We start from the raw sequence: 576,716 nt of genomic DNA, 5'->3' as shown, positions 1-576,716 counted from the left end.
TAGCAGTATGGAAACTTTTAATTGCAACCTGCATGCTTTACCATTTGGCAGTAGACTGCAGATATGCTGAGTTGCTGTGAAAAGTGCTAGACACTCACGCCAGGCTGTGTGCCTTCATTTGTCACTGTAAGTTTGTGAATGACAAGTTGTATACGCTTAGTTAATGGTAGCAGCTGAGGACCGAAATTTCTACTAAGTAAAAAACCAGTGTTAATATTCAGAGAACAAGTAACTCCAGGTTCCTGTCAACTTTTGGAACTATCAAATGCAATCCAGAGTTACTCTTCTCATTTCTGTCTTTCACTATCCATGCATTAGGTAAATATTTCTTTCAAAGGCATGCAAAAATTATCCCAGAGCCAAAAATTCAGAGCATGGACACTAATTTCCAGCCTAATGAAATTGTGAAAGGTGGAAAATTGTGCTACTTTTTGGAAGTAACCCCTGATGTCAGACTTCTGACATCCAAGATGGCAGAAATCTCACCAAAGAGTTAATGCCATTTTTAGATTACATGTATTTAGAGTATGTATCATGTGAATAGTCTAAAAATATGGGGTTTGCTCTAGCTTTGCTTTACTGCATTAGCAAAGCAAAACTCAAGACATCTGCTCATGTTATCACCTAAAAATTTGTTATAAACACTTATTATTCAGTTGCATACAATGATCTTGCATACAATGTAACGTAGAAACACGGCAAAAGATAGGCATCTTGCTTTCTCCTCTACATCACAGCTCAGAATTCAAATATACTTCCCAAAGGTGGCATGTAATTATCCCCCAGTGCCAAAACCCGTGTTCTTTCTGATCAAATGTAAGGAGAAGAGATGTCAGTTACAACACTGAATGACACTATCACTTGAAAACCATCTGAACAGCTCTTCTGGTGATGTTCATGTCTGCCCCTGCTGCCTGTGCTAGGATTAATGCAGCCTCTGGTGAACTGGTAAGGGGAGGATAAAACACTTGGAGGGTAGTGATACAGTAAGTGAAGCCACAGGGAATTAAATTATATTGACATACAGACTTCTATGACTAGAATAGGAAATCGGTTCACTCAGTTTATGATTTCTGTATGAAATACTCAATTCCCTATCTGTATCCTTAAAACCCCCCAGACTCCATTTTGTATATCAGTGCTATCTTCAATCTCACTGCTTCTCTCTGAAACACACAGTTCTAAAGCTTAACAAGACTGTCAGTAATTTATGCCACTCTATGCATGTAACTTTACACACACCCCCAAAAAATAATTTGTCAGGGCAAGGTCATTCTTGATTGCAAAATCATCCACCAAAGTCTGTGACTGTATGAGACAACTGATCCTGGAGCCATTGCCTGGAGGACAGGAACCAAACTGTTACAAGGAGTTGTCTTTATAAGGTAGGTGAACTGTGGCTGTTCATGGCAAGAGAATTAGCTTGATAGAGCAGGGATAATCCTGCTGTCCTGGAGTCAGACTGCACTCAGAGCTCAAGAAGCCTTGCAGTTACTTCATTGTTTGGTAAACAATTTTCCTTCTGTTTCGTTTGGTAGGTAAAACACTGGTACTTTCTAGACTTCGCTTTCAGCTGATGTCTCTGTCTGTATGCAGCTGTTGCATATGTCTGACTTGTGAAGCTGTTAATCTACAGGTTGTGCTTTGGGAGCAGATGTTTTTAGTGAAAAAACAGTGGAGTTTTTTCCCACTGCTTCTGGGAAAAAAGGCGCTCTGAGCCCCAGCACAGTCACCCTCAAGCAGGATTAGGCCCTGAAGCTGTCTGAACCCAGTCCTGGGGGATATCATTCACTCAGCCACTTCAGTGTCTGAATCCCTTGCCATTGTGGTCACTCAGGAGGGAATTCTGACCATACTTCCAAAGCTAGTATTAGCTTGCAAGAGTACAAAAAAAGGCCATCTTTTTGTCCTATAGGATGCTACTTCATAATATAAGTGAAGAAAATTTCTTTTCCCCTTCATTATAAGCCATGGTTACTGAGCTACGGGAATTAAAACTAATGAGAGTGTTCAAATGAAAAAAAAAGAAGTTCCTCCAGCTTTTTCTGCTCTAATAGAGAATTGCAGTTTCAGAGGCACAAAGAACTAAGTAAGTCCGATCCTTTTCTATTTTGCAGAGAAATAATCTGAGCCTCTCAAATTCTCTTCTTGATTCTGTTTTGAAGGGTATGTAGCCAAGACTTCTATTGATCATTCAAGTGTAAAAACGTAAAAACAAATAAAATTAAAATCCCTTCTGGATAATTGTTATAGAACATGCAGGCAATTTGTGGGGGATATAGAGATGTACTATGGGAAAAAAATTCTATTTAAAATACAGCCTCCTCTGAGCCCCTCTGCTTCCGATCACTTAATCTGTGACTTGCGGTTCCCACCATGGACTGCTACTGCCATCTACTGCCACCTGCACTGCCAGGAGCTGAGCTCCTCTCCTGGATCCTGGCAATGGGAGTGGGAGTCAGAAGGAGCATCAGGACATTAAATACTTTTGAATAATAAAGAAAAAACTGTTTCCAAGGAGACAAGGGGATAGGAGAAAGTCTCACCACCAAAATTAAACAGTCAAGTAGGACTTTGTCCATTAAATATACAATGCAAAAAATGTCCATGCCCTGAGGAGGGAGGACTAAATAGAAATTACCTTTGCTTTCAATGGGGAAGTGAAACTCCTGTCTGGATCCACCTTTCTGTCATGCCATGACCAAAACCTACTCCCAAGGCCTTAAAGGTAATTAGTCTAAGTGACATTGCTAACAGCCTATGTTAAGCTCCCACTAGATGATTAAATAACCTGCACAGCAGGAAAGCCGAGGAATGAAAAAAATCCCGGGGGTAAGTCCAGGTTTCCTTATTCATTCACCTGTGTTTCACCTGTTCTAGGAACAGAGGGCTTCAGACTCTGGTGATGTAAATCCTGCACATGTGTCCACCCTTACATTCCCATCAGCAAAGACTGAGAACAGATGAGTCTTCCATTATTGTAGGCACTTCTAAATGAAATCTAGAAGAAAAAAATACTTTTATATGAATTGAAAAAACAGGCTTTGGAAACAATGGGGAAAAAATGTTGGCAGTGGAGCCATATCATGTCTGTTACAACCCAGCAGGAAATATGGTGGATTTCATAATCTCTGAATTTCACACTACTGCTAATTTCATAGCAGGTGGCAGCAATGCTCAGACCCCGACCTTCCTGATCTCAAGACATATTTCTTCTCTGTTAATGTTATATAGCAGTCTTCATCAGCAATACCAACCTACACAACAGTCACACAGGGCTGAGAAGCCAAACATTTCCCTTTCTCTGTGCAGCTCTTAGAATGTTCTCAGTGTCCAAGTCAGACCAGTTAAGTAGTCTCTAAATGATTGTATTACATGTCATGCAATGCACAGTTTCATAACTTCAAGCTAATTTAGCTAAGCACAGTAATAAAGTCAGGGGTTTGCCCCTTATACCATTTTTTTTGATAGCTACACTATACCATAGTGGCATTTTCTACATGGATTAACACACAATCCAATCTGTATGGCTAACATGAATTTCTGGTACTATGACTCCATAAGAACACGATATATAAGTATGTCATCATCTTCATTCTATTCAAAATTCAATGATATAAAGAAGTACTAAGAGATCATTTATAATAGTGCTGATGGTGTGCCCCAACTGTGTGACTGAAGCCAAAAAGCTGTCCACATTGGCACAGCACTGAAGCATTCCGAGGATGTTGCTCTCTCTCCCCTTTTTTTCTCCAGAAGCTGAGCTACCAAAACATGCCTGAGAAAAAAGCCTTTGTAGCCCTGCTTTGTTCTTCACTTCAACAGCCAAATTCCCCAAAGAACCCATTCTGTAATGAAATAGAAACCACGGTTTTACAGAAACTTGCTGGGCAAGAAAGAAGACAAAAAGCCTGCTGAAAATCCCTGGGGTTTTTGGTGGCATTTTGCTTTCAGGTTGCCTGAATATTTCCCTCTTGCTATGGAAGCTGACCTGAGTAGGCGGCCTTCCTTAAGACGTTGTCAAAGGCCGTTCAAATAGTAACAATTTATTTGACAGGTTATCTGATGTCCACAGTCATTTTTTTACAATGTTTTTTTCTTTTTTTCTTGTCTTTGTCTCTTGCTTATGATTTGTTTTTCATTACATTCCTGATTCAGTGTGCTACTCCCTCATTTCACAGTGGGCCAGACAGTCCCCTCCATCTGAAGCTTCTGCAGGACTGTAGGTCATTAAATCTCTTTTGCTCACAGTGTTTTACAGTGCTTCAGGGAGATGCTCATGAAAACTTTGTTTTCCACCAGCTCATATGAGCTACCATAGAACCATAGAATGATCTGGGTTGGAAGTGACCTTAGAGATTATCTAGTTCCAACCCCCCTGCCATGGGCTGGGACACCTCCCACTGTAGCAGATTGCTTAAAGCCCCATACAACTTCACCATCCACAACTTCCCCAGGCAACCTCTTTCATTGTCTCACCACCCTCATAGTAAAGAATTTCCTCCTAATATCTAATCTAAATATCCCTTCTTCAAGTTTTAAGCCATTGCACCTTGTCCTCTACACCAGAGTTCTGCAGCCTGGCTGTGTCCTTCCTTCAAAACTGCCACTTAGAGTAAGACCTCAGGAACAGCCAGGTGGGGTGTGTCTCTTTCACACAGTGAAGTCTATCTTCTTTTAGTTTAAAACCATTACCCCTTGTCCTGTGACTACATACCTTTATAAAAAACCCTCTCCAGTTTTCTTGTAGGCCACCTTCAGTACAGAAGTACTGTGACTTTTGGCCTTTGCCTAGAATAAAGCATAATTCAGAAAAGAAGAGTTCCTAACCCATTGGCTGCACCAAAGCCCACAAAAGTGGAGGATGGGGGGATAGCCACACTAATTAATCATGCAGACTCTGAAGCCAGAGCCAATGATTCCTTGCAGAGGGTAGCGCAAAACCAACAGATAAAACCTGTTTGAGACTGTCTCAAAAGCTGTGAAATTTAAATTGTTAAGATGGGGAAAGTATTAATATCCCATTTACAGGTAATGAAGGAACACAACTTGGTACTCTGCCTTTCCTTAGCAATATCTTGTCTGTATGACAGAAACCACACACATGTCATCCCAAAGGACTAATGCAGATGCTTAATAATGGACAAAAATTTTATGTAGCAATAGCTATCAAAGATGAATCTTCTACCCAATTAAAATTGCCAATAGATTTAGGCATCTACTATAAAATACCCCCGATCTTACTGGTGTGTATTCACAGTGTATATCTGTACAGTGTGTGTCTTTAGACATTTCTCTAGATGTTCTCCATCACCGTGGAAGTATCTATGTAGACTTCATTTTCTGCAATTTGTCTTTGTCTTTGCTCACATCTGAGGTATGAAATAAGAGCTCATCACTTCACAGAAGAAATGAAAAAAAACCCCAAAAAAACCACACCCCAAACCAAACCCTCAACCTTTTTTCTTCCTTTTAAAATCTGATAGGAAAAAAATGTCATCTGTGCTTACATGCTGTGCACTGTTACTCCATGTACAATCACTGGATCAGCACATCTGTCATGAGAATTGAAACAAATCAAGGGCCATTAAACACTGAAAACTGCAAGAGCAAATCAGAAGAAAGCAATACTCACAGGTATTTCTGTAACCATGACACATAGGACAGGTCTCAGGCTGATCAAAAATCCTTGGCTTTCCACTTCAAGCAATGGTGAAAAAGAAGGTTGCTATGCTGGACTATAATCAAAATATTCAGGGCATCAACAGAACCAGAATTTTCAAACAGGATTTTTTTGCTCTGCATCTGCTGGTTTATTTATCAGCTTTCTTTGCCACTGCATTTACATAAAACTGGATGTGCTTGTGAAAGAATATGGGGAAAAGAGGAAGACTAATGTGGTATAGCACAGATTTACTTCTGCTTCTCCCCTGGTATTCAGCTTTGACTTTTTCAGAGACATCTGTAATATGAATTGGTTTCAGAATTACTGAATTTATGAATTTATAAATTTAATAAAGGTCACACTCTTCAAAGTTACTAGCAGTTTGATTATAGGGTGCACTCTACTGCTACATCCTGACCACTTACAATGTATTCACAATGATGTTTTTTTAAAAATAAAGGGCTATCCCAAATATATTAATTCTTACTACCATTCTTCCCTTGCTCTTCAACTATATGACAGGCTCTTCATCTTGTCTCATGCTATTGCTTAGAATTACTGTGTTCAGTGAAGCACCTGCTGCGTTTTGCTCCAGAAATAGATGCAATTCATTGATGACTACAATGATCCTTTTACACATACTATAAATCAACGTTGTTGCCTTTCAGACAGTCAATAAAGACTGCCAAAACTTTGAATGCTTTCAATGAAAGGTGCATGGTATTTTCAAACAAATGTCAAAAACAGACACAAAAAATTCTGTGGCTTCTTCAAAGCTGAAAAGGGCTTTTAGCCCAGCGTGAGTACTTTGCTTTGCTGCAGAAGTGAGGAGGCCATAACCTGTTTACCTCTCAGCACCTATCTGAACTTTACTTTTTCCAAATACCATTCTAGAGTTCTCCAATTTTCAGAGGTATTGGCCTTGCTCCTAAATTTTCCTATTTATAAAAAAAATCTTACATTTTGTCAGTCAAAGGTTTCCTTTAATCTGCACAAGAAAGTGAGAAGAGGGAGTGAAAAAAAAAAAAAAAAAGGAAGCTAAGTGCATTGAAGAGGCCATCCAACAAGACTGCATCCTAGAGAAGAACAAGTCTACATATTTTAAAGATTCAACTTCTCACCTTGCTCTACAGGATGCCCAGCAAGTGTGATGCACTCTAGGTACAACAACTGTCTCCTTAGCATGAGACTCACAAAAGCCAAAATCATTAAAACTTATTCCCTAGTTTTAGCCTGATTAGGGATTCAGAGGAAAAGGTACCTGCTGCTTCAATTATGAGAAAGATTTCATGAAGTATTATCAGATTTCTTTAGAGACTTGCAGTTCTACTACTGACCTGTTCATCCTGGGAGTTAGATCTGTGTACAAATACTTGTACTGTAATAAACAGTCCACTATTCCATAGCCTGAAAGAAAAATCTCATCGGTTCTCAAGCCAAGAGCTGTTCAGGTTTACAGCTGCTTCTGGGTTATTGATTTTTAACCAGGCTCTCTCACTGGTGGAGATAAATACGTACTGGGAGTTTGCAGGTTCAGATCCTTATTGATCATCTTCCTTTTCTGTTGCCAGTTAACATCAGTGAGATCTCCTGTCACATTTTGTTAAAAGCAGATCACTGCTCTAAAGTTAAAAATACAAACCAGCCAAAATCTGAAACCCAGCCATTAAGAAAATGACCTCTTTTTTTGCAGAGCTTTCTCTCATCTTCACATCCCTTCAAAGGGTTGGATGCAACTGAGCAAATACTTTCTACAAGTCACATTTGTAATGGTATTTTGTTTGTTGGTCCCTACTATTTTGTTATGACCCTGTGCAGCACACATTGTGAGGTTGTCTTATTTGATCAATACTGTAAACAATAAAATTTCTGATGACACTGCATTAGTTTAACAGAATTATCCATTTTAATTTGTATTTGATCCAATCATTCTCAAATGCATTGCTTTATTTGCATGGTGCTGGGCTTTAAGGAAGGTTCTGAATGCTGAGAAAATTCCATTCTATCATCCTATGTAAAGTAGTTAAGCCATCTTACTCTGCCATCATCTCAAGAAGCCTTGAAGGAGCATTAGTTTTAGTCCAAAATTTCTAGAGTGATACAGAGTAGAATGCATCACCCTTCTATAAAGACTGTAAATCCAACTTTTTCTGCTCGTAAATTATGCTGGATGTTGCATCTTGTTTTCCAATGTATTATCACTCACGAAAGCAGCCAAGCAAATGAAAATGTGATAAGATACATAATGTTCTATCTCCTTTTATCAACTTTCTCCTGCTGTCAAATCAATAAAAATATTTAAGCTATTTTTAAAACAGTGGCATTGTCATGTTGACACCATAGATGTAGAAGTCTGCTGTGTATATCAAGCCATATGCTTATTTTAGGGGAGATAGGGAAGTTCTCTTAAGGTTAATACAGGGAAGAAGAAAGGGTACACAGTGTGCCTTACTGTGCATTGAACCCTGAAGTTTCTCTTCCAGTAAGGCCAATACAGGCTTCAGTTCTGACTGCTGGTATATCTACTATCAAATTTAGTAGCTGAAATAGCAGTATTACAATAAAACCTACCTGAGCAACAGGTAGAGAAGCAGGAGGGGACAGCTTCTGCCAATACAGGATCAAATCCAGACATCCTTCTGATGAACAAATTATCCACTACAGTCAAAGTAATATCTGAGTAAACCACAGAACCTTCTTTGTGCAGCCATCTCTTTGAAAATTCTCAAAAAGTCCATCAGAAGCCTTACAGTTTAGCTTGAGATCATCCATTCTTTAAATGAAGTGTTTGATTGGCTATGTTACACTAAATACATACTGACAGGGGAAAGTAATTTGCATTTAAGTGTTGTGTTACAGCCTATGTATTTGTCTGTGGTATTCATGAAATTTGAAAAACATTAAAACTGGTTTTATCACAAAACTTTTCAAGAGATTTTCCCATTCTCTGAAGCATGTCAGTGGTCTCCCCCAGATCTTTCTGATGGCAATGGGAAAACAGCCACATCACACAGGAAGTTAAGTTACTTAAAGCCCAGTAGCTTCCAGCACAGAAAATGATAATTGAATATACTACTTACAATCAGTAATCATACACTGAATCTATGCATTGAGAACTGGGAAGGAAGACAGAAGATAGTCTGTTAGCACCAAATCTCTAATCTTTCCTAATGTTCATAAAGGAAAAGTGGTCCAAGTGGCAAAGACCAATTTAACCTTCTTGGCTTCATCACTCCTTGGATAGTGGGAATGAACCTGATGATCTGAAAAATATGCCACCCTTTTGCAGTACATCTGACACCTGTTTTTTTTAGGTTGGCATCATACAGAGTAAATTCAAGCATTTTTATTTCATTTTAAATTCAGCACTTTTCCTTCCATGTTACAGTATGTAAAATAGAGCTGATATTTTTAATACTCCTCCTTCATAACACAGCTTCTTATTAGACAGCTGCAATTATATGTAGGTGTAAAAAGCAGACTACACATTATAAAACATCAGTATTTATCACAGTGAAGTATATAGCTTTAGAGCAAGATCTTCTCTACCGTGCACAGAGAGGTAAAGGAAGAGAAAATTCACATGAAGACCTTATGTATAAACTGTAAATATGATGGGGTTTTAAGCTGCCTGGCAGAGAAACATACAAAATTGTCAAAACCATATCTAGCTACTTGAAAGTCCTTTGTCTGCCACTGACCAGCACCAGATGCTCTAAATAAAGGTTTCATACATGAGATGTTCACCTCAGACCTAAACATTCTGGTGAAAAGCTGCAATCTAAAATTATCCCATGCTCTGAGAAGGCTTGCAGAGCATGTCACAGAAATAGGACATCCAGTAATCTGCTTCTTTACTCATCCCCCTTCATCTTAATTTCCATTTCAAACTTTGGGATTTTGGTCTGTAAGGACCAAAAGGCCCCAAGGATTATGTTTCAAGAACCTTTCCCAAAACATCCAGGGAAACTGGCTACACTTACTAAAACCTCTTGTCATTTTCCTTAGATGAATATTCTTTTCTCATCTATTGAAAAGCTATTGCCTTCACTGATGACCTGCCACAGTAATTTCATGTGGTGCAATCACATGCGTGAAAAGCAATTATCTCTACTTTGAATTTCCCAGAGAGATTGTTCAACAACCTTGTATTCTACACAAGAGATAACTGGATCCCTACATCACCTCATGTAGGGTTATATCCCACTTCTTCTAGTTTGCACTCTTTCCATTGGTGAAAAGAGTAAGATGACCTTTATTTCTTAAATATATATTTAGCTGGGTCTCATCCTGATTCTTTCTAGTGAAAAGGAAAGCAATTCAAATTGTGCTGGAGACACAGAATTGTGCTCTCCCACTGCTGAGTTAAAAACTCAGAAAAGCAACGTATTTTTGTGTAGGATTTTTTAAGCAGCCAACAGTTTATTCTGATTTCAGGTCAAATATATTATTTCCTTTTTTACTAGTATTTCATACTGAACAGCAGCACTTGGCAATCTAGCTGGTATTTGCTGTTTCTCACCTCATCTCCACAATTAACATTTTGTAAAAGAGCTTGATCTTCAAACTCTACTCTGTGGGGTACAGCTCTTTCTGCTGTAGCTGTGTTTAGGCAATGAGGAAAAAAAAGATTAAAACTTTGTTTTAATCAGTTGCTACGACTTGAAGAAACTAAAAAAGTAGGTAAATGATAGAGGCAGTTTTTGCTTTATAGTTGCTTTTATGATTATTATGGTACTTAAACTCCATCCATAGTGTTCTGTTCTTTAATGCTAAAAAATTACCATGAAAATCCTGTTTCACTGCAAATTAAGGGACAGTAGGGTTTACATCAAAAGTGAATAGGCAATTTGTAGCAAGTGGAATGGGTCTGGCACATGATCAGAATGCATTTAAAGTGATAAATTAGAGCATTAAAATTTGTAACACAGCTGAAATTTAGTTTCTTAATGCATACATACACGTGCGTGTACACATGCACAGGTATATATATTATGTGTTCAGACAGACACAAACTCAAGGTTGCAACTAATCTTCCAAGCTGTGAGACAAATGCAGAGGCAGAATCGGCTCTGTCTCTACACCAAAGGGCCACCTCTCATGTAAATTCACTGAAGACAAGGGAATTACATCAAGGAAAGGTTTGACCCAGAATGTCAACAGAGAAAGAAGAGCTTTCATTTGTTATGCAATTATTCACACAGAGGTACTTGCCTTCTCTTTTAAGAGGATGTGTCATGCAGCTTGACATCAGCTGCTTCTTTTGCAGAAGCTGCTTTCCCAGTTCAGGAGATGGCAGAACAGTGTCAGGGACATACATATTTGATTTGCCAGTTATTGCAGTAAGAAAATAAAGTTTGCAAGCCGGCCCTACCGAGATAAGGACAATGGAGAAGATGGGATTCCTTCTTCTGGGTGAAGAAAGACTGAGATGAATTTTGGAAACTATGTCAGCTTGGAGTTTAGTCAGTATCTTAGAAACTGCATGCAAAGTGCCTGGCTGCTGAATTCATAGTTGGTGTAAGTGTTATGAAACTCTGTCTTCACCATGTAAGCTATGAAACAATAAACAGATTATTTACAAACCGGACACTCAGTATTCAGAATATACAAATAGAAGAGATCTTTGGGTTTGTGTATATGTGAACTTCGTTCCACAAGGTGGGATACTAATGGTGGTGTCTGCTTATGTGTCAAAAAAGGGCTTTTATCTCTCTGTGATAAGAACTCTCTCTGAGGGACAGCATGGTTCCAATCCCCAAATGAGATTAGGAATAAAGTGTTGTGACAAACAGATTTATTCTCCTGTAGTGTCTATGGAATATATAACACATATTGATCTACACTGTCAGTTCCAAACTTCCAACACAGTACCTCATATAGTTCTTTAACTGACATGACAATGGCAATCTGTCAACAGACATGACATATGGCAATCACTGTGGTCCCCATAAAGGAAAGACAATGCAAACCACTGAAACAAAAATTAAGTTATCTTTGTGTAGTGACTGGATCCATATGATGGCAACACCTTAAATAAGCCATCCATATGGAGGATTTCATATCTGATTTCAGAGCACTTCTGTGTGCCAATCTTTTAAAAGGAGATGCACAAAAAAGTCTGGAACACCATTATCAAACTCATTTAAAATGCATCCTACAATTAAAGATTTTAAAAGAAAAAGAGATAGATTTTGTCCAATGCATTATTAAAGCATAATGGGGTCCCCTAGGTCCCAATTAAGAAACTGATTTTAAAAATGCTTGTTTAAAAAGTTGCAGGTAGGGAGTTCTGCTCTCAGCTGCCTTGAATTAGCATCCTGATGGCACCACAGCTCTAGCTGGTAAGAAAGACAGAAACCCAGCACACATTTTGCCAGAGCATCACTGATTTTTGAGTACTCCTGCCTCAATCCAAGGAAAGGATTACTTACACAGACATACCTGACCAGTAACAACAAAAAGAAGTTGCAGTACAGAAATGTACTGGGCAATGTACCTGCTGTAGTAGTAGAAGGGTAAAAGTTATTCTGATTGGAAAAACATGAGAAAGAACAAATGCTAAAAAAAAATAAAACCCATGAGATTCCTGGTTTGGATGTGGGAGAACTTTCACATGTGGCCTTGATCCATAACAGAGCTATGGCCTCATTTTCAGCACATGTTGTGGTTCTGGCACAAACCCAGAAAGTTGTATTAGAGTGGCCCTACAGTTAATTTCTATACTCTTGAAAAAATTTAAGACTACTGGTCACAGCTGATTTCAAACTGGAGGCCAAAAAGAGGTGGTTTTGGTTGCATATTAATTTAATTTTCTGCTCAGAGCTGTTAAATATTAAGCTGATGCTGGTATAATGCCTAACCCCACTTTCATTCTGGAAGGATGTTAGCAGACCACTCAGACATTTACTGCACCCTTCAAGTTTTTGTCAGCCCTGTGGACCCTGTCCGTGAGTGCAGTGGGAATTTCCCACCACACCTGCCCAGCCTCGTGTTCTGCCTGACCCTTCCTGATCCAACACAGTGTCCTTCAGCCAGAAGCAAAAGGGAAATTTGTAAGGCACCTTTGTATCAGCTATTAAGGATATTGCTGAAAGAAAATCCTGAGGAGATGCTGAGCGAAGTCCAGTCTTGGTGAGCTAAGGGACCGCACCAGGAAGGATGGTTCTGACAGGCTGTGAGAAGAGCACAGAATTGATAAAGTGGTGAAATTTATGGAAACTTGCATGCTGATGACTATTACATCAGAAGAGGATGAAAATTACTCATGTCTTGATGGAAGTTAGGCATTTTTGTGTAAAGAGTATAACTTTTGCTTTAGGCAGATCATTTGGCAGAACACATTTGAGGCTTTGCACATCATCAAGGATTACCCTGGTGGATAAGGTTTAAGCAATTACACATCTGCGCCAAGGTCTCTGGTGATGGAGGTGAGAGGAAAACAATTGAGCTTTATGGCTTTTTTAGTATCTTGCTCCAGTGTTAATAAAAACAATAGCACTGAGTTATCACTTTGGCATTTTCTTTATCTTGGATAACTATGCCATTGTTAGGCTCATGATGGCACCCCACTGCAGAAACAGGTACACAAAAGCAGAGGGAATCTCCCTTGCTTTACAGTTCAAAGATTCCCTGTTTTCTGTAGCTTCTCAGGTTCCAACAACTCACTCTCACCTCTATGGTTTTTTTGCAAAAATATTTTTTTCACGTTTGGAAGTGCTTCTTTTCCCAAAAACAGTGAATGAAGAAAAGGGAATGAAAATCCAAAAAACAAAGCCAAGAAAGTCATGGTTCTAGTTCCCACAGCACCCGTAGCCCAGCTCTCCCCAGTATACACACTGCACTGTGGTACTGAATTTACTGCTAACTGGTGCCTTGAACCCACTGTATATGCAGCACATTGTGGTGGTTTTGAGCAGTCATCTTGCTGAAGTCTGTTAAACACCAGAGGACAGTTCTACGTCTGCTGCTTATCAAACTCTCAGCCTCCTAGCTCCATTCTGGTCTCCATCATGACCTCTGTCACAGGACTTGAACTGGACTATTATGGAAAAGGGGATTTTGGTGGTATAAGAATGGAAGACTGGCCTAATGCTCTCCACCTGCACAGCCCTGTATGGAACTGCCAGGGAATGGCTGTGGGAGAGAGGATGGATGCCCAGGAAAAAACGATGTAATAAGTCACTCAGTTCTGAATACACTGACTTCACACTGTGCAGCAGATACTGCTGTTTGGCATAGTATGGTCACCGCAACAGCAGTCCCTGATATTTCTCAGCCTCATTAATCCAAATTCTCCGTGAAGATCTTAGTTCTGAGGAGGAAGAACCAACCAACAACCACAGCTGTCAGTAGTTCTCACCTGCAGCTTCTTTTTAGAAATTATCTTCCCATCTCCTGTGTATAATACGCCTAGAAATATGGTATAGCTCTGGTATAGAAATCTGATATATTTTCATACTTAGAAATAGGGTATGGTTCTGCCAAGAAATAATATTGTGTCTCTGTGAAACACTTTGCTAAGCTTATACAACTACCAAATACCACACGGCATGTGGGCTGAAACAAAGCTGTTTTCTGGAGAACAAAGATTATGAATTCCCAGGTTTGCACACACACGCCTAACAGTATTCAGAGGCTACCTGAAGCTGGCACACATTAACACTTTGTTTGGAAGTGCCACCTAAAAATGTCAAGTGATGCCAAGAACTCAAATCCAGACTCTGAAAGACTGTATTTGAGCTGCTCTTAGTGCACATAAAAGAAGTGAATGGATGAGTTGTTTTTTCACATCCCGGCCTCCAAGGGCACCCAAAGACCTCATGCCTTGTATCTTTGAGTGTAAAAAAAAAAACAAACAAAAAGCTTAGTGTTAGCTGCTATGCTGCAAACAGTGAAAGTAAGACAAAAGACCCTTCCCACAGTGTGGATGTTCAGGAAGAACCCCTGTGAAGAAAAACAGCTCTATGTAGAAATCTCCAGAGTTTTGCTAACTTCTAAAATTAGATATGCATTCTGATGTAGAAAGACACAAACAAAACAGTCATAGTGGTAAGACAAAATGTTAGTCTAACTCAATATTATGTCTCCGGAGATAGTGTAAATGAACAGGAAAAATATAAAACTAGGGCAAGCATAGAAATACTTTCCTAAATACTCTCTCGTGCTCCAAATATCTGTAGTTTTAAAATTGTAGCTTAAAAATATGCTATCTTTCCCTCAAGAGGAACTCAGGTCATGAAAGGAGAATGAAAAAAAAGCAGTTGCTAAGAGTGGATGCACATATTGCCACAGCAACAACAGTTGAGTTCTTGAATCTGTGCACAGATGACTCGTGGAAAATGACTTTACAACTTGGAAAGTTCTAGAGAGGGGAATGGTTATTCAGCACTGGGAACATGAGGGGATAATTCCTCTGAAATCCATGCATACTAATCTTGCAATCAGGCTTTTGTTATCTACACTGAAGTTTTACATATTCATTAGATTTCACAATACACCTATACATATGCATCACCTGCTCCCCCTTTGTATTCAAATCAGTCCCAAGAGGTCATTTTCATAATCTCCTCCCTCCTGCACTTGCGTTGTGTCTCCTGGTGGGGGTCATGAGGGTCGTGGGGATGAAGTAAAGATGAAATAAAGGTCTTTCTCTATGTAAACTTTTCATCTCTTCTTCTCCAGGCATGCCCATTTCTTCAGCCTTGAGCCAAGCTGACAACACAATGTTCTGTTTCTTATCTCCAGGTTGCTATAGTTATCAGTTTAACACACATATATATTTCCCTTATAAGGTGATGACTACCTGTGGGAAAACAGTCTGCGGAGGCTTAAGGATTCCATGTGCACAGCAATATGATTGTATGAAATCGTTTATTAGCAACTTGCACTCACTTTATATAGAGAAGCCTTGTTTACACCATCTTATCATGCAGGTGGCCTTGTACTCCAGCCACACATACCATTCTCACGGAACTATCTTCTCACATAATTATTTTCCTCTTCTGTTGCCAATTAAGTTATCTCTTTCCCAGTAGCTCATTCTCAGAAAGCCTCTAACTAGGCCTCAATAACCATTAACCCAATGTGGCCTAAATTGAAGTAAGTCAGGATTGCTCACAACCTGTATATTTCTGAACTGTTTCCCCAACAACTACCTAAACAATTTCTTAGCTTCTCTTGAACAAGCATTCTGTGTGAGCTTCTATCTGGTCAATGTGACCCCTAGACAACTAATAGCAGGGATTTTATATTAACCCTTACATCACAGAGGAGTTGCTGTTTTGAGGCAGAAGGAGAGGATGTGCTCCCATGCTAATCTTGTAGAGACCCTCATGTTTACAGAGGCCAAGAGCAGCTCTTGCCTACTTCTTTTAGACCTATGGATTCACCTAACTTTCTAAACTTTTTCTTTTAATAGATCATAGAATCATAGAATTATAGAATGCTAGGGGCTGGAGAGGATGTCTAGTGATCATCCAGTCCAACCTCCCTGACAAAGCAGGATAACCTAGAGCAGGAAACCACAAAGAATAATTGTCTTCTGAAATGCCCTATATTCACCTATAGCTTTCTATTTTGAAGAAAATGCATTCATGTCTTAGGTGTATTTATCTTTGTTTCATTGAAATTTACGATTCTGCTGATTTCTTAAAACTCCTAATGTCACCAAAGTTGGATAAAAAGAAGAAATTATCTTAGAAACTGTGCTCTTAAAATAACATGTTAATTTAAAATTTCTGCAGCTTTATTTTTCCACAGTTTGAATTTCTTTCTATTTTGTATTACATCTTTTTTTCCTGTCAGTTTTGTGATCAAACTTTTAACACTAACTCAAAGAAAAAACTGTATTATAATAGTTTTGTATTTATGATGCAAATCAGGTAACCATCTTCCCGAAAATTTTAATAAAACATAAACATATGTGGTAAATGAGAAAACAAAATGATGATTTTATCTTCATTGCTATTAGCTCTTTTGGTTTTCATAAATTGTAAGAATTCAGTTACAGTAACTGGCTTTCCATGAAGCTTATTTTAAGGAAAGCAAAGGAATACACACAGTTATGTAATTTAATAAACACATAAATCAATGCCCATTTGTTTTAGCAATTTTGTGTAACATCCAAAAGAGTAAATAAATACAGGTCAATGGGGAAGCAAAAGAAATCAGAGTATATTCAATCATCTCTTTAGCGCTGCTTAAAAACAATTCTTAAAAAACATTCTGGGGTTGAAAAGCTGACATTCTTTACATCACATAAATTCATATTTCATTTATCCTAAATGGACTAGAATATCAAGAGTATAAAATGGCAAATCTAGTAGCAGCTGGATTATCAAAAAATCAGGAATCCAGTAAGTAATGTTTCTAGAAGTTGGAACAAGTGGTTGGCACAAATATTACATACTTTGACTCTGCTTTTCTAGCAGTAAACAGAGTAAATACTGCTGTTATTACTAACCTATCATTCTAATGCTGCTAGTGCTTCTAAAATCATCTGAGAAGGGATACAGAAATCCACAGCTCCTGTAACATTGTGCTGAAGCATTGCTGTGATGCTGACTCAAAGGAAGAACAACTCACATCCTGCTAGCCTCCTGCTACCTACCTGGGACTCCATGGCATGCCTGCAGACCTAACAGAAAGAGAACTTATTGTATGTGTTCCCCTGTTGCTCTATTCAAGATAAAATGTTGGAGATTTTTTGAAACTGAAGAACTACATGAAAAGACAGAACTTTCTTGGGCTGACTTCTAAACAGCCTTACAGTGAGCCCAGTGGGGGCCTATGAAATGCACTGAGGAAAGTTCCAGAAAAGACAACCCCTTTCTGAAAGAGGACACAGAGGAATAACGGGCAAAAATTTTGGGGTACCTACCCAGTGCAAGGTAGAGTGAAGCCACTAAGGCCCTGTATCAATTTACTATTGCAGTTTATTTCCTTTCCATAAGCAGTGTTCATCTTGCAAGAGTACACAGGGGAGCAGCAAGCAGTCTCTGTCCACAGACCTGTAATTTAAGTGGGTTTCTTAAGACTATGTCCAGAGAAGCAGATTCAGGCAATTTACTGGATTCAGCTGGACAGCCCTAGTCTCCTTTTCTCAGTGAAGCCATGTCCTCAGTACATGGAAACACATAAAGAGAAGCCAGAGAATCAACATCTCCCTGTTCTGAAGTTTTGCCCTCAGAGCCCATCTTTTACCAAACCAATGGTACACCAGGTCATATCTTATGATCTAGGAAACTACATCCTCTCAACCCTGGGGAGTAGGAACTACATTTTGGTTCTCTGTTTCCATCTAATACAATGGAGTCATTGGTGTTCTACAACAGTCTCTTCATTTCCCAGGCTGCTTCAAGTAGCTCTAACTTTATTTTGCCAGCAAGTTCTGCTGTCCTCTGTAGCCTGTTTAAGATGCATGTTTACTGTGTGCCAAATCACCTGATGTGGGAAGAATCTGGTCCCTGCCCAGATGCAATGAATTGGCTACCATTGAGTTATTCAAAATTTTGCAATGGCAGCACTGCACCTAGCAGCCTGTTTTATTAGTTACCGATTTATATTAATTCTATATGCTGTAGTGTATTAATAGCTCTCTTGCCTTCAGAAATTAAAAAATGTGATTTATCAGCAGCCTCTTTATATTTGCAGCATATAATTGCCCCTGGGTTAATTGTTAAAGTTCTGAGGGAGCTATGCTAAGGGATAAGTCCTTTTATTGCTGTAGTTATGAGCTTCTGATGGTTGGCTGGCTACACTCCCTGGGCTGCCTAGGGAGGCAAGCTTTAGCCATCCCCTTTCTATCTGCCCATTAATCATCAGTCTCCCATAACAGTATATCAAGGGCAACTGAACTGAAGCACTCAAAATAGGGAGCAAAAAATAGACTCTTTGCACCTCATTATTTCCACTAATATGTAAATATTATAACAGTGCAGATAATTTCCCTACATAGTTTGAAAAGAAGCCCTGGATGGCTCATGACCATGGTAGACACATCAAGCTTGTCTTCTCTAGGTCACTGACTCACATCCTGGTCAGAATAACAGTGACCTGTAGTCATTACCAGCTGTCAGTGTGTTTAAAACCTCACACTCCAGGGAAGCAGCCTGGCATCAGTGACAGTTGTAAATCTTGTAGTTGGACACCAGAGAGCAATAGAAAGTTCTGTCTGCAGGCCAGAGAGCAAACCTGCAGATTTAACTGCACTCCCAAGCCTGGAACAAAAATGAACAAAATTTGGTGCTGAAAGGAATCCTTCTTTGTATGTAGAAAAATGGCAAGAAAAGATGAGAAGAGCTGGTTTGTTTAAGTAATGGAGCTTGAAGTCCGTTACATGTGTTACTTGGGATAGAACAGGGATGGGCTTGTTGTCCCACATGGTCTGTCCAGTCCTACGTTACCAAACTGGTGAACTGAGAGATCAGTTGCAGATACCTCTTTAGGACTTCATTTAGGAGTAGTTCTGTACTAATAAGACTTAGAGTTGTTCTACCACATCTGTTCCACCTTCTGCTGAAGGGGTACACAGACATGACTACTTATTTAAACAGGCATAAGTTGCTAAAATATGGTTCCTCATCAGAATAAAGCCCCTTATATTTGCCACTGTGAAAGGCAACTATCCAGGCTGATCCCCTGTCCTAAGGCAGCTGAGGAGCCATATTCTCATCCTGCTATAAGCCATCCCCTTTCTATCTGCCCATTAACCATCAGTCTCCCATAACAGTATATCAAGGGCATCAGAACTGAAGTATTGAAAATACTTCAAGACTCATGGAGAAAACAGACTCCAGCCTGAGGTATATGACTCAAACATCCTGCCACATTCAGCGAAAACATCATCTTTTACAAGATCAGTAGTATTTTTTCCTGGAGATTTCAGACCTCATTTTCATGACAGCACCTTTTCTCGGTCCCTGCCAGCAGGACTATAGGGGGCTTCACATACGACAAAACCATGGATCTGTGGAGTCAATAAAACAGAGAGTGACCTAGTGAGCTACTTTACTCAAGCCTCTGGGTAGGGCAGGAAAAGAAGCAGATGAAAGGACACTCCTGACAAACCAACAACCATGCTGCACAGTTACATGCTATGTCCCAAGGACAGTGCACCATACACTCCAGCCAGTATGTTACCTAGCAATTAAAGGAGCCTACTTCCTCACTGAGCCATTGAGTATGAGCTGGGAATTCTGGAATTCAGCTCCTTTTCAGGCAATATATTTATTTTCCATTTGACGGAACCTCTACACATCTAGCAGTCAAGAGCAGCACTGGAAAAGTAGGAGGTTAAACACGAGTCCTTTATGTTGTCATAAAAGCACAAGCCAGGCTAAATAACAGTAGGCTTACTGCACATAAAGTAAATGATATCATCACATCTTGTGTCACATGTTATTTCTACCAAAGTGAAAAGATTCCAAAAATAACAACTGATGAGTACAGTCACTTGAGGACCTGGTCATGAGGGAAGGAAGCAGGAATCTGGCAGTTCAATAGGCAGAGGCAATGTCTCAATTTGTGGCCATTGCCTTGTGATCTAACATGCAATCCACGTAGGTGTCCTTCAAAGAGGAGGACCCAAAAAAGATTTTTACACCTTACTTTTTCAAAATGAAATCTCATCACCAAAAGCAGTGTTCTAAATACTGCTGAATAAGAAAGAATATGAAAAAACCCATAGTGATTACAAAAATCAAATGTTTCCTTACTAAAAGAGATACATTTAAAGAAACTAAAAATGCAGTTAAATTTCTGGTCTTATGTGTTCAAATTGACTTCTTGGTACCAACTCCACACATTTGCCCTTGCACTTGACATGCTCTCCCCACCCTCCTCCCTGACCCTGAAATTCTAAACATTTACAAACTGCCAAATAACACAGGTGAGGGCAGATCACAAAGTGACAAATTTTTTGAACATTGCATCCTGTACATCCCTTACCACCCATGGAATCTTAGACAGCTATTATCATCCCAGTGCCTGGGAATTTTCCTCAGACAGGGAGGGACAAAAAGAGTCCCTCCACCTGGAGCTACAGAGAAAAGTGAAGACACAGTGTCACCAGGACGGTGATGGCATTGCAGTCCAGTCTGATGGCTTCAGTGGATCCACTTTGGATGCAAAAGTACAGAAGCAACTGTTATCACCCTAAGAAGATACTGGAACGTTGTGATCTGTCTCCATGAAACAAAGCAAGCAGAGGACAGTTCTGAAATTATACATTTATTTCTAGTTTCTGCATCCAGAGTTTAAATTTCTTTGGTAATGTACAAAACATCTCCCTTTAATTTTACCGTGTAGAGAAAGTAAATGATACATAAAAGAAAACAGAAGATGTAGTATTTAATTTTGTTTTTAATCACTTACCTGGAAGCAGCAGTAGGCAAACACTTTTGCCAGTGTTAATGCTTTGAACACTAGACTACTGCTTTTAGTGGTAATATGCTGTTTACCTATTGCAGTAATCTTCTGGCTTTCCTGGCAAATGCCCATGATGCCTACACTAAACTCTGGATTTATTGTTCTTGTAATGAAGTGGCATTCTACCCATGGAACATGTGGCCTGTCTGACAGTGCATGGTTAATACAGGATGTCTGGAACATGTGAGACTGAGCACACAGATGAGAGCTTCTGCACAAACACATCTTTCCCCAGTGGAAATGAGGACAGTTCTGAGAACATAGATACTAAAGAATGTATCTTGGACTTTTCCATACCTTATGGGTTGGGGATCTTATGCTTTCCCTCACACTTCTGGAAGAAGCCACTCTCATTATCACCTCAGCACTGAATCAACTTTACCCTGGGGTTTTCAAAGGGACAGGCACAGATATTCAGTGGGGCATAGCGTTGACTTCTCAGCAAATTTGCTTTTTAACCAGTCAAAAACATAAAAATAAGAATATTTGTTTAAACAGAAATGTAAGACTTTGTAACTGTGATAGACAGGATTAATAATTCATATTTTGTTTTAATCTTTCTATACTCTTTATCATTCAAATTAGAAGGACAACTGGTAAAATGCAAAAATTTTCTTTTTATACTTTGATCAGTAATGGAAAAAATCTTTCTGCAAGGCTAAATAAGTTTAATATTTTAAGATACAGACAGAAACATGTGAAAGCTTACTTCATAAAAAAATATAAATTATTCTGTTGTTATTTATATACTTTCTTAATCTGCACAGAGTGGAGCTCTTGGGTTCCCGTCTTCCATGGCAGGAGAGGCACAGAATCCTCCACCACTCTCCATTACCCTCAGTAATGGGATGCACACTGCTAATGAACCACTCTGCTGATGAACCATATTTTGAAAATGGACACGATGTTAAGCTATTCAGAATTATCCATGACCTGATTCTTTAACTTATTCTACCCTTGTCCTTTGCTCCAATGCAAAATGCAAACAGAATGAAAACTATTCCAGATGGGAACTAATGTACAACATTTTCCATTATTATTGCTGGCAGTGGTATAACAGATAATTGCACTCTAATTTTCCAATTTGGTGGCACTTTATGGCCAGTTTGCCCAAATTCAAGCAACTATGGGAAAGGCAGTAAACAATCAAAACCCTGTCATCTAGAGGGCAACCTGCCTTTGGCTGTCAGCCAGAACATCTCTTAAGGAGCCTGAGCAATATCTCATTAAGAAACCCAGGCACTACACCTGAAATGGCAATAAGAGAGACATAAGCCCCTGCCAGCCCTGAGCTATGGAAAGCAGAGCCAGTCTGAGGGCAATGAAGTGCACTGCAAGTGGAAGCTGAAAGTTGAACAACCAAGTCCTTTTCCATCAGACTTTGCTTCTAAAGCCTGTTACTTATTGTCTAGTAAATTGGAAGTTATCAGGATTAACAATCTGAGTCAGGTCATTGAAACAGCTGGACACCAAGTGTAAAAAGCTGCAGTTTGTAAAGTAATATCTAAGCTCTTATTGAACACAGTAAATTAAAGACTTACACTCACTATCACAGCACATAATACTCATCACTTTAGGATAACTATTTCCCTCACCCCACGTTCAAATAGGTAGAGGCATATCTTAAAACAGTTAGCAATTAATACAGTTGGCATGCAGTGGAAGCACCAGAGAAATTATGGCTATCAATCATCTTCCAATATGCACTGCAATATTCATATTATGATGCAGCACAGAAACTGAAATAGTATTGCTATTAACTGAGCTAAAACACAGCCTACAGGACTTCAACTTTATTTCAAATTCAGTTTATTAAACACATCTCCCATTAAGACAGTTTCATTATTTAAACAACATCACACAATAAAACCACCTCAATATTAAACTTACCATTTAAGTGATTTAGATGTAAGTCACAGACAAAATGGTTTCACATACCTCTTCCAAGCACAGATTAAAATACTATTGGCATGATTTGCACTGTCTGCTTGAGAGGAGTCTGGTTCTTATATATTAGAGATACCTTTAAAACTAGGACAGGGCATCCTTACAAGAAAGATGTTAGCATTGACTCTTCGTTCACATAGAGACAGAGCTCTATTGAAGCTGCACCCTCTGAAGAGGAGAACCTGGCTTAGGTAGTACAGACCTGTCATCACCTACATCTCACATAACAGAGGAGTTACAGGTCAGAAAGAAGGTGTACCTACTATATGAAGCTAATGGGTCTGGGGATGAGACACATGGGAGCATAATTCACAAGAACAGGGAGAAATCAAAGGAAAACAGGGCTGCAGGTACAAAAGAAACCATAGGAGATTTCTCCTCACATAGTTAAGCTGTTGAACTCATTGGCACAGGGGATGGCAGCTGTTACCTGCTTACAAGGACTCAGAAGGCAATTGGAATAAATCCCAGAATAAAAATCCATCTCAATATACTAAGCACAAAGATACTACCTCCAGCTGATGAAGTCCTTGAGCCACATATAATTGGATGCTGGAATAGTGCACCAGGGACTTACTACAGGCTTACCCCTGTTCTTACAGTCATCCCTGGGCACCCACAGTTGCCTGTACAGGCATTTTATATTCTTATCCAAATATCAAAAGCATATACACCCTATAAAACTTGGGTAAATAGGATTTTAAAAACATAAACACAAAAATTACTCAATTTTTAGGAGCATTGAATTAATTCATTTATCCTACAATTTAATTTTAAATCACCACCAGAGTACATAGTAACTATTTCACTGTTTTACAGAGGAGGAGCTGAAATATTGTTACTGGCAATAGAAGAAAGAATTGTCCAAGTACAATATTTCTTTGTCCAGGAAAAGGATGAACAGACCTGTGGTTTCTTGCTCTCAGAATCACTCATCTTTCATCTGTGCAGTCCAGTGCCAAGATCATGTTATTACTGAGAACAACAGTAATCAAGTTGCTTAAAGGACTTACACCCTTTTGAGACTTTTTACTGTTTCCATTGTTCAAGGTGTAGAAAAAATTCCATCCAAATTAAAAGGACAGGCACAGAGTCAGTTCAATAGGCAAATGACTTTTCATAAACAATTAATTGTTATGCCAAAGTTTCCAGAACATTTTACAGAATGTTTTAAAACAGTGTGTTGCATTTGTGTATGTTTTTCAGGCATTATTTAATCCTCGGTGAAAAATATTCTGGCTGGATAATCTACCAAAATATGGATATAAGCAGTTACAGAGGAAAAAAAAACAACCAACCAACCACTATACAAGAGGTGATATTACCATTCAATAAATTCAAATAACAAAGGGTACTACTCCATATGAGGCTCTGTTGTTCACCACACATTTTGATTTAACATCCACATTCCCAATCCAGCCTCCAGGACCTCTCTAGAGCATCGTCCTGAATGCTTTCTCAGGGGTCATTAAGCTTTGTATCAGAAGCACAAATCTAGGTCAGTAACACCTGCACTGTGAGCCTGCATCCCCTCTCAGGAATCACACTCAATACCTTAAGCAGTGCCCTGAGCTGTGACATTTTACCCAAAATCTGTAACCACGTGCCTGAGACTCAGTTCCCAGCAGTTCCCAGGCAGGGCTGGCCAGCCAGACATTGTCAGTGGGTTCCCAGAGAGTGTGGGGAAACCCATGGTCCTCTGATGCAGATGCTGAAAACACAGGCAGAATGTCTAGAGAGCATGAGTGGGAAGCATAAAGGGTTAGCCTGAAGGGTCTCACACCAAATCATGAGATCTAATAAATCTGTGTACTAATCCCACAGGATGGTATCTCTCCCGGCAATGATACTCACACAATGCTAACCACAGAGTCACTCTATCAACCTTTTACCTCACAGGAAGCATGTGGATTTAGGGAAAGGAAGAAATCAGATGTATGTATCTTGCTAGAACAAGATGATAATAAAGAGGTTGATATAACAGAAAGACATATACAGGGAAATGGAATTTTAATACCCGTCTCTCTGTTTCACTTGAGAGAATAAAATATTCAAATGAACAACATGACTTTAAGACATCACAAATGTCCATCCTGTGAGCAGAGCATTTAATTGCATGCATGTTCCTCTGCCCATTTGCTCCTTCCAAGGGGGAGCTGCAAGCCATTTTGGAGTGAGGAGGTTGGGACTAAGATTTCAATTTTAATCTGAAATGTCTGCAGCCAGTCTCTAGACTTGAATGAGTGGTCTGTATTTCCTTCAGTGCTCTTTTGATTAGGAAGGAACAACATGCATGCACATGCACAAAGAAAGATAACTGTAAAGGGGAGGACCATTTGCAAAACCAGAGTGGTTCACTGGAAACAGAAGGAACAACCCTGTGCTGCTTCTAAAGAAGGGGCCAGGGTTAACATAGCAAGAGGCTGCTGAACCACTTATGCAAATATTTTGGTTTAATTCTCCCCCAGAAATTACTGAAAGAAAAGAAAATGTTAATAAACCTGGGTAAATCTGCTAGAATAACACAATACTTAGTGAGCCCAGAGGCAGGAGAGAGGAACCAGCAGTACCTGATTTGCATTTTACATTTTTTTTTTAATATAAAAGAGAAAAGTACCCATAAATATAATTTGCTAACCCAGTACCAAGGGCTTTGTGTCTTTTTGCTGACATCAGATATGACACTTCAGACTATCACTGGATGACAGTCCTAGCCCCAGCTGGAGCATTTTCACTCACTGACACAATGGGAGACAAAACTGTATTTGCTGCAACCTTTAAATTCCATTGCCATATTAATTTTTACTATGTCTCAGCCACATCCCCATCTTGTCTAGCAATGACATCCACTGTAAAAGATGAACATATTTATCAGTATATATATTGTCAGTGCTTATATTCAGCATTGAGTCCAGGAATTGGGGCGTTATTCCACCACTGATCACCAACAGAACTTCTGGTTCTCTCCTACTCTTGGGCTTTGCACATATTTCTGCCCCCCCTCTCAGCAGACTATAGGCTCATGCAGCACTGGACTGCACTCAGCTTCTCTGGAAAAAGCATCAGGCCACAGTTCAGCCACAGGAAGGGCACTGATGGAAATTAAAGCAATGGATGCCAGAGGCAGAAAATTGTAAAGTACACTGCAAAAGCACTGAGCTCTGAAACATCTTGACAAAATGCCATATTGTGGTGGCAAAGCAATTACAGAGTTCACAGTCTTTCCTACCTAGAGAAATGGGTGAGTTTTCATTTCTCCAAACTACTGTTTCAGGCTTTCTGTGGAATCAAAGAGTATTAAATTGATTTTCTCTTTTGTCACTTGCAGATATACACTTAATCTGCAACAACTTATTAAGTAATGCAGTAATAACTGCATTAAGAAAATCTAATACTAAGAAGTAAGAATTTGTGACAAAAAGTAAGTTCTGTGACTGGTGAACACAAGGCCATTATGATAAATTACTTTATCCTTTAAGCAACCCTGTGACAGGTCCTGCTTTTTGAGATAGGAAACTGGATCAGAGTGCTTAAAGAACAAAGTTCCATCTTTTTCTCTATGAAGCTTTCACTTTTCTGTTTAAAACTTTTAGTCCTGCTTTGCCCTCTCTAACAGAAGAGCCCATGCAGTAACCCTTCAGGGCAGTACATGCCAGGTTCAGGTCTGCTTCCAGTCATGGACTACTTTAAAGATAAGTGGATAGAGCTTAGCAGGTCAGCAGAGTAGGATGATTAGGAGTAGAAGGCACTGTTATCCACGTCAAAGAGCAACTTAAAACCATTCTTCGCTTAGTCTAGCAGAACTCGTCCATGTTGGTGAAAAGTGTGCAGGACAGGGACTGGCTGTGCCACCGTGAGGCTTGGCCCTGCATTTGTTCATTACTAAGGCACAGAGTCAAACACAGCAGGACTAGAATTGCATATGCAGCTTGTCTTGCTTTCATCACAAATACTGAATTTATGATAAAAATATAGGGAGAAGACAGAGATACATAATATCTGTGCACAGTATCAAGGGAGTCTCCACAGGAAATACAAACTCTGCCTGAATCTTTTTGAACATGACACATATTTTCCTTTTACTCTTCATTCTGCAGAAAGAAATCCCAGTCATTTAGTTGAACTGCTGGACTTTATATCTAGGCTCGAGAAAAGCTGCTTAGCAAGGAAAGTCAATAATCTGTTTTAAAACAATATTAACAATTAGCTCTTAATGAGTGTTTTTCATTAAAAAAAATAGACAGAAGTAATCTGATTTAAACTACAGTGATTTCTTTACCTACACCAGAACAAGGCCCCTGTGCAACATCAGCAACACATGTTAAGTGCTTGAGAAACTGTTTGCTTGCTCAGAGACACAGATAAATAGCAGATTTCAGAGTTCAGCTAGAGGTGGCATCACCTCCTGTCCTTGCTTTGCCACTGCACTTCATCAAAGGCTTATGGTGAAGAAGTACCCTCTTCTAACCTAGAAAGAGAACCACCATTTTTCATCCAGAGGTCTAACGGCACTCGACAAACCTGAAGGGTTTGCCCACTGCAGTATGCTGGCAGTGCACTGACTGAGAAGGGTTTCAGGAGCAAAGTGAGATTACAGCTGGCAGACCTCCTGTTGGGATGCCAAATGTGATTATACCCTGGGATAATTCTGGTAGAGAATCCACACCTATGTTATGTGTGGATCTTCTCACACTGGCTGCAAAGACAGACAAATGGACAGACAAGTGTTTGACCTCAGTGCATGTGTAGATAAATTGAGAAAGGAATCTGAGCCACTCAGTTAGGCTAAATTGAAGCCAGGACCTAGGAATTTTAATTATTATTATTATTCCATGCACATTTGCTTTCACACCTCCATGAACACACCCCCAAGTCCAAAGCTCATGGCTGGATCCAAGCATTTTAGTGCTTCTTCAACACATGTAATTAGCACAGGGCAGCCTGTTACCACAGTGCTGCTTGATAATGAACTACTTAATGGTTCGATTAACAACTTTCAACACTTTCTCTTCTAATTTCCAATTTTCACTGCTGTTTATTTATTTATTTTATTGTACTCCTCCTTCCTCATGTTGTCAGGCAAATATAACTAGGAGAGATATAATTAGCTGAGGATATTGCTTTGTAAAAACTTTGCGAATGGATTACTCTTATAAACCCTGGGGTGTCGGCTTCTCATGTCTCAACAACTTCCTGTGAAGCCTCATCATTTTGTATATGAACTTTGATCCATTAGAAAATTAATTACTAACTCATCTAGCTCAGTATATCCAAAGAAGGCAATTCAGAACTAGCTGAAGAGATCTGATAATTTATGGATCTGATTATGTATTTGTCAAGAATATGCCATGGAACTCTACTACAAGAAAAAATTTCCAATAAATTTTCTGACTTTTCTGAGGCCTAGTTCAGTTACTCTTAGCCTAGGCTGCTCTTAACTCTCTTAGTTTTAGGACAGATTTTTTTCAAAACCTTGAATACGACCAGCAAATACTCTCAGCTATGCCACATAAAGGTATGACTGAAGCTGACAATGTGGCTTATGTGCCACTGGGCACTCCCACCTAGGAAATGGACTCTTCTCTTGGGTACTTGTCCTGCAGTCCCTAACACAGTTCTGAAATGCTGCTTTGTCTTCACATCTTCTTCTGCTGGATGCAGAGTGATAATGCTTCTCTGAGTACTGCTAGTGACACATGAGTTTACATATCATGGGGAGAATACAGTTCTGCCTTTACCCTGACAGTGTCAATAACTGCCCCATGGTCAAATGAGTTGCTTTATTCCCATGCACCAAACCACTTTATTCCAATGACTAGACCTGTTCCCAAGCACTTGCCTGAACCTCCCAGTGGTTTAACACCTCATTTGAGGTCCACATAGCCCCAGAAGAGGAATCCCACCTAAACAATCTCCAACAGCAGAGCTTCAGATGCCCTTGCTATTTTTTTGTAAGGCTAAACTTTGGTAGTCAAGGAAATGTGAAAAAAAACACTCTGCTAACTCCTCTGTCATATGCATCATCAGCATGTTACCATGGATCACAGGACTTGACCTGGCTTGAATTAAGTCCTTCAGTTGCATTTATCTCACCCTCCACTCCTCATTCATGACTTAACTCACAACTCCTAAGAGGTATTTTGCTGTAATTGTCTTAAATGGTACTATTATAATTTTGCTGTTCATCAAAGCAAGACAAGGTTTTGCCAACAGGGAGAGGGTGCATTTCTGGGCAACGGCTTTGCACAGGAAAGCTTCTCCAAAGTCATATGAAGAAGAATCAGCCAAAATTATCGAAGACACTAAAATACTGAAAAACATTCTAGTCCTCAGAAATAAATAACATATACTGTACAGAATAACTATAGATTATACAGCATTCACACTCAGCGTGGTCTGTTTAGTAGAGGAGGTGAGACTGACCAAGTATTTACAACCACAGAAAGCTGCCAAAACACAGACAAAAATAATCACATGAAACAAGAGCCAAATCAGAACCAAGTTTTTTGCATTTTCAGACAGGTCGTTGTTTCACCTTGTGTCAAGGCCAGAAGAGGGATTATTATCCTGAGTGTAAAGCACCAGAAAACCATAAGGAAAGCTGTTGCTGTGGAAAGATCTGGCAGAAGTTTTCATAAGCTTTCAGTAATATAGTACATGAAGTATCATTGGTTCCAGACCCTACATATGATTTCTCCTCCAATAATATTTGAAACCTAGGTCAAAATCAAACCAAACAATAGTTCTCAGCTTATCTCTGAGTAAAGGATGGCAAGTAGGAAACCTGGCTTGATGCTCTCTTTTCAGCATATCTTTTTTTCCCTGGTGTAGCAGTAATTTTTGCACCTCTCACTCTATAACATATTCTACACCCCCACCCCAGTAACCACATAAAACAGGAGATTCTAAAACTACTTTTCCTTTTTTCAGAGGGGCTGCCCCCTCAGCAATAACCAGTATAAAGTAATTGTTTCCATGACAAAGACTACAGGCACAAAATCTGAAATGCAAATCTTATGAGCATTTATGATTTTATAAACCCTATTGAATACAGCAGAGAAAGAAAAAGGAAAAGGTGCACTCTAACCTTAAAAAAATGTTTGCCACATTTTCATTATGTCAGACAGTGACTGAAAGTCATCTGGGCTTTAGAGAAAGCACAAATGGGAACTCTTAAAGATATAGCATTCACTACTGGCATTTGAAAATACAAACACAAGTACAGAGCAAAGGGAGTTAATTTAATAAAAGAAGGGCTTGGCATCTAGTATTTATTTGTCTTGGAGGACTTGATTTTATTTTTTTTTTTAAGAGTACCATTCACATTGCTCATTTTCAGGCTTGGTTACATCCCTGGTGGGTAATTTCCCTGTTAGTACCCTTATTAAAAAATAGTAGACTGTTTCACTACAGTTGTCCCAAACACTGTAGCTATGCAGTGCTGTTTATTATGCTATTCATCTTTAAAATGTTCTATAAATATTAAAGACTAGACCATAACACTACAATCTATCTTGAATAAAGGTAGCCTGTGGCTATTCCAGCCTAAGAACTCCATTCTCTGTACTCATGCCCTGCAGTTTCCTGCTTGCATCCTTCTTGCTCTGAGGGATTAAACGTAAGAAGTGTAGTTCTACCTGGTTTTATTCTTTGTCATCTAAATGAGAGCTGAAGTCCCTTTAAAAAATCTATGCATGAGAGTGAATGCATGAAAACTGTTTTTTATCAGGTGATCTCAATGCTCTGTGAAAGACTAAGCAGCCAAAGTAGACTCTCTACTAAAAGCCCATATACTGAAATGGTTTTCCTGAATTTAAATAGCAGTGCATTAGTCTACACTAAAAGTTTCAGAAGCAGTACTATGCAAAAACCTTGTCAACACACAGCCCTTAAAAAGCTTTTTCAAATCATTCCCTATGCTGCTAGGTCCACTTACTAGCTTTAGAGGAAACTGAAAAGGAATGACAGAGAAAGAATAAGAAACTGAGACATTTTGAAGGTTATTTCTAACACTACTCTTTCATTCCAACGGTGTTATTAAGAGGTTACTTCTCATGAAGACCACTTCCTATAATCCTCCAGGGGATCAGGCCAGCCAGTATGGGTGGTGGAGTCACCATGCCTGGAGGTGTTAAAAAAGCATGTGGATGTAGCACTTGAGGACATGGTTTAGTTTACATGATGGTGTTGGGTTGACTTTTCCAGCCTTAATGATTTTATGATTCAATACACTTCAGCTTGGTTATCAGCAGCTGCTTATCCAAGATCCTAGTGGGGGGCAGTTAGCATGCACTGTCTGTCCACACTGAGATGTGAGCACCATGATTTCCAGATGGGGAGAGAAATTCTGATGTTGCTGTAAGATTACATTGAGTTTACATAAGTGTATTCTGTACCAAAGATGAATATGATATGTTGGTAAATCATCTATCATCAGAATAGAGGTATAATTTTATATTATTTAGATCTCTATTGTATCTTTCAAGAAAAAAGGATAAAAGAAAGCTAAAGCTTCAGTAACATATTATCTTAACACAGAAGCATCAAAAGTTATATAAATGTTAAGTAACCAAAGCTGGTTAAACTCTGTTAAGTTTAATTGCAGTTGAATGTAATTTAAAGGTTCACTTGAAGTTAAATACATGTTCTTTTTAATAATCAACATTTTCATATTGCATAATACAGCTGATAGGAAAATTCTTTTATGACTACTAGGTCCTGGCTGAGGTCTAAGAGATACAAGGAAGTTTTGTCCATGAAATGCATGCAACTGTTTTCCTTGTCAGCTTCAGACACTGGAATAGTGCCTTATAATCACAAAATGTTGAGCAACTTTTTTCTGGAATTCAAATCACCTTCAGTACCTCAAACTTGTACCTCAAAATTTGAGTAACATCCAAAATCAGTCCAGAAAAATCTTACCTGCAGGAGGCTTGTTTCACAGTGGGCTGACAATTGCTTCTATCCTGGTTATTTCAGTTCATCAAGCATCCAATCAATCCTGTAAGTTTTAAAAGGGGTTACTTAAGTGGTGGGAGAGTGAATCCTCTAGACTTACAGATGACACATTTTCAGTAAGAGCAGTAGTTCACTCAAGATTTGTGTACTGATACTGAAACATTCAGAGCCTTTCAGTGCAGAGTACAATTTCAGAATTTATCTCAGCCCAAATCATTTCCAATAACACCTGGACTTCCAAAGTTCTATGGCATTGTGGTCTCAATACAAGAGCAGGCACAAAAATCCAAAACTATCATTATTTCATGTTTTTCCACTATATTGCTCTACAGAAGCAGCTTCCATTACCTGCTCTGGTTTCTAGCAGAGATTAAAAACTTCCATTTGAAGTTTTAGAGGTGATATTTTGAAGAGTTCAAGTATTACTTGTAAAGTACCTGAAGCTACAGTTCTAAAAGCACTGAACAATGACCAAGTGATATATATATGTATGTAAGTTAGATCGTTCATCTACATTTTTTTTACTCAGGGCTCTAAAACCATAATTGTGATAGGCATCTATAAGCACTAAGAAAAAGAATTGATTAGAAAGCATAGCTTCTATGGGAAGCCAGACCCTCATCTCCCAGTAATCTAGAAAACATTGTGTAAGTAACCAGAAAAAAAAAAACTCTAAGAAAGAGAGAAGAAAAAGAATGCTGACAGCCACATGTGTGAATTACAGGCTGGGAGTTCTAAAAGAACCAAAAGTGGGAGTGGAAAGCTGTCACGGTTTAACACTGGCCTGGCAATTAAACCGAATAACAGATGCTCTCTACTACCTTCATCCTGGCCCAAGCCAGGGCAAAAGCCCTTCTCAGTTCTACAAGCTATAAAAAACTACCTGAGATATCAACAGATTTTTCACTGTCTTGATGAGGGATCACATTGGGTCTACAGAAGGCTGTTTCCAATGGACTGGAGAGGAAGCACAACACTGGCATTAGTTTTCTAATATCCTAGTCCTAAATCTCAGACATTAAACCTGGTTTATACCTCTCTTAATGCCATAAATATTGAAAATGTTTTTTCTGCATTTCTTTAACCATGAACCATGAAGTTGTATCATCTTAACATTATATGGATTTTAAATTTTCTTCATGAAAGAATAGGGCTAGCTTGCAAGAAATGTTATCATGGACTTTTAAAAAATCTATACAAAATATAGACTTATTTTGGACATAGTCCCATCCTTTTCCTAATACAGGAATGAATAAAAACACTTGGCCCACAAAAACACCAGTTTTTCAATGATTTTTCAATCTACTGTCTCCCTTCAGTAAGCCATAAGCCTCTAATATGAAATACAGAGCTGCACTGATATAAGACTTTGGTGGCTGATGCTATAACTCTTACATTTCAGGCTGTCTCCCATGTCAAATTTGGGCAAGCGATTCTCTCTTCAGTACTTTTGGAAGAAACTGCCAAATGAACAAAGTTAGTGCACATGGTGTTCAGACAATTTATTCTGGCTTCAATAACTACATGAAAGTTCTGTCAATACCAGCCACTTGGTTCTTTCTTCAGACTGTTGTCCTGACAGTTCATGCAGCTATCTTATATTTCTTTACTTTCTGTACACACTATATCTTTCAATTTATCATCCTTCACTGTGTCACTGGGGAGAGATATACTCAAATACTGCATCCCTTTTATATTCAGTGAATTTCAAGGGCAAAGGATAATGTTATGTTACCATGATAAATCAATTTTTCACTAAATGTGTTATCATCTTTCTTCCAGTGTGAAACAGTTCAGGTCTGAGACACTCTGGCCATCTCAAGACTGAAATGGTCACAAGGAACAATTTTTAGTTGTTCCACAACACTTTGGAAGGTTTTCTTTAAGTTCAAACTGTTTTTCTGTTAAACTTAAAGTTCTCTCAACAAGTAGCACTAGCATTGTGTCTTCATAGCATTGTTTTACTTCATGAGCTACTCCAAGATCAAGGTTTGCTATCTTCTACTCCTCTTGAGTCTTGTGTCACATTAAGCAATACAGGTGATGAACATGCAGACACAAAACCGGGAGAAATATTCTCTAGAATTTCCCAGTAAATCCATGCTTGCAATAGCTACTGCCAAATATAAAGAATAAAAAGACTCAGCTACCTGCCACCTGTAACTTTCAAAGAACTATTTTTGTGAGAGTTCGCAAGAGCTTTGTATTGTTGACTTGGCAGAGACAAATATTTATTTGTGTCAAGAAAAACAACTTGTAACACTGTCTCATCTACTACAGCATATCATCAACATGAACTCTCAGAAAAAAAGTTAGGCAGACAGCTATAATTACTTCCCTTTATTGTGGAAAGTGCATGTACGCCTTATGGAATAATATTTTATTCTCAAATTTGTTTCCATCTCACCTGTCAGATTCACTTGTATTCAGAATTTTTTATTCCACCTCTCCTCCCCCCATTCCCTCACTCTGGTGTACTGGGTAGCTTCTATTGTCAACACTTCTGAGCATTCATTTGCTAGATGTCCATCTTATTTAACAGTTTTAGTTTAGCTGAGTCATAAAAGCAAGAACTCTTTCTTAAACAGATTTGAAAATCTAAGCCCTTAGCTGAGACTCCTAAGTCATTCAGCCTTGGCAAATAAGGCTTTCACTTTGGCTGTTCTAGAAAAGGCAGAATCAGAGAATTGTACTTACAGGAGCTGTGGTAAAAATCACTGACAACAGTAAGCAGTGCTCTGGCTTTTTGCTGTTTGAGCTATGCAGCTTAGAAAACCCTAAGACTGACGGAACATGTTTAAAGTATGGGAACTATGGAACAGCAGAGAGTAAGTCTCAGTGCTTGGAATCAGGTTGCAGCCACCAGGTTAGGATACAGGTTGGTATCAGCACTGTGTGAAAGGGAAGTCAGGAATAGAGAAGCTGGATACAGAGTTTAAAGGCAATATAACAACATTGTCAAAATTGCAGGAAGTGCAGGGTCACTAGTGGGTCAGGGGTCTGGCTCCAAAAGAGAAGGAATAAAGCAAGAGCAGAGAATACAAAATCAAAATGTCTGCTCAAAGGAGCATCAGAACCACAAATCAGAGATGACTGCCCAGCTCACATACACAAACAATGAGCAGCCCAAAGCAACTGATGGGTTAAATCTTACACCTGTTTGGATGCAGTAGATCACCCAGTAGATCACCACAATACTCAGTGGTTGGGCTTGTCAGGCTTTTTGGTGTCAAAGCAGCCCAGAGGGTGACAGAAGAGTTTGGTTGTCCAGCTGGCATCTAACAGAATAATAACAACCCTTAAATAAATTAAATGACTTTCAGAACTGCTCAGCAAACACTGGTTCTTGTGACTTCATTATTACTCAAGCATACACAGAAAACTTCCTTCATCTTCTAATGGTGATTTTACAGAGTTAATATACAGACCAAATCACTGAAAGTTGAAAAATGAGTTACTGTGGGATATAAAATCCAGTTAAGTCTAACCAGTGTTTGGTAGTCCTCTGTAAATAACATGTAAGTTGCTCCAACAAAATGCAATGGACAATCTATCAAAAATAAAATATAGTTTTTAAATCCCCGTGTATTACATTTGTGGACTTAGTAATTGTGGGAGAAAAAAAGTCCAATTAAAAATGCCATAAAAGAAATTGTCTGGCTTTGATTAGAGTGGGCAAAAACAGATTTTAGGATGCTGTAACTGCCCTAGGTGTTTTACACAGAGTGTGGAGTTCTGGAAGAACAGTGTCTGACAGGGTGGGAGGAGATGCAGTATCTCAGCTAACTGCTTGTTCTGCCAAGAAACCTCTGAGAGGTAATAGTGTCACAGCTCAAAATGCTGCCCGCCCTCTGTGGTCTGACTCTTTGTAGAAGCATAAACATTCTATCAAGACTGTTATCACGACTTCCTCAACTGAATTATTCCACTTAGAGTCTCTTGGCCTCCGAGAAACAAATGCAGAAGCATGAACTGCACCCAAGTGTGGTTACACAAATGCAGGTACTAATCCTAGATTGAATTACCTAGATGAAGCATCTGAAGTCAGGACCTATAAACACAGGCACTTAATGCACAGATAGGTAACTGGTAGAGTAATTGCGTGCTGGTAATCTCTGTTAATTTGATATAATAATATAATGCTTTATTTTAGGCTCAAACCACAAGTACAGGATATCCTCAAACTTCTTTAACCAACTTTTAGTTGAAAGCACATAAAAGGCAGGAATTCATAATCTGGCTGCTAGTTCATGACTTCAGCACAGGGGACAGAAAGCTATCTGCATCACAGGCTGACAAAGGATAACTTTGAGATGGAGCAGGGAGATGGCAACACCCTCCAAAGACACACTTGGGTTTGAGTAAAATAATTCTTTTCAGTTGTGTTTTAATACTGCATCCCCAGCTTCAATCGAGTGCATCTTGATGTAACAGGACTACAGTTCAGAGGAACTCAAGCGACAAAGTGCTAAAGAATGTTTTACATAAGAGAGTCACAGCATGAGGAGACTTGCTAAGAACTCTGCTGGCAGGACTCAAGAAAGAGCTGAGCAACTTTAATAAGAAGATCAGGGTAAATGAAAGCACAGTTAAAAAAAAAAAAAAAAAAAAAAAAAGGCAGAAGAAAAAGAGGCCAGTGTAATAGAAATCTTGTCTGACTACAAAGTCTGAAGAGATGAAAGGCAAGAGGAACTTATGTGTTTTCTACCTTCTTGTTTTTGGTCTCACATGCACTGGCACATCTCTGCAAATGTCAGCAAGTCAGAAAGCAAATGAAAAGAAATGTCTCTGATCTAGGGAGTGTGCATTTGAAAAGGAATACATCTACCAAGGGTGTAATGTGGCACATCAGGCCACCTGGATAATGAGGGGCCACAGATGAGAAGGAGGATGAACTATGTCAGCTTCTAAATGAGAAGGTTAATGGCAGAGATGGGTCCATTTTTCTGGAGATTTCATTAGGAATCATTTATGTAGCAGCACCTCAGGACTCAGCTTTGGCACGCTCATTGCTGTGTATGCTGTTGGGCATGAGACTTCAAGAAACTAATCTCTGGCTTGGAGCCAAAGATACAGGCTCTCTTCTCAAAGCATTTCCATAAAGCTTGCAAAACACTGAGCTAAAGTCCATTTTTGCTTAAATTTTCCCAGAACTTTAGAAAATATTGTGACATGAAAAGAATTGCCTAACTGTTGTGACTTGTCGATTGAATCTAAAAATGATGATTTACCTTTTGTTAGGTGGTTCAACAATTTCTTCTCATATCCAAAAATTTTTGTCTTAAAATTGTAGCAAGTAAGGAAATTATGTCATAAATAAAATGCAATGAGAAATGTAAATTTTCTGATGAGGTTAAAAAGAAAAAGGGAAAATTATTATGTAAATTGACAGAAGTTTAACTAAGCTTTTGAGATTTTATACAAAATTTTTAGAAAGCAAATTTCCAATGGAAGTTCAGGAGAAATATGGATAAGTGTAATTATTCTGATGAATAAATGAGGGGCTTAAGAGAGTAAGTATTAAATGGAATAGCCATGGTCTCTTCCATTTATGTTTTAGCACCACATCCATTTGGAGTCCTTACCTTTACTGTGAAATAGAAATAGCATAGAGGTATAAGCAAGAACAACTTCTTAACTTGTGAAAAATGTAGAATTAATCCTGTAATGTTATTGCTGTTGCTTTTTCTCACTGAGTTTTGTGGTTTACTTCCACAAATACTCGCATAACTACATTCAGTTTGCAAAGTGAATTTCATCACTTAATGTAATTCAGATATACAGAGTTTTCAGAAATGGAGTTTTACATTTAGTCATGTGAACATTCAGGCTGTTCAAAGTGCTGAAAGAATTGAAGAACATCGTCTGACTTCATTTACAGCTAATCAATCACATGAAAATATCTAAATATGAAAATATGAACAATATTAAATCTTTTTGCTCACCAATACATTTGGTGTACTAATTTAGAAAGTGGACATTACTACATTTGTCATTAAAACAAGTTCTCTTCTGTCTAATCCTTGTTTACAAACACCATAATAGGACAAGAAAGAGGAGAGGTTGAGTAAGGTAATGATTAAGCACCAGCAGAACATTTTTACCAGTGCGTGGACTAACTCTAATGTTTGTCTCCAGTAAAATAGGTTCTTTTCTCACGGAATTTCTTATTATTCTACTACCCAGTTTCACTCGGAACTACAAATGGGAATATTAGGGGGAAAAAAACATACTTGAAACCAAAGCCATGAATGAAACTATTTCTGTTCTGTTTCAAAGCCAGTGAGGGATGACAAAAAAACTCAAAGGAAAGTCTGTTCTAATGAGATCTCTCCTCCAAAGACTTTTGGATGCACTTGAGTACATAGTTGAATCCCTCAGGATTTATTTGATCAGAAATGAATTGCTGGGCAATCCCCATATGCTCATCAGTCCCAGTCATGACCTGGAGTGTATTGTGAAGAAGTAAAGTGAATCAGGAGAAATTCAGGATAATTAACAGGAGCACAGTAACTTTTTCAGGGTGCCTGATATCATATTTCAAATGCTATTTCAATCCATTTGCACAAAAGCAATATAAATATATATTTCACATGTAATAAATGATGGTACAATCTCTTTTTATCTGGACACATCCACACCAATGCTGACTTTCATTTGAGGATGCAAAATTGAGATGGCAAAAGAATGACAGAGTGATATTCATTTGACTGCTCTGGGGCAGAGTAAACTGATGGAAACACACAGTTTTGCAGAAAGCAAAGAGGATTTGCTGGCTGACAGCTTTTAAGCACAGCTGCTTTCTGGGCACTAGGGAATTGTACACTTTGTTGTTGTTTCAGTGTGTTGCCACTTTGGTAATTTAAATCTCTGTCCAAGACTGTAAACATAGTGATATAAATAGCCTAGGAATATAGTGCCTGAAACACATTTTTTTTCCTCTCAGAAGTGAAATAACCTACAGAATGATTGCAACCTGTTACTCAGGTCCCTGTAATATCATAGAGTCATAAGACTTAAATACAGCTCAAAAGTCTGCCCTCATTCTGACCCAAAAATTCTAGCTAAAAAGAACCATGGGAAATTCAGATGGTCATGGATGGTGAATTGAGGGACTAATGCAGGTTGAGATAACAAGAAAGTTTGAAGGGAATGGGATACGCAACTTTGGTTTTACAGGGTTATCTGTACGCAAGCGCAAGTTTGTCCAGTGAATACAGATTGCTAAGAGTGAGGAACATTTCTCCACAACCTTGTGTCCTTTCTGTTCTGCAGAACAGAATAACACATAGCTGCAGAGAAACACACAGCAGCATCCCTAGACCATGGGGCCAATCTGCAGTTCCTGTGGAGACAAGGGCATGGTTACTTAGCCATTGAGAAGGAAAGGTCTCTCCTCTGTCACATTTTGTTTACAGCTCTAGTCAATACATTGTGCTGTCAGCCTTCTTAATTTTTAAGTAGGTAACACCATTCATATAATTGCAGTTCTGGTCCTTACAATTCCAGATCTCAAATTAAAAACCAATGGTGCCAAGAACTGGGGAAACAGCCACTTCATCTTTCATCCTATTGAAATAGGTGGTGTAAGAGCAGATTCAGGCATAGGCAGAAAACTAAACTGTTCACACAAGGTGCAGCAGCTCTGTCCTGCCTGATGCCTGGCTGCACTTTAGGTCAAGTGGTTTCAAGATTTTATTCCAACACTGCTCTCTCAGTGAAATAAATTGAGAGAAACAGGGTAAGAATTTGCTTCATTGCTTGCAAAGCCCAAGGGCTTTCTGTAAAGAAATGCAGTGTTATGCCAAGCATTAAAAAAAAATGCATGACTTGGTACTGTTCATCTCTTCTACATACTTGAAACATTCTCGCTATACACATGTATTCCCCTTGCTCTACCCCAAAATCTTTTCCATGATTATCAACTTTACCTTGATGAGCAGCAGTCTGTTTTCTAAATAAAAGACTGTGTGTTTTGTCAGCAGTCCTGCATTTATGGAGTAAATAGGATTTGCAGTATTTGAGTAGATTGCCACAAGTTATTTTAAAGATAGCTGTTTCCCTTTTTTTATCCTATAAAAAGTATTTTAAGGTCTAGAGCATAACTCAAGAGCAGATTTGAGTTGGTTTTCAACATTGATCTTTTGTCTTCATTAATTAGAAGTAGGGGAAAAAAGTCCAGACATACTGTTTGAATTTTTATACAGGTTCCTTTCCTCTGTGTCTATCATTTGAAAATAATGCCATGCATAAGTTTCCTGTCAGATGTGGTAATGAAAAAAGCTATTTCTAATCAACAGGGTGAACTGTTTCAAAGTAAAATTATAACTTACCATCACTAGTATTTGCACTGGAATGGCTACCAATAAAAGGGATAAAAACACAATGTCACCTGCATCTCAGATGAACTGGCTGGGCTTCTGAACACAACATGTATGAACCAAGTGACTGAAGCTTCAGAACAAGAATTACTCACAGAAGCAACCCACGAAGGAATCAGAAAAACCATTCTACTTCAGAAACTTTTAAACATAAAGCCTGAGAGAGTCTCTGAATACTTTATTCATTTTAACTGACCATGCAGAGAAGAAAGGCTTTGCAGAGGAGCAGTTGAGGGTCTAGGCCCTTAATTAGCTGAAGGGATTTTTGCACAGATGAGCAAGGGGCAAAACTATGCCAGATGGGCAGAGTAGCCAGGCAGGCGTTACAATCAATGTATGACAACAAAACCCACAAAGAGCTGCTCTATCTATTGTAAAGAACAAAGAGAACAACTGGAAGGAAGAACTGCAAGTCCTGGTGTAGGGCATGAAATTGGATGATTGTAAATATTAAGGAAAACTTAAAAGCACAGTAAGCATGACTGGATGTTGCACTGAAGGGATTGGCCATTCAGAAAAGATGGAGATGGCACTAAAGCAGCAGAAAGTAAAAAAATACACTCAGGTCATATCAAATCAAATGAAAAACCATGCAAGTCAGGAATCAAAATACTGGCAACTATAAGGCCTGATTGCAATCAGGAAAAATATTAAGGAATGGGTACCAGTAAACATAAATCTGTGTGAAGGATAATGTCGTCCTATTAATAGGACAACTGATTTTCTAGATAAATTAGGAAAGAGCTAATCCATAAGATATAAGGAAAACATTCAATATGGTCTCAGATGAGAAATTACTGTTTAGCATGAAGAAGATATGGTGTACTTCTGAACTAACTAGCATGAGGACACAATTGCTGGTGATTACAATTCTACAGGAGCCTCCTGTAATGTTCTAAGTAATTACCAGGAGACAAGAAAGAGGTGCCAGTTGTATTTCATAATGACAAAAAGTGAAGAAGCACTGTCAATACAAATGAAAGTTTTGGTTGTTTTTGTGTTTTTTTAATATATATAGGAAGATGTTCCTCTTAAGTTCCAAAGACATTGAAAGCACAGGGTTTCCTAGCACAGGCTGTGCTTTTAGGATCTCTACCAGGGCTAGAATCCTGCTATTAAATGGAGAATCATCACTTAGAAACACACACACACACACACAAAAATACTTTCAGCATTACATTCAGTTCCAGGATATATACAAGGCAAAGTATTTCCAGTGAAATGGAATAGTGTTTGGAATTGCAATGGAATTGCATTGGGCAAGGCAATAGAAGAATAATGTAATTGTACTCATCTTCTTTCAAGAAAAATCATTTACACTGGAACAAAGACTGTTCCTTAAGGGAAAGGAGCAATTAATTTGACAAATGGCAACTGTTTGTCCGAGGAAAGTACAAGCTGATGCTCTCTGTAAATATAAAGAGAAGGAAAATTAATTATTTATGGTTAAAGAACACAAAAAAAACAACAAAAAATGTGCAAAACAGCGACGAATAGAGGCATTAGAAGCTTTAAGTCAGAGGGGTTCTGGAATGATAAGAAATCAGTTGAAGAACTAGAAAAATAACATTTTGTAATAGTGCAGGTGATCACTCCAAGTCCCTCCTGCTACAATAAGGCTGAATACTATGCATCAAGTAAAGTAAGACAGTAAAAGACAGTAAAATTGAGACTGATGGTCATCTGCTAACTCCAGTGATTGGATGACAGCACACTTGAAATCTTTATTATCTGTTTTCTGGCACAGTAACTGGACTGACATACATCCTAACCAGCATAAGAGCCAGAGAAGTCCCTGATGACTACTATAAACATTTGCACTGAATTCTTGCTCATTATTTCTTGTGAAAGGAAAACCTCCAGATTGCTGGATTGCTACAGATCTATTAAAATTGCTCTGCATGAGTCATTGTGTGTGACAAGGGAAATACTGTAGCTTTTCAAGCAGCTCTATAAAAAAATCTTTGAAATAAGGCTCCTTAGCACTGAGGGAATGTGACATACAGAGCTCTGTCCCATACCTCCTTTGAGCCAAGTGGTCATGGGTTATGTAGCCTCAGACAGCAGTGTAGGAGCTCCTTCTCTCTTTAGTGATATTAAGCATATCCACCTTTGCAGTGAGGTCTATAGGAAGCCAGTGTGTTCAGGAAATTATGTAATCTGCATGGAAGAAATGGAGATTGGAAATCTCAAGAGAAAAAGAAATTTATTAAATGCAGAAAACATAAAAACCCAGACAGTATCTCAAGTGACTGCATAAGTTTCCTTAGTCAGGATTAGTTTCTCTTAGTAGCTGCCATCTGTAGATCTAATATAACACTGACGTGTGTATGGAACTTTTCCTCTAGCTTCTGTAGTGACCCAGAGAGCTGTAATGATGCCAAAGTAATTTTTCTAGAAGCTGCGCCCTAGTCTTTGATCCTTGATGCCCTCAATGGATAAATTGAGAGCTTCACCTCTTCATTTCCTCCCCATCAAGTGTGCTGATCTTGTTTACAAAAGCAGACCAAATTTAGAGGACACGTGCATTAAGTTATACCGAGACTCATTCATAAGTGATCAAAAAGCATTATGTGTCAAGACTCTCTGATAAGGATGTGACATTGGAAAGGATTCTTCACTCTGCTTCAGAGTAAAAAATTCCACAAGATAGAAAAATGGGGTTTTTTTATAAATACTAATATAAATATATACGTCAGCTTCACAATTGTGCCAGAGAGCCTCGGAAAGGAAGAATTACCCACCAAAGAATCAAAATATGTTTAAAATTATCTGTATTCTGATAAGAGAGGCTGGTAATGCAGTTAGAAGTTTTCTGTACCTTGCTCATTTACCATCTTATTACTGTATGATGCATCAACTGATATTTGACACTCTTCTTAAAGATTCAGTGTCTAGAGGCCTCAAATCCCTAGGGCTTTCTAGACAACGAAAACAATTAAGTGCATTTTTTTAATGTGATGGGTGTCCATGATACTTAGTATTTTCATATGCTGTGGCAAATCAAGATTCACATTTTGAGGCTGCCACAGCAGCCCAAAATTTCAGAATCTAGCTCCCTCTTTCCTTATCTTTTCCTATGGGTGTATCTCCTTTTGCCCACTGACATAATGCTGTTTTCCCATTTCCTCCATCCCATCACAGTCAAGCTGATGCACAGAAAGGCTGTGAGATACCTCTAGACTGTCCCATGATGCTGTTAAAAAGGGTAATCACCCTCTGCCTATTGTCATCTTTCAGAGAATACTTCTACAACATAAATCAGCCTTGTCTCTTATATGAGGATGAATATAACATAGAGGGAGAAAAACAGGGATGAATAAACATAGAGAAATGCAGAAATTATTTGGAAGGACCATATTCACAGAGTCCCTACGACTTAGAGCTCAACAGCTCAACAGCTATTTAAAGGAGATGATTTCTCATCCCATTTGGGAATAATCCAATACAGAGCTATCTAATTAATTAAAGTGTAAATCATATCTCTGTTGGGTCATCTCTGAACTCTTTTCAAGATGGCATCTGTGCTGATGCACAAAACCACTATCACAGCTGATAGTTTTAACAGATTCTATGTATTAGAATTGGATGCAAATGCAACAGCTGTACTATTCAAATTATATGCAGAATAACGAAGGAGATGCCCAGGGCCTCCTAAAGAAATCTTATCGGAGAAGAGGAAGCAAGACAGGAGAACTCTTCATTGACACAAAGAATATGGCTGGATAATTAGTTCAAGGGCATTCAGCTTAACAAAAAGACCATAGGCCATAAGCAGCTACAACAGCTACATTATGAAATTCCTTCTGACAAAATATCACACACAACTTCATTTTACTGAGAGTGCTTAGAACTGTGTGTAGTTGGTAGAATATTCCAGGTCCAGAAATGTGCAAAATCAAAGTCTTGAAGTCCCTGAAAATTCTTTCAAAAGTTAAATTGTTTTCCACTGCTATCTCACCTGCTGCACAATTTCATCCAGCATCAGTTGCAACTGTGACTTAAGACTTGAAAGAGTGCCCATGTTCTATCATATTCCACACTTACTACATAAAGGCAAAACACAGCTTAATAATATCATTAACCTCTGTAAAATTCTGTACCTAGATGAACAATCAATTTAATTACATTGAAAGCTAATACAAATATGCTTTACTGGGAAATAATCTGTGCTGAGCTATTTGGTGGTTCCTGATTCCATGATTCCCATCACACACCAATTTTTCCTGATCAAGATCCTTTCCAACATAATTGGAGAATGAAGAAATATGTGAAAATTATATTAATTGAAAGGCATTTTCAAAGGCAGTTGCTGTTAATGAGTCCAACCAGAAAAAGTATAGCCAGCTATAAAAGTAAAATAGCATGACACTTAACTCTTTGCTAAGGATAGCAATTACCAAGAAAGTCAGGCTTAGTATTAATGAGGTAGACTTTTTATTTAATTGAGATGAAGTTTAACAAGGAAAGTAGTCAAGGCTAGGATGGAACAGTTGCTAAGCATCTTCCAGAGCAACATGAAGAGGCAGATATGAAATACATCACTAATGAAATATTAATGAAAAAAACCTGTGGAAACACATGGCATGAGGGTATCTCTGAGGTTTTTAAATGCATATGAATGATTAAGGAGGCCAAATCCTTTATGGCTAGGGCTAGGATTAGTGCTTAGGGTTAGAGTTAGGGTCAGGGTTAGGATTTAGGTTAGGGTTGGGGTTAAGGTCTGTGTTAGGTTTAGGATTAGGGTTTAAGGTTTGGGTTAATGTTAGAGTTTAGTGTTAGTGTTTAGAGTTAGTCAGGTTTAGGGTTAATTTTAGGATTTAGTATTTGGGTGAATTGTTAAGTTTTGGGTTAGGGTTAATCATGGTTAAGTTTAGGCTTCTGATGAGGTTTTAGAGTTGGAACTATTTTTAGGTTTAGGTTTATACTTCTCTCTTGCTTATAGGTGCATGCAGTGCAGCATATGTGCATTATGAGGCTCTTCCCAAGTATGCAAATGCATAGCATTGGAAGTCTGCATTGGGTATGGTTTTGGGGTAGCATTTCTTCTTGCCATACCTTAGCCCCTTCACTATACAGAGGAGTTTTGAAATTCTCTTTGCTTGTTCTCTTTGTTGTCTTAGCTCTGAAGCACACACCAGGCTCATCCTCATAGACACTGTCCTTTTTATCCAATTCAAAATTAATGGAGCAGTTACCAAGGAAGAAGTAGAAAATGTCTTTTCCTTATACCAACCAACAATAGTTTCTGGGATACTGGGTGGTATTTGGCCAAGTGGTTTTTTGTTTCATCTTTTTAGTACCTTGATTTTCTTCAGTGAGCCCAGAACCTTGGCAGTTGTTTAGGAATCCTAAGTTATTTTCAAATACCAAATAATATAAAGTATCAAGTACAATGTAAAACATAGCCTTCTGCTCTCTAAATCCCTTCTAGTGTAAGATCATGGGCCTGCTGCAAGCACTGCCAGACTTTCAGGTCTCTGAAAATCCCCCTTTTTAATACAGGAAATTGCACATCATCATATAAAGTGATTACTAGAATCTATAAAGCTTGAGAGTTGCTTATCTCCAGAAGACAAAGACAAAACTCTCTATTAGTGCAGGTTTACTGTGATAATAAACCACTTGGTAAGAGCAGAAATTGACCAATTGTGAGAAAACATGGTGTATTTAAAGCATAATATCACAGAGTGCACAGAAACCTTTTGGCATTGCTATTCATATTTTTGCTGTCTCTGGAACTGATTTATGGCTAAATGGTTGCTTCTAATGGCAAATTTCTGTCAGAGCCCATTACCCCATGCAACAACAGAACTGGACCCTGTAAAAAGCAGAATAAAAGCAGGACTAGAAAGTAAATGAAGAAGTTCTCTCTGCAACAACCTGTTGCTCCCCAGAGGCTAAAATTTCATTTATAACCTCCCCTTTCTGAGAAATTCAAGTAGTTTAACAGAAGTAGCTTCTCCTAGCAGAACAGCAATTCCTATCCATTAAGCACAAACAGATACGGTGTGTCTAGGGCTCTGTCTTCTCTCTTGTTGAGTTTCTGAAAATGCTGAAACATAATATGGAGTCCCAAATTATTAAGGAAGGGGAAAGAGAAAAGTGTTCATATTAGAAATTCCCCAATCATTCTCATATCCTCAAACAAAATTTCCTGCCCAACTTGCCTCTAAAGACTAACAAAAAGGGCTTCAACAGAATTTTGTTATTTTTATCCTTCCCACATTTTTCTTGCATTCTTATTTGCAATTGAGTGCAAGAGATTAAATAGCATTCAGACTTTTGCTGCTTTTTTATCACTTTTCTATGCACTTTTTTGACAACTTTTCTGAAGTTGAAGTCTTGAAATGCCACTGGAAAAAGAAAAACAAAACAAAACAAAAAAACAATAAACAAAAAGGAAATGATTCAGCTGTTTGCTTCTACAAGCAAAAAGGAAGAAGATGGAACAAGAGGGAGGAAGATAGAAGGATTGTGTGGCACTAATTTAACTTCTCTAGATTTAAAAACTGAAAGGATGTATGAGGTAAGGAAGGTAAGCATTTGAGAAAAGTTTTCCAAATATACTTTAAAGACTCATGTCAGCTTCTGATATGATAAAGCCAGTATTGTCTCTGGACACAGTCAAAAATAAGATAGGGCTGCAAAAACCTGTAACCAAGTAGCACTCACACAGTAACAAATATAGCTAAGGACCCTCATCTTTAAAGTTTTACTATATTGCATAAGAATCAATTCATCCTTCCAGATATTCCCAACAGAAGAAGTTTGCTGCAACTCCTATTGTTACTTCAGGAATTAGTACCTCTGTGGCACAGAATGAATTACCAGCATTCAATATGTTTATTGAAATCTGATTACAAAAAATCAATTTGAGCTCCCATTTCCCTTCTTGTTTGCAAGCATTCTGGAAACATAATTAATCTTTCACAGGCATTCTTTGGCTCCCAGGCAAGAATACAGGATGTTTTTTAGAGTATGCTTATCAATAAATGTGCAATGGTGTATAATGGGAATATGGCTCTGATTTAAATTCAGTTTAAAAAACCTATTCAACATAATTTCACCCTGGAAACAAACAAACCAAAGTTTCCCAGCTTAATTCTGAAAAGTTCCAGTTTTAAACTAATCAATATTGGAGACATTGTTAACAAATTTTAATATTTCCCCAAGGAATAATGAATAGTTTGTAATTTATTTTTTATTAAGTTACCAAGTCCTGTGCTAATTAAATCTAGGCATTAATAGAAATTTCGCCAAAGCAAGATGTGAAAATGTAAATAATTTATTAAAATAAGTAAATACCATTTTGTTACCTTGAAAAAAGATGAGCCAAGAGCACAGAGAACTAAGGAATTTAGAACGAAAGAGAAATTCTATATGCCTGCCTCTTTCATGTAGATTTGTTCAATATTTTATAATGTCTCCTGAATTTTGCATGTATCTCACATCGACAGATCTCCCCATCATGTAAGTGTTAGGGGTTGGCAGCTCAGGTGCTTTCTGTGAGCAGAGGGCTTGTGAAGGAACATATCCCCTGGGGCTGAGATGAAATAAGAGATGAGGGATGAGAGAGGATCACTGGGCAGAAAAGCTGCTCCCAAGGGCTTAAGGGAATATTCTCTCATAGAAGAGAGGCTTTGGTGCCACAGGTTCCTCTCAGGTATCAAGTATCACTGTTTCCTTTTTCTTTGAAGCAGAACAATGTTGAAAGTCTGTGAATGAGTTGGCAGACATAGAAAAGTTTTCCATTCATTTATGTAACGAGAACCAGGCTCTCCTCAGCTGCCCAAGCTTCTCTGAACAGGGATGGCACACAGTCTTCTTAATGCATTGCTTTGTAGTCATTGCTAACCTCATCCCAAACACAAATAATGCTGAAGAATAATTTTTTTCTGAACCTTTTCTAATCAACAACAAAACATATCCAGTCAGCCTTCAGATCACTCTGAATTCTCTCTCTGCCTTATTTCTCCTGGAGAGAACTCATGCCACTCTATGTCCTTCAAGTGTATTTCCCATGACAACATAGCAACAGCACGGAGGTAAGAGACAATCAACAACACTGCTAAGGATCAGCTCTGTTTCAGAATGTGAAGAGCACATCCTTAGTGAGACCCAGTGAAATATAACTGATGTAAGGGTTAATATAAAATCCCTGCTAGTAGTTGTCTAGAGGTCACACTGACCTGATAGAAGCTCACACAGGATTCTTGTTCAAGAGAAGCTAAGAAATTGTTTAGGTAGCCATCACCTTATAAGGGAAATATATATATGTGTTAAATTCATAACTATAGCAACCTGGAGATAAGAAACAGAACACTGTGTTGTCAGCTTGGCTGAAGACTGAAGAAATGGGCATGCCTGGAGAAGAAGAGGTGAAAAGTTTACATAGAGAAAGAATTTTGTTTCATCTTTACTTCATCCCCACAACCCTCACGACCCCCACCAGGAGACACAACGCAAGTGCAGGAGGGAGGAGATTATGAAAATGACCTCTTGGGACTGATTTGAATACAAAGGGGGAGAAGGTGATGCATATGTATAGGTGTATTGTGAAATCTAATGAATATGCAAAACTTCAGTGTAGATAACAAAAGCCTGATTGCAAGATTGGCACACATGGATTTCAGAGGAATTATCCCCTCATATTCCCAGTGCTGAATAACCATTCCCCTCTCTAGAACTTTCCAAGTTGTAGAGTCATTTTCTGCAAGTCACAACACAGAGAACTGGCCAAGATAAGAGATTTTATTTACATGTTTAGAAGTGTCTCCAAATAACAAATCACATAAGAGCAATGATATCTTTGAATACTCCACTGATACAGTTTTTAAGAGGCACAGATAAGGCTGGCACATTATGGCCAGCATTTACCTACAGGCTGCAGCAACCCATTAATGCCTGTGATCTGGACATCACAGATGAGAACAAGGATAAGGACACCCCAAGCCTTGATTCCAGTCTCTGAAAGAGTAGGATGCATTGTCCCTGCTCTGTGTTTGTGGCTAGCGAGTTCCCAAAGGGGAGTCAGCAGATGATCCTGGAGACCAAACAGCCTAGTCCTGCACTATCTCATTACTAATTCTATCTCATGCATTTCATGCATGACTTTGGCTTTAAGTTCTTCTCATGTTGCTGCTCATCTTAAAAATGTTGATGCTACTCAGCTCTCTTCTGATTGGTCAGTGAAAGTGCAAAGGCCTCCATATTATGGAATACAGTACCAATCATTCTTGGATGTGATGATCTTAGAAGTTTTTTTCAACCATGAAAATTCTGGGATTTTGTGATAAAAAGCCAAAAATAAGGGTGACAGTGCATGAGCACATAAAAAGGAAAGCTAAATGCAAGAAGGGGAAGAGGAGTCTCTGCTCACTATTCAAGGTGTCACTTGTCTGTCCATTATAAGAAAATACAGATTTTCAAATAAACACACTTTTTATGTTAGCATAGCAGTGGAGTGAACTTTATCAGAAACATCTAGAAACATCTAGTGGTTTTAGCCACTTTAGTGCTTTTTACTTTTTAGCTATATATTTTCTTGGCTTTATATTTTTGAAGTAGATTCCAAGAGCTTCAGCAATCTTCTGTTTGTACTGTATTTTGCTTTGTTCTGAGTGCCAGTGTATTTCTAGGCATTAACCCTGCATCTTTATGGTTTTTTCATTCAGATGTTTTGGTATGTAACAAGGTTGTTGGCAGCTGAGGCTTTTTTATTTAGCATCATTAAGTTTTATGATTTCAACAAGTTTTATGTAACAAAACATTCCATCAGATATTAAAATGCACAGAATAATGTTAATGAATATTAGTATTCTGGATCCAGAAGTTACCATGCAGACCCCAGGAAACAGGTCTAATGCAGGAAATTTATTTTTCCAGTGCTGACCTCTCTTTTCATATTTTGTCTTTTAAAAGAAGATAAATATTTGAGGCCCTTTCCAATGCCAAGTCCTCTGGTATGGTATACAATGAATACATGAAGGCAACCACATTCACCCAGACTTACAAGCTCACTGAAAAGTCGGCCTAAAAAAAATAAAATCACCTTTATGTCCAAACACCAGGTACTTGCTCTAGAAATAAGAATAAATCCAAGATGACAATTACAGCACAAGAACAATTATTAGAGTAACAACTGTCCTATGACATAGCTTTCCACTTTGCATGCTGGCATGTGTCCAGAGAAGGGCAATGAAGCTGGTGAAGGGTTTAGAGCACAAGTCTTACAAGGAGTGGCTGAGAGCACTGGGTTTGTTTAGCTTGAAGAAAAGGAGGCGGAGGGAAGATTTTTATCACTCTCTGCAAGTACCTGAAAGGAGGTTTTAGTGAGGTGGGAGTCAGTCTTTTTTCCCAATTAACAAGTAATAGGACAAGAGGAAATAGCCTCAAATTGTGCCAGGGGAGGTTTAGATTGGATAGTATGAAAAATTTATACACTGAAAGGGGTGTTGTGCACTGGAACAGGCTGCCCTGAGAAATGGTTGAGTCAATATCCCTGGAGGTATTTATAATATGTGTAGATGTGGTTGTTTAGGGACATGGTGTAGTGGTGGACTTGGCAGTGCTAGCTTCATGGTTGACTTTATGATCTTAAAAATCTTTCCCAACCAAAACAATACTATGATTACAACATCAGAAAGAGTCATTTGAGTCCAGTCTCCTATACACTAAGCATTTTTTGCAGGGACAACTGTGCTTAAAATAAAAGTTTCTATCACTGTCAGTTGTGCAATATTTTATTCTCAACACTTCTAATGTGTGCAGCTGTTTCAAAAAAAGATGCATTTCCATGGAGGGCCCATGTGTCAGATTATGCTACTTGCTTCTCTTCACTAATTCTTGCTGTCATTATCCTTTGAGATGGCACTTTGAAAACTACCTAAGTCCGAAGTCCCTGAAAGCCTTCTCCTAAACTGCAAGAGGAAACCATGGCTAGAAACATATTCCAGGTCTCCACTGGGGCAAGCACTGGGACTTCCCTGACCTGTATTTCTTCCCAGGTCTGCTCTGAGCCTGTCTGTCCAGGGCCGCTCACAACCCCTGCCCACAGGACACAGCCATGCAACTGTGTGCCACATGCTGACCTCAGCAGCTGGTTGGTGGTTTTCTGCTTTTTCTTTAAAAAGAAAATATTAAAAATTTACATTCCAAACAGACTTATTTTAGGTATAACACAGTAATGCAGACAACTGTAGTCTTAAGTCACTGACATGACTACCCCATTCAATCCAGTACACTCTTCATAATTTCCTTGCTAAAAAACCACATGAGTTCTACTAATAACCTACATTTAACCTTCACGTACTATTTCCAAGAGCCAAGCTTATACCATGATGCCAGCTTCCTAAGTACAGAGCAATTTCATAGCTGGAGAAACTAAAGCACTGAAATGCAATGCAACCCATCACATAGCAGGATCCTGCTGGAAAGACTGCAGTTTTCCTTGCTTTTTCTCTCCAACCTCCTGTGCTTCTCTGTGTAACACAAGAAAAAAAGAAATAAACAAAAGCAAACAAACAAAAGTCTCAAGAACATGGGAAACAGGAAAGCCATATATTACGCCGGGTGGAAACTTACATCTGACAAAATTAATTTCAAGTATCAAAAATCAAAATGCTCTCATACATTCAATTCTTCTATTCAAACTCAATGATTTATTGTTATAAAGCTACATACAATTAATTCACCTTCTAGTTGGGCTGCCAACAACAGAAGGTCTAAACCAGGATTCAGAACTGGAAGAAAATGAAGTTTTTTCAGTTATACTTCTCTGCCTGTCGTGGGTTTTGTGTGCCTCCTACTCTCCACCACTCTTGAGATATTCACAGGCTCATGCATTTTTCCATTCATGTACAATGAAGGATAAAGAAAGAAGATAATGTGATCACCTCCTTATACAAAGGATAGGTAATAAAATTTTTGAGCTCATTGTCTTACATTAAGATCAGAGGGTCTCTTTTCCTTTGAAAAACTGGTAAGTAGTCCTGCTACTAAAGTTGCACCTCTACCCTCCTGCTTACAAAATTTAAAATCTACATGAATACCACTAAGCTAAAAGTATTTTCTTTATTACTGGTTAAATATTCATACTTCATGTGATTTTAGTATTTATTATTTCATTTATGTGCTTTATAATTTAAAGACTGTGAAGTCTGCCTTATCAAGTGACACTGTCCATGGAACTGTAAGAAGAACTGACAGCCAGGATGGGCACTAACAGTGACAAAAACCTGCCAGCTGTAACCATGTGAATGTGTCAGCTCTCCACAGGGGCAGGGGGACTGACCACATGTCATCTGGAGCTTTCTTCCACCTCTGCTGTGCTATGACTTCTGTGATGGACCAAAATTCTAGTTTTAAACCAGGGTGATGAAACGCAGCCCACCACACCCAGTGGTGAGAGGCTGAGCAAATTCTCTGTGTTCACATAAATCTTGCAGGTCTCACGATGCAGCCTTTTGCTCTGGTGTGGAGTGTGCTGTAAAAGCCCAAACAAGGCACAAATTGATGGATGGTCCCCTATTGCTAGGGTAATATTCATTTATCCAGTCTTTACAGACTTTACACCTTAAACATCTATATCCAAGCTAATTGTTTCAACTCTTTCTACAGTGAGTGGAAATAACTTTCTCTGTAATTCACTCAGTGTATTTTAGGTGTCTTTTGACAACACAATCCTGCTGAAAGCCTTTGGGTGTTCTAATGCATGGAGCTAGAGGGGGAAACTGAATTAGACTGGGGTATCCACAAATGTATTGGATAAGGAGAGAGAGCACAGTAAACCTCTCCTTCATTGCATGGTACAACTGTATGTATCCAAACCTCTCACCCAGTCAAATTAGAGCCATATATACCCCACAGGGTGATCGCATAAATTATCAAGGGGACTCTGGACAGCATTACAGTCCATAAAGTGGATAACTTAGTGCAGACTACTATTTTTAACAGGCAACATTACCACCACCATAACATTCTCCCTAAAGACAGAAAAGAGATTGCTTTTTTGAAACTAACAGAATGGAGCTGAAATTGCCAAGCCACACACTAGATTCTTAGTGGTAAGAACAGATTTTTAGACATGACATATGAAAGAGGCATTTATGATCTCTCATTAAAGAAAAAACGTAGCACCCCAGGAATACATGTGAATATATTCTCCAGCTCACCCACAGCCAACAGTTCCCATTCTGTTAAAGAATAAAGTCTTTCTAAGACCGTTAGTAAACAACTAACTTCTTTGATCTGTTATTTTGATTCTGGAACAAAGAGTTTCTGAGCAGCATAACAAATTAGTTCACCCATATTACAGTATGTCAGACATACTGTTGTCTTGAATATTTTTCATCTCCCAGCTCCAGTTAAGATACACAGTACCATCTACATATTTTCTGAGCAATTGCATATAGGCTCTGGCCTCTCTACACAGTCCAGAATAGTGAGAAACTACAAGCTCCAGTGAATCAATGCTACAAGCCTCACATTGCCCATTTCTATTGTTTTTACTTAGCTAATTCCACTGTATTTCTTTACATGCAGACAAATGTTTTTCATTTAGTTTTAATGTTTTTTTAACGCCATTCAGACTTCTTATTTCTTCTCCAACTGGTCGTGTATTAATAGGTATGAGGCTTCCATCCATATAGAAACCAAGAGGTAATAATATTCTGTCATGGCTTGAGGCTGGCAAATGACAAAAGACCATGTGGCAGCTCACTCCTCTCCCCCATTTCGGGATAGTGAGGAGGAAATCCACCTAACTCTTCATGGGTCAAGAAAAGGACTATGAGGTTTTCACTCACCAATAACAATCATGGGCAAAATGGACTCAACTTGGAGGGAAATCAATTTAATTTATCATTAATCAAATCAAAACAGGGCAAAGACAAAACAGAAAAACAGAGCTTAAATACTTCAGCCCACCCTTCCCTTCTTCCCTGGCACAAATTACTTTGTTCCCAATATCTCTACCTCCCCCTCCTCAGTGGCACAGGGCAACAGGCTGTGGGGTTTATGGTTCATTTGTCACAGGTTGTTTTCTGTCACTCCTTCTTCCTCAGGAAGAAAGATTCCTCACAGTCTTGCTCTCTGACCCACCCTCTCCTCTGCCCTGAGGTCTTAAAACTGGTTGTTTCCCCTTCTTGAATGTGTTAATTGCAGAGGTACATCCACTGTCAGATGGCTTCAACATTAGCCAGAGGCAGGAAGGACATTTTGGAGCAGTGGGAGCTTTCAGCATCTTCTCACAGGAGCCACCCCTGGGGCTTCTCCCCCACTACTAAAACCAGTGCCACATATACCCAGAAGGTGCTCTAAGTACTCAGCCCATAATGCACAGAGCTCCAGAGTGCTGACATTAAATAGTGGCAGAGACTGCAGGAACCATGAGTGCCTGGGTTCCAGTGGTAATAATTTCTAACAGCAGAAAACTTCTCAGCATTGTAGCTCATTATTTCAATATTTTCCCTGGAGAATTAAATCCATTATAGTTAGAGGATGACATCCTTCATTAGCAGCCTCAAGACAAAAGGCCCTTAATTCCCACTACTCTGAATATGTTGAGTTGTATCCCATCACTAAAGAGCCACTTACAGAGCATTCAGCACCTTTTAGTTTTCTCTTAGACACGCACACGGAATTTTTCTTCACTTCTGCTTACAGCTATGATGAAACATTAGACATTTTCACCATTATAAACTGTCATGGCAGAATCAGAGAATCACAGAAAATTAGGGGTTGGAAGGGACCTTGAGAGCTCATTAAGACCAAGCCCCTGCCAGAGCAGGGTCACCTACAGGAGGTCACACAGGAATGTGTCCAGGTGGGTTTTGAATGTCTCCAGAGAAGGAGACTCCACAACCTGCCTGGGCAGCTCTGTCACCCTCACAGTGGAAATTTTTCCTCATGTTTACATGGAACCTCCTATGTATGAGTTTATATCCATTGCCTCTTGTCCTATCATTGAGCATAACTGAGAAGAGCCTGGCACCATCCTCCTGGCTCTCTCCTTTTATGTATTTATAAACATTAATATTTATAAACTTTTTCTCCTCTTTTCCAAGATGAAGAGATCCAGACCCTTCAGTCTTTCCTCATAAGGGAGAAGTTCTACTCCCATAATCATCTTGGAGGCTCTTCACTGGACTCTTTCAAGCAGTTCCCTGTCCTTCATGAATTGAGGGGCCCAGAACTGGACATTTTCTGTATTCCTGATGCGGCCTCACCAGGGCAGCATGGAGGGGGAGGAGAACCTCTCTCAACCTACTACCCACCCGTACGATGCCATTGGCCTTCTTAGCCACAAGGGCACATGGCTGGCTCATGGTCATCCTTCCATCCACCAGCACCCCCAGGTCCCTTTCCTGATCACTGCTCTCCAAGAACTCAGTCCCCAACCCATACTGGTTCTTGGGATTGTTCCTACCCAGATGTAAGATTCTACACTGGCAGACTACAGTCTGCAATTTACTGAGGAAGAAGAATATTTTGTCTTCTCTCCTCCTTTCTACCAATTCATCACATTAGAATCATAGAATCATTAAGGCTGGAAAAGACCCCTGAGAACATGAAGTACCACTATCAGCCCAACACCACCATATCAACTAAACCATGTCCCAAAGTGTTACATCCAAACAATATTTGAACACCTCCAAAGAGTTTTCCTAATATTCAATCTGACCCTCCCCTGACACAACTTCAGTCCATTTTCTCTTGTCCTATCACTGGTTACGTGGGACATCCCTATCTCTCTACAACTTCCCATCACATCATTGTAGAAAGCAATAAGGGCTCCCTCAGCCTCCTTTTTTCTAGATTAAACAATTCAAATTCCCTCAGCTGCTCTTGGTAAGACTTGTTCTCCAGATCTTTCACCAGCATCATTGCTCTTCTTTGGACATGCTCCAGCAACTCAGTGTCCTCCTTGTAGTGAGGATCCCAATACTGAACTTAGTATTGAAGGTGCAGCCTCAGCAGGGCTGAGTACAGAGGCACAATCACCTCCCTAGTCCTGCTGGCCACACTATATCTAATGCAAGCCAGGATGCTGTTTGCCACCCTGGCCACCTTTCTTGCTCCTCAAGAAAACTCTGTAAAGTCTTCATCTGAAAGCTCTTTTTTTTTTGAAGAAAAGATGCTATTTTATTCCAAATAGCAAAAACTTCAAGAAAAGATACTAGTACTTCTTAAAGAAATGAAATTTGTTGTTCTTCCTGTATGTCAGGCTACATTCAAAAACAGATTATCCAACACAAATTTGTGTTTCCATATGCCACCAGATTGCTATATTAACACTGGGTACAGTTTAAAAAAGGTAAGCACTGCAACAATAACTTAATACAAAGATTGAACTAACTTGGACTTTAATGCATTTTACTGTGCTTACTGAGAACAAGAAAGAATTGGCAGATAAGTAGCATGAAAATTCCTTTAACCACCCTACAGTACATTATGCTTTAAAATGCATGTTCACCAGTTGTCTCATTTTCTAATCTTGTTCTAACTCTATTTTCTGTCAATGTCCTGAAGAACTGATTCCTGTACCTTCTGCTTGCATACTGAAGCATTTTACTTTGTGATTACTTCCAATCAAAGTCAGAGATTCTATTTGCAAAGTGATTGCTAGCTTGAGTATGGGTGACAAAACCCAGTCTGTATCTTGCCAAAATCACTAGGGAGGAAAAAAAAATTAAAAAGTGAAAAAGTGATTTGGGCAAATCTGTCTTCTTTTTCTTTTTCTTTTTCTTTTTTTTTTTTTTTTAACCTCTGAGAAGCACAGAATCAAAAATGAATACAAATCTTAAATATCAAATCTTCAAGTGCAAGGTAGACCTAGAGAGATGACAGACCAACATCCTGACTGCAGCTGTCCTCAGGCACAGTTGCTAACCCAGAAGTTCCAAAGAGCATCTCTTCCCCTTTCCCACTTTACTACATGGCTATTGGCTGGGTAAAATGTCTGGATCACCCCTCTCCTGCACAGGCACACACACAGACTTACTGGAGCTGTTCTGACTGTAATCTCTCAGCATCAATACAATACAGCCCCTCTTTTTCCTAACTTTGTCTCCCTTGAACAAAATGCTCCCCCCTCTACCCTTATATCACTGTCCATACTACCTTAACAGCTGTGACGCCCTGTGCAGGCTATTTCCACATTGTATGCAACATTTATTCACATTGCATAAAAAAACTTCAATAAAAGAGAAAAATAAATTTAAAGTCCTAATAAAAGTTTATTTCATTAGCAGTAGAAATAACTACTGTATTTTCAGCTGCACAGTAAGTTATAGATTTTCTTAATTCATTAACTCACAAGATAGACCAACTCCTTTGAGTTCAGGCACAATAAATAATACACTATTGAGCCTCTCATCACTGCCATGCTATGTAACTTGAATTCTGTTCTCTTTAGTCAAAGCAGCTTCCTCATTATCTGCTTCAAATTTTTTTTGCCTCAGTTCTTATCTGCTTTGTTCCTTTCCCATCAATCCTAGTCATTATTCCTTTTCCTAAACAACTTCCTACCATTCTAGACACTATACCCAGTGTGCAGGTATACTCTGATAACAGGGGCTGAAAACATGATGTGTACTGGGATCATAAAAAATGCTTTGTATCTGTTGAAGCCCTTTTCTACGTAAGCATGACCCAGAACAGGAAATATGGGCTTCTAATATTTCAGTCCCCCCTGATACATATAAAAATCTTGAAGAACTGTGAAGAAGTGGATAGGAGAAGGAAAAAGAGGAGCATTGACTTAGTGTTTAGGGGAGAGCAATTCAAGTCCCTGCTGGATGGACTGTTTTCCCAGACACTGCATTAATGACTGAAAAATGGAAGGAATACGACAACACAGGTAAAAAACAGCAGACCTTGAATAGTTGAGAAAGGAAATTTTCCTTATTATGAGACCAATTTACATTCTTGTATAAACATTAAAGAAAAGGGAGGTAGTAAGAAGGCAGGGGAAAAATAACTTGTTCCCCTCACTAGCACGTTGAAGGGACATGAAAGCTCCCAATCTATTTACTCCATTGTTATCCATCTACTTTTATGAGCCTGCCAAAGTCAAAGGAACATTCCAATTTTTAAAAATTACAGCTATTGATTTCTCTCTTTTTCCTGTCCTTGTAGGAGAAATATATCTTAAGAAGTTGGTTGATTTGGTCTTTGTTATTTCTGAAAGAAGACTTCTTATTCTTCCCTCCCATTTCCTCTCTGTATCCCAGAGGGACCAACACTGAAACCAAGAAAGAAGAGACACTGACATCCCTGGTCTTTCTAAGGTCAGCCACCACAGTAAAAAACCACCCTCTGTGGTTTCCTTACTCTGCCAGAAAAAGAGCATGCACAAAGCTCACACACTCTTTGCAGAGACAGTGCACACAACTGAATCTCCACAGCCACACCAGATAAAATCTCTTTGGATAGCAGGAATCACATTATCAGCCTAAAGAAATAAGGATTGTTTGAAAATGAAAAAAAACATCAACCAAACTTCTGTATCATAACAAATGAGATCACCCTGTACTACCAGCTTAACCACCTAAATACAGCACCTACATACTCTCTAGTTATTGATGAAAACTCCTGGTCCCATGGGAGAAGCTGTTTAGCCTTCTCGGGGCTCATCTAAGGGACACAGCATTTACAAGCATTGATTCACTTTCTGTGCTTAGTGCAAATGTTCACAGAGAAAGGAAAACTGGCTGCTGTGCATAATCAGACTTCATTTTGGTAGGATTTCTTTTTTCCACTTTCCCACTTCAATTAATATATCTTGATTTCAAACTATTTTTAACAAGTCACTTTTCGTCAATCAAAGCACAAATGCTTTTTCAAGACTGTCACTCATCTAAATTATCCACCATTTTATAGTTCCCTGACAAGCCACAACAGACTGTATGACAGAAATAAAATCTAAAGCTGAATTAATTTATGCCTGTCTTATCAGGCCCTCCTTACAACAGCAGTGCTCTGAGTCTTGAAGACCAGAGAACACTGTCATCCTCAGCACTGGCTTTAGTTTTTGAAAGAACTGGGAATAGCACACAAGGATCCTGGGATCAGGACTTAACTTTTGTTGAATCTTCATAAAGCTTGAAGGACTTTAATACCATTACTGAAATTACTTTGCATTTGCAATGGTACAATTGAAATTAAAAGTTAGCAAATGTAAGAAAATTCTTTATTTTTTAATTAAAGAAATGGGAGAATCTGAGAACACCTAGACAGCCACGATTTGTATTTCATGTTTTTGTTTAATTGTTCTAAACATTAAATAGTAAAAAAGTCTAATTTCTCAAGCTCAGGCTCTCCTGTCAGTGTAAAACCACCACCAGCAGCCCAGATTTCTTTCTTGCCTAGCTGATGATTACTGATCTTGACACATGCTGGTTCTCTGTGTTGTGAATAATTCAAGTATGCTGAGTTGTTCAGTAACAAACTCTGGAGGGTAAAATGAGATTTGACATAGCAGCCTACCTGTTTGTTCTTCAAAGTAGAATTAATAAGCAAGATCTCTCTGTTAAGCCTCAGGATTACTGAGAAGGGGTCTGAATCAAAATGCCCTCGCAAACTCTCTAAAATGTTTGCCCCACTCCAGCTGAAAGGAACACAGCAAAGAGGGTCTTTGCCCAGCATTGCTTAGGAACAAAATGTTGTTACCTGACTGCTGTAAACTAAGCATTTGACTGAAGGTCAGAACAATGCTGTTTGCTCCCAAGCTACACAATTAGAAAGAAAATAAATTCCTTCTCTGGAAAAGAAGGAACTGAAGGTCACAGCCACTTTCTACTAGATCTAGCTATGCCACTGCAGAAGAAAAGGGTTCCCACGTCCTGCTGGATGAAAGGAAGGAAGGAATTAATTTAAGCTCCAAAAATGAACCATTTCTCCTTAGTCCTAGAGCTTCTGGAGAGGAGAAATCTAAAGTTCCACCTAATACGGCTGTGGGAAATCAGCTGTGTACCAATGCTGCATCCTGTCCCTATCCTACATTAGGCTCTTTTTCCACTAATGTTAAGAAAACCTTAGTGTGTTCTCTTTTCAGTGTTACTTGACCTTAGAAATATCAGCAGAAACAGGAGGAAGAGTGGAGCAGTGCCAAGGATCATAACTTCCACAGACATGGCTGGATCCATAAAATTACATCTATCAAAGACCTGGAGCTCCACATCAAGAGCTTTTAACCCAAGCTGAGAGAATGCTGTCCTGCTTTTTATGGACAAAGCTACAAGTCTCAGTATTTTTAAAACATGAAGGTCCATTGCAAATAAAAGATTGACATGAACTGAATCATAGTCAAATAAAGTCTGTTCAGCTACTTACACTGATCATCTGAGCAGAGAGTCTGGCCATCTCAGCCTCCGGGATTAAAGGGTTGTCCTTACCTCAGTAATATTTATGCTTACTTCACCTTTTTAAGAAGGATTTGGGGACTGGAGTCATTAAAACACACCTGAATGAAAAACTGCAAATCCCTGCAGTGCCCTGGGTTTTGGCAACACAAAACAATTGTTTTCCCCATTATTTGCATAACAAAGACACTGAGCCTCTCTTTTGTCTCAGCCCTTGGGGAAGGTTTCCAATACACTTAAGGCACAGCAGACTCATCCAGCACTACTGAGAGGCAAAGGAAAGAAGACATTTAAACTCCTAAGCCCTCAATAGCTCAAGAGAGGGTAGGCACTGTAGTAAGTGCTTAGTTTCTTTGGTCAAATTTAAAAAAAGATGCTAGTGAAAAGCATAAGCTTTACCAAATCAAAATTATGTTCTGTTAAACCATAAAGTGCACCTGTGATTAAGCAAGCACAAGTAATATCTCACGATTAAAGACCTTTAAAATTTACCCTGAAGAGTACCAGTTTATCTGCATTAAAACATTTCTCCTCTGCATTGGAAACCGAATATCATGTACAAGACTGAGAACTCTTAAGCAATTCAGGTACTGTCCATTAAGCTGACAGTTCTTATTTCATTGCCTCAGAGGCAAAAAGTCACACAAAAACTTAGCATCAGTAGTGAAAAATAGATTACATGTATAACCTATGGCTATAAGTTGCAGCATATCATATCTGGAAACATGTTGTGTTTCCAAAACATGGTGGACCTCATGAGCTTCATAGATACTGGACTAATTTTGTCACTTCATTTGGAAGACATTTTGATTAGGATAAAGTGCTGGAAAAAAAAATAAAATTGTCCTTATAGTAATTTTTCACCCTAGCTTTATATTCCTTTATTTGATTATTTTTGATACCTGAAATGGAGGCTCTGTTATATTTAGTTCTATTAACACGTGCACTGTTAGTAAGGATGCTGCTGATCCCTGGCTGATTCCTGATCCCTGAGAAGCCTGGCTTTGTACTGTGTAGTTATCCCAATGTACTGAATGCCATATACTGTCTTGTTTTAACATCTAGTTACTCAGCTGCACAGAAAATAACCTATTCCTGTAGAAGCACTTCTGAGGGAAAGATGACATGCTATTTCCTCATTCCACCTTTTTTATGAACCCTGGGTTGAAGAAAGATGGGGGGGTTTTGCTGCTAAATGGTCTTGGGCAGGCTGAACTGGTTTATGTAGTCCATTAAACTTTCTGAGTTAGCTGAATTACTGTAGAGAGAGGGTGGAGAAGTTTTGGAAACTTTTGGCAAAAAGCAAGCACAACTGTATACTATTTTTTTTCCTCACACGTAGACACATGGTCCCCATTTATTTATTATCATCTATCCCAAAGCTGCAAAAACTCCAGGAAACACCCTGTATTGTCATGCAGCCACATAAGGCTGAAAGGTTGAAGGAAATCATTAGGCTGAGCAAATCTCAGGGGTGTTCTGTCCAAGGATCAGCACTGCTAAGATGGGCAATAGGGCTGATGTTCTGCAGGCCTGCTTGTGCCTCCTGAGGGCTCCCATTCTTTGCTCCCATATGCAAGGAATAATATGTAAGTTTTTCCTTGCATATTTCAAATAGACAATGGGAAAAAAAAAAAAAAAAAGAAAAAAAAAAAAAAAAAAGAAGAAAAAAAGAAGAAAAGAAAAAAAAAGAAAAAAAAAAAAAAGCAGTGATGGGTATTAGCTGAAAAATGAAAAATTACTAAATTGTCCAATCTCCTTCTGAACTCTCGAGGTGATATGGTGTTAATTTTCCCTGCCCACCAGGGAGCTAGCACACTCCATCACAAAGATGGAACCATTTTTGAGGCTGAAAAAAATCTGATCAGTAAATATTTTATTACAAACAACACTCACAGACAAGCCCCAGACCACAGACTCAGCCAAGAAGTTTTTAAATTTTTCATGTTAAAATTGAGAACAATGTTTTCTGTTCTATTTTTGGTTCTGACACAGTAAAACTGGTGACCTGAAAGTCAACTCAGTTGTTTTTTTCTCACTTCAGTTCTGACCTGTTCTATGCTCCTGATAAAACCATTAATGGTTCTGGGATCAAAGGCTTACAAAAAGTGAGGACATCAAGGAGGAGGGATCAAGTGCCATTCATTTAGTTGCAGAAATACTGAGTTGACTAAAGTCACTTTCAAGACCTTTCTTGACCCAGATTCATCCCCTGCTCTATCAGTTTCTGACAGCCTAGATTTGGATTTCTCACATCAGAAACAAGCCAATGTTATGTAGATGCAGAGGTAGGCAGAAGTTGCAGCACGTCCTTTTGCAGAAGCATCAAGCCTGTACACCACTATACAAGTCCACCCTTTGCAAGCTCCATTAAAGCTTATCTGACAGAGGGATTTGTACTTATTTAGCATGTAATAAATTGCCTAAAGGCCCTTTACTCTTCATGGGACTGTATGTGAAATACACAGATGTAGCAAATATTTAGCAACCATGTGCAGTCTTAATTGCTTGTCTCCAATTGTTTCAAAACCACAGAATTTCAGCCTGGAGGTAAGCTTGCATGTACAGGTAGATTTCTTAGTACATGTCATGCTAACATTCCACAGTGAAGTTGTTCAGTCAGGATAATGGCCAGATTAATATTGTAAATGAAAGAATCTTTTTCTGCATTCAACAGTAAATTCAGTGGCAACTGAACTTGCATCTCTTTCTCCGCTTCATTTGCTTTTGCCTTCTAAATTAACCCAAAGGCATCCTGAGAAGTGACATGGTTTCTTGAAATGTATCTGAACAGTTCTCACTTTTGACTCTCAGAAATAACATCAGCACATGTTCTCTTCATAGATTCACAGATTATGGTAATACAAAAAATAAAATCATAGGAGCATATGAGAGATCCTGAAAAAGTGAAGCAAGAGCAGAAATACCCATTGGTAGAAAATAAATAATGAAGAAAAAAGCACAAATTTGTAAAAGCCACTGCCTACATACTTCTGATATGCCACCTGCTCCAACAATAATTTGTAGATGTCTCCATCTTCTGTAGGGTCTTACTCTCCAACCTAAATTCTTCTTCTCTTTGTCTGAAGTATAGACTCCCTGAGACACCAAATACTCTTTTGTAAAAACCTGCATGCATACTAATGTAACATCAAATGGTGTCTACACAGAGAGCAAGACAATCCTCAGAGGCAAGACAACCCTTAACCAACCTTATTTTAAATTAAGACAAACTACACAAAAGAATGAAGAATGAGCAAATCTCATACTGAGATTTCTGAGTTTTTTCTATTGTGTTGCAGCATCATGTTTTTCATCATGAGAGCATTTTTTTTCTTGGTAACATACTATCTATATCCCACCTCATAGACTTCAACTGAAATTGCAAGAAAATAAATCTCTCATAATGTAAAGACTTCTCAGCAAGCATAGTTGAACCAGAAAAAGCAAATAACTTGGACTCTGGATATTTATCCTGATATGAACTTGCCTAAAACTTTTTGGTGCTTTCTGCTTCAAGGCACTAACTTAGAATAAGATTTTCTGATAATCTCAGTTTGCCTTCTGTTCCAGAGAACAGCAGGCATCATTTTCTTCTACGTGCTCTTTAATACATGGCTTTGGTATTGAATATATGAAAAATGTTTGTGAATCTCAAGTGCTCTTACAAATTCCTACTGCAAAGATTCATAGCAAGGAACTAAAGGAAGGCTGAAACCCCTGTGTTCAGTAATCCCAGTATCCCCTATTAAACTGAAGAAGATGCTTCTCAGGTCGCTATTCTTGCACTAACTTAGCTGTATCATTAAGTACAGTATGAAACTCCAGTTCGTTGAGGTTGCCCAACCACACACAAGATGGTTATGCATTAATGCCCTCTGAGAAGCTCATCATGCATGACTACATTAGCAGAATGATGACAGACTTAGATTCTGTCAAAATGCAGCTGGATCCAATCCTAGTACCAGACTTGGTGAACAATTTATGTCTAAAGGATTATATATATCACAACAAATTCTTTATATCACTCAGCTCAGATTTTCAATGTTTTGCATGCTATTAATCACTTACCAAAAGACAGCTGCAACAAGAAATCTCAGCTTCAAGGAGAAAACTTGAGAGGTGTCCCTGCTCCAGAGGAGATCTTGGCATGCAGCCTGCTGCCATGCAGGAGAGCTCAAAAGGCTCTTGGGCAACTCATTATTTATAAGGGTAAGATGATTGACTCATAGCCATATATGCATACTGACCACAGATTCTAGTCCCTTCCAAACCTGGCTTGAATCAGATATTGACCAGTACTGTGGCTAAGTGGTCACATTTCTCACTTTAGCCCTTGGTTATTGTGTTGTTATTGTATTATTTGTCTCTTCCAAAACCACTTTGAGCAAAATGCAGCCAGCACTAGACACATCCATTATAATAACTACTGGTGGTTATTTCTTGAGCAGTGTTACAGGAGGTAACAGGCAAGTTGTGGGGGGGGGAGAGTCTTCATTGCTCATGGCTGTACAGTTGATGCCATACCCAACATAGGCAAAACAGATAATCAGCCATGCTAAATAGATTCTTGTCTTCTGGTCAGCACCTAGTTCGCCTAGTGTCTTTAACTGGCTTCAGAAAGAGTCTGATGTTCCAAGAACACCTTGACATGGAGTACATCCAGTTTCTGAGAAGGTCTGATACTTAGCTGTACTGTATATGCAGCCTGAAACTGATGTCAGCCTAGCAGGTAGATGATCTTTCTACTGATAATTGTCAGCAAATAAAATTAAAACCTCAGCCACCTATAAATTGGCTTAAATTTTTAAAAGTCACTTTCATGTTTGGTTGACACTTCTTACTGGGAACTAAACACTTCCATCCACTGGCTAAATACAGACAATTACAATATTGTCTCACCGGTGAAATGGGACCAACTGGTTCTGTGTCTCCAGTGAGATGGGACCAACTCTGTAGATAACAGAGAAGTTCATACCCTTTGGTTTATTCTGTCTAGCCTCCTAGGAGACAGTGTCAGCAAGGGGACCAGCAGCTATATCCTCTCTTACCTTCTAGTAGCTTAAAAAGAACTATGTGCACTAGTGACCTGGACTGCATTTGAACTAGATTCGTGTGTTGTATATAGTCTTAATAGCAGCAAGCAGTTCCTTGCCCTACTTACAGCTAAAAAACAATATTTCCTATACACAAACTTGAAAGTTTAACCAAGTTGTACATTGTCCTGATTTGTTCCTCACATGCCCACTACAAGAACAAATTAATGGAAACTTTAATAGATAAAGAAACAAAGGTTCAAACCACACCATATGTGTGGAAGTACAGAATTATCACATTTGCAACCTATTGTCTCCTCTCACTTAAAAATACTTGGTCTCTTGTAAAAAAACAAAAATAAACACATGCATATTACAGACTGATTTAATCACCTAGATTCCTCTTGTCTTGCTTTACATGAAGAATTGCTTTGGTATCCCACCTGCATTCAAACCAGATGTGTGAGGGCATTTCTATTCAGAAAGGTGGTGACCAGTCTCACTGTCCCTATAAGAAGTTTTACCCTTTCTTCATTCACCATCCTACAATTCACAAGAAGTGATTGAAAATAAAATGACAGAGAAACTCAAAGGGAGAACTGAGGAATAGCTCTGATTTTGAAAGCTGCTCCAAGGTCAGAACAGGTATAACCTAAGAGATTATCCAGAAAACACAGCTTTTCAGCACTTTTCACACACTTGTGCAGTTTTATTTTGTGGTAGCTTGGGATGCTGCTGAAACAAGAGAGAAAATTTAATGAAATATGTTCTCTTGTGGACAATTTGTTCTGGGCCTGGCTAAATAATTGGTGTGTTTTTTCGAACAGTCACAATAATGTCTCCTCAATAGCATCATTTTGTTGCTTTTAAAACTTTTGAATGAGGGATTACTGGTGTGATCTCCACTGCAGAGAGAATTCATTAATCCACTTGCTGTGCTGCAAAATCCCTCGTTGTTCCAGGCAGCACCATGTTGCTGAACATACCATACCCCAGGCATCAGCTGAGACAGCACACACTGTGCTGCCAGGCATCCTAGGTGCTCAAGGTACTCCAGAACAACAACCTATGTAGCAACAGCTGGATTCAGTGCCAACAGGATTTCTTTATTATGACTCACGTGTGTTGAAACAGCACCCATAACATATTTTACACTCAGAAGCAACAATTTGCTGAAAAATCAACTTAAAAAAAAAAAAAAAAAGGCACACACTGGTAGATTCCCCTGGCACAATTCAGAGCTACTCTCTTAACATTAAAGAGCAGCCGCAGATAAGGATCTGCCCCATCTAATTTTAATTCTTTAATATACGCACTCTTTAAAAATAAATACTTGAAGTATCAGCTCCATACGATTCCTGTCAGCATCACAAAAATAGTTAGATGTAGCATTTTGAGTAAGGAGAGAACTCACTGGGGAAAAGGGAGAGTCTTATATGTAAAAGAGAGAGCATAGGAGACAGCATCGAGATGATCTTAGAAGAAGCAGATCAAATGCCAGGAAATGTTTACTATACCTGAGGCAATCAGGATTGGAAGGTGTTAAGAGTGTAGGAAGCTATTTAAGTAGCTTAAGTTAAAGGGACATTATGTACTAAGGGAAGATGATTTTCATGTCCCCTGTGTCCTCTGAGTATAAAAAATGCCCCTAACAAACCAATTCTCAACAGTGAAAGAAGACTACACTAATGCATACCCTCCAACCCAGTATAATCACATCTAGAGACCTTCACTGTGCCACTAGCAGACGAAAGTCTCACAGGCAGTATTTTTTATTGAGAACAGCACTGAAAACTACCCACTTGGCAACTAATGAATAGGCTCTTATTTTCCTGCCTTTCTTTTGCTACAGGCTGTGAGACTGACTGATCATCTGAATTTCAGAGCAGCTTCTTCGTGAGGAATGTCATGAAAACAGCCTAAAGCCGTAACACCTGCCTGCCAGTACCTAGTAGTGGCAGTAATCCCTTATAGTCTCCCCACCCTGCTGAGAGGGAGGCCAGTGTTGGCCTCCTCTTTTCAGAGATGTACAACAGCACCAGAGTCAGCTAGAGGTGTCAGAGTGAGAGGATGTCACAGTTCAGTGCTCAGCTCCTGCTGAACCCCAGCATGACCTTTGCTACTGCTGTGTGTTTAGAGGATGCCTGAGGAGCGACAGAACAGGGGAATGACAAACACTCACTCTAACCAACTTTTTTTTCTCCTCTGCTTTCAAGCAGAAGGGAGTTAAGCTCAGTCCTTTTTTTCCATATAGGCAGCAGATTAATTTACTTTTAGTAATGAAAGAATAGTTTTTAAACTATGATGCAGTCCTTATATCCACATCAGTATTGTACAGTGAATTGTAATCATTTCTGGCATCATGCAGCATTGCAGAGCCTTTGCCTTGTACCCAACACTAGGGCATTAAATTCTGTATATAACGGAAGAATAACTGAAGTCCTTCAAACTACCATTCAGCTGCAAATTTGCAGATCTTTTTTGGATATCTGCAAAGTTTACGTATAAATGCAAATCAAACTGTCATAAGGATAGATGTGAAAATATACAGTGGAAATACAATTGATCAGAAAACTGTAGTAAATCTTTGTTTCTTTCATCATTAAGTGCTGACTACAACACCAGCTATTAAATATTAACCATCACTGTATCAAGCCCCAGTTCAATAATAGCACTTCTCTGCATGCTGAGAGTTTAAAAAAAAAGGAGCACTTATACAATTGTTTCTGATTATGAGGCTAATATAATTGACTCCCTGACCAATTCCTCTAGTGGGAATTTTCTTGGTCCAGAGAATTCAGTGACTCAAAGCCATGCTGTGGCAGAACCACAATACAGATGTTTCACCTAAAAGTCTCCAGTCCGGCCAGCTTGAGAAGTCCCAGCTGAAATCCAAATACATCCAATTTATAACAACTGCTTCAGTACCACATGAGAACAAACACTTATTTCATGTTGTTATTGCACAATGTTATAATGTGTAGCTTGTTTCTATCTACTTTGGCAAGATGTCTTGGGTCAGTGTAGTGCTGTTTTGGAAGCAGAGGGGCCAAAGGAGTAATTCCTGTGAGAAGCTGCTGCCCCGCTTCCAATCCTGGCCCTGCCTATGCCCAAGGCCGAACAGATACAGTAAGCTGGATGCACCTCTGTATGTTATATATTCTAGAAAGGGGAAATGAAACTGCAAAAATATAAAAAAGAGACCTGCAGAGCAGAGAAGAGGAGGAGGTGAGCAATCAATGCCAGAGGAAAGACATCGAGGTCAGTGAAGGAGGGAAAGCTGCAAAGCAGAGATTCCCCCAAAGCCCGTGGTGAGATGGCAGCTGTCCCCCTGCAGCCATGGAGGAGCACAGGGGAGTATTCCCTGAAGAAGCATGGTAGAGCCATCCTTGAAGGACCATGGTGGGGTGACTGTGGATTTGTGGCCCCTGTGGTCTGTCTGCCACAGGTGGGCAGATGTGAAGCAGCAGCCTGTGCGGAATCATAGAGAGGGTCAGATGTGGATCTGCAGCGGTGGAGGGCCCTGTGGCAGAGGAGGTGACTGCTCCCACAGCAGCCGTGACTCTGTGTGCACTGGGATGGAGCAGTTCCTGAGGGACTGCACCTGTGGGAGGGACTCATGCTGGGAGGCGTTCCTGAAGGACTCTCTCCCATGAGGGGGACCCCGCATTGGAGTGGGAGAAGCATGTGAGGAGTCTTCCCCCTAAGGAAGAATGACACAAACACCGTGGGAGGAACTGACCCCAACCCCCCCTGCCCGTCCCCTGTGCCCTAAGGGCGAGACAGCAGCAAAGGGAACTGGGCCCAGGGAAGAAGGGAGGGGTGAGGGTGGGGAAGGTATTGAGATCTGGTCATGTTTTCTCTTTCTTTCTCTTTGTAGATTAAATTAAGTTATTTCTTCCCAAGTTGAGTTTCTCTGTTTTTCTCCCTGGTACCCTACCAGGAATGCAAACCTCCCTGTCCTTGTCTCGATTAATAAGCCTTAGGGTTTATTTTCTCCTCCATGTCCTACAATGGGTGTAGAGGGCAAGCAAGCAGAGGCCTGGCTGGGCCTAAACTGTGATACAAGAGCCAAATTGCAATAAGTACCATATTACTAGGGTGAATAAAACCATGTGTCTTTTAAGGCTGGGTATCTGAAATTGCTGACTGTAAATCAAGAGTCTAATACTTACTGACATTCTGTTCTTCTCAAATTGCCAGCAGATACCTGCATAGGCAAGGACCTCTAAGGTGTTTTGTGGTGCAACAGATGCCAAAAGATGGGCAGCAGTCCTCTTCAGCACAGCTTCATGAAGAGTGTTTTTGGGGAACATCCATTCTAACAGTCAAGAAAGAAACTGATAGAAGGTGATGGAACATATCAAGCTTAAAACATTGTACTTAACATATAAGCACTTTCACTGTAGTATTTTGGACCTTTTTTATCCCCCACTTTAGCTGCCCATTTAAATTACAGTTTCAGTTTTCGGCAGAGCTGTGTGAAGAAACAATTGTGTGGTTCATATGGTCCCTCCTCTTATTCCACAAATTATCATTTCCCCATAATAACACAAGGAACTAGTTTTCTCTTAATTGCTCAGTAAAAGAGAGTGCCTCAGGGCTTTATTAAGAAAGATTTCTGAGAGATTGAACCATGTGTGACCTAAATTGGCTTCATAAGTTGTTTCTGGAGGGCACAGAGCAGTATTCACAAGCATAATCGCCTTTCACCTTGACATTAATTATATACTTCACCACTCAAAATAAGTCAGGGCCAGAAGCTGAAGCATTTGTAAAGTAAACATGTCAGGAAAGCAAGATACTGTAAAATGAATGAAAACAGAAAATTCAGCACTATTAAAAATTCCTTTTCTTTTACCCTCGGTCTCTAGTGTGGCCTGAGCAGAAGAAAATGAGGGGTCTTAGAAGGAAGGCAGCACATTTTCACCTCTCTAGGTTGATTTTCTTGAAAACAAAAATATAATGCACAGCTCTTGTCCTCCAAATATGAAAATAAAAAGGCCTTGCTGGTTAATAACAATTGGAAGAGCTACAAGTGCCTCAATGTCCCATAAAATATATTTCCCTTATTAAAAAAGAAAAAAAAAAAAAAGTTTTCTATAATGTATCAATTCTGCATTTCACTTTCTTTTTATTCTTCCCTTTCTAAATAAAGGATATTTATAAAAAAATAGGGTCTTTATTTCTGGAATGTATTCTACTCCACCGAGTCAAAATGCTTCATTATTGACAGTGGCTTTTCTGTTGGGGTTTGTTATAAATTGTATAAGTGGGAAAAATAAGAGCTCAACAAAAATCACCATGATCCAGATAGCAAAGTTTCTGACCCAGAGAGATTTACTGATCCAAGGTTTACTGTTTGCCAACAACAAATAATTATGAGCTTGGAAAGGAAAGTTCCAGAAGTGGCCAAATATGAAGCACTGGCTCAGCTGAGACAAAACTACTAGATTGTACAAGCACATTTTTTGGGGCATTTAAGAAAGATCATAAAGAAGGTTCATATTCAAAAGAAAAACGTGTGTGTGAGGGTCTTTTAAATTGTCATGTGCCAGTCTGTTTCCAGTCCTTTGAAGATGTAGTACATAAAGTCAGTTCCATTTTTTTCCTATCATTTCAAGCTTTGAAACCACCCTGCTCACTTCCTTCTGGGTTTCCTCAGCCCCTCAGCAGCTCCACTGGGGCACTGCCTCTGTAGACTGACTGTGTTCTCTTCTCCTAAGTCACCTCCTACCTCAGACTGCAAAATTCAGTGTGAACAATCCCCCCTTTCTCATTTGATCAAAATCTCCATTTCACCCTCTTTTCTATCCACCATTTTGTTTATTTGATACCTAGAAGCTAAACAAGTGCCAAATCCTCCTCTGTAAGCCCGCAAAAAAACCCAGACTAAAATACAAAACTAAATATATGCAGATTTAGAAAAGCAAATTCATGATAGATTTATGGAAGACAAATCCACTGAAAGGTTCAGCACCTGGGAGAGTATTTTGGGGAAGCTTATTTAGTCTCTATGCTTTTTTTCAAAGCAGCCACTGTATCCTTTTAAAACAGATTTTTGAGCTATGTAATCCTTTGATCTGAGGCAGTAGGGTTGTTTTGTCAATACATCCAGTCTCTCTCTCAGTTCTTTTATGTTTCCTTACAGAAGTAAAGACTAAGCTTCTTGAACACCAATTTTGTTGATACCTGACATACCCTATAAGCTAATTAATATTTCATAAGCCTCCAAAATCACTCCGTAGGGTCATACTGGATATTAATTACAAGTATAATAGATTACATTAATACTAGAAACAGTATTTTAAAGCATTTTAAGATTACAGTAATAACATTTAGATAGACGATTTCTCACCTTTATCCTTCAGGATATTAACTGCAGACTGAAAAGAATAATAATGGCATTGACTAAGCACTCACTAGAATAAAAACTATAAAAAAATTATTAAGACTCTTTGAAATAATTACTTTCATAGATAAAGTCTAATGTTTCCTTTATAGGCTACGGTTTAAGTCTTCAGTCAGACCTCTAGGAAGGCATTGCCAGTTTTCTGTCCAAACTAGTCCTCATCTAAAATCATCTGTGAGATTTCTTCACTGGAATTTCAGTGCATTTCTTATCTTCTTTGTAGCACTTCAACATATGCTGCTTGAAAACATACCTAGTACTAAGATCTATTAAAGCTGATAGTGATCATAGGTATTTCTGGGTGTTTTGAAGGAAGATTCAAGATTCCCCATTACAGATTATTAGCAAAAAATGTTGTATTCCTTTCTTATTTCCTTTCACTTGCACTGATTTCTATTTCCTTTCTTAGCAAAAAAGACTGAACAACAATACCTAGATGATCACTTCTGTGGTACTTTGCATAACTTATTCTTTACCACTAATATTGTTTCTGAAATGTATCTTTTTGCCAGTATCACTAAACATCTTTGGTTGGAAGAGACCTTCAACATCATTCAGTCCAACCTTTGACCAACACTGTAAGCTCACCAGTAAACCACATCCCTAAGGACCAGGTCCACATGCTATTTGAATACCTGCAGGGATGGTGACTCCGCCACTGCCCTGGGCAGACCATTCCAATGTTTGACAACCCTTTCAGTGAAAAAATGTTTCCTAGTATCCAGCCTAAACCTCCCTTTATGTAGCTGGCATCTATTTCCTCTGGTCCTGTCACACACCGCCAAGGAGAAGAGGCTGTCTCACTCCTGGCTCCAACCTCCTTTGAGGTAGCTGAACAGAGTAATAAGGTCTCCTCACAGCCTCTCTCCTCTTCTCCAGACTAAACAATCCCAGTTCCCTCAGCTGCTCATTAGGACTTGTGCTCCAGGCCCTTAAGGATCCGTGTTGCCCTTTCTTGCACACACTTCAGTGCTTCTGTGTCCTTATTATAGTGAGGTGCCCAGAACTGAACACAATATTCAAGGTGCAGCCTCACCAGTGCTGAGTGCTGTTTTCCTCTCTATTTTCAAAATGCTAAATAACAGCTGAGAAGTCATATATGCAGCTGTTGATCCAGATTTATTATTATGCTCAGGTGGCACTATTGTAACTTAAGGTAACACTGTGATTGTTCTGGCAGTTAACCTTTTTCAGGTCTTGCCATAAAAAGCAGTAAACATTTTAGAGATGACTAAGCCACTCTCAGAATGTAATGTTTCAAGTATATAAATCAACAGCCACCACCAATAATAAAGATTCAAGGTATCAGGTTTCTACAATAGTGATGCAATTTAATAAATTGCACTGTAACTTGCAAAATAAGCAACATTGAGTTGAGACAAATAAGCTTTAAAATTTCATAATGAGAAGCAGTAGCCAAAAGGGATAATCTGCTTGTAGTAATGAACTGAGACAAAATGATCAAACAGAATTAATAAGTCACAGGGCGACAGACCTTAACTTCATTGTTGAGTTGTTCTGTTATTAATTACTGGTGACACATCCTTAAGGTATCCTAAGAGATGCTTTACCTTACATTGAAATGTTTTTTAAGTAATCTACCTTAGGAAAGAATTTTTCAGAAAAAAAAACACGTGTATGTAAGCAAGCATTAGTGCAAAAAATACCTACTTGCTGACCTGTACCTGGAAAAGAGGGAAGAATGTAATAAATTTCTTGGAAAATGCTTAAGTATCTACATGAGAGAGATCTGATGCAGGTAAGAATGTATGTGGGAAAGTCACAAAGAACAGCTGCAGCTGCCTAGGCCCCACAGTGAGAAAGAATTTTTATGCATCCGAAGATGTGATATTAGTGATTCCTCAGTATTTATTTCTATTAGCTGTAGTAAATTATTTAACACTTTTCCACTTAGCTACAGCATACTCATTACATACACAAGTTATGGCTGCAGTGAATTGTTTCAATAGTCATTCTTAAGAGTTACTTTACTCCAAAGAATAAGAAATCATAAATAAATCAATATTTTCACCACGGTTGGCTGAAGTACAGATAAAAACCTTATAATTACATCCACTAGCTTATCCAGCCATTGAATAACATCTAGATTAATAAGAGTACTATGAAAATTATGACATGGGATGGAACAATAGAAACCAAACTGGAACTAGTACAAGAAGACTCTTAATTTCTTTCCTTTGTTCTCTTCAAGCTTGAGGCTCCAAAAAGATTGTGCAGGTCACAGCATTAATGAAATATCCCAGCAACACTCATTATTAATCATAAAGAAGTGTTTCGTACTCTTCATAAATTATTATATGTCCTTTTCCGTTTTCATCCCAATAACTGACTGGATGCCTTTCTACAGACTGCCTGAGGCCAGAGTGAGACTCACAGACTCTCCAATAAAGGAACTCAAGTAAAAGCAGTACAAATAATTAAAAGGTTTATGCGGCAAATATATGAAATATATAAAAAGCTAAATGAGCTAACATTAGATGTGGGAATATTTCAGTTTGCCAAGTTTGGCAAAATGAGAGCTATCTCCAAGGATGAGGACATAGAATTCTTTCTGTTCTTCTTCCCAGTTGAAAGAAAATTGAGCTCTGTGGGAAAAGAATGGCCATTCAGTCCCTGCTCCCCTGCTAAGAACGTTAGATGGTTTGCAAATTAGAATGACATTTGCTACTCCAGAGGTGCACTTCCCACTAAGACTGCATCGACACTACATCTACTGTCACTTTGGGGCAATTATCAAAGGCTACTGGAACAATGACATCCTGGCATGGCTTTTTCTTGTTCATCAAGCCAAGGCCTTTTTGTATCACTGAGTATTCTGGAGCTTTCAATCTTAGTGAAACATTAAAGGCAAACCTTACTGTCATTTACAGTACTGCAGGTAGTATTTCTAATGTAACAAAATATTGTAAAATGTTTGAATCTGATGATTCCTATCACATAAACCATTAAAATTTCATTGAATGGTTTCACTTGCAGCTGTTACCTTACTGATTGGCATTTAGACCAATAGGCGGGTATTATGCCATCTCCAACCACTGATTAAGAAATGCTTTCATAACTTCTGATGAGCATCATTGTTCTTGCAAGAAAAAAAATCTATATACATCCATTGATAATATCATAGCTCCATCTTTATGAAAGCAAATTGAAAGAAAACTCAGGAAGCATTCCAGGAATTAGCTGGTTGTGAAAAGAACTCACTCCATCTTCCTTTTGATTATTCCAGCCCCATAAAATTTTAATTATGTGTTCAGTTTCATACACCAGAAAGAGAATTGTATTCCTTTTTAGTTATTTACCAAGAGGTCAAATTAAGCAAAAATTTAAAGAGCCTCTGCTCTGATGAAAACTTTATGTCCTACTTAAAACTTCAGTTCAATCATAGCTGAAGCTGTCCACCAAGACAATTACCAAGAAATGGTAATTTAACAGTACAAGATCATAAATATCAATAAGCACTAATTTACAGTACCTTCTTTAAGTCAGTCACTGTTTGCAGGTGAGTTTACAAACTAAAATAAAACATATTTATATAAAAAATATGTAAATTAAAAAATAATTACACAGGAAGTTAGAGGAAGACCACTGGATGCTAAAGGTTGGTCAGCTCTAGAACTGAGGCCTCAGTTGAGAACAACACTGGGGAAGGCCCTGGACTTACATCAACTTTTTTTACTTTACTCACTTCACACTTGTCGTCTCCTGGATAAGGAAACATGGTAACACCAACAGGATGAAAAGTAGGACTCATTCACTCCTCAGAGGTCTTTTCTTCAGGCACACATACCAAATCTCCTGAACAATGTTTTCAGAAGAAGCTTTGAGGTCTTCCACAGTTTTTTTAATTCTGTCAGCAGAGCCATATACTTGAGCAGTAGTTTGTGCCAGCACTTATCTTTGTGTCAAGCAGCTGGTTATAAGCCATCATGGTATGAAGTCTAAAGCATACTAGGTTATTTCAGTTTAATGGAGTACTTTCCACTAGCAAACATTACCAGTGAAGAGTTTTTAATTATTTATTGAGCATATTTAAGGGTCTTTTAAGGTCTTTTAAGGTTCTGCTACAACCACAGCTTCTTCTCTGAATTACAGAATCATAAAGGTTGGAAAAGACCTCTAGGATTACCAGGTCCAACTGCCAGACCAGCAAAAAACCACCATGGCCACTAAAGCATTTCCTCAAGTGCCCCATGTATACATTTTTTAATACTTTCAGGGATGGTGACTCCACCACCTCCGTGGGCAGCATGTTCCAGTGCCTGACTACTCCTTCAGTAAATACATTCTTCCTAATATCTAGTCTAAACCTCTCCTGGCACAACTTCAGGCCAGGAGTTTCCTCTTACCCTATCATTATTTACTTGGAAGAAGACGCAAACACCCACCTCATTACAACCTCCTTTCAGGTAGTTGTAGAATAATATGATCCACAAGAAAAAGGTATGGCACACTGCAAAAAAGTCTAGACTTGTGTTTTCATATCAGACTGCAATTTTAAGTAGAGTTGGTAAGCACCTACAGCAGTGAAGTTGTCTAATCATTTCTATAAAACTGTTCCAAAGAAAATTTTCCATAACAAGTGGCTGTCTCAAGCTGACTCTCTATAGCTTAATCTATAATAATTTAGCTATTTCTAAAAATGAGATTAAGAGAAAAACACCTGGGCCATCGTGTCCCTGATGGTCAGCGCCAGAACCATGCAGTCATTCTTGATATTCTCCAGGTATTCTCTGGCAGTATCACTGATACCCACGTAGAAGAGCAGCAGGGGCTTAGGTCAAGGGCTAGACAAGCCAGCAATCTCTTTACAGATCATAAGGTGGTTTTAAGCAAGAGATTAATTACTAATCCTAATATTCATATGTTCATCCCTGAACACTTTCAGAACTCTTGGCTGACTACCACCCAGGCCTGAAGCATAAGTAATTTCCCCTTAAATCCACTCAGATGTCACTCCAGCAGTGGAACTCATCTTTATTGTATTTTACCAATGCAACTCATGCCATAGGTGCTGCAGCCAATAAAAGTTTGTCTAGATTAAAAAATCAATAAGGCAGATTAACTGAATAAAATTCTGTTAAAATGCTATTAAATATAAATACTTCCCCTTTGGCCCAGGAATACTTGCAAGTATGCTCTAGAAAAGTATTAGTATGGGTTTTGCCTCTCCCACAGTGCTTTGGCATTCACCATGGCCCACCACTGGCCATTCTGTTGTAATAACATAATAGTATGAGAAGAAAAAAGCCAGGTCAAAGAGAAAGGAAGTCCCATCTTTTGTCTGATAAAATGTCAAACACTCAGAAATAACCATAACTGAGAGCCAAATCCCAGTGTATAAAAGAAACATTTCTTTCTTCATTTCCTTTGTGCAGCAAAGAAATATCTACATTATATCAGCTTTAATCTGACACACACGGCAGCAGACATAAAGTTACTGTGATGCTGATGGACAAGTATCCTCTGTGTAAAAGCAATGGTTTTAGTCTGAAGTTTGGTGAGCTTAAAAGACTCTCTAATGAATCAATGAAGTGCAGAGACTGAACTTGCTATTCAGTCTTCTGGGGACCCTGAAAATGTGATGTAAATTGCACTGCTGTAGGCTGCGTTGCATTGCTGCATAAATGGAAGCAAGGCTGTCAGGCTGAAAACATTCGCCAGCACAAAGTACCCTCGCAGACTCAATAGGGGAGAGAAAAATATGAAGGATGGGAGGAGGGAACAATCCAACACTGAAGATAATTGCTAGGGATAAAGAATAGAGCTGTTTAGCATTTCAAAAGGGGCCTTTCTTCTTATATATGTTCATGGTGTCCCAAATCCATCAACAAACCCAGAAATCCTCAAGCTAGAGTAGCAACTGGTCTGTTCCAAAGGAGAACATCCTGATGGATGGTAATATATAGAGCTGGTATGTCAGTGTGGGCTAATCTGAAGCTACAGCGACAATCTGTCATTTCTAACAAAGATAAATGCAGTTTCTGCTGCACAGAGTTTTGTAATGCCAGGCACTGGCCATTGGTTTCCCAAGAATGATGGATTTTATGGTCAGGTGTGGTGACATTTCATGACCTAAATATCTTTCAGAGAATGGATGGTCTGTTTTGAATGATGATGGATTACAGTCCAGAACTTCCCGTGAAAAATAATGTCTCAGCCTTGCTAGTATTGCATAGATATGGATAAGCCCCAGCCAGCTCTTGGACTTACACTTCGTAAGCCTCCTCCTGGTTTTATTGCAAGGATCTGTCTACGTTTTCCACACCTTGTAACTCCCTCCCTTGCTTCTCAGTCATCTCACATATACAGATAATCACATCCTCCTCCTTACATCCTTGCAGGGTTATATATGGAAATATAAGGAAGACACTGAAGTCAGAAATGTTGCTAAATGAAGGTACTAAGTAACATCTGATTTCAGCTAGTGATCATGAATTTTAGCCACCATGGCAATGTTGACAAAGATAGTAACAGTTAGCAATCTGCTCTAATATGGGTTGATCTAATCCAGACTTTAATGAGGCACTAGCTATCCTCTCAGCAGACAGTACCTAGCTGGATAAATAGATTAATTGGAAAAAACAGCTCTAGAGGTAGCTCCTTAACCCAAATTGAATTACTTGATAGAAAAACTCTAACAACTTAATTTTAAAATTATGCTTTGTATTGGTCAAAAATACTCAGTTCTAGTGTTCTGTAACATTTCACTACATTAGAATTTCTGTAAAATTTTATAGTATTAAAATCATCTTTAGAAATGTAAAGGTACAGAATGAAGAAAATAATAAAATCCATCACCTGTGACTGGAAACCCAGCCCTTCCTTTCTTGTAGAAAGCCACTGTGAAGCTACACTAGTGACATCTCTCTGTGTCCTAGATGTGCAAACAGAAGCGCCAGGCAGAAAGAGCACAAGGCAGGAAGCTCTGAAGGTGATGAAGCCACCTCTGCACAGAACCAGACCAAACCCAGCAGATTCCTCTGGTTAAATTGCCTGTGTGCTTTACCACTTGTCAACTAAACTAATAAAAAAAATTTACTACCACAGTGTATTCATACTGCATCACAGAAGAGGGCCATGTCTGAATTACCTGAAACAAAAATCCTTAAGGTACACAGAATCTTAGAATGGTAGGGGTTGGAAGGGACCTCTGGAGATCATCAAGTCCAACCTCCCTGCCAAAGCAGGATCAACTAGGGCAGGTCACATGTCTAAATAAATTTAAGTCCTGGACTTTAATAAAGAGTAGTGATCTCAATCTTTCTTGTAGTATAGGCCAATGCACACCAATAATTCCTGTTTTGACTAGGCAGCGCTGTTGTTTCCCTTCCTTTCCGGTATTTTCAACCCTTTTCTTCTCCAAGGATTTAAGTGTTGTACCTCTCTCTGTGTTAGGAGTGAGCATTTTCAATTGAAGGTTTATCTCTCTCTGAATTCTGTGTGTCATTTTTAAAATATCAGGCAGCATGAAAAGACATGCAGACAGCTGTCTTCTCTGACAGCAGAAGAGAGCATGGAATCAGTCACCAGCACTGTCTAATAGAGTAGATAAACACCACCAATCACAGGAAAACAAACAGAATTCCAGAATATTCCTTCCATCTGTTTGCTATACTGTTGCAAAGTCCCTTTTTGATGTAATAACCAAAGGGAGTTTAAACATGCTTCAGTACAAAAGGAATGTGTCTCCACTAAAGTTACTGCACCACAAGCAATGACCTCTTGCAGCTCTTCAGCAAGCGACTGCCTGTGGGCACAAGAATAATCCAAGCTTTTCACGCACTGATTTTTGGAGTGCCCTGCCTCTGACCTGCAGCACTCAGGCTGCTCCAGTTCTTCCTCAGCCCTTCCCATTACACACACATCTACATCCAGACCCTGTTCTAGCACTGAGTGTCTATTCAGTGCAGTCCAGCTCCTCTCTCTTCTCCGTTAACACATGTACACACCCAAACTGGTTTCTGCAAAGATTCTTGCTAGCAGAGTGTCCTGGTTTGGGCCAGGATAAAGGTGGTTTTCTGTTTCTGTACTTTTGCTTTTAGCTAAGTCCCTTGTAAGTAGTTGCATTTGCTGAAATTAACAGCAAGTTTCTCAGACAGTGTATGTGCTTCTAGGACTGATAACACTTGATGTTTGTAATTACTGCTAGAGACTGGTATGCAGGGCCAAGGACACTGCTTTCCTCAGCTCTGAGGAAAATATTTTACCGTCCAGGAGGACACAGAGGCCCCACCTGAGCCCTCCTTTGGGGAGGAACAGACAAGATAGATGCCAGAATTGACCAAACAGAGTATTCCATCCCATATACGTCACACTCAGTATAAATCTGAGGCATCACGGGGACCGAGCCAGATCTTTTCCGGATCTTTTCCTGATCTTTTCCTGCTTCCCTTCCTTCACCCGGCATCCTGGAAGGATCCTGTCTGTTCGTGTGCCTGTGGTCCTGATCCGTGCCAGCCCATATCTGTGTGTTCCTGCCTCCAGTTCCCGACTGCTGCCGACTCCAGGAGTCCAGCCTGGACTTTCCCAGGGCTGCCCTACAGCCTCGGTGGTGACGTGAGAGTTATTGGGGGAAAGGAGGGAGGAATGTGGTTTCCATTTTCCTGTATATTTGTATATATTTAGTAATTTTACCTATTTATCACTACTGTTTCATTAAAGTTGTGTAGTTTAGTTTCCAACCCATAAGTCTCTCTTCCTTATTCTCTCTCCTTTCTCTATCAAGGAGAGACAGATTAATAGAGAGCGTCTGTTATTCGGTTTAATTGCCGGGCCAGTGTTAAACCGTGACACAGAGCCATCTCAAGACCCCTAATAAACTATCTTGAAACAGAGCTGGAACCAAATCCTACCATTCTCACATAGGCAAAACTGCCACAGAAGTTTCTGATAACATTCCGTAAGCAATTCATTGAATGATTAGATATTGTGACTCCTAGATTCAACTATTCTGTTTTTTAGGAGTGTGAGTGTTTTACTGGACTGGGAGTAAAGGCACAAGAAGCGATGCTGCTTTCTGTTGGATAAGTAACCTTGCAGGCTGGAATCTTATTACTTGAATTAGGAAAAAGATAGGGAATGCTGGAAGTCAGCATGTACCGACCTTCCCCTCTTCCCAGTAATCACATATACAGTTCATGCTGGTAATATCCAGCCCTGGTAGTACTTTGGGTTAATCAGCTGTTCTCCAATCAAGCAGGCAATTCTGCTGCAATGTAGAAAGTATCAGATCCACCAACAGCAGAAGCATTTAACACGTCACAGAGACAAAATAAGCACTAGCCCAAATTGTCTCCTAAGCAGCAGCTCCTGTAAGACAGCTCCCATTAGTAATTTACATATATTGCAATATCAAACAGGCCCATTTCATCTTCATTGGTTTAAACAAATGCAGTGCAACCTACAAGCAAATGGTATCACTGAGACATGAAGGTTATGATCACTTGTTCTCTTCTCACCTTAACAACCAAAGCCTTCCTTGAATGCCCGCTCCCGTTGTACACATCAAAACTGTGCTTAAAGGACTCCCAAACTGGGCCATGGGAGCATATAAATGTCGAGGGAATTTCTGATAGAAAAAAATTCAGTAAATCAAGCCAGTAAATTTATACCAAAGAGCTAAAGATAAGTGGTTTGTTTATGTTTCTTTCGGAACTTGACATTTTAAAACAGTTTCAAAAACTCTTCAGGATTTGTTTCTTTATGGGATGGAGAATATTTTGTAGCCAAATTTCTCTTTAGTAGCTCACAAAAACTGCAAGGAAAAAACCACAAAGACAGTCATTTACTATTCTTTGTTACAGGCAGAACTCTCACTGCAGGATGTTTAATATATATTGAAATCTTGATATATCCTCTTTTGTGCATGAAGAATAAGGGCAATTTTAGAAGGAGTTTCCTCTGACTTAAATAAAAAGAAAGGGATAAAGGAATAAAAAAGTGAGAAAGCACAAGTTCTTTGCTTATCTTTCTCCGATACTTAGGGAAAAAAAAGCAAAGGCAGAGTTTTCCAATTGTCAATATGCAGGATACTGTAGATATCCCAATGTACCTGATAATGAAAGGGGCAGAAGTCAAATCTTTCAAAATGCAAGGGTTACCAACCTGAGCCTAAGAGACATTTCCTCAAGCTATTAGCACTGCAATATCTGTAAGATTCAGTAAGCTGTTCTTATTTTATTGATAGTGTTTGTCCTTGTCCAGAACTTAAGTGTAGAGCTTTATTAATCTGAAATATCCAGCAAGTGGTTGTCATGCTCTACAGTTTCCTGAAACAGGCTGATATCACCAGAACTTTCTAACGTTGTCTGTTTGTTAATAGCATGACAATGTCTGTCACTTCAGCAGGATATTTCTCTTGTGCTTTTTAAACTCCACCGTGTTAAAAAAAGAAGCAGGCAGAAAGCTTGTAAGTGTATTTGGGGAGATTTTTAGTTCACTGCAGCTCAAATTCCCCAAATGAAATACTCATTTTGATTTCTTGACCACAGGCAGGAACATAGAAAAATAGATGATGAGCTGAAAAAAGAAAAAAACTGGCTTCAGAACTGCAAGTAGATGTCTAATGGGAAATACATTTTTCTTAAGAGGCAGTGGAAGGAACATGGAAGTTAAAAGCAAATTTACTCAAAGATCCACCTCAGGATTCAGTTTGTTTAGTATCATTAGTAATTCAAGCCTAATAAGGAGGAAGAAGTACCTGCCTCTCAACATAACTATTAGTTACTGATGTGAGACATGAACACTAAAGACCCAAACATAATTCTTGGAGGTTTCAGGTAAATAGTGACAACAAACAGGTAAGTACAAACGTTACCATGATCTGCAGTGTGATGCAGTTTCTGTGCAGGCACCCTGCTATTCCCACCTCAAAGAATGATTTCACAAAGGTAATGGTTCAGGGAAGGGTGATAAAAATGGTCAAAAGCTTTGAAAAGATCACACAGACAGACACTGAAATGGCTTCAACAGTTTGCCATAGGAAGTGGTTACAAAGGACGGGACATGATAGAAGTACATCAAATAAGGAACCACACTAGTAAAGGGAGATGGGAAGTTTCTGTTTGCTGTTGCATAACACCATAACAGGGAGATGTGCAATGAAACTATGAAAGGTGGAAACTGAACACTAACAACAGGAAATCATTTTTCATACAATATGTAGACTGATGGCAGAATTTAATTCTACTGGAGGCCAAAGAGTGCAAGAACTTAACAGAACTTTGGAAGGGTTTTTACAGGGCATAAGCCTCTATTCTGAAAACCCAGAAATACATGCGCTCATCTGAAGACATTACTTCCTCACTAAGGTTCATGTTATTAAGCATAAGCCCATAACATCACCTTACCCTTCTCTGTTACTTTGTATTCGAGAGCTTGACACTGCAAGCGCAAGCTCCTACCTCAATGTATGTAACCACAATAACCAGAAGATAGCCCGATAAGGCTGAGAGATTTCCTTTGGAAAGATCTTGTTTTTATTGAAATTACTGACAACGACAGCACTATTAACAACTGACAGTAAATCATCACTTTCTGTAAGGTAAATGTGTGCTTCTAAGTCTGACCAAGGGTTGTGCAAACCCAAGGATGAAGTTTTTTCACACATTACAGCACACACTCTGACCCTTCACTTTGATATTTAGATGGGTCTTATGAAGTATTGCTAACACAAAACAGACTCCTTTGCCATTTTGGGAACAACAGCAGTGTTTCTGAGGATATGCTTGCTGAAGAGCTGTATTATTAAATCCTAAATTCACTGTGGCAGAAAAATGAAGGTAGATATGAATGAACAACTGGGAGGTTGAACTGGGCTTCACCTGTGAGAGCTGCTGCTGAACACTGACACACCTTTTGGTCAAAGCATAAAGCATCCAAATGTATTTTCATTTCAGTGTTAAACTGAGAAAAGAGGGATTTAAAAAAATGAAGGAAGCACTAACCAGTGATATTCTGTTCACTCAGAGTGGGAAGTGTGGCCTTGGAAGAGGACACTCGACATGGTCCATGGAGAGGAAAACGTGGAGACCCAGAGTGCCCCAACTTTGGTAACTGTCCACCCCAGATCTGTTTCCCTAGGCTAAACATGCTCACATGGAAAGGATTCCTGGTGTCCATACTTCACCTTGCAGCCTCTCCACCACCCAGACAGTAGCACTAGAACATGACTGAAGATACCACAATTAAAGAGTAAAAGTAATCTCTGACCTGATAAATTTTCCTTCTCACTCAGAGAAGCATTTTCTGCTTTCCTACATAAAAAAACAATACAAGCAAGATATCTTCCTCAAGGGTGGATACTTAACTGATAGGGCAGATATTTATCTGCCATACCTATGAGGAAAGGAGGGACCCTGACCTAAAATCTGCTGGCATTTTTCTTTGCTGGTATTTCCTTACCTCCTAATACACATTAAATTAATTTTGTTTGTGAATTCCATTCACAAACCATGTCCCTCTATCTCTCTCCCTCCCTCCCCTCCACTGCCTTTCAAACCTGATAAACACAAGCATCTTGGGCAAAAAAATATTTCAGCAGAGAGCATGACTCCATCAAAGCTTAATAACTTTACTCCCAGCAAGAATAATGGGAGGGGAGCTTCTTGGGCTGTATCCATCAATTTTTATTAAACATTTCCTTCAAAGCTGCCAGGCCACCCGTTCCCACTATTGAAAGAAAAGCTCTGATGTGGGGCAGTGCTGAAAGGCTCTAGGGGAAGAAGATGAGAGCCAACAACGTGACTACAATCACCAAAATTTCAATCTCACCCAGGCTATTAGTGCACATACCGATGGTTGCTATGAGTCAAACAGAAAGATAACCACTCTGGAGACATCAATATACCTTGGGAGAATTAAGATTTTTCTGAGCTGTGGATTGCATGGGGTTTTTTTCTCCTTTCTTTTTATTTTTTTTCCTTCCCAGTTTACTCCATACTTCCCTCAATCAATTTTGAGTCCTGTGTGGGGAGGCAGGAAACACTGTGCTAAACATATAACAGTCTTGACACTCAAAGGACTTTGGTACCATTTCAACAGGGTTCTGGTGTACACCACAGGAACAGTTTCAGTATTTGATGAGGATGACTGCAAAGCTAACAGCTTGAGATCAAAGTCAGTCAGTGAGTGAAGTAGAGAAATAAGAAGAATAGATTAGCTCATGTGTGTTTGCCACAGGGTACAGTAATGCCCCCTGAGCCACCTGGGGACTTCAAGGTAGAAGAGAGGATGAAACGGACCTAGGTCTTGATCTGATCTGTAGCTCCCTTGCTCTCAGGAGAATCCAATAGGAAAAACAAGTAAAACGACGTTTTCTGAGTCAAAGAACATCTGCCACAGTCTTGCCTTTCAGGGTTTGGTGATCAGGTAGTGAGGTGGATCAGGAACTGGTTGAAAGGAAGGAGTCAGAGAGTTGTAGTTAATGGGGCAGAATCTGGTTGGAGGTGTGTGACTAGTGGAGTCCCTCAGGGGTCGGTACTGGGGCCGGTGTTGTTCAATATCTTCATCAACGACTTGGATGAGGGTATAGAATGTACCCTCAGCAAGTTTGCTGATGACACTAAGCTGGGAGGAGTGGCTGACACACCAGAAGGCTGTGCTGCCATTCAGAGACACTTAGACAGGCTGGAGAGTTGGGCAGGGAGAAACATGATGAAATTCAACAAGGGGAAGTGTAGAGTTTTGCATTTGGGGAAGAACAATACGATGTCCCAGTATAGGTTGGGGGCTGACCTGCTGGAGAGCAGTGTAGGTGAAAGAGACCTGGGGGTCCTGGTTGACAAGAAGATGACCATGAGCCAGCAATGTGCCCTTGTGGCTAAGAAGGCCAATGGCATCCTGGGGTGCATTAGAAAGGGTGTGGTTAGTAGGTCAAGAGAGGTTCTCCTCCCCCTCTATTCTGCATTGGTGAGGCCGCACCTGGAGTATTGTGTCCAGTTCTGGGCCCCTCAGTTCAAGAAGGACAGGGAAGTGCTTGAAAGAGTCCAGCGCAGAGCTACTAAGATGATTAAGGGAGTGGAACATCTCCCTTATGAGGAAAGGCTGAGAGAACTGGGTCTCTTTAGTTTGGAGAAAAGGAGACTGAGGGGTGACCTCATCAATGTTTTCAAATATGTAAGGGGTGAGTGTCAAGGAGATGGAGTTAGGCTCTTCTCAGTGGTGACCAGTGATAGGACAAGGGGTAATGGGTGTAAATTGGAGCATAGGAGGTTCAAGTTGAATATCCAGAAAAATTTTTTTACTGTAAGGGTGACAGAGCCCTGGAACAGGCTGCCCGAGGGGTCGTGGAGTCTCCTTCACTGGAGACATTCAAAACCTGCCTGGACACGTTCCTATGCGAGGTTCTCTAGGTGGCCCTGCTCTGGCAGGGGGGGTTGGACTAGATGATCTTTCGAGGTCCCTTCCAACCCCTAGGATTCTATGATTCTATGATTTCAGGAATGCAGAGCACTCACCAGAACAGACCTCGGCTGAGCAGTTCTGAATGTCCTTGTGGCAATGGTGACAGACTCTAAAAGCCTTTAACTGCCCTCTGGTAGGTGGCTATGCCTTACGGTTAAAGAAACTACACTAGAAGCTAGAGCAGGGCTTTCCACCTCACCTACTAAGTGACAGTCTTCTTAATCTAATCTATTCTTTGTGTAGATTATCCATGCTACCAACTGTCAATGTCATACAGGCAGAGACAGTTCAGGTCCAGCTGGATAATAAATTAAGGCACAGCAACACAAAGGTGTCCAGACTGTTTTTAGTACCATCTTGGTTCCAATAATGGCACAGCCACTGAGGCACCTGCTAGGCACCATGCTAGCTCAAGAATTCACAATACACAGATATCCCAGTGCTTTCCAATGTAGTCACCCAAAGGCCTGCTGGACCCATTTGCTTTAACTTGACCTGAATCCACACACTTCACCCACTCTACACTCCCCATTTCCAGAAACTGTGTACTAAAGCCTGAGCTGTCATGTACCTGTATCGCTCTGTGTTGTTCTAGAAAACAGTACTGGGGAACAAAATGAAGAGACCCCCTCTAACTCTGGATCCAGCAAACCTGGGCATAATCAGCAGCAGTGAGTCCCAAACTCTATTTATCATGAGAAGCACCAAATTCCACAATATATACTATTAGACATATGCCATTTAGTTTTCTGTTTCCTTGGATAGCCCAACTATGAAAAGCTTTAAAATTATGTAAAAGTACAACAGAGGTGACATCATATCTGCAGCTTCCAAGATCTTCTCTGCTAAATGCAAATCATTATTGTTCATCTCAAAACCTCCTGCTATAGCAGCAGTTGACTAATGGGCTAAATTCATTAATGGTTTTAACTCTCACTGACTTACAGTAGAGTCAAAGTATGTCCCATTTCAATTATCATCAAATCCTTGATAAAAGTCACTTAATTTCATATTTTTATGTATAGATCCTGTTTAGAAAGTCGAAGCTTTTAATAGAGAAATTTATAATTTTTGTACTGAAATGACAGATTTATTTACCTGCAGGAATCTAGATAAGACTTTCCCCAATAACATCAGAAACCTGGAAGATACTTAATAACTGACAGGAGCTGCACCCTCCTTTCCTCTCCAAATCCTCTCCTATATTGCAAATTACATCTGGGAAGGAATCAATATATCTGTGCAGCAATGCTTCAAAGAGAGTACTCAATTACAAGATGAAATTCTGGCTCCACTACCAGTCAAGACAGAACGTCTGACAAGATCAGGATGGGATGTGACAGGCTTAACAGATGTTTTGAAAACACATCCTGTCTGGTAAGACTGTCAGACCGGGACTCATATTCAAACTCAAACTTTTACTCAAAGTAAATCATGTTTGATTCAGAAATGTGTTTCTGCCCACTAGTATACATAATTCAGAAAGCAATAAGCAGAAGTGTTTGTGCAGGAAGGAACTCTACTCCAAGCTCTACCATGAAATGAGTGTGTGCATGCATTGCCAGTTACTGCTTCTTTGATACCTCAGTTTGTTCCCCTATAAAATAGGCCAATATTTTCCTAAACTGTACATTGTAGTATTATGTCAGAAAACACCAAATTTCCAGATGACACAAAGCAAAATTATCTTTCAGTTGTTATTACTCAACTAAAATTGTGAATATTCCATAACCCAAGAAGGTTCAATCCCTTGCAATTGCAATGAATCAGATTGCAATGAAACATCTGGTAAATTTAAGTCACCCACTAGAACAAGAGGTAATGATTGTGAAACTTCTGCCAGCTGCTCTTTGAATGCTTTGCCTGCCTCTTCATCCTGGTTGGGTGGTCTATGATGGACTCCCAACAGGACCTCCATCTTTTTGGACTTTACCTCCATCCTCACCCATAAGCACCCAACCTTATCATGACAGTCACTGAGCTCTTTACAATCGAAACACTCCCAACATGCAAAGCCACCCCACTGCCCCTCTTTTCTTACCTGTCCCTCCTGAAGAGGTTATAGCCATCCATTGCAGCACTCCAGTTATAAGTCACCCCACCATGTTTCTCTGATGGCGACTAAGTCATAGCTATCCTGCCACAGGAAGGCTTCCAGCTCCTCTTGTATGTTGTCCATGGTGTGTGCGTTTGTGTACATGCACTTGAGCTGGGCTATTGATTTCATCTCCAACTTTGACATGCCACCCCTAGGTCCATCTCTAGCAGCCTGGCTTCATCTCCTTCCCCCTTCAAACATAGTGTAAAGTTCTCTCGATGAGCTCTGCCAAACCACGAGCAAGAATCTGTTTCCGTCTTTGAGACAGCTGAACTCCATCTCTTGCCATCTGTCCTGGTGCCACACAAACCTCCCCACGATCATAAAACCCCAAATTCTGCTGATGGCTCTGGCCTCTACACCATGCATTACCAATAGCAGGAAAAATCAGAGGGCCGAACCAGACCAGGGAGTTTCCTGGTTACGTCTCTAACCTGGGCCCCAGGGAGGCAGGAGAATTCGCTATTGGGAAGGGTCAAAATTGGCATATTGAGTCCTCTGTTCCCCTCAGAAAGCAGGTGCCCACAACAATTACCCTCCTTTTTTTCTTAACAGAGGCAGTCATAATGCATGGGCAACATCCTGGATAGTGCTTCTCCTACATACTCATCTGCCTGGCCCTCAGCTTCCAGAGCCCTTGTGTAAGGACAGCTGGGGAGGTGGGGAGGCTGGAAGGGGATTTGGCTGCTGCCCTGACCTGGGACCTGTTTCCATTCCCCCAGTCTCTTAGGTCCCATCTTTGTGCTGAGTAGCAAGAGAGTGGGAGATCCTCTCCTTCTTGTAGAGCTTCCATTTGCTGCCTTTGCCTCAGGGATGGCAATTTATCACTCTTACAGGCTCCCTGATACTTCTGAACTTTCCAGCTCCCTCTTTCTGCCTCAGTTCTGTCACCGTGCTCAGTGGATCCTGCACTGCTCACACCAGACAGGCACCGCCCTCTGGTATCACTGCCAGGCCCAGGCCCAGGCCCTCCCTGCAGTCTGACACCTGCGCAGCTGCGTTTTGATCAGCATCTCCATCTGGGTCACCACAGTCCTTCTGGCGGTAGCTTTCAGATGAGTGGAACCATAGCTAGGTCCTCCTCTGGCAGACAATGACCACCAGTTGAGTTCTTCTCTTGAGCCAGAGAGGAGGACAGTGAGCTGGCTGTGGGGGGGTTGGCCACCATCACTCTTGTCCCCGCCTGCACTGGGTCAGAGCCACCGCTCCTCAGGAGGTCAACTCACTCTTCCTGCTGGTTGGGGTGGCTGGAGCTGCCCTCTCTTTCCTTGAGAATTTGCCACGGTTTTGACACATTAGGAAATGTTCCCCGGTGCAATCCTCTTCTCCGGAGCACTCCATGAAATAAAAGGCGATGGATACTTTGATAGTGCCCTCCCTAGAGAGCTTGTATCCATCCCCATGCTACTTGCATTTCCATAGAGGCATAAAGATATACTATGCTCTTTCAGCCGCTCAGGCCTTCAGAATTCAAAGTTAGTCACCCTGAACTCCAAAAGCAAAAGTGTGAAATTCAACCTAGTGGGTCACAAACACCAGAAACCAGGAAATATTTCAGGTTTCAACTGGACAAAAACATGGATCTTAAGTGCTTCAGTACCTCCTTTTCTGAGAATCCTTAGGACAGGTTTCAACATTTTTCATTAGTTGTCCAATTTCCTGATTGTATTTGTCTCCTCTAACCTTCCTCCAACATCTCTCTGGCATAAAGTAAGCCATCTTTGTGCAGCTGAGATACCTACCTTCTCATTCCCTTCTCATTCCCTCACCTCCATGATACCAGTTGCAGACTAACATGTACTCCACGCAGAATGAATGTGGAAGCACCTGCATGTGTCTGAACAGAAAATGCTCCCCACCTGCTTAATAAACACATTTCAGATTTGCTGTCACCAAGTGCTGTGGTTTTGTTCTTGTGATTATTTCACCCTACATTCCACCATGAAAACCACAGCAGAATTTTTTTTCTCTATAGCCATCTTATGACTACTAATTTGGCCACAGTGCCATGGGGCTGAGCTATGCCTGGAATCTGGCCTGTGACCCACCCGCTCACAAAGCCCAGGGTCAACCAATTACCGTTTCACAGCCTCAGCAAATTTATCCCCTTCTAGCTGTATGTTAGTTAAGTCTCAGTGTTCCCACAAGGATTTGAGTAAGAATGAATGGCTCTGTGTCCAGCATTCCTTGCCTGAGGGAAGATACATTTTAGTCAATGTTATTAGTTCCAAGATCTTGCAGATGAAGGAAGCTTTAATGAAAATACACTGACTGCATCTTAGGCTCCCAGCTGTTTTGGGATGTGGGTGATGAAAAAGGCTTTCTAAAAATATCTCATTAGAAATACGATCAAACCAAATATAGCTCTAGTTCCTTTATGTGACTTTAGGAAAGTGTAGATGGAGATGAGATGTCTTGGCATGCAAGCTCAAAGGCTGTGCTGTGATTTTCTTTCTTTTAATGAAGCCTTCTTGCAGCCATGTGCTAAGTAGAATAGCACTGAAAACAACCCCAAGAAATACATTTGTCACCACAGACCTAATGGGCTGAAGTGGTTATACTTGTGGTAAACATCAGGGTTCTATTAGATTTTTTCTGGTATGTTTTAATAAGTCTTAGCATTTCCTCCACTGATTAACAGGGTGCAACCCCTTCTTAAAAAAACACGTTAAGCAGCATACAACAACAGCACATTGCTGGTCAAAGCAGGAAGTGAAGAAGACTGCCAGATCTTTTGAGCAAAACGTAGCATTTTAAATTTGGGAGACAGAAGACACAAGTTAGAAAACTCCATGTACCAGCTTTAAACACTTAAAGAGTTTGAAATAGGGAATCCTCTACTCTTGTAAGGATTCCAGTAACTTTTTGTCTCTGCAGTTCTGTGTTCTCCTTCCTACATGCCACGTTACTGAGGCCACTGAAGTGGACAGTAAGAACCTTTCAGGTGTTTTGGTTGTGTTCCAATTCTGTCTAAAAACTGAGACAGAATACAGGATTACTAAGAGTTACTTATGTCTCATTTTTTAACGGGGCTCTCTTATTCTTCAAGGAAATGTGCTGGATAGGATAATGTCATCTATATTTTGCTTCAAGGTCTCATCTCTATTCAAATGCAACAACTCAATGTATTCTATATGCACAGCAATAAGGATGCTATGCGGCACAATCACTGCTTCTCTCCCAAAGACAAATGTCAAGTTCCCCACCCCTAGCAGGATGCCATCTGCTTCTGCCCCCATTGTGTTTCTGCTAACCCTCAAAACATCTGCTTTGTAACAAAGAAAATGCAAAGCTGCCAAGCCAGAAGTAGTAGTCAGAGAAACCCTTCAGACCCTCCCTTCTCACCCCATCACCATTCATCCTGCAGGTCCCAGTATTTGCATCGTGTCCCTTCCCAGTAGTGACAGGGTCAGTTACTTGACCAAACCAAGATGCGGGCAGCCTAGCTGTTGTCATTTATTTCAGAGACTAAGCAGTATATACTTACTCTTGTTGCTTCAGATTACTTACAGAGGACAGTGCCTCTTGCTGCTGTTACCATCCCTGAGTCAATGAAGACCACTCCCAGATGTGGCCAACTCTAGGAGAGTGAGTTTTCTTGCTTGCTTACCACCACGCTTTTACCACCACTATCACTGTTACCTCTTCCTTAACTATAAATGTGGCTGCTGTCTCTCCATCCATTCACTCCAAGTCAAGGAAGCAAGAGCCAGACATTATGATGTGTGTCCTTTTGCTTGATCTCTGTTGTATGTTTCTTTTTTTTTTTTTTTTTCTGAATATTGTTGGAAGCATAAGGATATGTAGTCATAAATACAACCAGAGTGGGTAACATGCCTCCAAACTGCAATAAAGCAGCCAAGGCAGTATCTTTTATATACAGACCCCATCATACTCCTGATGTGGCAGCTTGAGCACAGAAAGTTGAGACAGAAACAATTATGTCTGACAGTTAATCAGAACTATCTTCTTTGTTTCCATTTGCTTTAATCCTTCCTTATACCTTTATAAGGGCAGAAGTAAAACCAGAAATGCCTCAATAAAAAGTGGGAAAGAAACAAAGCAGGAGAGCACCTCTTTCTTCCAACCGGCAGACACATGTATTACCTCATCTCATCTCACCTCTAGGGAAGGGCCACAAGTCAAATCCTTAAAGGCAACATCAGAAGATCTAGTTGTGCCCCTGACAAGTGAGAAACACCAGACTAAGGATAAAAGATAGGTTGATGATCTCCACAGAACATCAATACTGACAATGAAGAAAATATAATCCCAGCAACCATTCATTTTACTTTGCCCTTTCAATTTGTAGTGACAGGTAGAGACAGAGAGAATAACATGATGACAACACACAAAGGAAATTATTAGAGGAAAAACCTGCTGTATGTAGTCTGTATCATAAGAAAGCCCACACATTTACCAGTAATTATTTAACTCTCCTAGTAAAGCTAGCATGGATCCTTATGTCTTCTTTTATGATAAATGGCTGTGAATTGTAACCAGAATTATCTGTAGTCCTTGTAGACTAAAAAATGGGGGAGGTAAAGGGGCTCCAGCACTTTCTAGGTGTATTTTGCTTCTTCAGTAGTCACATTGTTCAAGACAAGCCAGCTCTACTTGTTAGGCATAGGATGGCTTTGCCTCCAGGTTATAAGGTTTTCAAAAATGTAGTATTGAAGCTGACAACATCTAGAGAAGGACATCTCTGGTAGCAGAAAAGCATTGTGAAATCCAGACAAGGAGACTAAGTATTTAATGCATTCACTTCTTAGAAATGGTTGATTTAGACTGTGATTAAAAGAGAAAAACATTTCTATTCCAAAAAGTATGTCCATTTCTTTAAAGGAGTAGATATTAGTCTAAAGGTTAACATTTTCTCCACTTGCTTTTGTAAAGCTCTAAATACTTATCATAAGGGTTAAAAAAAAAGCACCTTCTACTACTAGAATACATATTTTTTCATTCTGTAGATATTTAGCAATATAAAAAGGTTAGCATTCACCTCTCCTTATTACTTTCACAAGCACTAAAACAAGCTTCTTGTCCTAATATTAGGACAATATTACAAGCCACAGGAAGATATTTATTTAATGCAGGGGTCTAGGAAAACATACCTCTCCCATCTTCCCACCAGCACCTTCAGCCCACCCACTTCTATCCTCTGATCTGCAGGTGAGGCTTCTCCAGCACCCTCACCTGGCCCTTCCCTGCCACCTCATGCAAAAAAAATGTATTTTCATGACTGAGTTGCTTTTATCTTGTGATTTTCCTACCCAAGGATTTTTTGAGTTGTCTTTGTCTCCTCATGAATTTTTGGGATCCCAAGTGACTGATTTGCCTTTATCTCATTGTGAGATCTCTGAATACAATTATAGAGCAAGGTGGACATCTCTGACAGCTGAGCACCTTGAAGCTACACAGTCAGCTAGGATGACATTGTTACAAATGCTGTGACTCGTATGTTTGAACTACCACAGACATACAGTTTCCTTGCAAAAATCATACTGCTCTGCTGCTACTTGTCAGATGGCTGTGACAAATCAAAGACAGAGAAGGGAAAAGTTTGCTTGTGGTAGATACCTTTGTGTAGTTGATTGTCCTGGTTTGGGCCAGGATAAAGGTGATTTTCTGTCTTGCAGAATGTGATAAATCTGTTCCATTCTGGCATTGTAAAGACAGTTGATGGTGCAAGGCCAAAATTCACACCAGAATGTCCAAATTGACCTCAGCCATCCATGCTGTAATTCCAAGAACTGAAGCTTTATCGAAAGTAACCCAGGAAATCAATTGCATAGAGCATTTCCCAACCAAGTGAGACTGGGTTACCTTGTATTACCATAGGAATAAGACCTATTCACCAAGACCAGGCATGCAGGAATCATTCTTGCTTGGTGATACTGAAGAGTGACCTGGAAGGATCCCTTTACTCAGCAGAACAACTTGGCTGCAAATTCTGCAAACATCGAACACCTGGTATGTGGATGGCACCTTCACAGTAGCCAACACTTTCCACAGGTCTGTGTGATCCTGGCAGAGAAGTGCAGGGGCATGTATCCAGTGCTGTACCCCCTCTGCCAGACAATCAGCATGCTGTTTATGAAGGATTGTTTGATTTCAGTGTAACACTGGTGCCTAGCAAACAGCTGCAGTCCATTCACTGTGACCAGGAAATGGCTTCTTTAAGTGCAATACAGGAATGATTCCATCACCAAGTTTTCTGATGATACAAAATTGGGAGGGGTGTTTAACACACCAGAAGGCTGTGCTGCTATCCAGTGAGATCTAGAAGAATAAGCATGAATCTCTAAACCCAAAGTAATCCTTCAGGACTAAGAGGGCATTACTGTGTAAGAAGCTCAGACAGTCTGCGTAGAGAGAAGACAAGTTTATTCCTACTCAGATTTCAGAAGGAACTCTGGAATTGCTGTTGTGAGACAATTTATAAATTGTATATTCCAACCATCTACCTTTCTTGTGACAAAATTTGGTTCCCTTAGCCCTACTGCCTTTTTTTATTCAGTAAGTGTAGTACTCCTTGTACCCTATACACATACCCACAGATTAAAATGCACCAGTTTCAAATTACATTCCTTCCCCACTGCAGAGAAGATTAACTCATTCATGTGAGCAGAATAGGAGTCAGGCTAGATGGAAAGAAGTGCTCATCAAAATTCCTGCTGCAATGCAAAGAAATCTAGGCTGGCAACACAGCTCTGACAGCAAGAGAAGCCGCATCACCCTGCACTGGTGCAAAGTGTTGCTGGCAGCAGGGACAGCAGCTCTGGCAGTGCTCCTGCACCTGGGATGCCTGCAGGTACCTGGTGTATCCCTGGTGCCTGATCAGGTGCTCATTTGAATCCAGGCAGCCAGTCCTTGAAATTAAATGCAAAGTCAAGAGAATAACTTCTAAGTGCTTTGCTGCATAATGAGGATATGATTGGACTTGTTTATTGCTCTAGCAGTTAAGAAATACCTCTGGTAATACCCATTTCCCAGAATTCCCAATCTCCTCCTCAGCCAAAAAACTTTTATGGCACTAATGCAAGCTTAGAGCTTATGGAGAGTGTTCTCCTCTTCCTTAAATTTCATCCTCTTTTTCCTGTCCACCCTCAAATCTCAGTAGCTTTCACAAAAACTGGCTGTGATACCACTTCTCTTCCTGATACACAATGAACTCTTCATCTCATTTTTCTGCAGCAGCACATTTGCTAATTCCTCCTTGGCACTGCTTATACCCAGATGTTAACAGATACTGGGAGAACCCAACAGCCAATGATTTAAAGCAGACACAAAGGAAGGACACAGGAAAGGTGACTTTTACAGTGGTTTGCCAGCTACCAATTTTGACTCTGTATCATTTTATTTTCTCCTCTCCTCCCACTTGTGCCTGGAGCAAAGACCAAGCTGCTGCTTTACAGGCAATTTTCTGCTTAGATAGCTTTGGGTGGGGAAAAATATAGCAAAAGCATCACCAGTAGATGCCAGTATTAGTTATGGAAATGTTCCCAGACTGGAACTTTAGAACACACTACACACAACCCCTCCCCTTTTCCCTCTATGGTAACAATAATAGACCATCTTTAATCTATTCAGGAAATGGATACTCCGTGAAGCCTCCCTTCACTCTTCCCCACTCAAGTCCCTGCTGCCAGTACTTAGAATAAAATCTAGACCAGCACTCAATCTGGCCCCTTTCAGTAAAGAAACAGTCAAGATATTTTGGGGCTTCTAAATACTCTACAACCAATTCAAAATATCTTGATAGTATAAGTCACACAACTTTTGCTGTCTCAGCTCTGACAATTGAAGCTGCTGGTATAATCTTTTCCCACTAGTAATAAAGGCTTTTTCATCAAAATGGTAATCTAAGTTCAGCTTTTTGTCTATACAGCATAAAAACATCTCTCTCACTGTTCTGTGGCTCTATTAGGTCTACAAGACTAACAGGAGAATCACTGAACTAATAATAAAAACCCCTGTTTTATTACAAGAAAGAGATGATATCCTAATATTTTGGGGAGCTGCTGTTGAGATCTAACTCTACTTATGTCAAGTTTTAAACTATCAAAAATTAGCACCAAAAGCTACTGAAAGTATGAGCAAATCATTCTGTTCAGATGATGCACCACCATGATTTTCAACATCTGTGATGGTTCAAAACTGAACACAAGGGTACAATTAAGCCCTCCGTTGAACAAAAATATACAATATTTATGATGCCTTTTCAAGAGTAGCTGCCCTTCAAGATGGGAAGTTAACTGTTACAGCTTTGGTATCTGGAAACAGATATTTGACATGCTGCATGTTTCCATGCAGGATATTTTTATGTGGTTATTATCTAATATCGATGATCAATTGCTCACAAATATGATAGAACAATTGCTTGACATTGTATCAGCAACTAACTGCAGGTTTGCATATATTTAAATGTTTTAGGAAAGTGAGAATGAAAGAAGTGTAGCCTTTTCCTCATGGCTTTCAAGAATACAGAAGGTTGTTTCTGTTTTGGCAGATACTGTTCACTTGCAACTGTAAAGAGTTCTGTGAACAGTGTCTCCTTAAAATTATTCAGCAGTACACCTATTTGTTGATCACCTTGTTAAGAAATGAGAACTCTAAAATTACTGGAGAAGGTTTAAACTCCTGCCAATCTGGGACTGTAGAAGCACCTGTTAAACAGCACAGCAAGAATGTTTGCCAGCTTTTCCCCAAGAGAAAATTCCCTTTTTATTCCCTCCATTTTCACCACTTTGGAAAATGAAGCTCTGAGGTGAAACGTGGAATGCAAACTAAGAAATTAGAGGTTGCTTTTTTAAAGGGTACTCTGCTCACTCCATCATACAAGGTATTCCATGGAGAGGAAAGGAAGAGATCCCTTTTATGAAGGAGCAAGCCTCTAGAGGCAGATAGATCACAGCAGTCAGGGAGGGATTTCTGTACTGTTCTCCGGCCCTTGGACCACAATTTACAGGTGGCAAAAAAATCAGTTGAAAGTAAGAGGCAGAAAGAGAGAATTCAAAGCTAAAGTTAAATTGCCAGTGAAAATGCACCACCCAGGTGCATCAAGATGGACTGGATGACTTCAGACCCTGAACAAGGGAGGACGTGCTGCAGCAGGTATCAGTACAATCCACAAACCACAGATTGGCCCTTGTACCCCTCAGCATGTAGCTCACATAAGACTGCAGCACACATCCAGTGCTGTAGTTGTGTGTAAATTACATGCTATTTATTTCACCTCTCAATTTGGCTCACGCTGCTTTTTCCCTTTAACACAAATTGGCTTCTACATATGGCAATTAAAACTAACCTGGCAAGTGGGAAAACACCTGTATAAACCTCTCATTATCCTGGCATCCCACACTTCTCACACTACATTTTAAGAATTCAGTATTGCCTTAAGTGAACAATTTTTGTGATGCTCTACAGCCAACGAACTTCCACCAGATGAGCTGCTGCTTTCCTTAATCCCCAAGTTTTAACATTACCAAATCTTGATTAGGTTTCTGAATCAACCAATAGCTTGTTCCTCGCCCAACAGCCAAGAGGTATTTTACCTTAAGCTCTATTCACAGTTAACTGGGAAATACCTGTTATAATTTATATTCACTGGCAGATCTGCTTCAGATAGCTCCTTAGAAGTAACTATCTGTTGTACTTTGTGGATGTCATATGTAACATATTCCAAAAACCCTGAATTGAATAGAATTTACTGATTTTGTAAGCTTTTTTATTCCAATTCTAGACTTTGATCTCATTCACCGAGAGGATCACAGGCCTGGAACCATTTTCCAATGAGCTGCAACTCTTTTATGATGCAAAGGTAGTGCCTTCATTCTGCTTTGCTGAGAGAATAAAACAATTTGGATTTGCAACATGCTATTCTTTGGCAATTGAGACTGTATAACCCTGAAACTAACAAAATTCACATGAAACAGATACTTGCCTGAGATTTGAAGGGAATCTAAACTTCACAAATCCTACTACCAGGACAAATTCCTTTTGATGAAAGAGAATATGTTCTATATACAGGATGAAGTTATAGGTACTGAGAAATACAGTGTTCTTATACAGCCCCTACTCTGTTCTGCTCTAGGGGTCAATAATATTTTGAGCAGGCAAGAGACTGCATACATACATAAAAGAACAGAGATATTATTTGGGTTAAACCTAAGACTGAAGCCACAAGAACTGAGGTTTTTTCTCAGGTCTGCCAATAAATTCACCAGTGACCTTAAAAAATACTTCCATACACTTCAAAATAGAACAAATAAAACATCTTGTCATTAACAGTTACTAATTAAAATTAGTAAAATGCTTTGGGGTTCAGTAATTTTAAAGCTTGCTTGCAACATTAACCTTAACAGTGGTAGTAAAATTAAGTCTGTTTAATCCAGAAACCCACTCCTTAATAGTGATAGAGATAGCCACAGCTGAATTAATATAAGACTTATTAGTGGAATAATACTGATTTTTTAAAAAGATATTGCCCTAGATAAAGAAAGAAAAAATAAAGAGATGGGGAAAAGATTTAAAGAGGAGAACAAGACACCACAATAGGGCATTAATGTTTCAAACTCTTCAGGTTTGCAAAAAGCCTCTTGAGGAAAGCTGAAGAATATCTCCAGAGTTCAGGTTAGGCTTTTTTGTTTGACTATTTGTCTATAAATCAGTAGTTATTTCCATAATTATCCCTACTTGTATTACTATATGCCAAAGCTTCATGTGCTTGCTCTTTTGAGCCTTGAGAACACCTTCTGACCTTCGAAGGCAAGCAGTGCTCTCCATATGGGGACTAAGAAAGAAAGCAAGTAATTTTGTGAGATAATAAGTAGGGAAAGAGCTCTAGCCTCATTAGTTCTTGAAACAATTCCCATAACCAGGTCCACTGTGGCTTGTTGTTTACTCTGTCTAACTTGTGACACCTTTTAAGAGATTCACACAAATTTCAGACACCTATCTATCTCCCGTGTGATCCTCAGATACTTGGCTCTTCAAGGACTGAAGGCATTCAAAACAGTCCTTGTTAGAGAACAAAGGTAAGGGTGGGGGGATGGAAAATTGTAGTGCATGATGTTTCATTTTTAGCAGCCAAAATGATGCATGAGCCACAAGCGTGTTATTAATATCACAGTGAGAAGAAAAATAATTATAAAGAACAAATTCATTCATTATTTGTGGTTTGACAATTTCTTCATTCTACAGGGATGAAACACCACTTGAAAGTAGTAACAGTGGAAATTCAGACACTGGTGTACATACTTTGGGTGAAAGTCAGTGCAGCAGAAGCCAGCAAAGATTCCCCATGAGCAATCTCCTGGTGCCTATGCCTCTCATAACCTTGAGATATTCAAACACACAGATGGACAAAGGTCAGCTACTCCAGTGTCTATAGGCTTAAGAAAAGCCTAATGTTTTCACACACCAACCTTTGTCCTTTTGCTTTGCCATTTTAGCTGCTTTCCTTTATTAAATTCCTTTTTTTTTTTTTTTTTTTTGTAATAAAACCCTGCAAATTATGGGGTCCTGGGGAAAGATGGGCATTTCAAATGGCATATTTCTAAAGATGGGTTTCTTGCCCCAGGAGCAAAGGAGAAGACGTCGGCGAGGTTACATTAGATGCTTGGAAAGAAGAAAACAAATAAAACCCTCAGATCTTTTTAAAATATTTTGATCTTGGCATCCATTCCATTTAAGAGGATCTGATCTGCATCTTCATTTTAAATTCCTGAAGCTGGTTTCAGTTTGACTTGGTCCAAAATGTAAAGCAAATTCCATCAAGTTTTACATAACAGAAACAACAAAAAACTTCAGTAACCTACTCTAATTTCACTTGCATTTTTTAATCCATATTCAGTTCTGAGAATTGATAATGGTATCAGCTATAAAGTTTGGGTTTGGATCCTGTTTTTCCTCTAATGCTCATACCCAGGTTCCCAGTGCAGCCCTCTACAGAAATAAAAGATGTCCACAAACCAGCTCTACATCCTGATCTTTCTTTTAACCAGATGCTTATCAAAACTTACCTGCTTAGGAATACACACGTCCTACTTATGAATCCTCTAGAGACATTAATGAGTGTCATCACACCTTCTCCCTTCAAACAGCTGAATATCCACCTTAATACCATCCTGTCCATAAGGAAGATTTTTTAAAATTCTGTTTCTATTTACAACTTCAGCTTCATCTGATCCTGTTTTGAAGACAGGCCTCTGAGAGTGCAGGATAGTGGGCCTCCTCACATGTATCACTTGCTTCTGAATTCCAGAACCATAAATGCTCTTCCTTCCTCCTCTATTCCCTGAGCTTTTATTGCTGAGCACAATGTCACATAGTATGGAATATCACTTTGGTAAATCTGGATCCCTGTCTCAGCTGCATCCCCTCCCAAGCCTTCACCCACCCTCAGCCTGCTCACAGGAGGAAGCTTTGACACTGTTCAGGCAATGCTCAGCAGCAGCTGAAACACCACTGTTACCAACACTGTTGTAGCCAAAAACAAAGCATAGAATCAGATGCACTGCTATAAAAAAAAGTTACCTGCATAACTTCAGTCAAACTGTACAAATATATATATGATGAAAGAGTTTAAACTAGTGTATTTCACCCTAGAAATAGTTATTTTCCTTCACTTTCAGGATTACATGTCATGCACTTAACTCTACCCTTCCATTGTTGGAGGACATCTAAGAAAAAATGCAGAATGACAGAAATTTATTCTCAAACACTTATCAAAACACACACATACAAAAAACCCCTTTTGATTCTTGCAGATTATTCTTAGATTTGAATACTTCCATTTCTTGTGAATCCTCTCTCTAATGTCCCTTCTCACCCAATCTACCTCCTTGCAATCACAAGAGCACAACCAAGTTAAGGTTGCTACTCCCATGTTCTGGACCACTTTTTTCCTTTAGCTTTCAGCCTCAGCTGGACATGCTCTCCATCAGTCTGCTGCCAGTCCTACACCTGATTGCTTTAATTAAAAGGCCAGAAGGGATGATTTAAAAGCCTCATCATCAGGCTCAACATAATTTAGATTCCTGGACTCAATGTCAAATGCTCACAGGGTTGCCTCAACCTTTCATCCTTCTAAGGCAGCTGTAGGCAATACTATACAACATGCTTTGCAGCAAGAACCCATTTCTGGAAAAAAAGCTTTAGAAAAAAAGGTTTAGTCTTCTTAAGACATAAAAGATCCCTCTGGCACTATTTCATAGAGTCCAGATTTGTGTTTATAGCCTCAGCCAAAGCAGCCAGGAGTAGCTTTATTTTAATAATGCCAAATGTATGAAGTTGAAAATTGCCTACTAATCCTCTCAAACAGAACACAGTATGTAAATAGCTTCACTATTTATATCCTGTATAGGAGCAGTTCTAAACTAAAATGAGAAAATTAAAGGGTAAAAAGAGGTCACTGCACTCTCAGATATTTTCCAAGGCTTGTCAGCATCAATTAAGCGCAAAAGAGTAAACCATATGAAGAAACAGAACAAGAGTTTTCAAGGTGTCTCAGATCCCACTACACTGAGTTGACAAATGGGGATGCACCACAAGGTTTGCTAAAGAGAGCCAGAAGGGATCTACTGAGGTCACTGATATGGTCCTAGTTTCCTCATTACTACATTTTCCCCGACTTTGATCTTGGAGATTAGGTTCTAGCTTTTTCTGAAATTTAAGTGCTGTTCTATATGCACTGCTTTCACAAATTAAAGGACACAGGGACATCATTTTAATTGTAAAAGATTCTTGCCTATTGTATAAATGTAGTATTACTAAAGACACAGAGAAGCATCTAAAATGTTAGTTTCTGGAAGGCTAAGATAAATAGGAGAGACACTTTACCAAAATCTCACAGCTGGGTTTCTGTAGGAAGAATCCACATAGATGTAGGCACCTTAAACAAGACAGATAGTAGGGGAAGTAAGGAGTTACCAGAGAGGATGTATTTTCACTGCAGCCGAGGTGCAAAGCTTTTTTTTTTTTTTTTTTTCTGCACTCCCTTTTTCCTTAAGCGCTGCTATACTGCCATCAAGTGGGGAACATGTAAAGGAAGAAGGATAAAGATATGAAAATGAATGAACAGAGGGACTACAATAAGTAAGAGTAATGGAACTCTGAACTCCCAGTTCCAGAAGTCACATTTGAGGAGCCAGTTCCAAAGTAATTATCAGATACCTGGGTTAATGCCTATCACTTCCACACAACAAAGAAACAAGACCAGGAGACTGGGACTGAGTTTCAGTGAGAAGTGTGCCAGAGGCACCAAAGGCTGTGACCAGACCACATGTTTAATTAAGCCATGTTCATAGATTATCTGAAGTCCCATGTGGACAGAAACATTTCTCAGGGGAAACAGGAGCTTAAGTTCAGCAACTAACTCACAATTGCTCAGAAGTGCACGGTGCTCAAAAAGGACGTGTATCTTTATGGATGTGCCCCTCCTTCTCTTTAGGCTGGTCTAGTTTTACAGTCAAATGCACTTAAACTGAAGGGCAAGGCTCTGGCCAGTTCTAGTGAACTACAGTTACTGTCTCACCTTGTCCCCACTGGCTTTAACTTGGAAATACAGTGCCCAGTCCAACCTACAACTTGTTTTATTTTTTATTTGGGTTTTATTTCACCCAACTTAGAACCTGTTAAAGGGTTTTAATTTATCCCTTTGAGAAGCCCCAGACCAGTAGGGTCCAGATGAGAACATCTGTCCCTCTTAAAGGGGGAGAGATGCCACAAGTAAAAGGACTGTTGGTTTCTTTTCATTGTGATATCCTGTACCAAGACAGCCCAGGCAAACAGTTGTGTGTGCCTGGCTCTGAAAAGTCAACAGAAGGGATACTCCTGGATAGACAAAAAGGTCCTCTCTCTTTAGTGGGAGCCAGCTTGCAAAGACAACATGAAAGTTTTCTGAGGTTCTGAGGTTTTTTTAGCATAAACGTATTCCCTTGGTTGCCTTTAGCCAATGAATTTCAGGCAGGAACTTTAGACAGAAAGCATGGAAATATGACTGATCTATCCATTAAAAAAGAATGTCACCACCAAATGGCATTATCTATGTTTTATGAGTCTAAATGTGCTTTGTATGTTGCTGAGTATGCTTCCATTAACTCAAAGGCACAGAGGGACATGGGCACATTTGGCAGCAGGTTGTAGGCAGTATGTGAAACCAAAAACTGGGAGAAATGCAGGTGAGGGTTGCCAGTCTCAGCAACAGGCACCAACCTGCAGTATGGCAAAGCTCTACCTCTTACAGTCTGTGCTGAAGACCAAGGTTCCCCTTTGCTGATACATCCTAGGAAGGCACAGTAGAGGTTTCCTCTCTGGGCCATGATAAAGTTCAGATCCCAGTATCTCTGGATCTACCTGCATAGTAATAACCACACATATGGTTCTCTGAGTAGGCTATAGGCAGTGCTTTACCACAGCCTTTGAAGGGGAAAGGAACTGACTCACTCTCCATGACCCTGTTTAGAATACAAGAACACAGTGAGTTACTATAAGGTCTCCTGGACCATTTTTCTAAGGTTCTAGGTAACTAACAAGTGACAAGACTTGTCCTTATCATTATTTATCCCATAAATTATATCCATTTATAATCCAGTTGTAAGGGGCTTGGGGGAATTTTTTGTGGGGTTTTTGTTTTGCTTTTTGTTTTTTAAAGATGCTATTCTGCATAAGATGAAATCCAAAGACTGTCCCAGAACAGTATCTTTTAATTTAACAGATGAATTGGCTTCACTAAAATTTCACACTAGTAGGTGAGGGAAATGTAGAATTTTCAGCAAATTGCCATTACCTTATCAAGAACATCATCCATATTTTCTTGGTGATGTTATTTTCTCCTAATGGCTTGTTTTAAAAAGTCCCAAAGACCATGGACATAAGGGGAGGCAGATGGAAGAAGGGATAACTTTACCCTGCAGTTCCACTGTGCAGGGTGTGATGGATGCTTAAAGGTTTGCAGTCACACTGCCAGAAAAAAAGTGAGGAGGAGTCTTTCCTCTCAACTGCAAATGCACAGAAAATCTGGAAAGTGAGGATGCTATTATTTAATGGGAATGAAAGAGTGACAGCATAACAAATCTTGCCTACACATTCAACCCTCTAAAAACAGTCCATTGTTTGGGACCTTCACAGCCTGGGAAACAGAAACTGTCTTGAGAAAATATGCCAGGTGTGAACCAAGGTTGAAACCTTGTATTACACTCCAGACTTGTACAAAAGCAGCCTCTTTCTGAATTTTTCAGGAAGCTTCTCTACTTAACACCTTAAATCCAAGTAACCTTAAACCTTTGTTTAAGGTCTCTGGAGAAGACAATCCAAAATCCAGATCAAGATCTAAAGCATGGACAAATACTCCAGGAAATATCACCTGTTCTTCCAACAATTTCTAAGTGCCTAGAATGCATATATTTACCAATTAATGCCTCAGTGAAAGCTGCTTCTGTCCCTGCAACACCATGAAACAACAAATGGATGGATTAGCCCTCAGGTTCTCTGGTTTTAAGTGTCCCCCACCCCTATGCTATTTGTAGTCTCTGATGTCTGTGACTCTATGAGCAGGGCATCCCATCATAGTCTTTTGGACAGATTTTGTAGTCTGAAATCCTTCAGCCAGGGACCAAGGGTAAAAGTAAGAAAAAGATCTCTTTTAACACAAGAATGTATGATAGTGATAAAAAGCACTGACAAACCATCCATAATTCCACTGTGAAATTAACTGTGCACTTACAACCAAGCTGAAATGATTTCCAGCTATTTTATGCTACTAATTTAACTTCAAATATTTTAGCCTTAAGGTTTGCTATAAAGTACTACAGGAAGAGAACCACAAAGAAAAGAAAAGTTTCTTCCAGTTCTCCACCCACCAGATGGTTATTATTCTTAATAATGTATACACAGGTAGAAAGCACTTTTCTTCCCACTATTTGATGCAGCACGCAACCTTTTGGACTTTCCATTATAACCAGCCCCCTGTCATGAATCTGTCGTGCTTCTGTATATAAAGTTCCTCCTTCTCCCACCTGGGCATTGGCAGTGCTTTTAAAATGGAATCAAATTAATTTCCAAGGAGCTTGCTATAGCTAGATTTTATTCTTGTGTTGTCTCACAAAGCCAGAGCTATTTTAGGAGTCTATTAGCTGTTTCTCTACAGAAATTAAGGAAAGAACGAATTAGAGAAATGAAAGAAAGATATAAATAACAAGTACTGCATTTCATTCTTGTTCCTTGTTACACAGACTTCACTTGGGATCGTGGCCTTGTGATGCAAGGCACACAACACAACAGCTTCAGCAATAGGGTGGAACTTTATAAGCAAGCTCCACAATACAAAAAGCCTCATGAGCTGGTGTCAACTTCCTTGTTAGTGGCCAATGGCTGCAGAGCTCTGTTTTTCTATTATGAGACTTGTGAAAGAGCGTCTGATACTGAGGTTGTATCATGTCACTACAAGATCCTGCCTGACAATTGTGCCAGGTGACCACAGCTGACATTCTCACACAACACTCATTTCACAGGGATGCTCCTGAACCATCATTGCTGGATAACATTTCTCTCATAACAGCATATTGAAACAGCAGGCCTGCAGCACATGGGATCATTAACATCCAAGATGTATTCAGATGCTTCAAGGCATGGTGAGAGATGACAAAAGCAAGCAGGTTTCACATCATCTAATTTTAGATGCCTAAATTAGAAGGTTAATCACCTCATAGCAATACAAGATTCATACAGCAATTTATAGCTATAGCTTAAATGACATATTGCTCTTAGCTGCCTCCTGAAAGAATCCATTTCTAGCACTAGGGAATCTGGGGAAACTAGTCTAAGATAAATGTCTGCATTTAGATTTCCAGTGTTTGACATAGACTGTAATAATTGAAATAAATATTTTCAAGGCTAGAATGCATAGCACATAGGAGGACACACCAAACTGAAAAAAAGAGAAGTAGCAAGCAAATCCTTGGTGGAGATAAGTGAACATAAATCCACTTAAATCAGTGGAGCTTTGCTAGTTTGAACATGCCAAAGAACCACAGCAAAACTACTTTTGCTGCCTCACTCACCTCCTATTACAAAGAGGCTGCAAGTCTCCCAGTAAGAGTGTATTCAAACATAATTAAAAACTCTAAGATATAAATGAAAAAAAAAAAATTGGTGCTACAGCTTTTGGCATAACGCTTCCTTCATTTTTACAGCATCCCTTCACAAGGCAAATGCTAACAAAGTGAAGGAATTTCTTATAAATTCATTTGTAATGGTGTAGACTTGCACCTCACTGACTTCATTGAATACCTGACTACCCTATCATCTTTGTAGCCCCCCTGCTAAAAGGAACTGCATCATGTTTACACATCTAAAAAAGCATATCCAACCAAAGTTTTAAACCAAATGGAGTATTTTTTTCAGTGTTCTTGAAATACACCATGATCCTCATTCCTTCAAGCTGCAACTGAGAATTATCAAGATCTCCCATAAGGCTCCATAAAAAGATGAACAGCAAGCAAGCCAAGCCAAGTGCTTTCCCAGCTCTGCCAAAAATTAAACAGAGCTTCATCAGCAGGAGGGCTCACTTTAGTAACAAAATCTGTCTCAGCCTGTACCTAAAAGGTTTTTTAAGGCTGTAGATTAAAGTTTAAAGGCCACTATAAAAGCCTCAAGACATGGAGAGGTCCTACAGGAAATATGCTATCTAGAATTCCCAGGAAGAAAAAGGTAATTATTACTTTTAGTAATAGCAGGAATAGTTCCCATTTTTAATGATTTTCTTTCCCTAGAGATCTCAGCATGTTTTATAAGTTATATAAGCACTGCTGTACAGTTCACTTAATATTGAAATTCAGTCATCTCTGAGTACGACTGCAAAAGACAGCATTAGATTACATCTTAGCATGACAAAGAATGTTTTATTAATCTAAAATCACATGGGAAGTTTCACAACACAGTTGGAGAAAACACCTGGGCTACAAAACACTCATTTCCTGGAAATGTGCCATGGAATATTTAACAACCTAAATGGTCAAGATTTCTTGCACGTCAAATGGAAAAAGAAGGAAGCACTTCATCCATCCCCTTCCCCCTGCCAGCACTGCTCTGAAACAAACTGGGACAGCAGCTCATCAGTGACTGAAAGGGAAAAGCCTGAGCACTTTATTGGAATTGCAGCTGTTCAAAAAGTGTGCAGAATTCATGGGCACTACTGGAATGCACTGGAAATGGATTTATCAGGAGGAGGATGCTGCAGACCATTAGTTCTGTTCTGCATCACAGGAATGCAAGCATGGGCTGACACATACTCACAGTTGATACATCTGACAGATTAATGTAACACTAGCCTGATTTCTCTTAACACAGTATTAAAATTAATTCAAAGGTGAGGTATGATGAACAAAACCATAGCAACACAACAGAATTCTGAAGAAAAGGAGTCTGATTTGACAAAGATGTGCAACCCAAACATAAAACTCAGTTTACATCTGAGCAACTCTGCTTATTATTTAGTGAGAGTAAAGGAGACTGAGCATTTCACATTTTTCCCTTTTCTTTAATAAACACAACTAGCCAAGGCTTCCACTGTACAAGGCACTGTACTGCAATGTTACCCCCACCCAACACATGGACCTCCCGTGCTGTGTCACATCCAAACACTCCTGTTCAGCTTCTTCACCACCCATCATTCACTCTTGTTGCTGAACTCCACAAAGCAGGTGGTGTTTCTTAAATGGAGACTGAGCACTTATGCTCAGGAAGTATCAAACAATAAATAAAAATTGGAGCAATAAAAAAATTAAATTTAAAATACATTTTAAAACAAAATAAATTATTAATTAAAATATTTTTAAAAGCCTATGTTTCTTTTAGATTCAGTCTTATATTGTCTGCAAAACAGAAACACGAGTTGAGCATCTAGGCCTGGAAATAGTTTGTAAGCTATCTCTTTGCAACTGCTGTGATCTTGGATGTAATTAGATTTTAGGGCTAAACACCCCCTCATCCCCCACCAAGAAAAAAAAAAATCAGGAAAAGCATATCAGAAACATACTTGAACTCATTTTATAATGCTGTTAGAACAAAGGGCATCGGTCTCAGGACTGATAATCTAGTATCACCTCACCATGATGAAAACATGCTTCATTTACTTTAATATGAAATAGCTAAAGCAAGCAAGACAGAATTGTCTTTTCCTTTTAACCTACTTTGATGGCTCAACTTGCATCTGATTACATGAGGCTTACAAGTCATCTCAACAAATTAGTATGCAACTGTTTAATAACACTACAGTGATTAAGTGTCTGAAGTCATCTGAACCAGTTCAGTGGATGTCTAATGCTAAGTGAGCTAAATTAACAGTGGAGGTACAATGGCTCTGATTATGGCAAAATTATTACAGCTACTTCTCTTAATAGTAATCTCCTGTCAGGTTGATGCCCATGTGTATTATAGAACTGCTTAACACTGAAAATAGGCAGCATTGTTGTCATTCCCATATTTGCCAGCGAAGGAAACAGACTACAGAGACTTAAACTGTCCATTGATGCTCATAAATCATAGAATGGTTCAGGTTGGAAGGGACCTTAAAGATCATCTAGTTACACCCCCCTTCATGTCCCAGACCAGGTTGCTCAAAGCCCCATCTTATCTGGCCTTTAACACTTCCAGGAAGGGGGCATCCATAAGTTTCCTGGACAACCTATTCCAGTGTCTCACCACCCTCAAAATAAAGAATTTCTTTCTCATGTCTAATCTAAATCTCTCCTCTTCCAGTTTGAAGCTATTATCCCTTGTCCTTGCTACATGCTCTTCTAAAAATCATCTGAGAAAGCAAATCCCTGTTAGTGCACTGGAAGGAAAATTTTGTTCCCCTGCTGCAGAAAAGACAGCAAGTAGCACACTTTATTAAGTCCAGAAACTTAGCAAGGAAAACAAGGTACAACTTTTAGTAGGTTGGGAAGTTGATAATGAATACAATAAAATGCTGCTTCACCAGGGCATAGCAGAGCATTAGAACAGATCATCCAGAAAGATGGTGGAACCTCCAAGCTACATCTAGACAAAGCCACAGCTGACCTGGTCTATTGGAAGCAACAGTCCCATTCCCAATGGGACACTGGGTAATATTAGGCTCAGAGACCTCTTCCAACCAACTTTTCAAAGATACTGAGATCTGTGCAGACACAAATCAAGACAAAAACTTATTACAATGAGAAACAGTTGCAATGGGTCCTAATATGTCAAAAAGACCAAATGCCTGAACAACACTTTGATTCCCTCCAGAACAGCTGGCATCAGTATGTAGATGGTTACAAATGCAGAGAATCTTAGCAGACAAGAGGAGTTCAGTAGAAGAAAAAAGTGCTTTCTTCTTTCTGAATTACAGTCTTCCTGGCTTAATGTTGAAAAAAAACTCTGCTTCAAAAGCTTTTCATGCATATGAATGTGATTTTTAGCTTGTCTTTCAACTTCACTATTACAAAGACTTGTTAGAAAAAAAAGTGGAAGGAATAGCTACTCAAGAGAAACATAAAAACTGACAAACCTTATTCCAGGAGCGCATGGTTGAACTCTTCTCCCTGAATGATGCAGAACATCTTCTTTTACATCTTTCAAAAGCTGTGTGTGCACAAACATAGGTGTGCATATGTCAGTAAACAGAATTCTATTTCAAGCTTGTTGTGGTCACTGCTGAGATTTGCTCTGCTGGCTAAGCATAGTTTTAATTAGGTGGTGAAGTTCCCAAGACATGAATAATTTTACCTTTTTTTGGTTGTGGCCACAAGAGCTTACAGAGGATCTTAATAATAAATAAATAAATAAATAAATATTTTTTTAAAAAACACCAACTCTTGCAAGGCATGAAGGAGGCTTGCCCCGGACTGCAAAACTTCTGCTCAGTCTTTTACATCTTGCATCCTTCTCATTTCTGTAAAAAACAAGGAACTAAGGAGACATACAGAAAGCTGTCACTGTGACTATAGTTGAATATGTTTACATCAATCCAGCTCTCAGATACAGCATCCAACTCTAAAGATAGTGTTCAGAAATTCATAAATCTCCAGAAGATGTACTCTGTAGTCCAGGAATGAAGTTACAAGAGTGCCCCCTGAATTCTCATGATCTCCTGGAAAGAACAATCTCCTTTGGCCCAAATTCGCCCAATTAAGAGATCAGTTTTTTCAAAGACCAGTGGATCATATGTGGCAATCAAAGTGCAGTCTTGATCCCACATGAAGAGTTTTATTCTTCTCCATAATGAAAAGTGCTGGGTGTAAATAGAAAATAAGATTAAACTAACAACCACGAAACATATACATGCTAAGACTGGACCCTGAACCTAATCAAAACAGCACACTTTCCCAGTTCTTCCCAGGTTTTTAACACCTGCAGGTTCATTTGGCATTATTTCTTTCTATTTTAATACAGATTTCTGGGAATTATATACAAGGATGCTCTTTAGCAAGATAATGCTAAAATGTTAAAACTTCTGATACGAGGACAGAATCAACTATATTCTCTAGTGAATTGTCTGAAAGTATCTTCACTTAAATATTGCATCATTTTCAGAGTAAACTTAGTAAAAAAAAATAGAAATTAGTGAAATCAGTAAACTTAGAAAATTAGTGTTGAGATAGATATTCATTTTAATAACTCCTGCTATAAATTATTCCTTTTCAGTTGTTTCTCTACTGAGAAACTGTATTTCTCTGTATAAAATGTTCATCTGTGATGATTTAGTTAATTTAGATTACTCTAATAATTCAATGGTACTGTCCTCTTCAGTATTAAATATACTACTAATCACCATATCATTTGGGAATAAATAATTTCAATAACATTACAGAACACTGTTAAAGTGCTGAATAAAATAAAAGCTAGGATTCCTAGGAGACCTTGTCAGAAACAGACTCCCTGCTCTCTTCTCAAGAGCAACTTCCTTATATCTGCCAAGAAGCCAGATTTTAATCCATCTAATGTATAACCTCTTAGAGCCAAGTTTCAGAGGTTTCCCCTGAATCAAGATGTTAGAGTGATAAGACAAATGTGTCTGAGAAATTCAAGTACACTATATTCATTCTGCTCTCTTTATCAGCCAGATCTGTGATCTTGTCAAGTGGTGACAGTTTTGTTTGACAGGACACATTTCCATAAAACCATCCTGACAGACGATAATCTGCTCTTTGTCTCTAACCTTTTGTTGAAGGCATCCAAACTGTTCCACTCTGTTGCCAAGACTGGGGTGAAAATAGCTATTCTCTTGGGTCTTGGACAGTCCCTTACAATAGTTATAAATAGTGGTACTATGGTGACACTCCTGCACTGTTAGAGAGCTTCTCTATTTTCCAACAGTCTTTAATATTGAATTAACGGCTCAGAGAATTTAAATGCTGTATTTATTTATTTATTAGTATTCCACAACTGCTGGTCACAAAATACTTCTAGCTGGTCCTCCCCTCATTCCACTTCATCTGTAATGAATAAATACATCCTATGCATACTATCATTCAAGGTTTAAAAAAGAAAGAGGTGCTGAATATTTCTATTTGTTCTGCATCACTATTTATACTTTCATGTTCAGTTTAGCAATAGATAAGTCAATTGATCCAATTTACATCAGTCAGCTGGAGGTTGATTATATACCTTAAAAATGCCAACTTACTGTTTTAATGGCTTTTGTCATTCATATTTCCCCCCCATGCCTTGCACTAAGACGGGAACAAAGTATAAATTCAGACAAAAAAATGTACTCATGTCAGCTTTTCTGTGAAAGCACAGGGGAAAAAACATACAATAAGATTGTCTAAGCAGCAATGTGCTTGGAAGAATCACACTTCATCGAAAAAAATCAAATTAAACTGGGAGCAAAATATAGAGAACTGCTACTTCAATGTTTTGCACTTGACTCACACTTTGAATGCTGGGAATTATTTTTTATTATTTTTAGAATTTATAGGCAAATACACAAATCTAGGAGTCACTCAATTGTTTTTCAATGTAAAAATAGAACTGTTGCCTGTGAGAAACAGCCAAGAGAAATCATTTTTAAGACAATCATAAAACACTTCATCTTCGATACCAACTTCCCGGATACACACTCTCCATTTCCTAGTTTAGAAGTAGCATACAGAGTTTAAGGGACAAGAAAACATAACTCAGCAACCCTCTCCAACACACACAGAAACCCAAGGTAGATTCTGAACTGTAGTTCATTAAAACAGACATCAGAGACTGGCAGAGCTGGACAGGCACAGGACAGGCTGGAGAGACCCTCTCTCTTGATTATATTTTTGCCTAAGGGTTGGTGAGTTTCAACTACAGCTTCTTATGCTGCAAAAGTTTGTTCCACTCTTGTTTCTCTGAAGAGTGGGTGGAGGTGGAGAAGAGGCATCCATACCTCTCCCAATATGTTCGGAGCTGTTGTGCTTATTGTGCATATGCCAGGGACATGGAGCATATGGCCCGGGGGCTGGCAGTGTCCCGCTTAGCAGATGTCTTCAATACATTCTGCCATAAAGAGCCCTTTTGGGGGCTGGTTATCTGCTTTTCATCAGGCAAAGCTTTGTCCGTGGTTGATATTAGCTGAAATCCCACTAAGCACCTTTATAGTAATTTTGCATTTTTCACATCCAGAATTTAAAAAAAACAGACTTTCACTACACTCTCAAATTAAGTCTGCACCCAGCAGATAGATTGAGTGCAGACTGAGTACCAGGTGGCACAAGAAGTACTAAACCTTCCTACAGGAGTTATACTGCTTTGGGGTTTTTGGACCAAGGACTTGGAGACAGGAAATACAGTTAATTTTCAAAGGCAAGCATTCTTCCCTATGTGGCATTACTCCAAGCAGCCAGAGTGAATACAGCAGGTACTATAACTGTGCAGGCCTGCCATGTCAAGAGGTAAAGAGGGTCAGAGCTGCTAACAGAAAAACAAGAGAGCAAATAAAGTACTAATAGTAGGTAATAATCTTGTGAGCTATCTGGAAATCCATTAATCTTGGATCTTGGCATTGTAAGATCTCATCAAGTTATTTGAATGATGAACAGTATTTAATTCTGTAGAGTGTTTACAAATTCCTTTACCTGAATTGTTTTCTGGCCAGCTGATTCCCACTTTGTATTCGTGCATTTCCCACAGGGCTACCACTGTTTGCACACTTCCATCAGGATAAAGGACAAAATAATCTTGCTAGAAATTATTTCTTTTTGCCTTTGTAGAGGACAGATCAGACAGTGGATTAGTGGCTGGATGGGATAAGAAAACACTGCTACACAATACCAATGCTCTATACCTAACCACATGACAAAAACTGGAAAGTCAAAGCACCTAAAGTGAAAGACTCCAGTCAAAAAATACTCAATCTCTATTTTTAGTTTAATTCTTGTTACAAAGCCTGGAGATTTTCACCAAGCATTTTCTTTCCTCCAACCAGCAGCAGTGCATTCCCATTCCATAGCTATCAATATGAACATATTTGGCTTCTCCCAGGTAGTGTTTCTGATAATCATGCAAACTCCTCACACAAAAGATCTCATTTATTGATTACCTGTTCTATGTGGTCAAACACCCTAAAAAGGAAATTAGATAATCTCAACACAGCCCGGTTTTCAGTGAGCAGGTTTGCTCCCCCTCCCTGAAAAGAAACACAAGAAGGCTTTTTTAATTATCCCAACAAAATAAACAGCCTCTTTTCTAATTAAAGGAAATCTGGATTATTTCTCCCTACCCCCTTCTGTGAATCCCTTGTGCCAGGTTCAACATTACTTCCTTGTGTCTGAATTACAGAATAATCCATGCTTTAAGAATGATTAGAAGCTTATTATGTTCTCCAGGACTTTCACTGTGTAGCTGTAAATACCCCCAGTAGACACAGCTTCTCTCTTCTTTGGGAGGCTATTCCCTAGTCTAATATATTTCACCATTCATTTAGGATTCAGCACTCCACAGATCATAAATTCTGAACAGATCAAGGGAAAAGGGTATAATTCTCCAGACAGTAACTTTAATGAATTTTCCTGTATTCTCCTCTGAGAAGTTAGCCACTTAATTTCTCAGACTTTTACTACTGTGGTACCGTTAAGATACAACACAAAATATAAATGTATAGTAAGCTCATACCAAAGGATTCAGATTAACAGAACTATTTTTATTGTCTTGCTTGATCCTTGGAAATATTTTCCATTGGCCCTGATTCAGCAAAGCACTTACAAGCACATTCATCCCCAACAATATGCCAAAATCCTACTGAAATAAATCATGCTCTATGTTTTCCATTCAAGTTAATAGCACAGACAAGATGATTACACATTATGGACACACTGACCTATTTCAACCTAGCATTAGCCCTATTTGCACAAACCACTCAGACATCTGCTATCAGCTAGTTTGAAAAGATTCCCTGAATAACTGATGCAGTTTTTACATATTTGTAATCACCTGTTCAAATTCAGGAGCATAAGTATTTATCTAGTAATTGCTATATATACAAATCATTACTCCCCACCCATGAGCACAATAGGTTTATGATCACAAGCTTTGAGCAGCCCTTGTCTTCTGACTGTTTAACTTTTGCACATCTATGACAATTCCATGGTTTGACAATAGTAGCATAGAGTGATTGCTTCAGCAGACCTCAGCAATGAGACATTAATATTTTCAGAAATTAGGAGCTACTTTAAAAATTCTTACCCACAGTCTCATTATTTTCTTATGAAATTTCCTTATCAGACAAAAAAAAAAAAAAAAAAAAGAACAAAATAAACTCCTGTCACAGATGAAGAAATAATAAAATAAAAAAGCAGGATAGAAAAAGTAATTTTCTTGATGCAACTCTTCAAAGAAAGGCTGCAGCTGACATTTTGCAATGATACTTAAAAAGCTGTATGATCACTGTGGTGTGTGGGTAGCTTGACTCAAAGCTTCTAAGAAAAGGAAAGGGAAAGAGAAAGAATGTCAAGGACTGCCCATCCACATATTTTCCAAGGAAAGAAAGATGCATGCTGGTGATTAACTTAATAGCATGTGAATGGAAGTGAGGCAGTGGCACAATGCCAGACTGTTTAGTTTGATTTGAGAAAGTACTGAACACTGACATACAAGATGACTTAGTAGAGGAGTTGGGAGAGCAATTCACAATAAACAATTTAGTCTCCAAATGTAGCTATTTCGCTATTTAAGCTGTCCACAAAGACCATGCCATTTTTATAGATGCTTGCTATTTGTAATTATCCAGACAAGAATTTTCCTCTGGTCCACATCGGTTCAAGTACTGGCTTAAATCTTTAGAGTTCACAGCAATAGCATTATAGCTGCTCAGGCACATCAGCTGGTTGGGTTTCTACTGCTTCTGCTCAGCTGCACACTCTAAACTCCTTTGTGCAGAACTATGAACTTCTGAATATTCTGACTTGGCATTTGCAGGTCTGGGGCTAATTTGGTTAATTCTCCCCAAAACTTAGCATAAAGCCCCTGCTTTTTCTGTACACTTCACAAAAAATATGAAGAATGTATCACCACAGCATTTTATTGTGAGGTTAGTCAACAATTTTTCACTCCTTTCTCCAGCTTTCCATTAAAACACACACACACACAAAAAGGAACTGCAGTCTGAAAGGCAAGACAGGTAGAATAAGACTTTTTTGTCATATCTCCTTTGTGCATTTTCTCTCTAGCCTTTGAGATTCCATTTGTTGTTTTCTGAGACAGCAGCTCCTAAAAGCTTAACCAGAATACACATGTTTCTTCTCTAGATCTGAGATTTCAATTTTCAGAAGGCAGGTATAAGCACAAGGGAATCATATAGCTTCTCTTCTAAATTCCCTTTGATTTAAGACCTCATACATGTCTCAGATTACGGCATGGTGACATCATATATGAGGGAAGTATTTTGATGTGTGTTCACTGTGGTTCACATGCATACTCTTTTTTCTTATTCAACTGCAAATGTTGGAGTACTTATGTTTCTAAAAATAAAACCAGAGTGTTATGCCCTGTGATTGTAGGAAACTGATAGAAAAGAACTGGAGAAACATGCTTTTTCCAGTCACGTGAGGTCAAGTTCACCAATTCTTAATGAAGCCAATGGGTCATGAAAGAGCTTGGCATTTTTTTCTGCATCCTCAAAGACTCACATTGAATCAACATAATTGCCTTTACAGAATAAGGCTGCTAAATCTCTGGTAGTACATTTACAATGTAGATTTCTTTGTTTCCCAAAGGCACACTTGCTTAAGTATGAAGCGAAGAACCATGTGAAATGACAGAAAACTGAGATAAACTGAAACTAAATTTGCCAAGGATGTAGTTCCAAGCCTGAAGATCAGCCAGAACCTAGCATTTTTTACTATAGTGGTTACTGAAGAGAGTAGGCAGTAATGCATTTTCAAAGCATTGAACAAGATAATTCATGGTGGCTTTAGCAATGATATTTGAGGTAAACTACCAGATGCCTGGAGCTTAGCAAAGGCTGCTTCTGTCAGGAAATAGCAGAAACTTCCCCACAGTAAGCTCCCTGCTGATGCCCTGGAATAAGCAAGGTGCCAGAGCTAGCTGGTCTGGTAGCTCTGCACTAGACAGGATATGTACCTTGGCCTTCAGGACTTTAAGGTACCTTTCTGTCAGATTGTGAACTAAAAGGAGAAGCAATGCATAGCTGATACAAAGAGATCTGAACATTCTTTTTAATAAGATGAATGTTGCAATTCAGCAGAATATTGAAAAAACTACAGATTCTTGAAAACTGCTCCATATGACATTTTTGTGCTTGTAGTTTTCCCATCTGACAACTGAAAAAAAAAAATGTATCATTTTCTGCATCCTATTCTGTGGAAAAATGAGGATGATTACTTATTTTGGCAGGGAGGGAGGCATCAGCATCTTCTGCTGTAGATGCAGGAAAAAATGCAGGAAAGGAGAGGAAATCTGTTTGCACAATTACATTTTGTGCCAAAATGCTGACAGTTAATGTGTCCTCCCCAACTTTTAGTTCATGTTAAAAGAATCTGTTATGTACTACTACATTTTATATTACAAAATGTAATGTATCTATCATATGATATGATGGAAAAACTGCTAATAGAGAGTGACTCAAATAACAACACAAAGCTGAGCTGAACAAAATAATGGAAATTTCCTAAAGGTTCTCATATGGACTGGAACAGTCACACAAAAACCAGATTCCATTTAGCCCTATTTCTAGATCAGAGCCAACTGAACCCAAAAGTCAAGTAACACTAAGTCATGATTCCAGTAAGCATCCTTAAATTCTGATCCAGTACAGGGCACTGCACATAGATAAGACACTAGAGTGCTAGATATATATAGATTCAAAACTAGTAACGTTCAAGCCACATTTCTGACCTGATTCAAAATACCATGCAAATCACTGCATTAGAATTTTGCTTCTTGTCTTTTTTCCTTAAAATGCATCCCAATGGACTTTCCCATCAAGACTGTGATTCTCTGGGATCCAGTAAATATCAGGGTTAGAAACAATGCTCCTTATTACAACTGGGTATTTGGTGCAAATCAGACTGCTTCCTAATGCCATACTTCTCTGCTTTCTGTAGAACAAACAGAACTAAAGGTAAAAAGTAGAAAACAAGGTCTAAACATTATTCAAACACCAGATACTGAAAAGAAGGGTTTGCTGTAACTCGGCATTGGAAAACAGACAGGATACAAGGTTTGTCAAGTAATAAAGTATTGAAAGAAGGCATTGGGAGGAGTTCAAGAACAACTGCACAATCTCAGAACTGGAAGATCATCAGTCCTCAGACACCATGGATTCCCTGAACAGGAGAATCAAAAAAAAAAGTGCAGTTTACTCAATGCCTGTTTCTGATTCGCCACACTTTGTTTCTACATACAAGTGATGCCATCATTTCCAGACTATTTACATGACATGAGTTGAAAGAGTTGAAAGTTTTCTTCAAAAGATAAAATTAATTAATTATTTGAGGATGAAACCCCTTGCATTAATGATACCAGCTCTCTGAATGGGAAGGCTATCAATTTACATTAAATGTTCAGTAACTCTCCCCTGCTACCAGATACAAAGATGGTTTTCATGTTAATATTTTATTGTCTGTTACTTTTTCTTGTCTGTTTAGAGATGTTAAAAAAAAATATTGTTGGCACTATATACACAGTTAAGGAAAACAAAACTGTGATTGTAGATAATTAAAAATACAGTTGCACTGACCTAACATTCATTTCACATAGGCCTCGGAACCAAATGATACCAAATGACTCAATTATCCTGAGCTGGATTCAAACCAGTGGCCTCTAATTAAAAGGTACTATATCCCATTACTAAACCTCCAAGGCACATGCTTTCATTGGCACAATCCTAATTGTTACAGTGCCTTCTAATTTCATGTTTTCTGCCATGGGAAAAAAAAATTGCCTCACTAATACCACCTCAGACTAAAATTTTAGCAGCCCTAACAGAAATGAGCAGTCTGTTACTTCTAACTCACACAAACTATATTCTATTTTACAAGTCAGATGTCTGTTATTTCTTTTTTTCTTAGCCAGAAGTAGATTTAAAAGTTGTTTGACAGCAACACCTACTTTTCTAAAGCTATAAAGTGATTTTTAATGCATGAGAGGTTTTATAATAATTATATTTCCATGAGATCACTCAAGGATCACAAATCTCTTTAAAATGCATTAATCGTAACCTAATTAACAGTTCTATTTTACAGATGGGGAGATTGACATAAGTGACATTTTCAAATTAGGTGTCCTACAGTCAGATGACTAAATTCACATTGAGAACTGAAGGTAGTGAGGACCTTTGAATGTCAGGACAGTTTTAGGAACTTATCCATTGGCTAAGTTAAGAATTATAGGAGTCCACTTTAGGAAACCGTGGTCTATATGTTTAGTCCACAGATATCACAGGAACCTGTGTGACCAAATAACTTATTCTAACTACTATGGTTACTAATCTTGGACTGAATAACTGGTTTATATCCAGTGTGTACATCCAAAAAAGAAGTCTGGAATAAGTAATTTTGCAATTTCCTATTAATTATATAAACTAGGTTTGTGACACCCTAATTGTGTACAATTTAACACTGCTATGCAGTCAGCTCTGCCCTTGCTTTAAGCTATTTATAAGTAGTAATGGCAGTCTACTCATCAGATAGACTTCAGGATAAAATAGCTATCTGTTCAGTAGCTTGATGAGGATCTAATTAGGAAGCTAAGAGCATCTTGGTCTGCAAGTCACATTTAAAGTAAGGATAGAGGCTTCTCATCTAATAAGGTTACCCATCAGCTTATACTGGGCCTCAGAATGCACCTGTTAGGCATCCAGGTTGGCTCATCAGACCATAGAAACCACACCACTCACAGTTCAAGCAAGAAGGAAAGGTTCAGCTCATTAACTACACACTAACTAAAAAACAAATACTGGAGCTGAGTTATGTCTCCACAAACTTTGGGAAAATTTGAGTTTAAAGCATGGAATCAGCAGACTACATTTTTTTCCAGGCACAAATTCACAGCATGGTATCGAAAATAACCTCAAGCAACATTGGTTCATTAGCTACTGAGTAGCACAGAACACTTTTATAATGCAACAGTTGCAGCCATTTAATTATACTGCTCCAAACATTCTTTCCAATCCCATTTCTCTTTTTCTAATACGTTATAGTAATACCTATGCCCAAAGACACTCACATCTTTGACCTGCTCCTCCACGAGACATTTAATATAAAGAGAATATGGCAATCAGTATCTCTACCTTATTGTTCCACAGAACAAAATTCTAGAAAATACGTGTGTTGAGATTAGAATTTATTCCTCTATCAAATCCCATCCACTTTTGCTAGCTCTCTTTACCTTTAGAGAATTTAAAAAAATAACCTAGTACATACATATGTGCAACTGTCCATAGGTATCTATCTGCATGATGTACATTATTAAGTGTCCATATAACTAATCTTTTGCCATCTTATTCTTTCATTCTGTTCATCCAATTGATAGCCTGATATTTTTGCAACCTGAAATAGTAAAGAATTACACTGTAACCCTACTGACAACCAATTGTATGTTTCATTGTTCATTCAGCCACTACCTGGTGCAAGAAACCCCAAAGGAATCCTTCCCCATGAAAGGGTAAACTGACAATGTCAGTGTCACAGGGCTTTCTTCTTTTCCTCAGCAATCCAGAATTCCACTCCAAATATGACATACAAGCTGAAATCAGACACTTAAATGCAGAATCAGTTCTCCACAGCAGCTGAACTGGACACATACTAGAGCTCTACAGAAAAAAAATAACCAACAAGTGTTCATGTAGTTTACTTTACTTGAAACTCCATATTATGTTTTCCAAGTGCAAAAGAGCAGCACACACAGGCCTTTCAGGATAGACAACTTCTTTAAAAGAAAAACTGGCAAATTTTCTTCAGCAGGTACAGTATTGGTTGAATGCTGATTCATTTCCACTGTCACAATTGCCGGTTCACTTCAGCAGTCAATAAACAAATAGGGACAAAGAGATAAAACCTGAGATAAAACTGAACACTAATCATTACAAAACTTGTGACATCAAGCTTCAGCTACATCTCCAGAAGATCTGTAAGAAGTTTTGAATTAGACAGCAAGCCTTAGCAACAGTTAGTCTGGAATGTGTTATATAAAAATTACTGATTCATCTGTTTTGCAGTCCCAAGTCAGAAAAGCACACTTTTCCAAAAGAAAATTCTTTTGAGACATAAGTTGCTCAGAATTCAAAAGTGAAAACAATGTTGCCAAAGGAAGTCTGTTCCATCTAGATTAAAAAAACAGTTAAAGAAAAAGTGCAGAATCTCAAAAGCATAAACTGATTCCCATATCTTTGATACAAATACTTTCCAGTCCCAGAAGTGACATAAAAACACTTTAAATATGTTTATTGAAATGTCTAACTCTCTGATCCACTGTGAAGAAAACAGCTATTATTCTGCAGCTTGGTGAGGTAGATTATGCATAATGATACTATCTATGCATTATCTAATGTACTGAAGTTAATTTCACCCTGCGTTTTCTTTGTGGTGTTTACCTAGAGATTTAAATAGCCTTATCATTAAAATATCTGAATATCACTCCACAAGCAACTTTTATTTTTCTTTGGCTTTTTTCAGTAAAGAAGGGATGCATTACTAATGCCGTTTCACAGCTGAGCAATGGAAGTCTTGTGAGACTTTCCAAAAATTGGCCTCGGAAGCAGAAAAACTTTTCCCGTTATATTCTGGGACACTAAGTAGCAGCACTGCTGCTGAAGCTGACACAACTCCACCACAGCACAACTCCACTTTAACAGCAGTATGTTGAAGACACTCCAAAGGAGAAGCAGTTGATGCGCACACCCCGCAATGGAAACCCCCCAAAAGCCTTTAAAGGTTTCCAAGGTTTTCGGCAGGTTCGGGGCAGCTCCCGCGGGCGCTCCGGAGCCCGCGCCCAGCGCCGGGGCAACAGCGCCACCTGGCGGCCGCGCAGCGCCATGGCTGCTCCGAGCGGGCCGGGGCCTTCACCTCCCGGGCGGGGTGACGGGATGGGGGGTGAGAAGGGGGGGAATGGGAGGAATGGGGGGATCTACACCGCAGATATCGATAAGAGCCGTCGCCTTCTAATTATATTTGCGGCGGCGTCAAATTTTCACAGATTTCATAAGCTTTGAGGTATCTGGAATGGGGTATTTCAGGTTAGTAGCTAACAGGAAACTCAGGTGAGAAACACAGTAAAGAGGCCCTCCCGTACAGTTCAGGACAAATCCTATCTACACCCCAATGGATTTTCTTCAAATTACGATTTTACTTCGATGTTCAGAACAGGCAATGCTGAGGAATGACGCCCAATTTTGAAGTGACGTGTATGGGGCAGCAAAGACAGCTTTCTGCTGAAGTGAAAACTGCTCTTAAAACTAAACTGCTCTTAAACCTAACCTCCTGCTCCACAAATGGATGGTTGGATTTCCCATCCAGTCTGTTTAGAGCTGAGTGCACTGAAGTTTGTAATACAAACACTGAGCTCCATCAACCCCCCATGTGCTCTGGGTTACAGGGAAGCTCAGCAGAAAGAAAACGAGGCCATGACAGAAGCTGACCAGCAACACAACTGCACCAAGGGACCACTACCAAACATTTAAAAAACACAGTCATACCAGAGAAAAAAGATCTCAAATGCAGTGTTTAGTCCTTCCCACTGTGAGAATCATCTGTCCACCCATGGTGTGAACTGATGGATGTTGCCCTGCTGAATCTGTAGGCAAGTTCAGGCTCCTGTAGCAAGAGATGAATAACCCATCTTAAGCCACTTCTGATGGGCAACACCTTAACACGAGCACCTGTGACACTTCTATCTCTTCTAACAAGGCCCAAAATTTTATCAAATGGCATGCATCAAGAAGGAAAATTAATTCAAATTTTTTTCCTGAATGTCTTTTATGGACATAACACCTGGTTTTGAAAAACAGAAATATGAGCCACTTAGAAGCCAAAAGCTGTGTTTCAGAATGACCTCAGTAAAGGTCATATTTCTGAAGCTGAACACAGTGTTACAGTAGTACAGTGTGTCTTCCAGATATTACTTGGAGACATGGTTAGAACAATCTGAGACTGATTCACTGGTGCAACTCTGTCTCTCAAAAATAACATGATTGCTACAAAGATTACTGCCTGTTAAAATGGACGAGTAACATGTCCACATTAATGGAGATACAGTTGTGATTCCCCAGTATTCAAAAGCATCTGTGTATTATTTACCTTACTCATACACCAATGGTAGTACATTAAATGAAAACAAAATGAACATTTCCTTACTTCATCCAGAGATACTGCATTTCTTCACTGAGTCAAGATTTTGTAAATTTGCTGGATTGTGCAGGGTGGCAGACAGGGCACTCAGAATTAATGAGCTAACACATACCTTAGAATTATCTGCTCTTCTGCTCTGTGTCTAATTTTTTGTTTGGTTGGTTTTTGTTTTTTTGCTTTTTTTTAATAAGAAAATGCTCAGGAAATCCTTCTAAACTTAATCAGGAAACTGGCAGTGGCAAGAACTGTTACTTAGAGGAATATTAATTCCACTTCCTCCAGTTAAATAGGCTTTGCCAGTTAAGGTCATATACATCTATAAAAATATGCAGGACATCATTATTCCCCAGTATTAGTAATCTGGCAACCTTGCCTTCACTAACAAAAAATTACAAATATTATGAAAAACATGAATTTTGCTCAAACTTTCCCTTTTTCACAGTAAGTTCAGATTCATGATTCTTCCTCATTGCTAAACATCAGAATCTGACAGCATCAACTGCGTATCACAAATCTCCAGCTGCTGGAAGCCTTTGGCATTAGCCTCCTAAATTTAATTTAGGTTTCTAAACAGCAGCTGTCAAGCAAAGCTTGAAAAAATTATGAATCATTCCACAGAACCAAAAAGCAAGTAGAGATGATACCACACTTGTGTTTTTAAAGTATCATTAATTTTAAGCCACGGTCATGCATTTTTGCAGCTTGTTTCACAAAAGCCAGCTTGAACATTCCACACCAGATCTGAACAGACCTTCAGAAATACCCAGATCATGTGTTTGTGCTTCAACAAATGCAGAATCAAAAGGATACATACCCAGCTTTGGTTACGCTTGGGATCCATGTTATAAACATATGATTTACTGGAATAATCTGAAATAGCAGCTCTGCCCCCGTAGCATGCCCCATGGCATGGCTTAGCACCCACTACTGTATTCCCCTGCTAAGATTCTCTTTCTGATCTTATTGTTCAGAAGCTAGTTATAATGCTTCTCCCAGCTATCATTTGCAGAAGTTCTTCATAGGCACACTGATACCAGCCTCAAGAAATCTGCCTATTCAAAGTCATTAAGACCAATATTTACTGAGAAACACAGTCATTACAGCACTATCCGACTACAAAGAAATAGAGATTACTGAAGGTCTTCATCATCCCCAGGTTTACAAAATATAAATTCTCTTTCAGACAGTTTAGACCCTACCTGTGACTACTTTCACCCACCCCATCCCCCAAACTCAACCGGTGTTTCACTAAGATATTTAGTGAGTTTATCTCTCATTTTTAAGGAAAGCATAGAAATAGTGGTGTGCAAAAATGCCCCAAAAATAATGATGCATTTTAGTGAGGAAATCATTCCTATAACCAATGACAAACTTGATTTTTACTTAAATCATACTTACAGTATCCAAGGAAACTGTATGATGAGAACAAATACAAAGAATAGTTATAAGAGCCCAAATTTCTTTCATTTAATGTGCCTATTTCTCTGCTTCCACTGGTATGATTAACTTCCATATCATCCTAAAGGTTTGTAAATTAGAACTTGGAGAAGTTCTAATCAGCTACAGAAAATTCACTTGGTAACGAGCTGAAATTAGGGCATCCCTCTTTTCCCTGATCTTTTTCTAACAAACTTATAAAAAGGCTGCATCTTTGCTGCGTGCTCTCAGTTGAACTAGCTAACCTGTTTTCAGCCTTTGATTTACTGCCACCTCTTGGATCCCATGAAAAAATTAATGACAATTAAAAAGGATAATGGCTTAAAATTGGAATAGGGTAGATTTAGATGACATGCTAGACATGAGGAAGAAATTCTTCATGGAAGAAGTGTGTAAGCCCCCCCACGCCCTCTCAGAAGTCTTCAATGCCAGGTTAAATGGGGCTTGGAGCAACCTGGTCTAGTAGGAGGTGCCCATTTCCATGGCAGGGGGGTTGGAACTGGATGATCTTTGAGGTCCCTTCCAAACCAAACCATTCTATGATTCCATGATTCTAAGTCACATACCCCTGTGCTACAGTATATGAATTTGTGAATGTCACATTCAGTATAAATTTAAGTACAGTTCACTCACACAGTGCATGCAAGACCCTCTCACTTTGCAGCTTGCATTTGTAACTACACTTAAACCATAAATAGGAGCAGCTATACCATTTCATAAAAGTCTTTTCACCAAAGCAAATGTATTTAAAATTAAATAGGTATTATATTCTCCCATTAATCTGTTGCTAGACATCTGATCACTAAACCCTTTCTCCCCCCTCTTCCCCCCATGAGGGTCAAAACAAAGTTAAAAAAAAGGACAACATTCTGCCTGATTTTACTCCCCTGCTCCTTATCACATGTTTTTAATTGATAGGGTATCAGGGCCTCATATGATAAAGACAATGAAACTGATGACACAAGAAACTTTGTGTGAATCAATGAAAATATTACTTGGCGGCAAGATAAGAATGATTCAGGCTTTGTTGCTGTGAGATACAGTTGTACATCGAGCCAGAAACCAATGATGTCCATCTTGCATTTTTTAAGTCCAGTGGCCCATTCTGCCCCACTGGCACACACCTGGTCACACTGCCTCACTTGTGACTCCAAAAGAATCAAGGGATGACAGCAGCCAAGCCCTGCAGTGGGAAAGTCCTCCTTAAATTCTTCCAAATAACTCTTGGCAAAACTTCTGCTGCTCTCCCATTGCAAAGGAGCAGATACCAACCCATACACTTCAGTCTCAACCTCCTATTAGACCTGTTTTTTACACCTCAAATTTGTTCTCTGATGATGGGCTTCAAACAGCCTTGGCTGGGCTGGCATCTATCTTGAATATTGACCTCTTACCCTACTATGTCTTAGGTTCTTTTACATATGGGTTATTTCCCCATACACGTTTCTAAATATATACAGCTGATCAGTTTTTACCATTTCCTGTTATGGAATATGCTAAAAAACAAACAAACGAAAACCTAACACCCCCCAGCATGTTCATAATTTGCAAGTGTTTGTTGGATCACTTTTTTCTGCATAAATTACATCCTGCCTGAGTGCTAAGATTGTCTATTTATGACTAATAGTTTAAACCTTGTGATTGGTTCCTGTTTCCAGTGGAATTCCTCAGATTTTCCAAGCAAAACACTAAGCAACCGTACTTAGGACCCAACTCTGAAACAAAGCCACAGAAACAACAGTGTTGCCACAAAATAATCAAGAATTAGATATACAAGATCTCACTGAAGCCTAGGGGATGCTCAATACATCAAAACACAACATTCTCAGTGATACATTCCTCTTTGCTTCATGTTTCCCCCAGAATTAGAGCTCTGGGGATATTTCCCATAACGAGTATCCTGCATGCATCTCTGCCTGCTCACCTGATCACTGACCAGAGCTCTTGCTTTGGTCCTGGGCCTCCAATCTAGCACAGAAAGTTTGAAGAACAAAACTATCAAACTGGAAAGGAAAACATCACACTCAGGTACCACTTAGCCCTGAAACCATCTACATGCTGTACTACTTATCTTGTCCTATTTTACCTGAAGACTTTCAGTCACTTTGAGTTTTCTAACTTCCAAGTAATTTAGGTTACTCTAGAATTTGCCATTAATATAACTGACACCACTACATCCATAAGTGCAAGTGCCACTTATATAAAATTTTCAGGTTGCAGATAGCATTAGTTTTAATTTCCTTCTGCATATGCACCAAAACTCATGAGGCACCTTTCAGGGAACAATGTCAGAAACATCCTAATATACCTATATTCACATTATGTGCAGCAGCACAGAAAGAGAACAGACTGTCTCTTGTGATTTCCAATTATAGACCCTTAACTGCTAGACTATATTTATTGTAAATAGAACTATTTTCCTCATTTTGTCTGGTTTCTGAAACTTAGGGATAGAATTTTACTGATTTTACACAATTACTTCAATACTTAAAATTTTCAAAATTACCAATACTATGTTTCCACCACACTTGTAAACTGCTGTCACACTTCAGATTAGGCTGGTGTTTGTTACACTGTAACACACTGCAAACTCAGCTTGATGCACACAACTTGAGCTTGAGCGCACAATTAACTGGATAACCTTATTTTTAGTGCAAGCACACCAACTGTCCTTCCCGGAAGGTTTCCACTCTAGGAAAAGAGCTGAAGCTCTTAACACAATTCAGAGATGTTGGAAATCTATACCAACAAGTAACAAAGGCCACTGGGACTGTAACATTACAACTCTGGTAAGCATGCCATACTAAGGTTTCATTAAATCCTACAGGAAATTTCACTGGAGACACCGGAACTCTTCCCTTGAGAAAATGAGCAGAAAAAAAGCAAGTCATAGCAGTAACTCAATAGCAGAGATAAAACTAGAAACACTACAAAAAAAGCAGCATGATTCCAAGACCATAAACATGAGCATTTTTCAGTATACCACTGTACAAATCCATAGAATGTAAAAGCATCGGTTCATTAAGCTTTATGGCTAAGAACTGCTCAGTGTAACTGAAATTAACAAGCAACAAGGAAAGTTAAAAGGGAATAAAGCAAACTGGCAAAACAAACCAAACAAACATACAAACATTATTGAACAGGTAATTAGGCAGAAAAAGACGAACTCTTCAGTCACTGACTGATGAGCTGTTAAAAGGAATTAGGCATAGTCTGAGGTGGGGAGGTGGCAGGGAAGTAATAAGGGAGAACTTAAGATTTTAGTACGATGGGATATTTGAGACAGTTCATGCAAGTTTAGAAAAAATACAGAATAATACAAGGAACTTGTGGCATTATGTAAAAAGTATGGGATATTTAAGGGAAGTGACAAAGGGATAAAGATGGACAGCAGAGGAACAAACATGGGTCACTTGTCTGAGCCCTACCCCTGTTAAACGACATATTCTGTCTTCTTATGAATTCCTGTTATTGACTTTGCCTTTGCTACCTCACTCTATCCTGTGTGAGTGCCACAAGGCCCAATTGCAAGCAGCTAGAGAACAGACCATGGGTCACCAGACCTGCAGATCCATGTGGCACAAGGCAAAGACCAGTATACCACTGGGTATACTGGGTGCCAGCAACTGGGGAAGGATCATGCACAATTGGGAGTGGGATGTGTGCTGCTGAGGCCTAAGCACCAGCAATTGGAGGGGGCCACAGATCTAGGGACCAGGAGCTGCAGAGCTCAGGCTGATTACATTTCCCTAGGCAACTAAATTGTGTGCACATGTGTATGCATGCAGGTGTACACACACTTGGCTAACAAAACTTCAGCTGCACTAGCCAGGAAGTAGAAGATGTCTATCTGCAAAGGCTCCAGGTGTGAGTCAGTAACCAGGTAAGGAACACAGGGTCCATTTGCAGCTATTCCATCACCTGGTGATCCAATATTTGAGGGATGAATACAAAAACAGTGTGTGCCTATGTGTTGCTACTGCACACCCAGCCAGAGTACCTGGAGAGTAGGAAAGGCACTGGGTAGGGGCAGGGGCTCCTAGCACAGATATGAGGCAGGGCCCAGAGCGGATTCAGAGGGATGTGGGAATGCAGATGTACTTGGAAAGCTCAAAAGCAAGGGCTCATGTTTTCATTACTGAACTTCAACACTTCAATACAATTCAGCACTTTCAGTACTGAACTACTTTCATTACTTTCCCTTCCCAGCAGGAAAGAATAAACAGGACTGTGCTATCTGCATTTTGGTTTATATGAATGCCAGCAGCTCACAGTGTTGACTAATCATCCTCTACAGTTTGTTACTGTCTGGACTGGCTGATAGATGTAGCTCTAAAAACTTTCTTCTTCCTCTCAACTGGAGTTCTCACAAAAGCCATGCCAACACTCATTTTCTACCATCAAACAGAAGAATGTTCCCTCCTTTCTTCCTCCCCGTAACCCCCTGTGACTGGGCACTTGATTATCACAGACTAAGTAATATTAAGGCTGGCAATTTTCACCTTTGCTCCCTCAGGTTGCTTAATTAACATTTGTATTGTCTCCCTCACTTTACATAGGGGCCTTGCTAGAATCATAACCCATGTACAACCATGAAAACTGGAGATTTAGGAAAATTATTCTCCAAATTTTAAAAAAGCAATTAAGTAGCCTTTGAAAAACCAAGCCTCAAGGAACCTAAAACACAAAGAATGAATTTTGTGCCCTTATTATTAGTACAGTCACTTGGAGCAGTACTATAACCCACTTCCTAGTCTAAACCAAGAGATTCTTCCAAGGTACATAAAAGATCACATTTTGGCACAGAATACAGAGGAGGGACACAGCAAAAATAACTGAGCTTCCATTCAAACCTTCAAAGAAGAAAATGCAAAACTGATTAAGTAATGGGAATTTTATGGGTAGTGCACACATAAATGGAAAGGCAGCAATAAATTTACCACACTCTCAGAGTACAGCATATATTAAATTAATTGGATCTAACCCAGCCAGCAGTGGTATCTCAGGGTTTTATTTATTTGGAAAGTGATTAATGAGTTCAGGAAAAAAAAAATTTCCTTTCCCCATTTTATTTTTCCTCTGGTTCCTTCATTTCACTTAACCCTGCATACACAGCTCTAGACATAAAAAGAATTTGGTTAGAAGTGGTCAGAGGTCATCTAGTCCAGCCTCTGCCTGCAAGAGGACCAATTAATTAGATCAGGCTGAGGTTTTATTCACTCAAGTGTTGAACACTTCCAGAGCTGGAAATAACACAGGGGCTGTGGACAGCCCACCCCAGCACCTGGGGCATCCCTCAGCCAGAGAAACACGTGCCCTGCAGCAGACCCCACAGCCAGACCCCACAGCCAGCCCCAGCACCTCCACCCAGCACCATCACACCTGTACTGCCACACCACACACCTGCCCCAGTGCCCCAGGCCTTGACAGGCCACACCACTGGAGTCCTACATGGGGGAGAAACCTTCACGTTGCCTCACCACAACCACGCACAAGGATCACTGATCCCACAACACTCACAACCAGTCAGGCTTTAGTGCCACTCCCCTCAGCACAACAGGGTAAACATGGGCCTGATCCAAGTGCTGGGAAGCATTCTGGTGAAACCCCTCCAGCCTGCACTGCAACAACAGTGCTCCCTCCTACAGCATGGGGCAATTCAGTTCTGCCTCAGCTGACAGACACCCTCAGAACTGTACCCTAGTTAGAAAATATTAAAGTATTATCCTAATGAGAATCAGAACTACTTACTAGATCTCCCCAAGGCACAAGGATTTTACTCAGAAGCCTCCTAGCTGCAGCAGCACAGGCATTCATTTCCCTGCCTGGATAGCCAGGCCCAGCAGGCAGAAAACTGAGCCTCAGTCAGCCCCAGGTGTGACTGATTCCCCTGATTCTGCTGTTCGTCCTCATGGGGGAAAAAAGCATGGCCACTGGTGGCTACTTTTGCCCTGCCAAAGCCACAGCTGCAGAACTGCAAGGATGAGATGGCTTAAGACTATTTAAGCAATGTGTGAATATTCATTTCATAACACAGCATGGTCCTGTGACACAGTAACATTTATTATCCAGTTGTCTTTCAGTCTGTTACAGGCTGGGATGCTGGCTTCTCTTCCTTGCTTTTTGTTGCTTTTTAGGATACCTACAGAAAGATGTGATTCTAACAAGAGACCTCGAGTTATGTCCCACTCAGCCCCTTCCCAGAGCTGACACTCCTCTGAAGAGAAAGTTCTACTTTCACATCATTTGTGATTCCCACATGCTTCAGCTGTGCTGGCTTAGACAGATACTTAACTTACTGCTGCTTCCCACACACATAATTCCATAAAGTGCATTCAGCTGCATGAATTCTTGTCTGAATTAGGGGCCCCTGTTGCTTTTAGCAGCAAATTAAAGCCATAAACCAGTTTTCCATTAGGGGAAAAAAAAACCCCAAAAACAAACAAACAAACAAAAAGTTTGATATAAACATTTACTGGCAGATTAAAATGCCCCCAAAAAAAAACCAACCAACCAAACAACAACAAAAAAAACCTTAGTATTAATGTAAACCTTTAGCTTCCCTCTCCGGGTGCCCCAAAAGAGAAGGCTGGAGCTACGGCACGGACTTTCGCTCAGCTCCGAGTCACGATACCGGCTGCCAGCCTCGAGGGCCGGCAGAAGCGCACACAATCCCCCTCCGCACGAGAAAGGGGACCTGCCCGCGGGCAGCCCCTGCTTTCCCTTTCCCTCCTCTCTGCTGCCCCCGGTCCCTCACTCTCCTGTTGCGCACTAAAGCCGCACTTCGGAGCGGACGCTACGCGGCCCTCACGTCCCACGGAGGCTGCCACCAGCCCCCTCTCCTCCCCACTACTACCCCCGCCTTTCCGACCACTACGGAAGGACACTCTGAGGCCCGCAGGCCGGGCCCCGCGGCACGGAACAGCGGACCCGCTCCCCAGCCAGCCTCTTCGACTCTAAACGCGAAGGCGGCGCTACGGCCAGGCCCCGGGGCTCAGGACCGAGCACGGAGCTGGGGTCAGCTGCTCACGGCGCCTCGCCCCAAAGCCGGGCGAGCTGCGCAATGAGCCGCCCCAACCTGCGCAGTTGTGCGCTGGGTCCCGTCCCGCCCCGCCCCGCCCCGCCCCGCCCCCCCGCGGGGCCGCCGCAGAGCACTGTGGGACTTGTAGGAAGGGGACCGCGAGCCAATCGGCGCCGCTGTTTCGGATGGGCGCGCCGCGTGGCCGGCGCTCTCTGAGCCACGCGCTTTCCATTTGTGATGCCATTGGCCAGGAGGAGGGCGTGACCCGCGGCCCGTCCCTGCCGCAGCCAATGGGAGCGGGCCATGTAGAGCAAGCCGTGCCCGGGGGTTGCGTGTGCGGCGGGCGGCAGTCGGGAGTTGCCCGTCAGGGCGGGCGGCGGATTGGTGCCGGCGGGGCCGGGGGCGGGGCCAGAGCCAGGGCCAGGCAGCCGGACTCGGGGCCCCTCAGCGGCGGCCGCACAGGAGCCCGGCGGGATGGGACGGCGGGAGCTCCTCGGGCTGCTGCTGCTCTGCCTGGCGGTGCTCTGGACCGGAGGACTGGCGGCGGCCGGTGAGTACCGGGGCTTCGCCTTTCCGCGCCCCTCTGGGCCTGAGCTCTTGTGGCGGCCTCGCCCCCCATGGCCTGCTGCGGGGGAGTGAGGGGGGACAGCCGCGGTGTCGGTGGAGATCCTGCTGCCCGCTCCGTGGCGCGGGGGAGGCGGCGACGGTGGAGGGTACCCTGTGTTCTTGCAGGGGCTTTGGGGTGTGGGGGCAGCTCCGTCCTCGCTGGGGCGCTGGGGAGGCAGAGGGGAGGGAAGGGAGCTGGACTCCTGTCAGCTGCGGTGCTCCGAGTGCTGGGGGGTGGTGGCCCCGGTCTTGGCGAGGGTCAGCGGGCCCGTTGCTCGCCCTGTGCCTCTGGGTTTGCCTCCCCGAGGGTGGCTCGGCAGGCCCGTGAGGATCAGCACATTGTTTATCCTGCTTCTTGCCTTGTAACAGATCGTTAGGAGCCTGCTTTGTAATGCCTGCGCTGTTCAAAACCAAGATGAGACAGATTTTTCCTCCCTAGTCTTCATTTTCTTGTGAGGAGCTGGTAACGCTGATGTTGGCATTATCAGAGCAATTTTCTCTCACAGATAGATAGAGGGGCTTGCATTATGTCACTATAATACTATTTTTTCTAGTTCCTTTGTTATTATGCAGCTGGTGTGCTTCTCGGATGTTGTCATCTGCTTCCTTTCCTGGGCTTTCTACATCCCACACCCTCTTTCCACTATGGGTGGGGGTGTGTGAGAACCTGCAGTGCATTTATTTCTATAGTTTCTAACGCCAGAAAGCAGTCCTTTGGTAAACAGCCTTACCCAGTGCTCCTGGGGATGTGCTTTTAGGCTGTCAGTGATATTTGCAGGAGGAAACAATGTTTTTCTCTCTAAGTGGGATTTTGGCACTTCTTAAGGTGTAATAAAAGTACATACAAGCTCTGTAAAGCCGTAGAGATGTACTCAGACTTTGATGTGTTATCACTAATAGTGTATATAAAGAAAAAAGGCAAGGTGAGATGAGACTGTTCAGGTCAGATGAACCTGGTGTGTACATGGAAGTTAAATGAAAAAAATTATGTGCTGTTCAAGTGTGCATCTGTGGCTGCTCTAGCATGCAACTCTGCTGTCTTGACTGCTTTACTACTCTCACAATTTCGTGTTTCTGAATATGAAACCCTGTATTTAGAGTCAGTTGAATTAATACAGTCAGTAGGCCCAAGAAAGCACATGGTACAGTGCATGAAGGATTATTAAGAGCTGTTTTCAATCACTACTGTGCGATAAAAATGTTCATTAATGTTCAGAAGTAATAAGGATTGGGTGTTGGGAGTCCAGCTTTTGACAGCAGACAGTAAGTGTCCTTTAGCTATAGCTTTAAGCCCTAACTCTTCATAAACTTTGCTGAAATCAGCTTTTGGAAACTTGAGGTGAATGGTGAACTTGAAGAAATGGGTAGTATTTTTTAAAAACGTATACAGATAGCAAAGAAGTTGAACATTGGGAACATTGGGGAGAGAGAGAGTTAAGGAATCCAGGGAGAACTGGCAAAAAGCAGCTAAAAAATGATGTACCAGCTGAAGCTGGCTGTCTTCTGTTTATCACAGCAGCAATGGCCCTCTGCTTCTGTTGATTGTTCTTCAAAAATATTGGAAAAAAAATTTTCTTTTTTTTCCTGGTTGGCACTATTAGTTGATTTTTGGTTAGTTGTTTGTTGTTGTTTGGGTTTTTTCCCCTTGTTTACAAACTAAGAGGTAAACATTCATTCTGCCTAAAGAGAAGCAGTTCTTCCTCTGACTGTCCTGCACCTTTCATGGCTAATTTCAGTGACAGGCAGGGGTTTTCATACTCTCATTAATGAGTAGAACAAATGAGCACAGTCATGTACTTGTTGGATGTTTCTGCATCATCTCAAAAACATCAGAGCTCAATAGCTTTCCCTGACTCTTCTGATTTTACTTGCCTAACAGAAGAACATTCCCTGAAGTTCCTACCTTGTTGCCTCATTGGGAATCTCAGTTTCAACAAAGAAAGTTTTATAAGTAGTTGGCAATTGCAAGGAGACTGGGAAAAGATCTGTGTTCAGGGTGAGGATTGACCTGTGTTCTGATCTTGTAGTTGCACTAAAATGAATACACTGCTCAGATTGCAACTGGGAACAATTTTATTGCTTCCAAGGATACTTTGAAATTAGTGTTGCTGAATAGATGCCACTTAAGGATTTTGCATATCTTAATGCATGTTTTAAGTTCATGTAGCACAAATAGCATCTGTGCTAAGGGGTCTATTTTTGTGCTGAAGTCAACAGTTGAATGGGATGAACAGGGCTTGCATTCTATTTTAAAGTCAGTTGCATGAAAAGAACATTGAAAAAAATAACTAAAAAATACCACAGAAACTCTGAAATGGATGCTCCAGAGCCATTTTGGCTAAACCCTTTTTGTTCACGTATCCCTTCCAGTAAAAAAAATTTCAAGCTTGCATTCTTAATGTTTAACTTAGAAACATACATGTATGTACTAACATTATGTACATCATAAAACATGAACAAAAATAGAAAATATAAAAGAAAGAGGTAAAGGTGAAATAAACATGGTATTAAGAAAATCTTTATTAACAGTACAAAAGGTTTTCTTCCTGCACCCCCAGTGGGTTGGCTAGCACAGGCTCTGGGGTATGCAAACCCCATTTTAGGGAACATTGCTCTAGAGCATGCAAACTCTCACTACTTGTATTGTGTTAATGTTGAAGCTTGAAGAGCTTGTTAAAAACTGGAAGAAAGCTGACTACAGTCATCAGTTAGGGCATTCGTCAGAGCTTTGGGAGATAGCCAAATATTCAGTAAGTGCAAGCAGTTGGTGATTTCCTGAAGATGAGTGACCAGTCTAAAACTGAAACACTATTTCTTCTCAGATATTAGCAGTCCTTCAGCTTTATAGGCTGTCAGTTTGTTCTTATAATATGGCAAAACTTTGGAACTGTTTAGCCCCCTCAAGCTAATGACCTTCTTTTTGCTGAATCACACTGCATAGCTCCTCTTGTTTCTGCCCCTCTCTCTGTAGTACTGTCTTGAAAATGGTAATTCTCACAAAATGGTAAGATCTTTATCTAACATATGGTAAGATCTTTTTAACTAGCATAGGCTGCTGAGTGCTTTTGCTGTATTTAAATAGCCTAATTGATCACTGGTCTTTCCAATTGAGGGAAAATGAATAATTTTTAAAGGTGATTTTAATTATATATGAAGTATTGGATGGTTGGAACAAGTGTTTAGCTCTGTGGAGTTCTCTAGAGCCCTGGCGTGGTGTGAGAGTGCACAGCAGTATCTGCAGCGCTGCACTGTTTGTAAGGGGAACATTCTGTACAATGTTGTCAGCTGTTTCAGCTACAAGAATTTTTGCCTACTTTTTCCTTTCTCTGTATCATCGGATCTCTCTAATTTGTTTAACAAATGGTAAAATTAATTTCCAATTGGCCTTTTCAGAGGGGGTTTATAGAATTGGGCAATTGTGGTAACAGACCTAATTTTTTTTTTAAAGTTAACTGTGGAAAAACAAACTGACTTATCAGCTTTAATCTCTGAAGCAGGTGTACAAGCATAACATCTGTGAATTTGTTCAGTAGCTGAGCCTTGACTAATAAGCTGTTCTTAGGTCAAACTGTGACCTTCCATAGATCTTTCAACACTTGCAGAATAGTTTTAACTGTTTCTTGGAAGCAGACACACTTTTGTGAGTAGTGAGTGCATATTAACCAGCAGTTCTGTGAAATAATGAGGCTGTCAGTGATCCTTTCTCTAGTCATGCTTTTGGTCATCACTGCAACCTCATCTCCCTAACCTAGAAGGAAGTCCCAGAGCTGAAATATTTAAACTAACGTTTTGTTGTTTCTGTTGTGCTGTTTTGGAATTACTGTTTTGAAAACAATTATTCAAGTACCACTTCTTAATAACAAAGCTGGTTCCTTCAGAGAGAATTTAAATGATGCAATAGAAATGAAAGAGGTTTATTTACTTTGAAGGAAGAAGAGCAAACATTTAATGAGCTCTATCTTATGTTGCTCAGGTCTCTCTTGCTTTTCAATTTAGTAAACCTTTTACTTTGTGTATGGAGTTACAATACAGTTGTTCTTTGATACATGTGCAAATGTAGTATATCTGACTGGTATATGACCCTGTGTGGTCCTTTTCTGTAATGTCAGCCTTACACAAATTGAAATCAGTGAGTAAAGCCTTTACTAAAAATCTAGAATGGCCTGCTGCTGTCTAAAATGGTCTAGAATGGTCATATTAACTGATTTTGAGCAGAGAAAACCAAGTGCCTGACCTGGTATAGCTGTTAAAAAAGTCGCATGATGTTTGTTTACTGCAGTAACAGGTATGGTGTAAGTGCTTTGTATATATTAATAGCAGCATACAAGCTGCTGGGTAGGTTAACTCTTCATGTTCCAGAAGTATGTGTGAATCTCTTGACAAACTTGGAAGTTTGAAGTTGTAGGAGTGGCATTTGGGTTTAGATCAAAATTATTTAAGATATAGAATGTAATTAGTGGGAAACATTGCAACTTCAAATTTGTCTCATGGTTTCAAAATAGAAAGAACCAGCACATACCCTAAATGCACACTTACTTCTGCTGTATTTGTAAAACAACTACTGTATAGTGAGCTGATGTGCTGAAGTTCAGTGGCAGACCTTCTTGTGACTAACTGCAATGAGCCTTATCTGTCAGATTCCTTAAGCTGATAAGCACTGTGATCTGCCAAAAATGCAGCCAGCCTTGTTTTTTGTTTTTTTTCTTATGCCTCTTTTGGTATTTTTTTTTCCCAAATTGGTGTTTGTTCTTATGCTGTAGCTTGAATTATTTGTTTCATCTGGAGTTCTCTTTGCTGTCACCACAAGTTTTTCTGAAGAGCTCTACACACTTTCAGTTTTGAATCTGTAGCAGGCAGCTGCTCACCCATGCCAACTTCGTAACATGCCTTTTTTAACCCTGTCTGTTGACAGTCACACTTTCTGAGTTTGATCCTACTGTTGAAATATGCACTTCAGTAAGCACAATATATCTGTCCCAGTTGCACTGTCAAACTTCTTGTCACCTTAGATTTGCAGCTTCTCTTGGTTTTTATTATGCTGTTACAGCTGGAAGTTGATCCTCATCTTTTTACTTGTTCTAATCAAAAGTTATAATTCACATAACAACATGGAAATTGCCCTCTGGAATCTGGCTTCCTAAATTAGCCCTTGCAAATACCTGCAGTTGATCTGTTAAAAGTCTTTAAAACATGAGCTACTGAAGTGTCATGTTTGTAGAGATGACTCTGGTAAGACACTTACTTTAGGATGAAAAGTACACAAGTTTTGTTTGCTGCCAAATGCTTACAAAACTCAGAAGAGGGCTATACATTCTTGAGAGTTTTGTTGTCTCTCAGTATTTATGCTGGTAGTCTTCCAGCCAACCACACCATACTAAACGGTGTATCTTATGTGTAGAGCACCAACTTCTGTCAGATTAGGTACCTTCTCTAGCCCTAGTGCAGGTTTCTCGCATGCCAACGCAGAGCATTACACATCCTGGAGTCTCCAAAGGGGAGGATTTCTAAATGTAGTAGGAGTTAGTGGCAGCTTTGCTTAGTCATCTGTTTATCTTTTGAGCTTTTGTTGCAGTTTAGGTGAGTTTTGTACTGGAGAGAGGGAGGCCTGTACCACCTTCTTTCAAATGTGGGGGATTTTTGTTTACGTAAGTGAGGTGGTATCAGGTGCTGATGACTGGGAACAGTCATATTTTGGCTGTGATAATTTTAGAGGTTTTCAGCTGAGATGATAGTGCAAACAAAGTTGCTTGCAGCACAGGGAATAGCCTGCTTAGTTACAGAAACAGAGAAAATAGAGACCCAGTTCTGCAGAACAATAGTAAAATTTTCATTAATAAGTTTTTCTGATTAGTTTGTCTTTCATTTTCACCTATATTCCTGTAGGTCTCTGACTAATAGCCTTTCTTAATTTTTTTCTTTGAAGGTTTTTCTAATCAAATATATTTTAGCCTATCCAGATAAGAAAGATGAAAATTAAAGAAAACTTGCAGCTCTTGAACAGTATCTTAAAGACAAACTCATTTCTCACAGTTCTGTAGAGAGACTCTATGTAAAGGTTTGAGTATGCTGATCAGGCAAAATTAATTAGCATTCTATGAACAGCAATATTTAATTATAAATGGGCTGTTATTAATGTAACTTCCTGGTCTCTACTGAAGCTCTTTATATACTAAAGCTGACTTACTGACTAAAAACCTTGGGTTTCAAAGATCCTTTTCATTTTAGTAACTTTTATTCAAGAGTTACTTAAGTAAAAGTTACTTGGGTAACTTTTAAACAATTCAGACTATAGTAATCTAGAGGATTGATTGCTGTTTAGGTTTTATTATTTGGTTTTTTTTATTTTATTTTTATTTTATTTGGTTTTTTTTATTATTATTTTTTTAATTTCACACTTTTTTCCATGACTGAACACACAGTTGTGTTGTCATAATTTAAGGAAGATCAAAATCATCTGTGAAACACTAACAAGGTCTTTCTGAAGTGTGTAAGTCAACTTAGTACAGAAAATGTTTCAGAATCATGGTACAGTATTATAGCTAAACTTATTTTTGAGAAAATTACTTGCGGAAAAGTTTTGCTGATTTATAACATCTCTTCCAGATGAAGAGGGAAATCAAGAAGAATCACTGGAATCAAAGGTGAGGAAATAAGTTGCTAGTCATTCTGTTTTTCTTGTGGCGTGAGAATAAAGGTCTGATATTCAGAACTATAATTCCTGTTTTAAATTATTTTGTAGCTCTTGCTGCCTCATTAATTTCTTCTGTTCATCAGAAGAATTAACATTTTGTTAAATCTTTGAAAAGAATATATTTTTCAAATAACTGGAAAGGATAGAGTCAGTGAGAGCTGATAGAGAAAGCTCAGTTTACCAGTTATCTTACTATTGAAAATTTGTGTGCTGATTAATCATATCTTTAAAAAGTAACATTTTGGGATTTTGCCAGCTGCTGTTGTTCTGTTTCTGATCTTCTGAATTATGTGGTTGCTTTCAGACTTTATCTGCAGAGGACCAGGTAAAGGACCATTCCACAGGAACTCGAGTGGTAGCAGGTCAGATCTTCCTTGAATCAGGGAAATCAGATTCTCAGCTGGAGGATGAAGAGAACTTTCACAGTCAAGAGGAGGAAAAAGAGAATTCACTGGAAGAGTTGAACTCTCTAGAAATGTCCAATCTATTAAATAAGGAATTAGATGAAGCAGAGTTACAGAATCCAGGTAAGTGCTCATTGACTTTTGAACAAGTGGCAGTAAAGATGCATCTGAGTAATTTTGGCATGTGGTTGAACACAAAGAGTAATAATCTTTCTGGAACGGAATGGTAATTGTCATTTCCATTTAGAAGTAACATCAAAAAGTTTTCAAATATATTGTGATTGAAATCCAGGTGGTTAAAATAAAATTCTTTGAGTTCCCACAATTTTTTCAGGATACTGAAGGTAGTAAGGAGGTCTTGTATGAAATAAAATGGTATTTTTTTAGTTATTTATCTTTAACATTTTATATTTTTGTAACAGGACAAGTTCCATACTAAAAAACTTAAAAAGCTAAAAACTAAATAATACTAAAAGCTTAAAACTGTCCACCAGCTTATATGTTGAGCTGGTTATATGTTATATATGTGTTATATATATTGTTGCTGGCAATTCCTGTTCCATTTATTTTCCTCTTCCGAGGAATCTTGCTAATGTAGCCAAAACTTACAAGTATTTGTTTCCTGCTACATGAAGTATGAGATGAGATAAAAGTAAATAAGGAAAAAATACAAAGATAAAATACTATATACTTTATTCAGACATAGTAAAAGAGTTAAGCTGCTACTTGCATATTCAATTTGACAAAAAAATAATTCATCCTCTGAGTAAATTACTTCCCTCAATTCCTATTTATTATTCCTTAAGTACATGATAAAATAACTGAGGTGAGCATTTCATGCTGTGATTGCACTGGTCATTGCTTTAGGAGCTAGTATTTGTTACTCTCTAGGCAGGGATAACAGCATTATGGTTGAATTTAGAACAAAGAGCCAAGGGGAGAGACTGGGGCAGAGTAATTTCATAACTTTATTGTACAGTGAACTTCTATCAGAAGCTAACTTCACAGAGCACTATGTAAATGGTTTGTGTCCAGTTACTTTTAGTACAGGAGACAATGTCCTAAGACAATAAAACTAAAACTTGAAGTTCTCAGGTAGTGTTGATATCCTGGACCTGGAGTTTTTTCAAATGACAGTGATAAAGAGATCTCATCACTTGCAGTTATATGCACCCTTACCATGAGTTTGTGTATTGCTCTGTGATTAACAGATACGTAAAATGATTCCAAGCTAAATGCATCTGAACACATTTTTTAATGAAATTTCTGAAAATTACCTTTCTCCTTGTATGTTATGGAATAATTGACTTGGTGTGGTGGAACATCTGCCAGGGAATGGAATTATGAACAGCAATTTGAACAGGCTAACCAGTCCTAGAGACTGCCTTATGCTTCAAAAAATCATTGTGAATTTTTTTAATTAGTTTGGTCTCTAAGACTTAAAATTGTAGGTGCTAGGAGAAAGAACTAGCTTTGTCTGTAACCATAAAACTTACAAACTTAACTTGAAAAAACACCTTATAATTGACATTCTCACTTGCATGACTTTGCAAATGTCTTCAAATGAAGCTCAACCCACCTGCTAGATCTGGCTAAATGAAAGAGAAAAACCTTTATAAAAGTCTAATTGAAAAAATCAATTTTAAAGAAGATAATTCTCAGCCTTTATTGAAGACTGATTTTATTTAAATATATTGCAGTATTAGAATCAACAATCTTTGAAGTTGTAGTGCATGAGAAGAGATAAATTGCACTATTCAAAGTAATTTTGAATGCAACTTAAATATATCGGTGAAGTGAAATGAAGTTTTCAGTACTAGTATATATAACAATAGAAAATGTCTGGACTCATAGTGGTTTCATAAAAGTGTTATCTTAAAGTTTTATATTCTAAGTGTAATCCCTGCTGATGTTCAGGTACTTTCAGTATCACGTGTGGCAGTGTGAGTGGTTCTGTCATGGTTATGTCTAAGCCTGAGGCTAAAATCAATATATGCACTGGAATGCACTTGAAAGGTTAGTCTCTTGCATAAGGAAGGGAGTGCAGAGGTAAGACAGTGAAAGGAAGGCCTGTTCATATTGGTGGGCAATAAACATGTAACTCAGATTTGCCTTCTCCAATCTAAACAAAAATATTTTCTTAGAACTAAGGAATATGAGAAAGCACATGCCTTTTTTTGAGGTAATTAATTAAGAATAAGAATAATGTTTCTTCAAGTGCTATTTAGAAGAATGATTGCTTTTTCTGGCTTTTGTAATTTAGACATTTTACTAAAACCTTGATCAAATGCAATTCATAGAAATCAAAGCCAGCAAAGGAGTTACATGTAGTAGATTTCTTTAATCTGTGGAGTGTAAAGGAAAGTAGTTTAATTCCTGGGTATGTATTTTCAGTTTTGACAGCTATTGGAGGCACTGCAGATGGTGAACCTTGCCACTTCCCTTTTTTTGTTTATGGAGAAGGAGTATGCCAGAGTGCACTGCAGATGGGAGGGAAGATGGCAGGCTTTGGTGTGCAACAACCTATGATTACAAGAAAGATCAAAAGTGGGGCTTCTGTGAAAGTAAGTATCCTGATGTCTTGTTCTTGTCCGAAAAATGCTTCCACAAGCCAGTGTTTTCAGTCCTATTAGTGCCTTTTATTTCAGGGTCTGCAAGTTCCTGTCATAAATTAATGGTCACTTGTACTGTCATATACAAGTAATTTATAAAGGCAAGGTTCTCATGATGGAAAAGATTATAATGCAAATGCCTCTTCCTAAAGCTATTTGAGAAATCCTGCAGCGGAGGCATCTATAAAACTCCAAGTGTTTGAGGCTGTAGGAGTATAAGGTTTAACAGTATTTCCCATTATACTTGCTGATTTGTTGCACAAAGGCAGCCCTTCTCCAGGAACCTTTCTTCCTTGCACAGCTTGCTGTGGAGCAATGAAAATAATATTTTGAAGCAAGTTCTCACATGACAGACATCACATGAGAAGAAACTGTCTAACAAAATTATCCAACATGACCTTTAGACAGCTTTCTGTAATCAGTTTGGTTGTTTATTGGTTTCAGAAATACATTTCTTGGCTGTATTTTCCCCTTTAGAATAAATAAGAATGTTGAGACCATAGTCTTGAACTGTGTAAGTTGAGCTCTTAATAATACTATTTTCTTTTTTAGCTGAAGAGCAGTCTAATAAGAGAAGGCAGATGCAAGAAGCTGAGGATGTTTATCAGACTGGAATGAAAATCCTTAATGAAAGCAGTAAAAAGGCTCAGAAGAAAGAGTAAGTTTACTTCTTCCACCCCCACAAGAAAAGGATGATATGGCTGGTCACTTTGGTTTAACTGAAAAATTACTTGAACTAATTGCCCTTGGACTTAGGACTTTATTGAACTTAGCATCAAACTATGTGGTGATAGTACTGGAAATAAATAATAATGTCAGGATATTTAGAAAAAGAAATCTGTCTGCTTTCCTCTGAATCCACTAAAATTATTTAAGATTAATTTCTGAAGACATGATGTTGTCAAAACATTGATGTAATGCAAGATGATACTGCAATTCTCTAGCTACAGTTTATATGTGGCAACTGCCCAGAAAAAAACTGAGAACATGATGCAATATAATTGTCTGTTTTCAGATGTTTTTTACATTCTGTTCATTTTGTTTCAAAGTGGGAAAATTCAGCATTTCTTGTCCTGCTCTGTTTCTGTTCTTGCTTTTAAGTGGTGACTTCAAGCTGCTGCTTATTACACGAGTGCTATTACCACATAAACTTGTTTGTGGAGATAGAGGAGTGTACTTTTGCTTTATGTAGCAGGGAAAATGAAGTACAGCTAGAGACTCTCCATTAAACCTTGGCAAAGAAAAAGGTAGACTAACTAGTATTATTTTGGATAAAGTAGTGTAGAATTAAAATAATATTAATTCTTAGTTCTCTTGAGTACCTTGTGCTTTCTTAGAAGGTGAAGTTATGTGTGGAACAGCTCTATTAGTTCTGAGGCTAAATAGAAAGGGGTGTTTTTGGAGACCTTTCTTATTGTGAGCATTACTGTTTTAAAAAGTGACTTCATAGTTTTGTTCAGACTTCTTTTTTTATCATGACCTGTCAAGCTGTGCAAGTAGCAATTCTACTAGGTACCTGGTACAGCTCTTAAACTGTTGATTCTAGAAGACGATCATTTGACCTTAAGCTTTTTGATATGTCTTATAGGGAAGGAAATGCATGTTTCTTTTGCATGCCATTTGAGTGAATCTTAAAATCCTTTTTTTCTGTTGGCTAAAATCATTTGTGTTGTTGCATAGATTGAGATTCAGAGATGGAAAGAATGACCATAGGTAGATGCATTTGTAGAAAATAAATGCTAGAACAGAGGAAACAGGGCACCTCCCCAGAATCTTTCAGGTTTATGAATGGAAATCTGCTTCTTTGGCCTCAAGGTGGTAAAGAAATTGTTTTCTTTTAAGAGCATATCAATATCTTCTGAAAGCTGCTGACATGAATCATACCAAGGCAATGGAGAAAGTGTCTTATGGCTTTGCTGTTTGGGGATTACCTGAAGCAGAACATCCAGTCATCAAAAGAACTACTTTGAAAAACTAACAGAAGAAGGTTCTCCTAAAGGACAAATGGTGTGTATGTCCTTAGATTTTACAGAAGTTTTTGTAGGTTTATAAATCATTTTATAGGCTTGTACTTGTTCTAAGGTGGTTTTTATAGATTGTTCTTGCATCCAGAATAGAATGAGAACAGTAAGTAGCTGTTTGGTTAAAAAAGACAGCAGTGCTGCATTTCTAAATTATTTGAAGACTTCAAGTAAAAATGCTGGTTTCAGGCTCTTCATCCAGGAAATATATTGATTAATGCTTTGGTTCAAAGATTATCCCCCAAATGCTTTTGCTTCTGCATGCTGCTGGTGTTACTGAGGATACACAAACAAAAGGCACCTGCACCCTCAGGGTAAACACCTGGAAACAGGTCTTCTCTTTCAATTTAGAAGAACAGCATTCAACTACCATTAATGTAGTATAGTGGTGGTCTTTTTATTTGTAGGACAGACTAGATAGGATATATGCATCAAAAATCTGATAGATACAGGTCACTGCACCAACAAATCTTCTCTGAAACTTTTTTCTTGCACTTTGAGTGGGATGTTGTGGCTTTTAACCTGCAGTTTTATCTTTGAGGTAGGTAGATATACACACACAAAAATTTAGAATGTAGGAATTGATAAACTAGAAATCTTGAAAGCTGTTTAGTGAATGGGGAGTCACTTTGTCTGTGTGCCTTTGAACATTACAAAATTGTTCCTATGTAATTTTTTACATGTTATGTAATAAAATGTGGGAATTTTCAACCTCAGTTTCTCAATATCTTCTTGTGCTTACTGTTTAGTTATCTCTTTTGCTTTGGCACTGTCATCTTTAGGAATTACCCAGTTTTGTTTAGCTTTTTAGTTACCAAGTCTCCTGCTGTTCCCTGTGTAAAGTTGGATTGCTGACGTACCATAGAAAGCAGGAAGGTGTTTTCTGTAGGGACTTCATGTCTGAATGAAGATCTTGACCTTTATTGGTCCAGAATTTAGTATTGTCTGCAGGAGGTCATTTTTAGTATTTTTTTCCCTGCACTTTCAGAATTGCCTAGAATACTCTTCAAACATGTAAGTATAGACACCTTTGTAGTACTGCCATCTTCTGTGCTACTAGTTTCTTCTTGGAGTCAGGTGTTAGAGCAGTGATTAGGTAAATTTTAAGAATAAAAATAACTTTTATAAAAGCCTCTGCCAAACAGGTTTGTGCATTCTAGCTGTTTATATTTATAGTCATGCATGCAACTTACCGATGGCAGAACAGATCCAAAATAGTAGGTTTGTAGGACCTGTTAGTAAATCAAACAGGTAAGACTCTTCTAGGGAAGGTCATAGTTCTTGTATGCTTATACTGTTTTTTTGAGAGAAATAGGATGCATGAATAACCTGGCTGATATTGCTCATCTTCACTTGCAGGTCTTTAAACTCAGACACCTTTTATATTCAGAACTTTTGGGTCTAGATTTGGTATTCAGAGAAGTAGTAGTGACTTGCTTGTGTTTGATTCACTAGACTGAGTTCTGATATGTTAGTGTCCTAGGCAGATAAATGATATAGAAACTTCATCCTTTAAAAGGGGCAGAGAAAGACCTAGTTATAGGAGGTACCAAAGTGAAGGCAGAACTTGGCATTTTCTTTGTAGCTCCGAGTTGTTGTTTCACTTCTTTATACTTACTTATTCCAGGAAAACCCATCCCAGATTTTTCAAGGGATGTGCTGACAAAGTTTATTTTATTTCTAGGCTCTCGGATTTCTGTATGCATCTGGTCTAGGAGTCAATTCTAGTCAAGCTAAGGTAACTTAAAAATCTTCAGTGTGTTCTTGTGTATTTTATCTTGGAGGCAGATGTTAAATAACCAGTGATTCTTTTTTAAGGCCCTGGTGTATTACACTTTTGGAGCTTTAGGAGGAAACCTGATCGCCCATATGATTTTGGTAAGTAAGATAGTTAAAAACTTCACATTTTTAAGAACTTTTTGTACTCTTAAATTTTTAATATGAGGTCTGCACTCATGTGAATACACTGTCCAAATAGCAGCTCATCATGCATGCATTAGACAGGCAATGGTGTCTTCCGTGTCATTCTTTGTGAAATCAAAGAAAAGTCTGGTAATTTTAAGCTGTGAATTTAGATCAAACATGCTTACATCTCTTGACTTAAAGCAGAAGTGTCAGACTTTCTATTTTTATGGATTAATGAGAAGTGTGAAATCTTTGCAGAAGATGCTGGTTTAATCAGTAGTTTGAGTTGTAAGATAAATAAAGTGCAACGTATGTAAGTAAAAGGCTTTAGGTTCTCACCCCTAAGTATCATTCTGCTTATTTACTTTTTCCTGAGTCATAGTTGAAGAAAATTTGCTATACATAACCTTTAATGCTACCAGTCAGTTGCTTTTAATGCAGACAAAGTACACATGTAGCCTTTGTTTTACCTATTGTCTCATCAAATTTTGCTTAACTAGTGTGAAAACAGATTGGAACCTGTGAAGCAATATGTTGTCAAATAACCATCAGGCCCATATTTTTATATTTTCCTTTCTAGGGTTACCGGTACTGGGCTGGAATAGGAGTTCTTCAGAGTTGTGAATCTGCTCTCACTCACTACAGACTTGTAGCTAATCATGGTAAAAACTTTCTACTAGACTAATGTTCTTGACTTTTTATGTGTTTCTGAATCATTCAGCTAGAAAATACTAGAACTATACTATCAATACAAATAGTTAATAACAAGCTATCTGTCTGGCTCTGAATAACTATATGCTATTTTTATTTCTTCTATTGAAGTATCTTTAATTCTTAAGAAAGTGTCAAAGTATTTCATTCTATCTGAGTAACAGTTTGAAGCTCCATAGAGATCTGTTTTTCTAAGTGTAATATTTCAACTGGACACAACTGTCTGAAAATTTATCTTATGTGTTTTGCAGTTGCTAGTGACATTTCTCTGACTGGTGGCACCGTGGTGCAGCGAATTCGCTTAGCAGATGAATTCGCTTCCAGTGCAGGAGCCTTACAATTACATGTGTGAAAGGTCGGATCCCTGGTGCACCGTGGTGCAGCGAATTCGCTTAGCAGATGAAGTGGAAAATCCAGGAATGGCAAGTGGAATGCTAGAAGAAGACTTGATTCAGTATTACCAATTTTTAGCAGAGAAAGGAGATGTACAAGCACAGGTAAAATGATGTTCTGGTGGCATGCAGACGTTTTCAAGAATTTCAGGAACAGCTTTATGGAAATAGAAATATGCTGGAGCTTTAGTTTTCTATTTCTACTTAATCAAACTTGTTACTATTCCCTGATAAGTTTTTATCAGGAAAAAAGATCTTGGTTTTCAGTAGAAACCAGTCAGACTAGTTTAAGGATAGCTTTAGATGTCGTGGAGAAGGCCTTTATCAAAGGAATTAGCTCTAAAAGTATACCTCCATTTCTTGCTGTTTCTGGTTTTCTGTGAGTTCTCTATGCTGCAGGGTTAGGGTTAGACCTCTCCTACACACAGTGCAGGAGAGAAATATACTAATATAGGTAGATTGTCACAATTCAACTTGCTCATATATGACGTAAGAATTAGGTAGGCAGAATTCAGTTACTATTTTGTATCTAGGACAGTCATGTCACTTATCTAGGATAAATTTCCACTTAGGCTGATGTGAAAAAGTAGGACTGTAGTTTATGAAGCAAATACGTGCCTTCAGACTTTGTGGCATATTTAGCTCTGACATGTTTCTGTCTTTGTGCATGTAATTAGCTCACTGGTATCTGTATTACTAGAAAAAAGAAGGCCCTAGGGAAAAGTGACTTGGTTGCAATGTAAAATTTATTTTTAGGTTGGCCTTGGACAGTTGCATTTGCATGGAGGAAGAGGAGTAGAGCAAAATCATCAGGTAACCTTTCTGTATATCTCTGATGTGTATTGCACTTGACTGAGAAAGTATAGCTGTTAGAACACAGTGAGTAAAAATTATTTAAGTACCACCTTAAAGTATTTACTGAACCAGACTATTGAAATCATTAAAACTTAATTCATTCAATAAAACTTAACCTTACATGCGTAGTACACGGGGCTGATTTTCTTACACAGTTAGTTTAAGACTAATCATCTTAGAAATGAGGAAGTCAAAGACAAAGACCAGCTTTTCATGAAGTAATACTTGAAACTGGCTAAGCTTTTGTATATGTAGTAGAATCTAAAGGTTGCACAGTGCAACTTTCATTACTAAATATATTAAGTGTGTGTAGAAAATAGAACTTCTGCTGATGTAAGCCAAACTAGCTACTGGTTATAGAAGTTAAAAAAACTAACCTCTCCTTAAACTATGTATTAAAAAAATAGAGAGCTGAGGATTATTTCAGACTCAGCTACCACCCAGAAATTATTTAACAGTCATCACATCTAACATACCTTAAGTTTACTCTCTTTAATCATCCAGACATGTATTGAATGGTCAGAATGAGTATAATCAAGTTAAACTGGAATGGGAACTGATAGATGTCTTTTAAATAGGATTTGGAGGTACAATAAGGAAATAAGATTTTCCTGTGTAGGTTGTGCCAGGTAGCAGTTGTAGTTGTTTGGGTTTTTTTCCCTTTGCTTTGTGGAATACACTGAGGGATTGCTGCTCAATACTCAGATTGTAAAGGGGAAACCCTGTTACAAATGCTAATTTAGGTGGGACTGATCACTCTTACCCCTCATAGAACCTGGTAGCTTGGCAAACAACCTATTTGCCACTGCTCTCCGTTTGCAAGAAAAGGTACTCAAATCATCATTATCAGTGGCTAAAATACTTGTTTTCTTCCCTATAGCGAGCATTTGAGTACTTCAATCAAGCAGCTAATGCTGGAAATTCACATGCCATGGCCTTTCTAGGAAAGGTAAGGTGAACACTCTCAAAAGTAATTAAATTGACTGCCTTTCATTGAATAATAACAATTATTTCCTACTTTTTTATATGAGGCAGTCTAAAACATGAATGCTGGAATCCAGTTACTTCTGTTTAGTTACTGTTTGAGTGGTCCTGCAGTATTTGAGTGTTGTAGTATGTTATGCCTAGTCTAAATTTTCTACTTACTCTTTCATTCTTGGAACTTCTAGGGTTTTTTCTAAATAGTGCTTGAGCTAGATTTTTTTTTTAGTAGTTAAATTCTGAAATGCCCTTTTTCTGTGGTGGAGTTTGAAACTCTGATTAGGTCACTATGTTCTTAAATACAGCACATGAGGAACAGCTGGGCTTCTCAGAATTTTGTCTAAATACTATGTTCAGGAAGGAAAGGGGAAAAGACATCTGTATTCTTATTCTGTGTAGAGAACTGAGGCACCTGAGTCAGAGTTGCCAATAGGTCTGCATCTACTCTGAACCAAACCTGGAGTCTGTCTGCAAGGTGGGCCATTGTATCAGTTTTCTCAGATTTAAGTCAGTTTTTAAATCTAAAACATGATTGACAAGCTGCTTTTGGTGATGTTAATGTCATTTTGCTTAGAAAGGTATTTAGGTCATTTGCCTGAGATCTGGATTGCAGACTGCCTTCACCCTGTGAGGAGCTAAATCCTTATTTCTCCATTTGAGTACCCTCTAAGGTTAGGCAGCATCTAGCTTATCTCTTTCAGGCTGTCACTGCCATAGAGGATGCAAAATTGATTCCTTAGAGGATGAAAGAAAAGAGCATAATGTAGTGGTCCAGGGACCTGACAGGAGATACTGCAGTCTCAAGCTTTCTGTACTTGCTTGACTGTTTTGTATCTAATAAATGCTGAAATTAACATGAGATCATATGAACAGGATTTAGTAACCAGATTTTTGCTGTTTTCAACAAATATTTTAACTGCCAGTATATTTTGACTTCCATTGGTCTTGCAAGATTTTTGCCTGATTACTTACTCTTCACTGCACAATGGTAGAACTTGAAAATTAAGGGTATTTTAATGAAAACTTTTATTTTTATGGGCAGTTCACTATACATGAGAAAGTTATCCCTCTGAATCTGTATTTTACAGCATAAAGACATATTTTCTGCTTCTGGACAAGTTCTTTAATGATTATTTAGTAATGCAATAGTCAGAATAGTCTGATAGTACAATAGACTCCCTCTCATATGCAAAGTGAAGATGCTTCATAAACTCCAACCTGACTTCTGCAGCTGTTTCTCAATAATGCCTTTCTCTTTCAGATGTACTCAGAAGGAAGTGATGTTGTACCTCAGAGCAATGAAACAGCTCTTCAGTATTTCAAGAAAGCTGCTGACATGGTATGATTATCTGTAAGCTAGAAATACATCATATGCTTTAAAAAATTTATTCACTTGGAAATGCTGCAAATACTTCTTTTTTGTGCACTCCATGTGTATACACCTACTCCCAATTTCTGTCATCTAAGATGTCAGAAATTTCCTCTCATTCTGTTTGTGGTGCTGGCATCAGTATGAAATACTGCCCACCTAAATAGCCTGCAATTTTATTAAGTGTAAATTTTTATCAATCTGAAGCTGTCTTGACATGGAAATTTACAGTGTACTGATGCTATTTTATTTTAGTTCTGGTTTGTGGTCAATGAATAGATCATGGCTTTGGATTTATACCTCTCACCTCATTGGGATGTTTGGTTCTTGGCTGTCAGTCCCATGACTGATCCCTTGACAGCAGCATTTGTGGAGTCCTCCAGGGAAGTTATTTAGTATGTGAAACACAGTAGATGAAGTTCTGAAGGGACTGTGCTAAGAGAACTGTCATCATGGTCAGTAATGCAACCCATGAGACAGCTACCAATCTGCCCTTAAATTAAGACATTCTCAGAGTTCCTGCAGTTGTTTTGGAAGCTTCTGTGGTATCCAGAATATTTCAAACTTGGAAAAACTAAAGATGAATAAGCTCTTAATGACACCTTTCTGTATGTGTGGGTTCTATATCTCGTACATATGACATTTTGAAAGTGCACAGTAGACTTTCCTAACTATTGTTGAAAGCTTTTAATTTTTCTGTTAATCACTGGTGTAGTTACTGATTAAAAGTTACTAAAGAGGGTGTTTTTCTCCCCAAATTACTATAAATTACTAGGAGCAAACTTACAATGTAAATCTATCTTAAGCAGTTTTTGGTTTATGGATGTTAAAGAAACGCCAGATTTGAAAGATGTAGTGGTAGGTTTTTCCTTCCTTTGCAGAATTGTTTTCTTGTGTTTCTAGGGCAATCCAGTTGGACAGAGTGGACTAGGAATGGCTTACCTCTATGGAAGAGGTGTTCCAGTGGTAAGCTTTTGACAGTCATCTTTCTAATCATAGGGTGTTATAATATAACTTCTTGAAAATGTTGCTGAAGCTATTAGAAATACTTAGCAGTGTGTGTTCTTAGTAGAAATTCTGAACCTTGCTCTAATTTTCTTGTGAAATAAAACAAATTGAACTGTCCCCATTTTGTGTAATTTGTGTGAGTGGAGGAACACTCTGAAACTTGCAATTAGTTAATTTGACTTGTTGCTTTTCCCACAAGGTTTTTTGATAGATATATTTAGCTATGCTAGCAGATATTCAGAAGTTGAATTAGCCTAAAGTTAAGGAAATAAATAATTTTTCTAGAAACTGAACAGGGCATCCATTCTGTTTAAGCATAACTATTCATAGCAGTGCTATACATGGATGCTGGCTTTGAGATAGTTGTATACTTAAAACATACTAATTTCATTGTAAGCTATTTCATTTTTTGTTTCCAAATGTTGATCGGGGGAATATTTTTGCACTAGAACATCTTGCTGTAATGTTTCTGTAGTCTAGATCTGTCCATGCACTTAGACCTGTGCACACACAAAGAATCATAGAATCTGCCGAGTTGGAAGGGACCCAGGATCATCAAGTCCAACTCACACTTTATTGAAACTGTGGTGTATTGCAATGCTCTGATTACTGAACCAAATCTTTCTGCAGAACCATGAGCTAGCACTGAAGTATTTCCAGAAGGCTGCAGAACAGGGATGGGTTGATGGACAACTTCAGCTAGGCTCCATGTATTACAGTAAGTGGCATCAAAACGATGCTTTGCCTGGTCTAAGCATCTGCGCTTTCAGTGACTGTTCACTAGGTGGCACTAGAAATGTAGATAGCCTGCCTGTAGAGTGGTCTTGCAGCACTGAAATTATGATTCTTTTTCTTTTCCCTAACACTTCCATAACGTTTTTCTTTAATAATTTTAAAGAGTAAGTACATATTATATTTCATACAACTCTGATTTTCAAGAGGAATTAATAGAAATAACTTTTTAATTTTTGTTTTTAGATGGCATTGGAGTCAAGAGAGACTATAAACAAGCTTTGAAATATTTTAACTTGGCCTCCCAGGGTGGCCACATTCTGGCTTTTTATAATCCATGGCTCAATGCATGCTACTGGCACTGGAGTGATGCGATCCTGTCATACTGCTGTTGAGGTAAGGTCAGCCCTTTTTAAAGATAAAATAATTCTGATTTGTAAAAGGTTGGCTATCACCACATCAGCTTACACAGAAAATTTGTCTTAGATAAATCCACTGGTAACTGGAGAGTCAATGCTATTAAGTGAGTTGTATTACCAATTCCTTTGTATCCCATGAGAAAAATCTTTATTTTTATGTTGATACAAGTTTTGTATTTGCTTCAGTTAACTTTGAGGAAAATCAGACAGAGCGTAATACAAAACAAACACTGGATAATTTATCATTACTGAATTATTCATTCAGACATGGGTTTAAGTGTAACAAAAAAGCTGGTATTAAGAATAGCTTTGACAAAGCATCTAAGTCTTGGCATGTATTTGCTTAGTAAGCCTGTCTTAAGCAGTGAGTTTATCTGTCAAGTTTTTCCTGTGAAATGTAAGTATTTTGAACAGGCATTTGAATATTAAAGGTCTTTGTAAAACCTAAATTCCTTGAAGTTCCTGACAGTCACTATTCTCCCCTTTTTTTTTCCTCTTCAGTTGTTTAAGAATGTATGTGAGCGGGGTCGTTGGTCTGAGAGACTGATGACTGCCTACAACAGCTATAAAGATGGGGATCAAATTCTGCTGTGGTTCAATATCTTCTTCTGGCAGAACAAGGCTACGAAGTTGCACAAAGCAATGCTGCTTTCATACTTGATCAGAGTAAGGACCTGAAAGTTTTGGGTATTGGAGTTGCCTGCACTAACACATTTAGCAGAATGCTGGGGTGTCTGCAGATATAATTGTATAGCTCTTGTTCAGTTAGAATTTCAGTGAGACTTTTGTCCTCTTTTCTGCTTTTCAGACCTGGAAGCAGTTTTTAATTTTCATCTCTAAGGATAGCTTTCTGGCCTGTAAGTTAGAATACACTTAGTTCTGAGGTAGGAGATTTAAAAAAATACAGGGATTGGCAGAGAGGACTTTACAGACTTTCCCCGGTGCTAATTTTTTTTTTCCCCTGGACTTCCTAAAGAAACCAACAAAACCACATTTTATTTTAAATCTATAAAGTAAGAAATTACTAGTTTTACTTTTGCCTTTACTTTGCATAAAAGCATCAGTTTTAATTTATTCATTAATCTCATGAGAGATAAGATTCTTTTCTCAGGACTCTTTTTTTTTTTTTTTTCCCCTCCAGATGTTGTGTAACTTTATTTATACTGCTCTTGAAGGCAGGGATGAAGAGTGGCCAGTTGGTTCTGTTAGATTTGAAAATCTTATCCCAGGTCTCTACTGCAACTACATGGCTAAGAACCTGGAATTTTCAGAGTTTATTGTCATAGGGAGAACAGTGGAAGTTGCAGTGACAAATCTTCCCAGAAACTATAAACCACAGTAATTTAATCTTTCTGGATCTCAAATCCAGAAATCTACGGTATCTCATTACCAGCTTTAGGGCTTTTTAGGGCTTTGTATCTTAATGTAAAAATCAGCTTTTCATGGCTGATGCGTTAAGATAATATCATAATTTCCAGTTAGCAATTTTCAAAGGTGCCCTTAGTAATACATCTTTAGGTAAGCTACAGAAATTACAGTCTTGCTGGGAGTGCATTGTTGCAAAGAAATATTGTCTTCACCGAGTTAAAATTGTGGTTGTTGTTACTTCAGATATAACTGCATCTTCACTGGAGATGAATTTAAATTTTTTAATACACTTTTACCAGAAAATCTCTGTCAACTGTAAGGTAATATGGCTGAAACATATTAACAACTGCAAGTGAAAAATATAAATTCTTGAACTGTAGAAGTCTGATAGCTCAGCCACCCTCAATTTGTGACATGGGCAAGTAAATTAACTTCTGCTGGAAGCAGCTGTATTACTGCTGTGTGAGATATGCGGTCTCTGGCTGGTTAGGGAGTTAAAGCCTTGGTTTTACTTGACTAGTCTTGGGTTTATGTGGTCAGACTAAAATAGCTTAGCCTTGTATTTGAGTGCACCTTAGACAGAGCCAGAATTATGTGCTCTCAAGACTTGCATTTTCTGGCTTCTTCAAGTATGCTTCAGAATTTCCTAGAGCAGGAATGAGAGAGGCTTAGTAAGCAATATTTTGGGGTGAAATGATACAGTTTGTTACTGTTTCTTACCTGAGCAGATACACAGCAAGACCATATAAATAAAAGGGTGATTTGCAAATTTCAGGTGGGTTAATTTTTGTTTGTACTATAGCACAGATTACTTCAAGTCTTTAATTCATTTCAGCAGACTTTATAAAAGCATAGGAGGTTTTTTGCAGTCTTGTATGCATATATCATGCTCCTATTTAAGTGAATTACTTTCTTCTCTAGAAGAAGCTAGCATAGTAGGGAGACAAATGAAACCTATCCTCGGGCTTTGCTTCACTGGAATAGAGCAGCTTCACAAGGTATGTCCATACCTCAAAATTCCAATTAGTTTATTTTTAATAGTGCCTTTAATGTTTGATTTCATGTTTTTGTGAAACAGGGAAGGAAGAAAAGCTTACTTCCTTCTGTTGAATGTTAATAATTTCACATAGGATAGTTGCTGTTCTTTGTTAGTTAAAAGAACTACAGCACAAGTGTACATTTTGCCATTCAATGTGGAAATTACACAGCAGTGTTAAATAGTGTTAGGGAATGTTTACACTGACGTTAGACACCAAGAACCTGTAGGATTTTAGTAGATTGTAATTTCCTATTCAAAGCAAGCAAAACTCAGTGATGGAGAATGCGTCTTAGTTATCCAGCCAATCCCAGTTTAAACTCTGGTGCTTGTTATACAACCCTAAAATAGACAAAACTAACATAATCATTAAATATGTCATTCTAGGTCTCAAATTTTCATACAAGTATGTCTGCTAGTTTTTTGCTGAAGAGCAAGTCTGTGTTGCAAGTGGAGCCTAAGAGTTTTGTCTGAAAATCTCCAGCCCTACTTGGCTTTTGACAGAAAGTCAGAAACTGATAATGGAATAGTCAAGTATGCAGTTGTCAAATAATGATGAGAGTCTTTGAAGCTGTCAGTGGCTCTGTTCTAAACACAAAGCTGAAGGCCTTAATGATCATCTAAGAAATGAAAACTTTTTCTGTAATAAGTGACTTTGAACAACATGATACAGCTTTTCAACTGATGCCACTAAATAGTTGGTACTGGGAAAAGGACTTTATTGGAAGTAGAAATTGGTTGCATTTTGCTTAGCTAAACCCAATTTAAAAAGAAACAAACAAAACCAAATAAACACCCAACTAAAAAAAAAAAATCAGTTGAACAAAAAACTGTGAGAGACAGGAAAGGAAAGGAAATCAGTTTTGCAAACTGTGGAAAGAAATACTAAAGCTCTTACTGCATCTTCATATGAAACTAAAAGGCTTTATTCTCCTAGTTATTTTCTTTTTTTGTTGTTGTTTCTTGGCTTGTAGGATATACTGTTGCAAGAATTAAACTTGGAGATTACCATTTTTATGGGTTTGGTACTGATGTTGATTATGAAACTGCATTTATTCACTATCGACTGGCATCAGAGCAACAGCAACAGTGCTCAAGCAATGTTCAATTGGGCTACATGCATGAGAAGGGATTGGGCATCAAGCAGGTGAGTAGACTGTAGGCTGATAGCCTGCCTCATTACAATGCATTTACTAATATTACATAAATCCATAACCACCAGTGGGCTTTGGCAACCATATTACCACTTGGTAGGAATTAGCATTGTTTCCCAGTACACTGATAGCAAATAGATGTATATCCACTTAACACGTATGTAAAGAAGTGAGGCCAGACAGAGCAAAACTATTTCAAGAATTATTAAGATTGGCAAGAGTGCTATATGCTAGAAATAATGTTTTTCAAGACATGCAAAGTGTAATGAAATGGATGCAAAGCAAATCTATGGTTCTGAGTATTTTGGCACAAGATCCATCAAGAACCATCAGGCATACTGTAGTGTAACTGGGAGAACTTGGTTCTGTGTACTACTCTGGTGTTTTATTTTTATGCTTAGTGTGATGTTGGAGACATTAGAGAGTACTAGAGTTACTTGAGTATGTACCTTATTTACAGCACATGGGTTTGAAGTTCTTCAAAACTGAGCTTTGTATTTTATAAACTTTAGGATATCCATCTTGCAAAAAAGATTCTATGACATGGCAGCTGAAGCAAGCCCCAGATGCTCAGGTTCCAGTCTCCTAGCACTTTGCAAGCTTGGAGTGATTTATTCCCTGCAGTATTTACGAGAAATCAATGTAAGTAACTAACAGGAAAAGCAACAAATGTGTTTTTCATGTTTAAAAGAAGCTTGAGTTGTAATCTTACTTAAGTAAAAGTCTTAATTGAGCCTTCTGAAAACCTTCTGTATTTTGTGTTGTTGCATATTAAGAAAGCTACTGAAGCTGTGGTTCCCATTTCTTACTTCTGTAATTGTGTGAAACTGAAATGTACACAGCCAGTTTCTTTTATGCTGGTCTTCTCTTGAAGAGAATTTTCCTAACCCATTTGACTGTTCTCTTCATGACCATGGTGCTGTGAAAGTTAAGCAAGATGATTGCAATGATATAATCGCTGTTCAGGAAAAAAAGAAAGTTTTCTGTAGCCCTGAGTCTAATGCTTATATTCAGCTATAACAATCCCACTTAAATTGTATTAGATTTCTATGGGAAAAAATTATTTGTGTTAGATTAGCTATTAGGCAGAGCTTCTGCTAAGTGGTGGCACTGAAAAAAAATACATGCCTGGAGTTTAAATGAATTATTTCCATACAGTGTCTGAGATATTTCTCCATATTCTGACATTTTACTGCCTTTTCAACTACTTCCATACCATTTGAATGTATTATTACTTCCTAGAGCAAATGCAAGTTTAGGCAACTCAGCTAGGTTTAACAAAGTTTAATAGTTTTGAGACTGAGGACTTTGAAGAGTAGGTATTCAAAATTCTATGTATCAATTGAGCAACTACCCGTGTAGCACTCTCAGAGGCTGGTATGCAGAAGACAAATATTCCAAGTTTTAAGTCTGATGATGCAGACTTAAATTGACAATAACTCTGTAATACCATCAGATATAGTAGTGAAGCATAAAGTTTTCACTGGCTGATGTGTATGCAAATGGCAGTCTGATAAAGTGGCAGATCAATCAAAATCACTTGATGATCACTTTAACTTCTTTGTACCTTATTCCCAAAAACCTCAGCATTGCACCTCGACAAGTGTCCTGGGACTTACTGTTTTGTTATTCTTGGTGGTTTGCTGATGTCTTCTGAATTGGCTGGACTGATCAGTTCACTGCCTCTGTGTCTGTGATACTTCTTTTTCTTTAAGGCAATTAATATGGTTACATGCCTCATTTTTATTTAATTTGTGTACATTAATGCTCTGTATATCAGAGCCACAAAATGACATATCAAGAACCTTCACCTCTAGAACAGAGAATAGAACAGCTCATCCTATGTAGCATAGCTCTTACTCCGAGTGGCATTTATTTGGGGAATTAAGGATGTAATAATACTGTTTTTTCTGGGAGGAAAATGGCTACTGAAGTTTTCAAAATTGTACTTTAAAATGAAAAACGTTGCAAGTCAAATTTCAAATCAAAGTAACTTCCCTTTCTTTCTTATTGACATGATGATGTCAACTTCTTGTTTCTTAGATAAGGGAGATATTTTCACATATTGATATGGACCAGCTCTTGGGGCCTGAGTGGGACCTTTACCTTATGACCATCATCGCCTTGCTTCTGGGAACGATTATAGCTTACAGACAAAGGCAACATCAGGCACTTCCCAGACCAGCAGGACTACGGCCAGCTGTGCCTCAACAAGAACCACCACCAGAGCATCAACCACCACAATAGCAACAAGAGCCTCAGTGAAAGAACTGGATTTTTCCAAAAGGAACAATTTTCATTGTGATTTAGAACTTTGGATCAATGATCCCTCCCCCAAAAGAGGCACAAAAAAATTTAAAAAAAAAAAAAAAAAAAAAGTCTGAAAGCTGCTTAGAATGATGCCTTTTCAGGGATAAGAAAATTCTTTGAAACTGATTTGAATGTTATTTCAGTGCCAATGGAATAACACTATGGCTTTTTTCATGGAAACACAAGAGTGCTACTACAAAAATGTTGCCTGCTGTATCTAGTTCCTCTTTATTCAGAGTCCTTTTCATTTTCTAGAGAGAGCAGAAGGCTATCATTGGAAGGTTTTTGCCTACTTTATAGCAGTTGCCCTATATAAAATTAATCACAATAAAAATTTTCTGGCAAACTTTAGTCCAAGAAGATGAACTATATTCAAACCTCTAAAAAGATAAGCTGTATCAACTTCTCTTCTTATCTGCATCCCAAATATTTCTAGAATCCTTATGTCATAATTTCTTAATATTTCTTGCTCTTAGGTCTTCTATGCAGTTTTGAATGATTTAACATAGATTATTTACAAAAGCTGTAAAATTAAGCCATCAAACATACCATTCTCCACTTTGGGTATTTTTCTGTTTGTTTGTTTTGAGTATTTTCCTCTATTCCCCTTAGACTAGACAGTTCTCAGCAGACAGTGTGTAGCCCAGGATGTGGATTGAGACAGACTGGGTCTGTAAAGCTCAACAGCTGAAAACTACCCACACAGTGCCCAGGTCTTGCAGTGTTCTGAAACTTTTGTAGTCTGTGTAACTTTCACATAAAACCAAATTGGTAGTTTAAATTCTTTAAACTTTCTCTTACAAAGATGGTGAATCTAGATTGCAGAAAGCACCAGTATTATTATGGACACTGAAGAAAGGACAGAGCCTGAAATCTCAGTGAGTTAACTTTTTTGTTGTTGTTGTTGCTGTGTTTAGAGCTGGAAGTTCTCCATTTAATTTTTAACAAACTTATAAGTGATTTGCACTGCAAGAAGGAAATGTATGTGGTATCTCCTTTGTGCATCTTTTTAATGCATCTACAGAAAGGCCCCCAGACATGCATACTCTCTACAAAAAGGCATGGGCTTATGTCAGTGATGCTACTGTGAAGTTTGGCTGACTGATAAAAATGGTGTGTTAGATTACAGCAGTGCTCTGGCTGTCATCAACCACTCTTGTACCTGGCATACATGAAAAGTTAAAATAACATCTCTGGCTGTGCCATCTGGAGGAACCCTTGTAATAAGAAAATCCAAAGGGAAAGAAGGCTAAAGGTTGATGGCTTCTTGATACCAACAGGTCAGTGCAAAGGCCTTTTAATGAGTTTAAAGAGTTTGACCTGTGGACTGATGTTTTTAGACTGCAAGAGGAATCTCCACTTCGTAACTATTTTTATTGGACTATGATTTCAGGGTTGGGGGTGGGAAGCTGTGGGAGAACAGCTTAGGGGCAAGAAATGCTGAAATTTCTGTTCTTATTTACCAGTGGAAGTTTAAATATTTGTTTCTATACTAGCTTTAAACACTCTGAATATACTGTCTTGAAGCTGAATGAAATACAAATGAGGCTTTAGCTGCTTTCTGACAAAATGTTTTGTTTAAAGGGTTAAGGGTTTCCTTTCATACAAATATTTTTCTGGTGGATTGGCAGAAACATATCAATACATTTTCTTTAGAATTGAGTTTGGTATGGTTTCATACTTAGTACATTTGTAAGGAGATTGTTGCACGATCTGTAGTTTGGCAAGAAGATAAGCAATACACTCGTCTGCAAATTGAAATGTCATGGGTGACTAGTATTAAAATGTAGGTAGAACTTCTCAGTACTTCAAAATGCTTATGCTGGTTTTGTGAAGACAAATCTTTGATCTTAGTTTGGAGGGTTGCAGCATGTGATAGAGGAATGTCTTGTTAAGTCTTAATCATCATTAGCAGATGGTACAGTATTGAATTTAAATGTAGTTTCTAAAATGTACAGCACTCCCCAGCTGCATTTCTAAGATATCTGTGACTTCTGAACACTCCCTCTGAAGTATTTTTGCCTCTGTCACTTAATTGCTCTTTTTAGCTTGGCATGAATAAATTAAAGACTTTATGGAAAATGTTTTTCAGTTAAATACCATTGGTTCACTGGTATTGGTCTCTTAGGATGTTTAACAGTTTTGTTACTGCATTATTCAAATGTTTTGCTTGTTTGAGCTACTAAAACTAAATTCTAAAAGCTCTATCCTGTTTGCATGAGAATCTCTCATCATTGCTGCTATGTGACAGTTGACTGTCAGCAAACCTGTTGCATTTTTACGTCCAAAACATCAGCAGAAGAAAATGACTGAAGATCAGCAAGTTATTTCACTTTAAAGAACTGCTTTTTGAAGAAGCAATAAGGAAGTCTTCTCCTGCTTTTTTCCCTTCCACCAAATTACTACCACTAACTTTTTCAGATGACATTCATTTGAATGAAGTGGTAGTAATAAAAATATACTTTCCATAAGTAATGGCAAGTTAACTCAGGGATTAAAGGAATGAATGAATTTTCTAAATCACATGGCTTAAGTTTTTGTGACAATCCCTTGCTTCTCTGTTCTGGAACTCGCATTTTGAGGGAAGTGTATTTAACTCTTACTAGCAATATGTTTCTTCTTGTGCACTCATTTTATCAAGCAGCTTTTTTCCCAAAGGAGCTGGGTTGCTCAGTTTACAAGGAAGTACTGTGCCCTTTTGGTAGCACACAGGTTGTCTTACAGCTTATATACAGGAGTATTTTAGAAGGGAAACTTCATGTAAGAGAAACCTTTCTGGGTATGTTCAGGATGCTTTGAAAGGAAAAAAAAATTATTCTTTGTAGGCCAGAGTCTGCCTATCTGACCTTCCCAGAGAGATGCTCTTCTCTCCCTGCACAGAGAATGGAACTACTGAGCAGTAACTGTTGCTGATGGGTGTTTCATAAGTAGAAAAACTGTGGAAAGGTGTGGAGGAAAACATTGTTCTGCATCTCAAGTTCTCAGTCAAACACACGAGGTGTTCTTGCTGGTTGGAAGAAATGCTGGTCTGTTGAGAAAATGGGATTCTAGGTCATCACTCTGAAACTTGTCCCAGAGCTGTCTGTTGAAACAATATTCCTTGCTTTATATTGCCCATCATAGGACAATACAATAGAAGATAAGGCCTTTGATAAAGATGTCCCAGTGGGACTCTTACGAGAAAGTTTTACTCACTTTTTGTCATCTACCATAAGTCAGCTGCTCTTATTAAACACACACACGAAAAAAAAAACAAAACAAAAAACAAATGTTATTATTTTAGGAGAACTTTAAACCATGAATTGTGAAAGGACTTTTTAAGACTATGCATTATCTAGTTTCCACCTATTATATGCTAGTTTTGGCCTATAAAAGGGGGTGACACTCATCTTTGCAAGTTGCTTCCTTTTTAAAAAGGCAACAATTAACTGAAAATCTATTTTTGTTTCAGAGAATATTAAACTAAAAAGATTAAGTTTGATTTGAACTACTGCAAATGCATAAGGCAAATAGGGACTATTGGGGGGAGCCCTTTGTTTTTATCAGCTGCAGTTCTTTAAAGGGTCTTGTAGGAGTTTTGTAAATTTATTTTGTATTTAAAATCAGTATAAAGGCTGGTCAAATGTAATATAATTGTGTAAACAAATTCTGTTAATAGAAAGATGTACAGATTCATTTTGTACTGTATCTTTAATCTTGTGAAATAAAGACACCACCTGTGTGGTTACCCTCAGTGTTCAGTGGTTATGATAACCAAGGATATCCTTGTTAGTTGTGTGCACTTGTGTATGCTGCTGCTAAATGCATCCCTTCCTGTAAGGATGCTCACGCTTCTTCCACTTCCATTCCTCTTTAAAATCTGTTAATTTAGGAGGCACAAAGAGAATAGAAAATGACACATTGTATCTTCAGCTGTGCTAGAAACCTGTTGTCTCTGTGTGTGTGTGTGTGTGTGTGACCCTTTTTTCAGTGAATGCAATGTCTGTACTGTGTGTGGCAGACACAGAACTGTGTTCTTCATTCTGTGTGAACTGAGAATAGTGACCAGGAACTTGAGGAGTACTCTTGTGTTTTCGACACTAATACAGAGTTAATACAGTTACTAGAACAATACTGGGGAGTTGACAAGATACTTGCTTTTTAGGCCTGTCAACCCACTCATCCCTTCAAGTTCCACCAGCTGAGGCTTGTGGAACCCTTGGAAATGTATTGTCCTCCCTTGGAAATCTATTGTGCTGGTTTGCTTTCCAAAATGCTTATTAATTTGGAAGAAAAGAAGAAGGAAAGTAAGGGAGAGCGTGAGAGAGCAACGATAATTGCTATGGAAGTCATCACTAGGTGGACTGTCTGAGGCATCAGCACAAGTCACACAGTTCTCTGAAGTATATGGAAGCTTCCCATGTTTTCCACTGCCAACAGCACATCCTGCAGGTGGGAAACAGTGGCTGATACTAAAGTGAGGTTGAGTCTGACTGATGTCACTGAAGCTTAGTGAGGTCATCCCTCATCTTTCAAAGGACCTCATGACCTCCTGATATTGCTGATCTGCTCAAATGTGAGGAGGGGTCAGAAGTGTAGTTACCTTATTTTACTTGTAGCCTGTAGTCAAAGGGAGTTGGATTCTGTGGTGGGAATAGAGCACCAGGTATAGAAATGACTGGGAGATGGGGGGGACCTTGGTTGGATTTTTGGGTTGGTTTTGGGGTTTTCTGTGGTCTACTAAAGCAAGAGACACAGAATTATGTTAATCAAAACCTATTATATTTCTATGGATTTTCTGGCTTGTTTGGTTTTGTTTGTTCTTTACTTTGTTCTCCTCAGTTTAAGACTAAAACACTTAATTTAAAATTAAAATAGTAATAGAAATTATGGTTTTTAAACCTGCAACACCTGTTTCATACAATGTTTTATTTGGTATAATGCCAGGATATTCCTCCTCATATCTTAAGTGATCATAAATATAATGGTATTTCTGAATTCTAATTTTCATTCCTATTTTTATGAAGAATTAATTGAGAAAAAAAGTCATTCTAGTCTACTTCTTGAAAAAAAAAAAATCAGAAGACTGCAAATTACTTCCTCCAAAGCTAAATTGAGGGGGAGCTCTGCACCATCTGTCCAGGTAATGAATACTTAAACAACTAATCTTAATTTTCAGAAAGTAAAATAAGTGGAGATGGAACACCATTGCAGTGGCATTTTGGGTAGCAAGTGGTAAATGTGATTTGATTTCCACAGTGCAGTACCTGAATTCTGTAGTGAGTCTCAGGCAGAATGTTCTTACCCCAAAACGTATCAGTTGGTTACCTCAAAACTTATCAGTGCCACTTATCCCAAGAAGCTTTCCTGAGTGCTGCAGCATTTCAGACAGACCTTGAAGGGAGGAATTTTTATTTCTTTGCTACCCTATTTTTTGTGCTTTCCATATAACAAGGGTTGGAATTCCATTTTTTTAAATAAATTGGAAGAATACTATTGTTTTGTATTGCAAAACATTTAAATTATATCTCTCCAATTCTACCATCAGGCATTTTCCATATTTTTTCCTTAGTTTATTTCTATGCTTATTTTTCTTCATAGTCATCCTTCCTCCTAAATAAACTGTACTGTAAAGTTAGATGTTCCAGTTCCCATCTGTTATTTATGAATGCAACTCTTGGGTTTTTTTTCTCTTTTTATTGCTTCTAATTAATTGGTTTTGCTGCAAGAAAAATTATACCTGGGGGGTGTGTTTGCAGCTATAAGGGAGCACTAGCTATTAAATGATGACTGAAGACTTGTTAAAAAATATTTTGGGCTTCAAAGATAAGGAACAAAGTAACTTCCACACTTTTGGTCACTAACATGGTGGGAGGAGGTGTGTGTATGTCTACACCTCTGTGTGTGTGTGTGTGTGTCCATAGATAGACACATGCACATATACTGAGAACAGTGTTTGGTTGCAGGAGATTCAGAAACCAGCTTACCAAAAGGAAAGGAAAATTTTTGACTTTCACTCTACAAATATGAGAAAAACAAACACTGTGGCTTCTGGAAAGACCTGCTAAAAAATTGCCTGCCCTGGACTGTTGAACTTTTTTGATAGGTACATCCATCAGCCTGCTGCACTAGTCTGCCTTGCAACATCTTTTGGAATACTATGTACAGCAAGTGATAATGGTTTGCAACAAGTGATGAGGATTTCTCCTACCATCACTTTTTCACCAAGAGCATCCGGTGGAATATTTGGATTATTTTAGTAATTTGAAATCTGTATGTTACAGTATTCTACAGTATTTGCCTCTGTTTTCCTTTCAAGTTTGGTGGGCTCTGGACTGTGCTACATACTGAAATTCCTTAATTAATGGCATTGTAGATGCTTGTAAGAAAGTTTTTATTTTTTTAAGGTTTTCCCAGGTCTCTTTAGCAACAATTTTAAAGGAAAAGCTTGCTCGAATTATTAGTATTTAAAAATTGATATGTGGCTGGAAAAAAAATACTTCATTGACTTTTAAGTCATTATTACAGCTGATGCTTAATCTACCCAAGAAGTATGTGGCACATTGCAGTTTAAGGCTTATAATTTTAGATTATAAAAAGAATACCTGGAGATTTAGCCAACTTTGAATTCCAAGGCTAAAGGTGTGGAAAACTGTGTTTGAAGTTTCTAGTAGCTGATTACCTGCATTATTGATGCTGTGAGATGAAGAGGACTTGATTCTAGAGCTTTTCAGGTTGTATTTATGTTCAACTCTGTTTCTCATCACATCGATTATTGGCTTCAACAATCAGTTAGGAAGAATAGCCACACCAAAATATGTATTAATTTTATTGTGGAATCCAGAGTGTAATGTTAAATGTTCATCTGTAATTCAATAACTAAAGGATTGCATATCTTTTGCAAATAATTTTGACTCTTACTTGATTGTTGAAATCTGGGAAACACTGCACACAAGGGAGGTGGCCATGGAAGAGAATTCAGACCCAGTGAGATAAATGTGGTGATCTCACTGCACACAGCTGTGTTGGCTTTTTCTGCCCCTTTGCTAAACAAACACCCTCGCTGAGCTTCCTGCTAGGAAGCAAAGGGTGTGAGTAGGTAGGACATTCTCACAACCTCAAGAGAGAAGCATTTCTTTATTAATTCACTGTCTCTCAACTAACATTTTAGCTAATGCTCTGTATTACTGTTTTGCCTGCTCTGCTATCTTGCACATGCAGTGAAAAGCTTCACAAAGATGAAAGAATATTCAAACTTTTTTGCACATGTATAATTTCTTTCTGTTACTGTTTTGCTTTGGGGCCTAATTGTTACATTTGAGTTTACAAGTCCCCAAATGTTTGTTCTTCACTGTATTTCTCATTCTTCATTTTCAAAAGATAGATTGATAGGAAATACTTTTAAATGTTTCTGGTGCTACTAGGTCAGCATCATAAAACAAAGCTCTCATATTTAGGGTAAAAGGTTTGCAAATAATTCTCTGCCTGCAAACAGAAAATCTCTATGGTGAATATTGAACATTAAACAGAAAGTAAACTAAAAATAAACTTCCTTTTTTAACATTTCAAATTTAGTGTCTCAGTCTTACCTTTGATACTGTGAAAGGTTCTAAAACAAAAGATAGGCTGTGTGAATTTAAAATACTATTCCTTACCTAAAAGCAACATAAAATACTCATTTCTACTGTCTCCTCAAGATTTTTAGATGCTAAATCGTAGAGTTCCTTGCAGCAACAGAAAAGGAAGTTTTCATATTACATAAGTGAACATTTTTATAAGTCTTTACCTCTTCCTATGCTTCTGACATTAGGCATTTGATGCTTTGAAATTTTTCCACCAGCTGTAACACTCCTAGTGCTGCTACTCTACAAATTCTTCACTGCCTCAAATTGCAGGCAGAACACACCCTTAAGCTCCCTATTACTTTGATTTGCTATTATATGGTAAAACAGAGGTGCCTGGACACCTGAGCAATTTCTTTCTTTGGGTAACGTGCCCGTTCTGTGTATGGGAAATAAAAGGATGACCTAACATGCTGGAAACAGAGCCTTTGTCCCAGACCTACTGGTTTTAAACTAATTTTGCTATAACTAAGACATGAGAGTTACACAAATCTCCCCTAAGTATGGTCTCTCAGGCTTGCCTTTGTCGGCTGAGGCAAGAACTGTTCACATGCGTCCACATGTGTACAAGGTAAGGAAGCTAAGAGAACAACTCTTTGGCATAATACATTCATTTTTTCTTACTGTTCTTTGTGTCCATGTCTTACTATCTTGTGTTCTGCTGGCTGAACGAACACTCCTGTGAAGCTGTTCTTTGTGGTATCATATAAAGAAGTATGTGAAGTAAAGACCTGCTAATTGTGGAAGCAGGTCCAGGTGGGTAAAAAATTCTGGAAGTGTTTAAGTACATTTCTGAATTGGGCCTCTGCTAGGACACCACTAAGGGTTAAATTACACTTCTTCACTTCTTTTAATAGAATGAAATATATTCAATTCTGTGTAATGATTTAATCAGTTAAATCTGCAGTAAAGCTTGCATGAGAATCATTGTTTGCTACTGGAATAAAATAACAATTGAGTTTTTCCCAAGATGCAGTGAATTATTAATGTCATCTCTGTAATGAAACATTAAAAACATTATCTGTCAAGTTAAAAGAAGAGAAAAGTGATACTTATATTAAAAATAAATCAGAATAAGAATTGTTCTAGTCCTCAGTTATTCAGTACATATATTTATAGTTATGATAGCACATGATTCAACCGTGTGGTGTCATCATAAATACAATTTCAACATGTCACCATACCAGCAACAGAATGCTGTATTTTTATGGTTAATATGCAGCATGTCATGTCCTAGAGAACTGAAGGACATAACTTTTGTTCTTTAAACCCAAACTATCTGAAATAGGCAAACCAGACTCTCCAGTGTCTGTTCAATATTTTTGTTTGGTTGGCTTTTTCCTTTCTTACTTTGGGGGAGAAAAAATTCAAGTATGTTCTAGCTTCTCCTATTGTATGAATAGTAGTTTTCAACCAGATATTTAATGTATAATTACATAAACTGAGTTATGTCATTTCTGATTCTCTGATATAAGTAAGTGTTCCAATGAAAAGGAGTAACCAAGTACCATGTAGTCCAACAGCCTGACCACTTCCTGGCTGACTTAAGTGTTCTATTTGTCTTTAATTCTGGGAAACATAAGAACCTGTAACAGGTATGTTATAGAGTCATAGAATGATTTGGGTTGGAAGGGACCTCTAGAGATCACCTTGTTCCAACCCCCCTGCCATGGGTAGGGACACCTCTCACCAGACCAGGTTGCTCAAGGCCCCATCCAGCCTGGCCTTGAACACTTCCAGGGAGGGGGCAGCCACAAGTTCCTTGGGCAGCCTGTTTCAGTGTCTCACCCACCTCAAGTTAAAGAATTTCTTCCTAATGTTTGATCTAAATTTGTCCTCTTCAAGTTTGAAACTATTTCCTCTTGTCCTCTTACTACACAGCCATGTAAAAATCCCTACCCCAGCTTTCTTGTAGGCCCCCTTCAGATACTGGAAGGTTGCTCTAAAACCACCTTCCAACTTCTACCTTCATGTTGTTACCTGATAGTCCTTCCATTCTAGGTCTTACTAGTAAAAGTATTTTGGAAACAAAAACGTAAAAATTTCCTACCAATCCAAATCAAATAACAGCATTATGCAGAGCTCTCTGATGCAGTGGTAATGGTTTAATAACTTCGATGGAATAAGTAGCTTGAAAGAGTCTAATGTCCTAAATCATCTTTCACCTATCCCCTCCTTTCTATTTTAAAAGGATGTTGTATACAGGAACTTCAATTTACTTAGTATCAGAAGAAGTAATTGATGGTAGAGCCATCTTAGACCTGTGAATCAATCTACATAAAAAAGGGAAAAGTGCTATAAAACAACATGAAATACAAATGCAAGTCATCTTTTACCTTTAATGATAATTTTTTAAATTAAGAAATAACTCTTTCCTCAACTTTGAAACCATTTAGAGGCTATTGGTAAACACACTCAGGGATGCAAAAGCAGCAAAGATGGAAAACATAACTTATATTTCTGGTGCTGAGTTTTAATTACAACCTGATGGATGAAATTACATGCTGTGTGCTTTAGCAATGTAAGATGCAGCAACCACTGCCGCTGTTGGACTGTTTGTGACAGCATTTGCAGCTGCCTTTGTGACTACAGGCTCATAGTACTGTTGTGAAAAGCTACTCTGTAATGGCTGATCCTCATTCTGTTTTTCAGAAAAGAAATGAGGGGGAAAAAGAAGAAAATGGGATTCAAAACTTGACCAAACCCAGGAAAGGATTGATAGCTTTGGAGTCTTTTCTAGTCAGGATCTCTCCCAGGCTAGTACATCAGAGGTCACTGTTATTCTAGATCTTGGGTTTATTAAAGATGCAGAAGATAGAGGGAAATAATTGGAAAACTAATCTGTAGGTCATCTGGCATATAAAATAATTATGAGAAGAGACAAAAACACCAGTTGTACCTGAGCAGAACAATCCTGTGCCCTGTTGTAGTTAACCTTCGCATATGCAAATGAGCATTGCTGCCAGCCTAAATCCGCCTTGGCTAATGGGCAGAATATGCAGCTAAACATGTTTTTTGTGAGTAGTTTTATTTAGGAAATCACCATTTTGTACTGCTAGATAAGACTATACATGATCTGCAAATACCGCTTGGCAATGTGTGAGTTATTTTCCCTCAACCGCCTCTAGCTGGCACTCGTGTCGACGTTGTGTGCCAGAGGACATTCCCCTCAGTGATATCTCAGGGGCTTTAGGTTTTTGTTGGACGGGGAGTGTATTCCCTAATGGAGGTCCCCAGGTTACTATATACCAATAGGAAACATTCAAACATCTTTGAAAACTCCGTCAAGACAAAATCAGGACAACCAGATACACAAAATTGCCAAGCATAACATCAGTTATCATAACTGAGGTTATCTTGCACTTGTCATGTGAAATTTCCCCAGTGTTTTTCAAGAGCGCTTTAAAAAAAATGTTAATTCACCTGCAGAAGAGTTAAACTGGTTTAATGATTTGTTGTTGTCTGGGTTTTTTTACAGTCAATCCCCACTACTAATTAAGGCTGTTATGGTAATGTTTAATGCAAATGTTAACTTTTCTCACCTTGCAAGGTTCAGTTTTCTAGGAAGGTCTTTGGTGATTTGAAAGTTCCCCAGCTCTGTGGGGCTGTGTTCTGGCTCTGCTGATGGGGGTGTGTGTTCACATCTGTGTTAACCTCTGTAGGGGTGGTGCACATGCCCATTTTCCACAACTTTTGCCTTTCATCAGAAGCCTTGACACTGCAGTAAGGTTAGAAATTAAAGACCATAAAGACATGCATATGCAAATGCAATCTGAAATCTTTAAAGGCAGAAATAAAAATACTTTAGATTTATTTTATTAGATCTGCTAATGCTCCTACAGCTTAAGAGCTTAAAAACAATTTGCTGCATAGATGTTCTAGTCAATTTCATGAAGCCTGACTAATAAATAATATGGGGTATTTGCTGATCTGTGAAAGTCATCGAGATCTCACAAAGGGATGGAGGCATCCATCCATTTGTATGAGAATTGGGTGTACAAATTTAAGACTGCAGAATGATTTTTGTGTGCAACCTATCTATATATTTATATTTATACTTCTTTTTGTGTTTCTGCGAGGAAGCTACTCCTCACACAAGGAAATACCTTGACTTTGAACCGTATTTTAAAAGAAGCCGTGAAAATATGTAAATGGATTAATTCCGGGAATGAGGAAACAGAACGCCTGTCGCAGCCCTTCGACCCCAACCTTCCTGCAGGACAAGAGGGCATGGCCTGACGCTGCGCCAGAGGAGGTTTGGGTTGGGTAGCAGGAAGCATTTCCTTACGGAGAGGAAGGCATTGGAATGGACTGCCCAGGGAAGTGGTGGAGTGCCCATCCCTTGGAGGTGTTTAAGGGAAGGCTGGATGTGGCCGGTGTGGTTGTGTCAGCTCATAGGCTGGACTTGACCTCAGAGGTCTTTTCCAGCCTCGATAATTCTATGATTCTGAAGCTGCACCGCCGGCTTCCCACCACCGCCCGTGTCCTGCCCGCAGCCCCGGGGCTGCCGCCGCTCTCACGGGGACCTGTCCGGCCTCGCTGATCCGGGCTGGGCGGAGCAGCCCCGGCCAAGGCGGCGCCTCTGCCCCCCGCGCCGCCGGCCAGGGCCCAATGGCGGCGGCCCCCGCGCTGCCGCTGCCGGAGGGAGAGGGAGGGACGGGGCGGGACGGGGGCTGCACCGCCACCTCCCTCAGCGCGCTGTACGCTCGCGGCGGCGACAGCGTTATCCCGCGGAGGTCCCCGGCCCCCGCCTGCAGGTAGGTCCGCGGGGGCTCGGGGGAGCGGCTGCGGAGCCGGGGTTAGGTGCGGGGCCGGGGCCACCCGGCAGCCCACCGTGGGGTGCGCGAACCCCCGCTCCGCCCTCCCTGCCAGCCGAGGAAAGGGGGTACGCGGATGGGGGCTTGCGGGGAGCGCTGGTGCTGTGGCAGGTGGAGGACACCAAGAAACTGGAGCAGCGGAAACCTAACCCGAAGGCAGGTGGCACTGCTGGCGGGGCTGGGGCTGCCGCCTTCCCCGCGGCGCATCCGCCGCCTCTCTGCCCTCTCTGCGACTCCGAGGTGGGGACGTCCTCAGCCACTCGCCCTGGGGGAGCCGGAGTTTCCATCCCCTCTCCATGAACGGGGCTCACGGCACCGCTCCCAGCCGCGACCATCTGGACATCGTTTCAACCCCTTGGTCCTTGCACCCTTCTCCGGGGCTGTTTACGATGGAAACTTTTTATGTCAGGCAGCCTAGCAACCCCCCCAGCCATCTTGCCCCAAATGAGTGCTCTCCTCTCCTGTTTGTAATAATGCACGCTGTGTTTCTCTGGAAGCGCTGGCAGATTGTTACTCTGCATCTGCAGAAGGGTTAATGAGTCATTAACAGCAGCATGTGGAAGCTGCTCGTATCCACCTACCGCTCAGCTGCTCTGTCCAATTACTCATGTTTTGGATTTTTTCCTCTCTTGAGTCTAGTGAATTGTGCTGCTTTTGAAAATGTTTTTCTGTGGTGAAGCTATTGCAAGGCAAAGTAAAAACACAACTCGTCTTTCTGTCCTCTCGCTTGAATACATAATTTAAATGATAGGTTAAAAAAGCTCAGTTTACATATTTCTATGGAAGGGGATTTTTATGTTGATACAGGGCCACAGGGTCCCTTCCCTGCACGTTTTCCTCATTCATGTGCTGTCATTTCTTTTTTCACCTTTTTTTTTCCTGTATATTTTTGTGAATTGTTTTGTGTGACTTATTGGCTGTAATCAGAGGCAGCTTTCCTGATTTTTTTCCCCCGTGGTTCAATTCTTTCTTAGAATTTAGTTTTTCAGATAGAAACAAGTTTTTAAAAAATTGACTAGATAAGGTAATAGTCTCATATCTTCCCATACTTAGTTGTGCTTTGTGCTAGAAATTGTCCTGAGAGTAACTTCATGGCATTGCTCTGAGGGCATTCTTAGTATTGTCAGGTCAAACACTGAGCAAACATTGGTGTTCTTTACTCATGACCAGCTAGGGATCATTCTTGTCTTCTTTGAAATATGAATTTTGTAAACTTACTAGTTTGAGAAAGTGAATTTCAAGCTACAGGTCGATTGCAAAATGCTTGTGTTTACTAATTGTGGCACGTGATTCCGATGTCTTTTTTTTTTTTTTTTCCCCCTAGGATAACTGCAGCATAGGTTGTGTTAAGCAGGCAAGTGACTCTGGACTTTCCCTTAATATTCTCCACATAAACAAGTTTGTGTCAGTAAATGAAGTTGATGTTATAAAGAAACTTGAGGAGCTTGTTTCCCCCCACTCCAGTGAGATGAGTTACATGGGATTAAGATGCATATGACTTTCCTGAATACTTAGTTTCTAAATGGCTAGGTTCACTCTTCTCCAAGATTTTTTAGATCTGATTGATTGTACCTTAAAGTGATCTTTGCTATGAGTTATGTTTAATCTGTTCTATGATGCTTTTTTTCAGTTAAATCTTTAACTTTTTTTTTCTATAGCATTAAAGGTTTTTCTTGATATCCCTGTGTACTAAGCAAGTACCAACATCTCTCAAGCAAATCTGGCAGTTTTCCTTAGATACAGGAATACAGCTGGCAACTTTAGTAACTGCTTTTTTGTAGTTTTAGCTTTTAAGTTATTTTTAAAATATGAAGGCCATCAAGAGCATGGCCATTAAACTTCCCAATAAGATAAAAGTTCAGATTTTTTTCCTCTCACATGTTGCACTGTATCTCAGTTCTGAGTAGCTGTACTTTCTCACAACTTCTGTTCTTAATTGTCATTAGGGTCTTGACAGCATAGCTTGGTCTTTAACTGCAGATTTCTCCTTTATGAGTTCCTCGGATCCCTCATTGAATCAGTGGCATAATTATTACTCTGCTGTGTGATTGATTTAGATAAAGGTCCAAGGGACACAAAATAAAATTAAAAAAAAAAAACCAAAACCAGCTATATCTCAGTTGTAGCCAGATCCCCACCTCATGTCCTTGGTTGTGCTACCTTGCCAGTTTATCTTGTTAAGAGCTGTGCAACTCCCTGGCTGAGAAACCCAGACTGTGGGGTGGGTTAAGCCATATTGTGAGTGGGCTAAATACATCGTGTTTACAGAATGCTTAGTTTTCAGCTATCTCAAGTCTGGCATCAGCAAATGAAGATGAGAAATTGTATCTCTGTATGTTACAAATCTCTCAAGATGTTCTGCTCTGCAAGCTTCTGTTGCCCCTCTTGTAGAAGTGGCGACTTTTCCAGTCAGTGAAGCAGTTGTCTGTACTGAAATGAGGCAACCAGGTGCCACTAATTACCAGGTAGTGGCATGAGCTCCTTTTATTGGCCCCCCCAGTCCTGCTCATGCACAGTTGGGGCCCACCCTAATCAGGCACAGGTGGGCTTAACACAAGCTCGTGCCCACTACCTGGTAATTAGTGGCACCTGGTTGCCTCATTTCACTGCAGTTGCCAAAGTGGTATCAGTTAAAAGATCATGGCTTGAGGATTCTCCTGCTCTCATGCTTTGCTCATGGTAGTATCCTTTCTTCATGCAGCTTTTTACCCAACTGTTCCACTGAGGCTTTGTGCAGAGCACCTTTCATGATCTTTGCCAATAAACTATCAGAATGATTGCATTTTAAATTGATAAAAAGTCTTAGTCTTAAAGGCAGGCTGAAAGTAAAGGTTTTAGCCTCAGAAGCTTTACAACTCAGTAAGCTTTATCTTTGAAAGTTAGAAAGCTAAAAAAAAAATTAAATCAGAAAATCAGCTATAGAACTGGAAGGATTCCCATAGTGGTGGCAATCTTGTAACATTATCTTGGCCATCTAGAAATTGATTGTATCAAAGCTAATCACTGAAGCTCACTCTGCAGTCAGGTAGGAAAGGAAACCCTTCAGAAGAGAATTCTTGAGCTCAGTGGCAAACCCAGATGGTTTTGTCCTTTGATTTATTAATAAATTTTCTTTGGAGCCTAACCCTGCGGGGTGGTTTCCTAAAGGATTGCAAATTCTGCTAATGGATGTAATAACTTAACAAGTGGTTAACCTCAAGGAAAGAATGTCTGTCTTTGTATGCATTGGGTATGAGCATGAGTTTTCTTCAGGATTGTGGGTGTAATTGTGAGCAGATCAATTTGTGTCCTAGGAAACACAACTAGGAGCCTTACAGGTGAGCTCATATGTCTGAAAACATTGCAGGTTAAATCTTTGCTCCCGGAAAGATTTGCCAGGACCATAAACCTCCTTCATCTGGAGGTGTCTATAAGGATAAGATTGCTTCCCAGGTAGGGATTATCAAAACCCTTCTGGATGCATTCCTGTGTGATCTACTTTAGGTGATCTACTTTTGTTAGAGGGGTTGGACTAGATGATCTCTCAAGGTCCCTTCAAACCCCTAACATTCTGTTGTTCTGTGATCAGATTCTGTCATCAGAATTTTCACTGTCTTTTAAATGTATGGATAAGGTGAATGGTGTGGAAGGTCCTGTTTCTGTCAGAAGTTAACAGTGTAAAATTTCAGAGATTGAGATGGAAAAAACAGAGAAAATGCAGTTTTGTGGAGATACAAAGGGACAAGCATCAGTGTTTGAGGATTCCCCTTCTGTTCTGAAAAACTATGGATGCAAATACCTGAGTGCATTTGTGAGAGCAGGAGTCTGCTTTGGAAATTAATCTGCTGGTCATCTACACTTACTGCACTTCAGTTTGCATTTTAGAGCACATGATGTGGGTTTTTTTGGCATAAAACTGAGTAAGGAGAACTCCAGGAGCTATTTTACTGTCCCCCAATTGCTAATGTAAATTGAGTGAACAGAATCAGATTGGAAATAATTGGAAGTAAAAGCTGCAAGAGAGTAGCGTGAAGCCTATGTCCTTCATGACCAGTATTTCACCTACAGCTCTGCTCCTATTGGTATGGTTTTACACTGCTTGCTTGTGTAAGCTTGGGATATAGCATCTTGACTAACTTGTTACCAGTTTTTTAAATGTAACTTAATCCTCAGTGTATGTTTACAAAAAAATACAAGGGAAAATATAAACATCATAGCATAAGGTGATAAAGGGTAAGAGATCAATTAATGTGTCCCTTAGCTAACTATAAACAAATAGTGCTTTTTTTAATAGAAAATACTCTTAAAGGCCGTAGGCAACTGAAATGTATACCTTTCTTAAACATCAATTCTATAGAGATACAGTTGGTGAAAGAGAGCTGTAAAATTAAAGAGCTTTTGCCTTCACCCATCCAGGAAAGTCCTTCAATAGGCACTTTTCTTACAGTAAATATTTCCTAGAACATTAAAAATATTTTCCCAGCAGTGCTATATTAAAGGTTATCAGTCCACTGCAGTGGGATATCTAGAAATCTGTGTAAAACTGACTTAAAGTTTACATTTTTTACTTATTAGAAGAGGTCGTGTTATAAGAACATCTTGATTAGTTGAAGTTGTGCCATTACTTCAAATGAACACTCATCCTGTATCACTCAGGGGCATCCATATGAAATGGGAAATAAGTCTCTGAGTAAGAAACCACTGCTGAAGTCCGTTGTTCATTCCTTGCATAGTAAGGCAGTTGTTCCATTTTTGGGGATGGTGGGATAGACAGATTTTTATCATAACAGTGGGTTTAATTATATAAAATCATCTATCTTCAACATTAAGTGTGGTTTTAAGCTTTGTTGCAGAGATTTCTTTCTGGGAAGAGAGAACAAAGTGAAATTCCTAGGAAAGAGCCCTGAAAGAAGCAAAAGGGGCCTTAACAATAATGAAGGAAGGAGCCATAAAGCATCATGGGAAAATTACCTGACAATGTCTGTGTAGATTATTTATTATTAATGATAAGTTACCTGCATAGAAGCCCTGTGTGATCAGGAGTGTGTGCTGTAGAATCTGGGGAACTTGGTAGACTCCCTGGAAGTGTGGAAGATCTGCATGAACACAGCATACCAGTGAAAGTATTGCTATAATGTTATTTTTGGTTGCTATTCAGTTGTATGAAGAAGACATGCAAGCTTAACTTAGACTTCCTGGGGAGGGATTCACCCTGTTCAAAAATAGATCAGAGGAAAGATCCTCTGGAGGTGCTGTGTTCCTTCTATTGACTATAAACAGGGCATCAGGTGACAGTCTCAGAAGTCCAAACGGGTGTCCAGAGTTAAATGAGATGTGATTCATCTTGCTTTATTAAGGCTACTGAACTAAATGTGTCAGCACAGTTCCCTCGACTCGAAACAGGGCAGAAGTGAAGGGTAAGTCTTCATCTATGGAAGTACTCTGGTTGTACAGAACTATCATGAGAGTCAAGGTGCAGTCATTGTGCTTCAGAGCTGAGATTGAAAGTGGAGCTCCTGGTCCAATGGCAGCAGACCTGCCTAGTAAACTTGGGAGAAAGGATGTCTTTTTGCTGAGCTGTTTTCTTTCATTGTGCTATTTTAGGCCAAGTTTTAGTTGGCGTTTATAGACATGAGTATTTATGGAAACTAATTCTCTCTGTGGGCTCTTGGGTTTGCCAGCTGTGAAATGAAATGAAAGCATTATCTTTAATTTACTTTTGAAAGTGGGGGTGGGTTATACCATATAATAATTTTGTTCTCTTGCTGTCAGAACCAGGGGCCTCTTGTGAACAGAAGGTACCATTTTGCAGAACTGCATGGTGGTTTTGTGGTTCTGTGGGTGATGCAAATGCATGGAAAAAGCACTACTAAGCATTTTTTAAGAGAAAAAATAATATTAGCTGCATAGCTAAAACCCAAAGTCTTCAAGCTTCACAGCACAAGGTCAGTTAATTTTCTAATAAAATGATTTCAGTGGAACATCTGTAGGGAAGAATTTAGCCTATGGAGTTTAATGATTAGTTGCTGTTTAATTGCTAACTGCTCCTGAGGACAGAAACTTGCCACCTGAAATTCTCCTTTCTCTCTAATCCTTGCACTGTTGTTTCCAGTCCACCAGGGTTCAGGTGTAAAAATTATTACAGGTAAAAATTTTTACACAGGTAATTTTTACCTGTGTAAAAATTATATCCCGCTTATATAGGTATAGCAGGTGCATGTTCCTAAATATCATTTCCAGTTATAAGGTATGTGAGTTTAGCATGAGGAATAAGATCTCAGCTAATAAGTGCATGGATTGTTTGGGGGTATTCACTGCCAGAATTTCAAATGTGACTGAAGGGGATAAAACTGAGATAGAATAGGTTGGGCAGATCTGGGCTTTCCCCTCCTGTATAACATCTCTGACCTCTGCATTTAGTTGTCCAAGTCTCTCTGAATGGAGGCAGCTGTATTAGTTTACCACGCTGCATGTCTGCTCAAGTGTTTGGCACCAGTATTCACTCTTTTTTTCAGAAAAGACTGCAAATTCTCCCTGTATTCAATCCAGACTATTGATATGAATATCCTTGGAGCTAAGACTGATGGAAGGTGGCCACAGACCTTTGGGAGCTGCAACTCCAAGCAGCTGCATTGAGCACTTCAGTGACTGAAACAGGCAATAACTTTCAAGTGATAATCCCTTCTTTTCAGGAAGTTTGTCCTGAAAAAAAAAATGGAAATTCTTCTAATTATGCTAGTTCTTAGTATTCTGTAGCATGCTTTTGTTTGTGTCAGTTACGCTGGTGTCAACTTACTCTGCCAGAGTGAGTCACTGCCAGTCTTAGTAATAGAACATAGTCCCAGTCCCTTAGTGGGTCTTTGCTTTTACTGAAAAGGAGAGGTAAATAAATCTTTTAAATTCTCTTTGTCAACTTGCCTATCACAAAACTTTTCCACTGGGTAAGGCAGTTTTTCCCAAAGGTCAGCTGGTCTTTCCTCAAAGGTCTTTCCTCAGAGGTGACAAGAGAGCTGTAATGCTGCATTAACATTGCTGTGAACTGGTATTGCCACACATCCCAGTGCTGTGCAACAGAGATGTCTGGTGGGCTGGGGAGCAGGGTAACTGTGGTTGCTTATGGCTGTGTGAGGTTGGGTGGGAAGGTGGGGTGACCTGATTGCATTAATTCCATTTTTAAGGCAGGCTCAGTCAGCAGCTCCGCTGTTAAAACACAGAGCACTGCTGGGAGTGTTACCTGAGAGGGATTGCAGAGAGGATGTTCAGATTCCAAAGCCTTTCAGGGGTTACGTGCATGTCTGAAGTACTTTATGTTGATTTTTCAATTAAGTGGGTGAAATCTTCATAGAATTATTTCTGCTTTGCTTTCTTAAACTTTTGCAGGCTTAGGTGGGAAGGGCCTATTGGGGTTGGGGATTTTTAGTGGGGTTTAGTTTTGTGATTTGTTTTTTTTTCACACCATTGCTCTGCTAAATCACATGGATGGCACGAAACAGATCATGCATAAACTATACCTTACAGACATTGTGTTACACAATGTCTGACAGCAGCAAGAAATGTAACATGAATGAAACTTGTCTAAAAATTTGGGGGACAAGATATTGCATTTCCCAAGACCAGTTGAGTGCTGAGTATGTTCATAACTTCACTTGGCTTACCATGAGACTTTTATCTTTTAGTTTCTGCATGCATCATTTAAAAGTGGAGGGAAGCAGAGCATACTTCTAGATATATGGAATGGCTGGTCACCTGGTGCAGTTAAGCTTTATATGATTTGATGATATAACAAATGTCTGCTGCTTGAAACTGAAGAGTTAGTTGTCTGACAAGAAAAGAATAGTGACATATCTCACTGTACATTTTTCTGATTTTTTTCTTTAGAATATTGATTTTGTGTAGCCAGCCCAATTACCTATATACTGAAAACATATAGTTTTGAAAGATCAAGTCATGTTCCTATTTCTATGTAAAAAATTAAGATTTTTTTCTTTTTCATGCACCTATAGATAGCAGTTTTCTTAGTTTTAGATTCTGTGTACCACGTACAAATACATATACCTACAGGACCTGTGCAACACTGTCTCAAGCCAGGCATACAAGGAGCTGCTATCCCAGAAGTTTCCCCACAAAACAGGTCTAGGGCAAAACATTCTTCCCAGGGTGTCTGTACAGCTCTGTCAGTGTACCTGATGTGCAGTGCTCCCTGCTATTCCAGTTTTGTCTGTTCATTTTAACAATAATGCCCCAACCATTGAGTGATTTAGCCATTGTCTGTCTTTATTCTTAATCATTCTCTTTTATGCTCTGCTTGTTGATAGCCTCACTCATGCATTGGTGCAATGACTGTGCACCATCATTCCAAGCACAGTGAAAGCAGGGACCATGCCACACTCTCTGGGAGGTGATTCGTATGACTTTCAATGTATAATTCTGCATAGTTGTCAACACTGTGAATGCTTTGTAACTGGGCATTTGTGTCAGATTAAAAGATGAGCATCTCATGGAAGCCATACAGTAATGTTGGTACTAATATTATTTGATGCTACTGAGCATGATGTGCAACTGCTTCTTCCTCCTGCTGTTGATACTTAGACTTTCAATGCCTCCTCTTGTAACTTCTTCAGCAAAATACTGAGTGTAATGAAATATGAATGATTTGCTGCTTCCCCATGCTGCAGGGGTCCACCTATCCCCATGTACCCCTGCAGCACTTACATGATCCCATGTAGCTAGATGGCCATGTAGCTTGGATTCCTCCTCTGGAATGAGAAGGTTACCTGCTTTTTCAGAGGCACATCTGGTTGTCAAAGGGATAGCACCATGAAGATGAGCATCTGCAGCTTGTCAGACCAAATGATGCCAAATTGTTGATAGTTAGAAAGCAAAGTATTCTGAACAGCATTTTTAGCAAAGTCCTCTACTGCTGTGCACCAGTGAAAAGCTACCTCTTGTGTTCTGTTCCCTGGGAACTTCCAGAGGTGGGTAAGTTACACTCAGGAATCAATATTACCTCTACTATCATCTTACTAACCCTACTGTCTAGGTATGGACCTGGTGACAGAGATACTACAGAACAGGTTTCTTTTTTTCTCCCCTGAAATGGGGAGAAACACTGCTTGTTAGTGTGTTTTAGCATAAACAAACCAAACAACAAAAATTTCAGGATTTTCTTATACCCTCTTTCCTACATCACTGTAGTATACCGAGCATTCTTATTTTGTGTTCTGATAATTAGACAAATACAATTACAAACATATTAGACAGTAGTGTTGCAGATGTACTATTTCATACTGTATGTGGATTTTACTTGTCAAGATATTTGTTTCTACTTCATGTATAGGGCTTGGGGTTTTTTTGTTGTTGTTGCTGTTGTAGTATATAAAATATGGGGTGCTTTTAAATTTGATTTTTTTTTCAAATATGTTTTTTATCTAGAGTTGCTTTTCATTCTTCTGTCACAGGAGTAGTCATGCTAAATGAATAACATCAAGTCCAATAGGCCTATATTTAGAATGTCTAAAATAGAGAGTGACAACAAACATGATATTTGTGGGTTGCCCTGAAGGGCTGCAGTGTCCTGGCATCACAGTAAGTTGCATAATGACAGACACTGGAGATGAGGAAAGACCAGTTGGATCATCCAAGAAATTTTCTGCCAGAGCAGGCTTGCTACCTGAGGTACCTCTTCCAGAGTATTGTTTTTCTGTCTGGTGTTAAATAGTCAAGCAGGATTTCCTTAAACTGAGAGACAGACCCACATTTTAAGGTTGCCTTTATATATAACCATCAAACAGGTTCTTCCTTACAATTCAAATCCCTTTTTAAACTCTCCTCCTTGGAAGCATGCTGCTGATACAGCTTAAACATTATAAAAGATGTTGGGTAGAAGTACCTTTGCATAGAAGTTATTGATACATCTGTAGTTGTTATATGGAAATACAGAGAAGGCATGACCAGAAGATGACTCTCAGTCAGTGTTCCTAACCTCCCTTTCCAGGCAACATTTGCCACAAAAAAAACTTCCTTGCTTTCTTTCAGGGCTGCATCTATTCCTCAGTGATCCTTGTCTTCCTGATGCTTTTATAGTTGGTTGCTCTGTGCTTCCCTCACCCTGAATCTGTTCTTCCCTTCTGTGCATACTCGCAGCTCAAGGAGATGAATGTCCATCCTCTCTGTAGGCACACAGCTTCCAGTGAAGCATCTTTTTGACAGAATGCAGCGTCTCCCGTGTCTTGAATGTAGCTAGTGTTTGAGAGTTTGGCTTCTTTTTTGTTTTGTTTTGTTTTTACTTCCCCCAGCTTTCTTAGTCCCATGTGAGTTTAACTGAGACTGACTGATGGCAACTAGTTATATCCACCATTTTCAGTGAAGGTTTTTCATTGAACTTTAGCATGAACTTAGTTTTAATTTACAAGATAAAGCCCTGATTTCATTTGTGCAACTGAAACCAGTCCTGAGGCAGAAGAAGAATTATGCTGGCTCTCTTACTCTTGGACACAGGACCAGTTTTAGAGTTGCATAGGGAATACTGGTAAAGCAGTAATTTGTTGCAAGGCATGTGGGCAATGCTGGAATGTTAGTAGCTGACAGAACAGAATTGCATTTCATATAAGCCAGAATGTGTGTTTAGTAGAAGGGTGCTTATCATCCAGCACAATATTCCAGTAAACTTATGATTGCTTACTCACTTCCCTTTTTGTCATTAGTCTCAGTTTAGATGGATACATACACAGGACTTTGTCACCTATGTTCCTTTCTTGATGGCTGTCTTCAGTGATATTAGGCTGCAGTGACATAATTGGACCAAGAGTGATTGATTGTAGAATTTTTTGCTTTCTACACCAGTGAGATAACTTAAAAACCACATCTTGATAATCATCACAACAGTGAGTAAAGTACAGTAGCTTTTGGATGGTTAGTAAATGGAATACAACTGGCTATCTTGCCTGTGCACAGTTTAGACAAGAATCCATGAGAGCATCAATATCAGATGTGCAAACTAGGTTGCTTAGTGGGAGCTTCTGAAAAACATCTCCCTGGTATGATTTACTTTTTCAGGTCTGAAAGAACAAATCAGTTAATTCCAGTTCCTTCCCTGTGTGGATTGGGATGTGACTTATTGTAGTATTACATTGTATAAAAGTTGTGACTCTTGGAAGTTAAACATTTTTGCTTCAGATTTTAGTTTGCATTGGAAGACTTGCAGTTTGGGAAATTATCCTTCAGTTTGGGACATCCTTCAATATCCCAATTTTCCTGCAGTTTAGGATACAATTATCCTTCATGTATCCTTCAATGCAGTTACATGACTGGAGGTCTCAATTACACTTTGACAAAGGACCAACCACAAGTTGTATTTACAGTCCTGAAATGTAGAGCTTCTAGCTTTTACCTTCCAAATGTGACTGGGAATATGAACTATCACAGCCAAACATTTTGTCTGACATACTCTCTTGGTTTCTACCTGAAAGTTAATTCTAATTTAAAAAAAAAATTAGAAATAAAATAAGCTAGATTCCATGTAGTGTAACAAGGCAACCAGGTGCCTCTAATTGCCAGGGAGTGGGCATGAGCTTGTGTTAAGCCCACCTGTGTCTAATTAGGGCGGGCCCCCACTGCGCATGAGCAGGACCAGGAGGCCAATAAAAGCCCTGCTCCTGCGCAGTGGGGGCCCACCCTAATCAGGCACAGGTGGGCTTAACACAAGCTCATGCCCACTCCCTGGCAATTAGGGGCACCTGGTTGCCTTGTTACACTACAATTCCCATTTTTTTCTGTATTGCTGCTGTTCTATAGTGCCTTTCTACTGCTTTGAAGTTCTTGGGAGTCCAAAGAGTAGAGGAAGAGGTTGTATAATTTTTCTCCAGTATCAGGTTTTGAGTCCCTCCCCTCAGAGTATCTTGTCTGAGTGGCTCTCATTATGAGGCATCCCAAACCCATGAAGCATTTCTAAGGCATGGCTTTGGCAGAAGGAGAGAGACCATTGCCTTCTGCACTGCCTAAATATCTTGGTATTGCCAGCAGGAGAGCTGCTTATGTGTTGTCTCTGTCTGTCTCTCTTAAAACAGAGGAGCTTCTGTGGAAAATAAATTGTGGTGCAGAAACCCAGAAGCTGTTGACCTTTCACATTTTAGCCTTGACACAAATATTTCTGAGTGGAGATGCTTATGATTTTCTTACCATCTCATCCCCAACAGGCTCTCTCTTCTTCCTGTAGGGAAATGTGAGCTTACAGCAAAGCTGAGATGTATATTTGTGGGAAATGGTTTTGTGTGTGATGTTGGGTTCCTGTGGCCTAGGGAAAATGAGGACATTTCAGGTCATCTCAGCTTTAACCCTGTTTCTGCCCCTTACTGGCAGTGTGGATTTAGACAGATGACTTGGCATCCACAGGAATAATTGAGTATGGCCATAAACCAGTGTGGCCTGTGGTCCTGTGCTCAGGGACCCACCCCCAACTTTTCTGCCTTCCAACAGGCCACATGGCTCTGGTCATCTTCAGTACCACACTCTGCCTCACTCCATCTCTGTCTAAAATTGCCAGAGGACAATAGGAATGACCTAATGGCACAAAGTGGATCAGACCAGGCTCTGAGGACAGAACACTCTCACAACTCATGTTCACTTAGGTGTAATCTGTAATAGGCAAAGCCATTGCTGCTTCCAGAGATCCACAGAAATTTGATAAGGGACATGTTCTGAGCTCTCTTTGTGCCCTAATTCTTCCTTACAATATTGAGGCTTTTCATATAAGTGGATGTTAAATGCACCAGGTAGTGACTGAGCCTCTTAAGCTATAGCTTATCTGAAGTCATGAAACTCGTGTGATTGGACATATTAATCATAATAAGTAGAACTACTGTAAGTTCTAAAACCTGGTGTTACCAGAGATTTTCTTGGGGCAGTTTATAAACTGGGGGAGGTGTATACATGGAGAAAATAGGATTGTCAATATTAAGAATTCAATAATTGAAAAACAAAATATTACTTAATTCCTCTCATCATCAAGATTATTCATAAGGTACTCTCACCTGAGGCAATTAGGCAAAGGATGGTGCAATGATTTTTTTTCAGTAATAATATTGAAATCCAAATCCAATCCTTTATTTTTTTTGATTTCTCAACTTTTGTGGTGTTGTTTTTTTTCCCTGTCATTTATCACTGGGTTTTGTTTTTGCTGTGGCACCCTGAAGTACTTGGAACTTTATTTAGATGCTTGAGAACAGATTTCCAGTTTGGAGTTTGTTTATTATTCAGGTCATGATGTGCTGATGGTCAGTAGTTTTTACAGGCCAAGTTGAGAGGAAGGCCCATGATCTCTCTCTCACTTGGAAATTTGCCCAAGGCAGCAATCATTCCCCAGTTCATGCTACTAGACTTGTTTGGGCTGTACAGATTTGCCAAACACGTGGTCAAGATAAAATTACATATTTTTCCTTGAGACTTCCCTGGTATTAGTAACACTTGATTGTTACAACAAAAGCCATGGTCAGTCTTTCCTTTCCACCCCTTTGGCTTAGTCTCTTTTTCTGCTCCATGGAACTTAAAATGTCTTGTCTACTTGTTTTCCCTTCTATGACCTACAATAACCAAATACAAAGTACAGTAAGCAATTAATGCTTAGGTCCCTGGGATTGTAAAGGTTTGTATAAGCAAGAAAAGCACTATCCCTGCACGTGGTATGAGATATTTTCACTGGTGCTGCCACGTAAGGGAATATATTGTCTATAAATTTATATTATATATAAGCCTGTAAATTTAGCACAAACTTGCTATTGTAACTACACTTCCAAAACAAAACCTGAATTTAATCTCCTTACTTTTTTTTCTCATTTTTTCCTCCCTCAGTATTACTCTTAATTTAGTAACTCCAGGTTGCAGTGATGAAGCCTACTGTAGCACTACATCTGTGTTTGTCACTGGAATCAGCTGGAGACATAACCCTGGTGCTTAAAATGATTAATTGTGCTAAGCTCTTGCTTTTGAGCAGAGTTGAAATGTTCAAGTTTGCTGTCCAAACAGGAGTAATTAAGTGCTTTGAATGGTATGTTTACAAAAATACCACTGCATTACAAATACTTCTAAAATGTCTCAGTAGTGCTAAGAACCATTGCTACTGTTCGTGTTTGTACTCACCTAGTCTATAGAAGTCCCACCTAAAGTGAGGGCTCATTGTACAGGGTGCTGGATGTGAGACTTCTGGCACAAGATAATTATGTCACTTGCTCAAATGCATGTTTTTGGCCTAGTAAAATAAACAGAAAAAGATATTTCATCTGTTGCTAGAGTGTAGTTGTACAAAAAGGCAGATAGGTAAGCAGTCACCCAGAACAAATGGCAATAAACCATACATTCACATAGATCTGAAATGAGAGAAGGTTTTGCATCATTAAAGCAGGGCAATCATTTTAAAAATGAATTTTCATCCATTTTAAAGAGGGATATATGATCAGTTAGGAGGACTTAAACAGGCAATGATGTTTATTTCAGTTCTGTGATCTCTGCCCTTTGGAGAACTGGAAATAATTGTTGCCTATGTGTCACGCAGATTCAGGTGTCCCGCTGTGAAACTGTAATGTGAAAAAGACACACCTGACACAGAAATTTCAGCTTCTCAGAGTTCTGTTTCCTCGTGGTCAAATCACTGCTCTGGAAGTGGTGGCAAGGTTCATCAAGGTCCACATGTATAGCATCTGGTATAGCAGATAATCCATCTGTTCTGGGAATTAAGTTGTACCTTCTCCACATGGTTTGCTCAGGAGTTAGCTGTACAGGATTCATAATTCTGTACAGACATTTAGGTCAAAACTGAAAGAACACAAAACTCTGTCTTTTAAGTAATTTTCTTCATCCTAACATATGCATTTTTAGAGTGCCAGTATTCTGAGAGTTTTTGACATCATGATCCACTCAGGCTATTTTCTCTGTCTTTCAGACTGCTTGTCCATAAGTTGTGATCATTCTGATAAGTCAACACAGTCTCATTTGTTTACCAAACTGGGAAGGCTGTGCTAAGTTGTATAGCTGGAGTATACATTTTGTGCTGCAATGTGTGGTACTCTGATGCTTTTCTGAACTCAGTGCTCACTATGCATTTTAAAGTGTTTCAAGTTTTGCTGTCTGGTACTGAGTGGATTTAGAAAAGTATGCTTGTCATTGGGCAATAGGGTAAAAGAGCAAATCTGTCCTAAAATAATGAAATAATTCTCCTACTTATCTGCAAAGCTGAAACAGTCCTTTTTCTTGCCTTCTTTTGTGGCTTTTTTTCCTTTCACGTTTCAAACAAATAAAAACAAAAATAAGAAGAGCTCTTTTGAGTCTCTGTGCATTAAGGGAAAGATAAACTGTTTTATTTTTTCATTTCCTGCCATTTCATGCTTCTGTCAGGACTTGTCCAGGAAAAACGGGAGGTCAGCATTCAGTTGTTTGGAAAAATAAGACTTGGTTACAGATATTTAAACAAGCCCAAAACAAACAACTTCATTGGTCACACAAGGAAAGCAAGATACCAAGGTCATCATCTTCTTCCCTCCTATGGTATCCAAGTGACCCTAAATATCTGATTATTCTTTTTCTCTTAGCTTTCCTCTGTTTAGACTTGTAGCTTCTATTCATAGCACCCAAAATAGATGCTGTGTGACTTAGGCAAAGGTATCTGCCCACACCAGGTGAAGGCAGATATCCTACTATGGAAGTGGAGGAAAAGGTGTTGGGGCTCAAGCACAGCTGTTCCTCCAGCGTTAGGGAATTGGTTGTGTAACAAGAGAAAGATACACAGGGTGGTGACTGGCTGAGAGGTGGCCACAGGCTCTGGAAAGTCTGTGGGGGAGTCATCAATCTTCTGACAAATCACATTAAGCCATCTGAATTGTCTCCAGGAATCCTTTTTTTGTGTTTGCAGGAAACTGAACATTTTGTGTACAATTCTGCTTGAAAAGGTTCATCTTCATCCAGCAAGCATGGACCCATGAGTTCTTTCTGGATGTTGGGCTGGTTTGTGACTTCCAAAGTTTTGAGATTTTCAGTTTTTTCACTCGGGTCTTTCATGCAGCTCTTACTTGCTGACCGGCCTTCAACAGAGTAACATCTGCAGCTCTGAAGAGAATAATCATACTGGAAGCCATTTAATGACCTGCTTCCTGCAGAAAATGCTTTAAGAATGAATGTGTTCACGTATCAGCCTGCTCTTCAGACCTAAATGTTGTTATTGTCAGGAAAAGAGAAGTCTCAGTGAAGTATCTGGTCTTGTACACCAAACTGAAGTTTCACCCCCAAATCCACTTCATTTAGGTGAGAGAGAGAAGGCCAAGAAATGTGGCTTACAGCGTTTTAAAATGGCCAAGTCTGAGTACTGAGTACTTTCAATTACATGAGTGCTATGGCAGCAAGAGCTTCAGTGCTTAAAGTTATCTGGGACAGACTTCACTTGCTTCCCTAGGAGGAAGCAAGAGTCCTCCAAGAGTTTTGAAGTGGTCTGCAGATCTGAGGTGGTCAAGGGTGTTTGTCGGAGAGAATTTTTCTCCTCAGGTCTGACCTTCCTGGTTACTAGGCAACAACCAGAACACCTTGAAGTGCCCCATTTTCTCTAGCTGATTCCCAGACCTGTGTGGGGCACATCCTATTGGAGTGCAGCCTAATTAGAATTGCTGCTTCTGTGAAAATATTTGCTGGGCTGCAGAAAAATCTTGCTTAACTCCAGACAAATCTAAGACGTTTGGTTTTATAATTAAAATGTGACGTTCCAATTAAGCAGCATAGCTGGAAGTGCAGCTAGCTGAGAGGATATCTCTTCAGATTTGGACCCTGATGGCAATCATGGGCAACCTGTCCTCGTCCTAGAACCAATTACATAACTGCTATTGATAGTGAGATGTGCAGTTTATTGCTTTATTGAGAGGAAGAAGTTATTGTAAGAAGCAAGATGAGCAAGGATATGCTGAAATTGTGGAATTGGGATTAAGTTGCATCAAAATTTAATAAACCTGGGAGATTGTCCTCACTGGTTTTACTGGGGCTGTGAGAGAGATGGCTCCCTGTGTAAGGAATAAAACATTATATTTGGTAATTGACTGTTTTAACATGAGGACGTTTGAAAATCCTCGAGGAGTTGCTCAAGTGTAGACCTTGTCTAGACACAGGTGACATTACTATCTTGAAGTGGCAGTATTTTGGCAGTACTGTGCTTGCAGTACAAAAATTGGTTTAATATTTTGTATTATTAAAATGGTATACCTCATTTTAATTTTCTAAAAGAAATAATTTTCTCCTTTCTTATCTTAACAGCACTTGAAAAGAAAACACAAAGATGGTGTTTCCCTCTGTTGGCTCATCTTCGCCGTGCCTCTCCTAGTCTGTTTCCTCCATGTAGTCCCCAAGTGAAGATGAGCAGCCTGCTGTGAATATGACGTCTCTGACAAGTGTCATAGCCTCCCGTCAGTCTGAGTGGGTGTCCTTCTCTGATGAGGTGCTCCTCCCTGCTAAATCACGAGGTAAACTGTCTCTCATTTTCTTTGAACTTGAGAGATTTCTCTGTTTTAAATAGACCAACTACTATCATATATCTGGTATCACAGAGCTTGCCTTCTGAGTGGAAGCAATATGTGCAGAGGTTGAATTATTTCCTGCTGCTCCTATTTAATAAGAGAATTTTGGCCAAAAATGTGAAATGCTCTCTTAATAAAAGATTTCCTTAGCATAAGTATTCCAGGGTTTGGATCTGTCCTTTGAGGTTCATTACAGTATCCAACTGACATGGAAGAAGTCTAGCCTATTATAATCAAGTACAAAGCTATGCCCTATACCAGTCTAAAAATGACATTATGTGAAGGAAAAATTTCTACCTACATTTAATGGCAAATATTAGATATTTTAATTAAAAAGAATGAATTAATGGTGAGCCCTACTAATATTTATGTTTTGTCTCCATTTTAGGTAGCACTGAGGAGCCTCTGAAGAAATGTTTTAGTTCCTCAGACACATCCTCAGAAGAGAACCACAATGCAGGTGGAGAATTTCAAGGCCTTTCCCATGCAGACCTGGATGATGCAGCTGACAAACCCAATGTGGATTCTGCTGTGCTTGCAAACCATGTGTGTCCCACTGCTGATTTGTCATCATCCATCAGTGCTTGGGTGCAGTTTGAAGATGCACCATGGACTAGTACTCCATCCACCCACCCACAAGCAGGTGAGGCAAATGCATGAAAAGGTCCATTCCAATAACATAACAGAACACAGTGAGAGCTGACAGGATTTTTTCCTTGCTCTTTGGTTTGTCAGAGGTTGAACTTTGACTAGTTTTTGCTGTATTTTAGAACTATTAATGTTACCAGAGTTTCAAAAAAGGCCTCATAATTTCTTTCCAGGTTGAACTAGCAGTATAAACCAAACACATTCTCTTTTTGTAATGAAAACAAAAGGCTTATGTGTTTTTGGAACATGTTGGCCCTGGAGACTGCTAAACACAGGAACCAATGTAGTGATGCTTTCAGTAGTGACATTTCTTATTTACAGGTATAAATATCTTAAGAAGTCTGAGCCATATTTGCCTCTGTGGTCTGGAAGTGAAAGAATGGTGATTTCTCTCCTCTGTGGCCATTGCCTTTATTTGTGCACAGTCACCATTTGGTTCTTGCCAGAAGCTTACTGAGACTAACAGCCAGGGTGCCAGTGCCCATCAGTACTGTCTGCTGGTTTTTGATGCTATGGTTTAGCAGGTGGAGAATTACAAAGACAGACAAAGGTGACCCTAATTCCAGGACCATGTGCACTTCAAGTATGGAAATTCTTTCTTACATGCTTCAAACATGAATGAAAAGTCTCTGGCATGCCTCCTCAGTTTATGCTAATATGACTGTATGAGTTTCTACCTTTTCTCCTTTTCTGTATGAACAAATGACTGTCCCTCCTTGCAGGGGGGTTGTGGAGTAATTGCCTAAGAAAACTTTAGTTTACTTTTTCATGTTCAAATTGAGATTCTCTCTAAATAATTCCATTTTAATAGTTCTAGTTATGAAAGCAGTTTAACAAGTTGCAGCTTTACTCTGCTCACTGGGTCCATCAAATGCACCCAGTAGCATGAAAAAATACTTCTGTTAGGAAACTTGCATTTGCAACTATGGGTTGAGTTTTAGGTAAAACACAAGTTTTCTGTCTGCTCTTTTTATGGTGCTACAGACAAGTCCATTTGAGACAGAAGCTGCATCTTTGTGCAGTAGAAGTGAGCAAATCTTCAGGCAAAAAAATAACTCTTAAGCTGTGCTTAACACCTTCTTAATTTATATTTAGCTGTTTGTTATTCTTCTTAGTTGTAAATACTTACTGATCCTGGTGATAAGGAGAGAAGGAAAAGCACTCATAATCATAAATCTGTAAAACTGAAGTGCTCTACATCTTATTTAACTTTGTGGTTAGGTGATACTTAGTCATACAGGTTCATACAGCCACATACTTTTCCAAACAGAGCTCTTGGTTGCTGTGACACTGTATTTCCTTCCTAGTGTTGTGATGTCCTTGTTGACTGGAAAACTCTTAAGTGCACCTTCTTATTTAAAAAAAAAAAAATTCTTTGCTCAGCCTATATAAAGCTAGCCATAACAAAGAGACTTCCATAAAACTAGTTTCATTGTTTATTATGGGATTTCCCATCCCTAAAGGGATGTGGCCCAGTCTTAAGGTGCCTGCTGAGCAAAAGCGCTGTGGCTGGATTTGTGTTTTCAGTCACAGGGAACACTCAGTTGTAGGCAAATGTGTAGGATACCCAGAAGAGATGATCAGAGAAGTCTTCCCAAAAGCATTGTGGTTTTGCAGAAGGCTCCCATTTGGGCCCCTGTAAAGGTTTGTCCTAAGTGATCCATGCCACTGAGGAGGTATTTACACACTAATTCCTAGCATGTGACTGAGGTTCATGGAGGAGGATGGTTCCCCTTGCAGTCAGATCAGGATGTACTTCATAAAATCTTTTGTGGGAGGCTGTTTTCAACAACACAGGACCCGTAAGGAGGTGATGTGGGTATTTTAAACTCCTTATTCATGAGCTAGTCCCACTCCTGTTCCAGACGCTGTATTATAAATGGCCAGACCAATGCAGCTGGCAGACTCTGAAGGGAAGGTCATGGGGCAGAAAAGATGGCAATTCTTTGTCTCTAGCCCTCTGCTCTGAGGGGCGTTTGACAGCAAGAGGTAGGATAAACTTCAGCCTTGTTGTTCTCAATTAATCTGCAGGTCACGTCTTTTTTCTATGGGCGGCAGCAAAGCTGGAGACTTTGTGTTACAACCTCAATACACTGACATGCTCAGTGGAAAGCCCACAGTGACAGCAGTTATTCATTTCCAGTAGCAAACACCCCCCATAAGAACAATAGGAAATAGCCACGGGGGGGGGGGGAGAGTGTAAAGGCCAAGTGTGGACAGACGGATCGGTGTGAGAAGGATGGAGATGTTTGAAATCTGTTTCCTGTGCAGGCAGCTGTGAAGAGCAGTGTCCTGAATGCTCAGCACCCTCAGCCACATTCCTGTCGGGGCTCCAGCACTCATAGAAAATTGTCTGTGTTGTCTGCCCATGCTGAAGCAGCTGCACAGCTGACTGGATAATTACCCAGGCTGATGGCCAGGGTGCCTGGAAACACATTTTAAAAAGGGCTCGCAAAGTGGCATTTCCAGAGTGCTGTGAGAACAGAGAAAATGGGCCCCAAGGGAGAGAGATGCTGTCTTACTCTGATCTGAGAGCTACAGTATTTTTCCACAGGTTTTCCCAAAAGCAAATCTTTTCCCTAAAGTGCTCACAGTCTAGAAATATAGTAATTTAAAGACACCTGGTATGTAGTGCTTATCCTATAGGAAATACATTGGAAGAAAACTTAGATTAATACAGGACTCTTGTCCTGGAAAAAAATAAGACATTATTGATAGATCAGAAATTAGGGGGACTTACAGCAAGAAACAGGGCTGAAAACACAGGCAAAGAATTTGGAAGGTGAGAAGAAAGGTCAATACCTAAGGTATAGAAATGAAAAGCATCCACTCTGAGCCTCAGAGTAACAATTATCTTTTATTTAGGACATTCCTGTAAACCCTTCATTCCACCAGGTTCAGGCAGAGTAAACACTAGACAAAATCTTTCTTTCAAAATACTTATGCTTTTCAGGTTATGCATAGATAACTGACAGCTGCCAACTCATGTGGCTTTCTCCTTGTGAAGCAGTAACTCTCAAGTGAGGCCACAGAAATATTTAGTCACAGAAATGATGTATTGTGGTGACCTCTTCCTCCTTTTCCTTTTGCTGGGAAAAGAAGCTTTCTTTTGCTCATAGTTAACTATCAGGCTAGTCAAGCCTGTTGAGCAGATAATGAAAAAGTGAAAAATGAGATTTTTTTGGCTCACCTAAATGTTCCTATCATAAACATTACATAAGCAAATGGTCACAGCCAGATGGTGACATAACATTCCCATTTGTTACACACTGGGCCTGCAGCTCACAGTCTTATGTTCTTTCAGTGTTAGCTTCACTCTTGAATTCAATGAGGTATTCAGCAAAGCACCAAAATTAGAGCAAGGCAAGATCTTTCACATCATCTGCTCCACACACACACCCCTGCCCAGCCCCCCCTTCTTCCTGGTTTTAAATGGCTCAAGTAACTTGGACTCCTACCATGTCCCTTGAGAGGCTGTCCCACAGGAAGGCAAATAGCAATTTAACCATTTTGTGCTGTTCTGTCTCAAAATAGGAAGTACGTGCAAAATGAGATCAGCAGCTGAAAACGAGACCAACTGTGTTGCTGTCCTAAAATCAGAAAAATCAGAGGCCTTATGTGATAAGGAAGGAAATGTTGCTAACAAGGTTGATGGTAATGCAGTGTAGGGATCAAGGAATGGGTCCTCAAAACGTGATAGAGAAACGAATGCTTAAAGGTAAATCTGCATATTAAAAGCCAATATATTGTGTTAGGAACAAAGACATTAAGGAAAGTAAAATGAATGTTGAAGGAAGCATTCTTCAGTTTGGGAAACAATGAGCTGATTTTCAGTATCCTACGCATGTTACAGGATTTGCATGTTAGGGACAGTTCTGGCTCTTGTCTTTCAATGTAAACAGATTTCTGAGAAATTCCTGCAGCTGAAAGGCCATGACTCTGCATCTATTGACATTAGAGACCAAATTCTAAATTTCTAGGAAAAAAAGCCCTATCTCATTTTGGAATTTGGTTTCAGCACTTCCAGGAATCTGGAGAGCAGCAGAAGTGTCTGAAGAAGTATCTTGGTATGTGTGGATGCTTACTTTTGCCAGTCTTGCTTTTTGAGATTGGTAGGGTTTTGGCTCAGCACAGAGGAAAAGACACTTTTTCTAGTTCAAAGGGTTAGTGTTGGGGAACCTAGAACCTAGGGGGAAATTCATTGTACTAAGATTTTGAAGAACATATGTTGTAGAAGAAGCTCTCTGTAGTTACAATTTTCCAAAGTAAAAGTCTCTTTCTTTAGAAAACAAAACAACTCTGTTTTTTCAAAATGGCATAACTTGTCTGGAATAAAATTAATTCACCCATATATAAAAGTATTCTGCAACACTATTCCAGTAAGTCTGCCTCTTAGACCAAAAAAAAATTCGTTGACAGGAAATGAGTTATTAAATCTTATGTTTCTAAATTAGCTTATATTCTTCATATTGTTTTGATTGATTTTAAACAAAACAAAACAAACAAAAAAGAAACACTGAAGATCTAAGATCTCTCTTATAAAATTATTTCACAATTTCTAGAATTCCAGATATAAAACACACTTTAAAAAAAAACTTGACTCTTGCTCCTGGTTCACATGTGGAGCTTAACTTTTCAGCTTGTCCTCTGTGTCCTGATGAAGCACTCTGCCTGTAAAGCAATTTCAGATGAAGTTTTAAGGGTGGCTTTTCAGATTCCTCATGCCAAAAGGACTGAGAGAGACACTGTCAGATGATAATCATACATTTGTCATCCTTTCTGTACAGGCACTGAGCACAGCACAGCGCAGAATTACTGGAGAAAGAAGTTGGGGATTTGGTCACAACACTCGAACACAAGAACTGTCAATGTGTGCAATAAGAAGTCAGATCTCCTGACTTTCAGCTCTTTATTCTTAGTGATGATGCTGCTTAGAAGCAGCAGTACCTGAACTCAGAGCTGTACAAATATAAATATACCAGTTCCTGTTCACCTGAGGCTAACAGTGCAGCTCTATGAAATAAAATGGCACTTCTCAACTGGCAGGGCAGGGAGAAAGATTTGGATACTCCCTGTATGCAAACAGCAAGGATTCCATAATGAAGTGGTGTCCCATCGCACCACTTTGATGGAGTAGGGAGACATAAATTCTATTTAACATTAATACAAATTAAAGAGTATCTCTCTTCCTAGTAAGATGTCTGTCCAAAATTATCTGCCAAACTAATAAGGGTAGTTTATGTATTACATGCTGAGAAGAGAACTTGTGTGTCAGTAGTTGTTCTGCAACTGCAAGATTTGGAGTGCACTGAGTTCTTTGTTGATTTAAAAGATAAACATAGAAGTACTAACTTAGAACAGTTATTATGCTGGCACTAAATTCTCATTAGTCTCTACCAATACGCTTTTCCCTAGTTCATGAAGATTTTATTTACAGTTTTTTAGATCTCCCTAGAGTCACCTCACCCATTGTTCCGAAGTCTGAGTGATATTTTGGGCAAAGAGTATGCAGTACAAATTCATAGCAGTGGATGTATGGGACTGTGTTCTGAACTCTGGATGATAGTTAGGCAGGACTTAACTGTTTGATGGGCAAGCCTGGCAGGTCAGTAGAGCAGGATTTTTGGCCTACACTGACCAAAAATGTTCCGCAGTTTATTCAGATTGAGACACTCCACCCTGCGTGTTCAGAAACAAAAGCCATATCCAGTGCACATCAGTAGATCAATTTCAGTTTATTTTTATACTCCTCCCATGTGGAGCATTCCTGAGATGACGACTATATTTGAGTGGGTGTCAGAGATGGAGAATGCTTAATTAAATCTAATTTTAAAACTTTATAAAATGTTATGATATTGTAAAAACTGCACTGTGTTACACAATGCAGATATTCGCCTCTTGTCAGTAGCGACAGAAACATGAAATCTTCCTGTTCTGAAGAGTCACAGCTTCTGCAATACTTGAACTGGAAAATATACAGCTACTGTAGCCTGGGATGGAAAGCAGAGAGCTGAGGAGTGCTGGAGGGTAACCCTGTCGGGCACTGGTTCAGCAGTTGTGTATTTGTTACAAAATAACTGTGTTGCTCTGGATGTTGGTATTTAGTTTTACAGAGTTGCACTGCTCTGATACACTGTGTCTTTGGAATATTTGTGATCTTCTGGAAAATTACCCTGTAAATCTCTAACCCATACCTGTTCCTTTTCTGCATCCAGTGTCTCCACCCAAAGCCCCCAGCTGGACTTCCCCCTCCTCCAACTCCTCCGGGAGACAAGCCCGGGCCTCGGAGAGCAGCTGGACAACCAACTCAGAGGACACCAGCAGCCCAAGCATTGCTCCCTCCTACACAGATCTCCAGTCAATTAATACTGAGGACTTGACCAGTGGTGGAACATCTGCAGCAGAGTCAGCTGGTAAGAGGGAAGCCTTTGAGCTTCCATTTCAGTCTTTTTGATGCCACTCAGATTCCCTGCTCAGTAGTGAGCTACAGTAAGAGATCCAAAGCAGAAAGAACTCGGGGATTAAGCAGACTAACACTTTCTTCTAGTACACTTCCTGAAAAATCACAGCTGGATTTGACACACCCCTGGTATGTGCAAAGTAAGAGCCAAATGCAACTGTGTAGCTGTTGGACTTATCTGAGTGAACTACTGGAGCCTTTCTGGTTTTCACATACCACATGAGCTTAGTCTGATCTAGGATCAGTATATTCTCAGTATATGGTGGGAGAAGCTGGATGCCCTTCCTGAACTTCAATGCAGAAATTTTCTTAACTTGACAGTGTATTCAGCTGAGGCAGGTCCAGGTCTGTGTGCCTCTGTTTCACTGAGTGCCAAGATGCAGATCCAGGCTGCTGGACACATTCTTTCCACTGTGCTTTGCACTGTTACTGCAAAGTAATGCAGAGAGAGTGTAGGAGATGATAAGGGTAGCTCAGTAACAGATTTAGGTCATTTAAGGTCCTTCATCTGACCTCAGAGGGACCTATTCAGATAGCATCCTGACTGTGGCAAAATGTGCTGCCTGGCATTGTAGCTCATTGCTTAGTTGTACTCCAGGTGGTGTTTGAAGCAGAAGAAATAGAGCAGAGTGGTGCCTCCCATGCCATGCAGAGTTGGGATAAAAACTCCTAAATGGCAAAGCAGACTTTCACAGAGCATAAAGGAACAGGCATGTCAGGACACAAAAAGAAAAAAAAATGCACAGCTCCAGGAGCAAGCATATGAAGTATGCTGAAAGCTCTTCAACCCAAGCTGCGGAAGGTCAGTTGGTGCCCAGTTTGGTGATGAAAATTCATTTGTTGGTGTCATGAAATCTCAGATACATAAGGCATTTAATGTTTTCTCTCAGATGGTGAATGTAACAATACGAGTGAACTAAGATATGTTTTGAGAGAGTGGGCTTCCTAAGTCCCACTGATGTCATAAGTCCCTTCCATAAGAAACATACCCATACATCCCTGAAAAGAGTATTACTTGATGGTTCAGTGAAACTGGGTTGTTCATCAAGGCAAGTTCATAAATAGCAGTATGGTAGGTCCTGATTGGCTGCTTAAGACAAAGGTTTTGTGGAGAAGTATTTTGTTTGTGTAAGTAGAGACCTTTCTTCCTTCAAATAATAGTTACAGGTTGTTTTTATTTTAGAATACTCAGCTTGTTTGTACCTCTGTGTTTGGAAACCAGTGATGGAAAGATAGAACAGGCAAGCTGGCATTGTGTGACAGCTGTTTGGATGCCAACATGGGCATCAGTTCTGTCTGATGAGCTCATGTCTACCAGAGTGACATGTAAGAGTTTTCATTTGAAGTATGTGCTAGATATTGCTGTTTTGTTGATCTGGTGTTGCCACAGGGTGGCTGTTGTCTCTGACACTGCCTCCACATAAGCAGAGGAAATGAGGGATGCCCAGTTCATTTATAACTTTGCATTATATAGAGAATCTAAAGGCTGGCATACATTTGGAATTATGTGGCCAAAAGAGAAACTGATAATTCAGGAAGAACTTTTTATGCAGCCTTCTTACTCTTCTTTCTTTCCACATCAGTCACAAACTAACATATTTCTTAGCAAAACAGGTACCAAAAAAACCCAAAACATTCTTATCACCTATAAATTTTTAAAAGTAAGAAAGTAGATGACATGGGTCATTAGCTAAAAAGATACCAGTACCTTGGTGGTACTGGAACTTGAGGTAAGAAATATACTCTATGTATTGAGTTGCAGAAGGACAGCATGAAGAAAGCTCACCTGTTTGTTTCATGGGATGGCTCACAGCCCACCCACAAGCTGCCTGCTGGCATCAGGCAAGGCTTGTGGAGGTGAGTGATCTGAGAACCTGGTGGCCATAGAACTGTTGCCTTTTTTGTTGTTCACTCAGCCTTCATCCCACCCTCACAGTGCAGAAATGGCCAGAAATGCATAATCATTTTCTTCTGTCCTTCCCTTCTGCTCCTCTCCAGAAATTCAGTCATTCAAACCTGACTTGATTCAAGCACTTGATTTGCACTTCTCTTCCTTAAGGACTGGTGCCTCGGTCAGCAGTGGAGTTTGAAGGCTCCATCAATGCAATGAAATAACAATTATTTTTTCCATGAAAGAAAAGAGTGGAATCTCCATGCTCTGTATAACAGTGAAGCCACACTGTCAGCCAGTATGTTGACTCCAAGGTCAAGCTTGATGAAGAGAAAAAAAAATCAGATTAATTTCACTGCTAAAAAAACCCAACAAAAATAAATCAATTCTTCATACACAGTGATGGTAAAAGGTTGGGTCTGTAAGAGTAGCTTGGATTTAGTATTGTTTCAAGCAAGTTTATTGGTGATAAAAGTGTGAAAAATTCTACTCAGTGATTAGACTGAGCAAAATAACTATTTTAGCCATCATGATTTTTTATTACCTGGACAGTGCATAAGACAATCCAAAATACTCTGTTCCGTAACTTCATCACTTGTCTTGAATTTTTTCTGCATGCAAAATGCTTAAGAATCACATGCCTGCAAAGTTTGGGGTACAGGTTTTATGTGACATAGATGAAAGTCTAAGGTAGGTCTGACTGCAAGCACACACAGAGCCAAGTCCCAGTGTGCATCATGCTGCCCAGGGCTGGTAGTCTCCAAGCAGTTAAAAGTGGCCAGGAATGAACTTTCTCACAGCTGACACAAGATCTGAGCATAAAACTATTCCATGTGCTTGAGCTTTATCTAGCATATGTGTTTATGTAAGATAGGACCTAAGACAGCTGAGAGAGATGGTGGAGACCTGAACAATCACAACCTGAGAGTTTGCCCTCACTATGGGGGGACTGCAGAAGGCTCCTGACTGATGGAGTTGGGATAAACTTACTTACATCCTGGAAAAGGAGCAGAGTTCACAGCAGTGGAGGTAAATACTGCATGAGGAGAGCTGAAAACAAATGGCTTTTCAAAGTGCAGCTAGAAAATGCTTCACTTCATTGCCTGTGCTACACTGAACTCTGGCACCAAGAAGCCTTTTATATTATCTTCATCTTTGCCAGCATGGGAGGCTTTTTCAGCCCGCAAAAGCTACCCAATAAATTTGGATCAAGTGATAGCAGACTTCCCATTTACCATGGGCATGTTTATATGGTTATAACAAATACTTTACAACAGCTGGGGCTTCACAGCATGTGTGAAGCTGGATTTGGTTCTGGTGAAGTGGCTTGTTGCCTCAGTGGCCCATGAATCACTGTGCCACTCAGCTTGGATCAATGAGCATGGAAAGAAGCAGGAACTTTTGGCATTTGTGCTGTGGTTTGCAAGATGAGTAACACAGGACATCTCTGTTACTGATACAATACAAGTATTTATTCATTCTGAAGCAGATGCCTGTCTCAGCTTTCAAAGAAAGGCCAAATATCTACATGTCAGAGGAGCAAGGGAGAGGAGCTTCTTATAGCTATGATTATAGGTCTGGAAACACTGGGATCTGTTCTGAGGTTGTGCACAAATGCCTCACAACTTGGTTTAGATTTTTGCATTTCACCACTCATCTATAAAATAATTTTTATTTATGTGAATGAAAATTAAATCTTCTATACAAAATTAAAAGTTATATATGATCAATACATATAAAAATTGTTTCCATAGATCATAAACTATATATTTTACTATAAATTTAATAGACTATAACAAAATCTATATTATATAATAATGTTCCATGTGTGTGCATATATAAAGCAGCTCAGCTTTCTAGATATAATTTCCCTGATAGCTATTTTAGATGAGTAATTGCTAGTTCTGTTGTTTCTGTTTTGATTTGTATCTTAGGAGAGCTGCAGCTACACAGTGTTTGATTCTGATGGTTCAGTTTGCTGACCAGTTGTTCTGTTTGGCATTCTTCTGAAGCTCTGGGACTATTGGGATACTGAGGAAATGACTATGTTATTATTTTCTGAGAACATCTGCATCTTTGGAAATAGAAGGTTGCATGTGTGGCTCCTAACTGGTCAAAATCCAGAAAATTAATAAATAGCACAAGGAATTAATTCGGAGAATGTTGTTTTCAAAGTAAATTGCATGGTTTAAGGGGGTTCTGCTACTTCTATTTTATAACTTGGAGATGACAGTTCTGGCAGGCTCAGCTTCAGCTATTTCTTGAAGGTGATGGAGGACAAGTACTAACTTTTCAAACTGTTTTTCTGCAGCAGTTCTCTCACAAATTTTTTTTCTGTAACTGTAGCCTGCTAGATGCTGAGTCCTGATATGATGATTGTGAGAATGGTATTCTGTAGGTTTCAGATGAGTAACTTTGAACAGCTTTTCCTGAAGAGGGTCTACAAGAAAGCTGAGGAGGGACTTGACACAAGAGAATGTGGTGATGGAATAAGGGGTAATAGCTTTAAACTATAAAAGGGTAGATTTAAGTTAGACATGAGGAAGACATTCTTCACTCTGAGGGTGAAGAGATACTGGAAGAGATTGTCCAGGGAAGTTGTGGCTGTCCTTTCACTGGAAGTGTTCAAGGCCAAGCTGGATGGGGCCTTGACCAAACTGGTCTAGTGGGAGTTGTCCCTGCTGATGGCAGAGGGTGATGAACTTCAAGGTCCCTTCCAAACGAAACTATTCTATAATTATACAGCTGAGCAATACAACTGAATGACAGAAACAGGCTGCAAGCTCTGAAAACATTCCTTGTGAATAACCAGAGCGAGGGTAGAACAGCAAATGCTGATTGTTACTAGCTTCCACCCAAAACAGCTCTTCAGTTATGCTGTGTAACTATTAACCAACTTGTTCTGATGTCCCAGTCTCAGACACATGAAAAAAAATTGCATGTGAGAGCTTGCAAAAGCCATCTGGAGAGACTGCACAGAGGAACATCAACCCTACCTTCAAGGGTGGGGATGACTCGAGAATACCAAGAGCAAATAGCTCTTCAAATGTGTTCTTGCACAACCCATAAGGGTTTAATTCATTACCAGATGCATGGGGTTTTTTCTTCCTCATATCCAATCCTAGCCACCAGCCAGCAAGTCCGAAGTTTCTAGTTTCTGCCTCAAATTTTTCTCAAGTAATTTTTAACTTCTTTAAGAGTAACGCATTGGTAGGGAAGAACTGGGAAGCTAGGTCTGGGTAATAAGTAAAAGTAGAAGATTTTTGATCCCAAATTGGATCCAGGTACTGGAAATCATCTCCTCTTCAGCACCTCATGTCCACTTAGTGGAATCCACAGTATCCCAGTGCCCTCTGCAGCAGTGTTGAATCCTCATCCCTGTTTCACAGTGAAGGAGCCTGCAGCTCAGTTGTGCAGGATGGACCTGGATGAAGTAGATGTGGGATTTGTGGTACAGTCTGACAGTCCTGCTCTCTGAAGCGGCTGAAGATTGCAGGTGTAAGCAGTGAACCACAGCAATTTTCTCAGTCCCTCCTTATGACAGGAATGAAAGGCACAGGAAATCTGTCAGGAGGAAGGGAGAAATGCTAGAATGAGGAAAAAAATGGTACAACAATGAGCAAAAGTTTATTTCTATTTATTCAGGAGAGAATTACAAAATAAGATTGGTCCACAGTCATCTGATTCATAGACTTTAAGGACAGAAGGGATATGATCATCTAATCTGGTCTCCTGCATGTTTCAAGCCAAAGAACCTCACCCAGTCATTTCTGCACCAAACCCATAATTTCAATTTCAGATATAGCATATCCAGAGTAAATATCTCCATAGTATTTTTCTGATTTAATATCAGCTGAAGCAAAGTATGCTCTTGTTCAGTCATCTCCAAACCCTTCAAAACTTCAGTTTTAAAAAGGACTGTCCTAGTGATAACACTTAAAGCAGAACTGAGATGTTGCTGAGCTCAGCTCTGCCAAATCTAGGGCTAAATGTAGTCTCCTAACCCAAAAGATTCCACATCTGCCTTATCTGTGTTCCAGAAAATAACACTGATTACTGATAGCTCTATTACCCTGCCTCCCAAAGAAGGCTGGCTGGAGGTGGTACAGAATCTTGGTATCAGATTCTTGCTTTTTCTTCAGGAACAATGAGAAATTTCAGGGTGCAGGAGGAGGAGATATAAAATTGATCTCACAGCAAGAAAGGAGTTAAAACAAAGCTCAAATGGGTCTGCTTCTACTAATTCCTACTAGACTGAGTCTTATTCTGCTTGCTTCTGTGAATTAATCAGGCCTCCCTTGCTCCTCCACATCCTGAGAACATCAGGTCTAAGACAAGGAAGAGACTAAGTGTGAAAGGAAAAAATGGTAACATGGAAGAACTAAGGCTGAATTTTTTTAAATGTTTTAATGAAAGCATTTAAAAAAAAAAAAATTAAGAATACAGTAATTTTGCTGTTTAATGGACTGTTTTCTTGGCTGCCTGCCAGCACAGAATCAGTTCTGATTTCATACATGTCATTGGCCCAGTGCTGTAAACAGCTGAAGGAGCACGTCTTAGTTCAGGTGCTGGTTTTTCTCTTCATGCCTGTCCTGAAGTACAGGCTACAGTAACTGTGGATTTGTAGCAGGGCTGTATTTTGCTATAAAAGAACTAAGCGCTGAGCTTACAGGGTGTTATTGATGAATTTTACTCTTTCCATAGCAATTCACTCATGATTTTACATAGTCAAATCAGCTGAAAGTGGACAGAATTCCAGCCCCAGTCATGGGACTGAGGTGCTGATCTCCCTTTATGTAGGCAATATCCCAAGAGAATAGATGTGGGTAGATGCTTTGTAGTTTATCTCATGCCAGTGAGGCAGACTATGGGCTATGAAGGCCTCTATTTATGTTTGTAAGGCTGTGATTCCTCAGCCATGGTGTTTACATTGGCTCCACTTGCTCTCTAATGCAGTGCAGAAAGCCACATGCTTAAGTGATAAGCCAGAGGAGTTCAGGAGGAGATTTTGCAGCTGGGCAGGACATTTCAGTTTGAAGCTTAATTGGAGCTGGAATGTTTAAGTGCAGCGGCTATCTGCAAGTGCTGTGTTGAAAGGGGAAAGAATACAGGATGCTAAATAGCTTCTGAACTTAAAGCCTCTTGGAAGAAAAAGCATCAAGGCATCTCCCCACATCCAGCTCTTTGGAACTGGAAAACATCAGGGGCAATCTTCAGCAGTGTTATCTCACCTTTTGTGCTCAGTTCCTGGCAGCACGCTGCTGTACCCCTGACAGGAGGCAAAAATGGCCCCGCAGTGCCATGGCAGGGGTGCAGCACTGTCCCAGCTCCATGCTGCACAGTGACATTGCTGGACACCCCCCCAGGAGCTGACTGCCCCCCAGGAAACCCAATTCCACAGCTCTCGGGCAGCAGGGGTGTTCACAGCATGGAGAGATTGCCCCTCTGAGAACTCGGGTGTTTCACCATTAATTCTACGTGGCAGAGAATTAAGCAAGGTTTCAGCAGTAGTACTAATTTACAGGAGCTGTAAATCATTTCATGTGCCCTTAAATTAGAGATCCCAGCACTGTGTGGAATTTCCTGTCTGAATATGAAGCAGCTGAATGAAAGTGGCAGTGTAAAGCAGGAGGTGAAAAGCTTGGCAGGAGTGGACAGCAAGTAAGAATGAGAAAATTCCTGATGCCCAAACACATGGATTTGCTGGTTTCCCCCTTATTGTGTTGTCATCTGAAACCTAGGAAAGGCTCAGGAGATCACTGGACTACACAGCACAGGAACTGAAACAGTGCTGATGAATGCCTTTTGGGGAATTGGCTATAGAGCTACCTTCTTAAAGAACAATGTGTGATAAAATGGGAAGGGAGGTTTTTTTAGAAACAAGAATAATCTAGGAATTACTTAAGCAAAACCTCAAAAACTTGTAGCTTCCATGGTGGCAATCACTTTGGCAATGCTTGTTACATGAGATGAAAAGATGACTTCCTGCTAGTTTCTTTCTTCATTCAGATCCTGGTTACCAAGAGTGATCCTGGGTTTTGTGTTATGGGTGCAAGTGCAATTTTACTTGTTGTAAACTCCCTAGTGATATTGCATGAAATAGCATGGAAACTATTTTACAAGAAAAACTATTTCAAGTGCTATTGTGAAGGAGTTCAGATCTGGGTTTGGTACCTAACGCTGCTTCCAAAATAATCAGATCCCAGTTATTCCTGTTACGGCGCAGCAGAATTGTCAAATAGCTGCAGCTCTTGTACTCTTTTCCAAACCAAACCATTTCAGTTCAGTGCCAAGAAGGAGAGTAGAGATCCTTTCAGCAGATGTCCTTTAGCTCTGTGGCCTCATGCACATTATAGGCTTTGTAGAAATTATGCCAATTAAGTGCAGTCGTAAGTCACTGACTTATTGAAGCTGGTGTAATTTCACATGTAGATATTTCAGAGAGCTTTAAATATGATTCACTTAAGGTCACAGGAATAGAAACTATTTCCCAGGACACCGGTGTAAATGATCATTTCCTATCCACATGTTTCTGTGCCAACATTGTCTTTCAAATATCTTTTTGCCCTCTCTAGTTCAAGCCTTTTAATATATTTATGCAGTGTAATTATATCCCTCTCTGTTTTCATTTGCTAAAGCGATTGAGATAAGGTCTTTAATATTCTGGTTCTTCATTCTCCTCATCCTAGCAAGCCATTCTCAGCTTGTGTTCCTGTTTGAATTAATCTTTCTTGGATGGTGTGACCAAAACTGTGCACAAACTGAAATCTCACCATAGCGTGAGACCAAGATATTACTGTTTCTCCATACTCTGAAATTCTCTCCTTGACATATCGCAGGATCTTCTTTCCTTTTGTACAATTGCACCAGGCTAGGATACTTTCAGATTGATTGTCCATATCCTGGATTGCTTTCTCTCATACATAATTGATGAGCTTGTTCATTATAACAAATGTATGTCCTTAATTGCCTGAACTTTACATTTAATCTTATTTCAGTTACCTCAGTGTTCTAGATGAACCACTCCTTTCAGTATGATGTTCAGAGCTTGCTTTATATACCCAGTTCTTCCTCATTGTGTGCATTCAGCAGATACCATTAGAATGTTCATTTGTGTCCTCTGATCATTATTTTAAGATATGGATAAACACAGTCTTAGTCATGTAGACTTAATCAAGAAGTTCTACTTGTAGCTTCACTAGCTTAATATTTCTCTTAAAACTCAGTGGCTGTCTTCCTTTTCGTTTGGTATTTATTTGTGTTAATACTGGTATCAGTCTCTGGTTTAACTCCTTCCCAGATGGCACCACATTAAATGATTTTTCTAATACAGATAGTTTTGGTTTTTTCATTAGAAAATAATTTGTCAAGGAAATCTGTTAGATTTGGCGGGAACAAAGTTCCTGATTTAAAGCTGGCTTCCACCCCCTTTTTTTTATCTTGTACTTTTCCCTTTTTCCTTTCCAAGTCTGGCATGCTGTTGCAGTCAGACGTTCAACTTGTCTTTTCTGAAGTAATTTTTACCCCCCATAGATGTAGTTACTCCACTTCTATGTTACCATCCCCATCTGAGCAGATTTTTTAAAAATCCTTGCATTGAAAGCTGTATATACATATGTCAGTTCTTTCAGAGTGATCAGACCTCCTAATCTGAGCACAGTAACCTCTCCAAAATATTTTTTTGCCTCTTTAATGTTAATTTCCATTTCTGCTCTCTCCTTTTGGTTCTCTAGCCTGCCTCCTCTGCTTTTATCATGAAGTTCTGCATCATTGTTCTTATTAAAGAGCAGTGCCAAAGTATTCATTAGCTTTGGCACAACGTCTGGATGCATTAATGTTTAATTATCACCACACCCCCACTTCCTTGCTCTTTATGTATGTTTATGTGTGGTTTGCTTTAGCTCCAGTATGTAAAATTACCACTAAAGATTATTCTGAGAAAGGTAGGGCCCATTGGAACCCATCTTTCCAGGTCAGATGGCCTTGTGTTGGCTTTATTGAGCTATTATCTTCAGTAAGAGTTACAGTTGTAAGAGACAATTAAACAGTGGGACTGACAAAATAAGTCATCTGAAACAAAAATATCTCTCATTTTGCTGGCTTAAACATTAGACCAGCAATTAAGCTAAAGCTGCTTTGAAAAGCAAAATATTAGGTCAAGATCTCTATCTGTAAGGCTTATGTACTGATTAGTGCATGCATAATTGAACTGACATTTGGGAGTGAAGGAAAGAAACACCTTCAGCACCTGTCTCAGTGCAGTGCACAGCTGTATTCCCACTGTGCTGTGCTCTCTGCTCTGCTGAGGAGCTGGAGGGGAGCAGTGGTGCCAATGGTGGGGAGAGGGGCTGCACACAGATGGGAGGCTTCATGTGCCAGGGGGCTATTGATGAGGTCAGGAGACCCTCTTCACTCTTCTTCTGCTTTTCTTCCCCTTCTTAGTGCCTTCTGCTTTGCCATGCTTGGCAAAGGACCTGTCTCCCCAGCATACCATGCTTGTCCCCTCACAGTGGAGGCTGGGAGCATGGGAGAAGCTGAGGTCAGGGTCTGTTTCCTTTGCAGAAAGGGGAGAACCAAGGCCGAGAAAGATGAGATGAGTAGGAGCCAGAGGCTCTCTGATCTACATCCTGCTTAGTGTGCAGGAACTGCTGCTTGACAGGAGAACCTCCCACAGCCCTGGCAGGACTGGGGCAAGTAAGTAGGGCTTACAGCAGCCTACAGCAGTAGGGCTGCAGCAGGTAGGAATCAGCTGCTGGAGGCAGAGCAGACCATCCCCATCTCTGGTGAAGGGGAGCCAGCAATCTTCTGTGCCTGGTGGTTCATTTGCCTTTTGCTTTTAACTGGCTGGTAAACCAAATGCCAGCATGTGCACTGGCACTTGGAAAGAGGTATAAGCTCCCTGAGCTGAGACTGAGAGTGTGACCTCTGTGGGTGCAGCTGTCTGCAGGAATGTCTTCACTGGCTGGAATCAGTGTGGGAAGGTATAGCTCCAGCCCTAGGGTTTGTTGATCATTTTCACGAACACAGTAATTACAAAGTGCACTGCAAGGTGGATTTTGGAGCCGCAGAATAATTTAAAGTATGAGCAGCATGAATTAACACCTGGGTGTCTTCAATGGTCCATATCAAAAGCGAGAAGTGTAGGACAAGAGGAGATCAGTGGTTACTAACAAAGGGTAACTCATAATCTAAACCAGACACGTTGAAGTACATGTTTCAGCAAGTAGCTATTTTATTATCTGAAATGTTGATAATATATAAGCTTAGACTTGCCACTTTCCCAGGTTTCAGGTTATATTAAAATGGACCTTTGAGAGTACTGTTTTTCTGGTTACATGAAGAGGATGGCTCTCCAAAGCAACACAGGGTAGCTCTGAGTCTGGGTTCAGAGTGACCTGGTAGACCTGTGAGTCTTTGACAAAGAGTATTTGCCAAACTGTCATTAACTGCAGATGCCTCATAGTAGTTAAAATAACCTGTACAAATGTACACAAAGAACAAGTACCTATCACAGTCAGATACCAAGCTTAGGCCATATTCCGTGTGCTTTTTTAAGTATAACCCCAATTTGGAATTGATACTCTTTTTAAAAAAATGTTTTGCAGTTGCACAATGGTGAATGTGGTGCTGAGATATACATGTGCTTACACGAAATTGTCAGGTTTTGAATGAAATGAAATCAATTAATATTCTTGCATAAAGACCAAGAATATTCTTGATTCTGGTCATCAAAACATACAGCCACCAGTCTCTTTCTGAGACACCCAATGGAAATGTTGGTATGATGCAAAAAGCAGTATTTCTGCATGACTGTGCCTTTTATGTTTTGCCTCCACCCGGTCGTGCATTTCTGTGCTGTGTGGTAGGTTTGAGTGTTCAGGACGGATGGGGATGGAAAGGGAGGGAGCACGTGCCGGCACCCAGGGTGCAGAGGCACACGGCCCATCGGGCAGAGCAGACAGCCGGAGGATGTCCATATACCTTACACACCAGCCAGTGTGACAGCCTTATGGCTTGGCTGCACTCCAGGCCAGCAAAACTCTGTCCCCAGCACAGCCAGCTGGCTCTGGAACTGGGACACGAGGTTGGCTCGGAGTCCTTCACTGCACCTCCTGTGTGGCAGTCCCTTCAGCAGCCAGAGCTGGGAGCTGGGTGGGAAGCTTACACAAAAGAAGTGAGGAGGCCTTACTGGAGGCTTTGCTTTCATGAACCCATCACTCCTCCTCCCCTGGACTGATTTGTGTGTTCAGGCTTGGTTGCCTCCAGCAACACATTATTAGCAGGAACTATGGTGTATCCTGGGAGATCCTCAGGATTCCTGCAAACCTTTTGAGTTCTTCGACTCCCAGGAGGGAGAGATACAGAGGCATTTCACTCTTTCACTCAGTTGCATGTATATTGTTCCCCTTTCAGTGCTGGTGTTTCTCTTAAGCAAATGCTGTCACTGGATTCCACAGTCAGTAGAATATCCTTGTCTTGGTACAGCCACCAAGCTGCACTGCTTTAAAGGCTGTATTTGAAGCTGAACAGTCTACTGTGCTTAGATGAGAAGGTTTCAGCAGAACTGTGCACTTGTTCTCTCTGACACACAGGTCAGTCCTTACTGATTCTAGACTTCAGGCTTTTTGGGTCTATCTAGCCTTCAGGTAAATACACATCGTCATTCTTGAACACCTTTCTGCTTTATTTAGCATGGCTAAAGAAATCAGTGAAGACCCAGTGGCACAGAGTAACAGCATGCGTATGTGCTTTGGACTCCGCTAATATTGTCTGCTAAAACTTGTGTCACTGCAGATTCTTTAGCTACAAACAAGGATTACAAGAGCTTCCCCATGATGTGGCCAAACCCTGTAGGTACACTTTCCATCTTTGCTCAGTTTGAAATGACAAGACTCAATTTTCCTCAGAAAATCTGCTTCAGCTCCCTTGGCTGGTTTGTCTCTCAGACTTGCAGAGACCAGCCTGGTTGTTACAACATAGTCAAAACATCTTGAAAAGCGCTCAGTTTCCTGATTAGTGATGTATGTATCCAGAGATGGCCATCACTGGATGAACTGATCTCTCATAAAGGCCAAGGCAGGTTAGCTGAGAGGTCAGTTCACCAGCAGCTGAGGCATCAACACCAGATGGCATCTTAATAACAGAGCAGAGTCAGAGGCAAGGCATGAGAGGGTTTCCCTTGGGGTGATGCTGGTAGTATTTGGGGGTGACTGGGAGGGCAAGGGGCTTAAGGAAATACAGAGAAGGTGTCTTGAGTTTGTTCTCTTTTCACCAGACGCTTCAGTTGGCAACACTTTGATGCAGAAGAGCCCTGCAGTTTCTTCAGTGTGCTGGCATTAAGGCTGATGTGCAATTGCAGGAGTTTCACAGGGAAGGACACCCTGAGTAGCTGGTTTCTAGAGGCTGTAATGCAGAGCTGTGGGCATGCTCTCAGCCCTGCAAGGCTGCCTGGTACCTGTGTGGGCCTGGCTGCTGCCTGGAGCTGAGGCTCCAGCTCTGCCTTCCATCCTCTGGCCAGCTGCCCTGGGCCTGGCAGGGCTGGGGTGCTGGTGGGGTGGAAGGGTTATCTGTGCTCTGCTGAGATTGACAGTCCAGCTGCATCCCCAGAACAAAACCGGTTTGTTTTGCAAGTCTGAATGACCCAAAAGCTGAACAAATGGAGCAAACAGGTGTGAAGGGAGAGATGGGAAGGGCAGAGAGGTTCTGTTTAAGCCAGTAGCTCTTTGTCTGCTGGATAAAAGGAAAAGCAGGTCAGAAGGAATCAACACATCCCTCATCAGACTTCGGAGAGAGAAGCTCCTATCCAGCATGCAGAGGCACTTGAAATTAACCTGTTGCTTCCCGGGACTTGCTTCCAAGGAGAACTCAAGTCAAACAGCATGGAACCAGGTTCCAGAAGACTTCTCTTCCTAGACCTGGAAACCCACCTCAGGTGCCTCTTGATTTCTTTTTTCAGGAAAAAAAGCGAGGAGAAAAGAAATACAAAGATAGATGGCTAGGCTATACTTTTGCTGTGGTTTGAGTTTTTTCTGACTTTGTTAAGCTTCAATCCACATGCTGCAGCTCATCCCCTGCTTTATGGAAAAGTTTCAAAGTGGCTCTTGAGCCTCTCACCTGCCAGTTCTTTCTGAAGTGCAAAGAGAGCCAGCAAAGGCTTCCTGGTGAAAGGCAGCTCTGTTTCAGGTACAATAATTATAAATGATACTACCTCCTTATGTGTTCTTGCAGTTTTAAGGAGAAAAAACTATTTTTCACTTGCTGATCTTTGTATGCTGCTAAAAAGACTTTGTATTCTTTCTCAGAAGTGATCACTATTTCATGATAAAGTTTATACTTCATTAGAGAAGTATGAAGTGCTCTGCGATCATTTGGGTTGGAAATGTCATACTGTGTGTAGATAAGATCATAAGTGAGGTTATTCTTTTCTCCAAAGTTGCCAGCCTTATGCTTTTTCTGTATTTTAATAGAGCACACTTTTTTTTTCCTGAAGAGCCCAACAGCCTGTCTGTTGTGCAAACTGAACTGAAACACCATCTTAACAAAGCTGGGTAACACTTTCATCTCTTTGGACTTCATCCAAATTCCTAATATTTTCCAAGATTTCTTTTGCTATGTTAGGTGACTTCTATACACCTGTGATGCAGAGAGATTCTTGGCAGAGATAAAACTTTGCATTCAGTTACTGAAATCTCTAAAATCCATGACCTAGCTCTGTGAAATGCTCTTTTACTCACAAGTGTCCTTTTTGCTTTCTCTACCTTCAGATTTTCTCTCTTGCTTGTTTTTCCTTTTCTGGGTGCTGCATTATTTCTATTGATTTCCAATTTAAAATAACTTAAGTGCTTAACAGGTGTTATGCAGGCAATTTCAACTGTTCCTAATGGGTGAACCTGCTGCCTTGTGCCTACTGACAGTGCAGGTAAAAAGGGACTGTCAAAGGAACTTAAATTTCTGTTTTTCGAATGGGTAATTACAATAGCACTATGGCAAAGTAATGAAGTAGTGGTACTCTTTGAGAAAATGCATACCAATCCTAGCAGTAGCTAATGCTATACTGAAGTGCCCTACAGTGTCATTTAAAATTCATCAGTGATGTTAATTTTTGTACAATACAGGAATCTGAAACTGCAGTGTTTCTCTAGCCATTTCTCTTTCTGTATGATGCTCTAGAACTTTTATTCTTGTATCTGGATTTCAACTGTTACATAAGAAAAGTGTGTTATCTTTAAAATTCAATGTTAGGGATATTTGAATTTTTCAGAATTCATTATATCATTCCCCTATTGCCCTCAGAAAATCTTTATTTTCCATACTCTAGCACCATGGCTCTAGTCCCACTTAAATTAGCATAAATTGAGAAAGTGCCACTCAAGACATTAAACAAGTTTTGGAAGCAAATCATTATGATGATTTACAGTGTAACCACCTACAGTGCCCCATGCAACATGCCAGGTAATACAGGCAAATTCACTAGAGTCACACCAAACCTCTCTTATAGTCAAAATGAAAGTAAATATAAGTAAATTTTAATATAATTAGAGGGTAAATATTCCTCACTATTTTTCCTCAAAAATTGAAGAGCCTAACTCTCCCTTTATATTCCTTTTTTTTTCTCTTTTTTTTCTTTTTTTTTTCTTTTTTTCCTTTTTTTTCCTTTTTTTTTTTTTTTTTTTTTTCTTTTTTTTTTTTTTTTTTCCACTTTAAAAGCTTTCAACTCAGAAGCTTTTCAGCTCTCTGTTTGGAAAATGCCATATAATTTCCCATAAATGGAGTTGGCTTTCTGATGTGTTTGACAGAGTCAGTTTCCATATTGACTATGTGCAACCAAAGGGCAAGATACTTAAAAAGAGGAAAACATGATGGTGAATAAGCAGAAATGTTTAAGGTCTCCAAGCTTTATGCTGAACCTGATAGTATAGCTTATATTAAAATAAATTCCAAGTTAAGACCTGTACAAAATCGTGAACAAATGGTGAAAATATCAAGTCTGTTGAAAAATAACTGCTAGAATTACTAAGGCAATGAACTATGGCCATTGCATGTTTCTTGTTTTCTCACTGTCCTCTTTGATGAATGGCAGCACTGTTGAAAATTCTCTTTATTACTAACACTGTAAGGATAAAGTAATTTTTAAGTCCTGCTATGAGGTAAGATGGTGGGAACAGTGAAGATCCTTCAAAATAATTTTCTACTGTGCGATTTCTCCCACAGAAATTTGAATACAAAGGCTGCTTTTATCAACTGCCTCGTTATTTTCCTCAGCTTCTCATACATGATAATTTGGCTATGAATTTTAAAGAGCATCAAATGGGGCAGAGATTAGAAATTAGCATCCTTTGTGTACTACTGAAAGCAGAGCAGCCCCTCCTCCTAAGGCCCTACAGAGCTCTTTGCTAATAAGGCTGACTGAACAAGTCTTCATTAAACTCATGTTGCTGGACTGGAGAATTTGTTTGGCCCCATCATTTGTTCAGCCCGTGACCTGAGCAAATCAACCGTGATGTTTAAGTTGTGAAAAGCCTTTGTTTGGCTTCTGATGTTCTGAACACAATTAGTAGCTCTGCAGCTTGTCTCCTTGGGCAAGGTAGGGTCAGGCAATCCCTTGGTGTAACCACTGCTCTCAAGGTAAGTCATGTGGAACATCCCTGAGGTGATTCAGTAGCCTGTGAGTTTAGCCATGTAATTCCCAGTCCCATGGAAGTGAGTGGCAGGCAAGGATAAAGCTGGTTACACCCAGTTGTCATAGCCAGTGTCTGTGCTGACAGCCTGCTGGGGTATGTAATAGCCCCAAATTTCCTCTAGCCTGATGTAGAGAAGTTCCACTACGCAATATGTCTGTATGCTCACCACCTCTTTTTTCAACCAGGAGTAAGTAAGCTAGAACAGGGATGACCACTGTGTATCATGGCAGACGACACACAAATCTAATTAAAAATCATCTTCCTCTTGAAGATAAAGGTATTGCAGACAGCTTTTTGTAAGAGTCATTAAAGCCTTAGGAGTTATTTCATAAATGTGTAATTCCTTGAGCATGTCAGAATTTGCTTTGCTCTAGAAGAATGAAAGGCCAGAGTTTTAAGTTGTATTTCTTCATCATAAATCCTGAGGATGATGTATTTACTTTGGCACTGGTTTTGCTGTTTCTTCAGATTAGGTTGCTGCTCCCTTTGGTGTTACTGAACTGGAGGGAGTGGTGTGATTTCTATTCATTACAGTTAGGAGTTAAGATTTCAGATTTCTTCCCCCAGGCACTGATTGAAACCTTTCCCTTTTCTATGCCTTAAAGTCACAAGGCAGCTGAAGTATGCAGCAGGTGAGCCAGCATGCTCCCTCTTTCTCTCTTTATTAATATAATTGTATATATTTCTAGATAAATGCTCATGTCTACATGCTCTTATTTGTAGAGTCTTGCAGGACATCAAACAGAAATCAAACCCATGAGATTTGTTGCAAAAGATAGGCGAGCACCAGACAAATCCAACTGGGTGGCTGTTGAATCAAATAGGTTTTACAGTGCAACAAATAATATCCCTATCCATCCCACCTCTGGCTTTCTGCCCCACCTCCATCCCCACCCATCATCCCCACCCCCCTCTTTTGGCCTATTTCATTTCCTAGCAGGTTACCAGCACAGATCCAGGGCTCCTCAGCCCACGTTTCACAGCTCAAGGAGAACCATTTTCTGCCTGGTGGCAGTCCAAAGGGAAAATAACATTTTCAGGCTCTTCCAAACCATCCTCACTGTTCTGAGGGACAGAGATCCTGCCAGCAACTCCGAGTCAGGAGAAGGCTTGGTTACATTTGGTGGGAGATGTATCCATTTCTAACCAAGGTTGCATGGATATGAATGGCAGACATGGGTAGGACTCTCTTGAGGGTGAAGGAGACATCTCTGAGAGTTCCCAGCATGAGAACTGGACCAACTGGGCAATGATCTGTGGCCTGTGAACTTCTCCATACACTTTTCTCACCGACCTTAAAAGCTGACTGCCTAAAACACTGTTTCAACCATTGGGAACATGCAACAAGCAGTAACTCATCTGAGAGATGTCTCATACAGCTCCCAGATATTATGGGTTTGTTTTTTCCTGTTTTCAGTCATGAGAAGCTGTATTTAGCTCTGACTAGCACCTGGTTTGAACCATGTGCTATATAGGTGAGGATTATCTGCCTTTCGGTTAATCTTTTTTCCCACTGTATACTGATGCCTTTCATTGCTTATGTGTTTTAGATCATTATTTTTTTTAATGTATTCTGGCCTAAACCATCTTGTGCTGCCAGGTTGGTACTCCAGAAACTCATGCTGGGCCACTGAGCTTTGATCTTTCTATCTTTTCCTCACAAGAGAAGGATCCAGGGATGGGTGACTCCTGTTTAGAGGTCAGTGGTTGCAAGATAAACCAAACACGGCTGACAGGGGATTGTGTTCAACTAAATTGTACAAGCTAAGCTTGATTCCTTCTCTCTCTCTTTCACAACTGCTGCAGGATGAACACAGGCCAGCAGGGACAAGACACTGCTTAAGAGCAAGTCCTTATCTGTTATCTATGCTTTAAATGCCTCAGGAAACAGGGTTGAAACAGACTTTCATCCATGTTTCATATTTTGTAAGGATGAATATGAATAAAGCCAGATGAGTTGAGATGAAAAATAGACCTTATCATTGGTAGCTGGGTAAGATTAGAGACTTCAGCAATTTGTGCTGCAGTGAGCTCCATTGGGCTGTCAAATGGGCACCAGCACTAAAGAGTAAAAGCTCCATTGGTTAGCTAGCTACAACAGCATCTACCAGAGAAGTGTCAAACATCAAAAGGACAATCTTGGAAGGGGTGAACTAGACACTCAATATTCAGCAGCTGGTTCTAGATTTTCTGCAGGGGGTTGTTGGAAAAGTTTTGTGGCCATACTGGTTTTCAGAACTTTCACCAAGGTGCAAGGTGGGATTTTGACAGACAGTTGCCCAATCTAGCAATTCTAGGGTAGGGTCCTTCTCTAGGATGAATAAAAAGGAGCTCAAGTTTAGCTCTTGCATAAACAAGAAGAGAGTTGAGTGTAGATTTCCCACAGCCAAGCAGAAAGCCTGAGTCACCAGCCTAACAGGCATTTTGGAGTGAGTTGATCCTTCTAATTTTTCACAAAGGCTGTTGAGAGTGTTCGAGGTGTTCAGCTTAGAGTTAATAACAGCACTTTAGTGCTTGTAATTTTTGGAAATCAAATTTTTTTTTTCCCACACATCTGATTCTACTCCTAATTTGAGTTAGTTGCAGTGCACATTTAAAAATTTTTTTAATCAAAGGGTCAAGGGACTAAATACCACATGAGGAAAAAATCTGTTTCCTAAGAAACAAGTTTGCTTTGGTATGTTCACAGCATCTCAGCACCCCATGCAATGCTCTGTCATGGTGGCCAGATTCATTATGGACTTTAATTAGGAACAAGAAACAAAAGAAGGAGTTTAGGGGAAGATTACTTCATCTCCCTGCTCATCTTACATCGCTGTTCATTCACACAAAAAGATTGAGACAACAGACAGAGCAGCAGACAAAATTATCTACATAAAGGTTTCTCTTGGCTGAGGAGAGGAGTGATAAAATGAGAAAAGGATCATTGTTCATCTAGCAAGTCACAAGAGCAGGTCTGAGTTTTCATCTTTTCCAGCCAGCATTTTTCTTTAAGCCCTGCACCTTTAGAAGTTTTTGTTTGAGCAGTTTGTCCTTGGGCTAATTTCTCTATCTCATTCTGCCTTAGCCTGAACTTGCTACAAGCCTGGGAATTTTTAGTCTCTGTGAAACAAAAAATGCTTTCTCTTACACTGATTCAAAACCCTTATCTGCTATATAGAGTTGTTACAACAAGGTACAGAAGGAAAATGAGCAGTGAAAGCATTGCATAAGGGTTGGCTTCACAGTTGGCAGGCCCAGGAGTATTAGAAAACAAATGTTGCAGCTCTGCCATTAATTATCTAATTTTAGATGAGTAGTATAGGCTCACATTTTCAAAGTCTAGATGGAGAGACTGGCACAAGGAGAGACAGTCTGCAACCACTCTTAATTTGTTGGGATTTTTCCTTAGGAGAGGCATCTAACCACTGATTCTGCCCCCAGAGCTGCTGGCACAAATGTACCCTGTTAATAAAGCAGTTGTCTCTTCAGCAGGCTGGCAGGAACCAGTTTTGCTGTATGATGTTCTGCACCTTTCCCACCTGACCAACTCCTATACAAGACACTTGTCCCTACAGTACCTGATCATGTAGTCATTCAATCCATCATCTAGTACTCCCTTCATCTTTATTTTACACTCACCATTAGACCAAAACACAAAAGTTGTAACTTTTTTTTTTCCTGTTGATTATGCATGCTGTCATGCTCCACTATTCAAACCATAAAGCCTTCTGCAGTTAATTCAGGGTATTTAAAGTTATTTCTAAGCAATTTATTTAACTGGCTAAATATAAGATCAGTAATTTATTTGTTAGGCAGATACTTTCTGGCACGATTTCCAAATCATTTCTGTTTTCCTTCGTGTGTCAAAATCCCAAATACATTTTTTTTCTTTATAGTAGCCACTAAGGGGAAATGAGAAAAACCTGAATAACCCTAGAACTGTCACAGTGGAGTGGAAGGATGCTGCCTGTTCCTCAGGGACACTGCCAGATTGTCCCTGTGTTTTTTTTTTTTAAGTCTTACGTATGAACTGCTTGGGGCAGGGGTGAGGACAAAGACAGAAACAATGTTGGCTAAAATGGGAGATTTCAGAAGACCTAGAGGTGTGTTTGGCAGGTAAAGCACTGTTGGTGGACCTGGCTGTTGGGTATGTATAGGGTAGGTTTCGTTCTTTCATTTGGCTTCTATGGGAAGAACTGGCAAGAACTTCCTGGATCATTAAATCTAATCCCCTGTTATCACAAATGGACATATCCTGTTATCTGTGTTCTAAATTTGTCTTGTTTGATCTTTAAAAATAGGAGTTTCATGCCCTTCATTTTCGTTCTGCAAGACTGCACAAGAATCTCATATAGTGATCAGAAGAAGCTGCTGTCTCATTTTTGTCCTCTAGTTTGAAAGAGACATAGGAAAATATTTTCAAAGAGGTGCAAAAGTAGAAGTTAAAAATTACTGGGTTCTTTAAAATCAAGTTTTAAAAGTTATCTCCATATTTACCCAATCTAGAGTAAATCCAAAACAGTTCATCTGGGAGCACAAAAGAAAATCCCAGACTTAAAACCAGCTGGTGTCTGAAGAGTTAACTGGAAACGGTGATTCAGCTGCTGACACAGGGAGCAGCCTGCTGCATTGCTTGCAAGGTGATCAGTTTAAATACTTTTCGGCTTGCTTTGCTTAGTCTTGCCCTTAAAAAAAAGGTAGCTTTTCTACGAAAGAAGAAAAAAGAAAACAGGTTATTTTGTTTGGCAGCGTTTAACACGAAGTTTCACACTCGTTCAGCCTGCCGCTCCCAGCTTTTCTGTCCGACTCCCACCTCCTGCTTTTCTGGGTGTGCCAGAGCCCAGCGTAACCTGCACATTTTTTCATCTCTCGGCCCTGCCCACCCGCCGCCGAGGGACCGATTGGCAGGCGGGGAGCCAGGGCTCCTGCTCCGGCAGGCAGGGTGCACACACACACACAGGGTGCACACACACACGCACACACACTGTACACACACACACACACACACACCCCTCTCCCTGGCTCCCGGGTCAGGCAGCCATGGGCAAACACAGGCAGCGGCAGGACGGCCCCAGACGCCAGTGGCCGGCACCGGGCAACTGAAGGTATCTGAGCCCTGGGTAAGTGCAGCGAGGAGAGAATCCGTTCTTCTGAGCCGTCTGGCTTCAGGTTTTTGTACCGGTGGGAGGAGGAGCGTATAAAGTTTGTTTAGAAGAAAGGTACTACTGCAGCAGCAGGGGTCGGTAAGTGCCTGGATAGGCTGAAGGATGGCTGATGGATGAGCTAGAGAGAAGACTTGGAAGAAACCTCTCAGCTCATGAAGAGAACCTCTAACACGATAGTAACTGACTTGGGAAAGTTTTATTTGCAGGAAGAGTTCGATGCTGTGAACCCTGGTAGGGTGAGGCAAAGGCTTGACTTTTGGTCCTCCAGGAGCAAATGATTAAATAGGGGATTATAAATTTTTTATACACAACCAAATCAGCATTTAATATCCTCTTGTGCCTCATGCACAGTGCCTCCTGCACTGGTACAAATGCACCGTGTTTTAAAGCCGGGGAGGATGTGGGGGAGGAGGGCAGTTTGGTTCATGAACTTTTGTGGGAGGTTATTTCTTTTCTGATCAGACGGAGGAAAAGTGGGCTGTTTCCTTGTTGATAAAACCTTGTCTGTGGTATCAGAAGATAAACTGAAACATACAGAAAGAGCTATATTAATTTTCTCCAAATATTGCCAAAAGGATAATGGAAATCTGCGTCTGTGTCTGCTGAGGTGTTTGAGAAAGGGAAGGTTTGGAAGCAGGTTTTGCTGTGAGATTAACAGCTCTGAGCTCCTCTGTATAGAATTTCAGTGGGTGAGTGCACAATTCAGATTCCTCAAGTGCTGCATTGTTAGGGGACTTTGTGGTTTCAGTATTTGTTGAAAACACAAGACACACATTGCCCTCATGCACATAGGACTAAGCAGCTGGATTTACACATAAGCAGACATTTGGAACTGAGTTCTGAAGTGCAAAAAGTAAATTTCAGCTCTGTTGTGATCCATTAAAAAAATGATAATTTTATTCAACTCCATTCTTTCTTCCTCTGTTATTTTTAAGCAGCAATGTGTAGTGCAGTATCAGTATGTATGAGTACTTTGAGATCAGATTGTGTGAGGACACCCTCGTGGAGATAGTATTTGGCTCCCTGAATCCTGGGCTGGCTTTCTTTGTAACTTTTACGTTCCATTCCTTACAGCCAGTTCCAAAATCCTTAATTTGACATCAGCTCTCAATACGTAATCTTGTTACATTAATGTTTTTCTCTGAGGGAACAGCACCAAAATTCATTCAGCTGTTTCTAAATTCATCACGCAACAGGGGAGTGAGATGGAGGTACCTAAATAAACTTTGCTATATTTTCTCCCATGCAGATTAAAAGGTCAAAAAGCTTTAGAGATCATGTAGCTGGAGCTTTGGCATGTCACAAACCATACACATACACTTCCCTGACTTAGTTCCTGTGAGGACTAGAGTAATGTTACCTGCCTGAAGCACATGGGACTTCACTGTGCAGAGTTGGTAGATCAGTTCAAAACAGCTCTTGCTATGAAAACTCTGCATGATTTCTAATCTTAAGTCTCCATGCTGCCTTCCAACTATAACATATCAGTTATTAGATCACAACAAGTTCTTTTGTATAATTTTCTCTGTGTAGGTGCTTAGAGACTTATTGTTCCTGCATCTCCTGCAGACCAGATAAAATAGGATGATCTTTTGTCTTTTGCTGTATGGTAGGGTTTTTATGCCTTCGTAGTTGTGGCTCTTTTCTGAACCCTCAGTTATTCTACATCCCTGAAAGATCAGGTCTTAGTGGTCCACCAAGAACCAGGCCATGCTACAAATGCAAGTGAAATGCTTTTCCTTCTGCTTCATGTTTCTCTCTTCCCAAATCCTAGTATTACACTAGGGTTTTTTGGCTCAGGATTGCATCAGAGCTAATATCCAAATCTGTTCCAGAACCACTGCTTCTAAAGGTGCCCTCTAACCTCCATGTGCCCTCTAACCTCCATCCCATAGCAATGTTTCCCTGCTTCCCTCTAATCCTCCTTACCTGAGTTAAATCAATGCCTGGTAGCCCTAAGTACATACTGCTGATAACACTATTCAAAGTGAAACTTTTACAGCTGACAGTAAATGAGATGTACAGAATTACTTCCATCTAAAAGTGTCTCCTGCTGGCCCAGTGTAGCAAGCGAGTCTCCTTAGCTAAATTGCTGCTCCCAGAGTTGCAGTTCTGCTCTGTTATCTTCTGCATCGTGCAGAATGCAGGCAGCCAAACCGGCCCAGGAGCGTCTTCACTGAGAAGTGAAATCTGCTTGGCATCTGGCCATCCAAGGACCATTCCCCTTCCAGGTGGTCCCGTGTTAGGAGGTGAATGAAGTAATGTAGATGAAAAGTATCAATCTGAACTTTTTCCTTCCCAGATTTGAGCCAAACTCCAGAGTTTTCCCAAGTCTGTAAGCTGTTCTGTTGAGCTTAGCTTATTGTCTGTTTTGCAGCTGCCTCAGCACGTACAGGTTCCAGCGGGGACCAACAGAGAGAATCATTGAAATGTTGTCAGGAATGCTGATCCAGGAGACTTTCTGTCCTGACCTGAAGTTCAGATACACTAATTGAGAGCTCCTGCTCTCAAGAGATTTTCAGTCTGCTTACAAACTGCTACTGCAGGCCAAGATCCTTGTTCTTTGAACCAAATCAAAAGTAAGGCTGCTCTCTAGCTGAAAAGGGAATTGGTTTATGTGCTGGACGTTGTTACCTCTGCTTCTATACCTGGGCATTAATGATTTAGAAGGGAAATAGGATAATTCATCTTTTTTCTTTTTTCCATAAAAAATAATAAATAAAATGTTTTGCCTATCACAAAGGCAAGAAGTTTACAGTTTGGACAGCAAGACTTAGGTGTGAACTACATAAATTTTTGTACTCTAGAGCTGCATGCCCATACAGATATGTGATACTGAGAGCCAAATATTAGTTAAAACATACAGAATTCCAGTAACTGCCCTTCTATTAAACACTACCTCGAATTTACAAAGATTGCCAATGCTATCTATATTTATTCTTTGTGCTCAGGAAGTGTTTGCCACTTCCATTAAATGACTTGCTAATGGTTGACACTGTAGCATGTTGAGCTGGAGAAAGAAATAAAATATGCAGGATTAGTTCTTGCTGTTTGTTAACACTGGAAAACCACCACTCAGCATCCCTGATCATCCAGAGCTTCCTGGAAAGCGACTGTAACCAAGGACATCCCGTGTTTTCTCCACTCTTTCTGGTGGACCCAGTATTCCAGTTTCAGGCATGCTATGTTTTAAATCTGTTTGGTACTTGTTATTTTAATGTATTTCAAATTCTGTAGTCAGCGCCCAGGCTTGTCTGTACAAGCAAATACTCCAGAAGAATGAAAGCCTTCTCTGAAAGCCAACCTGCAGCCCACCTCGCATCTGTTACCTCCCCTGCCTTCCTTTTTCCCCCAGCACAGCTGGGGCACAGGAGCACAGCTCCTTTCCTCGCTGCCAGAGGGCAAGCAGGGGTTAACTTTCTTCCCATTCATTCCTGGCTCTGGATAGCCCGTGGCCAGGCCGTGGCGGGGCAGTCCTGTTGCGGGGGGGGCAGCCCCGATGGGGGGTGAGGGGCAGCGGGCGGTCCTGCCCGTTCACCCCGCTGCTATAGCAACAGATCGGGAATGACTGTCTCGACCATCCCTCCCTCCATTCAGAAATGTCTGGTGTGCAGACAGCTTTATCGTCTGCCGGACAGTTGTCTTGCCATCAGCTTGCAGCGAAGCAGCTTCTTCCCCGAAGACAAAAGGCATAAAGAGGAGACTGAAAAGGACTAAAAGTTAAAAGGGGGGGAGAGAGGGGAAATTCCCTTAATTAATGTTTTAGTTGTAGCAGAGAGAGGAAAAAAATTGAGGCTTCTTCTAAATGATAGTTCGTGAAGGAGGAAAGGGGGCATAATTAGGTTTTGCTGGGATCCAGTAATCGCTTCCTGATGCCTCATGAAACTATTTACCCCACGGGATTCTGTGGCACAGTTTTCACCCCAGCATAGTCAGGCTGCTGCCATCGGACAGCTGTGCTGATCCTATAATAAAAGAGTTGGGTTTCAATTTGCTTTATGGGCAAACCAACTTTCATATACAAAATCATCAGCAGACTTGACCCCAAGGAACAGTTTTTTTCCGATCCAGCTCAGAGAGCTACAGTACAGATTTTGCCACGTGTCAAGTAGATATCTCGTTTTTGAGGGTTCCCCCCTTCTGCTGTGGTGCACAGATGATGAGGAAACTCAAGAGGGAGGATACTGCTGAGCTAGTAAAACAGGATTTAATCTTCCAAGCTGTCAGTATTCTAGAACATTTAAGTTCTGGTTCAAATAAACACTCTCCCTTCCAGTACAATCTCTTTCCTTCTCCCAAGCAGAAACATGCTTTCATTAAGCCAGAGAAAGGGCAGAATTTTCCTTCATGACTTCAAGTGCTCACATGCATGTTCCTCAGTAAATCCTACAAGAAATGCCATTTCACACAAGATGTTAAATTCAAAGTTTTCTGCAAGGTGCATATCCTTCTCTGCATGACTGACCTCGTTGTTTCCACCATTATGACCTTGACATGAACTAGGTGAGTGTTACAAACCTGAGAACTGAGGATATGCAGTACAAAAAGTCAAATTCCATTATGTTCCTAAGCCCCTTTATATATTTCTTCTACACTTGTTAACTGAGTAGAAGCTTGTTGGTAGCACAATTTCATCTGACATCTCTTTCTGACACATAATTTAGGTACTTTATCCAGTGTACCCAAGTAAGTCAGTGGGGAAAAAATTCCCCTACCCTCCATTTCTATAATATACTGAAACAATTCTGCAACATGGAAGTGACCAGCTTATTTCTTGAAACATTAAAATATAATGCTAGTGAACCAAGACATTCTTGTCCACAGCAGTGTTGTTCTTAGGCAATTCCTGTCAACTTCCCTTCACCAGCCAGTGTTACTATATAATATGGTACTGCTTTAGGGTACTTCAGTTCCCCATTCATTTATTGAATGTCAATTTGATCTCTTCATAGGAAAACATCAGTTATTTTTTTTGTTTTACAGTCTGAGTACCTTTCTGTTCAAGCTCAGTATCCTCATATTATCTTATTATCCTATGATCTGCATTTCTCTAATCCCTGTTGCTTCCTTTGGGCAGACCTTGGTTCTTTCAGGGTTCTTCTGCAAAATCTCACATGGCCCTTCAGAAAGCTGTGCTTTGTTTACAGGGCACAGCAGCTGTGAGGCCCCTGTTGTTTTCCTTCACATCAGTCACATTCTGTGCTCAGCTCTTTTCTCTCAGCTGCCACCAAAGCTGCTACACAGTTTGGTGAAACAGGCAGAAAGATTTCCTATCTCATTGTCTATATTTTTTTCCATAATATTGTCCTGTATTGTGGAGACTTGCTAGGTCTTATCCAAGAGTGAAGAAGAATGCAGAAGTTAAAGAATGCAGAAGTTTATTATAACAGTTTCCTGTGATGTATTTCATTACAGGATTGCCCTGAGACTGTCAGAGCCCTATTCATCCAGCCCTTGTACTCTGCCTAAGTCCTAGTGACTGCTCCCCCAGGACAGAAATTTTCAGGATTCCTTGTTCATTACCTTTAGAGCTGACAACTTACTCTCTTTTATGTATATATATGTGTGTGTGTGTGTGTGTGTGTGTGTGTGTGTGTTTGTGTGTGTATAACCATGTATGGCATAGGGGTCACTAACTGAGATGGCTGACATTTGGGGTCTCTTGTCCACAGGACTTTTTTAATGTTACCCACTCTTTCTGTCTATCTTACAAATCAAAACAGATGTTAGGCAAAACTGAATTCCTTCTCCTCTGAAATCCCATCAAAAGAACAAGGGCTGTCATTTGAGGAAGAAAGAGGACACACAGCTAAGACTAGGTGGTGATGGGGTGAGCTAAAAGTTAACAGTAAGAAAGGAAATCAGTGTGGTTGTCATGCATGACTAGCATAAAGGAATGTGGGCCCTGTATGCTATGTGTTCTGCTACCAGGCAAAATCATAACTTAGAGGGAAGATGCCTGCTAGAGGTGGGAAGATAGAACATTACAGTTTGTGCAGAGAGGAGGGAAGCATGGCTTTCCTCTTTGCTTCTCACCACAGAGTGCTGTGATAACTTCAGGAGTTCCTTCTTTCCGTTCTGGGTCTCTTATGGTCCAACTCTCACATTTAAGAATGTGTCCCGTGCCTTTCTGTTCACTGTAACCACATCAGCATGGCCTGAGGGAAAGAGGAAGAAATGGTTTGTTGGATCATTTCTGTTTGGCTGCTGCTGTGGAGTGACCCAGAGTAATCCTGTGTACTGTGGTGGCTCCACATACACAGAAAGGAAAAACAAAACTCTAAATGACATGAGATAGATCATGTATTTGGTTCTGTTGATTTCCTGCAATTGTGAACAGTTGCACAACAGCTGGGATTTTATGGTGGGAGCCTGGGCTGAAGGAAGGGCTGCACTTAGACAGTCCAAGACCTGAAATAAATGAGTGTGGAAAAGGAGGGAATGGACTCATCAATCAGAGCAATATGTCGTAAAACAAGTCATTGCCTCATAACAACCTCTCTGGCTGGTCAGGAGCTGCCTGGAGGTTGGAAATGAGGCACTGATAGCACTTTTTAGCATTGCTAGAAAGACTCAGACTGGATCAGAGGGCCATGTAGCAGAAGCAGTTAAGTAAAATGTATGTGGATTAACATGCTGGTAACTTTTCTGTCTTCTGCAATCCTTGGGAATAAGTTGATATGAAGGGTGAGCTTGGTCAGCTCAGTTAGTTTCCAAGGTCTGCTGGAGTTGTTGATAGTATGACAGTGTGAGTCAGGCTGGAAGGGCAGGCACAAACTCTGCCAGTACAGCCTTTGTAACATCACTTTAGTTTTCTTGGATGGGCAAAAACTGAGAAGAGTGTAATCATAAAGGAGGCTGACGTCAGGTTACTACCAGTGGGAATATTTCTTACTGTGTCCTGTCTCACTAAACACAGCTTTAAATGCCTCCAGAGGTGCAAACCAGCAATGCAGCACCCTGACTCCACCCCAAAACCACAGCAACAGCATAATATGTATTTTGAAGGCAAAATGTGTTTCCAAAGTGTTCCAAAGTGAACAGCATAATATGTATTTTGAAGACAAAATGTGTTTCCAAAGTGAAGTGAATATCTGACTGTACTGAGCATGTTTCAGTACCTAGTGCAGAAAGAGTTGGCTTTCCAAGGTCTTGGTAACTGTGGAAACTAGAGGGTTTCTCCCAGTATTTTCACTGAAAGCAAAGCTTTTCTTGTTCAGGCTCTCAGCAACCTACTTTTGTCTTCTCAATTCCTAGTTAAGAAAGGATTTCAGTCTTTCTGGTACACAGTTTAGAAGAGCAGGTATGGTATTCATGCCTTTACAATCCCAAGATGAGGAACAAGCCCATGCTCGGCTTATACTCCCAGAAAAACTCCCAAATGTCTTTCCATTTTATAAATGTTGTCCAGATCACCTTACCACTCAATCTCTGTGTCTCAGGCCTTTCTTTGTCCCAGACTTTGCCACTTATTTGAAGAAAAATCAGGCATGATTTTTCATGCCTTGGGTTTTCCAACAAAATAATAGGGGTATTTTTGTGTGTGTGTGTGTTTAGTTTTGTTTGGTTTTTTGATTAGAAAGTGTCTCACAGATCATAATTTTTAGTGTTCCAGCATTGTGCAAGGCAGGTGCATATAAAAATAACTATATTTTAAATAATTAATTCATATAATAGTCTCCATTGTTAGCTGGAGTGATTTATTCTATCTATCATCAGATTTGCCCTCAGTTAATATCAGCTCAGTCTTGGCAGAAACCATGCCATTCACTCTCTTTCTGTAGAAAAAACATTGTGTGTCATATGCAGATCTTAGGCAGCAGTATTTCTGGCTGATACTAGAAGCCTTTCTGTCTCACCTCCAGTATTTTTGGTGGAACTCTCTCTTGTGAACAGTGCTCTTGTTTCTCACCCTGTGGGAGGAACAAACAGCAGGAAGCATATGCCCAGCATTTCTGCTTGCAGTATTATTACAGCCAGTCCTGTACTTGAGTATCCAGTTGTAGCTATTCACTGCAGCTTCTCCACCTTTCTGTCTCCTCACCCAGACCTGTATTTGCAGGTAGCCAGTACGCAAGGAAATTCCTTGTCACACATGAGTTAAGTTTTCCTTACCCAAGGGCCACAGCTTCTAGTAGCACCTATTATTTTATTCCCTATAGGAGCTCCCTTGCTTATACCATTTTACCTGTGCTGTCCCTAGGAATGCCACAAGCTTTCACATGACTGACAATTGCCTGTTCATCAAGAAGCCTGCACCTGACAACAGCCATTAACACCTTCCACTACATCCCTATTCTTGCTTTGCTACAGAGAGAAAACTTTGGGGAGCAGAGGGCATAAATTGCTAACTCAAGGTCACTTAGACAATCACATAGTTCAAATTACCACCTGAGCCTTTTGCACCCCTTTCAGTCTTATGCTTTGCATGCTGTTTCTCAAGAACTGGTAATCATTATTTCTTGGGGGTGAGGCTGATGCCAGGTGCATCCTCATTGGTAACTACATGGGTCAGGCTTATACCTAGATCAGGCTGTCCTTTCAGTTCTCTCACACTATTTCTAGCTGGTCTCCTTCAGTCTTTTGTGTCAGAAAATCCCTCCAGGAATTTAAAAAAAAAGCAAAACATACCCTGAAATTCACCAACAGATGCCTTCATTATAGCTCTGCTCACCTTTCCATTGAGCACTTCACCTGTTAATTCCTGAAACTTCACTGTAGCCTGGAGCTCCCATATGCTCTGAGTCAAGGACTGGCCAGACTGGCTACTCTTATGTAGTTATGTGGTCTTCTCTGCAGTGTAAGAAAAATCTTTCATACAAAGCTTCACAGGGGAAAATATAGAATAAGCTTCAAGGAAATGTGGAGCACTGTTAACTTCCATAATTTGTAAGTATGTATCGGCTCTGTTGTCTGTGGAACAAATCTGGTTATACAGTTCACCAGGTAACTAAATTATTAAAATATGTAGCTGAAGTTTCCATAGAGTCTTACACTAGAAATTGGGAAGTGGGTTTTTGTGTTTTTTAAAATGTCAGCAGTGGCAAAACTTGTAAATCATATTGATATTGCTCAGGGTAAAGGTAAAGTGTAAGTATGAGATTACCTCTTGACTGGATAATCTGAGATATGCAGACAAATTTGGCAGACAGGATGTGAGATGATGACTTGATATAAAACTTGATCCTGGGAAATGCCTTGGGTGCAGGAATGAGGAAGTTAATATGACTATTTTTAAGTGTTGTGGGGTATTGCAAATGTTCACCATAGTGCATTTTGAAGATGAAAAGTAACAAATGTATGTTTTTTCTCCTCCTTCCCCCATCACTTTTTTCTCTACAACAAAGAGATTTAAATCTTTGTCAATATGAATTTTAATTTTGTATCTTTTCATGTCAGCCATCAAGCAAAACTCATTCCTTCTTTTCCTGGTGTACCTTGTCCTGCTTATTTCTAAATGATGTGCAGACTTGGACATCAGGTTTATTTTTGCAAGCAGTGAATTGAGCACATCCCTGTGTATTGACTTGTCTTTTTCAGCTAGAGAATCAGCACAAGGCTGAGCAGATAGTTGGGGTGATTCGGGCTTCAGTCATGCAGGAACAGCCCCCTAGGAATTAGAGATCAGGCAGTTATTTTACACTGTCAACCAAGTTGTCATCTGCTGGTGTTACAATTTGTGGTCACTACCAGTACAGTTTCTGAAGTGCTACTTTGCATTAACAAACCCAGAATGTTTCAGACGTATAAAGCACATGATGGTCTCCTGCCTTCAATTTTCCTATGGCTATTGGAACATTTGTCACATTTATTCAATAGAGCCAGACCCTCAAGCTTATGCAGTGCTGCAGCTGCCTTTTGGATCCATAACTGGATGCATGTGGCCATAGTGTGTTGCTTTGCAGTCAAAGGTCATGCTGCTTAATGGGACCCCAAGTTCTGAGAAGATCTGGTAGCGGCCACATTTCCACCTGCAGTATGGCACTGCAAATGTCAGGCTTATGTTGCATGATACTATCTCAAACACTGAAGAAAAAATGTAAGAGGTCTGCAGGCAACTGTTTTGCTACCAGTCCCCTATGTATTGCTTGTAAAATTATGACATAAGAAACTAATATGTTGTCTGTGTATGACAGCTTTATGTTCCTGCACTTCACAAAAGAGCTCGTTCAATGCATGCTAATAGCAGCTCCTCCAAGATGTAGTGGAATTGCCTTTGCATTTGTAGGACTGGCTACTGACTTATTCTGCTAGCCAAATATCAAGAATTTCTTGAAACATCCTGGGCTAGGAAGAGTGTTCCTCTTTCCTTATTTGCCCTCTGATTGTTTCTTCATGAGCTCCATGTTCTCATCTCAGTGATAGTTCCGCTTCTGAAGAATAAATACACTCTGGGTATTGCTGATTAAAATAGAAGGGGAAACCAGACCTCTGTGGATAGAAGCAAAGTCCAAAGTACTTTTCAGAGGCAAACTGACTTTGTTTGTCTTGTCCAATGTATTTTGAAAGGAATTAGTTTTGAAAAATATGTATGTGTCTTCTGTTGTTCTTGTTTGCTCCCTGTTCTCCTTCTGGAGACAGAGATGAAGTTGAGGAATTTACTCTTTAGTGAACCTGTCATTCTCTTATCCATCCCTCTGTTGGATCAGGGGGATCAGCTTCATGTTTTCCAGCTCCACTCTGTCCCCTCACACACAGGCTTTGTGTAGCCTGGCCAAACTGGGAGTGTAAGTACTCCACTGGTAGTAATGAAGACTAAAGCTGAGATGTAGTCAATAGTCTTGGTAACCTCTGGACTGAGCACGCCTTGCTGAAAACAAAATTAGATGACAGAGTATTAAAAGTATGTCAGTCATAGGTGAAGACACCCCTATGCCTTCAGGGCTGGAAATGAAGTTGTTCTGCAATGAATCATATATGTATGCTTGGTTGCTAAGACGTTTCCTTCATGAGTATAATATGTTTGTTGAATAGAATTAAGTTCAAAGGAAAAACAAGCAGGTTTTAATGTCTTCTCCACCAGTTACATGTGATCTGTTCACAACTTGTCTCAAATTATTCCTAATTATAAAATAATAGTATTATGACACAAGCATACAGTGAATTCTTTGAACAGGCATAGTCTTGTCTAAATCCTGTAAAAATCTTGGAGTCTTCTTCTTGTTGTAACAGTCTTAATGTACCACCTTCTGGCCAGCTAATGGAATCACATGAACTGATCTTCAGGAAAAGTATGTGCAGACCTATGAATCTCAAATGGGTTTAAATCAAAAAGTCTTTTCTGTAAGAGTTTTGAAATGCTTTCACTGCCATTGTTTTAATAGATAAGAGAAAACCTCCGTGTTTTTTCAAATATGTTACCAGAACAAAATGGATTTATTTCGCTTTCTTTTTAAAGTAGCTTTCTATAGTGAAAAAACCCAAGAAAGATGGATTTAAATTATAAATAATACTTTTTAAAATTACCTAGCATCTTCTAGCCATAGCTAGGAGAATTTTATTTCCCTTTAAGGTTCCTTATTGCCTCTAACTCACTGCCACATAATTCCTACCTGACATGAAATTCTAACAGTCTCTTCAAGAGAATAACAACCTTGTCCATGACTTATATGAACTGTGTCTAATTTGGAATCTGTTGTTCAAATGATAAATTGGTACTAACTGGGTACCCAGGCATACAGGCACTTATATTTCAAAGTTAAATACCTATCTCTGCTGCAGTGTATTGCTAATTTTTGGATAAATTGTGCGTCTGTCCTTGAATTTAGTTCTAAGAGTATCAGTACACTAAATTCTAAGAGTTTTAAAACCTGAGCAGTGTATTTGAAAAACACATTTTCTCACCATCTGCTTAGGAATCGAATTTTCCATTTTTGTGCTCTTGGTGTGTTACAAGTGCTTGGTTTTGTTTTAAGACTAGAGCCAAGTCCATTCTGATTACCCTACTGATCAGTACAGACTGCAGCATCTGTAAGAAACTTTTATAAAATTATAGTTATGGCATAGAGCAGAGCTCAGATCTGCACAAGTAAAAGGGGAGTTAACTGTACATAGACTATGACTTGGTGAAATGTATCAGTTATTTGATATCACAACTGAAATGGCTCTTTTTTCATGAGCTGGAGTTTTAAGTACTCAATAAACTTCACAGAATAAAAATATTGAGTCTTTTAAAAGTAAATTATGCAGGAAAGTTCTAAGTTTCAAAGTAATTTTATCTTGAACATTTTCTTTACTCAAGGAATAATAACAAGGCTTTGATTACATTTCAGGCTTCATTTAAGTAGTTTCTGCAGTTGAATAAACAGAGGAAAGGAAAACAGATGAAACAAAAAAAGGCACTCAAATAGCATCATACATAGCTGGTTGCAACGAGAATTCCAGCTGCAACTACCATTGTTGTTATGTGTAGTCTGATAGTTTCTTAATGGTTAGGTCAGGCTCGGTTATTAGGAAGATGTTCTTTTCCCTCTTCAAGCAGCAAGATGCAGAGTGAGTGAAGAGAAGGCAAATCATTCCAGGTAATGGTAAGCACAAAATGCCTGAAATCTACTAGTCCTGCCTTCTTATACATACATACATTTGTGTAGATACTGAATGAGAATAAAATGTCAAAGCATCAGTGGACAAAGTCCACAAAAGCTTTTAGGGTTCTTTAAGATAGTACATGGAGGTCAGGCCTTTTCAACAGGTATCTTGCAGTACAAGGGCTGCTGCAATCTAGTTGTAAGAGGCTGTAATTTGCTTATATTTCATCTTCACTTAAGTATCTGCATCATGGCTTACATTTGAAATGAAATGTAGCAGTTCTTACAAAGATTAGAGGGTCATGGGGATAAATTAGTTGAACATAGAAGACATTCATTGTGTTTTAAAAAGAGATGGAAGCTCTGTGACATAACTTCTTTATAACTTCAGATGATTTAACTTCTTTTGACAGGTAAAATTCTTTTGGGAGCTGTGAATTTGCAATAGTTAACCAATAGGCATCCTATTTAAGCAGTCAACAACCCACTGCTGGGGACAGACTATGTAGTACTGTGGAACTGGGATGAAACCACAGTAAGTTTAATCAGGCCACTGGTTTACATGGCCTAGACACCAAAGTTCAAAGAGATGTAGGGATAAAATATGACAGAGCATGATCAACTGAAAAGTTATCAAAAGATTAATCCATACAACCTGATCTGAGAAGCCTGCCAAGTGGGAGGAGAAGAAATAAGAAAGGGGACTACAGAGGCCAGGTCTGTGACTTCAGTCTTTCATATTCTGCTATTCCAGGTCAGTGGCAGGTCAGTGGCAAGGCTGGAAATAGGAGTCCAGCTGTATCAGTTCCAAGTGATAGCCCAATCACTTTAAGTACCTTTTTAATTATGATGTCTGTCTTGGGAGAATCAAAACCATCACAGACCACCCTAAAACAAGTGTATAGACAAAGTTGTTGTGACCTGGATATGAAAAGGAAATGCAAGGAGATGACCAGTTATGGATGTGCCAGAAAATATTTTAAAGCATTAACCTGTGTCATGGAAAGATAACAGCATGAGAGCATATGCCATGATTTCTCCCAGATTCTGTCTATCTGTGCTTTCTGCTTTTCTATCATTGCTTATACAGAGACACCACAGGTTTTGTAGCTGGCATCCTTTTGACCTGGCTGATCTTCAAAATGCCAAGTCTGAAGCACTATCCATCTGTAAATCAGTGTCTGGTGGACTTAATGTAGATTATTTTCCCAGCAAGATAGCACCAACAGAAACCAGCAATGCTTACTTTGTCTGAGGGATTGGTGTTGGTGGCATCAAGGAAGCAAGTACCTGGTTGGAAGGCGTGACCATGTTAAGGGTAGGCCTGTACTGCAGACTGAAGTCTAAAGTAGAACTATCCAAATTAAACGCAAATTAATAAATTCAAGTAACAGGAACCATCGCACCGTCACACTCTGAGCTAATTTGTGTTGAGAGACAAATTAGACAGCTACTGAGAAATTTGAAAATCCAGGCTTTTACTCAGGTCTGTTTCTTAAAGTCCCTGTCTGCCTTTCTTTCTGAAAGGTGTGTAACACTCTCAGATCTTCCTACAAGTTTTGGTCATGAATAGTTTGCAATATCAGTGTCCTTTCACAGCTGGATGACTGCCTTTCCCCCAGGCATAAGTAACATGATACTACCTAGTAGGTTTGGCCACAGTAGTTCAAATGAAAAGATGATATCATAAAGAGAAACAAAAGTCTTCTTCACTTGTAGTGAGTCACAAGAGGCTGATCACAGTGTGATCTTTTACACCCATTATAACAGTGTTGTTTTCCAGTTTAACATACTGAACACTTACAAAGCCAACAAAACATTAAGGGGCCTGTGGCCAAAAAAAAAAAAAAAAAGTTTACAATGCAGGTGTTTTATTGTTCTCAAGAGACTTAAGTTTCCAAATTATTTAATGACTTGGTAATGATACTCAGGCAGGTATGTAATAAGGTAGAGGCAGTGCTGGTTGCAGGTACCTCTTATGTGGGGAATGAATGCAGAGATGCATAGTTGTGTGGGCAGCCTGAGGTTGCTCATTCCAGAGCTCACATGGTGCTGGTGTCACTGGGAAGGGACGCAGAGCTACTGTCCCCTTCACCTGTTTTGGCTGGCTGGAGCAACATGCCGGGTTGTAATCTGGCAAGGTGAGACAATTAAAAGCTATTTTAATTTTACAAAGTAAACACCTATCAGAGTTATTTGCTTAGGAAAGCAAAGTCAGTCAAAAAGGAATAAAGAGTTGTCAGTCTGCGTTGAAGACTGCTTGCACTCCATCAGCAAGCTATTGTCTTGATTTATTTTGTAGGAAAGAATTTTGAAAATAATAATGAAAGCAAGGAGGAAAATAATTAACTTAACCTTCATCTAGATAATTGCTTTCCTCAGTGTCCTGTCCTAGACATACTTGGGTGCTGCCAGATTGAAGAACGTGGCCATTTTAAACATTATCACCATTCTCAGGAATTCCTCAAAAGTCAATAAGGAAAAAATCTTCTATTCTCTATCAATGTCAAGAATTTTCACCATGCTGCATTTGCCTTTGCTGCAGAAGTGCTAATATTTTTCTTGGGATATATACACTACTTCATCTAGTTCTCAGGAATTCAATTTGGATGCTTAGCTGCAACACCAAATTGTTATTTCTATCCCCTCTGCTATTAGTCATTCTTTTACAAACAAAGTTAAAAACTGTCTTTTCTAGAACCATCTCTGTATTCAAATATTTGTAAACCTAGCTGTATAGTTCTGTGGAAGGAAAAGAATGTATTTTTCAGCTTAGGAAAGAAATGTCATTTCACTTCCTAGATTTGACACATTCACATATCAAATCAAATAACATTTTACTGATTTTTCTAGAAGACAAAGTTACACAAATGCTTACATTTATAAAGCCATCATCTCTTCATGTGACTGCTGTATTTTTTGGCATATAAATCAAATAAGCAATTTATTTTATAAAACTTGTTCTGTTTAGAAAGAAATTTTGTAAAGTGATTCCTGTGTGGTTTTTGTATGGACTCTCAAGGAGGTCATCTTATCTGCCCCTCTCAAGCTTACTAGAAGTGTTTATTTTTAGAATTGTATTTGGTTTCTAATTCAAAAGCTAACATACAGGAGAAAGGACAATTACAACTGCAGATGGAGAAGAGGTGGTCTGCTCTTAAGAAATCTTGATCTTACCAACACAAGAATTTTAGAAGTATTTAAAGAAATGAGGAAAATTTTGCCATAAATACCATAAAAACAGAGTCTTACAACAACTTTCATTTGCCTTTGCTTTGCTTCAGAGAATTACATCCTTGCTAGCCAAAGTACTGGAAAGCCATGAGACAACATAGAAAGTATTGATGCAGACCTAAGAATCAGACTGCCAGATTATTCTTGGTGGGTTTTTTATTACTTTCTCACTTAGAGATATGTTTGTGTATGGTAATCAGTTGACTTACTGGATTTTTTCTTCCACAAATCTATTTATAGTCTTGTAGCAAGACTGTAACAGATTGAGAACCTCTCACTGCACCCAGTGGTACAATCAGTAGCAGGGACTACAGAGAGGCAGTGTGCAGTGCTGGGAGTGAAATGGCAGGGTAGAGAAGAAAATATGGGAAATTGAGATGGTGCCACTTCTTTTCAAATACACTTTGAAGTGCATGTTTAGTCTAAAAGCTATCTGTTCTTGTTATTATTTTGTTATTATTGTGGCTTGAAAAACAAATTGGAATCATTCTGCTTCCTCTATAATTTTCAGTTATAATAATCCTTAGAAGTTGCATGATGTGTTTTGTCCTTAGATCAAAAGTTTGAGTGAATTTCCACACAGCTCGGTTGAGAGGCCCAGAACATCAAGTTACCCAAGACATAATGAGCTAATGGCAGGTCCGTGACTAACACGAAAACTCCCAATTTCATATTCTAGATGGTAACTGGAATAAAAATTCAAATTGTCTGTTATGGTTGAGGCAAAATGGAAATCAGGTTCCTCTGTTTTGGGAACTGCTGGCAGTTTAAATGATTACTTAAATAGTTTGTCATGCTTTTCAATATTGTAAAAAATTGTAAAATATGCTCCATTCTCCCGAGTACAGCCATACCAAAGTGCTACCTTTTACTCTGACTTTACTGGCTGTACTGAAGTAGGGTGATTTCTGTAAAGCATGAGATCTATGTATCTATTAGAAGCAAAAGGCACAAATGTTAGCACTGCTGAATCATATGTTGAGCAAACCCGTGGTGCAGCCACAGAGTATAATTTCATGCTGGCTGCTCATTTTGAGGAGCACTCTGAATCATGAGCCCAGTGGGAAGAAAATTGGAAGAAAACCCTTAAATGTCTGAACTCTGAAAATTAATGCTCATTTGGGAAAAGAGCTTATTATCACTGTGACTATCTCCTCCATAAAGAGCTGGGATTGAAATAGCACATTACGATGCAGGCTCCTGGAAAGTGTCATGGCAAAACCTAAGACTAGGAAAGTAGTGCTCAAAGGTGCTATATCCTAACAGAGGATGAGGACAGCTTCCACAATACAAGTTTTTCCTTATCCTAATGTGCATCCGTAAATCACAGCTTCTCCGAGAGATTTTTCAGAGTCGTGCAAGGACTGGCAGACTCCTTGCCACTGGGAAAGCCAAAAGGTCTCTTTGCTGAAGATATCCTAGGCACAAATGCTACGTAGGCGCTTTTTATGATGCCTTCCCCATATTCCCGTGTGTTTTTGTTATAACAGCAAATACAAGTATGTGGGGACAGAGTGGAAAAGTGCTTTTCCTCAATGTTCATTCCCCCTCTCTGCTGGATGCTTCTCTAGAGCAAAGGGTATGGGGACAGAAAGGGCAAAAATGAGAACAAAAATGAGACGGAACAAAACACGCAAAGGACAGAAAATGAGTGGAGAGAAGAAATGCAGCCTGAAAGCTTAGAGAACAAAGTTTTAAAAAGTCACTGCAATATGTGGGCTAAGTTTCTTTTTTAGGCCTTTATGTTGGAATGAGACCAATGCAACCATTGATACAATTCCTTCTGTATTTCTTCCTGCATTCCATTTCTGTGTTCAGTTCTCTATGTATTCATTAATTATTGCCAAATTCTACAGCATTTTAGCCAAGCCTTTTAATTATCTTTCTTGCCCAGCATATGAACAGCTCTTTCTTGAGCATATGAACTGTTGTGCATGTTTTCTTTTTGTGGAGAGAACTAGGTAACTTCCAAATAATTAGCTGAAATTATACTCCCCTCCCCTCTTTGTTTTTTTAAAGACAATTCCTCATCTCTCCAAGAAGATGAAGAGATAGATATGGAGGCTGTCAACTGGCAGCTGAACAACACCTCCATGAATGGGCATTCATCAACCCCCACCACAGTTCGCTTTCCCAGCTGGGTGACTTTTGATGACAATGAAGTCAGTTTTCCATCACAGAACCTTTCTCCCTTGAAAACAGACACCCCACCTGCAGAAACACAGACTCCAGATGTTAACTTTAACCTCACTACATCCTTTAAGAAGAGAGAACGGCCTAAAAGCACATTGGGGGACCTCTCCAAAATTCAAAAGCTAGATCTCTCCTCCTTAACCAAGTTGCCTTCTGTTGAAACACCACCATGGAGTGCTACTAATCCTTTCCTGGATGAATCTCTGCGAGATGTCCAACCCTCACCCATCAATCCGTTCAGCTCATTCTTTGAGGAGCGAGACAGGCGTTCCAAAAGCTCTTCTGTCTCCAGTGCTCCAGGCAAAAGCCAAAGAGACTCTCTCATTGTTCTTCATCAAGAGCCCGACACCATCAGTTTCCATGAGGCAAACAAAAGTGTAACCCACACAGATGCTGTTGAGCAACTCAAGCAACTCCAGATTGGAGACCCAGATCCTGTGAGCAGCCTTACCTTGCCTGATGATGACCCCATGATGCCATGTGATCTGGATGCAGCCTTATTTAACCTGGCACCAGCTCAGCCAAAGGACGGATGGCCAATGATGCTCAGGATCCCAGAAAAGAAGAATATTATGTCATCCAGGCACTGGGGACCAATACACGTCAAGCTGACTGACAGTGGATGTATACAGCTTTTCTATGAGAAAGGACTGGAGAAACCTTTCCGGGAATTCAAACTTGAAATCAATCATGAGATTTCAGAGCGCAAACTGCAGAACTTTGATGAGAATGGGAGGATCCACAGCGTGCGGTTAGACCGCACAACCTACAAGGAGAAAAAAAAGTATCAACCTAAGCCAGCCATTGCTCACACAGCAGAGAGAGAGCAAATTATCAAGCTTGGGACTACAGATTATGAAGATTTCCTTAGCTTCATCAGTGCTGTGCAAGACACACTGATGAATTTACCAGCCTCATCAACAGATCTGAGCACAGTGGGACTGAACTATCAAGAAGAAGAAATCACAGTTGATGTCAAGGATGAGTTTCACGGTGTTTTGGCCAAAGGAGACAGCGTGATTCTCCAGCACAGTGTGCTGACCCATATCTATGTTCTCAGCTTCCTTTCTGGCATGGCAGAATGCAGACTGGGCCTTAATGATATTCTGATCAAAGGGAATGAAATAGTTGCAAGGCAGGATATTATGCCCACTACTACCACTAAGTGGATCAAGTTATACAGGTGTCGGTTCCATTCCTGTGTGGATGAGGATGTGTTTAATAACTCCCGTATTATCCTCTTCAACCCCTTGGATGCCTGCCGCTTTGAACTGATGCGGTTCAGAACTGTCTTTGCTGAGAAAACTTTGCCTTTTACTCTCAGGACAGCTGCCAGCATCAATGGTGCTGAGGTGGAGGTGCAGAGCTGGCTGATGATGTCCACGGGGTTCTCTTCCAACTGTGACCCTTTAACTCAGGTCCCCTGTGAAAATGTGATGATCCGCTACCCAGTGCCAAATGAGTGGGTGAAGAACTTCCGCAGGGAGGGTGTCCTGGGGGAGAAATCTTTGAAAGCCAAGGTGAACAAGGGGGCCACTTTCGGATCAACCAGTATGTCTGGTTCTGAGCCAGTAATGAGAGTAACTTTGGGAACTGCCAAATATGAGCATGCCTTTAATTCCATTGTATGGAGGATAAACCGACTGCCTGACAAGAACTCAGGTGAGTGCTCTAATACCATCTCTGCGGGAGTAAGCTAAAAGGAGTTACATATTTTGGAAGATGAGGAACCATGGATTTACATGCTGAAGGGATAAATCACCACCTCTGGTATACCAAAGGACATCAGTTAATTGCATGAAGCATTTATCTGACCCTTCACTGCCATAGTTTTATGTATCCTACAAACATTGTTAATGATAGAAACAAGTTTTTTTTTATATGCCTTATATCTACACTTTTGACTTAGGCATGAAACAGCTCTGTGTGCTTAGCACTGTTACTGGAAATAGGGCTTTTTCAGGTCACTTGCAAAGTCAAGATGCTGTGCTACAGTTCTGAGTGACAGGACAAGATAAATTGCTGTAGTTCTAGTACATGTGTTTCCTTTGCCATGCATTGCCAAGCATAGTGGGCCAGTACAATATTTTTCAACACATATACCACAGCTGATGCCTACAAAGTGGCGGGAATAGGTATTGTAAGAGAACAAAAGATAATTGTGCAACCATTAAAAAATTTTTCCACACACCAATATAGGGCTATGTTTCTGTAATCAGGTAAATACAGCTTAAACTAGCAGGGAATACCAACATGAAACCTACTAGTCATTGTATTTCTAGCACCATATTCATAATCAAGCTCTCAAATAATATGAGCAAGCAACTGTTTCCTTTGGTCACTGCTGCCAGTCATTCCACTTCCTGCCTTTCTTCCAAGGTGTGCAATAAAGCTGGACAACATGAGTTCACTTTTATTTGCTGTGAATTCCATCTCTTGATTTCTCTGATCTGGACTAGATTTTTACAAATAAGACACACTTTTAGTATTAATGATGTAGCAGTGCAGCTGGGTGACTGGTTGAATTTCTGTATTTGGTTTTCACTGAAAGTTCAGTGTTTAATTAGATTTGGCTCTTTCTAAAGACATATGTTTTTCCTGATTTTGAGCTATAGTGTCAGTAAAACAGTGATCCAAGTCTAATCTTTTTGATTGCATTTCAACCCAAGGATGCCAGCTTTCACCATAAGTTACAGGTTTGGAGGGATGTGACAAAAGTGAAGGCTCTGTGTTTTCTTTAGTGTAGGACGTAAGAAGAGAGAGCTTGGAGACTCAAAAGATATATCACTATAAAAAATTAACCTGAAGCTGCTGATGAGCAAAAGCATGCTTTTGAGGGAAATCTCATTATGCCATCTGCATGAGCTGTGGAAATGAAATGCTGTGAAATTGAGCCTTCTGTGGCATCTTCTCTCCAAAGATTTCCATATGCCATATAGACATTGCAGCTGGGGAAATCATAAAATCATAGAATTTTCAGAGTTGGAAGGGACCCTTAAGATCATCTAGTTTCAACCCCTCTGCCATGGGCAAGGACACCTCCCACTTGCTCAGAGCCCTGGCCATCCTGGCCTTACAAACTTCCGGGGATGGGGCTTCCACCATCTCTCTGGGCAACCTGTTCCAGTGTCTCACCACCTTCATGGTGAAGAACTTCCTAATATCCGATGTAAATCTACTCTCCTCTAGTTTGAATACACCACCCCTAGTCCTATCACTACCTGACATCCTAAAAAGTCCCTCACCAACATTCCTGTAGGCCCCTTTTTAGATACTGGAAGGCTCCAATAAGGTCTCCTCGGACCCTTCTCTCCAGACTGACTAACCCCAACTCTCTCAGTCTGTCTTCACAGGAGAGGTGCTCCAGCCCTCGGATCACACTTGTGGCCCTTCTCTGGACATGTTCCAGCATGTCCTTGTTCATGAAAGGCCTCAAGCTTTAACACAATCACACAACATACCAGTAGCAGACCAGGAGATGAGGCGGAGCTTCTGGCTCTATTGCCTTCTGTGAGGTGATTCTCCCTTGCACATGACAGGTTTGGGGGGGATGTTTACCTGTGTCTCCTGTTTCCAGGATCTTGTCTTTCCCAGTGTGACAGACACACACTTTGCGTCAGGGGAAATGCATGACAGCCTTGGCACTGCAGTTGGAGCCCTGCCACAGAGCATCAGTGTCATAAACACAGAGCAGTTAGTATTTGTTTACATCCTGAGAGGAAGAGAGTGTTTTCACCCCTCTGATCAGGTCAGATGTAATTTCAGGGAAAGGAAGGGCCTTGCAAGCATTGTTTTGGCCAGGACACATGAGGTATGTGAGAGACAGGGAATCCCAAAGTATCAACAGGGCACGCCAAGTGTAGTTTAAATCTGACCTTGCTTCTCAAGGGCTGCTTATATTTCTTGACAGTACTTGTCAAGGTTTTCCTTACTCAAAGTATATGACAAACAAAGAGGAATACTCAAAAAGCATTGATTCCCATTGCTTCTTAGATTTGCCTGATGGATCTCATATACTTTTGACCATGTGGTACTCATGTGTGGTCTGGTCCCAACATTATGCATGCTTGGATGTTCCCAGCCCCACCCACAAATCATACAATAACTCACCCTCACCTCTTTGCAGAAGTCTCTAGATGATGCAGTTCTCAAGCACCAAGTATGAAAATATTCCCTTGACTTGCACTGCATGCTTTCTTATTGTAGCACCTGCAACTCACCCCCAACAGCTCTCCCAGTCCTCTGTAAATGTCTGGTCTGCTAATGAATTGCTCAGGTGCCTGGGACTGCAGAGCAAGAGAGACATGATGGCATCACATGCAATGGGGGAGGGAAATACTGCAGGTGGCCACAGACTCCATCTCCACCTTGCCTTCAGAGGCCATACAACCTGTCCACAGGACCTGGGGCATCTGCACTGCATAGCTCCCTCCAGCACATACCTGTCTGCCAGCCCTGTGTGGCTGTCAAAGAAGTACAGTCTGTATAGCCACAGACTTACTATGGCACCCTTTGTTCATGCACATTGTGTGTTTTGACACATCAGTTCATTGCAAATATGATCCCAGGGACTTCAGAGGTGTGCAGTTTGACACCTGGACTTCTTGTGCTTCATTCCATTCCCTGAGTGCAGAGTGGTGCAGGCTCTGGGTAGACATGAGGTGAATGACACCATCAGCCCTGCCTGGGGTCTGCCCTGCGGGCCAGCACCACAGCCCCCCAGGAGAGGAGAGCCTGTCCCTCCTGAAGCTCACTGATCCCATTTAGGGTGTAGTGTCCTAGCACCCAGATTGTTAAGAATTATTTCAGCGAGCTTTGCTGTCTTATTCACATGTTTACCCTTTGATCTTTCTAATGAGGTGGGCCTCTTAGCACTTTCCTGATAGGAACTTGTTATCAGCACTCTCTGTATTATGTTGTAGCCAAAGCACCTGCTTATGACTGGACACTGAAAAGCATATGGCAAAGGAAGGACTGTGTGTACTCCCACTATGATGTGACCTAAGAAAATTTATGGACTGGATTCTGAGCATATTCATACAATCACAGAATCATAGAATTGGCTGGGTTGGAAGGGACCTCAGAGATCATCAAGTCCAACCCTTGATCCACTACCGCTGCAGTTACTAGAATATTGCTGAAACACTTTCCAAAATAGCTTGTTAAACTTTATTGCAGAGCTTAATTTGCAGCTGGCTGGGCTCCACATGTTTGTGTTGTTCTGTGTTTGTTTTGGTTTTTTTAAATCCACCAACAGAATATTAGGAAAACATCCACATTCAATTGTGGGAAAACAGTTTCAGTGCAGCAGGGATGCAACCTCCATGCAGATTCTTGTATATAGATATTTAAATTTTGCTCTAGTTTGTGGCTCCCTGCTGCCTGGTGTAATTTCTGAAAAAATTCAATCCTTTAATCCAAACGTGGAAATATCAAAGTAGTTTGAAACACATTCCCTCCAATCACAGTAACATGTGCACATATAGATGAATTATATTATCAGATCCTTGATTGTCAGGATGAGATGTTAGTAGCTCAAGGAAGCAAGAGATGCAAAAACAGAAGTAGTCTGATGATTTTCTCCTGATTTTACTAAAATCAAGTGTACTTGTCTGTTAGAGAGGGAACTCTGCATGAGCCTGTTGAACAAACAGAAATTCTATTGAAGTTGTGCCTTGTGAGCCTCACACTCGGGACAGTAATGAACACTGATGTGCCTGGGATTTTGCTACAGCTTCAGTGGAGAAGTTAATTTCTTAATCAGTTTACCTGGTTTCCTACCACGCTAAGCTGGTTTAAGTTAATAATTGCCATATTTTTTTGAGTGTGGTGCTCCTATTGGAAGAAATTAAGTTATTGGAAATTTTCCTTGATAATTTTATTGTATTAGTATGTATCTGTTGAGGTTTTGTGGTTGGGTTTTTTTTTCCTTTATTCCCCCCTTTTTCCCCTTTGAGTCTGTGAATATCCACCAGCAGGTGTGTTCCATGTGTCTAGTTGAAGTTACAAGGAGTTTAAAGGCTCAGATCTCCAAAGCACCTGTCACACAGTGTGCTCAAGCTCAGTTAAACACTTCCCTGTGTAACCTTCACATGCATCTATCCTAAAAGCAACTGAGCCCAGGCCAGCTCAGGAGTGTAGCAGCACAAGCTGAGTATTTTGTAGCTGTGGATGTGGTTTGTGCTAGAGCACAGAGCCATCTCTCCTGTGAGCCCCTGCTGCAACCCAGGCAGTCTGAAGTGTTCTGCTGCCCTAGTTGTGTTTCACTGTCCCTGTTCCAATGCCTGAGCCCTCTAAAGACTGCTCAATTTCATCCTTTTGGGACAAATAATATCTCAATATTCCACATCTTGCTTTTCAAGCTTAAGCTCAACAAGGCTGACTCTTGGACTATGCTCTGGATGAGAAGCTGAATTCCTTTTCAAGGCCCAGGCTTGCAAGTCCTTCACAGGCAGTGTTTTCCTCTTCCCATGGGAAGCTTCTGGGTTTACCCCACCCAACTTTGCCTGCCATCCTCCTTTCTTGTCTCTGTCCTGCACCTACACCTTGCTGAGCTGTATGGAGATGAACCTTCCCAAGGAATAAGTAGTCAGAATTCCTAAAGCATCTAACAGTCAGACAAGGATTTCATTATGTATTACTTTCATTCACATACTTTGATAATAAGATCCCTTCAATTAGAAAGCCCAAAATGGGTTTGAAGGCTCTCGTCCTCATTTTTCAGACAAAGAAGCTGAAGTGCAGGCCTTAAATTACTTGCTGAAGAGCTTAGGGAGTTGGCAGCAGTCAGAAATAAAACCAATGTGGCTCCACTAGCCACCCGCTCTTTAATTTTTAAACATCACTGCTGTCCAGCAAAACAAAGGAGAAAAGAACAAGAAGGGTTATTATCCACAGATGACAGAGAGAAACATGATTATGTCCTCACTTTATTACAAGTTAGAATATAACATAAACAGTAATTTCCAAACTGTGCACCAATTTGCTTTTTGAAACCAGAAAAAGTACTTAATCTGATCTGGTATATTTTCTTTTGCTACAAGTGGGGATAACAATTTCAAATACACATGAAATATCTGCCAAATCCCACCATTGCTCACTGTAAATACCTGGTATTTCAGAAGAATGTGCCACAAGGTACTTAGCATGTTACATACACTGGGGGAATTGAAGAGGGAAACACCTTTATCATGTGGTGCTTGATTTACATCTTGTATTTTTGTTTATTTTGTTTGATTCCTCTGGAAGCTTCAGTGGTATTGAAAAAGATATCACCCAGGAAAATTCTGGCTTTCTTGCAGTTTTGTGATGTTGCTTTCCCTTAGGTGTTGTCAGTTTTGATCCATCCAACAAAACTTTCATGTCTGTGTGCTTTCTTCTTCAGCTTCTGGACATCCTCACTGCTTCTTTTGTCACCTGGAGCTTGGCTCTGACCGGGAAGTGCCTTCCAGTTTTGTCCGCTATGTAGATGTGGAATTTGACATGCCCACCACTTCTGCATCCAAAGCCACAGTTCGGTCCATCTCTGTTGAGGACAAGACCAATGTGAGGAAGTGGGTCAACTATTCAGCACACTACAGTTACAAGGTAAAAAATGAGCATGAGGCAATCACCAGGTTACTTTGCATACTTCATTGTTTTGAAAAGTGTGGGCAGATGATAAAATATGATGGGCAGAAGGGGTGAGAATTTGGCACATGCCAGGCTCTGTGCAGCTTATTGATTCCTGGTAAAGCAGCAGTGAATTATTCCTCAGCAAAGACAGAATAAATGTCCTTGCCTTTGCCTTGTGGAAGAGCATTCATACAGCCAGCTACTGGGGATTAGCTGATCCAGTAAGAGTGTGAGCAGGGAGTTTTGCTGCTCTTCACAGCAGCTACACTGGCAGTGTGACAGCAGACAAAAAGATCACAGTTTTCTCTGCTTAAATATTTGATCTTCCTGCCTGCCCTAAGGAGATGAGAAAATGCACTACATATATACCTGCCAAGAATCTCAGTATGCCCAGATTTTCTTGTTAGCTGGTCACTCAGCAGAGGGATTGGCATCCTACCTCCCTTCTTTAAGAGCAATGATGAGAGATACTGAAAAGATTCTCATGGCCAGTCTTTGTAATGGTAATTATAATTACATTTTTATTAGTGTCTTAAATTCCCTGGAGTGGTTCTTATCTTCCTAAATATCCCTTTTAAGAATTAAACATTGGATTATGCCTGAGATTCAGAGATTCTGAAATCTAGAACACTAATGCAGGTGTTCATTTTCTAAGTAAATCTCTGGAAACGATGTAATGCCACTATTGAATTGTAAAACTGTTTGGGTTAGACTGAAAACATTTACTGTATATACAGAAAACACCCTCCTCATCTATTTTTCTTTACAACCCTCACAGTTTACCGAAAGTTTCTTCACCTGAGCAGGACATGAACCACCACTAAGGAAAAATTCTGACTCTTCTGTTTTCCTTTCTCATTACAAATATTCTCCCTCTTTTTCCTCTGCCAGGTTGAAATAGAGCAGAAAAAAAGCTTGAATGAGGATCTGAAGGGAGAAGATACTGCAAATGTCAATGAATGTGCTACACAGTGAAGGAAGATCTGTCTGCTGGTCCCCAGGGGTTGGTCAGATTAACAGTCCTGGAACAAAGGACTTGCAGGGTTTTGACATTTTTCTTTTAAAAAGTATGGAGTACTATTTTAAAAATATGCTCTGAAGAGTATTTTTTTCAGTGTGAAGATCCATACTTTGAGAAAGAGCTCTTTGAGGGTTTGTTTGGTTCAGACCTGTGGGCATTTGCTGGACCTATTTAAGTACAGTTGGGGTGTAGACAAAATGATTTGTATTACAGCCAAGCCAGCCTTTTCTGCCTCTTCATTCTGCCTCTTTCCGCCTTCATCTAAGTTCTGCACTGAGGTATGGTCACCATCAAAGCCAAACCAGAAAGCAGCCTTTATGTCACTTACAATCTTGCCTTTCTTCATTAAGCTTTTCTTTTTTTTTTTTTTTTTTTTTGGGTGCTTGCTTATTTTATCATAGGTAGATTCACTTCCTACTACCAAAAAACCCCAGAAAGCATCAAGTGTAAGATTGTATAAAATCTTGTTTCTGAAGTGGTCAAAAGTGAAAACTCTGAGCATCATTTTGGAGAATCAACAAACTCTGCATCTAAAACATCCTAGATGGCCAAGCACATGAACTAGAGATAGGACAGTTAATCCTGTGGCTGTTCTACTCACCCTCCCCTGTCCCATCCCCTGAAGGACAACATGGCATTCTGCATTCTGCACATTTTCATTGGCTCTGCACAAGTTACAAGAAAGCCTCTGCAATTTCTTAACATTTTTATTTGTTAGTTTAGGCTCTTCTGTTATCTTGACTGAACATTGTTATGGCTGCTAGTAACAGGGAATGTGTATTATAATGGAGGTGATATAGGAGGGACTTCTTTGAGATTAGATCATCCCTGCCTAGTTATATATTTAAGGGAAAAACACTGGGGTTTGGGTTTGTTGAGTTTTTTTAATATGTTTTCTTGGACGGGTGAGGTGGATTGTTACTGAAAATGTCAGAACACGATTATTTTAGTAGAAAATGTTTGCCTTCCTGAAAATCCTTGGAAGCCTGTCCAGCACAGTATTACTTTTATGTTCTATCTTGAACCTCGAACATAATTAACTTGTATCTTTATAAAACACCCACTAACTGGGGCCTAAAGTCTCTTCAAAAATGAACAACAATCTTCCATCATGGAGATGTCTCAGCTGAAAGTAACAGAAAGTCTCAAAACTTCCTTCTAAATAAAAATGCAGAAGGAAAAAATCACTCATTCATATATATTTTCAGAGAAAACAGTGTTCAACTGCTTTCAGACCCATTTCTGTAGTTGTTTCCATGGTTTGCAAAATATTTTCTCTTGAGGTAATTTTAAATGAAAAAAAAAAAGTAATTTATTAAATAACTTATCTTTTGAAAGGTTACTGCTGACTTTAAAAATCACACATTTAGAAAGCCTTGGCAATGTAATTTAAAATCATAATGAATTAAAGCTCTTTTATAAATTAATTTTATTTTACATTTCATACAACAGGAAATTAATATACCCTCAATACTACTTTCACTGTGGCTCCTATAAAAATCACTACAATGTTAAAATCCCAAATAAAACATGAGTGTGGTAGAACTGAAAACAAATTGTACTGATCTTCTAAATGCCTTTTATATGGAATTAAATATCAGGCCTATGTCAGCCTACTGATACATACTTTCACAGGTACACCACTGTAAATATATGAAATCTCACTCCTTGTAGGACTTATTTAATAAGCCTGTAATACTCCATTGCAGGCAGTCCTACTGAAGGCCAGAGAGCTCCCTAGATCACACCATTTAGTACTAAGCATTTGCTACATCCCTTTCTACATGGCAGAATGCTATTAACTATTAAATCTATTAATTATAGAGACTGGATGTGGCACTCAGTGCCATAGTCTAGCAACCACAATGGTGGTTCAAGGGTTGGACTTGATGCTCTCGAGGTCCCTTCCAACCCAGCCAATTCTATGATTCTATGATTCTATCATAGAAGCATTTTGAGATCATCATATTAAAATTACTGATAAAGTGCAAAGAATTGTTATTTATTAAACAATAACTGCTATAGGTTGTGAAATATCTGAGAGCATGTGGCTGAATTTGTGACTGATTCTCAGCTCTGCTACAGGCTGGCTGGGATGAGTTGTGTGGCAACTCCTCTCTACAAAACTCACTCTTCTTTTCAAAGGCATCCAAAGAACTTCTGGGTGCTTTGCCTGTTCTCACTGCAGCTTCCAGTGTGCAGTTTCTGAAGAGGACCAGCCAGAAATCCAACAAAACAAGCTGAAGGAGTGCTGAGATGTTGCTGAGGAAGTGTGAGAAAGTTTTGTGAAAGAAACAGTTGGGAAACTTCCTATTCTAATGGCAGTCTCAGTGGCTGAATTTTTGCCTGTTTTCCCCCAGCCCTTGAAAAGACAAATGAGGAACAGCAAATAAGCACAGTTATATTGTACTCCTTAAAGAGGTGAGAAAATCAAAGAAATATAATTTTTCATCTCTGTTGAATTTAAAATTTTTCAATCTCTCTGCTCCAGCCATAGAATATCTCATGCCCCCAAAGCTTCAAGATGAGCATACAGGAGGAGGCTTCTGTGTTTATTTAACTTCTATACCTCTTCTAAATATTTTTTTTTCCTTAAATTCAAATTTTATGAATGAAAGTGAGAGTATGGGCCTGACTCTGGGCTCTCCTGTAGTTAATTGTACAGCAGAGGTTTTAAAAGTTTCCTGATGAAGTTACACATGCAAAACTGGAGGTGTGTAGTTGTTTATAAAAAAGATATTTTAATCCATTCAGATCTCTGGAGAATAACTTTCTGATGTTTCTGCCACTGAATTTCAAGAGTTTAGGATTAATAGCTCTGTTTCAAAAGATCTTACTTCCTATTGAGATACTAGAGTAAGTAGTTTGAGTAGTATCACCAGGTGTCACCACTGAACATTTTTCTCAGTCCAGCACCATGATGCACGGAGCATTTGAATATGAGGATTCCAAGTGTCCTTTTTGAGGCTTCCACTATTCTTGCTTGATTAAACAGTGCCAATTTTTCAGTGGTAAATTCTGCCACTGTATAAACGTTATGCACATGAAACATGCACTCTTCATCCATAAGGATGCAGAAGTAACTTGGACCAGACTGTTGATGCGGGTGAGAGGGAAAGAGCAGAGTGTTGTCAGCTTTAGAGCAGCAGGAATTATTTAGATAGAAGCTATGTTTGTAATGGGGATGATTATGATTTTTTTTTATCTTGAGGAAAAATACCTTTGCATAGTTTCAGTTTAATACTCCTTTTGAGAAAGATATAATCACTGTCCTTTGGTTTGTTTGAAAGCTTTGTAGTACTTAAGCACTCCATGCAGGAAATGTGGCTTCAAGGTAAGCATGCATCTACTCCCTGCAGCTATTCCACCTTCAACCTTAGTGCTATTTTTCATTATGGTTTTGTTTAATTTTTGTTCTGTGGTAAGACTTGAGGTATTGCAAGGAATTCTCCCTAGAAAAATAAACACTCTTTGATCACAAGGGGAAAAGATGAACAACATCTCTTGGCAGCTGAGCTTATTTTAGTGAATGTCTCTTACATTTATTAACTATAGATACTCTGCTAGCAAAAGAAAATGGGCAAATTCAGAGAAATACTGTGATGATGTTATTTTTGTCCTTTATTTTATTTAGACTCAGCTTTAGTCATCCTATGAGGAAGACAGATTTTAGGTTCTTCATTGTAGCAGCATCATAAGTAACATTGCAGATATAATTTACCTTTTCTGTTGGGTTGCTGGCTGACGTATTTATTTGATAGGACATCCAAGACCTGCTGGTCTACCTGTCCACATGACTTAGTATCTGCTATCATTCCCTCTTTATCATTTACCTCCCAGGATAGGGAGCACTTGCATGCAAAAGAGTATGAAAGCAAGAGGAAAAGGTATACAGAGTTCAGACTGGAAGTACTTGCTCTTTTGCTTGCATTAAATTCTTAGTAATTTCCTTGGCCCTTGAATTCACACAAACTAATCAAGCCTTTGATTCATCACCTCTCTTGCAGAGGGTGAGAAATTCCTTTCAGTGACTCTTAGCAGTTCATGATTATAGCTGTATTCATCACCAAAACTGGCCAGCACAAGAATTTGCAGCACACAGAGATCACTTATGGACAAAGTACTTACCCTCAAATCTTCATCATAAGTTTTTCTGGGATATGAAATTTTGCATGATAATGGGCATAGCTGTTCTGTTCAGCCAACCATCCATCCATCCATCCACCCTCCCATCTGTCCTACCCTCCCTCCCTCTCTCTCTTATACTGGCAGTTGATTCTTTGCACTATTGACATTGATTGGTTCGATGATTATTTTGTAACATGTTCCTACTTTTTGTTTTGTAAAATAAGAAAGTCTATACACTGGCTAACTTTGTAGAAGTGGTTTTTGTGGTTTTTTTTTTTCTTTTTATCAGTTCAACTGGGATGTCATGTTTTGTTTGAACTATGGGAAAACCTAAATAAATGTTAAGATGAAAAAGCATATTCATATTTTCACTGTGAAACTGAAGTTGTGTGTGCTGTACATTATGGTAAGTCAGAAGTCTTGAATTTGTAAGAGGAAAAGGGAGTGTTCTGAATAGCATCTAAAGGATATAAATTAGAAGTAATGGGGTATATACAGAAAAGAGATTATTTCATGTGATCATCCAGACTGAACAATAGACTGTAAAGAAAAGGGAGCAGGCCTAGAGCTTGGGCCACATAAGACACCTGTGGAGCAGTGTGACATAATGCAGAAGAGGATCCAACATTTGAATGAAGCCATCCTGAAACAAACTTAATAGAGAACTGAAGCTTCTGTTCAGTGTGTCTCTTCTACTTCTCTGACCGTTATAGTCAGAAGTACATGTAAGGGCACTGTCTTCCTTTCATCAGAACTGGGTATTCTCATTGACTAGAGAAGATCATATACCCATCATAGGGGCTGCTCAGCATACTCTCCATAGTATGCCTCAGTACAACTGACAGTGAGTCAATCATTTTACAGTATAAGAAAATGGAGGTACTGATGGAATGATGCCTCATGTTCATTAGTCGAGAGTAAATCAGGACAATCAGAAATAAAAGGAGAGTTAATAGAAAGAATCAGGGGCTGTTCGTAACAGCAGTTTATTTACTATAATTCAGATATTCATTGATATTTGGAAATTATTCTATCAAACTGGGAGGTGAGATTATATTAGCCATGACAGCTTGACAATATGCAAAATGTTTTTTTAAAAAGAAAGCTATAGAAACAGCTGAAAGTTTGAAACTTGGGAGCTCTAAGTTCATTGGCACCAGGGCAGTCCTTTGAGAGGAGACAAAACAACAGTGTGCAAGAGATGAAGTCAGAGTGCCAGTGCAACATGTACCCAAACAGAAGATATCACTAGAGTGAGATAGCACAGTCTGGAGACAAAAACTCCACAGTTTTATTTCAGTGCTCTTCCTTGTCATGATTGCCTTACCCTCTAACATGGATACGTTGTAAATTTACGAGTAGGACAAAATCTGCTGAAGGTCAGCTGAGATGAAGGTGAAATAGAAGCAGCACACTGCTTCAGCTTAGGTGCAGGTTTGTGTCAGAGCAGATGTGTCTGAAACTTAAAGCGCTCCAGATCCAGAAAAAATTCCTTCTGTGCAAAGTATTGGAAGCTTAACAAAACCTGCCATTTATAATATGATAGAACAGTATTTTAAACACCAGCTATGAAAGGTGTCTTTCTCAACTCTGAATAATGGGACAGCAAAGTCCGCTGAAGAGGGGTGAATATACCCCTGCCTGCAGCTGCACTGGGGTCTCACAGCAACTGGCAGAGATGTTGGGGGGGGGACGGACTGACCCTTCCCTGGCCTTCTGCTGTCTCACAGCTGCCACTGAGAGCAATCAGCCTGGCCAGAAGAGCTTCTGAAGGGATAGGAGGAATACAGGATGAATACAGCTGAAAATAATTTCATCAGGTGAGAACCTCTCTTGTAAAGGCTTTCCTTGTGCAGGACAGAAAGGGACCTCTATTACTCTGTGTAGAAGCAAAGAAATTTGTTTTGGGCATAGACTGTTCAACAATTCTATTAATACAGAGAGAACTCAGATTAGAAAGGAATGGAATGGAAAAACCTCCACAGATGCAGGCAGACCTGTAGAGGAATTCTGTTTTCTCATCAAGAGAAAAAGCAAAATTCCATACAGCTTTCAACCAAGAGATTTACAGAGTTCAATCACTACAGCATCCTTTGTCCCAACCTCCCTTTTATCAAAATCTTGCTTAAATTTCACTGCATCAATCAGCAGGTTGTTTTTTTTTTTCTTTCCCCCCAAGCTATTATAGGTGCCCTTTGCAGGAATAAATGTCCCTGGCAGTCGGGAAGTTGACAGCTGGCATAGGAGGAACAACAAGGAAAGTGTGGGTGGCAAAATAAGATTTACTGAAGTTACAGTCTCAACAGAGAAGGATGTGTGCTAATAACTCACAAAGTGCTGAGACAACTCAGGAACTACATAAAAAATGTGACTTAGGGAGTCACAGTCTACAGACACTGACCAAGGAACAAAGGAAAAATTAGTCAATAAAAAATTAATTATTAATATTAGTATTATGAAAGATTGAAAGGTTTGCAAACAAATAGAATTGGACTTGGAGCTCATCCAAATTGTCAAAATCAACCCTAAAATTGTATAGTCAGGGGATATAAAAGACACAGGATGGTGAAGAGATGAGTTGACATTTCTGCCCAGTAAGCTGTGGGTTTGAGCTATGAGTCCCACCTGGAGAAGTGAACTACATATTGATAAGATGTGTCTTCACACACCCCAGGTTCACTGGAGTTAAGGGACTGTTATTCTCTCGGGGTCACAGAAAGCTGCCAGGTTTTTGCTTGGACTACCCAGTGCATTGAGCAGACTCAATGAAACACAAATCTGACCAGTTTTCAGGACCCTGAAGCCCATGCAAAATTTGGACTGTTGTTGACACACTGACAACCAGTTAGATCTCAGAACTGGGTGTATCTTCTGTATCAGAGAATCATAGAATGGTTTAGGTTGAAAGGGACCTTAAGGATCTGCCATGGGCAGGGACATCTCCCACTGCACCAGGTTGCTCAGAGCCCCATCGAGCCTGGCCTTGAGGAAAGGGGATAGTCACAAATTCCCTGGACAAGCTGTGCCAGTGTCTCACCACCTTCATAGTAAAGAATTTCTTCCTGATACGTAACCTAGATCTCCTCTCTTCTACTTTAAAGCCTGTAAGAGGATAACTTCTACTATTGCTTATTAAAAACCAAAAGCATATGTGTATGTTGGGTAGGTATGCGTAGACCCACACAATTAATCATTGTATGATGGGAAGAACAGCAGTTCGACCTTTTTATTTTCTGGCTACTCTTTAGAAGCCAGACACCCTCCCTTAGCCCTGGTGAGGCTGTCTGAGTCTGGGCAACCATGACCACAATTCCTATCTGGTAAACCCCTATGCAGCTGCTGCCTCATCTTGGAAGTACTGAAATTCCCAGGAGCCAGCATAAATTTGCATGAAAGATGTCTATGTACACCTGTTGTTCTGTCTATGCCTCAAACTCCCATAGCCCTGGACAGTTACACAGCCACATCCAGACTGAGTTTTCAAGGCAAGAATTCTCCTACTTTCCCTCTCTCAACGATTTAATTTGCAGCCATGCTCAGAATGAGCACAATGTGGTACAGACCTGGTTAGAGGACTGCACTGCAGCTAAGCAAATGGTGCTTGGCTCCCATTCTCTTCCTTGTTTGAGGCTACCTAGAGGGCTGGGACACTGGGGGAGGCAGCTCAAGACTGAACAGATGGACTGAAGACTTCAAGGGCTTAGAGTACTGACCAGATTTGTCAGCTCTTGACTGCAGTTTCTGAAATGCTGTTGAGCAGATTATGGAAATAGTGCTTGGAGCAGGAAGTAGACACTAGACCTGCCCTCTCCTTCCACACAAATTTATTTCTCTGCTGAGCTTACTGAACCCAGAAGACCTGCTGCCCTGTGAAAGTACTTCATAGGAGAAGTAATAGGGCCATTTGAGGATAGGGCCTTACCTGTTTGCTGAGATGTTATGGAAATAGGAATGTTCAAATACTTCCTTGCGCTGCATTTTTTAAGAAGTAATTTGTATAAAAGGTTTCCTTTCTGAAACAAATTGACGCTTCCATATTAGGGCCTGGCAAGAATAGAACTGTATGTCTTTGAAATAAACCCCTTACGGCATGGGGACAGTTTTCTTTCCCAGCATCCACACAAAGCACATGAAAATCAGTTTCAACCTGTCCTGAAGTATTTTCTTACACAATTTTTAGATTTAAGAAAAAGATGTACTTGTTACTGATTTTCAGCTTATGTTAATCATTTAATATTTACTATGTGTTATGAACCAGCTTCTGTAGAAATTACAGCAAACTCTTAATCAGAGTGCTACTATACAACTTCAGCACAAAGAGGAACATTTTGAAAATATATTTTTCTGATTTATTGTTTTTTCGCTGGGGTTACTATACTGGCATGGGAGTTCTAACTCCCTCTTGTGGCTACATCTTTTACCGTTCATCTGGGAAAAGAAACATTTACAGTGCAGTCACAGCCAGAGTTCATTGTAGTTACCTTCCTGATACAAGCATCCTCCTCGGGTTTGCTAGAAAATCCCCATTATGTTGGGAATTTCCCATAGAAAACTTTTATACCTAAGGAACAGGTTCTTTTTCACTTTCATGTGGGAACAACTGAACGTGTTTGATAAAATCAATGATAATTCATGCTGGTTGCATTTTGTAATGGATTTTGAATGTCAGAATTCAAGTGAGCCAAATGTATGAACTAGGAGTTACCAAGACATATTCCAGGCTATGTGATATTTTCAAGTAGTGCTAGAAAGTCTAGGCAATTAACTTTGCAATAAACTGCTTTGTTGCCACAAACCTGCAAAAACTTATGGCCTATGCATTTTAGGATACCACTTTGTCCTCCCTATGTCCTGTAATTTAAAAGAATCACATAATCCTTTCCAAACACTGAGAAATTAACCTATCTGAAGAACTACATGAAATAAAATATTATAGCTCTCACATAAGAAGCTAAGATAGCCTTAAATAGCTGCCTTGGTCTGATAGATCCCCAGCTGAATGCAGATCTAATGTCCTTCCATTGTTTCCCTAACCCAGAAGAACATCTTATCCCTTCATGGTCCTTAGCCAACATATAGCTTTGTAGCATTATTCACCTTGAATGTCTGTGCCCTTGTGTTCTTCATTCCTTAGCAATTTCCAGTGATAGCAAAATAGCACATTGCCCGCCACAACACTCAGAACAAGGTGTGAGTTGTGTCTTTGCTGCTGGAAACTGGGCAGGAGGGATCTGGAAATTTATAGCAGAGGTCTCCAGTAATAGAAAAAGAATAAACTGCACAGCTTAAATGCTACTGCTGGTCTTGCTTTGTTAGATCTAAAAGAAAGTGACTGTTGTAGTTCTGCACCACTCTTACTTACGCATCTTCCAACTTCGTCTCCAGTTTCAGCTGGCTTTGCTTGCAGGGCAAAGGGACTTGCTTTGACCACTCATATGGTGATATGGGTAGAGATTATTTTCACTTTGGCTTTGAAGGCACTGTCCTCTGCTTCAGGTTAGATCATACCCATCAGCACCTCCTTGGTAACTGGCCAGTGAAAATATTCATGGGACCTGAGCCCAGCCCCCTGCAGACCCTGCCATGGTCTTGCAGCAGCTGCAAGTTCTTGGGAAAAGTAATTCCTGGTGCCTACAGACCACATACAACAAAGGTTGTGCTGGGCTCTCACCCTGTAACCATTAATACTGCATCTGCATCTGGCCAAGTGGGTCAGAGTATGGATCAGTCTTTCCAGCACAAATGCAGCTGCCTGAAAATTCCATAAACTGGAAGTTCTGTTTTCTGCACATCATAAGCTCTGCCCACAGTATAAACTGTGCTAGGAAAATTGCAGGTATAATGAATGCAATGATGCCTCCCTAAAAATGTTTTCTTTCAAGAGACACAGACATGCTGACCACTGATCTGCCTAGACCAGGTCTATGGGAGAAATGAAATGGCGGATGACAGTCATATTGCAAAGCTAGGAAGATTTGTAGTAGGTGATGGTTAAAATGGAAAACCAATCTTCCATCTAAAGCAGCAAAGCAGGGAGTAGGAACAAGCAGCTGTGAAAAAATGTGAGCTCTGGTCTACAAGTGCAACTTCAGGTTTTTTTTATGTTTGGTGCTGTCAAAATCTCGGTATGCCCAAGACTCCCAGGTTACACATCACGTAGCGGAAGACTCAAGCGGAGAGGAGCTCTGCAAATGAGTCAGGTTATAAATGGCCATAAAGAGTCCCATAATGCCATTACAGGATGAGATGGGTTGGCTTCTTCCTGCTGCTTTCCTTTCCATGAAAGCCAGAGACTCGGACTGGCCAGCCACCCTCACACTGGTACAGCTCTGGCAGTTAATTAGCCCAGCATGGGAACTGCACATTAAGGGCTCAAAGCCACAGGGTGGCCACAACTGAGTTCATGTTCACTGTTCCTGGCTGGGAAGACTAATTACAGCCAAAACTGAACTGCCATTGTTTCCTGCTAATTCAGCTGGGTCCTGTGAAAAAAGTAACCCTAAGATTCACCTAGGAAAAACAAACAAACAAAAAAAGAATTGTCTTGTCTGCCTGATGGCATGATGCCTCCCATGCTGAGTCCCAGAGAAGAGATACGATCACTCCTGAATAGCCAGTAAAGTATAGGGCACACACATGTTTTTTCCATGTTTTACCTGACCCTTAGCAAGTCAGAAGCTATTGTGGTTTGCAAGTGGAAGCAAAGCCACTCGCTTAGGTGCAGGAACAGAGATACAGAGTGGGAGGCAGGGAGCATCCAAAGAGGAGCAAACGTGCTTTGCACAAGAGCACTTCCAGTTTGAATATGTGGCCATGGGACAATCCACTGAGTAAACTACCACAGCACGTCCCTGCTTGGCATGGCTGCCTGTGGTGCAGTCCTCCACCCTGCCAGATCTGTGAAGAAAACCCAGGCTACACACACACACACACACACACACACACACAGAGTCACACAGACACAGACACAGACACAGACACACACTCTCCTGAAGGAATCACAGGGTTATCATGCACACAGACCAGCACCATGCCATAGTTACATGCTGTATATTTGTATTCTGGCATGTTCTAGGGTGACTATTTTATCCAAAGTCACCACAGGGAGCCTGAGGTATATAAATATTGTGAAGCCACACTATATAGATAGCTTTGTGCAAATTTTCCTCTATTAATATTTCACTCCCTGATGCCTGTTTATACCAGGAATAACTTTGCTGAAGTGAATTCAACTTTGCTGTAGACCTTTGCACACCATAGCCACTGGCTAGAATATATGGCAGTAATCACTAAAAACATTTACAGAATCACAGAAAAGTTTGGGTTGGACGGGACCTTAAAGATCCTCTAGTGCCACTCCCCCTGCATGGGCAGGGACACCTCCCACCAGACCAGGCTGGTCAAAGCCCCATCCAGCCTGGTCTTGAACACTTCCAGTGAGGGGCACCCACACCATCCATGGGCAGCCTGTTCGGTGTCTCAGCACCCACACACCAAATCAGCGTGCTAGGTAAAGCTTTGCTTTACAGCCAACATGCAGGATGTGGCAGGTAGAGAGAACGTAATTGGTACTTTAAGTGCAGATTGTTTGTTACATGATTTCTTTGCTGCTCGGCTCCATGGATCAGAGCCAGCAATATTTTGGCTGTAGTCAAAACCCCCATCACAGTTGATTAGCTGTGATTCGTAACAGTCCCAGTCCAAGTGATTAATGTTACTACTTAAAAAGCACTTAAGCACGGTAGTACTCACAGAAGGTGTAACTTCAAGGTACTCCTTTACACTTCCTACAGTCAGGCTCTAGCCTTTAGAATTTTAGGGGCTTTTTTTAGTTATTGAAGAACCAGTACTCTTCATTCAAATCATGATTCATTCATTAGAGACCTAAGAATTAGGCTAATTATGTGAAAAATAAAGGGGTGGTCCCTGCCCTGAGACCAGTAATCTTCCTACTACAGGCATTATAGCTTGCTTACAGCAAGCGGGCTGTGCATTTAAGTAATGGCCAATTCTTCTTCAACAAAAGGAAGCCTGGAGACTTTTCTACATAACAAAGCGTTTGGCAACCATGTTGTTTTGAAGTATTTCCTCCTCTGGTCACTTATTTCTACTCCTGTCAGCTCTTTCAATGGAACTAACACATCTTTTGTGGGGCTTCCCTATGAACCAGATCAGGAAACTGATCCAGGTTAAAAATTAGCCAGCACAGGAAAAAAAAAAAAAATGGCACAGCAAGGAACTGGCACAACTGCAAAAGCAGAACGTGGTGGCACAGGGACAGAATGAGCATACAGCAGTATGGGAAGGAAATCCGAACGCCTGAAATCCTCATTATCACTGAATGCTTGGGGGTCGTGGGAACCACGGGGTCAGTGTCTCAATTAAGCTTTGCCTTTACGAACTGAATTTAGTTTTGTCCACCAGAGACATGAAAGACACAATCTCCACTCCACAAATCTGTGACAGCAGAAACCTCTGCTAAGGTGTAAATGAACACAACACGTGGCAACAGCCAAGAAAAGAGCTTGCTGCCTCCTCCAGCTGTAACTGGCCACTTTATTAGAAAGAACTGATAGACAGACCCTGGTACAGCTGGATTAAGTAATTTTTTTTTTTGAGGGATGGGCTGATGGAGACTAAAAGTCAATTCCTTAAACCGAAATGGCACAAGTGGTTCTAGAAAGGGAATAATTTTGCAAAATCCAATATGGGGTTTATGTGTAAAACAGAGAGGGAACTGTGGTTCTGCTGGAGAAGAAATCCTGCTGTTGACGGGGAAGGATCTAGAAATTAGTAGCAGGATAAGCACAAAGTCTTCTGGTGGGTGTACAGGCCTCTGGGTTTTCTGGTATTGTTCCTCAGTCTTTGAAGGCCTGAAAGGTCTGTTGGAGATACAGGAGAGCAGAATGATGGAACTGTACTAGCTGATCACCTGCTAACATAATCTTCTGTGAAGGTGCAATTTATTATTTTGTTTGGAGGAGGGAAGGTGGCTTCCTGATGTTCGTAGCTGTCTGGTTTTGACTGTATAACTAAATACATAGCTTTATTATCCTGTTTAGACATGCCCTAATGAGAACGGTGTGTAAATGTTGTTTTCAAACAGCTGTATGTATTCTAACAGTAAACAGTCTTAGTCTGTATTAAAAAAAAAATGCTTATGCTTCTGACTTGGCTTGAGTAACCACTTGGTAAGAACAGAGGAAGCCTGAGACTAATCATGAAATCAAAGCCTAATGAAACCAATCTTCTCTGAAGGCCCTGCCTGCTTTAGCACTTTAAGGTGAGAATTTGATGAAACATTTATGTCTGCCCTCTGAAAGGCTGTTAGAGAAAAGAAGTTTTGCTCTAGAATGATAAGGTTTGGTTCTCTGTGGGATGTGAGGAGGGCAGTTGAATTGTACATATGTTATACTCCTAAAAGATGTCACTGTGCTTTGAAAAAGTGTATTGTTGTGCTTCAAATTTTAGATGTGAGAGCATTAACATCTAGAAAAACAGAGATGCCTTGAAATAAGGGTGATGGGAACTATTTAATTCTATTTCTGCCTTGCTTAAAAACAGGGTTTTGGGGGGGGTGAATAGTGGAAATCTAGTGCTGAAGGCAAGAGGAGTATGTTTACTGGCTTTTTGCTTCCAGCTTCTAGATCATGCCATGCAGGCTGTTAGAAGGAAAATGCCACTCAATATATACATATTTAATATATTTTATTTAAAGACTTTATAAAATACCTGCACAATGTCTGAATATCACAGAAGGTCCGTTCTGTCTCACCATCTTGTCTGACTCCTGAGGGCTGCTTGCATTCCCAAAAGGTTTGGTATGAGGTGTCTGTTGTTAACTTCTGCCTGGTTTGGATTGTGACTTGGGCCACTATTTTTCTTATCTCTGTAGGGACACTTAAAAATGCAACAACAAAAAAAAACAAACCCAAAACCCCACAACATTTTATGAAATTAATTCTAATTAATGTTATACTCTCTCATTCAGTGAGTGGAAGCAGCAAGAGTGAGTTAAACATAGAGGTGAATGTGAGCCATGTGTGAGTGTAACTTCAGCTTAATCTCCTGTTAATATTTGCTAGATTTACTTGGTTTTGTGTATGCTCCTGTGCTATCCTTTTAACAAACCCTGTTGCAATTTGAAGTTAAATGTGTATCTCCTCATTCTTCTGGAAAGCTGTAGTTTCAAAGACTGGGGCAGAAAGCTGATTTACTGTTACACTGCTATAATGCCTAAGCCATCTGAAAAGTGTTCATTGGCTTAGCTAGTTTTTGAAGAGTGCAATATCCTGATACTGTATGTTGTCTTCATGGCTACAGGGGGAGACTCTGACAGCACAACAGCAGACTGGTAATGTCCACACGATTTACAATGACAAATTGGGAAGGCGTGGAGGTGGTAAAAGCCTCATTCTGATACCTATGTTAAGGTTTACAGTCCTGTAACATAGTTAAGACCAATTTTTGTTTCCTTGCTTAATTGCCTGTCCCCCCCAGTCTGGCAGGGGAACCAGTCGATACTGATCACACTTAAGAAGCTTTTCTGCTTTTCAAGAACTAAAAAATTATAAACCACTGTGTCAGCAACACCTTATACCAGCTACTCTGTGCTTTGCTGTTTGGTCTGAAATGTTTTCCAAGAGCAATGAGGGCACACTCTTACTGGTCAGGTACTGAGCTCTCTGGGTATAGCAGATCAAGCATATCCATTATTTGCTCTTGGGAGACAGAAGAGTATCTTCAGATTGTTATTATTTTTATAATTTTCAGATTAACCAAAAAAACTCCATTTAAAAAGAGCCACAAATAAAAACTGAAGATCACTTCAGTTTAATGTATTTTGACTTCACATCAAGATTGTGTGGTTCTCATTTTTCAGATGGATTGCTAGCTGGTGGCTTCTAGTTGCCATCACAGGTACTTAACACCTCTGAGTTTCTAGATCCAAGTGTCTCCTCCTGCCCATTAGGAAAAAGTTACACATCAGTCATCCCCTTGCAAAGAATCTCCTTTAAAGCTACACTGTGAAGCACAAGGCATTAGTACTTGCCAAGAACTCTTGAACAGAAGTGCAATCAACACCAAAATTTATTCTCTGCTCTCCCTCCCCCTCTCTTCCTACTCATAACTTCAAAAATCTCTCTTCTAAAAGATGTAGTTCTCTGATGGACCACAAAGGAGATAACTAAAACTACCTCCATATCCTAGCCCTTTTTATTAGCTTATCAAGGTACTGCTCTGCTTCTGATACTAACAGGACAGAATGATCCAGGGCTCTCAAAGTAGACTATGTGCCTCTGAGTGCCAAGTGTGGGCTATAAAAGACGATTTGTTTGCCCTTGTCTCAAACCTTTGCTAGAAAAATAAAGGTTACTGCACATAAGTCTGTGAGGGAATTTTTTTTTTTAATTTGTCCCTCTAGCACATGAATGCTCAGCTTTTGATCTCGTGCACAAATGTACTTTTCCCTGCACTATTCCATCTTAGGCATAATTTTTGTGCTCAAGCAGAGAGTTTATGCAAATGTCATTGTCTTTGCTCTGGGTATAGTGTCCATCATCCCTGAAGAGTTCAAAACTAGACAGTACAAGGGCTAAAACAGAAGTGTCCGGCCAACAGTAAAGCTGACATTTTTACTGAGACTGGTAAAAATGAAGCCACCCTGAGCTGTCAGTGATAGAAACCTTAGGGAGAAAGAAGACAAACAGGATAACACACAAACTTGATATAATTCATGCCTGACTGGTAAACAAATGAAAACACTGGCAGAAAAACAGTTAACTATAAAAGTAATGCTGTTGTGTAGCTTATGTCTGCTGATACTGTCCTGATTATCAGTGTTGCTACTGCACCATACATAAACAGGTATGTTATTCCAGCCTAACAAAATGCTAAATGAAGTAGAATCCTATCACATTGATACAGGCAGATTAGACACCAGAGAGAAACGAGGTGAACAGGCTCCAGTGAGTGGCTAATTCTCCCCAAGCAGCAGCTGAATTGCCATGAATTAGATGGACCATTAGTCTGACTCAATGGGGCATTTCTCATGAGGGCTTGATTTTGTTCCATATTCTGTAGAGGCACTCGGGAGGTTTGCAGTGGTGTGGCACTGAAAAACTGTGGCAGGGGCACACACCTTCTGGGAAGACAGAGGTGGCACACACCTTCCGTGAAGACAGTCTGCAGCTGGAAAGGAGCATGATTCTGGACTGAGCCATTACTGCTATCATGCCCATTTGTTATTTTTTTTTTAATTATTCAGTAAGCCACTCTGAAAAACAGGGAAGAGGTTCTAGGGAAGGGAATTGTAGCTATCCAGTGCCTCATGCTGTAAAGAAGAAGAGTATGAATGGCAACCTGATTCCTTCCTGGTGGCATGCCAGTCACTTCAGCAGTTTCACTTCACAGCGAAGTACAAACTCTTTGGAAGAGATTACCACCTGGAATCAGAGGCACTGGAAGCCAGGTAACACTAGCACCTCAGTCAGTCCCAGTAGTTCATCCATCACACCATGAATTACAGCTTCTGAGGGGCCAGACTCTTCAGTCGTGTTGGCTGTGCTATGTAGGTGGAAAACTTCTGCAAAAAAGCTGAAGTTTAACAGATGAGAATGGTCCAACTCTGCAAACTATGCTATTTTTCGGCCCGAGCTCCAGCAGCACACACAGTGAACAGTGGTTTCATCATCCGGCCCACTGTAAACCAGTCATGTCCCCATATAAAGTCTGCACTCCAGAAGTGAATTACTGTAGAAGTGAAGGATCCAAAGGAGTGGGATGGAAAGTTCCTCTGTACCAACAAACTCTCTCCCATCAAAAGAGGACAGGTCTTTCCTTGTAGCTCGGGCTACTTACTAGGTGGGACTTCAGGCTGAAGGGAACATAACAAGTGTAGTCTGTAGCACAGTACTGGAGCTGTAACCAGCTGTCCCTTGTCCAGGGAGACAAAATTAACAGCAACTTTTCTTATGCTCAAGTGGGACAGGTGACCTATTGCTGAACACCTGAGCAACGAAGTGGGCTCAGAAGTTGTGCTAAGAACTGAGACACGGGGACAGTGATTAAGTCAACTTTCATAGACTAATACTTGGTATTTGAGATTTTCTTGTGTTATGTGCATCTCACAAGTTGCCACAAGGAAAGGGGCTAGAGAATGGAAAGGAGAGTGAAGGCACTGAAAACAGAAGTTAGGCCAGCTGGCAGGGCCCTGTCAACTGCCTGCACAGCTGAGAGATTTTATGGCCACCCATTCGGTAAGAAGTGCTAAATGGAGCAATTTCACAAATTGGTGACTGCCCGGGGCCCATAGCGAGTCCCCGGTGTGAGTGTATCAGTAAGTCAGACTTTGCCGCCTCCTTCTTCCGTGCAGCTCCGGGCTGATACCAGCCCCGAGGGTGGCGAAGAGCCGGGAGGCAGTGGCCCCTCGGCCCACAGGCCTTTGGTAAGCGGCCTGGCAGGAAGGGCACCCGCACGCCTGAGGGCAGGCAGGGCTCGAAGTGCCCTTCCCGTGGGCCAGGAGCCCCCCGGCCCCGCAGCAGGCGGCTGTGGCAGAGCCTTCCGATCGCCAGGGAGCGAGCACTACCCCAGCACTGAGCCGAGGCGAGTTAACGACTGCCCCTCCTGGCGCCGGCCGCCTCTGACACCACGGGGGGTTTGGGGTTCGGTCCCTGCCGCCTCCCCCTCCGAGGCTGCCGCTCCGCCACACCCCGCGTTCTGCCCTCGCCCCGCTCCCGCCAGGCCCCGGGAGCGCCAACCGCCGGGGACCGCGCGGCTCGTGAGGGCCCCGCCCCGCGGCGTCACGCGCAGAAAAGGGCGGGGCTGCGTCACGCGCGAACTTCCGCCTCGGTAGGGCGGGCGCGCGGCGAGCGGGAGCGCCGCCTCGCGCAGCCACTTCCGCCTCGGTAGGTGTCATGGCGGCGGGGCGGGCGCCTCACGTGACGACGCCCGGCCCGGCGCGGCTCTCGCGCGGCTCTCGCGGTGCCTCGCGGCCCTTCCCCCTTCCCTCCCTCCCCCCCCCGCCCGCGTCCCCCTCTCGCCCTGGCCGCTCGCGCAGCTGCTCGGCTCTCGCTATATAAAGGGGCGAAGCGGGCAGAGCGGGCGGCTGGCGGCGGCGGCTGCAGCCCCAGGGCCGGCGAACCAGGCCGGGCCAGGCCAGGCCAGGCCGCGGGGCGGCCCCTGAGCCGGGGCGGGACGCGCGGGCTGTGGGGGGACGCAGCCGGGCAGGTTTATTGTTTTAGGGGCGACTCCCCCCCGCGGTTGGGGGCGTCCCGGGGGGCTCGGGACATGGCGAGCTCGACTAACACAAACCCCGTGGTAAGGACCGGGTCGGGGGGCGAGGGGGGCCCCGGGGGCAGCGCAGGCGGAGGGGGCCGGCGGGGCCCGCCGCCCCCCTCCCCCGCGCTCCCTTCCCTCCCGCCGCCCGCCTCGAGCGGTCCCGGCCCCCTCCCCCCGGCCCCCGGCGGGAAGGGGTGGTGGGGCGCGAGGGGCAGCCTCTCTACCCCCCTCCCCCTGCGGCGGGGAGCCAACTTGTGGCGCCCGGCGCCGGGGAGAGAGCGGAGCCGGGGGGCGGCGGGAGCTGGGGCGGCGGGGGCGCGGGGCGGAGGCCCGGGGGCGGCTGGGCGGGCGGCGGAGCCCCGCGGGGGAGGCCGGGGCTGTTTAGCCGCCGCTCGCGGGCTGGGGGTCCGGCAGGGAGGGGAAGGGCGGGCGCGGGGCGCCGCCGCCGAAGGGAGCCGCCCGGGGAAAGGGGCGAGAGCCGGACCGAGCGGCGGGGGAGCGCGGGCGCTGCCGCCCGCCCTGCCGCCGCCGTCCCGGGGCGAGGGGAAGCGGCATCCGAGCCAGGTTTCGGTTTTGCGGTGTCGGCGAAGCCCGCCCGGGCTCCGCTGGAGCCATTTTATGTTGTTTTATAAGAAGGAGACGATGGTTGAAAAGCACTTCTCCCAGTCCGGCTGAATCAGCTAAGCCGGGCGAAAGCCCTCAACTTCTGTCCGGCTAGCGAGGCCGTATTTATTTGAAAAAGAAAAAAAAAAAAAATCCCTTTTCCCTCCCCCATTCCCTTCTCGTGCTTTCTGCACCTTGTCGGGTGGCTCGCTGCTGCACTTGTACTCACAGAGGTTTGCAACAAGCAGTCACACCAACCTGCGCAGCTACCGAGCCCCCCCGGCCGCCGCTCTCCTCTCCGCTCCTCTCCCCCTTGCGCGCCCCCGGCCGCGACCCCCGCCCCGAAGCGCTGGAGGAGACAAACCCGGCGTCCCGGCGGCGGGCTCGGCCCCCTTGTTTGTGGCTCTCAGATCCATCATGGCTTCCCCCTGCTTTTCTGCCTCCCTGCTCCTTGTGTTCCTCCTCCCTGTGGCTGCCCTGTTTATATAGAGCTATTGCCGCTCTCTAATATAGACTCTGCTAGGATGGGAAGGTGCTTTCCAGCCCCACGTCACCGCCTCTCCATTTAAACACCACATCAGCCTTTAAATAGGGAGCGAGCCGCGGAGCACGGGCTGGGAGGTGCATGCGTCCGCGGCGGAGGCTGGGAGACCGGCGGCTTGTCCCTCGGATCCTGAACGGGCTTTCGCCGGGTTTCCCTCTCTTCCCGTCGCCGGCGGCCTGCGGGCGCGGCGGAGCTTTGCCGGCGGGGGCGGGGGGTGTCTGCGAGCTGGTGGCCATGGGCTCTCCCTTCTACCCATTGCACAAAGATACTTTTTATCCTTTACCTCTACTTGAAGCCGCTCACCTTCCGTTTTTTCTTTGTGGTTAGGTTTGTTGGTTTAGGTTTTTGGGTGTTTTTTTATCCTGTCACTCCCATGCATGCAGCTAATGCACATCTGTGTGCCCCCGTAAGCTATACGAAGTGGTTTTCGTGTTACGTGGGGAAAGTAGAGTTTAAACCGTTTTGAGCTGGTGCATCAAGGAGAGATGTGATTCTTCTGGCCCATTGCCAAGGTCTGACTACAGCTGTCACTCTAAAAGTAATGTTAATACTGAAGTATTGTCTGTGAGTCATGGGCTGCAGACACTACTCAATGATTTTTGTACAAACACTGTATTGCAGTGCAGGCGGAGAAAAGGTTTTGGAATTTTCACTAAAACTTGGCTTAATTACAGTATTTGTTATACTGCAAAACCATATACAAAAGAAAATGCAAAGCATTCTCGTTTTGCAAATCTGACATTTTACAGACCTGCCTGTGAGTTAGGGTCATACAATCGCAAAGTAGCATCACTGCTTTGATATTTTGTCAGGTTTTTGTCAGAAAAAATTAAGTATTCAGCCATTGCATGCAGGGAAGTTACTCATATCTACATATATGTGTGTGTGTATATATATATTTATATATATATATACACACACACGTATATATAATGTGTGCAATCTGAATCTGTTAGTTGTCCTTTTATAAACCTCTGGCTTTATTTTTTTATTGCAAGAAAAGGATCTATTTCTGTATGGTAAATTGGAGGCTTCGATTCTCTTTTTTTGACCAAGTTGGTACCAGTCAGCAAAACATATACTGAATAATCTCCAGAGCACTTGTCAGTGTCTTTGATTCAACAATTTACTAAGATGTCATTTCTTTCTGCTGGAATTCCCTACTGGCATAACTTTGGTAAAGTTCTATTGGAAGGGGTCTGTGTTTGAACACTGCATTTGGAATTGCAAAAGCCAGGCTTAAAACCATCTGGTTTCAAATAGGTGTGCTATAGGCTAATTTTCAATTAAAAGGTAAAACCTTGCAATAATGTGCAGTCAACTTTGCTAAATTCAGGTCTTGTTCAATAGCAGGAATCCTAGGGTTACCAAAGATAATAGGAATGTTATGGAGTACTGCAACCAGGTGATAACTTTAGGAACCTTGACTTTAATGTGTCAGTGGTAGCTTGTCAACATCTGATCAAATCTGAATTACTAGAAATCTGTTCTTTAGGACAATTGCGAGACATTAACAGATGTGGTATAAGATTTTGTAGGTGACAAATATAAGGTATTTGTTGAAGTACACAACAAATTTTAAAAAGCTCAGCCTTTAATGCCTACAATGTGGATTATGTGTCGCTTCTGTTTACGCACATCTTTGATGTAATTTTTGACTAAAACTAGTTACCATTACAATGTGCTTTTATAGTAGTTATGAAGCTAGCTTCCACCAAAGTGCTGAAATCCCAAGTGCTGTGATAATACAAAGAGATGCAGTTTTTGTACCCTTGAAACTGAAGGAATGTAGGAGTTGTAAGCCCCCAAAGGCATGTGGTGTTTCTTAAAATAGCCAACTGGTTGCTCCTCTGATTTATGAGTGTGTGTTGCATGTGTAGTAGTCTCACCATACTCAGAGTTTTCTTTACAAGATGCACAGAGAAAGTGAAAAATAATCGTTGCCTTATGTTCCCAGAAGGTGAAGTACTAGATTTCAGATTTTTTTCTCTGTGTTTGTGGTTGTATCTAATAAAACAGGAATTTTAATTGTTGTCTTTAATCTGCAGTAAGTGTTTGGAATAGTGTTTATTGAAGACTGATTGGAGTATTTTGCTCTTAAAAGAGCTTGAAGTTTACAACAGTGTACTCTTTACGAGGGAGACTATTTAATAGAAACCAGATGAAAGCATGATTATTTTAATAGCAATTTTAAAAGTTTCCGGTATATTCTTATTGCTTTCTCTGAGTGAATGTGTAAGTTTACTGGAAAGATTAACTCACCTGCCATCCCATCTTTAGACTTGTTCAGTAATTGATTTCCCATGTTATTTTTTGAGTAAACAGTGTGTGAAAATAATTTTGTCATTGAATCCCAGCGTCTGCTTAGGTGTTCCATATAAAACAGCTTGAGCATAATCTAAATAATGCTTAAAGCCAACAAATACTTAGTGTATATCTAAAACAATACAGTGTGCTTTCTTTTAAAGAGCAGGGCTTAAGGCTGTTTTCTAATTTTACTGGGTTTCCCTCTGTTGAGGTAGGAAACATGTTCTGTGGTAATCTTCAAAATTCTACTGTGGATGGCTCTAGAAGGCATTGCTTCTGTGGAAAGAATTGCATGCATTTGAGCTGGACTTCATTACAGCAGGAGAATACACAAGAGAATGTTTTCAACCTGACAGTTTTTCTTATTATTATATAAACGTGTATACCTAAAATCTGAGTGACACTTTCATTATTAGAGAGCAGATGATTTCTTCTCTGTTACCTTCCTTCTACTCATACAGCCATGGGTGTATCGTATATTGTGATACTGCCTGAGTAGAACAGTGTCCAAAAATTCTGACCCTCTTTAGGCCCAATGCGCTGTGAGGCTCATGCAGGGAGAGGTACATGCACCTACAACCTGCTTCTGTGTTTGTGAACCTGTGTTGCCTTAGGCTCACTGAACCCCTGAGGTGCTGCTGTCTTTTGGGGGTCCCAGCCACTTGGGCTGTTGTTAGACTTGTGCAGAAGGATGCTGTGTCAGTGGCAGAATGATCATCTATACTTTCAACCTCCCTAGAAACCAGTATCCTGCTCTTTGAATTCTTTTTTTCCATTACTACACGAGGATCAAAGGAAACATTCCCAAGCAGACTGCTGGGCTGTATGGTCAGTTTGTTGTATCTGAATTTTTTCCCAGGGTGTTATAGGCTGAGGTGGCTTTGTGAATAAACCTGACAAAAATGCCTGACTGTGGAGATAGGAGGTAACTAATGTTGGAAGTCATTAGGGCCTGTTTGTGTAAAATCTGTTTTACTAGCAAAGTGGACCTAATAGCTGATTTAGGAAGAAAATGCTGTCTCCTGCAATAATTTTAATTGTAATTTCAGGCATACAAGTAGTTCTCTTGACTTTTAAGTAAAGTATCTCGTGCCTGTGATTAAGAATGTTTATTTGCAGAATGTGGTTTTGGCATTAAGAAACATGCTTTTAATACAACAAGGAACAATATTCGGAGTAGATTAAGTAGCATTTTGTGCCAGTTGAATTGTGTAAGCTTTATATAATTTATTTAATTGTAGAAATAATAGGACTTAATGTTATTAAGTAGAACATCTTCTTGCATCTGCTACGAATTAAATCTTAGTGGCGAAGTAATCCTGTTAATGATACTTGGTATTTTGAAGTTTCTCACAATGCAGATTTAAAATACTAGCCCTCAAGAATAGTCTAGCTTTGAAAGTCTGTTTCAAGTATCTCTGTAAGCACAATTAATGCTGTACTTGAAGCCTGTATATGTGACTGTTGCAGTATTGACTGGAAAGAAAATAAGTCTGGAAGTAGTCTGGCATGATCCCTTCCTTTTGGAGAAGTTTTGGACATAGGTTCTGTAAACGCAGTTTTTAAGGATGGCAAACCTACCTTTTTGAGGCCAGAAAATTTTTTGAGAGTCAAGTAATGAAAGGATGACTTGTGACGTTTCAGCAATTTGATTTGCAGCACCATGTTTTGAAATGGGAAAGTGACAGACTGACATGTAAAATGAAGAGAAAAATAAGGTGCTGATTGCATGGCATTTGCCAAAATATTGACATGGTCAGTAACAGTTATTTTCAAACACTAAAGACATAATGCACTAAGCACCATCGGACTGCTTAATTCATATTTCCAGGCTTTCAAATAGGTGCTTTTCTCCCCTTTTAATACTTCTTTCAGGTTTTTGGTTCTGGTTATTGTTTTCTGCTTAAGACAGAAGGGTAGAGGAATATGTCAGCTTACAGAAAATTGTAGTTACTTTCAGGTCAGTTTAAAAATGGTCTACCCCCAACTAAAGAAATAGCTGTAGTTAGTAAAGTCTATATGGTTCACCGGCTGCATATTGTTCAGGCCTACTTTTTGTCACTTATAGTGCTAGCTTGCAGTTAGCACAGTTACTTAAACCCAACCAAAACACCAAGTAGGTTCACATGTACGTAGAGGTCCAACTTGTATGGTTTAAAAGGTAGAGCATGTGCATAGTACAATTATCCTGTAGTCCTAAGAATTAAATTTTGTGCTTTAATTGATATTCTCTGCTGAAAATTATACCTCCATCTTAAAATTCACACAGTGGTCGATTTTGCAAGTGACCTCTGGAGGTCATCTTGCAACCCCATTGCACAAGCAGGGCCACCTAGAGCTGGTTGCCCAGGTCTGTGTGTATCCAGGTATGGAGACACCACAGCTTCTTTTGGCAACCTAAGTGCGTTGACAATTCACTTTATCACTAGTACTTTCGTATTTGTAGTATATTTCCTAAAAATGTATGCTTTGAGTTTTCTGAGCCGTGTGTTTTCCAACTCTACCATTCTGAGCCATACTCCTGTTGAACTAGCAAGCTCTAGAAAGTTAATTTTCTCTGTATTTATCTAATATCCTTTTGAACTTTTAAAGTTCTGTGACATTAATCTTTTGCAACCATACAGTTTTGCATTTTCAGTATGTACATTGGTTGGAAACAAATCTACTGAATGGAGAACAATCTCCTTTTCTCTGTTTTATGTTGTGCTTCTCATGGCATGAAAACTCTTGTGCCATAGTTACGTAACAAACCGTTTCTAATAGTCCCTTCCCTTTTCATCTTTTTCAACTGCTCTTGTTGATTTATACCTACTTGGACATTATAATCACTCAGAAACACACAGTGTATTTTGTAATGGAGTTTTCAGAGGGTTTTTTCTTTTTTTGGGTTTGGTTTGGTTTTTTTGCTTTTCTTTGACACAGAATCTTATTTAAATGTTAGTGATAAATTTCTTGAAATAATGCTGGCTAGTTACTTTTTTTTTTTTTAAAGCCTAAATTGTACAGATCTGTAATTGAAGATGTCATCAATGATGTCAGAGAAGTTTTTCTGGATGAAGGAGTTGATGAACAAGTTCTTATGGAACTCAAAACAGTAAGTTGCAACTTTTATTAAAAACGTGTTAATAAGTTGCAAATTTTTTTAATAGACCAATACAGCAATCTGCTTACTGTTGTACAAAGTAAAAATACTAATTTTTAGATATCTAAGCGTTGTATTGATCTGCATATCTGTAGCTCCATGTAAATCGAATTACACTGTTGTGTAGAGATCTGCTCAATTTTGTTTGCTTCCCCTAATCTGGGATGTCAAACTTGACATAAGCTAACAGCAGACATCCAAATTCACTGTTCTATTTCAGTCCCCAAAACCTTTTTTTTAAAAAATGAGAAAATATATATTTTTTTTTAAAGACAGACAATTCTTGAGAATTGTTCTTAAGAGTTCTTTTACATTGGTGGCTTTACTTGAGAGATGTGTCAACTGACATCAAGAGCTGAGGGACTTGAAAAACTGAATTTGATATTGTGGTAGAAGCTGTAAATGCTTCCACAAAGGTGTTATCTTAGGTAATTTGTGTTAGTGTGCTGTGAGGCAATCATCTTCAAGGAACTTTTATTGAAGAGTTCCCAGAAGAAATGGCTTGAGGAAATTTGTAATAAAGAATTACTTCTGTGAATAAAGAGGTAAGAAAGAAAGAAGGTAGAGAATTAACCTTCCAAGTTTTCATTTCAGAGTTACCAGTCTCTCTCTAAACATGTTTCTGTTAGGATTGTTATGAATCTTTCACTCTTGGAAGCAAGAAAGGATGTCAAAGGTTAAGATTGGACTGACAGTTCTGAAGAGATACTTAATTTGCTTTGTAAAACAAAACCTATGTGATTATCTCTTCAATCTTTATTTGCCTGAGGGCTATTTGTCTGAGTAGACTGCACAAGATAAACAGTGAAAAGAAACTCAATATATTTTGGTGTGTTGTCTTTATATTGTTATGAATCCTGTCCAGTAAAAATCATAAATAGAGATTTCACTTTCCTCTTACAAACCAGCTGTGGGAGAACAAGCTCATGCAGTCCAAGGCTGTAGATGGCTTCCATTCAGAAGAGCAGCAGCTTTTGTTGCAGGTGCAACAGCAGCAACAGCAGCAGCAGCAGCAACAGCAGCATCATCACCACCACCATCACACACAACCTCAGCCGCAGCAGACTGTGCAGCAGCAGTCTCAGCCACAACAGGTCCTTATTCCAGCGTCTCAGCAAGGTCAGACTTATTCTCTAATCTCTCTGGGAAAAGACACTCAAGTTAGACCAGCTCCCTAGCATATTCTGAATCTGGGGCAGGATGTTTATCTGATTGATAACTGTGTCTTTATGTTAAACTTTGTCTCTTCACTGACTCTGTTAAATGGGTCAAGAGAGCTACCTTGGTGAAAAATATCTTGGTATTTGTGTTAGTCATATTCTTCAGAAGATTTTTGAAACGTTTAATTCTTCTCTTAGCCTTCTACTATATAACATGTTTTCAGACTACATGACTTTCAGATTTTGTCAATGCATTAGGCAGCTCTGTAATTTCAAGCCAATATATAAATATATATATGCAGTTGACAGTGCAGTCATGAACAAATTTATTAAAAAAAAATCTTACTGTTTAGCATAAATGGATCATAGGATGTAAAGAATACTTGTATAGCATTCTTAGTTTATGTAGGAATTTTTTTTTTGGTGTTAGAACAAGTTTCAAGTGAAAAGTGTAATGGTTGGTTATTTTTGTGGTCTCAAAAGATGGCATACTGTGTAAGTGTGGATGTTCCAGGTATATTTTGGCTAGCAAGAAATAATGGTATTGTTTCTTGTAATTATTGTCTTGTATATTCTCCATTAATAGCATGAGGGGAAATACTTTTACCAATTACAACTTGGTTTGAAAGCTAAGGTAAATACTACTGGATTTTACTGGGTATGTGTTGTGTAAGCAAGTCTGCCACCCGTGAAATTCTTGAGTTGCATTTTCAGTGTGCTATTACATATTTGGCATAAGATATTTATCTGTAGTAGTCAGTCACAGACTAGTCATTAGATTTTATGGATCAGAACTGGTGTTGTCATAGGCAAAAAAGATAGCTATGAGCTGATTTCTCCTCTACCCCCCAAAAAATACCTGAACCCCAAACCACTATATTTTCAAAGCAGAAGAGAGCTAGTGTGTCAAAAACATGGGTTTTTTTGCCTTGGTGTGTTTTGTTTTGAATATATATACATATTTTTAATATCTTACAGCAATTTGTATTTTTGGCTGCACATAAATCAATTTTGACAATTTGAATAAAAGTATTTTTTATTTAAAGACACCCTAAATACACGTGATCCTTCAAAGGATCACGTCACATCAGGTGTCTGACAGTCTGCAGAGGCTGGGAATTCTACTCAGAAAGACCTCTAGTGGCTCCTTAGCTGAAGAGCTGTGGCTCTACTGACAGTTTTCCCTTCACTAAGGGAAGTTCTTGTTCTCCCATTTATTACCTGATGTTTTGTGTTACGACCAAATGACAGTGTGAAGGCTAAATGACTTTAGAATATCAAAGCACATTAATCATAGGCATGCCATTTTAATTATTACTTGACTTCCCTGTTCCATGGGGAAGATGATCTAGTAGTTTCTTGCTTGACCTGGTGCAGTTTTAGAGAGAGATCAGGATGATTGGTGTGATTCCTGCTGTCCTGCATGTGGTCCTGGTGCAGGGTCATGAGATTTATTTGGGTTTTTATGCCCTCCTTGGGTTCTATGAAAATTGGAGATGTGGCTTCAGATCTCAGTGCAAGGCTGTAGTGTAGGGCTTCCTTCTCCGGAGTTTTTCCAGAAACTCTGTTATCCTCGGTGTTCTTAAGTGAGAACTCTGATACTGAGCATCAGCAAATTTGTCTTAGAGCTGTAGTTCTGTATTCTTTTGAGAGTAAAACCTGGAAGATCAGAGACTGCTCAGGAGCTGGTTTTGTTATGAAGCTGAGCTGATGTTTGGGTGATATTGTTAAGTTGGATGTTATTGTCTTGGACGTTATTTTGGGCAGACTGTGTAGCTTTCATGAAATTAATTTTTTTGTTTCTAGCACCTCAGCAGCAGGTTATTGTGCCAGATTCCAAGCTGATACCGCATATGAATGCATCGGGCATGGTAAGAAAAGCAGAAGTTTACACTATCATTATGTAAGTTTCTTTGAATACATAGTAAACACAAATCTGGTATTAGTCATCAGATGTTTAAGTAATTTAGGACACTGGTAAATAATGTCTGCAATCTTTCTGAGTTTTGCTGCTGCATGACAATCAAGGAACATTAACTCAGGACTTTTTGATATTACATGTAGGACTTACTTTGATCCTCTGCTTTAAATGTGGTTTAACCAAAACTTTTTAAAAATCAGTAATTTGAGTACTGTTGATATGAATCTACATCATAACATGCTTGTGATATACCAACACAATGCTGTAAACTGATGCAAGGATATAGTGTTTGCCAGATGCAGAAAAAAACATTAACTACTCTGAAACTTAAGCTTATATCAAATGAGAGATTATTTAACAACTCATGTCAATCTTTTCTGGTCAATTTATTTCGACTTACTAATTTTTTTTGCTATCTTACCTTGCTTTTAACACCGGCTTCATTTTTAAAAAACTGCAAAAATTGCTTGCAAAGCAATGAGAACAGCTAATACAAGTAAAATATGTTCATTAAGATAAAAGTTCACTGGATTCTCACTACTCTTACAGTAAAAGCACAAGAGAAGGTTTCATGAATAGTAAAAGATGCAGCAGCTTGCATGGCCTTTACTTCATTACCTGCTGACCTTATTATAGAAGAGAACCCAAACTTTGTGATTTAAATAGTGTGATTTACTCAGGGGCTGAGTGCACATAAGCATTTACCTTTTTCTGTTAAGTATTGCAACCATTTCAATGTGGTTTGTAACTTCCGAAGTCCAACAGTTAATTTTTTCCTCATATTCAGTTAGATCTTTTTGGTGGGTATTGATGGATATTGTAAAAACAAATGTGCAATGCTTTTACAACTCTGCTGCTGTCAAAATGTAGATGAATTGTATAATTTAGAAGACTACTGTTCAATAAACAGTTACAGAATTGATTTGCAATTACGATGTGTGATTTTGCTTGAAACATTTAAGTTGGTATTAAAGAATCAATCTGACAGACTTTCAATATCTTGGAAGGCAGAGAGTAATGATGGTTTGTTTATTCATCTGCCTTTGGGACATGAGGATGCAGACAAGCACTTCTCAGGTTTTCTTGGTGATCTCAAATTTTGGCAGTTATAACGACTTTGATGGCCAGCCAATACAGGGAAATCATATTTCTTATAAACAGGAAGTAAACAGGAAGTAAAACACTGTACACAGTAATAAAGTTTAAATCCTTTCTGTAGAAAGAGTAATAGGCCATGGTTCTTTTATCGTGAGGAAAGTGAAGCTTTTCCATAGGCAGCTGAAGTTAGATGCTTGAAATGGAAAGGCCTCTGGAGAAGTCCATCCCACCCTGCGAGTTAAGAACTTATCGCAGATTTTTGTTTGGACCTCCCCTAATTGTGTTGGAATTATTTTTCTAAGTTCAAATCATTACCCATTGAGAGTCTTTGGCTTTCTCTTTTAAACAGCTGTCTTGAGAAAAAATTAGTCATTCTGTGAACAGTCAGCATGCTATATGCAGATATTCTCTCAAAAGTGCTATGTGGGACTTGAAATGCAAATCATTTACAGAATGAAGAAGAGTGCAAGCCTGATTACCACTCCTTGTGAAAATAAGAGAGATTAACACAATCATTGCTTCAGTACCTTATGTTTCTTCAGATTTGTAGGCTCATATCTTTAGCTGCTTAAAAAGTGTAAGTCAACTTGCTACATGAGCAATGCTATGTTGTACTTTGCTAATAGATTAGCAGAGAAGTAAAAAAAAATTGCTGAGATTGCAAATAAACCAAGGTGTGGTACTTACTGGTTGTTGCTTCAATGTTCCTTCTGTTAAGCAAGCAAAAAAAAAATATTACGTGTCGCAAAATAGTTGATTAATGCCTGCATTTCAGTAGCTGCAGAAATTTGTAACGTGCAAACGTTAACAGCAATAAAAGGGTACATCTTTTCAGGCAGTATGTTGTGATAGGTAACACTGCCCATAATGTCTGAGCTAAAAAGCGTTTCTTGTATTTCAGAGTGCTGCAGCCACTGCAGCTACATTGGCTCTCCCTGCTGGTGTTACTCCTGTTCAGCAGATACTTACAAATTCAGGTAACTATCTTAACATTGAGATCAATGATTTGAAAGGTTCCTGGGAGGGAGAAATTCTGGGGTTCTGCTATATATTGCTAAAAAGCAGAATCTGGGAATCCACCCTTACAAGTTAGTACAGTCGCTTAACTATACTCCTGGACACTCTTGCTTACTGCTTTGCTAGTCTTGCAAACCTTGCAGTTCTGACCTAACAGTGGTGTGGGTTAAATTCTGGGCAACTGTTCCCCAAATTTTAGAGCAGCTTGTGAAGCAAGAAGGCAAGCATTACTGTCTCTAACCTCTGCATGTTTCTGAGCTTTGTGATACGTGAGCTGAGCACAGATGCTAGGCTAGTTGTAAAAGAGTAGGATCAATTCATTGGTGATTTCAGATGAGAAGTTGCTTAAGGTTTCTTGTTCCTATTAAGCACACACAGTGGTATTTATCATTTTGATGGCAGTGTTAATTTTATTTAGATATATAATTTTTAAATATTGTCATGCTCTACCTTTAGAATATAACTTACTTCTATGAACAGCATGTCTGATGCTTCATGTACTTTTGTATTATTTTATAAACTCAGTTCTTGATCTGTTATAGAGGAAGGGAAGATCTGATTGATGTTCTTGCCAGAGTAATTTATCTAGTTGTCTCAGAATCACCTGGGATTTAAACTCCCTGCTTTGAACAGTTGAATGTTTCGTGGATATGTAGTTGAAATAAAATTTGAATGTGTAGTAGTTCTAGTAGTTCAAGTATTTCCATTTTTTAAAGGAAGTACATGTGTGTCACAGAAAAGAATAATCTGCCACTCACATTTGTTATTGTTGTTATGGTATTTTTTTTCCATGGTTACAAGTATTTGTATTGTTTTCTTAAGCAAGGAGCCAGGGAAGTCCTGTCTTTCAGATATACTTAGTTATTTCAGTAAACATGGCTTTGCATTTTGCTGTGGAGAGAGAACAGGAGGTAAAATCAGTCTTTGAGGGATGTGTATGAAGTTCAGGATTGTCTAATTCAATTTATTCACGTTCTGCATCTTTCTGATTAAAAATTTTAAAAGATACATGTATCTTTTTGCTGTGTATCTTAACTCTTGCTTTGTAATGTTGGAGGCCATCTTCAAAGGTGTGTGAATCGTTAGAAGTATTTTGTGAAGTGGGAAAATGTACAAAATTATAAAGTTATAGGATAATGAAAGAAAATTGAGTACAGGTGTTATGGGAAGAGAAGGGAGAAGTTGTGGTTTGATGTCAGCTGGCAGCTAAGCCTCACTATATCTGTTCACTCACTACCCTCTGGTGGAATGGGGGAGAGAATCAGCAGGATAAAAGTGAGAAAACTTGTGCATTGAGGTAAAGAAAGTTTAATAGGTAAAGCAAAAGCTGCACATGCAATCAAAGTATATCAGGAATTCTTTCAGTACCTTCCGTTGGCAAGCAAGTGTTCCACCATCTCCAAGAAAGCCAGGACTCCATCACACGTAACTAGAACTTCCCTGTGTTATCAGCACTGTTTTCAGCACAAATCCAAAACATAAACCCATCCTAGATACTACAAAAGAAAAAAAAAAGTATCCCAGCTAAACCCAGCACATTCTCTACCTTTTATTCTGTATTTTATGTCATGCTCAGGTCCCACACCCCATTAACCATCACCTCCCTTGCCATCCTTTGTTATAATATGCAGTTGTCATTCACTTAACCTGTGGAGCACCATTGTTAACTGTCTGTGAAATGTCTACTCAATTAATTTAATCCATGATTTTGAGCTCCGTCTGTTATGGTAGTAACTCGGGACAGAAGAGGTGGTGTGTTGTGTGGAGTTACTGGGTACCAAAACCAGCTCAGGTCTTGTTACTGCTGCATTTGCACTGCTGCTTCTAAGGCTTGTTCTCTTTTGGTTCAGGTGGCTCCTGCTTTAGTAATTCCAATAACATGCAACTCAAATCCCTAGTCCCAACAGTTTAAAGCTATTTCCATTACAGTCTCCACCCCTGATCTTTTTGGACCAGACCATCAGGTTCAGCATTGCAGTGAACTCCTCCCCTTGCCCCTGCTCTGGCTTAGACTTACCCACAGATTGCATTCCCTTAGGGTTGTACCTGCCCCAGGTGGAGCCACTGCCTCTCCAGGAGTGTACCTGCTGTGGCATAGACTTATCCAGAGTAATTTTGCATCTGTTCCAACACAGCCCTCTCCTTGTACCACAATGCCTTCAGAGAAGTATCTGCTCCAGTGTGGCCTTACTCAGAGCCACAGTCCCTTGAGAAGTAAGCCCTTCAGGGGTGTATCTACTCTGTCATGGGCTTATTCATGGATGTATTCTTGGAGATGCTCCAGCATGACCTCACGGACAGTCACTGGTGCTTCAAGGTGTATACCTCCTGCATCGTGGAGTTATTCACAGCCACAGATACTTTGAGGTGTACCTGCTCCATTGTGGGTCTTATCCTTGGGCCACAATGCCTTCAGAGGTATTACACTTACTGTGGCACAGGCTCATCCACAGCCACAGAGTTCACACTGGAGTTCCAGCCTGTCTGGTACAGCACCAGAGAAACAGAAGTGATGCCCTTTCCAGCCCAGGCACATCACTTTTGCTGTTACCAAAATGTTTCCAGGCAGAGCTTAGTATGATAAGCAGTACAGCAAGCACTGAAAGCAAGAAGTGGACAGTAATGGGCATTAGACTCAAATAAACAGTAAGGCAAGCAAAACCCAGGGGAAGTACAGGATCCTGCTGATTAATAGCTAAACAGCAGTAACAGCTATAAATTTAATCTAGTACATTCCAATCAAATTTGACATTATCTCAAACACATTGAGTGCCAAAAAGGACTATCCCAGCTGGCAACATTGCAGTCATTTGCTAACTCCCTGGTGGTGGCATCAGGGAGAAAACCCTTGGGTTGGGATAAAGACAGCTTAATAGGTAAAGCAAACACACGTGCAAGTAAAACAAAGAGCTAATTCAGTACTTCCCATCAGGAGGCAGGTGTTCAGCCATCTCCAGGAATGCAGGTCTCCATCACTCCTAGCAGTTACTTGAGAAGACAAGTGCCATCACTCCACATGTTCCCCTCCTTCTCTCCCCCCAGCTTTATATGGTGTGTTGTATGATGCCTCTGGGCAGTTGGGGTCCCCTGACCCAGCTGTGTCCCTGCACAGCTCCTGGTGCTCCCCAGCCTACCTGCTGCTGGGCAGGGGCTGAGTAACAGAAAAGGTCTTGATTCTTTGTGAGTGCTGCTCAGGAATCAGCACTGTTTTCAGCACAAATCCAAAACTGCTGCATTGTAGCTACTATGAAGAAAATAAATTCTGTGCTAACTGAAACCAGCACAGAGAGGTGGGTAAGTGTAACAACAGATTTTTCAAAAAAGGCAACTGCACAATAATACTGCAAAGAAAGCTATGCATAGCAGAAATTCCTTCATGTTGTAATAGAAAGGGAAAGAATCTGAGGAAGGTTCATCATCTGAAAGGACCCTTGAATCACCAGAGTGTTAGCAGTGGCTAGAATTTTTGTGGTGTAAATACTTGTATTTGTGTTTCATTCCTATTTCATTAAATGTTTGTCTCTAAAATTTATTTTCTGAAACATGAGGTATCTTCATAAACAGGAATTAATAAATAAAATAATATGCTGTTTTGAAGGACTAGACTTTAAAAAAAAATGCATTTTTGGATTGCGTGCCTTACCCACTCTGTTTAGATGATAAACATCCATATTAGCTCTTTGTTTGACACAGCTGCTATAGCATGGTAACTGGTGAAAGTTAAACTTGAATGCTCTCCTTTAATTGTCCTTGGTGTTACTCCAGGAAACAAGATTCTAAACTAAAATAATTTAAGAAATTAATTTGTTCATTTGATCAATTCTATATTTATTTTTTTACAGGCCAGATCCTCCAAGTAGTTAGAACTGCAAATGGAGCTCAGTATATCATTCAGCCACAGCAGCCAGTTGTTCTACAGCAGCAGGTTATACCACAAATGCAGCCTGGTGGAGTACAGGCACCTGTCATACAGCAGGTAAAAAAAAAATTCATATTTGTAGACTTGAAAGAAAAACATTATAGAGTTACTCTAGAGGCCTTCATTTTTCAGAGCAAAAATAAAATAGCACATAAAGTCAGAAATCACTTAAGAGAAAATTGTGGTAAGAAGTGTGATTTTTTTTATTTTTTTATTTTTTATTTTTTTAAGGGGATCAATTCTGAAATGTTGCCCTCGGTGTCACTTTCATTCTTGCGGAATTTTAACTGGATGCAGTTTGGAGTTTCTTTTGTGCATCCCCTGATGACAATTATATGTATAATACTAGTATGCATCCTTTAAGAATGCGTTTATCAGTTAAAACGAGTCTGTGTCACCTGACACAGAAGATAATGCTTAAAACACACCCACCCACACACACCTACCTACCTCTTGCTTATTTTTGTAGCAGCTACACTATGTTTTATGATTCTTGCTCATCTGCAAGGTCAGCAATGTGTCCAGACTGTGTGTATGTTGAATTTAGCGTTGTGTCACAGTACTGCAGTTTAACCATGGGTAACAATTTGTAGAGAGTTTAAAATTAAATCTTTATAGGTAAGGTTTAAAGATATTTTACAAGCTCTGCTGTGCTTAGGACTCATGTGTGGTTATAGTGCGAGCATTTTGGAATGGAAGGACAGTTGGCTTTCTTAGATTTAGCAATGTAAAATGCAGAAAATTGTCACAAAGTAGTGAAAGAGGGTATGTTATTGAAGATTATATTGTGGCAGGTGTTCTTCCCTGTGCATGGGGGTTGGAAGAAGAGGATCTTTAAGGTCCTTTCCAACCCAAACCATTCTATTGTTTTGTGATTAAATTGCGTGTCTGATGTAGGTGAAGTATTTGTAGCTCCTGTTTCTCTAATAAGTGCAAATTAGATTGATATAATTTAATTGTTTTCTGTAAGTGATGTGATAGTCTGTAACGATGGTAGCCTCAGTACTTGCAATGGTATTCCATCAGGTTTTGGCTCCTATCCCTGGAGGGCTTTCCCAGCAGACAGGAGTGATTATTCAGCCTCAGCAGATCCTGTTTACAGGAAATAAAACACAAGTCATACCTACAACAGTGGCTGCCCCTACAACAGCTCAAGCACAGATTCCTGCAGCTGGTCAGCAGCAACCACAACAACAACAGGCACAACCACAAGCACCACTTGTTCTCCAAGTTGATGGAGCAGGGGACACATCATCTGAAGAAGAAGAAGATGAGGAAGAAGACTATGATGATGATGAAGAAGAAGACAAAGAGAAAGATGGGGGTGAAGATGGACAAGTTGAAGAGGTAAACATTTCAGAATATTGGTGCAAGCTTGTGGGGTTTTTTTCCTTTTTTTCCTTTTTTTTCCTTTTTTTTCCTTTTTTTTCCTTTTTTTTTCCTTTTTTTTTCCTTTTTTTTCCTTTTTTTCCTTTTTTTCCTTTTTTTCCTTTTTTCCTTTTTTTCCTTTTTTCCTTTTTTTCCTTTTTTTCCTTTTTTTCCTTTTTTCCTTTTTTTCCCTTTTTTTCCTTTTTTTCCTTTTTTCCTTTTTTTTCCTTTTTTTTCCTTTTTTTCCTTTTTTTCCTTTTTTTTTCCTTTTTTTTCCTTTTTTTTCCTTTTTTTCCTTTTTTCCTTTTTTTCCTTTTTTCCTTTTTTTCCTTTTTTTCCTTTTTTTCCTTTTTTTTCCTTTTTTTTTCCTTCTTTTTCCTTTTTTTCCTTTTTCTTTTTCCTTTTTTTCCTTTTTTTTCCTTTTTTTCCTTTTTTCCTTTTTCTTTTCCTTTTTTTCCTTTTTTTCCTTTTTTTCCTTTTTTTCCTTTTTTCCTTTTTTTCCTTTTTTTTCCTTTTTTTCCTTTTTTTTCCTTTTTTTTCCTTTTTTTTTCCTTTTTTCCTTTTTTTTTCCTTTTTTTTCCTTTTTTTTCCTTTTTTTTCCTTTTTTTTTTTTCCTTTTTTTTTCCTTTTTTTTTCCTTTTTTTTTTCCTTTTTTTTTCCTTTTTTTTTTTCCTTTTTTTTCCTTTTTTTTCCTTTTTTTTCCTTTTTTTCCTTTTTTTTCCTTTTTTTTTCCTTTTTTTTTCCTTTTTTTTTCCTTTTTTTTCCTTTTTTTTCCTTTTTTTTTCCTTTTTTTCTTTTTTTCCTTTTTTTTTCCTTTTTTTCCTTTTTTTCCTTTTTTTTCCTTTTTTTTTCCTTTTTTTTTCCTTTTTTTTTTCCTTTTTTTTCCTTTTTTTCCTTTTTTTTTTTCCTTTTTTTTCCTTTTTTTCCTTTTTTTTTCCTTTTTTTTTCCTTTTTTTTTCCTTTTTTTTTCCTTTTTTTTCCTTTTTTTTCCTTTTTTTTTCCTTTTTTTTTCCAGTATGAGGAGCATATGAAGGATTTCAGAATCTGCATTACCCATGATGTATATACAGATCAGCCTCTAATTTTTATGGAGGAGCTAAATCAGGTTTTCTGGAGTACATCTACAGACATGTCTAACAGTATTTTCTTTCCGAATTTACAGGTTGAATTCACATCACTTTTCCATTATATTGATCAGCACTGATGTAATTTTTAATGTTTTAATAGTTGCCTTATTAAGTATAGGTTATTATGCTTATCTATTAAGTGTTTTCTACTAGTGCCTTAATCCAAGCATTCTTGTGAAATTTTTTTTCTGAGACATAACTACCAGCATGCCATAGATCTGTTGCTACCTTTTCTCATCATTAGTTTCTTAATGAATTAACCAGTTTCTTAAAACTTTTGAAGTCACTTAAATATAGCACAACTTTGAAAGTACACTTTTTCTTCTCTTACTAGCTTGCTAGCATCTCCTTTGTTTAGCTTATAATTTCGTTTCTTAGAGGTTGTTTTAGTTTTTGAACTTCTTGTTTTTAGCTTGTTATTTACAAACATTATGCAAATTTCTGTTGGAACACAGTGTTAGTGGAAAGAAGGAGTGAAAGTAATTTTTTAGGAACAAGAAAATACATTCTAGAAGGTCTGGAGAAGTTATTTTGCACATATGTCATCTTAAAGCACCTTTCTTTCCCCTCTCATAAAATGTTCATGTGTTGAGCTCAGTTTCTGCTTCTGGTACATCAAATGTGAATAAGTCATGGAGTTTCTGTTTTTAATGGCACATAGGGAGTGCAAGCTCTGTAACATTTACAGTGAGGGAATAAGAATCGTGGTGACAAAAGTGACCAGAATTTGTCCTGAACGCTGATGTTTCAGACTAAGATTGGTAAGGATGTCTTGTCAGGATGGAGGGCAGGACAGAAGTGTATGTATGTCAGCCCTCTGTTGAAAAGCTTAATATTCTCCACCTCAAGTGCATTTTAGGTCCTGTAGTTCATAGACAATACTATAGTCTCATGTGAGTAATCAAAGTAATAACTCTCATCTTGCTAAGCAGAATGGCTTTTTACATGTTTCTTTCAGGAGCCTCTTAACAGTGAAGATGATGTGAGTGATGAGGAAGGACAAGAACTGTTTGATACAGAAAATGTTGTTGTGTGCCAGTATGATAAGGTAATACCCACAGAACCGTATCTAAGGATTCTACTTTCTATGTTCTTTTTCCTGTCAAGCCCTAGTTTTTTACTATCTTTGTAACTGTAGTCTTCCAATACTACAAGTATTCCTTATCTTTGATCACCTTCACCACGTCGGTCAATGTGCTGTCTGTAGTCAGGTAGTATTTGTTTGGAAATGCACGTGAAGAAGGAACAGTTACTTCTGTATGGAATAGTTTTGTGAAGAGAATAGGAACAAAACTGATGTTTTATTATTTGTCTTGTTCTGTGTCAACAGGAATATCCATTGTAACCTAAATATCCATTATGTCACAGACTCCCTGGGTAGCTAGAATGGAATTAATATCTCCTTTTTCTTTTGCTGTGTCCTATTTTTTCTTGGGTTGTTCCAAGTAGTTGAACAGATCTCCCAGCTGAGTCATACAGAGATCTTCTATACAAAACCTTAAAAGGGCCAATATTTTAACTGGGAAGGCTGTCGGTTAAAGTTGAATCTCCATGCCATCATACCAAATACTGGAGATGTTGCTTTTCTCACCTGACACTTGCTGATGAGTCTTGGCATGTAAACTGTATATAATGACTCACAGTTGAACAGAAATTATAGACTAGTACATATACTTTATGTCAGCTCTATATAATTTTGTACCATACAGTTATTCACACTGAAAGCCTTTATATATTCAGTTTGCCTTTTAAGCAAAACCTAACTTTTGGAGTCAAAATGCTATTAGAAGCAGAACACTGACTAGGCCCCCTGTCAATCTACACTTAGTACAATCAAATAGTTTTCGTGGAGATTGGATTTTAGACAAGAGGTGCAAATAATAAATGTTAGTGCTTGATCCTCTCAAGGCTGGTAGTCCTTCTGCTACAGTGGTTGAAAGGGAGATTTCTGGCTTTCAATGGAGTTTTGTGGCTGTTGTCATCATAGATAATGTAATCAAACTGAAATGCACAAGTGGATGTATCTCTTTTCTTCCTTTCCAGCCATGTCTGAAAACATGCAGTAAGCTTTGGATTTCGGAATGCCTCTGTGCATTCATGTTTTTTTGGTAACTGCTCTCCCTGGCTTAAAAAAAACAAAATGAGAAAATGCTGCTCTATGCATAATTGGTTTTTGTTTTTCATAGGTAAATGCAAAATGGATTTTCAAGATACTTGCACTAATTTAGCAATGAATGTCTAATACTTACTTTAATTTTGTCCTGCCTTTATAGTTATGCATTATTACCTTTTTCTGATGTACAATAATAGTTCAACTTTCCCCCCCTGTTTTTAGATCCATAGAAGTAAAAACAAATGGAAGTTTCATCTCAAAGATGGCATCATGAATCTTAATGGAAGAGATTATGTATTTTCCAAAGCCATTGGGGATGCAGAATGGTGAAGTTTTAAAAGACAAAACAAAAAAAACTCCCTGTAAAAGGAAAAAAAAATCAAAAGCAGGAAAGGTTGAGACTTGGACATATACTCCAACCAAATGTGTATCTGCACATCTGAGATAAGAAACAAAAGTATTGGAACAAAGGAAAAATGTGGCAACAAAGACACTACTTCAGATGAGCAAGCCATGGACTGTAACAGCTATAGCATTGTCTGGGAGCTGGTTTTGTGTGTTAGGAATACCTTAATTATCAATTCTACATACAGGTACCTACAGCTGGTATTTAGCATGTAAGGCTTTGTTCCCCCCCTCCCTTTTTCCCTTGATTTAAGATTTTAAAATACTTCTTCCACTGATTGAAGGAACTCTTCCCTTTGATAGGTTATTAATCTGAAAACGCTTATTGTGTGTACCAATCTTTGCTTTGAACACTTCCTTTTGGTAGTGAGGATGGTCAGAATGTTACTTAAACTGCGTGCAAGCTTTGTACAGAAGGGTAAGAATTAAGGTGTTAAATTTTAAATAACTTGTATAAGGAAAATATTTTTAATTCTGATATGCTCATTAATTATTATATCTATTTGTTGTTCAATTCAGTTCCCCATAAACAGGTTGTTGTTCCTAGCAGTTATTAAATGAAAAATGATCATTTATATTTCAAAATTATTTTAATTTCATGTAAGTAATATCTTTTATTTAGGGCTGTATTTTTAAATGCTAAGCACCTGTAGCTCCCCCTGCCCCCCAAAAGTCAGATTGCTTAACTTGTTAATTATATTCTTGCTGTTTGGTGGTGGCTCAGCATCACTGAACTGGAGCAAATAATACAGTTGTTTTTCTGTTTTTTTTTAAAGGCTTTGGAGAACTTTTGAATCAAATGTGTAGGTAATGGCATAATAGATGCATTCTTTCACCTGCTTATTACATTTGTAGTCCAGACATCCACAAGTAATTCTACAGACCACAAGAATGACTAAAGTTTTAATATAGGAAAGTCACATAAAAATTCTAATATCCTGGCTGCAACTCTGTTAATCAAAGATCTGCTTTACTAAAAAATATAGCCATAAGTTACCTGCAGCAGTTAATCTCTCTGAAGTTTCCAGGTGGCATGTAATTTCAGGAAGAGACCTGCACAGCTTTGAGGATGCAGATTTTGTCAGAGCATTTTTAGACTGTCATGGTGACAGAAGATGAAGCAGTTGGGTGCACTAAACCAGTCAGATTTTCACTTGCCTTTTCCAGAGATGTGGTTTCATGGTGGTTTTGGTTTGTTTTTTTTCCTTTGTGAAAAGCAACAAGGTTGCTCCCCCTTCTTCCCTTCCTCTCCTGAGGAGTGAACACCATAGGTTGCTCTTGCAAATCCTGCAAAACTGCTTTGAGAAATGCAGTTACTTTTGAACAAGGAGAGGGAATGGGCATTATATTTAGAAACTGTTGAGGAAGAAATGTTCTTCTGGCTCACCGTTTCAAAAAAACTGTTTCATTAGGTGCTTAGAGGGGTGATGCAAAAGGACACAGCAAGGATAATTTGAACTAAATTGGGGAAGTCTTTCAGAAGCAGACATTTGAACCATGATATCTGACCTTTTTTGCTTGAGAATGAAACTTTTTAAACATTATTTACAAAGTCACAAATATATTTTAGTAGTGTATGACAATGGCTGTAATTTTCATTCTCTCTGATTAACTTGCTTCCAAGTGCACTCATGGTCTCAGTAGTATGTGGAAAACTAAAAACACACGTGGTAAAGAGAGGGTTTTTCTGCTGTGGTTTTGTACATCTGTGCTCTCGTTGATGCAGATTAAAACTGCCTGTAGGCTACGTCTAGAGGCCTTGTGGCTGTTAGTAAGCCATCCACAGGCAGCAGTTTCAGGAAAAGTTAATTGATGTTTCTTCTAATTCATTCTGAAGTAATGAAATCTTCATTTAGAGTGCATTTCTGGCTTAGGGCTTCAAGGTATCTCAAACTGATTGGCGCTTGCTTTCTTCTGAACAAAGCAAATACTTTATTTTTTTTACCACTGTTGACACTTCTATGTACAATTGCAATGAAATCAATACTGTACCAACCAATTCCTTCCCTCACTTCTTCCACATCTGTTACCAGTAAGTCTTACGTAGTGGATTTCAGAAAAATTTCCGTAACATTGCACAACCAAACCAATAAAAGGAAAAAAATATCCCTTCAGTTATAGATTCCTGTTTATACTACTGGAACCCAGATTACTTGTACAACACTTTGTTTTCATTCACCTTAGTGTTTTTTTTTCACCCACATACATATACTAGAAGCTGCATAGCCTTTTTATTTATTAAGAGATAGCAGAACCTTAACGGTAATTTAAGTTTAGCCTGTTCTGAAGGATGCTAGAAGCTTTCTGAACTTGCACAGTCTCTTGCAAACTAATTGTATGGTATGCTTTTCATATAAGTCTTGTCTTCAAATAGGAATACCTGTGAAGTTTTCAGAAAGCCAGTCAAACATTAACGCACCAAACTGTGCTCTTATTGCTACATCAAGTGTTCCTTTTTTAAATCAAAAAGCATGTTATAATTTCATTTTATTGTAGCAGCTTGCTGTAAGAATGTAGTTTGCTTAATTTTATTATTATACTTGAATTTTTAATCATAGTTTTAACAGTGTAACTGAACAGATCATTTCATTAGGTTCCAAAGAAACCATTCCTTTCAGAGGGCAAGGGACTCCCATGTTCATAGTTCATAAATGATTCCTCCCCCATCATTCCCCCCTGGAAGTAGGTTTTTGGTTGTTGAGGTTTTTGTGGGTTGATTTGTTTTTGGGTTTTTTTGTTGTTGTTGTTGTTCCCCCCATTTAAATAGTTCAGTATTAACGAAACAATTGATTTCAAGAGGGCTTATGTTAAAATTTGCACAGATAATGGAGCACCTTTTTATGATGGAAAAAATGGGGAAATGTAACTTCGTAATTATAACCATGATGGCTGATGGAAACTTGTATAGCAACTGGGCAAAATTAAAAGTCTTGTGCCTTTTCAGTTTGCAGAATACCTGTTTTGCCAGTATGACAGTACTCTTACTTGATTCCTGAGAGAGTGAATTTCCTTGCAGTGCTTCAATCAGAAAAGCAACTTTTTTTGCTCTAATTCTGTTGTATTTTAGTGTGTGCAATCATTTTAAAACACCTAAGTTGAATGCAAAATATGTTTTCTTTTAAGGAGGTAATAGAGAATTTAGTCACTTAAGGAACTTTATATTGGACTATTTAAATAAAATATGTTTTTATTCCCCCTCAGTTGCTGGTTAGTGACAAGATTTCTTAGAGGCTTCATACTCCTTGTTCATGAATTATACTCACAAGTTGCATTTGAACATAATTCAGTTTCCTAAACACAATTTAAAGTTATAATTGTGGTCAGAGTTTATTTCCAAGAATATGATATGTGATTCTGAAGCACAGTTTCTAGAAGAGAGCAAAGAACTTGTTGTGTCATATAATAGACTTTTTTTTTTTACTATAAATTTTTTTTTTCTATTTCTGCTGCACAGTTAGTGTGTTAAAGTAATCTTAATTGAGTCTGTGAAAGTAATTCCACTGTCTGACAGATAGGAGTAATTGTGTCACCACATTAACACTACCTGAGTAAAATTTCTTAATTCCAGTGAAGGACTTAGAGACCTCATTAACTGAAGTTCATTTTGATTCAATCTCTTCAATTTGCAAAAGCTCCTTTGAAAACAATGAATTCCCTGCCTCTCATTTCCCCCAAAGGAAAAGCTTCCTTAATAGAACACAGTAAGATGTCCAGGAAGTGAGCAGAGGTTTTAGGATAATGCACACTGGATTGGTACTGGGCTGCCTTACTCAGCATCGTGGGGTTTACTGTGCAGCACTCCACCCCACCTAAGCACCCACAACTGAAATTAGAGTTCTTTACAGACTTTTGAGATTAGTGACTATACAAGATGAAGAGACTTGCTCATTGTTATGTATTGGTGTCTGGCATTTAAAGTCTCGTTTTCCCATTACTGTGATTGTTTGGGAAATGTGTAAAATCCATTGGTTTCCCTGTTGTCGACTTTTTTCAGGCAGTTCAAGCAGTGTGTCTTCTATTATTTGGTGGATTAGACATTGTGGAACAAAAGGAACTTTTATTTAACAGGAAGAGCTATCTTGGGTTAGCTGTGTGTACAGTCATCCAATGAGATATGTTCCAGAGTGCATAGGGTACCAATAGATTACGGAGTGGGGGAATATCCTTTTTTGCTGTTCTGACCTACTATTGTCAACTGCTGTTGTACATATACTGTTATGTGTAAGGGGGTAAATATATTTATTATGTTTGTAAAATTCATTCTGTACAATTGCAGATCAAGGTTGCTCCTCTGTGATATACAGGATATTATGTTTCAAAGGCCATGCTTGGAATACGATTAGAGAACTTAGTATTTTGATGTACTAAGACCTATTTTAAGTTTAATATTTTGCCTTTGCAAAAACTTTAATTAAAGATGTTATTTAAAAATGTTTGCCACTTCATTTACTATTTTGCATGTGCATTTGTTCCATATATGAGGCTTAATGACTCTTACATAATAACACCAAAGTTTCTGAATTTATTTTCCTCACATGATTAACTTAATTGTCACCTACTTTTTGTCTTGTAGATTTCCCATTTAACACCACGTTATAAAAGAAAATATTTTAATCTTGAGGCTAGACATCACTATTTATTAAAGAATTTTCTTCCTATGGTTTTTTAAGACATAGGTATTGAGATAAAATTGGTTGACTAACATGGTGTGCCATCTGGATGTTAGTCCTGTAAATGGAAATGAAAGACAGTATCAAGGAGTAAGGTACAGAGAGCTGGCTGATCATGAGGTTTCACCTTCCCCAGTGAAACTGATTTAACACAGCTGCAGTCCAGTTTAAGCAGGTGAAATCTTTTAGTTCCTGCCTAACAGCAGTATCTTGAGATATGACTTGTGCTGTATTTTAAACCCAAATTTTGAACTTGAACTTCTATATACAATCAGAAATAATGTAAGCCATAGGCTATACTGCCTGTAGGGGGAGTTGCTTTGTGTAATATGGTCATTTTGAAGTGATCTTCTAGGTATAGTGGCATTAAGGGTATAGCAAAGCCGTAATCATAAGGAGTGGTGTTTGGGGATTCTTCTGGGTGTTTTCCCTAGGACTTTTCTTTTCCTCAGCCCTTGACACTTGGACAAATCTAAAAAAAAAAAAAAAAAGAAACAAAACTACTGCTTTTCCCATAAAATTTGCTTTACTTGTCATCTTGAAAAGGATTTAGACTTGATTCTGAATATACATCAGACAGTATGATGTCTTACCAAAAAAGATCATTTCTGTCCAAGTTGGCATACTGTGTAAGAAAACAAAACAAAAATCGGATTGGAAAAATAACTTGTTGTTCTGGCTAAAATTTTTGTAAAAGGACTGAAAAGAGGGGGGAAAGCAGAATGGTTGATGAAATAGCAGCAAACTCAGGTTAAAACAAACAAAAATTGCTGGATTTAATCCCTGTAAAGAAAAGGTGAGAGCATAATCATGAATATTACTTGTGCTCTCCTAGCTGTGCATGACCAAAATATTCCAAGGATATTCTGGGGGAAAAATCAAGGATATTTAAAAATACCTGATTTTTTTTTTCTATTAGTATGATTTCTTTATAGCTTTGTTATTTTAATTGCTGAGGCATGAGAGGATAACAATCTCTAAACCTAAAAAGAATATTAGAGTAGCTTTCAGTAGGTCCCTGTTTAGTTTCAACTGCATATTGTTCACGGGATCAGTTTTGGAGTTTGTGTGGGGTTTTTTGTTTGTTTTTTTGTGTGGCTTTTTTTGTTGTTGGGGGGGGTTTTTGGGTTTTTGTTTGTTTGTTTGTGTGGGGTTTTTTTGGTTGGTTTTTTTGTTTTTTTTTTTCCAAACCTGGACTTCTGTTTGTAAAATTCTTTTGTTAAAAATGGTCTTGCTTATTTTCAAAGCAGACTCAGTAATTTTTCAAATTCTTTTCACTGGTAATAGGATCAGGCCAAACCCACTCAATTCTTTCAGATGTGATGACATCTATAGTACAGCCAACTGGACTGTACTTGAACTACTCTTGACAACGTGAGGTGGTTTTTTTGGCAATTTTTTTTCTTTGGTTTGAAGACTTTCCCAATTATTTTTGTGTGAAATGCCTTTGCAATTACATGTTTTTACATAATATAAATGTGCATGTCCTGGCTTGAGCTCAAAGAGTTATCTGAAATAATGAGGTAATATGGAGAGAGAACAAATAATTGAAAATAGTGCTTTGTGATACAAATGTTACTAAATTGCCCATTCGTGTCCGTAGGTCACAACACCCTTTCTGGATATTGGTCAGCTTTTAAGTGAAAGCATTTTTAAAAATACATAGCTGGGTGTAATTGGTTACACTTTGTAGGTTTTATTTTTAGTTCAGTTTTGTAAGCAGAGGTAGTGAAATTGAAAACAGCAGGTGTTCAATTTGGATATTTCAATAACAATTCCAAAACAAAGATTATGATTAAATTTTTAAAATTAACAAAATTTTGTAACATAAAATCAGTTATATGTGGAGGCATAAATCTGTCAAGGTAGAAATGTTTTTCCTTTGCTAGAGGTGCTAAGTGAAACAGAACTGCACTGCAAACAATCCCTGTGGGTGTCTGGAACAGAGGACAGGCTCAAATCACAAGAGAATTGGGATGTTGCTTTACAAGTGCCAGAGCTGACAAGATTTAATGCCAAGGTAAAGAAAAACCCTTCCTAGCTGGTGGTGGAAAAATGGTTTGGAAAATAAGGAGGGGGGTCTTTTCTGCTAGACCACTTGGCTTCCTGATTTTTCCAAAGGCTTATTCCCATTTCTAGGAATCCTGTGCTGCAAGGTCCCCACGGACAGGTCTCCTTGTGTGTCCTGCTGCACCAGTGTTGAAGGAGTGTGTACAGAAGACCTTTTTCCTCTGGGGAAGAACTGTCTGACTCTAGATGGGCAGTCCTGATTCAGCAGGTATTATCTGAGAAACATAATTTTCTGGGCAGTATAGCATTTCTAAAAAGGATATATCAGAGAATTCACCCTGTGGAAATTCTGCTTGTAGTTTTTGTTCTGTCTTGTATTGCCTTTTTTTTCAGAAAACTCAATTTATTGCACAGTGGAAACTCCTCTGAGTTTGCCTTGTTTAAGCTCGTAAAAAGACAAAGTATTAGTGCTGGGAGTAGTATTTCTGACATACTGATTTTTGTGGCCTTACTCTGATTTTAATAAGTAGTTTTAATCTTAAAACATTAAAGCATCATCTAGTAAAATTCCCTGTATGTGGAGAGAGTTGAAAAATAGCTTGCTAAGTGTGGTGATTATACTGATGTTAAAAATTGGTTACCTAAAGAAGAAATATATACACATCTCAAGCGTGGCACATGCCACACATGCCACTTGAATATACACTTGGGAGTGAAAGCAGAGCAGTTCTTAAGTTTAGCAGATAAATTTGCTGTTAATGTTTATTAAGAATATATTTTGGCTTTTATACTCCATCCTAAATCTTTGCCATATCCTTAAAGCAGGTTTTTAATTTCTTCTATATATGTATTGCCATTTAGCTTAAATAACTTCACATAATATATGGAAAATGTAAAGTACTTGGTCAAACAGAGCATGGGCTTTCTTCCATAGCAGAGAAAGGAGTTGTGAAGAGAATCTGGAAGGAGGATTCCAGCTCTCAGAAGATAAAGATAAAAGAAAGTAGACATTTATAGAAAATCAAATATAGAGTGCAAACATACTTAGCTGTCAAAGGAGACTAAAAATAAATACTTTTTTTTTTTTTCCTGGACTTTGTCAGCCACCCTTCCTAAGTGCCTCTTATCAAAACACACTTCATAGAATCATAGAATGGTTTGTGTTGGAAGGGGCCTTAAAGATTATCTAGTTTCCCCTTTTCCAGTTGTGAACTTCACCAGACTGCCACAACTTTTCAAATATGATGCAAAGTGTCTTCGCATCTTCATGAACCAGTTCTCTCAGGAGCTGCAGATAGATCTCATGAGGTCCTACGGGCTTGTGCACTCACTTTCAGATTCTTTAGATCATCTCAGACCTGCTCTTCTCCTACAGTGGGTGGATCTTCTTATTTCCAGTCCCTCCCTTTGCCTTTTGCAACATGGGAGGTGTGGCCAGAGCCCTTGCTTGTGGAGGCTGAGGCACAAAAGTCACTGAGTACCTCATCCTTCTCCATGTATCTCTTGACCAAGTCTCCTGTTTCCTTCTGGAGAGGGCCCACGTTTTCCCTACTTTTCCTTTTAACACCATGTATCTACAGAAGCTTTTCTTGTTACCACTGGTGTTCCTGGCCAGATTCAATTCTATCAGGGTTTGCTAGGCTGATCCTTGGCTACTTCTTGCTGTTTTATACTGCTGTATCATTGATGGTTTAATTGCAATCTGTAGCTGTCTAAAAAAGAGAATTACCTGTTGTTTCCACAGCTCCCTCTAGGCAGCAGTGGTAATCCACATATGGTTTAGGGAATTCTTTCACTGCAGTTCAAACTGAAACCAGCATTCTACACACAGAGTAGAAAATAACCTTCATGCTGCTTGGTATTTCAGTGCTGTTGTGCTTATGCAAGCTGTGGAGAAGACAGACATTCAAACAGTGCCTCAGAATTTGCAGTGAGAAGTTTTTTGTTAAAACCCATGTTACTGCTTGGATTTGATTTGCTGCAGCTTTGCTCTCACAAAAGATAGGGAGTGCTTTCATTTTTCTTCTCTTTTCAATGAAAAGCTGCCCGTGTTTCTGCTGAAACTGTTCAGCTGGAAGACAGCCAGCATGGGTTTGGCAGTCTAGCATGTTACCAGTCTCTGTGTTCACAAGGGGAAAGCTCCCTTGGCAGCAAAGTAGGTCTTACAAAAAGTATCACACTGTATATGCCACTAACACTCCAAGAATTCCAGTCACTTTGTAGTAACTGTTTAGTGAGTGCTTAGCTACATATTGTGAAGCAAGTTAATGTTCACAACAGGTTTCATTCCATATAAGAGAGACAAATATGAAGAACCTGGAGGAGAGTCCTCATCACAGCTGCATGGTGAAGAGCTGAGAAGCAAATTGAGCATCCTCTTCCTCCTCTCACAAATTTACAAAGCTTCATGGGCTTCAACAGAGCTGGTGCCATTGCACCTAACCATGGCAGCATAGAAAGCTCCTGCCCAAAAGGTAGGGTAAGATAGATATTAATCCTGCAGAATTTAAGCTCTTAGAAGTTCAGGATGGCCCCATTGAGGCTGAAGTCTTGTGCTACAGTTGTTTTGGAATAGTTGCCCAGTATTTTCCGTGTGGAAAATAAGAACAGGCACTTATAAAAATTACGTGTTTCCATGGGGCTGGTAGCCTGTCTAATTTAAAAATCTTATAATTTGAGGTACCATGGCAGTATATACCAATGTATGTGCATGGCGGAGGAGATTTTGTGTGGGAATAGGAAGTTTGAACTGATGTGTTCTCTTGATGAAACACTGTGTATTGACATCAGAATGTTTCAGTTTTATGCAGATGTATTATTGAACCAGTGTGAATTGTATGTTGATGGTGCAGTAAGAATTGTCTTGTGTGAATCTCAAAGACATCTTCTGTTCTAGAGCGTGATGATGGCCCCCCCAACCCCTTGTGCCTTAACTCACAAAGCCTACATTGAAGTGCAGTATAATGTCGTATATTTTCAGAATCCCTACCAAGGAAGAGAGCAGCTTGTAATAGAATGAGGTCCAACTAATTTTGTGTTTCATCCTGTCCAATTTTAGTTGCAAACCAGAAACCATTTGATTAGTGATTCAAAGCGAGGATGCCTGGCATCTGTTAGAAAAACAATACGGATTAATTTGCCATTACTCATCATCCTGCCAAACAACTCGGGAGGGGAGAGTTTGGTTCATCATAGCACATAAGCATGAGGTCTGCTCAAATTGAACTTTACATTTAAGGTATTTTTCTCTTTTGGTACAGATTTTCCAAAGACTCTGCTGTAAACATTAATATTTAAACTATCCATTGAGAAAGGAAACAAAAGTAGATTTAATTTATGTTGATGAACAAAAATGCTATGGAAGTAGTGATTTTAAATTTACCTTTTCTTACTTGTGCTATTTTCAGATTCCAGGATAACATTGCAGGGGTAAACTTTACTCTGTCTATAGCTGACCTGTTGTACATGATGTAGAACAGATGAGTACCCACTTAAAAAACCTCATGTCTCCAGCAGAGGTCAGGGATAGCCAGTCATGGGCTCTGTGGTTGGGCCTGCTGAAGGAAGATGCAGTTGAATCTGTCTTTGCAGTCTGAATTGAGGAACTGCTTGAACACAAGGAAAGGAGCTGCCATGGAGCAGAGAATAAGTCCATCTGTGCCAGAACCCTGACTGTGATGGCTGGTAATGGTGTGTGGCAAGTGAAGCATGAAAGAATAGGCAAGCTTGTATGATATACTCTCCAAGTACTCCCTCCCATCTGCTGTGTATTCACAGTTCAGAAGCATCCTGAGGCAGCTTTTTTTATTTTCTGTACCTTTCCACATGTTTCTGTTCCATGAGTTTCAGTCTCTCTATAAACCCATGTAAAATTTATTAGCCACAGCAGCCTTTGGCAAGAAGTTCAGTAACCCAGCTATTCTAACTTGCTCATGATTTTACTGAGCTTTGCCATCTCCCTTCTACTCTGAGGTGTCCTGTTTTACTGTGATTCCTTAACTGCAATCCCAAGACTTCCATTCTCCTCACCACCCTGCTCTGAAACTTTTTATTTCTGTTATATTGTTTTTCAATTGCAGATATAAGAGCTACATTACTCAAGGTGAAGATTTACAGTAATAAAATACAGTGATAAAATACTGGTTTATTTTCTGTTCTCTTCCCAATAATATACTTTGGTTTGCTTCTCTGATCTCTAGGAAGTGTGAACTGGTATTTTCATTGACTGATCTACTCTACCCATAAGGTCTTGTTCCTCTATTGAGGCTGTCAGCTCAGGGTACATCATTTAAGATGTCAATTTTTTTTTCATGTGTGTATCACTGTCTCCACTGAATTCCTCTTGCCAGGCATTCAGTTTTAATTCTAAATTCCTGCAGTTCTTCATAGCCATCTGTTCTTCTTACTGCTTTGAATATTAGGGCAAACTGTTCACTCCTTTTTCCAGGTCCCTTATGCACATACTGAACAGCATAGGCCTCCTAGAAAGAAATACTTATTCCTTGTCACTTATTGGCCTGTTGCATTTTCTTCTTGCCTGTAAGCTTAATTGGCTTACCTGGTGCCAGTTAGCACCTACAACTGAGAAAAAGCTTTCCTTACACCCTACTGCTTCATGTAGGAGGGAAGCACAATTACAGGTACTATCAAGGTGCACAGATATTGAAGTCTGGGATTTTTGAAACAGGCAGGGAATGTCAGGAATTAGCTGGTACTTGAGCATTTTGACAGTTTTCAGCAGTGGGAGTTGTCCCTCACAGAATGCAAGGATCCATAAAGCAAAGACAGTAACTTTTTTCCTCTCACTGGTGAGGATTACTAAGCAAAAAATTTGGCAGTATAAATTTTGGCAAATACAGGACCAGGGACATTGGCTTTAAGGGAAGAACTAATGGGAGGCAGGAATCTTCTGTAAGGTTGTGCATGGACAGATTCCTATATTACTCTTGACAGTGCCTGCAGTGGGGCCTGTCCATCACACAAACTTCTTCCTATGCAAGTATCAAATGCTGAAATATCAAATCCTTAGTCACTGTGGCTGTCACATACACAATAGGCTTAGAAAGGAGAAAAGATCAGATTCAGCCTTTTGAAGAGGAACTCATGGCTATTAGGTGATTCTTCTTATTATCTTGGGTGTAATTAATGATGGTTCAGGAACCCCAGAGCTCAGCAGTACTGCTACTGTTCTTTTCCATCCTTGCTGCACTGTCTGAAATTACGATGTCCTTTTTCCAGCTAGTGGTGGGGAAAAACCCAAAGCCTCTTTAAACAGTGTGTCATGTGGTCAACCTTTTTGGCTGTAGGCCATCCAGGAAGAACAATGAATTTGAGTGCAAGAGAAATAGTACTAATTTTTTCCATGGAAAAAGTACTTTAAAACCTTCAGAAAAAACTTGCTGAGCTTCTTACAGTTTCAAGCAAAACATTTTATTCCAATGTTCCAATGCATTACTTCTAATGTATTGTAGAGAAAATATGTACTGAATGCCAGAAATCATACATCTGAGACAGATTTCAAATATCAAGCAAGTTTTATATAAGGGTATATGCAGACAAAAAATGGCTGAAGGGATTGATCAGAGCAGAAATGCACAAGAATATCTGTAAGACACAAACAGTTACAAGAAAAAGTCTGGCAAATAAATTATTTAAAGTTTATTGCCTGGATCTTTCCAACAGCTTTGAAAATATTTTTTACCAAGTTAAACACGAGAAGGAACATGCAAGATATGAACCAGAAATACCAAACTTGGTTCATAAAAGCAATGTCACAGAATTCTTTCAATAGACAATTCTTACAGGCAACAATGGGAGATGAAAAAGTTCAATAATACATAAATATATCCATCATCTATTAGTAAAAGCAAACAGCTGTACTAATTCAAGAGCATGCTACAGTCAGTGTGACATACCACATCTTTACGATGTACTACTGGTTTCCATGGAATAAATATTCTTGGTTTAAGGTAAAATGAGGTTTTGAAATAAGTGATCAGTGTTACTTTCAAAACCACTACTTCTAAAATAAATGTTGATTTAGTCTTTCCTCTCTGTGAAAGAACATGATTGAAGCTTGGATTTTTGTTTCCACTGCTACACTAGTATCTATGAAGTCTGTAGCATAAATGTACAGTTCATGCATTAGAACTTGATTGTCTTATGACATTAAAAAACCCCTCAGAAAACTTTTTTTCTCTTTATTTGTAGAATCATAGAATAGTTTGGGTTGGAAGGGATCTTAAAGATCATTGAGTTCCAAGTCCTATGCCATGGGCAGGGACACCTCCCCCTAGACCAGGTTGCCTAAAGTCCCATCCAACCTGGTCTTGAACACTTCCAGGGAAGGGAGCATCCACAGCTTTCCTGGGCAACCAGTCCCAGTGCTTCAGCACCCTCATGGTAAAGAATTTCTTCCTAATGTCGAAGCTAAATCTCCCTTATTCCAGTTTAAAGCCATTACCTCTTGTCCTCTCACTACATGTCCTTGTAAAAAGTCCCTCCTCAGCTTTCTTATAGCCTCCTTCAGGTACTGGAAGGCCAGGTCTTCTTGGAGTCTTCTCTTCTTCTGGCTAAACAGCCTGAACTCTTTCAGCCTGTCTTCACAGGAGATGTTCTCCAGCCCTCTGATGATAGTTCTAGCCTTCCTCTGGACTTGCTTCAACTGCTCCATGTCCTTCTTATACTGGGGGCTCCAGGGCTGGACACACCACTCTGGATGGGGTATCACCAGAGCAGAGGGGGAGAATCACCTCCCTTGACCTGCTGGCCACACTTCCTTTCATTCAACCCAGGATACAGTTGGCTTTCTGGGCTGCAAGTGCACATTGCCAGTTCACGCTGAGCTTCTCATCAACCATCACCCCCATGATTTTTCTACTATTAGGATGGTAAAAGGACCCACAGTAGAGGGCTGCATCTCAACATAACGTGTTTTATATGACGCTCTCAGATCAGCGTTTACACTGGTCACTGTTTACAGCAGTTTTGGTAGCATGCCCCTCCCCAAAAGAGGCAAGTAAATTAATCTATGATGAAATGTCGTAGATTTTAAATGATGTTAACGATGCCAAAATACTTTTTTTTGAGGCCAGCTGATAGAGTTGGTGAAACCCTTGTTTCTGCTCACTGAAGCAGCCTTCACTTTTAATGCATCATAGAATCATAGAATCGTCTGGGTTGGAAGGGGCTGTAGTGAAATGCGGCAACCAGGTGCCCCTAATTGCCAGGGAGTGAGCATGAGCTTGTGTCAAGCCCACCTGTGCCCAATTAGGGTGGGCCCCCACTGCGCATGAGCAGGACCAGGGGGCCAATAAAAGGTAAGACCTAAGACACAGGCTCAGCTCAGTCCTGAAACTCACAATCTCGGCATGCTTGGCTTTAAGTGCTGCTTTCAGCACGGCACTACCTTTATTGCTCCACTAGAGCTCATCACTGTCAGGGTGAGGCTTGAGTGGCGCAGCCGGCTAAGCACGTAACGACACAACCCAAGCAATGCTGAGGGCCGTGGGTTCGAGACTCCTCAGAGTCTCAAAACTGCCTCAAAGGTAGTACAGGGGTCAACAGAGCTCAGTAAAAAAATGGAGAGATTTTCTTAAAATATGTTGGAGGAGCTAGCTGTTAGCCTTCAGGTCAGTAACTGAAGGGCATGAAGTAACCTGAAGGCATCATCCACTCCCTTTCTCTATGTGTAGATGTGAGGCATCTCAAGATAGCAAGTTCTAAAAGGAAAATCATTATATATATATATATATGTATATATACCTGTAAGAGAAGGGTAAGTAGGGATAGCAGCAGTGGTGAGAAAGCAGTAGTTACAGGGTGTTCAAAGTAATAAACATGCTCAGATTAAATTGGAGAAGATCTAGTACAAACTTTCAGCCATCAAAACTACACAAACGTCATTAATTTGACTGTGTGGACTTCAAATAAATTCAAACCATCTCGTGAATAGTTTTTTTTTTTTTTTTAAAAGTGAGAGAGCAATAGTAAGGAATTTTTTTTTGCAGCACGCAAAGGCAAATGCCCTGATGTTTCTTACCTATTTTCTTAGGAGCAGCAACAGAATCAAAGATGTTTGCCTTCTACTGCTATAAAGGCAATATGAAGAGGCTCCTTTCCCCACATTGTTCAACTAAACCAAAACCTGTAAACTAAAGGCTAGCTTCTTTTTAGGTCAGGATGGCAGAAGAAGAAGGAATCTGTTCCATTTTAGGCCTTGGTGGAAGTTTTAGAAATTTAACATTAGAAAAACAATTTTTTTTTTTTTGAGAATTTCAACCTTTAAGTCTCATTTTATATAAAACTTTGTCCTTTTTCAGTCATACAAGTCCTCCCAAGATTTATGCTTGGTCTTCTGCTTCCTTACATTTTTTAGATGAGAGTGTATCTCATATTTGCTGGGTTTATAAATACCAATTTTCCTATTTAAATAAAGTGTTCGCATCTACTTCCAGCATTATCATTGGAACAATGTCTTTTGATGTGCATTGGTAAGAGTGTGAAATGAACCAATGAATGTTTTTTCTAAAAGAAGGCCACTCTGAAGCTACTTTCAGACATCACAAAGGATATGGTAGGGAAAAAGGATATGGAGAATGTTATCTTCTCACTCGATTTACTGTATTGTACCACTGCCTTTGACCAAATTGTGGCTGTGGTACTTTGTTATAGCTCAGTTTGCTTGTATTCTTCCACTAGGATTTGGTTTGGCATTGTCGTGGCAGAAAGGTGATCATTGGCTGGGTCTTGAATGGTTGTAAGAATCTGACCTGTCCCTCGGCTGATTCTCTGCCCATAAGAGCTTTTGCTCTTTTTGGCTGAAACTGTCTGACCTCTGTAGACTTGAGCCTGACGCTCACATATACCAAACTTGCTTAGCAGGATAAACACATCTCTACGGAAAGCTTTGGTGAAAATAGCATAAAGAAAGGGGTTGGCACAAGAATTGAGTGGGTAGAAGAGTACCAGTAAAATCTTGGAATTGGTGACAGTTATCAAGGGTTTGTTCATAATGGCAGATAAAGCATGGAAAGAGATGGGAGCCATGCACAGAAAGTCAGTGAAAATCAGCACAGCCATCCGCTTGGCAATTTTGGTGTCTTTGTCCCCGGACTTGTACTGAGGGTTTCGCACAGTTACGTAGATTTTTATGTAGCAGGCGCAAATGATGACAAAAGCAATAATGTTGCATATTAAAATGAAGACAACGTAGGCTTCTGCCACCGGTGTTTCGGTGTCCATAGGTAGGCAGATGCTGACTTTGCCATAGCTACTGACACCAACCAGTGGCAGAAGGGCAAGAAGAAAGCACAAGAGCCACCCCCCCAACATGATAACCAGGGCGTGCCGGAGGCGAATTTTGCGATTGGGACGCATGGCAAAAGTGATGGCATACCAGCGCTCCAGAGTGATCACAGTCAGGGTGTACACAGAAAGCTCACTGGCAAAGACTGTGAAAAAGCCAGCTGTATTGCAGCCAGGCCCAGTCTGCCACTCTATAGCATGGTTATAGTACTCTGATCTGGTGTAGAGATCCACCGAAGCGATCAGGAGGAGGTATAGACCCATGCAAAAATCAGCAAAGGCCAAGTTACACATCAGGAAGCGTTGTACAGTCAGTTTATAATGGCTGGTGAGAAGGATCAAAAGGACAAAAGTGTTACCTAGGATGGCCAGCAGGTTCACAAACCACACAACAATCCTCAGAAATTGATATCCCATTATATCCTCACAGGGATTAAACTCATCAGGCTCTGGAGTGCATATTACATCTCCGTTGTCCCCACAGACAGGATAGTCATAATGACTGTCAAAGGTCTCAACATCTTCTATTTGAGGATTCTTGAGTTCTTGGCCAAACCCAAGATTTCCTTCTCTATGCTCTTCCAAAAAAATGTAATAATGGGAATGTTCGTGAAAATCTGTGAACTTGGTGTTTTTGTCATACTCACTGTAGTTGTGGTCTGTGTATTCTTCTGCATAATCTTTGTAAAATGTACCTCTGAGATCTTTGACTGATCTTCTCTTACGAAAGCTGTGACTGCCACTTTGGTTACATGTCAGATACTCCAGGATTCTGAAAGAGTAGAGGGGGATATCACCACTGGCATGTACAGTCTGACTGGAGTACAGCCAGTAGACAAAGGAAACACTTCAAATCTCTATGAATGAAAATGTAGGTATCAAAATATCCTGTAGGATATATTTCTGTTAATAGAACATTTAGTGAACAATAAGCCTGGGCATTTCTGGACTTATTTTTAATCTGTATTTTTCCTCTTTATGTTATTGTCAGCTGTCCCCAGTAGTAATCTGGCTTGTTCAGCACCCATAATCCCTTTTCCTTCTTGGTATCTACACTCGTAGTATCTTACAAAACTTTTTCTAGTATTTATAACTTATTTGATAGTACATACAGTATTACTTTCCTTTTCTTTGTTCACAAATCAGTTTCTCCCAGAACTTCCAGCATTTTAATTTCATTTCCATGTATTCCCTGTAGATGATTTACAGCTAACTGCTAGTGTAGTGGTTGGGTATCCTGTCCCTCATCATGTCATACATTTGTATTTGTAGTCAAAAATTGTTCATACTTTTTACTATTTTGACACCTAAATGCATTTTTTTCTTTCCAAAAGCTATTGGCACCTGTTCTGATGGAAGGCTGGAAATACACTGCCAAAATGGAAGTTGAAATAAACTATGTGCATAATTATGACAGAATCATTTATTCTGAGCTTTTCAGTAAGAAAACACGTAAGACATGATGCTCTAACACCTCCAAAACTCTTCTTTCCAATCCTTGCCACAGCACATTCTGTTATTGAATGTTATTCCTTTTTTTCTCTGCCTAATTAATTCTGGTCTCAAAAAAAGGAAGAGCAGAAGGTTCTACAAATTTATTTCTTCTATCAGTTTTAAGTTTTAACCTCTGTTTCCAAGAATGTCCCCTATATCTAGGAAAAATAATCACAGAAGTGCCAGCAGATGTAATTTTCTATTAATTATGAACCACTGTCTTCACTTAAATACTTTAAAATGGGATGTAATTTAGTGAAACTCACCCGCTGGGTTTTTTCCAGCTCTTGAAAGCACAGCAGTGACTTGGATATGACAGTTCAGCTCGCATTAGCTGAAGAAATATCTTTACAGTTGGTAATTTCTTTAAAGTCCATGTATTTTTTGCCATTAGTTCCTTAAGGCTTTCCAGTCCTTTGGCTGGCAGGTTAGCAATGGCTGTTCTAGAGATGTCCCTAGGTATAGGAAGAAAAAGACCAACATCAGAATATCCAGTGACTGGATCAGAATTTTTTTTCAGATTCTCACAGTAATTTAGGAGTTTCATAGAATTACACAGAAAAAATTGAATCCAGAGGAGGTGGGGATTTCCTATAACTTTTCTGGGTTCTGATAGAATTAAAATTCAAGTAGGATGTGAATTTCTCCTGTGATCTTCTTTGTGTTTTAAAGCTCATCTGGCCTTTCAGAAGTCCCCGTGGGTCCCCATCAGGTCCTCATGGTGGTGGCAGCTACCTGCAGGAAGGGAACATGGTTAAGTGCTGTGTCATGGGAGGTTCTAAGATTTTTTGGACAGGAAATGACACCTCACAAACTCTTGGGAGTTCTTTGAAAATGTTCCAGCACAAGCATATGGAGAAACCTGATCCTGTTTGTACCATGAGTTAAGATTTCTGGAAATACTAAAAATGAGTTAGGATATCTGGGAGAATCAGATATCAAGGGCTTTGGAGGTAACTAATGTGTCACGTGACAAGGAGAATGGCTGTCCTGAATTAATTAAAAAATAAGAGTGGGGTAAAACAGATGATACGTTTAAATGCTAGGAGAAGAATGGAAAATGAACTTGTATCTGGCTATTCGTGTCACTGCAGCAGAGGCCCATGGAGGCTAGAAGGCAAGTGCTGGTACTACTGATGTATTCATACAGTCTGGAAAGAGAATGAGAGTAGATGCAACAAAACTTGTCTAAAGAAGCAGAAGGATCCTGCAGTACTGACTGAGCAGTTAAATAATTGACATGAGTCAATATTGGTGAATATCAAAATCCATTTAGGAAAAAGCAATCTTAGCTGTCAATGGATGACAATGGGGTTTAATTTGCTTAGCATTCTTTAAAGATCTTGGAGTCCTCTCTGCAAATGTCAGGTCACTGCTATTTAGGAATGTTGAAGAGAAATAAAATGCCTAGAATTTGTAGGAAAGTAGAAAACAGGAAAACTTCACTACATAAATCTGATGATATTTTAAATACTGTATGCAGCTTTATAAAACTATGTGCAGTTTACAGCAAGAGCACAGGAAGCTCTACAGCAAGGTTTATTAAAAGTATCAATTTTAAGAAAATATAAAGTAGAAAGTACAGGTTAAGGCTTTTCTCTTGAGAAAATGCAGGATTGGAAGCAGTGGGAAACTGTAGATGCAAAGCATATTGTAAAGAAGGTAGCTGGGAATTTTTCAGTCTTGTGAGATGAGTGTTGGAACACTTGAGAATGTTGGGCAAGAGACTTAAACATGAGAAAAGGCATCATCTTTTCACAAAATTGCATTGTTAAATTGTGAAAGTCAGTGCTATGGTTCATTGTGCAGGCCAAATAACAAGGCAACAAGAAGGACAGTATCTGCCTTTGTTTTGGTTTTATTCCGTTGTGTTATTTTCCCATGAGAAATAACTGGGTCAGAAGGAATATCCTGGAGGAAAAGGGCTTGTACCTTGGAAGCAGCATCAGAAAGGAGCCTCTCTGGGTCCCTGGCTGTACAGGGGAGGGAGCTGCAGCTCCTGGAGAGCTGTGAGCAGAAGGGAGCAGCCAGCCCTGGGCTCAGGTGGTAGAAACAATTTACTGGGAAGCAGAGGGGAGCATGAAAGGTCTTCAGTAACTCAAAGAGTGCTGTCAAGTGATGTTAACCAGTTTGAAAGACATCTGTTCACTGAGGAGAAAGGGCTTGCAAGAATAGTCCATTATAAGATTACCTCATTTCTATTCTATTCTATCTGAATCCTCTGAAGTCTTCTATGTGTACGTACATGGGTGTGTATTTAAGCAGTTAGGTATTGCAGGTTTTATTTTCAAAACCTCTGCTTGTTTTAAACTTCAGTGCTTGGACAGAAGATACAGGTACAGCTGCTTTAAAGTTCTTGATTTAAAGTTGATTTAGGATTAATCCTGCAGGGCTAACAGTAGATGGTTGGTCCCATCCATATCAAGCACAATGGCTTAGAAGTTTGGAACTTTACAAAGTCCCCGGTTTGGGAGGTCCCTAAACTCCTAGTATTGTGTCTGCCACTAAAGTGTGCTGTGACCTCTCTGTACCACATGCAAATGCAAAAGTCCCTTGGGAGTCTGGTGATAATTCCTCTCCCAGTGGAAGGTAACTTCTTAGTTACCCTACCTAGGCCCACACTTCATTAGCAACAGTGTGTGTGCCAGCTGGCTAGAGGGGATTCTGGGGGACTGACAAGGATTTTTTTACCTTACAAATCCAGTCTTGAATATCTATTCAGATCCACAATCTACTTCAAGCAGTATAGCAGCTTCCTATAACTAGAAAGCATAGGATTGAAGAGGTTTTAAATAATAACTGCTAATTTTCAGAGCAATGTGATTAGAAGCAGATGAAGTTTGTATCTCTATAGTGTCTTTCTGCATTCATACAGAAGATACATTTTCCTACATGATTTCTTTGTTCTGTGTCAGTGTACCATCAGTCTTGATCTTATGCTGCTCAGAAGAATGGTAACTAACTGCTGTTATGTCAGCCTTGTTAATATTCAAAAAATATTGATAAGATATTTAAACACAGCAATTTTCACATTGTGCAGAGGGGTGTCTTGCTCCTACTGTGAAGTTATAGCTGGCACATACAGAAACACAAGAGAATGGGAAGAGGTCTGAGATTTGTCGAGGGTCTCACACTGAAGTGTACTGAAATGAGGCAACCAGGTGCCACTAATTACCAGGTAGTAGGCATGAGCTTGTGTTAAGCCCACCTGTGCCTGATTAGGGCGGGCCCCAACTGCACATGAGCAGGATTAGGGGGCCAATAAAAGGTGAGGCTTGAAGCACAGGCTCAGCTCAGTCCTCAGCAAGCCAGCAGAGAGGTCCGTTGAATCTGGAGCAGTAGCACTGAGCCAGGCTGACCAATCCTGAGGGCTATAGGCTTAGAGCACTACTCGTGAGTCTCTTCTGGAACACCTGGTTGGACCTTGAAGCGCCGTGCCCTAAAAGAGGTTCATCTTGCAACACTGAAGTGTCGATAAAAGAGGCTAGCCAGGAAATTGGCAAAATGAGTGATAAGGAATTACAAGGATTGGATGGTTTTCACCAAAAAGTTCTGAAGCCGCTCAGGGAGGAAGTAGTTGAATTGGTAAAACAGGTGTGTAACCTGCAACTTAGCCCCCTCCAGGAAGACAACAAATGAGCCACCAACTTAATCTGATAAGCCTGGGGCAAATCAGCATGTTGAGGGCTTTTGTGAAAATAAGTCCTGCCTTACAAACCCCTGTCAGTGTTTGGCAGTGATTGAGATCTGCTCTAAGTCTCCTGGGACTTCCAAAAGATCTGAGAAATGCCTATGATGGGGCTGGGATGGAAATCAGGCAGCCACACACCTTGTGGGAGACATTGTATGTATATTACCTTCTCATGAAGTGCTAGAAAATTTCACTTTAAGCCTAGATCCAGACCAGTCTAGCATTTAAGTAGCTGTGGTAAGGAGCTCACCCAGGTGCTAGGAGTGGTTTGCCTGCAGTAGCACAGACCTCTGGAGTCAGGAGCAGAAAACAGCAACCAAGGTGCACTTAACCAGTTTTAACACTGTGACTCACTAGCTGGTTTGATTTTTTTCTTCATATACTTTTTAATGAATCTTGTGTGATATTTCTAAGCTGTTGCTTACCTTACCTGAGATTTACATATTACACTGAATGTTGGGGAGACACCCAAAAGCTTCAGATGAATGTAGGAATCAAACATAGCTTATGTTTTAAGAGATTTTTTCTGAGCAGACTGTATATGATGTGTTAGACAGATATATAGCTACTCAGATTTTATTTTTCCTTCTGGGATATTGTTTTTATGCTTATTTCATGTTGTTTTCATCAAGTCAGAAGTTCAGAACTAGATATAAGGGACGGATATAACAAATTATGTTTTCAATAATCTTTTTCAGAGCTGGAAGCATGCAATTAAGTAATAATGAGAATTTAAAAGACAGATGAAGAAAGTGCGATTGAATGCATCATAGGACAGTTGGGAATTTTTATCTAAACATATACAGATTTCTGAATACTGCAGTACTACACTAGCTTAAAATTAGAGTATAAGTATACATAATAAATTGGCTTATCCTGCAGATATTAATTTCTACCTACTGAAAGAGTGTTTAATTCTATGAATTTGTATTGTTTGATTAGCAAAATGCAGAGTTCTCCTGTTGCCTGAAGATTTCTGTGTACCAGTGGCAGGAACAGAACCCATTCCTAGACTGGGAAGCGATGTTTTAAAGAGCACTTCAACTTTCTAAAGGTAATTACTCACATATATCTTGTGTGACAGTTTGTAACATTTCTAATTTGGACTGTGTGTTTTGCAAAAGCTAATTGAATAATGACCCTAATTGTATTTTTTTGTACTCTGTTGAACTTGTGCTCTAGACAAATTCCCATGGCAGCTAATAATAGCTAGATGTCTGAACCAAAAATGACTTAACAAAATATTTATTAAAATAAGACAAGTTGTTTAGACAAGGGCTGTATTGGTCAGACTTCTCAGTCTTATGCTAGTTAAAAAAATCTCTAATCTCTACAATTAACTCAGTGCTAGTCTTGATGTTACAGTGGGTGTTGTGTAATAATGCACCAATTATGAGCACTTTTATGTCTCTTGTGGGAAGTGGTAATGGCCTTTGACATGACACAACAATTAATAGTAGAGTTCCACTCAATTTTCATTCATTTTGACTTCTTAAGGCAGTGCATATATGGGAGTTTCAGAAACTATTTTGTTCCTGTTACAATTGTTCCAGTTCTGGAAGATCAACTAAGAGATCTGTTCAGGTGGAAAGATTGTGCTCTAAATCATTGCTGGAAGATACCTGCTTTATAACAAACCTTTCCTATGTCATACATGCAAAATAATTCCTGGCTATTCGTGGGTAACAGAAGTCCCTAAAGCTGCTAGTAAAACTGAATTAAAAAGCAATAATGTGTTTCACCATTCTGTACTGGTTTTGGCTGGCATGGAGTTAATTTTCTTCATAATAGCTCGGATGGGGCTATGTTTTGGAGTTGTGCTGAAAACAGGTTTGATAACAGAGAGGAGCTTTCATTACTGCTGTTACCTAGAGTCAAGGCCTTTTCTGCTTCTCACCCCCTGCCCTGACAGCGAGTAGGCTGAGGGTGTACAAGGAGTTGGGAGGGGGCACAGCTGAGACAGCTGACCCCAACTGACCCCAGGGATATCAAACTGTATCATGTCATCACTGGGTGAGGGGGGTGAGCAAGTGGCTGTGTGGAACTGAGCTGCAGGCCAGGGATAAATCACAGCACCCTCCTAATATTCTTAGGACAAGAGAATCAAAACATCCCAGTATGAATTAATCTGAGAGCACTGGGGATTTAAATACCTACAATAACTTTAAGAGTCAAATTCAGGGCTCCTGCAAACTCTCACCTCCCTTAGACTTAAGATCCTGAGTGTTTTGTCTTCTGCCATCCCTAGGAAGGAGCTTTTAAACCCATCATACCACCTTGTAGCCTCAGAGAAGATCAGAGCCATCTGAGACCCCAAACATAACAGGAGACTGCACCTTCCTTGAGGCCACATTTATTGTGGCGAAGTAGTATCATAATGGAAATAATATGTCTCAGGATGTGGCCACTCATGGCACAAGTGAGGCTTAACCCTTGGGTGATTCAGTGAAAAGAAAAGGCATGTTATTCCAGGACAGCATCCTGAGGGACACAATGCAGTGTGTTACTTCTTTTACCTATTCTCCTTGTACACACCTCCATCCCAAGGACTTTGCAATTTCAAATGAAGAGGCCTGGACTTGTTTCATTCCTTTGCAGACCCTCTAGAAAGAAGTTCTGGCCCACCAACTGGCAGCCAGAGGTGCCAGGTTCTAGGTGAGAAGCTTATGACATAAGTTTATCCCTACTGACTTTAGTTGTCCCCCAGCAGCTTTTTGTAGAGGGTAGGGGAATGGAAGCACTGAATGAAAGTGGGAAGAGCTGCCCTGCATGTCCTGGTAAAGATAACTGCATTGGTGCTTCCCTTCCCTGTTTTTCTGAGCTGATCCAGGGTGGCTGGTGGTATATCAGGTGCCACTGGGAAAGTGAGGATGACTTTAGAAAACAAACAAAGTGTCACCCCAGTGTGACAGGAGTAGTTTGTCATGATTTGCTGTTGGAATGACTGATTCTTGCCCCTCCAATGTCCAATTACTTGGGATACCTGCATCAGAAGTATGACTCTGGAAATGGTCTGTGCTTCCCTCTCCCCTCAAACCAGTGAAAGGAAAACCTGATCCTGCCCAGAGCTGATATTGGACCCTGTTCCCAAGGGCTCTGATAATAACTCCAGTGGACCTTGTGTTAGGGAGTGATGTGGAGGAATGATGTGGCCCTGAAAGATGGGCCCTCAGCCAGATCTTCCACCTCACCACACAAGACAAAGTAATTTAGATGACTGAAGCAGAAGACAGGCTACCATTCACACACAGGTCTTGCAGCCCATCTGAGATGTAGGGGACAGAGAGAACCAGAGATTTGATGATGACCTTGCCCTAAAAGGTCTGTGGCAGCTTTACACAGCATTGGGACAACTCTACTTAGCATAAAGTGTTTATGACCAATACAGTTTGTACTATAGATTGCAGTGTCCCTGGTAGCTAGCCCAATTTTATGGATTTGGAAAGAATCTGGCAGAAAAATGTTTTCTGAAGCCTTTTGTTATTATAGTTAGGTACCAGGATTCCTTATGTGAACATTACACAGTTATTCTGATATAAATATGCTGCTTTCCTGAAGAGCAGAAAGTAAAACTGATTCTTTCACAGACTGAACACTGCCAGCACCATCTGCTTTGCAGTGGAGGAGGGAATCCCACTTTCAGCTCTTCATTTCTTCCCCCCTTCTTCCCCCCCTCCCTCCTGTTATCAGTCCTATGCACTGCATTACATATGAGACTGCTTGAATCAGGGAATACAATTCTTTTTAAAGTTCTTAGACTTCTTTTTTTCTATTTTGTATTGTGATTCCTAATTTCAGTTAAGAGTTCTTTGGAGGACTCTAAAATCAGACTGGAAGCCAAATTACATAAGAGGACAGGACCAGTAATAACATTATTCTATCTAAAATTATTTTTTTCATCTCAATTTCAGTTTCCTCTACATGTGTGCTAGTAGAATCTTTTGTTTGTCTAAAGTTTAGTTTGTTTAGTTTGTCCCATCCCTGTTGCTCTGCTGCTAATAACAGTGGGAAAGAAAGTGCAACCTAAACTAGTATTTATTTTTAAAGCTTTCTCTACTTCATTTTCTCCTACTCACAGTAGAGTTGGTCCACTGTGCACTCCCATAAATGCATCATCATTGATAACTTCCAGGTATTTGTTCTTGTGCAGATAGCTGCAGAAACAAACACAATAAACTGATTTGGAAATAGTTATCCGTAGGTTAGAGAAGATGCCCAACAGCTTAGTTACCTACACAGATTTACAAAAGCAGTATGCATAAGTACAGTTCTATTCCAGCAATATAATTCACTGATTATACCATCAGTTACTTTATCTTCTGGGTACCCAAGGAATAAATACAGGTTTGCAACTTTGAAAATAAGTAAAATTCTTCAGCATATAATAAATAAGCAAATAAATTATCTTTGCTCCAAATTATTTTTTTCTCTCCGTAGTACATATAAAGACATATACATACACACTCTATCTTCAGGTGATTATCTGTGAGGATGAGGTGAAATAGATTGTTTTCATCTCACCAGAATGAGGTGATACTTACAGGAACACATACTGAACAAACACAAAAATTATTCCCTCCTTGTTTTGAGCTTGATTGTAAGTTTTAAATGCTTTAAAATTTCCATAGCCAAGTGGGGACCACCATATACAAATCAACAGTTAGGAATGAAGTTTCATTATCAGAACAAGAGAGGAAATGAAAAAGAGGATCAATCTGAAGGAAAAGATAATATAAAACTTATGTTAAAAAAAAATCTAAAATCTTGAGAAAAGTGCAAATAAACATTCCTGGAAAATGGAATGCTTCAAACTTATCAATTATTACATGATTGATGTAATCAAGGATCAAGATCAACTCCCATCACTCTGGGAGCTGACATATAAGAAAATGTGGATTCAAGAAGTAGGGAATTTGTGGAGCTGAGTTAAAGGTGTGTAAAGACAGGCAGTGCAAGGCTACTGAACACTCAGGAAAATTAACATAACCCAAATGGAACACTTGGTGTTAAATTCAGCTCTGTGGTTTTAGATTTAAAAGTGACTGATTTAGAATGAATTCATTGTTTTTAGCTGGATTCCTGCTTAGCAGAGTCTGAAACTGAGACAGTTATAAATAGATGGATTATTGTTGCAGGCAATTCAGTCTGCTTCAGAGAGGCTTTGCAGTTCTGAGGTTTTTGTACTTAAGTGGCCTAATAGAATTTGGTTTTTGTAGAAGGAGCTGGGAGAAGTAATTGGCTTGAGTATTTCCACAGTTGCAGGTGTGCAAAGAGATAGCATAAATTAAAAACCGGTGGGAACAGCATCCTGCTTTTCTGCCAGAGTCACAGGGGATGTACAGCACTGAGCATATTTTATGACATTCTGTGAAGAGCCCTAATGTGATGAAATGGATAACTAAGTGTTGGTTTTATGCATAGAGTGCCAGTTTCTGTGTAATAGTTGGATATGTCTGACATAGATTAAAAATGTGATTTTTGAACAACTGTCCAGCTAAAAAGTATCTCGCATAATGCACAAGGAACCTTAATTTCTGTGAGGTGGTTCCTCCTGGTTCACCAGGAGAAGTGCAGTTAGTAGCAGCTAGATTTCCTAAACACACAGACTGGAATATGCAGAATTAGCTGAGCAATGAAGAGACTGAAGATTAGGTTGCAATATATATATACCTGTATATGTATATATATGTGTGTGTGTGTTTATTTATATACACATGGATACTAGTGTGATAATTCTTTCTCTAAGCCAGCAGTTAAACCCTAGATGTTGTTCTTGCTTACTTCAATCAAGTTCTGTCACAATGTTTACAAGAGAAACAGCTTGCAGGCATCAAACTTAGTCATGCTTTTCAACTTATTTTCTATGAAAATTGAAATCTTGTGATGGAGTTAAGAATAATTTACCAAATACAGTAGTCCCTGGAAGAGGATGGAGGAGCATCCAGCTCACTTGGCTGTGAGGGACTACATAAATAAGGAGACAAAACAGTCCAAGCATCTTGTTTCTGTACAATGATGAGAAAGGGCCTCTGAGAGAAGTTTGAACCAAGGCACCAAAATGGGAGGTAAAGGTCCTGAACTGCATTTTGGGGCAGAAATACAATGCAACATGTTTTGAGGGGGAGAACACATAAAGTTGCCAAGGAAGCTGTCAGAGGGAATATAACAGCAAAATGACCAGTGCTATAGAGACCCTGGAAAGAACATTGTCTAGGCAGAAGAGACTTGTAGCATCTGTGACTATCCCATTCATAAATTTTATCAATTTTCTGTATAATGGAAAAGGGAAAATCTGTTGGCCCCAGTAGCAAACCACATATTCAAGCATAAAGGTACAGGCCAGGAGAAAAAACAGGGTCCCCAGATTGCAATATTATAGGTAGTTCAATTATAGGTACAGTTAGGTAATTACCTCCTATTAGATTATTACCAACTATTAGATTATTCTAGGTAAATATTATAGGTTGTTCAAGTCCAACAGAAGCAGGAAGAGAGTCTCACTCACATTGAGACAAATATTGCAACAGTGCGTGACTCAGGCCCAACAAATGCAGTCATCAGGATTGCTTGATATTTCACCAACAAGGGCTCAGGGCTGGAGGAGTCTTTGCAATGCATGAATGAAGAAAAAGATGATTGTAGATGATGACTCTAAAGCATTTCTCAAGAGAAGGCAACGTAGTCCTCTGTCCAAATAAAGGACAGAAACTTTGCATGGATTGCAGACAGCCTGCCTTACGGTCATGTTTCACACCATAAATAAAAGCGGAGAACATTTGCAATGATCAGATCATCAGCAAAAGTGAGAAAGAGGAGAAAGCTAACAATGCTGTCCAAGTGAAGTCAGGTGACATTGCTCAGAATTTCAACATAAATATCTTGAAAAGAGAAATTTCAGGGTGCAGTTGACACCCTGAAGATGCTCAGAGTAGACCTGCTAAAGAAACTAAAGGTAACAACAGAAAGAATTTGATGATACTGATGCAGGCAGTAATACCTCAAGAAGAGGGGAATGTTGGGTAATGTAAATGTTATAAATATTTTAACCCAGCTTGTGATATCACTAGGAAGGCAAAAAATAGCATGGAAAGGTTGTTACAACAGGTCTCAGATGGTATTCATGAAGTTGCTGTGAGCTGTGCCCATTTTGCTAGTTAGTGGCAAAGATGCAAGGGTCAAACTTCTCCTAATTGTAAGTTCTGTATGTAACAAAAGCACCATTTAAGATGATGTCTGTGGAAATAAGTGAACTGACTCAGAAAAGTGCAGAAAGACTCTTTTGTCTTCCTACTAGAAGAGTCTTTTGAAGTCAGATAGCAGAACTGAGGTTTACCTGGAAAAATAATAAAGTCACAGTAATTGTTTCTTGCTGTGGAAAAAATCAAGAGTCTAATTCTGTCTGGTTGAAGTCATTGGCAAATTATCCATAACATTCACTGGATATAAGCTTACATTGATTGCCAATGAAAAGTAAATACACTTTGGCTGGGTTACACAACACAAAGCCTTAGGGAGCCAAGCCAGAACAGCACTTCTGGCATGTTATTCCCTGGACATCACCCATGCCTAAAGCTTTGTTTGTTACAGAGGAAAAGAGCTTACTTCACCTCATCAGGTACTGTTTGAAGTAAGCTTTCATTCTTTAGAAATACATGGCTTTCTAGTATCACCTGATAAAAAGAACTGATTTTTATATTCTGTAAGTTACAACATAGTCACTTTTGTTGTGATCTTTTGCTGCTCTTTGCAAATTTCCTCATGATTTTGTCTGCAAATCTAATTCAAAAATTAAATCCAGAGCAAGAGCTGAGAATTAATCCAAGATTTTGTCATCTAGGCTGTAGTTTTGAAGGACACAAAAACCTGCCTGACCTAATAAAACCTGTCTGGTTTAGTAACTAGATAGTGGTATACAACTAGACAATTGCTTGTCCAATTTTGAAATATTTTTCCCCTATATTTAAAAACCATAGTGAGCAATAATCCTGAAACATAATAGGTCACATACATGATAAAAATCTTCAAATTTACAAATAGAAACAGCCAGCTAGAGACTTTTGGGAACTTCATAACCATGTGTTAGCAAGGAGGGGCTGCAGTCTGAGCTGCCAGTTATCAGGTAGATGAGTAAGGCCCATTAGAATGTACAATTTCCTGTTGCTAAGTGATTTCTGTTGTTTAAGGAATTTGATTTTAATAGGTACCTCTTTTAAATGGAAAGATTAAGGCTTTGGTAAATATTAAGTTGACATATAGCCAGTATAGCTCCTTTTAGGAGTACCTTTAGTCCTATTTTTACTGATAGCTAAATGCCATTTAATACACTGCAGAAAAGAAAATCACAACAGTGGTACCTACATGCCTAAACAAATGTTGAAAATCTTAAAATCACATAGATAAAGTGGAATGTCTGTCCTCAGTGGGGACACTAGATTAAGAGTAATTTTGGAAAGCTGGTAGAAAGCAATTAGACCTAAATGAATACCAGAATGCAAAGCGTGCAGGAAAACTGGAGGAGTAAATTCTGAGTCTGGAATAGGATACGATGATGGTTTCACAGTGGTACCAGTAAAAGAAAGTGGTTTGGTTTTTTGGTTTTGGTTTTTTTGGGGTTTTGTTTTTTGTGGGTGTTTTTTTGTGTGGTTTTTTCTTTTCTTCTTCTATCAAACCAGATCAGTAAACTAAGATTGGTAAATAAGCAGTACTAAGGATTTATCCTATGTTTCTACTACATTGTTTATCTTGACTCTGAACTAAGCCAAGCATTATGGGTGATCCCTGAGAGCGTATACCAAAGTAAATACAGTCTTTTGGAATTTATTTTTGCAATTAGATTTTGAGATTGCACACTTGCCATTTCAGTAATTTAGGCAGCTCTGTAAAAACTCATTAGAAATGTATTTTGCCATTCACTGGAAATGTTTTTTTTAAAAAATTTTATTTCTTCAACAATTTACTTACAGAAATAAACACAGTGGTGGGAGCACCACTTTGCAAACTCTGCAGGAGTGATGCAGTTCATGGACCTTAATTATGTGTTAGAACGAGAGATTAAAGTTTCAGATGAATGCTGTTTAGCAAAAGTGTCCTTTGACACTTCATTCCTGGCTCTTTACTTCCCTGCCTTTATAAATCATATATACAGCAATACTGTGGTTTGCTATAAAACACAGATCCTTGTTGTATGAGAAGATTTATTAGGTAGTGCCATTGCTTAGCATGATAATAGAAACCATTTATGAATGGTTTCACACCTATATCTGCATTGATTGTCTTGGGCTCCTAGAATTACCTCTACCTTTTAATAATGCAAAAGTGGTAGAAAGGCACACCGTGGGGTAGAAGGTAACCTTCAAGGCTCCCAAAATGTCTCCTGATTTATGGATGAAACATGGAGATTTTGAATGATTGTCAAAAATGAATTCTTGGTTTTGATTTTTTTTCCTTTTTTGTTTTCTTCCTTGAGGTGGTCATTCAAAACCCCTTCAGGTTCCATGGGGCTTGGAACAACCTGATCTAGTAGAAGGTGAACCTTGCCCATGGCAGGAGGGTTGGAAATAGAAGATCTTTCATGTCTCTTCCAACCCAAACCATTCTATGATTCTATGATTAAAATCTTTCACTTTTTTTCTCTTAGTTTCTTTTTGCTCCTAGTTTCATAAGGTCCAAAGGGCCTTGGATCAGATCCAGAGGGACAGATCTTTCACTTTGAGGAACCAGGTACTTCTCTGTACAGTGGTAAATAAACAGGCCTTCAAATTAGAAATCTCAGAATACAGAAATAAATAATTGCCTTTTCCATTAACTTAATAGTGCTGCTAGAAACAACAAATCTCTGAGCTTGCACTTAGCAAAACTGTACCTTATTTTGGCATATGGTAGTTATACTACTTCAGAAAATTAGTTTATAAATTTCAGTATAGTTTATCAAACAGATAAAAGCTTTACAAGTAATGCTCGGTTCCCTAGTTTGCTTTGTAATCTGGAGTAGTGCTTTGCTGCAAGTAAATGCAGCAATAATCCTATTTAATTAGGAGAAAACTATTTAGTATAAGTAACCTTTTTTACTGCTGGTAGGTCAAGCTCTGAAAGTAATCCTGTTTTTAGCTTTGTTACATTTTTTTGTTGGTTTTGTTTTTTTGTTTGGTTTAATTAGCTTAACCAGTGCATCGTAGCTGGGCTCTGGAAAGATTTGCTTGGAATTATACAGTATCTCAGGCTGGAAGGGACTGATAAGGATCATCAAGTCCAACTCATTGCTCCTTGCAGCAATACCTAAAAGTAAACCACACGACTAAGAGTAGAGTCCAGATGCTTCTTGAATTCTGACAGGCTTGGTGCCATGACCACTTCTCCGGGGGGTCTGTTCAAGTGACCAACCAGTGAAGAACCTTTTCATAATGTCCAATCTGAACTCCCCTTGATGCAGCTTCATTCCATTTCCTCCTGTCCTGTGGCTGATCACCAGCACCTGCCCCTCTGCCACTCCCCTGGGGAAGTTGTTGACTGCCATGAGGTCACCCCACATCCTTTTCTTCTCCAGTCTGAACAAACCAAGTAACCTCATCTGGTCCTTCTAAGTCTTGCCCTTAAGGCCTTTCACCATCTTGGTTGCCCTCCTCTGACACACTCTAATAGTCTGATGTTCTTCTTATATCAAGGCGTCCAAAACTACACACAGAACTCAGCATGGGGCCAGAAGTGCAGGGTGAAACAATCACATCCCTGTACCTGCCAGTTGTGGTGTGCTGGATGCACTCCAGACCATGGTTTGGCTCCCTGGACACACTGTTGGTTCATACTCAGTTCATCAATGTCATCAACCCAAACGCCCAGATCTCTCTCCACACATCTGCTCTTCAGCCTTTCATCCCCCAGTTTCCATGAATAACCAGGATTACTTCATCCCAGATGCAGAATGTGGCACCTGCTCTTCTTAGATTTCATAGTGTTGGTGATTGCCCAGTTCCCTTGTATATCCAGGTCTCTCTGTAAGGTCCTCTACCCTCAAGGTGTTAAAGAATACTGTAACACCCTTAAAGAATACTAATTATGAACTTTTTCTGAAAGTAAGCAAACAGTATCTGCAGAACTTAGTACATGTTTTCCACTTCTCTACTTCCCTCCAGTCCAATATAGCAGATGTCTAGGACTCCAACTCTTCTAAAACTACATTTTCACTTTAATTGCTATATTAGTAAGGACAATTCCAAGGAGGCCAGAAGCAATACCACTTGCAAACTTTCAGAGATGTAAAAAGAAAAATTCCTGCTAACTCATCTCCAACTTGTGTTTCATCAGGACAAGAAATGGAAGAGGCAGCATAGATCATGTGTTGGCTAAGGCTTAGGAAGGTTTCACGTACTGCATATGTAGCTTAGATTCAGTCAAGGCACTGGATTTATTTTGCCATATTTTATATCTTTTGATTTCTGTGGGCACTGGTACCAGGAGTATGTCATCAGTCCTTTCTAATATGGAAGTTCAAAGTAGCTGTACTAGTATGAGTAAAATAAGACCTAGGCCCTATCTTTAGTTTAACTCAAACCTTTTCAAAATTTAAGAAGTCTAGCTAGATTTTAAGGAAAAAAGAGCTGTTTGGAAACATTAAGACCATGTGACAGATGGTCTCATAGAACTCAAGACAAACTTAAAGTACTGGAAATAATCAAATCTACCATATGTCTCTGGTTATTTTTAAAGCTCAAGAGGAAGAAATCTCTTTACTCAAAAGACTGCCAGCTCGACTCTTCAGTCAAGCCTGTGTAGAACCAAAGTAATCTCTGCCAAACTGAACAGAGTTTCTGGAACTAACGTTTGTTCCATGTTAATGATTGAGGCAGATGATTTTGGGTATGGTATAAAATGGACATTCACTCACTAAGTATTAGTTTTCCAGAAACTACAGTAAGAAAGTGAAGAGAAAGCTGAAATGGTTGCTTCATGCTTTAAGATGTGCAACTTTCATGTCCAGTGGAAGTGACTGGTTCTTCTGAATTGCTTCCAACATCTTACACCACTACCTTTTTTTGTAGACAAACAATTTCTTTGAAAGGGCTGCTACCTTTATCAGCGCTACACTTACTAAAAAAAACTGTCTCATTAAGTAAAACATCTTAATCATGTTCCACATTCTCTTAGAAGTGTCACTGATCAAAAGAATACTTTTTTTTTTTTTTTTTGTAGCTTCAAAACAGAACAAAATTCACATTGGAATTGCTTGCCATGGTTTTATATCTGAGCTATAAATATACATACCAAATGAAAGCACACTGCAAAAGACATTAAGTGCCCCTTAAGTATCCTCTCTTTGCTCCTTAAAAATAATTAGAATAAGCTATGTATTTGAGAGCCCATAACAAACACAGAGTATTTATATTTTTTTTATTCTGATAGAAGAGAATGATTTGGTACTTACATAGCATCTAGATTTGTCCCATTAAATGCATGGCCTTGAATGCTTGTAAAACCATTATTGTAGAGCTTACTGCAAGATAAAAAAGTAAATTAGTCTATTTTGGGTTGCTTCAATACCTGCATACTCAACATCTTATGTATCATATTTCCTGGCAACAGCACACTTATGGATGGGTTAATTTTAACCTCTTGAAGAAGAAGCAGTTATAGTGCAAAGTCAAATAAATGCCCCATAGCATTCCTGAGTGTAGCAGAATCAAGAATGTCATGTGAGAGATGTGCCATCTTTACTTCTTTTTACTGTAAAGATAAAACTAGCCTAAAACACTTTGACTTTCCTCTCTCAAACAAAACCAAGGAAACATGATACTACAAGGACCAAGTAAAGAAGGCTAAAGGAACTAATACCTAGCAAAACAGGTATGATTTTACTGTAAGGCCTTCCTGAATTATTAGCATTCACTCTTTTGCTCCCTTGGAGCAATTAATTCTTTCACCTTCTGGTGTTCTTTCCCCTGGCTTAGGCCATTACTCATTACAGTCCTCTTCACTCCCCTTGGCCTTTTCTTGTGGCTCGCATTGACTATGACTTGCATAACTGAACTTTATATACCAATTTTCCTTCAAATACGATTTTTTTGACATTTACCACCCATTAGTTTTCACAGCATGTGCTGCTTAGGTTGCAAAAATGTGAGACACCTTGTTCTAACCATGCTGTAGTTTTCCAAAAGGAGAACTCTGAGCATTTCCCTTTTATTTTCTCCAGTATAACCATTCACTGGCATTAGTGTCACACAAAAGCAAAACAACTTTGATCAAGTCAGTTTAAAAATAAGCAGCAGGGCTGATTCAAATCACTGTTAAAGTGAGGATTTATGCAAACTAGCTTAGAAATATTAGCTGTCTGTGGTATTCCTCTCTTACAAACTACTAGAGACTGGGACAAGGATCTCTTTTTATAGTTCTATTTTTAAATATTTTACTGTATATTTAAGGGAGTGAAGCAAGGTAATTGCATTGTAACTTAAACTGGAATAACTTACAGAGTCAGAGATTCATTACAAAGCCCATGGAAAGCATTTGCAGGCACTGAAGTCAAGAAAGGATTATCTGCAATTTCACTGAAAAAGGAGACAAAACATCACAGTCAAACATCTGGCTCACAGAGCTACCTTAGAACAGTTTTATTGTTAATGGTTTTCTGCCCTGATAATACATAAAAATGTAGAACATTTGTTTAGTTTTTTCTAAGGCCAGAAGATACATGTGGCCTGACAAGAATCAAACATATTCCAGCATCCAGGGAATAAGTTTGTGAAGTAGATGGGTTTTATGGTCCTGCTGAGGTGTGTTGGCCTGCCTGACAACAGTGGTTATCAACACAGCTCCCTTGTCTCCCAAACCAGAAAATTAACAAAGTGGATAATGCTGCAGTGTCAACTGAGCTGTCCCAAATGACTTCTGAGCTGAGATCCTGCTCTCCAGATAAGCTCAGATAAGATATCAGATAATATATTATTCAGGACAGAGGCATTTCAGTTTACAGAACTGCATCTAGTACAAGTGAAATAACTTACCGTGTGATCTAACTTAATGGTTTTTCTCAACTCTTGGCCAAATTAATTTTTCACTATCTGTCATTTCCTAAATACCTTTTTTACTCACACTCTCCAGTCTTAATAATACTATGTATCTTCAGACCAAAAATCTGTTGTGGGAAAAGGGACACATTAAAACTGAAGGGATTTACTACAACTGAAGTGGAGAAAGGAGAGTGGAAAACGCTGGTTAGAAGCAAAGGATAGAGAAGAAGGAAGGCAGATAGCCACTGGAATTGATGATTCAACAATATGGGAACTCATTGAGGAGCAGTATCAGAAAATGCACAATATCAGCTCATGTGTTAGATGACTGCTGATGGGATGACTTCATGTTAGCAAGCTGTATGCAGAGTTAGGTCTACGTGTCACACTGTTCTGACTTTAGACTAATTCAGGTTGCCTTGCACAGCCATTACAATTTAAAAAAAAAAAAAGGAAAAGGCCTGTAGTAGAGGTTGTGTATCATGTGCTTTGGCTAATTCAAGATAAATGCTCTTGTATGTCCATGTCTCTCAGCAGGTCAAGTAGTGGTAGGTAGCCTGGGATTTTCCAGATTTGGTACTAAGGATCACTGAAATATAGCTGGAGGAAAAAGTGTTTTTGTCAGACCTATTTGGTAAAAAAACCCCTTCACTATATGTTTTCTTGTGATCTGAGAGTGATTGTATTCTAACAAGCTGTGAGGACAAATACTTACAGTAAGAAGTTTACATCAGATGAATAGATTTTGGTGAGGTCTGGAAATCTTTTGAGTCCAGTGTTAAAAATACCACTGAGAGAGAGAAGCAGCAGAATTACCTGTGCTGTAACACTGAACAACAACAATACATTTCAAACATTCAACAGTGCAGGATGGTTACTTCATCCTCTCTGTTGTCAATCAATTAACTTACAAAAAGTTGTCCAAAATATAAAGATACAAGAACAATTTAAAAAATTAAAATTACAGAATCTAAAAAATGGGAACATAGCTAAGACTGTGCAGAGGGAAGTAGTCTGTGATGTGGATTGGAAGAAAAAAAATTGTAACTCTGGATTCACTTGAGAATAAAGCTGCTTCAGACATTAGTCTGAACCCCAGTTCTGCTCTTTCATTGAGGCTAAGAGCTGTTCAAATACCTCTAAAAAGGGACACTGTCTTCAAATGTGAACACAGTTAATGTCCCCTATTTCTTAACTCCTGCAGGCTGGAAATTACTTAGGAAAATATAGTTCTCAATTTGAAAAGTCCTTGTCCTGAAAGAATTTTTTTTTTACTATTTTCTTTTTACTCCTTTTAGATCTCTAGGAAAAATCTGGAAAAATCTTTCCTCCTCACAGCTACCCCTACCACCACACACATAGAATCTTTTCTAGAGTATTCCACATGTTATTCAAAAGCCCAGAAATTATTTTTTCTCATATCTCTTTCCTACACTAAAATTTTAAAATTTCATGGTTTGGAATTCTGAGCTTCTCTTTAGCAATTTCATGAGAATACAAAGAATACTTCAGGATATCTTTCTGCCATAGAGGTCATATGGAAACAGTTGTCTGTAGATGGGTGTTTCACATTTAACTGACAGGTACACTTTAAAACCCTGTGTAAATATCTAATAAATGTGAAAGATGTATATATTTCTAATGTTTCCCTTCCCATCATTCCCTACAAAAATATAGCCAGTGAGCACATATCATAAGAAGAGAGCTAGCTGTGGAACCTTCCCAAGGAAACATCAGTGTATTTAATGGATAAGAAGAATGGGAAAATTACTGATGAATTTGTGACCATGTTTTCCTTTCTTGCAAAAGTAGTCAAAGTTTCAACCCTTACCATAGCTGGCTTTCTACTATCAAAATTAAGCAAAAGGAGGAACATTACAATCAGTTTCAAAATGAAGTTCAAAGGAAACAAAACTGCTGTACTATAAAGAGTCCTCAGTGACACCTAAGTGACATCTTGTTAGAGGTGCTAAATACTTACAGGTATTTCAAAAGTGGGAGGTTTGTAAAGGCATCTGGATCGATGTAATCCAAGTTTCGGAGATTTCGAATTTCACTGTAAGAAAGAGAGGAACATTACTACATTGATCACTAATACTTAATTATCATAATGGAGATCAGCACTGTTAAAATGGAATTTCAGAGAGCTAATCCCTGCAATGAACTTCTTTACTAGCCAGCATGAGCTCAGGGCTCCTGTACATTCTGAGCAAGTTTACATTGATGAATTTTAATCTGGATAGATGCAGTCCTGGAGACTGGCAAGTGTAAGCAGGGGAGAAAGAGAAATTTGAGATTTTATAATGGCTCCTTTTGTCTGCATGGTCCTAAAATCAAAGAAGTAGCCTGTGGTAATGGCTATTACTTTGAACATGTTGAGAATCATTAAGTACAACTTTCAGTACTTATCTTATAATTTGATGTCTTATTTTTCTGATTATTTCCTTCATGTCTCTAATAGTATTTTTTATTATTTTTCCTGTGTCTTTTACAGAAAGATCCAGAAGACAGGTCAGGCCAGGTCACTTAAATTAGCTCCATTCTGAGACTTGAAATGGACATATCATTTGCTGCATAGCCATGTCCAGCAGCACAGAAGGTAGTGTATCTCTTTGGTTTTTACTGATGCAAAATTTAACATAGACTTTGTTCCTTACATCTTCTGTCCACACATATGCCTTTAAATACTTATACACAGGTGACAGATTGGTCTGCAAGTGGCTTTTTACACTTCACATGTTGAAGAACCTGCTGATCATGGCTATGGCCATGCTGGGTGCTTTCCGTAGCTGAGTTGGTGGGGCTGCTGCCCTTCCAGCCACCATGACCATTGGCTGGCATCATGGCTTCCTCATTTTTATGGAAGGTTTGTCTCTGCCCTTAAGGAAATTTTCATCAGTCTTTATCATTCCTCTTTTTTACAGCAATAATTACTGTCAGCAGTCTGGCTACAGTAACCAGACAGTGCCAAAATTCCCTTTCTGGGCTTAGTACACCTACCAAATTTTAATCTTTTATGAAAAAAACCACACATGCCTACCCCATCATATACACACTTTTCCTTTTCTGGCCTCTTTGCTGCTCCAGAAAGGGATAGCCTTTTTTGCATGCTTCCCTCTTTTTCTTTACCTTAAATGAGCTCTGGACAATGTTCTTGTAAATTTGCTGGAAAAACTTTCATCCTTTCTTTGTATAGAAACCATATAGAAAGAATGGTGCCAGTCTTCTTCCTGAGGCTAGCTGGGGAGCAGTGAGCTGAGGGAAGGATGTAGATACAGATACTGAGACTTCAGCCTCTCTGTGTACTGTTGCACTGACAGAACAGTTCTCCTCCACCTTTAACATGTTCAGCTCTTCCTCTGATTATACCAACATTGCAGGGAGACAAGGATTTACCTTTTACTTGTGTGTTAAAGTGGTGTAATTGTTATACTACTGCTATTACAATGCTGTGTCCAACTGTTCTTCATTTCAGTTACTTTGAACAGTACTGTTTCTGTATTTAAAAGAAATCTTCTCAGTGTCAGGCTCTTGTTTCTCTCAAATTTGTTATGCACCTGACACACTCCCAACAGTGGAATTTGCTCTATAAACTTTAACTGACATGGCACTCAGACAAATAATTAAAAATGTACTATGTTCACAGTCAAACCACCACCTACCTGTCCATAAGCAGCAACTCAATTTTGCTTTTTAAAGAAATTCTTAAAAATCTTAAACACTCAAAGAACAAATGTGTAGCAAGTCACTTGATATTAAGTACTTTATCAAGACTGGAAAAAACTATGAATTTATGTTCAGTGGCAAAGATGTAAATATTAATTCTAGATAAAAATTGATTTAAATAAAACTATTTATAAAAACTCTTCAAATATTAACCTAATGAATTAAGGAGACATCACTCTGTCATATAACTTCTAGAAAGGTTAATATGAATTTATTAGCATTCTAAAAAAAGCACAAACATATTTACTTGGCTTCTAAATTTAATTGACCAGCCACATCTTTCATACCTGCCTTGCAATATTGACACATTCTTGAGTTTGTTCAAGACTAGAATTCAGAAACTGCAAATCTGTCCATAGAGTCTCAATATAGTCACTTTATGTTGAGATACCTATGAAGAGTAAGAATATCCAGGTCAGCATTTCTGGAATGTTTTAAATCAGCCTTTTTTTTTTTTTTTTTTTCCTTGTAGTGCCTTGGGACCATTTTCTGCCTTCTTAAATTTATTTTGTCTATAGCTTCCTTGTCTTCTGTCATTTATATATACACTTCCCTGCTTCATTCTCCTCCTACAGCCAAACCAACATGTTATTTCTTCTGCATGCTCCTGTCAACCTGCTAGCACCAGAAAACTCTTAGGATTTTTCAGTCTATTCCCTACCTCCAAACTGAAGGTTTTAACAAGATTTATCTGCACAGCACTTGCGCCAGTGCTCTGAAATTCACTGCAGGTATACAGCATTGCCCACAAATCTCTTCAGTCTCTTCTCAGTTGCTTCTCAGGTATTTCCATCAAATCACCTCTCTGCTGCCCTGGCCCTTGGCTCCAGCTCACTGCAGCTCACAGCAGAGATGGAGAGTGGTCCTTCACCTGCTCTCCAAATCATGTCATGTATAGGAGGGTAAGGCACAGTTTTTGGAGTGAGGAGGAGAAGGGAGTAGGGATAAATCAGAGGAGAGTAAGCAGGGACACAGAGACAGGGAAAAGATTGAATGATTTTTCTGCAGTTCTTTCCAAAGGAATGTTTTCCTGAGAAATACTACCCTAATTACAAAAGCTTTTTATTTTGTGTCATGCTACTAGTAAGACAAGTATGCAGAGACATTGACTGATAATCAGACACTTTCAAAATTATATCTAGAAAAAAAAAGTAATTATGGCATTGTATGGGTGCTGAATTTGTTAACATGTTAAGTTTGTCTCACAGACATCCTTAAAAAAGGTAGAGACAAAAAGAAGGCACAAAATAATCTGTAACTTATATCTCTTGAAACAACCATAAAAGGTGTATCTGCCTCTGGCTTGTCTTCTTTCTGAACTCAGGAGTCTTTCCTCTCTGACAAAGTTTTCTAAATCTGTAATGATTGACAGTGGGGCCTCTGCAAACACAAACCTTCTCTGAAAAATGCCAAACTGCAGCTCATCTGAGCTTCTCAGCACTGGCACACTTCCCACTCCCTTAGATAAATCACTCATGAAGACATGGCAGAGTACCAGGAGCAGACTGGATCCTGAGAAGCTTTGTTCAATACATTATTTTCTCATTTTGACAGGGTGCTGCTGAATGATCGGGACTCCCTGGATGCAGGTATCTGACCACTTTTGTAACTACCCTAGTGCATCATTTAATGAGGACTGGTGAGAACAAAGAGGTATAAAAACACTCCCCAGAAGCCTTTGTCCATAATATTCCTATTTAGTAACCAGAGAAACACTCTTCATTTTACTAGCACACTTCCAGAACAAGTACCTATTATTCTTCATGTCTCCAGTTAGTATATTTTGCCCTGTGTTTTGGTCTTTTAATTTTATTTCTGGTGCTTGTATTACTATTTTACACTTACATTCAGTAATTTGACAGAAGTAATTCATAGTTTTTAGTTCATGTCAATTTGCTATCAAGCTCATAATATAGTCCTATACATTTTTCACTACACTTTTTTATACTCCTCTGAGAGGATACAGAAGAGCAAGGGACCAAAAAGATGTAGGGAAAGAAAGCACAAGTCAGAGAAGAGACTGACTCCATGTTATGGAGAAAGGAAATGAGAGAAGGAATATTTAGCTATAAAGAAGTTAAGAACGACAATTCAAACTTCAATATGTGTATTATTACAATAAATCCCCCAGATTTATTTTATCACTGTATTCATTTATTTAATAACAGTACTTACATATGAGTTACTTTAGTTAAACTGTTGAAGGAATGGGCTTCCAGACTCTGAAGGGTTTCATCTATGGAGATGTAGCTAAACACCAGCAAACAGAAAAAGAAACAAGTCTCACACTTTGGCAAGCCATGGCTAATGCCCATCATGCATTTTCCTCTCATTCTTTTTCTCATCCAACTGCCATGACACTGCCAGACACGCTGAAGGAGGAGATTTTAACAGGATTTTTGACACCTTAGGTGCACACTGCATTGAAAAGTAATGTTAAATAACAAGCAAACAAAAACCAAATAAAACCAAAAAATGAACAAACAAAAAAACCAAATCAACCACAACAGTGCTAGAAAGCAGCAAAGGCAAACATCTCTATTTCAGAATTTTATTCTTCCCTTTTCTCTATTTCAGGTCACCTTGGTGTTCTCTAAGGGGAATCAAGTCCTCAGGTAACTGGGAATACCTCTCTACACTGAAGAATTATGAAAGACAGAAACAAATATGGTTCTTGGGAAATTACTGCACGAAGTGTTGCAGTTTCTCTTGAGTAAAACAGATCATAAGGGCAACTAACACTTTGTGCTCTAACCATGAACTTAAAGAGAAAATCTACCCATACAGTGAATGCTGTAAAGGCTGCATGGAGTAATGTGGTTCAGAAGGAAAACCAGACAGAAAGCTGAAAAAATATTTATTTGCATGCAGGTTAGACTGAGTTGCATTTGTACTGCTGGTGATCTACTGAACAGGATGAGAAAATATCTCTGCAGTGTCTCTGTACCATCACTAGGAGAATGATAACACTGGAACTCCTGTTAATGACTTTGAAGTGTGAATGAAGTTGCAATACCACCAAGTAGTGCAGATTTTCAGAGTAACTGATGCTACTACTTGGGTTAAATGGTCAGATTATAGTTTTCAAAATATGTCTTAGTTTTCAAGTATTTTTCTTTAATGCTAGAATAGCATTTGAAAGATGTATTCTTGTATTATATTTTCTTCTCTAATCATATTTTATGTCATCTTTCTAATCTATAGATCTTTAAAATTCATCGAAATGCCTGGTATTGTCTTCATATTTATTCTTTTTAAAATATTTAAGTACTACCATTTGATACTCTTGATCAAAGTTGCTGACTCAGTTTTTAATATTTTGCACATACTTTCAGCAACTTGATAATTATTTTAAATGCACAAAATTAAGGCAACTAGAAGAGTCCTATACATTTCATATGTCAAAGTAAGATAAAATGTAATAACAAAGAGACTTGATCATATGCCTTTCCTCCTTTTTAATCAGAAGACTTGCAAGGACCTAGAATCGTGCTTAACTTTAAAAAATTCCAATTGGTATTTTACACTGACTCTAATAGATTTGTGTTGCTTAAACAAAGCAGAGACAATTTTTAATATTCTTCCCATTTTTTCCAATAACAGTATTACAAAGAACACTAATAACTAGAAAATTAAAATATGATCTTAAAGCCCAGGAAGGCTTTTTAATAGAAGCAGTTATGATTCAAATTTTTATTTTCTGTGGAAATTTTAAAGATGATAAATATTTATTTCAATGGATATTAAAAAATATTTAACATGTTTTAAGAAGTTGGAAAGAATGGTTTGTGACCAATGCATGCTTTAAGAACCAGCATAAGCTAATATCACTAACTGCTCTCAGGAAATTTAAGTCCTCTCCAAACTGGAGCTAATATCATATTTTCTGAACTAAATTTAACTATACTAATATGAGATTTACTTCTTATTGGTCACTTTGGAGACATATTCAACAGTGTTTGAAAAGATACCAGAAAACAGAAAAACCTTTGGGCTCTCGTTGTGAGCACAAAATATAGAATTTAATAGTATGTTGAATGTAAGAAATAAAAATCATAGTAATGAGAACAGGAAGGACTTGGAAAGCTTGCTTAAATTCCCATTTTGAAGGCATCTTACAATTCAGCACCTCCTCTCCCTACCAGCTGTATTTAATTTGCAGGATTTCAAAATGTCTTCAACACCCATTGCAAACACAGTCATAGCTTAAACACCAAATGCACAGCTTCAGAGAAAGTCTGTTTCCAGGTAACACTTTAATTACCATTGCCCATTCCAAAAAAGAGCCAGAGAAAAAGCTCTGTGTGGAAAAGTGCTCTGCATGGGGCTGCTGGCAGAGAGCAGTGTGCAATGTGAGGATGATTCCATGTGTGGAGAAGCTGTGGAGAAAACTGCTCCAGGACCTACAGGCCTGGTATCTGTGAGGTACTGATGGATGTGACCACAAAGTCATGGTTGGACTTGATGATCCAAGAGGTCAACCCAACACCACCGTGCCAACTAAAACAAGTCCTGAAGTGCCACATCTACATATTTTGTGAACACCTCGAGGGATGGTGACTCCACCAGTTCCCTGGGCAGCCTGCTCCAATGCCTGACCAAATTTCACTTGCACCCAAATACCTTACAAAGCTTTTGTTTTTTTTCAGTGCACTGTCGCATTTCAGACAGGAATTAACTTTGCACTTGAACAATTCCTTGAAATGCATTTTACTTCATTCCTGTGACAAAGCAGCACAGGGAAACAATCTCTGCTTCTGGCTACCATGAGTACATGTACTCATTTAAGAGAAAATATGTCTCAAATTGTTGTTTGAACAAGGTTCATGAAAAGGACAACTAAATTTTCCATTCAGTATAGAGGAAAAAAGGGTTTATTTGTAGAAACTATATACTAGGAACCATGCAGCAAAATGAAGTGTTATATGTGGAACAGTAAACATAGGCTCTATCACCTTACTGAAACTTCAGACCATTTTCTAGATGAGCTTAAAAAGCAAGAAATGATGGGATAATTTTCATTGCTGATGGAAATTAGGGGCTGGGAGAGACGAATTAGAGTTGTGGTACATTAGAGGCCAAGACATGCAAACAAGAGCTGTAGCTAAAATACGAGTACTGGTTTCTTAACCCAAAGTTTATGTCAAGAAGGTGGGAGTTTGTGATTTAAAGTAGTAGTAATGCTACAAAAAAAACCAGAAGGGCATTGACACTACTAAAATTAAAATTGCTGTCTATTTTTCATATGTCTTTTAAAATTAATAAGAAAAGTAAAAATTGGTATTCCAAAAAGCACTGCACAGCAGGAGAGTGTAACTCTACTGCATCAGGTCATGGTATTAGGTAGATTATGGCTATAAAACTCCATATTCAGATTCTCTCCTTAAAGAATAATTTGGAGTAGATCATAGAATCATAGAATTACAAAATGGTTAGGTTGGGAGGCACCTTAATGATCATCTAGTTCCAAACCCCCTGCCATAGGCAGGGACACCTCCCCCTAGACCATGTTGCCCAAAGCCACATCCAACCTGGCCTTGAACACTTCCAGGGATGGTGCAGCCAAAACTTGCCTGAGCATCCTGATCCAGATGTTGACATGAGGCAAATCGGTTGAAGCTGCTGGTTGTGCATTTACAGATTGCATCCATGCATTTGTTTTTCAACAAGGGAAGTTATATGATAGAGGCCCCTCTCACATCACACAAATACCAATGTTTTGGTGAAAGTTCATCTGTAGTCTAGAAATGCCAGAGGGTCTCCAATGACATGAGTTGAAAAATCATGCTTAGAGCTGGAAACAAATTTTTAACCAGGACCGGCAAGAAAATATTAATTTGTTATGAATTAAATAATTTCTCCTATCTTCCAAACTGAATAAGCAAAAATAATTAAAACATGATTTATAGTCTTATTTAATATATCTACTTCAATAAAGGTGTGCTCTTATCCAAAAATGCCTAGTATGCCTTCCTAGAGCTGGTTCAGGTTGTAAGCAGTGGGATGATTACTTGCAGTTCTAAAATGCAAGTGGTGAGATAGCAAAGGTGCAAGAATATTTTCATTTCAGAAGATTTTATGCCCACAGATAGAATTTTGGAGAAGGGAAGTGATTTTCTATAAAGGAGCTAAAAGAATAATACCAGAAACAGAACTTACATCCTAGAGATGTTGGGGAGATTGGAAAAAGCATCACTTGGAATTGTTCTTAGATGAGTCTCCAAAAACGTCCTGTAGAAAGAAAAGTTTGACAGTTAACATCCTATGGTAAGTACAATTTGATATTAGAAAGTCTTACACAATTCCACCTCTGCTCTAGTATTTCTAGTTTTATCTTCCCTTTTCCCAGTGTTTCCATCTTTGCCTCATTTCTTTTCCTATTTCATTATATGGCTCGGTTTGCTCTGTGTGCTTGCTCAGACTAAATTACAACCTAGTGCATGATCTCACCTAGGAACTCAGAATTCAGTGGTACTGATGGCCCTTCCAAAACTCCATAGTACGATCACCAGACATATTTGTCCACGGAAGTTAATGTAGCATTAAGAGTACAAGCATTCTTTAATCATTTCAGGCTCCACAAAGATATCCCATCTCTCATTCTGAGCAAGAATTTCAGGTATACCAGCCAAAATTGAATTAGAGCAATTGCATTCTACTTCCAGAGAATTCTCCATGTAGTTGGTAATAAATGTAACATTCCTCCTCTCTAACCCATTGATGTGGGGATGGCAGGTACATTGTTATTTTTTAGTTTAAGACTAGTTAAAGATCACTTTGATAGAGAATAGAATTATGTATCTTACCCATCTGCAAGAGATTTTCAGAAAAAAAAAAAGGCAATATTTAAGGAAGACACTTATCAACAGGCAAGTTCTTAACAGAATGGATCTCTAGCAGACTGACTCCTCAAAAAAAGGAGGGAATGCTTTGGAAAATTAGCCTATAATGTCTGGTAAACTTACAGTTAAAACCTGTCAATGCTGGATGAGGTAATCTTTGTTTTTTCAGTACATCTGGGAGTACAGTTGCACAATTTATAGTCAAGGAATAGCCTGAAGAAAAATCAAGAATAAATAGTAATCTTTTCCCATAGCTGCTGTTTAAGAACAGTTCAGTAGAAAGAAATAAACAAATTAGGATTATTTCCTACTTCTGTCTTCTGTTTCATAAGGTGAAGTAGCTGATTATAGTAATTATATTTGATTTACGCAGACAAAAATATCATCATCATCTGAAGATCTATCAGCCTTCTCGAATGTACACACAAGAAATAAAAATAACTGTAGAAATTCTTTAAAATTCCATCTTGAGTCAAAATATAAATTAAGAAACTGTACATTCCTGAGGTCCCAGGGGAAGGCTCTGAAAGTCTATTTCCCAAGTATACCTCCCCTACTACGTATACTTGTATGACAGTGAACAACAACCTAAAAGACTTCCATATGTCCAGCACTGGGTTGATGTTTCTCTTGACCTCAATCAGCCCAGCTCCCACAGGTTCCCCAGCCAGGGCAATGTCCATAGGTACACTTGCCTATGTCCCTGCACTCATGGCACCTTGACAGCCATACCTGTGCTCTCCCATCCTTTTGCCTTCTACACTTCATACCACTGCTTCCTTCTGTGATCACAGACCTGGACAAAATATTTGCAAAAACCAGATGCTAGCCCAGCAGAGCCTGCTGACCCTGCTGGTGTGTTTCAGCAACTGACTGTATTTTCAGGTCTTTTTAGGATGCTGACAGTGATGACTGAGGAAGTTCTGGTTTCAAATTTTACCAAGAACAGAGTGAATGAGGGACTTTGACAGGCTAGAGTTCAACAAGGAGAAAGAGTAAAGTCCTGTGCCTGGGTGCACCAGTAGGTGCTGGGGACCAACTGGCTGAAAAGCAGCATTGCAGAAAAGGACCTGGGGGTCCTTGATGGACACCAATTTGGAAATGAGCTACCAAATCAGCTCATTTGAGCTCATTTGCTGCAAATGAGCCCTTGCTGCAAAGAAGACTAATGGTATCAGGCTGCATCTGCTGAGAAGCAGTCCTAAAGCTTCTTCCTGAGACTATTGAAAGCCAAGAAAAACATAATTTAAAGCCACTTGTGACTATCCAAGCTCACTTTTAATCTCTGTTGTAATCCTCTGGTTCTCTGTTCTTCATAGTAACTAATTTTCTTTATAGTAACTAATATGGGGCTATGTTTTGGATTTGTGTTGATAGCAGAGGGATGTTTTAGTTACTGCTAAGCAGTGCTTGCAGAGAGTCAAGGCGTTTTCTGCACAAGGACTTGGGAGGGAACAGAGCTGGGATAGCTGATTCCAGCTCACCAAAGGGGTATCCCATGCCATATGACATCATGTTCAGCATATAAAGCTGGAAAAAGTAAGAAATGAGAGGACATTTGGAGTGATAGTTGTCTTCCCAAATAACTGTAACACGATAGAGCCCTGCTTTTCTGAAGATGGATGAGCATCTGCCTGCCAATGGGAAGCAGTGAATGAATTCCTTGTTTTGATTTGCTTGTGTGCACACCTTTTATTTTACCTGTTAAAATGTCTGTATGTCAAACCAGGAGTTTTTTCACTTTTACTCTTCTTATTCTCTCCCCCATCCCACCAGGGAATAGTGAGCAAGCGGCTGAGCGGGGCTGAACTGCTGGCTGGGGTTAAACCAGGACAAAAGGTAAAAGTAACAATAATAGAAATAAAAAACAACTTCACAAAAGGATCTGACTAATAAATCAAGATTAGAAACATAGGAGAAAATCATTGCTCTTACATATGAAAGAGTACTAAATCTTCATAAAGATAACTACCCAATTAAAAGCCCTGTATTTTAATGTTAAGCAAAGCCATAATTACATAATTACATCTCAGAAGCCAGAATTACTTCCTCTTGTGCATTTAAGTCGAAATTGCAGCATAGCTGATTTTTTTCACTGAATGCTAAATATAGTTAGAGAAAAACTAGTGATGATAAATTACAATAAAATTCAAACAAAATTATTTATAGTCCCAGTTCTCTTCCAGCTGCACACATACACAAGAATAGAATTTGGCCTATTACTTAGAGAGGTCAGTGTTAGGATATAAGGAGGTTAAACTGAAAACTTTGATAGATATTTCACCTCTTACACATGACCATTTTCAAATATGAAATTGATGAATGTCAGAAGTACTTGGCAACCAGGACCAGAAAAATATCAATACATTTTCTATTTGAGAGGTACGAGCAATCTGTGTTTATGTTTAACTGCCACAGCCTGTACCTACTTATGTTTGACTATTTAATTTCTATTATTGCTTTTTGTTTGAATAAGACACAAAGAGAGGGGAAAATGTAGGAGAGGTATTCATCTGCTTCAGTCACACCCATTCATCTGGTTACTTGCAATAACAGCATGCAGTATATAGTCAAAATACCAATAGAGTTAGAATTTACAGCTGCACGTGGGATAGAATACATTAAAATCTAAGGTATAAAACATTTCTATTGCTCTCTGCCTTACTTGGTAAATCACTTGAAAGCATTTTTTCTTATTGCTGGTGAATCCTGTTTCAGTGTTGAAGATCATATAATAGCTTAATGATGTATGTAATGTATTCTCTAATGCCTTACACTAAACACATTTATAAAAAGCACTGGTCTTTTAGAAACAAATTTACAACTGAGTTTAGCTACAAGCCTCGCAAGATTTTGAGGTCTGTTGTGGGGTTTTTATGGGTTTGTCTGTTCCCAAGTACTAGATTCTGTTCATCAAGACAGGGCAGCAGAAAAGAGTGTCCTTCCTATCTGTCATCTAAGAGAGAATGGTGGGAATCACAGAATCACCCAGGTTGGAAAGGACCTCTAACATCATCAAGTCAAACCCTTAATTCACTGCCACCATGGTTACCATCCACGGCACTGAGTGCCATGAAGGAGTAATTCCTTCTTTGAACAGCATTCATCATGACTACTTCTCCCCCTTCTTCTCTGTTATTGTATAACAAGCCCAGATCAGGCCATGTCTATCAACTGAGTTCACAGAGCAGAAAAAAATGGCACCATCCCTTCTCACAGACCCACCAGAATCATCTATACAAGGGGCGTGACCTCCAGTATGCTCCAAGACCTGGCAGAGAAGGAAACTCTTCTTGCTTAGTTGCAGCATGTCTGCAGCAGTCCCTGCTACTACTTGAAAGCCCTAAACAAGGAAGCAGAAAGCATCAGGCTGGACATGCCAACACCAAGACTACACTAGCTTCTAGCAGGAGCTGAGTGCAAATAGTGACAAATCCAAGTGGAACCAGCATATTCCTCAGATATAAAGGGTTTCACATGTTCTGTATTAAGAAATGTCTATATATGCATAATTTTAACAACTTCTTAAGCAGTATCTGTGATATTAATTCAGTAAGATATATTAGGGAAGTAAATATATGTTTTCCATGCTTAGCCTATAAATCTTAAAACATGTTAGTCAACAAAATATAATAAATAAATAGGGAATACCCACAGGATTCCAGATTAAAATAACATGATTTTTAACTTGAATCACAGTAACAACAGCTACAAGTATTTTAATGCTCCACAAAGAGAAGAAAAAAAAGACCATATATGAAGCAAGGTAAGGAATTTTACATGCTAATTTTATCTTTATGAGAAAATTATAACAAGCATTGACTTTCCAGCTTTTATACAGGAGAAATAATGATAAAAGCAAAGATAATGGAAAGATAAATAGTTATTGACATATTAACTTCTAGTTTTTTTTATATTCAAGTAAACCAAACACAAGCTAAACAAACTTAGAAATACAACTCTTCTAAAAATCATAACTCTGAAATAAATTCATCGTAGTCTTTCAGTAGTGCAGAAATAGGTATAAAAGACATTTCACATAGTGAGGTGCATGCTGAGCTTACCAGAAGACGATTACCACCTAGTGTCTAATGCCAGTATTGCCAGTGTGGTAGCAGCGAGGGAAAGACAGCAAAGTAACCCTAAAAGTACGAGGTAACTTCTGAATTTGTTAGTACTCTACATAGCTACTTCCCCGCAATTAGCTACAAGTCCAAAAGAATAACATAAAATATGCGTCAAAACTGGCCCAGCCCTAAAGAAATACTAGAGCTTTTCAACCTGAAAGTGTGCAGGTCAGCATCTGGGACATTGCTGCGCTGGAAATAAGTTCTTGGCACTAACATATCCTCTTCTACTCACTGGGGTGCATATGGACACTGTCAGTCTGACAGGCAAGAATTCAGGGTCGTTGCTGACAATACACAGCAAACAGAAATCCATAATGTCACAGAGCTTATTCTTGGTCACTTTGTGATCACTGCTTCTTGCTGGCTTTGAGAAAAAATGAAAACTTGATAGGAGACACTATCTCTACTGAATGTTATCTGCCATTTACCAGCAAAACAGTAGGTTGCTAATGTCATTTAAGAGGTCTCGGAACTGTCAGGGGTAAATTGACCATGCTATTTAAATGGCTACAAGGTCAAGAAGTTTAACACTGAACAGCTGAGACACTGAGAACTGCAAAAAATGTGTTAAGGAAAAACCCTGTAGGGATCTGCACTAATACAGAGAACTGCTAAAAGACACTGGATGAGCAGGTAAACAAGGTCACTGACACCACTAAAACTGGAAGAAAAAAACCCCAAACGAATGGGAAACAATATTTTGCTTAGTACACATCAATGCTAAAGGAAGGTGGAGATTCAAATAACTGCTTTGTTTTGGGGGATGTGTTTCCAAGTCCTATAAATATACGATAACTCTTGTAAGGGTTCTTGAGACTATTTACAAACTATGAATTTTTTTATGTACACACAACAACTCAATGAAGAGAGCAGCTGAACTGGAACAAGTGACATTAGGGGACCAGAGACATTACTGAAGATCAAAATAATATTTTTGGAACATTGAAAAAAATTTTTTTTTCCCCATTGTTAATCACTTATTCCTGTGTCATGGCACAGAAAGCCACCCAGTGCTGGGAACTGTACAAATGCAATACAAAAAGCCATTCCCAGTAGAAACAAGGATTACTTCAATGTACTTTAACTACACACATACCTTGCTTAACAGAAAAGCAGAGGGAATGCAAGTAATTATTTTGAAGATGCTTAGGTGATGTTCACTTAAACGAGAATACAGATAATTGTCAAAAAAGACTCTAGTGACATGGCAGCAGAAAATATTTATCTTTTCCTTGCCTGTGGAGTTGACAAGTTTTGACCAACTTAACAGCAAAAACATCTTTTACACCAGAGTTTAAAAAATCCACTTTAAGAAAGGACTTTGGCAGTTGTTTAACAGACTTACTCTGTGTTACAGTCCACTGAATCTTGAATTGCTAGTGCAGTCAGTTTTCATTACATTGTTTTTTTTTGACGTTAAATTTCCAAGCCATTACACTTCAGAAGCATGCAACAGCCTTCTCCTGAACTGAGAAACAGAGCTTACCAATATAACTGTAAAGGAAAGAAAAAGCTTAAATGGTAAAAAAATACTATGACTACTAATGAACTGTTTACAGAGGATTTTGCAAAAAGCCAGTAATAATATGTTTTCTGTTGGTATCAGTTAAGAAGGCAACTTCTCACAAATCTTACTCATACAGGCTTTTATATACTTGCAAAATCAATAAATGCTTTATATTTTTGGTATTATGGATTTACATAACCCCAAAACCGTCTAAAAAAATTTAATTATACTTGGAAAACTGGTGCATTTCAGAAAGTGGTTTTAAAAAATCTAAATTATCTACCTTCACTGCCAACTGTGATAGAATAATTTCACATGTAGCACAGATAGACTACTGTCAAGTGCTGATTTGCCAAAACAGGGATGAATAGGATACCATACAGTCTCAGTTCCTTAAATACCTCTAAGCTTTTGTATTCTGCTGGGCTTAGCTTTTACACATCCGCACATTCACAGGGAACACATTAAGGTGCCTCTAAAAAACTGGCAAATTCAGCTGCAAAACTGCTTATTATAATATACCAGCTTGTTAGCCACATGTAGGTGTCTTTTAAACAGTAGCCAAAATTTTAGACTATCTTTACTCAAGAATTATAAATGGTCCCATCTGCAAAAAACTCATTGTATGTCAATACCTCCTATTTTATTCAAAATTTTACAATACAGACAGTGCCCTAAGGCCTTACCCAAGTCAAAGAGGAACAATGATATTCAGGATTCTGCACAATCCAATGCTACTGATACAAGCAGATACAAAGTAGAAGCACCTACAATCTATTCATTACAATTTAAACTTCAACATAGATAATGAGCTGTTGACATATGCTAAAATAAGACCAGTTCTCTCTTGATCTCAAGAAACTGAGTGTGAGCCATCTTAGACTGAAGAAAGCATCACAGAGTAATTTTACAGAAATCTTTTATTCTAGTTTTGAAATAAAAAGGTAACAGTATACAGCAGTCATCTCCACTATTTCTCCATTTAGTGAAAAAACAACATTTTAAATGGCAATCTTTGAGAAGAAATGTCGAGTCACACAATAAAGTCTGACCTATTTTCCCTTATGGATAAGAAGATGGTTAAATGTAGAGCCAGTAAAGGTAATTAAAGTGAAACCTAACACTATAACATGTTAACTGTATAATTATGTTCAAATCAGGAAAGAATTAAACTACCTTGATGGCTCAATACAAAAACACTTCCAAGGCAGTAAGATAGATCCTAAAGGGACTGTCTGCTCTGACCTCTCATGCCTCCTAGTCCTATTTTTTATTTCTTCTATACCCTTCTCTGGATCCCTAGATTTCTCCGCTTAATGTCTTAGCAATGCAATCTTCTAATTTTTATGTAGAAATAGTGCAGATTTCTCTTCTGATTTTGCCTCTTAGCCCTGATATCTACGAGAAAGTCCTATGAGTGAAAGAATATTTCATGCACAGATTTTTATGACTACTGCTAATAAAAACAATACTTTCCCTAAAAACACAGGCATATTTTCAGTATGACCAGTTCTAAAGGCCTTATCAGTCTCTGCTCACACCTAAATATTCTTTAAAGATCACCATGGTTTATTCTGGTTAACAAATTCTGGGCAGATCTACCTGGTAATATGTGTGGTTCTGCTGCCCACACTTCCAAACAGCCCACTGCACCTGAGAAACACATACTCCAAATAGAATATTGGAGAGCTGTGTTTCTGAAATGTCAAGCTAAAAGTCTATAAATTGCTGCAAAGAAAGTTCAAATGAGACCATGAAACTGCAGGAAACAGCAGTCAGAAGAGGTTCAGGTCTTATTGGGAAAGAGGGTAAGAAGAGGGTGTAATTACTGGCCACTACTGTTTCTAATCAGAGGACCACAAAGTGCCTGTGATTGCTGCCAGCTGCTCCACAGAGGCTGAAAAAACAGAATGTTAGGAATTACTAAGAATATAGGGAAAAAAAAAGATTTTTTTTCCCCCACTGGCTCTGTGTATATCACCTGCAAAAGGATATTCAATAGTCCTATAAATTTCTGTATGTCCAGTATACTTCAGTGCTTCTTTAGGCTATCTTCTACTGCAGGTAATCATCTACTTCCAAAGGCTGTGCTGAGAGGTGAAGGGACCTAGGAGGGCTGGAGCACATTAAAAATAAAAAAGGCTAAGAGAGTTGGGACCCTTTAGCCTGGGGAAGAGAATGCTGATGGGAGATCTACAAGGTAATGTCTACAAGTATCTAAAGGATGAGTGCGAGGAAGATGGAGCCAGACTCTTCTCAGTGGTTCCCAGTGACAGGATGAGGGGCAATGGGCACAAGCTGGAACATAGGAAGTTCCATTTAAACATTAGAAAAAACTCCTTTACTATGATTGACTGTGAGGGTGACAGGGCACAGGAACAGGCTGCCCAGGGAGGTTGTGGAATCCCTTTCTCTGGAGATATTCAAAACCCACCTGGATGAAATACTGTGTAATGTGCTCTAGGTAATTCTGCTTCAGTGGGAGAGTTGGACTGGATGATCTTGAGGTCCCTTCCAACTCTGATGATGCTGTGATCCTGATTCTGTGAAAAACAACAGTGCCAACAAGGCATCGAGGCCTTTTCCATATCCTTTGTCACTGGGTTCCTTGCTCCACTGGTCATCAGGCCCACAGTGTCTTTGGTTTTCGTTTTGCTGACCATGCACTTAAAAGAAATCTCCTATGTTACCCTTTACATCCCTCGCTAGATTCAGGTTTAGCAGAACTTTGGCTCTCCTAATCTAATCCCTGTTTATAAGAGTATTCATACCCAGTGCTCTAGGTGTCTTCTTTTGGCTAATGTCCAGGACAGAATCTTGGGTGAGATGGAGCTTTCTTTATGATCCAGTGAAATAATTGTTGCGTTTTTATGCTACAGGATACTCCAAAGTGTTAGCACACACACTTGTCCCCCAGGAACTAAGAAAGCAAGCTGCTTTCAATTCAGACCCACTAGTCAGACAGGAAATGACCACCAAAATATGTTAAAAGACTCCTTGTTAAATAATGCACTTGTCTCCTTATCTATTTAATTAGAGAGTTTCCACAAATGATAACACAAGCTAGAACTACATGAAATACAATTTTACTGCAGAACCTCTCTGGACCTCACAACCTCTCTGATGCCTCACCCTTCTTCCATAAGGACAGATGAAAACTGGGACAAGGGAAAGTCTGTCACCATAAGAAAGGGAACAAAGGTTAAAAAATTCAAAGTCTAGAGCTTAATGTAGGTATTATAAAAATAATCATTCCTTCTTGCTGCGTAAAAAAAAAATATTCAAGGAGTTCTTGGGAAGCTATCTTCATGATTCCTCATACTTGACCATGACACCATGCATTCAACTGAAGCTGACACAGTCCTGACACCTTTTTTCTGGTGATCAGACAGAAAAATTGGTTCCAAAGATCCACAAGAGAAGAAATGTACTCCTTCCACCAAAATTATTTTTTCTCTTTCTGCCTAGCCGTTCTTTGTTTCCATTTGAAGATGAGTAGGAAAAAAAAAGTTGAAAAATGCTGATTTTTTTATTTCTTGATTTCTGTTTGAGTCAGACATGCAGATTAAAAAGTTGCTGCAATACAAAGGACATTCCCCCAGACTGTGAAGATGTTTCAGTAGGTCATATTTGCACCTCAAACCACTTGCATGATGTCCCTTTAAAGAAATATTTTTATATTTGGGGGGAATAAAGAAGGAATTTTATTAGAATTTGACTAGCTGAGCAGGGATTATACATCAGCATACTTTAGTTAATAATTTTCTTTCCATTTGGATCTAAATTAAGAAATTTCCTGCTATTTCATTTGAACAACAAGCAACATCTGGTTTTGTGAGATGAAGAAAGTCAGAGATCACATTTGACAAAAGGGAAGCAGGCTTTACAGCCTCAGAGGTCTTTATAAACAGCCAGAGATACTGTAAAGTTCATAAGATCTCTGAAAACTACTTTTCTCCTGCCTGTCAGATGTCTAAAGTCCTCAGTGAAGGGAGGGGAAAATAACAAATGCTGGCACAGAAACCCAGTCAACATCCATGATATTTTTATTAACAGTAAAAAAGGAAATGTTGTACCTGCTGGTATTTCAAACTATACTACTCTTCAGGCTTAGAGTCCTAGGTTAATTGTCAAAACCAGTAAGCATGGCACTACAGTACTGTGATGAGGTTAATAAAATATGAGGAAATAAATCTAAGTTTTGAGGTTGAGTTGGCAGATTGTAAAGTAATATACTTATTTGTATCTTTAATCAGATCTTCCTTAAAAGGAAGTTTAAACTGTTAATTTCCATAATGTATAAATATTTATGTAAAGATTTTACAAATTAAAAATAAGTCTGTGCAATTATCTCCTCTTGAGGGAGGCGCTCCAATATAAAAGGAAAATTTAGATATTCCTTAGGAAAATAGTCTAGTTCATTTCCAAGACTGTGATAGTTTGATTAAATACACTCTATAATACAGTCTGGAGAGGGTCTAGAGAAGAGCCACAAGGATGATCAGAGGACTGGAGCACCTCCCATTAAGCAAACTGGGTCTGTTCAGCCTCATGGCCACTCACTCACACATCCCCCACTGTGGGATGGGGAGAAGCAGCACAGCAGAGAGGGACCTGGGGGTTCTGGTTGATGGCAAACTGCATATGAGCCATCAGTGTCATATGAACCTCCTGGCAGCCAGGAGGGCACCATGTCCTGGAGTCAAACACAATGTCACCAGCCAGTCAAGGGAGATGATTATCCTACTCAGCACTGGTACTGCCTCACCTTGAGTACTGTGTGCAGTTTTGGGCATGGTAGTATAGAAAAGACATCAAGCTGTTGGAGAGCATGCAAAGGAGAGCAAGAAGGATGGTGGAGGGTTTGGAGGGGATGAATCATGAGGAGCAGCTGAGGTCACTTGGATTGTTCAGTGAGGAGAAAAGGAGGCTGAGGGGTGACCTCCCTGCAGTATATGGCTTCCTTGCTAGGGTAACAGATGGGACAAGTACTGATTTCTTCAGTCCTGTGTCCGAAGACAAGACTTGGGGAAATGGTAGGAAGCTGAATCCTAGGAGGTTTAGGTTATATATCAGGAGAAGGTTTTCTACCCAGAGGGCAACTGAGCAGTGGAACAAGTTCCCCAGAGAAGTCACAGCACCAAGCCTGCCTGAGTTCAGGAAAAATTTGGATGACACTCTCAGGCACATGGTGTGATTCTGGGGATGCCCTACACAGGGACAGGAGTTGGACTTGGTGATCATGATGAATCCCTTCCAACCTGGCATATTCTATGATTCTAAGAAAATCCAAAAAACCCCTCATAGACAAGGACTAAGAGGGTTACACTGAGAAGCTATGGTCATGGACAAAACAGACTCAACTTGGGGAAAAAATCAATTTAATTTATCACTAGTAAAATCAAAGCAGAGCAAAGAGAAAACAAAATACAAAGCTTAAATACCTTACCCCATCTCTCCCTTCATCCCAGGCTCAAATTACTTTGTTCCCGATATCTCTACTTCCTCCCCTCCAGTGGCACAGAGGGACAGGGAGTGGGATTCACAGTATGTTCATCACAGGTTGTTTTCTGCTGCTTCTTCCTCCTCAGAGAGAAGGATTCCTCACAGTTTTCTGCTACTTCAACATGGTGCCCCTCCCATGGGAGAGAGTCCTTCAGGACCCCTCCAACAGGAGTCCCTCCCAGGAGGTGCAGTCCTTCAGAAACAGACTGCTCCAGCCTGGGCTGTCACAGAGCCACGGCCTGCTTCAGAAACAGTCACCTCCTCTGGCACAGGGTTCTCCATGGCTGAAGGTCCACTTCTGCTCCACTGTCATCTTTCATGGGCTGCTCCACCATGGGCAGCAGGGAGACATCCTGCTGTCTCACCATGGGATGCAGGAGAACCACTGCTCAGGCACCTCCTCCCCAACCACCACCTCCGCCTTCCTCACCAGCATTGGTATTTCTGCTCTAGTATTGCCCTCACCTCTGATATTGCTCTCACTTCCCCCTCCCCTCTGCACTGAAGTCTTATAGCTCTTTGTTTCCCCTTCCTGCATGCATTATTTGTAGATACATATTGTACATACATATATGCAGAGGTACATCCATTGTTGCTGATGGGCTAAGCCTTGGCCAGAACTCGGGCCCAATTTTTGGAGCCCCAGGAGCTTTCAGCATCTTCTCACAGGAGCCACCCCTGGGGCCCTGTATCCACTACCAAAACCATGCCTCACCAACTCAACACCATTATTGATTTAATCTCTATATTTAGTGCTACATTTCACTACCAGTTAGAAATTCTTTTCTACTCTAGTATGATGCAAGTAAATAATACTTAAATTCAGGCAAAAAGGCAAGCTTTGTCTGTAAGACACAAAACATTTTTTTTCTAATTCTTCTGTTTGCTACACAGAAAAGAAAAAAAAAAAAAAGCTTATACTGAAAAAATCTCCAAGAACAATACCTGTGCACTCAACCATTCTGGATAAGCACCGGCATCAACTATGTTTGGACAAATACATTAAAAACATTTTAAAGCAAACACACTTTACTGGTGGAATTCATGACGCTTTTTCAACTAAAAGAGTTTGGAAATAGTTTTTGCACTTTCTTATAAGCATGGCTTGTTAAAAAAAGGCTTACACCACTCTCTTAAAGTAGGGCAGAGAAATGAGAACAGTTTGAACTGAATAATAGGAATGAAATCTTAATTGGAGATTCAGGACCCTATGCACTGAAAAGAGCTCATCATCTCCAAAAGTTGGCAAAGTATTCCTAAACTCAACAGTCTCTTAGCTTTACAGAAGTGAATAGCCACATAATAAAATTTAAAAATCAGCAATCTTGAGATTCATGCATAACCACCAGGAAGCAAAGTTACATTATCAAAAGTAACCAAGTTGCTGCATTTTGGGAAAATTGTATCTATAGACTTCACTTCAAAAGAAGTGTTCATTTGTTCTTAAGGGTAACAAAAACTTCCGTTATTTTTGCATAGCTTCGGTCTAGCCATCAAAAAAAAAAAAACCCCACCAAAACCAAAACACCAAAAAAAACCCAAAACAACCCAACAAAACTTAAAGGCATACATAAATAATGGCAATGATACAAATAATTTCTTCTCTGTCTTTAAAGATAAGTTATTAATTTGCTAAACCTTTGTTTTGAGGTGTTAAGGAATTTTCCCTTGGAGAGTAGAAACATCTTGTGCCATGTGAGACAAAAGAAAAGTCAGGAGTGATTCAACTAATTAGCTGTAGCTGGCTCTTGCCATTTCAGTTTCACTTGAGTGTCTACCTGATATGTTTGTGTGGGGCTGGCAGATATGATACAGGACACTCTTCAGGACTGGCAGCAGGGACCCAGACAAGATATTCTAAGGTGTCTGTAATGGTATTAACACTTAGGTTTACATACTTGAATTGCCCTATAACTTTGGCAAGTTCCAAATTTGCTGCCGTATCCAACAGTCCACACTTTTGTTTTTCTGATGTAATTTGTCTCTAGATGGTTCCCATGGATTCTTTTTATCAAGCTTTGGCAAAAAAACAAAACAAAACAAAACAAAACAAAACAACCCTGAAAGTGCACAGAAACAGTTGTGGAACTGTTTGCAAGGGAGCACATCCAATTCCTAATTATTATTATTATTATTAATTATAAAACTGTGTCTAAACTATTCTTTCTTCCTCTCACCTTTCTGGCATATGCCCCACAGAATCCAGCCTTCTACTCTGTCCACAAGCAGCCCTGTGAGTAATTTTCCCATATGCTACTCAGAACTTTTCAGTCACAATGGACAACACTCACTTCACATATCCAAAAGGTTTGGGAGTCCCTTTCCCTACTTGTGTCATTCCAGCTACGTTATTCTGCCCAGGTAAATTACCACTCTCCCTCCCTCACAACTTCCCTCCTTTGTCTCACAGGACATTAGCTCAGAGTATCTCCTGCTTGCAAAATACGAATCCTCACAACCAGCTGGTGCTTCTCCTGAACCATCTCAATGTACTCACAGGGTCTGGGTATCCTCCGGAAGGCTGGGGATGAAGTGAATGTCCCTGCAAGTGATTTTATAGACATCCCAGTCGGAACACTCGCAGAAGGTTGAAGGACATCTCTCTGTCCCCTGGGTGCACAGCACCAGCACCAGCAGCAACTGGAAGGCTACCGGGAGGCACAGCATCTTCTGCCGCCCGCTCCCGGGACAGACGACGCTGCCCCTCCGGGAGAAGCTGCCGGGGAAAGGCGGCACCTTCGTTGGGCAACGCCACCTCCTCCCCGCGCCCCTCGCCTTCGGGCGGGCTCCGTCTCCTTCGCTACGGCCCCGCGCCCACCTCTCCGGCCGTCCCTCCCTGCCATCCCCCGCCCCACACGTAGATGGTCTCCCTGCTCCCGCCACCTCTCCTTTGCGAGCCCCTCGTCCTGTCTCCCGGCAGTCTGGGCTGGGGCTCCGGTTCCCCGTCGGCACCGGGAAGATCCTGCTGAGCCCGTTTCAGACGCCGCGGCACAGCATGGTACTCCGAACACTTCCAGCATCTTTGCGGGAGGGAGAAGGGAGAGGGCTGTGTAAGCGCGATACTTCCTCACCTGAAAAGCAGTGAAGTTAAACCAAATCTTTACACCGAGTAAAAATTCAATAACTGCAAAGAAGATAACGCACTAAATATAAAGCAGTTAATAATATGAAAATCATATGATAAAAGAGGAAATGGTTGCAGGGTTGTCCATATTATGGAAAAAAGAAAACCCTCTCACCAAATAAAAAAGAAAAAAAACAATCTAGCCTTGAGAGAAATAATATGGAACTATTGTCACTTGAAGTAGCAAAACACTGCAGAGACTGATAGGGACTCAGGTCTACAATGGACATGGCACAAAGTATCCCCTACTGAAGCAGTCATAATCTGTATCTGACAGGCATACTAATGTCTAACACTCACTTAACCCCCAGTTTCTTCATAAACTATATACTTGTACTAAAAACAAACAAACAAACAAACAAACAAAAACCAACCGACATTTAAAGGTAGTGAGAGAAAGAGATATGCTGTTTAATTCAATGAGGCAGTAAAGGAAGACCTTTAATACGTTGCCTCTCTTCCTTTAACATTTTTTTTCCAAATAAATGCCAGCATTTTCTCCTTTATGTGTATGTAAACACACACACAAAAAAATGTCAACAAAAATGTATGTAACTTTGGAAGGAGAAAACTTCCAAATTCATATGTGCTTCCCAAATATAATTACATTTAAGAATTATATTATAATTAATACCCTTAACATAGCTTTGTAAGATTAGCAAATAATACTATACTCACAGAGAAATACAATATAAAGCCTGATCTTGCAGGAATATATTTGTGCTTATATCCTTATAGGTATTCTATGAGGGGACAAGCTGAAGCACTCACCAGAGAGTGTCCAAGAAAACTTTGCACCGGATTACATAGAATTTTCTTGGGAATGCTGGCTTTCTCATGCCCCATTCAACCATGTCTTTCTGGAACACTGCTCATATCTGTAACTCACTCTGCAGCCGTAAGAGTCACCACTCATCACCTCTTTTGGTGTTCCTGCTAGTTTGACTAATTAACAATGAAGCCACAGGCAAATCACTGAATTTCAAGGCTTATTAACAATGGAGAGGTACATTTCACCCAGACACATGCAAGGGAAAAGGTGTGACTCAGAGTTGTCAAGTCAGACATAGAACTCTGCAGGTGTTCACTGCTTTGGTCAGTGCTAAGGGAGACTCCAGTACAGTGTAAGCCAGACCAAGTTCCTGGACACTTTAACCAACATTTTCGGGCTTGTCACCTCAGCAGTGGGATCATGTTCTTTCACAGACAAGGGTTAATTTTCATGAAGAAGAAAGCCACAAGCTAGTACAGGTTTTGAGGATGGAAACACACCTATTTCTGGGCTCTACCCCATGTCATCCTGTCCCATCCTATCCTGTCCACAGTGGAAGCTACCCACACCATATGCTGCGTGGCACTGTAATTCGTGGACAGCAAATACAACATTACTGCAGCTGCTACAATCCACAAAACAACTTGCTGGTTACTCTACCCCCTCATTTTTGTCCAAGACATCCAGGGTAACATTGCCTTACATCCATGAGGCATGACCTATCTTTTTGCTTTGGGGACCATAGACAAGACATGTATGCTCATCCACCCATCTGTAGATGTTCTGAGCAGACTTCAAAATTAGTAAGAACTGCTTAATTTTTGGTTACTAGGCTTGAACCCTGAATGAGAGAAGCAGGGGACTCCTCTTGTTCAAGGCTTGATAGCCTGGAAGCAAGCAGTACAGAACTTGTGAATTCAGCCAGGTCTGGATGCACTCACTGCCTTCTGAGCTTCAAGACTCAACTTCGTGTCCTGAGCCAGGAACATCAACACTAAGTCTGGAGAGAAAAAGGACTGTTTCTAACCCCATGGTGTTTCCACAGGCGCTGGTTTTGCCCTGCCACTGTCCTGTTAGCAAGGCCACTGTCTGTGAGCCACCCTTGGCTCCCAGCTTGCTGTTCCTCCCAAAGAAGTTCAGGGCACTGATGGACCTGACTGTTCCTGCTTTGCTTCCTCTAGGACCTTCCTCCAACCTGCTCACAGCCCAGGACCCCCCCATTGGGGCTGGTCCCTGCAGCCCTGCCCTGCCTGGCCTTGGGCTCCACTAAGCCAGGCCTGACTCCCAGTTTGACATCTTGGCCCATCCTCACCCATCCCAGTACCCAGGAATGTGCCCAGTGCCTGGGCTTTGGAATGCCCCTGGCTGCCCAGTTCCTGTCCAGGCAGGTGGGACAAAATGGGTTGCCAGACCCTCTCCCCTGCCTCAGGGGGATTCCCTGTGCATCCTTGTGCCTGGCCCTGAACGGAGCCACTTGGCTTGTGGTTCCACACTCTGTTTACTCCTAGACACCCCCTCTGGTCCTTCTGCTCAACATTTTCCTGATCAGGCAGGTAGATGGTGGAACAAAAAGTATGCCTGTAAAGCTGGAGGGAACTGCAGGCAAGAGATGTCTGCAAGATCTAGGTGAGAACTCAAATTCAGGAGAGAAAACCACAAGTAAATACATGCAATAAGATAAACCCTGTCAAGCAGAAAAATGGGAATACTGTGCACTAATTCCACTTCACTTTGCATTTATTGAGTTGTCAGTTGAATACTTTATCTGTCAAGAAAGAAATAGGCAAACTGTGGATTATTCACAAGATAGAAAGGAAAACAGGAGTTTTAGAAACATGGACTGTATTGAAGGAACAATGGAACACAGTCACAGCTTAGTCAAGACTGCAAATATTTCAGGGTGTAACAAAGAACTGCAATCAGTAGTTCTGACAACATCAGTTCTGAGAGGGGTGACATCTAGCAGCTTGTAGTGACAGACAACTTCACCCCCAATCACTGTGTAGAATATTAATTTGTTCATTTTTCATGTAGTAAAAAAATGTTGATGTATTAAAAGTATCACCTACATATGTACATCCACAATAATAAACATAACCCTAAGAGCAGGCATTCAAAATCCTGTATGCCTTAAGGTTAAAAAAATGAAGCCTTTTTAATTAATTAATATGGCTTATGCTCTAATTTGAATAAGCAAATAGGAAAGAAACATCACTTGTAAATCTGCAGTATACTGAAGAATTTTTTTCCTTTTCCTCAGTTCCTGGTGCTTTTTCAAAGACCCCTGTAGGTTCCTGTTAATTTAAGCACGGCCAAAAAGGCAACCTTATTTATCCACTCTTACAGACACTCCCTCTAGTGACAGCTATGGTCCCTATTCTAGTACCAATCATCTCAAGCACTGCAAGGCTCAGAACACCATTGATTTTGGGGTGATTTTTTAAAAAGTAACATCATGCTTATCTGCCAGATTTCATATGTTATCTCAGATATTGTTACATTGCTTTTGTGCTTATACAAAAATCAGATAAAACACAACAGACTCTAAGATGCAATTAGTTCTAACTAGTTTTCTATACAAAGTCCTTCAGATATTATCAGATATCAACAGTTAAATCTTGTAATATCTGCATGAGGAAGTGTCCAAACTGGAAAATAATTCAGTGTAGAGTAGAATAAAGACTTGCTGTTTTTTTTGTATTATCAACATGTTTAGCTATTCTAGACACTTGTAAGATATACCAGTTCCTCCTTGCTTGTATGTCAGTATCAGAAATAATTTCCAGTCTGTAAGAAAAAATTACATTATATTTGCTGCTTTGACAGAGCATTATTTATCAGAAAAAGTGTTTGAATAGTTACATGAAAGAATATTTTTCTAGCATCTTGGCGATTTCTGCCTATATGGCCGATTTATCTTCAACTTCAGGAACAGGTAGTTAAGGAATTGTATGATTATGGGATCTTAAATCACACTTGTGCTTCTCCTTTTGCTTTATTTTATGAAAAAGTGAGGAAAAGATGTAAATATTGAAATATTCAGTTGGCTAAAGACTAAATAGGATTGTCATAGCTTTTCTTTTTGATAGCCTTCTGAAAGAAATATCTAAACAATCTTGTGAAAGCAATAAGAATAAAGACTTGTCATGAACAACAATATAGCATGAAAATATACCACTAGTGACAAATTCAAGAATTAACTTCTTTTTTCTTCTTTTTAAAGGAATTATTAAAAGATATTATAGTTCTTCTGGATTTTCCACTTTTAAGGTCTGTGTCCTCAGGCTTCCTATACATTTATTTATTCATATAGTAAAGACTCAGAACTATCTTTTCTTTTTTTAAAAAAATAATGATCTTTCTTACAAATATGAGGCAAGGGGCACAATGCCATTAATCAAGTAACACCTTGAGACCATATTGACCTCTCTAAATGCAAGCACTGTCAAGTGACTATCCTAACACAGCAGTTTAGATAACAGAATGCTGGGATATATCCTGTTGATTTCATATAGTAACATGAAAGTGTTCTGTCCTTACAAAGAAGTGCTTCAGAAGTATGTGTAGTACAATAGTTTATTATGCATAGTTAAAACACTGATTTCTCATTATCACAGTTTTATGATGGGCTGGCAATTAACTGGATGACAGATGCTGTCTACTGATCCCCTTCCCCTCCCTGATAAAGAAAGGAGAGAGAATAGGGGAGAGAGACTTACGAGTTGGAAACTAAACTACACAGCTTTAATGAACAGTGATGATATAACAGGAAAAATTACTAACTATATCCAAATATACAGGAAAAATGATACTATGTTCCTTCCCCTTTCCCCCATTAACTCTCTCACCACCACTGAGGCTGCAGGGCAGCCCTGGGAAAGTCCAGGCTGGACTCCTGGAGTCAGCTCCAGTTGGGAGCTGGAGGCAGGAACACACAGATTCAGGATAGCATGGATCAGGACCACAGGCAGACAAACAGATGGAATCCTCCCAGGATGCTGAAGCAGACAGGAACAGGTGAAGAAGGGTGAAGGGAAGAGACTTGACCCTCTTGATCCCTCAAATTTATACTGAGTACGACGTGTATGGGATGGAATACTCTGGTCAATTTTGGTCACTTGTCTTGTCCATTCCTCCCTAAAGGAGGGTTGCAGGTGTGACCCCTTTACTCCCTTTCTCTTTCTGGAGCATAAGATGTTCCTCAGAACTGAGCAGTGGCCTTGGTTCTGCACACCAGTCTCTAGCCATAACTATAAACTTTGAGCATTATTTGCCCTAAAAGCTGCCACTGACCAAGAAAATTGCTGTTAATTTCAGCAAATACAGCCACTTAGGAGAGGCTTAGATGAAAGCAAAATGACAAGACAGAAAATTATATTCTGTCCCAAAAGAGGACACTCATGCTTATTCATTCCAAACTGAAGAGATGTTGTATGCACTTAACATTTGACGTCTTTTTGACAAAAAAACAAGCAGTACTTTTCAGCTTCAAAAAAGGGAAGTACAGAATTATGAAGATGCTTCTTAAAATTTGCTAAAAGTGGCAGGCAAGGCAGTTACCTTGCATGCCTCACGGTGAATCTTTTAAGGACACCAAAATGCAAGTGCTTATCTAGTAAATAAGGCTTCAGGAAGGGCATAAGCAAGCCAACATCGTTCACAATATGATAACGTCAGTTGCTAAAACCAACAAATCATCCTTCGGAAAGCTAATGTCATGTTTCAGCATAGAACACAAAGTTCTCTTTCAAGTGCTAGCAGGAAAAACATCAAATATAGTAAAATGAGCTTAAAAGTAGTTGAGAAACAACCTGAAAACCAAAATATAATTATTCCTTTTCATATGCAACAAAACAAGGAATGCTGCCAGTCTATAAGACTGGTAGATTAATTAGCATAGAAAGGGAGTATATAGAGGAGATAATGCCATAACCCAAAACCAAATGATATGTTATTTCTGTGCTTTCTGTAGAAGAGCTAGAAGACATTCTCAGACTGATATCTCTTTGTGGATAGACAAATTCAACTTGAGAAAAATAACCAGCCAAAATCTTATTTATTTGGCTGTTGAAATAGCAGAACTAGTGACTGTGATGTACTTTTCAATTAACACCCTTTTTTTTTTTTTTTTTTTTTTTTTTTACAAAAGGGCTGATTAATATTATACTAATATTTAACAGAATTTCTGAGGAAAATAAAGGCATCTCAGATCCAGATAATATAGATTACAGAATAAAAACCACAGAATGACAGAATCCAGAGTCAAAGAACAAAGTTTCAGGTCTGACAGCTGTAGTGGATACTTTAGTAGAAACTGTAAGAATAAATTTAATGAATGCATGTATAAACAAGATCTTTGGAGGAAGAGTCAAAACAATTTTTTTTTTTTTGAAATACACACATAATTTGGAAGTCTTCAGAAGCCATCAACAGAACTTCAGATACAGTTTACTTAGATTTTCAATCAATCTTTAGCACTGCCTTCAGAAAAGTCCCTTAAGCTATGAGCAGTAGTATAGAAACAAAGCACTTTTTCACACATCCAGAAGTAAACTTCAGAAGTCATTGCCAGGAGGTTGTAGAGGCAGACAGGATTATACAAATCTGGGAGCTCTAGGCCTGCAAATAGACACCAAAGGAAATAGTCCTTTTAGAAATTATCTCTTACATAACCAATGTAGATGACAGAGGAAACTACAGAGAGGCCTAGGTCACAGAATGTATCCAAGTTCATGTGCTTTCTGTAAATAACACCTCCTGCAATGTTACAGTGTTGCAATGTTGCAATGTTACAATGTTCATGGCAATGCTGCAGCTGACAGTGTAGTGTACTCAAAAATAGCTGACTGAAGCATTGGAAGCATCTGCATTCTCCTCTTACAGTATTATACCAATATCTACATAGATAGCAAGTGCTGTTGGCTGAGTAGCTATTTTCACAACTGGTATTTAAGAAAGGTGCAGCACTGGTCTTTAGGACCTGTGGTTGTATCCAGTTTGGTGGTCACAGGTGTTAGTATCATCTTCCCCTGGAACATGGTGCTGATAGCAAGCCAGATGTGTTCATGCTCAGCAGAGATACAAATACACTTCTCATGAAGTATCATGAACCGGACCATGCTGCAGTTTGCTCAGGAGAGGCCAGAGCAATGGTCATACACTGGAAGCTAAAGAAAATTGCCTGGGCTGTTGGTGGATGCTGTGTGTGGAGGTGTCTGGCTAACTCCTGAAGGAGTATGCATACAACGTGTGCATACCTACTGCATGAGAGACCTGTGGGTGAGTAAATGTAACGCTCCTGCAGAACAGGAACAACACAAGGCAGTATGGATTGCCAGCCAGGCTTTATTATTCTGCTCAAAGACCAATGGTCACTCCCTGGAGTTGATCTGAGAGGCAAAAGAAACATATCTGTATCAAAAGGCAACCCACTGTGTTTACCTTGGGCTTGAGTGCTTTCCTACAGGTGATTTCCAGACAAACATTCCAGTGATTTTAGGACTACTGCAAGTTCTGCCCAAGTTTCAGAGGCTCAAATATTTTGCTGTGATGGCTCACAGTACGGTTTATCCATTTCCTCTCCTCCATGCCAGTCAATGCAGCAGTCTGGGGTATTCTGTCCTTTTTACCGCATACAAGTGTAACAAATACAGCATTTGCAAACCTGCAGATGCCTGGCTTAAAAAAAGAAAAAGTCAAGAGATAGGAACGGAGGTGATTTCCCTGTAAGAAGCAGCTGTTTTGAGTAGCTCACACACTACTTTTCCCAGTGGCTCAGTCAGCTGCCCAGTCTCCTAAGTGGAATGTGCACACCTGCTTTGCCAGGACAACTGCTTTTGTTCCTGCTCTTTATGGTTAGCTAGCTGTAGTGTTTGTAAACGCCAGCGTCTATTTTGTAAATGTTGACCTTTTGAAAACTTACAAACACCAGGTCACTCCACCACGCTACCGCCGCCCACACCCCCTGACCGCGGCCTCCTCCCTCGGCCCAACGGCTTCCCCTCGGGGCGGGACGGGACGGGGCCGGGCCCTGCCCGCCTTCCCTCATCGCGCCTGCGGGCGCCATTGACTCGGCCCGCCAGGCGTCTCCGCCGCAAAATCGCTTGGGAGTTGCAGTCCCCCACGCGTGGTTTCACATGGATGTTCCGCGGCTCCCGGACTCTCCATCCCACAGAGCCTTGCAGGGGGTCCTGGCGCACGGAAGGTGCCTGTGGGCGCTGGTGTCAGGGCGGCTAGTTCAAGTTGCCATAGCGGCGAGGTGAGGAGGGCGGGGAGCTGCGCGGGGTTTTTGGGCGTGCTCGGGCAAGGAGTCGGGTTCGCTTTGCGGAGGTGGCGCCTCCTCCCGCAGCTGCTGTCTGGTGAGGGCTGGGGGCGAGGGAAGGGCAGAGTCGGGGGCTGCGGTCAGAGTAGCGTGCGGGAAGGGGCTGCGCTCCCCCGCGGAGCCCCGCGGGAGGACGGGCGGCGATGGGAGCGGCGGCGGCGGGAGCCGCAGAGTGCGGCGGCTGTGGGGTGGCTCACGAACCGAGGCGGCAGGCGGGGAACCCGGCGGGCCTGGTGGAAGCCCGACCGTCGGTGTGCTCGGCGACCCTTTAGGGTTGTCCCACTGCCTCTGAGGGTTTTGGCCCCCGCCTGGGACAAAAGATCCCCGAGGCCCTCAGAGGTGAAGTCAGGCGCTAGTAAAGTTAGGCACATGGAGGGCAGGAGAAGAATTTGCAGAGGGCATTATTTGTGCTTATTGCGAACAATATGAAGGAACCACTCTCTGTGCTGAGGTGGTGAAGAGTGCTGAGAATAGTGGCGTAAGTTAACCGTAAAATGTACTGCTGGTGCCTTGAAAGCGTGATGGTGAAATGCCACCATGCTGGCTCACCTTCCTGGTTTGTTTTGGAGACTTCTGGCTCTGTTAGAAGCGCTGAAGGAAAGGGCCTATCAGCTGTCATATTGTTCCTTCCAGGAATGACGATTTTTTTACTCAGCTTTAATCATTAGGCTTCAAACATGCTTTTAGTACTAGAGAACTAAATGTCTTCATTTATCTGGAGCTAAACAAGCAGTTTGGTCTCTCACCTGATGACCTCTCTCCAACCAAGAAGGGAAATCAGGAAGGGAGAAGAGAAGCTCATGGGTTTAAATATAAACAAATTTAAGGAAACAACATAACTAATACAAACATGGACATAAAGTATGTAAGTTTATACTAAGCTACAGTCCTGCTAGAGAAGCAGGGGTAGCAGCAGGCTAACAGGAAACAGAGCTCTTCATCCCCAGCATACCCCCCCCTTTCATAATGAGCCCAAAGACAGTGGTGTGGGGTACACCTCTAATCCCACTTGGGTCACCTACCCTGATTTAAGGTCTCTGCTGACTTGGGTCTACTAATGGCCTGTCGTCCAAGTCTGGCCTATGAATCTGTTAGTTACGTAGTCATAGATTAATCTGTGTGGAGCTAAACGAATAAAAATACTTGAGAAATATTCAGGATGTGTATAATGAGTTCATCTCTTGCCTACTGGAGCTGGAGAGACTGTCAGCTGTATTTCATGTTTGCTTTACCATATTTTGGCTCTCTTAAGGAGAGAGTGTGAAAATTGAAACAGCTTTTTTTTTTTAATTTTTTTTAATGATGTTTTATTCTCTGTGTGAGAAAGGTTGTAATCGGTTTGGGTAGACTAAAATCTAGTAGAAGTCAAAGTAGATTGTATGTTCATGAGCTGAAATCAGTTTAGGTTTTTGGACAAAGTAGTAATAGGCTTTATTTTTGTTTAAATTAATAGGCAAATGTATGTACAGAATATTTGTACCAATTCCTGTTTTATTAGCAGTGTTTTTTAATAAAAAATGAAACTTGGGCAATTCCTTTAGAAATGAAGATGTTGATTTGTATGAAAAAAAAGCTTCAACTTAAAAGTACTTATGGTTCCTCTTAGGCTGCTTGTGTGAATGAAAAGGAATGGTACTTAACTGTAAAGAGTTTTCTTCAGACAAAATGTATTGTGTCTAGCATTTTCTTTTATGTTTACCTTGTTCACTAGCCTTTCTTCAGGCCATAGTTGTCTGAATCTTTTAACAACTTCTTTTACCGTGTCTGAGGATTGTTGCCCTTTTCTTCCCCTCTTTATCTTGCCTTTTTAAGACCCAGCAATCCCCTTTCTTTCCTTACAAGCTGTATTTCTTAAGTAATTTTTTAATTCTAGTCAAGTGAATCATCCCAGCATCAAAATAGTAATCTGGGTTGTGTTGAATTAATGTTAGATAAAAGAATAATATTTCACAATTTAAAACGAACCTTAATTTTAGATTTTGTATGGTGTTAGTTTTTTCTTTCTGGAACATGATACTATTGATACATATGTAACTTGAAATACTAAAGCTCTTAAATAGACTTTTTTCGTTTTTTTTTTTTCCCCTTCTGTATTCCTTGCTGTATTTGTTGAGCTGGACAAATGGTATCAGCTGCAAACTTAGTAAATATACAGTATTATATTGTGTTAGCTTGTTGTACAATGTTGTACTATATCATATTAATTATATGTTATAGAAATATATTATCAGATGATTTAATGACAATATATAGTGGATTCACTGTAGGTTCTCACTTGGTACCACTCTCCAATTTGACACTTAATTTCTGATAACTGCTCTATAAGTTCTGAAGTTCTGATACTCAGTTTCGCTTCCATTTTAGGTTTTGTTTTGTTCACGTTTCTTTAACTTACCTTTGTGAATGATGTGTCTCTAAGGTTGTGTGGGTTTTTTGATTGTTTTGATCACCAGATCAATTAATTTGATACTATCAGGTACACTGCAGTTTTCTTTCCTTTCTCTTCTTTTTAAAATACTGCATTTATCTTCTTCTGTAATATCTCCACTTCTTCTTGAGTTAAGATACAGGTGCTTAGATTTGCTTTAGACAATTAGCTACTTGGGTTTATTTGTCTTATTTGACCCTGGCCAATCTGAATATAGCATAGCAAGTAACATAAGGGGAATCTTTCTGCAGAGCAGAACAATTGATAAAACTCTGATGTCTCCACTGTATGTTTGGGGAGAAGAAGTTGCTTTGGGCTATGGTCTCTTTCTGGGTTCTGAACACTTACAAATAGTAAGAGTGCATCTTTTGGGTTGTTTCTCCCCTAATGACCTCTGCCTCTTGCGTCCTGGCACTGCTTCATGGTGTGAACAAACATAATTGAATAGCAGTTTGAAGATTTATTTAAAAAATGCATCCCACTGACACGAGCCAGAAGGTCTAAGTGTGATCTGAGCCCACAAAGATGCTTTGGGAATATTGTGCAAGTCAGAGACTGTTCAGTTAGAATCAGGATTTAACACTCATTACTTTTTCTGGTCTTCCTTCCTAGGTTTCAAACTACCAATGGCAGACTCATCCAGTGACTCAGATGGCTTTCTTAGAGGTCGAATAGGAAGGCGCCCACCTTTGAGAGCATCCCACAACAGAGCTCTGAACTATGGTGCTGAAGAAGTTACAGAGAAGATCCATACTTTAACAAGCACTTTGCAGGTTGTTTACTAAAAACAGTTTTAAAGCATTTATACAGTGCACTTCTGTAGCTTAGGGTCAAATTTTTATTTTCTGAAGTTGTGGAAAATACAGTATTAATGGGAAGTACTAATTTCTCTACAAACCAAAAATGTTTTGAAAAATTGATCATATTGCCTCTGAGCCAACAGTGTGTGGCTTCTTACTCTTCATACTGCCATTGTTTCAGACAGTCATAGAATGTTGTTGGAAACAATGATCTGTTGGGTAATTCTGCTCATAAAATTAGCAAACTGAATAATAAACTTTAAGATTTTCACAAGAGGCATTAAATTTTGGAGCAGAAAGTTCTAGACCCATCTTTATTGTTATGTACCGTGTAAAATTTTGCAGTTCTTAATAAAACAAATATGTAGGCAGTGAATTCTGTCATGATAGAGTTTACAATAAAGATATTTTCTCGATTTGGTGAGAAACAGTATTTGTAAAAGATCCGTGAGTTTGCAGGAAGAAGTGTTCATCTAATTCCTGGTTCTTCAGTGGAGAAAATCTCTGAATCTGTTTTGCAAGTGGCAGTGGACATTTAGCTATCTTGACATCATTTATTTATTATTGTTGAGAAGTCACTCCCATTCTTTAGTTGACAGTTCTGAATACTTTGACTGTATTGGCTTATGTATCACTGGTATGGAAATATTGTTTGGACCACAATTTTATTATTTTCTTTTTAATATCTGAGAAGAAAAATTCATATAGCATGCTGAATTTAAACTTCAAAACTTCTTAGCTGGAAAACAGTCAAGGCAGAATGTAATCTGACTCCTTTCTGAAAGGAACTCTTTGATATTGTCATGTTTCTGTCTAACCTTTTTCTAGGTGTTTTTCTGAAATTCTGATTTTAAGCCTATTGTTTTTAATGCACTGCTTTTCAGCCCATCTGCTATCTGATTCAGTTCCTCATCTGGTCAGAGAATGCTCATGCAGAGAATTTACCTAATGTGTTGATCTTAAAAATTTCCAGTCAAATTAAAAAAATTCTCAGTCAATTTTGTTTTACAGGTAGGTAAAGTTCAGAGTAAAAAGGTTTTTCTACAGAATGGCTGAAATGTGTAAAACTTTTTGAAGCTTTACTGTTTTACTGTAAACATATTTTTGGGTTTTGTTTTTTTTCCTTCCCCTTAGCTATGCTGTTCATCTTCAGATTCTGGTCACCTGAATGGATTTTGAATGTTTAGACTCTTTAAAAAGCACTTGTGTTACCAATTTACTTGTTTAACCACAAATGATAAAAACAACTGTAGTGTTTAATTAAAGAAGGTCTCTGTTTTGACTTTTCAAACTTTTTTTAAGGATACCAACCGGAATCTAAGGCATGTTGACCATTTGCTAGGACAATACAGAGAATACAACAAGGAACAAACCGATGCAATAGAAACTGTGAGCAATTTTTGGTTTATCTTTACTTAAACCTTTTCTGCTAACAGCATTCATAGCTGAAGATTTGGTAGTAAGGGACAGACTATATTAAGAGTTAAGTATATGTAAGCAGACACTTTTCATATTTATTTGAACAATCTAAATCAAACTATACTAATATGTAATAATACTCTGGCAGGCTTTGTAGCTTCATTAGTTTCTGCATTCTAAGCACCATGTAGATTATAACGCTATGCAAAGTACAAGGCGAATAGCTGAAGTAAGGTATTAGGGAACATGTTTCTTCTACATAAATAAGTGATTTTTATTTATAATAATTTATTATTATTATTGAACATTTCTTGGAAGTAGATATTCTTTTGGTTATAGATAACATGCTTTGGAGTTTTCTTAGTGTTTTTCACCACTGTTTTAAGTAACTTGATATTTGAAGCTGCCAGTGTTAGAAACACGTTTTACTGTGGTTATGGGTATATTATGTACAGGATATTGAAGAAAAAACATTACTAATTCTTAGATATACTTGGCTTAAAAATAGTTTTAATTCTCTTAATAACTTTGTAGAAAAGTAATATTTTACATGCATGAGTTTTTATATCAGTCTGTGTTCATATTTCTGTAAATTGTAATTTCTCTGCAGTTGAAGGAAACACTGGAACAGTCTATAGGTCAGTTAAGGAGCCAGCGGTTGTCCCGAAACTCTGGAATGAGAAGTTCTTCTCTCTCAAGCTTATACCCTAGTGATCTGGATGGAGAAGGGGTATCAGGTAAAACAGTTAATGCTGCTTGAGTATACTTAAAGTATTTCATATAGCTGTTATATGGAAAGAGGAAATTAAGAAGAAAAATGTATAAAGATAATGGTGTGAAAAGTCATCGATTACTTTTAAGAAATTCAGTTTAGACATTTGGGAGATTACATTAAGTTTTGGAGTTGTTTATTTAGTAAATTCTTAAAGCTTTCTGTTACCATCTTTTTTTGCTGATATCCTCAGAGATCTAAATGAAACGTTGATTCTTTCAGTGGAAAAAATTGTCCACTGCATGAGTTGTAGGGATTCAGAAGTTAAACCTAAATCCAAAATATATTGCAGCTTCTGAAGCTTGCTTCATAGCAAAAAGAAAAGTTAAATTTTAAGTGCATAAGACTGTGGATATAAAGCTCAGTGGAAAAGGAAAAACTAAACCAATGTATAACCTAGAGGAAAGTAGTTTTTTCTGGTATGTCTCTCTGAAAATTCATTATATTTTATGAGAAATTATATTTGGGAGGAGTATTCCTCCCAGAAATAGTATTTAATATATTTTAGTAGAAAGCTCTAAAGGTTTCATTTTTCTAATGTAAAAGCTGTGAAGTACTGTAGTTTGAAGCTACAAATGCAGCGGAGGAAAAGCTGTTGCTTGGACAAAGAAAATTTGAAGAAAATGTCACCTATTGCTTAGAGGTACAAAGGAAACCTCTTTTCTATCAATCATATACATGTATTCCAGACATATTTATATTGAAGAAGAATCCTAGGATGAGCTGAAAAAGAACTATGTCTGTGCTTTTTAACTTCAGTAGTTGCTTTGTCTGTAGCCTATCAGGATATTGGGAAGATGAAACACTTTTTTTGTGAGGCAAAATGAAAAATTTCCCATACAGTTCTGTCTTCCTACTTATTTTTTTTATCTCTTATCTCATAAAGGGAACCGTCACTTCCTGCCTACTTCTCCTCTCAGGGATTATGGAGACTCACAGGGCAGTAAACACCGAAGGTCCAGATCTGCAAGTGTTCGATTTGTCAATGAGGCAGATAATTTGGACCAGGTACAGAGCACAAATGGAGGCTGCTTCCTCAAACAGGCAATACATGGTTACCAGGCTCTTTGATTTTACATCACAACATTATTCTAATAAGCTAAGAATGTTTCAGTTGTGAAGTGTGCTTTGAATGCTATGTACCCTTCTTCATTAGGCAATCATCTCTTGTATTGTCAGTTTCAAGCAAATCTATCATTATAGATAAAAAGATGGAGATGATAGTGATAACAAAAAGAAGTTATGATAAGAATAGCTTTACTTTTAAAAACAAATCTGAGAGAGAAAAATAGTCTCTGAATATATCATTAGTATTCACCTACATTCTGAAATCCAGTGTGGCCATAAAAGGTTTATTCTTTTGTTCTGCTTTAGTTAATGGCACATGGTCTTATTGCTTTTACTGTTTACTGCAATGTGGCCTGGATTGATTTTCAGCCATCTAGTTCTCTATCTTATTTCTCAGTCTGACCAGTGAGGAGGATAATTTGACCCTGTACTTTAGGCAGATATGAGGAGGAGAGGCATACCCCTCAACTTGTGTCTACTTGCAGACTCTTCAGGAAAAAGAAATCAATTACTTTAATGAATAAGATTATAGGCTTTCTATATCCTACCTATAGATAGGAGATTTCAGATTTTTGCATTTTCAGACTGAGTGGCTAGACCTGCTTGAGTGAATCTTTCTCTGTAGACTAATTTGTCTAGGAGAAATGTATTATGACTGATATCAAAATGTCTGATTGTGAAGTGTACACGTTGACTTCATTAAATCAAGCTCCAAATAAATAATTTAACCATTGTACATTCTGTCAGTTGACTTTTTGGGAAGTACTGAGTGCTGCAGAATTTCCTGGACTTGTATTTAACCCTGTTTCATTGTCCTTTCAGTCTACTCCTCTCCCAGGAGCATAATCCTTGGAAGAAAATAATCTTGTATGAAAACCTTTCCTCCTAAATTTCCAAAAAGCTTAAAAATACTTCAGACTGCTTCTAAATAGCCTATAAATATCTTAGAAATTTTATTCAAGGAAGTTCATGGAATGTATAAAAAAATTATAGTAAGTAACTGTGTAAGCAAATGTCAATTTCTCCTGTTTTTGTGGTAACTGCTGGATTAGTCCTTACATTTGCTTTTCATTGAGTGAACATAACTTTATCATTAACCTGTTTGTAAGGAGAGTATAGTGCTTTGAGGAATGATAAACTAGTAGTCACTGCTCATGACCATAGATAAGAAATTGGGATAGAGATAAAGCACTGATACTTAACTGAAGCTGTGGCTTTTTTTTCTTTCAGTAAACACAGTCTTCTCTGACTGCACTCTGACTGCTTCTAGCTAAGGTTGTTTTCAAGCTGAATAGGTGTTTAACGAAACACAGGGGAAATGTTAGTGCCTGTGTCTGAATATTGAGGGCAGACATCTGGGTTATGGGCTACTTCTTTAATTTGTTCCCTTAAAGATTGAGGGCCTGCTGAATGTAGGAAATCGTAGATTTTACAGAGGAAAATAGATGTGGTTTGGTGGTTTTTTAATTCCAATCTCTGAAAAAAGCATTCTGGTAGTGTATAAAGTCTCTTGCAAGGTAAACTACCTTTCTTCAGTGCTTTGGTAGTTCCCAAATACATCATAGTGTTCTGCTTGATCACTTCTGGTTTCATATACCATCTTTTTATAGTAAGATATGTAGCAGGGCAGAACTTTTTTTTAACTTACACTAGCATTTATTATCATGAAATGTCTCTCCTGATTTCTGCTGTTCAGATCTTTCAGCTTGCTTTGTATTACATTAAAAAGGTGGTGCAGTGTTGGGTTACTAGAATGGCCAAACTCTGAACCATAGAGAGAAAGCATAGATGGGAAACTTGGTTTAGCAAATAATGTACTGAAAATTAAACTTCAGTGCACAAATGTTGTGAAGGGTTAAGTAAATTAGAAGCATGGAAGCCTCATCCACTCCAGGCTCACCAGCAAGTCATGGAATTTTGTTATTTTGTAGGTTATTTTGATCTGCTTTATTTTAAAAAGTGTGTGTGTACATATGTGTGAACACACATATACGTATTTGTGGATTATCACAGAAGGAAGGGTCTCTAGGCCTTGGCTGAATTTGTGTATTTTAATTTACAGCTCCATTCTTTCCATCAGTCTCTCCGAGATCTCAGTAGTGAACAAGTTCGCCTAGGAGATGACATCAGTCGGGAGCTTTCAAGAAGAAATAGGTATAGACAGAATGTAACTCCATGAGAAGAGTGGTGTGGAAAATAATATTATGCTTTTGAATAAATCTCAAACCTCTTTTGTTCTTTTGTATTTAAAAAAATAATTTTGGGGAGAGTGGGTAATTGCACAGCATGTAGATGAAAGAGGTATTATAAATTGCATGTTTCATGTCATCTTGTGTAGTATTTATGAATATAAATAACATCAGTTCTGATTTGTACAGTATATGTGGCTTTTCCTCACATTTTTTGTATATGCACAAAGTGAAAAGGACTTGGGAATTTCTTTTATTACAACTTTGCTCCTTAGTTATTCATGGTAATGGAGTCTCTTGAGGGCAAGATCTCATGCAGGCAAAAGTATTTTTTGAAATACATACTGTTTCAACATATTGTGCTTTGTCTAGTAGCAATAGCAGGAATAGAGGTGTTCATAATTTTGTCTTTGTTGACCTGATACCTACCCTTTCAAACTAGATGCTCTGTTATCTTCATTTGGGGGATGGAAATGCTTTTTATCAGGAATTTTCCACTTGAGGATGGTCTCTGATTATGCTAGGAGGCTGTAGAACAAATTGAAATAGCATAAAATTCTAGGGGATTGTTGCTGTTTAAAATGATCACAGTTGATATTTAGTTTTTGCACTGTAGAATATTGTCTTTTTCTTTTTTTCTGTGAAGGACTGATGCTGAATTAAGAAAGACTCTAGAAGAATTGTCTGAAAAGCTCACTGAGTCCCAAAGACAAGAAACGGTGAGTGTGACCAACATGAGATGATTTATATTTAGCATTCTAACTAGGATGTGTGCTTCTAATATGGTATATATGTTGATAATCAGAACCACATATTAGTACATATACTGAACTTGATGGTATCTAGGATACTGTAGGTTGTTCTAATGTTACTCTTCCATAATTAAATCAGCAAGGCAAGTTTTATGTTTTGGGTACTTTTTAAAGTAAAAATGAGTGTTTTTATGAAGTTTTTATGTAGTGAATTTTTCTGTTCAAAATTCACAATCTTGGTCAAAAAAATGGTTATTTGGTTATGATACTAGAATAGAAATGCATTGAATGATAATTCTGCACAATACTAGGTCTTAACATTTATGCCTTGGGAAATTGTTGGCGTAGTATTGATCTCTTCTTGTTAATCTCCCTGTGGATTTTTTTTCTAGAACTTGTCCAGCCTGTTTTATAACTTGCATATCTTTATCAACTTTTTTGTTCTATAGCAAGGAGTTACTTACATAGATTACATATTGTGAAAAGAGCTGCCATTTTTGTGGTAGTTTGGTTTTTTGGTTGTTTTTGTGTTTGTGTTCTGTATGCTTTGGCGTTTTTGTTTTTTTGTTGTTTTAATTTAATTGCTTTTTATCTCTGATTTTCATTGGTAGAAGGCTGTTCAGTTTCTTCAGAGACTTTTTGGAGGATTCCTTCCTCTTCAGCCTAAAGAATTCTGACATACTTAATCATTCATTATATCCAGGCAGCTCCACACTATTGAAGAAGCCTAGATGGTAGCAACATTCTGCACTGCTTCATTATCTGTGCTCTCTGCTACTTGGTGTGGATCCTTTGCCCTTGTTGAAAGCCTAATGATCTGCTGTGAAGCTGATGAGGCTGACAGAATGGGTGAAATGCAAATGCAAAGCAAATGCAAAAGAGGAGAATTTAGTGTGGAAGGTAGGAATAAAAATGACTCAATAGGCATAGCAAAGCATAAAATCAGTGTGTGTAGAAACTGTGGTCAGTTACTGTAGATTTTTGAGATCTCTTGGTATCTATATGTGCTCAGGAATTCTTCTATTGACATTATTTAGAGAACTGATTTCTAATTCATGAAAGTGAGTTGGGTAGCAGAAAATACTTATTTCCTCACAACTTCTTATGCAAAGCTGTGCAGAAACTTTTGTCCTTAGTGCTTTTATCATTTTGCTTTGAATGCTTGTTTATCACCTCCAACATTGCCATCTTTGTATTTCCATTCTACTGTATGATCCTTGGCAATAAATTGTGAATTTGAAATCTTGATAATTTGACCAAGTAAGTAGAAAAACTATTTCAGTTCAGTTTCCTTAATTCTTCTTTCTTGGGGGTTGGAACTAGATGAGCTTTAAGGTCCCTTCCAATCCTAGCCATTCTATGATTGCATATATCTAAATTCTTATAGATGTACTCTTCGATATATTCAGTGCTGTTTCAAAATTGCCTGTGTATAGATGTGTGGTTATAAAGCTCTAGTTATTACTGTTTTGAGTCAGTAGTTCAGAATTCATTTTCATTAGAGGTTATGATTCTTGGAGCATTTTTGATGCTGCGTCTGAATACTTTTAAAGCCGCATCAATGCACATTAATTTTATTTTTAAAAGTACACTTTTCCATCCCAGATAAAAGCCAGAGGACATCTGAGGTAGTGACGCAGGCAGAGTTGGATGTGTGTTTCAGATCACTCTCCATGGCCTTGTACTTGAGAGTCTGTGTGTGGTTTTGGTGTAAGGACTGCAGTGACTGGAAAAGCAGAAACATAGCCCTCATTTTCAAAAAGAGAACATAGGAAGACCTAGGGAACGACAGGCCTGTCAGTTTCACCTCTGTGCCCAGAAAGATCATAGAGCAGATCTTCTTCAAGCCTCTGCTGAGGCACATGGAAGATGTGGAGGTAGTTGGTGGCAACCAACAAGGCTTCACCAAGGACAAATTTTTCCTCAAAAATTTGGTGGCTTTTTACAGTGGGGTCACAGCATCTGTGGACAAGGGAAGAGCAACTAATGTCTTCTGCTTGGACTTGGGCAAAGCATTCAGTGCTGTCCTGCACAAGATCCTTGTTTCTAAATTGGGAAGATATGGGTACAGTGGATGAACCACTTGGTGGATAAAGAATTGGCTGGATGGTTGCACTCAGTTGTGGTCAGTGGCTTGATGTCCAAATGAAGACCAGTGTTGAGTGGCTTTCCTAAAGAGTCAGTACTGGGACTTAAGCTGCTTAACATCTATGTTGTTGGCATGGACAGTGGAACTGAGTGTACCCTCAGCAGTTTGCTGATAATACTAGGTTATGTAGCGTGGTCTATACACTAGGAGGAAAGGATGCCATCCAGAGGCACCTTGACAGGCTCCAGAGGTGGGCCTGTGCCAACCTCATTGAATTCATCAAGGTCAGGCACCTGGGCTGGGGAAATTCCAAGCAAAAATACAGGCTGGGTGGAGAATGGATTGAGAACAGCCCTGAGGAGAAGGACCCGGGGATGCTGGTTGATAAGAAGCTCAAAATGAACTGGCAGTGTGCTATTGCAGCCCAGAAAACCAACCATATCCTGGGCTGCATCAAAAGAACTTTGACTTGTCAAGAGAGGTGATTCTCCCCCTTGACTCTGCTTTTGTGAGACTCTGCTGGAGTAGTATGTCTAGTTAAGGAGCCCTCAACAAAAGGACATTGAGCTGTTGGAGCCACAAAGATGGTCAGAGGTCTAGAACACCTCTCCTATGAAGAAAGAATGAGAGATTGTTCAGCCTAGAGAAGAGAAGGTTCTGGGGACACCTTAGAGCAGTCTTCTAGAACCAGGCAGAGACCTACGAGTAAGTTGGGGAGGGAATTTTTAGAAGGGTGTGTAGTGATAGGACAAGGCCTAGTGGCTTCAAAGTGGAAGAGGGGAGATTTAGATTGGTTAAGTAGGAAGAAATTCTTTATTGTGATGTTGGTGAAACACTGGCATAAGTTGCCCAGGGAAGTTGTGGATGCTCCCTCCCTGGAAGTGTTCAAGGCCAGGTTGAATGGGGCTTGGAGCAACCTGGTCTAGTGAAAGGTGTCCCTGCCCACTACAGGGGAATTGGATCTAGATGATTTTTAAGGTCCCTTCCAGCCTGGACCATTCTGTGACCCAATATTAGGTATCTGATTAATAGAGATGGTGCAATTAGAAGTTATTTGAGCTGTTTCTGTCAAAAACGATACCGGTATCAAGTGAAATGGGTCTCACATGGAGTTAATGTGGTTACGGTATCTCAGAGATTATTACTGCCAGATAAACAACTGTCCTTCACAGAAGATGTCAGAGAGGAATTTTTAGCACTACACAAGTGACTTGTGAAATGTGTATTTCGCATTATCATTTGGCATTAAGAAAAATTTTAACAACATTAAAGTGACATCTGTGAAAGAACTTTGCTGTTTTTGTGATTTTAATACTTCCGTTTCAAGTGTGCATTGATGGTAAAATAAGTCTGAACAAGAAAGGCAACAAAATCGGTTGAAAGAGATTTCAGTCAGCAGGATTTGCGCTCGGGAAATAAGAGTGGAAATCTGAAAAATCAGGAGAGAAGGTCAAGAAGTAGGTTGCTGGATTTTGTAAATGAATAATCCAGCATTTTTGTCAAGAACACATTTATCTGCATGACTTAAATGTCATCATGGTTTTAAAAAGAACATTCTGTTCTTTGTGGTGAATTGGTGTTGGTGGAACTTTCTGATAGCCTAATACATTTTCATAGATTTTGCTGCTACCTAAAAGCCTTACCCAGAGACACAGCTCTTAGTGTCATTATCTTTGAGGTAGTCTCTGTTGGTAAAAATGTATCCTTGAAATCACATTCTAATATATTGTGAATGCAGTAACTTATTGCTAGCAATTCATGTTGTTTTATAGAACCTCCACATGCTTTGTGCTGTTCTTCAGTGAGTAATTTGTCTATGCTAAGGCTTTTGATAAGATCAAGAGGACAAGACATGTAGTCTTATGGTGGAAACATTGACCTGAGTCAGGGTCACTTGGGATAAAGCAAAAAAGAGCTGTAGAGTTTCTTCTGCATGTGCTAATTGATGAGTTTATACTTAACTGTTTCCAACAGTTCTTTTCTATAAACAGGAGTCCTGAATGGCTTTTAATCTGTGAAATATTCACTTTGTAACACTGACAGAAACAAAGGTACATTTGGCATCTCTAGTGGGGGAAAACGGCTAAGCCTCTTAGAATAATGTTTGCTTGCTTAGAGTTACACGAAAATGAAGAAGCTGCTTAGAAAAATTTTGGGAAATGAAGAGGGTAGAATATTTCCAGACAGTGTGGAAGTGGTCTGGATACACTACAACAGTGACTTTGAATAAATGCGTTTAAAGACATGAAGGAGATCAAATAATAGATGGTGTGACTTCATAAAGTAAAAAGGAGTCCTTCCAAAGTTATAGTCAAATGGTAGAGGTAAGATACATTTAAGCAGTTAATTGTAAAAATGCACCAAGGCAAGTTTAAAAAATAAGTTGACAAAAAAGGTTGCAAAGTATTCACTAATGTAACCAGATTAATGCCATGGTATCACTAGTTAAAAAGATGATCACTCTAGAAAGGGTGTTCAGAGGAGATAAGATCTGGTGAGGAAGATGGTGAAAGAATGTATTATGTTTTTGCATCCATCTTGACAAAGAAGACTATTGGCAGGTTCTAACATAGTAATACACCAGAGGATTGGCCTGAGATTTGGAAGCACCTGTGCTGGGACTTGCTCTGTTTCATAGCTTAAATGAAAAGCAATTTGAAAAATGTGGTGATAAGCTACCCCGTCTGTGATAGTGTGATGATGCTAGCTTTCAAAAATGGAGAATGTGAGTTTACAGCATTCCGGGAAGTCTTGTTGCTAAGCACTGCTAGGACATGAATGCGATGTAGTAGCTTTTTCGGAGAATACAGAGGAAGCCCCAAGTTCTGTTCTGAACACTTGGTTCTGTTGCAAGGTGCAACATAAGAAAGCTTAATTTGCTATGGGCTTGCATGCTCTCTGCCTCCTTTTCCCAGTACTCTCCCTTACCACTCAAACCTCTTTGGCTTTGTGTCACACAACAATAGCTTATATTTTATTCTAGTTATTTAAATTCTTGTACAAGAACTTTCATGTTCTTCCCATATTACGCTTCCTCAACCATGATATACCTCCAAAGTGCCATGGCACTTTCTTTGCATCGTTCAAGGTTCACTGCTAGCTTTATTTTCTCACACGTCCAACCAAATATTTCTTAAAAGGCTAAATAAGTTAATATTTAATATCAGACTAAATGCATGTTTTGTTGACAGCCAAAACAAAGGAATAAAGGCTGAGTTCTCCCTTTTTCCCTAAATGGGGCACTTATGAGGTCACCTCTGTCTAGGATCTTACTTTCTTGAAACCTCTCACAGAGCCTAATATGCCTGAGAGTTCTGTACCACAGAAAGTTTGAATGTGTTGGTCACTTTCAACTGAATTTTGGGGAAATTAGGGATTGAGAAGCACAAATGAAAGAACATCTCATTATGTAGCTAAAATAGTGTTTTTATGAGGCTGCCTTTGTTTCATTCTCTTTTTCCAGGATTATTATTTCATAGTATTTTGTCTACCAGAGAATGTTTCCTTCTGCAGAAGTGTTAGCTAATGTACTACCTATTTCTTTATCCTCAAGCAAGGTATTGGTCAACCATTCAACAAAAATTTGATTTAAAAAAATGATTAATTTGCTTATAGTATAAGCTTTGCTCTTTGTTTATTATGTCTTCGTTTCTCATACATATTTGGAATAGGTGTGAGGATGAAAATTTTTTATTTAGAAAATAGCATTAGATACAGAAAAACTTAACTACTTGGAAGAAATGAGAGGTGGTCAAATATTCAAACATATTCTATGCAAATTCTTTTTAAAAGGGAAAAGTTGACAACATAGTATAGGAAATACAGCTATATATTGATTTGCCAGAATTAGAAGCTCTACCTTTACTTCAGAGACAGAGAAAACACAAAGTGGAAACTAAATTAGATTAATAAGAACAGTCATAAAAAATACATGAGTGGAAGAGCCATAGTGGTAGATAATAGGATGTATCAGCAAAGAGACATCAAGAATGGTGATGATTTACTTATTAGTGTATCACCGTTTATCAGAGAGGCTGAAGCAGTTGTTCTGTTCCTAGCAGAAAAGGGAAGACCACTGACACAGTGTGCCAAGAAAGTTAATTCCTAATTAACACCTTTTTAACGGTGATAGTTGCCAACAAGATAAATTGCAAGTTAGTGACCAGCAATGGGAGTGTAAGACCTCATCTTAAAATTCAGATGGAGAGGGAGGAGGGGAAGGAGGCATATAAAATATTTTGAAATAACCTGGTACAGATTAGTTAAGAAATGGAAATAACCACCTGAAGTGATCTCAGACTGGCTTAACCACTGTTTTTGTGTGAATCAGAAAAAATATTCTTGGAACACTGAAAAAGGGCAAATCTTGAAAAAGGAAAAAATATGCTGATATATTTTTCCAGGACTTGATTTGTAAACATCCAGGAGCAGAAGAGACACTTAAGAAGCATACAATATAGATTTATCAAAAAAATTGCACTTGTATCATGGAAAAATTTTACCAAGATGAAGCAGAAATTTTCTATACTTGATGCTTTAATTTCTATTTTAGACAGAATTTTATATGCTGTTCTAATAACCTTTTCACTACAATGTGGCAAAACTCAATATAGTCTATAATAAGCACACAGCTCTCCAGACACCTGTGTAGTTAGAAAACTAGAGGAGTTAGTGAAGTGAATTTGGCATGCTGGTGTTCTTGACCTGGTTCTCTCTGAAGTATTTATTAGTACTTTAAATGATGCAACAGAGATGCTTGCTATGTTTGCAGATGGACTTCAGATATTTTGGAAAACATAACTGAAATCCACTATTCAGTTTTGGGACTTAGAACAAGGCTAATAGGTGTGAAATTCAGCAAGGAAGACGAAAATTGTCCTTTAGGAAAAGCAGGTAAATCTAAAGGCAACAGAATTAATTGTCTAGGGAGGCTGTGAAAGTTTTCTACAAATGTTTTTAAGCAGGTTAGACTTGTAGTAAAATGACATAGATATAAAAGGTTATGTGTTTAGCCAGGAAGCAAGTTTGCTAGCTTTTGAAGTCCCTTCTAGCCTCCTCTTTCTGTGCTCTTTTCACTGAGATATACTACTAATAATTTTCTTGATAGAGGTTTTTTCCAATTAGTTGTAAGTAGCATTTTTTTTAAGAGGATTGTCTTATTGAAATTACTTTGCACCTGACAAATATAATGAGTGCACCTTTTTCAGAACCTTGTTAAAAATATGGTAAAATATGGTAAATCACTTGATATCTTGTAGTTAGTAAAAAGTTAATTTCTTCCTTGTTCTTCATGAGTGATAGTTTGCAATAAAATCTGAAGTTTGCAGGAATATGAAGCTTGCTCATCATGTCATGCAAGTGGTGACCTAGACCCATATCAGTGAAGAAGTTACTGACATCTCCTTTTGAACGTCTTCTATGGAAGTGGTTACTTTAGGATCTTGTGTCAAGTCTAAATTAAACATCTTTTTAAAATAGCTTTAATGTTCTCTTGCTTTACTTCACTTAAAAAAAGATGTGTGAGAGAGCTGAGAAAGCTTCCACCTTCAGACACATGTCTGTCAGACAAATGAAACAAAGTCATGTTTTTACATTTAAAAAAAATCTTTTAAAATGTAAAAACATGACTTTGTTTCATTTGTGTGCTTTAGGTGTATCTGGAGGAAAGAACAGAAGATACTTCCTAGTTTTCAGGAAAGTCATGACAAAATGTTATTTTCTCTTCCTGCTACATAGTGTCATTGTTTCTGCTAGCTGGAGTATTTTGTGAATTATTAGAATTAACACTAAGTAGCAGCTGTGAAAACAAATATAAATGTTGTGCCGTGGTCATCATTTATGCTTTAGTTTTTAGTAGGCAGTTTTTCTGAATTATGACTGCAAAGCTTTCATAATTTACATGAAAGAATGTGGTTTGACTCAGTGTGTTATTTTGAGCATCTCCTGTTGGTTTTAAGAGAATGTAAAAAATTCCAAATTAGAAGCTCACCACTTATCTGGCTGCACAAACAAGAAATGCTTTCAAGCTGATGTACTCTGTTGTGAAGAAAGAGACTTTCTTTCTTTAAACATGATGTACTGTGAAGCCCAGGATATGAATGTATTCTTACTTATGTTTATATTGCTTCAGAATTGTGCTACTCGTGTTAAAATTTTCTGTCCACATCTACACTTAGCGATAGTACAAGCATGCATAGTGTTAAAAGCAGAGATGGGAACTTGATCCCCTTTACATACGTCAGGAAGTAGTAGTTAAATGATGCTGTAAGTATCTAAAGGTATCTAAATACCACTCAGTAGTGGGTTTATTGCTTTCTAGTGATTGTTTAAAATAATTAGCTTTAAGGTACGGAGGTATTGATAGATATTTTCCTTGCTAACCTTCCACTTTAGCAGTACAAATTTATTTTGTTGCCCACGAGAGGGTGCTGTCTGCTAGCAGCTTGAATGCAAAAAAAAAAAAAAAAAAAAAGTAGTTCTGGTATTGTAGCTTAAGGTTGAATTACTGTGTTTTAATCTAAATTGCCTTAACAAATAACTATTTTTATTTGTATTAGTTTGTACATAGGTTCATAAAATATTGGCAAAAAGTCTTACAGTGATGTAATTATTTTGTGCTCTTGCAGTCACCCTCATATACTTCGCTTTTTGTTAACTGTTTTTTAGTCACAGATTTCATAATATGAAAGAGGCAAACACTGGTCTGTTTTACACACTGGAGATGTGAAAGAAATGAAACTCCAGATGTTAATCAATCCTGTGACAGAGAAGCTAAGGTTTTTGTATAGCACCTTCAAGTGAGGCTACACCAAGCTTTATATTGAGCTACTTAACAGTAGAACCACCACTGTAAAGAAAAATAATGGATAGATCTAAAAGAGGATATAGCTAGCCAGATAGTGGGTCAGTTCACTGCTTGAATACTCCTGGAGTGCTCACTGATATAACTCTAGTTATTTTCTATACCATTCTAAATCTTATTTAATAAAATGAAGTTGTGTTCTCTTTCTGCCCCGTGCTCTATTTCCCTTGTTTGCCATTGTTATCTTAATACATGGTAAAAGACACAATAATTTCCTTCAGGGTGGTTTTTTTTCCTTTTGAAGGTATCAGAACGGGTAGAGAGAAGACTTCAGGAGATAGAACAAGCAATGCGTGCTGAGAGACAGCTTGTAGAAAGGCGCCAGGACCAACTGGGACATATGTCCCTTCAACTACAAGAGGTATGCAAATCAAAACTTGCTGTGTATTCAGAATTCAGTGAGACATTTGCTGCTTTGTGAGCCAGTACCTGACAGACTAACAAAAGTGCTTATATCTTTGGCATATTCTTTTAGCTGTATTGCTCCAGCTCTGCATACTTTGGTGACCAGACGATAACAAGTAGGGTCTCTGTTCTTCATGATGCTGTCTTGCCTGTGTTTAGAACTTTTTGGTAAACACCTGTGCACTCCTTCAAACCTTGAACAAAGTAAAGCAAGTCATTAGCTGGGTTGTCTTAATTGAAACATTTTTGCTTTCTAAAATGTATAGTTCACTTGCAGCCAGCAAAATATTACTTATGAGGAAGATTCAAATGTTTATATTATGAATTAAAATCCCTAGTAGCTAGTAGCTTTTTTTTATAGTTGTTTTGGGAAATTTATGAAAAATACATCCGTTTCTTATTTTATTGCTATGTGGGATATCTGTGTCTTAACATAGTGTAACTTTTTATTTCTCATCCCCTCAAGATGTTATTGCAATGCTGTTTCTATCTATGCAATAGAATATTATAGTTGAGAAGAAATGGGCAATTCCTTGTTTTTTGCTTTTAATATCGCCAGTGTACATGATTTTTGGAAGGCAGTTTTATATTGTGCAGTGCTATAGAGAAATCTTAATTTAGACTGACACTTTGTATTCCATGTAAGGCTACAGACTCTTTAAAGATGTTATACTTAAGAAGATGCCCTTATAATGTAGATTTAAAAAAAAAAAGTTTTTCAATATGCTTGTAGTGCTGCTTCTAGTATTTAGGGAAGAGTTTCTTTTTTTCCCACTTTTGATGTACTAATGGGTGAAAAGTACTAGAATGCTTTGTTAGAGTTTTCATTGCTCTTTAATTTGCCTGTGTCCATATCTAGATTTTTTTATTTTTTGGTTGTGCCTTCTGTCTGGTAGAGATGCTTAATGAAATGACTCGGTGTCATTTGATATGGTTACCTGCTAATTTTTATATCCTTTTCAAGGGATAATGACTTCTATCTGTAAAGATAGACTGACTTTGTCATAGTTTCCTGAGAAGAAAGATTTGAATTCAAGTGAATTAATTCAAATGTATTTCAAACACTTTCATAAGATTGGCTAAGTGATCATGAATCCTCAAGCTGGATACCTTTTTTCCTAGTAGCTCATCTTTTCAAGTTCATGAAAAATGAATATGAAATTCTAAGTACATCTCCAGTCTTCCATTCCCCTAAGCTGTGCAGCTGTAGATGAAGGTGTTTTACTCCTTTTTCCTGCAAATTCTATTTGTTCTGTGAATATTTTTGTAAATTATTTTTTCCAAAGAACCCCTTTCTGTTTAAAGGTTTCAAAACTTCAATATATAGTCTTAATTTTCAATTTAGAGGAAAGCTCTACCATTGGTCTCCTTGGTGAACTTTTAAGAGTTTGCTCGAGCCAAGATTCACACCCAATCCTGACCTGAGCAGGCCTACTGCAAATGCCATACCTGTGTACATTCACAGTTGCTGCTGCTTGGAGGAGAATCACATTCTTGGTGACTACCTTCACTCCCTCAAGCAGGAGGGCTCATGTCCCAGCTGATGTTCTGGTGGCTGATCTGTAACAGATTTCTTGGGCTGGACTATTGTCTCAGTTTTTGGGAATCCTAATGAAACATAATGACCCCTGTTGAAATGAATTATGGATTTTTCAGGAGCTTCAACCTTTAACATGAAAAATTGAACCTGGTGGTGTGAGCTGACAAGTGTAGAGGGGAGCTTTTTTTAACAGGTATCAGGCAATCTCTCTTTACTCTATTACAGGTGAATATGGAGACAGTATCAATCTTGAAAGAAATTTTCATTAAAGTCCTAGTAGCAACAAGCATTTATGTCCTCTTAATTCTATTTTTTTCATAGCTGTCTGAACAGCTTGGAGACCATCTTTGTGACAGTTGCAACTTCCTACATGCCAGATGTCTTTAGATTTAAATATTGCTAAGGCTCTTACATTTCAGACCCTTATTATAAACTTTCATACAGTGACCTCACCTTCCTTCCCCATTGAGCATTCATTTATTTTTGTCCTTTTCTAGGTAGAAAATGGTTTCAGTTCTAGATATTGTTTGTATTTACCAGGAATAGTTTAGCATCTCTTGAGCATTTGGCTGAGCTCTTTCGCCCTCACATTGGAATTCTGGACTACCTTGCGCCCTATATTTTGAAAAATACTTGATTTTGAGAGCAAAGCGTGGCCTGGATTCTGAACATGCTGCCTCTCTGACTATTGTCCCGAAAGGTTGCTGTATGGGAGAGCTTTGTGAAGAAAATTACTTTGTTATGGAAAAACAAAGTATATAAGGAATAATTGATCTAATCTCAAATTAAACAGATGCCAATACCAAAACAGTCTGAGAATTCAGTGAAGCAGATTTGAGTTTGAGCTTCTGGTTTTTGATTTTTCAATTTTTTTTTTTTTTTTGTATGTGGTGTTATGGATGACTAGATTCAATATGGGAAACCAAATAGAATGAATAATGTAATTTATGACTATGAAGTATTTTAAATTTATAAATATGAATTGTTTAAAAAGGTTGTTATTTCAACAGTGTATTTTCAAACTCAGTAGTAGGTGGCTTCTTATTGGTTTGTTCATTACTTGCATCAGAGTAAGTGTTCAGTGCATTTTGCTGAGGTCTGTGCTACAGACAGAATTAAATTTGGCTTTAAAGATCTCTGAGCAAAGTTGTTTGAAAAACTCAATAGCTTACACCACCACCACTGGCTTTTAGATATCCTGGATTTTAAATAGGCAATTGCAACAGAGCCTAAAGGATAATTATTAAAAAAAAAAAAAAAGAAAATAATAAAATTTCTGATAAGAATCACTGAATTTTGTGGTAAATATCAGATGTAATTTAGTTTTTTTTCTTAGTGGACACCAGGTCACTTGGTGGTAGCATTTGCCACAATTTTGCTTGACAGGTGAGAGAATTTTAAAGAACAGAGATTCTCAGAGACTCTAATGTAGAAGCTTACTTATTTCTTGACAGCCTTGCAGTTGAGGTGTGACTACATTGTGTATAAGAACAGCAACTTCTTAACACAATATGACATTGCTGGTTTTTGCTCCTTATTGTGAAATATGCTCTTTCTGCTGCTTTGATACTTGGCTGTTACAGATGCTATTTGCAAGTCTGTAATAGTCTCATCTTTGTCTCATCACTCCTTTGACCTCTCATGAGATATCCAGAAGATTGCTGAGGACTGGCTACAGAAAAAGGTGGAACTCTTAAACTCAGCCATACAAGTGTGTACTCACTCAGAGTTTCTTGGGGAACATTGTAGATGAAAATACTCTTAATGAACACAGTGAAGATGGAGAGAAACCACTTGTTGTTTTCGGCAACTTGGTTGTTCCTCTTGGGGCTTATATTTTGCCTGAGGTACCAGAAGGAGCAGCCAAGCTACTTTCTAGTAGATGGAGCATCCTCTGCTGGTGAAGCATTAATAAATCTAGGGATAAAACTCTAATAAATACCTGTGCTGGTTCTCTTCAAAGAAGGCTTGGAGGAGATGGCAGCAATTTAGATTTAATTTTTCTAATATTCTCTAATGGCACTTGCTGTAATAATAATAATGCAAACCTGGATAGTGATGATCTTGGAATTTTTTTGGTCCCTATTCTATTTGGAGTGGAGTGCTTGGATTCATCCATGTAAATATGTGTATTGGCAGTCCCTTAAGAACAGAATCTTGCTTATCACTAACGTGGATTTCTTTAAGCAGTCAAAGCCTTTTACCTAGTTTCTTCTTGTCTTCCATTGCCCATCATCTTCTGTTGCTCCTTTCTTTTAATAACTGCAACTGAGGGAGTCTTACACCAGGGTCTTCTGGTTATACAAATACAATATGTTGCAGGGGAAGGAAGAGTAGACGTGCCTCCTGCAGATATTGATTAGGAGAGAAAGCTTTCCATCTGAGACCCAAGACTGAGTGTGGAAAGTGTTGAAATACATATGAAGAAGTAGGCTTTATTACATATAAATGTTCCTAGGACATGGTGTATATCACTAGCTTAAGTTGCTGTATGTTAGGAAAAATGTACTTGAATCACCTTGTATACTTTTGCATACCCTAGTGAGAATAAATTAAATAAGTATTTTGTTGCAATTATTATTTGGATGAAGCATGTTTCTACATAATTTTTGAGAAGAGCTTTTTTCCTTTGTAATTTGAATTATGAGTTAGATGGACTGAACTCTGTCAGTATCCTAAATCTTGTAGTGATCCTTACGTGGATGTAATGCACTATTAAACTCTTTTTCTGTCCTCTTTTATTTCTCCAAGATGCATCCCAAGAAATGTTGCTGGAAGGAAGGTGGGGTTTGGGCTGACTTCTGAAGTCCTGTCATTTAATACAGCCTGAATGATTTACATGGAAATGCTATTAAAGCATTTATGGCTATTTAATGAGACATTTTTTTCATTATTTTGCCTATTATGTGTTTCAAACAAACAAAATTAAAATTTGACTTTTGGATTTGATCAGTAATTGTTTAAATTAAGAAACCTTGTGGGGTTTAAATGTTAATAGCTGTTATTTTAAAGGAAAATGCAGTGCACATAACTGACCACTGCTTGTCAGTATTTTACTGTCTTAAGCAAAACATGCTCCTAAATCTGAATTATTAAATTATATATTTCCAGGATCTAGCTGAACAAGACAATACATTTCACTTGGTCTTTCTCTTGCCTGTCTTGTCTTTTTGTCTGTCTGTCTTATTTGTATTATGTTATTATTGTAACCAGACTGATTATTAACAAAGATGATATCTAGTTTTAAACAGACCATAAAGACAGCCTGACATAAAATTTTGCATCTTTAAGATCTAAATTTGTGTTATTATTTTGAATCTGTAGTCTGTATGTGTTGCATGGAGGTGGATAAAAGTTTTCTCTACATTTTAATGGATGTTCTAGCTTTGACTGTGTTGGTGTATTTAAACACTATCTGTTTAAACAGCAGTTACTGTAAACTGAAAATTACAATTAGCAACTTAAGCGAATCATGCAATTCATGCATCTTCACTTTTTCTGTATTCCTGATACAATTATGTTTCTGATTAGAAAGGAGAATAAATGTACTCATCTTGCCAGTGTTACTAACATGTATATGTATGTTTCTTTAACAAAATACATTTGTTGTACAAACTAAAACTGCCTTGAGATTCTCCAGTTCTGTATTTTGAGCATGAAGACACCATGGTACTGTACTGTGGGTTTGCGTTTACACATCTATTCTCTAAAACAAGATCATTTTTAAAAATGGGCTTTAAGCAGCTTTTATATGCATTAAATATCCTGGGTGGCTTTACTAATTCCTGTGTTTGGCTTTCTGGATTTTGGTGAAATGAGTCTGTGTTCATGCTTTGCATGCTTGAGGTGGACAGAAGCATCTTTATAGAACATTTGAACCCACTGACTGTGATAACACAGTTCCTGTAGTTAGGTCTTTAGCTAGGAACTTGGAAAGGCCACAAAGCATTGGTTTCCTTTTGCTTTGTTTAACTGGGTGTATGGATTCTGCTTGCCTCCCACTGCACATACCCTGAAGTCCAAGAGGCTGGTGGACTTCACAGGAGGATGGGGTAGACCAGCAGCAAAAGCATTGTTGGAAATTCTGTTTTTGCACATATTTGTCTCTTATGTGTTTAAACAAAGTTAAACTTGATCTGTGCTCTGAGCCATCTGGATGTTTTAATGCATTGTTGGTATTTAACCCCTGTCTCTCTGCTGTGCCACCTGGGACTTAGGGGTTTCTGTTTTGATTGTAGTTTGAATCTCACTGTCTTGGAACATGGTTGTGTCTGATATAAATCTGTCACTGAAATATCACTGAAATATTAGTCTATCTTTAATTTAAATGGCTGGCTGGCATATCTAGGTAGCATAACCAAACTCGTGCTAGCTGCTAGTGTAGAAAGGGAAAGAATTTTCATTCAGATGAGGATGTGGTAATTTTTGTCTTACTTTAAAGTATAGCTTGAATCTGCATGTGGATTTCTGCTAGAATGCATACAATTCCCTGATAAGTCTTTGAAACGACAAATTTCAATTTGTGGTCTGTGCATCACTTTCAAATAATCTGGTTTTAGTTAAAAAAATAAAACTGCAAAACCCAAACCATAGGAAAAGATAGCAGGCTTCAATTGCAGGAAAAGTTATGATTCACTGTTTGATTGAGAACTGTTGTTAGAGGCCTCGACATAGATATTTTTTATTATATATGGGCAAAACTATCTGATATATTTAATCTATTAAGTTTTGGGGTTCATATACTGCATATAGATGCAGTATGCTGAGCTTGAGTATACTAGGAATACTAATATTCCTAGTATACTAGGATATTCTAAATGGCCTTAAGCCACTGAAGTCTTTTAAAAAGACCTGTAGGAATTACTCTACTGGGACAAATCAAAGGTTCATCTAACCTGTCAAGGCTAAGAACCTGTTTCTCACAGGACAGTAGTCTGTAGAGAAACCCTTGTGTTTCCTGAGGTAAGGATATAAGTTATTAAGTTATAAGGATGTAAGAAGATAAGTATATAAATGCATTTTTTTCCTCCACAAAACTGCTTTTGAAAGTAGAGCTTCTAAAGCTGAATTCCTGGCTTCACTTAGGTGAGTTAATACCTTACCTTCTTTTTTTTTTTTTTTATACAGTGAAAACATTCCCCAGTATACAGTGAAGAGAAAATGTTAAAAAATTGAACAAAATTGCACTATTTTCAGGGGCATAATACAGGAATATTTGTTTAAAGAAAGATTTCTTTAAAATGTAAAATAAAAAATGCTGATTAGGGAGAATTGACTGGGAAATAGACATTTGTTTCTGGACAAGTAGTTTTAGCAAGTAATGGTAGAAGAGTGTGTGCTAAGGTCTTTGATTTGTGGCTAGTGTGAAAACCACTTGGCCATGTTGTGTAGCAGTTAACACAGTTGTGCATTTATTAACACAGTTCCTCAAATTCAGAGCAAATTCTAGCAGTATGGCTAGTGATCTCACCAATGGTATTGTTATAGCCTGGGATATCCACACTTGGGCTGTGTATGCTGCAAATTTTCTATCATTAATGTCTGATGCCTAATGGACTCCTTTGCCAGTGATTAGCTATGTGCTGCAAATACTGTTGGTTTGCAGAGGGGAGACTTTGAAGCTGGTGTTCAAGACAGTTTTATTTTTGTTAGACAGTTTAGCAAATGTATTTGTTTTAAGGTATTTCAGTTTGAGGGGGTAACAGGAAAAGTCCTCATGGATGTCTTTTACTGTTTTTCAAAGTAAGTCACATCAGTATCAGTAACTTTTGATCAGGAAAGTTTCATCTGATTCTTCTTGAGTACTGTATTTCTAAGTATCTGCCCAGTTCCAGATGAAATCTTCTTCCTTTTTTGGCTTATAGTGTTTTCCTTACTCATATCATGAATATTTTGCATTAGAGAATATTTTATTTTCATCTGGTATGTTCACAGCTTATGTTTAAGGTAACTCTAGAGCATCTTAGACCTTAATCTCAAAGTGTTTTGGGTCAGCCTTGGGTGCCTGGAGCTCTATACATCAGAAGGATGTTACTGCTAGTTTTGACTTGGTATTTGGCCCTATTATGTGCATGGGTGTGTCTATGTATGCATGGATGTATATTTATTTTTTTCAGAACAATATGCATTGGCTCCACAGGGAAGCATTAGACACAGACAGAAAGCATTTGTCTAACTCTTCATTCTTAAAGATATCAGCAGATTCTTTCATTTTAACTGACTTACAAAGAAGACTTCTGTAATTTTTATTATTAAGTTCAGAATATGTTTTTCTTCTCTAAAGGCTTTAATGAAGCGAGATGCTAAAGCAGATGAAACAGAAGAACTCATGAGAAATAAACTTGTGAAATATGAAAGTGAAAAGAACCAAGTAAGACTTAATTTTCTCTTTGTTTGATTTTAAATAAGTGTATACCCTCCTGTGTTACATTTGTGCTTCCTTTTTTCAGAGAAACCAGGAGGATAAAACTCTTATAAAGTAAAGATAACAAGGTTTGGTTTTGTTTTGTGTGATTTTTTTTTTTTTTTTTTTTTTTTTTTTTTTTTTTTTTTTTAGGAAGTAGTATAAATAGAGTTATGGTGAACTTCTGTCTTTCCTTCAAAGCTCTTTAATTACAGTGTGTTACTTTTAATGACTCTTCCATTGTGTCAGGTGGATAAGTTTATAACTTAGGGATTGTCCTTGATTTTTTTCTCTTTTTGTTTTTAAATATATACAGGGTCTGCTGCTGCTTATTTGCAGCAGCTCACAGATGCAGCACTTCTTTGTCCCTGCAACTAATACATACTGGTTATTTTGCACCATGGTTGTTATTAATTGCTCTTACTGAAATACGTGTTGTAATATTCCTCTATTCTAGAGAAAAGATTTCTTTACATTTCTGTTTTGGCAGAATGCTAGGACAATGTCACACTTCTAGTTTTTTCCTCTTATATCAGTTTAGTCCCTTTTTCAATACTTCCGTTTATGTTAAACCATCTATGTAGTGTTTTATGTTACTCTCTCCATTCCATTAATGCTGATCTTGTTTACTTTGCCCATTTGCCAGCCTCTTGATCCTCTATGAGACTGCTATCACTGCAGTGACAGTTTCTGATACCAAAACGTATATTTCCATGTAGATCTTTGGGATCTTTGAAGTGTTAATGTTAGAAACCGGAAAATATTTTGTAGGTTTTGTTTTATTTTTTTTTCTTTTTTCTAAATGGTCACTAATTTGCTGACTATTTTGATTGGAAAATTTAAAATTCTCCTTGTACTATATTTTTTAGGAAACATTCTAATTGCAGTAAATTTTTGCTTTACATTTTAGAACAAATGAGAATATAGTTTCTATTACACCTTACTTTAAACAAATGCTTATATCAAGTAATTTGTGTCAGAATTAAATACGGAAAATACACTTTTGTGCTACAGTGCATGTATTGTTTTCTTTCTTCATCATCTTCTGTAATAAAAGCTTGAGCAGGAATTGAAGCAGTCCCAGAAAATGCTGAATGAATCTGAAGGCAGTAGAGAAGCTCTGTTGCATCAGGTAACTGTTCCTAAAGTTTTCTTCCTGGGCCGTGTGTTTTGGATTATCCTTCCTATCCCATACTCTCAACATTGCTTTGGGAAGGGAAGAAGGAGATGCAGAAGAGAGGTTTAAGAATAGAGAATATGTAGGCTGGGCTGTCATTATACTTGGTAGTTTTAAGTACACAGACACATTATTGGTAACTGACCTTCATATTATGCTGTAGAACAACGTGGATATAAGCACTTATTGTTACACAAAGTGCACACTGTAATTGCTGAATTCAAGCAAAGCAATAACCTAGAGGTATTTGCTGTATTTGAGTTGGCTGTATTGCTGTTTTGAATTTAACACACTGTGCATGGAATATAGTGATATATCACATATAGCTCATTTGAGTTAGATCTGTTTTCCTTCAATTCAGTTTAGGATGTCATTTTCTTTATTTTCCTGTACACAATATCATCCTTTTAAGTGATAGATTGTATATGATGGAAAGGAAAAATGTGGAAAGCCCTTATGTTTCTTAAGCACATTGTATTTTAATGAGTAGAATTTAAATAAAATATATTGCTTCTTAAATTTTTATAGGCATTTTCACTAGCAATGTCAGAAGACAATTGCAACATAGAAAATGGTAGAGAAATTAATGCTCATCTGTGGTCAACAAAATGTTTCCTTTAATTTTTAATAATCATGTTGTGGCCTATAATTAGGAAGTAATTTATCTTTTTTTGCTTAACAGAAGTACTTTTGAGTTTTATTTATAAATATTGTGTCTAGTTTTAAATTTTTAAAATTATTTAATAAAAGTATGCTATTTACTCTTTCACACTGGTTTTCGTTCCACATTGATATTTGTGTATGCATATTAGATTGAGGATCTTCGTTCCCAACTTTTGAGAGCAGAAGAGGACCGTGTAGAATTGCAACATCAAATTTCACATCTTAGTATGCACCGCCAGAGCTATCAGGATGTGCAAGATGATGACAGGAGACTTAGAACAGGTACAATTCTAAAACTTTTTACTAGAGGCCTGTAAATCAGTTAGTTAGCCTGTTCAGTAATCCTGGCTTGAGTTTCAGTCTATTCTTCAACAAAAGCAGCCATTTAACTCCCCTAGTTTAAGTTAATAAGTACTGGCGCCTGAATATTAAAAAATCAATAGCAATGAGAGTTAAAATTTAGTAAAGAACACCACGTTTTGCATGGTTGAAACAAAGAAAGATTATTAGAGACAATTTTCAGTGAAGTGTTTTTTTTTACAGAAGAAAAAGATTTGAAGTATTTAAATAATATATTTTTCTTTTACAATTGATGTTTAAATTCCTCCATTTTGAAAATCATAGAAAAAGTAATTTATATAGGTGGCTAATCCTGATAAATTCTAGTAGAATTTCTAAGGGATGACAGAATGCTCAAGAGAGGTTAAGAAAACTTTCTAGTAAGATGTATTCAGGGTTTCTGTTTGCAGTATGTTAGAATTTTAGAGATGGAACAATTACATTGAGAAGAAAAATATTTTAAACAGTTTCAGTATGCAGTTGCATATTAAATTACCATTAGCAAAGACTTCACTGTATTGTCAGCTATCCATCTGAAGTTAAACTTTTCAAACATAATCAAAAAGGCATTAAAGAAAGTCTTTATCTTTCTCCTTATTAACATGGAAATGTATTATTCAAGATAATAAAATATTGCAGACTCCAAGTCCAGTGTCTCTGTGAATGTTTAACTGGTTTGGTTAATGACTTCTTTTATATTTTCCTATTTCAGATAATGGATTATCTTGGTTATTAAAGTAGGACTGTCACTCCCTGTTTTACAAATCTAGTACAGAGCACTGGAAATAGCTAGATTTTGTACGTGACTTAGCTTCAGAAATGTAACACAAAATACTAATTTTAATAGTTATTCTTGTTCTGTTAATGTATCTGCTTAAAAGTAAATTCATGTGAAACAATATGCCTTTCATATTGATGTATTTTAATTTTTTTGTTTGTTTTAAAATTATATGTCAAAACTTGTAAAAATAGGAAGAAAATAAAAAAATATAGTGGAGCTATTAAGCTGTACACATACATTTATATAATTTATGCATCTGTGTTTCTCCTTACTATTTAAGTTCTGTTTCTTCAAAGATGCACGAGAAAAATACAAATGGAGATTTATGGGAACGAAATTTACTGCTTACCCTCATCAAGAACTTCTATTTTAGTTGTAGGATTCAGACATAAAATTCACAGATCTTGTGACTTACTAATCAGGAGTTATAACTGGTGGGATAAAATCTTGGCCATTTATATCAATTTCCCCATTATTTCCTCTGTCTTTTTTTTTTTTTGTTTTATTTGAGGGTTTTTACTCAATACTCATTTTACTTTTACTCATTCAGTAAAAGATTGTTATAGGTATAGCCATTTTTCACAGATACTTTGGAGAAAATGAATAGTTATAAAGCAGTCTCAAATAGAGAATAAAATTGCCAAAATAGACACAAGAAAAAATAATTTACCACAAGCTCGTGTTTGTACTGGGCCTCTTCACACTATTTACTATTTTATAGTGGCTGAAAGATATGAGAGAGAGAAGCAAGAACTAGAAAAACAAATTTTAGACCTTAAAGCAAAGCTGAATCATAATGCTGTAATGTCAGAAGTGGAAGAACTGAAGAGATGCATAGAGCGCAAGGACAAGGAGAAAGCACAGCTTGTAATGCACATACAGGTAAGGTTTGGTTGTTCTCTTTTTGTTTGTTTGTTTGGTTGTTTTTTTTAATAATTTTCCACATGTTTAAGTAGATCATGTTCCAGATGAGTGAGTAACCTTTAAATCTAAAAGTAACTCTCATGGTCTTTGTGGTTTATTCTATGAAGAACTTTGAAAAGTGGTCCAAGTTTGCAGAAGCTTTTCTCTCTCATATTGCTAATAAAAAAAAAATATTTGGTTTTTGCTATTGCCCATGAATTAATGGTTCTTTCACATCTACAAAGAAAAGGGGATCTGATTTTTATCAGCAGTTACCATTAATAATAATTTCTAGAACTGCTTTTATAAATTGATATTTACTTCCTTATTGCCTATTCTGTCATGCTTCAGATCTAAGGTTTAAATTTAACTATATTCTATGAGACAGTGCATTAGAGTAACAAAATTAGCTTATAACTGCTCTGGTTTTAGCAATTAGATGCAATATAATAATTTTAATAAATACTAGCATTCTTATTTATGGTAAATGTGTACTATTTCAAGTGATTCTCTGAAAAGAATAGCGACAGTCTCTGACACTGGAATTTTAATTAGGAGACAAAAATGGGCACAAAATGAGATATAAGGAGGCAATAGCCTCTTTATTTAAGACAGGAGATTGCTATATTTTTTTGGTAGTAAGATCTCTGAACAGAAACTGTTTTCTATTGTCTTTCATGACTGTCAGGAGAAACAAAATTATTTTTAGAACTCTGTAGGATTTCAGTAGTCAAATATTTACCATTTGTTTTGCTTGTATTAGGGCATTCAGTAAGCCAGGGGGTTTTGAATTTACTTTTCCAATGAAGGTTCTTATCTTTGAAGTGGCATTGTATTACTTTGAAAATTCAATAGTAGGAATTTAATTTTTTTCTTTTCAGAGTTTTATGGTACTGCACTTAATTGTGCTGCAGTTTTTGCTTGTCAGCTTCTGTGTTTGATTTAAACTAATACATCATAAGACCTAGAGATAAGGCAAGCATAACTCATTTGCTAATGCTCATCAGCATTTGTGTTCTAGCTGGTAAATACAACTCCAGACTATCCCAAAACATGCTGTGGTTTTGGGTTTGTTTGCTTGGTTGGTTGTTGTTTTTTATTGTTATGAGGCCTGGGAAATTCCAGTTACTTTTGTGGCCAGGGTGAATGGGATTAAAAAAAAACATAGAAAACTTCTGCTTGTTGAACATGCTTTCTTGAATGATGTTCTGATGTTAATTTCCTGCTCTGTGCAAATACTGATGGGAGAGTGCTCAGCCAGGGTCATTGTCATTGCTCAAATTTAGAAATGTTTGACTTCCCTGACTTTGTCAACAGAAAATACTTTGTACTTCTTATCTACTTCCCACTGCCCATTCTCCTACAGAGGCAGTAACAGGAAAATATTTGTGTTTTTCTTTAGTGAGACATCAAGGAATGCAAGGATGTGAATATCTAAACTTATGTACTAACAAAGCATTTTGTCAAGCCTGTTCTAACAGCTGCTCCTATCAGATAGTCTGATTCCCAGTTGGAAGTGACTTGAGTTTGACTTGAGTGTAATTTATCTTTGGTTAGTGGGCAGGATGTAACTGCCTCTGTACATGTGATATTAAAAATTTCTTCTGATTTATTTATATGTCATTGTTTACCAAAAAAAGGGGTGGTATGTGTTGCGTATTTGGTTCCCAACAATTGTCATAAGCTCAGAATATGATGTAAAATGGAGAGGATGAAAAATACTATAATCAAATTCTTAAACTCCTGTTTATAAGCGAGTTCAATCTTAAATTAAGATTTAAATTTAATGCAGAAATTTCTTATTTCAGTTTCTGTAATTTACATGAGTATGTTCTGTAAGATTGAGCAAATGTATCCAACCACATTAATTACATTTTTCTGCATAGAACTATATGGATATGGGATGTTGTGGATGATTCTTGACCTTGCTATTATGGCTAAAAAATAAATGAAGTACACAAAAAAACAGTTGCAATTCTCTACTTTCTTCATAGTGATTTTTAGTCTCTTATGCTTGTGAAATTCTTTGATTTACTAATTCTCATTCCAATTAGGTCAAAGTAGCCTTACAGTATTGTCCAATATAGTGTAAGGCCAGTCAGCATGTTAAATTATTTCAGAGGAGAAGTTCTTGATTTATTCAAGATTAAAATCCTTCACTAATCAGGTCTTTCGATCTTATGAAGATTGATCTTATCCTAATTAAAATTCATTTTATGGCTTTTTCATCTTCTAAAGATGAAACTGTTAGCCAAGTATTTTCTTTATATGAGTCAGATGTCTGAGAAACAATTTTACAGTTTTGAAAACTTAAAACTATGTTCTTACAAAACTAGAGAATTCGCAACCTTTGCAGACAAGACCAGCCTGTATTACTAGTGAAGTTCAGATGCTGAAATAGTTGCAGATAGATTTAAAATGTACTGGTACTATGCAATTTGATAATGTTTCTGTCTAAAATCAGCCTTAAGGGGGTTAAAAAAGAAAGTTGTTTTAGTTATAGCTTAAATGTACATGAACCATCCCCTTTCAGAATTAGTGGCTCAAGCTTTGGAAAAATAGTGGAAAGGCATCATTTTAATAAACTGATACTGTGCAATATACCTTTCACTAAATGAATCCCCATCTTGATTGCTTGAATGTATATGTATTCAATTCACCGAATTTATGCTTACATGAAAAATCTAAACCTCCTGGATTAATGGTTCTTGATGGTTAGATACAATGTGATGAAATTGTGGTCATATGAGTTAATATCAAATTATTAATGTAGTTCATTAGCTCATATAATATCAAATTAATATTTGAGTTCTGCATTCAGGAAAAAATGGAAGTAATTAGTAATTGGATAGTATTGTTGAAAAGAGTACTAATGACAAGCAGTGTGATTACATTGCATTAGAATCTGGTGACTGCACTGCTGAGATACAGCAGAAAAAAGAGGGGAGAGAGAAAAATGCATATAGATCTCCTTTACGTGACTGGTTTAATTAGTGTGGCAAGGTGAAATGTGGCTTTATGTATTCTTATCAGTGCAGGATGTTTGCACATAACTGTGTTATTAAGCATTAGTTCTGTAAATTGTAGTAAATGAATGATCCTCAGTTGCTCATAAAAGTTTAAAGGAATGTCGTGCTGAACACATTAGGTGTTGTTTTCTCTACCTAGAATGAACTTTGTTTTGCAGTTTGTGGTGATTTAATTTTTAAATTGGGTGTCAAAAAGCAGATCAAAACTGATATGTACAAGGAAGTCAGGTAGGGACCAGAAGTCTAAACTGCACCAGTTAGCAGAATGGTGACAGTGACACATTCAATGCCTGCAGTGAGTAGTTTACGTTTCATATAAGTAACTGGGCTGTAACTGGGAAATGCTGACCTCTTTCTCTGCCTCCAGTTTCTTATGAAAGTTGAAAGCTAGATTACATACTGGGATGTTGAACGTGTAGAAACTAGATGTGCAACTGTTTTACTTGGAGCAAAACTTTGGTCTGTTTTTTTGTTAATCACCCCTGTTCTGTGTCATCCTTCTCTGGCCAGAGCCTGTCAACTGAAATGTCTGTTGAGCTGTTGCACTCTGAAGGCTAATACAAACTTTAATGAGTTTTCAAAATACTACTTACTTTAATGTGCTGCACACTGGGATTTAATAAATAATCTTAATGACATCCACAAACATAACTCTCTTTTATAAATATCTTCACATATTAAAGCCAGGAAGGTATTTGGGCTTAGGTTGGTGAGGAATGAGTTCACATGAGTATTCTGGTATCTCCTTCCTGCTTCCATTAGCAGTGGAACTGTGAAAGTGCAGCAATAAAATTAATCACCTTAGAAAAACTGGGACCCTGAATTGCCTTGTGTAAGACTGGGAAGAAAGAACATACAATAGTCAGGTTTTTCCTGGAGTAACTACAATGCAAAACATTTGCTGTACATATATATACATGATACCTTTTAGCAATGAACTGTTCTGAATATCCTGGGTTTTTTCTCTCAAGAGAACCTCCCTACTCTTGTAACATATGCCCCAGAATATCATCATGCTTCTATTGCTGCCAGAGCAACTCACTGAGTTCTCTGTGTGACTGACCTTCAACCACTGAAACACTAGATGCTCCTTGGAATCTGGAATCTTAAGGACAGCAATTCTTATTCAGGATAGAAATTTTTACTTGAATCACAGGTGTTCAGTCATTTTCTACTCGAAACTCAGATGTCCAAGGAAGGTGATTTTTTCCTTTTTTTTAAAAGGAGGAGAAAATTGGATGTGTGTTTTAAAAGAAACAAAACACCACTTCTCTGTCTCATTCTTGTCTCATATACATCCCTAACATATTTATTTACATTCTACATTACCTAGAATGGTAATTCCAAGACTGGTCTGGTGTCTGGTAGAAATTGTCAATACGTGCACAGACATGGTTGTCATATTTTGCTTGTTGTCCAGCTGTCAGTAATACAGAACTTAGAGGATATCTTCAGGCACGTTCTATGGGACAAAACCCTACTGACAACTTTAAGTATTAAGTTGAAACGTGTTCCCAAAATAAAGACAGCCTGAGATCTGTGATAATTCTAACTTCTGTCGCACTAACAGAGCTCAGAACTCTTTAAAAAGACCCAGGAGTCTATTAAGGAGTGCGAGTTAAGGAACACTCTGTAGAGTGACAGCAAACATATGTTTGTTGTGTTAATTTTTAAATTTATTTTCTTCATGTAGAACTTTATCTTCTATATACTGTGTTATCATAATGAAGGGCAACTCCTTTCCCACAGGTAACACTTTGAGCCTGTGGTGAACTTGTATCATATTTACCAAGGTATGCTCTGCTAATCCTATTGATTTTTATTTTCAATCATTAAATAAAAACTGTACCCTTTAAGATGGTTCTGATGACCTCTAGATGTTGTTCATTGTTTTAAAGAGTTGCTTTAAATCAATGGCAATGTGGTCTGTGCAGGCAGGTGATGACCCATTGGGAAAGAGATTGCTTGCCTGTAACTCTTGAGTTAGAAATGTTTTAAAAATTGTAAACCATCATTCATCCTGCAGTTTTTTAACAGAATACCTAGAAATTGGGATAGTTTCCAAGGAACAAAAAGGCAGGACTGTTATCTTTATTTTAATAGACACTTAAGCTCTGTACATTGACAGTGAGGCTTGAGGTGTATTGTTATAGATACTGAAGCAAAAAACCAAAAAGCCTAACAAACAATGCTTGTATGTCTCTTCCCCTTGTATGCATGTATGTATATGCCATACCTTGCAAGATACTTCTTTCTTTTGGCAAAACATATGTCTGTGTACAGATGATAAATATGATTTCATACCAGATTTTTTATTTTCTTATTTTTATGACAACCCATGTCTGAAAAGTTACTTATGTAATGTTTTAAATACTGGTAGGGCAAGCCATTATAGAGCAGACAGAATTTTTACAGCTGTATACATATTAGTGTACAGATACACATCTGTTTATCATATGTTAAAATAGGAATTCAAAGTACAAATCAGTGCGTTTGGGACTCCATTTATGATATAAAAATAGAGTGTGGAGCCCCATGATTTCTCTATTTCTTTGCTTTACTGGGAAAACTCCATGAACTGTTTATATGCTATGCTGCTGTTTTCCAGCTGACTTCAGTGGTTTTGAGTCCGTACTTGCCTAACTTTTCTGAGGAAAGCTCAAAGTATTTGCAAGGATACATCTTGTTTTTACTGTTAGTGAAATTAAAACAGTAACTTTCACATTTATACTGGTACTTCCGTGTCAAAGTTCATTTTTCCTCCATATGCCAATAGCTCGTCGTGATGAATTAGTTATGCTTCAAGAACATCTAAAATAAATGTACCATTTTTTTTTCATCTTATTGTAAATCAGTAAATTGGAGATTAAGATTTGCTTCTACACAGTGAAAGCAATGCTTACAATTAATGGAACATTGTTTTCTGTGTTTAAGTTTAGACTGGTATTTCATTTAAAGTCTGTGGGAAGTATAGTTGTCTTAATGAAGTGTGTTCTCTGGGAGAATTATACAGAAATAACTTTTCTAATAATGTAGAGTTGAATAGTACATCAATTTAGGCTGACAGCCTCTGTGGTGTATCCTCTAAAGAGGTACTGTAATTTCACTTGAAATTAATTTTGTTTTGATCAAATTTTGCTAGTTGTAGGCTGATTTTCTTGATTGATGATTTTACTTTTTTTTAATGTATAGAACTGTAAATCTAGAAAGACTTTCCTGTCTTCATTTCCCCCAACTGTTCTGTAATGTCTTTACCTATTATTTTATGATCTACGTCTTGTATCTAAAGCAGGAATATTCAACCTATAGATGATCAACTGATTGTCCAGTTGGATAATCATTCTCCTATAGTTTATCATACATAGAAGCTGGACTGATTGTTTTAGTCTGTGCTATCATTCCATTCTTGTCTGTATCTTCTGCCAGTAACACAGTTCTTTCTGTGACACAAGTCTTCTTTCCAGGACAGTAAAAGCCCAAGCCACCACCCACCCCCATAAGTTTATGGAAGGACTTGTGTCTAAATAGTCATTTTATGTGCATCTTGTAAAGCTGCTTGTTCTTTCCTTGGCAAAGTATTTTTTCCTTGTCATTTCTGAATTGTATTATTTCTGACTATGTCTTCAATTTGTTTCAGTCGTTTTGAAATCTTAATCCTCTTCTCGAGAACTTCCAACCCTGGAAGCTTGATAGTATCTTTGACTGACTATAGAGCAGGCCTATTAAATTCATCAAAGTTATTAATGAAAACACTGACTGGTATGAAAGCGTCCAAATAGGCCTGAAATTCAGAATACTAATGTGAAATTCTACGTGATGGTCTTAATAAAATGCAGTTTAGTTACTGAAGCTTCAGTACTGGTTTCTGAAAATGCCCTTGCAGAAGGAGAACATTTTTCTGATGTAGTTTTGAGACTGTCCTGAGAAATATCACCAGATTCAAAGATAGGCAGCCGTTGTTGTTTCTAAAATGTGTAGCTTCAGTTTCATTCAGGATTGAAAGGTCAGCTAATGTTGCCTTTAATATACTTGCTCCTTCTTCAATCATCTTGGCACTTTGTTCTAGAAGTTCTGCCAAGCTGCTGTAAGCTTTCTTAATTCTGTGTTCACCAGTGCTTTCCAAAATGCCCTTATTCAGCATGTTGCTTCCATAAAAGCAACCAACATAAAACTGGGTAGAAGCTAGCTCTTATACCATTAGTTTCTTCTTGTGGTCAATGCTCTTCTTTCCTTGCTAATTTTCTGTTTCCCCTCGTCTGTTTATATTAGTCTCTTTAAATGTTACTATATGTTTTATTCCATACTTGTCTAGTTTGAGGATCCTGGCTGAGGAGTCCTTCTCAAATTTAAAATATAAATAATAACAAGAATAACCAGAATAACATATGCAGAAAGTAAAGTATGTGGTAGAGTAACCATGTGTTTTATATCTAGTGTTAAAATGTTTTGCAATTTCAGAGGAGGAGATTCTGTGGTCTATCCAGGGTAGTTTTCCCTGGTAGTCAAGGAGATCTTTAATGCTATTTATATTTTAGATATAAATGTGATTTTATATAGCTCTATTGTTTGATAAGGTTTCATCCTGGATATCTTTAGAGTGGAATTTTCATATTTTGTTGTGGGGATTACAGGTGTTAACATCTGACCTGGAAAACAGAGAAAAGCAGCAGGAAAAAATGCTGGAGCAGCTAAAGGAGATAGAGAGTTGCTACAAGGCTTGTGAAGATGGACGTAGACAAACTGAACTCCAGTCTGCTGAGCTGGCTCAACAGATTGAAGAGAGTAACAAGGAAGCAGAACGGTACCTCACTGAATTCAAGCATTCAGAGGCACTCAGACTGGAGATTGAGAAAAAAAGAGAGGATTTGAAGGTGAGAGCCCAGGAAACCATCCGCCAGTGGAAGGTGAAATGTAAGAAACTGGATCGTGAGGTGGAAAAACAAAATGAAACTATCAACCAGCTGATGGACAAAAACAGTCAGGTAAGATTGACTGTGTTTTGGTTTTTTTTTTACCCTTTCCATTTATTTTAGAAGATAAGGAATTTGTTTGTGAAACAACTAATAGATGGCAATGCTTTCCAGCTATTATGGAATTCCGCATTGTTTTCTTCATCCAGTATTTGTTCCAGTCTCTTTCCTCATTCAAAACTTTCATCATGTAACGAAGAAGGTTTCCCTGTGAATGTTGCTTTTAGCTTATCTACTCGGTTAACAGATAACATATCTTATTTTTAGTTTTTTAGGGAAACAACATGATTTTATTTTTTGTAAAATACTTTTAGTCATGGTAAGTAATCATGTTCAAGTTGCATATTGTCTCATGTTTTAGGCAGTGGTCACATCTTTGGAAGCAGGTGTTTACTTTCACCATGTAAGTGAGATTGCTAGCAGATCACAATGCTATTGGTACAGCTATTTTTAATTCCATTCTATATTTGAGCTTTTTTCACACTCTAGGCTTTGTAATGACATCTTTTATTGCTAGTAAAGACTACAGGTTCTGAAACATCTTACGCACTGCAACTCAGTTTGGATTTGATGTTTGGAAGCAGAAAAACAGATATTTTTTTGTTTGAGAATGCTCTGACATTTTAGAAAAAAAGACATTCTGATGTGCACTTGGGATGGAGGTGCTGCTAACACCTACTATACAGTCCTAGCTCTATTCAGAGGATGAAGAGTCCTTTGTGCTTCTTACATTTTTGTAACTTTTAAATACTTTTCATGCATTCAGGCTCTGCCTTATTTTTTCACAATTTTTATTTGAAATAATACATTTGCAATTTGATTGTGTAATGTTTCTGGGATTTTCATTTGTCTTTGTTCAGTGTGGCAAACCACTTATTCTTCTCTTCCTCCTAATGAAAATTTTCTCAGGAAAAAAACATTAGATTTTTTTCCTGACTTAGCAGAATTCCATGACTTTTTCTACACCTGTCAGTGCTTTTAAATGCAAGCATTCGCATCAGTGCTAATGTTGATTGTCCCATTTTGGAATAGTAATAGAAATCATCATTCTGTTTGTAATGAGTCTTTGGCTCTTTGTATTTTCCAATTGTTGTGTCAGAAGGTGACTGCTTCTGTAGTGTCTGGTACAGTACTAAGCTTCATACTGTGAGCTTTCATCTTAATTTATCTGCTCTGCTGCTGCAGTTTTATATTACATGGCCAACTTTTGTTTCTATAGGGCTTCCCTCACCTCTCTTCAATTATTTTCTAGTGACATGCATCCAGTTTAAATTAAAAAATCTGATGGGCTTTAGATGGCTCCTTGCCATCCTCTCCTGCTTTGTTCTCCTAGAAGATTGTAGTTTTCAAGGGGTATATGGTGTGAAGTGTGGGAAGTCTTGTACTTATTCTGTCTTGTTTCTGATCCAGCAACCTGTTCTGAGACTGCTACATGAATGTAGGAGCATGGCCAAAGCATAGGAGAAGCTGCAGTGGGACTAATACTGAATTGAAATTAGTAAACTTTAAAATATCAGAGCTGTGATTTCTAGGGTTGCTGTTTCTCTCCTGAGCTACCTAGCATGTTCCTTATTTTTTATTTGCTCTACCCATGCTCCAGCAATCATTCCCTAGGAATATTTAATTGGTCACCCTTAGCAGTTGTCTGAGGAAATTAGTTTTGCAAGCATTTAAGAATTTTGTCATGTCTTGCCTAGGTAAAGAGAGGTGTTAAGGAAAGTAAGAAAACCTGAATACTTTAGAAATTATACCTGTATCCCATAAAGGCAAATGAGAAGCAAAAAGCAGAGAAGAGAGAATTGTGAATAACAAGCACATGGAGTCTCAAAAGGCTCTGAAGTTATTTTTCATGTAAATGAATGGACGGGTCTTTTGTGATGTCAATGGATAGTGCTGTCCACATTAAAATTTCCTAAGGCTCCTTGATGTGGGTTTAACCTTTATTTGTATGTGGCAAATGCATAAAAATGCTAAATGCAGTCCCTTTGGTTTAGGCTTCCTTTAAGATGTACTGTCAGTATTTGTTCTTATGTTTAAATCGTCAGCATCTAGCCAACAAGTTTGAAAGAAGTGTCACTCCTGAAGAAAATCCCTTTATTGAAGGATATGTAATATCAAATAAACCCTGTGTCGTTGTGGAGAGGAAAAAAAAAGAAACTATTTCATGTTATCAGTACAAAGTTGTAGATGGCACAGGGATATAATCAATCCAGATTTGTGATAAGCTTCAGGCACCTAGACGAACAGAACTTTATAAGCTTTGAAATATAAAGACAATTTTCATTTGAGACAAAACTCTCCAAAATAAATAACATTGCAATCTGTTGTCTTTGCATTCTGTAGTAAGGCTTCAAAGGGTTGAAGGCAAATTTTCAAAATTCAATCAAAATTACAAAGTTCCAAATACTTGCAGGCAGTGGAAATGCTATAGAAAGATTGCTTAGGTTTCATTATTTTGCATTTATTAGTATAATTTGCTTAAATTACCTATGGGGTTATCCTTTATCACAGAATCACAGAATGTTAGTGTTTAGAAGGGACCTCGAGAGATCATCAAGTCCAATCCCCCTGCCAGAGCAGGGTCACCCAGTCAGTGTAGGTCACACAGGAATGTATCCAGGTGGGTTTTGAAATTTTCAGAGAAGGAGACTTCACAACCTCACCGGGCAGCCTGTTCCAGTGCTCTGTCACACTCACAGTGAAAGTTCTAACATTTACACAGCACCTCCTATGCTCCAACTTGGACCTGTTACTCCTTGTCCTGTCATTGGTCATCACTGAGAAGAGCCTGGCTCTGTGCTCCTGGCACCCTTATATTGGTTGACAGTGGGGTCTTTGACATCTGGGTTGACATCTGGGGTCTTTTCAAATGTACTTCTAAGTATGGAGTGTAGAAAACACTTAAACTCAAAGCAAATTAATAATGGATTTTTCTTTTTAATTGTATTTCATTTGCTTATCCAAATCATGTAAGTAGAACTGCAAGACAGTTTCAGGAAGTTTGAAAAACTGATACTTTTTCAGAAGAAACATGATAGTCATTACTCCATATCCTTGATTTGTTAGTTATTTTTGTATTTTGGTTTGCATTGCTTATTCTTGATGTAATAAAAAATTTTCACTATTTTTTTACCTCTTAGCCTTTACAGACTTAGATTATTTCAAGTAATATAGATATATCTTTAAGAAATGTTTACTGTTTGTAGAATTAGCAGAAATAGTGAGTAAATTTCAGTATAACATTTATTTAGGCCAGCTTAAAAAATTCTGTAGTTTGTGATACATCATAAAAATCTTGTTTTGTCCCTTTATAATTTTTTTTGAAGAAGTTATGTGTGACTTAAGATAGATGTACTGAAATTCCTTATTTAAATAGAATGTTTAAGAATTAAATTATAACAAAATAAGTAAGAATCGGGAATGGTGTGTATTATTTAGTAACATATATACTTGCAGTACAGATTTTTCCTTTCCTTTAGTACATTTTCTAGAATTTTTTTTAACTTGAAATTTATCAATACTGGAAAAATCTCAGCCCTTAAGAGTCCTCAGGAGAACTGGAATTTTTATTAAATGTAACAGATTTTTATTCTTAAAGTGAAGACTTGCTTTGCTTTGATGCATGAGTGAAACTGGCTTTTAATTGCTATTCATTCATCTACTATGAGTTGATTAAAAAAGAATAAATTTTAAAAGAATTACATTTTAAAAATAATTAAATGCTAAAAATAACTAAAGTTTGGTATACTTCATATGTAATATTTTAGAAAATAAGCAAAACAAGGCAGCCTATGAGTTGGATCTATAGGTAAGCTGTACATAACCAATAGTCCTTCCTATATTTATGTGTATTGGTATATTGCCTCATTTCCTTCGTCTTGGCATCTGAGGGAACTAGCAGAGAAATCATAGAATCATAGAATCATAGAATTAGCCGGGTTGGAAGGGACCTCAGAAATCATCTAGTCCAACCCTTGACCCACCAGAGCAGTTGCTAGACCATGGCACTGAGTGCCACATCCAGTCTTTTTTTAAATGTCTCCAGGGACGGAGAATCTACCACCTCACGGGGCAGTCCATTCCATAGCCTAATCACCCTCTCCGTGAAGAAATTCTTTCTAATATCTAACCTAAACCCCCCCTGAATCCATCTCCATCTTCAAAGAGGGTGAGACAACAGGGGATTAACCAAAATTGGCTCAAATGAGAAGGCTAGAGAACTTAGAGACATTTCAGTTTGCAAAAGTTCTGTGTCTAAATTTAAAGAAACATTGAATACATTTGAACTGTATTCATAACAAGCAAAGTTTCTGTATTTTCACAGAAAAGTGCACTAAGCATTCCTTAGACATTAGAATGTTTAAGGACATCCTTCCAAAAATTTTTAAAGTACTTTAGCAACACAGGATTTATTTTATTTCTTTCCTAGGTCCTCAAAGAAAAGGATGACCTCAAAAGTCAACTTCTCTCTGCTATACACCAAATAGAAAACCTTCAGAAAGAGCTAAATGATGTGCTTACAAAGAGAGCCCAGCAGGAAGAACTACTCCACTGCAAAGAGCTAAAACTGAATGAAATGAAGTCTCACCAGGTAGCTCTTGAAGAAGAGATGAAAGAAGTTCAAAGTACTGTAAACAAATTGGAGAATGAGTTGAAAAAGCAAGTCTTGCTACAAAGTCAAATGCAAGCTGAAAAGGAACACTTGGAAACAGAACTTGCAACTACTAACTTGATCCATAAAAAAGACCAAGAGAGACTCTTAGAAATGCAAGCAGATATAAAAAACTTAAGTTCTGTACGTGTGGAACTAACAAACAGAATAGCAGAAGAGGACAAAATCAAAAAGGAATTACATAAGAGCCTCTCAGATCTCCAGAAACAGCAGGAATCTAAGCATGAAGAGATGACTTCAGCTAACAGGCAGCTGAAGATGGAAAGAGAAGTTCACCAACAGGAGTTGGCAGATCTTAGGGCAGAGTTGCAAAATGTTAAAATCAAACATGAACGAAATATTCAAGAGCTCATGAAACTTCTTAAAGAAGAAAAGGATGATGCAGACTCTCAGATTAGAATGCTAAAGGTACTTATTCTGAAGAATTCCAATGCCAAAGTTTATATTTTTTCCTTTTTCCCCCCCTTCTCTCCTATTGAGAAATGAAAATAATAAAGTGTGGTCTTCAAATAATTTAATGTCCATTTTATTGTAGGTCATTGAAAGAGTTTAAAGCTTCAGGGTGAAAAATGTAACAAACTGCTTTAGTTCAAAAGCTTTTCTAAGATCAAAAGAAGTGAAATATGTATGTGAAGCTGTATTGTTTTAATATTATTTCTTCAACTGCAGTTTTTATCATTTTTGTCATAGCAGTATTTCAGGAATGATGCATTTTTGTAATAGTTTAAATTGCATGATGCAGAAATACTGCAATTTTATTCAGAAACACATTTGGAACTTTATTTAATAGTGATAATGTGTAACACTTGTTAAGGTTAATTTTGATAGTTCTATTTCAAAGTGGTTTAGACTTTCTAATTTCTGTACAATTTCTTGGAAAATTGACTATGTTCATACAGTAAATCATAAACTACAGCTTTTTATCCATGAAGAAACAAGCTAATGTCTTCAGTTTACATAATCTGCTTCTAATTCAAGGTTATTGCATTGGAAAGAAAACAAGCATTTTAGTGGCTTTAAGTGCCCTGAAGAAAATTGAAAAGTTAAGTTGAAGTGGTTTAAGCTGCACAGTTAGATCTCAACAGCTGTATAAGCAGCACATTGCTCTTTTAGTGAAACAATTTTCATTACATGGTTTTATATGCATATGTATATGTGATATAGTTTTATATGTCCTAATAATAATCTGCATATTCATACTAGAGGAAGCAGTATTTTTCAAGATAGCTTTGAAATTACCAACATATTTTGAGTGCCCTTCCAAAATACTATAAATACACTTGCCAGCTCAGTCCCATCAAATTAGGAATTTGCTCGTGTGAAAATACGATCAATTTAACCATAAAAATCTATAAATCCTTAATCAAAGCTTAAGTGACTCAGGATCTACTTCCTCACAAGTATCATAAGCTTTATTTCCTCTCTTCTCACAAATATGCAACTAGCTTAAAAATGTATATTTTCCATGTTTTTGCAATTATCAATTGAAGTGACTTAGAAAAGGATACTTAGTTATTTAATGTATAATTCATGACATAATGATTGGCAATAATTCTTGGCAACACATAAAGCATTTAATGAAGATAGTAAGAAAAAAATCTATATGATTATTAGTGGAGAGATCATTAAAATATTTTGACAGCAGGGGAATTAATTTGTAATGTGTCTAGATTTATTTAAATGATCTTTCCATATATGTTTTGGTTTTCTTCCTTGACAATGACATTGAAATTAAGAATTTATGTGAGTTAATTGTGTGTTCTTTTTCTTTGGAAAGTTCAGTTTTATAGTGAAGACCTTGATATTGGTACTGCTTGTTGTACCTAAACAGACTTTAAAGGGAATTTTTAACACATTTGTTAGGACTCAAACCTTTAGCCTTAACTAGAGGAGAAATTTTGCCAAGTTACTTTCAGGTAACCAGGAATGTAGAATCCTGTGCTTACATGACCAACTGCTGCATAGGTTGTGAAAAAACCTGACTTTTGATCCTTACTGTTCTCTTGACTCCTTTCTGCTGCACTTTTACCTGGCTTTCTGTAGTGCTTCACTGGATTGAAAAAATTTAAGGTAGTTAAGAGTTTTTTGGGATGGTAGGGGAAGTACTGTAGGAATATTGTGTGTTGCAGCAGAACCAGAAAAAAACCACTGATGTCAGTGTTGAGAAGGATCTTAATCCTTCTTAATCTCAGTACTCAATGTACTGAGATTATGATGCTTAATCTTATAATTCTGTTTCTGCTAGATCCTCCTAAAGAATTCCCAGCCAATGTCTCTCTAATGTATTTTTTCATTATTTAAAATGATATATAAACTAGGCATAGGAAATTAAGTGGTTTGCTTAATGATCTTAAATCAATTATGTATTTAGAATCTCTGAATCTATCCCTTAATTTTACTATGTGCCCTCATTTGCTTTAAAAAAATGAAATAGAAAATTCCTTCATACTGGACAGTTCTTTGAAGTATGAATCCTTAATGTAAGATAATATTTAGAGTAATATCTGTACATATAAAGTTGTATTTTTTTGTATATTTCTTTTTTAATTGTTTTCTTTACATATATAAAGTGGATGGAGTGCTTTTTTTCCTGAAGATTATCAAGTGTAGAAAATTGGTTCAATCCAGTTAATTAAATTATGATTATATCTGCCTTGTCCATACTGGAAATTAATAAAAAATAACTGTCTTCATTGTGTCTCGAAAGTCACATAAATGAGGAATTTGGTTCCTGATTTACCTCCATCTGCATAGACTTTGTAATGCAATTACCTTTAGCATCCACCGAACAATTGGTTTTATAAGGGTGTTCACAGGAAATGTTTTAGACATTGCATGCTTGACTTTGTGTCCCTGAGTTCTTGTGGACTTAGGACACCAAAGATCTTTCTCTGATTTGTCCTTCAGAGGAGCTTTTGTACTATGTTAGCTCTGGTGTCTAAATTAACTCGTAAAATTTTTCTCCTTATCCTACCTCCCCATAAAAGTTATATTGTAATTGAGAAAACAGAATTTCTGCTTTTCCTCAGGAAGTAATTTACTATGCAGTTTTATTTTTGTGTGTAACTGCATCCCACAGTTAATCTAATACGAAGCTGGTTTTGCATATTATGTGTGTAATTTCTTTCCTTTGTGGTTTTTTCTTTTTTTTTTTCTGCATTTTTTTATATTCTAGAGAATTTATAGAAACTATCGGTTTCAGTCAGTTATCTTTTCCAATGGAAACCAATATACTTTACTCACTCATCTACTTAGGGCTTTCAAGCCTTTTAAATGCTTAATTTTTCTCTGCAGTGCATTTAATAGCATGAATAACATAAATAGCAGTAAACCCACACAATTTTAGAAATTAGAAATAGCAGAGCTTTGCTGTTGTTTCCCTCCAGATACGTTTAGTATTAGGTCCTGCAATTAAATGATAGATTTAGGCTTTCTGATTCCAAATTATTTCAGTAATGGAAAATTTGCATAAATACTGGGCTTCTTAAAGTGATGTAAGCTGATGAGAGTAGCAGAGCTGAAATGGAGAATCTGAGACTTCTGTTTACTGCTTTTCAAACACGGTATGGTTCTACAGCTCTGTAGTACCCATTTTCCATGTTCAGATAAGTGATTGCACTTTATATAACTGAAATCTGAAATATTAAATAGAATTATTCTTCTGTAATATTTTTCCATGGATCTGAAACTCTACAGTCCTGGGAATGTTTTGAAATAATACATCTAGTGACTTTGTAATCTTTTTTCCCATTACCATCAGATGGAACTTGTAGAAGAGAAAAACATAGTCAAAAGTCAGTGTCAACAACTGGAGAAGATAAAAATTGAATGTGATAAATTAACAGAAGAGTTAAGCCAAAGTGAAGAAAAAAATATAAAACTCAGGCGGAAATGTGAGTTTCTTAAACAAGAATTGGAAAAAAAGGTAAACCTACCTGGGTTTAACAATGATTCAACAGTCTGTCTGATGATAGATAACTAGAATAAATGATGAACTGTAGGAATATATGGTAATGTTAAAATAAAAATACATGTATATATGAAAAAACATACTTAGTCATACTGGAGTACCCAGTTTCTGTGTAAGTCAAAGAAGGCAAATGTGCTTTGGCTGTGTCATGAACTGTATCACTCCAAAGATTTGCTAAAACTGTTTAGGAGCAGGAATATAATCACTATTGCCTGCCCTGTTTCTAGTATAGGTAATAATGTTAAACCAAACACTTCTATTTTCTTTTTATTCACATTTTCTTAAAGTTGTAGTGCAGTTATGAATAACTGATAGCTCATTTGAAGAAGATAAGCAATCTAAGCATCGTGAAAGAAATTCCAAATAACTTGATGAAAATTATATTCTGCTGGAGTACTTAAAAAGGGCAAGTTTTTAAAGAAATTCACATCCCTTTCTTGTGCTAGCATTGTATTTCTAGAGATGGATGCTGTCTGCCAGCCCTTCTCATTGCTTAATGTTCTGGTTATTAAAATTTAATATAAAATATTAATTTTCAGCCTCACAACCTAGAGTTGTCAGGCTTTCTTTTAAAAAAAATCTAGTGATAAATACAGAGTTGCTGAAGAATTTTATTTTATAACTTTTATTTCTGCTTTCATGAGGTCTGCTTTTTTTTTCCAGGATTCCCATTTTTAACACTGGTTTTCTACAGCATTGGTTTTTTTGTTTTTTCAACATGAATGCATTTTATGTTGTGCCCGTTTTATATCTTATAACATTGCAGAAAGAGAAATTTGACTTCAGATAAGTATTTCTGTGCAGAACTGTACTTTCACCTTCTCCAGTGTAAAGCACATACCTGTCAGTATTTGAGTAATTCACATAAAGAAAACATTGAAAAAGATGGTTTTTATCTTTGAAAAATTTGATTTCATAGATTAAAGTTCAAGAAAAAGAAAAAAAAAAAAACCAAAAATTATGCATCCTGCAGGAAATGGCTTACAATTTTTAATGATATCCTAATTTTTAAAAATTTGATATCTTAGCTAGAAGGTTGTAGCTTTTCTGTGTCATTGTAGTAATTTCTCATCCTTGTGAAAGATTTTTTTTTAATAGACGTTTACATTAACTTTGTAAAAGAGGTGTGTTCATTCATTTCACATCAACCACTGGATACTTATCAAATAGCTAATTATTCATTTGCTTAATAGTTTCAGACTATTCCAATCCTAAGGCCCATGGTTATTGTAGATCCCTTGTGGCTTTTTAGGCTTTTCAGTTTGATTTTTAACTTCTATTTTCTTGTTATAAATGCTCAGTACTTATAAATGAACTTAAAATTTCATGGGCATTTTCCCACTGTAGGTGGAGTGATTATTTGGATGTGTAATTCGTTCTTTTTGTCATCCTACTTATCCTACTTATATTTTCAGGATAATGACTCAGTATGCTGTGACTACCAGCCCTGAGGAAAATTGTTGGTTTGTTTTGGTTTTTTTTAATATGGAATGAGAAAATTTCTCTTAGCTTGGTAAACTAATAGAGTGGTTTATAAACAGAACTTGTTAGACTAATTAAAAGTACCTTGAATGAAAATTCAAAATGTGTTTTTTCAGGGTTGTGGTTTTGTTGCTATAATCTCTAGTTTTAAGGAAATTTGTTTAGAGGAGTGTACATAGTCTCCTGCAGTAATCTGCAGGATTACTCCAAGGTAACCTGATATTAGGAAGATATGGTTTATAGTTTAATTGAAGTACTTTTGTACAAATTAAATGAATAAATCACGGTCTTTATCAGTTGTGGCTTTTTCACATTTGAAGTTCACCTATCTTACAAAAAACACCTATTTTGCTAACAGATGTAACACCCATAAATGCGTTACATCCTTAAAAGGAGATTGTAGTGAAGTGTCAGTCTCTTCTCCCAACTAGCAAGTGACAAGAGAAATTGGCCACAAGCTGTGCCAGGGAAGGTTTAGATAGCATCTTAGGAACGATTTTTTTTTTTTACTGCAAGTGTTCTCAGGCTCTTGAACATGCTGCCCAGGGAAGTGATGGGAATCACTGTGACTGGAGGTATTTAAAAGATGTGTAGACATGGCACTTGGGGACATGATTTAGTGGTGGACTCTTCTGTGCCATGTGTTAGTGGTTGGACTCCACGATGGTAAGAATCTTCCAGCATAAATGATTTTCTAATTTCACATTTATCCCATTTGCAGAACTTGAATTTTTGAAATTATCTGGCTCCACATGGTGTATCTTGAAAGCAGTATGGTGAGGATTTCCAATAAGTACAATTTAAACATTTGTACCTTGTTACTGTGGAGGTCCATAATTAATAAATTTTCAGCTTTACTGTTCTTACTTTTCTCACCATTATCATTGCACATACTGAAATGTGCCTGTTAGTGTTTACTCTTTGCTACATTACATCCTCTTTATCTCAGCAGCAGACAGGTGTGAGCCAATTTCAGTTCTCACCAGATAATTTTGTTATATTGGTTACAATACATAATTCAATATAAGGTTCACGTTTACAGGGTGGCTCTATGACAGATAGGAAGATAATCAAAATGTTAAGAACTTATATAACATACTGAATGATCTTTCTGACATTGGTTGATAACATAAAATGCTTTCCTCAGTGCCAGTCACTGTCCTACAAGGTACTCTTTGAATATTTTCCTGTCAGAACACAAACTGACAATAAAGGTTTCCTTCAGGGGTCTTTTGTGGTGACAAAGATGACATGCCTGTAAGTGGTTCAGTGGAAAAGATAAGGCAGTATTTGTTGCAAGCTGTCTTTCTGGTGGTGAAAAAGAGAATTATGATGGAATGTCTGGTTTTGACTCTGAAAATAGGCTCTGTGATTGTTGGGCACTTTGGTAGCACTTTCTTCATAAACGATTTGCAGGAGAAAAAGGAGAATCAAGAAAGGAACTTTTAGAAGGTATTATTTTCCTTGGCAAGGAGTTGAACTCACAGCATGAGTGAGTAGAGTGTGATTGTAAGATTAAAAGATACATGGCTAATCATCTATGAATATTATCAGTGCAATAATTTGTTTTGTTTTTCCTCTGTCACTCCAGGATAAACAGATCAGCAATGAAGAAGATCATTTGAGAAGGATGGATGAGGCCAGACTGCAGTTTAAGGATCAGCTGCATCACTTAGAAATGGAACAGGAATCCATTCTCACTATGATAGGAAGTGAAATTGATGCTGCTTGTGAAATTTTTTCTCGGGACTCCGTGGAGAAATTCAAAGTAATTCTAAGTTTTGAGAATGCTGCAGCTTTTGTTAATTTCCTGATGAATGTTTGTAGCAGAATTTGTATGCATCGTTGTCACTTATTACTTAACTGGTATAGATAATTTATGGACAATAGGATTATGGATATTTAGTTGGTATGCATGCACTTTGTTAGGTACTGGAATGGCACACTATGAAGAACTGTCCATGTGATAATTGTTACTGCTTTGTTCTCCTTTTATTTGCTTCTGTGAAATGACCTTACATCAGCCAGAATTTTGAGATCAGTTTCCCTAGGTCTTCCTAGGCCATCTTCCTGGAGGTGGAAAAATCCATAAGAAAGACCTAAAGGCTTTTAAAATTGGGGAAAAATTAAACGAGTTTTATTAAGAATTCGTTTAAAAGCTTTTGATTTTTTAAGTAGAGAAGTAATGCTGAAAGTGAAAAGAGCTTATAACCTTGTCTGTTGTGGAGCAGGTTCTTCTAGTCAGAAAATTGAGACTCAGAGTTTCAGCAAACTTGTAGCTTGATTTAAGTCTTTCCCCCCCCTCCCTTTTAGTTTTTCTGCAAGCCTATTGCCTTTTTTCTAGAGTGTTCTTAATTGTTCCCCAGGGACAGAGCCCTATCTCCCTCCCTCCAGATGATTCTTCATGACTAATCCTCTTAAATCAACATTTTACACAGCTGAGAATAAAGAAAAAAAATAGTCTGACTCAGCTTGTTGTCATACTCACTGGCATTGTGGGTACTTATATCACAAGTACTTAATCTGGTGGCTTTTCAGCCTTAACTGTTACCATAGAGTATACTACAAAAAATTACACTTTTTTTGTCTTGCTATTTAAACAGAGCATGCTCTTCACTGTGCAGTTCGTGTCCACCTGAGTGGGCTGGGCTGCTTTTGAAATAGAAATTTTTCAGCAATTTCAGAAATTTTTTTCAAGTCTTTATGATCTACTAGAGTTGCTAGATTCTAGAGCATCTAACCATGCCTTCTTAGACTCGCTTCCCACCTCCTGCAGTTTTTGTCTTCTGGATAATGTTTTGCTTAGTCCTGTTTTTACAGTTCTCCTTACTTACTTCCTTTAATTATTTATCATTGGCAAACTTTACCCAGATTTAATTCTGAGTTTTTGAATAGATAGCTAATGTGAAAACAAAAGGTTACACAGTTTTGTGATGCCTGGTCTGAAGTTTTTTTTTTTAGTTATTAAAAAGGTAAGAAACTTCCTCTGTTCCTCTATTACAATGCAGTTCTCTGTATTTTAGATATTGCCAATGTTTCTAACAGGTTTTACACAAGTTCTTTATTTCAAGAAAATGTTGCCACTACAGCTGAGGTGACCAATGAAGAATTTATTGCATAAATACTTGTATTAAGAGAATTTAAACATCAGGAATTACATTTCCTGAGGAAACATGGATTGGAATTTTTTATAATCATTGCATACTGGTGTTCTAAGCAAAGAATTCCACATGCGTTGTTCAGATTTATTTTTTCAGTCTTTTATTCTAAGAAATCTTATGCTTGCAATTACTAAACCAGTCATGCTTAGTGAGCTGAATATTTCCTACTTTGAACGTGGTTGCATAGAATGAGGCTTGCTGCCATGGGAGTCACAACTTTAAGGTATGCATTGCTTTGTGAAGTCATGGTCAACATGCTAAAGCGTTCCTTTTCTGTTCTGTCTCTCTGTGATGATAATTTACACTTATGAGTAAGTACATTATTAGGTGGTGCTGTTTACACATTTTTGGTCTCAGTGTAATTAAAACAGCCCCTATAAATACCTCTTAAAGAAATATGCTAGTTACAAAAATTATTGGACCAGGACTGAAAAAGTACATAAAGACTCACTGAATTGCAAAATGTTGGTGAATTAAAAACCCACTAGCAATTTCCCCCAACCTTTAAATTAGAGAATATCTTTCATTCTGTGAATTATTGAAGCATTCCAGCACAAGGTTTTTTTTCTTATCCACTTAGTAAAGATTATAAATTTCTTTTTTGTGCTTATCAAATATTCAAAACAAGTGATTTGTCTTTTTCATTAAAACGCTATGAGCATCATCATGGAGCAGAATTTAGAGATTTGTCCTTTTTTACTTTTTGGTAAGACATTTATGTTGCACATAGCATTTCTGTAGATATATTGATAGCAGATTAGTGAATAACAACAATAGGTTCCACTACTCCTGGTTTGTATGCAGCTACTGCTGTTCTGTAGAATGAAGGAAAAAACAGCTGAATAACTTTGAAGTTGGCCTTTTCTTAAGAAATTGTAATTTTAAGGTAGAGTCTCATTGTATTGGAAATACTACATTGTTTTCAAGAAAGGGCATATAGTTTCAAACTCAGAATATACACCTTGGTGAAGAGATATTTTCTGGGGGTGTTTGAAGTGCATCATTATAGAAATCTATAGATTCAGATTATAAATTTTTTTGCAACTTCAGCTGCACCTTCAAACAGAATTTTTAACGGTGAGTTTGCGTAACTTGCCTTTAAATGAGACTGATTTATTTTTAAATAGTTCTATTAAACTATTGACACATATGATTTCTGAGCTGGATTTTTAACGGAGTATTTATTTGGATTTCCAGTATGTGGGAAATCTCCTACTTACTGTGTCTAATTCTGGTTTTTATGTCTGTCTTTCTCCCCTATTATTTTGTAGGCAATCTCACTTACACCAATGGTGCTGAATGATCCTCATCGCTGGCTAGCAGAAACAAAGGTGATGTTGAAACCTCTTGAAAATTTGCTGAATAAGCTAATGTTCAACATTTATAGTCATTCAGTTGAAAGTATGTTTACAAGGCACTTGGAGAGGAAAAGGAAAAATACAAAAGCATTAATTGGCAACATTTCTGATATTTCCAAACTGCAGTTTCAAGTGATGGAATAATTTTGCATATTTTATTGTCAACAAGATATAACTTGTAAAATAAGTAGAAATACTGTTTTTATAGAAAATGCATTGAAGTAACTGCAGTGAAAGCCTTTAGATCTGGTTCAGTTATTTTTAGACAAAAATACCATGAGAACATACTCAACATGTTAAATTTCTCTTACAGAGTTATAACAAGACAAGACATTATTTTAAATAAGGCTATTATTTACTAAATATAACTTATTGGAAAATGAACTCCCCATGTTTTCTGAAGCTTTTGAATCCCATAATGTGGGTGCACACATGCTTGAAAAGTCAGTGATGAATGGTAGCTTATAACCCTTGCCTTTCATTTTGCAGCTTTCCACATGCATGAACATATTTCTTACCCAGGATCTTTTAAAAGAAAGGCGAGCAGCATCCTGGCTTGTATCAGTGTGGCCAGCAGAAGGGAAGTGATGGTGCCCTTGTACTGGCACTGGTGAGACTGTACCTCGAGTACTGGTGTTCAGTTCAGGGTCCCTCACTACAAGAAAGGCATTCAGTTGCTGGAGTGAGTTCAGAGAAGGGCATCCGAGCTGGTGAAGGGTTTGGGGAACAAGCCTTATGTGGAGAGGCTGTGGGAGTTGGGAATGTTTAGTTTGGAGAAGCAGCAGCTAAGGGGAGACATTATTGCTCTCTACAACTGCCTGAAAGAAGGTTGCAGGGAGGTGAGTGCTGGCCTCTTGAATGAATAATAGTAAGACTAGAGAAAATAATTGCACCAGAGGAGGTTTAGACTAGGTATTGGGAAGAATTTCTTTACTAAAAGAGTAGTCAGGCACTCGAACACTCTGCTCAGGGAGGTGGGCAGAGTCACCATCCTTGGAGGTATTAAAAACCTATATATATGAGGTACTTCAAAACATGGTCTAGTGGGCATGGTGATATGTATGCTTGTATATTTATTGATTTATTTATTTATATTTAGGGAAGGGTGATCTATTTGGCTTGAACGTGGAGATCTTAGAGGTCTTTTCCAACCATGACAATTCTGTAATTCTATGAGTCGTTTTCTCATGATTAAAATAGATCACAAGAAACTGTAGAAGACATGCTACTTTTTTTTTTTTTTTTTTTTTTCCATGTAAAAATGTCAAATCTCCAGAAGAGCTTACTTAAAAAGTTGCAGCTATTTGCATGTAGGGCACTTTGAAGTTATTGGTGATGTATGGTCTGTGGAAGATTTGTAGGCCAAGAAAGATTGCTGCTATCGATAGCAGAGATTAGATCAGAATGAAAGGAGAAATGTCATGCAGGAAGTATTTTCTTTATTTAAAAAACTGAAATTGGCATCTTATTAAAAAGACTTTTCCAAGAGCACTTAGCAATCATTTACATACATTTCTTACCTAAGTTTCTTTATCTACTAACAGGACGTCTAGAATGAATGACTACTTAAAAACTGTCCCTTTTTTTACTTTAAATAGGCAGTGAAATTATTATCTTTTACCACTTTTAGATTTACTATATTGACTTTTTCCCCTGTATGAACCTTAAATATAACCTGCTGCTTGAATAGAAAGGATTGATGCCAGGTTTTTTTAGAATGAGTAAATGCTTTAAATTCCTTCAATGCACAGTATAGAGTGGTATTTTGAAATGAAGTATTTTTGGTATATCTATATATGCTAATTAAATGTGAGTTTCTATGCTTACTGTAGAAAATTCATGCTTCCAATTAAAAATATTGTGTATTGCTGCTTCACATACAAATGTCAGCCAAAATATGTCTTTTGAGACTCTGAAAGTCAACATATGTCCTCTTAATATAGCTGAATGTACTCCTTTATGATTGTTATTTAGTAATAGGGAGAAATAAGTAATCTGTGACGCCAAAGATAATTTGATCAGTTAACAGATATCCTCTTATTTTCATTAGATTCTTTTTATGATCTTGTTTTTTTTTAATGTAGACTAAACTTCAGTGGCTGTGCGAGGAGGTAAAGGAGAGAGAAAATAAGGAAAAAAAGCTGCGGTGCTACTTACTGCAGAGCCGAAAACAGCTCGAGCAGTTTACACAGATGAAGGAGGCTGAACATCAGTCTCTCTTTAAACAGATAAAAAAGCAAGAAAAGCTTTTGGAAGATGTTCACAGAGAAAAAAGAGGTATGTTCCTGGTTCCATTTTTATTGATAAAAGGGAGGAAGAATTTTAGATTTCTACTGATTATAATTCCTATGGCACATTCAGATATATTATATCAAGTAGTTTATTACAAATTCTAATTTGGAAATGTGCTTGTAATCACCAAGAAAACAGTTGTAGTTTTTTTTTTTTTCTTTTGTCTTCCCTGGCGGACAAAAAAAGGCAAATATAATCAACTATGTTTTCACCCAGTAAAATAGCTGAATAACGCACGAGTTTGCAAAATAGGCAGTGGATATAGAAGTTAATTTTCAGCTGTACCATCTGAGACATTCCATGACCTGGAGAAAGAAGAAATAAGTACACAAGAAAAAAAACAGAAAAAGAGCCCACATCTGTGCACTTACTCTCGTTTCCTTAAATTGTATGTTCAAAGAACTTTGGCAAATTTTCTTCTCATTCCTATTTCCGTTTTGCAAAATAGAGCAAGACAAACTTTGGTTCTAATTTGAATTAATGGCATTAGTTATGTAATACCACATAAGCATAGTTTTCTTCCTCTCTTGACTTGTAAATCTTACTCTGGAGTGTTGTGTGTCAGGCTTGGTACTAGCATCCATGCTTGTCATGAAAGGGGCAATACTAATCACATTTTACTGTCCTGTAGAAAGTTCTGGTAGAGGTAGACTTCACTATCCCCAGCCAAGAGCCATTTTTAAGTCTCAGCTCAGGTACTTGTAGTTCAGTGTTTCAAAATTTCTTGAAGATTGACTTTGAGCAGAAGGCTTTTAGGGGTAGAGAAACAGGGTTTCATCATGAGCTTCTTATTGCAGAGTCTTAGGAAGATCTTCCTCTTTCATCATTCTGCTTTTCCTCTGTGTACAAGCTCATTTGTAGTAAAACCAGAGCAGTATAGCTAACTTGGAAACTTAAACAATTTACAGTACACCTTTATTTTCATCCTTAAAATCAGAATTGCTGCTGTCAAAAATCAGTACTTTGTGTGTGGATTTTATTAAGTGCTTGGAACATTGCTTGGAAATTGTGCGCTTATGCTGACAAATTCATGATGGATATGAACATTTTGGTTGATATAGTCTATAAATGAGGCTGACCTGTCATTTGATTTGCATTTTTTTTGTGTAATCTGTTAGAGTTGGATTTGCATTCCTCACTGTGTCATGGAATGGCCTTTCATTGTATTCTGTTGCCTCAGTTTCCCCAAAGAAGTTGTCACCTCTCAGGTTTTCTTTTCTTGTGTATTCTTTGAAAGCTTTCCTCTGACCATTCATTCATCAATACTGATAATGATGGGCTATTTTTTTTTTTTGTTAGAATAAGTACTCTCTTTAATAATTTGATCAGTAGATAGATATTGTTTTGTATTTAGATAGAAGGATGCTGTCTCATGTTAGATGAGAAGTTCTAAGTAAGTGTAGTTACAGCTTCTGGTAGCTTACTTTCGTATCAAAACTGTTTTGTGAAATATTTAAAAAACCAAAAAGCAAAATAATAATAACAAATAAAAGCATTGCTGTAAATATTTTATGGAACAATGCAGGTTATTTGTCTTACAAGAATAGTTAGATCCTGTCAAGATTTTCTTCCTCCACTTGCAAAGAACTTTGAAAGAAGTGCTTTGATCTTTCAAGCCTGAATGTTTCTATTGTTACCCTTCATTTGTTTAAAATGGTAGCGTCAAGACCCTGATGTGGTACTAATAAGTGTTTTAGTGTACTTTGAGTAATTATCTCCTAAGATGATCTCCCTGAGGCCTATTTATTTTTAAATGTAGTAGCATAGACAATAAAGCAAACCTTATTTCATTTTTAACTCTATTGTACCTAATTTGATTTAGGCTTTGTGGGAAAATTCACAGCCTGCATTTGAGTTTCAATAGTTCAGATATTATGGGAAATTATTAAACTGAAAAAAGTCCTATTCATAATAACCAATATGTAATCTCATACTTTATAGTTATAAAGGCCATTCCATTGTTTCCTACAAATATGCTCAGATCTATTTGTTACTTGTATTACAATTTCTGTAAATTTAATTAAATTCTGTTCTCTTCTGTCAACTTCTAGAAGTGAATGCTGGTAAAAAGTAGGTAAGAAAAGTGAAGTAAGAAAGACACAGTTGTTTAAAATTTTCTATATGACACAAAACTGTAAGCACGCTTTAAAATTTCACCAATTACAGCATGAGAAATAGATCTTACAAAAAGATGACAGGATGCTGCACACACTGAGGATCCAGAGCCACATTGGTATGAAGATAGCAGCAGCTGAATGTAGGCTGTTGGTGGATTTTAATGAGGTATAATTTGAAACTTGGTCACACAAGGTAGTGGTTTTTTGTTTTGGCTTTGGGTTTGTTTTTTTTTTGAGGACGGAATCAGATACTTCCATTTACAAAGCAAATTAATTACTTACACAGTTAAGCATAGTTTTCATGTGGGCAAATTTATGATTAGTTTCTTCACATTCTAATTTGTTCTGATATGATAGTCAACATATTTATGGATGCAGATGGACTTATGATTTAGCCCAATACCAGTGTATTTATTTAGCTTTAGCTGCTGTGGTGTCACAGGCCTTCCAGCAGTAGGTCCTCTATGCTTAAAAATATTTGAGACTTAAGAATGAGCATTAACTCAATGAGTAATTAGAGGCAGAAAAATACAAGATTTACCACAGATAATCTGAGCCCAATTTACTTCATTCATTTGATAAGATAGATGGTAGTTACCAAATCAGATATAGAAGACACTAGTACGGCTGTCACTTAACATTCATCATGGGACTGCAGCAGAAATAACAAACATAAATGTGATGTTTAAATGTAAGAACCAGTAATATAGAGTATGGAATGTGCTATTCTGAGTGACAGAGATGTGATTACTGAAAGGGATAGTTAGTCCTCCGTAAGAGATGTTGGTCTGTAGACTCTTCTTCATGAGTGAGTTTAGTATGAAGAGTTAGGAGTATGAAAATAAAATCTGAGCCTTATTAAATTTGGTAGCTTTGTGGCTACATACAGGAAGCAGAATAACCTTGGGATCATTTAATTTCATTTACCTGATGGTAAAAGGAAATTTTATGTTTTGTTTTTTCTTTTACCACTTTTTATATCAATTTTGAATTTGAACCAAGAATCAGAAATGTGTGATAACACAAACACTGAACAAAGTACTGAGACCTTTCTGATAATGCTCTAAGAAATAAACAGATTGACTTGATATTCAATACCATTTTCCTGTGCTACTGAATTAAATGACAGTACATGTGACAGTGTATGCAAGAATAATGGACTTACAATCTACAGATGAGTTTAATTGTCTTGTTTCAGTCATGTCAACATAGATAGTTCTTTTTAATTTGAAAGCTATGTCCTTTGTTTCACCAGATCAGTTATGCATTTAAAGCAGTAGAAAGTAGGGGAATAATAGAATGAATGTTTGTTAATGTGATTTCGGAGTGCTGCTAATTATTATGTGATACCTTTGTGTTTAATTTATTTATTTTCCTTCTTAAAAAAAACTTGCAAGACAAAATGTCTTAATTTTTTTTATACTCTTACATACCAAATGAAAAACCCAGGTTTAATTATGATGCAGCTCTAGAATGTAAACATGTAATTATTTTAATGTAAAAATGACAATGACTTGGACAGGAAAACTGGAAAAGCTCCTCTCCCTGGGAAAAAAAAATGAAAACGTGGCTAATAGCAAAGTGTTAAGTGGGAAGGAAAAAGCGCTGTAGCAAAATAATAGAAAATTTAAATTAATGAGACAGAATGGTAGCTTACTTTTATTACTTAAAGATTAGAAAAGAAGAAAGTTCTTATAGAATGAAGGCAGAATGGGCTTACTCTGATTGATTTAGAGACCATTCACTCTTATTTTTTAAACACCAAACTGTATATGACAGGCTGCAGTTGTCTTCCCTTCTCAGTAAGAGTACCATCCTTGAGACCTGGGAAATGCAGAAGACCAGCAATATTTTTAAATGTCCAAGAAATGAAGAGTATTTGGGTTCTGATTTCAGGTTTTCAGATTTGTACTTTGGATACAGTTCAGTACCTACACAAAGTACTTATCGAGCATCTATCTTAACCAATGGGATATTTCAGTAAGTAACTTCAATGAAAATAAGAATAAATATTGTAGTTTTCTCCGTTTGAAGTGATTTTGATCTCATCAAATTGATCTTAATAACCCTGCACTAAGTATGGAATACTATAACAAAGTGGACAAGATATGAGAAAGTAAAAGATATAAATACTAGTTTCTTATCTAAGTTTCACATGCATTCTGCAATCACTGAGCATGATAATATCTTCTTACAGATCTATTTCAGAATTAGTTCAAATCGCAGGCATCTTTATCACGTTACAGAGAAATGTTTAAAAGTAGGAAAAATGCTTCCTGAACTGCACCCAAAACCTGGCCCAAATTTCTCATTCTAAATTGTAGAAAATGTACAGAAAATGTAGTCTGAAAAGCTTATTTGTAATTCAGTGAAAATCTATACTTGATCCTGGGAACACCTATTGGCCTTACAGACAGGTTTGCTTTAGCTGGTATTTGGTTTAGTCAAAAGAAAGTATCAGCTCTGTCTCTTTACCAAGAGCAAAACATTTTTGGAAAACGTAGTCAAGATGCTTTCTATACCTGCATTTTTCTTTCTGCAACAAAAAATTCTGTGTTAATGCCAAACAGCTAGATACCAGTTTCACTTTTGAAGATAAATCAAGTACATTTAAAAATTTTTGATAAGTAAATGGTCTCTGAAGCAGAAGAACAATTTATTTCAGTTTTGGGGGATTATTTTTTATTCAGTTAGATTTGTTCAGACTTTTTAAAATTTATCTGCTGTGGAAAAGGTAGATTCAAAGAGCCTGTTATATTAATGTAGATTTGAAAAGTAGGTAAGAATTTGCTTTGACAAAATCTTAGCTTCCAAATTATATTCCTTTTTTAATTTCAAAGCTAGCAAATCCAGTTTTTGTTTGAATCAGGAAAGGTTCAAAAGCAGAAGGTGTTAAAGTTAAAAATACAGAGGTGGTACAGTACATTAATTGGAAAAAACCATTGTCACTGAGCAGTATCAGTTGTTTAAACTGAGAAAGGCAAGTGGAAATTTAGGAACCGGTGGTAATCATGATATTGCAAAATCTTTCTCTTATAAACTGCTGTGTTTCATTTAACGGTGAATTACATCAGTGTTTTGGATATAATTTTAAGCCTTGTTCTGCCCTTCCAGCTTTTCTTATTTTTCCCATTATTTTTTCTTTTTTTCATATATTACTTCATATTGTTCTTGTGTGACAACACAGTCCTTTCTGTGGCAGCAAGAAACATCACAAAGAATCTAAAGGTCATTTCTCACTGACACAGAGAAAATTCTTGTTAAGCATATAAGAGAATCTCTATAATACATGTTTTTGATAGTGAGCTTCAAAATGCATAAAGCTGAAATACGGTTACTATTCAAATAATTAATTTATGCATAATAATGTTCTTTCCCTTTAAATAACGTTTGGTTTTTTTAACGAGATGGGGGAAGGAGGAGGGAGGACTTCAAAGTTATTTTAAACTTTGCCAAAATGAACCTGCATTCAGAGTCTTAGAGGAATGGAAATAAGCCCAAATCATTTGGAAATCTAACCCTATGTTATTTATAAGGAAAACTGGAAATATCAGTCTGGAGATGCATTGCTCTAATAACCTAGTATTTTATCAAACTGTTTCTGTTTGCCATTATCTTTTTATGCATTCATAAAAATATGGCTGCCATTGTGAAAAAATGAAGGTAAGAGATGAGATCAAACTGTAGCTAAGATGTTTTTAAGACTTCCTTTATATTTTTTTTCTGTCTTTATGAATCAAATACTTTAAATGCTTTTGTAAAACTTCTATACAGATTTATAGTTTAAAAGCATTTCCTTTGAACATTAAATTGCTGAGTTCATAATGCACACTAACAATAAGAGACTGATTTTTTTTTTATTAGTTTAACCTTTTGGTTTACCAGTACGTACAGAAAACTAAACCAAAATTAACAAAATAACCTGGGGAGTGAGGATTTAATGCTTATTAAATAGGTAGAATCTATTTATTTTTTTATTCTTGTCGTGAATTATTACTATTTTTTTTTAAACCAAGCTAAATCGTGTTCTAAGCCCTATTGGTTTTTGGATTTTCTACAGCTGTTGAATGATGGCATAGGAGAGTTATAGTAATCACAGTTATACCATAACACTGCTTTAACACTACATAAAGAGAATCTTTTCAGCATCTGTGCAACTTTACCAGAACTCCATGACTTGGCATGGAAGGCATTGTCACACTTTCATGGTATCTAGTATTTGCATGCCAAATCAGTATCACTGATTTATAACTATTAAAATGCCAACCAGCCAGCCAACAAAACCTAAGCAAACCAAACCCAAAACCAACCAACCAAAAAAACCCAACAAAAAGCCCAGGCAAAGCAAGCTCCACTTCCAAGCTTATGTCTTGAATTTAATGTATTCCTGAGAAGTACATAATAGAAACATGCTATATTTCACTAAGTCTTCATTAGGTAGAAATAACATTCCCAGGAAACTCTAATATCAAGTCAGATGTCTGTTTAATTAAATAGTATTCTGTCTTAGTGGAAATTAAACTGAACCAAGAGTTTTATCGTCTCTCACCTATTGCCATAATTAAAATAATTTTAGCCTAAAATACAAATGTTGGAAACTTGACTAGAAATTTTAAAAAAAACTTACTACTTAAGATTTTTAATATAATAAAGCTTTTGAAACTTAAAAGTATTTGAGGTCTTTCAAAATGAGAAATAATGTTATGTATTTGCCTAGAATTTATCAGGCCGTATTGGAATTTATATTTCAGTGTAGTTCGTATATACATTAACAGCTTTTATATCCTTTCAGCTGACATGCCTGGTTTTCCTAAAGTGGGTGCTAATGATATTGTGTCTTTGGAGAAATGAAATTTCACTTCTGTTTCACTAGGTTAAGTCACCAGCAAAACCAGCTCCTTGTCTGTGTATGATAAAATAGTTTTAATTACTGACATTTCATTACAAGTCACTTCTTGAAAAGAGGAAAACAAGCTGCTTTTTTTTTTTTTCTAGACGAAGATTAAATGAAATAAGCAGTTAATTATCCTGCTAGCATTGTTTTCCTTCTAGCATTTTAAATATGACAAATTGCCAGGTTCTAAGCAATTTAATTAACATATTGCTCTGATTAGCATCTTCAAGGTAATGCCTTCAGCTGTATCTGAAATTCAGCTTTTGTTTCCTTTATTATTTTGACTGGGCCTCCTTGGTTTTTGTTTTGCAAACTGTGACTGCTACTTTTAAATGCTCTGCAGGTTTTGTAGTAGAAAATGTTTTAAAGGATTTTGCTTTTTGCTTCAAGCAAGGCAAGCAAATTAACTATGCAGGTCATACTGTATCAATTCTTAGAACAAAAATCTATGAAGTGTTATTCCCAAAAAGAAAAGTGTCTCTATAATTTATTAAAAATCCACTTGAAATAACAGATACTTTTATGTAAAATCTTCTTTATTGTGGACAAAGAGAGTCAGAATTTTCTTATCTGAGTCTATTATATATTAAGATAAGGTCAACATAATCTTCGTGTATTTTTTATACTTTTGCCTTTATACTTTTGCATTGATTGACTTATATGTGTACTTCATGCATAAGTACACATTGCATCAATGTATGTTTGAAGTACATAATTCAGCCACCTGTCTTTCTGATTATAAGTACCATTGATGACTTGCCCATAAAATGGTGCTTTCTTGATTTATTTGAAGCTCTAGAAACAGCAGTTTCTGAAATGAATGTTTTAATTTTGTGTGTATGGAAAAACATTTCCATCTGCTAAGTAGAAGTTCTTATTTAATGGAAAAAATTCTCAGTAATTGATATGGAATTCCTTTGGGAGAGATGCACTTTGAGAAACAAATGTGTATAGGAGGAGCACAATTGTGTGTTGCACTCTGACATTATACTATGTGTAAAGAAAAGGGCTGGAAAAGATGCAGTCAGAAGCTTGATCTATTCAGAGAATGTCATGATAAATTTAAAAGCCTACCCTCAAAACAAAATTTAACAGTGAGTTGTATTTTGGCTTTGTGGTTAATTCTTTAGATTGTGATACAGCAGAAAAGTCTGGTGCCTGTGTTTACTATAAGTCCTTTTGAAATAAATATGCTTACAGCAAAAAGGTATAGTTGTAGCAAAGTGAAATTATACTAGCTAAAGGAGAAAAAATATAGAATCCACTGAAAAGGATACACATTTCCATATGAAGCATGAGACAGTTTCTGAAAAGAAAAATGACTGTTAGTTTCTTTTTTTCTTAAAAAGTTTAGAACCATATTTTGGCACTGCAAAACATTATTTTAGAGCTAGCTTTTAGGTTCAGGATCTTTAATTTGCTGTCATTGTATTTTGTCTAATGAAACATAAGAAAACCCACAGTTGCAGAGAAATCTAGGCATTTATTATGTTTGTTAATGGATATAATAATCTTAGAAACAGTACAAGTTTTCAACACTGAACACACTTGTTTTCTGTAGAGAGTTCTGAAGAGCCATGAGGAGATGAATGCACATTTTAACCTATCTCATGACAGCTCTACCCTTCAGGGGCACATCCAGTGAAGCATATTTGCTACTTTTTTGGTACCTCTCCATTCCTGACACTGTTGTGCATTTCTTACTAACCTATGACACAATGCCCCAGCTATTGAAAGCCTATTTGTAGGTTCCTTTTGGCAATAAACATTATAAAGTGTGCTTCAAGAGGCATTTCTCATAAAAATACTATAAAATATTTTATCAGCTTTGCAAACTTAAGTTGTTTCCTTGCACTTTGAGACTGAACAGACACACAACAGTGATGTAAATAGGTACAAGAACTGTGTAGGGTATACAATGTGGTGTCCCATTTACAGTGGCATTTTTGTGGCATTTTGACAGTCATTTTGCCACTTTTCTAAATGTTAATTGAATGTCTCTACCTGTAGAAATTGTGTAGTATTGGGAGAATGGGGTCTATAGAAGGTCTATAGTAAACATAACTCATTTTCAGCTCTTGTCAACCTCATAATAAGATTTACAATGTCTGTGTAACAAATAAAATGTTATTGTACTGCTCAAACAGGATATTAATTTCTCCATGTAATCTCCATTCTGAAACTAATATACTCTTACCTCTTTACTTATTGAAAACAGCAGTGTAAGTTTGGTTTTGTTGTGACCAGTCTCTAGAAATTAGACTAATCAGAAATAAAAAGTCAAGTGTCACTTGAAAATGGCATATACTCCACTGCATAAGAGAAAAATGAAGCTCTGGTGTTGCTATTCAGTTTGTTAGGTTGGGAAAAAAAAATATTTATTTTTATATCCTTGAGCATGAGAAGCAATGGCTAACTTAAATGCTTAATATCATGCCTTACTTAAATGCTTAATATTCTTTCCTCTTTTAGAGTGTAGGCGATTTTTTTTCCTTACATCTATGTACTAAATGTTTTTTCTCTGAAAAAATAGAATTGTTATGCTGCAGATTTTTGTACATGGCTGCATGGAGGAAATAGGAAGTTACTGAATTTAAATATGAGTATTTTCAGAAGAGAGCTTTAGATATTAAATGAAGCTTTGCCAGCAAATGAAAGTTAAAATGTTTACCAGCTGAGTTGTCAAGTCTCACTGGCATATCATCATTTATCATGAGACAGTACAACAACAGGATTGTCCTGCCAAGGAAGAAACTCAAAGCCTAATTACAGGTGAAAAAATTAAGAGGAGTTACTATGATGGATTTCTTCATAATTTCCAGCTTACAGTGTCTTGCATCTTCCTCTAAAGCACATGTGGGGAGATAGGGTGTTATAGAACTGCAAGTTGCAGTATCTTGTGGTTTCTAATACCTTATTACAAAGAAGGAACTTCTGTAAAATTGGGAAAGTTCTCTGTTTTGCTATGAGAAACACTGTCTTTTGTATAAGTGGTTGAAATAAATGTTTATTTAAAAGCTTTTGGGGTCTTAGTAATACAGAAGAACTGCATAAAATTAAAAGCTTTCTGATAGCATTTATCAGGGACTGAATTCCACAGAGCTATAACTCTCGTGTGCTTAGCTCTTCTGCAGTTTATTAAAATGCCAAAAGAATCCTTTTTCTCTGAGGTTGGTAGGGAAGCTTAATTTCAGGACCAGTAACTTGAAGCTTCCTAAGTTGTCTGCTGCCCCCTTTACTGTGAATGTTGCAAATGGGCAGCTGATGGCCTCTTGCTTTGCCCATATACTTCAATTGAGCTGAGTTGTACAAGCTGCTTCAAAAAAATTGATACCCTTAATCTTTCACTCTTCCTTAGCTGTTAGGTCCAAGATCAGTTCTGTGTATTTTTGCATGACAATATGCAGCTGCCTTTCAAATCTAGCCAAAAGGAAATTTACTGATATGCATAAATATGGTTGGGATGATAAACATCAAAAAAAGAAAAGCTAAGGATATTAAGATAGAAAACCTACTGAAGAAAGTGGCATTCAATTTCCTGTTTTGCCATTTCTCTGTGCCATGCTATAATTTTTATGTGGCCACTATGCCCGTGAACATATCAACACAATTTTCTAAAACAAGAAATGACAGATTATCTTTTCAAGCTTGCACTTGGTGAATGAAAGCAAATGAAGTTTTAATTTCTTTCTGTGTACTCCTGGAAGATTTTATTCATCACCAGAAAGGAAATGTTTCTCTATTCAGGAGGGAATTATAACAATTATGTGCTATATGCAGTGACAAAACTGAATACTAAACTATATTTTCAGTTTAAAATGTCAACCCTTCTGGAGACCTGGCTTCGAGAACAGTCTTTAGTACAATTTTTTCTTAATATAATGCTGATTTTTTAAATTTTTTTTTTCCTCAGATTATTTAATATTTACTCTGTTACAGTTTGTGTGGAGTTCTAGGATGAATAATTTTTAAAATTTATTTATTTATTTATTTAAATAGTAGCTACCCCTATCCAGAGAGAAGGTTGAAATCATTGTAATTGGTACTCTTCAAGACAGTACCAAACCCAAAGTGCTGTCATTTATCTTGACTAAATTTTTTCATTTAATGGCTTAAGACAAGTTGGTTGATTAGTGAGAATGATGAAAACTGAAATACAGGTGGTCTTACTTGATATGCTGTTGCATATATTTGGGGAAGACTTGGGCAAATAACATTTTGCAGACACAAGGTTTTCTATGGCTCTGCAGCTCACCAGTTTCTTAGTGCTTCTGTGACTTAATATCTTTATGTTACTGTCCCAACTGTGCTGATTTTGGTGTACCGTCCCATTAGATGCTAGGAGACCCTAGAATAGAACCTATTCTGTCTGGAATTCAGCTTAATCCTTCAGAGAACAAATACCTTGTACACCACCTCTTAATTTTTAATGATGGCAGCTAATTAGAGAAGGCAGTCATCGCTGTAGATGACAAATCTCCATGTAGGTTTGCATTGCCATATAGACAGTGCCTCTTCCTGATACAAAGATGTGTTTGGCACTCATGGAGAATAGCTACGCATCACTCAAGAGCCTCAATAAGATCTCTAGATCCACTGCTCCCAGGAGAACCTCTGTTCTAATAAAAAGCCACACATACTTTTTCTGTCCCCGTACTGTAAGTTGGTGGAGGCCTTTCTCATTGCCCTTATTATTTCCACCTTGTTTCTCTCCTTATAGACATTCTTCATTAGATCTAGCTTTTATGTAAACTTGAAATATACATATAATAAATATACATGAATGTCGATAATCAGTAAATATACACACCTTTGTGAGTGCAACCCCTCTGAGCTAGCAGACCATTACTCTGTGCCTTAATTATCTTTTCATAATAGAACCATCTTTGGCTCAGAATAAGACAGTATCCAGTAAATTTCAGTAAAACACATTTAGTGACAGAGACACTGAAGGCTAACCTTGAAGAGACAGAATAAAAACTAAAGCATCTAGGAACTGGTGCTTGCTTTGAGGTGTTGGTTTTTAGTCATTAATTATCTACAAACCCTTAGGTCCATCAGGAGCACTGTGGAACCCTCTATGGCATGTCTGCTAGTACACAAAGGAAAACATTGGATTGATTACTTGCAGTTGTTCTTCAAGACATGTTAACTATATATTATATATATTAAGTATATATATTCATACATATATATATTCACAACCCTCCCTCTTAACCTACAGTAGCTTTCAACTGAGAATCAATGTGATCCAAAATAAATATGGTAGACAGAATTTAGTAACTCTCTCTCAGCTATTAAGTTAGATAGTTGTTAAGATATGATGAAATTTTGTTCTGTTATCATCTTTTGCATTGATGAGAGTATCTTTTGCATGGATGTCAGTCCACTTTAAGTCTTACATCATCTCAGTGGAAATAAGGTAATATTTTCTTTAGCCAAGTGAAGCACAAAAAATTTCCTAGGAAGATACAGAAGACAGAAATAGAACTAAAAAGTCTTTTGTAAGCATAAAGGTGGTAAAAAAAAATAATTCTTTTGATAAAGGCTTATTTTAAACATGCACAAGCAGCACACTGGGACAAATAATTTTTGTTTGGCTCTCTTAGGGTGTTATGAATGTATTTAGTTTCCTAGTCAGGCAAACTATTCCAGCACAAGCTTATTTGGACTGTAGAAAGATTATAGCAAATTGACATAGTATCTTGTATACTTAAAATGTGTATGTGAAATAAACATGTATTCACTCTTGTACTTTTGAATTCAGTGTAAAACAAACACTGTAGTCCAGGTACTGGTAGGTATAGAGTGGTTGTAGAAATAATGAGGAAAATGTAGGATGGCTTCTTGGGACCAATGAAAGCTGGGAGTGGTTTTCTAAGTGAAGTGTGGGAGATAGTTTACTTGTCATTGTTGGCTTCAAATATGAATCATATGAAAAAGAATAATAAAAAGAAATAATGGTGTGAAAAGTAAGGAAGAATTACTGAAGGATGTAAATTTGAAGCAAGATTTATACATGTAAAGAAGTCTTTGAATGCCCAGAAATCGGGTTTAAAACAAAAGGGAGCATTTCTTTTCACAGAGTACATGCTTCAGTTACAGAAATTAATTGTTGCAAAATGCTGTGGCATCCAAAACAACAGGTAGGGTCAACAAAGAAATAGTCATGTTATTGGAGGTCAGATGGATCTTTGATGGTCCAGATGCTGTCTTTTTCTTAGGAATTTTCTCAGCTGCTTCCTGGTAGAAGCTACCATTAGAGCTAATAACATTACCTTTTTTAACTTAATATCCACTTGTGGTTGCTGTCTAAAGTGGGGTGGAAGCTGTGAGATTTTTAGACCTGACCCAGTAAGATACCACTAATTCCTGAAAGTCTTAAAGAAGTCATGAGCATGAGTGTCACTTGAATAGAAAATTAACTGAGAATTTTAAGTTACACTTCTCTCTTGTCCCTCACACACCCTGAAAGATTACCTCTCCCTTTTATATGTTGTGCTTTTCCCAAAAGCGATCAGTTTCTTTGGAAATGAGGAAATATAGACCAGACCCACACTGGAGATGTGAACTTCTGAAAGTTGTGCTAAAATATAATAAACCTGCCTAAGCCTCAGGACAGAATGAAAACACAGTGTGTTCTGTTTCCTGCATAGCAGCAAGTCATGGCCTCAGATGCCATTTTTCTGCTCTCTGTTATGATTGTGGGTGCTGCTTCAGGTTAATGCAAATGAATGTACCACTGTAGGTTTAAGAATCTGCTTTGAAGTTCCACAGCAAAAATAAAAGTCTATACCTAATGGGTAGCAAAAAATTAATTAAGTCAAAAAGCTTCAAAGTTTTGTTTAAACTATATTATTTTGAAATATTTATTACTTAATAAAGACTACAGAAGCTAATAAATTGCTAGACTTTATAAAGGCAAAGAACATGGAAAAAGTGGAATCCATTTTTAAAATGGTATTCCTTGGAATTTGGAGGTCTTTTATATGTGGATGAGAAAATTACTGATACAGGTAAACAGCTGTTTCATTCTTGGTGTCTTGGGCACTGTATTAATTGCAGTGGTGTAGTAACTGAATCTTTAAAGATAGTGGAATGTGCTCACATTAGTATAAAATGTTATTAATAGACTTGAAAGCTCTAATCAGTATTAAAAATCACCTGAGAATTTTTATGTTTAGCAGAAGCTACAAATAAAAAAAAATGCATTGACCATTGAGTGTGTGAAAACTACTAACCATCTGAATACATACTAATTAAAAAAACTTTTGAGATTTCTTCCTCCTCTATCTTGATTGACTAAACCTATGAATGTGTGGTGGGGTTAAAACTAGCAGGATAGAAATATTCTATATCTTAGAGGTACTTTGTGCTGTATTCAAGTAAAACAGTATCATTTTGGAGATTTCTTTATTTTTTTATGTTTTACTAGGTATTAAATAAACTCATTCTGAAATGCTCATAATTTATGGGCTATATTCTCTATATTCAGCAAAACTCAAGGTTCTAATCTATTTCTCTCGAGCTCTTATGATAATAAGGTGTTTAGGCAGAAATTTCCTTAATGCCTTACATGCATGGCAAGTACTTTTCCAGTTCCAGTAGTTTAAAGCGACTCCTGGTTTACAGCTCATTTGCTTTAGTGCCAGTGTGCTTCCTGGTGTCTGACCTGACCATACAAAGGTCCAACCTTACTGAAAATTCTTTTAGTATTGAGTGTTTCTGGATTGTGCCTGTTGTCACAGGACTGTGAGGCCATTCACAGTAGCACAGGTAGAGGCTGCAATTGCAGTTGGTCTGTTTCTACTTAGCATGTCTGTTCTGAAACACTTTGCTTAAACTGGCTCAGTTAGAAGCAGCTTAAGTCACCCCAGAAATAGGGCCTTTATGTCAGATTCCCTGTGTGAAGGGAAAAACTTTTGAGTGGTATAATATGTGATGAAACTTTGGTGTGTAGGCATGTGTGAGATTTCTAGCTGAGAGAAACTGGTTTATTCAGCTGCTTGAACATTCTTTCAAACCTGATGGAAACCTGCTTGGCTGCTGAGTGCATCTGCAGGAATGCTGCAGTATCTGTTTAGCAGCTTTGTGGGAAATATCCCCAAACAATGATTGAAATCCATGGGATGTGTATTTGAAGTGAGAATGATAGGAAAGACTTGAAATCAGTATACTTCAATTTTTTGATCAAAGTGAAATTAAAGACAAAATTGCCAGAGTGTCTATTTAAGGGATTTCTCAAGACATTTGTTACATGCTTGTGTAATATAAATCCTAAATTTCTAGGGTTGTTAACTTTGGGTAATCAAAAACAAAGTTTTTGATTATATAACAAAGTTACACGTTTGTGTTTTGGAAAGCTGTTCTTTGCTTGATAATGGAAAAGAGTTGTTGAAACTGCCATTCTTTTTATGATAGCCTGGATTTCTTGTTTTAATGCCTCATAGTAGCAGTGTTTTGCATGCTGTATGAGCTGTTATGTAGTTTCCTGTGTGATCTGAAGCTTCTTCAGAAGGGTGAGTGTCTCGATGCAGGTCTCCTGGCAGCTTGCAGATATCTTGGATAGTTTACAACATATTAGCTATGTATGCAGAACTGAATTGAAGTGGGAAAGTCAACTTCAGAATAATCTGAATCACATTCTCGAGTTTTTTACTATATAACTAAGTATCTGTGACTATAAGAACTGATTGTGTATACACATCTGCATTTGTGCATTCCTCTTTGCTAGAAGTTGTGAATTTAAAAGGTACCAAATTGAAATTCTTAGTGGTGAGCATACAAATCTGGTATTGATCCAATGTGTTGACTTTTCTCTGGCACTTCAGTCTTCACAGAGAACAGAATATGGTCTACTAGTTTCTTAAAATGGGAGGTCATGTGGTGTTTAAAATCCATTTCCTACTTAATTATGGATGAAGGCTGCTTAGTGTTCTTTCTGAAATAAATGTGATTCTTTAATTCAAATTCTTGTGAAGTTTCTTGCATCAGCTAATATGAAGTCAATTAAAAGTCAGCTTTGTTACTCCCAGCACAGAAATAAAGTATTTGAACACTTTTTAATATTCTGAAGTTAGTTATTGAAACATTAATGTAGCAGCTATGACAAATATGATAGTTCAGTTGTATTTCACTCATTCCAATCTATAAACATACGCTGCTAAATCTATTTGCTGAAACTTTTCACCAGCAGAGAAAATTACAGCTTGGTGTTTGTGTGAAAAGTCTAAATAATAATTTTTCCTTCAGTTACCTGAGAGGTATGATGGAATGAAATATCTTCATCTCCAGGTTAATATTTGCACTATTTTGTAACTTACTATGTTGTTTCAGTGTCAGTCAAACTGAAAAGGAAATGATTCTTATGAAATGTTTTAAATTATAACCTTTCTCTTTCCTTTAAGTTTGTTCAGGTAAATCACTTACACATCACTAAAGGAGATATAATCCATATATGCTTTGGATCTTAACCACTGTAAAGCAATTATATTTGTAAAACTACATAAAAGTATTTTGCAGACAATATCCTGAGCTTGCTGTTGATTTTGACCTTTATTAAACAACTGAAAGATGTTTGATTTTTTCAGTAGTTGTGGCTTATATCTCATTGTGGGATTGCAACCTTCGTATTGTTCTAAAATAGAAAAAGGAAATATGTTGATGTGTATTTTTATTTCTAAAAGCCATTTCTCTTGTCTTTTTCCATGTATTATTCATCTTTTGGAAAGAACCATCAGTGCCTGAAGGTGCCTTTGTAGTTCTTTTTCATTAATGCTTACTCTTCCAGACATTCTATAAATTAATGTTCTGCATCCCACGAGACTGATGATATCTTTCTTTGAAAAAAACAAGAACCCTGTGCTAACATTAGGCCTTGAAAGATGATCATAGCAAGATCAGTCACAAATGTAGAAACTTCTTTTGCCACTGCAAATTCCTTTAGGAAAAGAAGAAAAGAAGTTGTAATTAGAGAAAGTCACAGGCTGTTCACAGGATGAATGAAAGCAGCCTCCACTAGGGCTAGTGACCATCTTTGATATATTACAGACACAATATCTTCTCCCTCTTAAATTTAGTGTAACATTCTTTTATGGCTGAGTATACAAAACATGTTTGCACAAGAAGTTTTATGAAGAGTAAAAGAAAGTAGCAGAACTTTACAGATCAATTAAGCCTAAATATATCATCTTTACAAATAACAGTGTTTAAAAGAATGATACTATATGGTGTATTTTTATGGGACTTTTTGTAGTAGTGTTAAATATGTATTGCTTTAATATTTATTTTTTATTTTTAACTTTGGAGAAAACATGCTATTATTTTAGATGGAGTACTAAATTGAATCATCAGGTTAAATGCAGAACTTGGTTCATAAGTATAGCTATAAAACATGACTTTATATATTGTTATATATATTGTTATGTATTATTACATATTGTCAGTTAAATAATACAACTTCAATACAATACTTACCTGTCCTTCTAGGGACAGAGTTTTTTAAGCATCCTGCAGGACAGCAAACTTAGGCAGTGGTGCAGTGAATAAATGGATTCTAAATGTCTCTGATTACAAATGCAGAACTTTCAAATCTAGAGAATCTAGCAGAAACTAACTCACCTTAAATTTATAAAAGGCCTTTGAAAAAAACCTTGTAATATTATCAGTTCCTCTTAGAATAATTGTGTCTGTACAACAGAATCTCAAATACTGCATCAGAATGAAAATAAAGCCAAGTCAAGTGTAAGAATCATTCCTTGGTGATATGGAAGATGGTCAAGACTCTTAATTCCCACCCTTTTACATAGAATTATTCCTCCCTCCTCATTTTTTATGGAAGCTAGTATTACAATACACATTTTTACCAACTCAGTTACAATACTGGAATATACCCAATGAAAACACACAGGGCAGACAGTTTCTAAAACTAAACGTTCACACTAACCAGTGCTGATGGCACTGCTTAGCTACAGTAATTTATATGGCAGTTGAGTCACTGTACTGGACCAATGTAGAGAAACAAGATAACCAGGTGCCTCGAGTGGGTGTGAGTCCACCTGTGTCTGATTAGGACAGGCCCCTCTTGGGCATGAGCAAGACCAGGGGGCCAATAAAGGTGGGACACACACACCCACAGAGGGGAACTCAGCTCACTCTGGTGTGAGGCATGGAGAGGCCAGCAGCTCGTCGAGCCTCTGGAGCAAGAAAGGCTCTTCCCGCTACACTTCTACCCTGGAAGCGCTGTGTGGTGGCTGGAGTCCTGGAAGAGACCAGCAGCTCGTCGAGCTTCAGGAGCAAGAATGGCTCCTCCCGCTACAGACCAATAATGCAGAAAAACATGAGTGTGCCAAAAACAAGTGAAGAAATAGTAATTTTATTAATTTTAAGAAATTATTTGAAAAATCTGTGTTGAAGATAGGAAGAGACAACAGTAGCTCAGTCTCTCTACTTGTGAAAAAAAAAACCAATTTTGTACATTTCATCACTGATGCCTGAAAATAATTCTCAAATTATCTCCATTCAGAAATGGGTAATGATCTGTAAGAAAAGAGGTAACAGGTTTGGGTGCTCACAAGAATGCTTCATATTGAAAGAAAAGATAAACAAAAATAAAGCATCAGATTAAAAAAAAGAAAAGAAGGCAAACTGACATCAGTATAATATTTTAAGTAGTTTCTGTTGTAAATTATTGAAGATTATCTTTAGTAATTGAGCTACATGTTATTTATTGTCTTTATTTCTTAAGGAAGTATACACAGATACTTCCAGTTAGATGTTCAGGACTTTGATGCTGAGGGAATTAAGTGTCAAAATTGAGCCCTATGAGATTGTCAAGGCAATTTCATAGTCTCATAACTTTCCTAATTGCTAGCAAACTGAAGCATATCTTGATTCAAAGTCTGTCTCTGGCTTAGATAAAGCAGTGTTCTTCTCATGCAAAACTCCTGAGTGAACTTCTGATACTTGAAATAGTAATAAGCCTGCAGCATGTTTTATGGTTTTCCGGCTCTTGATGAAGTTATAACTTTTAGGCTTCCCAGAATTCTAAATATGATGCAATTTGTCAAAAACATAATTTTAATCATAAAAATATTTGAATGAAATAAAACAGAAAACAGCTCATTACATGTCCCACAGAAGTCAAAGAGAAAATTTCTAACATGAAACATTATATATATGCATATTTTCTAATATATATTTTACAGTGAACTGGCTATTTCAGTTATCAAATTTGTTCCACTTTAGTGAGAAAAGGTAATTTTCGTGATAATAGTCAAAATTGCCTGCACTTGTTTTCCCAAGGGTTGTTACTTTGTTGTTAAAAAAGTAACCTAGAGTACCTTCAGATATAATGGCATAGCTTTGATGATCTATTTAGGTTTTAATCAATTTTCAGAATGAATCTCTTTGGGTTTTTTTTCATTCAGTTCTAAAAATACACCAAAAGATTGATTTAAACATAGGCAGGTTCTTCTGTGAATTTGAATGTGGATTTTTTTTTTTTTTTAACTCTCAGTCAAACTGTCTTCTTATTTCTGTTTTTAGTCATCTCAACAGCTGATGCCTGGAAACAGTCATATCACTGGCACGTTTCATCGATTACTTTAAACAGCTGAAATAAAAGAGTGTGAATGCTGTATACCAAAAAAACCCCTCACTAACTGTTTTACACAGGGGTTTTGTTGGTTTGTTTTTTTTTTTGGGTTTTTTTTTTTTTTTTTGTCAGGCTACAAGACAGGAATTTGAATTCAAAATTTCCATATTTCATTTTACAGAACTACTAGAGAAGACCCTCAGAAGAGAGGAAGAAATGGGAGCTCTCCAGGTATACTTTCTCTATAATTAGCTAGCTACACTTTTTGTCACCTGTAAAATTACTGAATTGTATTACTGCATTCTGATTTTCTGTACTCTGTTGTATCCTAAATTCTGCTTTAAAACTATATGTAATCAAATACAGAGCTGATAGGTACTGAAACTCACAAAGCTGATTTTTTTTGTTCACCATTACGTTGCACATGGGAGAAGACAAGTAGTCAGTATTCGCTTATGAGCCAATAAATGTAGTCTATCAATGAAAATAATGCTGCTTTTAAAGTCACACTATGTACTGCAGGGTTCTGTTATACTGCTGGCTTCACTGAAACTGTATGAATAAAGGCAGAGCAAATCTGCATTCAGAACTGCAAATATGCTTTATATTGTACTTCACTGGTTGGGTTAGATTTTCTGGGTTGTGTTGTTTTCTTCTATATACCTGGATACAACTGAAAGTCAAGAATTTAATGTGAACTTTAAAGTATTTTGAATCTCTGAAAGATTAAATGTTTAGCATCACCTTCCTGAGGAAGAAGGGACCAGTCAATATAGGCTAGAGTTTGATGTAATACAGTAAATCCTCATTGTATGGCACCTAGCAATAAAGCTGCTTCTGTGAAGCACTTTAAGTTTGTGCTCAGAAAGTAAGATTTATCCTAGGCTCAGCTTTGGAATATTATTTAAGCATTAGTCAAAGAAAACATACTCTTTTGAAATGAAAAGGGCAAGGAAATAAAAAACAATCTGGAATGTCTAAGTTGTGAGGCTTGAGAGATTATTATAGAGAGTAGTGCATGTATTCTTCACAATACAGAAGGAAAAAAAGAAGTGTTTAATGACAAATTACAGCATGCAATACCCAAAAAAATAGAAAAAATTTAGTTGTTATATGGAGAGTGTATCAATGAAGTAGCATTTTATACTACTTTCTACTTTCAGTAGAAAGCAGGAAATTTCTGAGGGACGTAATGCAGATCAGGCTGTTAAGGAAGATGAAATAATATATAAACCTGAGTTTTGACCACAGGAGTTTGTTGGAAGATAAGCCTTCCCATATAATAAATAGAAGGCATCTAGAGTATCAAAGAGTTAGTGTAGAAACAGCTTGATCCAGTAAGAAGAAGCAGGTTGCAAGACCCAAAAGTTACACAACTCACCAATCCAGCTGTTTCCTGTTCAAACAAAAATCTTGGCCTAGGTTTCTGGCAGCTCGAGTTCAACAAGGCTGAGAGCTTGTCTGCGCAAGCAGTTTACACAGGTGCATATCTACTTACATCAGTGTAAAAAGATCTCCTTTCATGTGAAGCAATTCTGCATCTGCATTCATGTGAAGCTCGATAGTTGACAAATTGTCCTAATGATGTTGCTTCTGATTGAATGAGGTGTAATTTTATACTGCAGAAAAGTTGCCTCATAATAGTGTCTTGTGTGCATATATATGCTTGCCTGTATGCCTTATGGTGTGTCAAGTTCTTGATCAAATTACTTTATGCCCTTCCCTAACTGGCAGTTCTGGTTACGTGTGTGACTTCTGCTGCTCTGACTTCTATTTTTGTATTTAGATGCTTGATAGGAGTTTTTACTCCTCTAGATGCCTGTCCTTTCACAATCAAAGTACTCAGCAAAATTATCTATTGTTTTTCTAGATAGTATTATGTCCATAGTAGTCAATGTGTTTCAAAATGTTCCCAGTCTGGGATCCTCTGTTCTTGTAATGTTTTATTCTAAAGTTGCAGTACTGAATATGTACACCTTTGCTTGCAAGTAGTTGCAAAAAACAAATTGTGCCATCATGACCAAATCTCCCCAAGCTGGTGCATCTCAATATACAAAGCACAGGAAGAGGAGACTCAGGTTTTTATATATTGCATTTCCCAGAGCTAAAACTGGCACTCTTAGCCATTTTGTTAACCCAGAAACATGGAATATTTGTTTCTTCTGAGCCCCAGTCAGCAAAACATGTAGAGTTGGTTAATGTATGAATACTTTAATTGAAGTAGATTGCTAGAAGGTAGTCATTCTTCAAATTAAGGACTAATAAATAAAATAGTACTCTTGCCCCCAAGGCCTACAGTCCTTGGATATGATCCCTCTGGTATTAAATTCTACTCATTTCATCCTTAGTTCAGTAGGCAGTAGGGCGCATTGATTGTTGTTATTTTTTTCTTCTACAGTTCCTGGACTCCTGATTGAATAAGTATCTTATATATACAGAGAATTATATGTAGTAAATTAATCCTTGATTAATTTAATTTTTACCCCATATGTGTAAAGCACGTTCAGGAAACAGGCAGGTGGGAAGTTTTAGACTATGGACAGACAAAAGGAGTCAGCTTATCATGGCTGAAGGATTTATTTCTGGTTACTTGAACCAGGAATGATGACCGTAGCCAAAAGCTAGAGACATGAGATCTTCTGTCAGAAACCAATGTATTGCTGTAGGCAAATGATGACTAGGGCTACGTTGAGGTTCTTTGCTATGTCTCTCCATCAAATAACAAGAATATTCCCAAAGACATCATGTTCTATTATGCTTTTAGTTTGCTCATTTTTTGAGGAGGAACAAAGAGCATCTCTTGTTAAAAATAATTTTAATAAAATACAATTAGTACTTCATCTGAAGTACTTCATCTAAAACCCACAGAGGACAGAAAGAAAAAGAAGTTTTATGAGGATCATGCCTGGAAAACTTGGGCTAGCAGTTTTTATGTGTTGTTCTAGTCAGGGAATATGTTGGACTGCAACTAGTGTGACGAAGACAAAATATTACTTTGTTAAGTAGACAGTGGGACTTTCTATAGCAGCATCTATCTACATGAATCTTACTGTCATATTATGTGTCAAGATGGAAACTATATGTGATTATATGCTGCTCCTTGACACAGGGTGTTTTGGGAGCGAGGAGACTAGAGTCTAGTTATACATAAATTTATATTTAGGTATGAGTTTACATAGTTATATATGAGAAACTATAAGTTTGTGATAATATCAATGTTTTCATTACGCATCTGCTTGCTCTCTGTTGTTACATGTGTATTCATACTCATAGCATTACAATTTTTAGCTTCTGAGAAGTCTGGATCACTTTCTACATTCACTCTGATAGCCACCCCAACAATATAACATCCCTTCTTTACTTACTTCATTGCAAGAAAAAAGGCTCTGATTGTAAGGTTTTCACCTTCCTTTTGTGAAAAGTGTTTTTTGTCCTACAAAAGATTGCATTCATGAAAATATGCTATGCATAATTCAAATATTGCACTGTATGGATGTTCTCTGGGAAAACATCTGCAAGCCATTTTCATTTGCTTTGGAATTAGTGACGTTGGATCATAGAATAGTTTGGATTGGAAGGGACCTTAAAGATCATACAGTCCCAACTCCCTGCATGGGCAGGGACACCTCACCAGACCAGGTTGCTCAAAGCCCCATCCAACCTGGCCTTGAACACTTCCAGAGAGGGGCCAGCAACAGCTTCCCTGAGCAACCTCTTCCAGTCTATCACTACCCTCTCAGGATAAAATTTCTTCCTAATGTTTAACGTGTATCTACTGTCTTTCAGTTTAAAGTCATTACCTTTCATCCTATTACTACATGTCCTTGAAAAAAGTCCCTCCCCAGCTGTCTTGTAGGTCCTGATACTGGGTGGCTACAATAGGATCTCTCTGGAGCCCATTATAAAGAAATAAAACATAATTCAAAACAATACATTTATCAGTAATGTATAAATTATCCCTAGTAATTTCCTAATGCATTACATGCTACTCTCCAGAAAATTATCTGCTGAGATTGGAAGAGTTTACTCAGTTCTTAGGATTTGGCAGCTAGATCATTCTCCTTATATATTGTGTATCATTTTGAAAATGCTATTTATTCTACCATTGGAAATATCCATTAATACCCTCACTCTAAAATTATTGTTTTGGTTTTTTTTTCAAATAAGTCCTTTTTAACTGAAGAAATTTATGTCTGAATTGCTATTTACTTTCTGCACAAATTTATGAGATCTGTAAATAATCTCTTTCTTATGGTAATGATCTTAGGGTTTGTTGCAGACTCTTTAAATAAAAGTGAGTACATAAATCAACCAGTGCAATTTTGTGCAGGAACAAGCATCTCAAAATTAATATTTTAGAGTTTTTTGCATAATATTTTTTGTCACAGGCTTTTTCTGATGCACTGAAATACCCAGAGCTGCTTCCAAGAAAGAACAAAGATTCCAGTATTTAAAACACCATTTTTACCAAGCAAAAAATTTTAGTGAAATTTAGTAAAATTTTATGCCACCTCATAGTTGGAATCCCCAACTCCCATGTATTGCGATGGGCACTGAGCAAACATTTCTTAATAGAGAAGTCAAAATTAAGTATTCTAGAACCTTATATTATTCTAGTTTTACTTATAAGAAACTAAAATATAGATGAAATTGAAAGGCAATCTGAGATGTGTGTCAGGTTTTTTTGCTTCATAGCTCTTAGGGACAAGTTCATTCTCCATTTTAGTTAAAAAAAGAGAAAAGTTTACATTTTTGTCTAGTTATTTTAAAATGTGCTACTTCGAAAGCATCCTGCAACTGAAACTGATTAGTGTATTTTTTCTCTCCCTATGTTTGTTTTATTATTTATCATCAGTATATGCACAGGGAGTTTTGAACCACTGTGTATGCAGTTCCAACATCAATTTAATGGCGTCCATTACTAGCAAAATGTTAGCTTTTTTTTAAAAACAGTTTTATTTTGTTAGTGTACTAGGTTTCCATCAAACTTATTCATTCCTTTTTTCCCTTTAGATATTTTCTTGCACTGAATTGTCTTGGTTTTTTTTACATCTTCAAAACCAATTAGTCTTTTCCAGGTGCTTTTTTTTCTTTTTCCCCATCCTCACTCAGTGCAGTTATTTTTGTACAGTATCTCACTTTCTGCCTCTGGTTTAGAATTTAGAATCCAAAGCACACCTGTTGTAAGCAGCTGATGAAAACCAACATCATTTGCACCCCAAACATCATCCAGTGAATTAGCTTCAAATATTTCACTAGGGTGAACTGTGTTTTTTCTTCAAAAGAGTGTATGAGTAAACATTAGCCCTTTAGTAATACAAGGGACACTGGTTTTACTCAATACGTAAATGCAAAATAGAGAAATACTGGTTTTACACAAATGCATACATTTGTTCACTTAGTAAACTTAGGCATTATTTTAAGCTTTTGATAGTCAGTAATAGCTCTAGAAAAGTCTTTGTAGCTTGCTCCCACTTAGTCTTAAAAAACAAACAAAAAAATCTCTGCATTCTTGCAAATGGCAAGGACTGCTTCTGGCTTCCAAATTTTTTGATTAGCTTAAGAAATTTTTGCTGTACTTGTTGCTTCAAAAGTAATGAAGTCCGTTCAGATTTGTCTGTCTCTGGATACTGCTGGAGTAGATCCAGATTATTACAATAATTATTATCTGTTGGCAAGAACTGGAACAGGAAGAAGCACAAGGATTCTTAGCCTAATGTAGAAAATGGGAAAAAAACCCCTCTTCAATATTTTCAAAGAGCTACTATTTGGGCAAGCTTAGAATTCCTATAATGTCTTAATGATTGGGTACTGGACACCTGAACACTTCAATGTGTGTTTTCTCAGCTTGCTTAAAATTTCATACCTAGTCAGGACATAGTACCAGAGTGCATGATCTTGATTTTACTGGCTTACTACTTCTAAATGGAAAATGAATGTTAAAATATATACAGTAGTTTTATGAATTCTGGGTTCTCTGTATTTTGTGCTGCTTTAAAATGGACACAGATTTATTTTATTTCCATTTTAGTTTTGTCTGACACCAGACTTTGAGTAATGTCATTCTGTTATTTATAAAACATTTTTCATAGCTATTTCTGGATAACACAATAATAATATGGACTTTTCTAAGGAAATGCCTAAAAGAAAACTAAACCAGCTGCTAATGTAACATGAATTGCAAAGTGTGCTAGATTTACAGCACAGATAATAAAACATCAATCAAACTTTGGGATACATAAGAGTAAAATCAACACTATTAAAAATCTAATAGTGCTATTTGAGAAAATGTATAATGGAATAATTTTTTTCAGTTTTTCCTTCCTTGTTTCTGGGCAGTTTCTTTAGAGCAAATTCCTAAGTGAAATTGCATGATGAATGGGTCAGAGGTCCAGTTAAATACAGCCGTTTTTATTCAATGAGATTTTTTGTAAAATACCATAAATATGACCAGCAAAAAACCAGAATGAATACTTTTCATCATTGTTCAGCTTATATTGTGTTTGTGTTCTTCTCTTTCTAATGGCACCTTTTACTTTGTTTTTAGGAACGTATTATGGCCTTAGAAGTGGTAAGTTTCTTAAATTCATTTCCAAATCAATCACAATGATTATTCTGTTTTTTTCTAAATTATTAAAATATTATTTTTATGTATTAAAGAAGATATTTCAGTTCTGAATTTTTAATTGTCATTTTACTTTAAACAGAAGATGTAATAATTTTACACTACATCTTTCTGTATAGGTTTTTACTACAGTATTTGAGCAGCAGTTATGTGAAATGCAATGTAATATTGCAGCTTTTCTGTATAGTTCAACCCTCATACAATGCCTGGGAATAGAAATGTTCTAGATTTCAGCCTTACAAAGGATGCTATATTTCTACTGCCAGTGCTTCTAGCAGTCAAGATAGATGTGTGATAGAACTGATAATTCCAGTGAATGTTAGGTGTGATTTATACATGTTTACACTAGGAGATGCTGACAGACTCAGTTCATCTGCCCACATTAACACTGCAGCTAAAAGCACAAAGGAATACTATTTGAATGATTAATTAATATAATTGAATAGCATACTAAGTTGGAAGGGCAAAAGCCTTCATGTCATGAATGCAGCTGGATTATCCAAATGTTCCAAGCTAGCAAATCTTATCAGGTGGAATGGTCTTGGGGATGGGTCTTGGCTTGTCTTCCTTTTTTGAATTGTGATTCTTTTCTCTTATGTAGGAATGTCCAAAAAGCCATCACACAATAGTGCGTGTCAGGCCCATAGTTTCTTTTCATTGGAAATCCAGAAAATTTGATCTAAAGAAGCCAGTACTGAGACAATATCTAGACTGCAAATATAAATGTTTTAAATCATTCTATCATCCCTGATTGTGCATTTCTGGAAACAGCTTCATATTTCAAACATATATTGAAAATATACTCAGTATATTTAAAAAAGCTTGCATTCACACATAAAAGGCCTTTTGTAAATCTGAGTGAAGTGTTGGAACTCCTGCCTAGTGGGAGTGGCACTGCGCTTAGGGCTGCGTGTAAGTGTGTAAAGTGTTGCCAGGACATTAGTTCTGTCCTTATTCATGGTTTGCTTACATGAGAACCAGTCAGGCATGTATCTGCTGCCTTCCATTGCTCACAAACCATGAGTTAAAATGCCTGGAACCGCCTTGTCCTTTTGGCTCCCAAAAGCTGTTTTGACACAGGAGAGGGTAAACACTTGCAAACAGAACATCATGCAAAATCAGCACTTTGTGACAACGTATCTATTAGTTTTTTTCAAAGCCTTTCTTTTTTTATATACTTCTAATCACTTCTGCTTTAGAAAGGAATAATAGTAAATTATTGTTCAGATAAATGAGGAAGAGAATTGCCAGTAAAATACGAGTTTCTTTCTTAATGCAAGTTGGGAGGTTAACACCTGAAGCAAACCTTTGAGACTAAACACAAGAGCTTGAAATCAGTCACTGCTTTTGTTCCTGCTGCCATTGTTAGATGTGTAATGTTAAGCCCTGAGGTTGCAGGCAAGAGAAGTGTGGCCATCACTAAGGCTGCTGAGTGCTCTCAAGGCACTTATTTTATTTGAGCCATAAAGTTACTTTTGGATGTCACTTAGACAAAATTTTTCACCCTGTTAGTTACTTTGTATTTATCATTTTCTGGGTATCTGATTTTGTGACTTGTGAAGCCTGATTTTCAGAAATGCAGTTTTAGTAACACCTAAATTCAGTGGGAGGTCTGGCTATGTATTTTGCTAAGTGTACTCAAAAGGCATGTTAGCTGATAATGAATTCTTGACCTTTATATCTCTGCTTCATTTCTGAGGATGAAAGCATTCTCCCTCTCTCCTTCCCCTCTCACTGATTCCAGAAAAAATATAGAGTAATACTTAGTCTGAATATGGCAAGATGAGCTGTGGTGGAAAAGCCCATAAATAAAAGAATGAATTAGGTTTGCTGTTTAAGGGATACCTAAGAATCCTTGTATTTACAGTGTGTATGTCTATGTAGCTATCTATGCAGACAATGAGTACATAATAGTTGTGGTACTTGTATATTTGTATAATTGTTTTATAATCTGTTATTTGAGTCCTGAGAGCATGACATCAAAAAATACAACCAGCCACGTATTTTATGATTTGATTTAGGTTGTAGGGAATCTAAATGGAGTAGATACATAGAATTAAATTAAAATTCAAACTGAATCATTGTAGAATAAAAAATGTTTGGGTTGTGTAGAAAAAGCATTTTCTTGGAAGAATTTTGACAGAAAGCTTGCTGTTCATGAGCTTCACAAAATGCAAGATTCAAAAAGGGGCAGGAGAGGGAAAATCCAGAACACTCGCATACATAAGCTATACAAAATGCAAAGGAAAGCATCAGATCTTCAGAGCTGTTTTTTAACTTTGAGGCCATGGCATGACTGGGTTAGGAATTTCATCTGTGTTTTCTTCCAGAACATACATATTCTGCCTAATGCTGGTAAGAAATTGCTCTGCACAGGAGTAGATGAAACATACTGCAGAACTTGTCTGAGGTTTACCACAAGTGTGAAGCCTCTTTTTGTCACTTTTTATATTTTTTCTACTGCGCACATGCCTTTCTAAGCAACAGAAAAGACATACATCTAACAGTAAATGCATTTTTAAATCTTTAGATTAAGGTTTTTAATCTACAAAAACTGTTTTATGCAATGACCTGAAAAGTGTGTACATGTACATATCTTCAGAGGTATACTTGGCAGACCACTCTCCTTCCTTTCTCTGAAATTTACTCATTCCTTTACTGGCATTTGACAGTAAATTTCTGTAACCATGTGATGAGCTTGGCAACTTAAGCAAAAAAAAAAAAAAAAAAAAAATTTGGAAATGAACTGTGACAGGAACCTAGCAGATTCTTTTCAGGGCTCTGGGTGAATAAGTCTTCCAAGCCTAGCTTATTCTATTATTTTTTGTACTGCGGGTAAATTGTGCCTAATAAATTTGGTGACATTCTATGATGGGGTCACAGCATCAGTGGACAAGGGAGAAGCAAACGTGATGTCCATGTACCTGGACTTTTACAAAGTGTTTGGCACTGTCCCACAAGGGGACAGTATGTGTTTCCAGTATGTGTCTTGCACTGGGGAACTCAGAACTGGACCAAGCATTCCAGATGTGTCTCACCAGGGCTGACCAGAGGAGAGGGATCACCTCGCCTCACTTGAGCTGCTGGTAGGACGCCTGTTCCACATGTTGCAAATGGTGAACAGTTTTGCCAGATTTTAATAAACCAAAATCCTCTCAGTTTTCCATTAGAGAAAGTATTGAGAGGGTAAATCTTTATTATAAAAGACTGTAATTCTTCAGCTATCTTAAATTCTTTCTCTTAGTTTAACTAGGAGTAGTACTATGTGGTGGTCTTCACTTTTTTTTTTTTTTTTTTTAATTTTGAGACGTAGCATGTATATGCATCTAAATATTAAAGAGAGATCCTGTGTGTTTCATCCACTCTCTGTTGACCTTTCATCTGTGAAATGTGTACCTATGAGTTCTTCCACAGAATATAGGAGTTTTATGATTTGGTAAGACACAGATATGCATGGTATAGTATGGGGGGTTGTTTTGTTTGTTTTATATATCACAAAGCAATTTAAAATTTTGTTTGAACGTGGAGCATAGAATAAAATGTTTTGAATGTGCTGGTAGGTCTTTCATTTTAGATTTAAATGCTTTATATTTGATCTAATTCTAACCTTAGTAACACAGACATATAGAGAAACTGTTTTCACCAGGCCACTGAAATAATGTGCGGCCACAGGAAACCGGCTGTGCTTGTTACTGTGCATCAGCGCTGTTCCCTACAGCTGGCAATGCTTCATCAGGAATATTAGAAAAGATAAGCCAGATTCTCTCCTGATTAGCATTGGATTTGACTTGTTCTTAAATATAAGGATCCAAGTTCTGGAGCATTTAGCTGTTCTTTTTATAATACAAAGTTGATATGTATCTAACACAGACATCAGTTACACTTACAGATCTACCATAGATTTTTTTTCTTTCATTGGGCATCTTTTGAGTAAAATGAGAATGTCTGTAAGCCTAATTCCTACATTTTTTCCCTGCGCTGAAACTAATTTGATGTGAATCCTTGGTTAAAACTCTTTGCTTTGTATCTCAGTGTTTCTCAGCTGTAAAACTAAACCATATAGCTTCTTCCGTGAAAGCTGTGTTAATTAAATTTTTATAATGCTTTCTGGAAGGCTTGATGAAATACCACTAGAATACAAAACATTAATGTAAATTGCCTTTGAAGATTTTTATCCTGCAAAGCTCCAAAAAGTTGAAGATAACATTCATTAATTAACGACAAAGAAATCTTATACATTTTAAGAATGTGTGCCCACAAATACTGTTACTTCATACACTCTGCCCCTTGTGTTATATTTCTATTAATTTCCAGTAATTGTGTCTGGATGTCTTTGATCAGAATCTTAATAAACAATAAAAAAGAGGTTATCAAAAACTTGTCCTGTGGACCCCCTGTAGTACTCAGAGCATTAGCTGATGATTCAGAGAGCAGGCTTGCCAAAAGACTGCACTGCCTCCTCCACATTTCCAGCTGCTAGTATACATCAAACAACTGAAAAATTCATTAAATACTTTCCTAATATTCTTCCATGTGAACAATTCTTGTAGTTACCACAGGGATGTTATTTGCTTGTGAATGAGAGATGGTCATTGCAAACAGGAAAGGCAGCATCCATGAAGCTCTCTTTATTAAAATGTGGTCCACTCCATGCAAGAACATCTGGAGTCTAAATTAAAAGTTCAGTTAGTTTGTCATCTGCATTTCAATTTTAACAACGGTCTTTTGTTCTTCATTACTGTAAATGTAGTTTTGCTTAAAAAAAATCTGATTTTGTAAAACTTTGATGAAACAATGTATTATTTAAAAAAGCCATTTGAACTTGTATAACTTGATAAATTTACATGTGTTTCCTAACTTTATAGAGGTAAATAGTTCTCTTGATCTGCTGAAATCATCAAAACAATGGTATCATTGAAATAATGGTATTTGTTGCATACAAAAGTGCAGAATACATTCTTTGTTTTCTGTTCAAGTTCCCTCTGTACCTATGATTCACTAGGTCACAGAAAGTTCCAGCTGTCATGGAATTTGCTTGGCATATGAAAGTCAGCAGAGGACCTAGAGCCTCATAAGTAGAACCACAACCTGCATAAAAGACAAGGATTTATCAGTGTAGTCCTGGAGCTAAGATCATAGAATCAGCATGGTTGGAAAGGAAGCTGACAATGCATAGTTTTACAGATGTTAACAGAGAAAGCAGAGAATACCTGTATACATTCTGGGTGAATTCTATTCTTGCTATTTAAATATTCAACACACTAAGGCCATTTAAAAATTAGTCACCATAGGTCACCTTTAACATTACATCTACCGTCTGAATTGTGAGTAGCTGCCTGCTTACGTTCATCTCAGTCAGATACAATTATAGTAGCATTTAATCTTCTTATGGGTATTCTTTGGGGATTAGCTAACTGGTGTTTCAGTCAGCTCTAATTTTCAAAAATATCTCTGCTATACAAATAGTAATTTGTTTTTACATCCCTCAGAAAAGAAAAGAGGCCTGTACTTGAAAGTCAAACGAAGTTGCTTTCTGGTTTAGATTTGTGTTTTCAATATATTGACTATAAAGGCAAACTTTACAAGGACTGTATACAAACCTTCTTTGATTTCTTTTAATCTAGCATTGCAGTTTCAGGACTAAAAATAAAATGTGTACCTGATTTTGATTTAGATATGTCCCTTGAGACAGTGTGAAACTCTATCAGCAAGAATGCATCAATATAGGATTCACAAGCAGTTTAAACATCAGAGTGTTTGTATGAAGTCATGGAAAATGAGTAATTTTTATCATTCTCTGTAAAAACATAGAACTCCTCTTTTCAAAGTAAATAATCTTTATTTTAAAACCAGAAATATTAATAGTTCTCACTATGAAAGAGACTGCAGTGAAGTAAAATACCATTAATACTGCTTCAGTCAGTGCAATTGGTGTTTCTTCCTCTTATCGGTACCATCAGTGCACTGCAGCAGTACCTTCTGTTCCCTGTTAAATAAGGAACAGGCAGATGGGATTGGTCTCTATAGGATTATTTGTATGCATGATGGCTGACAGCTTTCCAGTTTCTAGGTAAAAAGTTATCAGTACTTAGTGGCCCTCTGGATCAGATGCTTCTGACATCCTTTTTTGCATTTTATCTGTGTGGCTAAATCCATCTCTTTTAATAGAATAGAGTGTGGTCATTAATGATACAAATATGGCATTTGTTCCACCTTGGGGAGATTGCTGTGCATTTCCTTAAATGAACAGACCAGTTCTGTGGGCAAGCTAAAAGCTCTTTAATAACCTTTCCCTCTCATTCTTCAATGTTTTCTTTTTTTTGTTTCTGCTTTCTTTATTGAATTTCCCCTAACAAACCTGGTTGTTTTATTTTTTGTTTTTATTTGCACATCACTACCATTCTTTTCATTGTTTTAATAAAAAAGGCACATGTTTATGTCCCTGAAAATATTAGCATGTGAGTTATCCAACTCAAGTCACTTCACAAGCAGTTTGAGAAGACTGTGGGAATTTTAGAATACAAAAGGAAGTACTGTTGTTAAGACCAAAGGTCACTCTAGCCCAACTATAGACATTGCAACAATGGCAGAAATAAAATGCTTAAGGAAGAGCATTGAACAGGGCTGACATACATCTTGTTTCCCACTCATTCATTCTTCAATGCTCAGAGACTTCTGGACCTAGATGTAGTTTCTACAGATTTGGAAGCATTCCATGGTATTTCTCATTCATGAGCTTGCTGTGTTTTCTTCTTAAATCCATAGAAACTTTCTATCTTTCTGAGACTTCTGATTTTATGCAAATTTCTCCTCTCAGGCATCTGCTTCCTTTCTGAAGATTCCTGTTGTTTCAAGTCATTGTATTTAATCATTCCTCACATGGAAACAGCATTCCATGGCTTTGATCATCCTTGTTGTTCTTCTCTTTCCTCTCCCTAATTTTGTACTGAAATAGAGGTCCACAGCTGCACTCAGTATTCAAGATACTGGCATACTCTAGATTCATACTTGGGAATAATTATGTTCTGACTTTTTTTTTCCTTCCTGATTATGTGAAGGGATGACTTTTTTTTTTCTTATTGATGCTGAACACTGTTACCAAGTTCTTGGAAATGTATATTGTTACCCCATGGTCTACTTCCTGTGCAGTAATGGTTAGCTTAGAGCCCATCATTTTGTGCATGAAGTTAGGTTTAAATTTTAAGACTCTAAAAGTACTTTCAGAAATCCAGGTAGCCTATCTCACACTTTATCCATAAGATTCTTGATGAAACCAGAAAACCAAGGACTGAGTCTACAAATAACCCAAAGACTTCTGCTTTCAAAATCACGTTTAATAATGTAACTCGTGAGCACTAGCTGAGGCACAGGTAATGGGTAATTTGCTTCTCCATGTCAAAGTTCATGAAATAAAGGGGATGTATTTAGGAGACACTTGAGGAAAACAGATGATGAGCATTTGCCTTAACTTCATTTACAGACAGTGTTGACATGAAGTCTTGGCTCTGGAATGAAGAGAAAGAATTGAAAAATGAGATGGCTCAAGGCAAGGGCTTACACTTAGGGCCTGTGTTCCTTTTATGTTGAGAACAGATCACAGGTCTTCTTTATTAAAATGAGGACAAAAGCAAAAATCTTTGTAGATGAGAAAAACTGGCCTAAAATAAGTATACTTTATAAAATACCGAGGAGCCACTACATTCAGTGTGTCCTGTGTCCTAGGCAATTCTATTTCAGCTCTGTGCAACATCTCAAATGTAAACAAAATACTTTAGCTAAATGTGTTAGGTAATGTATACCTTAAGTTTGAAATGCTTATGGTTTAGTTTGGTGCTGAACCGTGAAGAGAGATTTGGGTTACTTTCTGTGAGGAAGGATTTTATTTCTGAAGTACCTCTTCAGAATTTTTCAAAGTAAAAAATGTTCTGGATGTTCATCCATCAGATCTGTGTGATACTAGGATGACAGCTGAATATTAGGATTCAGTATTTTGTTTCCTGTACGGTTAAGTTTGGATTGCTTAGGGTCTGTTGTCTCTCATATATTTCCCAGCCTTATAGACACTCATGTAGACCAGTAAGAGGGGCTGCTCCAGGAATATGGAACAAACATTTCATCTCATCATAAATTAATGGAGTGGAAAATCAGTGCTTTGATGAACATAAGGTCATTGCAAATGAAGCATGAAATATGAATGAATACTGCTTTACTGTCAGAAAAGTGAAATGGTTGATTCTTATAAGAGGGAAGCATTAGACATTGGTAGATACCTGTAGGCAATTTTACTTTGAAGTGGAGGTGTATTTTAAAAAAAATATTGGTATTTTATAGCTATAAAACCATTTCTACACTATAATCTGTGAATAACACTTTAAAAACAATATATAGGCCTCCTGCTTGATTGCATCCTGAAAATATGAAGAAGAATACATTTTATACATTCATTATTAATATAGCACTGCAGGTCCTGTAGTTCTTTTCTGGCAAAGAAACAGGTATGTTACAAGAAAAGTATATTTTTCTCTAAATAAAATCTTCTTTTCAGTAAAAAAAATGTTTGCAAATTATATTACACATTAAAATACCAGATTTCTTATTAAGGTAATACAATAAATTTTAATTTTGGTTCAAACATGGCTAGTGAAGTATGAAATCTACTTCATTTCTCAAACAGGCGAGGAAGAAAAAAGTACTGTAGTTTCTTGGTAGATGAAATAACCTGTATTAATTCTGACTGAGTTTTGCAAAACTGGTTTGCCCTGCTTTATTCAGTGGAAGTCATCACAAGGAGGAACCTTTTTTTCTTCCAGGCTTTTTCTACCATTTGCCATGGTCAGCTGTCAACATGACAATTAAGGACTTCTTGGTACCGAGTATCCTCAGTGCTGCCTGTTTCAGGAACTGATTTACCTGCCTTTCAGACAGAACCTTATAGAGTTAGTCGTGTGTACATCCTGTGCTTTTAAAGCATTAACCTTGTTTAATCTAACAAAATTAGTGTATTAGTGTAAAAAAAGAAGCAAAAGCACTCCTTTTAGGTTCATATCTAAATTATCTCCACCTTATTCCCCATCTCTTTTTTTTTTCTTCTTGCTAAAGGACTGTAGAATCTTTGTTTTCCTGTTTAATTTTTGATAGTTCTTCCCCTGTTTCTTTAATTTTAAAATATCCTTCGTTGCTTCTCAATCCTTTTTCCATCATTTTGTATGCTTCTGACTCTTTCTATTGTTCTTTAAGCCACAGTTCATCCAATCCTCTTGTAAAATTGTTTCCCCTTAACTGTAATGGTGGAGTTGTTTTTGTTCTAGCACCTTTAACTGCAATATATTCTTGTTCTCTTCTGTGCTGTGTGAAGAGTAGAAATCATCCTGGAAAAAAAAAAAGAGGCCATCTTTGTGAATACCTGAAAATTTTTCTCCTCCTCTGTCTTTCATTCCTACTGCAGAATACAGCATTTGGGATAATAAAACCCTTTTTTAACTAAGCATACACTCTAAGGGTATAAATTCATTCCTAGAGTGTGGGAGCTATTGTTTGAACCTCATTAGTCTTAGAGCCCTAATATCTGGAAAACTGATTTAACCAGGTGGTTGTTTTATGGAAATGAAATCTAATTTCACTGGCACATTAATTAATTATTAATATTACAATTGTTATCTAAGATTCATGCACGAGTGTCTATTTTGCTGTTATTTGTCCCACTTCAGTTTTTTAGTAACTTGTTATGTGTTAGCTAGAGAAATTTACTTATGAGCTGTGCTTTTAAAGGATCATTCTCTTCCCTAAAAATTACCTTACATGGCTAGACACTTTCTTATAACAATGAAGCCTGTAGACAGGTCCTTCATTATTTCACAGGTAAAATCTTTTCTTTGTTTGGTTATACTAATGCTGTTACATACTTTGTTATACCCAGAATTCTGACTCACTGGGTTGCTTTTGAAGACTGTCCAGGAGCTTTGTGTGATGCAAAACCAGCTGTTTTGTGTAGCCTGCACTTGTGCTGAGAGGTTCCCACTGATTTTTCTTAACCTGGTGTAAGTTGAAGTCTCAGTTTCTTCAGGTCTTAAGTCTGGGATGTAAATGTGATGTTTTTCATGTTGGTCAAATTGAGACTTTTCAAGAGTAGCAATAGAGCTTTGTAGTTAAGGGCAAGTTAATTCAGTTTGCACAGGGTTTACAGTGTAATGATATTTAACTTCAGGTTGATGAATAGTGTTTGTTATATAGATCTTTGCTTTAAAGTGCCAGGGGCAGTAATATGGTTAAAGAAGACCATTATTGGTAGATTGCATACCAGGTTAACTCAACCTTATCCAAATATGTGTGATTTATAGAACTGTGGAGGAAACAGCAGCTGTTGGTCAGAAAGTACAGTGTTGTTTCTACTTGCTTTTCAGCAAATAATAAAAGAGCAGCCTCTGGTTCAAACCTCTGGGAAGCTCTAGAGGCATCTGGCTTACAGGGCATAACTTCCCTATACATGACCAACCAACTTCACCTGTGCATAAAACTTGAAACATGATACTGATTTTCTTCAGTTCTGTTCATCTTGCTAGAGACTAGGTTTTTCTGTGTCACTAATGTGTAGGTGAAATCGTGTTGAGTCTAATCCTAACTCCCCCTACAGTGGTGATCTGTCTTTCAACAGTAAATACCCTATGTCTAAAATAAAAATTTAAAAGTTGAATGTTTTATATTTAACTAAGTACTAACAGCACATATTTCTATTTTTGTATTTGAAAAAGAAAAAAAAAAAAAAGAGGATGTGTTTTTACCATGTGAACTACAAAGATATAAACATTGTGCGTATAGATTTATATTTTTGTTAAAAGTACTTTACTCCCTGAGGTGCAATACAAGAACATTTCATTCTGAAGGTTACATAAACTCCAAGATTGTAAATAAGTATTGTTCTGCTCAATAAGCTAGTAACTATTCATGGAGATTCAAATTAAGAAAAATGTGCTTTGTGTTTTATTTTGTCCTTTATCCTTAACAGCCTGTTTACTGGTGACCTGTTTAATTTACAGACACATACATACTTACAAACCTGTTTTCATAGATGCACTATGTTTTTAATGTCTGAGATGGGTGAAATTATTAATGTTTTAATGTTTTATCTTGTGTTCTGTTCTTTTAGAGTACTCGAGTAGCTTTAGACCATCTGGAGTCTGTTCCTGAGAAACTGAGCCTATTAGAAGATTTCAAAGATGCTGGGGTGAGAATGATTTCGTTTTACTCTTCCAATAGTTCTAAAATATTTTGCTTAATTAATATCCTCTCCATATGTATGGTTAAATTGGTTAATAAGATATTTAAAATTACATATATACGTATTATGTATACAGAAGCATGTGTACATTTGTTTTCATGTTTATATAGTTTTTTTGATGCTATTAATTTAGTCCTAATAGGAACACTGTAGTAGTGTAAGCAAACATTTCTAACTGGGCATAATAGAGTCACAGAATCATTTTGGCTGGAAAAGATTCTTAAGGATAAGCTGTCTGGTAGTTGCATTCATTCACGATTCATTAGCTTGTTCAGTGAGAATTGTTATTTTTTTCTTATTTGAAAATACTATCTATTTCATATTCTTAGAACACTTTTTTTTTCAAGTGCTTGTTTCTACACTACTGTAATTAATTTTCTACCATTACAGAGTTCCTTTGTTAGAAGATATCATAATACCCAATTTTGCTAAAGAATTACAATTAACCATTCATTGGCTGAAGAAGAGGCTGTTCAAATTTTAACCTAAAAGTTAGTAATTAATTCACATTGTGAAATAATTTAGGTATTGTAATGAATTTCTAGGAGTCACATAGCCGAAGGGAGATGATTGAGGAAAGGTATACGAAATATAAAGGAATAGTGAATTCTCTACAGCAACAGCTGGAAGATTCAAAACAAAGAGTCCAACAATTCAAGGTTTGTGTGCTTCACTTTTGTTTTCCAGTTAGTTTCAGTAAGCAGGGTAAGCTTTTTTGATGTACTAGTATTAATGATTTTTTAACTCCTAGTATAGACAAAGACTAAAATCACATATGAATGTTTCTGTTTTATGTAGCTGTCATGGCTGATGTAAAATTTGAGGACAGAATTGTCTATTTTATAAAGTGTGATAGATCCTTTCAAAAAAATTTTTAAATTTCACAGAAAAGTGTCACTGTGTCTTACTGCTCTCATCTGTTTACCTGCTCTGTGAAATTGCTGTTTACATCAATATTTTTAGTAGTTTTCTTCAATTTTCCCTTGTTCTTTAATGTAAAAATAAATATAGGAACCTATTTCCTCCATTAAAACAATGATTAGTTTGTAGCTCATGTATAGTAATTTTGCTGATCTTTGTATTCTTTACAAAAGGTAATATATATATTACAAAAGGTAATATATTTACAAAAGGTAATATATAAATTGACATTGTATAATGTCAATTTCATACATAAATGAAATCCAAGGAAACTGAGGGAAAGTGATTTGTTAATGGTTGTGCAGCAGACTGATAGCAGGGCTAAGCATAATTTAATTCCCTGTGGCACAAATCCAGTGCTCTTGTTTAGAAACATTGCCTATAATGTGTTCACCTTTCCAGTTGTTAACATACTCTTTCTCATACGTCTTTCTCATGATATTAGCTTGTTCATTGTCATATAACTTCTCACTGCTTGTCATTCTGATAGCTTACTTCAGCAGAACTGCAATTTCTTGTGGACTTGGTTAAAATAAAAGATAAGAACTGAAGAATCATGCTAGTATTTCTGCTACTTATCAAAATCAAATCAAGATTCATTGGTAATTAATATTAGCAGGGTCTCTCAGCAGTTGAGCTCAAAATCTTGGTTCACACACCATATATCAAAAAACTTTAACCTGTTTTTATTACCCACCTCCTTCATAGCAGTCTTCCTTCTGTAAAATAAGAACATACTTAGCAGTAGGTCTTTTAAAAAGTAGAAAAGGTGAAATAAATGCAGAGTATTTTAGCTTAGTAGGTTGCCATTTTAAGAAGAAGTTATTAAGCTACTTGAAAAAGCTATCTTGCTCTCCTCTAAAGAAGAATTGAAAGGCAAAACCAGGGCAGATTAATTTTCATCAGTTGCTTCAGATAATCTTCAGTTTCTCGAATTTCTCTTGCCTTCACATAACAGTTACTAAATCAGTAGCAACTGAAATCTGGAAATAATTGAAAAGCTAAGTGGAATGTGATCAACTGGCAGTAGAGTTTTTAATGTTGCACCAAGCTGACTGAGTTCACTGAGCCTGAATGATTTAAAGTCTAAATTCAGAATCCACTCTAAAGCTGACTCCAAAACAGTATTTCTTCTTTCCTTAAACTACAGGGAGCATTTAAAGGCTTTTATTTAGTCAGGTCTCATTGGGTTTTTGTATGACAGAAAGTCTTCTGCTGTCACAGCTGTAACAAATTGAACAGAATGTGCAAAACCAAGTAACAGACAGGTGCTAATCTGATTTCAGTGACCAGGCTAGTTTAGTCTGGGAAAAAAAAACAACACCTTTTTAATGCTTACCTTTCTTACCCAACCTTCGAACTGACTGAAATGCATTGCAGGGGTTTTTTTTGAGTTGGGTTGGTTTTTTTTTTCACTGTTTGTCAGTTTGGAGTCTCTAAAATTGAGAAATTGTTGGAGGAGTGAAGGCTTGAGGGCATCAACATTTTTTTTCTGATAGTTCTGATTTGTGCTGTGTATACAAAGTAGGGCTTCTGCTATACAAAATAGGTATTTGGTAGATTTAAATAAGATTTTAAATAAGGGACTTCTTGTAAAATTTGTATATTGACCATTTTAGATGAAAATAGTTGTGGAATTAATCTTTCTCCTCTGTTACCATCTTTGTTCTAGCTTTCTCGTAATACACTTCTTTCAGTTTGTTTCCTAGCACTAATCTCAGATAGGCAATATCTAATACGATCTCTCAGCCTCTTCTAATTTTAAAGAGTAAAAAAATCAAAGTTGAACGTTTTCCTGAAAGTACTTATTTTTCTGCCTTTGTTATGATTTCATTTGTCCCTACTCAATCTTCGCACTCCTCTGTAGTCTTACCAGATGGCTGTAAAACACGTTAATTAGAAGAAATCATAATTGATATTTGTATCTGTTAAAATGTAAGATTTAAATAAGGGAAGCCAGAGGCTGGCAGAATACTGAGTACAACAATCATAGTTTTTTAACTAAGAGAGGGTGGAGTGATTGTAAGGAAGAAACTGGGGGAAAAGAAGGTAAATACAATATTTAAAAATAAATAATACAGAATACTAAATGAAGCATAATCAAGAAAGAAATCTAGAGCAAACTAAAATGCTGATTCTTAGATGCAAGTATTTTAGCAAAGTCTTGCTATGACTAGCAGACCACCTACTCAAACACACAATGCAGATGTAATTGTAAATGAAGGACATGAGAAAAGGCACATTCTCTGAGTTAGAAATTCTGTAATGAGAAAGCCATTTTATATTGCAGATGCTGGTAGTGGTACCATGCTTGATTAAAAGCTCTGTTCAAAGATGGCATTTCTGGAAGCAGAATTAAAAGACAATTTCTTTTTGTTCTTTAAAAGTTGTTATTGTGCTATGTACACTCTAGGTATAAGTGTCTCATCAGCAATTAAGGGGATTAATATGTATAATTCCCATTAATCTTAACAGGAGTAAATTCCTCTTCAGTGATGGGACAAAATCTCATTGTATCTCTAAATTGATGTAGACTTTTATTTTACTTTCTGTTTAGATTTCAAATCTTAGTGTCAACATGAATGATAGATTTCAAGATGTTTTAATAAAATTCCCTGAGGCTGTTCATGAGAAGAATTCAGTTGTAAAATTGTGTGTTTTATGAATGGATGCATTTGTGCATTCTTCTTTCTTCAAGAAAATGAGTAATTTGGTTACCAAACCAAGCTTTTAGTCACATTTTGGAAGGTAGTGCAACTGAGGACTACTTGCTTCAGTGCTAGTAAAGATTTATAGAGACTTTGTTTAAAAGGCCATTTTTTAAATTATTTTCTTTTTTTAGTTTATATCCCAAATGACTTTACTTACCAAGAGGATATGCTCTACGGGTCTAGCCATAAATTGTATCTCAGACTTCATGTAATGGTTTAACAAAAAAAAAAATGGTAAGGCAACTTCAGGTATTTTGATATGAGAAATCAATGAAGTCTGAGTTTCTTCAGTGTCAGGGAAAATTGATTTAATTTTTATTAGTACTTAAGTGTGGAACCTCAGTGAATTACTATGAATTGTTCATTGATAAGGAATTCATCATTCACTGCTGTCTGTTCTGCCACTATGCTTTTTCCTGAGCTGTGAATGTAATGTAAACAGGAAAGTTGGCATTTTTACAGCTTATTGTAGTGACAAAGCCTTGCAGTGCTCCCAATGCATTTCTTATGGCAAAGAAATGTTTTTGCAGAGATTTTTTAGTGATTAAATGAGTATGAAATTCATAACCAAATTAATTTGAACCTGACTGCAATACTGAGAATTCAAATCACTGTTTTCCAGCATGTGTGAAATCACAGCATATGCCTTTATGTGTGTTACTGTATGCTTTTTGTTTAATTTTACAACTGCTTGATATTAATAAAGAAAAATAATTTTTCTTTGGCTGCATAGGATATGAAAATGAATGCTGAAATATCTGATACAGAAGTGGCTGCTACCTCTTCCAGCTGGCAAACTGAAAACAACTTTTTGACCAGCTCACTGCTCTCAGATGCAGGTTGTAAGTATTTTTTCACATAAAAAATCTACAGGTAATGTATTTTCCTATTTTAAAGGTGTTACACTTGAAAGAGTAAGAGTCTCTACTTTTTTTTTTGGGGAAAAAAAAAAAGCTAGAATCATCTTAAGAGTCCTTCTGTGATTTAGCTTTCGTTATTAGATGGGTGCCTTTGTCTAGGAAGTACTTCATTACATCCCCACTGATAGTTATTTTTTTAACTGGTATGTAAAATATATTTTATTTGTCATTCAAACCTATACCAAAATTGGGGATGCACTTGGATTCTGAATCTCTGCATGAAGAATCATACCTATGGAATTTGTGCATGTTTTCAGAGACCAGAGGCACATTGCCAGCCAAGGATTTTTTCCAGATCTTTCACATGTAGTAGTTTGTCTCATGCTTATATAGCAGTTTAACAGTGAAAGATGAATTCACTAATTCTGCATCTTCTTAAATGGTTGTTTTTAACTATTCCTTCTATTCCATAGTGTATAGATAACTTGTGGTCATGAAATATCAGGGGATCTCAATAGGATATACTAGAAACTTATCTGATACAGACACTTTGCATGAGTGTCAAAGCTAGCTTAGAAGAAGATTTTTAAGGGTTTTTTTGAGCACATCAGCACATGGATATCAGAAAACTTTTCTTCAGAAGGATATCACCTTTCATTTTTTTTCAATATTGCTAGTTTGTGTACCAGGAACCTATTCAGTAAGTTGGATTCTATGTAATGAAAAGTCCTATTTTAGGCTTCATTGCACTTTCAAACCTTTGTATCTTAGTGTGTGTGCTATATTGCATTGTTGCTCACCAGTAAGTCCAGACTTGATCTGGTAAAGTTAAAGATTCCTATCAGAATCTGTGGGTTCTCATTAGTATCTTTTGCAGAGTGTATTGAATAGATAGAGTGAGAAGAAAAAATAAAAGCAAATGCCTCTATCTCTACTTTAGGAACAGTTTCCCTGATTTTGACTCTGACAGGTGTTAATGAATGTGGTATTAGTTTGTTACTTTGATTAATTTCTCCTAACCCTTAGTGCTAGTATGTTCTTTATGCTTAATAAGTAAGAGAGCAAGAATCAGGTGCCCATTGAGGATGCCTGATGTCATTTCAGGTGTTGTATATTTCTAGCTGTAAGGAAGGCACAGGTTTCCCATAGGTCCCATCCCATCTTTCCTAGCCCTTTGTGGATGTCTATGGTAGTTTATGATATTAGAGTACATTAGAGTACTTGAATTACTCCATAGACTTAGTAACTGAATGCTTTACCTTTATGCTGAGCATGATCTCTGCCAGTCAAATGTATATTTTGAAGTTGCTGCTATAGGTCTTGAGGACAGTGAAAATTCTGCAGTGGTAGTGACATTAATGAGCTTTTCTTGTAATTGCAGTGAGTAGCAAATGATAAAATTAGCTACTTCCACCATGTTAGTTACATAAATGACATGACTAATACATGAAGTATCAGTAATGACATTAATTAGTTATAATTTGAGACTCAAATAAGAAAGTATAATTTGAAGTCTCTTTCTCCTAAACCTCCTGCAGCTTTTGATAAATCCACCTATAAATTACCTGACCTATTTCCTGTGATTAGTTCATCTCCTCAGTTTGTCAGAAGCAATGGACTTTTAGTGGTTTTTTTTCATATACCTTTTGGAGCAGTTTACAGGCTTTTGTTATTTAATGCTTCCTGTCTCCATATTTCTTAAATTCATGAAATCTTACAGATTACAGAGTCAATAGAAGCTCTCTTCCTAGTGTGGGTCTCTTTTGACTTATAGAGAGCACCATGGAGGATAGCAGAAATGTCTTACATACTTTCATTTATATATCTGGGAGGAGAACCTGAAACTGAAGTTTGGAATTTGTTGAAGAAACAGGGATAAAAAGTATGAAATATAAATAAGGGAACAACAATCTGCTACCATGTATATATTTAGTAAAAATTTGCAAATGCAGCTGGCAGTAAAAAGGAAAAGTAGTTAACACAAACACTCTGTTTTACGTCTGGTCTTCATGTTTCTGGAATATTTTTTACAGTTATAACAGTTTTTCATAACAAACTATTTTAAAGATGTTGTGGGAATAACCTTTTATTCCTATACCCATTTTCTTAGAAAGGAAGATATTTAACTGGAAAATAATTTATATATGGAAGCTTTCATTTCATACAGTTTGCATCCATTATTAGACCAAATCAATTGATCTAAGAAGTCACTACTAGTTGTTATCTAAAGAATAATCCTCAGGAACTGTTTTTCATGGCCACTGTATTTTTATTAATTTCTGTATTACAAAGGTCCATAGAGTTACACATGCTTTGCATTAGCTTTGTGATTTGGGTCCTGCCTTTCTCTTTGTACAGTTCAACACTTAAAGGATTTAACCTGGATGGCTTCCCAGACACCATATGGCTCTCAGGCTTTCTATTGTTGGGGATTTTTGTTCCGGGGCTTCATAAGCTGTGACTTTACGGAGAACAAAATAGCCACCAGTTTTTCCAGCTTCTGTAGCTGGGTCAGTTTTCTCTGACCCTTAGACTCTGATGATACAGAACACTCTTGTGTCAGCATGGTATATTAGTAGGAATGATATCTTGCTTGAGTAAAAAGCACGAATTTGTCCTGAACGTTTATTTTATTGTTGCAACAATTAACTCCTGCAGTGTTTGCTGATGACTCTTTATCCCTCTCCTTATGCTTTTTCATAAGTTTTTAAGACAGTCTTAAGACAGCTTGGTTGGCATTTATTAGTAAGCAACTTGATTAAAAGTAAAAAGGCATCGTCACATCATGATGCCGTGGGACACCATTCTAGAACAAAACCTTTTAAGGCTCCTGAAGGGTAAGAACCTGGGATGACTGGAAAAACTGACATCATCACTTTGAAAAATGCAAATTGATTTAATTTAACAAGGATTTTTATTTTTAAGGATTTTTCACTTTGAATGCTGGCCACAGGTAGCTACTATTGAAAAAGGATACAATAGCATAGTTCTGGACAAATACTGAAAACTTTATGCTTAAAAATGTTACTCACTGTTTTACTAATGTCCCAAACAGTGAATTCATTCTCCTTCTGAAAGTGAAAAGGACTCTCTCCTCCTAGTCAAATGATGAAAAATTGCTCCCTATTAAATACGTTTTGGTTGTGTACTGCTGCAGTTTTACTGAACTATTAAAAAATTGCACTCTGAACATTTATTATAAACAATGAGGACAGACTTTTTCTTGCCCTCTTGTGATACAAGGAAGGCCATTAGAAGAAAGGTTTGTTTTGTAAGTTGATATCCACTTTCTTCCCCTTGATTTCTATCCTTGGTAAATAATTCCTAGATGTTTGGTTATTTGTGTGTTCTTACTCCAGTACTTTATTGTAAGATGTTCTGTCAGTTCGTATTGTCTAAATTTTGGTGCAATATGATGTATTTAGAAATAAGCATGTATATATGTACATATATATATATATATATATGCACCCTGCTGCAAAAGGACACACAGTATTACATCCTTCACGGTCACTTGTTGACTTTTGTCCTATTTGCTATTGATCAAGATATGCCTTTGGGAATTTTCTGAGTGGTTTCTTTTGTCAAAAATGCTGGCAAATTAAATTGAAATGTTAGTGGAATTACCATTTTTTTTAAAATGCAGTTTACATTTCTTCTGTATAAGAAAGATCTTGGCCATGCCATCATTATACAGTATTTAAAACAGTTTCTCTAGGGAAGTGAGACAGTTTCTCCATTCATAACATTATGGATCATGAATATTTATACATTTATTAATACTATTACAACTTTTCCTCATAATGATAATATAGTATAATGAAATATATGCTTAATATAAATATTCATGGTCATTCAGCAAAATGTATGTGTTTTCTGAAGATATTTAATTAATTTTTTTGTCTGACTTACTTCTAGCACTTAAAACAAGAATAGTTCCTTTTGATCCAAGTGCCACCAAGGAAGATTCCATTAATGTTGCTCTCAGTGAAATGAAGCTGCAAACAGAAAGAGGGAAGAAGTAGAGCATTTTACAAAAAAACACCAGCTCTCTCTGTGGTAAATGCCATTCTGCTCTTTTTCGGTTTTGAACAGTAGTAATTCCATCTGCTATAGGAATGATACACCCTTTATGATTCTGCTGTTGCCAAACTCTGAAATGAAAGAGCACCAAGAATGAGTCTATTGAACTATTACAATAACCTATGTAACTTTGCACCAAAGGTTCAATGGGATTATTCTGTTCTTTTCCATTTGTTTCTGCAGTCCTTCTAAACTAAATGTATTGGATTCCTGAAATATTATGTCACAGTTCTTTCATAAATTTTAGCAATGAGCTTATGTGCCCCCCATACAGGATTTGTTCTGATATTTTTATAACATTTAACAGCACTATTAATAGTGAAAAAATATTAATATGAAAAAAAATTGGACTTTTATCCAAATATTATGGGAATTGTTATACACTGTTGTGTAGACATATTTGTGATTTTAGGTTCTTCAGTTTGCAGCAATAATCAAAGAAAGAAGTGATAAATGTGACAAACCCAAATTTCTTCAAGTTGGTAGATATATGATTTCAGGCTAAGCATATATCTCTTATAAGCTGTTTAAAATTATTCTTCTGACTAGAACAGTTTTGTCATTTGACATCTGGTAAGGCACTTACCAGTAACCTCAGTCTCACCCATCTGAATTAAGCATTTTGAAGGGCACTGCTGTGTGACTCAAAATTTTAATAGCAGGGTTTAGTGATCGTTTATTTTGTCTGGTTTGCTCCTATTACCAGAGCTGTGTCATATTTATTTTAAAATGTTATGGAAATACAATGTTGCACTGCTGTATTTGCTTTAATACCTATTCTAAACAAATTGAATACAATTCTTCCTTGCTGTGCTCTCAAACAGCACATCACAGCAGAACTTTCTGTTGTCAAAGAAATGCAAGTGTTTCTGATGGTCCTGGTTTTATTCTGCTCTCTAGCGCTTTTGGTTGAATCACTACTAATGTGCCTTAAAAAATTGCCAAATCTGATAGAGTACTGTAGCAGCACAAATACCATTGAATCCATTTTGGTTTGTGTGCTTTTTTCATATTTAAGAAACATACTTCTTCCCTGAAACATTCTATTTTTTTAGCATTTTTTTTCTGTTTCAAACAGAATTTCTTGCTGAAAACATCAAAATCAGACAAGGAAATGAGAAAAATTAGTAATTCCTTTTCCTTTCATTTTCTAGACATTTGTTAATTTTATATTTAAATTATTTAATTACTGAACATTTTAAACTAATTTGGTTAAAAAAAATATTCTCTAACATATGTGTATAATGCCACATTATTGTGCAGACTTTGGCTTTTTGCAGACTTCTGGCACATCTGCTCATTCAGAAAGTCAAGAAAGCAAAATAGGCACATCCATTTCTTCTGATCTCAACAGCAATGACAGGGCCAAGACAAAAACATAAACAAATAAACTCCTACTCTCACAAAGGCATGACAACTAATAACCTGTTTGTGTCATGGTCTACAAAGAGTGGATGTCGTGAAACTTTAGCTCAAGCCACAGTTACCCAAAAACTAAACTTACTTTAAGTGTATCCAATGTTTGTAGTTTATTTTTTAAATTAGATCAGAGAAAAGCTGGAAATATGGAGTTGAAAATCTGTTAGCTAGCTTGTCTGGTGAAACATTAAAAAATTGCAAAACAAAATGTCACCAGCTTGCAGACTTTATACTACCCAGAAAGTATGGCTGAACGTATAGAGAAGTAATATTTAAATATAAAATCATGCCCTCCGAACACCTCATCTTCTGATGAGCTCTAATGCACTGATGCTGATGGATAAATGGATGCCCAGCCCACTTTACTGAAGATGAAACAATTTTTGAGGTAAAGTGACTGCTGGTAAATGAATGGGGCTTTGGGAGTCTGAAAAGAGAAATAAATCATGTCACAGAAAAATAATGTCCCCTTTTCTCCAAGGATATTGTAAAAATCTGGATATCGATTCTCTTATTTATGTACCTATATATTTTCTCCTCAATTTGAACTCAGAAATCCAAACTATGTTTCCTTAAAACGGTATCACTGCTGCTTTTAAGTGTCAGTAAACTTAAGGATAAGCAGTCTGAACTCCTTCATTAGTACATCAAGTATTAAATTGGTTTTTGAACAATGCAGGACAGAAATTACTACTGGGTGAATAATTTTGGATTTTAAGGCTGTAAGTATGCTCAGTGGTTAGTATATTTGCCTTTGACCATGTGACTGGGCTTTCAGCAGTTTTGTATCTTTATTTAAATATTTTTAAAATGTCTGGGGAAACAGAGGAGAAAGTCAAATGAGAAATTTTTAATGAGTAGGCTTATGGACTCCAAACTCAATAAATTCTTTCTTAAATTTCCCCTCTTGGCATTGCATGCAATATTTGTCTCTATTCCACCTTCAATAGAGTTTCATAGTACAAAGTGAATTTTGTTTCCTTTTTACTGAAGGCTGAAGTTCCGTTCCTGACATAATGTGAAACTGTCCCTTTGTGGTTTAAGAAATAATATTTTTTCCATACTGACCTGAAATAATATTCTGCTGACCAGTTTCAGGTTTAGTCAGAAGAACAGATAATATTTTAATACAATATTTTGTATATTTCAGATCTTTAAAATTGCTGTCCCTTCTTGGAATCAGATTTTTTTTCATGCTTAACCCATTAATTACTCTTCAATTCTTTCCCTAAGACATAATTTTCAATAATTAAAAATTGTGATATCACACCTAAAATGGTGGGTTTTTTCTTTGCCCTGTTTGCAAATTGTTTAGCATTTGGTATATAAGCAACTTTATATGTACATACAGATTTAACAAGCTCATATAAAGCTTACCTTTTTTTTTTAATTCTTTCCTCATATGACAGTGATTCAATATTGTGCTTTAAGAAATACACTGGCCCGTTAGTTGAGCAGGAAATAATTGTCACTTGAATAACCTCTAAGTTTTATGCCTTTCAGTTCCTTAATGTTTTATAGCAATCTTAAGAGAACTTATTTTTAATTATTTTTGAGATGGTATTTACCAAACATTCAAAATAACTTATTTTTATTATCAAATTATTTCAGCCTAAGAAGAAATATAAAAATAATAATAATTTTTTAAAAACTTAGTCCAGGATAAAAAGAAAAAATGTACAGTATAAAATTCTGTAATTTTCTTACATATAATTTTCAGAATTCTGATGCAATGCAGTTTTCAGTGATGGTGAAAATGTTTCTTGGATATTGAAACCTGCACCAAATTTTTGCTAGTTATTTCTCTAAGAGAAAATAAAGAAAGTACATTAAAATTCTTTAGAACAAAGAAAATACTGGCTTACAAGGCATATAGTCTGCACTGTGTATTGCTGAATGGATTTCTCAGGTATGAAAATGCCAATATTACCCAGAAATTGAACAAATAGGTGTTTTTGTAACACTCATACCATTTTTAGGGCTAAAAAGAGGTAGTCTGAAACCTGAATGCATTCTCATACATACAACGTGCAGAAGAATTTACTAATAAATTTGTGTGGGACTGTTACAGCTGAATTTAACTCAGCTCTGTTAAACTCTTCATGTTCTAAGTGTGTTAGTAATACATTTGTCTCTCCCTAAGCCCCATCCTCACCTAATGGAAAAGAATGGAAATAATTGATACTGAAGTTAATGTGAGCTGCAGACCAGTATCTGGGGATGCAGCCTCGTCAAAAATGGATGTGCAGATGGACATCACACACATTCCTCTGGTTATGATCTAATTAGATAATTTAGAAGCAGATATAGAGGAAAACTGGTAGAAGGAATGGAAAGCAACTGATGCTTAAATTAAAATTTCAGAACACTTTTATTCTTGGTGCCTTAATTTAGAAACTGCTTTAGAGCTATTATTTACATCTAAGTAAAACTGATCTCTATGTAAGATTCCATCTTGGATAAATTATTTTTTTTTTTACACACTAGAATACTTTCTGCTCTGGCACAACTCATCTCAGCTCTTTACTGTAAGCATGTTTAGGCTGTATATATGAACCATTTTGCTTTTCTTTGTAAAGAACTAAATTAGATATTAAATCTAAAGAACATTTAAATGCCGTATACAGACAGACAGCAAAGAAGAACAGGATAACCTCAGTCTTTTGAGAATCTGTAAACTAATGCCTCTGGGAATGTTGCATAGAAAAAGAAAGAGATTGCTGTGGTTAAAATACAGCAACATCCAGCATTTATCGTTTGTGCTACCAACAATAGCTCTCATGTTTCTAAAGCTAAAGTTGCACAGCTGCCATCTGCCATTTCTCAGGCTGTAAGAATGAGATTTTGTTTTCTCTTGCCATAATTGTGTTAAAATCTGTAATTACTGATTACAGAGTGAGCCTTGAGGAAATATTAATTGATGATATTATTTAAATTGCTAGCAATTTTATTTAGGTGCCTGCTTGGTTCTATTTGGAAGAAAATATTTTTGGAACTCGATTGTTGACATGTTTTTGTTAAAGTATTGCACTTATATACAAGAACTGCTTAAAGATAGCTCTTTTAGGATAATTCTGCTATCTTATTTTAGGGATGTGGCTCCTTAATAGGTGTTTTGCTTGAGTAAGTAAAGCATTGAATTGTTCATGAGCTGTTTGGTTTTTTCATCTGCCTTCAGACCAGAGCTATTTTGATCTTAGACTGCTGTTCTCATCCACTATTTGCAGTACACTAATACGTCAGAAGACATACCATCATTTCTTCTTTTACCCACATTAATAATTTTGGTAGTTGATATGCCCAGGGAATGACATTCATTTTGAGTACAGTTTTTTCTTATAAAATAATCTCTTTTCATGTTAATTCTGCTACTTGGTTCACTAAAATAAAACCTAGTTGGTAAAAGTGACAACATCAGATCACAGGCTGCCCCATTTTAAAGATTATCCCACAGACAAAAGTAAATTTGTCTTACTATGTTTGTCTATATTTTCTAAATGCCACCATTCATTCCACTGTTACAGGATAGATTTTGCTGCAGTAACCCTGAAATTTTATTGATTGCAGGCAGAAAAAGGGGCTACAACTAATTTAGGAGATCTGCTGAAGTGCTCAGTCTAAAACATGAACAACCTTAAATTACAAAGTATATTTCTTCAGTGTGTCAATATCAAGTTGCCCTCAGTAGAAACAGTTGCTGACATCTAAAATATTTCAGAAGTGATACCAAAATGATCACACATATGCTACAAATGTGGATTTCTGTGTCACTCACATTGTTAAACAAGCATGGGAGTGGGAAGCCAGCCCAATTTATGTTCTGGCATTAGGCTTGTCACAGAAACCACTAGTGACCCAGTTTTGTATTTAGTGTGGAAATCGATGAAGATGAGCTGTGTTTTACTGGAGGCCAAGAGAAGAGTTTGCATTGTGGCATAAGCTATTTTGTGTCGAGAGGGCACCATTTTTAATGAGGCTTTCACTGCTGGATGCAGCACTGACAATACAGTTTCATCCAAAGAGCTGCAACCATGAAGGCATCAAGTAGCTGGCAGAATTTTTGTTACATGTTTTGACTAACAGAATGCCATGGGGTCCATCAGAAACCGTGGACTTCTTTGTTTTGTCTTCACCAAAGAAGTCTCCAGTGCAGTCCTAAAGCTAGAAAATGCGGAAACCTTAGCGGGAGCTACATCAGCAGAGAGGCTCCCTAGCCATGGAATGTGGATCTGTTACCAAGTTGTCCATTGATTGATTAGAGGTCTGTAAATTAACAAAAGACTAATCAAGAAAGTTTAAAAAAGAAAGGGGGACAAATTATTCTTATTTGATAGCTAACAAATCTGTGAAAACAGAAAAACCAAGTATCAAGTATCAAAGCCAAGAAACACTCCATTTTTTCCAGAATGTAACTTCTTAGACTTTAGTAAAGTGACAGCCTTTTATAGACTATCTTTGAATGCTTGAGTATATTAATCAGCAAGCATCAATCTCACTTCATCTCATTTCTCATTGTGAGAAACTTGCTTGCTTTGATTTAGACTTATTTATGTTTCATACTTTGGGAAATCCTGCTTGTGCACTTTGCACCTAGTATCAGGCTTGAAATAATTCCAATGGAGATAACTGATGTGCTGCATAGGGATTGCTGGCTGGCACAGTGTATTTGAACAAATAGATCAGATATTCAAATTTCAACGTTTGATATTACATTAACAGGAGAAAGTGGGAATTTCATAAATATTTAGACTGTAGGTAAGAGTGTCCATTCAGTATTACTGTGATGGTGAATCACTGCTGAGGCTGAAATTTCTGTATATACTTATTAGCAAATCCTGATTTTTATTTTTTCCTTGAAAAGTGTGATAAAAAGTATGTTAGTTGTTTTTAAGTCCTGGAACATGTTTTGTCATTTTAGGCTGCTGGTTTCTATTTGATTTGGGGATTACTAAAAGAGCAGCTAATTCTGATATCTCATTACATAGCACCCTAATTAAGTTAGTTGATGCACAAGTAATTTTTCCCCAGATCTTTTGTTTTCATTTAGTTTGAAGAAAACACAGTAATTTTTACTGTTAGTATTCTAAAACTGGAACAAAATTAGTCTTGTGATCTAGCATTTGGGCTGGGAAATTCTAAAACTAAGATTGGTGAGGTATCTTATATCTGCAACACTGGACATAACACATCACATTTTCCAGTCAGCTCTTGATACTGTAGTGCATTGTAAAGTGTTCATAAAGGATCTGCAGATTTTCAATGAATTACACAGATGCAAGATGTCTCAGTACTGGTGGGAAGTTGGAAAGATTGGTTTGGTACATCTAAACTTTGCTGTACCTGCTAATGTCATGGAGATAGGCATAATGGAATGAAATTTCTCAACATGTAATAGTTTCCTAACACAAAGCCCTTGAAAAACCTTTGCCAGTAGTTAAGCAAGGGGTCCAGCTCCTGGTTTAGTATTTCAGCCTCTCTGACCACATTCCCATATAAGCTCAAGTCTCAGCAGTTTAGTAGGGATGTGGAGAGAGAGAGAAAAAAATTTTATCCATCTTTTCTCTGTTAAATTTTAATCTTATTTATCCTTTTTTTGTTTTCTTTTATGAGTTTGATTGTGTGCGTAGGTATAAACATGCTGCTAAATTTCATTTCTCTAAAATGCACCAGAGAAGGCAATGTGTTGAAGGTGACATTGGCATAATAAACAGAACTGTTGCAGTTTCTGTCAAACTTGATTTCTGAAATGTAAAGGTGTGTTCAGACTTTTAATAGCTATGTAAACATCATGTATAGTTCTGTTCACATAATTACATATCTTTCTTGTAGACAAAGACATGCATAAACATGTTCATACACTGTAAAACTTTACTGTTCAAAAAGAAAATTAATCCTTTGTGCTTGGAAATCATGATTACACTAAAGCTAGCAGAGGCCTTGTGTCTAATATCAATGGCATTAAAATTTCATTCTGTGTTTGAGAAAGGGGAGGGAGAAATATTTTCACAATCTACTTTTAAATTGCATTTTGGAGGTCTGCAAGTCTACAATATGTGTTGATATGGTGAGCAACAAATACTGAGGAATAATTTGGCACTAGATCATTTATCTCTTTTAGTTTTTTTATCAACATCTGAGAAATTGGATTTTGAATTTGAGCCCTTGTAAAAGTACTTTTTTTCCAAGACTAAACGAAATTTATTTGTATAATGAAAACCAACGTACTTCTAAATGGCATCAATAGAATCTTATGAAATTTGCAAAATTCAGAAATATTGCAGCTCTTTGTTCCACAGTAATGTGGCCTAGTACAGCTTTTTTGAAATTATGAAACCTGAAAGGAGAGAGAGAGTTCATCTGTTAAGGTGTATCAATCGTATTTCACACTCACTGCTAAATGCTTTGTTTTTACAAAACTTTTTTTTTTTTTCAACAAAATCTAATAATTCATTGTGTGCCTAAAATGGGAATCTTCATTTGTATAAACAGAAGTTAATTATATCTTATATCCAAATACCAACACTACTGTGGAGCTTTATTTTGTCCCATGATATTTTTGTTACAAGATAGCTTCCCAAGGTGTCTGCATACCAGTTTTTCTATTTTCTGCCATCTCCAGAGGAGAGAAAGAAAAAACAACTTAGCAACAACTTAACAACCATAAGAACCATAGAATTATTTGGTTTAGAAAAGACCCTTAAGATCACCAGCACCAACTGAACTACTGCTTGACTGTTACTTCCTGTGAATCACATGGTTGCACATAAAACTAAATTTAAAATAGGAATTTTTCAGAATATGACTTGTGGGTTTAAGATTAAATTGTAGGAGAAGCTTGTTACCACATTTGTCTGAAGCACAGGTCCTCATGAACCTGTGAAATTTGTGGTACTCAGTAACATGCATGAGGTCTGAGCAGCAAACCTTGTCTGTTGTGCAGCTGCAATGACTTCAGAATGCCTATGCCTGATTTGTACCAATATGAAACCACACTCAAATCTTATGTGTAAAGCGTAAGTACCAATCAGAATAGTCAGTGATGGGATCATGTCAAGTGATGCCAGTATGAAGTGTGTGAAATCTGTCTGTTGTGCTATGAGTATATTGCTGCAAACTGATGGCTTGACACAGCTGTCTGCAGGTATGTTTGGTTAAGGCTCTATCTGGAAGTTCATATGTTAATTTAATGTCAACATTTGTACCTCCCTTCTGCAATCAGAATATAGAACGTTAGCCAATGAAGCATTAACACAAATATTAAACTTCATTACTTTTTGCTGACTTGGGACTTACTCCAAGCTATTCCTGCACACAAAGTTGCAAGTGTTTATTGCATCTCAGGAGATGGCTAGTATCTTTGCAGGATCAAAGTTGCCAGCTGTACTCATAATTTAAAGTTTGACTTGAAATGTTGTCCTTTTTGTAAGCTAACAAAATAAATTATTTTTCCAAGCAGTGCACAGCATCTGTATTCATTTGCCTAACTCTGCCAAACTCTTGTAAAGACCTGTTTTATGTAATTGATCTTTTTTTTGTTTGTGTGACATATAGATGTGTGCTGGGGATTTATGTTGTCCAATTTTGCTTTTTAACATGCCTCTAAAACCAATTTGCTCTTGTATTTCTTCTTCACTTTCTTTCTTGTACTATAAAATTTGCTTAAAAACAAAGATAGTAGTCTTGAGGTGAGAACACTAGTTTTCTTCAAAAGTGCATTTAAAACACTTATTTAGGTAAAAGATTTGTTTACCATTATGGACCCTCCCCCCAAGACATCTGGCAGCATCTTATGGTGTTATGGTAGGGTTGAGTCTTTATATTGGCCATGAATCACTTGAGTATTTCCAGAAGTGTCCTTGAATGAGACAAAGCTGTTGTGCCTATATCCTCTTATGGATTGTGAGTGAGATTCATTTGACTGAACTTGGGTTTGTTCAGAGCACGTGTTTCCATATAAACAACCTGCCTTTGTAGTCACCAGAGGACCTGGCACCTGTGGCATCATTTGTCTCACCCCAAAGTAAACAGCCAGGGTTTGATCAAATGAATTGGAACAAACTGCTCTGACTATTGTTGAAAGGGAAACCAGATATATGCCTGCATTTTAAGCATAAGTCAGGGTAGTTCACCATGTCCATCCACAGGGTGGGGTCCATTAATATTTTCTTCATCTGGATTCCAGAGTTAAGTTCTTTATTACCTTAAAAGACACCACTGCAGTCAGTGGAACAGGATGCGGTTAAACATGCAAAGAGATTGAGCCATTGCACTATTAATGGAACAAAAATCACAGTTGCTGGAAAGTTCCACAGAGCTAAATTTCTATGGAAGCATTTCCTGGAAAAGCAAAGCTTTGCATTGTATTTTAAAATACAAAAACCAAAAATAAAATAATATGCACCGCATCATTCCAAATAAAGAAGTTTTCTTATTCTGGTTTCTCATGATGAGGTGGCCAAACTACAGTTTCTTTATATCCTGAGAAATTACTCATTGAAAGCCTGTAATTATTTTACTAATTCTGTTCTCCTCAATTACATATTCCCATGCCTTTTGGAGTTAAGAGGTTTTGCATGTCTTTTACATAGTTTTGCGATCTGCTATTCCTTTATGGCAAACATCTTTTTCCTTTTTCAGACCATTTTTCACTGATCTTGGTGTCTGCAGAGCTGTTTCTCTCACATATTCTCATTCCTCTCTCCAGCTGCAGTTGCAGTTGCATGTTTTTTTCCCCCTTTAGATACATTATCCCAGAGGTGCTGCCACTGTCTCAGCCTTGGACAGCAGTGGAGCCGGGTGGGATTGGCTCCATGGGACACGGGGGGGAACCTTCTAGCAGCTTCTCACAGTAGCCCCCCACCCACTACCAAAACCCAATACACATCAGCACATTGGTTCTAATTTTTACCTGTAAAACTAAGGTGAGCAAAGTTCAAAAAGCAGCTGATACTTGTGGTGTCCTGTAGCTCTGTCCATAGAAATAATAAACTTAAAAGTTTTCAGACGCACAAGCAGAACATGAAGAGGAGTAGTCACTGATGCCAGGGAAACAGCTATGAATGTTTTATATTTTGTTGGATCAGATATTTTCCAGAAATGTATTTTGAAAGGAACATTTAGTAACTGACATTAACTACTTATATCTAACTAATTATATCTTTTCATTGGAATTACAGGTCAGTCAGCATTCTGGGCTGCACACACATCTTGCCAGCTTGTGTCCAGTTTTTCATCCGCAAGTATTCCTAAATCGTACTCCACGAAGCTGCTCTCAATCCCTTTACCCCCAGCCTGGATTGAATTGGAGGTTGCCTCAGCCCATGTGCAGGACTTTGCACCTTGCCTTGGTGAACCTCACAAGGTTCTCATGGGCCCAGGTCTTGGGCTTGTCCAAGTCCCTCTGAATGGCGTAGGGTCCCTCAGGTGTGTCAACCACACCACTCAGCTTGGTGTCATCTGCAGATTTGCTTAGGGTGCACTTGATCACACCATATCATTGATGAAGATACTAAATATTAATTGTTCCTGTATGGACCTCTGAGGGACACCACTTGTCACCCATCTCTATCCAGACATTGAGCCACTGACCACTGCTCTCTGAATGTGACCATCCAGCCAATTTTTTATCACTGAACAGTCCATTCATGAAATCCATATTTCTCCAATTTAGAGAGAAAGATGTTGGGGAGGACCATGTCAAAGGCCTTACAGAAGTCCAGATAGATGACTTCCATAGCTCTTCTCTTCTCAAAAGCTACAAGGTTGCTCAGGCACGATTTGCCCTTGATGAAGCCATGTTGGCTCTCTTGGAACACCTCCCTGTCCTCCATGTCCCCTAACATAGCTCCTAGGATGGTCTGTTCCATGATCTTCCCAGGTACAGAGGTGAGGTTGACAGGTCAGTAGTTCCCAGGGGCCTCCTTTCTACCTTTTTAAAAAATGGGCGCAGTGTTTTCCTTTTTCTTGTCTCCAAGGGCTTCACCTGATTGCCATGGCTTTTCAAATATGGACAGTGGCAACTACATCAGCCAGTTCCCTCAGGACTCTGGGATGCATCTTGTCAGGTCCCATAGACTTATATGTATATTCAGGTTCCTCTGATGGTCTCAGACCTGGTTTTCTCTTACAGGGACTTTTGCCATTCCCTGCCTTGTGATCCATCCACTTGAGTGGTGTAGGAAGAGAGGCTGTCAATGAAGACTGAGGCAAAAAAATTGTTGATTATCTCAGCTTTCTTCTTTTCTGTTGTTACCAGTTTGCTAGTCATGTCTATTATGGGTGGCACAATTTCTTTGACCTCCCTTTTCTGGCTGCCATGCCTGTAGAAGCCCTTCTTATTCTTTAGGTCACTTGCCAAGTTCAGCTCTAGCTATGCCATGGCCTTCCTGACCCTGTCCCTTCACAACCAGGCACCATCCCTATAGTCTTCCCAGGATACCTGTCCCTGCTTCTACTGCCTGTGCAGTTCCTTCTTGCTACTTAGTTAGATGAACAAGTCTTGTCTCATCCATTCTGGTCTCTTGCCTTTCTTTCCTGATTTCTCACATCTGGGGATTGAGAGCTCTTGCATGCTTTGGAAAGTGTCCTTAAAGATCTGCCAGCTTTGTTCTGCTCTCTGGTCCCTGAGGGCAGTTTCCAAAGGAGTCCTATTGACTAACTCCTTGAATAGCTGGAAGTTTTCTTACCTAAAATTTAGGATCCTGAGTTTACTCCTCACCTGACCCGTATCCCTCAGGATGCAAATTCCAGCATTGCATGATCACTGGAGGCCAGGCTGCCTCCAATCTTTCCATCTCTGATGGAAAGCTCACCTGCATTGGTGGCCAGCAGATTGAGTGTCACATCCCTTCTGGTAGAGCTGTCAATTTAAAAAGGGTTTAAAAAGTTATCCTCAATCACACTCCAGGAATCTCCTGGACTGCCTACAGCTCCCTGTGCTGCTTCTCCAGCAGATGTCAGGGTGGTTGAAATCCCTCAGCAAGGTGTGATCCTGCAAGGGCAACACACCACACAGCTGGAGTAAGAAGGCTTCTTCAATAGGCTCTCCTTGAACAGGCAGCCTAAAGTAAACATCAGTCACAAGATTCACTTTGTTGCCTTGGTCTCTAGTTCTCACCCATAAGCTTTCAACCCGCTATTCTTTAGAGACAGCTTTTCACAATCTATCCAGTTCTTGACGTAGAAGTCAACCCCTCTGTATCTCCTTCCTCACATGTCCCTTCTGAGCATCTCGTAGCCACAGGCAGCCACACTCCAGTTGTGGGATTCATCCCACCAGGTTTCAGTAATGGCAATTAGGTCGTAGCTTTCTAGCAACAAAGTGGCTTCCATCTCCTGTTTGTTGCCCCTGATACATGCATTGGTGTAGAGGCACTTCAGCTGGGCTGTCAGTCATGTCACCTTTTTAAAAGAACACCTTAATTCCTTTGAGGTATTTCACTGGTGTTTCCCTGTTGGTTCCTGTTACCTCAGGAGGTCCTGGCTCATCTCTGTAAGACTTTTACCATGATCCAGAGTACCCAGCATGGCTCAGAGCAACAGGCTGAGTGCCCTTGCTAGCAACCCATCCCTCTAACAACATTGGCATATTGTCCCATGGCTTGTCACAGCAATGCCTGATATTATCCCCTTCTCCCCCTTCAAGTCAAGTTTAAAAATCTGGCAATGAGCCCCACAGGCTCCTGAGCAAAGTTCTTCCTTCCCCCTTGAGAAATGAATCTCATCTGACTCCAGCAGGTCTGTTGCCATGTAGACCATCCCATTATTAAAAACCTCAAAATTCTGGCAGTGATATCAGCCACAGAGTATTGCAGTTCCACTGTAAGGCACGGAGCCATAGGAAACCTGCCTTCTTTGGTTCCAAAACTGCTTGAATTTCTTACACCATTTTCCCCCAAGGTGAATTTGTAGTTGATTATATATGAGTATGAACATGTTTTCAAGTGGTTCTAAAGAGAGAGGAAAAAAACCTATACCCAAAAAAACTATTATTTTCAAAATCTTCCCACTGCTTCTGAAGGTCAAATTTCAAGTACAAATCCATTCTGTTTTGGTTTGGTTTGTTGGTTTTCTTTATGCAATGTATTTTGGCTGGTATTTTTACCTTGCAGTGGAACAAAGAGCTGCTTCAACTCTAAGCTACTGGATTGTGACAAATTTTTTAAAAGAATATATTTTTTTAAAAAGTTGTTAGAAGTGTCACCTATACACTGTAACTTCTAAAATATAGTACATTTACCTTTCTTTTAATAGTTGCTTAGTGATGTTCATTTCCAGTGTTTCTTATTTCCATCTGTAGTTTCCAGTGAACATGATGAAAGCAAAGCAGTTACGTTACATTTTAAAATATTTTCTGAAGTCAGTGCTTAGCTAAAGTCACAGGTACCCCAGAGATGTCATGGTAGAATTTTGCTGGCACTTTATAAGAAGAAAGAGTTACAAAAAGAAAAAAAAAGCAATTTCAGGAATCCACAATGAAAAAAAAAATGCTGGGAACATCCCATTATATGGGATTTGCATTACTAAACCACTTAGTTAGAAAGCAGGATTAAATACCACAGGAAGAAGGTGGTATTTGATTGAACTCATCTTTCCTAAAGGACGGATTATAGATTTCTTCCAGGAGTCAGTGGGTGTGGAAGAAAGGTATTTCAGAATTACTGGAAATTTTGGATGGGGATCAGCATTAATTGGGGCAGTCTTGTATTGGTGGCCTGTAGCACAGTGTTATGTCCTAGTGTACTGTCCCCAAGTAAGGGGACTCCCTTTGTTTCCTTTGAAGGAAGTACCAGACTACAGCTTCTAATGGCAACTTCAGCTTGAGATGCATCCCTTGACACCAGAGCCCTCATGATGCTTTATCTTAAGGAATTGTGATCCTTAGGTAGAACTGAAAAAGTATCAAATACTGTCTGGAAAATCTGCTGAAAATCAGTGCTGAAAGTGCCACTGGTCCTCCTGAAGACAGAATGACTATGAGGACAAGCCAATCAACATCTCTGGTTCCCTTGGCTCTGCATCCCATTACAGCTCAATCAATTTTTCAATGAGTAAGGTAAGTAGGTTGATATAAACAGCAGGAAAATTGGTTTCATGGGAATTTCAGTAGTAGTCTCAGGAAAATATATTTGTTGTGTCCTCACTCCTAGGTCAGTAGTGTGGTCCTTACCCTATGCTTGTATTATAAAGCAGGAACCCATTGAACTATAATGAAGAATAGATTTGGATTGGAGATTAGATTAGACTGGATGTTAGGAACAAGTTCTTAGGAACAGGTTGCTCAGGGAGGTATTTGAGGCCCCATCCCTGGAGATATTCAAGGTGAGGCTTGATGAGGCTCTGAACAACCTGCTCTAGGTGAGGATGTTCCTGCTTACTGCAGGGGGGTTGGACTAGAGGAACTGTTGAGGTCCCTTCCAGACTAAATTATTCTATGATCCTATGATTCTCTAATGTTGTGTTTCTTCCTGTCCTATGTACCTCCTGGTTCCTCAAATGCAGATAGGAAGTAAACCAGAGTACTAGATTGGGTCTATGGAAGATTCCTAGGAACTGTGAGATAATAACAGTAGACAATGTTGAAAATTAAATTTTGGCTTTTATCTCAGGAGGAGAGAATTCTGAAACACTCAGTATACAGCTATGTGCAAGCCAGTTAATATTTTTTGACATAACTTCTGAACAGGCAGTTTTATATATAACACTGAACCTAGCACAGATGTCTGCAACCAACAACAGTAGAGGAGATTAATGCTACTTGTGATTTCCCTACAGTCTCTTGAAACAAACTATACTATGACTCTGCTAAAAGATATTTCAAAAACTTCTACCATGTCTACCCTGTCTAGAAATTGGGTTTTTTTCTTAGTTTATTGTAAACTTTTTTTTTTTTTTTTTTTTTGCAATAAAATAGCATCAACCTTTAGGACATCCGTCAAATACATCTGTAACAAAATTTACAAGCATAAATCAAGTCAGATGAATAGGGTTCCAGATTTTTTGGCCAGGTTATTGGTCATTTGAGAGTTTTCAAGGGTTGTTCTCATCGCATCTCAGCTGTGGATCTCAGGCACATGAAACTTTACATTGCCCAAATCCTTTTGTTTTGTAATCCCCATGCAATGGGTCATACTTGTTTTGTTCATTTGAGTTCATCAGTCATGTTTCTTTAAAAAGAGACTGATGGGGTCAGTAACCCTTGGGGAAAGGCAGGAAGATGACTTCTCCCCAAGGAGTAAGTGAATGTGCTTAGGCAGAGAAGTTTTCAGTATGTTGGGTGGGACGCTCGGAGAGGGAGAGCTCAGCAAGAGGCAAATGCACAGCCGAGCCTGAGAGGTGATAAAAATAAACATTCCTGGGGCCTTAGGAGGAACTGTGCATCATTTGCTGCATCTCAGAAAACCACCATGTTGCTGGTCTGAGACCAAGCCTGGAAGAAAGGACTCATTTGTGGGCAGGATGAAATTTGTTTACAGATGCTTTTAAGCTTACTGTGTTTTACTTAAGTATTTTTATTTGGGGTTTTTTGTGTGTGTTTTGGGGGTTTTTTTGTTTGTTTTTTTTTAAGGGTAGCTATTCTGACCTGTGTTCTGACAATGCCTCTTGAAGTAAAATCACTGTAGACTTGGAGGGGGCGCTTGCACTAAATTGATTGTTTACAATGATCCACCTTCCATCCCTAGTTGATTCAAGGCCCCATCATGCTGTGTTTTCAAGCTCTTTCTTCTTCAGAATTCTGTCTCCTTTCAGAGCAGGTGAAATGCAGGAGCTGTACTGCTGCTTACCCTTTCCCTCAGGGTCTCAGTACACAATCCTCTTGCACAGTGGGGTGATTTACATGCACCTCTCCATCCTCATTCATTTACTTGCTCCTCTTTGTTCTCTGCAAGCCATTCTACTTTGTCCCCCAATTCTCTTTCCTGCTCTCAGCTTTCCTTTCCTCAGCTCCAGCCTCTGTCCTTGGAGGAGCCAGCTACTTCTCTTCCACCAGAAGGCAACTAACAAGTCACAAATAGTTTAGAGATTTTTTTCTTCTTGCAATCACATCATTACTTAACATCCACATAATCCCTTTGGTAAGGAAGCTTCTTGATAATCCAGGGGAAACTGTATATTATTGTATATTATTTCTGATTAGATTCAGGAAGGAAAACTTTCTTGCTCATGTCCAGCTATCCATATGTTCCATGACTGCCAGCTTGAAGTATCATGGTGCTATGGGTACAGCTGGCACTGACTGGCAGTAACCCTGGTTTAGTCAGGCAGCTCTCATTATACATTTATTGACCTGAGCTCAGAGGCAAAGTGCTCAAGGTTCAAATGTTATGTTACAAAAAAAAGAACCTGAGTGCCAAGTAAGGCAATACTCTTTCAGGAACCTAAGTCCCATGCACAGTGGTAGAATTTCAAACAATGTAGTGAAATGAGGCAACCAGGTGCCACTAATTACCAGGTAGTGGGCATGAGCTTGTGTTAAGCCCACCTGTGCCTAATTAGGGCGGGCCCCTACTGAGCATGAGCAGGATTAGGGGGCCAATAAAAGGTGAGGCCTGAGAGCCAGGCTCAGCTCAGTCCTGAGCAAGCCAGGAGAGGGGTCAGTCGAATCTAGAGCAGTAGCACTGAGCCAGGCTGACCAGTCCTGAGGGTGACAGACTCAGAGTGCTATTTGTGCACTTCTGCTGGGACACCTGTTGGACCTTGGAGCTCCGTGCCCTAAGAGAGGTTCGTCTTGCAACAAAACAATATTTTCATCTAATCTAGAATCCTGTCTCCAGATATTAAGGAATAATATTGAGGACTTTGCAAATATACTGAGGATTTTAAAGGCAATTTTCTGAGCATCCAACAATTTTAGTTTCATGGAATTCCTGAACCTGTTATGGTCTTGTATTTTCCTTCCATGAATTTGTGATGACACTTTTTGAACCTCTCTGAATTCCCAGCATCCACGGGATCCTTCAGTAAAGAGTTCTGCTACAAAACCATGCAATGCAGGTATAAGTGACCCTTTTAAATATGCCTCCTTCATGTTTTGAATTCAAAAGACTTAATTCTTACTATAGCAAAAGAGAACTTGTCTCCTGAAGATCTTTTCTCATGAAATGTGTTTTCTAAAAAGAGTGTATAAAATAAAGCTTCAAGTTGTTTCTTTCCTGGTCAGTCTTTGCTGCCTGATAAGTTGCAAGTGCTTCAGCAGCAAGGATCCCATCTGGACAGTAGTTTTTCGATGAGAAAAAAAAAAGATTTATTTGAATTAGCTACTGGAGAGAGGTCTGACCCTTCTGGCTTGATTCTGTGGCACTTGGAGGACAATATGTGAACCAGGCACCCCATAACATCTGATGGAGTATCTGTCCCTTAGACAAATCCAGATCTCAAGCGAACTCTTTTTTCTTTCTGAAGAACCTGTGAAGAACAAGTCAGATGATTGGCTAATAATACTAAATAATAACAATAAATAATAATAATTACAATAAATGAGACAAGATTATTTAGGTGCTTGAAGGAAATGAATGGGCAGAAGACACCTGGGTCCTAGCAAAGGTTCAAAGTGGAGTTTCTGGATCAAGATGGGGAGGAATGGTGTTCTCCTGTTCCTCAAATAGCTTGGACTAATCAGGTATGTAATTGCAACAGTCCTTTTACTAAATAGTATAAGACTGCTGTTTCATAGTGGATTGGGTTTTTATAGTGGAATTCAAAGTGCATCTAATCTTTGTTGGATTTAACATGGAGGGAACTACCCTTAGTGAGACACTAAAGTGTGCAGGCAGTCCTACAGTACATCCACAGTTTTGTTCAAGCATACCCAAAATTGAATCTGCAGAATACCAGCCACTGCTGCACACATCTGGAGTCAAATCAGCTCTCATCTGCCTGTCTGGCAGGGTTTTTGTCCTTGTGTGATCATGAAGAGTCCAAATTTGCTCAAACTTAGCAATTCTAGGGGATGCCCATTGTTTTGTGGATTATGGGACTGTTTTTCTTTAACAATTCCTATGACCACTGGAGTCTTGGCCTACTGCTAGCAGTGTCTGTGCTACAGGCAGTAGAGAGGGTGTTGCTGGGAGGGGCTGCTCTTCACTAAAGCCAGTGCTGACAGCAGTATCCTTCGTGGTGCCAGGAGGACTGATGTGAGTGACTCAAGAGGAGTTGTTCTTCCATCTGTTTCACTACCAAAACAATATCCCAGCAGGATGCTGGAAGCCATACAGGAGATGAGATGTAGAACCCTACTTTTCACTGCTCCATTACTCTGTTTAGTGTTTGCTTGTCTTCTCTATTGTGTATTTGACGAAGTTTTAATTATTATTTATTATATTTTTAATGCTACATGCCAAATATTGTGAATGCAATGAAGATGGTTGATAATCAGTATTATGCACAAAAACAATTTTTGTAAAAATTGCCCCCTTTCATATTGAGTAACCTCGTTGTGCTTTGGCAAAACATTTTACTGGTCACACTGTTTCTGTAGCTTTTCATCTTACATGCCAAACCTGCAGTTAAATATCTTGTCTTATTATCTCAGAAGATTTTGCTAATTCTGTCTGTGTAACTGAGCTATTGGGTGGCATAGCCATGCCATGCACAGAGGAGAATTAGATACCAGTTAGAGGGATGGGGAGCAAAACACAGGAAGACCTTGAAAAATGCAAGAAAGGAAAAATAATTCTTCAAAAGGCAGGAGTTTGTGACTGGATACAGCTGTCAGGAAACATTATTCCTGCTCCCAATCTTCTTTTCTATATAAGAAAAGAAAATAAATCTAAAGAAATTAATTTTAATTTTATAAAATAACACACAAGGGAAGTTGAGCATGCCAGGGCCTACCTTATATCTAATGTTTCACATAATGTCCCTGCTGCCCTGGCTGGGAGCTCCTATACATGCCTGTCATAGGAGCTGCAGTTCCCCAAGACTTTGGGATTTTTCTGGTTTTGTGCCATAACACTCTGTTGCTGTTCTTTTAAACCTGGTTAATGAATCATAAGTTGGGGTGATTTAGTACTTCAGGTACTAGCATAAAATTAATTGTTGCAATAGCTTTCTCAGATCTTCTTGTACTATTCTTTCTGTTAACTTTTAAGTAAATCAAAGAAAGCAATAGGTTAAATTTCAGTATAACTGTGTCTCATTAAGCTCTGAAAACTAAGATGCAAATGAGGGGGATTGAAATCAGGTGCAAGTTATCCTTCCCAATGAAGTCTTCAGGCAGTGTTAGATCAGGTATATTAGGAGCAAGGACATGTAAAATTGTTTCCAAGTTTTATGTGCCTTCTGACCATGAAGATGCTCTCTCTCAGCTTAACAGCACCACCACCAACAACAAAATAATCAAGGGCATGACCAAGGTCTGCCCAAGTAAGAACAAATACCTTTCTTATCTTTCTTGGTGCTGCCTGGCATGAAAATAGTTGGGTGTCCCACTGCCTCAGAGGAAGTTCAGAGCCTAAACCTCAGTCCAGCAAGGACTGGAAGGGAACTGGGGGAGGCAGCAGACCCCCACTGCTATGCCAAAGCACCACAGAGCCTCACTGTGTTTGCCATGCCCCCAGCTCAGAAAAAAGTTTTGTTTCATCTGTTCTGGCAACCTCACAATTCCCCTTCTAAGCTGCTGAAACTGAGCCATGGTTGTGCCACATGAGATGCACAGTGCAAGAAAAACCAGGTTTTTCTGGTGCAAGAAAAACCAGAAAAACCCAAAACATGAGTGAAGCTACAGCACTGCCCAGAGCTTAAATGCTGCTCTTTGCACAGGAGCAGCAGAAAAAAAAAAAAACCAAAAAACAACCAAACAACAGACTAGCAGGGGATAAAAGCTTCTCTGAGAGCACCAAAAGTGTGCCGATGGGTTAGTTTACCAAGGAGCTCATCCGTATCCTCTTGGGACAGCTCTCCATGCCTTATTTCAAGCTATGACCATGTAATGCTGAAATAAGAAGGTATCAAGCTACTTCCCCTGGAAATCAAACACAGTTTCCCAACCCTTTCCAGTCTTGACATTCCCTGCTGATAAAAGGAAAAGGTGCCAGACTGTACACTTCATTGTGGTACAAACCGGTAAACTGGCTACATATATATTCTTGGGTCAGACTCTATTTTGAATTTTTTAAGGATCTTGCTATGGATTTTAGAGTCTCAGGTTACTGACAGCACAGTATTAGTATTTTCTAAATCCTGGTTTGTCATACAGATTTAGTACATCTACTGAACGGAAATCACATTAACTATACAAACCCAAATAATCCCAAGGGTTTATGTGGGACGCTGTCTCAGCTTCAGATGTTTCAAACTTTGGGTGTTCATTTCCTTTAATGCTAGTCTCCAAAGATCTGCAGTTCAAAGAGGAAAAAAAATCTGAGCATTTTTGCTTAAACAACACTGCGTACTGTTTATTCTATTAGTGATGGTGATCCAGGCTCTTGTATCATTCTTTGTATTAGACTTGACACTCGGATGTCAATTGCTGGATTGGCTGTTAGTTAGAAAAGGCTGTTACTTCAGTCCTTGCTTGAAATACTGGAATGAAGCCTGGGTCTCTTGGACATTTTAAGTAGCTGGTTTATTTATCTTTCCAAAGCAACTTATTTAAATAGGCCAAAACAATCAAATTACGTGGGATTCTAAATACATTCCACTGCCCAGTCAAACATCTTAATTAGAACTTTAAAAAAATAATTATTAACTTTCAGCTCCCAAAATTTCACAAATCTTTCTTAAAAGTTGGCCGGTGAATATCATGAACAGTCACACAAAGCTATTTGTTTTTTAAAGTTGATCAGACTTTCCATTGGCACATATCCTGGCAAAAATGTATCTGTGACGAGAAACACAATTTATGCTGCTTCAAAAACGCAAAAGCAGAAAATCACTGATTCTTCCAGTTATGACCTTTATTTTGCATAAAACCTTTCTTATCCACCTTTGTCTAAACTAGTGCCTTACGAAAACATTTTTCTTCCAATGTAGTGTAACCCAATTGGGTTACATGATATTGTGAGTAATTTAAAATACCATGATGATTGCAGTGCTTTTTCCACACTGCTTCCAAATGAACTTTGTTTCCACAGGTCTTGTGTTGTGGAGCTATTGCTGTTAAGTGTCACTTTGACTTTTTCTTTCTGCATATACTGCCTGATCATTTTCAATTAAATGAAAATACATTCCAAGCAAGTCAGAAACAAAACCTTGTGATGTGAGAAAGACAAACAGCATTGGAACTAAGGGATGAGGATTTAACAAGTTGCTAACTAGCATTACTACTGCCCTTGGTTTTCTGAGGGTTGTTAAAAGTGAAATAAGTTTTAGACACCTTGAACGTTCTCAGATGCACACCCAGCTGATTTGTATCCATCTTTAAAAATATACCCCCCAGAATTTCAGCACAGTTGTCAGAATTGCAAATAATAGTTGTTTGACCACAACTGATATCAAAACTCCATTGTTCAAGGTAAGGTGAGTACCACTTGCTAGCGATTAAAAATTTGTTAAATATTAGTTCAGTGGGCTGTTTTGGTGCATAAGAACAAGACTTCATTCAGTGCAAATGAAATTTGAATTTTCACTCCAGCATGCCAAATGCACAGCAGCCCCTAAGAGATGTCAGTAAACAGCTAAGGCAAGACTTTAGACAGCTTCAAACCAGCTTTATGACCACTTGCATTCTAGGTTACCACAAGGAACCCAGTCTGGCAAAACAGCCCTGAAAAGCAGGCAGTGAAGATGTAGGAGTCTCAGCACCAACTGCTTTGGTTTACATGATTTCTTGTGTTGCTTGCTAATGCAGACATGGCCTTTGAGACTTGGGAAGCTTCAGCTGCTCTGTCTGTGAGCAGTTCTATTTGCAAATTTAATTTTTTCTTGAATACCACTTTCACCTTCACAGATACACAGTACTGTTTGATTGCAGACTAACTGAATGAAAATAATGAGCATTAGAAGTTTGATGCTGTGTGTTTAGAGACCATAGCACAAATCAGTTGTGCTATTCTTGATCTGCTGTTTGCAAATCTGTGGTCATACTTCTTTTATTGCACCAAAGTTTCATGTCCAGTGTCTGGTATCACAGCTAGAGATTATTTTACAGCATAAAGCAGTATCATTTGGATTTTAAGACTAATTAAACAATATATAGAAGAAAAAAGGTCAGTACCATATATTTAAGTACCATTTCAGCATACCAAGGGATTTCTGCCGTGTAGTTTATATGACCCTGAGAAATTGTCATGAGACAGAGACAGCTTCTTAAGCATAGCTGCCACTGGTTTGGGCTGGAGCATGTTCTCATCCTGCCTCATTCAACACAGCCACTCTCATCTACTTTTTTGTCTCCCTATGGAGGGAGTAGAAGGCTGCTGCCAAAACCAAGGGATTAAGCCATCCTCAAGACATGAGCAAAACTTGGCATGGGATAGATGGATGGGTGTTCAGCAAATAAAATAAAGCTTCATTGTAACCTGTGTGAAGCAGAACAGAAAGAACGAGAGTCAGAGATTTATGAGGAGCAGAACTGTTGGACAGATGACAACAAAACGGGTTGAGGAGACTGTGAAATCAGTATTCACCAAATGCAGAGTGAGAAAATTATGCTAAGTGATAGAAGACAAAGAATGTGACAAGACAGAGTTGCCACTGCAGAAATCAACGTGGTGACCTAAGAGCAATGTCTGCTCTGCATATGTACATCACCTTGTAGCCTGGGTGGTAGATCCCAGTAGCTATGCTGCTTTTTAAGGAAATTATAGCCAGCTGGCAGCTCTAAGAGAGAGATTTAGAACTGGAAACATTGATATCCATTGCAGGGGGATTGGAAATAGATGATCTTTAAGACCTCTTCCAACCCAAACCATTCTATGATTCTATATCAAAGTGGGAAGTTCTTGCTAATGCCAAGAATAAATATGTGAGACAACAGGTAGGAAAAATTTCACACTATCAGTGAGAGAAGAAGGGAGTAGGAGTATCAGAGCTAAGAAAAAAAAACATGCAGAGAGAAGAGAAGGAAAAGTTTTAAGATATTATATAATACATTAACCAAGACAGTGTCTCAGTTAAAGACCAAAGACAGTTTGCTGAAAACAGTGAGATGATTTAAGGAAGAAATACCAGTTTTATTAGGAGGAAAAAGAACAATTAGATTCTTATTTACCTTCCTAAAAGGGTGAAAGGACAAATAAGTTGTGATACAAAGAAACACTGAAAACATCATTTTGTTTGCTTTCGGACAGATAAGGGATAATGCAAGTTTATGACTAATAGGTCAAAACAGTTTGTGTGCTGTTCGTGGAAAACTGTGAGAAAGAACCAGAGTTGTTTCTGGAAATTAAAATGTCACTATTGTGCATATTAAAATACCTTCCCTTGTGCTCTTGAAACAATCCAGCCTTCTTCAGATATGTTCTAAATAAAAGAAAAAAGACAACGCTTTGCTAGCCTGCATGACATGACTTGCAATTTATCCAGGATATATAACTGGTGTCTAGATCTGTACTCCCACAGCTTTCTTGCCTCTCAAGAAAGCTAACTTGAAGTTTGTCTGAGTTCTTTTTGTGATTCTGATAGCCTTGCCCCCAGCTATTGAGTTGGTAAAAGAAATGCAACTTTTATTAATTGCATTTTTCATCTTAAATGGCACACATTAAAGAAAAAAAAAAGAAACCTCACTGACAATAGAAGCATACCAGTTTCCATAGATGAAAATCTGAAACAGAAAAAAATAGGATCCCTCCAAATAGTAAATATTTATAATTGTTTTTTACGTTTTCTTTGGGAATACTAAATACCTTTGGAAGTTTGTCAACTTAATCTAACCGAGCAGTGGATTCTTGCACAGGTATTGAACAAACACTGTTCTGTACGTTATGTTCAGACACTAGTAAACACAAGGAGTTGCCAAGCTGAGCAAATGTTAGTTTTCCAGCTGGGTGAACAAAACCTGATGTGCTTAATTCAAACTGATTAGGCAGTGCTTGAGCTTGTACTTTTATGTAACTTCTTTATTAAGGTGTTTCTGTTGGCGTACCTTTTACATACTCTCTAGTTTGTTTCTGAGATGCTGTAAGATAATTGACATTTGAAAAGAAGTAGTCTAGCAAATCTAAGTAAGATTTAGAACTTTCACTCTTCAGCAAAATAATCTAGAAATGAGACATTAACTTAATTCTCTGCAGTCAATAGGAAGGCAAGACCCCAAGGCATCAAAGTTCAGTTTCTGGATGCTATATATAGACCATGGGTTATATCTTGTTCCAGTCAAGTACATTGCAAAATTAGCATTGATTGCAGGAAGAACAGTCAACTAGGATTCTTTATCTTGACTATATCCCCTTTTCTTTGCTTGTGAAGACCCTTTCAATCTCCAGATTTTGGTCAGTAAGAATGGAACCCTGACAAGTGCTCTTATGCAAGACCCAGTGTACAGGGTTCTGTCTCTGATCAAGCGAGTAGGATTTTGGAAGTCTCACAACAGTAACATGAAATTCATTGTTTCACGTCAGAACCTAGAAGGTATAGTCAAAATACAAGACTTTGGGCTCTTTTCAAATTTTGGCCATCTTCACAATGTTAGAACTTGAGGTCTTCTTCAATTCAGATGTACCACAGCTCCAGTTCCTGCTGGTTGCTATTTAATTTGACATTTTTTTAGATTATATTTGTTTTATATTTTTATAAAGTCCTGTACAAAAATTAACATTTCTAAGGAGCTAATATCTGTTCTGGAATGGATACTTCATAGGGATGAGTGACTCATTTTGCAGAACTGGTATAGCTGACTTTCGATGCCTTCACATAAAAGTAACAAAATTTTAATTTGTCATTTAAAACTTGGGGTATTCTGAATATTGTTATTAATACAGTTTTACATTTGTATTGTAGTAAAAATGGCACATTTTGTTTGCCTTATGAAGTGGTTAGATTTGAGAAGAAACCTGAAAGTGGTTGAAGAAATGGCTTCATATGGTTTAAATCAGAAACAGACATCTGAAGGGAGAATTAATAAGCAAATCAGCTGGCCAGCTAAACAACTGAATACAATTCCTGCTAAGTATTTGTCACAGAAGTGCCCTCCAGAGTGCCCCAAAGCATCTGGGAAATGAGTATGACATTCAAAGCCTGACAGATGGTGAGAGTATCCTGCCTGTACTCAGACCATGCCAGCTGAGGATACCTGGTCTTTAATAGTCAGAATTGCACTTGAATGCAAAATATTTTTCCAGTCATCTTAAAATTGAGATCATCTAGTTGAATAAAATGTCTGGTAAATCTAGTTTTGTTGGTTTTGATGAGAAACAGACCAATGGTTTTGGTACAAAAGCAGAACACCAGAGCCTTCAGACTGAAAGCCAGTCCCTGTGAAGCTGATCCCCCTTTCTCCAGTTCTCCACTGCAATACTAATTAAGAACTGACATCAAATGTCATCTTCCCATTCTTAGGTACCAAGATCATATTAAGCAAGAGGCTACACAACAACGTGTAACTATTTTACTCCAAGTTTTTTTAGTTTTTTGAAAGTTGTTACCAAAGATTATGTCTGCAGCATGGTGGTTTTGCATGGCATTTTTAAAGCTAACTCATACAAGTTAATGATTTTCTTATTTGGTTTGGATAACATTTTAGTTTTCTGAATTTACTAATTTAGTGTGTCATCTTCCTACTTAAATATGTTGGTATAATTTTACTTTTAAATCTTCCTACTAGCCTTCCTCGGAAGCTCAAGTACTCTTCCAGATTTGCTATTAAAATCCTTGTTAGGGATGTCTGTTGAAATCAGGCCACCTTCTGAAAAGCACCAAGACGATTCTTAATATTAAAAGAGTATAAGTTAAGAAGCAAATTTTCCTGTCTCTTTATCATTATTTTTTGTTAAAATATGCAAATAAGGTACATTTCAGTTTTACTATGCGTAACTTTCTCCTTAATTGCTTTTTCTTCTTTACCAGAAGTCCACCAAAAGTTTATGGAACTGTTACAGTGTCTAAATAGCTCGGTTATGCTCTCTTCATATGCACTTCTCAGCATGAACTTGGGAACTAGGGCTGTCTTTGAACCAATGGCCATACCTCTGCAAGTTATACTCAAAGACCTTAAGTTTATCAATAGAGCTAATAACAGATTTGAGAATTTTCTGACTCTCCCACAATCAAGACTGTAGGCTGAACTGGACAATGAAATAAAAGGCTTTTTTTAGAGAATTAAACTTTATAGCTAAAACGTCTAAATTAATATGGAGGGTTGTTGGTAGGGTACAAAGATACTTATTGCTTTATATCCCATTCTGGACTTAGCCTAAGTACTTTAGTATTTTTCGTATTACAATAGTACAATATTCTTTAAGATAGGAAAAAATCAATTCAGTAACTTTTTAATAGGAAAGCTGAAAAAATGAGATATTTAAGGAGAGTAACATCACTGTGGCAGAATATAGATACATTTGTTTGCATACTACAGAAGAAACTTGTATTGCAGCTTTTGGTCTCCAGCTATATTATTTTTAGGGTGCAAGAGTCTGGAGAGCCATCTTTCCTTTTCATTTTCTAGTCTGGAGAGCCATCTTTCCTTTTCATTTTCTTTTTTTTTTTTTTTTTTTGGAGAAACTTGAAATGAAATTATATTACTTTGGTTTCTGTAACTTGTAGGCCATCCTCCATTACCTTGCATTCTACCTAAGCTCGCAGCTGAAACAACAGTAAAAATTAAAAATCTGAATCTGAAAATAGCTTTTACTGTGTGGCTGGTAGAATACATCCTGCTTAGGAGCACTGTGTTTAATTTATATTGTTTTACACTCAGTAATGGAAAGGAGTCCATAAGATCCTGGAATCTGGACCACAGTGTCTGCTTCCATTGTTGCAGAATTCGGTCCTGCTGAGGCAAATGCAGTTGTCCTCTTTGCTTTAGTATTAGCCAGTGCTCCATGATGACATTTTAGGGCTGTAGGCAGTTTTGAGCTGTGACTACAAATTGCTAGTTGGCTGGTAAAAATCACTAGGGAGGTGTTAGAACTATTGTCTGAAGTTTATTTTTGAATGCCTTCCATCTAAGAGGCAAGGTGCCAATTTCCTTTGGGTTCTTTTTTCTGGATTTCCTTTGGCTTCCCTAGAGAAGAACCATCTTCTGACGCTGACAAAAATCTTCAGCATGTCTCTGTTTTGAAGTTTTCACTCTCATTTAAGATATGGTGTAGGGTCTCCTGTCACATGCAAGTTTCACATATAAAATTAAATATGTAGGGAAGGATTTGGTTGTGCTCACTGATGAACTCCTATTGGAGGAAGAAACCGTTTGCTGAATATCTCTGTTTTATCACATGCCTTTAATATCACTTACCCTAAGAGCTGCTGATGTTTATCCAGATCTTGATAGGACTGATTAGAGTCCATTTTTGGATATCACTATTCATTTCTTCCTGAGTATTCACAAGGCACAATAGAGCACAGATGTCACAGGGAGAGTAATTGAATGTTTAAATATGAAGTTCAAAAAAATATTTTGTCTGGCTGCTTCTCTATCTTCTCATTTTCTGTACACTACCTGCCTTCCCCAGGCTGTGACCTTTGTAGTGCACTTCTGTCCTTGCAAAGATCTGTGCCATGTGAACACAGTGATTCCTGGTACGGGCAGAGACCTCAGGGGAGCAGTGCTAACACTAATACAACAATATATTAATAGCTATTAATTTTTTCCTAATATTTAGCCAAAGGGAAAAAAAAGTTAGTGTGTTTTCTAACATTAGGAGAAAAAGTATGGATAATGTGTCCATGTTTGTAACACTTAGGTCTTTTAGTTAGGAAACAGCTGTACTTACTAATGCACTCAGATTGGTTTCTAAAGTATCCTTAGCTTCTTTGCTTTCACTTACACTTTAGTTTCACCATACTTATTAGTTCTAGTATGACCCTGTCAGGGTAACTGCTCTGGGTGGTGGGTGACACTGCCCAGCAGCACCAGGGAGGAATGAATGTATCCACTGGATTCCCCGTGCAGTTTCCCTCAAGCAGTGGTTTAGAAATGGCATCCAGAGGACTTTTAGCCATGATAATAGACCCACTTTCCATTAGTCTATTTCCTGAATTCTTTTTGTTTATTTAGTGCTCACATCATGTATTCCCCATTTTTATAATGTGTTGAGTGAAAAATTCTTCTTTGTTTTTGCCTTACAACTGTTGCCACATCACTTTACTTCCCCAGCCTGGAGTGCTATGAAGAACAGCAGAACAGAATCTGGAGGATTCTACTCAGATCCAGTTAGTAGAAGGACAGAAGGTAAAATCTGGGAGTGTCCATGACTACCAGACTTAATTTTTATTGCAACAACACTTGAAAGTGTCAAGGCTCCTTTGTGGCAGCACTAGTACAGACTTCTGAGGGGGAGAGTGATAGAAAGAATTGTTACCCTAAACAGAAAAACCCATCAAAGGGGAGTAATGAAAAATCAGGGGTCTGACCCTTTCTATCTGAAAAGACATAAAAAGTCACAATTACTGCTGCTCTTACAGTAAGCTGGGAAATGTCCTTGAGCACTGTGTCCTTCAACTTCTACTCACAGGCTTCTTTAGCTCCTTTTAGCCATTCCTGCTTGCAAAGGCATTGGCAGGTAGAGTGAGACAAGAGAAACAGCAACTCCTGAAGGCAGTGAGAAGTAGGGAAAGAAGGTGAACATGAGACTGGAGTTAAGGATAGTGACAACTGCAAGAAAAGTCATGCTGAGTCCGACCCAAGTGTCCTAACTCCACCAGGACTCATATCAGGAAAAGAAGAAGTTATATAGTGGAGTCTTAAGGTGAATGGTCAGTGTAGCAGGGGTTCTCTCACGTGGTCTGAGCCTTATTGCAGAAGGATTTTAGAGGGAGAGATATTTATGAAACAAGATGCTGCACCCTGCATAGGGCCACAGTTGTGAAGAACATAGGCACCGAGGTGACAAGCTGTAATGAGCAGCAGAAAGTAGAAAAGATGTTCCAGATCAACTACTCTATTAAAATTAATAACTGAAACTACCTATTGCCAACACTTATTTGGTCAATATTCCTTGTTGTGAAACTGCTGTCAGTAAGGGTGTATTCAGACATCGAATACTAATAAAACCAAGTATGAAGCTGACGTAAAATTTGAGGGAAGGTTCAGGACTATAAGAATAAGTAGCTCTTCCAGAATCTGCAGTTCTAAATTTGTAGCATGGCTACATCAATAATTATCTTAAGACAAAACCAGAAATAGTGGCCTATAGAAGGTGGCAAGAAATGTACAGACAACTGCACGCTGGTATCTCCCCAGAAAACTCTCTTAGCAGCCATGAATCTACGCATGAATCTACCTATAAGATTTCAGTGGATTTCCCTCCTGTGGTTTTGTTAATTTCCTTTTTAAATCTGCATGATTTTTAGTGTCCACAACTTTCTATAGCCAGGAGTTTCATAGCTGAAACAGAACAGTGGTCAAGAAGAATTTCCTCCTGTTACTTCTGAATCTGATAATCTTGCTTCATGTTGTCTACTCATTATAACTGAACATTTTTTAGACTCTACTCATTATCTTTTGAGCCACTAGTATATTTCAGATTAAATGATCTCTGTTCCAGATGAAAAAATCTTAGTTGTTCTGGTTTGTGCTCCTTACTTCCAGTAATACTACCTGTCCTTCTTTTTTTTTTTTTTTTTTTTTTTTTTTTTTTTTTTTTTTAATTATTATTTTTTTTATTTTTAATTTTTTTTATTATTATTTTTTTATTTTTTAATCTTCCAATTCTAACTTATTTCATTTAGGAAGGAGGGATCAGACCCATTCCCTGTTTTCATGATACTAACGTGTCAGTAGATAATCATGTCTTCATGATTCCTAATCTACAATCTTTTTGACTGTTACTAAGTATTGAGATTATGTTTCAATCAAACTATTTACTAAAACCACAAGATTTTCATCCTGCCTGGTTACAGTCAGCCCAGAGCAACAGTTTATTCTTGCCTTGAATATTTTAGTGTCATCACCATTCTTTGTCACCTCAGTATTCTCTCCCCTTTAGTTCATTTATAAATACACTGAGGACCTCAGGTCCCAGCACAGAGCCCTTGGGACTCCATTGGGTTTTTACTTTTAGGCTCTGTTTCTAATCTTCTAAGCAGTTCTTTATCCATTCAAAGACATTCCCATGTTGCTTAGTTTATTTAAGTGTCTTTAGATGAGGAACATTATTAAATGTCTTTTGGAAATACAAGTAGACTAGCAAAGGGATACTCCTTCTCCACATGCTGAATTGCTTCTTCAGAGAAATTAAATAAAGTTGTGAGGCACATTTTTTCTTTAAATAAACCTCTAATAAACAAATTATACTAACTCTCCCTTATTTATATTTATCTATATGTCAGTTAATTTTATTATGTAGAATAACTTCCACTAACTTGCCCAGAGGGTTGTGTGGCTCACTGATTAGGTCTTCCTGGGGCCTCTCTGGAACTTCTGAAAAAAAACTTGGTATCATGTTTTCTTGCAGCAAAGCAATTTTAGGCAAGAAGCAGTATACCACAATTAGTGCATCATTATTTCATTTTCAGATCCCTTAGAACTTTGGGGTGAACAGAAGTTGCTGATGGCTTATTGTTAGTTTCTTATGTCTTTTTCAAGTTCCTTCCTTCCTTCCTTCCGCCCGCCTTCCTTCCTGCCTTTCTCCCTCTCTTTCTTTCTGGGTTTTCTGAAGGGTGTTTTCTTGCTTTAGAAGCTGACTTTATCCTGCTTTTTAGTCATGCTGGCTTCTGGTCCTTCTTAGAGTCCTTTTTTCTGTGTGGTACAAGTTTTTCCAGAGAATCAAATAAATGGTGGCCATTCCAATCTGTGGGAGGAAGCTACTGATAGGGAGGGGGCTGTGGAACAGAACAAAGTAAAAGGCAAGAAAGAACAAAGAGAGTCCTGATATTTTGCTAAAAGGCATCAGGGTGCTTCCTGTAGAGCAGAAAATTAGACTCAGGTCTTCAGAGTTCAGGGCTGTCAAACAGCCAAAGCACCAGATGGATCTCTCCTGCTATAAGAAATAAGAGTAGCCCTAGCCACTGCTAGGGTGATCTTAGTCCCATTAGCAAGTCAGCATTTTCACTAGCAGTGGCTTAAATAATATTATAAATGAATAAAGAAAGGAAAATAAAACCACACATCAGTGTCAGTGGCTTTCAAGGAGCATGTTTCCTTTTCAAACAGTTTACTGTTTCTTCAAGAGGCAGTTGAGGGAAAAGAGGATTAAATATGGGAAGTATGAGAGATGCAACTGAAAGGTGTACAGCTTCTCTTGAGAAAGAAAACAATAAATTGTGTGGAAGTATAAGTGGAAGAGTTGTTACTTTATTCTGCTAGCTTAATGTTTTGGAGGAAGAAAGGCCCTTGTTACTATTTTTCCTTATTCTGAGGATTTCATTTTGCTAGATGCAAATAATAGGAAGACAGACAATGAATGAAGGAAAGAAAATACCATTGTGCTCACCTAATGAGACACTTAATTTTTGTATGAAACATTTTATGGTGCATTTTAAAAATGAAAAATATTTAACGTGAGAGGTATTTGTAGCAAGCTAAAAATATGGTTATGCTGCACACTAAATAAAAAGAAGGAAAAAGAATTGAATGCTTCATTTCTGCTTTTAGCTCAGGCACTGATTTGTTTGTTATCTCTGGGATGTTACTTCACATATCCCAGTGATTGTAATAATTGGAAATGATAATAAAACATGAAATATTTTTATAGTAAGTGTTTATAACAAGCTGACCTTTATTTTTTTTGTGTTGGAAGTCCTCAGCACATTCAGCTTTCAGTATATGTTGCTTTTGTTTCCTCCTTTTCAGTAGTAATTCTTTAAATGAGAAAGAGCTATCTGGACTCACTTTTATTTTCATGGTCTGTTTCTCCAGAAAATGGAAAACACCAATTTATTTTTTTTAATTCACAATAGATTCTTATCTACACTTCTGTTAATTCTGGCATAAATACCATGGGATGTATGTCTACTATTAAAATATTTCATTAAAAACAAATAAAGAATTTAGAGTTGTGTGCTATGATATATATTAAACTTTAGGTTTTAATAAAGAGCATTTAAAATTCATTTTGAATTAAAATTACATTTTAAATTAAAAGTGCATTTGAATTCATTGTTCAGTTTTTTATCTACAGACCTTTCCCTGAAGCCCCACTAAAGGTAAGGGAGCATAGAGTACATTATGAGAATTAATAGGATGCTTTGATATAACTCTCTGATATAGAGAATTACCTTTAAGCCTTTGTGCCATTTGTGCCTCTGCACAGGACTCTGTAGTGGACAAAGGAAGATGGAATTAAAAAGGTACTTCAGGTAGAGCAGAGGATATTGAATATTATTTTATTTCCCATTTTAGAAGTAAAATCTATAACACTTTTGGGCAACACTTCTGAATATTGATACAAAAACTTTAAAATTATTAATCAGTTGTGAAATACCATTTATGTTTTAATGAAGCTGACTGAGCTAGTTCTGATTTTTTTTTGTTTGTAATTTTGCACATAGCTCTCAGAAGCTCTTTGTTATCTTTTTATTAGCTTATTCCTGATTCTGTAAACTTATTACATAATTTTCTATGGTACCAACTTTAATTTTATGAATTTATAGTTGTGACTTCAAAAGTTTCTCATCTTCAAGCCATCAGAAGCACAGAAAATTATTTTAAAGTACCCAGCATCATAACATTACCTGTTCAGTTTCCATAATTTCCTTGGTCTGAGTCTTGCAAGTATTTCTTGCTGCTTGCTCTATGATGATTTCATGAGGCCACATATTTGTTAAATACAGCCCTGGCCTCATGAAAGTGATAAGCGATTACTGTGAAATGTTGGGACATTCTAGCTTTTCCCAGATAAAATGTGAGACCTTCACCTCTTTCAGCGTTCAGAATATGAGGCTCTTGAATCTATTCCAGTAATGTAAAAATAAATAAAAAATCAATACTTCCTGGAATCTAGGACAAAGTTTGGACGAGCAGTGGAGATAAGCTTCCAGTGTGTGAAATCCTTTCACCTTTGTAAAGGCTTTCCTGTGTCATTAATTTCCAGTGAAAAGATTAGCAGGAACTGATATAATGTTCTCAATGAAATGCAGTAAATCCCTCTCTCTGTCCTCATTTCACATGCCACGCTAATGGACTGTGCTATTCTGTGTACTGAAGAGCACTGATAATATTGGGTGCTGGAGGAGGGGGAAGGACAGTTGTGTGGGCTTAAAACTCCAGGAGAGCACCTACAGCTTCAGACAAGCAGAACACATGAGAGTGTGGGTTTTTTTTTTCCCAAAGGTTCTGATTAAAGTCTCTTGGATTGTATAGACAGTGGAACTATTATGCTATAGAAGCTCTTAAATGGAAAGAAAGGGATGCTGTTGAAACAATTAAAGCACAGAATATTACCCCTAAAGTAATGACCATAAGTTGAAAGTAATTTTGCTTTTTGGATTTACTCCCAACAGAAACAAAATCATATTTAGTCTTGTCTATGGATATCAGGAAAATGTGTTGCATCATAAGTCTGCTGCTTCCGGGTGCTTAAAAAAGCTCAGTGATTGCTCCCCTGAAACTTGAGTGCTGTCCAAATGTTGAAGTAATTTTCTAAAGAGCGTAATTTTCTAAAGGTTCGTTCTAGAAGGCCATGGCCTATGGGATAAAGCACCCACTGCCCTACTTTGTCACTATCATTGGCACATCCCTCTCAGTTTTGCTGGCACAAGTCTTTGTGGAACCATTCAGTAAACTGTATCAAGGGCTGAAAAAACACCCTTCTTTTCTCTAGGTTATTTTGAAGATAGAATATTTCCCTAACTCTGTTTAAAATGCGATACCACAAATATTTATACCAACAGCACTGAAAGGATACTACACCACTGTCTGAAAATGGGTGGTGGAGGAGGGATTATCTCAGACTGTGTCATTTCTAAATGGAAAACTTTATCTGATCTGGTCCACTTGATCACTTGTTAGATAAAGCTGTTGTGCCCCAGGGGGCATATAGGCACCAATATCCCACGTGCATTGAAAATTTCCACAAGGAGAAGACGTGCTATGATGTCTTCAGGGAAGCTATGCATGTTTGTGAATAGTTTTTGTTTGATTTTATTGCATTCCTTTCAGTTTTTGTTCTTCTCCCACACAAAGTCTTGCTGTTTCCTTCCTAATTTCACTTAATCAGTAATATTTTTTCCTTTATTAAACAAATACAAAAAATTGAGTAAAAGCTAGAAAAATAAAAATAAGAGCTCTAAACAGGAAAAATTGAAGGTGCTTTACAGACATATAAGTAGTAGTCCTTTCTTTAAAGACTTTACAGTACAATTTAGAAGAAGGCAAAATGAATGCAATAATTAGAAAAAAGATCACCAAGAAAAGATAGTTTTGTGATCAGATTCTGGTAAGGTTTATCAGGTTGCTATGTGTATAAGCTATCAAAAAAGTAATTCCAAATGAAAGAATAGCTTGGAGGTTGGAACTACATACATACATAAGTGCCTATGAAATTGTTAATGGTCATTGTCTTCTGTTGGCTGTGAGTGGTCACAAGTTCAACCATCATCTCACTCTGAATAGAAGGCGCAAACACCAGTCCAGGCCATATGTTGATTCTTTCTCAGTTTGGAGAGTTGGTGGTGGGCTTAAAGTCTGTTTATCTCCTACATTTCTAATTGTGGTTGTTCATATTACCCAAACTATGCAACATTCTTCCAGGGCAGGGAACAGGCCTTCTGGCAAGAGACTGTGGAGGAAGCTTTCAGTTCAGCTTCCCATGCTGTACGTGTTCTGTGAATAAATAAGACTTCACTCCTTTAGGCTGACAATTTTTGCTGAGTTAATTTATTAGAGACTGCTCCTCGTGTTTTGGGGTTTTTTTGTGTGTGTGTGTTTTGTTTCAGAACCTGAACTCATCTTGTGAGGCTTGGTCTTTCCCACCTTATTCTCACTTCAATTAGCACATCTGGGGTGTAGCACTTAACATATAATCTGCCCTCAGGAAGTATAGCTCAGTGCTGGTACCCTTTTAACTTTATTTTATAAGTCTAATTCTTTAGATCTGGATATTTTTCATTTAAAAAATGAAGTACATTACTAGTAGAAGGAATATTTTTTTCTTCCTTAGTAACCCTCTAAAAATTTCAGGGACTGACTCAAGTTATTGGTGTTTTAAGAATATTGTGGCAAAATTTTGATCTAGCTAAATCTTATTTATTTTTGGCTGTTGCTACATGTGCAGCAGCTGGAGAAATCATCCTGGTGCACCCAGGTCTACCTGTAAAGTCTCTCACAGGTGTACAAGCATCTGTAGCAAGGAAATGGCTCTGAACCATGAAGTGTAGAGTAGTTATTCTAAAGTCCAAACTGCTTTGCAGTATTTTTTCCTATTCATTCACCTTTTTTCTTTATCCTTTTCAAATATGGGATGGTCTTTGAGCCAAATCTAAAGTTCAGTAAGCACTCTGATATACCTCACTGTGAAGAATTATGTCTGTAAACTGTGAATGCATCTGTTCTGCTCATGCAATGCATGAGCCAGAGGGGTTCAGTTCTGACAGGTTTCTGGATGTACTATGAGGACCAGGTATTTCTGCAAAAGAGTTCCTTACATTCTGATTTTGCTCAGGGCTTTTTCTTTATTGTGCTCAAGATCATCTATGCTAATGTTGGCTCTTAGAGTGAAATTTCCTAGGTTTGAGGGCTTTACCACAGCCATTCTGCAAAAATTTGGTCTGATTTCCTTCTACAATGAAACATTTTTATATCCCTTTAGCTTTTTTAAGATATTCTAAACGTGAACAAACAAATTTTCTCTCCATGATATTTTACTTGCTTAAATGGCATAACTAGCCTTAGACTCAATGAAAGCTTAAACCTTTTATGTTATAGTATATACTAAGAGATTAAGATTATATTAAGATTTTCACCAAAAATGGAATCAAGAGCAAAAAATAATACAAATGCAAATGTAACTAACCTTTCCACTGGAATTTCCTGATTGTGAAAGTAGTTTACCAGATTGGATCATATTCTGAAATATTTATGCCTCTCTATAACTTTGTATATACATGGATAACATTAGTCATTAGATAAATGTCTCCAGGAACATAACAGTACATTCACTCAATTTTTAAATTTCATCTTCTAGATTCTGTTTTTACTTAAGATGAAAGAAGTGCTCTAAGCTTCTTATAAAAATACCCCAAGTAGTACTGCCAAGAGTGATGAAGTTCAGTAGACAGGAGCTTTCCAGAGACTCATTAATTATTAGGAGCCCAAAATACCATGGACTGAGGGCACCTGACTGCCCTATGTGTCCCTTGCCCCTTACTCAGGATTTCTTGCTAAATATTGAGTAGTGAGCTATGGGAGACTAAGACCCCATGGAAAGAATGCTGAGGGGAGAATAGGACTTGGGGCACTGAGAGTGTTAAATGAAAATGTGTTTGTCCACAGCTTGGTGGCTGTATAGCATGGGAAGACTTAAAGTACAGTATGGGAAGATGAAAAGCTCCTTTTACTGTAACTGGATTGCTTGCAAAAAGGATACCCTTCACTCCTTTTCTGAGGACAACAAAATTTAAGAACCTTTTCTCAAATGAGCTTATGATTTTCATTTAAATGAAAAATAAGTAAATTCATCTTTCATCTTTTTTGCTAAGAATAAGGTTTGGGAAAGTCTCCTATCTACACAAAGAAATCCCCCTGGCAAAGATGGAATCATTTGAGGAAGCTGAGTAAAACTGAGAGGTTTTACAATTATTTTCATTATGTGCAGCAAAATATATTGTAGGCCTGACTTTTCCAGTACAGCAAAATGTATTTTGTGATATTATCTTGTCTCAAAACTTCCATTAACCAAACCCTTCCTTATACTGGAAGATCTCTCACCCCTCACATTGAGAATGGTGTAGGAAAGTCCAGTCCCCTTCCATTATTTTCTTGCTAAAGCAAGAAAACACACTTCTTCTTTGCTATGGGATCCTCAGATGTCAGAATGACCCTTTGGAACCATCAGTAGCAGGTAGAACAATCTTTTGGCTACTCTGATGGAGTCCAGTGGCAAGCCGGGATTTCAAAGCCATATGTATACATTCACCCCAGTCCCCCTTTTTGAGCAGTAAAAAACGCTGCTTGGCCACAGCCCAAGACCCAGATCAGAATAATTAAAGCAGAAAGTTTGTCATTTTACATTTCAGGCTTTATCGCACTCCTTCTTTACAGTGATTTTTAAAAGTATGAATGGAGTTTGTGTTAACAGTTAGGGACCTAAGCCAGGAGTCATAGTGTTTGTTTGCTTCAGGGTATTGCTGATAAGGAACAAGGAATGGATTATTTTTCTCCTATAACTAAGTTTCTTTAAAGCTACTCAAGAAATAAAGCTATGCTCATATATGTATAGTCAAAGTGTATTTGTGTGTTTTCAGCATAATTTGGATAATATGGGATTCACTTGGGCATTTACTTTTTCAGAGTTGTGACTTACTCTTTATTTATAGCAGCTGCCTTGGTAGATAGTACACAGCTATTTAAAAAAAAATCATCCAAATTTTGCTATGCCCTGAATATCTACCTAATTGATTCCACTCTCTGACCTTTGATAATCAGAACTTAGTACCTTTATTTGGCCATCCAGCAATATTTTGCTTTCTCATGGAGATGCAAAGGCATGTGGCTTGCAGTCCATCCCCTAAAGATTGGTGTTTGACTTGGTTTTGAATTTATTTTTTTACTTACTTTTGGGTGTAGGTCTTCTGCCAGAATGAACAACGTTTACATATGAAAGCCTGGGCTTGCCTCTTTCAGAATAAATGTCACCATGAAGCCTAACATTTGAAGTGGGCCATAAGACAAACAGTGCTGGAGACTCTTACATCCATTGGTTTTCTAAATATCACCCTAGGAATCTGATAAGAATTAGTCACTGCTCTAGGAAAAAAATGCATGCAGAGTAGTAGCAGATGCATTTTCTTTGTGCTCAATCCCAGAAAATGCCCAAAAATAGTTTCTCAGTGACAGTGCATTACATTACTAATCTCTAAAACCTAATCCATGGATTAAACTCAGGCAGAGAGTTTTCAAGTTCTGTGCAAGTTTCTTCAGGATGTTTAGAGAAAAGCCAGCAGTAGTTATTCAACTACTGCCTCACATTTTATCCTGCGTGTAATTGAACTTAAAGTGCTTCTGTGTGATTTGAAACCATCTGGCAGACAGGCTGTTGGTGTAATTCAAGGAATGCTGCTGCACCTTGTAGGCAAGGCACTAGGAATAAAGTACCATCGACAAGTATTTAGGTGGGGTTACAGTGGTGATGCTCTTATAAAGAAGCAAAAAATATCTTAATGTTAACTTATCAAACCCTCCAGAAATCTGGTAATGCAGGCAGTGCAGGGTGCTGGGCAGCTGGGTGGCTGCTGCGTGCTCCTGGTGCAGGTTTTTGACCTAGGAATGGGTGTGGGGAGGTTCTTGTACTGTTCCTCAGTGTTTGCCAGCACGTTTTCCAACAACACCCAACACACAAAGCCCATTGACATGCTGTTTGGCAAGGAAAACAGTGGAACAGTTTTTGAATCCATCTTAAAGATCTCACTTGAACGCCACTTCTGTAGAGTAAGGGTCACAGAAGAAAAATTGAGCTAAAGAGGCTGAACTACTAGATATCCATAACTGCATGTAGTTAAAATGACAAATTAATATTTTAATACCAAATAACTCCTTCTCCATGCACCACCCCAAGTGAGAAGGGTTGACGTGGGAAGCAGGACTGGGAATAGGGGTTCCCATCCTAATTGCTGCAAATTTACCATGTGGCAATTCTGTATGTAGATAAATTTCCTCTGTTTCCATTTCTTAGTCTGTACAGGAGGGTGGGGTGGGAAGACTATGTACACTTAAGAGAGTTTATAAGCAGAGCAATTCCATAAAAAGAATACTTTTTTAAAATGTAATTTTTTCTGTTAAAATGTTTTTTAACAAACAAACTGAAGAAATTGAAATAGGAAAGTGTGAATTTTAAAAGCATTTTGCCAAGTTTTTAAAGGTTTGATAATGAACAACTTTTTACCAAAAATCTTTATGGAAATTTCTAGGTTTCTGTGGGTTGGTGGGCTTTTTGGGTTTTTTGTTTGTGCTTGAGTTGTGGGGGTTTTTTTTGTTTGTTGTGCTGGTTCTTTTTTAACCTTTGCCCACCTACCATGAATGCCAACTTTTTTTCTTTACATGGCTGAGTCCTCTAAAGAAGATCTCACAAAAAATCCAAAAGAACCAAAAGCCTTTTTATAATATCTTGTAATGCCCACAACTTCTGATCACTTCTTAGAACTAGCAGTTACAACAGTTTGATGATAAATCACTTACTGGCATGCATGAGTCCACTGTACTTTGCAACCACTCATGTTTGTCTTTTATCTTCAGAAACTTTCTGTACAGAAATATTTCTTTCTGACTAAAATTTCATCACGCTTGGTGGCGTCTTGTCTTCCCTTCTCTTTCCATAATTTCTTGGGGTTTTTTAAATTTTTTTTTTCCCCTTATAACAAGCATGCTACCAAGCTGAAGTTGTAAATTGAAGAGGCAGGGAGATCTGAATCCTGAGTGCTATGTGGATTTATGTGCTCAGATCTGTAAGCAGGAAACAACAAATTTACTGCCACTGGGCTTCCAAAATATCAGCACTTGGCTGCCAGAGAAAGGCTTTGCCCATCCCTCCCTGCTCCCCTACTTCCAAGGACAGGTTTTTGCAGATTTGAAGCACCTCATAGCTGCGGTCCAAAACCAGCTTTGGAATAAAGTAAACCATTTATGTTTGTTAGGTTGTGCTAAACTAGCACACAGATTTTTAAAATTTTAAGTCATATTGTGAGTTCATGACTAATAAATCCTGAGATCCTCAGCAACTAGAATACCTAGAGGACAATGGTGTCCTAAGATTCATGATGACTTTTGATGGGACATGTTCTTGTTAGCCATGAGGGGGCAATTTCTGCAGGCTTCTGAGAAAGAACACTGTGAGCTGGAGCCATGGGTAACAATAAACATATTGGATATGCACAGAGATTTTGGAATGGTCTCCCTTTCATTCCCTTCTCCCTGATGCTGTGTTAAAAGGAGGATGAGAAGCAGCCAGGTTTCCCTGGCAGAGTGATCCTTTTATGCACAGCTACCTGATGCATGTTGTCTTCCTACATGATGAGATTTCACAACCTTAAGTGTGGAGATTATGATGGGGGAGATAGAGAAGGGAACCTGGCTGGGTTGTGCTGCAGCAATTCCTGACTGACACTGGGCTTTGGTGAAGCAGCTGGTATAGATTAGAGCAGCTCTTGGATTGCTGGATTGCTTTCATCTATGGATGGGCTGGGCTGGCAAAGAAGTGGCCCCAGGATAAGAGAAATGTATTGGCTTTTTATGGACCTCAGCCTCCTCCTTAGTTACATCTAATGAACAATGGCACCACTGAGAATGAGGCCACACACAGTCTGGAGAGTTTTGGTTGTTTTTTTGGTTCTTTTTTTGTAGCTAGATCTTGGCAAAGCTTTCCCTCCAATACAGAATTTCATGGATTTCCTTTGTAAGAGTTGTGAAAATAAACAAATAAACCTAGTCTTGCAGCTGGAATGCTTCTGCCACTGTGAAATTAATTTGATTTCCATGAGTGGTGGTACCCCAGAGGTCCTGCTGCTGGGCCTTGTAACAGATACCCTCATGCTATCTGATACCATTTAGGTGTGGTTCTTTCAGTGAAGTGGCAACTATCTGGAATGAAAGTACATGGTGAAGGTGAGATACTAATTATATTTATTTATTTATTTATCTATTATTTTATTTTTGTTGGATCAGTAAGGACTTTGGCCACCAGAGCTAAGGTCAGACTTTGAGGAGTCTGTCTTTAGGAGATTGCCAACTGTGTAGTTAGTATTGTCCACAGTAACTGTAACTGCTCAAAGTCTCCCACAGCTTTGCTGAGCTGGCTGAGCCAGTTGTGTAATATTGAAGTGACAATGACAAAGGTTATTACTTAATTTTTAAACCTTGTTCCAGTATAGCAGGTTTTCAGGGCTGTAATATTTTCAGTATTAGCAAGAATTTATTTATAATAATTTCATTTGGAGTTCACCTTTTAATTTTCTCTATTTAGAATTACTTAGCCCGCTGGTCTGGCAACACAAATGCAGTATTTTCTTTAGTATGTATAGTGTAGAACTGCATGCCCCCACTCCTAGAAGTGACAAAATACTTATGTCCAGAGATGATGCACAAAAGAGCAAATAAGTTGTTTTGAATATTTGCTAAATATGAATAGTGCCAAATATAACTCCATCTTTTCTAGTCATAAAGTTTATTCTGGTTCAATGAAATGTCATTAGTAAACAAGAGGGGGAAAAGAGGAAGACAGAGATTTGGGTATAAAATGTATAGGAAGGTTAAGCATAAACATCTATAGGTCAGGCTCTTCAGCTTTGCCCCAAGGCCCCTCTGTTTTATGTATTAGCAGTTTTTCCTCTGTCAAAGTGGCACACAAGGGTTATATGTAGCATGTCTATAACTAGCAGTAGGGTTATGGAGCAGATAGTGTTAAAGTAGATCACAGAATGGATGTATTTGAAAAGAGGAAGGACACAAGAGAATGTGAGGCTTTACTACGAGACCCTGGGAAAAGGGGCAACACACACAGCCACACACTGATTTTTTGAAGTCCACAGAATGTAACATCTCTTGAAAGCATCAGACTAGCTCCAAGGGAGTGGGTGGCACCATGCTTGTGGCAGTAAGGACTAAAAGGTAGGGTCCCTTCTTCCACCTTCAAGGCTTCAGCAGATCTGCTAAAATATCCAGTAAATCTCAAGAAAGAGCATGTGAATGGATTGATCACAGATGACTGAATGCCACTGCAGAGCTATATTCCTTTTCCTGTCCATGTATACCCAGGACTGGTCACATCTCTTTCCAGAGTGAAAAAACAGCCAGAAACCACAACATTTAATCTTGTATTGCCTTTGCATGATGTCTGAAAGAATTTCCAGCTATGATAGCTGTGATCTGACCTTAGTCTGTTTTCCATGGCTTGATGAAAAGCATTATTTTCCAATACTTTCTCATTTTTATTTGTGGTCAAGCCAGCACAAAGACTGCACCTTTAACTTCCTGTTTTAAAATTCTTATTTTTAAATGTTTGGAAAGTGATGTAATGTGGAGAATTGGAGAAGAGAGCTTTTCTCAAGAACTTGAAAACTATGCTGGATACCAAGAATACAATATATAAAAAAATACTGGTTTCCAGAGCCACAAGGGAGTACCAGACAGTAAAAAAAAAAAGGATTAGGTAGTCCATTTGCAAACTTGTGCACATACACTAGCACAAAGAATAAAGTTCACTAAAACAACTCATTTAGACCCTTATTTACTTCTACTGCAGCTTGCTGTTATCTACTCTGAAAGCTGTTTCTGGGAAAATTGAATCACCTCTGTGGCTTAAAATCCATAAGGTAAAAGTTAATCTCATATCAATACATAACCACAAATAAATTATATATGCTGTCATTCATTCTGTTGCTGATGAGCTAGTTGCCTGACTGGTTTTGGATGGCTGAGGGGTCCTTCTCTAATGTTTTTAGATGATATGATAGGGAAGGCAGCCTCTGCCTGACAATTTCACCATTGCTTATGACTGCGTTAGAGCTCTTTTCAATTTGCTGGTCACCAGAAATGTGTTCCGATGCCCACACTGAGACCTTTAATAAAGAGCAACAGAAACTGCCTTTAGCAGTTTAACTGAGTGAAAAACTGAAAGAGGAAGGCCCTCATGAAGCTTTATTTTTCTTTTGCTATTCTTATTACTCATCAGTGCCATTCCTTTGAGCTCCACAATATGCATCATCAGTGTGAATAAAGCCTTTTAACAGCTCCATGAAGTACACTATACCTCTGCCCCTGTGTTTCTGAGGGAGACTGAAATATCAACAAGCAAATGGCTTACTAAACAACTGTCTGAGATGCAGACACTCTCCTGTTTTCTCCTCATGTGTTTTAACCTTGTGGCCTGCATCTAGTTTTCCAATTTGTTAGTTATTGAAGGCTTGAGGCAAATCCCATCAAAATCAGTGTGAGTCGTTCTGCTGGCTCTTATCAGGCTCTTTTTGCTTTGGTGTTATGGTAACAGTGTGACCCATGGTTGACTTGTAATTATACACTTGAGGAGCAAAGAGTGATAGCATGAAGCTGATGCTTTATTCCAATAATAAGCTGAGTGAATAGGGCAGGATTTACTGCAGCTGGCCAGCACTGATGGCTGTATTGTAGCGGCTGTGAGCTTGCTCAGTCTTGTCTGAGTGGAAATTCTGAGGAAAAACTTACTCCACCAAGACTGAAACATACTTAATAGTGGGAATAAAAGGGACCACGTGATACAGGGTTGTCTGTCTCCAGGATGGGATTGTTTCCAGGCAAGAGATGAGGAGCCAGCTTATTGGAAGTTTGAGTCAGGACACAAGCTGCTGCTGAAAGGGCCTTTCTGCAGTCGTCTTCTGCACATCCAAGGAATCTCCTCTAAGGGAGAGAGAGGCTTTTTACCATTCTGTTTTCTCATTGCTGGTCTTCCAGTTCTTTGATTAAGTGAGTAAAATATGGATCTACTTACATGCAATAGTGGCTCTAATCCCTTTAGATGCTGGGGATCCCCACTGAAAGCTCCCTACAGTGTGGGTGCTATGTTCTTCCTCTCCCTTGTCTTCACCCTTGTCCACTGCATGTTCTCCATAACCAAAAGTGATTACAAAGTTATGTCTGGATTTCTAGCACTGTTTTTTCTCTACAGATGAAAATTTTAACTATATGAAGGCTGTAAATTTTCCTTGTAGGTTTTTGAGGTAAATTGGTGTCTTTGACATGTCTATCCTCTTCTATGTGTGTTGCAGTATCACCTGGTAGTGCTAGGCCTCATTCTCTGAGGTACTCTGTGGACAGAAAAGAGCAAGTCTGAGTACTTAAACCTTTATAAACCCTATGGTTATTTATATGTTTGTAGTAGCTTTGCTTGTATTCTGTCTTAGATCAAAAAGTAGCTTCATATTAAAGTAGAAACATAGTAGAAGCATGAGACCCTTTCTTTAGGGGTAAAGGAGTAAGAGACAAAAGCATGTGTGCACATACATCCCAATGATGGGATAAACTTCCAGGGACCTTGATAGACAAACACCTAAGTATAACACTGTAAAAGCATCAAATAATCCAGGAAACATTCTTGTTCTCCATACAGCACTGTATCTAGAAGCACATGAATACTTGGAGAATAGGTATCGGCTATACGTGATTTGTTGCTCCTGTGGTGCTTTTACATAAACAATTAGCCCAGCAATCGTGTATGTGTGCATATCCATTATGAAATTAAGTAGATTCTCCTATTGCCTGAATCCAACAAAAATGAACATTTGGATGCAGACAGATAACATTCTGAAGCCTTGATTTTTGAATGATGTTGGCTTTCATTTAAAAATGGTACTGTTATAGTTCTTTCTCATCAGCTGAATTCCCCACAAATAGGAATACTGCTTAAAGCCAAATTCAACACTCATGGAACTCCAGAGATGAACTTGGCTCATCATACTATATAAAATTATTGTTATATGGACTTTTAATCTGGTTTCTTCCTCTTCATTTTTTCTCTGGTTGGGCTTTGCTCTTGGACACACTCTGCTGTATTATTCTATTGTTATAATTCAGTTCCAGTTACACTCTTAGAAATGCTTTTGTTTCTGATTCTCAAGGATTTAATTTTTTAAAAATGCAGTTGGTGTATTATCATGACTTTGGTCACTAGATGTATTACATATTAACACATATTTGCCAGTAATGTCACCAAATAATTTTAAATATTTCTTACATGCAATATCAAATTCAGAAACAAGTAAAAAACAGCCTCTACAGTCCTAAAGCCCCAGGTACTTGTTCGTTTAGAAAGCTCAGTATGAAATGTGACTTTGATATTTGACTTGTGGGTCTTGTTAACGTTTACTAACTTTATTCATCTTTCTTCTTACCTGCTCAGTGCTTCCTTATTTTTATATATAATGATAATACAATGATTGTCATTAGCTAAACAAAAAATAGCTACTGCAGACTGAGTATTCCAATTAGGATTTGTCTTCTTTGTGGTAAGCTATTCATTTGTAGCCTGAAAGAAAGCAAACATAGGGGAGAAGTAGGGGAGAAGCAGATTACTTTCTTGAATTCCAGCAAGGTAATTAAGTTCTTTTTAAAGAAAATCTTCTGATTGATAGAGCTACCAAAGAAGACACAAACAGCTCTTTCCAAGTCATCCCTAGGAAGCTCTACCTTCCTCAGTCGTTGCCATCTGTTTCATTTAGACAGATATGGATGGCACACATTGTGTCAAAGAATTTTCTTTTTATTTTGGTACAAGGACCCTCTATTAGAGAAAAATTACAGTGAACATGTTATCATCGCAGTGGACTGTCTTTCACATTGTCTGATCTAATGATGGTATTTGAATTTTTCATGGAATACACTTGGAAATCCCAAGGAATTATGTAATTATTTTTCCAATTTTGCTGCTAATGACTGCAGAATTGACACGCATTGTATTTTCTTACAGAAACTTACTTTTCTTTTGTCACTGATTAAAAATAAATAAATACAAATTATTATTATATTATAAAAAAAACCCCAAAACAATTATTTTTTACACTGAGAGTAAATGGAAAGTTTAACAACTGACTAAAAACAGAATCTTGCTTTCTGTTTGATACCTCTTGCTTAGTCCATTGTTGTGTAATTTCCAACCCCCACAGCCTCAGCAAACACACAGCATGTCCTTCAACACTAGAGATTTTCCCAGGAACTTGTCTTGAGTATATTTTAAAATTTCTTTTTGTGCTTTGTAATACACAGTCCCCACTGAGTAGGGACAACTATAGCACAAAGGTAGCTTGTACAGGGAAACAAATTCTATGAAATACTCTCCTATGAAGACAGGCTGAGAAAGTTGGGGTTGCTCAGCCTGAAGAAGAGGAGGCTCTGGGGAAACCGCAGCAGTCTTCCAGTACCTGAAGGGGGGTAGGGGGCGACAGAAAAGCTGTGTGTGTGTGTGTGTGTGTGTGTGTGTGTGGTTTTTACATGGACATGTAGTGAGAGGTCAAGAAGGAATGGCTTTAAATTGAGACAGGGTAGATTTAGATATTAGGAGGAAATGTTTGGATTTTAGGAAGAGATTCTTTAGTGTGAAGGTGGTGAGAGACTGGAACAAGTTGCTGAGAGAAGTTATGGATGGCTCATCCCTGGGAATGTTCAAGGCTGCATTGAATGGTTCTTTGCGCAACCTGGTCTAGTGGGAGGTGTCCCTGCTCATGGCATGGGGGGTTGGAGCTAGATCATTTTTAAGGTCCCTTCCAACTAAAGCTGAACAAGGAACAGATAATTTTTTAAGTAAAATCCCCTGAAGTCTTCTGACCTCCTCTTTGTATTCTCTTAATGCCACGTGAGTGCCATTAATTGCAGATTAGTAAGTGGGTATGTCAATATAAGCTCACAAGGGTAGTTAAGAGGTCATTCTGCTGATAATCTGGGGTGTGCAGGGACCATGTTGCTGTGTCACTGAACACAAGCTCCACTCAGGGATGTGTTTGGTTTAGCAGTTCTAGGTTAGAAATGTGTACCTATTTAGGGGATTTATGTCTCTGTAATAGATACATGAAAGGTAAGAAAGAGAAAAGTGTATGTTGATTTATATCTCCCTAGAATTGCTCAGAAATACTTCTGCATCTGAGCTGTGGCACTAAATATGTGAACATAAATTCAGTTTTCCAACACATGCTCTGTTTAAAAACACTAAAACCAACTTGCATGAATGGACATTAGGAGAAAGTTGGGTTGTTACAACCTGAAAATGTTCTGAGAGTAAGTCTATACACTGATCCAGCATGCTTCTAAAACAATAGCAGTAAAGAGTGAATTATTTTAATGAGGAAACACGATCATTCTTTATATTATAGCTCTGGGCCTGGCTCACTGTGTTTGCATCTCATACATTTCTGCAATTTGATACAGACAGTAAAACTTGTCCTGAAGTATTTACAGAAGGACCAAAACATTAAAATAAAGAAAAAAGATGGTATTTTGTAGCCCTTTATTCTTAGCCTTTTTCAGGCTGTCATAAGCTAAAATCACTTCCTGTTTAATACAGCCTAATACTTATAAATTCAACATTTGCCTAAGGTCACACTCAGGATTGTTGCATAATTTGAGTCTTTCATAACTAAATTTTTTCTGAAACTTTTTACTGTCAGGCAAAATTCTACTGTTTATCTTCCATTTCAAAACGCCCACAATATAGTTCTCCCTCCCACCTTTACATTCTGGAGAATATGTAAGGACCACTTCTAAAAGGCACCCTATACATAATTGAGTTGTCATTATCTTTTCGGGTTACACCTTAAGGAGTTGGATAAGTTTGCAGCAGTGAGGTTTATGTGGCAGGAAGGTTTGCCTAAAAAAGTCCGTAAAAATCTCGAGTCATTTAAAGCTGGGAAACTTCTCACTTCTTGAGTAAATTTCTTGCTTGTTAGGGCAAGTACTCTACCATGGATTTATGTCAACCTGCAGGAGCCCTGTCCCATCAGTAGAGCTCCCACCACTCCTGCACAAGGCTGTGGTATCTGCTGTCTCTGATCTATCCCTCAGTTCAGCCTTTTTGAGCTTCCTGCATGCAGAAGGTCTACTTGGTTTCCTCAGTCATGCCATATTCCTCAAAAATGCCAGCAAGCATGCGGAAAGGCTTTGCATGAAAACAAACAAAAAAAATCCCAAACACCCATTTTCTTCTTTTAAGTCTCCACAAAAAAACAAGACAAGAGTTTCAGGTCCCACCCTTAAACAAGATCCAGGCCTCACTAACAGAGCCAGGCCTCATTTTAAATATGATTTGGCAAAAGGAACACAGACAGGAAAGTTTCCTGCAGCTAGTTTGTTTCAGTGGTGACCTTTATCTTTCTCCAAATGAAAATGAAAACTCTTCCTACGCTGCATGACCTCTGGTGAGGTTTAGCCAGTTGCATCATGATGAGAGGATGTTATATATCAACATCTGTTTCTGCTGTGTCCATTTCCCGTATGTGTCTTTCCTAGTAACGAAATTCTCCTCTGTTTATTTTTCTCCCTCCCATTTTAGCTCCTTCTTAATTCAGTTGCTTTGTTGTTTCTTTTTTTTTTAATTACACTTCATCTCTCCTTCTCTCTCTCAGTGGTGTGACAGTGACATGGACTCCATGTTAAAACCTTGGTGCAGAAGGCATAGCCTTACATGTGTTCTTGATAGGAGGGGGGTGAGGGAGCAGCTTTTTAGAAGGAGTTGGTGAGAATTTGGCTAAGAAAACATTAACTCTCCATTGAGAATGAATAAACTTTTAGTATGAAGCAGCATGACAAACTCAAGTCAGAAATTTGATCTTTTCCCTGCATTCTCTTTTTTAATCTAATTCTTTATTTAATTTTTCTTTCCAGTAGCTGTTGCCCTTTGAAAACATTGTGCTTGCAAAGACTCTATTTGTGTAAAGAGCACTAAATTCAGCTATTATTTCTCTGATAGATGAGTAGGATATATCTTCAAAGTTAAACATAACATGCAGAATGCAAGCACAGCATGTACAAGTCTTAAAGATACAACTCATGGCAGATACTGAAACTGATGCTTAATGACAATATTGTCACTTACCCATTATTATGTTCTAAAAGCTGTATCCCTAAGCGAGATCTTCAGAGTATGAGGACCTTTACTGCACTATGGCTCCTCTTTATATATGAAACAGTCTACTGTGTACGTGATTTTTTTTTTATAATTGTTATTTTGATACCTTTTTCTTGCAGATGAGGGCCTTTTTTGCTTGTTACATGGAGGCTTATATAACCTCTGCCTTTGCAACAACAGCTGCTGTTCTACAGTCTGCCCTTCAGACATGACGAACCTCTGAATTTTTTTTCTGGGAAGGGAGAGGAGTGAGAAACCTCTTGTGATCCAGCAGTACGTCCTACTATTATTTCACTACTGACAAAAGAAAGACAAGGATAGTACTTGGGAACACTGACTGTTGCTTTTTTATGCCTTCTGGATAAGGACTGCCCATCTGCTTGTATAGTGCACAGCACAGTAAAGCCCCAATTCTGAGACTTTTTGGCACTAATATAGGATGAGTAGTTAATAGTAAATCTGCCATGGAGCATGACTCAGCCTTAGTAGTAAGATAAGCAGATGGAACAAAATAGGTCTCTTTGGTCTCCGGTTTATATATACCTCGGATTCTGAGCTGAATTCAACCCTGCAGCATGACAGCCAAGCAAGAATATGTCATCAGATCAAAAGATTTGTGAATCAAAAGCAAGCCATGTGTAACTGAAGTTCGTATCTAGAAAAATTACTTCCTAAGCGTCAGAAAGAATCCTGTGAAGCACTGATATATATGGACAGCTGTAACTTACAGGTAAGGTCACAGTGAAAAAAAAACTTTTATGATTTCTTGAGGTAAGAAATTTGGTTCTGGTAAGGTTCCCTTGATGTGTTTGTTGACAGCCAAGAGCACAGGCAATACTACATGTGATGATGAGATTTAGAGAAAACAATGATATCTGAAATGGGAGCCCACTGCAAGTGCCAACTGAAAAAAACTAGAGCTCTCCAGAGCTGCCACCACAAGTCCACTTAAAATGCAAGGTGAATCCATTAACTAGTGGCTTTTGGTAGCCTCCAGGCTGGCTCTTCCTGGTGTTGAAAGAATTGGTTGTAAATATTTTAGAAACAAGGGTTTATAAAAGCATCTTTGCCTATAGAAATGTTTGCTCACTTCCAAGGAAGGAAGCATGAATGGGTGCAAGGGGTTCACCTTGTCTCTCTGCAATAGTATGTTGACAGAAGAGCAGAAATGTGACACAGGCTGGTTTTGTATGACATCCTTCTCATACCTGAGGAACACGGTCATGCCCAGTGAGAAAAGTTGAGCACAGAGCTCTAATAGGACACACAGCTGTTTCAATATCAGTGTTGCTTCAATCATCAGGATTTTGATTGATTGATTATTTCAATCATCAGGAAGCCCAGATAAGAAAATTCATTTTGCCCTTTCTCACACCCGTTTCCGTGACTGCATCTATCCAGATGAGCAGTGGTGTTAATGTTTCTTAAGCAATTTTTTTTTTCCCCCAGGAGATACTCTTACCCACAGTGTGAATACCTGTGGTAGAGCAGCTGAAAAGTGGTAGCAGTCTAGGCATGACACAGGTTTATTCTCACAAAAGCTGAAATGCTGAGTCTTCCTATTCAAAAGGCTGTAAAGGGAAAACTGCTTAATGTTGAAGTAGCAGGACCAGCAGGACTCAGCTGTGCTTTTATAAATACATGTGCACCTGCTTTTGGTGGAGCCTCTAGTGCATTTAAAAGCTGTTTGCAGTGCTTTTGGGGGAGCTAAACCTGTCCATGTGGGTGTTGGGTTTTTTTAAACAGCAGAAGGAGATCTTAATCATGCTGCAGATTTCATGCTTGAAAGAATTCACAGAATGTCCCATCCTCACTCTTCTTAAGAGCTAGAAAAAGTCAGGCTTAACTGGTCTAAAGGTATAGAAAAATTTCTATCCAGCAACCAAACAAAGGTTCATCCGAATGAAAAGAAAATTAATGTCTAAGGATGAATTGGAAAAAAATTGTAGTTTTCATCTCATCTTTTTAAATTAGCTTCTGGTGAGAGCCTGAAAATTGAGTTTCTAGAAGCATTAGGAAGTAAATATCTTCACTTCTCAGTTTCCTTATTACATGATGAGTTGTTAGGGTGATGAAATACCCAGAGTTCAAGGCACCGAAATTCAGCTGATGGCTGTATTGGGTGGTTGTTAATCTGGCTTACTATAGTGGACTTAGAAAAATGAACTGTTCAGACTTACTCTTTTCTCCTTGAAATGACCAGCAATTCAGAGATTTATATCGTATGTGTTTACTTCTCTCATTAGCTCAACATCACCTTTTCATCTTTTCTTCCCATATGTCCACTTGTCTGTGGTAAAGGCATGAGATTTTTTTCACTGTGAGGGTGACAGAGCACTGGAACAGGCTGCCCAGGCAGGTTGTGGAGTCTCCTTCTCTGGAGACTCTGGAGACATTCAAAACCCACCTGGACACATTCCTGTGTGACCTCCTGTAGGTGACCCTGCTCTGGCAGGGGTGTTGGACAGGATGATCATTTGAGGTCCCTTCCAACCTCTAACTTTCTGTGTGATTCTGTGTGTGAATAAAGAATTAATGCTCTCTTCTCCCACCCCACTTGATACAGTTTTGCATCTTACTCAATACCTATGATTGAGAAATTTCAAACAATCCCTCAAATTACTCCTGGATGCCTGAGGCTTCTGAGAAAGGCAGCACCCATGTCACATCTTCTGTTCATGGTTCGGTATTGTGGCTTCTTTGGAACACAGGACTAGATTTCATCTCTGATTTTTGGTGATCTGCTGAAAAAACAATGCATAATATGTGACTCCTGATTTTCTGTTGATTGCAGGAGAGCACTATGTGAGAAAGCAGAATGAGTGAGAAGGTGGTAATAAAAGAGCTGGGATACCTGTTTCATAATATAAGAAATGGCAAGAGCACATTTTATGAAACTACTTCGTGTTCCTCATGTTTTTCTTTGTCACAGCTGTACTTGTCTTCACATTGTCCTATCCTGGAACAACTTACCTTTTCTTTTGCTTGAAAGTTTGCTTTGTTTCTCTCTTCCAATTTTTTCATTAAATTCATTTAGGGAAGCTGTTCATAGGAGACATTTTTTGTTGGCATCTCCTTTAAGCATCTGGCCAGATGTGAGATAGGATTAGCCTCAGTGGGCTGTAAAGCACTTTTACAGCTAAAGTCAGGGCTGGGAAGAAATTTGGTATTTATGGAATGTAAACAAGCAACAGAAGTCAGCAAGGCAGAAACAATGATTGGGAAGCTGGTCACAGAAGTCTAAACTGAGAGTTTAGGAGCATTTATCAGCTCCTAAATCCAATCACATTTAGGGCAAGAGTGAAATATGCAACAGCTGCTGGTTGTGGCAAAGGAAACAGCTGAATATAGCTTACAGCCTCTATGAGGGATATAGTCAAAACCCAGCTTAGATCCAGCCAGAGACAGCAACCTAGTATAACAAAAGCATAGTTATAGTGTCACTGTGCCTTTTGTCCTCAGATGTGAGGTTGACTTCTGTTAAATCAATCCACCTAATCTACCTTTGCCTCAGGCTACTTTTCTATGAAGGAGATAGTGGTTTATGTTTTTTCTCTTTAACAGTGCATTCAAATTTACCATGATGGGGCACAAATTGCTAGGGATAATTTCAGTCAAGATTTGTTGAACTAGAGTGAAGAACAAAGTACATTCAAAGTATCTGAAGAAATGAAGCACCATCTGTGCATCAGATGAGAACCTGGCCCATTCTTTATAAAAAACATTTCATAAATGGGCAGAAAACCAATGTACAAGTCATCTGCCTCTAGCTGTCTTCTTATTGTTGCCCATTGGCTCAGTCCTTTCAGCATAAGTTCTCCCTGCTAGAAGCACCCAGTGCTCCAAGTAACAAATGGGATGTTGAAATAATTAAAAAAAAGCAGAATGAGAAGTCTGGCATCTGACACCTCTATTTTTGCAGAATTTTTGACCAGTTTGTAATAGTGTTTCAAGACTGACACTAACAGATTTAAATGTGCTTGGATCTGCTTATATAATTTAAGCCACTCTTGGAATTGTGGGCATTAATTAAATTGTTTGTTATGGTGGGAGTTATATTATATTGATCCAGGTGCTGCTTTCCATGAGATATGCTATTGTGCCTGGCCCAAACTAACCTGAATAATTCCAACAGATTTGACTAGATTTTAAAATAAGTCTCTGCTATTTATTAAAATGCATGACAGCACATCTTTGGCTCTCCCTAAACCTCTGAAGAGGTTTCCTGAACGTAACTTTTCCAGCCATGCTATAGCTGACAGCTTTTCCCCTTCCCTCAATATTACTTTTAACTCTTTCTGCATCATTACCTATCCGACAGAGAAATGCTCAAAACTTCTGATTTAGTTGAGAAAGATAAATACAGTGATATGAAATGGCTCAGAAGTCTCCTTTATTGCTGTATATTGAAAGAGGTTATACAAATTAGAGCAAGCAATTTTGAGGGAAACAAAGAAAAATGATTCATATCCTTGTTCTGCATTATTTGCTCTCTAACCATTAGTAAATTAATACATTTGGTAGTAACACAGCCCTGCATATTTTGCAAACATAGATCCAGTCCTGTGTTTATTCTATGCCCAAATTGCCCTTGATCTAAACAGGAGTTTGGAATTTGCTAGGAATGTGAGGGCAAACAGTCATGTAAGGCATGTGCTCTCTTGACATGGGTTACAACTGAGATAAGACCAGACCAGAAACCTCATAAGTGTAAATAATGTACACAACCGCAGTAGCATTTTTTTCCAGTTTCTTTCTGAAACATTTTTTCTAAGACCTCTTCTTCATTTATTTATAGTTGAAATTGTCAGCATCTACTGGATAGGCTTGAACTATATTTTCTGTCTTAATTTTTCGGTTGGTTTCCAAGGAAAGATAGTTATGTCTATTTGCAGAGTACAAAGCACTGTTCCTTTGTGGCTTTGTGCTCTGTAATCTGTGCTTGTACCAGTTCATTTTGATTCTCTTGAAATGACTGTTTAAGTTGCAACCAATCCCCAAAGCCACTCTCAAATAACCCACTCTGCAGTGCAGCCTTTTCTTCCCCTTTTGCTGCTCCATTTTCCACGACCAGCTTGGCATTCTGCTTCCTGTCACATTGCCCAAGTGCTGTATCACTTCTTACAGTCTCTGGGCAGCTGGGACTTCATTTGTCACACTCTGCCAACTCAGGCTGGGACACAGAAATCTCTATCCCTCAGTTTTTGAAGGTTCTGGGTTCTATCCCTAGTGCTGCTTATTCATGAATTTGAAAAGTAAAGCATACAAAAGACAGCATGCCAAGTCAGAAATCATAAAACAATCACTGTTAAATAATATGCCCTACAAGAGCTATGAGCAGGTTTCTATAGGTGTCAGCAGCTTCAAGAAATATTGTGTTAAAGTACTATAAATCCTTTCTTAAAAGAAACATTTATGGTTTGAACACAAGCCAGAGCTATATTCTTTTTTTTTCCTCAGGCAACAAAATAAAAGTATAAGTTCTTATATCATATTTTGAAGATTATTCCTCTCAACTTGCAAACACCCAGGCATATTTTGGAACATGAATTGATAAAATATTTTTGAAGTGGGGAGAAAAACAAAGACCCACAAGAAACATAATAACCATGTGTATTATCTGTGCAATAAACTGAAAACTAACAAATGGTTTCACTGGAAGTTTGGCCAGCTTCAGAGGTCCCAGTTACAACTATCTAACATGAAGCTGAAAACTGTCACAGAGCAACTCTGAGCCTCTTAAAATCCACCAGTAAGTCCAGACAGGTTTAACAAATGTGAAGGCCACTGGAATGTGGTTGTCTGCATTGCTCTTTCCAGGCTCTGCAGCCAGGCCTTGTTTGATGAGGAACTCCAATGTGCAGCCCTTGCACAGACATTGGTGGATGGGTCTCACTGACCATGCAGTGTAGCTCTGGGCTGTCCTTCTCTGGTTATGCATGGTGAAATCAGCTGTGGCCACTGCAACTCAGCACCAATTTTAAATTAATTGGGTGCTGTGTGCTTACCAGCACTTTGCTACTTTATTCTTGGATGATTTCTGGGCAACCTCCAAGCTCTGAACATGGTGGGGAAATCCATCCCTGGAAGGAACCCAAGCTCCCTGGCACTGTGTCTCAGACCCTGAGAAAGAGAGCTCTGGCTTCCCTCTTGGACCCGATTTCTAACCGCAGACTAAGCACAGGAACATGTGCATAGTTCAGCACCTATCTTGAGCATCCCCCTGCCTTTTCCTTGACTCTAGGCACTGCAGCACTCTCTTATCCTTTATACTGCTGGCAAACTGACAAACATTAAAAAGAACAGCAAATATGGTGCATAGAACATGTATAAGGAATATATGGCTAACCTTGCATTAGATTTCAATGAGTCCCTAAATGTAGTGTCTCCATCCATATGACTATTTTTCTAAAAATGAAAGAATTCACATTGCTGGTGGAGTGAGAGAGTCCGATGCCACCTCATGGCCTGTGGATGACTAAGCGCCTCTCATCTTAGGTAACTGCTGTGTTGAACACATGCTCTTGGAGCCAAACTTTTAAACCACACAGAAGTTAAATAAAAATGTTGTATACACATGGAGTTTTATCACATGCATCTGGAGCCAATCAAACATTTCCCTAATGAAATGTATAATGGCAATCCAAGGACAAGTTTTAAAAACATGCAGACGTTTTAGGAAACGTCTTTGATGGAAAGCCAGTTTTCCAACCACTGGAAAATGACAAATATTAGCTTGCTATCCTTAAAGGTGGCACATGGTTTAGTTAGCAATTTTAAACAGGGTTCATCAGCTCTGAAGGAAATACTATCAATACTGCTAACAGATTTAATGAGTGTGGAAGGGAGGGATGTTACTGAAATGCCGAACTCATTTAGCACTAAGAACAGTTAATGAGCTCCTGACATAGGATGTCTTGTTCCAAATAATTTCTCAGAGTTCCTGGAGTATATTAGCTTTAGTCCATTCCCACTGGAGTCAACGGAAATGCCACCACTACTCTGTGTGAGAGCAAGGCTGACCCATTATATACTACCTTATTGTTTGTGAGATGACAATATTTTGGGATTCTTGTGTTTATTTTGAGATTGAACATGGGAAGTTATGGGGTTTGTTTCTGTTTTGCTGTTTCTTATGTCTGTACCAAAATATAAACAGAGGCAAAATATAACATCCAAGATTTTATTTCATTCATCATGGATCCTTTTGGCCCTGAAGGCCTTCACCTGAAAGAAGAAGAAATGTTGTTTTGGCTTTCCTTAACTTCTTTGATGATGAAAACTTTTGTGATTTCCAAACAATGCTTTACTATAAAAAGCTCAATCAAATGGAAGATACTCTGGAAATGTCAGAAATAGTAGTTACATATTGCCAGCTGGAGTCTGGTTTTTTTCCCATATGTCAGGTTCCTTGGGTAGACTTGAAGAAATGTAATTATATTGATATAAAGGGAAGAAACAATGGGACTACGAAGAGAATATAACAGGCCTTAGGGTGAATCTTATTTTCTTGAAAATTGTTTCCTTTTATTAGTGCTTCTTACATAGAATTTTATGTGACCAGCCCCAGTTTGATTCTCCTGAACAGAAGTTTTCTGCAGCTAAAAAGCTATGGCATTGTGATAGTAGAGGCAGATCTGTCTGTCTTTAGCAGAGCTTCCCTGATCTCCTTCGTGTGTTCAGGTGTTGAATGAAGCACCAGTTTCCACAATGCTGTCACTATTTATTGCATCTGTGGAATTACTGAGACATCTTGAAAGGACACATTATTTGGGAAAAGTTGAGTTGCCACCTTCTTATAACCTAGTCCAATGTCAATGTGTCTTTTGAGGAACATTCAAGTACTGTCATTCATGTCTGAAGATCAGTTAATCCCCAGAGATTAGCTAACCACACCAATAAAACAGGTAATAGAAAAATCAGAAGAAACAAATTATAAAGTCTATTCTGCTACTCAGCAGAAAACAATCTTTCCCACCATAGTTTGGGAGGGCTAATTTGTGTCACTACAAAGCAGTGCATATGTTAAAAAAATTAAGTGATTACCAACACAGAACAGAGTTATAGCATAAGAGCCTTTGTACAAATTCTGCTGTGTGGCTGAGTAGCACAACAAGCAAGTAGATGTGGAGAAAGTGATGTATGCCATTACAGAGCCTGAAGGGAAAAATAATAATTCCTTGCTAAAGCACATAAGTGGTAGGAAAATATTTTTATGAAGAAAATATCAAAACTATTTACAGAGTCCAGAACTCAAGAAAGACACTGTTGTAATGATGGAATGAAAGAGTACAAATTACCTGAGACAACACAGTTCTAGTGAAGAACACAAATGGGGAAATTTAGGAGTGGTTCTAAGTTCAAAAATACTCCCAGCATAGGCAGAACAGGAATGGACCAAAACAGATGATGAGGTCTGAATGGTAGACACGCCTGCTGACATTTTTCTATCTGCCAATTTTTTCTGAACTTATAAACAATCAGCAGGTGGGGCAAACACCACAGTTTCTACTTTCATCACCCACAGAAAAAGGTGCTCTGAGAGAAGCTCTGAGACCTAAGAAGCACTGAAATTCTCGTGGGCTTGGAATAAAATACAAACCTGACTGCTTGTGGTTACTAAAGTTTTCATGACACTTCTTGTCGTGAAAGAAGTGAGCAGGAGTGTTGGCACCAGCAGGCTGGCTGTTGCCAGCAGGGATAGGCACTTTCTGTGGCCCTGAAAAGACTCAGCTCTATTTCAGTTCTGTGCAATATGCTCATGGATCAGAAACCCTTAGCATGTATTATGCCCAATTAAACAGATGCAAAGTTGTTAGGTGTTTACCAAGGATACACACATTAATGAGACAGAGAGAGAAGCTACAATAGGGATGTGAAGAACCTCAGAGCTGTATGGTGCCCACAGCTTACACAGTCTGCATAGCTCTTTGGACCCCTTTCAACACAAGAAAGTTCATTACACCTCTAGAAGGATATACTGAAGTGGATGCTTGCTTCAGGAGGATGGAAGAAGGAAATTGCAATGGAAAGTTGGACTGCTATTCTAACCCAATTTGTGTTAATGGCAAAGGGACCTGCAATTTAAATAATTTAAGATATTGCCTTTAATTGGTTCTGGTTACACAATCTTCTTTTAATGTCTTTCCTCCCACAGTTACTCTGAAGGAATGTGCTCTAATGAGAAAATGTTCTGTCCATTTTATTAAGGACAGAGTGTTAGCCATGAAGACAGTTCCCATAAAAATCACCACGAAGAGGTGGATTAAATCACAAACAGCCAAGGGCTCCAGCTGCTGGGGTCATGCTTCTGTCTTTTGTTTGGGAGAAAAGAAAAAAAACCTTTAAAAACACAGCTACCATGTACCTGAGGAAACAGCATTTGAAAACACAAACAGCCCTGAGAGGAAAAAAATGGATTTAGTACAAAACCAATTCTAGATTCACTAGCTAAGTCAATGCAACAACCCTCTCCTTGCAAAAAAGTGCCTTCAGGTGTTTGGCATATACACATTACCTGCCCCTCCCCCTTTCAAATGTCAGAATTTAACTGAGATGCTTCAGCTGAGGCTACTTATAGATACTGGTCCAGAGGAGCAAAGTAACCAAGCTCCATTTTATTCGACGGATACACGAAGTAACCAAGATTTTCCTCCTGACCTACTGTGGCTCCTGATCATGCTTTGTACTCCTGAAACTCAGGTAGGCACGTGGCAGCTGTCACTGCTTGTCCCAGGCAATTACACTGCCTGCAGAAATCCCTTGCAGTGAGCTCTCCTCCCTCCACACCCTGGTTTATAGAGCCTTGGCTCAGCCTGTGCTGTGAGTGAAAGTAATTGGAGCCAGCAGTTTCACAGCAACTCAATCCAAGAAGCTTCTTATTTATTTTTTTTTTCAGGGACTTGTTACTTTAGAATATTTCCCCTTCATTTAATCTCTCCTGCTTGCAAAAGAAAGTCTTGTTGGCAATTCACTGTAAAAAGAGATGGGAGAATCCAATCTGGATGGTTATACTGGGTTGCTGGCAGTGGCCCATATGGGCCTAAGACACTGTAAAATAGATAGTTTAACCAAAAGTAGGTGTTGCTTCATATCAGAATCTTGTTACATCACTTAAGGTCTTATCAATAGGAAGAGCCTGACCTGAGCTCTTGTAGGAAAGGTAAAATTACAGTAAGTAATCTTGGGATGAGGGAGAAGATAGGAACACTATTCACTATTGTCACTCTAGAGAGGGTGGGGACTTGAAAAATGACCTTTGCCATTACACCGCACTAGGAAAAGAAAACCGTTCTGGCCTGGGAGGGACAAGGATCCTTTGACAATAAAATTGTATAAAAATTGCAAATTCTGTGGCTGTCTCAAGAGACCAAGCAGTCCTCTTCCAGTCCTCATAAGCACTCCTGATGAGTTCTCTTTTCCTCCCCACAGCAAAAGGTTAAGGCATGAGCATGCTTGTTTCCCCAACAGTAGGGTGAATTAGTGTACCTGATTCTTGGATGGGAAATTTGTTTTTGTGCTTATATGTCTACATATGTGTGGTTCTGTGTGTATATAGAATGGCTGACATTTTGCTGCAGAGCTTGAAAGGTTTAATACCTGTAGAGAACTTTAGGGCACATATTCTTATACAGGCTCCTCTGCCTTTTCTGCCAACAGTGCATATATTAAATTGTCATTAAGTGAACTTTCAGCATAAGTAATTATTTCAGAAGCTTTCTTCAGCAAGTTGTAGCCACTTAATATGCTTAATGGAGTATTTTGTATTATTTATTGTAAGGGCCCTCAAGATATTTCTGCAACCTCTCTTTGGTGCATTTTGGAATACATCCTTCATGATCCTCAATGTCAGTCTATTGGCATACGCACCCTTGGCACGTTATATATGTACGCAAATATGCTTTTAAGTCACTCACCTGCATTCCCTCGTGTAGATATAGCCCTACCAAGGGCTATAAAGATACTGGTGGCTTTGTGTCATATCACCTTCAGAACAGCAGGTTTACTCTTTGGAACATTTCATCAAATGAACATCATTTTCTAATACTGTTGCTTGAAAATTGGATGTCAGATCAAACATTTGTATGTGAAATTCAGAAATCTTGGCTGACACCTGAGTTACTGAAAACATGCATAACAGTTTTGCTTTGCACAGCTTAAAAATTTGAATCCACTTAGTTTCCAGTGAAGTATGATTCTGGTTTAAGTTTCCTGATTTATAGGTCAGGAGAGCTCTTATTTTTGAAGATACCCTTGTGAGAAGACAGAATGAGTTCTGTCCCACAGCATTAGTGGTGGTTAAAGATCAGTTTGTCAGGTCCTGCAGCACTGCAGTGATTCTCATCAGGCATGGTGTTGTTTGGAAGTGACCATGTGAAATAAGTTGTGGTACTGCAGCAAAGAGGTGCCATTTAGTGCCATCCTTGGCAAGGGCTATACAAGTGCTTTCCTCCTGCTGAGGCTTTTTGTGATAGAATTTTTTGTGTTAACATAGTGAAAGAAAGAATGGTCAGTGGCACACAACATGACTTCAATATTGATTGGTATCACTGTTGCATAACCTTTAGGGACCATGTAAGAAGCAGGGTCAAATCAATCTACATATGTTTAAATACTCAGAATTAAGTCGATGGAAACATTTTGGGAGAAGTCAATCAGCTCTCACCAGAACATGTTGTTTATTAAGCACAGAGCCAGGCCAAAATCCCTTTGTCTTCAGTGAAGCCATGATTTTACCAGCTGTTTTAGTTCTCAAGCAGTGACAACAGAAAGACAATAAATATTGAAATCGGTGGAAATACAAGGCACTCTACAAATCAAAACATCTAGATCTTCATTTAACAAAATTATTAACAGTGTGCTGTAAAAACTCACATGCTCATGTAAAAATATATGAAAACCCAGGTCTCAAATCCTTCAAAATACATAAATTTGTATAATTATGCTGAATATACACATGGCTATATGAAGCACAGAGACCATAAATGTTTTGCCTACACCACCTAGAAAATGAATGTGAAAACTGAGCTAGAATCAACTTGCCTTTGTTCCCCATCCCAGGGAATAGGAACAATCACTGCAGATAGTAGGCAGGTAGCAGAACATGAGACCCTTTTGCCTCACTGTTGTATAAGACTTTTATTGCTACATAATGGTAGCTTTGAAGGCTGAAGCACCTTAATTTTCATCTAAAAATGCTCTTTATTGCCCAACTATATAATCTTGGTACAGAATTTGGTTTTGAAACTGATTTTACATGTGGAAGTACAGATTAGATTCCCTCAGAGACTATTCTGTAGTGACAACAACTGAAGTTTACATGTGCACTGGCAGTATGTGTTACAGACAGCTAGATCAATGGAGTGAGGGTGGGGCAGGGGGGCAGTTTTAAAGATTCTTTTGTTTACATTCACACTGGAAATAAGATCATAACAAAGGTTCTGTATATAAATATCCTCAATATTGAACTACATTCAGGCTTAACACTGTGGCCTCAGATCTGTCTCCCGAAAATCTTGAAGATTCTTGTATCTGTTCTTCATGGTCTTTTAAATGAGCATGCTTTTTAATCATGCCTATTGGTTCATGAAATTTAAGTTTTCTGAAAGAAGGAATATATTTCTTAAACAGCTGAAGCTATGCTGTTTTAAAGTCAGCTTTGAGTCTGGAAAAAGCTGTTTTGTGTGGATTCCAGAGGTTCCTGCCAAAATGCCATGAGACTATTATTTTGCATTTTCTTCCAGATTTATCTGGAACCCAGAAGTGCAGACACAACACAGAAGAGGTGGAAGAAACAAGAGTTCACCAACCATTTCTGAACTTTTAAAATTAATTATTTCTGGTTCAGTCTGAGCAAAACAGAACTTCAGGGAGGGAGGAAGTTGACTTTATTTCCCAACACTTTTCCATTCTAAAGCAAATCCTCTTCACATTAAAAAGCAGTTTTGATTAATTAGATTATAATTACCCATTTGCTGACTAAACAATAGATTCTTCTGTTGAAACTGAACAATAGATTCTTCTGTTGAAGTCTATGGTTAAAACATTGTCCTATTCAGAGAAATGGCATAATAATTGCCAGTGCCTATATTTATTTCTCACTAGTATCAGAAAAACACGTACCATTTCAAAGAAAATAAAGAGACACTACTAATAAAACAAACCATATCCCATTGAGCAGGAAAAACAAGTGGGTACATCAGGATGAGGTTCAAGTGTTTGACTGGGCTCAGACAGAAAAGTGACTGAATCCGAATGTCTCTTATGCTGCCTGAAAGCACTGGCCACCAGAGAGGTACTTACTTTGAGCTTATCCTCTCTCTGGTTTTGATCAAATTTTCCATCCTGGAGAGAAGCTTTTGCTAAAGCTGTCCTACTTTTAAGAAGAGTTTCATTTTCAACAAGTGGATATTTTAAAGACAAAATACTGCTTAACTGGGAATTTTGTAATAAGCTTTACTTGTTTAAAGACTTGTTTTTAGGGAGTAGAATTTTTTTCCTTCCTTTGCATCATCCTTCATTTAAAATAAAAATAAAACCAGTGATGTTCCTTGGGCCAAAGCCTGCAGAGTATTAAACCTATTCATACTTCAACCAGTTGAATCTTAGCTTGGTCTAACATTCTGAAGTATGTAAGCCACATGATCCAATGGAGGCACAGCACAGCACAAGTTACAGGTCTGTCTGAACTGCAAGGGATCATTCTGAGATAAGTACAGTGTTTTTGTACTGGCTGTGAAAATAGTTTGGGATCTGGTAAAGGAATCTTGACAAAATGTTGCAATTCATCTGCTTAAACTCCTCCTCATATGTACATATGTACGTGTATCTATATATAAGTACGTGATATATAAATAGGATTTTCTGCCACTAACTCACTCATCATGTCTCATGTATTGGCAGCAGGTCTTAGGTACATACTGAGAAAAAGGTTTGGTCCCCGTGGGAATGTGTACATGTGGAGGGAAAAAACACACTTCAGTCTTATTGGAGAAGAGTGGTTATAATGCTGTTCACATTACTTCAGGTATGTGCAAGTCAAATACCTACTGACCTGAAACAGTCATGGTTCAGACAGCCTGGCATGGCTCCTGCCTGCTGTGACCTGGCATAGCCCAGGAACACACGAGGTTCCTCAGTGCGTGGCTGGCAGCCACTGCCTGGTCATAAAAGGAAAGAAAATTCTGCATCCAGAGTTTAGCGTTCTGGAATCATGAAATAGATAGGTTTGTGTCTTAAAATTAATGCTTTCAGGCAGTGATCACTATTCCCTCCTACCTGCAGGTGAGCATGGACCACTTGACTATGTTGAGGTCCAATCTTAGTGCTTCTCTAAATGCTGAGCAAAAGCCACCCCTACTGTGATGCCAGTGCAATGGAGATAGCAGACATGTCTGCTTCTGCCCATCTCCTTTGGATCTTTCCTAAACTTTGAACCTTGTTTTGTATAAGAAAACTGATTTGCGAATATATAGAATATATTTTAATTTCTGTAAGGGATGCCAGTTTAGACATACCTTCATTTTTACCCTACTAACTTTTTTTTAGTAGAACAGCAGTAGATAAACCTCAAAGAAATTCGAGCTCGTTTTTGGAATAGCAGAACACAATAGCTTGCCTGCTTTTCCAAGCAGCTTGATTTTCCTAAAATTAAGGTTTTGGTCTATGCCTAAACATATTCCTAAGAAAGCATTTCTTCTGGCATTTTGGTGCTCCTGTTTGGCTCCAGCTGGAATCAAGAAATGCAGAAGCTGTTACAGATATGGAGAATAGTTGTAATAGTTAGGATTTGTAAAGTGGTCTAGATACTTACGATAATGGGCTGTGGTTGAAGTGAGCATGGTAAAATGGCTCTGTTACAAGCACAGTGCTTCAACTGAAGTGGTGAAAAGGAGATAAAGATGTTAATTATATTAAGGGTGGTATATTTTGATCAGAGGTGTAGCTGCCTATGAAACTGAAAAGACTGTTAATTCAATCACTGACACCATTTAGCACGCAGTAATGAGTTTGGCAATTTTAAAATAAAGCTAAGATATTTTAATTAAATGGAGTTTTTATTTACTTGGAATTCAGGAAAAGAAGGAGGGATGAGTGGTACATCATGTTTTATCCTTTTGCATTGCATTTCAGACACACACATAGAGACAATCAAAGATAAGTGAAGAATTTAGACAGGTTTTTTTTAACTCATGTAGTGACTTCCTCTTGACAGTTTAACAACTCCTACTGTACTTAGACATATTTCACCTTCAACTACAAAATTATCTAAAATTTCTTTAGCAAGTAAACCTGGTGACTTTTGTCACTTACAGAAAGAGCAAGGGAGGCCTGGAGATAGTTGGCATGATTTACTCTGGAAAATGAACACAGGCTTAAAAGTTCATAGAGGAACAGATGCTTTCACTTTCACTTAGGCTCCTTGACAGCACTTACTGAATTTGATAGTATCTTGGTCCGTACATATTCTTGGGCTATGCACTCAGACAGGATGCGGGTCAGTGTGATGTGCCAAACTTACAGGGGTGGTGGTCATTACCCATTCAAAACACATGGTAATCAGACAATTACTGGTATGACTGCATTGATAGTATCAAAAATAAACACATTTCTGGTAAAAACAAGTAATAATTCTCTTTTCAATAACTTCTATTGCATAAGCACCTAATTAAGACAACCAGGCTTGGGTGCTATTGCATTTGATGCTAAAGAATACCCAGAGATACAGTTTGTGACTTAAAAACACTTGCCAGCTCAGAAAAGAAAGGACAAGTTAGTGTTGACTTTTTAAATGGTAATATTATCCTTGCATTCCAGGAAAATCAAACAAAAAATCACATTAATCAACAAACAAAAATCACATTAATTAAGCAAAAATTAGTAAAGCACAAAGCTGATTTGAACAACATTTACATGGCATGAATCACAAACTGTAAGATGCCCAATAAAATTTCACAACATACCTGTGGAACAAGTTTTGCAATGTGCAAATAACATAGGTTCCCCATTACCAGGAAGAAGGAAAAAAAAAAGTCTTTCAATGTGCACAATACCAATTCTACAGTGCACACGAAAAACAAGTTCCACTGTATGTGTGGAATAGAATATCTTAATATTCGCTTAAACCTGAACTGACCCATTGTCTCATCTTAAATCATCTTTTTGCCTCAGGGTTTCATTTATAAAGGTGAATTAATATGAGAGTGGTCTTTTAAAAGAATTGTCATATCTCTGACCTGAAGTACCATTTAAAGTCTGGAGCTTGCCTTTTATTGGTCCCATAAATTGGTCCCTGACAGATTCATGAAAGCTTCTGAAAAACAGAAATGCAAACAGAAAAGGATATAACCACCTGAAGCAGAGATACAAATACTCTCTGCTATGTATGTGTGCAATGTACCCAGTGCAAACTCATGGCTGAGCTCCATGACAGCCAGAGGAAGGAGCTTCCAACAGGGAGAAAGTCAAAACACCATAAATGTTTAGAAAACAAAAGCCAGTACAAGGAAGAACTTCTACTGGCTTACCCCACATAATTTTAGGCACATAAATGAGACATGTCAGGATCTTTCTAGTTTTTGCTTCTTACGTAGCAGACACTGTGAAGACTCTAGCTAGCAGTACTCCCACTTGGCAGTCAGTTTCTACAGTGCCTCCAGTTTTCCCCTTCTCTCCCAACATGCATTTGCCAAGTGATCATCACATGCTCCCTTCACTGTAGGCTGGGCAAGAGAGAGCATCACCTGAGATTGTGCTGGCAATAGGCATGTAGGGTCAGCTAGGTGTGTAGGCTGGCTAGTTGTGCTGGCTAGCTACCTGTGTGGGACAGCTAGCTGTGTGGGTTGGTGCCCCATCCTGGCACTGGGTAACATTCCCTCAGCTAGCCTTTAACTTGTGTCTTCCACCTCTCTAGTTATTGAGTTTTGAAGAAAATGGATGGAGCTCTGCTGTTCCAGAGAGCTGCGATCTGTGGTTGGTTTGGGCTGTAAAAAGTAAAGGGGCCACAGAAGTTAGAGGGGGAGGGGGGGCAGACAGGCTGGCAGTAGCATGGTTTGGGAAGGTTATTCTAGTTAGAATAACTGACAAAATAGCACTAGAACAATGAACAGGACACAAAAGTAAACTTTCATAGATGTAGTGACTTAGGCCAAACTAAACAAAAACATCCCAAAACAAGAAAAAAACCCAAACCAAAACCCTCCCCCTCCATAACCCCACTCTTTAAACACAGTTGTAGATACTAGAAATATCCAAAATTTTATGATACTATCTAAAAATTAGAAGGTATATAAAGGAATTGACACTGCTAGTGTCAATCTCTAAGCTAAGTGCCATTGCTTTAGAGTGAGAAAGATGAATCTCCTCTTCGTTAGCTATTCCTTGACAAATTTCTGCAATACTTGGCCTTGCAGCTGTGGAGGCACGTGAATGTTGCCTTAGCCATAGGAGCCTCTGGTCACACAGAAGTGTAATGACACAGTCCTACTAACAGTAGAAGTGTGCAAGAGCTCAACTTGAATAATATTTCTTGCTTTTAAGTGAAGTGTAAAAGGAGTGATTGAAAAGAAGGGTAGAAAGAGAAGGAAAGGCTGGATATAGAGAAATGGAAAAGAAAATGACAGGAATAAAGATGTGGAGAGAGCAGAACCAAGTAAGAATTATCACTCCCAGGCAGCCCCTTAGGGGAGTGTTACAACATGAAGAACTTGATTCTTTTTTAGGAACAAGTGTACAGTGAAGAAATATCCCATTTCTCTAGAGCTGTAAGAAGGTGTATCTATATTTTTCCATCTCAAGCAGTTTCCATGTGACAAATTATTTGGCCAGCACACTAGGTAATGGTGAGTTGCACAAGCCCATGTGGTATCCAGATGAGCAGTACTGTAAGTTAGGGTCTAGCAGCTCATGCTGTCACTGTTATAATGACAAAAATATTCTTGTGCTTACTGGAAATCCTCAAGATTAGACTAGAGAAAATGAAATCCATATTCTCTACATGAACTAGTTTCTCTTGGGAAAAAAGGTGAGAAATCATTAAGGAATGACAGGCTTTGTTCTTAGATATCCATAAAGTCTAGTTCATCTACATGTAAGAGACAGTAGAAAATTATTAAATATATGTTATCTTTTCAATGCTACTTGTTAGTAAAGTAACTTGAGAAACCAGTAGTGAATTAATATTCTTAACATGCAATTAGCAATCAGAATATTCTTCTCTATTCCTGCCTCATCTTTCAGTTTTCCTGTATGGCCTAAAGTATACCGTCAGATATATTTTTGTTCCAGTCAACAAAGGAGGCTCATATGTTTAAAGTAAGTCACCTACTTAAGTGCTTAGTTGGATCAGGGTCCTTCAGAGGATTTCCTGATTTCTGGAAAAAAAATGATACATTCTTTAAGCATTCAGGGCCTAGCCTTCCAAGATATTCAGCTCTGAATCCTGGGCTGGACTAAATGAATCCTTTTCTGATGGCCAGACTGAATACTGTGCAGGGTATTGGCTTCTGAGTGCTAGAGTGGAAGGTGAAAACAGGAAGAGGCAAGTGCTGAGTAAGTAAAATAGGATGTAGAAACCAAAAGAAACAGCAGAGGAGAAAGCATGCTACACTTACAGTTTAAAACTTTATTGGGACATAGTTATAGAAGAGAAGATATTGTCTGCTTCTGTCTTCCTATCTGATTTTGTAAGACCAGCTTTCAAGATGAGAAAAATGAAAGCTGAGTGATAGCACTAGAATTTGAGATGCTGCAGTTGACCATGAAACCCTGACCATATTAGTGGTGGTGATACAGCTTCACAAGAGTGCTGTGTCATGTCAGGTAAAACACAAAGGTAACTTCAGAGATGTTTGGAGGCAGATTCAATGCTATGAATTGGCAGATGACCACCTGAAAAACATCCATGGGATGACATTTACATAACCTGATCAGAAGACCTGAAAACTATCATAAATTCCCCTAGTTGCCCCATGTCCTTGAAGACCTTTTTGCTCTTCTTATAACATTGCATAAAAGCTAAAATTATTTCCTGCAGACTTGCACATACTTTGGTTAATTTTAGCCGGTGACTGGATTTCTAGTCCCTCGAAGTGTCTTCTTTTCAGAGTTTGCCAAAGGTTTTACTAGAAATACAATTTTTTACAAATCTCACCTCACTTTGCTATGACTAAGCCCTCCTGAAATGCTATCTGTTCCACAGAGCATTCCTTCTGCAGCTGTCACATGCCACTGTGTTTGCTTTGTACTTACTGAACTGCATTGTACTTGCAGATATCTCTCAACTGTATTTTCAAGGAAAAGTTTCCATTCTGTCCCGTATTATTTTTACTTGAATATTAGTCACTTATGGTATTTTATAAATGACAGACAAGCTCATAGCAATCTTGATTATAAGAGGAGATCAACCAAGGAAAAAAGTGAATAACAGAACACTCCTCCTAGCATTGATGCAAACTGAAATGATTGTATGAAATAAGTCAATAAATCATCTTGCAGTGCACGTCAAACAATTTTGTTTGCCACTGTGAGTGAGCAGACTTGCTGAGACAGGTCAGGCCTGGGATAACATAGTATTTTTCTAAGAACTGAAAGTTTCACAGATACTTACAAGTACTTTGTAAGTTTAACCTGCTATATCCTCCTCCACTCTTGCGACCTGTTTTCCCCACCTCCCCACCTATTAATTGCCTCCTATCTTTGTGTTCATGGAAATACTCGGAAAAAGATTACAGAGCTCTGAAATCTCAGCCAAGTGGAAACTCTGCCAACATTTTTTACCTGGAAAAAAAAACTGCTTTTCAAAAAGGAAAAGATAAGGCATAGTCTTTGTTTTAATCTAGAATTGCACAAATTGGCTACTCTGAGGCATAGTTATTTGGCATAACATGTTGCTTTGGGAGCTGTTTCCAGGTACAGTGTGGAGCAAATCAAGCCCTTTCTTGTTTCTGGGAGTTCCCTGTCCTTGCCATGGAATTGCATTAAGCCATCAGAATGCTGTGGTCAGTGGCATAATTGGGTTCGGTCCCGGAAACGATGGGAATCCAGCCAAAGTCTCTGAGGGAGAGAGAAAGGGCTCTGTAAACAGTTGTAATTGGGTCTGACTTTGGAAAAAAAAAATCTTTAAGAGCTCTGTGTGTTTTAAACAGCTAAAAGTACTCTTATACCCTAACCCACCCCTTAAATATCTGTGTTGTGTGCCTGTTGCTACCCCTATGCCCTTACTTCCACAGGGAAGGCTCAGGTCTCTTCAATTTCATGTATAAGAGACAGGTTGGATCCTTAATTCCTTTGCATACTTTTTAATCTACTCTTCTGATCTGAGAGAGCAATACTGCTAAAAGGCAGAAGTGTTAAAGATTTCTACTACACACTGGGGAAGACCCTCAGACAGAACAGGAGAACTATTGTAAGTCCCTACTCCTACCATCACCCTTGCAGCTGTATGTAGCTCTGTTGATAACCAGGTTCTCCAACTGCTGCCTGAACATCCTGTAAATACTTGAATTGTTCTCTGTAGAACCTAAATGACAGAGATAGCTGCAGAGAGAGACAAGATACCAGGGGGGAATCAGTCATGTCAGATAACTGTTGTGAAAGGAACAAGTGGGAGACAGGAAGAACATCTGGATAGGAAAACAGCTAACTGTTGGGAAAATAATTATAACTTTGGTGTATCTTTCTGTAAGATGGGAAAAAATGTTTTGTGTATATCCTCATGCCTTAAAGAAATTCTTGCTATACAAGAAAACATTATGAGCAAGTCTCACAACATTACATGTGAGGATTTTCTTACTCAAGATAGTTTTTAGAATAAGGATTCTGCTACCCTGTTCTACAGCTGAGTTCATGCAGTACTGTGCAACTTGCACAATGCCTGCTTGCATCTGTTTCTCCAGTTCTGGCATAGGGAAGTTATGTTCACCACATTTTCATCTCTTTGGCCCAGTGGATGGCAGCTGCAGCAAAAAGGAATGACTTATGCGAAACTTCTTTGCCTGGAAGAAATGACTGAGTCAGATCAAGTCTACAATGTGCAGGTCTAAAAAAGGTTTTGTCTACAGACTTTGTTCTACATGGAAATAAAAAAGAGTCACAGAGTAACATCTAATGTCAAGACAGAAGTTTCTTCTTATGAAAAACACTGGTAAAACTGATGTGTGAGAACCACAGTGTAGCCCTACCCTGTCTGTGCTGGCTTACACCCAGCACTGAAGCCTCTCCAGAAAGGGGCTCTTCTGATGCCATTTAACTAAAAAAAAAAAATTGTGTTAGACTTGATGTGAAATGTATCTAGCAATCTGGGAAAGAGTAAGTTGGATATTCTCTCTGTGGGCATGGACCTGGACACAGAAAGACAACTGGATTTCTCAAAAGTCAATATTATTTCTCAACTGTCACATAATCTGTACTCATTAAAGCTGTCATTGTTTTCTAACTATTGAAGAAGGGCAAAAATCAATGGATCTGGGGAATTATTGAAATAATGTAATATTTTTAAAGCCAGACCCATCCACACTTAGAATATGAAATGCAGTAGAGGAAATGCAGTCTGATAATTGTTTTCTGTGTTACCTCAATTTGAGTTCTCATCCTAAAGTTCGGGGATCTATTTGTCTCGGTTTCTGTATATCTTTTTGGCCTCATCTCAGCAGCATCTTAATTTTAACCCTGCTTGAAAATCTTCATGATGCCTATGAGACAGAAAAAGCATTCTGGTTTTCCTTCAGCTTTAAGGTTGAAAAGGAAGATAGGTAAAGTGAATTGTCAAATACATACAAATATCAAAGACATACAAATATCTATGCCAGAGCCAGGAATCAGGTGCAAGTTTTCAGTGTACTAACCCAAAGCCTGGATAAGTAGATTATTTTTTTTCAGTGAGATCTATTTATGCATCACATAAATAGGTAGATGTGTCATGTCAAGATTTCATACTGTGTGTTTGCTCAAAACATGGGTGTTTTATGTAATTAATGTGACATTACTGGAGAATTCCTTGGTCACACACACCCAGCATACTTCACAGATTCACAGAATCATCCGGGTTGGAAGGGACCTCTGAGATCATCAAGTCCAACCCTTAATTCCTTGAAGACGATTTCAGTGTTGTAATATGCAAAGAGAAGTGGCTCTAATATCTTCCACCTTCTTGACCCTGACTCAGGGTCAAAGGGATGTTTCCAACAGTTGCTTTTTCTCAACAAAGAATATTCTAAAAGCCTATGCTGTGTGAACTGAATAAGTGCTCAGAACACACACTTCTATAAGAAGCTTGCTTGCCTACTAAGCAATTCCCAGCAATGTCTTTGGCTGCTAGCTATTGTTATTTGTTTGTACTGTGGCAATGCCTAGAGGCTCCAGGAATGGATCAGGGCCCCATTGTGCCAGGTATTGTGGAGACACAACAAAAAGGTTTTTGTCATATTCTCAAGGCAAATCTGAGGAGGGTCTGGGAAAAGAACTGTCATGAATCCAAAGTCCCTGGGGCCAACTTCTAAGCAGTTTACTGTATTTCAGACTTTGGGTTTATCCTTCCTTGGTTTTCTCATCTGTATTATTTATTCAACACAGATGATAACTAAACTCTGAAAACACAGTGAAAATTGCAGGAAACTGATGTAGTTATATTTCTCACTGTCATTTTAAATAAATAACTAGCTAGTGATTAACAGAGATGCCTTAGGGACTCTCTTTCCATCTTAGGCTTGCTCCATCCCTTGGAGTTTTTTCTTATGGTGACTGAAGTGTACCCTGAGGCAGAAATGACACTAGCCAGGGAGCAACCTTTTTCTGTGCATATTTCATATATATATATTTCATTTGCTTCACACAGATGCCATTGCTGAGGGTATCTGCATGACAACAGGATTTTTGTTCCTCATTCATCAGCTGCAGGCGCTTGAAGTCACATTCCATTCTGTATCACATCACAGTTGCTGTGGATACTGTTGTGATGCCACAAACAGAGGATTAGGGCTTGCTGTAGCCCTTTCTTTCCTAGAACAAAAGGTTCTGCTTCTGAATGTCCTATCTGCAGTACAGACAGTCAGAGCAGTGAGGAGGGATGGTACTGAAGCTCCATAAAAGCCCCCACCCTACATGCGTGGATGATGTGCATGTCTCCCCAGAGGGCCCTGGGTGAATAGAATAAGGAATTAAACTTGCACCAAAACTACTAACATCCAAGTATCTACAAAGTCACCTCAGGCCCTCCATCTCTGTATCATCTTAGCAAATGCTCTAGCATTGGTTCATCACTTTGGGGCTTTTTCTTTTCTGTAAGTCCTCTTGACCTCAACTCTCAAAGTAAGAATAAGTTTTTCCAGATTTTGGAGATGTGGCTTAGGTGGTGTATGGCATAACTGAAGCCACAGTCACAGAAAAAAGATCTGGAAATTCCCCCAAGGGGAGTCTTCATCTGCTAGGGAGACATTGTGTGAGAAGAAAAGATCACCTGAGAAGGTATTTTATATTTTTCTGGCCCTCAAAAGAAGCTCTGTAGGAAGAAATCCTATTTCAAATCCACATGCAGCTAGCAGAAATTAAAAGACTGTTTTATTTCTGGCTAAATAATAACATTAAAGATCATGTTCATTCTCAGAATAATTCAGCATTAGACATTTATAAATACTTCCTCTTTAATTTCTGTGCTGCTTAATTAAATATCTTTATAACTTTTTTATTAGTTAAAAAAATGTTCTTATGCTTAAAATAAAAATTGAGCTAATAGATTCAGCCATTATCCTTCTCTGCCATGTATTAAAAACTTGAGAGAACAAATTTTTATCAGCTGGAATAAAGATTTTTCTTGGTTTCCTTATTGTCTTCTGAGATACATTCCAGACTTTCAAAGAAGCCACAATAAAGCTTTTCTTTTCTATTTTTATGCTCATACATTATTTTCATTCATGTATCTCTAACCAGATAAACATTCTGCAAATTCACATGGAAGTATAATCACTTTGTTCTTCTTTTGGGATGGTGACTCATAATTAAATACATGCATCTAAATGACAAAAATGTGGTGTAGAGACTGCACTGCTTGAGTAAGAGAAAAAAAAAAAGATGGAAAAAAAGAGCTTATAAGGTCAGCACAGTTGATAGGAATGGAGGCTCCAGGTTAATGTTCTGGTGCATCCACAGTTTTCCTGTACTCACTGTATAACATGGATAATGTTTTATCCTTTGGCTTCAAAATGGGGACAATCACTTTCTCCTGTCAGAAGCTTTTGTGGGGAGTAATATATATTAGTGACTGTAAAAAATCTTCAGATAACATGAGACATTCACGTGAGTATCAAGAGAAGGAAGAAGCTTAGTTAACATTATACCAGAGACTGATATTCTGTTCAGAAAGAGCAACAGACCAGAGGTACTGAAAGCAGCCAAAATTCAGCCCTTTGCTGTTTACATAATGAGCTAACTCACAGTTAGTATTTGTTGTGAATTGCAGAGAGAAAGAATTTAATTTTAAAATGCCTTTTTGTTGAGTCTTGAATGTCTTGTCCAAAATGTCTCAGATTTAACAAACTTTCAGAGAACTTGAACCTGACCTGGATTCAGAGCCTGGCCAGATGTCAAGCTGCCAGGCAATGTCTGCAGCTCTGGGTTAGGTAGCCACAGGAGCCTTTCCAGGGTAGTGCTGCACACTCCAGGTCTGTAGCCCAATTGGACTTCTCTGCTGGAAGGGGTCTCAGGCTCTCACTGTGAAGCCAAAACTCATAGTGCTGGAAGTTCTTGAAAAGTCTTTTTTGGATCTGCACCACAGGCCTGTGGCATCTCTCAAACACAAACCATAGGCATGGTTTCCCCTGCCCCATGGCAGGGTCCCTTCATGGCTTCCTGTTGTGGAGCCAGGGGTGGAGATGGAAAAAAAGGTGTTAGATTTGCTATTTTATAAGTCCCTGACTTAATGCAGAAATTTTCTTCTTGGGGGACAAGTTGCCCCTTAAATAAAAACATTGTATTTCTTATAAATTTTGTCAATGCTGCTGAAATATCAGATAATGTTGGCCATTAGTGCTTTTATGAGTGTCAGCAAGGTGAATGGTAAAGCAGTATTAAACTATTAAACACATTAAAACTGATCACATGAAACAATCAACAGTATCTGAAATACTTTAAGTATCTCAAGTTTTTAGAGATGTCTTTGTTTGAAAAATAGGAACTACCCATGCATTTTAAAGTAATTTTAAGTCATTAAAAATTGGATCATAAGAAAATATATTTGTATTTGATTGTCTTCAGAAACTGGATAGGTAATTTCCCTGAGTTCTTTGATTTCTTTCTATTAAGCTCTAAGCTCTCATTTGTTCATGTCAGACCTTTCCATGTCAAGCTTTGATTTTATTAGAAAAGAAAATTTCTGTAACTTGACTCATCCAGTCCCTGTTGTACACTGTACTTCAAAGGAAAAGCAGCTGTTTGTACAAGACATATCTCAAGCAAGGTGATCTGCCTTTCGGGGGGACTCTTGTGAATGCAGTGCCTCTGCTTTTATAAAAAATGTTATCTTGAAACAGATACATCCTTCAGATATATTGTAGGGTGTTAGAAAATTCAAGTCCTAGTCAAACTGAAGGTGGATTCTTAAAATAACTTGTATCAATTTATGGCTTCTGTAATATCTTTGATGTGGAAGATCTGCTAGGAGTATAATTAATGACCTATCAAGGACAAAACATGATTTTTCAGACATTTCCTTCGTCTTAATGTTAAAAGTTGCTTGTACTACAAGAAATTTTCATTGAAATTGACCATAGTAGGACTGAAAGTCCTTGATTTAAGATAGCCAGAAGATCTCAAAACTACCGTCTTTAGTAGGATTCCCATTACTTACAGATTCCCTCTCATGGGGCATCCCTGAAAGAGATTTCTGAACTATTAGACCTTAGAGCAACCCATCCATCTGGATCAGATTATGCCAGCTGATGGCACTGCTTGGAATATCAATTTCACTCAGCAGCTGCAAGCTCTGGGAAGATGCTTTAAGGGACAGCATGGAAAGTGTGTTTTCTAATCACATTTGTTTGGACTCCTGAGCCTGTGAGAAACCTAAGAAGATGTTGGTTTTGGTGTGTTTCAGGCAAATATTTGAAAAATATGACATTTTCACTAATCCAAAATCCTTCATTCTGACTAGATCTTTGTGAATTTGTGCACGCCATTGCACATGGCATTGTTATAATCTGATGTGTTATCTTTAGAGTGGTAATGTTATATAAACCATAAAACAGGTTGCTATTTGGGTAGAAAGGATGGAGCCCATCTAGTAGAGCCAGTGATTTTTCTCCATGATTGCCGCAGTTTCAGAAGGCAAACTGCTATATTTATGTTTCATTCTGGCTGCCCTTCTGTGTATCTTCAATATCATAGAATATCATATGAATATCATTCAATATCATAGAATAACTGAGGACAAGACTGACACCTGCCCACCTTGGAGGCTGTCCTCACAGAGCTGGTGGTGCAAAGGGTGCTGCAGGCAGCCACCCTGGTCCCAGGCAGAGGGAACCACACAAATCCCCCAGCTTGCTGTAAGAAGACCATGATGACACCAGAGATGACAACGGCTGAAATAAACAAACATAAGTAAAAGTTTATCTTCTTATATCCTGAACTACTACAATATTAAGAGAACAGCTCTGAGCAACTTACATGGATAAACTGTTTGATGTTGTGAGCAAAGTGTTGTTGTCTTCACTCAAGAAGTTTCATATTCTGGTCTTAGTTTGCACAGGACATTTCCTAGAAGTCTGAAGATTTTTTGCCTACTAGAAACATTAGACATTTCCTCATCCTAAGAAAAACCACAGGCTTCTCCAGTTACAAATATAATTGAAATTTACAATAAGAAGTTACAATGAAAAACCATTTCCTGAAAATCAGTGTTCCCAAAGACCAGTTTAAACTTGCAGTCTTGATGTGGAGGGACGGGAGGATGTGACTGAATGTGACTAGTACCATTTCTGTGAATTATACATTGCCATAAATGAAAGAAACATTATGCCCAAGTTAGGCACACACTTGAATTACAAAAAGTTAAATATTTGGAATAAAAAAGTTATTTCCCAATTGGTTTTTTCATCTTCTCCATCATTCAGTCCTGAAGTGTTCAAGACACATTGTCATCTGTCAGACTAAACAGAGAAAGAAAGCATCATTCAGTTCTTGAAATATTTCAGTCCCCACACATATTCAGTTCTGATGCCTTTTTTTTTTTTTTTTGTTCAGCCATTTGTGTCCATGATATTATCTATTCAGAGAAGTATGAGGCAATAGTATAGAATGTTAAGTTCTGTAATGTCTTTCATTCCACATACTGCCCCAAATACTCAAACAGGTTAAATAACATAGCCACTGGACTAAAATAGTCCAGAGAGAGAGAGAAAGAAAAAGAAAATGCAAATAGCAGTGTTTTGGGTTGAAAGTGAAAAAGTGATGGCAGCTTCTGAGAGCTGATCTAGAAAGCAAAAGAGGATGTTCTTGTAACCTCAGTTTCTGCATTTTAGGGACTTTGTTAAGGGCAAGGTGCCCAAGCAGAATTAGGAAGAGAACGTTTCCAAGGCAGGAAAATGGAGCAGAATGGCGTATAAATTCTATTTAATCATTTCAGATCCAACCTGCTGTATTGTGTCCAAAGAAGGGCAATGAAGATGGTGAAGGGTCTGGAGGAGTAGCTGAGGGAACTGGGGTTGTTTAGTCTGGAGAAAAGAAGGCTCAGGGGAGACCTTATCACCTCTACAACTAACCTGAAATGAGGTTGCAGTGAGGTGGGTGTTGGTCTCCCAGGTAGTAAGTGAGAGTATAAGAGGAGTTTATTGGTAACAATCTAAACATGTGCAGTGTGCACCTGCAGCTCAGAAATCCAGCCTTATCCTCCCCAGCATCAAATGAAGCATGGTCAGAAGGTTAAGAGAGATGATTATGGCCTCTACTCTGCTCTCATGAAACCCCACCTGGATTACTTTGTCCAGCTCTGGAGCTTGCAACACATGAAGGAAACAGAGCTCTTGGAGAGAGTCCAGTGGAGGACCATGAAGATGATCAGAAGGCTGAAGTTCCTCCCCTATGAAGACTAGCTGAGAAAGTTAGAGTTGTTCAACCTGGAGAAGAGAAGGCTCCAGGGAGACCTTATAGAGGCCCTCTACTACCTGAAGGGGGCTACAGGAAAGCTGTGGAGGGACTTTTTACAAGGGCATGTAGTGATTGTGGGAATGATTTTAACTGGGGGCTGGTAAATTTAGATTAAACATTAGGAAGAAAGTCTTCACTTTGAGGGTTATGAGATACTGGAACAGGTTGCCCAGAGATGCTGTGGCTGCCCCCTCCCTGGAAGTGTTCAACATCAGGTTGGATGGGGCTTTAAGCAACCTGGTCTAGTGGGAGGTATCCCTGTCCATAGCAGGGGTAGTGGAACTAGGCTATCTTTATGGTGTCTTCCAACTCAAACCATTCTGTGATTCTCTGACAAGATAAAAGGTCCTTAAATTTCACCAGAATAGTTTTCAGTTGGACAGTAGGAAAAGTTCTTTTACTGAAAGGGTTATCAAATGCTGGAACAGGCTGCCCAGGGAAGTTGTCAAGCTGCCATCCTTATTGGTATTTAAAAGATGTGTAGACATGGTGCCGAGGGACACGATTTAGTGGTGGAGTTGGCAGTGCTAGGTTAATGGTTGGACTTAATAGTCCTAAAGGTCTTTTCCAACCAAAACTATTCTATGATTCTATGTTTATTCTGATTAAATCCAGAACTTAAAGGGATACAGTATTCCAGACTACTGGATATTGATGTAACTTGGAATTTTACAGTGTGCTGCTGTTTCATGTTAGTTACAGATGTGATAGACGAAGAAAGGGTTTGTGAGGTTTCTGTAGTTGTGAACTGAAACTTTACTAAGATAGCCTGTGATATTTTATTTAAATTAATTGAAGCTAATATCTTCCAGTAATTTAATAAATATGAAACAGAAGTATTGGTTATGGCATTTAAAAGTTGTTACCTATTTCTTGATGTTTTAAGTTCTTCAATACTCCAAATTAATGAAGGTATTTGTTGAACAACTCTATACTTTCATCAAACCAAGTATCTTCAAATTAACAGTCCTGCTTTAGTAACAGAATCACAATAACTGTAAAATATATAGACAGCAGCAGCTGGCATGAGTCTAAATAATACTTTTTTAAAAGAAACTTGATGTGGGAATGCCAGCTGGTAGGCAGATCGTATGACCTCACTTGAGCTGGCTGCTAGAGGGACATGCAATAAGAGGATGAAACAAGAGTATTTCTTGATGCTTTACTCTGTAGAATTTGCCACAAATACCATTATTACAAGCATTTTTGTGCTATTTATTCATTCCTGCATGTATTCTTCGAAGGAAGTTTCGGAAGCTCTAGAGAGAAGTTTAATGCTGTTACTGAAGTAAGGTACAAAGTGCCAGCAGAACAAAATCTAGCACATGAGATGGTTCATTAATCTCCACTTATACAAAGAGAAAAGACCATGATAACTAGTAACACAAATTAGTTACAGCTGGACAGCTGGAATGCTTAGGTGAATTCATAATTTTCTAAAGTACAAAACAGGAAGCTATTTGTCTGTCTTCTGAAATAAATCAGGAATTACCCAAGGAACTGGAAATAATTGATAGTCCTCCTCATGCATAACCTAATTTATTTTCCTTTTAACATTTTCAGAAAATAAAAGTCTGACACTGCCATAACCATACTCAAAATGTGAGCAAAATTCTCTGTGCTATGCTGCTCAAGTGGAGAAGCACAGAGGGACACAGTTACCCTCCTACATATGATGTATACAATGACAGATTTTTTTAACTGAAAAAATAATTCTTAATTCTGTAGATAAAAGTCCTTCTGGTATTTTGCTCTACTGATGTATCCATACATAAGTATCCAGTGATACTTAAGCACTGAGCACCCTAAGAGGACCTCCTACTTGGGCCATGGAAGTCTTGGCCAGTATGGAGGTCTGTGATACATAAATGCATATATAAAACTTCTACTTATTTTCTATTCAGTAAATCCTTGTCAGCTCAAAACATCCAGCCTTCATCCACCAGTTCCCCAAAACTGCAGTCACTTCAAAAAACATAATTCCATTAAAAAAATTATACAAGACCATGGAAGGGAGATTTTCATTGTCTTCTGAGTTTTGGACATCCATTTAGAGAACGGTTTTTGACCTTTTCTCCAGAATAATGAAAGTAAAAATTAGATTCCAGTTTTTGAGGTGTCATGTAGCCACATTTTCATATAAATCGAGCCATAAGAAAAGTACTGGATATAGCTAGCACTGACACACCAAGTAATTTTTAGGTAAAAAAGCTTCATTTAGCTTTCACAGCCACTACTACATTCTTTCTTTATGATGCTTTAGAAGTTCCAGACAGAAGAGGAAATGCTGAAATACTCAGAGAAAGGCTCTTCTCTGCCCCAGGATGGTGCCCTGGCTGGAACTCGGTGTGAACCACTCAACCATGGAAGTGAGACGTCCTTGGGTGAGACTGATTCTGGCTTCTGCAAACCTATGGCAGCTGAAGACTTGAGCTAAGCAGGGCAATAGACTGACCTTTTGTGTGCATTCTTCTCATAACAATACAATAAAAATGCAGACTATTAGTTCTATCTTGCTAAATAGCAACTCTGAATTTGAAACTGTCCAAAACCAAACCAGCACACGTTGGCTAACCTAAAAGCTAAAAGTTTAAATAATAGGCAAAACCCACAAGCTGTAGATCAGGGATAGAAGTATGTGCTACAAAAAGAGGCATGGTATGACAATACTGATGGGAATTTTGATTTTTGAGTTGGGTAGGAAATGGAAGTTTTCCAGAATCTTCTAAGAAAAGGCAGTGTGAAGAGCTTTTGGGATGTCAGAAAACTGACAGTCCTCAGGTGGGGATAGCTTTTAGGAATGTCTGAGAATGTGTTGAAGATAGAATCTGAAGAAGTTGTCGTTTCTGGCTTTGCTGAAAACAAAAGGTAAGAGTTGTTAAGAAATATAAGCAGGGGAACAAAATTCTTTTTATTTATTGAAATTGCGTTTGCCCAAAGAAGCACTGTTATGCAACAAGAACAGGTGACAACAATTCATGAGGAGATATCCTGGGTCTCCTGAACAGTTAATCCTTGCTCACCTCAGTACTTAAAAAAAAAAAATGGAGTGCAAGGAGAGCTCCAGGGTCAGTTCAATAATTATCTTTTTGACATCAGCCTGTGAGTGTCTTCCAGATGATCAGAGAAACTTAGTGAGCAGTGCCTTGTATTTAATGATAGTGCATAAGATATCATGGATCTTTCTGATATTTGTCTGGTTTTGTGCCTGCACCAAGACACAGCTGCTGCTACTGAGATAGATATGCAAAGCTGTATGTTCATGCTGACCAAGCTTTTCCCATTCAATTAGAAAAATTTGCATAAAGTTAATCCAGAGCAGATTATCTACCTTGCAAATATCTGGAGCTTCAGAAGGGCCTGGAACACTTCAGTAGCTACATGGTCTGTGGGATTTGTCCCCTCCATCTGGAGCACCCTCTGAAACACTAGTGCACCTCCTACCTTACATGCCACTTCATTTGTTTCCTCTGTTTACTTCTCAAAATATCTTGTACTTTTAAAGGTTGTTTCTAAAAGGCTAAATGGTGAACTTTGTCTCATGGTCAATAGTGACCCAGATAAGAATCAACAGGCATGGTAGACTCAATAAACTGGATTAAAGTCTAGTCTGTCAGCACAGCCCATTGGCTCTGGTAATTTTTGGAACCTGAAATACTCAAGGAGGAATATTAACTGTATTGCATTTTGGTACATTATCTAGAAATCATATACATTTCTGAGAAGTTAACAAATGAAGATGTTTTTCTCTCTGATGAAGAAATAACTTGAGAAATTGTTTTAATCAAAGCCTTTTGCAGTCTTATGTTACTTTCAGTTATAATATTGCTAGTTAAGTGATGTAGATCTAGAATGCAGTTTCTAGTGATGATGAAATGCAGTTGCAAAGCAGATGATAGCCCAGTGTGCAGAGCCATGTGCCTAGTTCCAATGAGAATCCTAAATTTAAATCTCCAGCATCCTAGAAACTGTTAGTGCACTCCCTTCTCCCCTCTCATCAGAGTTTCCTTTAAAGATTTAATTTTCTATAGAATATGATAATATTTAAATATATTATGGCCTAAAATAAATGTGCACAAAAATGAGATATGATTTTTCAAGTATTTTTTGACACAATAGAACCTGACCCATAAATGCAGGGAGTCACAGCTGTGCATTGTGCCAAGCACAACAAAATTAATAGAAAGCAGTTTTCTTATTTTTCTTCTTGCTCACCCAGATTAAATGAAAATGCTTTTATTTGTGCTAATATTAAGACTGAAAATAGAAGCACCAAGATTTTAATAGGATTTTACTGTGGCGAGAACCAAATCCAGTACTGACCAATGACTTTCTGAAGGAAGTGATTGACTCTGCAGAGAATGTAAAGTGACTACAGACAGACTTTGAGACAGCCAACAGAACTACAAGCAAAATTTTTGTCTATCCATAACGTTGATTTTGGCACAAGGGGAAATGACTGAGCAAGTGCAAGAATAGGAAATAGCTGGACTTTGTCAGCTATTTTTTAGTATTCTGAAGAAGCCTGTGAATAATTCAGAGAGAGAAAGAAAACTCCCTGGTGTGTTCACAGAACTCCCTCTCATTAGGTGAAGGATGGTGAGGGGTGGCTCTCCAGGGAAGTGAAGGCTACAGCTGAAGCAGATCATGCTTTATGCAGGACCAGAGTGCATTTTGGAAGTCTTTTGGACTGTGGAAAATAGGTGATAATAACAGGGGGAACAGCTTGATTGACACATTGAATACATTACTCTGTCTCTCCTGTAATAAATGAACATGCGAGTCACAAGGGTACATGCTGTGGGACTGGGACTCGTTTACTTTTCAAACTAGAAATAGATCTCCTGAGTCTATTTTGCAGTGTCATTGAATTTGGCAGTATTTTATCTTGCCAAGCAAGAAGCATCTTTTCACTGGTCCCATCACCTTTTCCACCTCCATCTGTGGTGACAGGCTGGAAAAGCTAATGCAGTCAAACAGAAATATTCTTATGTTCTTGTTTTAGTTTCTAGCTTTATGGTTGCTCATCCTTCGTATTCTAAAGGAAGCAGACCAAGAAAGAAGTATGTAAAAACCCTCTGTATTGCCAGCTAATAGAATTCCCTTATAAGTTAATGAGAGGGTGGGCATTCAGGTGAGATCAGCTGTGGCTCTGTAAAGGTTTTTTCCAGGTCCTGTTTTTGTAGGTGTTCTAAGATACCTGAAAATGTACAGATTTTTGCTTTATTTCTTTCACTGTCTATTTTATATTTCTTCTTTTCTTATAAGCACAGACCCAGCATAATCTAGAAATTTCAATTTTAGTTCAAATATTTCAACACTTGTTTATTATGGGGTAAATATAGGTCTGAAAAAAACATGTTTAAAAACCAATTTTGAGGTGAGGTAAAAAGTTGTGACAAGAAAATATACATTTTTTTAGAGATAAGAAAAGACTCTAGTACCTTCTGTGAAAATCTCATCTTTAAGAAAAAAAAATCTCAAGTGATTTCCAGTTTCCTACAGGTATAATGTGAAAAAATAGCTTCCTTCTGCAAAATAGCTTTGTCCTTTCATAATAAAGTGTATAGAAGAGCTTTGCTTTTGGCCAAATAAAAAGGAAGCATACTAGCACTTGTTGTGCAGTTTGTATCCTATAGTACTGAAATGGGAAAAGCTGCAAGCAGAGCCTTTTTATCTCCATAGAGATACTTGGGCTCAGTTCTTGCAAATGATTCTGCACAGGTTCCCTCACATGAGTTCAGCTTGACAGCTGAAGTCAAGCACACATGATCCCACAAACTCTTCTTGGAAACTTAGTCATTACTGCTGAGAACACTCCATGGATCTACCTGTGTAAGGGCTACCTATACTGAGAACAAATGTAGAGTGTGTTGCCAGGGAACCTCATGAGTTTTGAGAGTGCATGACAGTAAAAACAGACTGAAAGCATCTGCCCTGTACTGCTTACACTGCAGAACTACACACTGAGGGTTATAATCAGCCCCTTGAGGTCTGACAGTTTATCCTGCCTGCATTTCACTGCAAACCATTCTTCTCTGCTCAATGTATAGCTGCTGTAAAATGACTGAGGTCATTCTACCTTTACAAAGATGGCACTTGTAATTAGTGACTTCTTTGCCAAAACATTGTTGGTTTTACAATGAAAGTAATTTCTGAGTAACCAGAAATTCCCTTTTTTGTTTTGGTCTCACATGATTTTAAATGTTTGGCTACACCATCAAACCTTGACAATGAGGTCCATCACATTAGCCAGCCATTTTTCTTCTCTCTGACACTTCCCACAAATACATCCTTGCATAAGGGTCAGAATATTGCTATTTATATCTTTCCCTCCTGCTTCTTCTGGACCATGACACAACTTGTTTTCTTCTTTTCTCACAGCTTCTTATAAACCAAGATTCCTGCCTTCACCCTCAGGGAGTTTCTTGGTTTAACCCTCCTACAAAGGAGGACAGCTGTAGCTATTTAGGAAGAAGACCACAGAGCTCAAATAAGGTCACTGGGACTTACCTACTCTTTGCATCTTCCCTTACTGTCATGGTATCACTTCTGCCTGGCCTGTCTACATTTCTCTCACCTTTTTTTTCACCTACTTCCACGTTAAAATGTGGGATGTGCTTTCTGAATGAGCCAGAAGACCACAAAACTGACTCTTCTGCATTTTGTTTTTGCTGTGCACAAGGCTTGAGTCAATGGATACAGAAAAAGGTAAGTGTATATGTAAGGATTTATGAACACAATATAAGTTTATGCTGGCAACTGCATTGCTTAGTGTTTGACTGTTGGGTGACTGTGGGCAAACTTGAGCTTTTCTTTGTGTGTGTGGATTCTTTGGATAATACAAACAATACAATGCAAATTTAAAAAAATGGAGAAGCATGATGCTCTCTTGCCTCTGAAAATTATGGGTACAGACTTCTTAACAGCAAAGACAAAACCAAATAATTGATATGGATGAGGAAAACAGAACATCTTCTGTTTTAGTCACTAACTTAAGGGCAGGGGTTGGAAGTGAGGAGGAACTAGGAGTGCATAAATAGATTCCTGGCCTGCCATCAAGGCCTTGAGCCTCAATTTCTCTGTGCCAGTCTACACCTTCTGTAACAAAGCAGTACTACTTCACAGCAGTAGTATAGAAGTTAAGTAATTGGCCATTGTCGAATTAGTTTCTAACTGCTAATGAAGAGCAATACAATTTTGTCAGATTTGTCTGGGAGAGTTTTACACCACATTTTTATTCCATTTAGAAAATAGAATGATTTTCTATTTTGGTCTGGCTGCCTAGTAAAAGGGAAGTAGGAAGAGAAGTAGTGCAAAGGAATTTATTGAAAATGAAATATTGAAAAATATTGAAAATGCTTGGTAGGGTGAATTCATAAAAGGCACTGATACAAAAACTTGTCAGGTGTTTCAAATTCTAGAATAAAAACTAGTCTGGTCAGTCAAAGTAGAGACCGCAATAATTTTTAATAGAGGTGACCTGCCCCTAGGCAGCAGATAAACTCTATTTGATCTGTGATGTTTAGAAGGAAGGAGAGAACACAGACATGTTTTTGGTTTTTGTTTTTTTTTTCTTCCATCAAATTTGCTGTCTCTTTTATCTCCAAAAGAAACCATTTTATTTAAACTGATAATTAAATGAAAAGAAGAAGTGCCTTGTAGAACTTTTTTTGTTTGTTTGTCTTTTCTTTCCCTGAGATAAGATACCGGAGTAAAGTTATATATACAGGAAACTTGGGAGTTCAGCAAATAAGGGGTGTATCTCATCTTTATTTCAGAAACTTCATCAGTGGACTCCCTCAATAGGTAGTGATCTGCAATACCAGTTAAGCCTAATACCCTGAAGAGTTCAGATCAGTTTAATAATATTTTAAAATTATAGTGGATACAGGGGATCAGTTCTTATGATTTCTCTCAGCAGTCTGTTCTTTCACGTAATGGAAGAGAAATGCATCTTTAATCAGTTTTTATGAGCCTTGAAATATTATTCAACCTGACAGTATTACTGAAACTTTAAATGCCACAGGAGGCATGTCTCAAAAATGCATAGATTTCCGGCACCTCAGTGACACAGACAAATATTATTATCCCCACTTAAGGGATTGAACTTGTGCAACTTTCAAACATGACAGTCTCTCTGTGTCAGTACGAAAATTAAGTCCACAGGTGTTGGATTCAAGTTCAGCTCTGGCACGATCTTCCACAGCTTTTAACATATGAGTAACAAATGCATGAGCACAGTGTGGGACAGATCCTTGGCTGATGCAAATTGGCCTGAATCCACTGAAGTCATATGAAACTATGACAACTGACAGCATTTGTGGATCTGCCACATTGCATCTGCCTATAGTCATTGCAAGAAATTCGTCTCCTTAGCACTACAAATGATGAACCAGCTCTTAGAAAAAACTTGTTCTAATGGTCTCTTAAATGTCTTCAGCTATTGAGCCTTGTGGCCTTCACTTCAGTTGTTTGAGTTCACACAGTATCAAATACTCTATCCTCTTACACTTCCTAATGTCTCTTGAATAGTGTCACCTTCAGAGCACCTGGTGGGTCTCCAAAAATCGGGCTTAGTTCCATAGGCCTCCAGCAGCCAATAACTTTAGATTTCCTGCTTTCAGTTGGTTATGGATTTGGCCTGGTCAGTGTGGGTGAAAAAACTCTATTTAGTCTCTCTTATTCACACTTGTGTCAAGATCTGAGCACATGGAAAGAAAAATAAATAATGATACAGTGTAATAATTAGGACTTCACAGGTTGGAAGATGCTATCTCATTGTGTAATCTCATGAAATCTTGATGAAGAGCCTAGGCAGGAAAGAGACAATGCCCTGGAGCCTGTTTCCTACATGTGTTGCAGGTATTTTGTTCCCCATCATGTCCCCCTGTTTTTCTGTTCTTTTTTCTATTTTCTGTTCTTTTTTCATTGCAAATATTCTTTTAACCATCTTGCCCTTAAACAATGGATATGCAAGTAATTTAATTAAAAGAGCTTCAGTTATGCTGAAAACAAGAAATTACTAATATCCATTAAAGCAATCATTATTGATGTGAAAAAGGTTTTACCATTAGACAGGTTATATAGAAGAGAACCACACAGGCAGTAGTGTATCTACACCGACAAGTAAAAAAATTCAAAATGCCTTTAAAAGCTCAATGTAATTATCTTGACTCAGTCAACTCATTGCTTAAGTATCTTTTCTATTAAATCTGAAGAAAGAAATTTGGTGAAAATCATTAAAATCATGACTATAAAACCCATTGCTAAGTCACATGAGTCACTATTGTTGCTGTTTTGATGGTAGATGCTGTGGTGGTGGTGGTGAGTCTTGCATTAGGTGAGGGCTCCTTTACATAAGGTGCTGCACAAACACTGGGTTCAGTTGTGAAAAGAAACTGGGTTTTAACATCTCCACTCTGAAACAAAGGCAGAAGAGTCTCCATGTAAGTGCTGAAGAGCAGTGGGCATTCCTTCCTGGAGCTCCATAGGTGAGGGAAGAACAGGGGACAGAATTACCACAAAAGGCTTAGCAGTGATTTTCAAACAAATAAATAAATAACTCCAATAGCTCATGGAAACCAATATTCCATTTTTATACATGGGAAAGCTTAGATAAATGGATAGAGAGACCACAAAAAGAAAACAGTGAGACATAAACTGAAGTCTGTCAAGGCAAGGATTAGACCTTGTCTCTTGCCTCTGAGCTCCTTGCCGTGAGTAGATCACACTGTATCCATCACCACCAGTCATTGCATGTTTCAGTTGCCCATTCTCTACTTGCTTCATTTCCCCAAAATGAACCATCGAATTGGTTAACTCAAGTCAGTAGAACAATATATTCAGTTAACAGGGTTCACTCTATCTTAAGTGTCTGCTGTTCCTAATTCCCAAATAAACTGTAAGACCTCCTGTAGACATTATCATTAATGCTTTTCCATATTTAAGTGGTAGAATTAAATCCCTTAGGCTATATGACAGATGTCTGGTTTTCCTGCCCTTTGTTAAATCATCACAGAATCAGATAATGGTTTGGGTTAGGAGAGACCTTAAAGTTCATCTACTTCCAAGCCCCTTGTCATGGGCAGGGAAAGTTCACACTGGACTAGGTTGCTCAAAGCCCCTTCTGACTTGGCCTTGAGAGGGCTTCCACAACTTCTCCAGGCAACCTGTGTCAGTCTCTCACCACCCTCATAGGAAAGAATTTCTTCCTAATATATAAATCTACCTTCTTACAGTTTAAAACCATTACTGCTCATCTATCACTACATGCCCTTGTAAAAAGTCCCTTTCCAGCTTTCCTGTAGGCCTCTATAGGCCACTGTAAAGTCCCTCAGGACCTTTTCTTCTCCAGACTGAACAAATCCAACTCTCTCAGCCTTTCTTCCTGGGAGAGGAGCTCCAGCTCTCTGATCATCTTTGTGGCCCTCTTCTGGACTCCCTCCAACAGCTCCATGTCCTTCCTGTGTTGGGGGCTCCAGATTTGGATACAGTACTCCAGGTGAGGTCTCACAAGAGCAGAGTAGAGTGGGAGAATCACCTCCTTTGGCACGCTTCTTTTGATGCAGCCCAGGATCTTGTGGGCGTTCTGAAAGGTCTGCAGGCACACATCGTCAGCTCACAAAGAGCTTTTCATTAAGTCCTTTTCCTCAGGGCTGTTCTTAGTTCATTCTCATTTGTGCTTGGGATTGCCCAAACCCAGATGCAAGATCTTGCTCTTGGCCTCGTTGAGCTTCAGGATGTTGGCATGGGCCCACCTCTGGAGCTTGTCAAGGTCCTTCTAGAGGGCCTCCCTTCCCTCCAGCTCATCAACTGCACCGCATAGCTTGGTGTCATCAGCAAACGTGCTGAGAAGTAGCCTGAGTATTAAATGAAAAAACAATGCTTCTGCTGAGTTCAAGAAGACAGATGTTACCTATTCATAGCAATTCCAGCAAATGTTTTTATGGAGTTCAGTGGCCTTGCTCTCTTAGAACAGATGGTGTCAGCTGCAGGTTGTTTCACCATGGCTTTTCTTGTTTTTTGTTTTTTCCTCTAACCCTCATTCCTTTTATCCTTACCGTCTCAGCCACTTTTGCCAAATAGGCTTTTTAGTTTTTAATTTCTCACAGTGGGGCATAGAATGGTGTTGAAAGGTTTTGTAGCTGGCATAGCCTGCAGGCACTGTGAAAATGTGTAGAATACTTGAGCTCTTTCTCACTGTTTAATCTTGGCTTACAGTCATAGTGACTTATCAAAAACAAAACAAAATGGAAAAAACCCAACCCACCCAAATATTCCATCTTGATTTTTATCATGAGAGGACATCTGTGCCAAGAAGACACCTGGTTGGTTTTGAAGCACTGTTTTCCAACATGGACAAATTTATCTATTTTTTTTTCTTTTTATGTATCATGGCAGAATTTTGAGCTCTGAACATCAAACAAAGCACATCTAAAGAAAGGCTTTTACTAATTGCAGCATCTCAAGATTGCAAGGTGTTGCTGATAAGAGTGCAAGGTTGATTAGCCAGCTGAAGATCTGGAATCTTTCTGAGCTACTATGACTTTACCTTATCATCAATGTACTCCAAGATCTCTACTTTCCTCATATTTTCAGTGTGGCTTCAGACTTCTGCCAGTGTTTATCAGATCTCTCTTAGTTTATGACCCTGAATAATTGGAGACGAACTCCTGAACTTGCCAGTTCCAAACCCTACAATTATGGCAAAGATGCAAGAAGTCAGGAGCCAACTGGAAATTCAGTTGCAAAACTAAAATTCAAAATTACAAGCATATCATGAACCCAAAGAGGCATTTCCAGAAAAACAAAACAAAACACAAGAACTGGAAGCTGCTGTCCTAGTCTGTTAAGAAATGAATCTGTGGCTGTGGGTTGCTGTTATTTATAGTGAAATAATGACAATGAGTAGAAAACTGGACAGTATACAGCACACAAGGACCTTTAATGGTCTTGCCACTGGATGTTTTATCTGCAACCCATAGGAGTAGAAGGGATACAAAAACTCTATTGAGTCATCTCTAATGCTAACTGAGAATGAGAACTGCTTTTCAGTGTTATGGTCCTGCAAGAATGCTACTGAGGCTGGCTTCAGGCTCCTTACTTGGTATTCCTGGTGAACTGAGGATGTATATCATATTTAAAGCAGACTCCAGATTTCCAGTTTTACCTCCTTTGATAGCTTTGGTTCAAAAGGAAAGCTGCAGAGTCTCTACTACCACAATTATGGTGTTGCCTACGGTAGAAGGATTTGGCATTTGTTGTCTGATTTCAAAAATACTGAGAGCAGGCTCTTAGATATTGGATATCTGGCTGGATTATGGGATTATCCTGGAATACAAAGGGGTCCTCATGTGCTCTGTCCCATACTGTGGCTATAATCTCTGAAAGCAAGCAGTATGTTTGTATAAAATGCATTGTAAATGAGGACCTCAGATTAAAAGGCTTCTTTGTAGCCTTTTGTTACTTGTTCTTTCCATACCACAGAAACCTTTTCCTTAGTTCCCTATGAATTTAATCCTGACCAGGATCTGGTATGTATTGGCTCTGAGCCATTTAATCATATCATAACAATGTATTTTTTCATTATGCTATCCTAGATAATAAGCTATTTGATCTCAAAAAGTAAGTGAAGTTGAGTATGGGTGTTATCTGGATGAATGCCTTCCAAGAAAACTTCAGTATTGCCCAGGAATTAGCACAAGTGATTCATGACAAAATTATGACTCTTTGATTTGAAGTACTTCAGAAATAATAAATCTAAACTTTTGCATTTTGAAGAGGTGAAAAACCTGAGTCATTCTCTTCAGCATAAATCCTGAAGGTTTTGATGCTATGGTTGGTTTATTTTTACGTGTGTGGGAAGCCTCTTTGTCTTGTATGAATCATACTGTGCTGCTTTACTCCTGATTGTTAGTAGCCCTTAAAGAAGTTCACAGCGGGCCTTTATCTACCTGATGCTCACTTGGTTATTTGTTATGCAGGATATATTTGGTCATAAATCATTTGGCCTACCACTACTGCCCTTGCTGCCACTATGCCACCACATTACACTTCCTCCAGGACACAGTGGGTGCAGAAGACTATTATGTGTATAACTAACTCACTACTTAAGTGACCTGAGTAGCAAAACTAAATAGGTTCTTTTATATGAACCAGCTGTGTTGAGAAGAAAATGTTTCTGCTATAAAAAAAAAAAAAAAAAAAGGGATTCAATTAAGAAAATTGTGTGACCACTCATAGAACTGGAGATATAGATCATGATGGGTGGCATGGTCATGGAATGAGATTTTAGATCTAAATTAGAATCAACTGTCTGTTTTCTACTAAGATTACTGTTTCTCTTGAGCTTTCATACTTGTGTCAAATGGGAGATGTGAAGATGAAAGACAAACTGACCTTAGCTTCCTGCTTTTGCCATACTTTTAGAAACAGTTTGGCTTTTTTCCCTTTTTCTGTGCAATTTTAGGAGAGGTTTATTCTAAACTAAAAAAATAAATAAAAGGGTACTTATCCCATCATAAATGTAAAATGCATCTACACCTGCAGGGCCCTTCTCCTCATCATAGGATTTACAAGGCCTAGCACAGTTGTCAAAAACTTTGCCATCATCTTTTTGTGATGGTGGAGCAATACAAATTGGACCAAGCTGAGATTGGTCTCAGAGGTAATTCAACTGAATTTGGATTAGACTTGCACAGTCCAATGCATACTGTTTGCTCAAAGGAAGACTCAGAGGGGATGATATACCAGATGGTTGTGCTACCATTCAGAGGGATATCAAAGGGCTGGAGAGATGAGCCTGTAGGAATCTCATGACAATGGGAAATGCCAAATCCTGCACCTGAGAATGAGCAGCCCCATGGACCATTAATGCTGGGGGCTGGCTGTATGGGAAGCAGCTTGACAGAAAGGGACCTGGGGGTCCTAGTGGACTCCAAGTTGAACACAAGCCACTAATGCTTATGCAGCACAGAAGGGTAACAGCTTCTGCAGGAGGGAGAGCACTGTTAGGAGGCCAAGGGAGGAAATCTTCCCCTCTAGCCAACACTGGTGAGGATCTGTCTGGACTCCAGCACTGGGCTCCCCACTACAAGAGGCACATGGACATTCTGGAGTAAATCCAGCAATGAGCATGAAACTCAATAAGGGATTGAAGCAGATCCCATCCAAAGAGAATATGAAAGAGATGGAACTGCTCAGCTCCCAGAAGAGAAGGCCTGGGGGTGTGAGACAATGTGAGTCATATTGTCACCCATATGCATGTGTTAAATACCTGATGTGGGGGGAGCAAAGAAGATGACGCCACTCTTCTCAGTATTGACCAGTGGCAAGACAAGATAGACACAAACTAAAACAGCAGAAAGTACAGAAAGTAGCAGAGAAAAAAATATTTTTATTGTGCTCAAATACTGGAACAGGTTGCCAGGAGAGGTTGTGGAATCTCTCTCTTGGAGATAATTCAAAAGATGATTGGATGAGGCTCAGAGCAACCTGCTCCAGCTGACCCTGTTTCGAGCAGTGGGGTTGGACTAGATGACCTCTGAGAGTCCATTTTCACCTCCACCACTCCACAAGTCTTTGTAGCTGTCTACAGGTAACTGAACTGTATAAACAGTGGGAAAACCAGCTGCCATATTTTGCATTCCACTGCAAATCTAAGGTCAATTGGCCTGTTGAGAAGAAAATAGAGAGGTTAAAAGTCTTTTGAACTCCAGAAATTATTGGTTTGTCAAATCCTCTGCTTGAGAGAAGTGGCAGAAGTCACATGCCTTGCAACTTCTACCAGTTGAGACAATCCTTTCAGAATAATTGTAGAGAACAAGCCTATTTTGGCATAGAGGTGGACTGCACAGGTCTCTGCCTGTGTAGGCAAATTTCTGTGATTCAGATATTGCAACACAATAAAGCAGTATATTGTTTGTGTTATGTAGATGTACATGATGGTGTCTCTAAACTGCAGTTTAAATTTACTAGACAAAAAAAAAAAAAAAGTTGTCATCATCAGCAAGGGAAGGTGACTCACTTCATTTTGTACTGTTGTTACCCAGAAGAGTTTGAGCTGGCCCTCCTATATTCTAGATCATTTGAGGCATTAATCTAGGTGATGCAAGTGGGCCACAGGAAAGCAAAATATGTGAAGCCAAGCTTGCTGATCTACTGTGTTATTCCAGGTGCCTGGAATGCTTACCCATTCCTTACATTTTTTCCTATTTGTAGGACCTGAAATTGGAGGTTTTGTTGATTTTGTTGCTGTTCTTACCTTGACATACACCCAAGGCTTTTGGAGAAACCTGGTGTTGCAATGCTTTCCCAGCATAATGTGCCAGTTAACTCAGCTACTGCAAGGCAAAATGCAAAAGGCCTCCAATTTTAGCACCAAAGCAGTATTTCTGCTTACCTGCTGTAGCATAAAGAATTACTTTTTACATGGCCCTTCATTAATTTTTAATAAGTTGATAACCAAATCCTTAACTCAATTTACTCTAATTAATTAACACGATAAGAATCAATACCCTAACAGACCTTGCTTATATACCTATTAATACAAATGAATGGAATCAACCTTGCTGCACACCTGTTCTCAGTAATCTGTGCAAATACTAGTGAATTATCTTTGCCTCTCAGAAATACCATACACAGTAACATCTTGTTATTCCTTGTTGCTGGCTGATAGAAGCTCATGTTATCACATTGCACAGGATGCTTTGGAAAATACAGTCACTGTGACTGTGAACTGAGGCTGAACTTCATACATCTTGAAGAGGCAGCTCTAATTTGCTTATCACCCCACCAGATCTATCTGAATTTATGGCTTGAAATGCTATAATACAGAAGTGTCTCAGAAATATCAATGTATTAAATATCATTGAAGTCCAAAGGGCAAAATCACAAGAGATAAAGCATAAATTAACTTAAGTCTAATGGCTGTGAATTGAATCTCTGTACAAGGAATAATTCCCCTGAGGTCTGCTCTGGCTCACTCAAGGTCATACAGGTAATGACAGAGAGGATCCAAAGCCAGATACCAGCTGTTTTTAACAAGCTGCCTGCAAGAGAGGTGCTAAATTTGCAACATTCCTGACCTCATCAAAGGTTGTGAAAGAGGAAGAATATAGAGATAATGTAAAATTTTTCTAGTGAAAAATATGAAACATAGCTGCCTAATAAATGTCATCTCTTTTGCAGATTTGATGCTTTTTCTCTGCTTCAGGATAAAAAACATAAATTGTAATACTTGCATTTTCATTTATCTCTGATGTGAGATAGTCATTGCCCACTCTGTAAGATGGGAGCAGGGAGGCATACAGGCTTCTTAGAAGTCAGTGAGTCCACTGCAGATCATGAACTGGAAAAAAAGGGATTCATGTTCCTATTGGGAGGACAGCATACAAGAATATCTGCCATTTTCCTTGTTTCTCACCCTCAAACTGCTGAGGGTAACAAGAAATCAGGACTTCACTGTTCTTTCATGTTTACAGAATGCCTGCTGTACTTATGGTATGCTCTCAGATGTTCATGGATCACATGTAAGAGCACAATATAAAAAACCTAATATAAAAAAAAAAAAAAGGATGTTTTACAGAAATGTAGTTCAAATGTCTTTGGAACAGATTGCTGAATATGATGAAGACTGATGGAGTTCAATAGCCAGAGGGATCTTTTCCTGCTTCTCAGAGAGACAGCAATGACTGGGCTTATTGTAGGATTAAACAGACCAGTTAGGTAAAAAAATAGCTCTTTTTTCACTAGAAAAATTACCTTTGAGAGTTTAATGCTGTATGGATCAAAAATTAGTATGCTGAAAAACAAAAAGCAAGACTGAAAAGATGCATCCCAGGTACATGTAGGTCTGTTATTAAAGGGAAATGTGAATCAGAAGAGGAAAGGATTTAAAGTTATATGGGGAAAGAAACTGAAAATTTGCAAATCACGTGGTATGGCCATTAGTTGTGAGAAACTAGTGTCTCCATGCTGGCCTACTGCATGTAGCCCTGATACCTTGGCCAGTATGATGGGTCAGCTAGTATGCTAGGGTTGGAAGGGAATTTAAAGACCAGATGGACACCTACCACTAAATACAGTTGCTCGAAGCCCCATTCAACCTGGCCTTGAACACTGCCATGGAGGCAGCAGCCACAGCTTCCCTAGGCAACCTGTTCCAGTTTCGCACCACACTCACATTAAAGATTTTCTTCCTGATTATACAATGTAAATCTCCCTTCTTCCAGTTTAGAGCCATCCCTCCTTGTCCTATCACTACCCGCATTTGTAAAAGGTCCCTCCTCAGCTCTCTTGTAGGCCCCCTTCAGGTACTGGGAGACTCCTTGAAGTATTCTCTTCTCCAGGCTGAACAAACCCAGCTCTCTTCAGCCTGTCTTCATTTTCTTTCTCTGGAAGAAACAAAAAGAGAAAAAGAAAAAAATCTGTGACGTATAAGATAGAGATTGATCTTACAACTTTTTTAGGCAAGTAGCCTCTCTGATTTCCAAAGGCTTATTCCATGTGATTAAGCATTATTTTTCCATAAGCTTAGGTTGCAGTTGTTAGCTTCTTAATAATTTTCAAACACAAAGGTATCTGGGGGCAGATCCTTTTCTTATTGAACTAAAGAGCCATACTTCTCACTTATTTCAAGGGTACTCTAATCTTTTCAAGGCCTTTTTAATTAAAATTAGTTATTTAGTTTGTACAGCACTTTGAAAGTACACAGAGCTACGTAAGTGCTGTGTTGTTATTATTATTATTCAACTCATTATTATCTCTTACGTTTCCCATAAAACTAGTTATGACAGCTGCTGTTAAGCTCCTTAGTTCTCAAAGAAAATTAACATTAGAAAATGCTTTGACTATTTTTTTTTCAAACCACTGCAAATTACTACAGCTGCTGATTAGAGCAGTGATGATATTATATGAGCACTAACAGAACCAATGTAGAGACCAAGTGTAGCTATGCTTCTTTAAGAGACTGTATACCTCTGAGTTGTCATGCTGAACTTGATCATGATGTTACTATTTGCAAGCATGGAGACATAAAAATGATTTGTTCTTGCTCTACTCTTCTTACAGTCACCAACATTGTTGCACATCATACATGTAAACTAATGCATCCTTGGAAAATTGGAACCGTACACCTACCTTGTACTGGTGTCTGTGATAACAAAAGGGCAGAGGAAAGACAAAGGGGAAGACATGAGGCACACGTATTATGTCTGTGCACATGTGTTTCAAGGATGGAACACTTCCTCTAACACTCACAAGGGACTGGTTTATATAAGTGCAAGATGCTAGTTGCATCTGAAAATCCATGGTTTTGAAGTTTCTACGTTATCTTGAATAAAACTTGTTTAAAGTTACATGCGTGCATGCTTCAGTATTTTGGAAGACATTTTGAGGGAGTTTTGAGGAAAATTATCTATTTCATTGGAAGAGGAACAACTTTTAATTTCTTTCCTGAGAAATTAAAGCCAGAAACAAGAGCTCTGCCAGGTTTCCTCCTTAATAGCTATAGTAGTAAATATAAAGTATACCTCTAAATATGTCAGCAAAACTTTTTTTTTTCCTTTGGCGAGTGTATGTATGCTTTCCTAGCTCTTAGTTATTTTTTTGTTTGGTTGTAACAGCAGGACCAGAAGAATACTTGAGCTCTTGGGGTTTTTAGAAGAAACATATGGCAAGAGATTTGACATAGTCTAAATTTTCAGTTTCTTAACTCTATAGTGTTAATCCTACCTATACAGAGTGAAGAGAGAGCCTTTTATTCTCTTGCAATAAGACTTCATAAAGACAATGACATGAAATCTTGGTAAGGTTCTTGCTGCTTTGAGTATAAGGAAATAATAAGCTATGGCCTAGATAACTCCCAGGAAATAGCCCAGGATATTCCTATAATTTAAGTTTATAGATGAATGACATTAATTTGTGTCCCTGGTGTGTTATTCTTATTACTGCTCTTAGTAAAATATATAGTCCTAATTCTTAAAAAAGTAAAAAAGGAAAACCCAGGGAACTGTAGGCCAGGCAGTCTCACCTTGCTTCTCAGTAAGGTCATGGAGCAGATACTTCTGGAAACTATACTACATCACATGGAGAATAAGGAGGTCACTGGGGACAGCCAACATGGTTGCACTAGAGGCAAGTTCCAATTCAAACTGTTCTATGATTCTATGACTGAATCACTGGAGTTCCATAAAAAACATGTGTGTGATATAGCTCCATAGGTGAAACCAGACATGAAGGGAAACCAACAAGAGGTTTCCAGTAGCTTATTCAAGTGCACAGTGAGTTGTGTACTCACTGTGTGTGACTGGGGACATGACAGTTTTTGACCCTTAATCTACTGTTCCATCTAAAACACCGACCAGGACTCCTCTATATAAAGGGTATTATATTTTTCTTTCTGAATCACAACATTTTCCTTTCAAATGCTTGTTCAAATATTTTTAAGACAGAATGAAGACTAATGTTCTTGGCTACGTGCTCACCATAGTTATTGAAATGGTCTGTCATGCTGAACCTTGGAAGAAGCAGCTTTCATCATCCATAACTTTACCTTTCCCAAGAGGCAGCTAAATGCGTAAAAATTTTTTGGTCTTTACGTTGGGAATGTGGCATAACAGACCCCACACCATAAATTTAGGCAACTATAAACAGTGAAATGTACTCAGAATAAAGGAGGTGAGGGAATGAAAAGCAAAAAAACCTAAACTCTGTACCTGTGTTAAATTTCTCAAGATAAATTTTGCAAATTTAATTTTTTTTATTTATTTATTTTTTTAATCTTCCTTGAATAGTCCCATTTCACAAACCTGCTTTTCTGGGGCCCTATAGCATTAAATAATCAAGACCTTCTTTACCTTCTGTCATGGACCAACAGTGGTTGTCACAGCATCAAATGAATAAAAACCTGAGACTCAAGATCGCTCTTTTTATTTCTGTCTGGAATTATTCTTTGCCTAGAGAAAAGGGGTAGAGAGACTTGTTGAAAGAAAAGAATTACAGGACCCTGGAAGTCAAGTTGTATCTTGTGACTGCATAAATTGCTGAATTTCTCTGGGACTTCACCCCTTTGTCCACTTCTTTCCTTCAATATTTTCTATTTAAATTGAAGCCCTTCAGGGCAGGGATTGTCTATAATATATACTAATAGAAAGCGTAGCATAGTTGATTATTAAACTTAAATATCATATTTGCTACTTTAATGCACAGGCCATAAATAAATGAGCATGAATCACAACTTTAATGTGGGGAACTGTGGTAGGAGACCAATGGAACAAGCTATGGGATTGTACGATTGTTGCACAATTCTGACCACCTCAAAACTGAATCATGGAATCATACAGCAGTTTGGGTTGGAAGGCACCTTTAAAGGACATCTAGTTCAATGCACCTTCATTGATCGGGGACATCTTCAAACAGATCAGGTTACTCAGATCCCTGTCCTTTGAATGACTTTGAATGTTTCCAGGGATGGGGCTTTCTACCACCTATCTGGTCAACCTGGACCAGTGTTTCAGTGAAAACTGAAAGAACACATTTTTCAAAGCTTTCCCTGCCTAAATTATTTCTAACCAAAACAGGATAATTGGATTAAAATTAATTTTAAAACACCTCAAAGTAGGAATGGAGAAGTGTAATGTGGATACACTGAAAATAGAAAGAAGTTAAATTTCACCAGAAGCAAAACAGAAGTTTCAATAAAGTTGCACTCTGAATAAGCCTGAAGTGCCAGCAGAACAGAGAAGAGAAAGTATTCTTATTTCCTACAGTATGCAGTTCTTGAGTACTTTCTATTGGTTATATTATTGAGTTGGTACCCCATCTACCCAGCCTGTTATCTGTGGAAATACATCTCTGAAATGTGAGGAGTACTGTTTTTCATGTAGAAACGAAGTTATTGAAAAGAGGAGGATATTTTTTTAAAGACATGACTGACTTCATGTATTTGCCCTATTTTCATGTGTCACCAGTGGTTTGGAAAATACCCTCATGGGGGAAAAAAAGCCCATACATTCATGCATAATTAATATCCCAGTATAGGAAGCACAGTGGATACTTGCATTATCATTCAGATTGCTTCAGGATGATAAAATTAACTTTTTTTCTAATGTAGCAAAGAATATGTTCTGTATGGACAATTTTTCAAGCTGAAGAAAATATAGTAAAAAAACAAAACCAATGTGAGGACAGAGCATGTTCTGAGCATTTAGGAAAAAGCTAGAGCCCTTGGGCTATGGCAGACTTTGAGCAATACTGTGCAACTGCATCCCATGTATGTTTAACAACTATTAATAAAAAGAATCTCTGAAACTGAAGGAGTCATGAAAGAAATGCCAGTCTTGAAATGTCCTGAAAGCAAATGTATAAAACCAAGTTGTTTACAAGGAGTTTTGGACCATTACAATCTGGTTTCATCCAAAGATCTGTAGTTTCTCTCATGAATATTGAAAACATGAAATGAAAAAAGCCTTGGCTTTCAGTTTTTGGTAAAAGAAGTTCCCTGTCCTTACTTAGGAATGTAAAGTGCCCATGAATTCCTTACTGCTGCAGTCAAGAAGGCCTGGGTATTTTCCTTGTTTCCAAAGATGAAAAGATTAATATTTTGCTTGCAAACTTATGCTTTATAAATGTAATACAAATGATGAGAATAGACTATCTGATAAAACTGTGAGAGGCATTGTTATGTTGGAAATTTGAATCCAAATGAAAAACAAGCAAACAAACAAACTTGTCTGATCTGGAACTAAGTGTGAATGGCATTTAGATGAGTTAAAGCTGAGAACAAAGCCCTGGTGAAGCTGCAAATAGATGTCACCTGGGATGGCCAGTGCACAATATTTTTGCTTGGCAAGATGGAGAGGGGTTGAACTGAATAGAGTGGTGTGTAAGGTCACTTGGATGGCAGTTTGTAAGATACTAAATGTGTAGCAGGATAAAAGGATCTGATTTATAGGAGACAGACTGGTTTTATCAACTTCAGGCTTTGCAATGGCATTAACGAATATGCAAAAGTTTATTCCTTACACTTAGAGTATATACCAGATCAGTCTGAGGACAGGACAGACAAAGTATATGTTTTTAAAACACTCTTTTTGTTAATTGTTGCTGATACATTAAGCTGAAAAAAGATGGGGTGTACAGTAAAGCTTTAATAAAAAATGCGAGCAGGAAGATGATAAAAAAATTGATTTTTCATGGTTTTCACTTCAGCACCCACCTCTTCCTAGACTTTGATTAATACTGAGAGCATAGTTTCTAATCTCATGCATCTAAGAGGTTTCTCTTGAGCAGTCATATTGCTGCTTACCTTACAGTCACTGTATGCTGTTTAATTTTATTTTGTGTTCCAAAGCTACAAATTGCCCCAAATATTCCATTGCCTTCCAAAGCACACCAATTTTTATATTAGACTTTCTATAAAGAGGCACTGTGAGTGCCTTTTTTTTTCCTATCTGGATATTTTTTATAAAGACTGGAAATCTCAGTTCTCAATCCACATAAAATATCCACTCTCTCAATGTCTTGCTTTGGGAAGAAAAGGTCAGACAATAGGATTCAAGTCCAAGGAAACAGGTTGCCTAGTAAGTTCTGTTTCTGACTTAACTAGAAATACAATTATAGGAACCTTCATAATAGTATTTCAGCATTTCCGCCTCCCGTCTTCCACAGAAAATAATCCACAGAAGGTGGAGCTTTAAAATGCATCAATATGTGAAGGAAGGAGATTGAAAGCTTGGGTCATGTATAGCCATCATCAGCAACTGAAACACATGTACAAACATGCAACAAGAATGACAAGGACACACACCTTATTTCATTTCAGTGAAACACACTGGATTAGGACTCTCCAGAGAGATACACTGAAGAAAAAGGTCAGTGATTTGCTTGAAAAAAAGAAAAGGCCCCTTCCCAGATGGGAAAGCTGGGGCAGGAGGGCTTTTCTAGAACTTTGAGTGAACTTACATATAAACCTATATAGAGTTATTACTAAAATTCTACTCCCACCATCTCTCTGGTGTTTTAGATGGGCAGGAATACATCCTAACTTACTGACAGCTATAAATGAGACTCCCATATCCATATCTGTCACCTGGATAGCCATATGAGTGGAAGAGTTTGAATGCTAGTCCCAGCTTCTCTTGGGAGCTTGGGAGGTAATTTACAGATTCTACAAGCAGTTTAAGTTGTTCTCTTTCAATGTTTGACGTACTTAAGGTCTTTTTCCTCTTGTGCAATATTGTAGAGAATTTGGGCTGATTTTCCTTCTGACTAAGTCTCCTGGTTGTCTTTATTCATAGATCACCTTTCTTGTTTTTCTGAAGAGAAACTCCCTTACCTTTTAGGGTGGGGATGGTGTTTTGTTGTGTTCCAAAGTTAAGTCTGACTCAGCCAGGTGTGTTTTAGCATCAGGTTTGTTCACTGTAGTTTACTGAAACACAAAGATTATTTTTGTTTTGCATAGAAATTTGGGGATCATTAGCCAAGGGATGTGGGGAATTCCTCTAGACTCAAACTTGTCTCTGTTGCACACCCACATCCACAAGTCAGTTATTTCACACTGCTGTCATACAATGAATGCAGGCTCTTAAAAGGTGCCAGACTGACAGCTTTGAGGTCTACAGAACAGGTTTTGCAGAGAAATCAGCAGTCTCAGTTCTTCTCGTGCACATGTAGATTTCTAAACCACTGTAGTTGACTGTAGGACAGCCTCAGTAATATCCAGAATATAGGTATAACTTGCCATCTGTTAGGATACTCTTTTCTTCCCCTGTCCAGAAATGTCCCAATTATTTGGCCTTTTCTTCCTTTCTTCTTCATTTGAATACTGTCGCAGTCTGGCATCTGTTGGCTGAAAGCACCTCTAATCGTAGTGCTGCCTTGTGGGCTGAGTGGGCAGTAAGGCTGCCTTCCTTTTACTGCTCCATGGGCTCCCCTCCAAATTGCCATGGAGAGCTGCTCCTGTGGGCAGTTTGCATTCTCACTACCTGCACTCAGCCCCACTGCAGATAAACTTGAGGAACCAGGTCTTGCGGGCTATTAAATCAGCACTTCTCACAGCTGTCAGTTTCACAGAATAATCAACTCTCAATTATGCACCATAATGACAGTGATAGAACAACCTAAATAAAATAAAACCAAGGCTGACACAAAAAGTAAATAAATCAGGCAATATGGGTATATTTAGCGTACTCACCTTTGAAGAGCTGGTAAGCAAGTTCCTGTAGAGAACAGAGGCAGCTTTAAGCGGGCAGAATGGGGCTGGGTGCCAGCGGGATGAACGCTGCTCCATTCAGACATAGTGCTGTGGCCAGGAGTGTCAAAGAAAGGCAGGGCCTGGTGAGTCCACACCATGGGAAATCTGATACTTTTCTGAAATATTTTATTTTTAATTGAAGATATTATTTCTTCGAGAAAAAAATACACTGCTGATCCTAATAAAAAATTGGAAACAGTCCGTCAATACTCCATGGCATTTTATGTGATGGGATTGTTGATGAGAGAAGGAGAATTTTTTTTTTTTCTTTTGACAAAAGGAAAAAAATGCAGTTTTATGAGAAGTACAAATTCTTGTTTTGCTGTAATAAATAAATTTTGCCCAGGGCCAGGGGAGGCAAAGCTGAGCTAAACTTTCTCCATCTCTAGCCATATCACTCTGCAGCTGCGCAATTCTCCAGGGATAAGCTCATGGACACACTAACTAGCTCCCAAACAAAAAGCCTCATTCTTTGTTTTTGGCAGTAAAAGCGGTGAGAAGCAGCAAGGCAGGCACACAGGTTGTGCTGAAGCCTTTGGGATGATTTCTCCCATGAACCTCCTGGGGGCAGGACTAGAGCAGCAGCCTTGCTTGCCTGTCACTGTGAGGTACCTTTTCCCAGTTGTGTTGCAAAGAGGAACTGCAGTCAAAATCCTATAATCCTCTTGCTTAGTCTGAGAAAATAAGGCTGAGCAAATAAGGTATCAATCAACCTACTTGTTGTGGGCTCTAGGGTCATGACTTTAGGTACTTAGATTCAGTGGGATTGAGTGCTGTGGCAGTTTTCACAGGCCGTTCAGCCTCAGACAAGTAAAGACCTACACAACCAAGTGAAGGCTGTAAATACACTATCTGACATGCAGAAAGCCAGCATATACCCAGTATAAAAGGAGAACAGAGCAAGTGGCCTTAGCAGCAGTAACTGCACCTCTGATTTCCTGTGCCTCAGCACAGTTATCAAGAGAGTTGTAGTAAACCAACTTACAAGCTGCCCATGTCCCAATCTTCATGCTGCTGTGGTCAAAACTGAGAAGGAACACGAAGCTATGCATGGATATGGTTTTGGTGGCACTGATTTCTATAAACATTACAGAATATGAACATCTATACCGATATTGTTGACTTTAGCCACATACAAGGTCTAGTAACAGTGAATGCTTTAATGTTGTTGGCTTTGCTCATTCCATCTTGACAAATTATGGATGATATGTTTAATTTCCCATTACTGAACCTGACTGCTCCTTAGATTAGGGGAGAACTTTTTTTTTCTTTTGCTGATGGAGAACTGAGGTACATTGTAGGGCTGTGCCTAAATTATATAGGAAGGTCTACCCTTCCTATATATTGGAGGAGCAGGTAGCTGAAGTAAGCTTTAGCTGAGCACCATCTTAATTCTTTCACACACATCTTCAACCCTTCCTAATTCTTTCTCACATATCAAATTCATCCAGTTTTCCTCAAGAGAGTAAAGGCTCTATTAATGACCTGAGGTCTAAAAGATTTAGCCTTTCTTCCTTGCATCATGAAGGTCAGCAAGGAAGTAACAAGAGGCTGCTGGCTTCAACAATGAGTTAATGCTGCAGGTGCCCATCTTTTGCAACAGATGCAAATAGCGGTGTCCCTTGTATTTCTGATGTCTGAGAGAAATACACATTGGTATGAATTGTTTCAGCCAAGAAAGTGAGAAGCTGTATCAATAAGACAAAGGAATTACACTTTCTTTCTCTGTTGAGTGCTTCTGGACTCAGACTGGTCAGAAGCAGTTGCTAGTGCCCTGGAGGGACAGACTGTTTCTGAAGAAAGCAATGGCAACAACTGTCTTTTTCCATTTTTAGTTAGTCAAGAGATTTTTTTCTCTATGATGGGATTAGGTAGTTATTAGCATCTCTTGACTGGAAGTCCCAAACACACCATCTGAGAGAGTTCTGATTACCTTGCTTGGTACAGTTTGCCTTATAGGCAAGGACAATGTACTACCTATGAAATACCATCTCACACTGGAACTCCAGGGACTTCCTGCTCAGCTTCCGATGCACTTCAAAGCTCCCTGAGCTGTCTGGGCTCCAGCTGTCTTACAAATAACCTCTTCACCCATGAAGCACACTGTGGGTAGGGGCAGTTGTTTCAAGGAACCCAGAATACATTGTGTTCCCAGCATAGGTTCTTGCCTGACTTTACCTGAGGGGAACAGGAAGAGCCTGAGCTGAGCTGGACTGTCCTCAGAGCCCTTTGCAAAGTGTTCTCAGAAACAATGGCTGGTGATTCATCTGGCAGCCTCATCAGCAATCCCCAGGCCCGCCTTTTAACAAACCTCCCTCAAAGAAAGAAAGGGGACCATCCCAGACAGATTCCTGTATGTTTTAGTGGTGGATCTACAGAAGAGTAATCTAGGTTTAAGAGTGCTTGTAATCAAGTGATTACATCTGCTTGCCTGAGGTCAGACAGTAAGCCAGTTTAGCAGCTCTGGGGACCCTTGTTCCTCTGTTGTGCTCACATGATATGAGCACACTGACTCATCCATGTGTGGAGATACATAAAAGCCTGTTTATAACGTGTTTTTGCAAGTTTTAATAATAAAGCCAGATCTGTGAGGTGGCAGTCCTTTCTATGGCAACAGAAAACTGTCATTGCCAATATTTTTGATTTAAAAATTGAGAAAGCATTTGTTTATGCTAGTAATGCAGAAGGTCCCTTGTTTAATGTGCATAACCTTTTAAAGTTATTTATTTTAGTTAACATTTGCTAGAAGATACCCTGCCTGGGTGACAGCTTTTGCAAATGCCTGATATTGTGCTACCTAAACAAATGTTTTTTTTGTGAGCTCAAGACAAGACCTGGAGTGGCCTTTCTAGAGGTATGCATCCTAGTATGACAGCCTAAGAGGTATTAAAGTATCTGAAAATGAGAGACCCCAGAGTGGGGAAGATAGATATTATTTACCTTCTGTAGTTTCTAACAGGGAAAGGATTGTGATGAGTGATGAAGACTAAGACACATTAATGAAGAAAGCTTATACTACTCATCAAGGATGTGAGCTGACAGATTAGCTATCATGATGGCAAGTCTGGGAATGAAATGTATGTGGTGAGGAGAGCCTACATAAGTACAGGGGGAAGACACACACTCAAAAACAAAATTATGGATGTCTGCAACATGAAATACATGAAATATTTACTTCAGGAAGTTAGAGCCATGAAAAACCAAACCAAACCTAACTAAAAAAAAAAAAACAAAACACACAAAACAAACCAGAATATGTCTGCTGTTACCCCTGTCTCTCCAGCTCCCTCAAAAAAAAAAAAAAAGGACTAAAAAGGTGAAGTGAAACAAAGAAAATCCACATGGATAAAGAAAACCTTCAGTGTGGGGCTGCAGCGTACGCTTGTGGTTGTTAAAGCAAACATAGAGCTTCCAGAGGAAACTTCTTTCTTTCTGGATTTTTTTTTTTATTATTATTATTTTTTGTTGTTGTGTAGAGGCTTTTTATATATGTATAATTTTTTAACCAAAAGTTAGTTATCCAAATTAGACTTTTTTAAACAAAAGTTCATTATCCAAATTAGACTAGTGAATATAATTTGTTATCACAGGGAAATATGAAATTCCTTGAAGGTCAGTTAACAGCACTTAATACTGTATGATATTTTAAGAAAGGAACTTAAAAACACCAAATCTTAAAAAACTTTTTTTCTCTCTCTTTTTTATATTTTTCCCTTACACATTAGTGCAATAAATCAGAGCTGGGTGTTTACTTCTGTTTCATTAAATGCCAAGACAACAAAAGTTCTTTAAATACTATATAGGTTGTACTTTGTGAACATAAGGGGAAAATGTACAGAAATGTGTCCTTTCTTGGGATGCATCAGCTCACCTTCCTGAAAAAGACAAAAGGGTGAAGGAAAAAAAAAACAAAACATAAAATAAAAAAGAGGAAAAAAATCCCAAAACACACTGACAAAGAAGCCTGCATTGCTGTGTCATCTTCCATGTCATATAAAAATACTTCTTCCAAAAATGTAAAGCATTTCTTAAGAGCAGTTAGAAGCATATTGGTATTTTTCCTTTTCAAAGCAAGGCAAAGTTCCACCCTTGCCGTCTGTCTTTTTTTTTTTTTTTTTTCCCCTCCACGCTAGTGAAAAAAAAAGAAAAAAGAAAAAAAAAAAGTTTTGAGAATTTCATTTTTCTATTCACTGCAGTCCTGGCCAAAGTAAAGCCCTCTTTTACATTGACGTCAAGATCTTTACTAAGATTAGGGTTTCGTTTCTCTATTGCAGCAATTAGCTAGGGAATGTATAAAAGGCTTCAGGGAAGCAAGCTAGGACTCCAGAGGGGAAAGCACTTTGCACCATAGGCAGTTCGCTAGAGAGAGGGCGAGAGGAGGAAGGCAGGAACAGAGAGAGGCGGAGGGAAGGGGGGGGAGAAAGGGAAAGAGAAGGAGGGAGGAAGGAACAGAAAGTTTGTGTATATAAACCTTTTTTCAAAAAAGGATTGTTGCACCTGGTAGCTAGCTTTACTGACTCAGAACTGAAAGGTCTGTTCACTGCTTAAACAGCTGAGAAACAATGGGATAGTGCAGGAAAGTTAACAATTAACAATCTCAGTTTAAATTTTGTAACTGCAGGGAACTGGGACCACAGCTGCCTCTCTCTTCAACAAAATCAGGTCTCCTGGTTAAGGGAAAAATTTTTGTTAACATCTTAGTTTCTAAAAAATAAGCAGCTCCGCGTTCAATGAGTATCATACAGTAATGGTTGTAACCAGCCTGCTCCTGTTTAACCATCTCTGCTCATTTTAAAGAGAGAGGCTGAGAGAGGGGTAACGAGGCTTTTGAAATGCTCTTTACTTTACTTTTTTAAATGAGGGTACAGGGCGAAAAAGGGACCTGAAAGCATCCGGCTGAAGAGAAGCGGCAAGGAAGATGGGTCTGCTAAGTGTGGATTTGCTAATCACGCTTCAGATCTTGCCGGTCTTTTTCTCCAATTGCCTCTTCCTTGCGCTGTATGACTCTGTGATCCTCCTGAAGCACATGGTGCTGTTTCTGAGCCGGTCAAAGTCCGGACGCGGTGAGTGGCGGAGGATGCTGACCTCGGAGGGGCTGCGTTGCGTCTGGAACAGCTTCCTGCTGGACGCCTACAAGCAGGTGGGTACACGGGGATGGGGACGGGCAGGTTGGGGTGGGGAAGCTGCGATGAACATCCCTGCTGTCAACGGAGAAGGGAATAGCGCTGTGCAGTGCTGCCTCTCCTACTTGACGGTAAGTTTGATGGGAGAGATGCAAAAGCTGAAAAAAATAGTACTTGGAAGGGTTCAGGAGACGGGATCTGCTGCCTCCTCTGCTCTGCCACTTACTCCCTGCAAAGCCAGAGCCACGGCACTTAGTTTAGATGTGCCTCTGTTTCCTCACCAGTACAATTAATAATCTTTCAGTTTATGAAGTATTTCTTAATATTTATAAAATATTCTTTTTTGCATAAGAATAATTGCAAAATGCTCTGGATGTTTTCACAACTGCAGTTTAGTTGTTATATGAGATCCTCAGAGATTATACAGACTGAATCTTCAGGCAGAGCTCTACATAGATAGATGTCACCTGTGCAACAGAGTTGTTTTAATGAGCCTTTGTCACTACATTGGCATGTTCTGATACTCAGATTAAAGTTTTTTATTGGAGGAAGGATCTAGGTAACAGTAAAACTGGCACAGAGTAAAACTGAGCCTTTTTTCTTCAAAAGTCAGCATCAGAGGTACATGTCAGAAATTAAAAATAAACTTGACAAGATGAGGGACAGCTGCCTGGTGATTGAAGCTAATAAAGCCATTAGCAGTTATGCAATGTGTATCTTTTTTTTCTTCTTTTTTTTAGCCACTGGTACTGCCCAGGTCTCATGAGGTAGTTATAGTTCCCTTTTATAGACTGAAGAAGTGGACCCAGAAAGATGAAATTTCTTGCACAGGCCACCCAGTTTGTAAATAGAAGAACTGGATATTCAGAGCTCTGTGGCTTCCAAAACAGTGCTTGGTCTGTTAATGTGTTGTTTTATTTAGACTATCTAATTTAACATACCCCATGTGATGTCATGAGGTCATAAGGATCCTATCTAAACAATAGCTCTGTATCTTCTGAAATATTTCTTTTAATATAACCTTCCCACCAGTCATCTTTTGTTCCCTGCACAATGGCTTTTGTATAGGCTCTTTCCCAGAGATGTGAAGAGCTGGTGGTGATGGTGTTTGCTGGCTTTGAGACATGGAATACAAGCTGTTTAGCCTGAAACCGAAGCCACGGGGACATTAATTTACAGTGTAAGACAAATATAAATAACGTTAACTTTTGCCAAATAGGTCAATCTCTTACTGCCACCCTAGGAATCAGCCAGCTGGCTACCCAAATAAAGTAATGCTGAATGAAGCTGACTATTCTCCTAGACCTTCTAGTTTCTGTTTTTAGTCTCCAGGGACTGAGTAAGTAAAGTTTACAGTACCCTTGTTAAATGGGCCAGTGAGCACAATTGTGCCCATTTTTACAGAAAAGGCAAGGCAGGACAGATAATGCATGACTTGGTCAAGGCACCAGTGGAAGCTGGTAGCACAGCTCTGTGTGGCCCAGGATCTGAAGGTGAGGAGCTGTAGCAAAACTTATATCCATGAGATCTTTTCAATCTCATTTTGCTTAAATAACACAAAATTATTTAAAATAAAGATGTCACATGCCTTTCTGTACTTTCTAATGTCATACTTTGCCTTTTCCTCAGTACTGTTGATGTCAACCATAGAAGACTGACTCTGCTATTTTTGGTCTTGGCAATGAAACTCATACCTTGAACTTTGGTAACTAAAAACTCTCCCTTATCACTATGACCCAGGTTGTTCAGGCCCATCAGGATATAAATTCCCTAGAATGAATTCTGTCTCAATTAATTCAGCAGAAAACTGCCTATGAACATAACCAAATCACCTTGTTCCAGAAAGAGGGAAAGTCCATTCATGCCAGTTATTCTTAAGACAAAACCAATTGTCCAACAATTAATGTAAAGACCCTGTTTTTCTTAATAGCATTAGGGGCCATAAGGACAGAAGATAAATGGAAAGCCTTGATTGACCCAGAAAGGTAGATAAGTGTAGAATTCAAATTATAAGATGGGACACAAAAGACTGAAGAGCAAAATTGGAAAAGTCATCACTTCCACAATAGAGGAGAATCTGCTGCTTCTGTAAGGAAGAGAAAGAAAAAAAAATTACATCTGGAAAGCTGTACTCATAGAGTTAAAAAACATTTGAAATGTACTCTGCTTTATGGGGTTTTTTTTGAAAGCAGGAGAAACAGGGAAATATATTTAAGACACTTCCACAAAGCATCTTTTTCCTTAAATTATCTTTTATAAATCCTGAATAGGACTGCCCATTTGTCATATCTTAATCTTAACCAAGTAGTGAGGGTATTAAAAAGCAGGGCAAAATGCAACAGGTATAATAACAGTGATTGCTTTTTGCTCCAATTTGCTACCTGATGCCAGGTATTAGAAAAGTAATTAAGCAAGTGCTTAAGGAGTATTGAGAAGTATTTGTGAGATAATCACAAAGTTTCAGTTAGAATAGCAGAACTGCAGATGTCTGAGATTAAACAAAAACAAGACTGCCAGTTAGCAGAAGTCTGAATTAAAGCAATTACTATGCTTAGTTTTACTGATTTGTGTCACTTGCAGGGAATACTTCCTGAGTACATTTCATAGCATTTTTCACAGAACTACTTGAAATAAAATTTCTGTTCACAGAAAAATGTACTGATAGCCCATCTAAAAAAAATTCTGTAGGTAGAATTTAGACTCTGCATTAAAGTAAATTTATTGCATGAAAGGAGCTATGCCTTGAAAACACAGTCTGTGACAGAATTAAGTGATTTTGCTTCAAGACCAGTGTGTAAAAGAGATGATCCTGGATTAGCTAAATTAGAGTGCATTTGAAGAGAGATACCCTAATGCACTTTTCCTCTAGAAAAACTTCGTAATATCTTACCCAAATTTCAACTTACTTTTGTTCTGCTTTTTGTTAAGTATTATTGCACACAGCTTTTTGGCTAGGGCAATTATTTCATAGGCAAGATTACTTAGCAACAGCTAAAGATTTTAACATCCTCAGTAGGGAAGCAGCACAGAGTTTGTTGTACTATATATGGGGTGTATTGAGTATTCTTCATTATTGGATCTTTCTATGTGACTTCTTTATTCCACATCTTGCATTCCCACTGTAATCAAAATGATTGTTCTTTCGTATATTTTTATTTCCTTATGTAAATTTTATCAGTGATTAATATATTTCTCTTTATTTCCCTAGCTCTGAGTTCAGTATCTGTTATGTTCAGTGTTGATACTGCCTACAGCTTTGTGATTTATAGAACATCCTCCTCCTATTCTTTCCTGAGAGGCAAGCATGTCTTAAAATACAAGAGAGTCTGTGGGATGAGATTAATTGTCATAACAGAAATAAATAAAGCTAATAGTCAAGTTACATTAAGCTTATATAGCAAAAAGAGTGCAAGATTTTTGTTTAAATGTAATTTTCCTAACTTACTGTTGTGCTGTGTTTATCTACAGAAATGGGTGGATTGAATCCTGAAGAGCAAATCATGTATGTATGTGTGTGTAGGTATTTACAGTCTTACATGAGTTTGTATGTATACAGATCTATATACGTGTGTGTATCTGTCTATATATATGTACACGCATATACGTATATGTGTATAAATGCAAAATACACACACATGGGCATACATAATCTGCTCTTTCAGGAGTCACACCACTCTCATTTCTCTGTATATGTGTACACATACATATATGTGCGTATGTGTAGATACAAATGCAAGCACACCTACTGGTAAGAGAGAAAAAGGCGAGATTTTGGGGAGGGTGTTAGTGTGACTTCTACATGCTTTATATAGGCCCTCTGTACCAATGCCAATGAGGCATTTGTTTTAGTCCCTAGCTTGTATACTGAATGGGTCACAAACCTTACACATATCCAGAGAAAAATCTAGGGAATTTTTGAAAAAAACCCTGTTTTTACTTTTAAAAGCTTTTTTGACATACTAGGTTTCATAGTTTACTGGGATTTTCTTCTGGGATTTGTACTTGAGTACAGCTTTCTAGAATTCCAGAAGTGAAAAAGTTTTATCTTAAAATGCTATTGAAATATTAAAAAAAAAAAAAAGTTGCACACATTAGCAGTGACACTGTGAGACCTTACATTGGGAGCTTTTCCAGTGCTAGATAGGAACTTTGTCTTGCAGCAACGCAGAGCTACTGTTCCTGGTCTCCAGTAGAGAGCTGTAAGGTTATCCTAGAGGAGAATCTCCCTCTTCTCCAACTCATTGCAGAGTAGTTAAGGAGAAGACCTTAATGGCATTTCCCTGAAGCAGCTGAATACACTGGTGGCCCTATGGGTGGCCCATGTGTATATACTCACGTGTGTGTAAATGTGTTACAGTCAGTAACAGGTACTGGATGCCTGTATCCTGAGCCATGTATGGTGATGGATATATGTTTGTACTTTTGCAGCTTTTTACCATCTTTAGTATGGGCCAGTAGCAATCTCTGGCCTGACAGACCCAGCACAGAGGGAATGGCTGGCACAGCGTAGGCCCTGTTTTGGATGCAGCAGCAAGTAGACTGGGTCAGTAAGCACCCAGTCATATTTTCCTGAAATTTCAGGGTGGCACAGTTGAATTACCTTTGTCTACATCTGCCTACCTGATTTGTACACTATGTATTCCTAAAAACATAATCAGTATACAAAGCAGGACAGCCTGAAAGCAGTCATGTTAAATGCTTGCTGCACAATATCATCACAAAAATATATATGAAAATAATATGATGGCATGATCCTTTATCTGCTGCTTGGTTGCACAGTAACTCTTTGCGGAAATCTTTTAAAGGCTGGAACAAAGACATTAACTCTATATTTTGTTATTTTGTTATTTTTATTTTATACTTGTTATTTTTTATTTAGTATTCCAGCAAGATAGGGAAGTGCCTCTGTGCATTTGACAGTAAAACAGGGAATTTGTGAAATAGTGTGTTGTCTGTTTTCAGGGTTTAGAACTAGACACTGTGTGTTATTAAAGATATTTTACTGGTTTTACAATGTTCAGCCTTAGCAGAATTGTTTTTATTGTCGTTTTCAAATTAAAACAGTTGTGAAAGAAGTGAGAAAAACAAAACAAAACCACAATTAAAACCTTTCCTGCAGTATTTGGAACAGAAAATCAATTTGATTTGGGCTTGCCATTGTTATTATTATTAAAATGTCATTATTACTAATATACTTGGCAGAATATGTACTAGACAGTATCTGAAAGAGGAACAGACAGCCCCATGGAGCTTATCATTCACACATTCAAGACAGACAAAAGGAATATGTTGACTTCTATTCTACATGGGGCCTCATCCTACACATTTCATTTTGAACTTCACTTCTTCCACACTACTCTTTGCAGTCTTCTGTTTTCACCTGTATGTGCAAAAAACTGCCTGAAAGAAGTGCTTGCCTTTTGGTCAAACCCTTGTGTAAATCCCCTTTGGCTGTGGTAGACACAGCAAATTAGCTAACAGGCACCACCCAAGGAAAAGGTTATACCTGGTTCCTGTTCTGTAGCTCTGCCAATAAATCCACCACTGTGTATCCACACAGCATTAGAGCTGAGTAAAAAAATAATTGGAAAAAACGACATCCTAATTAACTTCAGTTAAGTCAGATGCTCATGTAGGTGCTGACTAAAAGATTGGTGAAGGCCTCTGTCACCTGTAGGTAGAGCCCACAAGGGCAGCCTGTGGCCCAGAGGCTTCGCTGTTGTAGGCAATGCTCCCACCCTGAGAAAAACATAAACCCTTAAGAAGCTTGCTTTAGGCTCCCTGCTTGGAGGAACTATAATTATCCATTTTTTTTATAAGAGTGCATGGCAAAAGGCTCCTTTATTCTTTCCCTCTGACATGCATGCTTATTTGTGGGACTGGCAGTATTTAAATAAAGAGATCAACATTTGACTAGTTATTTTTATCTGGACTGTGCCCTTTTAATTTGTCCCTCGCTTCCCTCCCTCAGCTTCACACACCTGATCCTAAATAAAGACTCTGTCAGAACTTGAGTCAGTTCCACTCTGCTCTCCAATTTGAGTAATCAAGTCCCTTAAAGCTGCCACCTCCCTATGACAAAGGAAGAGCTCCCACTCTCATAAACTACTCCAGACAAGACCCTCCTGTAATTTTCATTTACTGCACAACTCTGGGTCATGTAAATAAAGAAAACAAAGGTAATATATTTTATAATAGTCCAGTGAGAGGCTGGTTATGATTTGGATGAAGCACTGAGAAATACTACCTTGTTCAGAAACTATACTTAGCTTAATGCAATCAAGTCAAATTAAAGCAGAGAATCTGAAAAGGAGCAAAAATCTCCAGGGATTCAGTTCATTACCAGTCACTGGTCTCCAGTTCCAAACACAGTGTGTCCATATTTAAATGGATAATATCACTGACTGCTAATTGTTTGGCAGCAGTTATTTTCTTTAGGGGGTTGACACAGCCTGATGAGTCTGCAAAACTGTTGTATTCCTGTGCACAGGATCCAGGAGTGTTATGATAAAGCTGATAAAAGCAAAATGACAAAAAACATAGGTAAATGAGGAGGTGATGTTTTGTCCATGGGGCTTTTCCTAGTCCTCGTGGAGAATGTACCACAATGTTAGCAATATGTGCTATTTCTAGCCCATAGTTTATGAATAGGGCTTTCTCTCCTGCTCCAAAGTCTCCGTCATTTTGGAGTCTGCATGCTAAAGCATCAGCAGCCTTTTTCCATTTCACTCTGTGTGCAGACTCAGAGAAGGAGATGCAGTACTGAGACTGTTGAGCAAACACAAAATTGACACAAAAGATGCATCAGTGCTGTGGTGTGGGGCTGGTGCTTGCTCTAGGTGATGGTTGGTCTTGCTCCCAGATTTGGTTCTCCTGCCTTGCGTGTCCCACGCAGGCTGTGTGGGAGGGGGTGCCAGTGCCTCTTTCCACCTTATTCAGAAGGTTGGCTCAAATGCCTGAGTATTCACGCACGTAAGTCCATGATTACAGAAGTACGGGATTGCATGTGAGGGGAGTTCTGCTAGTTCTATTTCTCAGAATTTATATTTTGCCTGCCTTTGTGTAGGATTTCAAAAGCGGTTTGGCTGAATACATGGGGGGTTTTGTTTGTTTTCTCATTGCATTGATTTTCTTTTCCAAGAGCTATTTTTTCTTTTAATAAATAACAACAAAGACGACAGCCAAGGCCTACAATGCAGATGATCAGCAAGGATGATATTGTCATCCTGTGTCAATCGGTTCCCGAGACTGGTGAAATAAAGAGTCCCTTTGGGAACATCAGCGCTTCATCAAGACCAATTAGTGGAGATGCTGCTGCTTATGTTTAAGCGTTAACGACTGGGCAGGGCTGCTTTTTGGAGTGCCTGACACTGGCATTGAACAAGGCACCGACCTAATTACTCCTCTACAAGAGCAGAAAATGCCTGGTGAATGCCTGCTTGGCAAGGATGTCTCATTAAGGGGTGAAAAACCAACCCAAGCACTCCCTAGAAAAAAAAAAGTAAAATTATAGGTAACCTGCGGCCATGAGACTTACTTCATGGCTGTGGGAAATGCAAGAGAAACTGCAATATGGTAACACAGGGCATGTTTATACTTGATTTTCTAATGCAACCTATGTTTTGGTCAGTAATGATTATGAGAGAATGTAAACTTGCATTGTTGGACATTGGTGAAATGCATTGCCACCCTCAGTATCAACATTAAACAGTACTTGGAGGGCATGCCTGCGTCTTATTTGTTCTATTCAGTGGAAGAATTTTTGTTAATCTGTTCCTTCAGGGTTTCCAAATTTGCCTAGGAAAGGAAGTGTTTGGTAGACCTGAGTAAAAAGCTGGCAACGAGGAGCTTACAATACGTAAGCCTCTCTTTCTGCTTAAATATGATCAAGAACCAGACTGTGGTTTCCCAGTTCAAGAGTGTTGGTTAGAGTATTTTACAGTCATAACAGTTTTGTTAAAATAAAACAAAAGTGTGAGGGGAAACAGCTGATCAGATGCTTCTTGTCTCCTGAGCAGCTCTGTTCATATCTGAGTTTCAGTTTTTTCTATTCTTTTTACCTTAATTTTTCTTCTCCCCAGAAGAGTGCCAGAAAATATCAGAAATTCAATTGTGATTTATCAGATTAATCGTGTTATTACTTCTTTTAAGTGTCTGGATTAGTACGCACTCCTAAATACTGAGATCCATTATTCATCTAGGGAGTGGGTGCAGCGCAGATATTTTCATGTCAGGCTTTGCCCAAAAGGTACATTTTGGTCAAGCTAGTTCTGAAAAAGCATTTGCTTAGTATGGCAAGAACAGTTAAGCTTTCTAGGTAAAGAGGCATCAACTATCTGTGCAGATTGTTTCTAGAGATGTGCCCTTCTGCAGTAGCTTCTCACAAAATGCTGAGTTGTTTTTCTGGTTTATGGATTGAGTGCTGCACTCTGCTTTACCTACCTTACTTTCCATGGCAGAGAGGAATGAGATGTTCAAGAGCTGCACATAAGAGTAGCTACTACCTGCTAAAATGTAGGTGGCACTTAAATGCTGCAAGATGTGTAATGCTATTTCTTAGATGCTAGTCTTGAGTCACTGAGGCTACCTCGCTCTGGATAGGTCCTTTCTTCTCAAAAACTGGGATGCAGCTTTTTTCCTTCATTGAGTTCAATGCACAGCCCAATCACACAGGCACGTTTTAAATGACAATATATTTACCTTTGGATCTATTGTGTGCAGCAGCAATTGCATCAGTTAAGTAACTATACATCTGTTAACTCACTGTCTTACTGTATCTGACTCACCAGGATACCCTATCCTGGAATGTAGAACAGAAGTTCACCAAAAATCAGTTAGTTCAGTTCAGCTTTTACTTAGTCATTCAGTGCTAAATTCTAATGACTAAAATTGGAGTGTAGCTTCAGAAATAAATAACATTTGGCCCTGTACTTTTCCTTCAAAGCAAGACTTCTGAACATAATCAGCTAGACAGAAGGCAGAAGTAGAAAGTCAGGGAATGAAATAGGATAATTGCCTTGTTGTAGTATAGTTTGATATTAAAGGCAGATACACAGGAATTACTGTGGCTGAACATATTAAAAGCTAATTGTCTTATGTAATAATATTTTGTGGTTGTGGTTCTATAGCAGTTATCAACTAAGTATCTTGGAGCCCTCTGCAGGCTCCACCTTATTCTGGCAGTTATTTCTGTGAGACACTTATATTCTGTCTTTTCTCTATAAACTGGGAAATGATCAGGCAAAATGACTTTTCCACAATTGCCCATTGAGTCTCAGATAGATCTGGGGTTAGAGTTGAAAACAATTAATTTTAACTTCATTCTACTTCAACCATCATATAAACTTTCCCCTTTTCCCGCTGTTTTTTCCCCCAGTCAGCTTCTGGAGAAACATTTCAGTAGAAGGAATTGTGTCACTCAACCACTGATGAAATTACTGCAAAGTGGTTAGAAAATTCTTCAGAGAGCACAGTCTCAGATGGTCCACTGTCAAAACAGAATGATATACGATGTGGGCACCTGCAGAGATCTCTCTTGTGTTTGGTACTCTTGAGCATTTTCATTCTTGAACTGCAGGATGGAAGAAAACATACTTTGGCAAGCGTGGAATCAAAATTGAGAGGCACTGCATGTATTGTGAAGATCAGAAATACAATGCAGAATGATTTTGGAGACCTGGACAAATGGCTTGAAATGTAGGATGCAGTTCAATGGGGCCAAGTGCAAAGCATCTAATTCAGGCTGGACTGATGAAGTACCCAAGTACATGAGAAGAACAAACTAGAAAGGCAGAAAAAGGGACATAGGCATTATATCTTCTCACTAGTTAACACTTAGTCAACAGTCTACTGTTTTTCCAGAAGAGTTATGTTTCATTAAAAAAGCAGACATCTGGAATTTATAAACAGATGTAGCCTGTTAGAGACATGAATTAGTTGTCTGGTTATTCTGAGAATTAGTAAAAGTTTTTGAAGTTTTGAACACTTCTCTTCAAGGAAGATGTGAACCAAGTGGAGAGAACTCAGGATGGCAGTGAAAAAAAAAAATCATGTATAGAAAATCTAGCTTGCAGAAGAAACGGGAGGTAGTCTGAAAGCAAATTAGAGTCTGCAAATACAGCATGGACAACTCTGTGTGTGCAGTGGGCAGAAGACAGATCTCAGATCACATTTTCTAACTGTAATGAAGTAGTATACTTCACTGTATTAGTGACAGGACCTCCACGTTTCCCTGCCCCATGAGTGGGGATGGCCTAGATAAACTTTCTGAAGCTGCTGTTTTTGATGATTTGCTATATCCACATGCTTGTGTCCATGCAGGTAGTTAGGTGACTGAAGAGAGTAGTCACAAGGATGCTGAACAAGCAAGTCCCACTAACTTGCTATGTTTTAATTTGTTTTGCTGTCAGGTCAAACTGGGAGGAGAAGCTCCAAACTCCAGTGTAATCCACATAGCCAAGGGCAGTGATGGGAGCAGTAGCAGCTGGAAGAATGTTGGTGGCAAGTGTGGAACCAAATGCCACCTTCTGGATTTTGCCAACTCAGAGCGGCCACTGGTGGTCAACTTCGGTTCGGCTACCTGACCACCGTTCACAAGCCAGCTGTCAGCCTTCAGCAAGATGGTGGAGGAGTTCTCTGGTGTGGCTGACTTTCTGTTGGTCTACATTGATGAGGCTCATCCTTCAGATGGCTGGGCTGCCCCTGGTATCTCTCCTTCTTCATTTGAAGTTAAGAAACACAGGAACCAGGAAGACCGATGTGCAGCTGCTCACCAGCTCCTAGAGCACTTTTCCTTGCCACCTCAGTGCCAGGTGGTGGCTGACTGCATGGACAACAATGCCAATGTGGCCTATGGGGTTTCATTTGAGCGAATATGCATTGTGCAGAGACAAAAAATTGCCTACCTTGGAGGCAAAGGCCCCTTTTTCTACAATCTGCAGGAGGTTCGGCTTTGGCTGGAACAAAACTTTAGCAAAAGATGAAATCCATTCTCTACAAAAGCTATGTTAACAGTTGTATCTCTTTAAGGTGATATAAAAGGGAAAAAAAAGAAAACATACGTTGGTTTGAATAAGGCTTTTCAGATGGTTGCAGGAGAACACATTTGATAACAAGGTCAAATGAACATTAACTACAAAACTAAAATAAACCAAAAAACTAATGCCACATAAATACTATTGTACGAAAAAAAACCAATCCCACTCCTGCACTCGCTACGCGACAGAAGAGGTGAAGTGACATCTGTGAAAAGGTGCTGTTGGCGAGCAGGAAGAGTGACAAGACGTGTCTCCCAAGCAACCCTGTCATGAAGTGTTGGCCCTGGGGTAAGCCAGAAGCATTGTTGCTTGGAAGGCAATCCATAGAAAGGCAATGCCTTGCCTTTGAACAGAAAAGCTGCTTTACCCTGCTGTGGCCAATGCAAGAGACCTGGGAGGAGCCAAGGGCTTGCAATTACTTCTCATAGAAATGCAGGGGAGTGCTGCAATTGCCCTGTCTCAAAAGAGATTTTATAATTCAGAGACTATAGGGACCACCATGCAATGCATCATGCAGGCAGACTGGCAGCTCAGATCAATATGAAACATTGCGTGCTGGTATTTGTATTCTCTACAGATGTCTCCGCACAGCATATGGACTCTGTAATTCCATCTGTATGTTTGTATCCACTATGCAGGCCTGTGCCTGCTGAGGAAGATGTTAAAATCTATGGAGTTGGACTGAACAGACAAAGGTGATCAAATAAGGCCATTAAAATTCGAAAACTATAAAACCTGGACTATTTGTAACAAAATAGCAAGAACCATGTAGATTTTGCATCATGAGATAAAACTCAGCTGATGCCAACCATCTCTTGGTTCTCAGAGCTGACAACACACATCTATCAATATTCTCTGGTTCTCTCCTCTGTTTCTTTACCTGCCTTGGTCTCTTTCTGTCTAGCTTAAAGATAATTTCACTTTTAGCTTCTTAAAAAAATAACTTATTCTCTTGTATTTTTATTTGAGATAATATCCTTACAGATGTATTTGAGGGATGGGGCAACTTATACACAACTTTACCTCATTGAAATGGAAACCTGTCCTTGTTATTTACCCTGTTAAATGTAGTCATACTTATTTTTGCTATCTCAGATACCTGCAACTAGTTTATAGCTGAGTTTGTTGGGATATTAGGTTGTTGGAAGCCTCATAACTGATTAGCTGCAGTTCTGCTCTCAGAAGAGGTAACAATCTGTTTGTTTCACTCACGTTCTCAAAATCCTTCCCAGAGAAACAGGGAGGACAAGGTGTGAATTAATGTGAATAAATTTAAAAGACGGCAGAATTTTCATATGAGTGGGTCTGATGAATCATTTATTATGTTTAAAGAGAGACTGTCAACTTAGAGTATATGTATAAATTTTTGGTATATCTTAAATTAAAATTATTTAATCAAGCATGATGAAAAGGCAAGTTTACAATGAGCTAACCCATCAGAGCTGATAGATGAAAACCCATAAGGAGACTGACTATCCAAGTTTTCTCTCAATATTGGCAGAAACAAGAAATAGATAAACAGGATAAGAGGCAAAGATCAAATTAGTACCTTTAATTTCTTATCCTGCTAATTGTCAGGAAGGTGATGTCTTAATAAAAACACAAGAAAGAATGGGAAAAACATATATAAATATTTTCATTTTCACAGTGTCCCCTTTCATACTGTGTATTTCTTCTCCCTTGGCCAACTCCCTTGGTCAACTTAGCCAATGTACAAGGCATTTGGAAATGTGTTTTCAAGCACCTTTCTGAAATAATAACAGTAATGTGAATGTTTTCTTCCATATCTGGGTTCATACTTCCCTTCCTTCTCACATCTTCCTCCCCACACTGTTAAATGTATACACACACACACGGTTTGGTAATATATATCAGAGAAGAGTGTGAAAAATGGTCATCATACCTTCTGATGAGCCCTGCTTCTCAGAATTCATGTGTCTGTGTGTATGTGTATCTATGTATGCCTTAATGTATGCTTATATATGTATATCACATATTTTTAATGTATGTATATACATATTCATTCACACAGAATCAGTGTCTAAACCAATACTAATAATTATTCTTTCCCCCCATTCGTTGATGTTACTGTATCTCATTGCTCAGTGTGGAAGATTGTTATACACATTCATGAGTAACTGGGACATAATATTCAATTTTTAAACCTAATAACAGAGAAACAGCAATGCAGCCAAACTACATGTTTTATTTAATCCAGTGTCCTACATATGACTGTATCAGATGCTTCAGGGGAAGGTGCAATAATTTCTTCTGGAATTTTCATCAGTTTCAGCCCTTATTATTTTTTGTCTTGTCTAATGTGATTGTTGATGTCTCATCATCCCTATGAGAAACTGATCTTGAGTTTTGAGATCTAACCATTTCTTTAGGTAAGAAATCCTAAAATAAAATAAAAAACCCCATCATGTTTAAGAGCAAAGGAAAACAAATAAACCTAGATTTCTTTCCCCAGGTTTAAATTGGCTGTTTTTCAATACCATTCTCCTCTCTTGCTCTTGTACATTAAAACTGTATAAACAGGAGCAATCCCGATTTTTCTTCTGTATGGCAATGATTTGATACAAAAATTTACATACCTTTTGTATGTTTCTTAAGCCAAACAATAATTCCCATTCTTATACAGCTCTGTATTCTTTGCCTGTCTCTGAATCACTTCTGGTTTTGCTACAGTGTCCTTTTACTCATCTGAGTAAAGCTGTAGATTTTACTCTGAGTGCAAATATGTATTGATATACTCAGCACAACATCTCTTCTTTATTATAGCCTATTGTTGAGTCATCTGAAACTCTATCAATCCATAGTAACTCCATAGCCTTTTTAAAACTTAAAATACTAAGGCTTTTATTTCTTTCTTCTTCTCCCCATGATACAGTTGAAGTCTGAACTGTTTATCCAGGAAATGCTAGCCAAATGTTTAGCACAGCTGTTGAAACATACCTTTAGCTCAGAAGAGTCTGAGTTAGTCATTCAGTTAGTTAATACCCCTTTGTATATCTAAAGTTACAGTTATTTTTAAAGTCTATTTTCTCCTTATGAATGTCCATTATTTTGTCTTGTTATTCCTAGATGCCTGTTCATCACATAGTGTAAAGGAATTATAAAATTGGCTCCTGTAAATGGGAAATCCGCAAGGATTTTCCACAAGAAGAAAAACACAATAGCTTAATTTCTTTCTTGGCAACAGGAATGCATTACCCTGCCTAAAGCTTAAAGATAGTTCAGTCTCAGTGATCATCAAGACAGAAATGCATTTTGCAAATCCTTGAATTTCCTCTGAAAATTTGTGGTCAGAAAGAAGGGCAAGTGTTGGACAGAGAAATGGACTTAGAGGAAAGAATCTCTTTTGTGAGTTATAAAAATGCAAGCTCTTAATTTCTATTTTTATCTTTTTGTTGACAGAATTAAAACATTTTATAGAAAAAGTTATAAATTAAACTTCAGACACATATGTAGAAGTGGACATACGTCAGATGTCTAAAATTATTGTCACAGTGGGTTGTTTTGAGTCCAGGAATAAATTTTGCTACTGTGCTAGCATTATACTTCACAATTAGGTTCTGCTGTGAGGTTGGATTTGGTTTTGTCACTTATTACTGTTTGAAGGCTCTAGACCATGTTATTTGAGGTGCTTCAGTGTGACATACATATTTTGGAATAGGTCACAAAATAGGTGCCTGAAAGTATTCTGGAAGGCTACTGTATATAATAGAGACCTCAGTGCTGTGTCTCAACATTAGTATGGGAAACTTCCAGTACTTTTTCATTTTCGACAAGGCAAAAAGCTAATCTAGGCTATAATTCTACATTGTTCTGTGCTTAGCATACTTATATAGCGCTGTACAAAACTAATGTAAAACATTTTGTACAGGTGAAAATAATAGCATTTTGCTCTTAGTTGTGTAGACAATGACATAAATTTAAGGCAGCAGGAAAGCGTGTCCTGTCTATTAAAAAGAAAGGAAGAAATATGTTAAAAAAAGATATTGTTGAACAACTGTCTGAACATTTTGGCGAAAAGTAATTAATTTTTATGAAGGTGATCTTGATGGGGAAACCCACAAAACTTCTCAAAAAGGTATCAGTACTATGTGTGTGGGGGGAGGGAGGTCATGTTTCTGTATGTGTGCAAGTGGCTTTTCTGTGATGTGGAGTGTAGGTTTAAGAGTTTTTTAAGACTCTCATTCAGTACTATAACCAAAGCAATAAAAGGTATCAGGTAGGGAATATTGGCCAGTTTTGTTCAACTCTACACCATGTCTGTGCCAGATCTGTATTCAGTGACCTTTGAGCCCAATTTGGAGGTTTCAGAGAAGAGAGACTGGGGTGAAACAACGAAGGCTTGTGTGCTTATGAAGATCGCTAACAAAAGAGTAATTAACTCAGTTGGCGTTCAGATGCCCTCACACTGGCATTCCTCTGTGCACCTTAGTGTTTCTGGTTTTGAAAACAGGGTCTCTTTGGGACTGTTGATAAGATTGTTGTGGTGTAGATGCCTGTGTGTACTGACTATGTGTGTGTCATTGTTTAAATGTCAAAAATACACTTTGTAGGAGAGCCAGCAAAATTTTCTTACAATATGGTGCTCCATGAATGTGCTTTCTAGATTTGTTTTTCTTGTATTATAATAAACAATAAAGGAAAATATACCTCTTCTGTGTCTTTTTATTCTAAAATGGGGTTTTATTCACAGTGGAATCTTGACGTAAGGCGAAGGAAACTTAAAACTGTTTTTAATACACTAGCCTACTCCACTCTAACTAGATCTTACTCAATCTGAGCAAAGCCCTTTATAAATGGTGGAACTAGTATAGTATCTCACTACTCCTCAACTTTTGAGAAAGATAGAGAAGAGGGAAACTAGGAGCTACAAGGACAGCAGTTGAGCCACCACAGAATTCCATCGTTTTAAAAAATATGGATGTGTTTGAAGAAAGCATGCTCAGCTGTATGTAGCATGTGAAACTTGGACAAATTGGCTGTGAATGTATCAGTTACACATCTAGCTCCTGTCTCAATTAACACACAAAAAGCAAAAGGTGAAAAATTAAATCAAAGTTATGGCTGAAATGAAAGCTGTTACGAGAAAGAAAAAATAAAATGGGAGAACGTCTGGCAAGTTCCCCAGCAAACTCTCTTTGTGGTTTAGTTGTATTTTAGAAATATCCTCTTCTTTCTCTTGTTTTGTTACAGTAAGTTTTATTGGACCCTGCATCTGAAAAGTGCTTGTGAATATAGGTAAGAAAGAACAAAAACAATTAAAAAAAAATCACCAAAAAGATTGCCATGGAAAAGGCTATATCTAAGTTAAAAAGTTATGGAACAGATCATCTTGAAGAATGTCTGGAAAGCTGCTCTGAGGGAAAAGGAGCTGAGGGTTAGTCAGCAGTGTGCCCAGGTGGCCAAGAAAGCCAACAGCATCATGGCTAGTATCAGAAATTGTGTGGCCAGCAGGACTAGGGAAATGATCTTTCCCCCTGTACTTTGCACTCATGAGAACACACCTCAAATACTTTGCTCAGTTTTGGGCCCCTCACTACATTGAGGTTCTGGAGCATGTCAAAAGAAAAACAACAAAGCTGGTGCAGGGTCTAGAGCACGTCTTAATGTGGAGCAGCTGGGGGAACTGAGATTATTGAGCCTGGAGAACAGGAGGCTGAGAGGAGATCTTACCACTCTCTACAGCTATCTAAAAGGTTGTAGTGAGCTGGCTGTTGGTTTCCTCCCTAGTAACAAGCAACAGGAGAAGAGGAAATGGCTTCAAGTTGTGTCAGGTAAGGTTTAGATTGGGTATTAGGAAGTTTCTTCTGAAAGGGTTATTGGGCACTGGAACAGGCTGTCCAGGGAAGTGGTGGAGTCACCATCCCTGGAGGTATTTAAAACACACGTGGATGTGGTACTTAGGACATAGAATCATAGAATAGTTTGCATTTGAAGGGACCTTAAAGATCATCTAGTTCCAACCCTCCTGCCATGGGCAGGAACCCCTCCCACATGATTTAGTGTTGGACCTGGCAGTGTGCTTTGTTAATGGTGAGACTTAATGATCCTAAAGGCCTTTTCCAACCAAAATGATTTTATGATTCTAAGTGTCCCAAGCAGAAATGTTCATTACCCTATGCTGGACAGGCCTTTGGAACAACCAAAGAAGTAACTCTCTGTAGATTATCCAGTTTATGTTAAAAAAATAATCCTTAGAAGTACTGAAAGGAGACTTTTGAGTT

At 38.5% G+C, this 576,716-nt stretch overlaps 6 protein-coding genes across 16 annotated transcripts; 5 read left to right on the top strand and 1 right to left on the bottom strand.

Annotated features, from left to right (window-relative positions):
- Positions 1-132,377: 132,377 nt before the first annotated feature.
- Positions 132,378-162,286, top strand: SEL1L (SEL1L adaptor subunit of ERAD E3 ubiquitin ligase). Its single transcript, XM_030451754.1, is given in 30 exon segments — positions 132,378-132,526; positions 139,186-139,223; positions 139,578-139,800; positions 142,072-142,121; positions 142,123-142,146; positions 142,148-142,241; positions 142,842-142,947; positions 144,132-144,198; positions 144,200-144,253; positions 144,255-144,296; positions 145,995-146,048; positions 146,129-146,188; positions 146,796-146,877; positions 147,178-147,212; positions 147,304-147,423; positions 148,075-148,131; positions 149,054-149,122; positions 150,416-150,493; positions 151,427-151,489; positions 152,162-152,249; positions 152,510-152,598; positions 152,600-152,659; positions 153,184-153,259; positions 153,262-153,348; positions 154,972-154,994; positions 154,997-155,048; positions 156,061-156,233; positions 156,753-156,767; positions 156,769-156,882; positions 158,284-162,286. Coding segments are annotated over 30 exon segments (2,373 nt in total). The 5' UTR covers positions 132,378-132,450; the 3' UTR covers positions 158,488-162,286.
- An 8,549-nt stretch (positions 162,287-170,835) lies between these two features.
- STON2 (stonin 2) lies at positions 170,836-248,410 on the top strand. 7 transcript variants are annotated; one of them, XM_030452595.1, is made up of 7 exons: positions 170,836-170,908; positions 188,228-188,433; positions 188,876-189,130; positions 195,351-195,548; positions 235,095-236,930; positions 242,653-242,855; positions 244,305-248,410. In XM_030452595.1, exons 2-7 carry the CDS (start codon positions 188,346-188,348, stop codon positions 244,461-244,463), a joined length of 2,739 nt encoding a protein of 912 aa, XP_030308455.1. In that variant the 5' UTR covers positions 170,836-170,908; positions 188,228-188,345; the 3' UTR covers positions 244,464-248,410. The 7 variants fall into 7 exon arrangements, with proteins under 7 accessions (XP_030308455.1, XP_030308456.1, XP_030308457.1 ...); XM_030452596.1 differs by having other exon boundaries at positions 243,774-248,410; XM_030452597.1 differs by lacking the exons at positions 170,836-170,908; positions 188,228-188,433; positions 188,876-189,130 and adding an exon at positions 233,630-233,714 and having other exon boundaries at positions 195,470-195,548.
- Positions 248,411-262,060: 13,650 nt separating this feature from the next.
- On the top strand, positions 262,061-287,466 carry GTF2A1 (general transcription factor IIA subunit 1). Its single transcript, XM_030452602.1, has 9 exons — positions 262,061-262,350; positions 268,758-268,859; positions 269,816-270,026; positions 271,874-271,938; positions 273,988-274,063; positions 277,946-278,079; positions 279,049-279,369; positions 281,476-281,565; positions 282,853-287,466. Exons 1-9 carry the CDS (start codon positions 262,321-262,323, stop codon positions 282,958-282,960), a joined length of 1,137 nt encoding a protein of 378 aa, XP_030308462.1. The 5' UTR covers positions 262,061-262,320; the 3' UTR covers positions 282,961-287,466.
- A 10,916-nt stretch (positions 287,467-298,382) lies between these two features.
- On the bottom strand, positions 298,383-342,599 carry TSHR (thyroid stimulating hormone receptor). 3 transcript variants are annotated; one of them, XM_008505170.2, is made up of 10 exons: positions 342,417-342,599; positions 328,095-328,166; positions 324,111-324,185; positions 320,191-320,265; positions 318,925-318,999; positions 317,670-317,747; positions 316,625-316,693; positions 308,283-308,360; positions 300,782-300,970; positions 298,383-299,793 (listed from the first exon to the last, which is right to left on the bottom strand). In XM_008505170.2, the coding sequence occupies exons 1-10, from the start codon at positions 342,584-342,586 to the stop codon at positions 298,383-298,385; spliced, it is 2,292 nt and encodes a 763-aa protein (XP_008503392.1). In that variant the 5' UTR covers positions 342,587-342,599. The 3 variants fall into 3 exon arrangements, with proteins under 3 accessions (XP_008503392.1, XP_008503393.1, XP_008503394.1); XM_008505171.2 differs by lacking the exon at positions 324,111-324,185; XM_008505172.2 differs by lacking the exons at positions 324,111-324,185; positions 328,095-328,166.
- An 8,296-nt stretch (positions 342,600-350,895) lies between these two features.
- CEP128 (centrosomal protein 128) lies at positions 350,896-452,683 on the top strand. Its single transcript, XM_030452313.1, has 24 exons — positions 350,896-351,073; positions 354,177-354,337; positions 355,667-355,753; positions 356,394-356,520; positions 357,442-357,563; positions 359,686-359,777; positions 360,459-360,531; positions 369,760-369,876; positions 377,744-377,830; positions 378,921-378,995; positions 379,853-379,985; positions 381,545-381,705; positions 389,387-389,737; positions 394,155-394,805; positions 398,158-398,322; positions 401,441-401,617; positions 404,282-404,341; positions 406,453-406,645; positions 426,448-426,497; positions 432,814-432,837; positions 444,035-444,112; positions 444,712-444,825; positions 448,532-448,640; positions 452,577-452,683. The coding sequence occupies exons 2-24, from the start codon at positions 354,191-354,193 to the stop codon at positions 452,681-452,683; spliced, it is 3,300 nt and encodes a 1,099-aa protein (XP_030308173.1). The 5' UTR covers positions 350,896-351,073; positions 354,177-354,190.
- Positions 452,684-502,470: 49,787 nt separating this feature from the next.
- On the top strand, positions 502,471-575,124 carry DIO2 (iodothyronine deiodinase 2). 3 transcript variants are annotated; one of them, XM_030451728.1, is made up of 4 exons: positions 502,471-502,655; positions 532,323-532,443; positions 559,184-559,455; positions 569,848-570,465. In XM_030451728.1, the coding sequence occupies exons 3-4, from the start codon at positions 559,234-559,236 to the stop codon at positions 570,463-570,465; spliced, it is 840 nt and encodes a 279-aa protein (XP_030307588.1). In that variant the 5' UTR covers positions 502,471-502,655; positions 532,323-532,443; positions 559,184-559,233. The 3 variants fall into 3 exon arrangements, with proteins under 3 accessions (XP_030307588.1, XP_030307587.1, XP_008503396.2); XM_030451727.1 differs by lacking the exons at positions 502,471-502,655; positions 532,323-532,443 and having other exon boundaries at positions 558,643-559,455; positions 569,848-575,124; XM_008505174.2 differs by lacking the exons at positions 502,471-502,655; positions 532,323-532,443 and having other exon boundaries at positions 558,719-559,455; positions 569,848-570,420.
- Positions 575,125-576,716: the final 1,592 nt, after the last annotated feature.

This window comes from Calypte anna, chromosome 5A (assembly GCF_003957555.1).
Source record: "Calypte anna isolate BGI_N300 chromosome 5A, bCalAnn1_v1.p, whole genome shotgun sequence".
NCBI classification, from domain to species: domain Eukaryota; kingdom Metazoa; phylum Chordata; class Aves; order Apodiformes; family Trochilidae; genus Calypte; species Calypte anna.
The sequence above is the reverse complement of the archived record's forward strand: the minus strand, read 5'-3'. Positions and strand labels throughout refer to the sequence as shown.

What these genes read in the sequence shown, in the direction of transcription:
- STON2 (XM_030452595.1), top strand. Translation starts at nt 188,346, where the DNA reads ATGACGTCTCTGACAAGTGTCATAGCCTCCCGTCAGTCTGAGTGGGTG. An exon ending in CCTCCCTGCTAAATCACGAG is followed by an intron (nt 188,434 to 188,875) that starts GTAAACTGTCTC and finishes TCTCCATTTTAG; the next exon opens with GTAGCACTGAGGAGCCTCTG. An exon ending in ACTGCCTGACAAGAACTCAG is followed by an intron (nt 236,931 to 242,652) that starts GTGAGTGCTCTA and finishes TTTCTTCTTCAG; the next exon opens with CTTCTGGACATCCTCACTGC.
- GTF2A1 (XM_030452602.1), top strand. Translation starts at nt 262,321, where the DNA reads ATGGCGAGCTCGACTAACACAAACCCCGTG. An exon ending in TATTCCAGCGTCTCAGCAAG is followed by an intron (nt 270,027 to 271,873) that starts GTCAGACTTATT and finishes TTTTGTTTCTAG; the next exon opens with CACCTCAGCAGCAGGTTATT. An exon ending in TTGTGTGCCAGTATGATAAG is followed by an intron (nt 281,566 to 282,852) that starts GTAATACCCACA and finishes CCCTGTTTTTAG; the next exon opens with ATCCATAGAAGTAAAAACAA.
- TSHR (XM_008505170.2), bottom strand. Translation starts at nt 342,586, where the DNA reads ATGCTGTGCCTCCCGGTAGCCTTCCAGTTGCTGCTGGTGCTGGTGCTG. An exon ending in TCTGATGTAAACTTCTTACT is followed by an intron (nt 317,748 to 318,924) that starts GTAAGTATTTGT and finishes CTCCTTTTTCAG; the next exon opens with TGAAATTGCAGATAATCCTT. An exon ending in AGCTGGAAAAAACCCAGCGG is followed by an intron (nt 299,794 to 300,781) that starts GTGAGTTTCACT and finishes CTACTCTTTCAG; the next exon opens with AATCCTGGAGTATCTGACAT.
- CEP128 (XM_030452313.1), top strand. Translation starts at nt 354,191, where the DNA reads ATGGCAGACTCATCCAGTGACTCAGATGGCTTTCTTAGAGGTCGAATA. An exon ending in CTTTAACAAGCACTTTGCAG is followed by an intron (nt 354,338 to 355,666) that starts GTTGTTTACTAA and finishes ACTTTTTTTAAG; the next exon opens with GATACCAACCGGAATCTAAG. An exon ending in AAGATTTCAAAGATGCTGGG is followed by an intron (nt 444,113 to 444,711) that starts GTGAGAATGATT and finishes ATGAATTTCTAG; the next exon opens with GAGTCACATAGCCGAAGGGA.